The following is a 488,782-nucleotide window of genomic DNA, read 5'->3' as shown; positions in this document are numbered from 1 at the left end:
CAGTGGTCAGCAAACTCATTCATTAGTCAACAGAGCCAAATATCAACAGTACAATACAACGATTGAAATTTCTTTTGAGAGCCGAAAACCGACTTCTGCGCATGGGCCACGAAGTTTCAGTCGCACTGTACATGCGCGCCCGCACGTGGTATTTTGTGGAAGAGCCACACTCAAGGGGCCAAAGAGCCACATGTGGCTCGCGAGCCACAGTTTGCCAACCACTGTCCTACCCCATTCCCAACACTGCCTTTGAGCATTGTGGCCTATGGAAGCCCTTCTTCCTCTGAAATGAGAGCATGCAGTGTGTGGAGTTGCTCAGAGTTACTGAAATGAGACATGCCACGAGGCATGTCAGTGAGACAGGATGATTGTTTGAAGATCTGTCAACACCAATGAGAGCCCTTGACACGTAGATGGCTGCATCATCTGTTAAGAGACGGGAAAAGTGTGCAGAAAGCTCCTGATAGAGTTTCCTGCAAGTTGGATAATGATTGTTGGCCCAACTCTTCCCATCTCTTTCTTCATCTTCATTTCTACTGCTTGAACCCAAGGCACATCAGCTTTTTGTCTTTCTGCCCATATCTGACTGCTCTCCAATTTACCATGAAGCTGATATCCCCAACAAAATTTACTCACATTCATTCACTCCCTCACTCATTCATTCACTCAACAGCCATTTAATTTGTTTTGAGTGCTTAACACTTTCCAGGAGCTATGCTAGAATTCTGAGAATAAAATAGATTAAAGAAAAGATAAAACACACCTTGAGAAACTAACATACACCTTGAAATTAACATTAAACTGCGGTAAAACATGATTGGTATGAACCACACGCACTGGGAACACGCTGGGAGTGGGGGTGGGGTGGCCCCACCTACAAGAGCAGGGAAGGCTTCCCAGAGGGAGCTGATATTTTTTCGATTGGGCTTTTGAAGGACGAGGTGACATTTTACTTACGAAGGAGGAATAAAGGGCAATTCAGGTGAAGAGACGAATTCACAATAGCAGAGAGTCTGCTTAATGTACCTTAATGTAATGAAGTCTTCTAAAGATATAGCTTTTTATGATACAACTGTGTTTATTATAAAATTTAGAAAAACAGATAAGTAATCAGAAGAAAATAAAGAGCACTCACGCTCCCTTACCAGGGTGGGAGCCCTAGGGAGATTTATGCTGTGACGGAAGTGTGCGGGAACTCAGGCCACACGTGGGTGGGGCTTGGTTCAGTTGTCCTTGCTTCCAGAGGGAGAGAGGACAGCAGCCTGTGGTTGGTGGATTTCATTGTAAAGAGGACTCTTGGCCTGTCTCCCATCCGAGAGTGAGCCACCTTCGGTGGTCAGAGAGGGAGATAAAGGCCTTTTATTCTTTAATCAATGACCTGTTCTCTAGAGGGTAACAGTTTTCTACCAGAAAACTCTATCAAGGAGCTAGAGCCCTTGATTTATATCCAACTCTCAGATTTCTATCTTGGAGATTTATCCTACGCTTGCACTGGTTCTAGAATTGCCTCTGTACACAGAATACTTTGGTTTTGTTTTAGCCATGTGAAAAGTTAAGTAGACAGTCAAAGGAATCTATATTTTCTTGTGGAAATTTGTCCTCACCTTTTAACAACAAATTAATAATTTTTTAAATAGTAATCTTTATAAAAGGAGGTTCTCAAATTCCCCTATTTTTTTTTTTCTTCTCCCTTGGAGACTATACATAAATATAAATGGGACTGATTTTTTTCTTTTCTTGGGCAGAATCAGAGTATAAGCAATAGCTATCATAAGGCTATAGGTCAGGAATCCTATATAATAAAAGCCTAATATCCCAAGTGTCCGGTTGTCCCGCCCACTGTTCAACCAATCAAAGCATAATATGATAATAATATTATAAGGCTGCTCAACTGCTCACTATGATGTGCACTGACCACCAGGGGGTAGACAGTCGACTGGTTGACCAGTCGCTGTGACGTGCAACTGACCACCAGGGGGCAGACACTCCGACCAGTAGTTTAGCTTGCAGCTGGGGTCCAGCTGATAGGGACTGAGCAAGAAGGGCTGGACATGCCCTGGAGCCCTCCCACAGTTCCTCCCCAGCTGGCCAATATCTCGTGTCCCTTCCCAGTCCCAATCGTGCACCAGTGGGGTCCCTTGACCTGGTCTACGCCCTCTCGCAATTCGGGATCCCTCCAGGGATGTCAGAGAGCCTGTTCTGGCCCTATGGTGGAACGAGTGGTCGCTATGATGCGCACTGACCAGCAGGGGGCAGACACTCAATACAAGAGCTGCCCCCAGGTGGTCAGTGCGCTCCCACAGCAGGAGCAGCTCAGCCAGAAGCCAGGCTCAAGGCTGGTGAGTGCAGTTGTGCTACTGAGAAGTGGCAGTGGCAGGCACAGCAGGGCCAGGGTGAGCAGGAACGGTGCCCAGCTCCAGCCTGGCTCGGGCTCCTCCCCGGCTGCCTGCTGCTTAGCGCACTGCTACATCCCTCCTACCCCATAAACCTGCAGTTACAATCTCCTGAGAATGGTTGAAGCATGGACACTCAGAATAACCAGATGAGCCTGATATTGCTGCCAGGCTCCTGGAACTCTGTCTCGTGCATCATGATCAAATCTCATCCCTTACTGATTGCCTCAGAACTACAGAGGAAGGCAGCCATATAACAGTGGCCTCAAGGTGGCGACTCAAAATCGGTGTAAAAGTCAAAGAAAGATGGATCTGAAGGGTGGGGGCATGGGCAACAGAGCACCCCTGCCCCCCAAGATCCCCAACTTTGTATTGTTCACCTTGGAGGGTCTCTTATCTGGCTCCAAGCAGTGGAAAGCGTCCAGCACAGCCTAAGGCGTCCACTGGGGACCTCCCGGCCAGCAAGGCTTGATCCTGGCCACAGAAGGGACATTGGGAAATATTTTTTCAGGAAACTGTGGGGAGGAGGACAGACTCCCCACTCGATTTCATGGTGGCTCACGGGAACATGGAACCTCCCTGGGCTTCCGATTTCTTTTCAATGTGCAAGAATCCATGCACCGGGCCACTAGTTTTAAATAAGACAAATCTGTTTTTCCATCCCAGCACTATGAAACATAACCATTGACTACCTGAAACTGCCTTTTGGTTACATGTCCTGAGAAAAGGGAAGACAGACTCATTTCTTTTGCAATTTTGTGTTAGTGTCCCTCAGACTTAGTCCATTCTCTGAGCTTATTCATATCTAGTTACTGAAAATCACTTTATAGATAGAACTGTTTTAGCAACTTGGTCGTTGTCTGCTTAGAGAATCCAGAAGAAAAATTCCTCCTGTGTCCTGGAGGATGGGTCCTTTGGACATCTGTTATTAGTCACAAAAGAAATTCCCATGTCTTCCTCCCCTCCATCCCCCCCGCCCCCCAGGACATATCCCAGGACATTTTTTTCATTCTTTTTTTGTAAATTTTAATCTCCCCAAACCCCCTTAATGCTGTTTAAATATATGAGTTATTGTACTCTTTCTAGGCCCAAATTCTAAAATTTCATTTTGGGAGATTATTTCATTAAGAAGTTGACTGAAGTCAGTTTTTATAATGAGGATGAGATATCTCAGTTGAAAATAGTAGAACTTCAGGAGCAAACACTTACTGATTTATAGGAGGATAGAAGCTCTGCATTTTTACAAAAAACAGCTGGAATGTGTTTTCCACTTGAGCTCTCTGCAAACCAATAATAAGGTCTTTAGCTCTGTGATCTTAGCATAATTCATGGTTGTCAAGGGAAATATTTGCCGACCTAGAAGATATGTTGACTCCCATCAATGAAATGCAATGAAGCTGATGTTTGTACTCAGAAAATTTTTATTGGACCTGTTCCAATTACACAATAAGCTCTCTGATAAGCAGAATTGTACAAAGGTTTGGTAAAATATGTCTACTACATTTGGGAAGACTGCTAAACAAGGGAAAACAGGTGCTTTAGGGAAAAAAAGAAGAGGTGGTCCCTGTAGTTTGCTGAAAATGGGATATGTAGTGGCAAGTGTTGCCTTCTGCATGTGGCGAAAACTGTGGGAAAGAAAGCTTGTCTGGGTCAGGTGACCTTGTTTGTATTGACTAAGGGGACACAGGCAGTGAAGGAAGAGGGGTTTCAGAGAGCTGATTTCTCTGTGATTTGATCCCCGGCTCGGCTCTTCAGAAGCCATCAGGATGAGCCAGCCTGGCACATTCCTTCCCTTTCACTCCCATCTCTGAATTGCTAAGACCCAGGCTGTGCTCCAAGCTGGTTTTAATGGCTGTCCCCAAGCTTCAGCCAAACAAATATTTTACAGGCGCACATTGTTCGACAATTCACAGTTAACATGTAATTTAAAAGGTGTGTGTAAATCATTTAAAAATGTGTTTTAAATGCTTACTCATTAAAGAAACCCACCGCAAAAACATTTTGAAAGGGGAAGCATCTCTTTATTATGTCAGTAACTATCAGCACACCTAGGTTTGGCCTCGGATATTTTGAATAGATCTGAAGTGGGGTGGGGTAAGCTATATTTTCAGGCTGTTACCCTCTGCAGAGGCCATATTGAGTTTGACCAGTTCGCTTATCAATTGTGTTTCTGCCTGCCCCACAGGCGGGACACAGGACTTGACAGGAGGAGAAGGCAGATTGTTCTTAATGCTTTCTTTGCCTGCCATGCAGGGTCCTCGCAGGCTTCCCTGCAAACTCCCTAGTTGTGTGAATGAACATCAATAAAATTACTGTAGCTTTAAGAATGACAGATTTGGGACTTAATTCAGTTAAATTTCCAAACAGGAAATGCCTCCTAATTTGGAAAATTTTGGTGCATGTGTGTGCATTGAAGTTAAATAATGAGATCTACTAAAAAAAAACTTTCCTGCCTGAGAACTTACATGCCTGTGCAAACAGATTTTTTATTTTGTGCATCACAAGCTGTTAAATAAACTATGGGTTCCATCAGATCTCAGGTCAACACCCCTTTCTGCTTCATTGCATCATGGTGACATAGTTTTTGCTATTTTAATAAAATAAAATAAGAATTGACAAAATAACAGATACCAACTCAATTGCTGGTATTGTTCTTTTGATTTATTTCTTTTCTAGGTACTTCCGAATGGACTACTTTTTTAACCTGTCTTCTCTCCTCTTGTCTTTCTTCATACTCCCTTAATTTTATTTTTATTTTTTGGTATATATGCATCTTTCCTGATCTTAAACTTGTCTTACCTTCCAGCTTCTTCTTTTTTTTTTTTTTTCTTTTCTATACCAATGACATGCAATCACCCAACTGGAGTTATTAGGGTGGCTCTTCTGGCAAGTTCCAAATCTCTTTCATCATGCATTTTCAGATTTGTTTTCATCTTTCTTCATTTATTTTTGGCTTGGCAAACTAAATGGCATTTTGTATTTCCTTTTTGTTTTGATTTTCTGCTTTGGGATTTTTTTCTTCTGTACAGTGAGACACCTACCACATGTGCTGTCAATTGGAGAGTAAAACATAGTTTTCTACATGATATGACTTTTAAGTAAATTATAATCTTTTGATAGATTACCCTCAAATCTCATATTGAAGGTTTTAGTTGCAAAGTCTAAAGTCACAATGTTATGGAAATAAAAAATATATCCTTTCTGAACATGTTTGAATGCCTACCTTTCCAAACCAAATATTCTTCTGAACATGTGTACTTCTTGTAGATAACCTACCACATTTGAGATATGCAGATTTAAGACCATGACTTTGGGTAAAATAGAAAGTGATAAGGGGAAGCACAAAAAGGGCTTTGACACCTTCAGTTACTTTTGGGATTTGTCTTTTCATCTAGGACATCCTTGCTGCCATGTACATCAACTTCCCTTAGCCAAAGAGGGGCTAGAGGATGTTTAGACAGCAGGTTAGAAGGAGAAAATTCGTGTAAACCAAACAATTGTGGTAACAAGCTTGCACTGCAGTTACCTAAGCCACCTGGTATGCTTGGGGTGTTAGACAAATGATTTGCTCATGTCAGGGCCACGTTCTTCTTCAGCAAAAGGGAGTTGGTACCTTTTGCATGTGGTTGATAGGACTACGGTTGATCTTATAGTTTCTGGCCCAAAGTAAGTGCTCACAAGTGTGAGCTTTCCTATTATGATAATGATGTTAATCACCTTGATGGAAACAAAGATATACCTACACCTGGTCAGTAATGACCTGACAGTGCTTTGATCCCCTACTCAAATTCAGTTACAATTTTCTGATGTGTTTTGGTGGCAAAACAAGGATTATCATCACAATTTCTACTTAGCTGGTAAAAAAGAAAAATGCAGTGGACTAGTTTCAAAGTATTTTCTATCCCAAGCAGTGCATAACTAGTTCGGTTGTTACACTGTTTTTTAGGGGTTTCTACAATACTGTTAACCTTAAAGAAATGGACAGCCAGAGATTTCTCCTACAAAATGGGGTTATTTGGGGATCACATAGAATTACAATTTGAAACATGTGGTCTAATGGCATACCACTTGCAAGTCTAGGGAAACAAAGAAGAAAAAGACTATTTTATGAACTCTTAGAGGGGCTGTTGTAAAGGAAGAGTCCATTGGATGAAACAGTGACTTTTCATTGGCTGAGTTTTGGCAGTCTCCCACTGGCCGAACTGTGACTGGGCAAGGAGGCATCTGTTCTTCCTCCTGCTGACGTAGTCACATCTTATCACTTCCTGTCGGGAATACCAGGGATGTCTTTTCCTGTTGGGGTCAGTAGTGTGCATTGAGTAACACCTGTGTGGCTTCTTTCCTAGCCTCCTGACTCCATTTTAAATGAGGTTTCTGTTTATTAATTTTTATAAGAACCCCTTAACCACCTATCAGTTTGGAGTCTTCATCCACACCTAAAAGATTCTCTGCTCCTTTTGTGATTTACCTACTAACGTGAGGCAGGCTCTTTCAATGGCTTCTTTATTTACCCAAAGAAAATGTCTTCCCATGTATGTGGAGAGGTTTGTTGACTCAGAGCCAATAGTATTTCAGCACCAGTGCTGGCCTCACTCATGCCCTAGGGCTGTCCCTTTCCCAAAAAGCGGAAATGTATTTCCATTGAAGATTTAGTAGAAAAATAAAAAAGCCATGGCTATGTTCAACAAAGCATTGACTGTTTGAATGTGAGGACTTTTAGCCTCTTCTCATCTTTTACACACATTGTGTGGCCTGGGCCTGTTTTGATGTTGATGGCTGGGAGAAGTCGCCAGTGGGAAGCTAACGCCCTCTGACAAGATTGATGGCCTCCCCACATGCTTCATCAGCACCCAGTGCTCCTGCGTATTACCTTTAGGGCCCAGGCTGTCCAGCTTGCTGGAGCCAGAGGGTGTGCTGTCCTGACAGCTGACAGGTGGTGTGGGCCTGGAGCTAGAGGAATATCCTCTCCAATCTGGAAAATTGCCAGGCTGGGACCTGGCACGTGGAAGAGCCCAAGGCAGTAGGAGCTCCAGCTCCTCTTATTTCACTTTAGAAATGTAAATTCTGATGCGAGTTCATGGAAAGAGAGGCAAGTGTTTAGGCATCACATCGGGGAGCTCAGGTTTGGCAGTGGCTGCCTCCTCTTTGGCTCCAGTGCACACACACCTTGGCTGTTGCCAAGCATCTCTTTGTCTTAGCCCAGTCACCTCACAGAGTGTTGAAATTGATATGATTGACCCGTCTCCCCCGCCCCCATTTTTTTTTTTTTTTTGTACTGTATGTGAGCATCACAGCAGTGAAGAGTCACCGCCCCAAGGAAGTGCAGTGAGCTCATAAACAGCCTGATCGTAAGTGATATTCAAAGGAGCTAGTATTCTGAAAGCACATTTTAAAACAGTGGAGTTATAAGCATGGAAACTCTGCCAGGGTGGTAAAGTTGGGAAAAGACTAGTACAATCCATCAGTAGGAAAGTTTTGACAAGAATTGCAATCAATATACCAGACTTATTGGGAGGATGACTTTGTAATTTATATAAGCATCTAATCACTATACTGTACACTTAAGTGAATATAATATTGAACTTCAACTGTAACTGAAAAATTAAAAAAATTAAAAAATAATCACACTCAATAGATAGACCCTGTTACTGCTATTATTGAAGTATCAAATATGTCTTAGTTCGATTCTGATATAAACAAAGAAGAAGTTTATCATTGATGAACAGAATTTTTAAATTTGTTCTTAAAACATCTTAATTTTTTAAGCAAAGTTGTTATGTGTTGAAATATAATTTATATATATTTAAAAAACTGCACAAGTCCTAATTGTAAACATGACATATTTCCAATGGGTAATCAGCATCCTGTCGGGAATACCAGGGATGTCTTTTCCTGATAAAGAAACCATATTTCCAGTGCCCCAGAAGTCCCAGGTGCTCTTCTCTGGTCATTCTTCCCCAGCTCCCCTCTCTCCACTATCCTGACTTCTGATAGCAGAGATTGGTTTTGTCTATTTTACATTTTATATTGGGGTTGACACATTTTTTTTAAAGGCCAAATATTTCAGTATCAGTGCATATTTTTGTCTTTGTGGGTATTAGAATCTCTGTTGCAACTATTTAAGTCTGCTATTGCAAATCAGAAGTAACCACAGACAATGCATACGCATAGGGCATTGTTGTTTTTTAATGAAGCTTTATTTATGCAAACAGATGCTGGCTGGATTTGCCCCATGGCCACAGTTTGCTATGCTTAAAATAATGCTTGACAATATGTTTGTGAGATCCACTCAATCGTGCGTGGGGGCTGGTCACACTGGCTCCGAGGACTGATTGTTCATATCTCTTGCCCAGCTCTTTGTTTAATGACTTCTTGTTGGTAGCTTGAAGTTGTCCATGGTGGAGTATTTACATCATGGAAATTGGCAAATGCTACAAATCATGATTCCTTCTCCCCTATTTCCTTTTGAATGTGACTGAATTGGGTCTCAGTGGCAATTCAGTTGATGTATCCTTGCCTCTGTTTCTTCATTTGTAATGGGGACACGGGAACATCCAGAGATGACCTATGATCAACTTAGCAGGGTGGCTGCTACTGAAGTATTCCATTTTAACACCATGCTCATGTTCTAGAACATTCCACATATTAGCAGATATTGGGAGCTCATCTTAGCACTTTTTACCTTTTAATTTTGGATCTATGATGTTCTTAGTGACTTTTTCACAGTGTAACATTTATCTGCTTTTGAGTCAAGTTATGGTTCTCAATGCCTAGAAATTAAATATCCTTCCCTTTAGCAAGTCACATATGTTCCTGAAACAGAATTTTTGGACTCGAACCTGGATTCTTTGTCCACCAGAGTCGAAGAATGAATCCATGGACAGAAGGTGGTATAGCAAAGGTAGAGATTTATTGAAGAACAAGTACAGGCTCCCACGTGGGGAGGGGGAAAGAGTCCCCCTGAGTTCCTTTTCCCTATGGCTTATAAAGGCTGCAGATCCTGGTGCCCTGATATCCCTCTGATTGGTCACTATTCCCTTGGACTGGTTACTATAGTAACTCCTGGCCCTCTTTCCTTATTGTTTTCCTATTCCCTTTGGGCTTTCTTCTCTCCTTCTGGATGAAGGGCTTTCTTCCCTTTATTTTGTAAATATAGACCTTCTGCTATTCCCAGCTCCCTCATTCTATGGAAATGTACCTGTTGCAGCTTTTTAGCTCCCCTATTCTATGGAAATATATCTCCAGCTGCTCTGCAGCCCTGTGCTTCTTCCATGGTCCTCTTAATTTCTAAAATTCCCTAAACCTGTCTTTTTCACCCCTACAAATTCCTGTTTTAGTAGCTCTCAGGTGGCAAAACTTTGTTTGGTTCCCTACATATGTTTTCAGATAATTCAGGGCTTCTGCTCATTTTTCCCTTTGTAAACAGATATTGGTGGAGAATGGAACAAAAGCTGAGTATTACCTTCTCATGGAAGCTAGGGACCTGTGAGGTTCCCCGCCCCACCTCCTTCCTTATTGTTTTCCTATTCCCTTTGGGCTTTCTTCTTCTCCTTCTGGATGAGGGGCTTCCTTCTCCTTATCCTATCTAATAAAAGATTAATATGAAAATTGACTGTCACTCCAACACACAAGATGGCCACCCCCATGTGGTCAAAGATGGCCGCCCCCATGCAGACACAAGATGGCCATCACAAGATGGCCAGCAGGGGAGGGCAGTTGGGGGCAACCAAGATGGCAAGGGAGGAAGTTGGGGGTTATCAGGCCAGCAAGGGAGGGCAGTTAGGGGTGACCAGGCCAGCAAGGGAGGGCAGTTAGGGGCAATTGGGCCAGCAGGGGAGCAGTTAGGTATCAATCAGTTTGGCAGGGGAGTGGTTAAGGGGTGATCAGGCTGGCAGGCAGAAGTGGTTAGGGGCAATCAGGCAGGCAGGCAAGTGAGCAGTTGGGAGCCAGCAGTCCTGGATTGTGAGAGGGTGCAGGCTGGACTGAGGGACACCCCCACCCCATGTACGAATTTCGTGCACTGGGCCTCTAGTTTTGTAAATATAGATTTTTTGCTGTTCCCAGCTCCCTCATTCTATGGAAATGTACATTCTGTTGCTCTGCAGCCCTGTGTTTCCTCCATGATCCCCTTAATTTCCAAAATTTCCTAAATCCTGTCTTTTTCACCCCTAAAAATTCCTGTTTCAGTCCTAATCCCACATCTTCATTATCACCTCCAGAACTTCTGCCTGCTCTGCCCTGCCCTCAGAACATGCCAGGGCCCTTGGTCATGCTGATGCTTCTACACAGCACCTCCTCATGTCAGCTCTACCTAAGCTATAAAGTCAGTTTTATACGATAGCCCCTCATAGCTTCACCCACAGCAGAAGAAATTGTCCCCACACTTATTTAACATTTATTCTAAAACATATAGCATTGAAATCAGTTGTTTATATATCTGTCTCTCCTATTTATTAATAAGTCATGAGTCCCATGAGGACAGAGACTGTATTTTTCATCCTAATATCATGCTGCCATAACTCTACTTGAAATTTCAATAGATAGCTGGAATGCAAGTCAGAAAAACAGAGGGCCGAAAAGAAGTTAATAATGAGGGTTTATTGCCATCTCAGAACAAGCTCATCTTAATAGAGTTTCTGTTTGGATAAGGAAGGGCTCCTGTTCAAAACAGCATATCAGAGGCAATAACCAGTCCTTGGTAGCTGTTGCATCTCCAGAATACCTTTGGGAGAACTTTTAACCCACTTTTATGGTGTGATGTTGGCCTTGTGGGCTGCCACTTGTAATTGTGGCTTTTGGCACAGCATAACCAGTAGCTCAGACATTTTCCTTCAGTCTTGGATGCCTTATGCATTTGACTTCCCACTGGTTATAAAAACTCAAACATCCCTATATGCATGGTGCCTTTCTGATTTGGAAATTCCGTACCCATAACTATAACATCAAAATACCTGATATATAGCACATGTTGCTTATCTTATGTTGCCTTATGTGAGTAGCACAGTGGGGGAAGCTTGAGGCTCTACCTCAAGCAAAAGCATTAAATAGTTCCTAAGGTAGGAATTTGACCTCTCACAAGCAAGAGTTTCAGTTACCTGGTACTATAGGAAGATAAAGTTGGAAAGTGGTTGAGTCTAAGTTGTGGATGAGCTTGAAATGAATCTTCAGAGATGGGTTGCCACTGCTGGGTAGGCAATGAGAAGTAACTGAAAGTTGATTATCAAGGGAGTGTTGTAACAGAGTTGGCTCATGGGAAAATTAAACTGGCAATTGTATGTAGACTAAATTTGAGTAGGAAGATACAGAATCCAGACATCCTGGGAGAAACCTGTTGTAGTAATCCTGACAGGAAGTAAGATGTCCCTAACTATGGCAGTGGCAGCATGGCTAGTGTATTAGGGTTCTCTAGCGAAACAGAACCAATAAGAAATATCCTATATAATCCTATATAATAAAAGCCTAATATACAAACCATTCAACTGGGAGTTCGACTACTCGCTATGATGTGCACTGACCACCAGAGGGCAGCGCAGAACATGGCGGGCGTCGACGATGCGGCGCTGGCAGCAGGCAGCAGTTGGAGGTGCTACTGGCCCTGTTGGGCCCGAGGAGAGTGGGGCCACAACAGGATGGTGGAGAAAGTGACAGGCGGCGCCAGGCCAAGGTGGGTGCTAGTGGGGGCCCAATCACCTTGCTGATTGCCCCGCAGATGGCGACCAGGGGTGGCAGTTGGGGGCGGGGCCGCCACTTGGCTCCCAGGCACTGAGGGAGCCAGGCAGGGGGCCTGGCCCTGAATGATTGCCCCATACATAACGACCAGCAGCGGCGGCAGGGGGCCTGGCCCCAACTGATCACCCCGCAGGTGATGGTGGAGCAGGTGAGGGGGCTGCGCCAGGCCACGGTGGGGTGCCAGGTGGGGCTGTGGGGCTGCAAGCCTGGGGGTGCGAGCTGGGGCCTGATCCCTGCAGGCTACCCCAAGAGACCCCAACCATGCACGAATTTGTGCACTGGGCATCTAGTATGTGTATGTATATATACTAGAGGGCTCACCTGGTCGTGGAGGGCCAGAGGTCCCACAAACTGCCCTCTGTAAGCTGGAGAACCAGGAAAGCCAGTGATGTAATTCAGTCCAAGTCTGAAGGCTGGAGAACTAGGAGCTCTGATGTCCAAGGGCAGGAGGAGATAGACATCCAGCTCAGGAAGAGAGAGAGGGATTTCACCCTTCCTTTGCCTTTTTGTTATATTTGGACGCTCAGTGGACTGGATGATGTGCACCTACACTGAGGAGGGCAATCTTCTTTACTCAGTCCAGTGATTCAAATGCTAATCTCTCCCAGAAATACCTCACAGACAGACACATTAAGAAATATTGTTTTACCAGCTTTCTGGGCAACCTTTAGCCCAGTCAAATTGGTACATATAATTAACCATCACAAATGGAAAATGAGAGAATGGATATGAAATATGTAACGGAGATGGGTTTTCTGAACTTCACAGCTTGTAGCATGTAGGTGAAGGAAAAATACTCTCGGAATTAAAATGTGGAATCAGAAAAGATTTCAAAGTTTTATGCACTAGTGGCTGAGAAGGTTCAAATGAACTAAAGATAAATACATGATTACAAAGGTGCAAATTTGTTTAATAATACAAATGAACCAATTAGCACATTTGAGTGTCCCCTCTGGGATATCTGTGTTGGGAACTATAAATCAATGAGGTGAAACAGCCATTTCTCAGCTGAGAGGAAACAGGACTTAACAGTGTTAAGTGACATTGGCAATGACCTCGGTTGGGGAGAAAGATTACCTCCCTCCAGAAATGAAGAACCATCTAGAGAAAACGTTATCTTAAAATAAGAAATTCTAGAGAGTTATATGTGTCAATAAAAGGAAACCCTGGGTCAGAGTTTTCTCAATGATAGTTATTGAATTAGCATTTGGGGACATAGTTTTCCCAGGTTGAAAAATATATACTACATATAAACTAGCTCCAGGAATTATCTGTGGACACTTTAAAACTTCCACCTCCTTCTTAGCGTCAGATTTTATAACCATGAAAACTCATGAAAAGTTAGGTTTTAAAGGGCTAAAATTGTTCTCCTGTCCATTTTTTTTTCCCCTTTATAAAAATGTCACAAGATGATATGTGGGAAGGAAAGAGCAATACAGTAGCTGAAAAAAAACTAATATTTATAGGGTTCTACTAAAACATTCTGTTGGGCAAAATGTGACAAATGTGGCATAAATGGCAGAAAATGTGGATGTTTTGAGCTATGAGAAGGAAATTTTCTTTTTCCAAGTACTAAAATTAGAAAGACACTTATTTGGACTTGGGATGCCAAGGCTATGAGAATTACATTGGCACGGTTGACATTTTATATGATATGTATATTTATACATATGTAGTCAAGCTCGTTTCTTTAATAAATTAAAATTTTAAGAACTTTCAATAATTGAAAATAATTTATGTGCTTTAATACAGTCGTGTAAAGGAATCTCAGAGCAGAGGGTTTATCATTAAATTAATTAATAACCTGGAAACTGAAGGTTAAAAAATAACATGGCTTAATGTCATACCAATACTACATTCTGGGAGGTTTTACTTAAATTAAAATAAAGTGAGGAACTTTGAACATTATAAGATAAATTTGTACTAATATGCCCAGAATTTGGAAATATATACTTTGTAAAATTTTTAAAAATGCTAGGAGATCATGAATTTTAAATGCAAACTAATGTTTAAAATTATAGGATTAAAGAAATCATTTATATGACTTATCCCTTGAAAATAAATCTAAATTTTGGGCTTAATTAATTGTATAGAAATAGAATAAGGATTTTTTTTTTAATTTGAATGCTTTAAGACAAGTAATTCCCTCATTGTATACTTTACTTGAGTAGAGGCAAATACATTTCTTTGCTTATAAAAGCTTATTTAATTGTGAAAAAAGAACCCAATGTTTTTTTAAATTTTCAACTATTTCAAAAATAGCTGTCTGAAAATAATTGCATTTTCGTAAGTTTTAAATTGTCTCTAGAGTTGAACTTTCTTTTAGGTCTTCCAAGTATTTAAACATGGATAGAAGAAGGGAAGAGCATTTGTACTGGTTGGGCCTCCTCCATCCTGTTTCTCTTTTTAATAATTGCCCTCTTTATGTTGAGAAATTAAGTTGGTTCTCAAGGCTATTTGGCTTTTTTTTTAATGATTAACTTTATTGTGTTTCTCATCATCTGCAGAGACAGGATAATAATATCTATCACCAAGATTTATGAAGTACCTTGAGCCTTTTATTTGAAATATAGAAAAAAAATTGTTGCTGCCCCCTTGAATAATAAGAAATAAAGAAATACATGTCAACCACCTATTACTCTTAAAGCTCAATAAAATAAGTTAAGACATTTTGTTACTTGAGATTTAACAAGAATTTGTGACACAGAAAGACAAAATTAAGTATTTTATAGGAAAGAATTCTGTCAAAGTTGTTAACAATTTTTCAAATTCTCATACTTGTGAATGTTGAATGTTTCTAACCTGAGATATATCTGGGATGCAGGGTATGTTTAACACAAAAAATTATCCTGTCATGAATTCAGGAGCTGGTATCACACTACAAAATAGAGGGTGAATATCACTTACTTGTAGTCCTAAAGAATTACAGAGCAAGAAAAGGTCAATTCTCTAGTTTTATAGGCAAATAAATCAATAGAAGCAAAAATCAAACAGGATTTATTTGGTCAAATTTATAGAGCTATGCAATGGTAGGCTTACCCCTCTGCCCCTGCTTAATTTTATTTCAAGAATAAATTCTCCTGATTCCTAGATAAGTGGACTTCCAAAAACACCTCCCAGAGAATATAAGTTTCAAAGTAACCACTGAATAAAAAATAGATCCAGAGACATAGAAGTAAGGAACAGACTGTCAAACCTCAGAGGGAAGGCAGGAGAGGGTGGGTGGGTGGGAAGAGATCAACTAAAGCACCTGTTAGCATATATGCATAACCCATGGACACAGAGGATAGGGTGGTGAAGGCCTGGGTGAGGGGCAAGGGCAGGTTAGAAGAGGTCAGTGGGAGTAAAAGGGGGACATATGTAATACTTTCAACAATAAAGATTATTTTTTTAAAGTAACTGGATTTATAAAAGCAGCACTACATGTGCCTGGTCTGTATTTTCACTTTGAAGAGAAAATGTGTTCTTATCACAGTACTACCTCTGAGTCGCCCCGGAACCCGGCAGTGGGCACCTGTCAGACAGTTTTCCCAGGTTGGGCTGCCCTCACGACTGCACAGTACAAGAGTGTGCCCCCGGAGGGAAGTGGGCCAATCACAGCGACTCCCCTGGAACTGGGAATTCTAACAGAAAGTTAACTTCTTATTATGGCAGCGATTTTCAACCTTTTTCATCTCATGGCACACATAAGCTAATTACCAAAATTCTGCAGCACACCAAAAAAAAAAAAAAAAAAAAAAATATAAAAAAATATAATTTTTGCTGATCTGACAAAAAAGGGCACAATTTTTATTGATTTACATAATAATAATAATAATAGTAATTTCCTACCCTTTTTGCTCTAAAGTGACTTTTTAAAAAATCAGGTGCCTATACTTGCGTATAATGATTTCTGGTACCAAGAATTAATCGACCAAGAATTACAACCAACCTTATCATGTGACATGACCAATAAGATGCAACTCTATTATATGACCTATATATTTGTGGTTCAATACAGGGTATTGACACCTGATGGCTATTGTTGTGTTGGCTGTTGTCATTTTTTTAATTTAACAATCTAAGGGAAAAGAGGTCAGTATCTTGACTAAATAGTCAGGAATTGCATGTTTTAAAAACTTCTTGCAGAATACCAGTTGAAAATCATTGAATTATTGGCCTGTCCCAGTGAACGCAGATGCCATTGGTGGCAATGTGAGGCTCTTAGAGCTGAGGAATTACTCTGTACACAGCAAGTGAACAGTGGGCAGAGAATCCTGCTGGAGACATACTGGCTCCCAGTTCTGGGTTCTAGTAATTCCTGAGAACCAGCTCTATTGGGTTATATATAGCACATTGTTGAATCTTTATTAGAAATTCCTTTTTTAAAAATATATTTTCTTGTTGGGCCAGTTTGGCTTAGTTGGTTGAGGATCATCCCATGCACCAAAAGGCTGTTGGTTTGATCCCTGGTCAGGACAGATGCCCAGGTATTGGGTTTGGTCCCCTGTCAGAGTGCTGCATGAGGCAACCAATCAGTGTTTCTCTCTCTCCCTCTCTCCTCCTCTCTCTCTGAAATCAATAAAAACATATTTAAAAAAATGTTTTCTCAAGCCAGCTCAAATGGGAGTCTTACTTGAAACTAAATGTAACCTAACCCATGTTTATCCTTTTAAACATCTTTATTGTAGAAAGAATGCCTTTTATGACTATGAAAATTACAGAACTTTTTCTTTCATTCATGGAAATTCACAGGGCAACTTGGGGTTCATCGTCCTTAGATTCTCTTTTATCTTTCTTTTTTGTGTTGTTTTTTTTTCCCCTCCCTAACTGCATACCTTTAGATTCCACTAACATTTATAGAGTCCTCATTGTGTGCCATGTCTTATTTCACTTCAACCAAATACGTATTTGTTTTATCTTTTATAAGATGAGGTATGCCTGCTCTTTAATCAGGCCTCTTTTCTGTGTGTGTTTGTTTCCAGGCATTGAAATGTAGAAAAATAATAACTTTGCTTTTCGAGTAAAGTTTTCTAAGTGATTGAAGAGTTGAACACAAAAAGCAGAGGCCCTGGTGTTATTTATCTTGAACTAAGGGGAATCCTATATAATAAAAGGGTAATATGGAAATCAACTGAACAGCGGAATGACCAGTCCTAATGACACGCACTGACCACCAGGGGACAGATGCTTAACACAGAAGCTGACCCCTGGTGGTCAGTGTGCTCCCACAGAGAGAGTGCCGCTCAGCCAGAAGCCCAGAAACTGGGCTCACAGCTGGTGAGCGCAGCGGTGGTGGCAGGAGCCTCTCCTGCCTCAGTGGCAGCGCTAAGGATGTCTGACTGACATCAGTCGGACATCCCCCAAGGGCTCCCGGACTGCGAGAGGGCTCAGGCCAGGCTGAGGGATGCCCCCGCCCCCCCAGTGCAGGAATCTTGTGCACCGGGCCTCTAGTATTTAATAACTATCCCTAGTTGCTGTTCTGTAAAGGTGGTAGTAATTTTGCAACCGTCCCCTATCTTTTCCAAGGCCAGAGAAAGAATAAATAGACTTAAACTGAAACAGTAAAAATGCTATTGTGAAGAAATGCTGTTGAGAAGAAAAGATTGTCCAGATGGTAAAGGCTGTTGACTCTCCTGTTCTGTGCCGAGTAGCCTGGCACTGTGGCTTAAAAAGCAGGATGCTCCCCGGTCTGGCTGTGGTAGTTGTTTCCCCTGAGAGTTCTTTTTTTTTTTTTTTTTAATATATTTTATTGATTTTTTACAGAGAGGAAAGGAGAGGGACAGAGAGCTAGAAACATCGATGAGAGAGAAACATCGGCCAGCTGCCTCCTGCACACCCCCTACCAGGGATGTGCCCGCAACCAATGTACATGCCCTTGACCGGAATCAAACCCGGGACCTCTCGGTCCGCAGACCGACACTCTATCCACTGAGCCAAACCGGTTTTGGCGCCCCTGAGAGTTCTGAGTCCTCTCCTATGGAGGTTGCATTAAATGATTCTGTAAATTTCCCTATGATAACCAAATTTTTATGCACTGCTTTACATGACTCAAAATATTTCTCATTAAACCTAATTGGGTTCTCCAAAAATAGGAAGAAAGGTCTAATCCACTTGTTTTTCAGGTCCAGTTTAATGTACATACTTTCATCCTCAGTTGACTAAATACTAATTTAAGTATTTATTGGGGGAAAGTCAAGGCAACCAGTGCTTATTTGTAATAATAAGGAGATGCATATTTTGAATAACTACATCTCCAGTTAACTCAAGATCAGTATTTTAGCCATTAATCATAATCTCTCTACCTTTCAAAAGCCTCTTTTTCAGGCTATTACTTATAGAAGCAATAATGATTTTGACTTTGGCTTCCCAGTAGAGTTTCTAAAAATCAGAGTATAGCTCAAGAACTCTCAGAAAGAGGAGGCAGCTGCTGCCGAAGTATGCAGTCCCTCCACAATTATATATTTAGCCCCAGAATATTCCAGACTCAGCCCTGCTTTGCTGCTTGCTTAATTAATGGAGTATTTTTTCTTGCTGACAGGTGTTCTGGGCAATAGGATCTTGTTCAATATAGGTGTGTATATTTCACTAATGGCTTCTAAATTTAAGCATTTCTCTAATGTTCTGTACAATCTACTTTAGGTCTTAGATGAATATTCTAAGCTTCTGATGTTAATGAGTTATCTTCCTTTGCCATCTTTCTCTCATAAACACTTCTTCCCTCTGGCATGGTGAACAGTTTTTATTGGAGCATCTATTATACAAGCCCTATTCTATAGAGTGGTTGAATGAATAAGCATTGCCATATGCTATTGACATAGTTTTAGTTTATTGGTTAAGATCTATTAAAGCACAAAATTGCTTGGTAGAATACTAGACCAAGCAAAGCTCCCTGTGTCACTGGATTTCCTTACTGCTCTTTGCTGAATACTCCTCCGTCTTCCTGCTATAGTACCAGCCACTGAAGAAATGCTTAAAGTAGGAAACACAGCTTCTTGTCCTTTTAGAGCTATTAAATCCAAGTGGTCCATCCTGAGAATATGAGTTATTTCAGTGACTTGGAAAAACAGGTAGTAATAAAGGTGATTTGTGCTTCTTTCTGTCGGAGGTAGACTTTTGTCCTGTATTGTTCATTAGAATGATGATTTGCCACATTTAATAGAATTAAGCCTTTGTTCCATTAAAATGACTGGATATTAACTCTTACCACTTTTCTCTAAAAACTGTGAGCTCTATTTACCTTCCTGGTAGCTGTTTTGCAGAAGTAGGTATAAAGGAAATTTGATAGTAACTTGAAGGATTTTTGGTTATAATGATAAAAACAAATATATACAATGTTCTCATAAACCTGAAATCAGTTTGATATGCTTTCTAGTAGGAGTAGAATTTCTTTCTTTTTTTTTTTTCCAGTTAGAATTTCTTTAGAGGGACTTTCTTGTAGATTGCGGGTAATTAAATATTTTCTAGAGAAATAGAGGAATGATGCTATAATTCCACTGAGAAGTCACCACATCCAATTGGTTTATACATTTTGAGGAGATGGAATTAAAGTCCAGATTAAGAATCTGTTTTTTTCTCCAACTTTCTAACATGAAAACCTTCAGAATCTATATTAATTCACATGGTTATGCCAGTTACTATAAATTTGAAATATGTATTTCTTTACTTGTTATCTTCTGTGGTTGGTAACTCTTGATTTAAAAACACACACAAAAAAAAATCATCAACAACAACAAAAAACGCTACCCTGGCTGGTGTGGCTCAAATCGTTGGGTGTGCACCGAAAGGTTGCTGGTTCAGTTCCAGGTCAGGGTGCATGTCTGGGTTATGGGCTTGATCCCAAGGAGGGGGCATGCAGGGGGCAGCTGATCAATGTTTTGCTCTCACATGGATGTTTTTCTCTCTCCCTTGCTCTCTTTAATATCAATTGAAAAATATTTAAAATAAACAAATAAAAATACTTATATTCAGGTTGTTGGATGTTGCAGTAAACTTTGTATAAATATTGCTATTCAGACACATGAATAATTGTGATCTTGTTCATCCCTTTAAAGCTTTCTCTGCTGATTCACCAACTGTACTGTGAGCCTCACTATTGAGGAGCCTGCCATTCTGTCAGTGACCCATGTGGTTAACAAGAGAATCTGGTGAAACTGTGTGTAAAATCCCGCTGTGTTAGCAGCGGACTGAAGTTGTGCAGTGTTGCTGGTGATTAGGCATTTTCCCCATTCCATAAACCTCCAATTTGTTTGGAAGTGGATGCCATGTTGGCAATGCTCACCGACCATCAGCCTTTCCCAGGCCATGCTGGCCGGGATTCAGTTCTCTTGGCCGTGGTCTTTTATTCTTCCCTATGCAGTACTGACGGGACTGGAGAATGGTTTCAGCCTTGTGACACTAGTGACCTCTTGGCTACGAGCAGTTTGTTATGTGACCCGAGTTGTCTCAGGCTCCTCTGACCTGTAAAGGTCTCCAGTGTTTCCCTGTCATCTTGCCTGGGCTTCAGAAGTACACTCAGACGCTTAGAGTGAGTGCAGTTGGCTCTATTTGTAGAGGTGAAGTAACTGTCTGTGGAGTGAGAAAAGCCCGTATCTAACTCCAACAAACTACTTTCAGTCAATGTGACAAAGCTTCAAATCCATTCCAATCAGATATGAGAGATTTATATTACGTTGTACCCTGTTGAGTTGAAAAGGGTTTCCAGAGGACTGGAAATGTATTTTCACACCAGTTTCCAAATCCCTTGTTATAATTTTGGACAAGACCATGTAAGAGAACAATCATTCAAATTGGAACGAATAGTGTGTGCCCTCGAATTCACTCCACCCATCGATGAAGGATAAGAATGGCTCAGGCAGAATGCTTTCAGTTTTGAAGACTGTCGGCATCGTCATGAATTGGTTGTGGCACATTAGAGAATTTTCTCCAGGCAGCTCAGCTGAATCTGCTGATTCCTAACGGAATTCCCTGCCTCTAATCATCATGACCTTCAATTCTATACACCACTGCCTGAGGAGTTAACTTCTAAAATGTAGCTCTAATAACGCAAGGGAAGGGGAGAAGCTTGTTGCTTACATAAAAATCGAAATTCATTAGTCGTCAATGGCCTCCATAATCCTCCTTTCTAGATACAGCTTCCACTCTGTCCCTTTGCTCCAGCCAAATTTAATATCCTGTTTGCAGTAGACAGAATAATGCCCCTCCCAACATGTCTACATCCTATTCCTGAGAGCCTGTGACTCTCTCACATTGTTAAGGAGAAGTAAATTTGCAGAAGGAATTAAGTTTGCTAATCAGCAACCTTGAGATGGGAAGATTATCCTGGATTAATTGGCTGTGCTCACTGTAATCTCAAGGGCCTTTATAAGAGAGGGAGGCAGGAAAGTGAGAATAAAGGGAGATTTGGAAATGCTAGCTAGACTGCTGGCTTTGAAGATGAAGAAGGGGATCATGCACCAAGGAATGCAAGTGACCTCTAGAATCTGGAAAGGGCAAAGAAAGGAATTATCTCCTAGAGTCTCCAGAAGGAATGCAGCCCCAAGAAAACCTACAATTTAGCCCTTTTGAGACCCCCTTTGAACTTCTGACCTCCAAAATGTACGATAATAAATTTGTGTTGTTTTAACCACTAAATTCGTGGTAATTTGTTACAGTGGTAATAGGAAACTAGTTATGAAAACACTGAACTCAGGATACCAGGCATGACTCTTGACACTAGCTGTGTGTACCTGGGAAGTAGCTTGAAGTTATCTAAGGCCTGATTTTTTAATTTTTTTTCCCCCTGCTCACTAATGCTTCAGATAACTAGATATCTGCTTTCTCCAAAAACATCTTGGGCTTTACAGCTGCCGTGCTTTGCTAATGTTATACCCATATTTTTGGAAAAAATTTTACTTATACTATTGAACCCTGCCCTAATGTTTCCACTTCCTCAAAAATATCTCTGATCCCCTCAAGGTAATTTTCTCTCTCTCTCTCTTTTATATTTATTTTATTTTATTTATTTTGGAGGGATGCAACTCTAATGTTTTGCTCTTATCAAGTTATAACTTTTGCTGTGGTTAGTTGCATTTGATTTATGGTCACTATTAACATTAAAAACCCTTGAAAAAATGAGTACATTTTGTTTATATTTGCATTTCCCATCTCTTCATGCTCTAGAAAAGTAATTGTTTATTATAGATGTCCCTCACCTTTGTGGAATCATTGAATTTGACTGTTGCCATAAGTCTTGTGAAATTAAGGGTCCAATAAGATATTTTATGTCAGAGGTTATATTGCCTATTTTGATAATTATATGAGATCATGTCCTCACTAGGCACTTAAAAATGTTAAAGATGAAATGGTCAAACATGCTTATTTAAAGACTTCACAGCTGATATTTCTTCATAAAATCATTACCCAAAGTTGTCCTTCACTAAGTATTAGGTAGAGAAGGATTTAAATACTCAGTACATTATTATTGGGGCCTAGTGAGAGGGTAACATTAGCAGAGATATATTCTCTTTCTTATTGCCCCAGCCCTTTACTGATGCCATTTGTCAGATTCCAGTGAGGGGAAAATGGAAAAAATAAACAAAGGTCTTAAAAGCAAGCAAGTGGAGGACAACATTGCAGAATGATTGTCTCTGTCTCAGGGGTAATAGAATGCAATTCTCTCAATTACAAATAATATTGATATTCCATTCTACTTCAGACTCTGTGACCAACCATTGTGAGCTCCACTTCCCCTAAGTTATGTGTGATCGGTTCAATGTGTTAACGTAAAAAGAAAAGAAAACAAAACAAAATAAAAACACATTGAAATATGTAAAGAATATTTGTGAGTTTATTTGAGCCAAACTGTCGACATATGCCAGGAAGCAGAACCTCAAGGAACTGAGATAATGCTCCAGAGAATAGCAGGTTATATCTGTATTTATATATTGCAATCAAAGGAGGGGATGTAGGTGGGTTACATGAAATCCATTGGTGATAGATTAAGGAGGTGGGATAAAGCAAAACCTGGGGCGGGGGTTGGGGGGTGGGGGGGTAGAAACCCCTGGGATTGGATAAAAAGTAAAATGATGGACACATCAGGAACAATTACCATGATAATGAAGGAATTTGGGGTATCTGTCCTGGCACCCAGCACATTTGGTTGTGCCCCAGGGGCTCCAGAAAAAGGGAAAAAGGGAAGTTACAAGTTACCTAGACACTTCAAGGGTATGTTATCATAGATGCAAAAAGACAGATAGGCTCAGTTAAGGTAAAGGTTGACCTTGTCAGTGAAGATACCGGCCTAGGACTTAACTACCCACCATAACTGCTTTTAGTTAAAGTTTCATTTCAGACCATCCTTTGTGGTGACTTTAGGTCTCTGAGTTTGCAAGACTGCCATGCAGGCCTCCCCTGAGCTTGTCAGGTCAGCATGTGGCCCCTTTCATCCACAAATGGAAAACTCTGTTTGGGATCAGGAGAATTCTGTCAGGGTGTGGTAAACTAATGCTCTGAGCTCTAGAGAAAGACAGGTATGAATGTGGATTCCAGCTTCGTCACTTAGGACTTTTGTGGCTTTGAGCCATGCTTAACCTCACCAAGCTTCTGTTTTCACATATAATAATGTTAATAATAAAAATAATTTATCTTAAAAATATGGTTATTATTTCATAAATTCTGCTGCCTGTATCTTTTGTATTTTTTAAAAGAATAAAGCATTGCATTTTTATTAATAAGTTAGAATATACATACATTATACATTTATGTTATAAAGCTGTTTGTAATGTACACAGTATATGCTCTTATATTCATTGTTGAATAACCTGAATTTGTGCAGGAGCATTCTACATGTCAAAATACTAATTCTTTTAGTATTTGAAGGCTAGCTGAAATGTGACCATAAATAGTCAAGTGAGAAAAGATTCTGACATGCAGAAATAAAAAAAAAAATTAACAGCTCTTCTGACACCATGATTCCAGTGCTTGTCAGAGCAGAGGTATCTGAATATCTTCTGGGAGTGTATGAGGTTAGAAGCAGAGAAAAACTAAAACAATTAAGAGGAACAGTAGAGGGTAAGTCAAAGATGAACCTTTCACCTCAATTGAACTGTGGTAATGAGATTAATATTTCTGAGTACTATTAGGGGGATAAAATAATGGGAATGCTACTGATATTAGGATATATTTGGTTTCTTTTATGGCTTTAAGTAAAACCAGCCTCATAGTCATGTTTCTGCCAGGTATTACAGCTCAGTTTGTTTGATATTTTCTTTACTTAAAATTACAGATTTTAATTCAAACAGAAGAATTTTTGAGTCACGTATGTGCATATCTAAAATCCCGAGTGTCTAGATCTCTTGGCCTGTTTAGGTACTTAACAGCAGCTGTTGTTTGGACACATAAAGAGAATTATTTATTAAGTCAGCCTTTCCACCAGCTGAGTGGCTGCTAATTTTCCAGGAAATGACACTGATTTCTTATGACCATTATAAGTAATGATAATCAGCCACCTAAATTCATTCAACTTTAATTGAATAAATATAGCATGGATTCTCCCATAGGATCTCAAAACCAAACCAGAAGTTGTTCAGCTGAAATTGAATGATCTTTGGCTGTATAAAACTAATAGGAGTTGAAATTCAGGAAACTCCATTTATCAGTCAAAACCTCTAGACTCTAGAGTCTAGAGGATTCCAGACTTCATCAGAGAGTGCCTCCAAGTTTGGTTCAGAGACTGTAGAGGAAAATGTTGAATATATGACTTTCTGCTGTGATTGCTTGGGCTGTAAGGAACTTCTCTGGTGTGCACATATTAGAAAAGCTGCAATCTTAGAAATAGATTGAGCTGTAAGTAAATTCTGTAGAAGAATTGACTAGTTGTCACTTGCTTCAGATTTCCCAAGAGGGGAGTAAGAATGAGACATAAGGGCAAGTTGTAAACTGGTTAACTCATTCTTGTCTGGCCTGAGAGGAATGGGCCAAGGGAAATATATTTAAAAAACATTTTTTACATATTCATACTTGATTTTATGTATGTATCTCAGAATTCTGTAGATTTTGTACATTTCTTAGAATCAAGAATTCCAGATATTATAGCTGTCATTAGTTGACCTTATTTATACTACTAGTTAATTTTGCAGTGTTGATTTTATACAGTATTTGGGTAGAAGCAGGTTGTTTTAATAGGAATTATTCATAAGAAGGTGATGATAAATCAATTCAGCTCATATTTATTGAGCATCTACTGTATGTCAGGTACATACTACTAGACATTTGAGCCGAGGAAAAGACACACCAGAGCTTATTGAAGGAGGATGAGAGTAGGTGTTGTCAGAGAGTCAGTGATGCTGGAGGTCAATGAGAAGCCACTGAGAGATGTCCAGGGTGAGTGGAAATGAGATATTAAGTGTCAGATTTACTTTTTTAAACATTTAGACTGCTGTGTGGAAAACAAATATTAGGGAGATAGCCATGAAAACTGAGTAACCATTGAGATTGTGGTAAGCTTAGGTAAGGGGGGGGTAGTGATTTGGGCAAAGGCTGTGGGTTCGAGAGGGAGAGACGTAGAGCCATTTGAGATTATATTTTGGAGGTAGAACCGATAGAACTTGCTGAAACATTCAATGTATGTGCAGTGAGTGCATGAGTACATGCAACCTGGGTTGTTAAGAGTGAAGAATGTGTAGGGAAATAAAGGATGAGGCAGCAGAAAACATCAAGAATGACTTCTATTTTTTGGTTTGAAAAATAGAACAGGTCTATCAAAAATACCAGTCTTGTTTACAACTCAAACAAAGGTTCAAACTTATTGCAGGTCGAAAAATATTACCATTAAAGTGGAAAGATTGAAAGGGAAAAGATATTTCAAATTTCAGTTTCAGACCTGTCAATCTTGAATCTTTCTTGAACACTAAAATTATTTTTCTGAAAGGAGTTTTTAATTGTCACGCATTCAGTGCTCTCCAGGAATGATTTCAATTCTTTTATTATAAACATCTGTGATAGAGAAAGGACGGAAAGCAGCCTGGTTTTTTTCTTTTTCTTTTCTTTTAAATAAGCCAATGAATATACTGTCTTGTTGATGAAATAATGTTCTTCCAAGCCTTGGTGATTGCCTTTTAATTTCAGAGTCCAGAAAAGAAAATGATAGCTGATAACTTTGGGAAGCGGGGGGAGGGTGGTTTGGACAGAAACATGCATTTAAATCCTGTTAAAAGCTTGACTTGAGTCTTTAGACGCTTAATAACTTATAGCAAGTGATATAAATCAAGCTGCATCTGATGAAAAACAGACAGGATAGGTAGACATTGGATTAGGCAGAGATTATGTGAATAATAGTGAAAAAAAAAAGCACAATGGATTTAGTTAAGCAAAATATATCGGCTTATCTTTCAGAGCATTTTCTTTGAAGGTAGTTAATAAAAAGTATACCAAGCCTTGCATATGGACTGACTCTCTCTGTCAGCCTATTTAATGCTATTTCCTGAGGACAAAATTTGGTACATGTTTAGCCTTCGTTTTCCTTACTCACACTTTGAATGACAATTTCCTCTAAACCAATCTTTAGCACCAGGCAGCTCAAGTGGGTGCACGTGCTCTTCGAGGAGAACACCCAGGAAGGAGCATGCAGCACACCACATGGATTCAGGTGTTTCCTGTTGTTATCGATGGAAGTGGGGTGTCCACCGGTGGGAAGTGAGGGATCCCTTTCCCAACCGGGTGCTGAGGGTCAGCTTCTTCCATATCTTGAGAAATAAGAATTTTCTAAGACTTGCCCAGGAGGATGAGTAATTTTTATTTGGGTGGAATTGCATCCCTGCATTTCTAAAGTCCATTTCCCTTCAACCAGTCCCGGAAGAGGTGCAGCTGCCAGAGCAAAGCCAGCGTCTAGATCAGTGATGGGCAACCTTTTGAGCTTGGTGTGTCAAACTTCTCCAAAAAACTGAGCATAACTCGGGTAGTGTGTCACTTTGAGGAAAAAACTAACTCCAAAACTCTAGTCGCAATGTTTCATCCTCAGGAGCAGCAAATGTTTCATCCTCGGCATGCGGCCCCGTGTCATCAGAAATGGCTACGCGTGTCAGTGCTGACACGCGTGTCATAGGTTCGCCATCATTGGTCTAGAGGTTCTTTCCGAGGTTAAGTTGGGTCCGGCACAGCAGCAGGCTAGTGCCACTCCATCAGTCCATTGTCTGGGGTCAACGTGCTGGTGAGCCAGGTGGGCACATGCAGGGGAGCCACGGGAGCGTGCCCCCTGCAACGAGAGCGCCAGGAGCACAGAGTGCAGGAGAGAGAACCCAGAGGGGGAACGCCTTTGGTTAGGTAGGAGCTTAAGACTCTCAAATCTTCCCACCCTTGCAGTGGCCACGCCTACTCTGGCCAATGACCTATTCCCAGGAGTAACTGAGACAAATATCCTCCCTATTTCACCCCAACTTTACGGGGCATGCATCTAAATTGCAGCTTTCTGGCAAAGCCGTGCAAACGGCATGCCTATAAAAATTTGGCCTTCCCCTCTGCTCCTTTCCGGTTATTAATAACAGGGTTCATTACAATGGTATCGATATTTGTATCTTGCAGAATGGAATAATTTATTATTTGTACCTGACATCTGATTTTTGACAATTCATTTGTATTCTGTATTGTCTATACAGGGCCTTGTTAGAGAGAACAAAAGCATGGTATGAGCTCTAATTAAATTTTCACAATAGAACTTCATTTACATGGATTTATTTTTAAATTAATTTAAATGAATTAGTTAGAAATGACTAGAAAATTATTAACTGGGGATTCTGTTAGAATTTTTGATTTCTATAACTTAACATGATGCAGTATTGAATACAGATTGCTCTCAAAGAGAACAAATGGACATTATGAAGTTGTTTCAAACTATTTATGTTAAATAGGATATACGGACCTAGCTGGTTTGGCTCAGTGGATAGAGCGTTGACCTGTGGACTGTAGGGTCCCAGGTGCGATTCTGGTCAAGGGCACATGCTCAGGTTGAGGCTCGATCCCCAATAGAGGGCATGCAGGAGGCAGCCAAACAATGATTCTCATCATTTATGTTTTCTCTCTCTCTCTCTCCCTCTCCCTTCCTCTCTGAAATCAACAGAAATATGTTAAAAATAAATAATAATTTAAAAAATAAGTAGGATATACGTTTGAAATACATGTTTCTGTCACAAGTTAAGAGGTCAGACTATTCTCAGGATGCCCTTTGGTCTCCTTAAGGGATAGGTCACTTAAGGTCATCCTTAGAAGGCCCTCCTGCCCTTTCTGCCAACTCTGTCTCATATACTTCCTTCAGGACACTTTTTCTAAAGTGAATGCGTGATTATGTCATTATTTAAGAATGTAGAACTCTTTGTTGCCAACTAAGTCAGGCCCAGATGGGGCTACAGGTTGAGTTTCTCTGTGTTAATAATCTTTTATAATGCCTCTCATTCGCCCTTCCTGGATTTTGTATCAAACTGAACTACTCTTCTAAAAAATAAAACCTCCCACCTTATCCCAGGAAGTCAATAAATCCTACACATCCAGGTCCAGTTCACAACTTGCTCCCTTCCGTCACTGGTATCCAGGGTTATGGGGAGAGAAAAATGTGGGATTTCAAGTTTGTGGTCTAAGGGTTGCCTTTAGGTTGAGTGAAACATTAAATTTTTCAGTTTTAGGTTTTTCACCTGTAAAAGGTAATGAAGCACTACACTAATAATATATGATTATAATCTATAAACTACATAGACAACGCCTGGTTATACAGTGGGCTCTGCTTTATTAAGATCGGTTAGCTTATTCTTTTAAAAGAATTGTCCCATCTGTTTTCTCTTACCATGCTGGAAATAATCTCTCTTCTATTGAGCTGTCATAGCATCCATTTAAACTTTGTTTATATTCTTACATTTTTCAACTATTAGACTAAATATTGGGCATGTCATCTCTACTGCCAGTAAATTCCTTGAAACTATAACTGTCTTATTTGTGCCTGTAATCTTCACAGACCAAAAATAAATCATTTTTACATGAAAATGAATGTTTATTGACTGGAAGGGTAAGGGAATGCCAACTGCTGTCCTCAGGGCGGCTCTGAGTACTTAAAGAAATGTTTTTAAGAAGAATGCAAGTATCTCATTAATCATTTTTATATTGATTACATGTTAAAATGATAACATTTTGGATATATACTGGGTCTAATAAGGTATCTTATTAAAATTAATGTATCCCTTTTTTAATATTTAAATATATCTTTAAAAAATTTACAGTTGCATATATGGCCACATTTTATTTCTATTGTACCAACCTATTGACTTGAGAATTTACTAACTGCTGATTGATAACAGACATACCTAGTTTATTACTTAGATTAATAGGTAAATGGTTGGATGAACAAATGTACAGATAGAAAAAAGGAGAGTTGGTATAAAAGATCAATGAGGGCACTATTGTGTCATCTCATACACTTATGGATCCCCTGCATCTAGCACATTCTCTGCTACATACTAGAATTACCTAAAATTTTGTATCGGTTTAGTCCTAGTTATAAAACTATCGCAATTCTGTAGTGTCTGTAACTAAAGGCTACCTTACATTCTTACCCTGTTTTCATTTTTTTCCCCAATTTAAGGTATTAAGAAAAAAAACACACACAATAAAACAGTGACCATTAAGCAGGGGATTGAAGGATTTTGCTAATGGAACACTTATTTATATCTTAAGGTCTCATTTTAATGCCCTTACTCTGACAAATCTTTATTTTTCATTCTTTCAAAGGACATATTCATATGAGTTGGAGATATACTCTGGTGGCAAAGGCATAGAATAAATTCTTATTTTTATTTTAATGAATCAGTTTGGTGACTAGAGCAGCCCATTTAATAACCACATTACTGCTCACTCTGTCATGATCGTTTTTTTTTTTTTTTTTCTCTTTAATAGCTTACTATTTTACAGGCAGGCTAAATATTTGTCATTCAAATCTATGTAGAATTTCAGCATTTTATAGTCTTTTTTATTTTATTTAAAATATAATTTTATTGATTTCAGAGAGGAAGGAAGAGAGAGAGAGAGAGAGAGAGAGAGAGAGAGAGACATCAATGATGAAAATCATCAATTGACTCCCTCCTGCACACTTCCTACTTGAATCAAGACTGCAACCCATGCAGGTGACCTGATTGGGAATCAGACCGTGACCTCCTGGTTCATAGGCCAATACTCAGTCACTGAGCACACTGGCTGGGCTGATTATATTTAGAAGGCAGAAAAAAATTGCAATTATTTTCTAATTGGATATGTTTTTGTTTGTTTCTAATACTATTTCCATTCATATGTTTGAATAGCCCTAAATTATTAATTGAACTCTAGTAAGATCCATTTAACTGTTTTATAAAAATTACTAGAGACGGGGCACACGAAATTCATGCACTGGGGGCTGAGGGGGGGTGGAGTCCCTCAGCCTGGCCTGCACCCAATCACAGTCCAGAAGCCTTGGAGGGGGCAGGTGTCAGACATCCTTGGGAGAGGCTCCCGCCACCTTCGCTGCACTTGCCAGCCGTGATGGGCTTCTGGCTGAGCAGTGCTCCCCCTGTGGGAGTGCACTGACCACCAGGGGGCAGCTCCTGCATTGAGTGTCTGCCCCTGGTGGTCAGTGCATGTCATAGTGACCAGTTGTTTCACTGTTTGGTCGATTTACATATTACCCTTTTATTATATAGGATACCTGCAATTGGCAAGTTCTCAGATATGGCTCTTGAAATAAAAAGGCTTCCCTGGAGTAGAGTTATTTTATTCCCATTATGTTCCTTTTGTTTTAATTTGTTTCCTCCATTGTGGCTTCCTGAGACGGAAGTGCAGATCACTGATTTCCCACTCTACATTTTCCTAAAATAAGTATTTAAGGCTGTTAACTTCCTTCCAAAGACTGTGTTAACTGCATTTCATCCATGTTGGCATTTTGTTTTCAGTATCATACAATTTAAAGCATTTCAGATTTCCCTTGTAATTTCTTCTTAGACCTATAGTATACTTGATTTCTAAATTCATTCCACTGTGGTCAAACAATATATACTGTATGATTATTTTTTTCTGAAAATATTAAGACTGTTTTATAACTAGTATATAGTATATCTTGTTGAATAGCCCATGTGTCCCTGAGTAGGACATATATTCTGCAGTTGGTAATTGTAGGGATCTTTAAATGTCAATTAAATTAAATTTGTTATAAAGGTTATCACATCTTTAATAACATTGCTTGTGTCTACTTCTTCTAGAAAATACTAAAAGAAGAAAATTTAAATCCACCTTTAATTTTAGACTTTTTTTCTTTCTTTTAGTTCTGTCATATTTTACTTTATATATTTACTTTATATATTTTAAGGCTATATTTTAAAGTTTATTTATTTGGGGTATATACACATAGGATTATTTTGTCTTCTTGATGAATTGACCATATTATCATTAAGCAGAGACTATATTTATTTCAGATTATATCCCTCAAGTCCTGAAATCAATTTTGTCTGACAGTGAAATAGGTACACCAAATTAGTTTTTGTACAGTGTATCTTTATTCACCCTTTCACTTTTCAACCCTCTGTATCTTTATATACAAAGTGTGTCTCCTATGGACATCATATTATTTGACTCTTACTTACAAAAATCAATCTAACAGTGTGCTTTTTAATTTGAAATTGTTGGTCAGTGCACGTCATAACGACTGGTTGTTCCGCTGGTCGTTCCGCCGTTCGGTTGATTTGCATATTAGGCTTTTAGTATATAGGATATCCTTCTTATTCCTCTTTTCTTTCTATAGATTTGCGTTACTGTCTAGTGTTATTTTGTAGATCAACTTCAGTTTTTCTCAGCTTTAATTTACTTGAAAATATCTTTATTTGGCCTTCATTTTTTAAATACAAACTTTTATTAATATAAAGTGTTCTGATTGAGCATTTTTGTTGATATCCTCCCCCCCACCCCTTCATCAAAGATGTTGCTTCATTATTTTCCAATTTTCTTCATTTTTGATGGTGTCGGCCATCATTCTTATCACTTTTCCCATGTAAGTAAGGTGTCTGTTTTTCTCTGGTGGCTTTGAAGCTTTGATTTTAATATTTGGTATTCAACAACTTAACCATCATGTCTAGATGTGGTTTTCTTTGGATTTGGGGAAATACAGTGATACACTTTTCTCACCTTGCCTCCTTCCAAGCCTTAGAATGAGCAACTCCAGAAAAAGATTCAAGACAGAGAAAGAAACTCTTCCACCAACAACACGTTTTAGTTACACCTCCATTGACGAATAAGGCAATTATTTACTGAGCACCCACTGTCTGCCTGGCCCTGCTCTTGGTGTCTGGAACACAACAGTGAATCAGAGACAAAAATCCCTGCCTTCTTAGAGTGTACATCCTTAGTGCAGAAGCCACAAATAACAAACACAACACCTGAGTCTATCTATACATTGTAAATATAAAGGAAATATGGGCTTTGTAAAAACTGGTGAGGGATAGCAGGGCCTGGGGCCTGGGGAGGGCCAGAGTGGGGTGAGGCCAGTTTGCAGTATTATATACAAGGTCAGGCCTGACCTTATTGAAAGGTTGGCATTTAAGTTTAATCCTAAGGAATGTGCAGAAGCTTGACCTGTGGTTATTCAGAAAATGAGCATTCCAAGCCAAAGGAACATCATTGTTTTCCAAATCTATAACGCCCGCTATGTTTTTGCAATCTAGTTAACAATTCTTATTATTTCTTTATTCACAAAATGTATTAAAGTTTTGTTGTGAGTCAGTTACTATGCTGGGTGGTGAAAGTCAGTATGAGGAAGACAGAGTCTTGCTTTCAAGTTTATGGTTAATTCAAGACCCTTTAGGTTCCAAAGAGGTAGTGATGGTGTGTACTAGTTGTGTCCTAGAATAAGATGATGGGGAGTTAAAACAAGCCATGTGTACCCCACACAAAGGCATTGAAACTCATTTCATTCAGAATTATCACTGACAAACAAAATATATCTGTAATTCTAATGCTTTCAGCTGGCTGCCAGCTTATAACTTTTTCAAGAAATGGGCACATGAAAGTCTAGGTGCAGTAAAACACAAGTGTGTGATAGAGAGGTCTGCCGGCAATGGGGAAGGAGAGGATTCTGATGACGGGGAACTGGGACGGGCTTACTGGGGTGGGCTGCATTGCCCCAAATGCACAGAGATCACTTTCTGGCTATTCCTAACAGGGTTCACTACATTCGTTTGTGCTTAAAGTTGATGGATAGTTGGTTAAACTATTTTCCCATCGTTAGGTTAAGTTAGTGAATGACAGCTCTACATTTCTTCTCTCTAAAGGCGATATTCTTCATAAGTTTTCAAAAATGAAACAAATCAAAGAATTTAATTTGCATATTCCTTATTTCCACGCTATATGCCATGAAGCCTTTCTATACTTTACTTGAAGTATCCTTCAAACATTTGCCTTTTGACTTTTCTGTTTTCTCTCAACAGTAATGAACCCTTTTCTGCTGTGGAAATGCCCCCTCTCTAATGAAGCCAAGTCACATTGCTGGGAAAGAGTGAAAGAGAACATGCTCCCTTCTCTCCATTACACTTGTCCAGAAGATAAATGGACTATGTAGGTCTCTCTGGGTTGTCTTTCAAACTCAGAATTTACTCTGAACATATTTTAATAATATAACTCACAGTAGACACAAGGGGAACATGTACATTTAAAAAATGCTCCAAGTCCAGGGACTCTACAGTCATGAATATGGTGAAAGAATTATAATAGAATATATAATGACAGCAACTCTTAAATTGTGTGCATGCTACAAGTGGTGACACTTTATAGTAGTGGCACAATTCTGTCTCATGGAGCACATTAGGAGGCTATCTAGAGTGACATATTATTTTGTTAGTGTTCATACTTTTGTCATAAGTTTCCGTAATGACCCCTATGTTATACTGCAGGTAGTAAAACTTAAGAAATATTAGCAATTAAGATGTGCTACTGGGAATAATTCTTTTTAACTGAAGAACAATTTTAGATATCTACTCTATGGACACTTGCATAATTTGCTAAAATGTCAGCAAGAATGTCCCTTCTATTAGGCATACTTAGTTTATGAAATTCAACAGTTGGAAATTTCACTAATTATGTAAAAGATATACATGCTTTCTTTAAAAAATGGAGCTTGAGTTCAAAAGCAAACTAGCACCAATTTAGTTCTATCTCTAATCCTAGTCTTCCAACTAAGACCATGTGGAGATTAACTTTAGAGCCAATAGAATACACTACTGATGTGCATCACATTGTAAAAAGGATATTGATCTTCTTATAGATTTTGTTGACTGTAGAAATGGTAAATGCTTGTAGTAAGAACATGTGAAATACAGGTTTAATACATACAAATAAAGAGACTTTTTATATTCAGATGTAACCACTTTTAATATTTTCATACTCATATTTTCAGACAGCTTTTCATTCTTATGTATGTTTAGATTATATGTATATAGTTTCACAAAAATTGCATAAATTGTGTAAGTTTTTTTGACTCAATAATAAGTTGAAAATATCTTCTCTCCATGTCACAACATGGAATTATCACTTTTATAGAAGTGTAGAGTTGCTTGAACTTATTGTATCATAATATGTAACCAGGCCCCTAGTAGGGACATGCTTATGGTCTTGATGGATCAAGGGTATGTGAATATTAATACATGTTACCAAACTATCTTCAGAAAACTTGTACTAATTTATATTCTGTGTTCATGTTCCTTAGCAATACAATATGATTTCTGCAATGAAAGTTATTGGGACAGTAAGATTTATTTTTTAGAATTTGAGTTCTATGCAGTCTTGGTTCCTGTTCTGTATGTATTAGTTGATACTAGAAAGGCCAGCACATACATATATTCTTTTTTGATTTTCATCTCCTGGTGACTAAATACTTAGACTATTCCTTTGAGATTGGTTGATTTACATCAGCATATCCTTGTAAGCTCACTTCTTAACTAGAAGATTAACTTGTTTTTCATTAGACCTGATTTCTTCTTGGGGTAACATAATGAAATTGTTGTTTCTATGCGTATTTCTGATATTTCATAAAGAAGAGTTGATGGGGTTAATCATCTATTTCTTTGTTAGCTCAGGGTAAAATCAATTGTATAATGATGAGGCTCCTGTTAGACAATTACTACCTAAGACAGACACGCATAACTAATTTCATGGCTTTTTTCACACTTATCTCATGCTATTGTTGAGAGGTAATGTTTGACCTCCCTGAACCAAGATAAAGTTCTTCATCACTCACTATGTGCTTGATTTAAAAAGTAATAAAGGCTAAAGACCTAAAATAAATAATTATAACTTATTAACTATACTGTCCTTTGACACATAAATATTATGTAAATCAGAACTGGAAAACTGACATTTCTTCTTTGACTCTTCAGTAAGGTGTCTGATAAAACCAATTGTCTCTGTAACCAGATGCCCTCTCTTTCTAAATTTGATTGAAATTATATATGAAGTAGTAGTGGCCAGGGCATTTAGGATTTAGTACCTCGCCGAGGGGTGTCAGATTTCTTTAGAAAGTAGAACTATCAGTAAACCAAATAGAATCTTAGGGACCCAAATATCTTGAAGATTTAGGGTGAGTTTTTGTTCAACATCCAGTTCTATGACTGATAGAAATGCAGAGCTATTGCCAGGAATTTTGAAAATTTCTAGGATTTTTTTCTGTACCTCTAGCTTTTTTAGTTTTATTTCCTGCATGTTTTCTCTGTACTATGCTATGTGGCATAGATGTGAAAATCAGCACCATCCTTGAAACCCCATAAAGACCACTGACAAAAAACACAATGATTTTACTAATACTTATGGAGGGTGAATTTTGGAGAAGGGGTTTATAAAGCAGAAACCACAACTGGCAAAATGGAACAGAGATCATCTCTGTTGCAGTACCTTTTGGACTCTTCAACTCCATAGTATTTGTGAGGATGGAGCCTTATGATCTTGCTAGATTCTCTCTCCTTTTTCCACCATATTTTATCCTCTATTCTCTTATATTCATCTCTTCTCTGTGAAGGTAGAATGCTTCTCTTTTAATACTCTGAAGCAGCGTGGTATCCAACTCCTATTATCTTGCACTCATATTATCAAACATTTAAGATATTTTCCAAGCAAAGAGTGTCCCCTTCCACTCTGACTAAGGAATTGTGGTGACAGAGTACACATTTCACCGCCAACCACATTACAATAAAATTTTTATATTCAACTATGTCAGCCACACAAAGTCTATTTGCAGAGGCCTTGAACAACTTATTACTTCTCAAAGGCCATTTTGCATAATCATTTGGAATACAAATCATCAGGGTACATAGCTCACTGGCCCTTGAGACTAAAGAATGTAAAATTGATGAAGGCTTAAGTGTACTAGTTATTTTAGAGCTTTAGCAAACAGAGCATCAGTAAGTTACTTGTCTTGAGCTGCGATATCTCATCTTAAATTGTACATCTGTATTGCCAGGCAGTTCTGGAAGCTGCTGGTTATGACTCTACAGCATGGCACTTGTTTGAATTTACTTAGCTGTTGTTAGCAGGATGTTTCCAGTTTGGATTTACAACAAAATTCTGTAGTGTTTATGGATAGTACCTCTGAATTTTCTTGTGCACCAATGAGGAATCTCAAATTGAATGATTACGCAGATGTAACACAATAGCAGTAATGTATACTGTGCAAACTCATTATTTTCAAGATCTAACTACAAGCTATTGATTCACTGAATGTATCAACAAGGATCATAGCAATGCAAACAAATGGGGTAGTGGTGTATCAATGTTCAATGTTAGTGCACATTTGGATTGTTATGGAGCTTTAAGCACATTTGAATATGTCTAACTTAAAAACCTCTTGTTCTTAGCATTCTGTTAAGTTTCTGATGCATGTGCAATCTTAAAGAAACCTTGTGAGAAAATAACATTAGCAAAATCTCATACAAGTGACACACATTGCACTAAACACAAAAGAAGGTTCAGCAGGATCAGTTCTGGAATCCATGACATGAGCCAGGTTATGGAAGACCTCAAAGCCAGCTCTGTTAATGAAGGCATCATCCAAATGAGTCACATGGCACTGACGTACAGTTAACATGCAGAGATGTTTGGGTGGCACATTACACAGAGAGGTCTTGGAGGAATGTTTTCACTGGGAAGCACTTCAGTGACCTATGAACAGAGTCAATTTGATTGGCCTCATCAGGGTCTGTCTTGATTTCTGAATAAGAGCTAAATTGCTTTGCACTGGTGATGTCTTTGCCATGCCACAAAGCCCCCCAAAATGATATATCATGCATTTGCTGAGAAGCAGTTGCCTATAAAATTAAAGATTCCATTTTCTGGTGTGCCAATTGCTGTAACTTGAATAGAGAACTTGCTCTAATGATCATTTCTCCTAAACCCTTTTTCAAAACAATTGATACTGACCACATTTTCCTTTTCCCGTGAATATGAGGTGACTTTTTGTGATTAAACACCTATGTGTATGTTTAAATGTGGAAAGAAGTGAATCACGGTGTTTTTTCTACCATAAAGCTGAAGTTTAGTAAGCTTTTTTTTTTTGTATTGGAAATACTTGTTTCAAGAAATAAGGGGACAATGGGCAAAAACTAAAACCATTTCCCTTAAGAACAGGAACAAGACATGGATGCCCGCTTTCACCACTCCTGTTCAACAAAGTACTGAAAGTGCTAGCCACAGTGATCAGACAAGAAGAAATAAATGGCATACAAATTAAGAAAGAAGAGGTAAAATTGTCATTATTCGCAGATGACATGATACTATACATAGAAAACCCTAAAGACTCCATCAAAAAATTATTAGACTTAATAAATGAATTCAGCAATGTAGCAGGATACAAAATAAACACCAAGAAATCTAGGGCATTTTTATACACCAATAATGAACTTACAGAAAGAGAAGTTAAAAAAAAAACAATCCCATTTACCATTGCACACAAAAAATTAAGATACCTAGGAATAAACTTAACTAAGGAGGTAAAAGACCTCTACTCAGAAAACTACAGGACATTGAAAAAAGAGATAGAGGAAGACATAAACAGATGGAAGAACATGTCATGTTCATGGATTGGTAGAATCAACATCATTAAAATGTCCATACTACCCAAAGCAATCTATAGATTCAATGCACTCTCCATTAAAATACCAACAGCATATTTCACAGACCTAGAATGAACGCTCCAAAAATTCATCTGGAATAAAAAAGACCCCAAATAGCTTCAGCAATCTTAAGACAGAAGAACAAAATAGGAGGGATGTCAATACCAGATATCAAGCTATATTACAAAGCCACTGTTCTCAAAACTGCCTGGTACTGGCACAAGAACAGACATATAGACCAATGGAATAGAATAGAGAACCCAGAAATTGACCTAAACCACTATGCTCAATTAATATTTGACAAAGGAGGCAAGAATATACAATGGAGTCAAGACAGTCTCTTCAATAAATGGTGCTGGGAAATTTGGTGAGGTACATGCAAAAAAAATGAAACTAGACCACCAACTTACACCATACACAAAAATAAACTCAAAATGAATAAGGGACTTAAACGTAAGATGGGAAACCATAAAAATATTAGAGGAATCCACAGGCAGCAAAATCTCAGACATATGCCATAGCAATTTCTTCACTGATACTGCTCCTAGGTCAATGGAAACTAAAGAGAAAATAAACAAACAGGACTGCATCAAAATAAAAAGCTTTTGCACAGCAAAAGAAACCATCAACAAAACAGCAAGAAAGCCCACTGCATGAGAGAACATATTTGCCAATGTTATCTCCAATAAGGGTTTAATCTCCAACATTTACAGGGAACTCATACAACTTAACAAAAGGAAGATAAACAACCCAATCAAAAAATGGGAAATGGACCTAAAAAGATACTTTTCGAAAGAAGACATAAGGAAGGCCAAAAGACATGTGAAAACATGCTCAAAGTCACTAATCATCCGAGAGATGCAAATCAAAAAGACAATGAGGTACCATCTCACACCTGTCAGAATGGCTATCATCAACAAATCAACAAATGACAAGTGCTGCTGAGGATACAGAGAAAAAGGAACCCTTGTGCACTGCTGGTGGGAATGCAGACTGGTGCAGCCACTGTGGAGAACAGTATGGAGTTCCCTCAAAAAACTAAAAAATGGAACTTCCATTTGACCCAGTGATCCCACTTCTAGGAATATATTCCAAGAAACTAGAAACACCAATCAGAAAGGATATATGCACTCCTATGTTCCTAGCAGCACAATTTACAATAGCTAAGATTTGGAAACAGCCTAAGTGTCCATCAGCAGATGAGTGGATTAAAAAACTGTGGTACATCTACACAATGGAATACTATGTTGCAGTAAAAAGGAAGGGACTCCTACCATTTGCAACAGCATGGATGGAGCTGGAGAGCATTATGCTAAGCGAAATAAGTCAGTCAGAGAAAAATAAATATCACATGATCTCACTCATTTGTGGATTATAATGAACAACGTAAACTGATGAACAAAAACAGATTCAGAGACAGAGAAGAATCGATCAGATGCTCAAACCTCAGAGGGAAGGTAGGGGAGGGTGGGGGTACGGGGTAGAGATCAACCAAAGGACTTGTATGCATGCATATAAGCAAATCAATGGACGCAGACAACAGGGGGTGAGGGTGAGGGCATGATTGGGTGGGTGGGGGGCAATGGGGAGATAAGGACACATATGTAATACCTTAATCAATAAAGAAAAAAGGGGGGGGGGCATAAGCCTTGCAAGTGAAATCATGTTGAATTTAGCATATGTAGGTGTTTTCATGTCTGACTATTTTCCCCTGGAGAACTTACAGTGAAAAGAAATAGATTCTGGATCCCTTGATTGAAATAAGACTTCATCTACAATAGTAATAGGGTGAATAGTGATCAAATGGATTTTAAAGCTGGACCCCAAACTGAATTGCATTCAAGGCAATGAAGCCTGAGGATTTCTGATGTGCTCAGTTAGCACTGTTCCTTTAACTGATAAAGAGAGCAAATGGAGGCTGGTCATTCAGGAAATATTTACTGACCCTGACCATGGGCCAGGCACTGTGGAAGATACTAATGATACAGCCGTAACCAGGACAGATGTAATGTGTACCCTCACATGTGCCATGTATTACTCCATCTTTGCTTGAATTAGCATTTACCCCAATTCATCTTTTTCATCTTAAATCAGTGATTCTCAAACTTCATGGAGATCAGAGTCACTTGCAGAGCTTTTCAAACCACAGGTCACTGGACTCCACACCAGTTTTGTTTTTAAATTTTATTATTAATTATTTATCCAGTTTTATTGGGGACATAATCCTATATAATAAAAGCCTAATATGCTAAGTGTCCAGTCATCCATTCAGCCAATTAAAGCATAATATGTCAATGATATGCTAAGGCCACTCAACCGCTTGCTATGATGTGCACTGACTACCAGGGGGCAGACGCTCTGACCAGTAGGTTAGCTTGCTGCTGGGGTCCAGCCAATCAGAACTGAGCGAGATGGGCCGGACATAACCTAGAGCCCTCCTGAGGTCCCTCCCTGGCTGGCCAACCTCCTACATCCCTCCCCTGGCCCCGATCATGCAACTGATGGGATCCTTCGGCCTGGCCTGCACCCTCTCACAATCCGGGACCCCTTGGGGGATGTCGGAGAGCTGGTTTCAGCCCAATCCTGCAGGCCAGGCCAAGGGACCCCACTGATGCATGAATTCATGCACTGGGCCTCTAGTTGACAAATAAGATTGTAAGATATTGCACAATGAGATGAATTGGTATATGTATACATTAGAAAGGGAGTTAATTAACACATCCATCACCTTCACATTATCTTTTTACTTTTTTATTTTTTATTTTTTTGGTGAGAACATGTATGTTCTTCTCGCTTAGTAAATTTCAGTTATACAATACAGTGTTGTCAATGATAGTCTGATTCAGTAGTTCTAAGGTGAGTCCCAGGAATTTGCATTTCAACAGGTGTCTAGGTGATGCTGCTAGTTTGAAACCACACTTCCATAACTACAGGATTGGGCAAAAGTAGGTTTCCAGTTGTGATTTCCTGAAACACAAAGTTTATTTTTGTCTTATTATTTATTAATTGCTAGAGGCCCGATGCATGAAATTCATGCAAGGGGCTTGGCCCTCGCAGCTGTGGCATGTTGCCTCGGCCCCAGGGAAGCCACTGCAGCTTACCTCCGCCCTCACAGCCCTGGCTTCGTCTGCAAGGTTGTCCAGAAGGATGTCCGGTCTAATTAGCATATTATGCTTTTATTATTACAGATTTGTATTATCCTCCACATGAACAACTGTAAACCTACTTTTGCCCACCCTGCACTGCTCTAAATAAAAATCAGACATTGCTTTAATGTGAGTGATAATAGGTGTTAGTATTAAAGAACAGACCCATTAATTCACTGAGTAAATGCCTTAGCAATAGTCACTTTTCTATTAAACTTTAAAAAATGTGTAATATTTTTGTGTGCCCAAGTCACTGTGAAAGTAAAATAAGACACTTCTAAATTTTTAATTGTTTTATATTATATTTTTTAGTTTTATTTTTAAATAAAGGTGTACATTCAATATTATATCTAACTTTTAAAGAACTAACCAAATTGGGCAGTTTTTGATAGACATTAAAAATAGTTTTTGATAAATGAAAGCAGTACGAGCTATGGATTAAGAACTACAGGTTTAAATATTGAGAAGTGTAGCATTTACTCTATACTTGGTCCTGATCTACTGTTAATGTCATTTGATTATATGATTTATTCATACTTGAGGGAGCCTGTTTTGACTTTTTCTTGTCACTTTCACTGAAGTATTTGTGGCCATCTTTACCTATGAATTGTTTATAATTTTTTCTCTCCTGACTGCATGGATTGGGGCTCAGAGCTCTCCCCGCCCCTTTCTCTGGGAGACCCCTTTGTGCTCTGTACTCTCTGCGGGTAACTCACCTTACGTGGCAGGCTTACCGTGTTTCAGAAAGAAACTTTAGAGTATTCCACAGCACATTCTTTCCCCCTGAAATCAGAAATGACACACTCTGTTATATCCTACAAGGAAGGCTCGGACCACTTTTCATCACTGTTATTTGCTCCTGCCATTTGGAGTACTTGGGGACATGAAGGAAATGTCTGAGGAGCCCTTTTGATTATCACCGATTAGAGCCACACTTCTGTTTCTTTAGGTTTCAGGTAATTCCTGAAAGTCTGAAAACGAGTTTGTCCTCTGGTTCTTTGGGAAGGTGGCAGTAGTTTTTGTTTTTTTTTTTACCTTCTAGGTAATTGATTCTGAAAGTACACCTGTGGAAGTGCAAACATTGTTAATTCATTATTGAGCGATATGCAGAGAATGCAGCAAATAGGAAACATTTACTGCCAAAGTAATATCAGTTAAAAGCAATGTTGTGCCAGTAAATGTTTAGCTGCTGGCTCTCGAAGGAAAGGAAATAGTCTTGATTTGTGCTCCCAACATGACCCATTTCAAGTGGCCACGTAGGCATCACTGAGAAATGGAGGTGGTAGCGATGCACACAGTTGATTTCTGAGAGCTGGCTCTAGTGCACCAGAGAGGCGTAGAGTTTTATGTTTGTGTGCTTTAGGTGAATGAGTATAGCAAGAAGGAAGAGAATCCTTGGATGTTCTATCTGAGCAAAAAGAAGTGTCAGGGTTGGGCCTTTTCCAAACAACTTAGCTTCCCACTTCTATGCAATGTATTAAATCCTTCTCCATTTCCAATCCTATAGAAATAACTCAGAAGTTCAACTGAAGCGATATACCCAAAACAGTTAGAACTCATCGATCATCACTAAAGGAAACATAAACGCATAGCATCTTAGCAGTATCTTTGTAGGAATGCCTGTGAGCTGTGGGCTGTGTTCTTGGTGACTCCCCTAGCACAGGGTGACTCCCACGCCACTTGTCACCTGGCATTGTGTCATGATTGTTTGCATGTCTGTCTGCCCCACTAGACCGTGACCTCCTTGAGGGCAAGCACTTTTTGTTGTTGTTAATCCTCACCCTAGGATATTTTTCCATTGGTTTTTAGAGAGAGTAGATGGGAGGGGAGATACAGAGAGAGAGAAACATCAATGTGAGAGAGACACATTGATTGGCTGCTTCCAGCATACGCCCCAACCAGGGCCTCATGCAGGGGATTGAGCCTGCAACCCAGGTATGTGACCTTGACTGGAATCAAACCCTGGACCCTCCAGTCCTTAGGCTGATGCTCTACCCACTGAGCCAAAACGGCTAGGACTTTCTTCATTATCTTTAAAACTTAGCATAGTGTTTAGTTAACAATAGGAACTAGCATTTGTTTATGTGCCTCTACAGGGGTCAACTCTGAGGAGCCATCCCAGCTCCAGGCTCCAGCTGTCATCACCCAGGCCTCTGTTGGAACTGCATCACAGTTGAATTTGTCCCTCTGCTTGGTCTTCTTGCTTTCCTCACTCCTTAACAAGTCCTGTTCCCAAGAGAATGCCACAGCATACCTCCTAGGTGCAGATCTCCAGTTCAGAGACAATACTTAATATGTGAGATTTTGAATATTGCATAATGAAAAAATTTGGAAATTTGGCACTTTTCCACAATAGCGCATGCACTTTGAAACAACATTAAATAATTGGCATTTATTTTTTTTTAAAAAAAGAGCATCATTTTGCTTGAGGTCTCTATTAAACTAGATTCTTTAACTTTCTAAAAATTTCTCTACACTGTGCATTAAGATAACCTGACTGCCCTGGCTAGGTTGGTTTGAGCACCGTCCCATACACCAAAATGTTTTGGGTTCAATTCTGGGTCAAGCACATACCTAGGTTGCAGGTTCAATCCCTAGTCAGGGTGTATACTGGTAACCAATTGATGTTTCTCTGTCACATGGATGTTCCTCTCTCTCTCTCTCTCTCTCTCTCTCTCTCTCTCTCTCTCTCTCTCTCTTTCTTCCTCTCCCTCCCTCCCTCTAAAAAATATCCTCAAGTGAGGATTAAAAATAATAATAATTAAATAGCCTGACTTAGCTGTGATCAGAGCAGAGTTTCAAAAGTACAAGCCCCTTTAGGAAGGAGTTCTAGCACAGTCATAGAGTCTCCAGACAATTCTGTAAAGTCGGTATGGACTGTTGGCCAATTTCATTTTTGTACTTTCCCTGGAAATGTAGGTATGTGCCTTTTGTCTTATGTAATGAGGCATATTGAACTTACCTTTTTATCATATTGCTTTCTTAGTACAAAATCTGGGATTCCTCAGCACAAGCAATCCCCACAGGACCTGTGTTGGCTCATGGCCAAAATAACATGACATCTGTGTCATAAACAAGAAAGTCATGTGTATGGTGCCAGCAAACCCCCTGGCCTCGGTGAAGCAGAGACAACGAGGGAGCCTATCATTGCATGTGCTTAGACTCCCCAGATCCTCAAGAGCATAGAATTCTCTGCAAAGTAATTTTTTGTTACAGGATTAGATGAAAGCACCTATATGTATGGTTCTCAGGAATCAGGGTGATCACCTTCAGATTCTTCAGTGTGCCCCAGAACAGCTATTATTAAACACTGTGCTGCATGCCCTAGTTTTGGTATGAAGCTATTTCATTATCCCAGTAGTCCTCAAGTGGATTTACAATGCCGTTCTCACTAATAAGATTCCATTCTGAATTCTAGAAAGTGCTTCTCATAGATATCAGTTAAATGGGACAAGTAAACCTTGAATAACTTTTCTGAATTGGGGAAATCTAGTTTATGATCGCCATGATTACAGGTCAGAGAAACATGTAACTATAGAACTGCAGGAACTAAAACACGACACTAAACCCAAGCTAAATAATCTCTCACACTCTCTCTCTTTAAATAGATAAATCTTATAATTTGGGTTACATTTTTAAATGGCTCCACTGTAAATCAGGAAGTGAAATGTCAGTAATATTCAGCACTCTCATTTTTGCCTTTTGGTAAAGGAACAGAAGAAAACATAAGAGTTGTTCTGTTTTATGTTTATATATTACATCTGCACTTAAATGGGAGAAATATGAGCTTATTTTATCCCATTCTCTTGTCTCATGAGCTTAGCATATAGTTTTGCATGTTATTATCTTATTGCTAGTCACTCCCCACCTCCATCCCTTTGTCTTTTTTTTAAGGCTTCAGCACCCAAGTTCAGCCACACTGGGCCTGAGACTTTTTCAGTTGTGCTAAGGCCCATAATCAGAGAGCAGGCCTCTCAGAGAAGAGATCAATTGCATTAGCATTTTCCCTAGCACAGGCAGGTGGGGAATGCAGAGGTGAGGGTAACCACTGGGGGAAGGACTCTGAAGATGTAGCAGTGCAACTGTGGCAGCCGGTCTTGGGGTAGCTATATCCATGGCCACATTTTGGATCTCTGAATGGCCTGTCGTGACATAAATCCCAGACTGTCTTCATCAGTGCTGACAGATGGCAACCTTGGGCAAAACTTGTTTTATGGTGCATGTTTTATATGCCTTTGGGGCAGCTTACCTTGTGTAAAATGTGACCATAATGCAACCATCACATTCCTTACCTCTAAAAAGGAAAAACCCACTTCTTACATATGTGTTTTAGTACAGTGCACAGGATACTATCTTTTTATATTAGCTGTTTCATTCTAAATTGTGTTGCGGTAACAAAATCACAAATGGGTTTGTTGAGCAGAAAAGGTAGTCAGCAACTTTGGGAACCACTATTAGTTCATCTAGACTCCTATGTTGGGCCAGATTTTCAAAACACATGTCCAGAAGATGGAAAGATGGAAATATTATCAAACACAAGTGAAAAGAAATGATATTAGCTGAATTATGCCTGGATGCATTCAGAAAAGTATGGGCATTTGTAAAGAAAAATAAGTAACCAAATGAACAAAATGGGCTCAGACCACTATTATTTAATTACTTGAGCTCAGACCCAGGAATACCACTTAATTAATTTCCTGCTTCACTCCTTATTGTAGGAAGCACCACGTTCAGCCCACCAGGTGGCTCAGTTGGTTGGAGCGGAGTGTTGTCCTGTGCACCAAAAAGGTTGCAGGTTCAATCCCAGGTCAGGGCACTTCCTAGGGTGCAGGTTCAATCCCCAGTGGGGGGCAGGTATGGGAGGCAACAGGTTGATGTTTCTCTCTTTCTCTTTCACTTTCACTTTTTCTCTCTCTAAAATCAATAAAAACATATCCTTAGATCAGAATTTAAAAACATACCATGTTTGAACTAGAAAAGGTAGAATAAACTTGTTAAGAAAAAACAACTATCCTATATAGTGAAAGGCTAATATACAAATTGACTGAACGGTGGAATGACCGGTCACTATGATGCGCACTGGTCACCAGGGGGCAGATGCTCAATGCAGGGAGCTGCCCCCTGGTGGTTAGCCAGAAGCCAGGCTCACCGCTGGTGAGCGCAGCAGCAGGAGCCTCTCCCTCCTCCGAGTCAGTCAGACATCCCCCGAGGGCTCCCGGACTGGGAGAGGGCGCAGGCCTGGCTAAGGGACACCGCCCCCACCCCCCCCCGCCGCAGTGCACGAATTTCATGCACCAAGCCTCTAGTAATGATAATAATAAACATATTAAGAAAAAATAAAATATGTGAAAATAATGTTAAAAGCATACCTAACTGGTTAAAATTAGTTCAAGATTCCAGACATGCATGATTGACATTTCAGTGCACTGAAAATAACTGCAGATATCACCTCCCTCATGTGTGCCTAGAATCTTGAACTAATTTGAAGTTTGTTAGGTGGTACAACTCTGATAGTACATGTTAAAGAAAAGGAAGACCTTGCTTACTTGTTTTATAGGGGGAAAACAAAAACCGCAGAATCAACAAATGGAGCCTAATGCATTAAAAGTGAGTAGACTACGTATTAGGCTTTATTTACAGTTTAGTTTCCAGGAAAAATTAAAGAATGCATCCCAGTTAGGAGTGTTATTTAGTCTTGTGTTTATTTTCAGAGAAAGGTTTTACACTGGTGTTGATGGAACACATTTGAGTTACATCCATTAAAACGATGAAGAAAATGGAAGAAATATTATGTGAATTAGCCAAAACAACTGGGAATATTTAGCCCAGAAAAGAAGACTTGAGGAAAAAGGTGGCTATTTCAAATATATGAAAGGCTGTCATAGGTGTGATGATTTAGACTTTATTTATGTCGTCACTCCAATGGGCAGAAGAACAATCAGCAATTTGAAGCTACAAGTAGACAGGTCTCCAATCAATGTAAGGAAGGGTTCTAAGTAAGATTGCCAGTTACTTAAATTTAGAAATGGACTGCTCTGTAAGATTGTAAGCAGGTTCAAATGGAAGATGAAGTCAATCATTCAGGTTTATGGTGAAAGGAATTCCTGTATTACATGAGAGATTAAATATGATCTCATCTCCTTTGCTTCAAAAGTTCTACGTTTGGTTTAGAGGCGAGTGTCACTTCGACTTGGTCAACCACTATAGGATGTAGGGGTGTAACATTTGAAGAGTGCAGTTCATTGGGAGCATTTTTTTTCATATATTATAAATGGTGGCAGAATATAGGGGAAAGCCTGAAATAAAACGTCTTTGAGTAATGTAGATGGTAACCTATAAACACTATTGATTAAATATCTACATCATTGCAACAGATGGCACAGCCCACTGTTAGACCAGGAAGCTTTGGAGGGGCGAGGTTACCAATCCCAAAATTGAAAACAGGTGGCAAAAGTTCCCTGGGGCACTTGGCATCTGTAAATAATCAGTTACTGTAAAAGCCCTGGTCAGACACAAATTAGCTTCATTGTTGATGACATTTTTAATAGCTGAAGGACCTCACAGCTTTATTTAATTAGAATTGTAATACTCTACATGCATGTAAGCTGATCACCTATGACAAGTGTTTGGTTCGCTTCTACTTTGTTAGCCTAAGTTGCAATACACCAAACATTTTATTTCTTAATGCAGAGGGGTCGTAAACACAGGATGGAAGACAAGATGCACCAGTCTGCACTCTTCCCGTGTTTCTCCGACACATTTTCTCCGGTTGTTCCATTCATCCACAACCAGCCCTTAAGGAGAAATCAAATACATCTGTACTTGGTTTCTGTTCAGTGGAAATTAAATCCCACAAAAACCAAACCGTGGTTTGAACTGAAAATGCTCATTTTAAAAGTATGTTACTAGCCTTTCTGACATTATATTCCACTGCCGTCTTCCCCTCCCCAGTGGATATGGAAGGGAATTAAAGTTCATTCATAGGGAAATTGATAGATAAGAGATGGATAAAGACTTAAATTGCTAATATTGTCCAAAAACATTACTTTCCAAGTCTGGTTTTGTACTCAAAGCTTCTTTGGAAAATGTGGTGGGAAGTGAGAATTATTTTGTGTAAAGGCCAGACTACTCAGTTTGGAAAGAAATGAATAGCTTGGAGTCTCTAAACATGTGACGGGAACATTTCTGTAGATTTCTATATGCCATTGGCCAACATTTCAGTTAATACAGTAAGATAATTTTTCTTCTGGGTTATTTGTCATGAAAGCATTTGCTTTGTTGAAACAGTAGTTACTATACTTATACCAATTGAGACTGGTTATAAAATGGGATACATATAAATATAAGGAAAACAGCAGCATGATTTAAAATACCCTGTTTCGGCCCTCACTGGTGTGTCTCAGTTAGTTGAGTGTCATGCCATGCACCTAAAAAGTCACCGGTTTGATTCCCGGTCAGAGCACGTGCCCAGGTTGCAGACTTGGTCTCTGGTAAGGGGTGTGAGAAGGTAGCCAGTTGATATCTCTCTCTCATTGATATTCCTATCTCTTTCTCCCTTATTCTTTCTCTAAAATCAATAAAAGCATTTTGAAAAATGAAAAAAAATAAAATACCCAGTTGGGAAAAATAAATACTATGTGAAGTCAAAGGACAATATACTGTGTGTGATTCAGAGGTCTATTTCTCTGTTCTTTCTCTGTTTTCTCCACAGTGATATGGAGAACTAAAAGGCAGAAGTCTGCTGCATATAATGGCTAAATTTTTAATTATGAAAAGAAGTAGTAGCTGGAGTGGGTAGGATTCAAAGCTCATTCCCAGAGGTGTGCATCAGACTGCCTCTTGCCTTCCCTCCTCTACTCCTGGAGAAATTGTATCTTCACATATTGCATTTTTCTTACTAGGCATTTATCTATCATTTAAAATGAAGAAAGCATCTTGCATCATTGGCTTTGGTCAAGTGCTTGGCTTGTAATTTATTAACTTATTTAGTTAATGAATCGCTGATTTATTGTTAGGGACCAACTTTCTGCTCATGCCGGTCCTCATACCTTTTATGCATCAACTGTCTACCTAATCAGAAGCCTGGTCCTTGTTGAAATTTAGGAAACAGTAAGTCACTTCACAGATTACAGTGACATTTCCAAGAGTTCACATGAGGAAAACATAACCGAGGAATAGAAAAATAGACAGTGGATGCCTTTGTGTTATGCATAACTGTAATGTGAACTTAAGCCTCCTGTTTATAATAAAGGCTCTGTTGGATTACCTCACGTAATCCTTCAGATTTCATAGCAGTGGCTAATGTGAAGCACACGTGGTAACCTCCTCCACATCTAATGAAGATACCTCCGTGGCTTATTCTTCTTATTTAGAAGACAGCAATGGCATTTTCCCATTGGTTACATTGCACAGACATAAAGACATATTTTAGACCCTCTAGACTATAGGATTCTCAAATCCTGTTGTATGGCTCTGTAGCCCACAACACGGTTCAGGAAGGGATTTCTGGGGAAGAAGTTGCAAACTCCAAGTACCCCCAAGTGAAGAAGCCCGTAGTCCCCCTGGTGGCCCCTGAGTGGTGCTGAAGGAGCCCTGAGGGATCTAGACGAAACATGTTCTATCATGGCAGTCTCGCTGAGCTTCATTCCGACATCACAGAAGGATTTGTCAGAAGTTGGCTTTGACCTGAAAAGTATAAAATCCTTAGAATGTGTGTTGGGTTTAAACCATGCAGCTGTTCCCTGGTTCTTCAAGTTCTGCACTACTCCTTTCTTTCTGCCTTAGTAAGATTTTTGAGCTTCCATGAATAAAACAAAACAAAACAGGTTAATTTATAGTGTAGTTAATTTATAATTGTTTGTAGATTTTAATGTTGTTAAATTATGCAGATTAATTGTTCTTTTTTTGCATTCTGCTACTTGCCTTTTATTTCTGTCTTGCAAAGAGCTATTAGTTTGCTAATAATTACGTGATGGATGAGTTGTTTTAAGAAGTAAAATTCATTGGCTATAACCAAGTTATAACCTATATATTTGGGTCCATCATTCAAGCACAATTCTCTGTTATAAATAAGTGGAAAAGTTCTATAGACTAGCTAATGGTTCAACTTTGTTAATCAATGTTGCTATGCCCTAAATAAGAGATAAGGAATAAATAAAAGTGCTGAGATGAGGGATCTGTTTTCCCTGAGACTAGAGAGGCAAGTTGCATAGCCTAGTGAATCAGCAGCCTGCTTAAGGGGTTGAATGTGAAGGGAGATATTGATGCACTCAAAATTCTAGATTGAAGAAAAATAAACAGCCCCTGAGCTGAAGAAATACCTTTGGGCTATTCACCAGTTGATGAGGTAACTGTGTGTCATCCTAGACTTCTGTTGGCGTGTGTTTTTTTCATTCATCTCTCAGCAAACATTTATTATACTCCCTATAATGCAGCAGTGTTTGATGTGAGATCCTAGGGAGAAAAGAGGGGATTACCTGTGATGTAAATCAGCATATCTAATTGTCATGACAATGCAGACAAAGGTCTGGTGGATGTGAAATCAAGCAGAGGATCTTGATCTGGGGCTTAAAGAACAGGGCAGACATTCTAAGAATAGGGAGTGGCATAAGCCAGGCATAAAGGTAGGAAGGTCCAAGGATCACTTGGGGAGTTGGGAGAGTAGTTCATTTTAGCTATAAGGCTTGAAGGGTGGGTTGGGGCATCATTTGGACTGGTCTTGAGTATCAAGACTAATAGATCCAGTCTTTACCCTGTGGATAAATTAGAACCAGTGCAAGTTTTTTTTTTTTTTTTTTTTTTTTTTTTATCAGGTCCTCTGACTCTATCTCAAGATATATCTGGCAAAAGTGAGCAAGAGAGACTGGGATGAAAAGAGAATGGATACAGGGGAATGGTTAAGCTATTAGGATACAGAAAAGGTACAACACAAGCCTGAATCGTTGGTGTTAAAGTTGAAATAAAAAGGAAACAGCACACTTACTTGATCAGTTGGAGGAATTAATGTCCTGATTTAATTTTAATGATGAGCTAATTAATGTCCTTTAGTGCTTTCTTCTGCACTGGTGAAACAAATTCATCCCTACTCCCTATCAACATGGAATAGATAAAATTAATAAAAATATTGAAAATGGGTAGAGAAATTAGTTTTTTGATATAGGTAAAGCCTATAAGATTTTATTAACTTTTCTATGATCGGAGCAAAGCAAAAACTCTATCAATTCATAGGTAAAAATTGAGAACAAATTTAGAGTAATTAATTTTGAATTTTAACTATTATTTTCTTCTCAAGAAACGGTGCCTATGGTTAATCTCTACATTTTTGTTGCAAATGTGGATACACCACATTTGCTGCATCAGTTGCAAATTTTGTCACTTGCAATTGGTGCAGATATTTGCACTGTCCAACATCCTTCAGAATTTGAGAATACACATGATTCTTTCTCTCCACAGGGAACTCAGACCATTATTATTATATTGCCAATGCAATAATTACCTTAATATAAAGGAATTTAGTAGGCAAAGAAGAATATTGCTTAAGGATACTTGGACCTTTCAAGTTCTAATGAAAAATTTATAATTTTTCATTAGAACTTAAATTAGTAAGTAGAAATATATGACAAAATTACTTTGGTGGATCCTGTGGAGTCCAAGGACATAGGTTTCAAGTTTACCTTTAGAGGAGCACCCGTTTTGCTGGTATAGAATAGAGTTATAATAATGGAATTTTCCTTCTGATGATGAATTGCCAGTCTGTGAGGAAGTGGTTAGGGAATGGTAGCCCATCATCTAGAAAGCCCCAAGAACAACCATTAATAAGCACTCTTTGGTTGAATACCTATCATTATGGAGGCTGAGCTCCCCGGGAGAGCGCCATTCTGCTTCCATCAGACATGCAGAACAGTCAGTAAGAAAATGAATGAAAGAGTATAAAAAGAACTGTCAAAAACAGACTGAAGAAGTTTTCATTTGGAATAAACAAAAAATAACAAAAATGTGAACATTTTATTTTTAATGGAGTTTTATAGGCAAAAACTATAAAATAATTATTTGTAGTTACTTTCATTTACTTGCCTAAGATATGTGACTGGCTATGTATAAAGTTTAAATACTTAAATGTATAATATTTTACATGTTAAAATATGTACCCTTTTATAATACTTCATGTATAATACTTTTAAAGTATTTTAATGTTTGAAAATGTAAAAAGGAAGAAAGCAAGATTTATAGAGGGCACCAGTAGTTTGCCTTTTGAAATTATTTTTGAAAAGTTAGAGAATCATTCCCAATGTCATTCCCAATCATTCCCAATGTCCAGAAACTGTTCCTTTAAGTAGAATTTCTTCTGTCGCATCTCCATCAGGAAGTAGGTACGTAGCCAATTTCCCATGTAGTTCCACAATCCTCAACAAAATGAACTTATTGCTGGATCTTCATTACACCGCAAGATGTAAATTGTTAGTTACCCAACCAGCCAGTGGTTTCTGTGGCTCCTGGAGGGCTGTCAGCCAGTCTAAGGGCAGAAAAGTTGGCGGCAGAGCAACAGTAACATAGAAGCATGAAGTCACTTAAAGGCCATTGTTCACATGCTGATAGCGGTTGGACCCTTGGCACTGAAGAAGAAAGGAAAACATTTTTCTTGATGCTCACTGAGTCAGTAAATGAAGTCAAGAGTTAGAGTGCATGTGGGGAGAAAAACTTTCACAAGAAATGTAGGAAAGAAACCAATGAGTATGCACTTAGGGGACTTAATTTCCAAATATTATGGGCTTCTAGTTAGTTGTAAATGTCATATTAATGTCTCTTAGCAACTTGCAAACTCCATGGGGACAGACATCGGTCTGGTTTTGCTCATTATTACACCCTGGAGAACCTAATTGGTACTCAATAAATTTTTCTTAAATGAATGAGTGAGCGATTATCTAAACTTTTATAACTGTGATTATGTTTAATGACATAATTATGCTAGTTTAAATAATGAAACAGTGAAATGTTCTGGTCCTGATTCTTAAAGGCTACTTGTTGAGGGACCTGGACAAGGTTGTAATTCCGAGTCTCTGTTTCTTCATACTCAAAAGGATTAAGTAGACCAATTCATTGTTATTCTTTATACTAGTATTTTCATAAAAAGTAGTATAAATAAATTGTTAATGATTTGAAAAACCACCATCATCCCACATCCACAGTATTGTCATTTCTCTTTCCAGAGGCAGCTGTTTTCACTCTTTGTTTCTCTTGGTATTTATCTACTACACATATCTAAATAATACACTTATAGCACTAGCTCTGGTTTATCAATTTTAATAACTATTCCTTAAATACAACGGAAGATGAGATCTTAACCTTTTAAATTAACTTCAGCCCCCTATTATACACCATTTCTCCAACTTATTAATATTAGGACTATGAAAACACTTTTCAGAGCTATCCTGTCTAATAAAGATGGAATATGCAAATTGACCATAACTACACGACAAAGATGGCGGTGCCCACAGCCAATAAGGAGGGAATATGCAAATTGACATGACAAGGCGAGAGGCAGAAGGTGGCTCTGGCCAGAGCAAAGGCTGAAAGGCAGCTCTGGCCAGAGAGAAGGTGGAAAGGCGGCTCTGGGCCGGAGCGAAGGCGATGCTGGCAGCCAGGGGAAGGAAGGCCTATTCTTGCACGAATCTTCGTGCATCGGTCCTCTAGTGTCATATATTACTATTCCCTTATCTCTCTTTTAAGTTGGATGTCTTGTTTTATAAATTCTTCATCTTACTTTCCCTTAATTTACTATCTGATTTTGATACAGTATATCCTCCAGTAGTTTCCTGGAAAAAATGTTTGAGGTGGGTAGCTTTTTGAGATTCTGCATATCTTAAGTGTTGTACTCTCATGCAAAATTGGCTGCATATAGACTTTTGTTGGAATTCAGTTCCCTTACAATTTTGAAGGCATTGCTTTTTTTTTGCCTTCTAGTTTCCTGTGATCTTGTTGAGAAATCCTAACTTATTTTCACCTTTTGGTCTGTGATCTATTCTCTCTCTCAATCTCATCGTTTTTGGTTGTCATATCTACAGGTTCCAAAATTTCAAGGTGATGTGCCCTGATGTAGGTACATTCACTTCCATTGCAGGGCACCCAATAGGTTCTATCGATCTAGAAACTCCTCAGTTGTGGGAAATTTGCTTGGTTGATTTCTTTAATATTTTTCTCCTCTTCATTTTATCTTTTCTTTGTTCTAGAGTTCCTGATATGTAAACAGTAAAGTAATTGATTCTTTCAAATTAGTATGACATTGGTTTTTAGGACCCACTGCAGAAGGAGAGCAAAGTTGCTCTTCAGGTCTTTCTGGAGATGAAATCCTAGCCTTGAGTCACAATGTAGCCTTTCTATAATTACCCATTCATAAATTCCTGACTGTCCCTCTCTTTGAGCTGGATCATGTAGGTGAGATAGTGCATGTGAAAGCACCTTGTTCTTGATACAGAGCAAAACAGAAGTCTCCAATGCTGTTATCATTAATTTAAAATACATGGCATTCTCGATTCCTGCCTCTGCAAAGTGTGCCACAATTTGACTTTTTGATAAAAATGACAATGACTTTTCCCCCACACAGTAAATGGACTCATTTTTCTAAAACTGGGAATCATCTGAGGTAGTATTTCAGAATCTCTTTCTTTGAGGAAGAAATAACAATACTTCAGATGACTAATTTTAATACTGGAGTCTCCAAATGGCCATTTGTGGTTGATTTGTGATAAATTTAGAACCTTCACTCCATTATTTTAGCCATTTGAAGTCTAATATTGCAGGATTCTGGCTCAATCATCACTTTTACAATCATTTTCTTCTTGAATATGTTAGGCTCCTGTGCTTATTTTAGCTCTGAGACAGACAGCTCCTTCACAATACAGTAATACTAGCATAATGTGCACAGTACCTATCTGAGTTTATTTCTTCAATCCCCAGGTTAGGAGAGCAAACTTAATCTTTGCATTTTTATACAGGATTGACAATACACGACTTATATCATTTAAAAATAGAAATCATGGTCACTAGCTAAATTATTTTTATGGACAATAGCAAGACATTTTTAGTATACTTTAGTTTTGAAAGCATTTTTATAATCACAGCAAAATTGATCAGAAGACACAAAGATTTCCAATATGCCTTCCCCCACACATGCACAAGCTACTTCACCTTAATATCCCCCACCAGAGTGGTAGACTTGTTACAATCCATGAACCTACATTGATACATCATTATCATCCAAATTCCATAGTTTGTGTTAGAATTCACTCTTGCTGTTGTACATTCTATGGCCTTTGACAAATGACATGTATCCATCCTTACAGTATCAGAGAGAGTAGTTTCATTGCCCTAAAAACTCCCTGTGCTCCACCTGTGCATCCCTCCCCTATTAACCACTGCTCTTTTTATTGTCTTCATAGTTGTGCCTTTTCCAGAATGCCAAATAATTGGACTCCTATAGTATGTTGCCTTTTTCAGATTGCTTCTTTCACATAGTAAATGCACTTAAAGTTTTTCCATGTCTATTCAGGGCTTGATGGCTTATTTCTTTTAGCACTGGATAATATTCCATTGTCTGGACATACCACAATTTATGTATTCATTCACCTACTAAAGGACATCTTGGTTTTTGTTGTTGTTTGAGATGCCTATTCAGCATCTAGTAGGCGGATTTTTACATTTTAAAAAAACCCTGCAATAAAAATTAGCTTTTTTAAAATTAATTTTGGTGGATGCACAAGAGAGGATTCAAGAAAATAAACTGTGTAACCTCTTTCTACACTGATATCTTTAATATTGCTGGGGGGGTATTGAATCATTATCTATACTAATAAAAGCCTAGGTGGTGTGTTGCCCTCGCATCATCACAAGATGGCTGCCCCCATGTTGTCACAAGATGGCCACCATAAGATGGCAAGCAGTTGAGGGCAATTGTGGGCGATCAGGCTAGCAGGGGAGAGCAGTGGGGGGGACCAGGCCTGCAGGGGAGGGCAATTGGGGGCAACCAGGCCGTCAGGGGAGGGCAGTTAGGGGCAACCAGGCCAGCAGGGAAGGGCAGTTGGGAGTGATCGAACCAGCAGGGGAGAACAATTGGAGGCGATCGGGCCAGCAGGGGAGGGCAGTTGGGGGCGATTGGGCCAGCAGGGGAGGGCAGTTAGGGGTGATTGTGCCAGCAGGGGAGGGCAGTTGGGAGCAATCAGGCTGGCAGGGAAGCAGTTAGGCGTCAATCAGGCTGGCAAGGGAGTGGTTAGGGGGTGATCAGGCTGGTAGGCAGAAGTGGTTAGGGGCAATTAGGCAGGCAGGCAGGCAGGCAGGAGAGCGGTTAGGATCCAGCAGTCCCGGATTGTGAGAGGGATGTCTGACTGCCAGTTTAGGCCCGATCCCACAGCGATTGGGCCTAAACCGGCAGTTGGACATCCCTCTAGGGGTCCCAGATTTGAGAGGGTGCAGGTTAGGCTGAGGGACACCACCCCCCCCCCCCCCAGTGCAAGAATTTTATGCACTGGGCCTCTAGTATAATATAATTATCAGTAATAGCATTATCGATATTGTTGAACAAAGGACTGTAGATCTACAAAGTTGATTTATCTCTATGAACAGTGAGTCTGATAAAATTTAAATGTATTACCATCAAACTTTATATTAGCACATTCTTTTTTATTGCATTTATATGTGATGTAGTATTTTTTCCTGGAGATCACTTTGTAATGTATAGAAATATCAAATCACTAAGATGTGCACCTGAAACCAATAAGGTATTGTATGTCAATTACATCCCAATAAAATAATTTAAAGTAAAATTATTTATATCATATTTAGTTATATATTCCTTTTATAAGTAGCATATCTCTTCACTGAGAGAATCACTTGATACCCATACCAGTAGTAGATTTGATAGGAATCTGGCCTGCAGTTGGTAATTGCTGAATTCTATTCCTTTTTTCTAAATTAATCTACCACATTGGTAAAGAAGACATGCTATTTACCTTGTAGGGGGAAAAAAGAAGGGAAGAAGCGGTTTTCATCCATTCCCTGTGTGTACCTGCATTGTTATGTATGGCTTTCTAATGTTCTTTTATTGTTACTTGGTTTTTGAGAACAAATGGCCACTTGACTTTTTTGGAGGTCAAAGTTGAGTAGAGGAATTGGCCCCTGGACTTGAACAATATCCCGCAGAGGAGACAAAGGAATTAGGTGCTTCTGGTGTAATAGCTGCCCTTACTCAATCATTTTAGGCCATCCCAAGTAGTGTAGGATAATAAATCAGTACACATTTGTCATTGTGTTGGGGTCCAGCAATTTGCCATAGACTAGCTATTCCTATGGCTTTTCAAAGTGCCAGGCAGGAAAGAACAGATGGTAATACTTTGAGATGCATATATGCAGCTCCAAATGGTTAAGATTCAAGTTCCAAAAAGCATCTAGGTCCCCATTATCCCCAATTTCCGTTGTATAATACCCCTATCTCAGGGCTCCCCATTACTGGCTATTACATTTTTTTTCCTCCATTTTTTCCTTTGGCTGTTACATATATGGACACCACAGTAAAAGGTCTGGTTTTGCGATGGGGATACTAGTGAAAGGAATGAACATTGGCACAGCAATGGATAGGAGAATGACCCTGAACAGCCCAGTTAGCTTTAGTATGGGAGCATAACTAAATCTGATTTCTTAAGACCCAGGTTCAAATGTCAGCCAGCAATGGCTGGCAATGGAACTTCAGACAAGACACCATACCTTCTTGCAAATGAATTTCTTCACCTATAAAACTAGCGCAATGGTAGCACCTTACATAACTCACAGGTTATTGTGAAAAATAAAGTAATAGTTTAGAAAGCACTTTTCAACATGGTCTATGCAGATAAGGAGCAAAGATAAGGTTCTGAATATTTTTTAAAGCAGTTATTAATTAATTAATTTTTATTTTTTAATCCTCACCCGAGGATATTTTTCCATTGATTGTTTATTTTTTGTTTGTTTTTTTAGAGAGAGTAGAAGAGAGAGGGAAAGACAGAGAAATATCAATGTGAGAGAAGCACATCGATTAGTTGCCTCCTGCATGTGCCCCGGCCAGGGCCCGGGCCAGGGAGGAGCTTGCAACAGAGGTATGTGCCCTTGCCTGGAATCGAACCTGGGACTCTTCAGTCCACAGGCTGATGCTCTATCCACTGAGCCAAACTGGCTAGGACAGGTTCTGAATATTTGAACAAGTCTCTTCCATTTCAAAATAAAATCAGAACTCATATCCACAGTCTATTTTATGTTTTCTTTCATATCCCCCATATAACTTTAAAAGCTGCCCCCAAATACAAACATATGACCTGTAATTCCAGAGACCAGAAGAAATATATTTCTTAAGTGTTTACTGACAGCAGTGTTTTTCCAAGTACAGTTCTATGACTACCTGCTTCAGAATTCTCTAGTATCTTTGTGAAGGGAGTGGGTTTGAGGAATCTTCTTCGAGACCACTGTGTGACACGGATGCATTCTAAAGTTTGCGAAACTATCTGAGTTGATTTTTACTGTTAATTTTAGGAAAAAATGTAGAAATTTTATTGAAGTTCAACTTGGAGGTCTTTTGGTTTATAATTATAACAGCTTCTCTTCATTTATCTTTTTATATTTATTCTTGTAAAAGGAAATTGTATATCTGCCTTTTTTTCCCGAGATGCTGTTCACTCATTCATTCCACAAAAATTTATTGAGCACCTACTAAAACTGTGAAGGTGCATTTCCTGTCCAGGAAACCAACTCTATTGCTGTTTGCATTCCTATGTTAATTAGGTAATACGTACATTGAAAATGGTCTTTGGTTAGAGTCCTTGTCAAAATATGAATTTCTACACTTAAGGACAATAAGCCACCCTCAGTTTTGAAGTGTTTTCTCCCCTCCTCTTGTTTTTTGTTTTAATTTAAGCCAGAATTGTTTTGGTGTTTTGTTTTTGTAACTATTGGGACATTTAAAAAAATATTTTTTATTTATTTCAGAAAGGAAGGGAGAGGGAGAGAGAGATAGAAACATCAATGATAAGAGAGAATCATTGATCGGCTGCCTCCTGCATGCCCCACACTGGGTATGGAGCTCACAACCCGGGGCTTGTGCCCTAACCAAAGTGGAACTGTGACCTCCTGGTTCCTGGGTCTGTGCTCAACCACTGAGCCACGCCAGCTGAGCTGGAATTTTTTTTTAAATACATCTTCATTGATTTCAGCGAGGAAGGGAGAGGGAGAGAGAGATAAAACATCAGTGATGAGAGAGAATCGTTGATTGGCTGCCTCCTGCATGATCAGGGATTGAACCGGCAACCCAGGCACATACCCCCACTGGGAATCAAACTGTGACCTCCTGGTTCACAGGTTGATGCTCAACCACTGAGCCATTGCAGCTGGGCTAACTATTGGAATATTAAACGAGGAAAGATAAGGACAGAACAAATCAGTTTGTTTTGCTTCCCCTGGCCACATCTTGATGCATTGAATTTAAATGTATATGCTATTGTAGTGGAGATTATTGGAGTGGATTATAATGGATTTTTAAATTATTTTTCCCGATTTTCACTTAGAAAAGTTGCTAATGATGTTACATGTGTTAAATTCAGTCAAATATTTCATGTCTTATTAAACATATGACATGGAAAATTAACAACCCTAGACATTTAAATTGTTAATCATGTCAGCCTGATTGCTTATTTTTCTTCTCACAGTCCACTCTTTATGCGAACTAACAGTGCATGGTAATTGTTCAACCCCTTATTGAGTGACCATGTTAGTCTTTCTGTATGGTAATTCAATGTCTTCAGAAAAAAAGCGTTCATTTTTAAAAAAATTTTTTTTTTTACTTTATCAGTTAAGCCTAGGGTAATGCAGACATGTTACACTCTCACAAACCACTCTGCAGAGAACCGTGGAGGTGCTCTTTTGGTGTCAGATCATGCTCTTTCCAGCTTAAAACCTTCCAATAGCTTTTTTTTTTTCTTTATTGATTAAGGTATTACGTATGTGTCCTTATCCTCCCATTGTCCCCTCACCCCCCAACTCATGCCCTCACCCCCCTGGTGTCTGTGTCCATTGGTTAGGCTTATATGTATTCATACAAGTCTTTTCGTTGATCTCTCCCCCTTACCCCCACCCTCCCCTACCTTCCCTCTAAGGTTGACGGTCTGATTGATGCTTCTCTGTCTCTGGATCTGTTTTTGTTCATCAGTTTATGTTGTTCATTATATTCCACAAATTAGTGAGATCATGTGGTATTTATCTTTCTCTGACTAGCTTATCTCGCTTAGCATAATGCTGTCCAGTTCTATCCATGCTGTTGCAAATGGTAAGAACTCCTTCTTTTTTACCACAGTGTAGTGTTCCATTGTGTAGATGTACCACAGTTTTTTAATCCACTCATCTGCTAATGGGCACTTGGCTGTTTCCAAATCTTAGCTATGGTAAATTGTGCTGCTGTGAAGGTAGTGGTGCATATATCCTTTCTGATTGGTGTTTCTATAGCTTTTTAACTCTCAGAATAAAACCAACTTCCTTACACACTGCGAGGCCCTGTGTGATATGCTTACTGCTCAAACGCACCCTCCTCTCAGGCCACCTGCCCAGGCTTCCTTTGCTCCAGCAGCACTGGTTCTCCTTCCACTTCTCCAATGGAATGTTCTTCCTCGCCTGGGCCAGTGTTCTGGCTGCTTCTAAATACTCTTCTACATTCTGGGAGGTCTTTAGAAAGCCTGAAACTCTCAAGTAACATGATCTGATTTATGAATAAATGAATGAATGGATGGATTTACAATTTGTTGAGCAGAAAGCATTTTATTTCCTTAAACAAGAACCTGGATTGGCATTTTGCATACTCCTTTGAAATGTTTTATATGAGGAAATATATTTTGGGCTGGTACAGGGTCTTTCTAATTGTACCCACGATGAGTTTAAATACGGTAGAGTTAGATTAGCATTCTCAGAGCAGCTTAGAATCTAAGCTTAGAATTGGAAATTTACATATAAATAGAAAATTAAATCTGTTTTCTAAACAGGTATTTTTTGAAAATCCAATAACAGGTTAACAAACTTAAGGTTTATACAGAATTTTTTCACTTAATTTTAATTAAATTTCATGAATTATTTGATTAATAGGTGAGCATGGAGGAAAGCATTCTCTTGGCATTCTAAATAGCATTGAAGGATATTGATGGCTTTAAAGAAAATGATCCCAGACAGCCTGTCTGTAATCCAGCCAAGTGATTCATAACGAAAGGCAGGTTAAAACACTTCACTATAGCGCAGTGTGTTGTGAGATGTGAGACATTATGTAAAGTTAAAGGGAGGACAAGCTGATGTGTTTTCTTCTCTTTATGCACATGCCATTCTTTATTACAAGCAATATACTTGAAAGTTGGTCTCAGAGCATTTTGCTTTCCCTGTGGGGAAATGTGAAAGGAAATGATGCATGTAGAATAAAAACAGGTTAATGTGCATTAATTTACTCTGCAAGAGATGCAGGGGAGTTACCTTTGAGTGGGAATGGACTTCTAGTCCACTTACGTTTCTGTGAACGAACATCGGAACTCCTCCCGCCAGTTATCACCAGTTTTTGAAGTGGGAGATTATTAAGGGTGAAAAGATCTATATATATAAAAGTCTAAGCAACTGTCCTACGGTTCGACTGGTAGCTATGGCAAGCACTGACCACCAGGGGGCAGATGCTCAACGCAGGAGCTGCCGAGCTGCGGTGACTTGGCAGCTGTGGTTCTCAGGTGACGCACCTGGAACCAGAGAGGAGGAGCCTGATTCTGGGGTGTGTCACCCAAGAACGGCCCTCTCGCAATCCGGGATCCCTCGGGGGATGTCAGAGAGCCAGTTTCGGCCCGATCCCTGCAGACCAGGCTGAGAGATCCCACTGGTGCATGAATCCATGCAGCGGGCCATTAGTATATCAATTTCTCAGTTTTCTCTTTTCAAGTGCCATAGTTTTTAAGTCTATATTGGTGGAAGTATAGATGGAGTAAAACCATTACCCAGGTTTCAGTATGGAGTAAAAGGACAATTAAGATGAATACCATTTGATTTTAGAGTATAGAAAGATGTCCCCAGACCCAGACATGAGGCAAGTCAGAGCAGGTGACACCTTCATATAAAAACACATCTCAGATCAGCTGCTTATCTCCTAAAGGGATCTCTGGATTTTAACCAGCTTCCAAAATTATTTTTATGCAATTTGCTGTCATTCTTCTAGACACCTATACTTAAAATCTCTTAACTTTCCTCTTTCCTTTTCCTAGGTTGTCAAAAGGCTTGTCTGACTTTTCAATGGAATATGTATCCCACTACCAGTATCTTATTTTTACTCCAATTTAATGCCCTTAGTACCTTAGATGTCCAGGGTGTCATGACTACACATTTGGATTGAAATTGATTGAAATTAAACTATTGGAGTACATGTGCCATCTTTCTTTAGATTTCTTCTCTGAGTTTGGATGTTTTTGTTTTTATTTACTTTAGTTTTTTGTCAATAGAAATTAGGTAGAAGAGTTCAGAATTGAAACTTTCATTTTATATCCTACTCCTTTTATCCTACTCTATTTTGTTGAAAATGTTGACTCGTATCAACAAATAATTACACTTTTTTTTCCTTGTGGCCTTTATTAATGATGAATAAATTTAGTGCTTTTGTCCTTGGTTTGGAACCAGATTTACCATTTACATAACTGCTCTTGTTGGGGTTATCTGTCATATAAGCCCACCCTACTTGGTTGGAATTTTAAAGACTCAGTGTTTTTGAAAGCCTTTGAAAATCTAACCGATAAGTAGAGAAATTCAGAATTTGAATACATTTGACATGTAGCTTCCAGGAAAGTTAAGGCCTTTCCAATGATTTATAAGAATTTGAACCCTCGCCTTGATTAAACAACTTCCTGCTTTTGGTAATGAGTTCTGTTCATTCATTCATCAAATATTAAACACATGCTTACTGGAGCCTATTCTATGGAGTTAAAGTATAGAGTATAAAGATATATAAAATATAGCTTTTTGAGGTATAAATATAATTATATGAAAAATAGGAATATAGAAAAACAAGCAAGTGACCTATTTTGGGGGGAGGAGCTCAACTATTTATGTGATAAGTATATATTCAAATTTACCATTTAACCATACAATTCAGTGCAATTAAGTACATTCATAATGTTTTGCATCACCCTATCTATCAGCAGACATTTTCATCTCCCTAAATTGAGATTGTTCTCATTAAACAGTAATTCCTCAGTATCCTCTTCTCCCACTTTCTGGTAACCTCTACTCTGCTTTCTGTCTCTATGAATTTGACTACTCATTTAAGTGAAATCATACCATATGTATCCTTCTGTGTCTTTTTTTTCCACTTAACAGATTATCCATGTTGTAGTATGTATCAGACTTTTTTATGGATGAATAATATCCTAATATATATATCACATTTTGTTTATCCATCTGTTTATTTATTCAACAAATGTCCACTTGTGTATTCATCTGTTTATACACATTTGGATTATGTGAATAATACCTATATGAACATTGGTGTTAAAGTATCTGTTTGAGTGGGGAATTACTTTTTATTTTAAAATAAATTTGAATTTAAGAAAAGATGCAAGACTAATACAAATAACTCTTAACGTATCTTTTAACCAGACTCTAAATGTTAACATTTTGTCCAATATGTTTTATCATCTGTGCCATCATGCATACTTTTTTCTTGGCTATTTGTAAGTTATAGAAATCATATCTAATCTTTCCTCTCAAAATCAAATAATCCTCACATACTGTTACCTACAGTACTTGAGAATTAACTGAAGGTAATATTTAGAGTTATGTCTGAAGTATCAAAAGTGAATATTTACTTCATTGTGGATTTTTAGGACTAGCATAATTTAACTCATACCACGTAGCTATTAAAAAATAAATATTTACTATATGACATCATCTCCTAATTATATAATTCAGCAAGGATAAAATATGTTAATATTCTCACTGTTCACTCTACAGTTAAATGTTGAATTGCTTTCATTGTTGTTATTGTTTGAGTCAATATTTTTAACTCTTTTGATAAGGACTAACATGTTTATATTGGCAAATCTTCACATTAGTTTTAGTTTAATAATGCCACATTTAGATGTCTGCTAACATAAAATAATTTACTAAGCCTTACTTTGAGTAAGAATGACCAAACAAATAAACAAACAACTAAACCCTAGAAGGTGCCTAACAGAAGTACAATTTAAAAAAAATAAGCAAATGTTTATAGAGTATGTTTTGAAACTTAGCATACAAAAGGCGGTATGCTATCATTTTATCTCATCAGCTAATGTAGATGATAATATGCATCAAAGAAAATATTTGATTTATACTTTAATAAGACCTTGCTTGTTGAACAAAAATCTCTGAATTAGGGACATAGTAATGGGTATATTTCTTTCTGTAGGTAAGAAAATTTTTCCAGAAGATCCAATAAGCTACTCTGATATAACTGGCACATTCAGACAAAGGATGATTTTTTACCGCAGGATGAGAGACCATCAATAAAATGTTTTAGAAAGGATCCTCTGATGAGGCAGAAGCAATTCCCCCACTTTTATGGAGTATGTTTCCCAATGACATACGCTGAAAGTAAAGATGTGGACAAGCATGTTTGTTGAGTTTATATGCAAATGAAATCATTCCATCTTTCCTTAAAGCTCAGAACTGTGCAAAAGCAGCTGAATAACATAATACTCTCATGTGTTAGGAAAAATTGTGTCAATTTCAATTAAGTTGTTTCTGACAGATTATAAATGATTCTCTGAATATTGTTTATAAATGAGTTTTTACTAAACCAAACAATTCTTTAAATTAAGAAAAAATTGAGTACCTATCCCACAGAAAGGATTTGAATAATATAACCAAAATGGAAATTGTATCAAAATGTTGACTCATTAGCGATCAAAAATGTAAACTATAATAGTGAGATTTCACCTAAGAAATAGACAAAAATTTTTTTTAAAGACACCAGTTTAAGGGATTGATGAAAATATTGGATACCCATGTTCAATGTTCTACTGGTGAGCACATCTGATACAATGTGCAATCTACTACATATTACTTTTTTATTTTTTTAAATTTACCTTTATTGTTGAAAGTATTATACATGTCCCTTTTTTTTAACTTCATTGACTCCCTCCACCCCATACCCACCCCCATCCCAGGTCTTCACTACACTATTCTCTGTGTCCATGGATTATGCTATATACATATAAATTATTCAGTTAATCTTTCCCCACCCATCCATCCACCCACTCCTGCCTTCCCTCTGAGATTCCACAGTCTGTTCCATGATTCTATTTCTTTGGATCTATTTTGTTCATCAGTTTATTTTGTTTATTAGATTCTACATATGAGTGAGATCATGTGATACTTGTCTTTCTTTGGTTCTTTTACAATTTGTTTCTAAAAAAAAATGAGATGCACACAAAAATTTAGCTTCTAGGATCAACTGAGAAGTTCAACAATTGAGACTTAATTAGATGTGGTAAACACTACTTATTTGTAAATATAGTATATAGTCAATAACATTTCTATTATAGTGCTGAAATAGTTATATAGGTGCACATATGTACACATGCATACACATACATATACTTTTTGTACATAGACATCTACAGACATGCAGAGAACTATCCATGAAGGACATTCATTAAGGTGATACCTCTGACCCCTGCATCTGGGACAGAATAATAAGTATTTTAAATTTTCTCTTATTTAAAAAAAAATGGTTTAATTATTAAAGTTCTGATATTCACTCTACAATGTGAATAATGGTTTTTAAAAATGAAATGGGGAGATGCTTATTTACTTTAGGAAACTGTATAAAAGTCATCACGAACTAGAACAAGATTTGTTAAATCCATGTTCCTCAGATATTGCTTATTTGTTAAATAAAGGAAATAATTCCTGTCTTAATATTATCCTGAGCATTAGTAAATATACAAAATAAAAAGTTTTGGCAATACCCTGGCAAGCGGTTTATGACCAAAAATAAAATTCATAGGTTTTACATTATTTTATGAACTTCAGATATTTTTTTGGGTCATGTACTAAAGTAGGCACACCCGTAGAAGGGAAGTTTTTGATAAGTGCATACTGTAATAAGTAATTAAAGCAGAGGCTTTTCCAGTCTATCTGAAATTTGTTTGTATGAGTCAAAAACCATTCTACAAAAAAGTAATTTAAGAATAAAAGGAGAAGGAAGGAATTGGATTCTAAAAGTTCCAGAGTTCCACTAATCTGTAGGTGGATGGAATGTTACTTTGGATTTCCATCTCACTTTGGTGGCTTGATCCTTAACTTGTAGTTTGCATAGTTTAAGAATATAGCACGGAAATTGAAATCTAATTTTAGCACAGTTTTTCTCTGTCTTAATTTCTTTTTTTAATGTAATTTTGTTGATTGTGCTTTATTTACAATGTTAGTTAAATGTGTAATCAGTATAAATAAACGCAATCATGCAATTTAATTAGGAATGTTATTTAGGAAAGTAATGACAAAATTCAGACATTCATGACATTTTTAAATTTCTTTGGAACTTTATTTTAAAACTGTAATTTTAATGAAAGGTAGTTAATATTCAAATTTAAGTATTTCTCTTTTTTTAAAAAAGTGGAAAAAATCTTGTTAAATTCAGTGGGTTAAAATATATTAGTAAAAGTATGATACAGTTTGTAAAAAACAAAAACAAAAAATTGTAACTATACTTACATGATGTTTCACTTTCCATTTTTCATAATTTTCACAGTTTTTGGCTTGAAGTTTCTTATTCTTGAGAAAGAATCTATTTAGAATATGATTTGTGTTGTTGTTTTTTAACTCCAAATCATAGACTATGTCAAGAAATATGTTTTTTTCTGTGTCAGGATATTTCACCTCTAATAATTGCTTGAGTTATTCACCAGGTGAACTGGGTAAGTGGGTAAATTATGCAAGTAATCAGCTAGTAAATACGCAAAAATACTTAATAGAGCAAATACATCTTTTGTATAAATTATTCCACGTTGAAGTATAAATAACAGTGTCAGTGTGAGTTAAAGAATTACATGCTTTCTGTTGTGACTAACATTATTTATGAATCCTTGTTTCACAATGCCTTTGAAATTCAGAATCATAAATCTTTCCAGTAAATTTTTCCACATTATTTGCTGTAAAGTTTCTTGAAAATATTAAAACTAAGGCGTTTTGCCCATTGCTTTGTGGCCCTAAGGTTGTTTGAAGATATGTTTCATTAAATATTTCAATCAAATGTGAGAAATAGTAATGTGGGGAGAATTATTTTCTCTTGCTCTGGCAATCTATATTAATATTTTAAAAGTCTTTAACAGTGTTTTAACAGTGAACTTTTATTTTATGAAACTTATATATAGAAAAAGAGGTGAGAAAAGTATTGGACATTGCACAGAAATTGGCAGACCTGCTTCTAAATTTTCTGAAGAAGTAAGTATTCAAGTCTAAGAATGAAGAGCAGAGAAATAAAATTGTCTTAAGGAACAACTGCCTTTATGGGAAATGCCAGATCACTATCCCAGCTTTGTTATGACATATCCCAGGGAAACAGACAGACTGGACAGTCTGGGCAGTTTTAGTGAACTTTTATTAGAATAACAAATAAGAGCACAAAGATGAATAAATGACACCTCCCCTGGCTGAGGTCATGGTAGTTTGTAGAAGGATGGCATTTAATCAATAATTACAATATAATAAGAACACAGCAGTAGGTTTGAGTAAAGTTCTATGAGATCACACTAAAAACACTTTGCCTAGCCCTGGCTATTGTGGTTCAGTTGGTTGAATATCGTCCCATGCACCAAGAGGTTGCCAGTTGGATTCCCGGTTAGGGCACATGCCCAGGTTGCAGGCTCAGTCCTAGTAGAGAGGTGTGCAGTAGGCAGCTGATCAGTGTTTCTCTCTCTCATCTGTTTCTCTCTCTCTCTCTCTCTCTCTCTCTCTCTCTCTCTCTCTCTCTCTTCCTCTAAAAAAATCAATGAAAACATATTTAAAAAGAAAAATGAAAACTCTGCCTAGGAAGATGTATCTTGATGATCATGAAGGTTTCACCGAGTTTAAATATTAAACTTGACCATCAAAATATGGAGACTTAGGGCTATTTTTCTCTCACTATAGAAGCAGCACATTTAGAAAAGGTATAAAATAAAGATATGCCAAAAGAGTAAACCAAAAAATAGCTGCTGACATTTTGCATGATACAGAGAAAAATACTATTAATACTACAATGTATTTCTTCCTGTCTTTTTTTTCTTTTGTGCTATAGGTACAAAATATATATGCATATATATTGTTACCCAATTCAAAGACTACATACTGTTTTTTTTCTACTTTTACATAAGTCGTTTTGCACATCTAAGGATGTTTACACAGTATCAAATCCTAAAAAAACTTTATTACAGATTGAAAATTTTCCCATAGAAAACTTTGATTAAATTATGATCCCACTACCAATATTAGGTAACACAATACTTGCTTCAGAAAAAACTCCTATCAAATACTGAACAATACAATTTTCCTATAAATTTCTGTGAACGTAGTAGAAAAATAATTGTATTTTATTGCATTTCTCTGACTTCTTATAATGTTAAACATTTTACATATTTTTTAGTACTTATATTTTTTGAATTATCTATTTATGCCACTTGCTGTGAGTTATCTATTTATGGCACTTGCCCATTTTTAAAATTGAGGACTAATTAAATTGTTAGTATAGTTATTGTGTATATAGTTATATATATATATTAAGATACATCATATGTGATTGCCATTTTGTAGGTAAAAATTAAATAGATATACATAGTATTAATCATGATATGTGCTACTGATGTTTCCCCTGCTGGCCTTTTACATTTGTATGACACTGAATATAGGACCATTTTATTTTTTTGCTTAACATTCTTTAATGGTGTTACACTGTTCTTGTGTGTTTTATGTAATGACTGAATCTCCAATTAGAGCGTTTTAAGACAATATTTTGTTTTTCTGTGTTTTTAACACTAGCACACCGAAGGAAGCTCATAAATGTAGATATTGCAGTGGTATTTTTCACTTTTATCCAGCTGATATTTAATATTTAAGAACTAATAGTATATGGTCAGTCATAATACTCACACACCAGACCATAGAGCTGAGCCCAGGTCTAGAGGCCTTATCAAACCAAGTGTTTATTACTTAGTTGTTGGGTTATGTAGAGGGCATTGCTCATCTCTTTGCAGGGAAGTGGGAAGCTGGAGTGCAGTTAACCTGTTAATTTGTTCAGATTGAACTTTAGAATCACTTAGTTAAATTTCCAAAAAATATTGCTGGTTTTGAATCTAAGAATAGAATCAAATCTTCCACTTACTAAGGTTATCTTTTAACAAAGAAACATAGGCCCAGAAGGACTTGCCTTAGGTTACATAGTTATAACCGGAGGAACATAATTTAAAACAAAAAACAATAGAGATAATTTTGTGATGAGGAAATTGAAGTTGATTTTGGCCGCTGGTCCAAGTCCCCACAAAGTCTCTAGAGGGCATTTAACCTATAGAAATTTGGGCTATTTTGATGATGGTATGATTTACATGATTTAAATCAGGCGAAATTTATAAAACATAATCTGATAGAAACACATGGGTTGGTTGGCATCTGTGGCCATTGGCTAGTCATCCTATGCTTAGCATTGGCCATTATAGATTCTCATTCCACAGACTGAATATGGTCTGATGACAATATGCAATGAGATGGCGTCTGTCAGACATCTGGCAGCCATAATTAAATTGAGGCCCCTCAGTGATTTGGGCCCTAGGCATTTGGACTTCATCTTTGACATGGGGCACCATTATAACAATTGATTCCATCTGGTCTGTTCTGGCTCAGAGGACTCGGATTTTTCTTAGAGAGGCTATTGGCCATGGCTGGTCCTTGTTTATAGAATTTTCCATCCCCCCTGGTTGGGACTTAGCTTCTTGTGCAAAGCCCTTATTCTAAAATCAGCCATTCCCGATACATGAAAAAAGGGTAGTTTAGGATGGCTAATGATAAATAGAAGTGTTAAAGTGTTTTACCATATAAGTTTTTGTTTTTTATTGTGTTCTGGAGGCTCTAAACTCTCACAGTACATAAATTTTCACAAGTTAAATAGAAAACCTAAAAAAAGAGTAATATATATGATCCATAATAGCCCTAAATATGTGAAGATATTTAGCTAGCCAGTAGATGACAGAGAGGGATTGTAAAGGCTATAAAGCTGCCCCCTCTCATTTTATAGATAGTAGTCAGTCACATACCTAAAAATTCTATGTAGGTTCTAGGTTCATGATATAACATTTTCTACAGAAAAACCTCAAGTAGCTTATTAAAGATAGATTATCAGATTTAATTAAGTGCAATTTTCTCTGTTTATAAATTATTTGTAGATATGGCTCATGTGAAAATGAGTTTATTCTTCAAATCTGACAGCTTTATTTGAAAAATCAGTGGATGGTCTGAGTTATTTGACGATCATCCTTTTTATTATGAAACAGGAAGTTATATCACGGTAAAACAAGTGCTGAAATCTACTTGAAGTAATTTATTTATTTTTAAATTTCTACTTGGCAGTTAATAGAAAATTCTTAATTAACAAGATTATTAATTATTTATTTTAAAGTACTTAACAATCTTTCAAGACATAACAAAAATATAATCAATATTAATGTGCTATTACTGCTATGTTTTTACATTAACATTGTTCCATTTACTCTCATTGGTACAGTCAACTTGATGGATATTGTAATCCTTATTGCTTTCAAATACTAGATTGTTTATATAGTTTTGCTCTTTTAAATAATCCATTTTGTCTAATTTACTTTGTTTTTTCTTTTCTTTTTAATATTTTTTATTGTTTAAAGTATTACATGTAGTAGTAGTACATATATCTCCTCCCCCCCCCCATTGACCTTCCCCCAGCCTCCTCTACCCCCTGTTGTTTTTTCTTTTAGATTATTCTTTCTGTCATGTCATTAGGCTTTGTAACAGATTGCTAAATTGGCCCCTGAAACACTAATCAGAAGCAGATTAGATAATAGTTAAGACTAAGCCTCTGGATCAAGCTCTGGTTACTTTCCTAGTCTAGCACCTCTCATATGTATCAATGTCCTCATATGTAAAATGGGCTAATAATAATACATGCCAAATACACTAATGTATGCACATTTTTAGAACACTGCTTGGAATTTAACTAATCCTAATGAAGATTAGTTATTTTTATTAGTATTACTAACCCATATTAAAAGCAATATATAAAGCTCCCATTAACTTAATACAGTTTTATTCTTTCTTCTTATTTGTAATACTTTAGTAAATATATTGCAGTACTTTAAAATTGTCTTAAACTTTATTATAAGGCTGAGCATGTTTTCCATAGAATAATTTGTCATCCTTATGGGTAAAATTAAAATGTCTGCTTATTATCTTATTTAATAGTAAAATTAGAAAATTATTAAACTTTAGAATTATAAATTGATTCTATTTTGTAATGTTTGATTAGATTTTCCCATTCTGCTTAATTTTTTTGTATATTTTTTATACTGCCTAATATTCTTTTTTAAAAATGTTTGTTTATTACTGATTTCAGAGAGAGGGAGAGAGACATAGAAACATCAATGATGAAAGAGAATAATTGATCAATTGCCTGCTGCACACCTCCTATAGGGGATCGAACCAGCAACCTGGGCATGGGCCCTGACCAGGGATTGAACCACGATCTTCTGGTTCATAGGTCGATGCTCAACCACTTGGCTAAGCCACACTGGCTAGGCCTGCCTAATATTCTTTAGAAAAATACCCTACAGTAACCCAGAACCCTACAATGGCTCAGAAGTCAGAGAAGGAGACTCATGGAGAAGGGGGTGTGCAGGTTCTTACATGTTGGCCTAAGGCCTTTATGGTTCTACTGCTTTGCTGTCTCAGAAACTGAGCTCCTATGCTTCAAACTTCTTGAGTAATTCTCACTTATTTTCTACTTTTAATGTAAAATTGTTCTTGTTTCATCTACTCCAGAGCTTCTCAGTTTAGCTGGGCCATGTCCATTCTTCAAAGACATATGTTGCATTTCTTACTGAGTCCATTAACGGAAAAGGGCTGAGATGATGAACTATAGCCCTAAGTGTTGTGGAACATCACTCAACTGGCCAGCAGCTATTTTAGAATCAAAGTCATATAAGATAAATAGGAGCTATTATAGATTTGCTTTCCCACAGTTTTCTCCTTCTGCCACCCTGTTACCTGACTATTCAAAAACATGGTTAAAATCCTAAGAAGTTGGACAATAAATTGCATACATAACTTTTAAGACACTTCTCAAATAAGCAGCAAACTGACCAATCATTCATTTACTCATTCATTCTCTCATAATCAAAAAAACTTTAAGTAGTCATTACATTTCAGTGTCTATGCTTGTACTGATGGGACAAAAATATAATTAAGATAGAGTCCCTGTTCTAAAATATCTCTGCATCAGGTGTCTTTAAGGCAGGTTTGGGGATGTACTATGAGGACTCACATGACTCAGCATATAGCTGTGCCCATGGTTATGATTTATTACAGAAAAGAGATATATAGCAAAATGTTCAGAGGGAAAGCCACTTGTGGGGAACCAGAGCAAGTTTCCAGAAAGCCCTCTTCAGCAGGCGCACACAGGATGTTTAATTCCTCCACCAACAAACTGTGACAACACATGTGAATAGTATCGTCTACAGGGAAGGTCATTAGAAACTCACTGCCCAAGGTTTTTAACGGGAGCTGTTCACATAACTGCCTTCTGTCCAGCATTTCCCAAAATTCCAGACTCCCAGAGGGAAGGCAGGTGTTCAGCATAAACCTTATTGTTTACTCAAAAGGCTTAGCCACAGTGAGCCACTCTTATCTGTTAGGGAATGGGGGAAATCGCCCTAAGTCTAATTTCTTAACCACCAGCCAAGGGCCTTGCAAACACAATTTTCTGTGGATAGCAGTCTCAGACTGTGTTAACTCTTTTCTGCATAATCGCACATTCAAGTGACAGGCAGAAAAGTGTTTTAAAAGTCAGGTAAAAAGAGTTATTGCATTATAGAAGAAAACTCAATTAGCTCTGCCTGGGTGACTCAAGGGAAGCTTCATTTAACAAGACAATTATTGAGCTGAATCTTGAAGAAACTTGAAATTTTCTAAAATCAGAGGTGAGGAAAGGCTTATCTCCATGCAAAAGTAACTGTATTCATTGCAGTAAAGAGATTACTGAGAAATTCTGCATGGTGGGAGCACAGGGCCTGATGGGGAGTCAGAGACAAGGGAGTATTTGGAACAAGAGCATGAAGTGATTTATAGTTTTGTGAGTGGTAGGGAGCCATTGGAGGTTTTAATAGAAAAAAATAAGTGAATACATTTGCAAAGTATATCAGGTAACAGAAGGAAACAGGGTTGGACAAGGACGAGTTTGAAGACACTAAGACCAGTTTGGAGGCAAAAGGTGGTGATGACGTGACGTAAGACACCTATGGTGGGACCAGAATCTGGAGCAGTAGTCCTCACCCGTGAAGGTACAAAGAATACATCCGGAGCTTAAGAAGATTATGATGTCTCAGTCCCACTAAAGCCCTTTTATATCTCTCAACAAAACATTCTGTATGCTTTCACTTCTGTAGCTCTCTTACTCTATAATGCTATCAGCCAAAGCTTAAAGTCCACTGGGTAGTCAGTTCATTATAGGACACAACTAGGGATGTATCATTTGCATAAAATTCTCTCCTCACTTTGACAATAAATTGAGATGCAAAGCCATATGGCAGTCTACCTTAGCCAAATAATTTTATCTATTTTCAGATGAATCTAGCCAATAAATCTGTATGCAGTGAAGCATATTAATGTTTCTGCAGAGGACTCAAAGGGGTGATTTTGTTAACTTGTTAAGTGCAGAACAAAGTGCTTATCAAAAGGTGCAATCTTGATGGATCCTAATTACATAAGATTCATGTCACTATATGTAGTTACTTCTTGGTGGTTCCATGTGTACTGTGCATATGATGTGTATGCAAGCCTCAAGAAATGGGTTCCAAGATGTTTTCAACATATAACTATTATAATAATTAAATGTAAGGTATTTAAATAAAATCATTAGGGTAGCACAAAAATTTAAACATATTTAGCCCTGAACAGCTTTCTTCCCTATTGTTTTTATATTATTTTGCATTATTTCATTTTATAGTATATGATGGCACAAAAGAGACTTGCTAGGTTTGCAAATATTGATAGAAGGATATATGTAAGTTTCTTTCATTCTCATTAGCTAGACATTATTAGATTTCATAGCAATGTTCTATTTGAACTATAATGAAGTGAATTCTTCAGTAATAGCTTATCAGCTATTTTAATTAAGTAAAATATTTCAAGAATCTGTTAAGATCAACTTATATGTTATATACAAAAAATATGTCCTTAAGTTTTCTCTCTTTATATACCAATAGGAATCATTAGATATATTTAATGTTTTGTTGAGTTATATGATTCACAACTATAGCAAAATACGTTGGAGAAAATTATCTTTGAAGGGTTTTCATCGGTAGTTTAATTAACATACAGTGGACAGAAAGCATACAATCTGTTCAAACAGATGATTCAAAGATCCCTCCTGTTGTGTTCGTTTTCACTGCAGCTGGGAAGGGATAGATTATATTACATATATTGTTCATCTTCTGAATGATTTGTTTTGGTGGTGATTTAAAATATTTTCATGAGTTTGAAAACTCATGAAGTGTATAGGAATAATTCATAGTGTAGATAATTAGGATGTGGTTTTGCCAGTTTTTCTCTATCTTTATTTCTGTAAAACATCCATTTTTGACTTGTCTTATCTTCTTTAAAAATGATTCTGAAAAGGAACCAAAATCTAAGCCAATTTTATACTTCAGTCTTGATGAACCAAGTGCTACTGAATAATGAACATATAGGAATGCATCCTCTGTACATGATGGGGTAGTCTTGCTTATTCATAACATAACCAGAGAAAAAGAGTTATATCTAAAACTAGAGGTCCGGTGCACAAAATTCGTGCATGGGGGGGAGGTTGTGTGTCCCTCAGCCCAGCCTGAACCCTCTGGGACATCCCTCTCACAATCCAGGACTGCTGGCTCCCAACTGCTCGCCTGCTTGCCTGCCTGATTGCCCCTTAACTGCTCCCCTGCCAGCCTGATTGACGCCTAACTGCTCTCCTGCCAGCCCAATTGCCCCTAAGTGCCCTCCCCTGCAGGCCTGGTCACCCCTAACTGCCCTCCCCTGCCAGCCCGATTGTCCCTAACTGCCCTCCCCTTCAGGCCTGGTCCCCCACAACTGCCCTCCTCTGCAGGCCTGGTCACCCCCAACTGCCCTCCCTTGATGGCCTGATCGCCCCCAATTTCCCTCCCTTTCAGGCCTGGTCCCTCCCAACTGCCCTCCCCTGCTGGCCATCTTGTGGTGGCCATCTTGTGTCCACATGGGGTTGGCCATCTTTGACCACATGGGAGCGGCCATCTTGTGTGTTGGAGTGATGGTCAATTTGCATATTACCTCTTTATTATATAGGAGGATAGCAACCAAAGGAAAATTCATGGAATCCAGGCTCTAAAACTCAAAAATTTTCTCATTAGAAAACCCTCGGGTCCTTCTTTAGATTATGTTTAGTCTTTGTAAATACAATTGGAGGCAGCAAATGATCCATTTTATCAGTTTACACAGTTTAAGGTAGCAAATTTTAGAAGGAGCAAGCCCATCCATGATGGAGACAAACCAATCAATGATTGCATTAGCTGATGTAATGGTAAAGCAAGAGAGAAAAATTTTAAAACACAGCTGGAATTTAAAAACAACAACAACACCAAAACTGCACAGGTATCTGGAGACTTACCTTCGTAAGTGCTAGAGTAAACATTGATTCTTGCTTCATATGGGAGGCCTACCTGTTGGTTAATTTACCTTTCCCAGTAATCTTAAGAATAAAATTTGAATCGTCACTGCAGAAACAGGAGTTTGGCACATTAATGAAACATCCCAGACTTCAGTGTAAGCCGTGTTAAAAGATAATGTTTGACATATTAAAAAATTTAAGTTCACCTGAGCCAGAATCGATTCCAAGGGACAGCACCAAATCAGAAGGGGTTAGGAGCACTCCAAGGACAGGAGCTTGGGGAGGGACTTTTATGGAGAAAAGGGGGAAGCAAAGTAAGGAAACCATTTGATTGGCTACAGCTTAAGCGTTTGCTGGATTCAGAAAAGCAGAGTTGGCTGTTTGTGACTGATTGCCTTTAGGTTTGATTTCTTAACCCCGAGGCATTTACAGGCTTAGGTTGGGGTTTGCTTACTAAGTAGGCTGCTGAGGTATTAGTACCACCTCAGTCTAATGGCCTCCTTGTTCAATTAACTCCACAGTGGGGGATATGGACTTATTGTTCCTGCGATTTGACGCTCCCTTTTATTTCTCCTCTTGGGTCAGAAAGCAGGGAGAAAATGAGAAAGGGGGCGCAGGGAAGTGGGGAAATGGGATTTCTATGCACACAGCTCCTCCAGTGCTGCTTATTTCACCTTCTCCCTGCCCTGGGCCAGAACCACAGGAGCTGGTGGGACTAACTGGCCTGACAGGCATCATGGGAAAGGCTACATTTTGTCCTGTGCTATAAACATCTGAAAAGATAGTGGTAAAATCAATATCAGTTCATTAATATCCAACAATAGTACTAATTTAAAAGAAACCCAGAGTTGTTTTGAAATTCTGTTTTGAAGATTTTAATAAAATCTAAGTCTTTGAAATTTTTGGTATATTTTCCCTAATTTACATTATAGAAGGAAAAAAAAAAAAAAAAACCTCTGGACCGTGATTTTAAAAACTATTTCTTTGTATCTAGGACTGTTAAATCCATTAACTGCATTACATTTGTTACATTTCTTGTCTAGGTTGACAATCAAGCAAGGACCCTGTGTAGATTTTCAGTTGTCCCTCCATGACTATGTGTATTCAGATGTCCACCCCCCTAATGCAAGGCAAATGCACAGCCCTAAAGTTAATATAAGCCTTGTGCTAGGAAGTCCTGATTTGGTTGTTGCAAAACTTTTATTGCTTACTTTTGTTGTAAGCTGCCTCATATATTTTTAGTAATGAGGCAGGATATATAAATAAAGCAAATAAAACTGCTCTCTGTACCTTTGCCTAGAATCATAGGTCTTACACATCCTCAGGAAAAGCTGCCTACTTCTTCAGGTAAAATATTGTCATTCCCATTTAAAATATAGGGTAACTAAAGCACAGGGAGTTTTGTGAACTATTCTAAACCCCATATCCAGCAAACCTAACAATAAAAATTCCACTCAAAGTCTCCTGAATCCTTGTACAGTATTTCTTCTATGAAACAATTCTGCCTAGCCCTGTCATTCTTGCACCAAAGAGACTATCAGCAATTCATCGGCCTATGCACTCATTCATTCATTCAACAAAAACTTACTGAGCACTGTCCAATGGCTAGTGGGAACAACAGTGATAAAAAACAAACATTTCCTGCCTTGGTTAGGTGGCTCAGTTGGCTGGAGTGTTGTCCTATGTACCAAAGGGTTGAGGTTTCCATTCCTGATCAGAGTACATACCCAGGTTGCTGGAAATTCAATCCCGTAAGGGTGCATACTGGAGGTAACCAATGGATGTTTCTCTCACATCTATGTTTCTCTCTCTCTTCCCCACTTCCTTTCTCTCTAAAATCAATAAATATCCTCAAGTGAGTATTAAAAAAAAAAAAAAAAGAAACATTTCTTGTAGTGGAGGGTGGGAGGGGACCATAATCAACCCTTTTCGTACATGAGCTTTTGCAGCCTTACAACAGTTCTACGAATTGAACATAGTGCTACATTTTTGTGGCATTTCTGGAGTTCTTGGTCATTTTCATTCTCCATGGTTCTTTTAAATCCTATCATTCTATGAGCCCATAGAAAAGTCTACATTGCCCACCCGATGGTAGTGTTTCTCTCCAAGCTGTATCCACTAGAGCATCAGGCAGTAGGAGATCTTTTAAGTTCATGATGAATCCAAAGAATAGTCTCTCTGTCAAGAAGAATTATCACCTTTTGAGTTGAAAGGGAGATATTTTAGACTATTTTCCTATGATGAGTAGTGGTAGCCTTACCTTAGTTATTAGAGTTCTGAGTAACTGATTCAATGGTATTATAAGCCACATTAAACACATTTTGGTTTCTTGGAATGTTCTTGTATTGAGAGGAACATCACAGCCATGATTCAATCACTGCCCTCTTAAGCTCTTTTTGAAGCCATATCCTGCCAGTTATAAAGGCTGTCATTTCATATCTTTTGGTAATAGTGGTGTAGAAGAGGGCTGTTCTTCCTAGTCAGAAACTGAATTCCTCAGACTTGTGGTACACCTTCCCCTGCTGACCCACAGAAATGAAAGACTAGGACTAACGATTAAATCTAATTTTCCCTCCTGTAGTGGCAGGATGAGCTGGGTCAGCAAGGCCTGTCCCTGCAGATAGCTTTAAAATACCTTTGTGGTTTGATCCCCTTGCCTTCCATTTCATTTCTCTAAGTGCCTATCACTGCCATTCTTTACTACCCCGCAAGTTTCTAAGGTAAGAACAACACAAGTGAACAAAAGCATTTGTGATGCCTCCTGAGAGCGTTGCTTATTAAATGAGTTAGGCAGTGAGCCAAGTCTGACTTGTGAGCTACGAAGCAGGTTAGCACATTTACACAAAGATCATTCCGTGTGTTATTTAAACCGTTCAAACACATTGTTGTCTCTCTGCTGTTCAACATAACTGATGTGAAATGAATATTAGTTCACAGGTTAATAATGTCTGACTTTTATATTCAAATGGACTGAGAATCACTTGGTTTTCATTCCTTTGTCTGGATTGTAGCTTGTCTTCTCAGAACAACTGGGGAATGTTTATGAAGTGTGTTGTGGAAGGTGGGGAGGGAAGGGAATAAAAATGCATTGCTTTAGGGCTACACATCTGTTTTAGAGACTCTGCTGGGTCTTCACATTAACCACTGTCACGACTTACGATGTGTCCTAAAATTGCATTCTACTCAGAGACGTGCATACCAACTCAAAATAATACAATTAAACAGATTCACTGGTATGAGTTATTTCTCTATTTTCATGACTAGCAGATATTTTTCCTACTTAAGTTGATAACATGTGTATGATTCATAGCAAGTAAGTAATTCATTGTTTTATTTACTTTCAAACAGACTGGCAATATCAAGTTGTGCAGGCCTTCCCGCAAGCAGACGAGGAGATAGAAGTGGACACACACGCCTTCAGCCACAGGTGGAAAAGGAACACAGATCCGCTCAAGGCCGTGGACACCAACCGAGCGAGCGTGGGCCAAGACTCCCCAGAGCCCCGAGGCTTCACAGACCTGCTGCTGGATGATGGGCAGGACAACACCACCCAGATTGAGGTAAACAGCCTGAATAATTGAAATGGATTAATGAGTACATTTATGGTAAGGCACCTATATATACATACTGTCATTTCAAATCAACCTAGAACTTTTTTTTTTTGTAAAGATCAATTTAAGTCATTGATAGATAATTAATTTGTTAATATTCAGTAATCCAATAATAAACCATTGTATTAAATAAATAAATAGGTAAACCATTTCATCACCCACAAATTCATTTACTCATGAAACAGACAAGCGTGGACTTGGTGTGGTGAAGACAGTGAGGGGAAGACAGTACAGCACCTGCCTGCAGGGAAGGTACTGTGGAAGAGGGTCTACTCACCATTATCAAATCACTCCTATGCCATGCGATATGTACAGAAATATATACCGGCTGTAGCAGGGCAGGCATGGAGGAGGGAGTGATCATCTGCTTGGGGCTAGGAGGTGGGCTGTTGTCAAAGACGTTAACTCTAGAGGTGGGCATTTAGTCAGGGTCTTGGCAGGTTGAGGAGAGCCCACCAGGTTGACAACTTGGCAGTGGGGAGAGAGAAGAATCTGGCAGAGAGCTGAGGGGTCCAGGACTGGGGTCTTTCTGGCTTGTAGGATTTTCCATGCTAAAAATGGGACAGTTCTGGGCAAACTGGGATGGTTGGCCACTCTGCCTGTAAGCAATTCTTTGTTATGGGTGGAGCCATTGGGTGGAAGGGGAAGGAAAAGGGGAATGAGAAGGGGTTGGTGATGGGTTTGGTGAGTGTGGAAGTTTGCTGAGGGCATATTTTAGGGAGATTCTAGGGTTACCCAGAGGCCTCAGTCCTTAACATTGCAAATCATAAAATATGATCTTGTTAGTACACTAGATATAACAAAAACAACACTTATGGAAATAAGCAAAAACCACCCAAATGAGAACAGAAGCTGTTTTATTCAGTTTGCAATAGCAAGGGAGCCAACCTCCATCACTCGCCTTTGGTGGAGACTCATAAATAGTCAAGGCGTGGGAAAGGTTTTCCGTAAAAAAAAAGAGAAATCCTTAAGTACTAGTAAGCTCTGATTGGTGGTTGTTGGCCTGGAGACGCTAGAGGTGGGCTATTTAAAAACAGAACACTTCCTTTGATTGGTTGGGGGAGCTTATGTGGGTCTCTGTGGTTGGTCCTGAGTTGGATACAGGCACAAAAAAACAGAGAGGTATTCATCAAGTCCTGCCCATCCAGCATGGGCCAGTTGCTGCCAAGCTTCTGTTCTGGCTCCCTGGACTGGTTGCTCTAGAGCAGGCGTCCTCAAACTACGGCCCGCGGGCCACATGCGGGTGCTTTTGCCGTTTTGTTTTTTTACTTCAAAATAAGATATGTGCAGTGTGCATAGGAATTTGTTCATAGTTTTTTTTTTTAAACTATAGTCCGGCCCTCCAACGGTCTGAGGGACAGTGAACTGGGCCCCTGTTTAAAAAGTTTGAGGACCCCTGCTCTAGAGGATGGGGTCAGAGTTCTGTTGTCACCCATGGTCTGACCATTGTCTATGCGTATATTCTCTTTCAATCTGAAGTTTTAGTTTCTACTTTCTCCCAGGTGACACACTTAATACTCTTTAAGAACCAGGCACCATTCCTTTTTTCTGCTGTGAACTACTCATTAGTTAGGGGAAAAGCTCAAGTTCATGAAATAGATACAACATAGTCCAGCCAATTGTATGAAGGCATCACTTGCGGCCTCATTAGTGAGAGGACTTTGCAGAAGATCTGAGGCACAGGCCAGTGGCCTTCTATGTCTGTGGGAAGCCCAACAATTTTCAAAACCCCTCTCCCGCTCCTTAGCTAGTCTGTGACTCCGGCGGCCCCGGGCTGCCTCAGCCGGGACCTTTAAGAGGCCACAGAGGGTGTGCCAGGAGCAGAGGTCGCACAACATGTCTGAGAAGCTATTCGACTCCTGCGGTGTGCCTGCTATTTTGGCAACTATGTTGTTATAGCAACTCAGAGTAGGCAGCAGTATTCTTCCCTGAGAAGCTCTTCGGCTGGGGTGCAACTTAAAGAAAGGAGAGGGCAGAGGTGTTTACTCTCTGTGCACAGCCGCACCCACTGAGATGGCGAGAGGGGGCACAGGTTCCCAGAGCTCTGTGATCTCCGAGCAGGATGCCGGATTCCCCCTAATCTCTTGTAAAATTGAAAAGCCCTTTGCTCCAGGATGTATGAACACTCCTCAAAATACAGCCCCGGAGTTCTTATCGCTCTGATTTTGTAATTCAGCCAATTTTTCCTTTTTTTTTTTTTTTCTACTTTAACAGAGGGACACCTCATAATGTCAGTGACTTTGAATCGGTGAAAAGAAAAAGGAAGGATGGTGCAGGAAGCTGTTTGCTGGGTGCTCCAGCACGCTAAGACCTGCCAGGTGTTGCATGGGTATTGTTTTTCTTAGTCCTCATATCAGCCTGGGGCGATTGGCACCCCCAGGTTCTCTGAGCAATCTCAGTGACTTACCTGAGGGCAATTTCAGGTTTAGTGTTTTTAATAAGGACTCCCATTAATGAGTAAAGAAGCGGAAGCTGGCGTTCAAGCTCGGGTTTAGCCTTTCTACTTGACTTGGCTTCCTGTAATATATAAGGAACAATAAATGGCACTTTGATTATGGGAGGATTTTGGACAGTGGCCGCACCCAGATAGCAATATGAAAGCAGCGTTAGAGTTTCAGTCTGGCTGGAAGGGGACTTACCTAGAAATTAGATGTGCACAGGAATAGGACTCCCTCTATTTTGAGAGTTTATTTATTTTGATGGCATTCTGGGGACTGATGAAGGTTATTGGGGATCTAAAGTCCCATAAGTCATCTCTTGGCACCACCACTAACTCTGGAAACAATAGCCTGCATCTGAAACTTTTCTGCAAAGTTTATTTATCCTGGCCCTTGAAATAGTATTTTTGAACATTGTTGCCTCTCTTTTTGGGGAAAATACATTTCCTGGATTGAGGTAAATAGGAATAAAAAAAGAAATGAACCACATGTTTATAGAGTGACCGCTGTGTGCTGGGCATGGGGGCAAGATCTTCCTTGTTTTTTAGGAATAAGCATTTTGCTTTCTATAGCCGATTACAGGCAATAGCATGAAAGACTGTGTGCTTTTTCCTTTAGATGCTTCCACAATCGATGTCAGGAATCGGAATTACTTTGCCTGAGAGCCCTGGCTGTACTCGGAATTCTTAAAATAATTTGTATCCCATTGAGACTAAAACCACCCGTTAGGTATTCCTGTGCGTGTCCTCCCGTCTGCCATGTCTAGACTTTATATCCCACTTTCACTAAACAAAAACAAAAGACAATAGCATATTCACTATTTTGGCACAAATTCATTATGAAACAAAGACTGTTACTGTCTTAAATTGGTGACAGTATTTTCTCTGGCTCTGCACAAGAACAGATAATGGTGGGATTGTAGAACCCACTATCCCAGCTAAAGAATTCTTCCAATTGAAGTTTTTTGTTGTCGCCATTGTTTTTTGTTGTTTTTCTTTTTTTTAATATTCTTCTGGTGAAGATATAAAGAATGTCTTGAAATCATTTATACTTCCCGTTGAGCCAGCATGGACTCAACAGTGAGCAAATGCCAGTGTTGATCTGAATGTTGGATCATGTGAGACTTCCTTCGTGTAATTTATCTGGTCTTGTGGACGTGTAACCACATAGCCAAGTAGTAGAAGAACAGGGCTTTGTTCTGATTTGTCGGTACTGAGAGTGTGGTATCATAGGCAATCATTCCTGTGCTGCTTTTTGTGATTCCTTTGGGAATATGAAGGCTTCCAGGACTTTAAAGTAGAATTCCATCCACACTCATTCTTGCTTGAGCAGCCTTCAGTGAACCCCATGACCCCAGGGACACACGCATGCATGAGCAGTGCGGGTATCTTCACCTCGCTGCTGGCTGCCCAGAGAACTCATAGCATCAGAGGTGCCTTATAGAACCGAGAGGGCCTGAGCGGTCCGTGTTTGGTGAGAATTACCGAGTCTCATAAAGCTCACGTGTATTATCTTATTCCTGTGTGATGGGGTTGGTAACTTACTATTCTTCACTTGACATAAATCAACCCCGAATCTGTGACCATGGGTTATGCATATACGCATATAAGTTCTCTGGTTAATCTCGGAAAAGGATTATTAAATGTGATTTTTTTTCTTGATTAAAAAGCACCTGGATGACTTGAAGAAGGGGAGATTTAAAAGTAGGGCTTATGGATTGTACTAGTATAAGTGTAGCTTTATGATCCAAACTGACTCAGAAATTGTGAGCTTGACCAGTGCCTCTCAGGTGATGCAGATGTGTCTAGACCACAGGCCACACTCCGAGTTACAGGGAGTTAGAGTACCACGTAGATTTACCTAGTGGTTTTGAGGATAGAAAGGTTCCAAAAAACCTTAGATTAAATTGAGTTGCTTACCAACAACATGTCTCATGGATTCCTCATTCTGGTACCAAATTAGAAACTGCAGGTTATCTTTAGCAATTCTTGCATCATGCATGTTTCTCTTATTTGAGGAGGTGCTATGGAGAAGTGTCACCAAATATGTGTGATAAGTGTAGCTAAAAACTAGAGCTCAATCATTTTTCTCTTAACTGCATACGGGAAAACTATCTGATCTTCTCTTGTGGTCTTCATTTGTCCGTGTGTCTGCATCTTATTTTTACAACTTACACAATATGTTTCTTTAAAAAGTTAGCAATTTCTAATTGGTGCACACATGGTTATTGTGTGTGTTCTAATATTTTATTGCACTTTCTCACGAGGTAATGCATTTGAAAGGAAAGAAGTCACTGTCAAACGCTTAATCTAAAAAAAGAGTGTGGTTGCTTTGATGGTTATATTACAAAGAAAAAGGCAAATTCCATTATATGCCATCTGGGCAGAATGGCCGTGGTATATTTGCAGTATAGAGAATATATCAGAATATTCTCAGTAAATGAAAATCCTACTGCTTCTGTGTCTCAGAGATCTAATGGCAACAATAATGAATAAAAATATAAGGTAGTAATAAAACACATTATCCCATTTCAGAGAAAGAGAGTAATGGAAACTTGCAGAATACTGCTGCTCTGATTCTTTCTAGGCCACTATTCTGTTTAGTGATCTCATGAAAGAGAAGACTTTCATATGGGAAGAATGTGACCATGCACATTTGTGATGTTTTTTCAAAAGAAAAAAGTACCACTTGATACTGAACAGCTCTGTTACTATCCTATATAATAAAGAGGTAATATACAAATTGACCCTCACACTGTAACACCATCACAAGATGGCAGCGCGCATAGCGGGGGTGGGCAGAGGGGGTGGGGCTGGAGGCTGCTCCACGCTGCTTCCGCCGGGGTTCCTGCAGGCCCTGCTGGGGCACAGGGGTCCTGGCGTCTGCTTTGCACAGCTTCTGCAGGGGTTTCCGTGCCCCATGTGCATGCCACGGGGGTGGGGCCGGCAGCCACTGCGCTCAGCCCGGAGGTGTGCATCAGGGTGGCACTTCAGGACTCGGGGCCTTCCCGAGGAGCACGGCCAGGTGGGGTGGAACTCTGGGACTCAAGGTGGTCCCATGGCGTGGTGGGGTGTGGTGCTGGGTCTTGCGCAATTTTGTACGACGGGTCACTAGTATTTATTATGAATGTGAAAAGCTGGTGTAGGTTTTTCTTAATGAAACATTTCCATTTTAGGGGATGTCAGAGGCTTTAGTATGTGGTTGCAGAACCAGAAATCTGTGCAAAGGGAATTCTAAGATTAGTCCTGAAGGAGCACACTTATTTGACTCAAGAGTGAATTGAAATTTCCCAAATGCATGTTGGTGTCAGATTGGCTTCCACAAAAGATGAAAACGAAAGCATATGAGGGCATATGAACCAAGTCAGAAAGAAAGAGTGAGAAGGTAGCCACGTGTCAAATATTTCTAGACAGTGAGTTTCACACAGATTTGACTTAAACAACAAATACTTATTTCTCACACTTCTGCAGGCAGAGAAGTCCAAGATCAGGTGCTGGAAGATCTGGTGTCTGGTGAGAGCCTGCTTCCTGGTTGATAAATGGCCATTCTTCTACTGAGTCCTCACATGGCTGAAAGGGCTAGAAAGCTCTCTGGGGCCTCTTTTATATAAGGGCACTAATTCCATTTATGGGGGCTCCACCCTCATGACCTAATCAGCTCCCAAAGTCCCACTTTTTAATATGATCACATAGGGGGTTAGGATTTCAACATATGAATTTCCGGAATTTCCGGAGGGGAGGGGTAAGGTGGGGACAGGGACACAAAATTCAGTTCACAACACTGTGTTAAGGTGTTTTGGATTCATCAGGAAGGTACTTAGAAGCCATTAAAATATTTTAAATAGGATCAGGCAAAATTCCATTGATGCTCCTAAAATATTGCTATCGGGGTCTGAGTGGGGGTTGGAATAGGCAATTCACATCTAGGGATAGAAAGATGAATTAACTTTAGGTGAGAATTGTGGAGTGACATGAGAAAGTAGTCAGGGAAAAGGCTGTGGATAAGCATAGGAATTTGAGAAAGACTTAGACTTCTAATTATTAACTTACATTAACTGCCATGACCAAAGTTTTGCCCAACCTTCTGGTGCTTGCTTGACTCTGAGGGTTAATTGCAGATCCTTGTCATTGCCTCCCTGGCTGTGTGGTCAGCCACAAGTGTGACAGCAACCATGTCACGTGGGTTGGGAACTGGCCTTATGTCTTCACCTCTGCATTGCCAGAGATTGTATGTCAACGTACAACAAAATCTATTTCATTTTCTTCTGTTTTGGTAATTGGCAAAAACATGTAGCTTTTTTAAACTTCTTATTTAATCCCATTCATTTTCTTACAGAATATTGATAAGGACTTTTAGTTTTGAAAGAAGAAAACACACTGAAAGTAGCAGACAGAAGTGATCTGCAATTATTGCTCATCCTCTAAAAAGATAATGAGAATTAAAATAGGGTATCATATATCTTGCTCAGTTATATATTATTCTTAGCTTGACATGTCAAGTCTTTTTTTTTAAATATTTTATTGATTTTTTACAGAGAGGAAGGGAGAGGGATAGAGAGTTAGAAACATCGATGAGAGGTAAACATCAATCAGCTGCCTCCTGCACACCTCCTACTGGAGATGTGCCCACAACCAAGGTACATGCCCTTGACTGGATTCGAACCTGGGACCTTGAGTCTGCAGGCCGACGCTCTATCCACTGAGCCAAACTGGTTAGGGCGACATGTCAAGTCTTTATTGAAACAAAAATGGAACAAGATTCATAACTGTCCTTCAAAGAGTTACATAAAGAATAACTGCATTGTCTCTATGATGCTTACTCCTGAGCTAATTAAGTTAACTTATAGTTTTGGCAGGAAATAGTCTTCCAAATGATGTATACATGGTATAAAATTAGTAAGTGTGTTAGTCATATAAATTATTTGCAGAACCAGAATTATGTTTTAGAGTGAAAAATATATTTGAATTCTAATTCATGTACAAAGAGAAATATTATATTTAACCTCCCCCATCAAGACCCTGAGATTAATTATAAGAATATTTGCACCGAGTTTTTCCAGCCTCAGTTTCTTAGCCACTCAGGGGACCCTATTATCTGCCTCTCTTTGCATTAACTAGTGACAGTGATAGAAGACTTCAAATATAGGAAACACCAGATAACTATTAATCAGTTGAGTTTCTATTCTATCTTCTTGCAATCTCATTTTTCTCCTTTGCCCAAACTAACTTTCAACAGGACATTTAAAATACACTTTCATGAAAATTATTATTTTCAATTAAAATATTATAGCACAGACCAATGTCATAGGTCTAGATCTTTAATTGATTTTAAAAACTCATGCTGAAAAGCTCAGATTGATTGGTTTGATAATACAGTCTTTATATGCTGTGCCAGGGTTCAGGGTGAAGGAGCAAGTGGCCACCAAGTGTGGGCTGGAACTCAGGAGCAGAAAAGCCAGCAGATGCTCACGTCCCCTGTTCTGGCCACCAAGAGTGCTCCAGGGAGGGAGGTGTCCTCTTTGCTTTTCCTCTTTGTTGGACAAGCGTGTGAAAGGCATTGTGCCGGGGAAAGAAACATTCAAGGATCAAGCTCCATGCAGCCCAGGCTTACCTGCCAGAGGTTTCAGAAGTGCTAGAAAATGTCATCTCCAGGAGCTGGGTTGGGGTTATCAGGTCCCATGGAATGTTGAGTTCAAGATCAGCGCACAGAGCATAACCTGTTGTGGGGGCAGAAAAGTGATTGTCCTCCTGTGCTTAAAAGTTTTCCTGGCTGGACTAACAATCAATAATATGAAACAGATTAACAGAAAGAAACTGTCAAATGTGTTATTATATACAGGGGTTTCATAAGAATATGAAGCCCACGAACAGAGTGGGCAGTTAAGGGCTTATATGCCATCTTGAGCTAAGGAGGAGAGGAGATGGGTTGTGGTTGGGACCTCAAAGAGCAGGAAGGCAATTCCCATGAAGATGAAAAAGCAAATGTTTGCTGGGCCATCTTTAATAATAGGACGCAGATAAGACTTTGATCAAAGGGACCTTGCTAGGTCCCTCCCTATCACACTTAGCTTATATTAAACTATAGGTATCTGTGATTAAATCTCACTTTTTGGAGCAGGTCCTTTATCTAAATTCCTTTTAGGCATTAAAGAGGAAGGACAGAGGTATGTTTCCAAGTCTTTGATTTCTTAAAAATAACCAGTATCCCAAAAGGCATATTTTGGGGTGGCAAACTCTACTTCCCTTCAACTATGTCCTCAGCTGTCTGGTTTCTGCGCAGCAAAGAGAGAGCTTCTGGGGTCATTGCACTAGACAGTCCCATTCTATATTAATGCATCATGTTTTACCAACTAGTTTTTCTCTGTGACTTTTTTAAGAATCAGAAATCCTATCTAATAAAAGGGTAATATGCAAATTAATTGTCACTCTGTCACAAAGATGGCGGTGTCCATAGCCACAATATGGCAGCGCCCAGTCCTCTCAGCCCTGCCGGAGTCCCCCAGTCCCGAGGGAGTAGCCACTGAGAGTGGGCAGTGTGAGTGGCCTGGTGGAATGCTTGCTTCATCGCCATGGCGACGAGGCAAGCGTTCCACCCCTACTGTGACCGTGGAGGGCCTCTGGGCAGTGGGCACAGAACGGCCGGGGTGGGTGGGGAACACTTGTGTCATTGCCCTGGAGACAAGGCAAGTGTTTCGCTCCCAGCCATGGATGGGCCTCTGGGCCGCGGAGAGCCTCTGGGCAGCCTGGGCAGTGGGCGTGGAGTGGCCAGGCCCCGCAGAGAGCTACTGGCAAATGGATTCATGCACAGGGCTACTAGTAGAGTAATAAAAAGTGACTGTAGCTCAAAGACTAAAACAGATCTGAGTGGGTACAGGCATGCCAGCAGCATGATTTTATTACTACATCTGGGGGAATATTAGGGCTACTATTTACTCCCATGAACATTTGTAGTATCATGAATCTGCCAGCCCCTATGACATAAGCTTACTTAATTTTTAGAAATACTAATACCAATTTGTTACACTACATCACACAGTCTTTGTCTTATTTTATCTCACAAATTAATGAGCACTCTATAATTTAGCACCAATTCATTGAAAAAATAAGGAATATAGGCTTATGATAATCAATGATATTCTGTTATTTTATGTGATACACAGTAGCTTCTATGGACCTTTGTCCAAAGTGTCTCATGTGTTTTTTGTCAAGTGTTGTGACTTAGATGGAAAGACTATTAGGTCTACACCAAGCATGTCAAACTCAAAGGCCAACACGGGCCAAATAAACAAGGTTTAAGTTTATGTGGGCCGCAAAAAAACAAAACCAAAAGCTTCAATTTTCATAGAAATGTAGGTTGATTTGGAAAAGTATTGTATATAAAAAAAAAAGAACAAGAGCAATGATAAAATTAATGTTTTCTTCCTGACACTTGGCATCTCTTCCCTGATACTTGGGGGAAATCTTGTTCGCAGTGATTACTTTCAAAACTGACCCAAGGTGAATGCCAGTAATTCTGGATCTGACAGGAGACTTATTTCCTTTCATAATTGTAACTAACTGCTCACACCTTTATATTGGCTGGGCCACAAAAATATTCGTGGTGTGCTGCATGCGGCCCGTGGGCCGAGAGTTTGACATGCTTGGTCTACACAAAAGTGGGCCATTACAAATATAGAAGACGTTTTACATTTTCTGATTATTTAAACTTAAGGGATGAAAAATTATATTTCTGTTTTAAGCAATGATGAATAATATACTTTGCTGAGTGTGCACAGGATTTCTGCTACACCTTGTATTTCTGAAGCACTTTAAGGTAGATAAGGGTCTCTTTAAAACAAAGCATGCCCGTGTATATTCATAGTCATTGCTTTTGCATTTGTCATAAACGAATTTGTAATATGCCACTCTATTAAGAAAAGCATCAAATGTCCAAAGGTCTTTTTAAGAATGGGTGGCAACATTCAGAATGAAAAGAGACTGCCTTAGTTTTCTTTTTGTGTATCCCTAAAAGCAAACCATTTTGTTCATGACGCAGCAATGCATAGATGTCTGAATCTGTCTAGAGTCAAGAGAAGAATTGAACTTTGCAGCCCTTGGGAACACTTGTTTTGAGCTATTTTCTATATAATGTTTTAAGCCTGAGCTATTAAATTGAAATAATAGTTTGGAATCCATGGTACTGAATTGAGTGAATGAATTAAACACTGCTGATACTATTCCTCTTTTACAAATAATATCTAGCTTTTTTTTTGTAAGCTTCATATATTTACAGTATCTCTAGTTTAAAGAACAAAACTATAGAACACGTTATCATTCCTCTTTTAGACAATACCTATCAATCAATCATGTGTCTATACATATTGTTTTAGATTCACAATGCTGATCCCACTTGTGGCCAAAGGAATATGAAAGAAAAGCTTGCAGAGTGGATTTGTATCGGTTTAACTTAAAATTTTCATTTAGCCACAGCACCTGTTATTAAGAAAGTCATTTAGGTACTTCTAAAACTAAAATTATTTTAACTTATGATAGGCTTTCTAACCAAAAAAAAAAAATAATGCTGCCTAAACTGTTAGGTTTTCATGAATTCTAGTCTGGAAAATTTTATCATTTTCCAAGTTGAATTTAATGATTTGTAATTCTCAGACTTCTTTCTGTAAGAAAATTCTGATTATAATATTCTTCAATTTTGTTCGTTTATAATGCTTTGCAGTTTTCATATGTGTGTGTAATCTTTACTATTCTGTCATTTAAAACTAGTATTAAGTAAAAGATCATTTAAAATTTCATGTTTTGAAAATATTTACAAGAAACACTAACAAACCTTCAAAAGAAACTTAAAACAGTTAATTTGTCCATTGTAAATAGTATTATAGAAGGATCTGTTATCTTAACAACCTGGCATAAACAATCATTTTCTCTTGCTTGAATACCAATTGAACAACTAATTACTTTTTATCTTTCTCTATTCATTGAGTAATCAGATATTGCTTTATTATTTTTACAACTCAATGGGGTTAATTTTTACCAGAAAAGAAGAGTGTCATATTCAAATGGTAAAGATGTAATTCAAAGAGTAAGAAGATAGCTTTATGAATAAACTAGAGGCCCGGTGCACGAGATTTGTGCACTGGGGTTCGGGGGTCCCTCAGCCTGACCTGTGCCCTCTCACAGTCCAGGACCCCTCGTTCCTTACTGCCCGCCTGCAGCGGAGGTGGGAGAGGCTCCCGCGCTCGCTAGCCGTGAGCCAGCCTTCTGGCTGAGCGGCGCTCCCCCTGTGGGAGCACACTGACCACCAGGGGGCAACTCCTGCGTTGAGCGTCTGCCCCCTGGTGGTCAGTGCACCTCATAGCGACCAGTCGTTCCACATTTGGTTGATTTGCATATTAGGGTTTTATTATTATATAGGATAGAAAAATGTGCTAGACCAAAATAATAAGCATCCTTTAGAAATCTTTATCTTTTTACTAATTGGACCTTGTAATAGTAAAATTATCTTTTAAAGGTAAACAAACTTTTTAGACAACTCTTTATATATTTGCTGTCTCTCAAAAACTCTGTGCAAAGTAATATTTTTTCATCATAAACCTAAACAAAGGAAATAATCAGTACATTCAAAAGCCTCTCTTCCTCTCTCCTGCCAACATCCCTTCTCCAACATGAATCTGTTACAGCAGCAGACATGAACAAACAACTAAGGTTCAGTTACTTATTGGTCCACAAAGATCTTAAGTGTGAACCAAAATCACTTTTGTCATGTTGGTCAAAACGTTATTTTGCCTCATTGAATAGGTTTGCTATGGTCTGAGCAGATTTAGAATGTAGTTGACATGCTTTGTTTACGCATTGTGTTGTTTAACAATCATAACTGCCACGTCAAGGATTTTAAAAAAATTTGCTTTGTAAATGTGTATTTCTTGCCTTGTGTTAAAAAGGGAATGTAATATATTCTGCATACGAAGTTATTTGCATAAAAGGGCAAAAGAAAAAAACTGCATTTTTATCTACTTAAGAAAAATGTTTAAACATTTTCAAAGGAAACTATATATTTTTTAGTTGCTGATCACTTGTGAATGCAAATTTCAGTAAAGGGTAAATGACTGTGAGACTGTTCTTCCTGATTTTCTACTGACTTTTTAAATGTTAGTAACAAAGGAGCTGGGAAGAGGAAATGCGTTCCCACTTTGAAACAAAGCAAGGAGTGAGTCAGCCTGGAAGCAGAATCTGGGACCAGCAGTAATTTTCTACTTTGTTCCCTTCTCTTCTGGCACTAGCAGTGCTTTCCGCCCGTGATCCTCTGTCAGCTCAGGGGCCACCATACCAATGCATCACTGTCTTCCTTTGGGCTGCAGATGCAGAATTAAAATCGAAGAACTTGGCATTGTAGCTAGTGGTTTTAAAAATCCTTCTGTGGCCCTGACCGGTTTGGCTCAGTGGATAGAGCGTTGGCCTGCAGACTGAAGGGTCCCAGGTTCGATTCCGGTCTAGAGCATGTACCTTGGTTGCAGGCACATCCCCAGTAGGGGGTGTGCAGGAGACAGCTGATTAATGTTTCTCTCTCATCGATGTTCCTAACTCTCTATCCTTCTCCCTTCCTTTCTGTAAAAAATCCTTCTGTGTAGGCAGGGCTGCTATATACTAGAGGGTTGTTGTTGTTTTTTTGAGTCTGTAAATAGAAGTTTTAGTAATTTGTAAATGTATATTTGTGTGTGTATCTTTGTTTTGTGTGTATGTATGTGAGCGTGCGCACACACACACACACACACACACATACACACAAACACCTGTGTGCATCATTCCTAATCATGGTAAATAAGAATTGCCTCTGTGGAGAAAACAAATGGTGGCTGGACAACCCCTTCTACCAGACACCTAGTTTACACTTGAATTAGGGGTCTTCTTTCCCTCAGTAATACAACCAGCATGGTTTGTGTTTTTATTTCATGAGGACAACAATCCTATACAATGAAAGCCTAATATGCTAAGTGCCTGGTTGTCCGGTAGGCCGTTCATACAATCAAAGCGTAATATGCTAATGATATGCTGAGGCCCTTCAACTGCTTGCTATGACATACACTGATCACCAGGGGGCAGACGCTCGGACTGGTAGGTTAGCTTGCTGCTGGGGTCTAGCTGATCGGGACTGAGGGAGAAAGGATGGACACGCTCTGAAGCCCTCCTGTGGTCCATCCCTGGCTGGCCAACCTCCTGCATCCCTCCCTGGCCCCTGATCATGCACCGGTGGGGTCCCTCAGCCTGGCCTGTGCCCTCTTGCAATCCAGGACCCCTCGGGGGATGTTGGAGAGCCGGTTTCGGCCCAATCCCGAAGGCCAGGCCAAAGGACCCCACTGGTGCACTAATTCATGCACTGGGCCTCTAATAAAAGTTATAAAGCTACCTGGAGAACTAGCTAACACTCCCTTTTACTGCAGTGTGTGTTTTAAGCTTTGATTATACTCTTCAGATTATGGCTCTGGAAGATGAGGAGACACTGTAAAAGGAATCAAAGAACAATGGATTTTTTTAAAATAATGGGAATCAGAAATTATCAAAACTAGACAGGAGATATGATGATGGACTCATGACAATGGTGCAGATCCAATGAGGTCCTCTTATTCTCTCTTCCTTCATGTACCCTTTTCTGCACATGCACCCCCAGCATGAGGCTTGCTCCTTGTGTCTGTTCCAATCACTGTGGTCCCTCATTTTTCTTTATAGCAAATGAAGAAATACTTTCAACCAAGTATTTCTTTTAACTAGAAACTCATATCTTACTAACAGTGGGTGTACTCTGAAACCATCTGGCATGTTTTCATTACTGCCACCCTACGGGAGAAGTATAAAGTAGATTCTCTCCTAGAATAAGCAAGAGGGCCTCTCTATTTGAATCATGGTTTGGCAATAAAACTCTGTGGATATCACTCCAAACCACATAGCCATGATATGACCAGACTATTTAAAAAAAAAACGATTTAGGGAAATCTAACTCAGATTACAATGTCCTTGAAGGAGGAAACAAGGCCAGATATTTTATTGATGTTCATAAAATTTCCATCGATTGAAAGCAAAATTATTGGATGCAGGGAGGGTAGTATTTAACTGACAGTTTGACATAAAACCCAGAAAGAATAAGAAAGACTTTACTTCCTTTATGACCAAGAAAACCTGGACTCATGGATTGGGTTAAAAGTAAAATAGAATGTGACAAGAACTAGAAGTAGATCACCAACACAAGCCTGACATTTTTGTTGGCCATTTTCACATTAAAATGAGTAGTAAAGTGGGGGGTGTGATTATAGTGTGTCCCCTGGGATTCTCTTACAGCAGTGATTTTGTTTTCATCCTCAAATGATCTGAGTACCATTTTCTTCTGCAAAAGAAGAAATGAAGGATGAGAGAAAGTGAGGTGAGTACAGAGGTGCAGAGAGTGTTTCCACCGTGGCCACAGTGCAGAAGCCCTGTCCCTCGGGCACAGGAACCGTGGTCCAGCCTCAGTGCCTGTCTGGAAATGGTGCTCGTGTCCCCTGGAGCCCCCTCCCCCGCCCCCTCCAATCTACTGTGCTGATCAAAGCTCATGCTGCCTCACACATTTTCTCTTCCCACTGCCTCCCCCGCAAACTGTATTTTTGAAGAATTACACGTTCAAGTCTGTCCACATACAAAATAATAGTAGGAGATGGCAGCCGTATTAGCACCATCACTTCTTGTAGCATTTCTGGGGCAGGGCAAAGCTGAGCCCCAGCAGTTTGAAAGGCAAGGGTGCACTTGCAGGAAAGGTATCCTTTGGCTTAGCAAGCTGCTGCCGCTTCTGCTCTTCCTCCAGTCAGGTTGCTTCTACTGTGGCAGTTTTTATCCGCTTTGTTGCCTTTCTGTCTGCTTCCCCTTCCAGGCACCCCAAGTTGAAATGCTGCAAAAGCACATGTGCCTGGAGACAGAGAATAGAGATGCACCTTAATTATTTCTGTTCATGCCAGTGATGGTAGAAGGCCTGATGCCATGGCTGTGAATCTACCCACGCTGAGTGCTAACGGGGCTCTGTCAGTTGACAGCAGGCATCATAATACTTCTAGATGGGCAGGGCCATTGGGCATCTCGGTAGCAAACAAGGAATGAGGCTTAGGAAGATACTGGGACCTTCAGGGGTTTGCACCCACTTACTCCTTGGCGAATTATCTACGGCCCCAGGCTTCCTTTAACAGGAAGGCCCTAACCTCCCTTCGGGAACCAGCAGAGACCTGGTTCCCAGCTCCCCTGCATGTGATCAATCTGGAGTTTCTCTTTTCATTCTTTTGATGGATTATATATCTGTCTACTTCTAACATGAAGTAATTGAATTCCATTTTTTTAAAACTTCAGATTGATTACCCCCTTTCATTTCAGAGAATTCCACATAGAGAGATTAGGTTTCCACTTCCTAAATTACTAGCACATTCCAAATTTGTTTTCCTGGTATTTCACGAAAATTGCCTTGTTTGGGTTCTGGGTGTTCTGAAACTCGTCTGCAAGTCTCATATTAAAGACAATCACTGGATCGATACTCAGATTTTGTTTTGTTGAGTCTTTGGGGTCAAGCTGGTGTTAAAAAGAGACAGAAGCATGTGTGACATGATTTATTGCAAGGGAATTTCTTCCAGGTTATAAGAAAGTCATGGGCAGGGGACTGTGGCAGTCAGAGGAGAACGCCAAACCTGATGAGACCATGGGGGAATGTGAGCATAGGATACCAAACCTTTTAGTTTCTCAAGAGATATCCAAACACGTAAGTGTTGCCTCTTTATTCATTTGTTTTTCTTAAACACATGTGGACCAGCACAATGATGGCAAAATAAAATATGTCTACAGGCCCATCTATCCAATGGCTACCAGATGGTATTGCTGGAATGTACTAAACAGACGACTAATCACATTCTTAATTGATAGATACTTACTAAGCTATCCTCACTGGGAGGCACCTCACTGTTGCCTCCATGAATACCCCAGAGGCAGCATTCTATGTGTTATGTTGAATTCAATGTAATACAATATGATTCTTGGATATATATTTCAGACTTCTTCTGTCCTGCTTTTCTCCTATACTTACAGTGTAGGTGGACCACTTCCTAATGCTTCCCTTTGAAAACAAGTAATAGAAGATGGTATTAAAGGTCTCACCTTAACTGGTTATTTTAAAAGAAGCTTCCAGGATTATTTTCTTGTTCTTCTGATATAGTATAGTGCATGGAATTGCATTTAGGAGAAACCTACTGCTTGATTCTAATTGATTTAATATACCAAGTTTTCAAGAATATTTACACATAGAGACTAACTTTTGCATATTCTATTAATTACACATAAATATTATAATTTAAACAATAAAATGTATTCAATAAATCATCTAGACTTATTTAGACAAAATTTAAAAAGTCAAAGAGATTTGAAACATTGGCAAAAGGTTCAATCCTATATAATAAAAGGCTAATATGCAAATAGACTGGACAGCAGAAAGACTGGTTGCTATGATGCACACTGACCACCAGGGGGCAGATGCTCAATGCAGGGGGCAGATGCTCCCACAAGGGGCGCACCACTCAGCCAGAAGCTGGGCTCACAGGCTGGCGAGTGCAGTGGCGGTGGCCAGAGCCTCTCCTGTCTACACGGCAGCGCTAAGGATGTCTGACTGCCAGCTGAGCCGGCCTAAGCCATCAGTCGGACATTACCAGAGGGCTCCTAGACTGCAAGAGGGTGCAGGCCAGGCTAAGGCTCTCCCCTGCCCCCGCCCCGAGTGCACAAATTTCATGCACCAGGCCTCTAGTTTTTAATAAGACAGAGGTCTGTTCTATGCCTATAACCAGCTTACTAAAAATATAAATAACAAACAAATAAAACTGTGATTACATGATCACCATGTATTCAATAGTATGCAATATAAATACACTATCCATAAGCATTTCTAATTTGCACATCAACTTGGAGGAAAACAAGAATGAAACTGAATCAAATAACTCTTTTGGGGGGAAATGTTTAATCTGAGACTTTGCATTTCTTTCCAGTTTTATAGCAGTGTCTACAGATATAAGCCATACCTTACACAGAGCACTTTCTTTAGAGGTCTGATGAAGTAACCAGGCTCAGCTTAGATTGCTGGCAGAGCGAGGGTAAGGACACACATCCTGGTTTCTGGCTACTAAAGCCTGCCTGCCATTTTCCACGCACTGCAGTGCTGTAGCTCTTTCTCTTGACTCCTGGTAACTGACACCTGGTGCTATGAACTGAACGAACGGTGTCCTTTCCAAATTCATATGTTGAAGCCCTAACCCCTAATCTGATTGTATTTGAAGATAGGGCTTTTAGGAGTTAACTAAGGTTAAATGAGCTCATAAGGGTAAGGCCCTAATCTGATAGGATCGGTGGCCTTATAAGAAGAGGAAGAGAGAGACCTTTTTCTCCATGTGAGCGATATTGAAGAAAGGCCATGTGGGGACACAATGAGAAGGTTCCTGTTTGCAACCCAGGAAGAGGGTTCTCACCAGAACCTGATGGTTCTGGCACCCTACATTCATACTTCCAGTCTCCGGAACTGTGAGAAAATAAATTTCTATTTTTTTTAAGACACTCAGTCTGTGATATTTACGCCCAATTTGGGTAAGATACCTGCTATATGTAAAGAGAGTCCATGGTAGAGTAGATGCCATTTTCTGAAATGTGTCCTTACGAAGTTTCCAACACTTGAACCCCTAACCTTCCAGTCTGAATTTAGCCACTCTTTTGTAAATAATGGTCCTACCCCTATTCAATCCTGTGACTGGCTGCATGCATCGTCACAATCCAAGTCTCCTGTTGTGTCTTCTTTCTGCCCATTTCCTCATAGCACATTTTCCAGTGAACTCGTGGTAGCTTTTTTCTTGAAGAAAAGTAGCCACTTTAATTGACCAAACTGTACGTTTTCTCTTTCTTCATTCCTAGTTTGTGGCACTGGAGAGATTCCTTACCTCTTTTTTGTATGAATCTCTCTACTCATGGTTGATTATTTGTAAACAATATTTCCTTAACAGTCTGAAAAATTTGGCTATAAGTTTTTGGAATCGGAATTGATTAGCTAGATCCTTCACATCTACCACATGTTGTGTGTGTTGACAGAACCACTCACAGCTGCATGCAGCCTTCAATAGACATGAATGCCTGGTGAGAAAATAAACTTCAGTTAACCATCTTTTTCTTCTTGCACCCAGATAACTCTGTTTATCCTGACATATTGTTGCGTAAGGTAAAATAGTGTCCCTAAAGCTCTGACCCAAATAAATGAGTACAAACTAGAGATGGCATGTAGAAAGGAAAGATGGTGGAGGAGACAAAAATGTAATCTAGAGCTTTTTGGAAAATTCAGATAGATCTCGGGTTATTTCCTATCTGGATGGCAAATTGTTTAATTACCAATTACTTCAGGGAGTTATTTTTAAATATAGCTAAACTGAGCATAATTTAAAGATAGTTAAAGAATCTGATACATTATAAAGTGCTTTGAAAAAATTCAAATAAATTAATCTTATCTATAACATCCCCAACAGCCTTTGCTCAGAGTCTTCTATTGGGAATTTCAGCCAGTTCAAGAGAGAACATTTGAACATTTTTGTTTCTGACACCATCATTTTTTAAGTGTTTCTCATCCTTAGCCAAGTATTTTATCCCCAAAACATTCACCCAGGAACCCTCATTCTGACCTCTGCACCCAGTAAGGCAAGTTCCCTCTGTCATTCAGTGGACTCTTCCCCATTCACTTCTCACGTGATTTGAACAACAGACCTTAAGTCTTTCTCCTCTAGCTGAATTTTAATAATTCCACTTATTATTAAATGCTGAACTCACACTTGTACTCAGCAAAAAATTCATCATGGAACCATTGGATCTATAAGCCAAATGCAAGCAATTGTCCCTCGACTTACTATTGAGTAAATAGTATAAATTTATTTATAAACTGACATTTAGGAATTCAGAATACTTTTTTCTTCTTCTTCTTCTTCTTCTTCTTCTTCTTCTTCTTCTTCTTCTTCTTCTTCTTCTTCTTCTTCTTCTTCCTCTCCTTCTCCTTCTCCTTCTTCTTCTTCTTCTTCTTCTTCTTCTCTTTACAAAAATAAGATAATAAGGTCCCTCAGTTTCATTCATCCATTTATTTATTTATTCACTCAACAAATATTTAAACAGTGTCCATTGCTAGTATTTTTTAGTAAATAAAGCAGAAATGAAACATGCCTTCTTGGAGCTTACAGTCTAGCGGGGTGGATAGACATAAAGTAAATAAGTCAATCTAGAATCATAAATATGAAGGAAGAAAGTGGGCGCAGAGATAAGGGTTAGGAGCTGGGATGAGAAGGGTCTTCTATAATAAAGTGTTGGTGAAGATATCTCCAAAGAGGAGACATTTATGTTGAAACATTAATGGTGAAGTGAGGGGGATGTAGCATTCTGTGTAGGGAAACAGCATTTTGAGGAGGTGGTGAGCGGGGAGGAGGTAGATTTGTTCCAGGACCTGAAGGAAGGCCAAGGTGGTGTGAGAAAGGGGCACAGGAAGGCACTGGAGAGTGAGGTCTTGGAAGCCATGTGAGGGAGTTGGCATTTCTTTGGGGCCTGATGTACTCCAAGGGCTTTGTTGGTCCTGTGGACAGCCTGATCCCCAGAGGACCCTCGGAAGCTGTTCTCTGGATTAAGGAGTAAAAGATCAGAAACATGAACAAACACCACCGCTCCTCTGCTTTGAGGATTCACGGTGGCTCTCCATGCTGCACAATAGCCCATAAGCCACTCTTAGGCCCCGGAATGGCCTTAGGGATTCTTTAGAGCCCTATCCCATGAAGAAGAAATGTGAAGCACATTGAAATACTCATTTTCTGGATTCACTATTATCATTTTCAGAGGGAAGGAGAGTTTTTACTTTGACATGAAAACCTTGCAACTTTCCTAGAGTCCTTGTGAATAAAATATGCTTTGTCAGAGTATGAGAAATTCTCTAGGCTCTAACTCAGCAATTTTATGATCAATGCTTTTGATTCTTTAAAGGTGTTCTAAGCTACCTTAAAAGAAGGCAAAAAACACTATGGCAGTGACCTCTGCAGTTTGGGTATTATCATATAACCAAAATGGAAAAAGAAAGACAATGTTTTCATTCGAAAAGATATGTCATTTAAATCTATATTATCTATAATTGCTATTGTTTCAGAAAAAGAAAACAATAAAAGAAAATAGAATATGTATTAGAATAAATGTAGGTGAGTTACTAGATATATCTTACTTAAAAACTCACCAAGTTATCCTTTTTTTTTTTTTCTTCTTCACATTTTACTCTTTGGGAATCACTATACTATGAATTCTTTACCATGGATCTAAAATATTTTCCTATATGCTTGATAAGTATGCTAACAACAAGTTAGTTTTAGGTAGCCACTTTCCAGAACTCCTTCATTGAAAAGATTAACTTGAGAATGATTTCATTGCTTAATTAGCTATTCTGAGGGAAATGACCACTTTTAGTATTCAAGGCAATCTGTTTGTTTTGCTTCCTTGACTTTGAAAATTATGTCTGTTACTCCTCTACATGTATTGTGAACCACTCCTGGCATTATTTTTGCAATATAAACCTTTAGACCATGATAAGTTAGAGGGTTGGGCAAAAGTAGGTTTACAATGGTGAGTATGTGAAACACAGAGTTTTTCTTGTATTATTATTCATTAACTAGGGGCCCAGTGCACAAATTTGTGCACCTTGAAAGGAACTGTGGGCCACGAGGCTACAGTAGGTACAGGGGCGGGTCTTGGCCCATCCTCTGGGCCCCCCCGGCCCCTCCCACTGTGGCCCCTGGTCCCCTGTCTGCAGGCAGCCCTGCTCCCGCTGCCACTGCTCCCATGCACTGATGGCGCTCGCCCCACTCCACCCACTGATGGCACAGAGCTATTGAAGCTGGTGCTGTCAGCGGGTACGAGCAGCAGCTGCTGCCATGATTGCCCCTCAGGAGCAGGGGGAGGTGGAGAACCCATAAGGGGCAATCAGGGCCGGCTGATGATGCCAAGTGATCGGGACCGGCTCCCGGGACTGGCAGCGGGTGCGAGTGGGGCCATGTACACCGGCAACAGGTGTAAGTGCCAGGTGGGACTGTGGCGTGCGGGAGCAAAGAATTTTCAATAACCACCAGAGGCTCACCCCGATGACAGCGACCTGTGCCCTGCCTTGGTCTGGCGCCCCTGCTCACATGCTCTACCATCCCACTGCGGCCAGTGCCCACCATGTTCCTCACACGCCCCTTGGTGGTCAGCGCATGTCATAGCGACTGGTTGTTTGGTTGTTCAGTTGTTTCGGTTGTTCTGGTTGTTCCGGTTGTTCCACTGTTTAGTCTATTTGCATATTAGACTTTTATTATATAGGATGATTGTATTATTTTTCCATACAAACAACTGTAAACCTACTTTGCTCCACCTGTATATAAAAATCTCTGCTGCATCAGGGGACCAAATATGTGTCTGATTTTGTGAACTCTGTCCTACATATTAGACTGATTACTTATAAATTATCAAGTCAAAATCGAATAGTGCAAAGACCCAGATTGGACTTTGGCTTTTACACTGTTTACAACAGAATGTTGATGCATTGTACCTACATGCCTGTTTTCACTCATCTGATTCCAAGGAATATTTACTATACTCTGTTCTCTGAGGGAACGTTGGAATTTTATTCCTCATCATCCTCCCCACTGTCTCTACCTTTATTCCCTGGGGTAGTAATGTTCCTTCCAAAGCAAAACCCAAAGATAACTTTGACATAAGTTTTCTTCATTTCCGCCCCAGATTATTTTTAATGTTTCAACATTAAGTAATATTCTTAATTGTATCTATAACCAGCTGAATTCATTTTATTTACTAATGACTATTCTAAGCAACTTTTATTCACACTATAGATTAGTGAAGAGACCTACTTCGATATCAAAGCCAAGACAGAGGAAATCCATGAGCAAATGGAAATTCTCTAGAATTCTAATAGGAGAACAGTAAATGAAAAGTTTTGAACAGTAAATGAGAACTTTTCATTTGAAATATACATGTAAATCAAGTTAAATTTCCCAAAGCTAACTCTAACCTTCTTCAAAGTAGTGTTTATAATTACTATTGTGTTTGGTATAGTCACATACAACTTGCCACTGTTTTTAATTCTTTAAGCTTTATGTTTATGCAAAGCCTGATAACTATATATGTAGACTGACTAATGATCTTTAAAATTATGTTAGCATATCAAAATAATACAGGATATCCATTGCCTTTTAAAGTTGCTTTATCTTTAAACTTGTTTCAAAGCTAGTAAACCTGGGGAGAGGTAGGGTGGCACATAAATATTACGTCAAATTAATATAGCAAAAATCATGACATGAGGATTCCCAATTTATACTATTTGGGACATGTAAGTTGCAACCTATAAAACATTCAGAAAAATATCTCAGAAATTCTCTAGCTCTGATATCCATTAAGGAAAAAAAAATGTGGATTCAGCCTTCTTTATTGAGATCAATGTCAACAAGGCTACAACTTTAAGAGTCACCATTTTTTTAAAAAGGATTTTTTATTACTCCTACAGTTCTCTGTAATATAAATCTTGCTGTGTGTAGTTTGGAGAATAGCAAGCTCAACATTTAAAAACATGAAATTCTTAAAATTTTATTATCTCTCTAAGGATAAGTTGATTTTTTAAATTTCTAACATCTTGCTTTGGACATGATAATGTAGATATAGAACATGTTCAAGTTGCAAATTGGAAATTTCAGCTAATAGGTTATATATGCTCTTATTCAGTGTTTTCCAGACGTTTCTGCACAATTGGGATATCTCACTATACACCCCAAACCAGATTCTGATTTAATTGGCCTGCATGTTATCTGGGCTTTGACATTTTTAAAAGATCTCCAAGTAATTTTAATGTGCAGACAAGAATTGGAAGGTTGAAAGTTCTCCCTTAGCTCATGGAATTGTCCCACCTTGAGCAATGTTTCGAATTCAGTTGAGAGTAAGATAGAGAAATACATGTGTCATCTGAATATGGGAGGTCTTTCAATTATATCTGGTTATTCTTAAGTCCCTGTTTCTGTGACCCTTGGTATGCACTGTATTTGGAAACCAATGATATTATTTATTTATTATATGTGTTTTCTAGAATTTAAAGTGCCATAAAGGTATTGCAAGTTCTGCTTTAAAATGTTAACTGACACCAATTACTCTGAACTGTCAGATTGTCCAGTTGTCCTGACTAAATGCACTTCAGTCTTTCTCACAATAGCCTCTCTCCTTGCTGTTTTGCCTGTTAGTAAGCTATTTGGAGCTATTATGATTTTATTCTTGACTTTTGCAATAGCTTCCAAACCAATGTCTGATTCTAATCTTCCCCTTCTCTAGTCCATCCTATTGTCTAGATTGTTCCTTTTGATCCACACTTAATCCATTATTTCCAAGGCTCTCTCTTTACACAGAATCAAGTTCAGACAGCCAAGGGATTAGCAATCTAAATTCTGCACATCTAACTGTACTCACTTCACATGCCTGTTGTTCTAGTTATAGGCTGTGGACATGGGTTCCTGTGGTGTTTGGAGAAAAGCATTTTGGGACCCATGCATGGGAAGATGAGATGGAGTGCTAAGATTTACTGAAGCTGAAACAAACACCAAGAACTGTCCCCAGGTACCTGGAGTCTGTGTCTCATCTATGGCCATGGTTCAGCTCCGTCCCACTGCAGAAGTCCAGCCTTGTTTTCATCAAGGCAGAGGAGGGCCCAGGCCCAGGAATTCTGTGCCAGGGGCCCAGCATTGGCAGGCATAGTTCATTTCAGTCCACGCCAAAGCTTCGTCCAGCTCAGTCTCTGTCCTCATCCAGCTAACTTAGTCTCTGTTCCCAGCTGCGCTCAGGGGCTGTGCTGCTGTACCCAGGCTGGCCCTTGGAGCCACACTTGGACCTGCGCTTCCTACAGAAAGAGAGAACATGCTGGAGCTCGGGAACATGCCAACACATGTGTGCTATTGAGAGAGGCCTTTGTTAAGCTTTGACTATATTATCTCGGTCTTGGGAAGGAGCTGGCTGTCTTTCAAATTAGCCAATTTCCTTCCTGAACCTTAGTGGGCTTGTGCTGGGCCCTCCCCGTAACCAATCAGATCCGTTTCCCAAACTAGATAACTTCCCCTTTTGCTCACCATCTTGGCTCCTACTGCACATGCACCCAGCAAAGGAGTTTCCCCTTTTTCTCTTCCTTGATAATCCCAGCTCATGGCTGGTAACCAATCTTTCCTTCCCACTGTGGGGATTAAGTCCTAAGGGTGGAGGATGCAGCTGTTCCATAGAGTGTGTGAAGCTGTAGCTCCCAACCTAGTTAGCTTAACCAGTTTTGCTCCCTAGTTTATTAGGCTTAATGTCTGATTCCCTTGGTTTTCTTCCTTTATTAATATCTAGCTACCTATGCTAGCATAGTTTCCATAATCTTCCTAGCTTTTCCTGCTTGTTCCCCTATGCTCAGACAAGTCTTTCTCTGTAGTTTCAAATCATTTTCCAAAGTCCGCATTAATATCATGATTCTATGAAACCACACTCCCTAATTTAAATCACTAAGACTGAATGAAATATTTGCCTTCTTCGAAGTCTTATGGAACTGACTCTGCCATTAGGACTGTAGTTACCTCATACTGGTTTAGAATAGAAATATCTAAGTACCTGCATTAGCTCAATCTGTTGCAGGCTTCAGGAGAGCAAGGACTATATTTTTGGTCCTTCTCTACACTGAGCTCAAGGCCTTCCACATATATAATCAATGCATCATAAATACTTGTTAGCGTAAACGAGTGACACTTAAAAGAAATGATTGTAAATAAACAGACCATTTTATAGCATCTTACTACATTAGACTGTGATCTCTTGAAAATTTGACCTGCATGCATTTTTCTTGAGGTCTTTTGAGCTAGTTCTTAGGAAAGGGAGAAGCTAATAACACTGATTTCCCCCTGTGTGATTCTTGTAAGACAGTAGTCAAAAAGGAAAACATGTTTCTCAGTCTGCACTAAAATAAAATCTTTTCTAGCTATCTTGTTATTTTAAGGTATAAATACTGGTTTTATAGATGTAAAAGAGACTCATTCTACAAAGTCAGCAAAACTATATTATGAAAATATTTGTTTGAATCTAGCGTCAGTAATTGTGAAACAATACTACTCTACAGATTAAGCTTTTCTTTTTGCTTCTTTATTTTTAATGATTTATGAAACTATGGCATTCTCTCTCCCTTTGCCTTGCCCTTGTTTGACCTCTAAACAGCTACCAAAAGTTAAGGGAGTTGGCGACAAGATTTTCCTTTTTTTAAAGATGTGATCCCAGAATAATTTATCATCTGAAATGGGCATTTAATGTCTTATTTAGGAAGCAGCACAAAGATTTATGTTGTCAAAAGTAACTCTGTGCCAAATGAAAACACCTTTACAGATTTTTTTTTTTAAATTTAAGCTCCCCAGAGGGTATTATCAAAATGCTAGCTCTATGAAGTGGAAATGGGGGTGAGGGGAAGGGCAAAGTATCTCTATGTTTAAACTTAACAAAACAGCTCAACCACTCATGAACAGAAAATTTGGATGGCATGGTGAATTAAAAATGGCCAAAAATTCCTACAATTCCTCCCATAAAGAAGTAGAATCTACCTTCCCACCCTTCGAATTCAGGGCATGCCTTGTGACTTGTTCTGATCAAATGAATGGGACAGAAGTGAAGGTATGCAACTTATAAGCAATGCCTCCAGACGCTTTGAGGCTTCCACTCTTACTCTCTTGGATTCTATCATCTTTTGAATAAGCCCAATCTAGCCTCCTTGAGGAGGAGATGGCACATGGAGATAAAGATCCTGAACATGTGACCAACACCATGTGAAACTACCATCCCCTACTAACATGCGAACTGGCTGCAAACCAGCAGTGACCCAGCTTACACTATTGGACAGTAGCAACGCCCAGTTGAGCCCAGCCCACCTCAACAGAATCCTGAATGGTTCAAATGCAGAATAAATAACTATTTACTTGGTATAAAAGTAAAGCATTCAAAACAAAGACCAACCAACCAACAAAAATCCAATGGTAGATGGTAGGATAAAGCAAATTAATTTTATCTGGTGAGAATGTTGAACTTTCATTCTCTGATATTTGAGGATAATTCATAGATCAATAAACGTGAGTACCACAAAAATGTAAAATATCCAAAATTGTTTTTCTGTTATCTGCAATATTTATGTCAACAAAGCAAAAGTAGTTTCTAATAGCACTTCATAGTTTCCAACATATATTCACACTAGAGGCCTGGTGCACGAAATTCGTGCATGGGGGGGGGGAGGTCCCTCAGCCAGGCCTGCACCCTCTCGAAATCTGGGACCATTGGCTCCTAACCACTCGCCTGCCTGCCTGCCTGCCTACCTGATCACCCCTAACCACTCTGCCTGCCTGATCACCCCTAACTGCTCACCTGTCTGCCTGATCACCTCTAACAGCCTCTACCTCAACTTCCTTCTGCAGTGGCAGCTGCCTCTGCCTTGGCCCCCGCTACCACAGCTTCATCTGGAAGGTCGTCCGGAATGACATCTGGAAGGTCATTTGGCTATCTGGTCTAATTAGCATATTATGCTTTTATTATTATCGATGTTAATCTCAAGGACTTAACCCTAGTATTATAATGTGGCTATTTTTATTGTAACTTTCACTTTGTAGTCTTGAAAATAGATGTTTAAAAAGTTAACCTTATTTACAAAATGTTATCTAGAAATGTAAATTAGTATTGGATTTCGATTCTAAGTGAAAGTGATGTCAAACTTCCTTTGGCAAAATTTTATTCACAGCTTGTCTATTGCTTATTAATCATTGACTGACTCGGAGGCTAAAATTTTGAGGACATGAGAAGTTATAAGAAAAGAAAAAATGACAGGAGAAAAGTTTCATTCTTTGACATTAAAAGAGTGAAAACAATATGTTAAAAAATTGACTAATTAAAAGTATATTAGCCTGTCACTTGAAATACCAGACTGGATAATTCTGGGGTAGTAACAGTTACCTTAGAAATGAGAATGTTAGCCAAGCGGTTACCAGGTGCTAGGAGGAAACCATCCAACTTTTTCACAATGTTGGTTATGTGAAAATTCTCAACTTTCTAATTTTTAAAAGATGCTTCTGAATAAATATTTTCCATAATCTTTTGGAAATATAAATAGTAGTCATTTCTCATTTTTTTTCTAAGAAATAGGCCAAGACAGAGAACTGTGTAGATTTTCCAAAAGTCCTCCTATATTAGAATGCTTGAATGGCAGTTTTGATTAGTACTAGAAAATGTCATGGACTTTCAAAGCTAATAAATCTGGGACTTCTTTACAAATCCGAACTTAATAAAGAAACTGTCTGCAAGTGCTATGCACTGAATTGTGGTTCTCCCAAAATTCACACGATGAAACCCCATGTGACTATATTTAGAGATAGAGTCTTTAGGAAGTAATCAGGTTAATTGTGGTCATAAAGGGATTGGTGTCCTTATAAGAGGAGGGAGAGACACCAGAGAAATTTGTCTCCACCATCTGAAGACACAGCACGAAGGAGGCCAGCCAGCTACAAGCCAGGAAGAGAGCTCTCACCCAAAACCAAATCAGCCAGAACCTTAATCTTGACCTTCCTAGCTTCCAGAACTGTGAGAAATAAATTTTTGTTGTTTAAGACCTCCAGTCTATGTTATTTTGTTATGGCAGCCTGAGCCGACTAAGAGAGTATGTATATGGTACACAAACTTTAGCCCCATTATGGATGCTAAATCTAAATCAGAATATTTGAGGCCCTCGACACAATTGTTGTTGTGGTGGTGTTTGTTTTTTTTACAGTTGATTAGAAAAATACACCATAATAAGAATTATAGAGAAATCCAGTGATTCTGTAAAATTATCACACATTAATCCCATAACAATATGCATTTGAAAAACAGTGCACATGTCAATGTACAGTGTTCTCAGGGATTCTAGCACCCCCTGCAAAGAGTCTGTGAATTTTGCCTCCAATATTGAGGCCAATTTATAATTTGTCAATAAGGATGATTAATTACATATTGAAATGGTACTGTGGTATACAGGTACTATAACTAGCTACCTATATTGGCTCTTCAAACTGCACACTTTTATTTCTTTTGGTGAGTATCAAATAAAGCAAAGAGTCTTCTATCCCATGCTCAGCAATTGCTTTATCTTTGTTTTGTGGCTTTAGGATGTCAGAACCTTAGCTGAAAGGCAATTTAAGAGACAACCTAATTCAACCCCTTCCTATACAGAGTAAAGTTTAGAATTTACAATGAGGCAGAAACTGTATTTCAACCCCAAATCTCCTTTGAGCTACATTATTTTAATGCCAACTTTGTGTGTTTTAATAGAAATCTCATATATAGTTTAAAACTTTTTAGTTACACATTTTTGGCTAGATGTTTGGAGTCTTGGAAGATCCCTTGTGAGTTGGCAGTGAGTCTCTTTAGTGGCCACTGTTTGGGAATGCCTTGCTTGTATTTATAGAAGATAAACTGAGATGTTAATACTAGTAATTCACTCAGAACTGCTGCAGAATTTCTCCCTGGCCTCTTCTTTCTCACCCCTCTGAGCCTGGGAATAGTCTCCTAGGCTCATTTTTGCAAAGGTTAAAGGTTTCAACCAGGGGCCGATAAAAGCATACTCTATCCAGTTGGAAAATAGGTTTTGCTTCATTTAGTAAATGAATCAACATAAACACATACCAACACATCTCAAAATGCCTGGAGAGCTAGGCAATCATTTAACTGAATTATAGATCCTTGGTTTTGTTATTATTTGGAAGATCACAAATAAGTAGGTTGTGCCTCTTTGGCTACACAGTTACTTCTCTGCACAGCACGAGAGACCATTTCCTCTGTGAGAGAGATTATTACTGGAAAAAATGGAAACTGTTTTATAATGGAAATATTGCTGGAATCCCTAAATTTTTTGTGTTGCACAGTAATCTGACCTCACTATAAACTCTCTCTCTCTCTCTCTTTCTCACACACACACTCAAGTAATCTTACATTTTTGGAGGCCACTTAATTAAACTCTTGTGAATAATTAATAAAATAAATCATGCCAATTAATAGCCATAGTCAGCTATAGGGCATTAGATCAGTGTGCAAATAGATCAAGTAGGTAATTCTTAGAGAAATGGTGAAGGTGTGTGTAAAACATGAGCATAATGAGAACTGGTGCAATAATCTCATATAATCAACAAGACAGAGAGGTAGAGAGAGAGAGAGAAACCTCAATGATGAGAGAGAATCATTGATCAGCTGCCTCCTGTACACCCCACACTGGGGATCAAGCCTACAACCTGGGCATGTGCCCTGATGACGAATCGAACTGTGACTTCCAGGTTCATAGGTTGACGGTCAATCACTGAGTTAAGTCAGCTGGGCCTTCCTTCCCTCCCTGCCCTCCTCCTTCTCTATTCCTCCCTTCCTCCTTCCTTCCTTCCCTTCCTCTCTCCCTCCCTCCCTCCCTTCCTCCTTTCCTTCTTTCCTTCCTTCCTTCCTTCCTTCCTTCCTTCCTTCCTTCCTTCCTTCCTTCCTTCCTTCCTTCCTTCCTTCCTTCCTTCCTTCCTTCCTTATCTATCTATCTATCTATCTATCTATCTATCTATCTATCTATCTATCATTTATCTATCTATCATCTATCTATCTATCTATCTATCTATCTATCTATCTATCTATCTATCTATAAAATCAGAGAGATAGAGAAATAGATAAAAGACTAAAGGTATGTGTTTATATTTAGATGGATATAATTTTATAAATTGGGTTGCATTAAGAATACTATATTTGAGGAAAATAATGAATTTAACTGTACCTTCTGGCCTTTGGAGGCATGCATACCATCTGCTTTCAGAGTTTTTCCTTAAATGTTTCTCTTAATATTAAAAATTTGGATTTCTTACTTTTAAACACTAGATTTCTATAGTTCAGATTTCTACTGATTACTTTCTATGAAGCATAATAATGGACTTAGACTACTTTTATATATTTTTGCGGTTGATGTTTGCATTGTGATTTATAACCATAATAACGAAAATGTCCTGTTTCTCTGAACATAGTTGCTATGGAGTCAGTGCTCACCATCTAAAGCTTACCACAGCTCCTCCATTCCTGAGGCCATTGATTCACCTCCTGATTGCTTTGGTTGTATAATTATTACATTTTTAAGAAAGTCCCATTTATGGTATATTCCTTCTGCATTTGTATGATTAGAAATATATTTGTTGCCTTTATACTTAAATTACAACTTTGCAGGGTAAAACATTCTTGAGTCACAACTTCTTTCTCTCATATTGTGTGGACATTGTTTCCACTGGACATTACAAGGGAGTATTAGACTATTTCATTTTTTCCCTCCTTATAGATAACTTGATTTGTTTTACTAGATTTTTATAAGATTTTTTTAAAAATCCATGATTTTTTGAATAATAGCAAATTTCTTAGTTCTCAAAATCCTATTGTAAATTTTCTTGGAACATTATGTACAGGTTCAAATCTTTATCTTAGAAAAATTGTTCTAATGTTTTTAAAAACATTTTAAATATATATTTATGTTTAAGAAAAAATATATATTACTACTATACATATAAAATTTATATTATTGTCTATCTTAGAAACTTATTTCATTATCTTTTCCATTTCATCCTGTATACACTTATCAAGGCTGTTTTCTGTGTCCTAGCTAGTAATTTCATCATGTTTATTCTCCTCTTGTTACTATTGAGTTTATCTCTGTAATTTTTTTTCCTGAGTACTGCCAGTTCATTCTTTCTCTCTCTCTTTTTTTTTACTTTATCATGTCCTTTGGTTTCTTATATTAACATGCTTTTATATCAAAGAGGACTATATTAACTCTTTGGTTTTGAGGGGTTTAATATATACAGGTAATACTTTAAAATGGCTTTAAGTTTAAATTCACTATATAGTTATTGTGAAATGATTTATATATTTGATATATATTAATACCTGGCAGGAACAGTTGAAATTATAATCTTTTATTTATTATGGAACTATCTTTGTGAGGTAGCAAATTGATCTTAAGAACTTTGATTATGTTTTTTGTATCCATATATTTCAAATGACTAGCACAGTGAAATAAATTTGTAGTTCAAATGCTATTACTGCATAAGGCAATGTGAGGCATTCATAAAAATTACACATCATAGAATCAACTTAACCCCTACGATAGAAAAGAAGACAATGAGTAAGGAATTGTGTAAATTGTGGCAGAAGGTTTAGGCTACAATTACGATGACTTTTCTGTGTGTTTTTGCTGTATATCCTCGTTTCATTTACAGCTCTCATTTCCCGGCATGTGGAGAAGAATGGATTTATAGGGTTTATAGCTACCTACTGTGCCATCTACTTTCATTAATAGTTGGTTTCCTAAATGAATTGGCAACTAAGCATAACTTATTAGTGTTTTGTTTTATTTTCTATGATGTTAAAAATAGTTTGTGTTTGAGAAGAAAAGAAAAATCTTTGTGCCTGAAGGGGCTTTTGACAGCTCTTTAAGTGCCATTACTCCTGTACAGGACAAGATGTGGTCTGTATAATTTAATGGTGCTAAAATGTTACATTTTTAAGACAGCTATTTTATGGCTCCCCTGAATAACTGAGCCCAGTGCTTCACCCTGGAATTTAATAACTCATGTCTCTAAATTCCTGGGTAAAAAATAGTTTTCTTCTTTGAATAAAAGTTGCCATGGCAATTGACAAGCTTGTCAAACACCAAGGCCAATCTTTAGCTTTTCAATATTTTCAAAGATGTGAGTAAAAATAAAGGTGTATTATCACATATCCATATCAGCGATTGTAATTAGGCAACATGTATATTTTTGCAGATAATCATTATTTAAGTATAATGATATTTTTATTTTTTATGTTAACTTTAAGACTATATCTTGATTAATTACAGAGATATATGGGTTAAGGGAAATACCAGTCATTTTAAATGTGTTGGTTGCAATAATTATACTGAATTTTATAGTGAAAATCTGCAGTTTTAAAGAGGATAATATTTGGTATTTATGTGGAAATTTGCCAGGATCATAGAATCTGTTACATAATTCACCTAAAGATTACATCTCTGACTTTAGTGTTGCTGAACTATTTATAATAATTCTAGCAATCGGGAAAAATTAAAATTTTTATTTAAACTCATTGACAATTTTCTTCAAAATCACCTCTTTATATAATTCGTTGGGAATGAGTCATTATCACTTGTTATTCAGATCTGATGATTTCTGGCAAGTTAGATTTAAATTTTCAGTTCTGCTATGCAATTAGCTAGAATACCAGAATTGAATGGGAGATGTTTGTTATACAGATCTGTAAATCTCTAGATTAGTTTGCCTTATTCAGTGTGTTGCTTAAGTTGAGTCTCTTTTGGTTGCAAGTTAGGGAAACTTGTCAGTTAGGATTCTTTTAGTTGGCAATTACCCAACCAAAGGTGTTTTAACAATAAAAGAGGTTTCATGGTTAACACACCCAAGTGTAGGTCACACTTATACGTACCTGATCAGGGATCTGGCTTGTTCTTTGCATTGATTGTTGTTCTGTTCTCATCTATGTTTGCTGTGTCTTCAGGCCGGGTTTCCTCATGGCAGCAACAGGTGGGCAGTAGTTCAAGCCTCACGCCTACATTTCTCAGCAGTCAGAATAAGAGAAAGAATCTCCTTTAAGCTTCTAGATGCTCACTAGTTGGCCTTTCTTACCATGCTGTGTGCTCATGATCCCCACCAGCCCTGGTGGCCTTTGGAGTGACATGTGCAGAATGGCTTGTGCCCAATGGCAAGGAGGGGACCCACCTCAGAAGTTTCCAGTGGTAATGCGCCAGTCAACAGGGAAGACCCGCTGGCTACATAGTCGCAATGCTTGTTACCGCCTCCCCCCAGAACCCACATAATCAGTGTCGTAATCTTCTGGAAGGGAGTGCTGGAAACCCTAAGACGTAAAATCTCTCTTGGGCTGCAGGGAATCTTATTCCTTCTTTGTATCTCCTTTTCTCTCCTTTCTCTGCATAATTTTCTTATCGATATGTACACAATTCAATGTTAACCCCAGAGTTTAATTGGAGGTTGACTTAGGAACTTTTTAAAAAATCTTAATGTTAACATATAATCACTGTTCTCAATATTTACATTTAGGGTCAATATTTTTTCTTTTAGTCGTGCAGCAAAATCTACTAGTATTAGGAATATTCCCTTCCTTTATGTAGTCAGTTTTCTATATATATCTAGCCTGATGGCTTGTGAAAAGGTAGCTGGGATTCTTGTTTTGATAAGATTTCAAGAATAATTGTATTGTATTTAATTAGCACTACTAATAAATGCATTAGGCAATATTCACATCTCAAACATTATTGTGCAAATCACAGACCCTCTATTCAATAGCCATTATTCTTACATATACCTGAATGTTTTAAAATATATTCTATCTAGTGGACTCCACAAATTGATATGCACAATTACATTTGGTGGTTAAAAAAAAATTATTTGCAATTTGAATTAGTCAAGAATCATTTTATTTTCTGGGGGTTTCTCTTCAAAATTGCCTTTTAAAACATTTAAGTCTTTGCACTGAGTGAGAGACATGAAAAATAAAGGTTCTTTAGCAGGCACCATGGTGATACTCATAATAAGAATCACATAAAAGTAGAATTTAGTAACCCAAATTATAGAGAAAAAAATTATCCATTTCTAGGATCTTTACTTAAAGCAGGCCCTAATGTAACCCCAGCTTTAAAGAAGAGAAATTTGAATTTGTTGTCACTCAGTGGTAATTATAGTTCAAGTTTTTCATTAAATAGTTCCAAGGGTGGCATTTTCTTTGGTTAGCAATAAGAGAGATTCCTGTAATAGAAAGACTATTGTTTATTTATAAATTTCTTCTAAAGAAGCTTACTAATTTTATATATATTTTTATCTAATTCACATCCATTAGAGGTTAACTCCTTTAGTTGTTTTGAAGAATACTAACATTTTTAATTCATAATATCATTATTTGTTTGTATTTTAAGAATTTCGGGGACCATGTCTTGTTCATTTCTTTTGAGACTGATGTTTTTTTTATTTTTAATGAAACTCTGTCTATAACTCTGTAAATTACATAAATTTGGATTAAATGCTTCTTTTCTCTCCAGCTTGATTGAGATATAATTGACATGTAACATTGTGTAAGTTTATCTATAAAATATGTTGATTTGGTACATTAATATATTACAAAATAATTACCATGATAACATTAGCTAACACTGACATCATATCACATAATTACCAGTTCTTTGTTGTGGGAGAACATTTAAAATCTACACTCTTAGCAACTTTCAAGTACATAATCCTGTGCTTGTACTACAGTACTAACTACAGTCACCATGCTGTACAGGAGATCCCCAGAACTTATTCATTTTATAACTGGCAGTTTGTACTCTTTGACTAACATCTCCCCATTTCTCCAAAACCCCAGCCCCTGGTAACCACCATCTTACCCTGTTACTATGAGTTCAGCTTTTTTAGATTGCACATATAAGCACATACAGTACTTATCTGTCTCTGACTTATTTCACTTAGCATACTGCCCTCAAGGTCCATCCATGCTCTGTTCTTTATGTGCATTTTCTCTGTTATTACAGGAGGACACAGATCACAATTACTATATATCTCGGATATATGGTCCATCTGATTCGGCCAGCCGGGGTTTGTGGGTGAACATAGACCAAATGGAAAAGGACAAAGTGAAGATTCATGGAATACTTTCCAATACTCATCGACAAGCTGCAGTAAGTGCTTTGACATTTCAAATTTATTTTTTCCTGCTGCGAAAAAAATTTGTTTTAATTGACATATCAACATTTCTTGTTATGATCACTGTTCAAGTATATGTAGTTCTGCAAATGCAATTTAGATTAATAATTGCATATAAGATATTATAGAAAATGAAAATAATTATTTTGAGAAGCCACCTTTAATTAAGCTATTAATTAATTAAATAAATTAATAATTTTCCTAGTGAGAAGATGAGTTACATATTCAATGTTGAGATAGATATTGGATGATTTTCAGTTTTTGTGTGATCCATAAGTTTAGAGAATATATATTTTTAATTATATTAATTTAGTATCTTCCATTTTGCATGGGTTTCTTACTCTTGGTCTGAGAAAGATTTAACCAGAAATATTTATGATTCTGATACACATATAGACCAAGATAAGGATCTAAGAGAAGAAGTTTGATATAAAGGAAAAAATTAAACCTAGAAGTCTCCAATTATAAGTGTGAGTTCATTATTTACCAGCTGTGGTTTCTTAAACAAATAATGTAACTATTCTGAGGCACAGTTTACACATCTGTATGGTAGGGATGACAGGGGAAGTTATATAGGACTCACATTACATGGTCATTGTTATCCTTTTCTACCTTATAGACTGAATGCTTACACAGGTTAGCTCTTCAATGTGCACAACAATCCTATGATTTCAATATTATTACTGTCTAGATATTGCAGATGAGAGAATGAAGTCTTGGAAAAATAGGAGTCTACCTACAAGTCTCTAACTAGTAAGTGGTGAAATTAGGATGCTAATGGAAGCAGTTAAGCCCACACTCAAAATGTGTATATAACATTTATCACAGTTGGTTTTCAGCAGATTTTGAGAATTGCTTCCTGATAAGTGCCTGATTTAACATTTTAGAAGTTATTTAGTTGTGCTCTCATAGACAACAGTGGTGATCTTTCTGTTAATGAGGTGATGTCTTGTTCAGTTTAGTATGACTTAAAGTGAAATAACTTTAACTTTGAAGTATTCTGCCATTATTGATATAAAGACTCAATGGGTTAGGCCATGTGTCCCTGGATCCGGGTGAGGCCTCACGCACCTAGGTCCGGGTGAGGCCACGCGCCCCTTGGGTCTGGGTGAGGCCACGTGCCCCTTAGTCCGGGTGAAGTCATGCCCCTGGGTCCGGCCGAGACCAAACCAGAGGGAGTCGGACCTCCGTTACCACCATTTGTCCACCATCCAGAGCTGAGGGGTAGTGCTGACATGTACACATAAGGAACTGGGGGACATTGAAATTGGGTCTCAAAAGAACTGTTGGTCCAGAAAGAAACTCACTACAAACTGATTCATTTGCCTATCAGCATAACTATTATTGCTCGTCTCACATTCAGTTCTTATAACTATATCTCTAGGGACACATGATCTCGCTCATCTAGGGGAAATGATGAACAACATACTGATGAACAAGAACAGAACCAGAAACAAGGAGGGATCGATCGGACTAGCGGGCCTCAGAGGGAGGATAGGGGAGGTTGGGGGGAGGGGGGAGAGATGGGTTAAGTGACTGAAAGAGGCATGGATTTGGCAAATACAAAATATCAAAAATTTTGGCCACAGCCTTCATTGTATATAGATGCAGACTTTCCTATTTCAGGAGGTCAACTTCTAACAGTTAAAATGGAAATTAATTATAATCCACCATAATGATTTATTCAATGTTCAATGTAGAGCACATGTTTTCTGAGGCAGAGAAGCAAAGTAGCCAGCTTGCCTTGGCTGGGTGACTCTGTGGGTTAGAGTGTCCTCCCATACACTAAAAAGTTGTGGGTTGTATTCCTGTTCGTAGCATGTATGGGAGGCAACCTATGGATGTTTCTCTCTCCCTCTCTCTCTCTCTCTCTCTCTCTCTCTCTCTCTCTCCTTCTACCAAGCTTCCTCTCTCAAATCAATAAAAAAACATGTCCCAGGGTTAGGATTAAAAACCAAACAAAAACGCTACAAAGTAGCCACCTTCCTTTGCTGAATTTCATCATCTGGCTTTTCCATATTCAAGCAACCCAAGGCAAGATTCAGAAATGATTCACTGTTGGGTTTAGAATGGATCTTCATAAGAAGACAAAACGATTATAGTAGGACAATGTCTATTAGAAAGTTATTGCATCTTCAGTAAATCCCACTTTGCTTTACTAAAAAAAAAAAAAAAATGAGGCCCAGGACAAATCAGGCTTAAATGCCCTCTCAAGCTTAGGAGAAAGGGGGTTGGGAGTTATGGTTTGGGACTTTAAAGGGTGGGAAGGCAATTCACATGGAGATGAAAAAGCAAATGTTTGGTAAATAAATGCTTGCTGGGCCATACTTAAAGGGACACAGTGAGGACTTTGATCAAAAGGTTCTTGCTAGCTTCCTCCCTGTCAATCACACTTAATTCATATTATCTCAGATGATAGCTCTCTTCCTGGAGCAGGTTTTCTATCTAAATTTCTTTAGGTGGGTAAGGGGTCAAAGGTTTTTCCTGAGTCTTCTTTCTTGAAAATATTCAGCTTTAAAAATAATATTTAAAAAAACACATATTTTAGAAAGGAAAACTCTGCTTCCCTTCAATATTATTATTTAGTTTCCTTTTTTTTCTTTGTTTGCTTATTTTGTTTTCTAAATTCTACATAAATATAAAATCATAAGGAATCTGTTTTTCTCTATCTGACTTATTTCACTTAGCATAATACCCTCCAGGTTCATCCATGTTGTTGCAAATAGTAAGATTTCATTTTTTTTTTTTTTATGGCTGAGAAATATTCCATTGTACATACCTACCACATCTTTTTTATTCATTTGTCTATTAATGGACATTTAGGTTGCTTCCATATATTGGTTATTGTAAATAATGCTACAATGAATGTAGGGCTGCATATATCTTTTTGAATTAGTGTTATAGATTTCTTCAGATAAATACCCAAATGAAAATCGCTGGATCATATGGTAGTTCTACTTTTAATTTTTCAAAAATCCTCCATATTGTTTTCCATAGTGGCTGCACAAATTTACATTCCCAGCAATAGTACATAAGGGTTTTCTTTTCTTCAGTAGAAAAATGTGCCACTTGGACTCCATTTAATTAAATTTTATATCTGAAACTTATAAATTAATAGAACATTAAAAACTTTTTCTACATTCTTTCTTTGATTAAAATTAGTATGAGAGTTATAATTTGTAGAGTGATGCATGGTTTAACATGTCCTCAATTGGCCTCCCCACACTTCCAGTCCTTCCTGGATCTCTCTGCTCTATATCCATTATGCCTTCCTCTGAGTAGAATCAGGTTGTTAGAGATGAGGACAGATTTCTAATGTTAAGGTACCAGGGGGCTCAGTAATATCCACAGAACCCCTCCCTTCAACCTTCACAGAACACACACACCAAACCACAGCTGTTCTCCCTGTGATGTTACTGAGAGGTTTTAGCACAAGGGAAATGACCAATGGGAAACAAGACATCCACATTGACTTGGTTTACTGATGTCATAATTATCATAATTCTTGATGCAAAGCTCTCTGGTAATTTGGCTGCAAACATTTAAGGCTGAAGGGAAGAGGGAAATTTCTATAATCTCATCACCAAATGATATAATTTGCATGTCCAAGGTCAAAAAAAAAAAAAAAAGAAAGAGAAAAATTATATACCTAGGGGCAGACCCAGGGGCAGTTAGTTAAGTAATCCAGCTCTGAGTAAGCAGGAGGTAGAGTGGGAAAACTAGAAGACTGATTTTTCTGAAGACACAGCTACCTTCCTCTTTCCTGGCTTCCTCAGAATTAGTCAGAGGAAGACAAAGGAGTGTCTGACTTGGTAGCATAAATTTTTAAAAAATATTTTTCCCTCTTCCACCATCACTCATAAATGTGGTCCAAAGCCATTTTGGGATCATAAATTAATATTCTAGAAAGAGGGGAAGGGTGGAAACAGTAAAAGTTGTCCCTGTTCTCCATTAACAATAATCCTATATAATAGAAGGCTAATATGCAAATCGACTGAAAGGTGGAACGACCAGTTGCTATGATGCGCACTGACCACCAGGGGGCAGCCACACAATTCAGGAGCTGCTCCCTGGTGGTCAGTGCGCTCCCACAGGGGGAGTACTGCTCAGCCAGAAGCCGGGCTCACAGATGGCGAGTGCAGCAGCAGTGGGAGCCTCTCCTGCCTCCGAAGCAGCACTAAGGATGTCTGACTAACAGCTCAGGCCCGCTCCCTGCCTAAGCCATCAGTGGGACATCCCCCGAGGGCTCCCGGACTGCGAGAGGGTGCAGGCTGGGCTGAGGGCTCCCCCCCACCAAGTACACAAATTTCATGCACCAGGCCTCTAGTATCTTAAAATTTCACAGCTGAGTATTTGTTTCTAAATCATTTAATTCACGTTTCACATGACAGAACACACTAATTTCTCTTTCTTTTTATATGTAAGATATACTCATTAGTATTTACATTACATATGTATATTGCAATTTGATTACATGTTCTTTCAAACCTCCCCATTGTTCATTTTGTTTTAAATAACATTTCTTAAATCATTATTATAAAAAAAAAAAGGCAGATGTTAAAACCTACTTTTACCTTTGACAAATTAAAGGAAGGATCTTGTATTCCTAGATAAAGTTGAAAAAACTTGCAGTAAGTCCCTACCAGATGGCAAGCAATGAGCCAGAAACTTTATATTCAATTACTGGTACTTATTTGTTTTGGGGTGTTGTGTTTATTTGTTTTTCGTTATTGAAAGTCATACAGTTGTCAGGTTGTAGATCTGGAAGTTTCTAACTACAAACCTAGGAACCTGTTTGTACTTGTTTCTTTCCCTCTGTGTGGAACTTGAAATTTCATAATTTTGATATTTTTTTCTATATTTCTAAATCATATACTTTCATTCATTGCTGGGCATAAAGTCTGATTCAATAGCTAGTCAAATTAGAATTATTTTGCCTTCTGAAACTATGGTTTATGAAATTCTGCTTTACAACTTGATGCCACTCTCTGGTGGAAGGAGTTTGGGGTTATAGAAGTTATAAAACCTTGGCTCCAAAATTATTTTTCTCAGATTTTGGACTCTCTGCATTTTACTTTTATAACCTGCCCACCTTGACTACCCTTCAGTTCTAATTTGAGAATAAAAATGAAATAGCTACGAAAATATCAAATAAAAATGAGGTTGTAAATGCATTGTTATTTGAGAGCCCAAAAAACATGATAAACCCCAAAATAAGTTAATTTCTAAGTATTCTCTAAGAATATAGGTGGATAGATAATAATATCTATATTATATCTCCATATACTTTTTTTGCCAAGAAATTGTCAATGTGCTCTTTGCCAGATATAAGCCCACTCTTAGCTTATAAAATTGTATCTTTCTCTATGTTAGTAGAAAAGATTGATTCTTTATATAAGAAACCTCAGGAAAATGAAATGAAGTGCTACTCTGTACCTCTCTGTCATATTGCAGGCAAGGTTTTTGATGAAACTTGTAGTTTTTGATATGGTGATTGTTCTAAATTTTAATAGCACTGTTCTTGGCAGAGATCCTCAGACTACTTGATTTATAAGCAGAAAGCTTCATTTAAAAAATGAAGTTTTCTGCGTTTATTTTTTTCCCCACCCCAGGAAAATAGCATCATTTCGACTAGCATTTCTATCAGTCTTACATTTGCATAATGTTGATGTTGGGAGAGCTAAATTTGCATGCCAATTGTGATTATATCCATTGTTTGCTCATATTACACAATTTCATTTTTTTCTGTGCATTAGAAAAATCTACTGATAAGTGCTTATTTCTCTAAATGATTAACTTGAAAGGCAATTTAAATTACTGTCTCTATTAGGCTATTATCTAGACCACACATTTCTGCCTGTGTCCTGTTCACACTATCTAACAAGTTGCTTTTACTTATTTTCGTTTGGGTTGGGTGAACACACTTGCTGCTCTCTGTTTATTGAATTGTTTCATTTCAAGTCAGACATCCACAGTCCATCCACCTGGCCTTACTTGCTTTTGCGCATGGGATTTTCCTCTAGTTTAATAACAAACTGAGATGAGTTGTGTCTGCACATGTCTTTCCAGCTTGATTTTGGTTTCATTCGTTTTACTATTTCAATAGTCACCTACCAATTTTGAGAATAATTCTCTCTCTACCGAAGAAGTGTTATTTGAGGGCTTTTGATCCATTCAGCAGAATCACATGAGATTAGAGACACTGACTTCTGTTCCTCTGGGTGCCAGGGAAACAGGCTGGCCCACCTGCCTCAGAGCCAGGAATAATGGAGAGAGCTAGTCTTTAAGAACACATTAAACACTTCTTAGGCCCATTTAAGTTGCTGAGTTTAGAAAACTCCTTTTGCTGATCTAATGATATAAATAGATGTATATTAGTAATCATTTAAGACACCCTTGATACCCTTCCTGAATCTAAGAACCAGACTTTAGACAGTGCAGGTCCTTTGGTGATGCTTGAAGATAGCGGCAGCCTTATGAAGCCCCCAGGGGTCAATTCTTATGGATATACAAGCCTTAGGTTTCCAGAGCAAGACATTTTCTTTTTAAAAAAATCATACTTGAGTTCATCGTATTTCAGTTCAATGTCCTCTTAATACTCCATATTGTGTCTTTAGTGGGGTTGGGCACCACTCTTTATGTAAAATTAACATAAGAAAATTGGGAGGTAATTTTATACGTTCTCTGTTACCAGTAATGGCTATAAAATAATTCTAGATAGGTAAATATCTACTCAGCTTTTTAAAGTCACAAGTGAGGTGAATACTTGAGGTTTCTTTGAAACTCTCTTAGATTTCACATTAATCTGTCATAATCATAAAGCTGCTAAAATAGGACCCTCAGCCATGTCTCAGGTGGAATAAATAAGTCCATTTATTCCTGTCTTTCATCCTGGATTCTCTTCTCCAACCTATTTTTTATTATCTTTTCTGGGATCTCTCCAGGAACCCAGGAAGACGTACCAGTGGTTAATTTTAGATAACATGAGTACAAAACATTCTCATCCTGAAGCTACTCAGTGATTAAGCTTCCACATGACTATTTTATATGAGAAAAGTTGGCAAAATGTAAATGAAATATAATATTTCTTACAAGTGACTACACTAAAAGCAAGTAGATTTAATTCTTGTGAAATATCTTAAATTATAGAAGGTAAAAGACAAGACATTTTCAGATGAAGATTTCCTTGACAAGTTAGTATTTTTGTATCTTTAAAAAATATTTTATAGCTATTTTCAATATATTTTATTTTTGTCTGTTTCTACTTACCAATTATAACCTATCTCTTAAGTTGTAGATAATTATCCTGAGGCAGAGATTTCCAAAACCTTTTCATCTCCTGGCACACATAAACTAATTACTAAAATTCTTCGTCACACTGAAATAGATATAATTTTTGCTGATCTGACAAAAAATAGGCATAATTTTTATTCATTCACACCAAATGGCTATTGTTTTGTTGACTGTTGTCATTTTTTTAAATTTGACAATCTAAGGGAAAAGAGGTCAGTGCTCCTGACTAAAGAGTCAGGTACTGAATGTTTTAAAAATTCTTGCTGCACACCAGTGTGCCTCTTTGGGCACACCGGTTGGAAATCGCTGCCCTAGGGAATAATCAACATGTCACATGGTTTATTTATACATTGGCTTACCACCAGAACTTTGCTGTGCCTGAGTCTAGCCCCAGAAAATGGGTGTCTCTTTCTTCACTAAATTGCTCTGTTAAAATGCCAATGTGTCTGGAAGTGAACCTTCTGTAAGCTACTCTCATTCTGTCTAATAAAAGAGTAATATGCAAATCGACCATCACTCCAACACACAAGATGGCTGCCCCCCCATGTGGACACAAGATGGCTGGAAGGGGAGGGCAGTTGGGAGGGACCAGGCCTGCAAGGGAGGGCAGTTGGGGGTGATCAAGCCTGGAGGGGAGGGCAGTTAGGGGTGACCAGGCTGGCAGAGGAGGGAAGTTGGGGGCGACTGGGCCTGCAGGGAAGGGCAGTTGGGGGGGACCTAGGCCTGCAGAGGAGGGCAGTTAGGGATAACCAGGCCTGCAGGGGAGGGCAGTTAGGGGTGACCAGGCCTGCAGGGGAGGGCAGTTGTGGGGGACCAGGCCTACAGGGGAGCAGTTAGGCATCAATCAGGCTGGCAGCAGAGTGGTTAGGGAGTGATCAGGCTGGCAGGCAGAAGCAGTTAGGGGCAATCAGGAAGGTAGGCAGGCGAGCAGTTTGGAGCCAGCAGTCCTGGATTGTGAGAGGGATGTCCGTCTGCCCGTTTAGGCCCAATCCTATTGGGATCAGGCCTAAACAGGCAGTCGGACATCCCTCAAGGGGTCCCAGATTGGAGAGGGTGCAAGCTGGGCTGAGGGACACATCCCCCGTGCACGAATTTCGTGCACCGGGCCTCTATCCCTACGTAATAAAAGCGTAATATGCTAAGTGTCTGACCAGTTGACCAGTCACTATGACATGCACTGACCACCAGGGGGCAGATGCTCTGATGGGTAGGTTAGCTTGCTGCTGAGGTCTGGCCGATGGGGACTGGGCGAGAGGGCGGGACATGCCCTGGAGCCCTCCCACAGTCCCTTCCCAGCTGGCCAACCTCCCTCGGTCCCTCCCTGTCCAGCCGGCCCCCATCGGCTGATGGGGAATGGGCAAGACAGCCCCAATCAGCCTTTGATCACAGGCCAGACCGAGGGACCCCACCCATGCATGAATTTGTGCACTAGGCCCCTAGTTTAAGATGTAATGCCAGAAATTTCTTATCATGCAGCAGTTGAGAAAAAATGCCAAGTAAGATTCACTCTTGATAAAGAGGCCAAGTTTAGGCACCGGAGCCCTGCTCCCAGACAGGTTAACCTGTGGATATGCTAGAGTGTCAAAGGGAGCAGCTCTGAGGGACTGTGTTGAGAGTCCCTTTAACTTTTGAAAAATCCAGAAGTTGGCAAATGTGACTAAATGTTTATAAATACTGGTGATCTGCATAAAATATATAGGGGACTCTTTCTATTATTTTTGTAACTTTTTAAAATTTGAAAATATTTCCAAATACAAAATTAAGAAAAAGAGAAGTTAGCAAAAGAGGAGTTAACTTTGAAGAGTTAACATTGAACTTGGCCCAATTTCAACCTGTAATCAAGTTTTGAATTTTTTGTCACTCTTCTGATGTACTTTGCCTGCATTGAATTTCAAATCATAGCATTCTGTTGAGGGGCAGCTTGGTAATAGTGTTTGAGGAGATGGACTTAGGCTGCCTGGATTTTGAGTCTGCCTCCCCCTCCCCCAGCCCCTACTTTGCCAACTACTAGCTGGTTGATTTTGAGCATGTTATTTACTCTATTAATTCCTCATCTGTAAAATGGAATGATAACAGTATCAACCTTTTAAGGTTGGCATTAGAATTAAAAGATTTAACATTTGTACAGTGCTTAATTCAGTGGTTGGCACTGTGTTGTAGATGTCTGTTTCATTGATACTAATAATCATTGTGCAAATATTTAACTTTAAAGCAGTCACTTTCCACTGACAGGAAAGGGAGGACAGATTGTAATCAATGAAGGCAAGCGAGGGACTTTTCAAACTGCAAAGGATAAACTAATAGGAGTATTTTTCCTGCCTACCCTGTTTGAGGATCACTGGTCAAGGAAGTAACAAGAGTGTCATTGCCCTCAGGTGTACTAGGGCTGCAAAGAGCATTAGCAAATCATTGCTTTAAAGGTACTTGGCAAGCAGGTACTGCTATGCTTCAATTCCTCAAATGGAAAATTTCAGGACATGTAAGTGCTACCAGGCGAAGCAAGATGATGTTATCCAGAATCAAGTCTATTTATCCTTTTAATCCATTTCACGCTTGTCAAAGTTCTTACAGCAGTTGTTTTAGAGTTCCAAAGACCATTGATATAACATCAAGTCTTGCTATTCAAAGTGGGCTCCCTGAGGAGAACTTACTAGAAACACAGAATTTCAGCCCATTCACCCCCAGACCTACCAATTCGGAATCTGCATTTTAACTAGAACCTTAAGCATTTCCTATGCACGCTCTGGCTTGAGAAGCTTTTGGGGATCCACTGCCTTGCTTCTAGAGCAGGGTAAAAAATCCAGAATTGGCTTTTTCTGCTTCTTGCCCTCCCCCACCTACCCTTCAGGGGCTTCTTTATAAAATCCTGTTGTACTTTCTCTGAGCCCTTGAACCTGCTGCTTGTTGTTCTGCACCCTGCCTGAAGGATAGTTACCTAACTAATTTGAATAATTCTCAAAATGTCCAAGTATAGGCAAGCCCCTATAATTCAGGTGTTTGCTGGCAGTCATGCAATGTGAGAGGCCAGAGATATGGTGCTAGTTCACTTACTCTGTTTCACGTGAGCGAGCATCAGGTAACTGCAAAATGTTTACATGTTGTTTTCTAATTTATGAATAGTCCCATGCACAGTGTCATTCAGTATGCAGGGTTAATGAAGTTCTCAATTCTGTTATGAAAAAAAGCGCTGAAGCGGTTAGAATTCCTAACTCAGAAAATCAATTCAATTGATGGGCTTTTTTTCTAAAAGACTGAATAGCCAGTCTCTTGTCCTTACATTTGCATATTGATTAGCCAATTTCCCTGAACATTTTGATCTTTTAATTAGGTTTGCAGTGTTTTCAGTCACTGGATCAATGACCCATGTCCTGTTCTCTCCTCCCAGAGTGTGAGAGTTGGTTAAAATACCATTTTATAACAAATCCTTGATCGTAAAAGCATTATGAATTATTGTGCCCACTGCAGCTATATTTTTTTTCCCCTGGAATATACTCAGCTCATTTTTGGACTAGAAGCAGGATCTTACTTTAGGGCCTATCAAAAGAAGTTTGTATTGCTGTTCCACATGTATATGCCTCTCCACAGTCCATTTTCGCTCTTTAATAGTTGCTTGTTGTGGAAACGTGTCAATTAAAATGTTTCTATCTATAGCTATATCTACAAACATACATGTGTCTATGCCTACATTTATATCCCTCCGCTACCTTTCAGTTTATAGTACTGTTAGGAGTGAACTGATTTCAGTTACACAGGTGAATAAATCAGTGAAGGGCAATTACCATTAAGAATTGTAAAAAAGGAAAGAAATGTTCTGGGTGTTTAGAAAATAGGTCCCTGGATCTATCCTCGGAAGGTAAGAAATGGAAGCACCTGAACCCCAGTGTGAAAAAGAGAAGTGGTTTGTGCCCATCACCTGGTGAGAAGGGGCCTGCTGTGTTGCCATCAGGCCTCCGTGGGGTGTAGCACACTGTGGCTCCCCCCAGCATGGTGCTCTGTTAGTCTAGTCCCCATCATTCCATGCATTTCATCTGAGAAGACTGTTCTATACCTTTTTCAGATTTTGTCTTTTTTTTTTTTTACTGTGGCCTCATGCATTGTTATTACATGTTAAAGAAAATTGTTATATCTAGTAACAGCAAAAACATGTGACTGACAATATTAGAGGTTCCAGGTAGAAAACACAGTTATGGAAAGTCTGATGACATGTAGGAAAAGAATTACCTGGTATAAAAGAAGGGGGATAGAATGGTGTAGTGTTTAAGACAGTGTTTTGGAGTCAAACCTATGTGGATTGAAATCCTGGCTCCACTACTTGTCGTGTGAATTTACTACTTGACCTTATTTTTGTTAAGTTTTTAAAAAATAATTTCAGGCTTATAAAAAATCATGCAAGGATTATTGAAAGAGTTCCCTTGTATCTTTTACTACCCAGCTTTCCCAAATGTTACCACCTTACATACTCATGGTACAATTATCAATACCAAGAAATTAACATTGTTACTATACTCTTAACTAAGCTATAGGCCTTATTCACAATTTGTAAATTATCCTCTTTTTTCTTATCCAGAATCCAATCTAGGACGCACACTGCATTTATTTATCCAATCTCCTAGTCTCCTCCAACAGTTCCTCATTCTTTCTTTGTCTCTCATGAACTCTACACTTTCAAAGAGTATTGGCCAGTTACTGGTTTGGGGTTTGTCTTAAAACCTTTGTGTCTTCATGAGGAAACACAGGGCTCTGCTTTTGGCCGGAATACCACAGCAATAGTATTTTGTCCTCTGTTGTGTATCATATCAGGAGGTACATAATGTCGGTATGTCTTGTCACTGGTGATGATATCTTTGATCATCTGCATAATGTGATGTCTGCGAGGTTTTGTTTCTTTGCTGTAAAGTCACTGTTGTTTTTTTTTTCGTACTTATCAAGTATCTTTTTGCAAGATATTTCACAACTATACAAATATTCTGTTTTTCATCATATGTTCACCTTATTTTAGCATTCATACTTGCTAAAAACAGATAAAATACCTAGCATAATGTCTTATATATTAAATGTTAATTTCATTCTCCTAACATTAGTGAACACAGTAGTCATAATTATTTCAATATAACACAAATGAGGGCATCATAATATTGCTCAGGAACATAATATCTAATTGTGCTATGATTCTATTAGAGAAGCAATTTGCCTGCATTGTTATTAGAGACAACACATACTAAATCATTTCCAGCTATTTATTAGGAATCAAAAAGGAGAACATGTTTAGGAAACTTGTTTTAAGGAACTATGCTAGATACCTTCATGTACATGAGCTGATATTAGCCACCATCCAGTGAGTGCTTATGAAGGGTCAAGTGTCATTTGATCATTTGATCCTTATAATAATCTTTAAAGAAGTGTCTGGACTTTACAGTTGAGCAAACTGTGTAAAGGAGTTAAATGACTATGAAATCACACAGCTTCTAAGAATCAAATTGGGATGTAATTTAAAGTCTCTATGACTTCAAAACATGTTAGACCATTCAAAATTTAGGAAAGAACCATTTACAATTTAAAAATATTTCTCCATCTAGTTCCATTAAAAGAAGATTGTATAATGTGTGTCTTATGGTTAGCAAAAAAGCGAGACTGCAGTAATCTATCTTAAGCACTAATAGGTGAATGTGTTTTATTTGGGCCTTATTCATTTTCAAGAAAGACAGTCAATTGTTACTTGCATTCTGGAAGAATATATTACATCCCAGTTAAGAAATTTAATTTATTCAGAGTTATCTATTAAAAAGTTATCTAGTAAGTAATGATTATTTAATCAATTTTAGCTATTAGAGATATAAATCTTACTAGAAATAAGGTCATTTATTCAGTTAGTTCAGATAAAAGCCAATATCATTATAAAGAGCTATTTAGGTAAAACAAAATGTAATTTTTCTTAAGTTTTGCAACTCTTCTCAAAGTTAATACCTGGCATAAATAAATATACTGAAAACGGTTTGACTCAAGATTTATTTGACCTACTTTTTTAAAACAATAGCACAAATCTCACTTTACTACTTATTACTACTTAAAATAATATCTCAGCTATTAGAAAGCTTCAAAATAAATAACAACTTATTTGAATTATTAAAAATGAAATGTTAAGATATATGTATAGAAATTAATGATTAATCCATGAATTTATTTTTCAAAAAATAAATACTCCTATATTTTTAAGACCCCTTGCTATCATGGACTCAGGACACCATCAATTAAAAGTTTAGTTACCACCAATTTTCATTCCACAAGCTGCTCTCAGCAGGATTATGCCTTATAAAGATGGCATAGAGACTTGGGAGAACCAGAAAATGTAGCTTTATTACTGTAAAGAAGAACCTGTCTTAAAACAAAGAGCAGTTTTTATTAATGACATTAAAAGTGGTTTTGAGAATTATAAAAAGTTTCTTTTCCTGATACTTAATTCTTCTTAAGCAGTTTCTGTCTTCAAGCTTTTACTGGCCCTAATTAATTTACCTTTGCAATACAACTGAGAAATAGGCAAACAGGGGAAACTGGAATAGTGTATATGTAGGATTAAAATTATTGTGTTATTAAAAAGAATTTAAAAAGATAATAATTAGTGAGAAGACAAATAGCAATAGACATAAGAAAATTATGTTAAAGAGGCAATAAAAGGTGTGGATACACTTAGAAATCTAGGAGTATGACCCTGATTAAGTCTAATAGTCAGTCCCCAACAGTACTTTCCCTTGTCTGATATTTGGTCCTGTCCAAAATGTCCCCAAAACATTCATTGAAATATTTGGTCCATGACAAAAGGTCCTTGATATTTGGTCTAAAACATCCATTAACACATTTGGTCCACACCAACCCATTTACCTAACCTCTTGTGCCATTACAGCTAGACTACTGAGGCAAGAAGGGCTATTATGGCCAATGCAGCCACAATGCAATTATTGGACCAATAAAACATGATAGTATATTTTATGAATTAATCCTATAAACCAAAGATATAAATACATATTATGGACTATTTGAACCCAGGGGTGTATTCTTGGACATTTTAGACAGGACAAAATATCAAGGACTTCTTGGCATGGACCAAATACCTTCATGGACGTTTTGGACAGGACCAAATGTCTGCTAATTATAATGTCATGGACCATGTTGTGGAGAGAGGATGATGTGTTTTTTAAGGTCACAGTCATTTATTGGCTATACCTGCCATACATTTACACCAAACCATCTGGAATCTATGAATCTATTTCATCAAACTCTTCAAAGGAAATTTCATAGATTTATCCTTCCCCACATGAAGAAGGATGCTTTATTTGCTTGTCTAAAAAGTATCATACCTCATCTTCCAAATAGTAACTTCTTTCCAGAGTGTAAGGAAGCAGTAAATTCAGTTGATCACATGTATGTCACTCACTCTCTTGAAAGTTTCACTTCTGAATTTTTATTTGGTATTTTGTCCAGATTATTAATTAATTGACTGTGTCTTTACATGACAATTTTCCTGAATCCTTTTCCCTTTTACATTAGGTATTTCTTAAGGGATGATATCCAAGATAGGATAATGTTCAAGGTATAGTAATGATACCATAATCTCAATGTTATGTTTCTTTTTGTTGATAATGGCTTTTTTGTGACAGTGTCCAGGATTCTAGTAGTCTTTCTGGTTACAGTTAATGGAACCCTCACTAATTAATGGCACAGCAGGCCTTCTCACATCAACCAGAATAACTCTTTTTCCTGTATTCACCATCTCAATTGGTGTCACTGTGATCCACTGGTCACTCAGCTAGAAACCTGTCCTTTAATCTAGACTGTCTTCTCTATTTCCCAACTGTTATATCTAATTAACCATGGCATCTTTCCAATTTTATTTTCTATATAGGTAGGGTGTCCCAAAATATGTATACACATACTTTGGATAATTATAAAGGCAGTGTTTATTAAAATGCATTTCATTTTCAAAATTGAGCTATCAGCTATTAAAGTGTGTATACATGTTTTTGGGACACCCTGTAGTTTGATTCAGACCTTTGGGTCTCATCTAGCTGTAGTTCCTTTTAAAGAGTCAGTCTCGGTACCATCTCCTCTGGGTTAGGTGTCTCTCCTGGTCCTTACTCTGCCTGGTCCTATCCTTTATCCTTCTGTGATCCCCCTTATCACTTGGTGAACTCCTTGAAGGAAGGAACTGGGTGGGACTTATTTACTGTTTTTTCTTTAGTCCCTGACTTAGTGTCTGGTATATATAAGGTGCTGAATAATTGATTGTTGACTGCATGATTGAATGAATAAAACTTTCTTCAGCTCTCTCAATGCCTGTTTTATATACCATACAGAGACAGAATAATTATCCAAAGGTAATTATGTTAAATATGTCATCATTTTGCTTCAAAGTATTTCATGGAATTCTAGTGTTTGTTTTTGTTTATGTTTTAGTGTTATTTTTTTGTGTGTGTGTGTATATATGGGTGTATATGTGTGTCTTAAAGAGGGATAATAATTTTCAAAAATTTGTCTTTAAGTGTGACTTTTCTTATCACTTTGTTTTAAATACCTAAGTAATTAAGCGCATTTCCTTCATTGTCAATCAAACCTGGATTTAGATTCTAGTTTCCTACTTGGGCCATGCTTAACTACTCCTTGCTGAGTTAGTTTTACTTCAAAGCAGTTATAATAGGAACCTTATGCAGTTGCTTTATGTATGCATGTACATGTAGAAAATGCTAGATGAGATATAGTAGAAAGACATAACGTGAGCCAAGAAATGAAGGTATTACTCTGAGGATGTGACACTTAGCTGTCCCCTTTGTTGCTTTGCCCATATCCCTCTGCCTGCTGAGTTCACCTAAAACTGTGGGTGCAGTTTCTAACCTACCAGTAACTTTCCAGCCCAAGTGCTATATCTCTTCTTCTGGCTGAGAGTACAAATAAGTGTAGGCTGGGAAAGATGGGGAGTTAACCACCCCCAGCAGCAACCTTCAATCAATAGGGAATGGGAGATGATGGACAGTGTCCCAATCCTAACCGCCAATGAAATGATCCTACGGCATGTTTTCCCTACTGTTTCTCAGAGTCTCCAAGGGGAGACCTGGCTATAGTGGCAGCACAGCCAATAATGTACCTACGGCTGGTTTCTCTCATCTCATGTTTCCCACTTTCTTTAGAAAATGCTTCCAAGGAATGATCTGCCCCTAAGTCCTTCTGTCAGGGTTGGTATTTGGGGTAACCGAAGCTTAAAGAATATGGAAGCCACGATTGACTGAGAGATCATAACAGTCAGAAGAGACATCATGTAAAAGTACTAGAGCCAAGAGCTAAGGGTGGAAGTTTCAAGGGACTAAAAGATGTTCTGGATGCCTGGCTGGAGCAATGAAGGGAAAATTGTGAGGTAGCAGGGCCCAGTTAGTGCTGGGCTTTAGAACCGTTTTCACTACTTTGGCATTATTGCGGGGACAGTGGGGTTCTAGACTGAAAGAGACATATGAAAGATATGAAGTAGGGGAGTGATATACTAGATATTATGGAGAATGAATTGTAGGAGAATTAAAGTCAAGACACCTGTGATGAAGTTACTACAATAATAGTCACCAGCACTTGGGGAAGGAGTCAGTAGTATCTGGAGAGAAATGGGCAGATTTCACAACTATTGAGAGGCTAGCATCTTTCTAAATTGTCATTGCTATTTCTTATCAGTGTGAAGCAGTCATGGTGATAACTAAGGTGAACTGACCATTAAACAGGGGAGCATTTCAGTCATTGATGTTGCTCTTCAAATTTTCTTTGAGGACTTATTTGCTTTTTAAAAAAAGTCTTTACCTTATGGATTTGTATATCTCAACCTTGTTCTAAAAGAATTGAAATATTTGTGGTGGTAAAGAAACTCTGGTTCATCCTTGGTGGTAATTGATAGAGATTATTACTGATTATATATTTAAACCAAACTCTTGTTGTGGAAGTGAGAAGGACAAAGGGCTGCAATTTTACTAATTTGCTCGTGATCATTGAAATAAATTAGAATGATGGAAAACAAGATAGTGTAGCAAGTGCCTTTATGAAATTATTGCTGACATATTCTTTGAGATATATGATTTTGCTATTGAAGCTTTTATTTTAGAGTTATTAGTAACCACTCATTTCAGTTACTGCAGTGAAAATGAATTTTCTTGTTACGTTAGTCAGCAAAAAATAAAAATGATGATAAACCCGTTCTGAAGATGCAGCTTTCATTAAAAAGGAAAGAAAACCTAATTGAAAGTCACTGTAAATTTTGAATGATTAATTTCATGCCAAATAAGTTATTAAAAATCTCTGATGGATATAAAAAAGCAATCATTTGCAAAATTGGAAGGAGCTAAATTAAATCTAGATATACTTCTCTATTTTTTTTAATTTGTGCATTGGGAGAGATAATATAGAAACTGTTGAATTTTAACACAATAGCCTTTTGCTATAGATAGTTTGTAAATGCTATTAGGCTCTAAACCAACTAATTAATTTTCCTCTGGATGTTTTTATAACAGTGGATAATTTTTGTTATAATTTACTATTTTTCTTTTGTGTTTTTTTCTAATAATACATCTAGTTCAGATTATTTCAAGCATTCAAATAATATAAGGTTTTTTTTGTTTCTTTGTTTTGCTGTGTTGTCTTATATTTTGTTTTTGTTATTATATATGATATATTATATGTATTTATTATATATGAAGTATGTAATATATAAATAAAATATATAATATTAAAATATATATATATATATGTATGTTTGTATGTATATATAACTCAAGCTTCAGTCCCCTTATTAGAAAACAGAGAGACAAAATTTATAAACTTTCTTCCTAAGTCTCCCCAAATTTTCTCTATACAAAGGAAAAGTATAACCAGCATTTTTTATTCTTCATCTGTTTTCAAAAATAGACATAATATGCTGAACCTGGAGAGTTCATTATATCTAAAAAATAAAAAAGTCTGCAGGTCTCAGTCTATAGGTGCAGATATCTTGTTCCATGAGACTGCCTTGCATTATGAGATGAACAGAAAACAAATTGAATGCATAATTATGTAAAGGAAAATCTTTCTATTTTTTTTCAATATAACTTGATAGATAATGAAGACTCTTTTGGAGATGACTAATGTAACCAAAAAGGACCCCAGAATAAATTGTTCATCATGATGCGTGAACTGATTTGCAATGGACATGTAAAAGGCACTGGGGATGTTAGAGAGAATAGCTTGATTTAGAGTTGGAACTTTGAGATTCCCTTTGTAAGCAAAGAACAGACCAACAGACTATAACAGCCCAACTTTATTCTTTTCACACATTTCAAACATGTAATTACCAGGGGAAAAAGTCCTTTTTTATCATCTGGGATTCTGGTTTTAAAAGTCAACTACAATAATAGCGGTGTAAAGTAGAAACATCAATTTTTTAAGTGGAAGGCTTTTCATATTGCATTTACTATTATGTGCATTATTGATTTTCTTTTCTGGTGTTGTTCCTTGCAGAGAGTGAATTTGTCTTTCGATTTTCCATTTTATGGCCATTTTCTACGTGAAATCACTGTGGCAACGGGGGGTAAGTGGTTTTCTACCCATTCACCCTAAATAATCTACAGTTTTACTATAGTTATTATTTTTAATTCACTCCATATTTCAAGAGGGACATTTATTGGGAAAACCATTGTCTTCTATCACAAAGTCATGGGTATAAATAAAACCTAAGAAAGACTAGTATAGTTATTGGAAAAACTTTTCAGAAAAAAAAAATCGTTATAATAACTTTCAACTTAGATTCATCACCTTTGCTTTCCACTTGAGCTTTAATTTGTTTTTGATAGTATGGTAAGACTGCACTAATGGGACTAAAGTAGAAAGAAAAGGTGCTTAAAGAAACTGTTGAGGCATTTTCTTTTCATGTATACAGCTGACATGTATATTAGCTTTAATTATTTGTTTCTTTCCTTTAATGTCACCTGTATTGAAAAGTGTATGGTGTGTGTGTGTGTGTGTGTGTGTGTGTGTGTGTGTGTGTGTGTGTGTGTTTAATCCTAGCTGGATATTTTTATTGATTTTAGAGAGAGAGGATGGGGGAGAGAGAAAGAGAGAGAAACATTGATGTGAGGGAGAAACATAGATCGGTTGCCTCCCTGACCAGGGATCAAATGCACAACCTAGGTATGTGCCCTGACAGGGAATTGAAAAGCCCAACCAATTGAGCACCCAGCCAGGGTGACTGACAACTAATTTGAGAGCTTTAAAAATAAACACCGACATTCAGTTTGAATCCTTTTAGTTTTATTTTTTTCCACAAACTTTGGAGATTAGTTTAAAGATTAGCAATGCCCTAGAAAGGCAATTATCATTCTTTATAGTATAACACAGAAGTCAGAAATATTTTAATCTTTGAATATTACTGGCAGAGATAAGCAAAAATGCCAAAGAATATCCCTGCAGACCTAACACGGAGTCGTAGAGAAAGCAGAATGAGAGAAAAACATAAAAATGGAAGAGTAAGCAAAGAAGCAATGAAATCAGTAGATGTGATGATAAGACTGTAGAGCATCCGTGCCTAAAGCACCATAGGACAGAGTCCTTCTCTGTCACAGCGTTTCATTATTGCTCTTTTGGATGTGAACCATGTTGATTACTCTTCCCATATTTTAATATAACACTTAGGAGATCTATAGGGTTATGAAAAAGATAGATAATCAGAAATCTTGATGATTAAATAAAAGTTTTTGAGCATCTACTCTGAGCAATGGTAAATATAGCTACTCTGCCTTAGGAATGTACAGCCCAGTGGACTATGAGACAAGTGGAAGCTGACTATGGGGAGTTCCTTAGAAAATACACATGATGAAATAAAGGTTTTCAGGAATGATAAAGCTCAAACATCTGTGAGAATTCTTTAAGACTTTATAGAAAAAATATTGTTTAAGGTATTTCTTGAAGGGTATCACAGTTGTTATGGTTGTGCAGGGAAATAATGGATTCCCAGGAAGATTATCTCGAGTAAATATTCAGAAGAGGAAATGGATACGGTATATTTTTTTATTGTAAATAATTGAGTGTGAGTGAAACTGGGGGTATGTTTACAAAAAGTGTGGTCTATTAAGATGAAAAAAAGTGTGGTCTATTAAGATGTTGGGACAGTTTTACATAATGTCTCAAGGGTCAATTTGAGTCATTAGTCTTTAATTAGGTAAGCAATCAACTTTAGATAAACCTAGACATTTGTGTAATGCCTTAAAGCAGTGATTTTCAACATTTTTCATCTTATGGCCCACATAAACTAATTACTAAAATGCTGCAGCATACCGAAAAATATATTAGATATTTTGCCAAGCTGATAAAAAAAAAAGTATAATTTAATTCATTCACACCAGACGGCTATTGTTGTGTTGACTATTATCTTTTTTTATTTTTATTTGACAATTTAAGGGAAAAGAGATCAGTGCCCCTGACTAAATAGACAGGTATTGCATGTTTTAAAAATTCTGGAGGCATATCAGTTGAAAATCGCTGCCTTAAAGTATAAAATAATACCAGAATTAGTACATATAGCAAAGTTATCATTCAGAATGGAAGGTCAGATAAAGAGCTTCACAGATAAGAAAAAGCTAAAGGAGTTCATCACCATCAAACCAGTATTATATGAAATGCTGAAAGGTATTCTTTAAGAAGAGGAAGAAGAAAAAAAGTAAAGATAAAAATTATGAACAACAAATACATATCTATCAACAAGTGAACCTAAAAATCAAGTGAATTAAAAATCTGAGGAACAGAATAAACTGGTGAATATAGTAGAATCAGGGGCATAGAAAGGGAGTGGACTGATAATTCTCAGGGGGAAAGGGGTATGGGGGTTGCAGGGAAGAGACTGGACAAAAGTCATACACCTAGGGATGAGGACAGTGTGGGGGAGGTAAGGGCAGAGGGTGGAGTGGGAACTGGGTGGAGGGGAGCTATGGGGGGGAAAAGGAGAAACAATTGTAATAATCTGAACAATAAAGATTTATTAAATTAAAAAAATAAATAAATAAGCAAAAAAAATAAATAAACTTATCTAGCAAAGAACCAGCCTCCAAGAAAAAAAGAAAAAAAGGAAAAAAAAAAGAAAGAAAAAGGAAAAAAACATTGCAGTGATTGTGTAACAAATATCGAGAGTTTTGGTGATTCTGGGGCTTCAAACCAAGGGAGAGAAATGATGCTATGAACAAAAAATTACAAACTCAAGCAGAAGAGCTAGTTTTAGGAGAAAAGTAAGGGCTTCACTTTTAAAACTATTAAATTTTGTGGAAAAAGACTATGTATAAGTAAAATTTACACAAAGACTGCCTTTTTTAGCTCAATTTCAATTTCTCAAATTGTTTTATTTTCAAAACTCATGAAGGTGTTTCAGCCAATATAAAGTAAGACTTTCCTTAACTGTTGGTAGGAAAAACAACAACAAATAGATGGCTGTATTATTCTTATTGCTCTAAGTCTCATTTTCCTTTGAAAAGATTCTCAAAATAAGTAAAAAATATGGTGTCTTGAATAATCTCTCACTTCATTGAGGAAAATACTAATGTAAAGAAACTCTTCTTTCTCTATATAAAATGTGGTAGCATGGAAGTTGCCTGTATAAATCCATACCCTTTTTGTAGAGGCAGAGGCAAGATACTTAAGACATTGAGCTGGGTTTCTTCAGAATGAAACCAGAATCTCTTGCACTTCTCATTGATTATTCATTCAATCAATATTGATTGAGCCCCTATTATGTGAAAGGGCACAGTATATGATACATCAATGTATGCAGAGAAGAATAAATTATGGTTTCTGTTCAGGAGCTTAGAATCTAAGGAGAAAAGGAGCACATGACTAATTGATAAGAGAAGGCTGACTTTCAGTGCTGAAGGAGCAGGAGGTTACTTATTCTTTTATTTTTATTTTTTATTAGATTTCAGAGAGAGGAAGTGAGAGGGAGAATTCGAAACATCAATGAGAGAGAAACATTGATCAGCTGCCTCCTGCATGCCCTCTACTGGGGATTAAGCCCCAACCCAGGCATTGCCCTGACCAGGAATTGCATTATGACCTCCTGGTGCATGGGCCGATGCTCAACCAACTGAGCCACATGAGCTGGGCTCATCCTTTGGACCAATCAAGTACAGTTTGATGAAAAGGCTAACATTAAATATTGGCCTCATTGGCATTTTAGTAGGCAAAGAGGCAGGTAGAAAAGAGGTGGATAGAGAAGGGACATTTCAGACAAGGGGATGCTGAGCTATGTGACAGCACTGAGATCATAGTGAGCAGATTGGAAGTTCCATCAAGTAAATCTGCATGTTTTGAATGGAGAATTGGAGTAAGAGACTACTGAAGGGAAGAGGGGTGTGAAGAACTTGAACGTTAGAAATTTGGGTAATATCCAGCAAGCATTGGATTTCTTTGAGAAAAGAACAGATCCAGCCTGCTCTGGCAGTGGAGAGCAGGGTAATGTGTGGGGTGAAGACAAAGAGAACACTAGCACCAGGTTTTTCAGTACTTCTGTATATAGAGTGCCTGAACTGGGATGTGTGCAATGAAGAAGGGAAAGGAACCATTGCAAGACACATCATTTGAGTTTAATCACTGTAGTCGCAATGATTTCTAGCCAAAAAGATCCAGTGACTAAAAGCTTAGAATACTTAAAAGAGGACTTGTGAACCACAGACTTTTGATGGATCTCTTCTGTGACTGACTAGGTACTATCAGCAGATAGACCTGCCCAATAAAGGCTTATCACCTTACAAATCTTAAAAATGTTAACTGCGAAAGGCTTGGCAGAAATATAGAAACCACAGTCAGGTTAATATAAAGTTTACTGCAGGCCATTCCAAATAGATTGTAGACTTAGATTTTTAAGTAGGAACACATAGGTTTCTATGAAACTAAAATGAATAGACATATTCTCCACTTTGTCTACAAATTCTTCTTGAACTTGTTTTAACATTGGATTTGGGGGAAAGAAAGTAAAACTGGATATTTTAAACTACAATTTTCTTCATTCCTACCTTGCTGTTTTCCCTTTTCCCATGCCTCCCTTAAAATATTTCCTCCCGCCCTCATCTCTCTTTCTCTCCTTCTCTTACTCTCCCCTCCTTCATAGACACAAATTTATTTAAAACGGAAATGAACTTGAAGATAATGTCTTGTGTTATTGCTAGGATCAGTAACATTTCAAAACAGAAAATAGTTTAAAAATACAGATATATACATAATTCACTATGACCCATCTTTTTATTATGAATGAACAAATTTTCACTTAAAATGTAAATAAAAAATAAGTATCTGGTCATTTATCTATAAACCACAAAAATGAACCTTTGCTTATTAAGCACTTTAATTTTGTTTCAAAAGATTTAATCATCCACACAATAATGCACAAAATGAATTGGAAGTACCATCCTATTTTCTGGTTCACTGGTAGCACAATCTGAATGCATTGATTTATCTCTCTATTTAAAAAATACTTTAGAATATAAATATTCCAAGTATTAAAAAAGCTAGTCTTCTATGCATTGTATAAAAGTATTTTCATTAATGGCATCAATAGTTAGTATTATTTGCATATCACACAGCTTTTTGTTTTCTTCCTATACCAATACTTTTATTGGTTCTATTTTATTATTAGGCTGCTAAGGTTATCTTTCAAATGCTTCAAAAAGTAGATTTAAGTTTGAAGATTTGATTTTTAATTCCTGCAACCATCACTAGTAATGATATTTTTCATGAGTCCATCATGGGTACACACAACTATGGTGAGAAAAAAGGGTGGGGTGCAGTGGGTAAATGCTGCTTTAGATAACGGGAAGAGAAGAGGTGAAGTCATCCAGATAATTCTGGCACCAAGATTTAAGTATGTAGATGGATGCTGATTCTTCATTAAAATAGTGTGTGGAATTGCAGGCAGTTGTACAGGAAATTAGGAATAAAAAATTATATGAATTAAAAAGATAATGATGAACATGTATTGCTTACATTGATTGTATAAAGGATTTTCCCTCCCTTTCTTCCTACACAAATTCCTAGTTGGAGATTTAATAAGAAAAGCATTTAGAATTAGATCTATTTTATTTTGCTACATGGTAATTAATAAAATATAGGATATTCATTAAGTAATCAGTTTTTAATATCTGAAAAGTTAATACATGAAATTAAAAAACAATAAACAGGCAAAAATAAAATATAAATCTCCCTTTCTCCCCTGTCTACTAGTTCTCTAGCCCCCTCCCAAGAAAAACAACTATTACTCTTTGAGCTATGTTTTGTTTTGTTTGTTTTTTAATTCAAATTTGGACTAATTTTCTATAACTGGTCAAAATAATTATTTTTTCCCCTTTAAATTCCCAATAAGAGAGGTTAAAAAGTAGAACATATTATCTTGATTGTTTTTTTAAGGAAGTATATTATCAAATATTTCAGTTCTTTTTTGTTTAAACTATCAAATAGTAATATTTTACTTTTAGTTCCAAATAATATTCCAGAATTATAGAGGAACTTGATTATAAATAGTTATAAAGGCTTTTAAGAGCAGTAGAGAGCTATTACTCATATGATCAATTTATAAATATCAACCTCCATTGTCTTTCAAGTATGTAATCTTTATAACAAAACTTGATGTATGCATTAACTTTCTGAATGTAGTGAAAAAGTGAATGGAGTAATTTTGTCTTTTTTATTATATCAACACAGAGAAGAGATTATGGTTATCTGGTTATTTGATGCATGAAGGGAAGGTACTGAAGGAATACATGCTGGACAAAAATCAATCCATTCCAATTTGGTTCACTAATTTCAAGTAACAAACTCAGGTCTCAAGGACTCCTGGGCAGAGAGATAAATTGTGTGATGTCTGCTATGTGATATCTAAATGATTCTCTGTGATTTACCTCTGAAAACCAGATAGTTCTTCTGAGCTTTCTCCTTGATAATTTACTCTAGTGTCTAGTATCCTGCAATATATTCAGCAGACTCAACAACATTACTACATTTCTTTTTCTGGTGGCTTTATGAATTGCACATTTACAAGCCCTTTTGTTTCTACTATGTATCAACAAGGCGTTTTTCATTAGGACTGGCTTTTGTGGATGGGGGTGAACTGTCTGTCATTCAAGATTAGAACAGCAGGAGACTCAGAGAGGGGCCACCCAGGAGCTAGACTTGAGTCAGTAGGCATAAACAAGAAAAATACCAGAGGTAGAAATATGGGTAGAACGAAGGAGGACACTTAACAGAAAAACAAACAACAGGACTTTTGGTATGCGGTGCATACTTCTTGATTAGGGACAGGAGTCTGGGAAGGCTAATCAGCGGAGATGTGGGTCTGGGTAAAAAGTAAATTTTCCCCTGAGGCTCATCCTATTCCATTGTCATAGCAGCTACAGAGGAATCTACTTGTCAGTAGTGTTTGGACATTCACTTAGGAAAATTTGCTTCAGGAAAGCACCATTTATACTCTTGTGGATCCAGGCGTTATTTGAAACATTGGGAACAAGTATTTTTGCTTGCATTCTTCCTTAGTGACTGCATTAATAGTTCAGATAAATAACAATATTGCACAGATGCTCAAGTACATCACCCAAATGAATATGAAGGGAGCCTCGGTTACCATTTAATTAATAAAGTAACAACATACAGCAGATGCTCTAACACCTCCAATCCTGGAAAAATACAAAAAAACAAAACACTAAACAATGCAGGTCTGACTCTATATCCTGCCATTTCAGGAATGAGTTCAAAAGAGCTCCCTCAATCCTTGCTGAGGCCAGCAACTGAAATTCATTTTCTTGGAGAAGCACTCTGGCGTCTAGGTTAAGATAACACAATTTTGATTCAGAATGTGTGGGTCCATAAGTCAAGCCAGTCATAACTGTGTGATTGTTAGAATATTACTTAAACTCTCTTGTCTCAGTTTCCCAATCTGTAATATAGCATAATAAAAGTACCTTGATAATTAGATTTTTGTCAAATAATACATGTTGTAAACTATTTAATAGAAAATGCTACAGAAATAGCATATATTATTATTACTATACTAGAGGCCCGGTGCATGGATTCGTGTACTGGTGGGGGGCATGGCCTGCGGGGATCATTTCACTGTGGGAGCGCCATTCATCCCAGTCAGCTGAGCAGTGCTCCCACTGTGGGAGTGCACTCACCATCAGGGGGCAGCTCCTGCATTGAGTGTCTGCCCCCTGGTGGTCAGTGCGCATCATAGTGACTGGTTAACCAGTCGTTCTGGTTGTTCCGCCATTCAGTCACTGGGCTTTTATATATATAGATTTTTTTGTATGTTGGTGTTCTCCTTTATTCCTTTTCAAAATACTTTCTCTGTAAAGGTGGGCTTGCTTGTTAGTTTGTATATTATTTTCTTTGATGGCGTTATGCACAGCACAGAAGGTGTTTAGGACTTAACTCACCATAATTTCTAACCGCTTCTGTTAAAGGCTCATCCATTCATGACTGGTAGACATAGTAAGTAGTCCATAGAGGATCTCAGATGTCCTCTTGATCAGCATGGGATATGTCTGTCATCTCTAAGTGTGGTGCAGAATCTCCACTAAAGACCACACAATGTGACATTCTGTGAATCTATGTCCAAAAGTCTTAGAAAAGTCAGCAATTTTGTAACACATGGTAGAATAATTTTGTAGTTTCTCTAATTGTGATATCTTTGGTCATAACTGGGTAACAGGCATTAGTATAATCAACAGGCCACATATATCACTTGCTTCTTATCCTATCATTTGTATAACAAGGACATTAAGAACAAGTCATCCAAAGCATAAAGTTAGTTATGAGTAAAATGATAAGGATAGAAGATGCACATTCTCTCAGTAGCATCAGGCTGCCCTTCATAAAATTGAGATTCACTTAACTGCTAATAATCCAGTTTGGGAATATGTTAAAGACCCACTCTGAATGTAAATTAAATATTTGCCCAGTTATATTTATGTGTGATGTTTTGCCTTTGAATTAGGAGGCAGGTATCCTTATGTGTACATATTATTTCAATTCTACCTTTATTTTCAGGATTTTTCCCCATTTAAAAAACTATGTCACAGAAAACCAGTAGGTACAATGTCAAAATAGCTCAAAATTATGTTCTCAGTTCAGCTGATAAGCTCTGGAGCTGAGACACAATATAAAAAAAAAAAAAAAAAACAACCCAAAACATTTTGTTGACTATTTCTAATGGGGTTATGACAGGTTTAGATGACCTTGTTGATCTGACTAGCCTGAAGACCACAGAGAGACTTTCATTTAATTTGCTTGAATTATTGTTCAAATGAGGATTTTTTCTGCTAAAGGCAAAAAAGAAGGGGAAAGTGCCTTTAGTTGTTTTATTATCAATTTTCACAGCTTTAAAAACAAAGCACCCTTTCTGTTAATAGCTTGCAGAGAAAATTCACAGCATTTACAGACTAATCCAGAAAAAAAAGAAATTAAGAGAATATAGAACAATTAAATTTTGCAAAACAAATGTGTGATAGTGAAAACTTTTATTTTTTAATTGCAGTAAAATATGCATAGCATAAAATGTATGACGTACAGATTTACTGTTTATGAAGTTTTAGTCATTGAGCTCAGCTCGGAATAAAATTTTCCCTTGAGAAGTGGCAATCTCGTTAGGTAACCTATAAATCAATCCGAGTGACTGAGACACCCTGCAGAAGCTGGGCACATGGCTCTTCTCAGTGAAGGCACAGAGTCGGGGACTGAGCGGGCCAGATGCCGTGAAGTCCAGACCGCAGGATTCCTCAAAATGGACAGCTACTAGTGTACAGGACAGCAGACAGCTGTTGGCCACCTTCAGTAAATACACTATTGGACAGATGGAAAAACTGGTCTAATGGGATAGTCCACAAATACTCCAATCTAGCATTTGGTCAAGACTATGGAGAATGAAGAACTTCAGGACCCGCTACTGAAGTTGCTCTGTAGGCAATGGTAGAGATAAGGAACTACATTAGCTCTGGGTCTGTAAAACTATCTCTTTTGAGAAATCTGTGACTTTTTAATATTGCCCAAGTGAATTCCTAATTTCAGAGTATTCCTTGTCCACTAAATAACTGTGTTCTATATACATACAGAAAATACACGTTTCTTGCTTTTTCTATACACGTAGAGATGACACACCTCCCTGGTCAAGGACAGAAGCATGCATTTATTTCTCCTCTGGAGGCACTGCTTGTTCACACAAGGGTCCTACAGCATTTCTCCTGTAGCTTGGCACCATTAGTGCCAGGTTCCCACCTATGGGGGGATAGGAGGAAGCTGCTATTCCATTCAGTTTTGAAAATCTTATTTTATAGACTGAACTGTAACTGTATTTAACATTCCATGCTTAGCAGGTGGCTGCCACTGAACTGATAAAAGGTTAGAATGAATAACAGGATCTACCTCAGAATTACCTGGAGCGTTTTCTTTAAACGTGAAGATCTGGGCCCTGCACCAGACCTCCTTACACTGGCTGGTCTAGAATTTCTATTGGGGAGGGAGGCAAGGACTCAGTGATCTGGTTAAAAGATGAAGGGAAGGGAAGGATGAACCCACTTAAGGGTCCTTGCAGTGAGTTTGCATTAACATGCACACTGTTTTTGCCTAGGGTCTCCTTTATTTCAATAAAAATGACAACATTTTCTAATGGTTCATCTTTCTGAAGGCATGTAAGAGTTGTGATTTTACTTCTTATTATCTTATTTAGGGAGACATGAGAAAAGTGATGTGGATAGTGGAGACTAAAAGCCCCAGCCACCTCTAGGCACCACCATCCCTCTTCAATTAGAAATATTCTGGCAACAAGATTCGAGAATCTGATTTTCAAAAATTCCCCAGGCTATGCTTGGTAAAGGGACAAAACACATTCTAAGAAAAAGAGTGCCTTTATATAACATCTGGTCAGTGGAGGCTCTGTAGTAAAAATGAACTTATAAAAATCTTTCTACTTACACATGTTACACATGGAGAAAGCAATTAGAGGTTTTAGGCAGAAATTCAACTACAGCTGCCTATAAACCATAAAAGGAAAAAAAAAAAAGTCACTGCTCATCCCTAGACAGCTGACCTAATTACTTTCTTGTATTAGTCTGCTTGACAGGTCAAGATTTAGACTACGTGCACCGGGTTGTTCTTACAAGGCTCAATGTCACCTCTGTTTTGTGTCTGTCTCCCAGAGTTTTTCACTGGGGACATGTATTTGTTTTCATTTTGTTGTAGTTTGGCAGTATTTAAAGATAGCTTGTGCCTGATGTCTTTCATTAACTTTTCCTCAAATCTATGCTCTATACTATAATATAGCTTATCCCCCCATACCCTGTTCCTTTTTATGTTTCCTTTAAAGATTACTCTTTTTTTAAAATTTTATTAAATATATTGGAATGACATTGGTTAATAAAATTATATAGACTTTGAGTGTACAGTTCTGTGATACATCATCTGTATAGTGCATTGTGTGTTTACCACCCAAAGTCAAATCTCCTTTCATCATCATATATATGCCCCTCTTTGCCCTTTAGTACCTCTCCCCCAAACCCTCCCTTTCCTTCTGGTAATCACCTTACAGTTATCTGTGTCCATGAGATTTTGTTTGTTTGCTAGTCTTGTTTCATTTGTAGCTTTCAGTCTTATATCCCACATATGAGTGAATCATATGGTTCTTGACTTTTTCCATCTGACTTATTTCATTTAGTATCATTTCTCGAGATTCATCCATTTTGTCGCAAATGGCATTATTTCATCTTTTCTTATGGCTGAGTAGTATTCCATTATTTACTCATAAAGGTTTATATATATACACACACTGAGTGGCCAGATTATTATGATCTCTGAACGCATAATAATCTGGCCACTCAGTGTATATGCTATATAATAAAAGGCTAATATGCAAATTGTCCCCTCGACCAGGACTTCGACCAGAAGACAGGCCGGCCAACCACCCATGTCCCCTCCCTCTGGCCAGGCTGACCAGACTGCACCCATGCACGAATTCATGCACCGGGCCTCTAATATATATACACTGAGTGGCCAGATTATTATGACCACCCCATCAGTACTTCGTTGGGCCACCTTTTGCCTTCAGTACTGTGGCGATTCTTCTTGGCATTGACTCCATGAGATGTTGAAAGGTGATGCGAGGAATCTGACACCATGCCTGATGAATAGCACTGTCCAGTTCTGTGAAATTTGATGGTTGTGGAACCAGTTGCCTGATGGCTCTTTTAACTTTGTCCCACAAATGCTCAATTGGATTGAGATCTGGTGACTGTGGGGGCCACCTAAGCAAGGTAAAGTCTCCCTCATGTTCTTGAAACCACTGCTGCACAATACGAGCACCGTGGCATGGTGCATTGTCTTGTTGGAAGAAGCCATCTCCATTGGGATACTCCATCAACATGATAGGATGAACTTGATCAGCAATGATGCTTAGGTATGTTGTGCTATTCAGACATTGTTCCACATGAATTAAAGGGCCCAAATCATGCCAGGAGAACATGCCCCAAAACATATCACTGCCCCCATCAGTTTGAAGGGTTGTACTTATGCATGTGGGGTGCATGCTTTCATGTTGTTTCCGTGAAATTCTCACTCTGCCATCTGCATGATGCAACTGGAAACGTGATTCATCAGACCACATGACTTTTTTCCAATGTTCGACTGTCCAATCCTTGTGTTCCTGTGCGAAATGGAGACGTTTTATCTTGGTAACTGCAGACAGCAAAGGTGTTCGAACAGGCCTTCGGCTTCCATATCCCATATGATGCAGTGTATGGCTAATTTGCCTACAAACGTCAGGTGGTCATAATGATCTGGCCACTCAGTGTATACTCTTATGTCCATTGCAGCATTATTCACCATAGCCAAGACATGAAAACAATCAAATTGTGTTTTTTTAAGTGAGTCTGAATATACTTTCTAGTATTTCCCCAATGCTCACCATAGATTGACAGTGTCCTCTCAGCTTGTTTGAAATGTAAATTTTGGGGTAGCCTTTTCAAATTAACATTATAGGCATATGCTATGTGAATGAGATCTCAAAGGGGGCATAAATTTTTTTTTTTAATTTTCCCCTTCATGAGTAGGATTTAAGCCCTAGCTGGTTTGGCTCAGTAGATAGAGCATCGGCCTGCGAACTGAAGGGTCCTGGGTTCGATTCCGGTCAAAGGCATATGCCCAGGTTTCGGGCTCGATCCGCAGTGGAGGACGTGCAAAAGGCAGCCAATCAATGATTCCCTGTCATCATTGATGTTTCTATCTCTCTCTCTCTCTCTCTCCCTTCCTCTCTGAAATCAATAACAATATTTTTTTAAAAAAAGAGTAGGATTCAATAAGACAGTATCTGTCACAACCATCTCATTCAAATGATCCATTCTTAGAATGAATAACATTTGTGGTAGCTCCTTCAAAAATCAAGCCTGCATCATACCACAACAGTTAACTTCAGAGAAGTGGCATAAATGGCAGCCTGAGTAACTGCTATAACTTACACTCGGCTTATATTAAAATAAATGTCTTTTCTAAAATTAAAGTCTTCTGTGTGAGACTCTTTTGTATCTTAAATGTAAGACAAAGGATGTATAAAAAATGATTTTTTTCAAATTTTAAAGAATAAATAATAAATAAGAAGGAGCTTTCACAGTGCATTGTGTGTTTAACCCAGTTTGGAAAGGCAGAATTAAGAATAAAAATGTCAAAAATACCATTATGGAGGCCTTGATTTTATGATATCAATGCAGTTTAGGTTGTTAGTTAAAGCGCACGTGGCCCATTATTTCCTGTAGGAGTAAAGTTTGCTTCCTCTAGACCTATAAGGGCCTGCACAGACCCAGAATTTTAAATGGGAACCACATTTAGGTTTGTAGACTCCACCCAAATGCCCATGTTTTGGCTTGAAGAGGTCTTCATATGTGCTGTTCAGCTTGAAGATATTGAGTATCTATCTGCAACTCAGAGAATATTGAAGATAATTCACTAACACTGGACACTTTGGATGGAAATGTGTAGCTTATTGAACAACTTAAGGTTTTGAAGTTGTGCTGGTCATTTTCATATAGCAAAGTACAATTCATTATGCTCATTCCATTTGCCTTGCACTGCAAGTATCTTCAAGCCAATAAATACCAATGATGCTCAGTGAGGTATTTGTTTGTTGAACTACATACGCAAAATACGGAGTGATCTTACAGCCCCTGGGAACTTCTAACCTTAAGTGATTTTTCTTCCACCAGTAGATGAAGTTTAAGCATTTTGACCTTGACATTTGGCAGTTGGACACACTATTCTGATGAAGAGACACTTGGTAGTAATGAAAAAATAATTTCTTAATCTAATGAAGGAGATCATTTAAAACCAGGGGCAATATATTTACAGTTTTGTTTAAAAAGAAAAACAAGCCCTAACCAGTTTGGCTCAATGGATAGAGCGTTGGCCTGCGGACTCGAGGGTCCCAGGTTCGATTCCAGTCAAGGGCATGTACCTTGGTTGCGGGCACATCCCCAGTAGGGGGTGTGCAGGAGGCAGCTGACTGATGTTTCTTTCTCATCAATGTTTCTAACTCTCTATCCCTCTCCTTTCCTCTCTGTAAAAAATTAATAAAATATATATTTACAAAAAAAAAAAAAGAAAAACAAATAGGCTGCATTTAGGAGTCATGGTTCTGTTAGTGGACTATGGCATTTATTTCATTAAAATCTTTTTATTAATGATTTCCCTGCTTCTTCTGACATCCTAGAAATGTTCCCGTGTTTTAATCAAGCATATGCTGGTTGTGGTATTTGGTCACACCACCTTCCTGTGCCTTAACTTGAATACTAATGAAATACATTTTAGCTTGTATAGAATACAATAAATAAATATATAAATTCTCATAATATCAGCTTTAAGAATAACTGTACCCTTTTTCCCATAAAATCAAAATTATCTAAACAGCAATGGGTCAAAAAGTGAAAATTTAAATACTTTATGGTACTAGGGACTGAGGTGGCCTGGAGGTATTTCAAATACACTTTAACTCTGTTTCTCACAAGTGGTTCTAAGTGTAGATTAAGGATTTTCCCTAATGCTGCATTTTCTGTGCCAATGCTTACTTTACATAGCTGAAGGAGCAAAATGATTCCAATATGTATTAAATTAATTTTTAGGGGGAACTCCAAAGGCAAATTAGGATTTATAGCCATGCATTTAAGAAGAAAGCAGAATTATGAGTGAATGAGATATTTTTCTGGGTTGAAGAGAAGCATTGAGGTTTAACACTGTAGTGAACATATTGTTAGTACTAGAGTACATTATTTCCGAGGAACAATGCTGGGCACTATTGATGAGACAAAAGGCATGGTCTCTGTTTCCAAGACAGGTAGAGATATATAATATACCTGCACAGGTGTTCTGTGGTATACCTACAGTAGACCATTCATATCTGCCAGCAGACAGACAGCAGAGTGTATTGGTTAAAGGTGTAAACTGTAGAGTAATATGGCCTTGGTTCAAATCCTGCCTCTGCAATTAATAGTTTTGTGTCTTCTTTTTCCTAGTTTTCTTATATATAAATTGGGTATTTCAGTAGCAACTAACATACAAATTGTGTGAGAATTAAATGCTACAATACATATTATGTGCATAGAATATTCCTCAGCAAATGCTAAACTCTCAATAAAGGTTAAATAACTTTTATATTTGCTAAAGAATATATCTTTTCCACAATTTAAGGATATTACTACAGCATATAATTTCTCCCCAAAATTATATTTGATCTTGTCTAAAGAACATAGCTGCTGGATTTTGGGACACAAATGAAGTCACAACTAGTCCAGCATGTCCTCCCACAGTGGGCAATTCAGTACTTAGGCAAAACCATAAATAATACATGTCACGGACCTTCAGAATTACAAATAGGCAAAAGAGGAAACGTTACATTAGTTAGGTTCAAAGGTCTGCTGCTAAATTCACACACACACACACACACACACACACACACACACACACACACCACATTATAAAGACATTATCAAAAGCTTTGGGAGCCCAGATTTTAAGAAACAAAACAATTAATTTCTACTACATGCACTGTGAATGGGGTTATGGAATAAGCAGCATCTGATCTGAAGCCAGAATAGGGTTTGGGTCGGCTGAGAATCTGGGAAAGGGCCTTTCAGGCAGAGGAAGTAGAAGCACAGGTAAACTGTTTACAGCCATGTGGAGAGTGGTGAGTGGCCAGTGACTTGTGCATGAGGCAAATGGAGATATTTGCTAAGAGATTAGGTCAAGTAGATAGCTTAGAGGCATTGTAAGTAAGTCCTTGAAGGAGAAGGTTGAACTTAATTTAGTAACCAGTAAGGTGGCGTCATTGAAGGTTGTATGGATAGAAAGGAGGGTCCGGGCTTAAAAGCTGAGCTGCTGGAAAGCAACACTATTGTTTGGTTCCAAAACAATGGGACCAAAATTGGGCCAAGACAGAAGACTAGAAAGGAGGGGATTGAGAGAGGTGACAGTTAATTGACAGATCTCTTACACACTGAGAATAATTGTTAATTGATATAAGAACCACAGGATAAACAGCACTCTGATGCATTTGGTTAGAGTCTCACCTTTATTTTCACATGGGCTCCATCTTGACTTGGTAAAGATAAAATTCAGCAATGGCTTCTATATCCACTGTGTGTGTTTTTTCAAGACCTTTTAGCAGTTGGGTAAAGAAGAGAGAAAAGCCCAAGTTCCCTTGACTTGCACACCCTGGTAAACCATGGGGCTTGGGTAGTAGCATCGCCTTTGGCACAGTTGAATGTCAGGGAGGTTGGCTCACCACAAATGAAGCTGAGTCTTCACCACTGGGTAAGCCAGGCGACCTAAGTGCTGGGTGCCCGGTGCCCACAGATGGAAATGGTATACCAATCCTATACCACATTTTTGGAAGAGAAGAGTAGAATCAAAGAGTAAACAGAAAAAGAAAAAAAAAAGTCCAAGTGTTTTCTAGGGGAGTACCAGGTTATTTTTTAAAGATCAAGCATGATTGCCACCAAAATCAAGAAACAAGAACTATCTTCCATAGAAATAAAGGAAAAGGCAAAACTGACATCATTCTTAGATTTACTAACAAAATCTGAAATGACAACAGAGGCTTAGGATGCCATAAAATCTAAGCAAGAAGAAGCCCTGGTAATGAGCAGAATTAATGAATCAAATGAAGGAAAACTATGGCGGGAGATGGGTTGTGTAGTTCTACTTCCATGCCCTGGAGACATGCAATTTATATATTTAACCTTGCTTTGCCACCTACGTATGTTCTTGCTGGTTCACCCTTCCTTATTTTGTGTTATGTGAATGTAATGTCTAAGCTACAATTAATGCCTTAAACTGAGTTATTCATTGGCAAGTAAAACCAAAGTTAGAGAAAATTCTGAAATTTTGAAATAGTAGAGTTTTCCTCTGTATAATATATGAGAATATTCCATAAACATTGCATATATGTTGCACATTGAAGACAAAATGGCTTTGGTATAAACTATCTTTACTTAGCTATTTTATTGAAATCCCCAGAAAATAATTACCCACATATCCTAAAAGGTAATGCTTTGCCACATGTTAATGTTAGTTAAAAAACAACAACATTATTTTAAACCATATTAAGAGTAGCATGAGTATGTTGTCCCATTTGTAAAATTTCTAATATTAAGGATGTTTTTCTAGAATATCCAATCAAATGTTGAATGAATAAAAGTTCAGGCATGGTATCCTGAAATAATAGTTAATAAATCATTGTACTACCTGGGTTGCACACAGGATGAATATAGCTTTGTGAACTTGATCGTTGCCAGCTACCCCATGATTTAAGAAATCGATATGCAGATATATTTAGTCTAAAACTCTGGGGATTCAGATGTGAACCTCAACAGCAATGCTGAATTCAACACCCCATTCCTCTCATCATGGTGTACTCCTCCCACTGTGTTCCTAGCCCCATGAACTAAACCCCACCCACTACTTTATTCAGACCTGAAATATTGCTGTCATTCTTGATTTATCTCTTTTCACCAATTCTTGTCACATCTAATAATTACCAAGTCTTGAACAATTGCACTTTTGACTCTTTTCCACATACTGTCTTTGTGTCTTCACCTCCCTTCTGGATAACTCTTGTAGTCTCCTAAGGTATTGTGATTCTTCTAATCTTAGCCCTCCAAACTTTTCTCCATATGACAAAATAAAATTTTAAGGTGAGGCATGTTTTTCTCCTTCAGCATTCATTCCATGAAATGACAGCTATTCATTTCTCCAACTTTATCTCTTGTTGAATATCCCTCCTGTACCGAGTTTAAGCAATTTAAAAACCTCTGGGTTCCAATAACCCAAACCCCTTGTCTCAGGCCTTTCTAACTGCTCCTCCTCAGATTCCTTACCTCCAGTATCCCTGCAGGTCCTTCAGGCCTTAGCTTGTTGCATTTCTTCATAAAAAACATCCATAAGCCCACGACTACCAGGTGTTGTTCCATTGTACTCTCCAGCACCTGTCCTTGCTTCCTGCTGTGGAGTATCTTTTCCTCTGTACTGCAGCCCCTGCCTTCTGTGTCCTCCGCTTCCCTCTAAGCCTCTGAGAGTATGGATGTCAGCCCAGCACCTGGGCCAGTACCTGTCATAGTAAAGGCAGTTAATAAATATTTGTTGGCTAAATACATAAATGAATTTCATAGCTTCAACCACAGCCTTAGACAAATATTTTACTAATACAATGTCCATGTCATAATTTCTTCTATTCTCATAATGTATAAACCTGAAATTACAACTGCATTACTGAAACAAATAAATCTAGGGATAACATGGTTGTTTATTGCTTTCAGCTGCCCTTGATAGAACAACTTCATGAATAAAAGGAAATTGCCATAATGTTTATTTTGATTTTCTTCTTCCTTCCTATTTTTATATTACAATATAATTTAGGGGGATGTATGAAAATATCAATACATCAATAAGTATAGATGTGAGTCTATACTGATTGAGTATATGTCTCTTTTCTAACAATTTGTGTAGGCAAATTTGATTTTCATTGAGGATCCATCACCCTCGCTAAGCTCTTATGAGCTTTGTTCCCCTCACCACTGGTGCGCACCATCATGAAGGGGCCAGTCTTTGGCTGTCCACATGTGACCCCCCCCCCGCCCCCAAGTGCAGGAGTGTTTATTCCTCAGTTCGGGAAATAAACCAGTATTAATTAAAAAACATTTATCTCATAAATGGGTTATTGCAAAACAAAATCTTTAAGACATATATGGGGAAATGGCTAAAAACAAACAAACAACTTTGCTTTTAAATTCAGGTGAGCCCGGCTAGTGTGGCTCCATGGTTGAGTGTCAACCCAGAAACCAATAGGTCACCAGTTTGATTCCGGTCAGGGCACATGCCTGGGTTGAGGACTCAATCCCCAGTAGGGGCCATGCAGGAGGTAGTTGATGGATGAAGTTTCTTTCTCATCAATATTTCTCTATATATAAACCTCTCCCATCCTTTCTCTCTAAAAATCAATAGAAACATTTTAAATTCAGGTGAAACCATTTTGTAAGTAGTGGCTCATTCTGTTCGTTTTTCACATTATCTGGAAACAGTATAAATGGCTAAAACATAAATTTATATTCTGTTCTATAGGGAGAAAATGTGGCTATACATAGAGAATACATGGAGAAAACCCAGGAACAGAGCAAATAATTACAGAATATTTTTCCAGCTATTAAATCTGTAAATGGAGTCTACATCTGTTAATGAAATAATTATTGGATTTTTAGCTGAAGAAAAGGAACATAATATGTGCCTTGATGAAAACAATTTTGATATAGATTAAAATATTGGAGATAATCATTCTTAGCATTAGGTTGTCCCAATTACAATACACAGACATTTTCAGAATTATTTCTTTAATTCTGCCATATCCTAAGACACAGAGAGTATGCAGTTCTCTCAAGGTTACACAGAGAAGTTCAGCTAAGATAAAAAATCGCGTGGGTTTGATTTTCTATCCAGTCTTAGACCAGAGTCTTTACTTCATTTCTGTCAAGGATTGTGCCCTCAAAATGATTCCTGGAAGAAATTCTCTGACTGAAAGTGATAGAGGGCTTGAGCAGCCTTACAACTGAGATTTCTTATCTGCCCCCATCAAAGTACAGTAGCATGGATTCCATAGGAAGTTGTGGAGGCTGTGATGTTATTTATAGGGATCATTATGATCTCTAACTTTTCATTCCCTTCCTCTCGCTTCTCTTTTCTTTCCATCTGAGAAAGGTATATTTTTGTTACTATGATGCCAGGGTAACAATAGGATGTCTGAAGTTTTATTCATCAGACATTTGATTGGATATTCTAGGGGGAAAATACCTTAATATTAAAAATCTGTAAAAATGTGATACAATACTCATGATGGTGTGTTTTTTTAGGTATGCTTTTTCAACTAATATTAACATGTGGTGAACCTTTATCTTTTAAGTTATATTGTGTGGGGAAATTATTTTCTGGGATCTTCAATGAAATAGCAAAATAACGATACTTTAATATCAATGTGCAGCATGTATACAATATTATGGAATAGTCACATATAATTATGCACATAGAAAATCTACAACTTCAGAATTTCGGGAACTTTCTCTAACTTTGTTTTTACTTTGCTCATAAATGACATTTATTCAAGAAGCGTATGCTGAGTACCAACTACAAGTAACAGCTAGGTACTGTGATGATAAGAGAGGGTGCCATCCCTCTAGAGCAGTGCTGTGCAATATACAGCAAAGTAGTCCATGAATGCAAGCATGTCTGTAATTCAAACTTTTCTAGTAATATCAAAAGTGAAAAAAAAGCAAAATTAATTTAATAATATATTTATTTAATCAAATATAGCCAATATATTAGCATTTCAACATATAAAGTTCAATTATTTAATATATTCATATATTTACTTCCGTCTTCAGTATTCCATGTGTATTTTATGTGTAAAGTGTATCTCAGTTCAGACTGTCCACATTTCATGTGCTCAAAAGTCACATTGTGGCTCATCCTATCATATTATTCAGTGCAGTTATACAGGCTCAAAATTTACCAGATGCAATAAGCTCAGTGGGATTAATATGTTCCTACAGGTATTTACAAAGTGTATGGAAACACAAAGGGACAATTAACTTACTTGAATAAAGGGGAAAATGGTAAATAAAACCTGTTCTAAAGGAGCAGATCCGTGAACTATCCAGAAATATGAGAAAGCATACCAGGAATAGGGAGGGGAACAATCAGGCCTAAGTGGATTTCTTCCAGATTTCAAGCAATTTGGTGATTATTAGTTGTTAAATAAAGAGACATAATGACAAAAGATGTGAGCAGAAAGCAGGTTGAATATAGAATTACTAAAAATCCTTCTGTGTTCTACTGAGAGTATGGACATTATCTGGCACACAATCTAATGTCACTGGATTGTTTTAAGCAGAGGAGTTTTGAGATGTGCTTTAAGCTTTGAATGGAAAATCCTGGTGTAAGTGTAGAGTGGATTGAAGCTGGGTGATGCTTAAAGGAGAGGATAGTTAAGAGGCCCTGCTTTGGCCAAAGAGATGTTCATGAAGATTAGTTGACTTATAAAAAAAATGTTGTATGGTCAAATAAGTTTGTATAATACTGGATTAAATACAAATACATTTATCTCTAATATTTTTCAATATCTATGATGTTAATGTTTGTTGAAATTCATTAGGGGCATGTGGTATATAGTTTTTTCCAATTAACTTGCCAATTGGATTCTTTTCCAGGACTACCTTGCAGAACAAGTATTTTCTGGAGTACTTGGCAAATACTGATTTAGAAAAAGTCTTAGCTGGAATAAAAGGAGGACACTGTGTGAAATTTCAAAGAACTTTCCACTCTGTTTCTTGTCCTAATTAGGATCTTAATTGTAGGCAAAATAAATAAATAAATAAATAAATAAATAAATAAATCCTTCATGTACATTTCAATTTGAATAAATGACTTTTGCATATGTCTCTTCTTCTTCTTTTTCTTTCTTTTTTGACCAGGACTAGAAAAATAAATTTGGAGAGTTGTAGATAACAATCTCTCCATGGAAGGAAATAAAATTATAGGGAAATATTTGGGGTAAAAAGGAAGTCAAAAAAGAAAAGAAATGAGAAGAAAGGAGAGGGAAGGGGAAGGGATTCAAAAGAGCAAAGAGAGGGGAGAGAATGTGGTGGGACAGTTTGGGGAAGGGGCAAGAAAGGAGCGGAATAAATATATATATTGTTAAAGGAAAAGGTAGAGAGTCACTTCAATTTAAGTGAATGGCAGAAGAAAAGAGCAAATGGAGAAACTTGAGTGAGGAGACAGGGGAGGAGAAGAGGGAGGACAGTGTCCAGGCTTAAGGGAGCTGGCTGGTTTCATGACAAAGGGAGTGGCCAACAGTGCCAGATGCAAAAGGGGATCAAGTAGGAGAAATCTTCATGCCTTGAGGACTCCAGTTTACATCCTATAAGAATTATTTAACTAAAGGCTAAGTACTTATTTTATATGTTTGATAATTGGGATTTTTGTGTAACCTTGAAACTTAAAAGTTCATGAGTATTTATAAATATACTAGAAGCCTGGTGCATGAAATTCGTGCACTTGATGGGGGGTCCCTCAGCCTGGCCTGTACCCTCTCACAGTCCGGGAACCTTCGGGGGATGTCCAACTGCCTCAGAGGTGGGAGGGGCTCTTGCCACCACTGCTGCGCTCGCCAGCCATGAGCCCGGCTTCTGGCTGAGCTGCGCTCCTCCTGTGGGAGCACACGATCATCAGAGGGCAGCTCCTGTGTTGCACGTCTCCCCCCTGGTGGTCAGTGTGCATTATAGCAACCGGTCATTCCGCTGTTAGGTCAATTTGCATATTAGCCTTTTATGCCTGCGGGATCGGGTCTAAACTGGCTCTCTGGCATTCCCCTGAGGGGTCTTGGATTGTGAGAGGGTGCAAGCCAGGCCAAGGGACCCAATTGGTGCACAATTGGGGCCGGGGAGGGACGCAGGAAGTTGGCCAGCCGGGGAGGGATTGTGGGAGGGGTCCAGGGCATGTCTAGCCCATCTCGGTCAGTCCTGATTGGCTGGACCCCAGCAGCAAGCTAACCTACAGGTCAGAGCATCTGTCCCCTGATGGTAAATATATGTATTAGAGAAGAGAATTAAGAAAAAGTATTAATTGATGAATATAAAGTCATTACAGGTATTTGACAAACAATGTGCTCATCTAATGGTAGAATCTGAATATTTGTTTTATACCTGAAATAAAGCAAAATGAATTCCCTTTTTAGGTTTATCTGAATGAGATTTTCAGAACACTTCTTCAGGTTTTCCATTTGTCTGGTTTTTGGACCTATCTCTAGTCATTTCATTTCTATCTGTTAATCTGCAGATTGCTCTCTTGTTGAGCTTTAGGAATAGAATTCTGATGGGCCCATTGAGAGAGATCAGAGCTTCAGATTGATCCAGGAGCATTTGTTTCCCATGAATCAGTAATTTAGAGTTGAGAGCATATTTCACAGCCAAAGTTAAGTGACATCTTATTTCACCAAGAAATAGGTCATTTGAATCAGGAGACACTGAGAGTGTGCTTAAGGTAATGGCATGGAGCAGGTGGTCTGCACTTTAGTGCTGACTTGGATGAAAGAGATAATAGTCTGAAAACAGCCCATCATGTTGAGTTCTGGTGGGAAAAAGGAAAAAATTGAATAATTGGTTTTGAAGTGAATACCAATATTCTGTCTCCCCTCAGTTATTTTCCATGGCAGATTAAAGATATAATTACTGCTTTACCCTCATTTCTGTAGGAAAATTGAGAGCAGTGCCCTTTTCTCATTTATTTAATTTACTAGAGGCTCTGTGCATTAATGCACCGGTGGGGTCCCTCAGCCTGGCCTGTGCCCTCTTGCAATCCAGGACCCCTCGGGGGGTGTCAGAGAGCAGGTTTTGGCCTGATCCCCGCAGGCCAGGCCGAGGGACCCCACCTGTGCACCAGGCCTCTAGTATGCATATAAGATCTTGTTTAATCTCTTCCCACTCTCCCTGCTCCCCGATTCCCAATGAGATTCATCAGTCTGTTCCATGTTTCCATGCCTGTAATTTCCACTCCTGCATTGAGCATCTGCCCCCTGGTGGTCAGTGTGCATCATAGCTACCGGCCGATCTTCGGTCACTTAGGCTTTTATTTATATAAATTCTTTAAAAACTTGTCCCAATTATATCTTTTGGATTTAGCATGATTCTATCTGTTTTTACTTAAGAAATTATATTTTTGAACTTAAGTTCATGACTGAATAGAAAACAAAATGCTGACGCTAAAGCCAGCACCCAGAAATTATCACTGTTAATATTTTGTAGGATATTCTTCCAGCCACAGGAAAGGGATCTTGAAATACATTCTGTTTTAGAAATTGTTGTTTTTGGTCTAATTATATTATGACCATTTTCTCATGTCATTAATATTAATTTGTAAAACTAATAGCATGGTGGTCCATCATTTTGATGAACCATAATTAAATATTCTTTACTGAAATTTTATTTAAAATTAAGACTTGGAAATTTAAGTACTTTTATTTCCAATCTATTTCCTACAGACCATCAAAAGAATGTTTCAAGTTTTGTTTTTCATTATTGTTTTTATTTAGTGTTTCTTTGTTTAGCAATAAGATGTAAAATGATAGTCTATGAATAGCAAAACAAAGGGGAAAAGTGGTGAGTTGTTTGAGAGAGGGCCTCTGAACTATAAAAATAAAAAAGCTTTTTTCACAGTCTTGCCTCTCAAAGAGATCTGATGGGAACGTTCTAGAAGGATAAAATCTAGTTACAGTTGATTGAGGGAGTGATTATTTTGCTAAGGTGATTTTCTTAATTATGTTTGATAGGAATTATATGATTTGTCTTAATGTTTTGTTTTACCTAACCTTTTCAATTATAATATTTTTAAATTATAATATTTTTAAATTCTGTATAATAGGTAACACAGCATAACTGTTATAATAAGTCTTAAAATATAAAATCAACATGTAATGTTTATGCAAAAGAAAAAACAAAGATTTCTCATATCACCTGTTCAGAAAATTACTTAATTGAAAACATGAGTCTACTGGTTACAGGTTATTCTCTCCTTTCTTGTCACTGGAAATAAATATATAATACGGGCACAATGAGTCAGAGAACCTCATGCTAGCAAATGCTGACTATCCATGGAAACATTCCCAATTGTGGAAAACCATAAGTTGCAGGGGAGGAAAGTGTTGAAGGGTTTCTGGTTAAACCAGTGATTCACACAGAGAAAATATGATACTTTTGTTTCTCACTGAGACCAAGATACCGAATGCTTAGTCTGCATGTAGGAGTATGTAATAACGTCTTTCTGAATTGGAACGTCCACGTGTGTTTACATTTGTAATTCCATATGCACATGGGGGCAGGTGTGTTAGTAAAAAGAATAGTAGGTTTCCATAGCAACATTAACAGAAAATCCGTAACATGGAGGTGATATGATATGAACAATTTCTTCCTCCAAGGTAAAGTGTGGCAGTACAATAAATATTTTGTAGTTGTCAGCCAATGCAGACATGTCGTGTAATTCAGAAGACACTTAATTCAGAGTTGACTGTAACTCAGTTGTGCAGGATGTGTTATTCCTATTCTTCTTCTGCCCTCCCTCTACTATGTAATTTAAGGTGAAATTTCCTTGGCCTGCAGAGTAATTCATAACCGCTTAGCCATACAGGTGACAGAAAAGGCGAGGGGAGTTTTTTTAGTTAAGTAACTTTGCCAATAATTTGACACATTTTATATTTTGATTTGTGGTTTAATCTGTTGATTTCAAAAATATTCATCACCATGTAAAGTCCATCATAGGGAATACAGTCAACAATACTGTGATAACTCTTTACAGTGTTACATGGCTACTAGACTTATTGGGGGACCACTTCATATAGTACATAAATGTCTAACCCCTATGCTGTACACCTGAAACCAATATAATATTGAATGTCAACTGTAATTTAAAAAATAAAAATTAAAAAATATATATTCATCATCAGAACACAGTTTTGCTGGGCAGTTTTCTAAATAGATAAAAATTGCATGTTAAGTATCAGCAGCCCAAATTACATCCACAAGAGCTAAAAGGAAAAGTACCTAAAGCAAGTTATTTGTGTTGGCAATTACATGATGATCACCGTATTAACTTGTATGTTGCCCTCACATGCTAGCTTAGTGATTTAGTTTGAACTTCAAGGCATTCATATACCAGAAACTGCAAATTATTTATGTTTTTTAGAAAAATTTTCTGCAGAGTGAAGAAAATAAGTCACAAGGAAAAACATTTGAGATAACATAGTAATGGCATATAGTTTAGTGACATAGGGACTTCTAAAAATGGTGTGTGGGGATAACATAACATGTTAAAGATTTGAAAGGATGGAGTAGCGTTTGTCTACTCATCCACACTCTTCCAAAGCGTGTGGGTGGCTCTCAGTTTAGTGAAGACAGGTCAGAAACTTAGTGTTCATTTGGAGTCAAAAAGGGAAAATGGAATTATAAGCCTAATTAAAACAAACCCCTGTCAACCTTTGCCAGTTGTTTTATTCCTTAGATTAAACTCCTGGGGAATCAACTGCCAGGATTCATCCTTTCCTTCCCAGCCTCTTGAGTTTCCCCACTTTCTTCTCTTCAGCTTTCATGCATTTCTTATCTCTCAAATCGTGAAAATGTTTGTTTCACTCAATTTCCTTCTTTAGTTACTGTGCTATTTCTCTTTAATGTTCTCACTCTGCTTTGTAGGCTTGTCATTACTAAAACGGAAATGCTGAAGTGGTACCCAACACCTCCACAAATCTAAGGGCCAACCTTCATTCTCCTTGACCTTTGTATAGCATTACTCTCTGCTGATTATCTCCTCCTCATGAAACATTTACTTCTACTGAATTCTATTAAATATATTTGTTTGTTTGTTTTACCAGCCTTCCTAAGAGAGCCTTCTCTGTCTCACTGTAGTAACTGCTCATCTGTCACGCTGTGTATATAAAATGCCCCAAGATGTGACCCTGAGCTTCTCATCTTTCATTTGTGTAATTCAGAAGTTTTTGGTCCCTCCATACCCAAATCCACCTTCTACATTCCATATTGTTATTTCACCTAAATATCCTCCCAGATATAGTTATTATGGATAATAATCCTCTCTGAGAATGATTGAACTCTCTTTTCCAACTTTCCTACTTCTCTTGGTAGCACAGCCCTTATCCCAAGATATGGTCATTATTCCTACTATTCTTTAACCCATGAATCTAGTCATGCTTTTTTATGTTAAGTGAGATACACATCTATGTTATTCCATTGCCATCAAGGAATGATTTCTGGATATATTTTGAAGATAATTTTTGCTGATGAATTAGTAAGGGGTCTGAGGAAAGCAGAAAAGTCAAGGGTGATTTTAAGGATTTTGCCTTGTGCAATTGAGTGATTTAGGACACTGGGCAAGAACAGGAATGGGGTTAGATTCCATTTTAAGTGTGTTCAGTTTGAGATTCCTGTAAAGCATTCAAATGGAGATATTAAATAAGCATTTAAGTTTTTTGAGTTCAGAGTTCAGAGAAGTGGGTGTTGGAGATAAAAATTTAAGAGTGAATAGTTTTTAAAGGCACAGGAGAGGTTGAGAGAGCCTAGGGACTGAGTGTAGGTAGCCAGAAAAGTGGGCTTAGACTCAGACTGGATCACACCAACATGCAAGGCACGATGGAAGGAGTATGCTTCGAAAGAGACTGAGAAACAGCAATTAACAAGGTGGGAAGAAAACTGAGAGGGTATTTTCACCAAAGATATTCAAGAAGAGGATAATCAACTATGTGGAATGCTTCTGAGGGTCTGAGTATCAGGGCCAGCTTATCCCTTACCTACAGGTGACACAGTGCCTAGGACCCAGGAGACTAGTAGGGCCCCACAGTATGTTTTAATTTTCATTTATTTTAAAATCTGAAGAAAAAATAATATAAGAACAATGACTATATAATAATGAACCCAGCCTGGAATATATTTACCTTTGTAACAATGCAATCATAAATGATAATTTTTAATATTTTTTTATGAAAGAAAGGGCTGTGGGAGGTCTTAGCTGAGCATTAGATAGGCCATGTGGGTGTCACTGCTCATCTTGATAAGAACAGCTTTGGAGGAGACCTGGGAACAGACACCTGATAGGTGTGGATTCAGGAAAGAATGGGAGAGGAAATCGAATGTGGACACCAGAGACCGAAAGCATTTTAAATAAACCTTTAAATGAATTTTGTTTATGGGTGCAGGGAAATAGGATCATAGTGGGAAGAGATGTGCAGCCAAAGAAAGTTTTTGTTTTATATTATATGATCTGAAGCCAAAGTGAGAGAGAGAGAGAGAGGGCGAGCGCCTGGGAAAACTAGGAACACATATGTTTTGGGAGATATAATTGAAGGAGCAGAGCCCTTCAGGGTAGAAGGGCATGGGATCGTCCCTGTGGGAGGAGTTGGCCTTTGATGGGAGGCATTTCTTCCTGATGCTTCTGCTTCCACAGTGAAGAAAAAGGTCAGGTCATCGGCTGAGAGTGAGGAGGTCTGAGAGTGTGTGGGAAATGTTAGGAGAGGACAAAATATGCAGTAGTCACTTTTATATGGAGAGACTGGATTATCTAGGGAAATGTAATAAGATTACTGAAGTAGAGAGAAAGTAAGAAAATTAAAAATGTTGACAGCAGTGGTTAATCTCTGGATAGTAGAATCAATTTTTTTTTTAAATTTTTGTTTTCAGAGTTTTACATTGAAGTACTTTTGCTGTTTTAAAAAGCTATTAAAAATAATTATAGAAGAAAACCAACAGCCTTCCTACCCCTTATTTCTTGGCGTTGTTCCTGTTTTCTATAGGACTTTTTTCCTGGACCAACTCCAGCTCCTTGTTACAATTTTCCTAAAACTTAATCTCCAGGGTGTGATGATATCTTGTCATATATATATTGTTATGTCATTTAAACTGCTTTCCGTATGAATATATTGTTTTCCTAATGAATTTACCAACTCTTTATTGCCAAAAACTAAGTTCCATGTAGGATTTCTGCATCATTGTTCACAAATATATCATAGATGTCCATCTTCTTTGCTGATGCGTGGGTTTTCTCTCACCTCTCTTTTACTTTGGCAGAGCCTGTTCTGTCCTTGCAGGCCATGAAATCCTCAAGCTGTTCTTAATCAGAAACTTCTTCATCCCCCTTCTTCCAAATGCATCTCAGTTTTGATGAAGCCATACGGTCTAAGGATGAACAAGGAGGAGGGGAGATAGAACTCTGCTACTCTCATGTTCTCACTCTCCTTCCGCACCGTCTTTCCCACAGTACTCCTCAGTGGGTCCTGGTGATACATGGGTAATAGGAAAGATACGGGACTTAATCTTTTGTGTCAAAAATCAATTCTCAGTTCTGAACACAGTGAGGGATAAGTTGCTTGAGAGTTCAGATAGAGAACCCAGACACACCTTCAGGGGAAACCGAACTATGGAAGAGGTTGTATAGGAAAGATGATAATTCATTAGAGAGAAAGGTCTAGTGGGAATTGATGAAAGTAAAAGCCATGTGATGTTTTTCCTCCCTCCCTAGGGAAGGCTGTAAAGTAGCCTGCAACCAAGGACAAAGGGCAGAAGTGATAGGTGGCAACAATGTGCATTGTTCCCATTGTTCAGTAAATGCCAGGAAAGCCCAGCTTGAGTTATCTCCTCAACGTCCTCTCCTGCTGGGACAAGGTGAATCCAGCAGAAAATGTCTGTGTGCTCACCACTGAGGGTCATGTGTGGGGAGATGGGAAAGTGGCAGGGGGCGTCACCCTGAGCGTGCCTCACTGGGGTCTGAAGGGCAGTGTTAGAGAGCCACAGGGAAGGAGGTGGCAGTGTCTGAAGAATCCGTAAATTCACCTCACGTATCTTGGTATCTGCCATGCCATCATGCTTGTCCAACACTTAAGAGAGAGAGAGAACTGGCTAATTTTTAAAAGGCCTCCCCTTTCATCTTGTTTCCTTCTGCTGACCATAAAGGAGTCAAAGAGCCGGAAAGAAGGTGGAGTAAAAGGACAGACCACTCTGCTCCAGGTTCTTGAGCCCTAGATTCAGTCTAGGCCCATAGCATGGGGATTACCTTTAAACCAGGAGAAGCAGAAATCTTCATTTCTTAATTCTTCACTCTAATACCTAAACATAATACTACTCCTTAACACCTGAGATGAAATGGCATGCTCCTGAGATGTCATCAAGGGTAAGGGAAGAGATCCAATAGATTCTTTGAAGACTGTGGTGGGGTCAGCCTGTCTATTCAGCTGGTGAGTAGTGAAAACAATAGTGATGGTGAGAGTAACAGTGATCATCATAGTAACGGTAGTCACAGTGGTGATAGACACCATTCACAGAATGCTGACTGGGTGTTAGTTATTACATCCGGGACTTCAGGTGTATTATCTCTAATCGTGACTGCAAACCAGCAATATGGTTGTCCTATCTCCAATATGCATAGAAGGAAACTGAGGATCATGGAGGTAAATAAATAGGGTCACCACAGTCAGGCAATTAGAAAAACTAGAGGAAGGACATCTAACGAAACTGGAAGAAGGAAATGCATTTTCGGAAGTCTCCTCCCATCCATTTTGCAATCTTGCCAACCTTCTCACTGTTTAAGAGCTTCCACAGTTCCTAAAGATTCCTGGCTCAGGTGGCGCTCCAACCGCCTGGCCTTTGGGAATAAGGTAATCCTTCTGTTCCCTTCGGCCTCTGGCCAGCTTTTATAGGTATATGGCAAGACAGTATTTGTTTCCATATTGTTGCTACTTCATCCTGTTCCAGAAATGTTACACATGCAATAAATATTTATGTCACATAAGTCAACATCCTGTTTTGGACTAGCCTGCAGACATAACAGGGTGGGGCAAATGTAGGTTTACAGTCCTTATGGAAAATAATAATACAGGAATAAATTCTGTGTTTCACGTACTCACAATTTTAGACCTGCTTTTGCTCAACCCTGTATAATGCAATTGCCATAGGGAAGTCTATTCTGCATCTCAGGTAACATGATTCACAAGTAGGTCTCAACACTGTCAACCTCCAATGAATATTGGGATTACCTACACGCATGCTAGGAAGCAATGACATGTTGAAAATCAAATATTTGTGCTTCTTTAGCTTCAGGATACATTGTGAAATTTAGTTCATATTTCTTCAACCAACAGGCAGGGAAGGGTGAGGGGAGCTAGAATGGTGCGAAGTGGCAGAGAAAAACCAGTCTGTGATAATCCATAGATTATTATGAACAAAGTCTTGACTGCCATCTTCTTCCCCGCTTTCTCTATATGGCTTCCTGAGAAGGTCAGGAAATAAGGAACATGAGTGTGCACAGTCGCTTGTAAAGTCGAACAACCATATCCCCCAATGGCCCGTGCTTCATCTGCCCAGTTGGCCTGCTGTCGCATGGCTGGGCTCTCACCCGTCCTGGTTAAGAATCTTCTGAGGAAGAGCACTGTGCCCTGTGAGATCCTGGCACTGAGGCATCCCCGACCTGCTCTTTGGTGATATGACCAGGAGCATCACATACTGAATCTCCACAAATTGACTTGCTCATTGAAAAATGAAGAGATTAAACTATACAATCTATAAATTAAACCCTGGAAATCATGATTATTTAAAATGTAGTGTTGGTCTTGAGTAGTTTAAAATACTCCTTAATTCCACAAACATTTACTGAATGCTCATTTTATATTAGACATTGTACTCAACAGCAGGGGCCCAGAATAATTAAAGCATAATCCCTGCCTTTAAAGAGTCAGAAAGTCAATGTTCAGAAATTGAGTGATTCACTTCCATGGTAGCAGGAACTTCCTTCAATTTTATCTTTCGAAAATTCATCTGTCAGTTGGAGACTCCAATTACATACAAGCGTGACCTCTGGCCAGGGAAGATAGAAGGTCTCAGAGTGGACAGGGTAATTGCTATCATGAAACTTGTTCATTTTCTTCCAATGTGAGGCAGAAGTCAGAGTGAGACCTTATTAGATGACCGTGTGAATGACCCATGTCAGGGGCCAGACCACACAGGTTGGTCCAGGCCATGATTCTGGACTCCATTCTAATAGTCATGGGAGGCCCTGGAGAGGGCCAAGCATTGCAGTGAAAGGATGTTTGGGAGGTAAGTGGCTGACACAGTGGTATCAAGAGGGCCTCCCTACCCATGGCCACAGTGCTAGAATTTCCACTATAATGCTCTTCAAAATGCTCCTTAGGAACTAACTTCCTCTCTGCCCCTCTTTACCCAGCCACTGGTACCACACAGATGGAGAGAAAACTTGTAATCTTCACCTTGGCTATGCCTTGCTCTCTACCATCTTGAAGAACCATGCTCTTTACCATCTTGGTGTCATTCATAACCTGTTTCCTCTCTCTGGAACTCTCCCCCATCAATCCATCCTTAATTCCTAAGCATCCTTCAACTCTTGGCCTTTCAGGGCACTCACCTGGCCACCCTATGGTAAATACTATTTACTTTAGGCTGTTTGCTGTATGCCATTTAGTATATTCTACATATGTGTAGTATATGCTATATAGTATATTAGAGGCCCGGTGCATGAAAATTCATGCACTGGAAGGGGGTCCCTCAGCCCGGCCTGCCCCCTCTCACAGTCTGGGAGCCCTCAGGGGTGGAAGACGACCTGGCGATCAGGAGAAGGTGACGCCCCATCACACCTCTGCTGCTTCCACTGCCAGCAGCGCAAGCCTTGGCCAGCCCTGGTTACCTGAGCCTCAGGCGCCCCTGGGCAGCTAGGCAGCTGCCATCTGAGGCTTGCCTGCACCTCGGGCTGGCCCTGGGCAGTTGGGGGACTGAGGGGACTGGGGGACTCTGGAGGCAGGTGCACAGAGTGGTCGGGCCCACCTGGGAGCGGGTCTAGCTTTGTCGCACACCTGCTGCCCCGGCAGGGCTGAGGGGACTTGGTGCCGCCATCTTGTGGCTGTGGGCGCTGCCATCTTTGAGGGTGTGGCAGTCAATTAGCATATTCCCTCCTTATTGGCTGTGGGCGCAGCCATCTTTGCGACACATGAGGGTCAATTAGCGTATTCCCTCTTTATTAGATAGGATACTGTGTATTTTATTTATAGCATAGCATTTATCACTATTCTTTAGTATATATTAATGTTTTTGGTTATTTGTTTAAATATCTTTTTCCCTAATAAAAAGATTTACCAGGTTAGAAAGTATGGCTATGTTGTTTCCCATTATATAACTAGTGCATCTATAAATATTTCTCAAAGTTTGAATAATGAATGATGACCTTCTGGAAGAAATTAATTTTGAGATTTCTGAAGGTGTATAATTTGACGGAAAATTGGGGAAGGGAATAGCTTGGGCAAAACCATAAAGGGAGAAGTAAGCATCTAACAAGTGACATCTAAATCCCTATTTTGCTTTCTATTTTAATCAACTATAAGATTAAATCAACCTTTATGAAACACTGTATTGAGGATAATGATTTTCAGTGGCCTTCCTTCACTGTCACAGGCAAGGTTCTTAACAGGCTCCTGGAGAGTTATTATGCAAAGGTGACTTTCAAAATCTTGATAAGCAGATGACAATTAAGGGTTATTATGAACAGAAAAGGGTTACTCTGTTTATGGCATTTTGAATAGAGTGTATTAAGTTTAAAGTATTTTGGCTTTGGCTATTTGAATTCATAACCTCAAAATAAAAATTACTTCAAGGTATTTACCTCCTAGAAGTAGGAATGTATATATTGATCTAAAAGACAATAATTTCACAAATGAATATGAACAAAAGAAGGAAAATTATTTTAGATGAATCTTTGTTCTATACTTTATAAGTGGTTCTAGATACAAGTGAAATACTGTGCAGTTCTCTCTATCAGATTTCTTGGATTCCTACTCTCTGCTGACATATCTTTCTCAGACTTTGAAATATTTGAAAGAAATCTTCAACATATCCTTAGAAATTCACTAAAGAAAAACTTCACCTTCTGTTTGCTTCATCTATGTGCTTGAAGAAGTTAATTCAGAATCTTGTATCATAATTAAGGGGAGGGCATAATTCAGGGAATAGACAAATCTTAGGACAAAAGCTGACTATTACACAAGATGCTTTGGTCCATCTCTCTAAAATGGACAGATAATATTTTGTTACCAATAAACACTGGAAATGGAAAATGGGAAATCAGTCAGTCTAGCAGGTCATCCTGGATCCTTCTGCCCTGCTCCAGTCACTCTACTGTGGTGTTTCTCACATTGTGTCTGCAGGATTTAGAAATAGTAAGCAATTTTAAAAATATTGGGTACCTGCTCAAATAAGTTTAGGGATTGCCACATACCAAATTTCCCTCTTGGAAAGGAACATTAGATAAAAATCCCTAAGGCACCTAAAATGCTTAGGAAATGTTATTGTAAACTGCACTAGTAAAGCTTTAGGGGGAATAAAATCAAGGCATGGAGAACAAATACAATAGTTGCTCTATGTTTCTACCATCCTCTCTCCAAAGCTCTGTGCACGGCAGATATTGAATAAATACTATGTGAGGGAGAGGAGAAAGATGTTAATAGCAATTAAGAAGAAAATCTGTTCATAGTAAGTCAGGTAAAATCATGTGATGGTATAAAAGGACTTATACCAGTTAATCAGTATTTGAAGAGGATGGGTATAGGCTATTTTCAATATTAATATTGGAGAAAAAAGTCTCATTATTACCTTTTTATAATAGAGGTTATATCATGTGGTATCTTTTGAAATTATCATTTTTCCCTCATCTACTAATCTTTTTACTTTTTTAGAACCTTTCAAGTATGTGACTAATTCTATTTTTTTTAGTTCTTATTTTATTGTATTACTTTTAAATCACCTTGTTGATTTAAAAATGAAAAATTCTGTAGATATTTAATGTATACAAATTAATGAGTTTGGAGATGAATATCCCTGGAACCATCACCATAATCAAGGATATAAATAAATTCATCACCACCCAAAGTTTTATGTCTCCTTATTGATTAGTTTATTGCTTTTTCTTTTGTGGTAAAACTACTTAACCCTCCTAACAAAAATTTAACTGTACAATATGGTATTTTAAATATAAGGCCCTCTGTTGTGCAATAAATGTCCAGAACCCTTGTTGTTGTTTTTGTCATTGTTGTTTTTGAGCTGTTTAAAGGATATTAAGTTTGTGATAGATGCCAAGTTCAAATCACAGGTGGAATTTTTTTTAATTTTAAAAATATTTTGTAATACAATCAAGAGAAAGTAACATAGATTGAGTGTTTCTTATTTTTGTTTTTATATGTTTTTGTTTATTTTAGACAGAGAGGAAGGGAAAGGGAGAGAGAGAGAGAAACATAGATATAAGAGAAAGACAGTGATCAGATGCCTCGTGCACTCCCACTACTGGGGATAGACCTCAAAACCCAGGCATGTGCCCTGAAATCAAACAGGGGACCTTTTGATGCACAGGATGATACCCAGTCAGTGGAAACCACACTGGCCAGGACAAGGATTTCTTGTGTTTGTTTATATATAAAATAAGGGGTGAAAAAATTGATCAGAAATTAGATCAACAAATGTCTTGATCGTTTTCTGAAGGAGAAAAAGAAAAAGTTGAACCTTTCCTAATCCTGGGCAATAAATTGCCTAGTTTTAAAAAATGAGAAGGAATACAATCCATTATGATTGACAATGCTAACCCATACCTTAGGGAGGTTACAATATTTATATTTCTTTGTGAAATAGAATATCACATTTTCCAAAATTTCTGCTTATACCAGTTAATATTGGGATGGTTTTTATCCTTTTGTTTCCAGGAAGTATTTAGCAATAGTATTGAGTTTTGGGCAGTGTCACAACAAAATATGTCATCATTTTTTATAATGCATTAGTTTTATAAAGTACCACGTTGCTGCCACCACTGGGAATTGCTGTCATGAAGTGGTTTTAAATGTTTCCACACAAATTGGCAACTTGAGCATATTAGATGTTGTTATCCCTTGAGTAAAATAGCAGCTTCTTTCTGAGGCTGATAAATTATATTTCCAGTGATTCACTGAAAGCATTAAAAACTCATTATACAAGAGTCTTTCTTCTAGGATATTCTGCCCGGTGTTTGTAAGCTTAGCTCAAAAGAATTAGATTAGTAAGATTATTTTGTCTGAGAACATATTTTTTTTTTGTCTACAGGTTTCTCTTCTTAGTGATTGCAATCAGTAATTTTCTATTTGAAAATAGCCTTTCTGATATCTTCTTTCAGATGGGAAATAATTACAAAATCATTTAAGTAGAAAATATTTCAATGTATTTTAAAAATGCTACATAATTATGAAACGATCAATAGAGTAATAACATTTAGAATTAGAGAACCTTAACTAGTCAATGTAATTCTAAAACATGGAAAGTGACCTCCAGGAAGGCAGGATGCTCTCCATCTTTTCAGTGCTGTATCCAGCCTCCAAAACAACATTTGATCTGAATCTGCTTTTTGTTTAATAAATGGAGGAATAATTGAAATATGAAAAGCACAGTTTTATTTTCTAAGCATTTAGAGGAATACACGAATCTGATCCTTTCTCTCATTGAAGGAAGATTAATGTGTCTAACAAAAGAAACACGATATGCCAATAACTATTGTCTATGCCACCATGGTAAAGTTGAGAAATGACATGAAAGTTCAAGTGAATGCAACCTCTGCCTGGTAGGATGGAGACTGCTCAGGAAGAAGTGTTGAAGATAAAGCTGGAGAAAAAGGATTTTGACAGGTATAGTATATGCAGAAGAAGGGCTCTCCAGAAAGGGGAAATAGAAAGGAGAGCATACAGCAAAGAATTGAAAAACATGGAAGAGTAGCAGACCTGACCTTGCCTACCCTGGGGAGAAAACTGGATAGATAAATTCGTGCTGCGTCACCAAGGCAGTAAATGACAGGCCATGCCACTTAGAACTCTTTTCTTATCACCTTTCATCAAAAATGTGTTCTTTCTCTTATGGTCTTTGTCATAAGCAGTAACAGGGAACGGCCTGATCAGAAATGTTCTGTTCACTTGCCTCAGTGGTAGCATTGGTAGCGTAGACCCCACCTGTTGAGACTTCTGTGGCACCATCGTTCCTGGCTCATCGCCTCCCCTCCCAAACCGTGGTCCTTATTTCATCAGTCTTTTCAGTTTTGCAGGATCTCCATGTTAAGGTTGTCTTTGTCTTGCTTTTCCTTTTTGATTATCTGGGTTCCTTTCCCCCACAGACTCCATTTGACCCATCCCTTTCTTTCCTTACTCACTGCCAACAGTTAGGCTTCATGTCACCTCACACCTGGATTATTCCAGTCGCTTCTGGCTCCTTGCTAGGCTCCTTGTCTACACTCACTCCCTCACCGGGGCGTATAATTGTACCGAATTAAACTCAAATGTGGTTTTATTACTCTTCTGCTTAGTTACACAATCGAACATTATAGAGAACCTGTTATGTACTTCACAGAGCAATAGGCAGAGGGGGTTACAATGACCATGCATTCCCTACTCTGCGGGAATGTCCCGTTTAGTGCGGGTGGCAGACTTGTAAACCTAAGTTATACACAATGGAAAAGGTAATAAAATGTCTTCTATTATTTCTAATACTTTCACATATGCTTATTTATTTTAACCTTGATGGTAAATTCCTCGTGCCATTTAAAAACAAATGTATTATTCTACTTACTTAAAACTAAATTATTTATTTTTACCTATACTAGCAACTAATGTTATGATGTTTTATAATTTGAAAGATAAGTACATTTTTTATTCAATTTAGATTTTTGAAGACAATTGTGTTGGGAATCAGAGAAATGTTTCACTTGAACCATAGATATTCTCCAAGTAAAATATACATATTTATTAACTAACATTTGGTTTAGTTTAGTTCAAAGTCTAAACCAAAACTGTCAATGTGAAATGCTTGTTTTATCAATAAATATTATAAAAAATCACTCTGTAATCATTGCAGGAAAGACATATTCATTTTAAAACCAATTAAGAATGACCAAACATGGGTGTTATCAGCTAAAATAGACTGTTAAAAGTATGATATGTTTATATAAGCCCATGGTAACCACAAATAAAATACCTATAGAAAATACATAAAAGAAAAAGAGGAATTAAAGCATATCATTATAAAAAAATCAATGAAATACAAAGGGAAGTAATAGGAGAAGAAAATAGGAATAAAGGATCTATAAGATAGACAGAAAACAACCAACAAAATCTGGGGCAGAGATACATATCAACCAAAATCACAGTAGTAAGTCCTTCCTTCTCAATAATTACTTTAAATGAAAATGGATTATCCTTCCTAATCAGAAGAATTACTACTGAATGGATTAAAAAACAAAAACAAAATCAAGATTCAACTATATGCTGTCACGAGAAACTCACTTTGGAATTAAGGACACACATGGGCTCAAAAAGAAGGGATGGAAAAGGTATTTCATACAAATGGAAACCAAAAGAGAAAAGGGATAGCTATACTTATATCACACAAAGCAAACTTCTAATGTAAGTGTAGCCTATCACAAGAGACGAAGAATTTTACATAGTGATAAAAGAATCAATGCATCAGGAAGACATAACAATTAAATATATGTGCACCCAACATTAAAGCTCATAAATATGTAAATCAAGCAAAGACAAACTGAAGGGAGAAATAGACAGGAAGAAATCATAACAGGGAACTTCAATATCCCCCCCTTCAATAATGGATACGACTTCCAGACAGAAAATCAATAAGGAAACAGTGGACTTGAATAACAATACAGATCAAAGGAACCTAACAGACATATGCAGAATATTCCATCCAACAGCCCAGAATAAACATTCTCCTCAAGTCCATATGGAACATTCTTCAGGATAGGTTATATGTTAGGCCACAAAACAAGTCTTAACAAATTTTAGAAGACTGAAATCGTATCAAGCACCTTTTCTGGCCACAAACTAGAAAATTAATAGCTAAAGGAAAACTGGAAAAGTAACAGTATATGGAGATTAAAGAACACACCCCTGCTCAGGCAGTGGGTCAAAGAAGTGTTCTTACCACAATTCAAACAAACACACACACAAACACACAAAAAGGATGAATGACCACATTTGGGGCAAAATCTGCATGAGAACCAGAGAACCAATCTATGGTTATCCTTTCTTATAACAAAATTAATTTTCCAGGAGCACAATTATTTTGAGAAGCATTTCATATCCAGGAAGTTCACAGATCCTAATGCACCTCTTCAAATATTTTCTAATACTTCTCCACAACATTTTGATGATCATTTGGATTTTATTTCACAGTCCCTCACTGAGTTACTAAACAGAATGGAGATTAACCTTAATTGTTCTCTTATGAAAATAAAAAGGTTCCAATTCCCTTTCAGGATTCACTCTGTGCCGACCCTCGCTGGTCTCCTCATTGTATTGTCTTTTTTCTTTTCCTGAAAAAGGCATCCTCCTCTGCATTTCCACCCCATGTTTTTCTCCCCATTACCCTCTGCTTCATCTGCATTAGGTTGGGAGCCTCAGAAAAAGTCTTCTGTCAGAGCATATTTATAATATTTCTACAGTTGTGTTTTATAGATTTTTAAGTATAATATACTTGTTTTGCTTTTTATTTATGTAATGTTATATCAATACTTATTCTCCCTTAGCTTATTCCAAAGAGAGGACCGTATCAAAGTTGGAAAGAAAATCTTTATCATGAAACAAATTTGCTATATCCCCTTATAGTGTTTATGAGCTACTAATATTGCAAGTACATTGTCAGCAGGGAAATAAATGAATTTGTCATTTAAATGCTCTACTTAAATTAAGATTTATACCACAGAAAATGACATCAAAATGGAATGCTACTCTTGAAGTGATTTTTTTTTTTTTTATTTTTTTAGTTATTTCAAGATAGTTTATCTATGTGTGTCTTGCATCCTCATGTTATCTGTAGCAGAGATACACGTCCAGTTTTATGGTGAAATTAGCAGGCGATCCCTCTCTTTTGTAAGTCTTGAAATGGATAGAATATGATTATTGCCAGGTCCCCACGGTTCCCAAGGGCTTAATGCAAAGGCAACTAACTCAACAGGGAACTTTCCGCGATGGAAAAGTCACGATGTGACCCCTTTTATTGTGATGCCTAAGCTTGCATAGAAGTGACAGGAGTTGGATTCTATTTTTTGCATTCTTTGATTCTGAAACTAGTCTCGAAGCCTAGATTTAGCTTTTTCTCCATGAGTTTCCTCATTTTAGTAAATGGCACCATCATCTTCCATTTAACTCCTTTCTCAGCACCCCACCCTTTATCTAATGAACCATCTGAGTATTGATTCTACTTTTGAAAAACTCGTTGATGTGTCTTCTTCTGTCTACCTCACTCCTAGTTTTAAGCCCATTCCATCTTTCCATGGATTGTTGAAATAGTGAACTGTTCACCCTGTTTCAAGATTCCTCCTTACTCATTGTGTATACTCTGCCTGAATATAAACCTTAAATACTTTTAAATATATCAGCTGTATTAAAAAATCCATAATATGTAAACCACCTGTGTATCCAATACCCAGACTCAGGGGGTGGGGCAGAAATAGACCCAGTTTGCCGGGGCTGACCAGCAGCCCCTGAACGATGGAGCCCCTGATCGATGGGTGAACAGATTACTCAGACACAGTTCCACTGTGAAACAGAGGGCTAAGGGGCTCCTGGCTCTAGTGGCCAAGAACAGCCTCCATTGCCTGCCTTCTTAGGCTTTTATTGCAGTTTTTATCTTTAGACACAATCAGTAGGTGAGTAATCTTGGGAGGACACATGTGTTTACATTGTCCTCTAGGCAAGGGCATCTAGGGATTAAGCATGAGGATTAACACCTGTGGGTCTGCACTTGGGCAGACTTATTTGGAAAGGTCAAGGAATAATTAGGGGCGCCGCCTTCGACACTCCCCTAAATCTCCCCTAAGTCAGAATTCCCATAAACAGGGCAGGTGGCCTTCCACACACTTCCCTTTTCTCAGAATGTCCTCCTCACAACTTTCCAACCAAGACTCTTGTGCTCCCCAACACCAGTTGAATTTTGCTTTGTACTCATTCTCCATTCGTCTGCTCTAGAAATAAACACTCCCCTGAAGGTGGTGTTTATCAGAATGCGCTTCCAGTAAAGCAGATCTGGTCATATCAAGTCTCTGCTTCATCGCTTCAGTGTGTCCCCCTCGTCTTTGAAAAAAGTTCCCAGACCTTTGCTGTGGCTGCCATGGCCTCCCACAGGCTGACCCCTGACGCTTGCTCTCCAGCCTCATCACATGCCATTCTCTGTGAAGCCCAGAGAATGGCCTTCTCCCTCCTCTAACCTCCAGGCCTAGTGCAATCCCTCAAACATGCTAAGCACTCCATAATTGCTTGCAAATTGGATGAGTACACGACTAATGGTCAGACACTATGTTGAGACACAAACATTAAAAAGTTACAATCACTGTCCTCTATAGTCAGTAACTGGTGCTAAGAGGTAAACATGGGCCAACTAAACCACTGTAACTCAGTGTGATAAAGCTGGTAATAGAAGTCTGGGTGAGCGTAGGGATGGAACACTGACGGGGGAAATCAGATCTTGGGAGTTGGAGTGGATAAAAGAAGGCTTCACTGAAGGGATATTTCAGTTGAAGCTTGAAAGACGAATAGGATTTTCCAGGCACAGAAGGAGGACAGTGTGTTTCAGGCAGAAAAAGCAGCATGTGCGAAGTCACAAAGCCCCTGGGCCCGGGGAGAGCAGAGAGGAGCTGAAATGCAGGGTGCGTGTGCAGGGGTAGGAGGCAGCTGTGAAGAGCCAGGCAGTGACCAGGCCAGGGGGGCTTTCTATCTCTGCGGCAGCATTTGGAAATTCAGCATTCTCATTCTTGAAACCCGATTTATTCCTTATATGCCAGACACCGTGCCAAGCCCAGTAGCATAGAGTACAAAGATAAGTAAATTGACCTACTCTTAAAAGCTTATCTGATAAGGAGATAAAAGAAATCCACAATGCAATTTTGTTGTTGTTAATCCTCACATGAGGAGATTCTTTCCATTGCTTTCCAGAGAGAATGGAAGGGAGGGGGAGAACAACAGAGAGAGAGAGAAACATCAAGGTAAGAGAGACACCTCCACTGGTTGCCTTCCTCATGCGCCCTGACTGGGAGAGGGTAGCAAACCTGCAACCCAGCTATGTGCCCTTGACCTGCGACCCTTCAGGTGGGCGGGCCCATGCTTTAATCACTGAGCCACACATGCCAGGGCTGCAATTTTTATTTATTTTTTTTAGCACTTTCTCCTCAATGATTGTTGTTCCTGGAATGGCTAGATTGTAATGAAATCTTGGTTTTGTATAGTGTTTGGTACATTATAAATTCATTGGTCAGCAAGCAGCCATAAACCAGAGGGACTCCCATGTCACTCCCACACCCTTAACCCGCACCATTAGCGCCCAGTCTTCAGAAACCTCCCGCGTTGCAGAGCCAGCAGAGGGTGGTTACAGCCCCCTGAGGGGTTGCAGTGAGCCACACACACAATATGTCAGCCTCCACTCTTTGCAGGATGGTAGGGCTTAGTGGGGGATCTGCGCTGACCCTCTATTCAAGGTCAGCTGTGAGTAGAGGCTCACCTGGGTGATTTCAGTCCCTTGTTTGAAATGACTGGGGAGAACCATTCCTTTAGTGTAAGGAGGATTAGGAGGGTCATCTTCCTCAGCAACACGTAAATACTCCTGAGAGGGGATAGCATGGTGAACACTATATACCATTCACACCATAGTACATAATATCCTTTTTTCCCCCCGAGAGATGTTTTAAACAGGAAGGAGAGGGCTAGGGGTCATTAACTACCTGAGTAGGGTTTCCTTTTTAAAAAAATATAGTTTATGGATTTCAGAGAGGAATGGAGAAGGAGAGATAGAAACATCAATGATGAGAGGAAATCACTGATTGGCTCCCTCCTGCACTCCCCCCACTGGGGATTGGGCCCACAACCTGGCCATGTGCCTGACTTGGAATAGAACCATGTCGTCTTGGTTCATAGGTCTACTTCCCACTGAGCCACACGGCAGGGCTGAGTAGGATTTCTCATAATAGCAATGTCTGAGAAAGAAAATGTTGAAGTCTGAACAATGAACTATTAATTTCATCTCTCCCATGCCTCCTATATCTCCAATTTTTGGAAAGGTTAAAACAGTATTAAATTTTATTTAAAGGGGTGTTACTGTAGCAGTGGTGTCTGATTCAGTACAGGCTTGCCCCAGTTTTATTGAGCTTTGGGAACATATACCAGGTGCACTGCTAAGGCCGGGTCATTCACTGAGGCCGAACTACCTGCAGTCACCTGGACTGCCCCACTCAGGCATTGAGCAGGAGCTGCAGGGGACTGTCCGGGGCAAGCATTCCTCCCAGCATGGTGAACCTTTTCGTGCTCTACCTTAGCAGACATAAAGTGAAATAAAATTTAACAATGTGTGCCCCGGTTCTGATTAGTCTGAACCAGTCCCACAGAAGTGCATGTGAGCCACGGGCTCCTGCTGCTCTTCCACAAAAGCTAACCCATTAGAAAAGCAGGTTATTAATTGCAGTACAGCTTCCAGGCCTTTTCCCATCCCCTTGGATGAGGGCCTCATTTCAACCTAAGAAGGTGATAGCTTTGCCCTCGGAGACTTTTGACATATATAAAGGTAAAGGCGTTGAAAAAATAAATGTAAGAATTTCTTATTTTCCCTGGGAGGCATCTAAAAAAGTTCAGATGCACTTGGAAGGTCTTTTTCTACTGATTGTAGCAGTTAACCTAAGAGGAGTGGAGAATTCTTCTGTTGTCTCAGAGTGGTGGTTCTGTTGCTTGCCTTTAAAATAGCCTATCTAATAAAAGAGTAATATGCAAATTGACCGTACCTCCGCTACACCCACAAGCCACGCCCAACAGCTAATCAGGAGTGAGTATGCAAATTAATCCAACCAAGATGGCTGTGGCTTCAGAGAGAGCAGGAGGCTTGAGTTGCCCCCCGGCAATGGAGGAAGCCAAGCTTCCGCAGCCTTGGCCTGCCTTGGCCTCCACTTAAGGCTACAAAGTTTCAATTATAGAAGATAAATAAATCCCAGATACCAAGGCCTCCGCTTGGGTTGTTGGGGGGCGTGGCCAGCCTGCAAACCACCATAGGCCCCTCGCCCAGGCTGCCCCATGTCCCAAGGGAATCCCCACCCTGATCTGGGACATCCTTCAGGGCAAACCAGCCGACCCCCACCCGTGCACCAGGCCTCTATCCTATCTAATACTATTTAATAAAAGAATAATATGCAAATTGAACATCACTCCAACACACAAGATGGCTGCCCCCATGTGGTCAAAGATGGCCACCACAAGATGGCCAGCAGGGGAGGGCAGTTGGGGGCGATCAAGCCTGCAGGGGAGGGGAGTTAGGGGTGACCAGGCCTGCAGGGGAGGGCAGTTGGGGGCAAACACACTGGTAGCGAAGCAGTTAGGCATCAATCAGGCTGGCAGGTGATCAGGCTGGCAGGAAGAAGCGGTTAGGGACAATCAGGAAGGCAGGCAGGCAGTTGGGAGCCAGCAGATTGTGAGAGGGATGTCTGACTGCCCATTTAGGCCCGATCCCAGTATCAGGCCTAAATGGGCAGTCGGACATCCCTCGGGGGGTACCAGATTGGAGAGGGTGCAGGCTGGACTGAGGGACACAACCCCCGTGCACGATTTCGTGCACTGGGCCTCTAGTATATATGTGTATATATATTTCAGAGAGGGAAGGAGAGAGAGAGATGGACACGTCAATGATGGGAGAGAATCACTGATTGGATGCCTCCTGCACGTCCTCTTCTGGGGATTGAGCCCTCAACCCAGGCATGTGCCCTGACCTGGAATCAAACCTCCTGGTTCATAGGTCGACGTGCAACCACTGAGCCAAGCTGGCTGAGCTGTTGCTTGCCTTTTGTTTGCTATATCCCCCTTTGTCCTATTCTCAAAGGCACAATAAATTGAGAAGTAAGTGAGTCACTTTTGCAAATAACATTTTCTACTGCTTTATGTTGATTTGATAATGAGATGTTGCAATGTTTATGGAAAAATGACATCTCTAATGAAATAGCAAGAGAAATAAAGTGCTCAGATATCTATGGTTTGATGCCTTGAAAGAAATTTACCTATTTCTATCTAAGGTGTGAATGAATTTCTTAGAAGAAGAAATGGAAAGGAGAAATAATCAAAATTGTTATTCTTCAGCAGTGACATTCTATCTAAATATTTTGCAAATTTATCCAGTCAAATAAAATATCTTTGTGGTAATTATTTTGATTAGATTATGAATTGTTCTGAAATGTTCTACAGATTTTAATTTATCAGTTAGATATATATTTTAAAAAGAGTTTATTATTTCTGCATTAAAACAATACACAATATATAATTCGTGAGAAGGAAATAAAAGGCATAATGGTTGGAAAGGAAAAATATATTCTCATTATTTTCAAATGTTATTGTCAAAATACAAAAGCTCCCCCCCCAAAAAAAAAAAATTGTACAGATACATTTTTAGAATTCATTTGGGAGTTGAGCGAAATTGCTGAATATAAAATCAATGTACAAAGTCAATTGCATTTCTGAATGCCACTGCAAACTGTAGGAAAATATAATTGAAAATAAAGTCAAAAAAGACTACCTAAATTGGAGTTAACCTAAAAATTATATAAAATACATTTTTTAGAAAATTACTTTTAAAATTGTGAAAGATACCTGAGAATACCTAAATAAATAAAATTATATACCATCTTCATGGATGGGAGACCCAAAATCAAAAGGAATTTCATCCCAGACTGACATAATGTCAGTGAAATGCCAGTCAAGTTTTAACATGGTTATTTTATTTTTGTGTACATGCACATATGTGTATCTTGACAAATTAATCTAAAATATATGTAGAAGAACATAGGACTAGGGGTAGTCTCTGATTCTTAAAGAAAAACACTGATAGTTGATGATCTTTTCATTCACCAGATAATAAACACGTAGAAATAAAGCACTGTGGTGTCCACATAGGAATAAACAAACTGACCAGTGCATCAAAACAGAGACTATAATATAAGTCACATAGATTTAGGAAATTAGACTTAAGATTAAGTTGATATTGCAAAACAGAGACTATAATATAAGTCACATAGATTTATGAAAATTAGACTTAAGATTAAGTTGATATTGCAGGTTAGTGAGGATAGGATGACATTTTCAAAAAGTTATATTGTGTTATTTCTCTAGAAAAAAGCACCAGTTGACCCATATTTTATACCTTCAAAAATAATATTAGGTGGAAGAAAAAATGTATAAGGTAAATTTATAAAATATTTAGAGGACAGCTCTATAATTTTGGAGTAAGGAACACTTTAAGAATGCACAAAAAGAACAAAACATAGATAGTATCCAGAATTTCTTTTTTTTTAAAGCTAGGAAATGAGTCCTAGAAATCAATAAGAAAAAGGCAAGAAATGTTCAGGCACTTTAAGGAAACTTTAATGGCAAATGACCTTCTGAGAAAAACATTGAATTTCATTGTTACTCAACCTTACAATTGGGTAGTGTAAATTAATCAATGTAATTGAGTAATTTCAATTGAGTAATGTAAATTAGTGCCACAATGCCATATAATTTTACAACAACTAGATTAGGAAAAGTTAAAAGTGAGATGATATCAAATTTTGATAGGGTTCTGAAGCAATGCAAATATGTATATAGTAGCAGTAGATGTGTCGTTTGGTGTAACTGCTTAGAAAAACAATTCCCCATTATGTGGTGAGGTTTCACATGTGCATGCCATATGAGCTACTCATACAGCTTCTGGGTTTATACATTAGAAAATCTTGTACATGAGCCAGGTCATATGTGGAACTTTTAAATGATAGCAAAAAATTGAAACAATGTGAATGTCCTCAAGAGTCTAATGGATAAATTAATTGTGGCTTAGTCATATAGTGGAATATGATACAGCAGTGAAAATGAGTGAGACACAGCTACTTGTACAATGATCTCTTAGGAACTTAGATTTACACAAAAATAAAGACTTTCGGAGAATACTTACAATACAAGTCAATTATTTTGAAGTCTAAATATATGGAAAGCTAATTATTTAGGGATGTAAATATATTGTGTAAAAACTATGAAGGAAAGGAAGGAAATGTTAAACAAAAATTTATAACAATATTAGCTCTCAGGAGGGAAATTGTATTTTAAAGGTCAAATTTGTGTTTTATTAGATAGGATTTTTAGTCTGGTTGGTAGATAAACTGAAATGTGTGTGCTCACTGTTTTTTTATTCCTTTTGCATAAGCACATATTCTATGCCTATAATATGAATTTTATCTTTTTAAGATTATAAATGATTAAAATACACATTCACATATAAACAAATAAAAACTGGTTGAACATCACAAAATGTCCACATTTGAGTGTGTGTGAATGTTTGAATATGTATTTAAGAATTTTAGAATCTAAATATTACTTGCTAAAACTTCCAAGGTCAAAGAAAAATGTTTTGTCAGTATTTTTATCAAAATAAACATATTCAGTCAAAATATTCCACAGTAGAATTATAGGAAGTAAAATCTTTGACATTTGAATTAGGATCTAATTTGTGAAATAAATGATAATGCTATCCAAATGCTACTCTTTTTGGTTCTCAATGACCATATTCCAAATAAATACAAAGAATTCTATATACTAACTGTTCTGGAAGAATATCCTATATAATAAAAGGCTAATATGCAAATAGACCGAATGGCGGAACAACTAAACAACCAGTCACTATGATGTGTGCTGACCACCAGGGGGTGCGTGTGGAACATGGCAGGTGTTGGCCATGGCAGAATCCTGAAGCAAATGAACAGAGGCGCCAGACCAAGGTGGGGCGTCGGTCACTGTCATCGGGGCGAGCCTGAGAATTCTTTGCTCCCGCGCACAACAGTTCCACCTGGTGTTTTCACCTGCTGCTGGCACCAGCTCCGCTCACACCCACTGCTGGTGCTGGAGCCACCGCTTGCACCCATTGCCAGTGCCCGGTGCCGGTCCCAATGGCTCAGCGCCATCAGTGGGTGTGAGCGGCGGCTGCTGGCCCCTATTGCCCCTGAGGGCTTCTCCACCTCCCTCTGCTCCTGAGGGGCGATCGGGGCAGCAGCTGCTGCTCACACCCACTGCTGGTGCTGGTCCCACTCACACCTGCTGCTGGTGCCAGCCCTAATTGCTCTGCGCTGTCAGTGGGTACAAGCAGGGCTGGCGCCGTGGCAGGAGCGGGGCTGCTGGCAGACAGGGGACCTGGGGCCACAGTGGGAGGGGCTGGGCAGGGGCATGGAGGATGGGCTGAGACCCTCCCTGTGCCCACCACAGCCTCGCAGCCCACAGATCCTTTCAAGGTGCACAAATTCGTGCACTGGGCCCCTAGTCTATAATAATAAAAGCGTAATATGCTAATTAGACTGGATGTCCTTCTGGACAACCTTCCGGACGAAGCTGGGGCTGCAAGGGAAGCCAGGGTCCCAGGTGCCTGCTGGCGGCTGGAGGGAAGTCTGGGTCCTGGGTGCCAGAGGGAAGCAAGTGCCGGCAGCCAGGGGAAGGAAGGCCTATTCTTGCACGAATTTTGTGCATCGGGTCTATAGTGTATTCTAATAAACCCTCCCCTGAGTCAACTCTAGGAAGAGTTGACCCTGCATAAACTTGACTTTATTTTTGTTTCTTCTTTCCTTTTATTTCTTCCTTTTCTTTGGTTCTCTCTTCCTTCCTTCCTTTCTTCCTTCCTCCCTACCTTTCTTTTCTTTTCTTTTCTTTTCTTTTCTTTTCTTTTCTTTTCTTTTCTTTTCTTTTCTTTTCTTTTCTTTTCTTTTCTTTTAGTGTGAGGAAGAATTGGGAGAGAAATATAAGGCATGGATGAGGAAAGAAAGTCTTAGGGCTTCTCGCAATCTCTCACTGCTCTCAGTAATTACACTGTTCTAAAATAGAGTGGATAAATGTTATGTATGAAAACATATCTGTGAAAATAAATGCCTTTTTGAAAAGTTCAGTGTAGGTGGTATTAACCAAAATATTGATGGTTCTGTGCATCTGGGTCAGAAGAATGGTAAACCATGCCTAAAATGCTTTCAGAGGAAGTAGGATGGGCTTTATTTTGCTTCAGATTCTGAGATGTTCAATATGTGTTGTGTATTGATTTATACAATCTATAGAATCTAATATATACACACACACTGTATATATACATTTATATATATATTTATATGTATATATAAACATATATGTTTCTACATTTGTGTATATACATAGTACATACACATATATGTATATCAAGCAAATTTTTCTTTCAGCATCTGATGTTTTGAGTGTTCAAATTTTAGGACATATTGAAAGCACAAATTACAAAGTGGAATATGAATATACAATTGGGTTAATTCCTTTTTGTTATTATGGTTATTTTATCCCTCTCACTGACCACTTATTACCCTAAGGGTCCAGACTGCTAAAACGTCTGAGAAATTATAATAAGATCACAACCCTGAGATTATAAAAAGGCACACATCTTAGGGGATGTGGAAGTGTCAGAGGAATGTGAGCCTGATCATAGGATGGCAAAGATCAAGAGCAGACGGGAGAGGAAGCAGGGCAGCTGCAGCGGGAGCCTCTACAGAGGCTCTGATAGGATGTCACAGCCGTGAAGACGCTCCACACATATGGTCCGAATGTGGCATCTCAGCTATGTTTGTAGAGTCCCTTTTCACTGATTTTTGTACACAAAATGTTGTTTAATATTATCAATATCTAAACAGTATATATATATATATATATATAGATATGATAGATAGATAGATAGATAGATAGATAGATAGATAGATAGATAGATGACATTAGACAAATCTATAAGTTGAATGCTCATGCATTGAAATCCAAATTATCTGAGGCAACAGTTGGTTATTTTAGTTATGCTGAAGAAAAGAGCAGGTCCTTGACTGGGGCGTGATGGTGCAATGCTGAGGGCTGTCTTTGAGAAAGCAAAGCTCTTCTACTCCCTTTGGCTTCTCTCCTGTCTAGATTAATGAGTTCTCTCGCACTGATAAGGGAGGGACAATGAAGAGATTGTCAGTGCATTCAGGACTTTTCATGACCCTGATTGGATGGATTCTGTTAAAACTTAGGGATGGGACTTTTATCTTTCCTAGAAATGTCTAATTGGTGATGGAAAACAAAAACATTCCTGGAAGAATGGAGGTGAGAAAGTGTATTTATAGTTTCAAAACTATAGAATAAAATTTGTTTTGTAAACTGAATAAACTACATTTCTGGACAGAAATCTGAATGAGCGATTCTCCTGCTAGATAATATTTTTACTTTAAATGTACCAGATTTTTAAAGTAAGACATACAGTCCTACAGATTATTCCATAAATACAGCGAGGTCTGATAACGTAGAGGCTACCTGAAGGTGGTCTCTCTTTACATTTGGCCATCCTCCTTCCAGGGCTGTTTCTAGACATTTGAAAAATGGATTTCCATGATAGTTTTTAACTCCTTAGAAAAGGAAGGGACAGTTTTTATATTTCTCCCTGGTACACCTAGGCCAGGGCAGAGGAACCGGGGAGGAAAGGGGGGTTTGGACGAGGCAGACAGGCATGGAGCAAGGAATGAGCTCCCCTCTCTAGAGGACAGAACTCAGATGGGAGCCCAGCTGGTAATTTTGCACTGTCCTATAGGGAGCTCCCAAAGAGATTATTTGGGTCCTGGTAAATGGAGGCATTCCACAGGAGCGGATATTCATAAGTCGGGAAGCCACGTAGTTGCCTTCTAGAAAGTCTGCTCACAGGAATCAGGGTCCAAAATGGAATTCAAAATAGAGGCTATGCACATGTGGGACAGCATACCTGAAAATCAAGACCTCAGTACTGGGGCTGCCCATGTGAGTCTAAAATTTGACAGCAGAATCCCTGAATCCTCAGTCTAGGAGCATAAATAATTTAAAACAACACTTCCCGTCTCTCCCATGTAGGAGTAAAGTTTTTGAAAAATTAGTGGGATCTGCCTGAATAGAGGGGATGAACTTGATTTTCAAGTAAAAAGGAGCAGGCCAATGCCTCCTTGTAAAGCAACACTAAATGAAAATGAAAGAAGTTACGGATTTTTGTCTCTCTTGCCTCATGTACACAATTCTGGCTCCTGCTCTTTCTCTCTAGGGTTGGAGAGAGGCACTTTATATAGCCAATATAAAATTCTACATTGGTAATTTCATGGATATAATTTGCAACCAATAACCAAGTGTAATTTGTTGTTTTTTGTCCCCAGAGGATGATTTTGTTGTAATTTGTAATCCCCAATGATGCCAATTAAGGCAATAGAATAAAGGAGTATTAATGTATATATTTATAATGTTTCATTATATAAAATAGATTTGGTATATTTTATCTTGACAGCTGGTTGCAATTGTGAAGGGGAAATCTTGGGTGATTGACAATGTTATAGTTTGTTTCCAAGGAGCCAGTGGTTAGTGAGCTCACATGAACTTCTGAAACTCTTCTGTTTCTTCTCTAACCATCTACAAATCCGTGTCCTCACCGTGAACTGTGCGGTCTACTAGCAACAGTTGTACCCACAGGAAGGGGGTTAGGTGAACCCCGTCATTGTACAGTTGCTGCTGGCAGACAGTTACATTACCAGATAACTAACCACAACTTTTAATTTTCAAGTTAGCAATTGCTGCCACATATGGCTTTGTTTAAAGGGCTGACTGAGTTACAAACAAGTATTTGTCTGGGAGGGAGTAGTCTATAGCATGTGAGAATATATTGTGATTCATAAAAGGGCATTTCTGTAAAATGCAAGTTGAATAACTCAATTCTTTATGAATAGAAGTGAAATAGATCATATATAAGGTTAATTAGGGATCAGTATGAAAACTCCATTTTCTAAGTCCTTATGGATCAACGACCATAAATTTCAGATCTATTTGATTAATATGTAAGGATCATAGTACACGTGTCCTGAAGGTGGCAATGGGGGCATACACCACTGTCATTTGCACCCTAAAAATAGCACTTAACTATAAATGCTCAGTGCCCTACAGGCACACGCATCAGCTCCAACCTTTCCTCTGGGATCAAAAATATCAACCGAACCATGATGAAGTAGAATATTTTATGTAGCTCTTTATACGTTAAACTTTCACAGGCAGTTATAGCCGCTCATGCTTGCTTTATTATTATGACACTTCCAAGTAAATGAAACAACCATTTACAACTAATAGGAGGTTAATATTTTTACAAGGTGCTTATTCCATCGGAATGTAAGGAAAGACATATCAAACTAAGAACGTGGGCATTAAGGCGTTCTATTACCTGTTGGCTTGCAGTTAGGTCAGTGGTGTGCCTTAACCCAAACTGCAATAATGCAAAGAAACATGTATCATACCATTTGGGTCTGAAACATGACTTTGAAGCCATATGGCCATCTTAGTGCAAGCCACTCAACGAGTATACATTAGACAGAGAAGACTTCCGGGTAAAAATTAGAGATGATTTAATGGATTGGTTATTTTCAGCAAATTTTATTTTAAGCCCTGTTTGAAGGTGCTTTTGATATATCAACTCGTTCAACTATTACAACTCAATGATATTCATGCCATTACTACTCTATTTTAACAGATTAGGGAACAGGCACAGAGAAGTCAAGAACTTAGTCACATGGCTAAGAAATGATTTGCTTGTACTATTACATAAAGTCTATAATTATATGTCATTCCTAACAGTTTGAGTCATTTGGTAGATTGCAAAAAGAACCTAATTTTAACCTATTTATACAATTTTCCAATTGAAAGAACAGAGGATGAAGTAATATAATAGAAGTAGCAGGATTTGAGGTGACTACAACTTTGCTCTGCAGTGTAGGTGCTGAAATTTTAACAGAGAAAACTGGTCTTTTCCTACTCCTTGTTTAAGTATGAAATCCAGTGAGGAGAGCAGATAGTTCTGGAAACATAATGAATTCTAAAATATATTGTAAAGAGGTCATAAAATTTGGAGTTAGAAACCAATTCTAGCCATTTGGCTTTGAGCAAATTACCCAACTTTATTATATGCCTCATTTAATGAAGGGAAATAATAATAATAATATTGTTTCCAAAGTTATTATAAGGATACAGTGAAGAGAAGACATGAAACAAGGTAATTGGTAAAGGCCAGCATAGAGAAGATAATTGTTAATTTCACTCTTATCACAATAGTACTTGTGGTTAATAAATAAATAATTGCAGTTGATAAATACATAATTACTGAGGAGGGTTTATTCATGTCAGAACTTACAACTAGATTATTCAAGTGACTGAAGAGCTTCTACAGAAAGCAGCCCATGAGAAGCCTTCCGGGTACAAGAGCAAAACTATGATTACAGCTGAAATTAATATTGGACCCTAGGTTTACTAGTAAAGGCAAATGGAAATTCAGTGTGTTAGCTATCATTTGAAATTCAAAAACGCAAAACAAATTTGCTTCTCTTATTTGGATCTTTCAAATGGAGGTATCTTCTGGGTACCATGTTTTCTGGATAATAACAATTTTTCTGCAAAACTTATGACTGGATAAATGACTACTATTTAAACTAGAAGCATATAGTGAGCAAAGAAGATGTGTGATTAGCCCTTCAAATGACTACAACCAAGTCTGAAAAAAACACACACACACAATACAAATAGTTTGCCTAAATTACCTCAAATGTGAAAGACCAAAATGAATGAAATATTTTTTTCTGTACTAAGCGGTACATGCCCAGGATAGCTAAAAAATAAAAAAAAGAAAGAAAGAAAGAAAAAAAAAAAGGTAAGTGTAAATAATATTGCAATGAGCATAGGGGTGAATATATTCTTTCAAATTAGTTTTGGGTTTCTTCAACTATATACCCAGAAGTGGACTCACAGGGTCATAGGAAGTTCCATTTTTAATTTTTTTGAGGAAACTCTCAGCTATTTATGGTGCCAGGTGGGTACCTGAAATTCCATGGTGGGGGGAAGACATTTTGTAAAGTAGATGATTATCTAACCACTATATACAGCTGAAGCTAATATAAGATAATATGTGTATATAAACTGTAATTGAAAAATAAAATTCGGAAGAAAAGAGGTAAATGTCTAAATGGGTGCTGTGGGGCTTTGAAGCTTGAGGACAGATTTATTGCATTCAAGGGCTCCTTCATTCGCACAGCTGGGTCCTATTCAACCCCTAGTTACATTTCCCTGCTCTCCTTGCCTGTGAGGTCTCTGTCCACTCAGTTATAACCAGGGCTGAAGTGACATTTTAAAACCTTGGGATGTAAGGACTACAGAGCCCATCAGTGCAGTCAAGCATTTCACGTCTTGGTCACTAAGGAGTAACCTAACATATTAAAGGAAGTAGATTTCAATATGGCTGAGGAACATGAATTAGCAAAATTAAATTCATTTTGTGGAATGGTAGGATACTTGCCTCCTTGGATTGTCTCTCACATTCCTCTTGATGGTGGTAGCATTATTGGTGGTAGCAAATTAATAGTGGTGGCAGATGTGCTAGTCGTTATAGCAGTTGTTTCTTGTTAATAGTAGATGCACCACCTATAACAGTGACTGTTATTTATTTTAATTTTACATAATAGAAGAATCAAGGATTGCAATTATTGCTTTTACATACTAACAAAATCTTTTATATTTTTACTTTGTTCTTTGGGGACAATTTAAGACTTCATCTTTGAAATTTAGGAAATTTTCATTCTGGAAAACTTTTTTCCTGATGAAGAAAGCAACAGTTAATGATTCCCATGATCTGAAACTGGGTGTATAGAAGGTGGAGAATAACTTTTTGCCAAATCTGTGTAGGAACATTCAGTGACATATATATATATATGATTTTAGAAACTAACAGTAAGAATTGAGCATCTGAAATCATCGATGGTAGTACATTTTGCAACCCTTTTTTTAGGAATTGCCGATGCTTTTCTTAGAGTTGTTTTGGAGAATGAATTTTGTATTGATTTAAAATCACCTTACTCCTTGAGTTAGTGCATTCTCTACTCTTCAAATCAAGCAGTTTCTTCTATTAGTACCTGGAGAATATAGAGAAATAACTATCCAGAGCTACTGTCCCTGAAAGAACATTTGCAGAGTATAATTTAATTTTTTCCTTAAACTATCAGACTTTTAGAATTTTTCTATCCATTTTAATGGTGAAATTACAAAGGCATGTTGGTGAGGATCAGAGAAAAAATAAATCATAGACCTTGAAAAAATAGTTACTCTTCATCTTTATAATTTTAAGAATGTGAAATTGGGCTTTGAACTTCAAGAGTGTCTCTGAATATCTACAGGGAAATAAAATAAAAGTAATGGCTGCATAACTTTATGTAACATCTTTAGTACATTTGAGCTGTGTAAAATTGCAAATGGACAAAATTCTCTTCAAGGCATAGGAAATTTATTTTGAGAGCTATTACTTATCAACTAAGAAACAAGATGTAATCATTAAAATACATGTTAAGACTTTCTTAATTAAAATACATGTTTAAGGTAAATAGTTAGAATTAAAAATGTGCCTTTGATAAAAATTTAAAAAGAAGTAAAGGAGACACTGCTAGAAAGACAAATGAATTTCAAAGTCAGTAACTACAGATTTAATTCTCCAATAATTCCAGTTTATAATTTGAAACAATAAAATCACAATATACAATGAAAGCTTTATTTGGATCATGAAGTGAGATGACAAAAGTTTGAACACTTCTAGAAGTTTCAATCCTACCCAATTTTGTGTTTTTTAAATCTTGCTTGTTTTATCAATTATTGTGAAAATTAAAAAATGATTTACAATAGCCCCAGATATCTAGTTACCTTATGATTGCCTAAACATTACAACTGCATTTTCACAAATAACTTGCTCTGAATTTTATTTTGTAATAGTCTGTGTGTGTGTGTGTGTGTGTGTGTGTTTGCACATGTGAGTGCCCACTTACATATATGTTCTTAATTGTGCATTCCTTAGATTAATATCAAAATGAGTTATCATTCCCTGAGCTGACTCTCCTTTTAGACCTAAGACTTGGAGGCAAGAAACTAGTATAGGATTAACAATTTGTCATGGATAATCCACAAAGTAAATAAACCAAGTGTGAATAATTGAAAGTGGGTAAGGTTGTAACATCAGAGCTATTGAAATTTAATTCAAGAGGAAGTACTCCATAGTAAATTTCCTCTCATTATCCAACTGCTAGCATAGGCCGCCACTGATAAGCAAAGAGGCCTTGTGCAATATCAGTGTTTTTACCATCTTATCTGCAAACATATAATCTTTATCTTTTTGATGAGGTGCTAGTATTATAAAGAATTGAGTAACCTGAGAAATGTGCAAGTTTTTTCTTGGGTCTTTGGCTTCCCTTCAACTTTGAAAAAAAGTCTGACACATTTTCTCCATTTTAGTAATGGAGAAAGATAAGAAAATATATATGAAGATATGTATGTGTAGCTTCTGAAATGGCCTAAGCTGAAATTGCAGTTTAAAAAAATAAAATTAAACATCATGAAAGTACATTCACTTGTAAAAAATATTCACATGGATTGCCAAAATAACAAGGGATTAATAATGGCAGATTGAATGCTGGAATTACTGATAGTACTATACTAATCTTTTCAGCCTAATAATCTCTTCCAGATAATAGTCACTTTGTCCACAATTACCGTTGTTCAATATAGGTTTTTGATTTGATGGTCTGCAGGGTGCTACCAAATCCTACGCAAATGTGTTACTTAATCCAGACCCAACTATTGTTGAGTAGACATTAAGACATTAATTTGATTCCTTTTTTGTTTTGTTTTTAGCTGCTATGATATTTTCAAAATAAGACTGCAACTGAGTTGGAGCTATTTTAATTAAAATTGTATCTGGGCTGTTTCTTAACATGTTTCCTACTTTTCTAATTATAGGTTTCATATACACTGGAGAAGTTGTACATCGAATGCTGACAGCCACACAGTACATAGCACCTTTAATGGCAAATTTTGATCCCAGTGTCTCCAGAAATTCAACAGTCAGATATTTTGATAATGGTATGTATTGATTAGCCTATTTTTTACTGAATGCATACTTTTGTTTATTTATTTTTGGGGTCTTCTTTTTTAAATGAAATCTTTATTGTTGAAAGTATTACATATGTCCCTTCCCCCCCGCAATTGGTCCCTCCTAGCCTGCCCCCATTCCCCACCCCAAGCCTTCACCATGAATGCATACTTTTAAATGGTGATCATCAAATTTATATTAATGTTGATGTAACCTGGAGTATTTTGTTTAGTTTTTGGTAGATTGATTTATAAACTGCTCAGTGCAAATACCCTAAGATGACAAAGTTATACCGTAACAGTTAATATGCAGAGTAAATATATAGTCAAATGCCACTCATTTTATTCATTCATTTGATTGTTCAACAAATGTTTAGTAAGACATATTAGACACTATAATAAATGAGTTGCTAAACAGCTCCTCAAACCAAGCAAGTACATTTGATGCTATTTTCAGTAAGCCCCTGCTATTAGAATACTAAATAAGGATAATTTGTTCTGCTCCTCAAGTAGAGGCAAGGGTCATAATACATTGATATTAAATTTTCAAAACTTATGAACTTTATATACCACAAGATGAACACGCCTTTAAAAAAATATAGGGTAGTGAATACTTAAAATACATGTAAGAAAATCTAGTTTTCCTGACCAGGCCAATGTGGCTCCATTGGTTGAGCATGTCCCATGCACCAAAAGGTTGCCAGTTCAATTCCCAGGCAGGGCACATGCCCAGATAGCAGGAGGCATGTAAGAGGCAGCAGATTAATGTTTCTCTCTCACATTGATATTTCTCTCTCTCTTCCTCTCCCTTCCTCTCTCTCTCTTTAAAATCAATAAAAAAAAAACATTAAAAGAAAAAGAAAGAAAATCTACTTTTCCTAACTTTAAAATATGAAATAGAGCCTTTTAAGGTTTATAATGTATATTAACAACAATTTATCCCTAATATTTCTCTTGGGAACATATATATACATGTGTGTGTGTGTGTGTGTGTGTGTGTGTGTGTGTATAAAAGTCTAATATGCATATTGTCCCCACGGGAGTTCGACCAGGACCACCAGGGGCAGCGTAGAATGCAGGAAGGCCCTGGATGGCAAACAGAAGGCCCTGATCTGCCCTGATCGCCAGTCGGGCCTAGGGACCTTACCCTTGCACAAATTTTGTGCACTGGGTCTCTAGTATAAAATAGTCAAAGAAAATCTATACTATGTCACAAAATGCTATTCAAATCTAAGTAAAAATTTAAGGTCCTGAAGACAGAAATGAATTTTCATGTCTACATCTTATTGAAGGCTTTAACTTTAGTAGAGAAAATAGGAAAACAAGAGTTTGCTTGGAAAGTTAATAAATAATGGAAGTACAAACTTCCAGTTTTATTTTGTCATCGGCATGTAAATTATAGCATAGGGTATAGAGTCAGTAATATTGTACGACGAGGGATAATTATTGGACTTATTGTGGTAATCACTTTGTAAGGTATATAAATGTTGAATCACTTTGTTGTATACCTGAAACTAATGTAATATAGTATGTTAACTATAAAAATAAATTCAAATTAATTAATTGTGTAAAAGATATACATGTCCATACATTCTATAATATAAAGATAGTATTTATTTGTTCAAATAAAAATAATATCTTTTAAAATAATGGAAATATTTGGTGTGAACAAAGCTAGTTTTACACTTGTCTTTATGATCAAGGAAGAAATTCAAAGGGCCAACCAAGAACTACTAGTGGGTAGTACAGACAAAACGGTGCAGTTGTTTGGGGGAAATGTGATCATTGTGCTAAAACATAAATGATGATGAAGCCTTTTATAGGTCAAAATATCAAAGGAAGAAGGAAACTAAACATAGTTAGAAATATATTTTGAGAACTGCGTTTCAAACTATTTGAATAACAACAGGTGTGTTCTAATATTAATAACTCTGAATGTTAACCATAATAATAACTTCCACTAATTATTTTAATAATTGTTATATACTTTATTTTTCCCCTTTGAAAAATTTTATGAGGTGTTCTTGGTTGGCCCTTTGAATATCTCACCCCACTCCCTCTAGCCTGCAAGGTTTATACTGATAAATCCCATGATAGTCTTATGCAGATTCCCTTGTAAGAAACAGATTGCTTTTCTTTGCTGCTTTTAAGTTTCTTTCTTTGTCTTTAAACTCTATAATTTAATTATAATGTTTCCATGTGAGTCTCTTTGATTCATCTTGTTTGGTATTTGGGGGCTCCCTGGATCCAGATATCTGTTTTTGTCCCCAGGTAGAGAAATTTTTCTTTGAATAAGATTTCTGTCTCTTTCTCTCTCCTTTATCTTTCTGAGATCCCTCAAATGTAAATATTGGTCCACTTGATAATGTCCTATATGTCTCTTAACCTATCATCACTCCTTTCATTCCTTTTCCTTTCTGCTCCTCTGATTGGATGAATTCCACTGCCCTGTCTTCAAGAGCATTGGTCCTATCTTCTACTTAATGCAGCCTACTGCTGAACCCCTCTATTAAAATGTTCAGATCAGTTACTATATACTTCAGATATATGATTTCTCTTTAGTAGTTTTCAATACTTTTTCTGTCTTTGGCTGAAATTCTCACTTTGCTCATGCATTGCTCTTCTGACCTCAGTGATCATCCTTATGACTTATTTTGAACTCATTTGGGAAAATCATTTACCTCCATTTCATTAACATCTGTCCCTGGAGATCTTGTTCTTTTATTTGAAACCTATTTCCTTGTTTACTCATATTTCTTGGCTCTGTGTTGGTTTCTGCACATTAGATAAAATGCCACCTCTTCCATTCTTGTCAGAGGGGTCCTGTGCAGGGGATGGCCCCTTCAATCAGGCAGGCTGAAGCTCCTGGTTGCCTCTCAAATGGTTGTGGTTGTCTAAGACATTATCTTTGTTCTCAGTAGCTGAGAGTGTTCTAAGACCCCCCCAGGGTCCTAAAGGGGAGATCACAGTCATCACCTAGGTGCAAGCTGATTTGTTGCTGCTCTCGGGCAGCAGCTGGGGAAGTCTGCAGTCAAACCCCTCCCAGGGAGAAATTGGGGGACAGGCATTTTTGCCTGCTGTCTCTGCACTGTGTCTGGAAATTTAATCCTGGGAGTGCTTCTGCCCCCATTTCCAAACTTCTTTGTTTGCTCTAATCTCTGACTTGTAAATGCAAGCCCTGCTGGCTATCCGAGCAAGGCGGTTTGTTTTAGGTGCCCAAACCTCGATGGCAGCCATACAATTTGGGGCACTCCACATATACAGCGCTCCTTTGAGATAAGTACCGGCAACTTGGTTTTACTGTTGGAGTGAATGCAGGGAGAAGGTGGAGCAGTAGATGAGTGCTACGTGGCTGCTGGGTCCTCATGCAGCAGCTTATAACATATGTTGTCACATCCCTTAAATGAAAAGACTGGGGGATGGGCATTTTTGCCAGCTCTCTCTCTGCGGAGTCCTCGGGATGGAGGGGGATAGCCATGGCTAGTGCACAGAGACAGGCCTGTCTGCTACAAGCCTGTGGAACTCAGCAATGCAAACCCTATTGTCTATCCAGCTAGCAATCTGGGGGCCTGTCCCGCGGTGACTCCACAAAACTGGGTGCCAGACTCCTGTGTACGCTCCTTCCGGGGAGGTGCTGGTGGCCTTGTTCTATGGTTGTCGTGAGCCAAAGGGGGAAGGCAGGGGAACTGCCTCCTGGTTCTTTCGGGCTTTAGAGAGGATCATAGTCAACACCTACATCTGTGCAGTTTCTTTTTTTAAAAATTATTTTTAGAATTTTTTTCTTTATTGATTAAGGTATTACATATGTGTCCTTATCCCCCTTCCTCCCCCCGCCCATTATTGCCCTCACCCCCCTGGGTGTCTGTGTCCATTGGTTAGGCTTATATGCATGCATACAAGTCCTTTGGTTGATCTCTCCCCTTTACCCCTATCCTCCCCTCCCTTCCCTCTGAGGTTTGACGGTCTGGTTGATGTGCAGTTTCAATGTAGATATTTTTTCAGTCACCTGATGCATAGCAGTCACTCAGCTAGTTTCTGGATTTCTCTCAGAGGAAATTGCTTTGTGTGTAGCTTTGTAATGTCAACATAAGAAACATTCAAACCTGTGAAGAATTTGTTTTTTAGTTTATTTCCGCCAAATTGTCGGCAAATGCCCGGAAGCAGAATCTCAACGGTTGAGATAATGCTCTGGAGAATGGCAGTTTTCACCTTGTTTTATACATTACAATCAAAAGAAGTGACATAACCTGGGTGATGTGGCTCAGTTGTTGAGCGTCGGCCCATGAACCAGGAGGTCACAGTTTGATTCCCGGTCAGGGTACATGCCCATTTTGGGCTCAATCCCCAGTGGTGGGTGTGCAGGAGGCAGACAAATGATGTTTCTCTCTCATCGATATTTCTATCTTTCAATCCCTCTCCCTTCCTCTCTCTAAAATCAATGAAATATATATATATATATATATATATATATATATATATATATATATATTTAAGAGGAGATGTAAATGGATTACATGAAATCCATTGGTGATAGATGAGGGAGTTAGGAGAAAGCAAAGTGGGGAAACTCTGGGATTGATCAAAAGTAAAATGATGGACACATATTTCTTTTACTTAGGTGGGTGCAGGACAGTTAACAGTCAACAATTAACTCAATAATAATGAGGGGATTTGTGCTTTCTGCTCAGTGGGGCCTGTGCTTTGAGGGGTCCGGAAAAAGGAAAATTACTTTGACATTCCAACAATATATGTTATCCTAGATGCAAAAAGACAATGGACCGGCTCAGTTAAGGTAAAGATTGACCTTTGTCAGGGAAGATACTAGCCTAGGACATGACTACCCACCATAAACTACTTTTAGTTTAAACATTTTTCATTTCAGACCGTCCTTTGTGGTTACTTTAGGTCTCTGAGTTTGCCAGGCTGCCACACAGACCGTGAGCTGGTCAGGTCAGCATGTGGCCCCTTTCATCCACAGCAGTTAGTGTGTCCATTGGAGGAAGGAAATTCAGGAGCCTCCTATGTTGCCATCTTGGTCAAAAGCTCTCAGGTTAAGTTAGACTCAAAAGCACAGTAAAGGCAGTATTCTGTTCTGCATGGATCATCCGATACAGCAGTTAGCTAGGGAAGAGTCAGAGGGAAGAAATGCAGAGGGTAAGGTATGTGGGAAGGGGTGTGGAGCGTCCATGCCCGCTCTGGGCATGACTCTCCCAGCACCTCCACATCCTCACCAACCCAGAAGCTCTCTGTCATACAATCTTAATTTTTTTCTTTTCTAATCAGATATTTACAGACCTGGAAGACTGGTTTTGCTCTTTTAGTTCTGTGAGTTTCATTTTCTGTGTAACATTTTTTGACAAAATGATTTTTTAACCAAACAGAAAATCCAATACTTAGAGCTAAGGAAAAATATTAGCTGCTCATTTGTTTTCTTTTTTAAAAAAATACGAAAAAAACAATGTCAGTTAAAACAAAGATATGAATTCTCATTGGTGCCTATTAAACTGTGTTTCAATTTATATTTCATGTTAATAGTTTTATCGTAAACACTGGTAGATTGACTCATTAGAACATGATATATAGCACTACAGATTTTTCCCCAGTGTACTTCATGGAGGCTTCAGAAATCTTAGCCTGGGGACCTTTAAGCTACCTTGCAACCTTCTCAAAGCAATACAACAAAGACAGAACTGCAGGCATTATGAATCAAAGAAGAATATTTCCATTCATGTTAAAGGAATTTCTTCAGCATGGAAGAGTATAATTCTAAGTCTGGACAAGCCATTTTCAGGTCTTTTATAAGCAATTCTAGCTTTCCCGAATGTGTTCCTTTCTCTCTCAGCATTTGTCAATTTATTCGAAATTCATTCAAATCACTTGGGCTGCATTTTGAAAGTGGCTCATGAAAATTTAAGCAGGAAATACCCATTAACATTAATGAACTTCCTAAGGCAAAATCCCCTCATACTGGGCTCAATATTAACCTCAGTATGAGGTTAGATTTTACCAAATATTTAGAGAATACCCAATTCTTTAACAATATCCCAAATGCTATTTTTTAAACTGGAAAACATTTCTTTTATCCATTCTCTCATTGTTTTAACAGCAGATATTGTGGTCTTTAACCCTTAAGTTCCATTATAGCAAAATAATGAAGTGTTAACATTTTACTTAAAGAGATATAATGAATGAATACTTTTAAATAATGAAAATACTTAACATTTTACTTAAAGAGATATAATGAATGAATACTTTTAAATAATGAAAATACATCAGTATGCCTTAGCAAATTGCATTCATGCTGAAGTTTTAGTCTTCTTAACAGGCGATGGCCAAAATCCAAACTGTAGAATAATACTCAGAATTTGAATTTGATTTAGATATCATCAGTATCTTCATCGTCATCTCTAATATCATCAAACTGGATTTAATCATCATCTCCAGGACCAAATGTATCTATGTCATTGATTTTAGCATGTTCTGAAAGCTCACCATAGGCCAAATGCTATTTCAATTACAGAATTCCATTAACCATATAAAATTTAAGTAGCACAACTACTAGATTTGAAGGCTAGATCCATGTTTTTTGTGAAGGCTCCACCCAAAATTGATTGATACGTTTTTCTCATTGTGTTTCTTCTCTTCTGATGGGGTTTTCAGGCACAGCACTTGTTGTCCAGTGGGACCATGTACATCTCCAGGATAATTACAATCTGGGAAGCTTCACATTCCAGGCAACCCTACTCATAGATGGACGCATCATCTTTGGATACAAAGAAGTAAGTGATGTATTGAAAATTTATTTCACCCTTGACTTTGACCACTATCTATTCTTTCCTTCAAATGTCAAGAAAGAGACACTTTATAGTAATGAAACTCAAATAATTTTCTCATCTCTTGGTTTCTTTACCTTGATAAAAAAAAGTTTTTAATCTACTGTATAGTACTGATGGTTAATTCTTTGTGTGTTTTTTTAATATTCTTAAATCATTGGCATTATAATCCATGAATTTTATAAAATTATTGAATAATTATATTCTAGTAATATTATAATAAAATAACTCTAAGAACAAATATTTTCCATTTAGAATGCAATTGTTTATATATATGTGTGTTGATTTTTGCCTTGTCAGTTTCTGTGACATTGTTTGATTCTACCTCCAAAAGTAATAGTAAACGTGAAAACTTGTATGACTCAATGACCCAATACTGAAAGCGTCCCAGGACGTCGTTTCGCCAATGGTTATTGCAAGCAGATAGGAAAGATTAATTAGAGGTCTAAGTGACAGGAAGAACAGGGAATTTAAACGTAAGACTTGTTTCATTTTACCAAATTGACAAAGTAAACAATGGAAACTTACTAAATTGTAGCTTAAATTTAAGGAATTTCTAAGTTAGAATAATAGTATGCTTGATTTAAAACTCTATTGACAATGTGATTAAGGTCTATTAGACAACCTAAAATTTGGGGAAAGAAGACAGTCTATAAGAACAACGTTCCAGGAACAACAGATGTGGTGTTGTAGGCAGTCATTAGGCAGGAGAGACTTTCTGACAATGTGGATTGACAATGGGCACTATCAACACGTGGACTGATGGGTATGTATAATGTACAGGCTCAATATCTTATTTCAGTTGAACAGTTACTTTCCCTTAGGAAAGGAATCCCTGGCTATTAAGAGGAATTTGACAATTTAAAAAGGATTCTGAAATTGATCAGTCTTCTGAAATTTATCTTTTCCATAAAGTGAAGGGTAGTTATATTTCAATTAAATAAGCCAACTTTTGGAAATTTCATAGCCAGGCTAGATGTTTCTACCCCTTTGAAGAATTCTTGCATGTGGAATTAATCATTTGCTTGGGGCAATAATATCAATAGATTATAGTATAGGATCTGTTCTGTTCAGTGCTTCTTTATCCAGAGCTATGTTTTGATATCGTAGCCCACCATATTCTTATACCACTCCCTGGAAGCTGAGAAAATATAACTCAAAGGGACTTATTCAAGTTTTTGTTACAATCTAGAATACTGCTGGGACTGCAGAGAGATGTTATGGAATGTGAGTTTTCAACAGTTTTAGCCAAGAGTGGTAAAGTTTCTGGAAAGATGCAGGGTCAGTAAGTCTAGAATCTTAAACCTCAATAACTGTAGCCTTTGGCAAAACAGAGGTCTGTGTTCCTATTGTGGTCTCTCTCTCTAGTCTTTATATCAAAACTGCCATCTCCATTTACACTGTTCTCAATGGGTGTCTTGCATTGAAGAATAATGGTTTATTTTTCCTTTTCTCTCTTTACAGCAGGTTTAGTATTTTAAAATGTTTTTTTTTCTTTATTTTAATCAAAGAAAAAATTATTATGGTTTTTCTGTTTGGAATGGGGAATATTAGACTGGTAGGCAATTATAACACTGTCTTGTTGAACGTCAGTCCCTCTGAACTCAGAGTTCTAAAGGAGTCATTACATTTAATTTGTCTTGCTCTCCTTTCTCTCCTGGTTAGAAAGCAGTTTCTTACTTCTTATTCTACCTTTTATTTCCTGATAATTGTCATGAATTTTATTTTGTAGAGGCAATTTCTCTTTGTAAAATGTGCCACAATGAATGTACCTGTGCATTTGGGATGAGATCCAGGTGTTCCTGCCACTTCTAGAAAACAATATTTATAATCATGATAGCATAAACTAGTTGCTTATAGGATGTACTGTCCTTGACAGAATGCTTTCACATACATTATCGTTTCCAATTCTTCAACAATATCTTATATTCCTAATATTCTTAGTCCTCACAAAGGTGCTGGCACATAAGAGGTGTTTAATAAATGTGCCTGACTTAATTATGGAATTAGATCATGCACAATTAACTATATTTTATAGCTAAATAGACTGAGTCAGAAAGGTTGAATGACATACTTGAAGTTGCAGAGTTAATTGAGAGCAAATCCAAGGCTAAAAACCTTAATTTCAGTGACTCCAAGTGACCTCAACATTTCCCCCCAAGGTGATTATGTGTAATAATCCACAAATGTATCTCTCATTTTTTAAATAAATATTTGTTACTACTTAGTGTTTAATAATTCTTTTATGATTCCAATATATTATGCAATTTTAATTCCACAAAATCAGGAGAAGTATTTCTATTTAAGTTACAGAGCTAACAAAATCATGAGAATATATAAATATAAGGAGTATAATTTTGTGTTCCTATCCAAGTTAAAGTTACAGAACCAAAATTATAGATAGAAAGTAAGTACAATTTTTTCTTCAATAAGTTGCTTCTAGCTGGTAATGCCAGCTTTGTTTTATTTTATTATATTTTATGTAAGAATAAAATAATTTGACTTATGTAGAAACTACCAATATTAAGAACTTGGTTAAACTGTAGAGTAAAATTATTATGTATTAAAAATTTATTAATTAATGATGCATTAAATAAATTTATCGAAACAAATTTTATTTTATTACCTTCAAGTGATTTATTCCAGTAGCTAATTATGTTTCTCTTAATAACTCTGGATGTACTCATAGTAACCACTCTAATGACCTCCAATTCTGTCATGTCTTATATAGTGTCATTTCTCTAACAAGTAAGTTTTAGAGTGCAAAGTAGATAATGATCAATAAATTAGAAAATGCATTTGCAAGATTCTCATAACTATCTTGCTTGTAATGGGACTGAGATAGGAAAGTCCTACTGCTATCTAAAATGAGTGATTGCAGATTTGCTTATAGCACTCAGTGTTCCTTCACCAAATTAGCAGTGTTCTAACCACACTGGTGAGAGAAACAGTGGAGGCACCGGTTCCTTTACATAATTCTCTCCGGAGGTTATAGCTCTGTACTATTCAACCAAAGATTTGAAATTCTCTTTTAAGTTATAGACCTTTGTTGTTACACAGCTGTTAATTTTCGTTAACTTCAAAAACATAGTTTACTTAGGATGAACCCAAAGCCAAAAAAATGCGTCCTCATTTTAAAAATGTCCTCTCAAATTATCAGTTCTTCACTTTAATGCACTTTTCAATTTAAGGATACCCATATGTTTCTTTTGCATAAATTTAATTATCTCATGAAATTAACCATTTTATCTATTTTATTAGCTCTATTAATAACAGTTCTTTTAAAGTTTGTTGCAGGTAACTCTAATATCTAGATTTCTTATGGGTCTGTTTCCAGTCATCTGCTTTTTTCCCCTCTGTAGCCTTTTATTCATGGCTCATGGCTCCCTAGGTAATTTTTTATCAAATGCATTGCTTACAAAATACTAAAGGGATACTGTGAGGTTGTAGATGCTGTTTTCTTCTCCCAGAGAGGGTCTACTATTTTTTGTTTGGATGGAAAGAGTAATGCTGTGCAGTGCTGAGCTCATTCTAAATCGAACACCAGTGCTTGTAAAGGCTGTATAGTTCTGATTAGCCTTTACCCTTCGAGTCTAGTCCTGCAGGAATTTTCACGTAAGGCCTGGGTGCTTACTATGGACTTCTGGCCTCCGTGGCCCTGAACGCATGTATTTTCTTCAACTCCATGAGACTGCCTGCAGTTCCGTCAGCTTCTCAGTCTTTGGACCTGGCTTGTGCATTGCCAGATGTCTCGTTGGGAAGGTGGTGTTGGGTTTACTTTGTGATTTTCTTTCTCTGGAACTATGGCTTTTCAAGTCCTAGCTCTCCGAAAGCCACCTGATACCTTCCACAGATGTTTTCCACGTCTTACTCATCTTTCCTGCTGGGTCTCAATAATAGAAAGCATCTTATACAAGTTTGTCTGCCATAACCAGAAGTCCTGTTCACTCTTAATAACAACCTCCAAATTTGATAAGTCTAGCACTTATTGAGCTCTTCAAAGATACCAGGCAGTTATTTAGTGCTTAAAATTTCTCTCATATAATTCTCACAGAAACCAAGGGTAGTTACATTTATAATTTACAGAACAGGAACCTGAAATACCCAGAGAGGTTAAGTAACTTTCCCAAAATTACGAAACAAAGATTCATTTGAGGGAATATGACTCCAGAGCTTCTAGGCCTAACCAGTGTATCGTACACACTGCCTCTCTGCAAACTTCCTTGTACAGAAATGACTGGACTCCTTCATTGATGTCATTGACAGTCTTTCCTGGTTAGTGATTAATATACTGTAACTCAGCCACAGAGAGCTCGGGGTGAGAATGGTTTGCCTTCAACAGCATTTATCTTATTTTATTAAATTTATAAAGGAAAAGAAGTTGTACATAGATTAAAAAAATAAAAACATGCATTCTTTCTTAAATAAATGGAATTTGGAAAACTGAATTCCCATGTCCTATTTTGTTAATAACTATGTATGTCTCTGGGACCCAGATTCTTTATGTTACTTTAAATTGTTATTGAATGGTGATGATTGTTTGATTACAATAAATGTAGACTTGAAAATTTTCTTCCATTCATAATTTAATAAGGACACTGCATATTCATAAATTGTTTACAAAAACATTACAGATTTGAAGTCAGACTTTATTACAGTCCTTGATGCTATCTATCCTATTATATTTTTTAATTCATTGTTATTTTAGATACAAACCAGGGAAGGATGTGATTCTTTTTGTGTCTTTTGCAAATTTGGTAGTTTTTTTTACCACCTCATAGTGGTCATCAGTTTTGGACAATTCAATTTAAAAAAAAGTGTTATGTAATCTTTCTACCTGGTGAAGTGGGAAATCAGATAATACAGTCCCCACTGAGGGCCTAATTTTATGTGTTTTCTTGGTTGAATAGCTTATTGTCTCCTTCAGCAACAAATTTTAGAGGTTGGTTTAGTGGAACTTTATTGTTTACTAGAGGCCCGGTGCACAAAATTCGTGCACTGGGGGTGGGGGTGGGGGGGTGTGCCCCTCAGCCCAATCTGCACCCTCTTCAATCTGGGACCCCTCAGGGGATGTCCAACTTCCAGCAGTCGGACATCCCTCTCACAATCCGGAACCGCTGGCTCCTAACCACTCACCTGCCTGCCTGCGTGATTGTCCCTAACCCCACTGCCTGCCTGCCTGCTCGCCCCTACCTTGATCTCCTGCCAGCCTGATTGCCCCTACCTTGTCCTCCCCTATCAGCCTGATCACCCCAAACTGCCTGTGCCTTGGCCCCCAGTCTGGCCTCCCTCTGGAGGCACCACCCCCATAACCCCAATGCTGCTGCCACTGCAGCTGGTTATGGCTGCCTGAGCCTTGGCCTTTGTAGCCACTTCGGCTTTGTCTGGAAAGATGTCCGGAAGACAACCACTCTAATTAGCATATTATCCTTTTATTAGTATAGATTTGGGGACCATTAAAACCACGCAGAACTTGAAGAAAACACATGGCCCTGGTCAGTTTGGCTTAATGGAGAGAGCATCGGCCTGTGGACTGAAGAGTCCAGGTTTGATTCTGATCAGGGGCACACATGCCTGGGTTTTGGGCTCAATCCCCAGTAGGGGGCCTGTGGGCGGCAGCTGATCAGTGATTCTTTTTTTTTTTTTTTTTAATATATTTTATTGATTTTTCACAGAGAGGAAGGGAGAGGGATAGAGAGCTAGAAACATCGATGAGAGAGAAACATCGACCAGCTGCTTCCTGCACACCCCCCACCAGGATATGTGCCAGCAACCAATGTACATGCCCTTAACCGGAATCGAACCTGGGACCTTCCAGTCCGCAGACCGACGCTCTATCCACTGAGCCAAACCGGTTTCGGCTGATCAGTGATTCTTATCATTGATGTTTCTATCTCTCTCTCCCTCTCCCTTTCTGACATTTTAAAAATATATATTTTTTAAAGAAAACACATGAGCTTCACTTTGGGCTTTGTCATCTTACAATATCCTTTGTGCAGTGTTTTAACTTCCCTCAACTTTCCTTTACCCACCTTTAAAGTGCAATCTATTTTGGGGAAGATGATCAGGAAAGTGATTCCAATGGGTAGAAGTTTTTTTTGGAGGGGATGGGTCATGAAGATATTTAAAAATTGAGCATGGTGATGGTTGTACCACTCTGAATTTACTTTAAAAAACCAGTTCATTGTACACTTTAGGTGACATGTACAGTATATGGATATTTCTCAACAAAGCTGTTCTTTTATTTCTTTTTAAATAAAGACCAGTCTTATAATCAATTGCAGATGTTTACAGAGGCCCCTCAAGATTTGCTCACCATGTCCCAAATCACGGCTGTGATTCCCAGTTGCCTCCAGTCCTGGTGGATCTGGATGGTGTGGTTTGCAAAGGAGAAGGTGGCAAGAGGCTTATGGAATTTCGGCAACCCCATTCCCCCGGTCTCCTCATAGGGCACCAGGGCCATTCCCACTGTGCCAGCTCTGCTCCCTTTAACCTGTTGGGCAAAAGAATCCTGCGTGCTCTGGCCAGAAAGTGCATTCTTTCTTAGGTGGCCCGGATGCTTTTTTTAAGGTCGTTTTATGGATTCAAAAGAATAAACAGAGATGTGGAAAGCTTTTGTCAAAATCCTTTTACATGGTTCTTCCAGTGTCATGGGAAATGAGATGTGGCTCTGAATTCATCCCAAAGTGTGTCTTTGGGCAAAAGCACCCAGAACGGCACAACTCCTGCAGAATGCCCCACACACTTTGCTGTCAGGACTCAGGGGGGCTTGAGGGTGAGCGAGGCGGCGGTGCCAGCACAGGACCTGGGAGAAGGTAGCGCTTTCTACACTGCCCAGGCCACGTGGACTACAGCAGTACCCGCCCAGGTGGGCAGGGTGTTTCTGCTGTTTTGTTTTGGTCTGGCCTCCACCCCGTCAGCCACAGACCTGTGCCTGCACTGAGACTGAATGCTTTGATGGCCCTACTTTTTGGTGGACAGTGGATGCACTCCCAGAGACTGGCAGTTAGACTCTGGTGGCTTCTGAGTCCCTTGTGGGGAGAGTCCGGCCCTAGGTCAAGAACAGACTCAGGCGTCCTCGGCCAGGAGGCCTCCTTGGGCTAGGGGCCGCCACAGTTTGAAGGCTGGCCATGACCCCAATCCTGGCAGGGGTCTCCTCTGGGGTGCTGGCAGGCCTGGGCTAGGGCTGCGGGAGGTTTAGAGGCTGGTCACGCCCCCGATCCTGGTGGGGATCTCCTCTGGGGGGCTGGCAGGCCTGGGTTAGGGTCACTGGCGGTTTGGAGGCCGGTCACGCCCCCGATCCTGGTGGGGGTCTTCTCTGGGGTGCTGGCAGGCCTAGGCTAATGGCCACCCTGGTTTAGAGACGGGTCACGCCCCCGATCCTGGTGGGGGTCTCCTCTGGGGTGCTGGCAGGCCTGGGCTCTGGCGCCGCAAAGGGAGAGGTTCCTGAATCTGCTTCCCACACACCTAGGCTAGGATACATCTTGTAGGAGGCGGCTTTAATGCCCGGGGTCGGTGACCAGGTCCTCCGGAGCCTCGCTTTCTGGGCTGCAGTCCCACGTCTCCCAGTGCCCCAGCCTCGGATGCGCCCATGCAGTTGCCCCCACCACCAGCCACCTCAGCGCAGGCCACAGCAGCTGAAGCCAGCCTCTTGGAAGCCAGGCCACCACACCCACCACCTCTAGTAGCTCTCTGCTGCTTGCTCTGTGCCCTGTCCACTGGGGTGGGGGAGTGCTCCCAGCCCAGAGGCCCTCCCTCCCTCCCTCCGCAGCCTGGCTTGGGAAGCTGGCCTCATGCTGGGGCTACTATGCCAGCATGCCCACTCGGCTACTATGGGTGCGACTCGGGCCCCCACGGAGGCCAACCTGGAGAACGTGGACCCCAGCTCTGCATCCGGCTGCTGCAGATGGCCTCGGTGGTCAACTACCACCTGCTCCTTCCACTGGCCCCATTGATCCCTCTCAGCACCAGCCATTTAGGCGAGGGTGGCGATTACCCAGGGACATCACCCCTGGAGCGGCTGGCTGTGCCCGGCCACGCCCCCCGGGTCGCGATGGGTCCCGGTACCCCCGGGAGGCTGCTGGCCGTGCCCGGCCACGCCCACCCGGGTCGCCATGGGTCCCGGGACCCCCGGGAGGCTGCTGGCCGTGCCCGGCCACGCCCCCCCGGGTCGCCATGGGTCCCGGGACCCCGCGGAGGCTGCTGGCCGTGCCCGGCCACGCCCCCCCGGGTCGCCATGGGTCCCGGGACCCCGCGGAGGCTGCTGGCCGTGCCCGGCCACGCCCCCCCGGGTCGCCATGGGTCCCGGGACCCCCGGGAGGCCGCTGGCCGTGCCCGGCCACGCCCACCCGGTCGCGGTGGGTCCCGGGACCCCCGGGAGGCTGCTGGCCGTGCCAGGCCACGCCCCCTCGGGTCGCGATGGGTCCCGGGACACCGTGGAGGCTGCTGGCCGTGCCCGGCCACGCCCCCCCGGGTCCCGATGGGTCCCGGGACCCCCGGGAGGCTGCTGGCTGTGCATACCACGCCCCTCTAGGGTTGCCATCACTCACCAGGACCCCCGGAACTAAGCGGATTTGGCGCCGCCATCTTGGTTTTCTCAATGGCCAGTTAGGCCACCCGGAGTCCCGCCCCCAGCCTCTGGCAGGCCCAATCATGGGCATAGCGGAGGTGCGGTCAATTTGCATGTTTCTCTATTATAATGTAGGATAATGTAGGATTAGGTAAAATCACTTTTTAATATATTATACCACTTAAGTATTTAAACCTAATGTTCCTTAGTGTAACATTTACTATTTCTATGGAAGACTGCATAGTTAATAAATGAACAGTGCCAAAGGTTGTAGGTTTAAATGGCATCCTTAATGCTTTTTTAAGACTATTTCTCTTTTTTAAACTGTAATAACCTTTCACTCATGGTAAACATCCTGAAAGTGTTAAAAGATGAACACTTGCTAGCTTGTAGAATTTATGGGGAAATGTAATTCAAGAGAGTAAGAGAAAGCCAAAAAGATCTGAACAGTGAAACAATCGCCATTAGTAAGTAATTTAACTTTTATATTTATTACTACACGTCTGAGAATGTTTGCATGTGGTAATATAATAGATATGCATCCAAGAAACTTTATAGTTATGTGAGTAGAAATATTTATATTTACATGTATATTTTATTTAAATAACATTTATTTTAAAATTTATTTAATGAATGTACGATACCAGATTGAAAAAAAAACACAGATGGCATAAAATGCTGATTATTAACTCTCAAGAAGGAATTTTAAGGAAAATGTAGACACAGATGATTTTATAATATAGCACTTCCCTGTATTTTAAATATAAAGTATAAAATTTTATCTACATGGCTTTATATAGCATCTAATTCATTCAGATATATTTTTATTTTAGTTATTTCATACATACTAATAAAGTTCCAGATGTTTTCATTTCTTTTTACTTTCCATCTTGTAAGAAAATGACAAATTTAGCCTTTTTATCTTTATAATATTTCAATGACAAATCCTGTGGGTAAAAATAAATTACTAGATAGAGTAATTAGGTAGAAGAATCAATAACCTAGAAAAAAATAATTCTAGAAATAGAATATTTGTTATAAGGCTGGCCCTGCCACTAGCAGTTATATTGTCCTTGAGCAATGCATTGGGTCTTTCTGGGTGCAATTTCTCCTCCCAGCCTCACTGTTTTACCCTGAGGTGTAACTGAGAGGTCTGCCTTAGGGGTGCTCTCACTCAGATCAGGCCATGTGCTTCCTGCTAGGATGTTTCATAACCAAAGAGCTGCTTCATTCCTGAGGTAGAGACCTCAACATTCCTATCTCCCCAAACCCAGGGTGCAGAGATTCCTAATCCCCTTCGTGTTTTATTCCCAAGCCATGTTTAGACAAGCTCCCTTTTCTAGCGATCATTCCAGATAAAGTTCCCACCATAGTTCTGACTCTTTTGAGCCAAGTTGCACAGGCTTCCTAAGGCGCGGGCACCTGCCTCATTGTCATCTGTATATGAAGCTCCAACTCAAGTTTGCCACTTCCATGGTAGGCAACCTTTAAGTCAGAGGTCACACTGGTGAGTGTGTGTGTGTGTGTGTGTGTGTGTGTGTGTGTGTGCAATGGATATGTTGCCAACATTTAAATATTTGAAGGTTTCAAATAAAAATATAGATTTGCATTTTCTCCTGAGAAATCAGAAGCCTTGATCACTTGTTACTCCCAATTTTTCCCTCACCAACTTCTTTCTTACCCTAGACTAACACTAGTTTCTGTAGAGATTAAGTTTGAAACTCCTCTCTTAATATAGAGAGTGTCCTTACTTATCAGCTTTATGCTGTTATTTCTCTACTTCCAGATTTTCTGCAGGGCATGGTTGTGGAGATGGGGCAGGAGGGATGCTAAGAATGTATCTTCAGCATAGGGCTCCCTTTTGCTTTCATGCCATCAAGTGCATTCCTCGATACCTGGCCAATGAGAGGTAACTGTAAACTAAAGGGGAATTAAAACAATTGTGTGAAATGTTGGCGACGTACAGTAAAGCAAATAGATTTGCATATTGTCAAATTTAACTGAAAGCCTTTCTAGTCAAATGCAGTTTTTAGACAAATAAGAACGAACAATCTGCACCTTATGTGTTGTTTTTGATAATAATAAAACAGAATGTGGCTCTGTAAAATTGGATACCCTACTTAGTAACGGTGAAACCAGAGCAGATATTTAAGGAAGATGAGGTAGAAAGTTAAGGGTTGGATGCAGGTGAGAATGGGTAAAATAGTAAGCTTTGGTTTAAAACACGTATATATAGAGAGTGAGACACCATATTGCTGATTAGTGAGTGAAGAAAAAGAGTGAACAAAAATGAGCTTAGAGTAATTCTTTTCTGGTTACGTTCCAATAGGCACATGATTCATACTTTGGCACACATGCTATACAATCAAGCCCTTGCTGAGATGCTGTGCCGCTGACCAGATAGCTAGCTGGGTCCATAATGGGAACAAATGAATGTTTTGGCGAGGTTTGCAGGACAGAACAGACAGGAAAATAAAATCCCATTACCTCTAATCCAAGCAGCATGCTGTTGCCTCCCTGTTTAGAGACTTTTAGATGTAAAAGTTCACATTTTAGGTATTGTGTTGGGCCCTTGTGTCCCGGTGAGTGATGCCACAGTGCAGAAAAGGGAGCAGCTCCTGACTTTGAACTTCCCTCCCAAGGCCAGTGTGCCCTGCCCCGCCACGGCTCACTCCTAATAGCCTCCCTGCCTTAATGCTGTCTAGCGACTGCAACTCTTTCCTGCATGTGTCTTAATGTGCTTCCCTATGCCACTTATGGGAAAACTTATGCTTATTTAAATAATAAACATAGCTATCTCTTATTAAATGGGATAAAAATTAAAATACTTAAAAAGAATTTATAAATGGTAGTATAAGCCAAAATGCAGCCATATTTTAACTGGCACTAAGGGTTCTTTTCTATCTCAATCTTGTGGAGGAATGTAACTGTAAAACATCCTCCGAAATTTACGATTCAGTACAAATCATACAGAGGCCAAGGAAAAATTTAGTTTTGCTTTAGTCATAAAAGGCAACTATTACAGGTACATGAAAATAATGAAGCTATATTTATTTTTTTTAAAAAGCTGACATAGTTAAGAGTGTATAATTTCATATGTTTCCTAACATCCCTAGGAACTAACTTAAGAGACATTTTCCAGATAAATATGAATTTGCAGAAAGGATAACAAATAGCTTCTCAGAAACAAAGTTTTTAGAATTTTTGAACTTGGACATCATCCTTGGCCATGGCTTCTCTGGCTGTGGATTTTAAATCCTTGTAAATGCAGAGTTCTCCAAAGAATAGGTGATTGTGACAATAGGACAAACATGTTCTAGTGCTAATTTTGTTCAATATCTGATCATTTATTTACTCATATACCTGTAGTTGCTTTGCTGATATTAATAAAAAAAAGCAACACATTTTAAATGCAGTTTCACATTTAAACTGGTTCATCTTAACGGTCTCTAATCATTGACGTGGAAACCTGCGAATGGTCTGCCCGGCTCCAAGCGCTGACACAGTTCCGCTCCTCGGCTGCAGTGAGTGAGTGAGTGACCCTTTCTCAGAACAACCCCACGCCTTTGATATTTGGCAGTAAAAAGAATACAGTCCAAGAAGGCAGAGTGGAAACAATAATGCCAATATCAGGTGGAGACAGGCAGACATGTTTCTGAAAGAAATCTATGAGAAAGCCTGGAGTTGTTTATCTCTTACTCATTAATCTTTTACAACATTAGTCATTTAGTTAAATTGACAAAAGTGTTTTTTACAAAACCTGATATGTAATTATTTTGTAAAAGATCTAGGTAGCTTCTAGGAAGATGTGGGGAATCAGAAGCTTCTTATTCATTTTAATATTTAATCAGGATAAAATACCGCCGTTTTAGAAAGCCTAGGCTCTTACTCATGAGCTCTATAAAATCTTAAAGAGAAGCATTTGAAGCCACTGATGTTGCCATGAAGCTATCATTGTTTTCCAACCTTCTTCTGCTTTTCCAACCTTTCATCCCAGAACATGGCAGTGCTCCTCAGAGCTGCCCAGGTCCTCCTCTGCACACCAGAGCGCGCCGCTCATGGCCTGCAGCGGGAATAGACCAAGTGCACACGTGGCAGCCCTGGTGAAAAGCATGACTTCATTTTTCCTGCTAGTCAGACACAAAGTCTTGGTGGCGTGGTTGACCTGACTCTTTGTCTCACTCTCCTTACTAAATGTGCGGCATGTCTTGATAGCAATTCCTTCATAGTTCATCCAGAATTCATCTTCCTGTTCTATTTTCACCTCCTACACTTGCCACTCTAGTGTAGTCCCAGCAACCCATCTCTAACCTGGACACACGAGATGCCGTCTTAACTCCTTTCTCTCTTACCCCTTGGCCCTGTAGTCTTGATCACACAACAGCCTGTAGGATCTTTTTCACATGTAAGGCTCATCTTTCCTCTGTTCAAAACCCTCTAAAATCTTCCCCACATGACTTGGAATAAAATGTGAAGTCATCGCCATAGCTTTCAGGGAATACATGCTCCCTGTGACCTGCCACCACCAAGTCCCATCTCCTTTGACACCTTTGTTTACTCCTGCTCCAGTGATAGCCTTTTAATTCCTAAAAACACCAAAAGGCAATTCAGTCAAGGCTGCATAACAAATCACCCCAAAATGTAGTGGTTTAAAACAACTACATTTCTTATTTCTCACAAGATGCCCATGGATCAACTCAGTGGTTCCACTCATCTGGGTGGTACTCTTCTGATCTCAGTGGGGCTCACGCATGAGCCAGGTGGAGTGGGTAAGGGCTAGCGGGTCCAGGATGATCTCTGTTGGGAGGAGAGTAACTCTCCACATCTCTCTCATATCTGCAGCAGACCAGCAGGGTGCATTCTCATGGCAGTGGCAGGGCACCCTGAAAGGAGGTGGAAATGTGCTAGCACTTTTTGAGGCTCCTTTTTCCTTCATGTTTGTTGTTATCTTCTTTTGCTATATTACTGAGCCACGAGTTAAAGTGGAAGAGGATGGCCAAGTGAAAAAGTAAAAAGTGTGGATACAGGAGGACATTGCTTGGAGGCCATGACTGCAGTTGATCCACCACAGATAAAAAGTACCAGAGGATCCCTAACTGGTTTGGCTCAGTAGGTAGAGCGTCGGCCTGCGGACTGAAGGGTCCCAAGTTTGATTCCGGTCAAGGGCATGTACCTTGGTTGCGGGCACATCCCCAGTGGGGAGGTGTGCAGGAAGCAGCTGATCGATGTTTCTATCTCATTGATGTTTCTAACTCTCTATCCCTCTCTCTTCCTCTCTGTAAAAAATCAATAATTTTTTTTTTAAAAAAAGCACCAGAGGAGAGTGTTTGACTTCAAGACTAAGTATAAAGGAAGGCAGTGCAAGGCAGGAAATTGGTGAAGAAAACAAATGACATGAAGGATGGTAGGAAAGATAAGAAAAAGTGATAGAAAAGGTGGAATAGAAAATCTGAACAGAAGGGAAAGAGATACTATACTAGGAGGTGTGCAGCAACCAAGCCATGCAAGCTGGAAAACAGACTCTGGTGAAAAATATAAAATTCATAATAACAGTAAGACTTGTCAGTTGCTAGCAATAAAAACTCAAGGTCTGCTTTGGGTTTGGAGGGGAAAAAGACTTGACTTGGGGTGATGAACACATAATACAATATACAGATGATGTATTATAGAATTTTATACCTGAAGCTATATAATTTTATTAACCAATGTCATCCCAATGAATTCAATAAAAATAAATAATAAAAAGAAAATGATTTGCAATAAAAAAGAAGGAGAGAAATACACTAATTCTCACAGAATTATCTGGGAAAATTCTTCACACCTAGCAGAGGAACACTGCACTCCTAGATGCTGTGGGATGAAGGCAAGTGGCAAATGCCAGTAGCAAAGCTTTAATACTTATTCTAGTCAGGCATCTGTTAATAATGCTGCTTAAAAATTATGACTTTGTCCTATTAGGATATACAAAGTATAACCTGAATTTGGATTTTTTTCTGTGCTTTATCCATCCTTTTGTCTTTTCGTCTTTAACTGTAATCTGTCCTAAATGTAAATTACATTTATAGTAGTACTCCTCCACATGGAGTATAAAACTGAGTCAACTAAGTATAATGCCCATTAAGAAAAGGGATTCATATATTGATACTGAATATAGCTTGGTAAGTAACTAAGTAAGTGTATCAGAGTTTAATTTAGTAAATGCACTCTTAGAAACAGAAATTGTGTTTTGCTTTGTTTTTGTTGTCCAAATATCAGAATAATTTTTAACGCTGACATACTGATATAAAATTGGTACATAACGTTGTCTGAGAACGGTCTGATTTAGTACATAAAGGGAAAATGTCATCTTCCATTTACGTGTTTCAAAATAATTTCAGAAACATTAAAATTTTCTCTTAATTGGTCAATTTCAACAAAATGTCCCTTTTAAATATTATGATGCCATGGGCAAAAATGAGCAGAACAGCTCTTATTATCTCTTCTCTCTAGTTTATTTTTCCCTTCTTATTGCTGTACCATTTGTTAAGGTTTATATAACAACGTCTGATCTAATATTCTCTTTAAGGAATTACTCACAGATTGCCCACAACCTATTTATTCTTCTTAAAGATTTTTTGGGAGCATTTATTTTTCTCTTTTTGTTTCTAGTCCTTTTATTCATTGAATATGGTTTCATTCCTATTTTTATTTCTATAAAAATGATAATAAAGTTAGTAATCATTGTTATCTAGACTCTTCTAAGTCTAGAAAAAAATAGACTTCAATAGTCTGTCTCATGTATAATGCTGTATTTTGTTTGGTATATTCTCAGTGTGTCCTTATTTTTTAAACTGTAAATATTAAGAATGTTTGTCTTATTCAGACTTGGGTTCCAGTTGTTCTCTCTTTAGTTCTTCATCTCCATCACCTGATTTTATCCATTAAGCAAGGTGAAATTAAATTCTAACACATAGCCATCTGCTTCTGCTTTTTCAGATTCCTGTTTTGGTCACGCAGATAAGTTCGACCAATCACCCAGTGAAAGTGGGGCTGTCTGATGCATTTGTCGTTGTCCACAGGATCCAACAAATTCCCAGTATGTAGAAGAAGGGTAATTGCAAAGTCTGAACCTGCAGTGGGGGTAAATGTAAAGGAAATTGATTTGGGCAAATGTTAACTCTTTGAACAATAGAATCACTTAGATAAGTGCTACTTGTTAATTATATTGTTTGGTTTATAACTTTTATTGAGGTTCTCTCTCTATACATATAATTTAGGTAAAGTAAAATTAAATAGCCAAGGCAAGCATGTGTATTTTGAATTCTTTGGTATGGTTAGCTTGGTTGTGCAGATATATTTCTTTTATTAATAATCAGAAAAACATTAAAGAAAGACATTATTTGACTAAAAGGTGTATGATAGGTGTACATTTACCAGCAAAAGAGGAGAGCTCTGTGTCATTTTATGTTTACTATGTTTATATAAAAATGCTTGAGAGTGTAAAGGAAGGTGAAAGAAAAATATAAATTTAGGTAAATAAAAATTTTGGTGGAATTATATCTATTAGAGGAGATACATATTTTCTCTTCTAAATTAGTTTTGCCTATCTAGTCAGCTTTGCATTTTGTAGAATAAAAATGTATGTGCTATTTTGGGCAGCTGTTCATAATATTAGAAGTTCAAAATGTAAGTGCTATTTGTAGTAGTCTGATCCTGTAACTAGCCATCATCTGAAAGCTTCTGTTTTTTAAACCTCCTCTATTTCAAGAACAGTCCTCAGGGATGCTTGGGTATGTTCATACTGAAAGTGTCTGCTTGTACGTGTGTGTCCTAGATGTGATTATATAAAGCAAGAGATGATAATAAAATACATCTCAAGATTAGGTCATTTCTTTTCCTTTTATTTAAAGTTCTTTATTTTATGACTAGAGGCCTGGCACACAAATTCGTGCACAGGTACGGTCCCTAGGACTGGCCTGCGATCAGGGCCATCTTCCCTGGCTGCCTGCAGCCAGCCCTGCCCCCTGCCACCACCCACCCCTGGTTCCCCAGTAGCCATTGGGCGATCAGAGCCTGCCGGCTGGGGGGGTGGGGTGCAGACTGAGAGGTTGGTCATTCCTGCCTGCTCGCCGGCCCCACCCCCACTGCGGGTCACCCTCTGTGTGTGGGGCGACCGGCAGGGCAGGGGCCTTGGCCTTGTGGCAACTGCATCCCCCACCACCCACCCGTGGTTCCCTGTTCACCATCAGGTGATGGGAGCCTGCCGGCCAGGGAAAGAGACCAAGAGGTGGTCAGTGTGCCTCATAGTGACTGGTCGAGCAGTCATTCTGGTCATTCTGCCATTAGAGTCAATTTGCATATTACCCTTTTATTATATAGGACTAGAGGCCTGTTGCATGAAATTAGTGCATGGGGCGGGGGTTGTCCCTCAGCCCAGCCTGCACCGTCTACAATATGGGACCCCTTGAGGGATGCCTGACTGCCTGTTTAGGCCTGATCCTGTGGGATCGGGCCTAAACGGTCAGTCGGACATCCCTCTCACAACCCAGGACTGCTGGCTCCCAACCACTCGCCTGCCTGCCTGATTGCCCCTAACAGCTTCTGCCTGCCAGGCTGATCACCCCCTAACCACTCCCCTGTTGGCCTGGTCGCCCCCAACTGCCCTCTCCTGCAGGTCTGGTCTCTCCCAACTGTCCTCCCCTGCAGGCCTGGTCCCCCCCAACTGCCCTCCCCTGCTGGCCATCTTATGGTGGCCATCTTGTATCCACATGGGGGTGGCCATCTCTGACCACATGGGGGCAGCCATCTTGTGTGTTGGAGTGATGTTCAATTTGCATATTACCCTTTTGTTAGATAGGATTAGAGGCCCAATGCACGAAATGCATGCAAGAGTAGGCCTTCCTTCCCCTGGCTGCCTGCATCTGCTTCCCTCTGGCATCTGGGACCCAGGCTTCCCTCCAGCCGCCAGGAAGCAACCATGACCTGAGTTTCCCTCGCAGCCTCGGCTTCATCCAGAAGGTCGTCCAGAAGGTTGTCCAGAAGGACGTCTGGCCTAATTAGCATATTATGCTTTTATTATTATAGACTACAGGCCTGGTGCATGAAATTTGTGCATGGGAAGGGGGTCCCCTCAGCTCAGCCTGCACTCTCTCCAATCTGGGAACCCTCAGGACCTCTGGCTCCTAACCACTCACCTGCCTGCCAGCCTGATCCCCCTAACTGCTCTCTCCTGACAGCCTGTTCACCCTAACTGCTCTCCCCTCCTGGCCTGGTCCCCCTAATTGCTCTCCCCTGCCTGCCTGATTGCCTCTAACCTCCTCTGCCTTGGCCCCGCCAACATGGCTTTGTCAGGAAGGATCTCCAGAAGGACATCGGAAGGTTGTCCAGAACATGTTCAGTCTAATTAGCATATTACCCTTTTATTAGTATAGATGCCACCTTGTCCTAAAAATGCAGGTTGTTCCCAGGTTTTCCTATCATGGAAGGGGAGCCCGCAGTAGCATCCTGGGTTCTGACCAGGGCTTATGCGCTTGTGCTTTATCTCAGCAGATGTGATTCCTAGTAGAAGACTCTTGGATGTACCTTGAACATTTCTATCGAATTTGCCAAATCATCCTCCAAAAATGTTGAATCACTTTAAACTCCCACCAGCAACCATGTGTGTGCCCTCCATCCCACTTTGATGCCAATATCATTGATTTCTCCCTAGAAGCTTCCCTCCCATCAGCCAAGACTGCTTGATACTTGAGCCAACCTCATTGTTCAGCTGCGGACTTGATTTCCTGAGATAGAATTATGGAGGAGGAAAAATAGTTTTCCTCTACCTTTGTGAGTTCTTAGTGGAGGCCCTTGTAATGAAAGACAGATCACCAAGAGAAAACAAAAGTTCATTAACATGTGTACCTCGTGTATATGTGGGAGATCCCAGGGAAAAATGAGTAACTCCTCAAGGTGGCTTAGAATGCAGATTGAAATACCTTCGTCCTAGGGAAAGGGGATGGGAGATGTAGGCCTCTTAGAGGAGAGTAAATGATTTTTAGGAAAGATGAATGGGGATGGGAGAAATAGTTTGTAACAAAGTTTGGGTGTGATGTCAACTTCTACTCTCCTGTCCTGTGACAGGAGTCAGTCTTCTCTGCCTGATGACACTTAAGCTCCTTTTGGGGGGTCCAATTTTAGGCAGATCAGGAGACTTCAGTGTAAGCCTCTGCATGCATTTGCTGTTTTTCAAGCATCTGCAGCTCAAGGTCATCAATATAACAACACAGCATATGTTGGGGTGGCATGTTCTCTGACCTTCAGAATAAACCCAACAAAAGCTTGTTTCCTCTCTTAGATGATTTGCCACAGTAGCATTATTCCCTGGAGACAGTATTCTGACCAGACCTTCCTGGGAGTGGTCATAATATACCCTGTGCTTGTAGAAAGGTGTGGGCCACATCACTAAATAAACCAGGGTCAGTTTTCTCATCTTGTGGAAAGGGAGATAAAGTTATGATAATTTATCTCCCTTTCCACAGGTTTCTTGCGGGTTTGTGTCTCCGCTGCTCCCCCCAGTCCCCCAGCAGCCCCAGCGCCTTGGCTGCGGGCCTTGGGGCTGCTGGGTGCTGGCCTCCCTGTGGGTTTGTGTCCCAATTCTGCCCCCCAGCAGCCCCAGCACCTCCGCCTTGGGCCTTGGGGCTGCTGGGTGCCAGGCCCGCGGGTTTGTGTCTCCAATCCAGCCCCCTGCAGCCCCAGCGCAGCCATGGTGGGGCTTGGGGCTGCTGGGTACAGGCCTCCCTGCAGGTTTGTGTCTCCGATCTGCCCAAGCAGCCCCAGCACCACCTGGCCACTATGGGCCTCGCCATCTTGGTTGGATTAATTTGCATACTCACTCCTATTGGCTTGTAGTGTAGCGGAGGTATGGTCAATTTGCATGTTTCTCTTTTATTAGATAAGATCGTGGTAGACTTAAATTATCACATGCATCTATGCTGTTTGGTCTTAACGTGAGCTGATTGTCTTTAATTATGCTATCTCTCACTAATATAAAGTAAATGGAGTGGAAATTAGATTTTTCAGAGCTGTGGGTTAGTTGGAAACATCATAGGGTTTATTTAACAATTAGAGTTTAGAATGACATTCATATATGGCAGTTCTGCGTGGGAAAGAGCATGAATTGTGGCAGTTTCTCCATGTTAGCTCAGAACTTGTGGGAGGTGGTATTCAAGGGAACTGTCAAATCAAGGCAGATTTTCCAGAAACAAAACTGTACTGCGAACAAAGCAAGGATGTATTAGCACATGTAGGCAACAGAGAGACATTCTGACCGAACTCTTAAGTCAGAAGCTGAGTCCGGGAAAGCCAACCTTGACTCCTGTTGGTGGAGGACTGTTCTCACATCCTTTCTTTCAGAGGGGTTAAATCAAGCATGACTTGAGTCAATTATTGTGCAAGTAAAAGGAAACACTAGTTTTAGTTTATTTGTGGTTTCTTTTCACCCCAGGAAGAATTTTATTTGAAGCTTCTTCAGAAGCCATCTGAGGTCACCCTGTTCTGATATATTATAGTTTAGAGAAAAAGACCCTCCAAAGTGCAAAAGAAATATTTTACAATTTTAATATTTTAGTACTCAAGTTTGTGTGAGAACCTAGACATAATAAAATTGTACTTAAATAAATTATTAATTTGTCCCCAAATCCAATTTTGCATTCCTTGTTATAATATAATAAGTTAACCATTATGTTTTTTGGGAAAAAAATATCCTTCCCAAATATAAGTGTTATTGAACAAATTGGCAACACTCATGAATTTTGAGAACATATTATGTCTCAAGTTTGGGACTCGGCATTCATCTAAAAAAATTACTCAAGCTTTGCGTTCAGAGAAAAGCTTCTCTCAGGCAAGCTGATGCTGGAGCAACATTCACATTTTTGTTGACTTCACTGAGAAATTAGCCAAAAAGGGATGAAAGTTCTGAGTTTCTAATCCACTTATACCTGCCGTTAGATGGGACCATATTTCAGCAAAAATACTGGAATAGATGTGTCCTACTTTAAAATCTTTTGGGGAATATAAAACTGTTAAATCTCCTCTGAAATCTGTTCCCACGTTGATAAAGTATAACAGTGTCTGTTACATGAACTTCTGTATAAGGAGAGAGATATGGTTGCATTGTAGTCTCAGTTTAAAAAAACACAAAAACATAATGTACTTATTTGCAGCAGAGATTAGGCTATTCCACGATTAGCGTAATACAAGTTATGCAGGTATTATTTTTCCTGAGAAAATAAGATGATTCCTAAAGATCTGTTTGTTACTTATTTGTGCAATCAGAATTTACATAAGTATTTTAAGTCCTTTTCAAAATTCTGCTTCCTTATTTAACAGCCATATTATTAGTAGTCTTCCTCATAGGGAATTTAAATTGTTCATCTCTGTTACCTCTTTTTCTTCTTCTGAGTAAATTTAGGGAAAAACTGATCATTATCCTAGGTAATAGGCAGTTTCATTTCTTCTGCATTTCATGGTGCATTACATAGGACCTGGTTCTCATAAGATCAATTTTCTGTTCTTTTACTCATTTTGGTTACATAGGATATAGAACCTAGATCCTTGGCTTAATCTAGCCATGGCAACATGGAAATACGAGTTACAATCTTGAGAACAATTTTTCCCAGTGGAACCACAGTTGCTATATCATTTTAATCAGATTTGGTGAAGGTTTGGTAAGGCATTCAAAAATCTATAAGGCAAGCTTAATTTATTTATATATGAAGATCCCCCCTACCCCTTCCTCATAACATCATCAACAACAAAAAAGGTGTTTTTCCATTTTTAAAAGCTTCCAAATGGTAAATGATTTCAATGTAACTTCCAAGTATAATTAATTAAGGTAGCCTTTATCTTTCCAAAAAGGTCAGGTGATCTGATAGTTTAAAATATCAAAGGGATTCAGGCATTGTTAGTAAATGAGTAAGGAGTTCTGAGGTTACAAGGGAAATTCCTTGGTTCCTTCAAACAAATGAAAAAAGTCTATGGTGAAATTAAACCTTATATTTAAAAAAAATAAATTTAATTAAAAATCCAGAAAGCATAAGGAACATTGTAAGTGTGATTACTGGTCATGAGACCTTAGGCATTGTACTTAATTTCTATCATTTCTTTTAATACAAAATGAAATGTGTCTATAGCATGCAGTACCTGGCACAATGTGAACAGTACACATATTGGTACTAATACCTAGTCATCATCACCTACATTATTAAGTTAAAAAGGCAGTGATGCTAGGATGACCACACCTAGGCCAAGGGCTCCTTGAGTGTGTCCACAGGGGATTTCCACTAAAAAACACCTTGACTTCCTCTTAATGAAACTCATTCTTTCTGACTATGACATATTTTATTTACTTGTCTTCTTGTTGTCTGTGTGTACCCATCTCTGCATTACCTTTTGTTTTACATAAACTGTTTTATAGAAATTTAGAGACAGAAAGAACCGCAGAGATCAGTGGATTCATTCTCCACAGGTACAGGGATGAAAAACAGGTCTGCATGCAATGGCTTTCGCTACTTATTACAAAAATACAAGTATAAAAACACTTATGATTTTAAGCATAGTGCATATTAATTCAGAGGAATTTGTAAAGTAACACAAAACACAAAGAAGAAAATTTAAATTGCTTATAAATCTATTACTGCTAAAGGATAGCAATCAATGTTTCAATGTATCTGCTTCTAATATTTTGTTTACAGTATACACACACACACACACACACACACACACTAATAAAAGTGGCATTATGCTATAAATACCTGTGTTTCCCATAATTTATACAACACATTTTTTGTTTCTACATTGCTAACTTCCTGTCTAAAATGTGGTCATTAATAGCTGCAAAAAATTTCTTTGTTTCATAATTTATGTGACCTGTCTCAATACTGGCTTGCCTTGTAGGTTGATTTTTGTGTTAATTATTAATAAAACAGTGCTAGACATCCATGTTTTTTTAATTTTTACACATATGTGATTCTTAAAAAATGAATATGTAACTCCACCAATAAACTATTAGAAACAATAAACAAGTACAGTAAAGTTGCAGGATACAAAATGAAACTTCAGAAAAGAAATGAAAAACACAATTCCTTTTGCAATTGCAACAAAAAGAATAAATAAAATACCTAGGAATAAACTTAACAAAGGATATAAAAGACCTGACAACTACAAAGCATTATGAAGAGATTGAAAATAAACAGCAAAGTATATTTCTTTATGGATTGGAAGAATCAACATGGTTAAAATGGCCATATTACCCAAAGAAATATATAGATTTAATTCAATGCTATCAAAATCCAAATGTAATTTTTTAGAGAAATAGAGAAAATAATTAGATTGTGCAAAACCACAAAACCACAAATAGTCTAAGCAATCCTGAGAAAAAAGAATGAAGCCAGAGGTATCATACTACTTGACTTCAAATTATACTACAGAGCTACAATGATCAGAACAGCATGGCATTGGCCCCGCCGGCATGGCTCAGTGGTTGAACATTGACCTATGAACCAGGAGGTCATGCTTCGATTCCCCAACAAGGCACATGACCTGGTTGCAGGCGCAGTCCCCAGTGTGGGGCATGCTGGAGGTATCAGATCAATGATTCTCTCTCATCATTGATGTTTCTAGCTCTCTCTCTCCCTTCCTCTGAAATCAATAAAAATATATATTAAAAAAAAAACCACAGAAAAATAGCATGGCTTTGGCAGAAAAACAGACACACAGATCAATGGAAAATAATTGAGAGCTCAAAAATAAAACCACATGTATATGGGCAAATTATTTTCAACAAAGGAGTCAAAAACACACAATGGAGAAAAGAAAGCCTTTTCAATAAATGGTACTGAGATAATTGGAAAGCCACATGCAAGAGAATGAAACTAGATTACATTTTATCCTTATGTATAAAAATTAATTCAAAAATGTATCAAAAACCTAAATATAAGATCTGAAACAATAAATTGGTAGGAATGTAGACTGGTACAGCCACTATTGCAGTATGGTGGTTCCTCAAAAAATTAAAATTAGAGTTACCATATGACCTAGCAATCTCTCCTATGGGTATCTACTCAAAATACTAAAAAATATATACTCACAAAGATATATGCACCCCTATGTTCAATGCAGCATTATTCACAGTGGCCAAGATATGGAAACAACAAAAGTGTCCTGTGATAGAGGACTGGATAAAGAAGTTGTGGTACATATATACAGTGGAATACTACTCAGCCATGAGAAAATACTAAATGCTGCCATTTGTGAAAACATGGATGGACCTTGAGAATATTATGCTAAGTGAAATAAGCCAGTCAGAAAAAGCTGAGAACCATATGATTTCACTCATATGTAGGATATAAAACTGAAACTCATGGACACGGACAACAGTGTGGTGGTTATCAGAAGGAAGGGGGTGGGGGATTGATAGGGGGTTGAGAGGGCCTAATATATGGTGACAATAGATGATTTGACTTTGGGTAGTGGGCATGCAGTGCAATCAATATACAGATTTTGTATCATAGAAGCTTATATGATCTTATTGAAGCTTATATGATCTTATTAACCAATGTCACTACAACAAATTTAACTTAAAGAAGAGTATAAAGCCATTAAATGCCAATGGCTTTTTATGTACTTTGACACATTGCTTTCTATAAAGGTTGTATTAATTTACTCCCTGACCAGCATTATATTATAGCCCATTTCCTCAAATGCTATCAGATGGTATTATAAATTTTAAACTTTTCAAATTTGCTAAGCAGAACATGATACCTCATTGTTTCTCTAACATTCTTTTGATTACCAGAAAGTTTTGACATTGGCATATATTCATAGGCCATGTGTAGTTTCCATCATTTTTGTTAAACAGCTCCATTAAGTAATTCTTTCTCAGCCTTGGCTTATGTCCCTTCAGATTCTTTTACACAGTGTGCAGAGGTCTTCTTGGATAAATACACAATTCTCGCTAGTATTATTCATACTTGTTTGTTTCTCTCTCCTCTGATGTAATGTTTTGAATTTTGATCGTAATCTCTCAGGAACTGACCTTCCCCATCAGGCCTCACCTTTTCTCCACCCTCTGAGCTAAACGAGCCTAACATTTTCAGCAAGAAACCGAGAAAATCCACTTGTGCCTTTGCAGTTGTTTTATTTGGAAACCTAAGGCTATATCATTTATTTATTTATTTATTTATTTATTTATTTATTTATTATTTTAAATTTTATTGGGGTGACATTAGTCTACATGAACATACAGGTTACCTGTGTGGATTACTAATTTACAAAATCTGTACATAGGACCATGTGCCCACCACCCAAAGTCAAATCTTCTCCTGTCACCTCACATTAGGACCCCTTTCTTCCCCCACCCCCTTCCCTCTGGCAGCCACCACACTGCTGTTTGTGTACATAAGTTTCAGTTTTACATTCCACATATGAGTTAAATCACATAGTTCTTAGCTTTCTCTGTTTGACTTACTGTATTTCACTTCACATAATGTTCTCAAGGTCCATCCATGTTGTTGTAAATGATGCTATTTAATCATTTCTTATGGCCATGTAGTACTCCATGGTGGCCAAGAGTTGGAAACAGCCAAAGTGCCCTACGATAGAGGACTGGTTAAAGAAGATGTGGTATACAGTAATGTGAAAGTTACTTTAGCACATGCCCAATTCTTATACTAGAAACCAACCTGGAAAGCAACTGACCTAACTTGAAATGGTTCTACTACAAGTTATACCATTTCTGAAAACCTTATACTACTCCACTTTATTCTTCTCACCAGCAGTATATTATCTGGATCTTTCTTAAACATCAATTCCTTTCTCATCAGCATCAGATATTTTTAAATGTTTGACTTTGTTCATACTACAATGTGCCTTTGCTTTGTTGGTTATTATTATTCACAGTTCAGTAAGAAACATTGGCATTTTTAAAAATGAAACTGACAACTAATTTGGAAAGCAAACATATATTTTTAAACATTTAGAGGTTCAGTGAACTCTTTGAATAATAATATATATAGTTCCCCATATATGGACACTATATAAGATTACAAACCAGGCAGCAGTTTTCCAAAGAACTTGACCAAAATTATATTTACAGACTGGAAAAAAAAGTCAACAAACAAAAACATAGATTTGCTTTTTACCATGCAAAATGTCTTTAGCTTTAATTATAAAAAATTAAGATTAAAATAATAACAGTAATAATAATAATAGCACAGACTAGTACTTTGTTCAATAGAAATGATGAAATCATCTAAATCTGAACTGTCCAGTGTGGTCTCACTATGTAGCTACTGTGTTCTTGAAATGTGGCTAGTGAGACAGGGGAATTAACTATTTAATTGGATTTAATAAATTTAAAGAGATACATGAAACTAGTAGTTTTTTTGGACAGGGTATCAATAAACCATAGACACATATTTAAATTAAATATTCAATTTCAAGTATATTTACATAAACATCTTTTAACATCTTTGCCTTTTAAAAGGCCTTTGAATTTTAAATATGATTAAATAATACTACTTTCAATACTAGTATAAGCATTCTATTATAACAGATTTTCTCCATAGAAAATCATTTGTAGTTTGATTTGGTGGTAGGACACATGCATTGTAATTACTTAGCAATTAATAAAATTTTTAAAAAGTTGACAAACTATGGAAGAAATAAATAATCTTGAAAAAAACTGAAAAAAAATTTCTTTCATAGTATTTTATATAGCCCAATAAAAATCCTTTCAGAAGAATTGAGCTCAACTTTGCAAAACTACACTCGGTGGTAGCCTATGGAAGGCATAGGAAAGTTGCCAAGACAATTCTCAAAAATAATTTAAACTGAACTTTTCTCTCAAGTTGTTATTTGCCATTTTTGTTTTAAATTATGACCTTAGAGATTTCCACTTTTCCCTTTTTATATGCCTTCAAATTTACTACTTACTTTTCCCCTATTAAATGATTATTTCTATTTTAACTTACACTTCCCTACAACACAGAATATTTCTATTTTTAACTAATAGGTTGCCTACATTTATAAACATGTCCACATGCTAATTTTTCCAATTGCATTTTGCTATAGGAAATTTAGTTTCTTAAAAATATAGGGTCATTTTCTTATCTAAGTGCCAAGCTTCTGAGTGATTTAACACTAAAAGGTTTTCAAAACCTTGATTTTAAAATAAAGAAATTGTACTTCGTTTCACCCAACTTTATTTAATAAAGTCTCAATTTTTGCTTCTCTGAGAAAAAAAAAAAAAGAGTTAATGACATTGCAAATGTGCATTACACAATCTCCCCTGTCTCAGCGGAGGGATGTGTCCCCCTGGTGGAAGCTCCATGTTCAGAGCGAGAGTCCCTGAGGCAATGGGAGCCATGACTTCAGGCAGGCCTGCAGTCCACAGTCCACCGGCCCACTGCGACAATACATTGACCGCTTCCTTTCCTGATACTTGGGCAAAGTGATTTCTGAAGGAGTTCAAGAAATGCATCTTGTTTAAGCCATTAGTAAATATATGTGGAAGGAGAACAAAAGCGAGGATTGTTTTTAAAGTTTCTGATTTTTTGTACGCATGCTCAAGTAACTTATAAAATCTGGCCATTGGGTTTTAGCAGTGCCTTGAAACTCTGCAAGCAGTGAGGAAATGATGAGAGGAACATCTAAGAGGCTGAGATGAGCACTTCATAGTCACCTACATTTTATGTTGCCTTATCCGATGCTGAATTATATTGCTACCTAATAGAATTAGAACTATAGAGGAAATATTTTTTTAAAAGTTTGGGGCAAAAGCATCTTCTATTTGTAGGTGCTTTAACACCCACAACTAGCTAATTTTGTTAATGCACTGCATTTTTGTGTGGAAAGCTTGTAATTGCTGTAACAGTGTACTTCTTTTCTCAAGAGTCTGTGTTGGGTTTTTTTCCCCCCTGAGTCTTTATGCTGGGGATAAAATTGTAATTGTGGGATATATGCTATTTACATTGAAGTGTTCAGTAATTATATTGTGTGGAAGACTCAATTGGAACTAGAATGGAAAATAAGAAATAATCATTTGGGCCAGTCATTAAGCATTGGCAACACGTAAACAAGGAAATGTTAGCAAATAATTTACATGATAATACAAAGTACTATAATATTTATATAAATATAAGAATCAGCCAGTTTAGGAAATTACTCATACATTTTCCATGTGAATGTTAGCTTTCAAGGCAGGTTAGTAAACTGATCATAGCTAACCATGCCACAGTGTACTCATTAAATGTGTGTATTTTGGCTAGAGTGACTATTGATTGGAAAGGATTCCTGGTGTTTCCATATGATCACTCTGTTTCTCCTGCAGATATTGCTCAGAATTTCTAAAAATGTCATTCAACAGTTACACTCCGAATCATATTCCCTGAAGATTTTTATTGCTGAACTTGAACTTTATTCTCTGTTAGTCTGCTCAGAAATCTATTTTTCTTTTTTTCAATTTTAAAAGCTCTTAATGCGCATTGCAGTGAATCTTGATTTTGTAAAGTTGTACGGAAGAGTAGAAGCTGTGCCTGAATGTTTGGTACAACATTATTTTGTCTGACTTTCTAAACAAGACACATGGGCTGAATACATTCATTCCTGGAATCAAATGAAAGCTCCTAGCATTGGCAGGAGCTACGAGTAAATAGATTCCTAATTACTTGTCATTGACAGTGGTATCTCTGAAATGCAACACAAATGACCATTTGGAAGCTATCATTAACTGGCAGGTCATCAAATAAAAGTTATTCTCATTGATTTTGGTTTTGGTAAGTTAATCACCTCCCCATAGTTGGAGGTGTCTGAGCAGGCGATAGAACTCTTTCCCTTTACCCATATGCATGATCAATAATTAACTCTCTAAGGCTTCCCAGTCATTATGTGAGTAGTTTGAGCTCTTCAAAGTATAATATGAAATGAAAAGACAACTAGTATTTTAAGCATCTACTAATATGACAGATACTGCGCAAACTTTAGTGTGAAGACTCAAAACCTCCATCCCAGTGGCAAAGCCATGTCATTTATTTATTTCTGAGGAGTAAATTGTTTAGCACCATGCAAGGCAAAGCAGTATATAGGAGCACATCCTATTTATGTTTAATATATTTTATTGATTTTTTTACAGAGAGGAAGGGAGAGGGATAGAGAGTTAGAAACATCGATGAGAGAGAAACATTGATCAGCTGCCTCCTGCACACCCCCCACTGGGGATGTGCCCGCAACCAAAATACATGCCCTTGACCGGAATCGAACCTGGGACCCTTGAGTCCACAGGCCGACGCTTTATCCACTGAGCCAAACCGGTTTTGGCAGAGCACATCCTATTTAGACAAAGGCAGAAGCTGAGTAATGTTTTATATGTATTAAAAGTAAAAAAAAAAAAAAAAAAAAAGAGCCCTAGCTGGTTAGGCTCAGTGGGTAGAGTGTCGGCCTGTGGACCGAAGGGTCCCCGGTTGGATTCCCATCAAGGGCACATATCTCAGTTTCAGGCTTCTCCCTGGCTCTGGTCCTGGTTAGGACACATGCAGGAGGCACCAATCGATGTGTTTCTCTCACATCGATATTTCTCTCTCCCTCTCTCTTCCACTCTCTCTAAAAATCAATGGAAAAATATCCTTGGGTTAGGATTTAAAAAAAAAAAAAAAAAGAAAAGAAAAAGGACATGACTCATGTGCCTTGTGAAACCTTACTAAATACCATGAAGTTAGCATTTTCTCTAATGTTCGATATATTTTATACTTTGAAAAGTATAAATATGCATCTTATACTTACACCAAAAAGAAATTAATTGGATTAGGGTTCTACATGGTGTTTTCTAATCTGATAAACCTGAAGATTTATTCAGTGAGTAGCTCTAGAATCACTCCTAGCCCCAAAAGAGTTCATTTGGGGGCCACACCCTCCCCCTTCCTCTTCTGGAGCAGAATTTCATGGTGAACAATCAGAAATGGGTGGAAGGATATGAGTGGAGAGAAGTAGAGATGCATGTAGGGTGTAAGCAGATGTTTGACTTCCTTCCTGGATGTGTATGTATCCACATTTCCTAAACACTTTTACTAAAAGCCAGCTGGCTCTCTTGAGTCACCACACTATTTCTGCTTTATGTCCTAAAGGAGATCATTGTTGGGTTTGTTGACTTTAATCAAAATTGAACTCTCTCTAAGGTAAGATGGCAGACAATTCTTAGAAGCCCGATTTCAGGGCCTTAGTGTGGTTTCAGTGAGGTTAGAGCTACAGAATTTAGACCATTCTATGCAACATGTAACCAGTACAGGTTGCCATACTGAAGACAGACAAAGATTATACCTGACACTGTTGGGCACTTGCAATGTAAAAGGGATTGTTTTGTTAGTTTATTTGTTTGTTTGTTAATCCTCATCCAAGGATATTTTTCCATTGATTTTTAGAGAGAGTGGAAGAGAGTGGGAGAGAGAGAGTAACATCAATATGAGAGAGACATACCAATTAGTTGCTTCCCACACCCACTTGGGGATCTAGCCTGCAACCAAGGTACATGCCCTTGATGGGAACTGAACCTGGGACCCTTCAGTCCACAGGCTAACACTCTATCCACTGAGCCAAACTGGCTAGGGCATGAAAGGGATTGTTTTAAGTTTTTTCATTTATTATCTCACTAGAGGCCTGGTGCATGAAAATTCATGCACTGGAGGGGGGATTCCCTCAGCCCGGCCTGCCCCCTATCACAGTCTGGGAGCCCTCAGGGGCGGGAGGCGACACAGCGATCAGGGGAAGGCAACGCCCACATCACATCTCTGCTACTACCACTGCCGGCAGCACAAGCCTCGGCCGGCCCTGGTTACCTGAGCCTCGGGTGGCCCTGGGTAGCTGGGCAGCCGCCATCCGAGGCTTGCCTGCACCTCAGGCTGGCCCTGGGCAGCTGTGGGGGCTGAGGGGACTGGGCGCCACCATTTTGTGCCTGTGGGCACCACCATCTTAGAGGGCATGGAAGTCAATTAGCATAGTCCCTTCTTATTGGCTGTGGATGCCGCCATCTTTGAGGTTGTGGCAATCAATTAGCATATTCCCTCTTTATTAGATAGGATTTTAATTCTCAAAGCAACTCGATAATGTAGGTACTATTATTGCTATTTTATAGATGGAGAAACTGAGGCACAAAGAGGCTCACAAAGGAGCCCAACATCACACAGATACCAAGTAGAAACACAGAGATTTGAATGAACACACTGTTTAACAGTCTCATGTACTATTAACCACTGTGACATATTACTTCCCCAAGCTTGGATATTGTGATACTTGAAAAATAACTTAAATCATCCCAAGTAATCCCTTACAGATCTGACAGTATTCAGGAAATGCATTTCAGTCATTACAAGTATTCCAAAAGCTAAATAAAATGCTGATGACATTGCTTTTCTGTTGAAATTTACCTGACTCAGGCAGACTTACCAGTGGAAGGCTCAGATCTTTTATTAAAAATGTATTTTAAATATATTTTATAAACAGTCTTATTACTTTATAAAATATGTTTGTTTATATTTATCTGACTTTTAATTATTAAAGTTCTTGCCAAATCTCCTCAGGGACACTTCTGGATATGCTGATCAATTATAAATTCCTGCATGCAATATAAGTATTATTAACCTTCCTTAGATGTGATACTGTATATTTAATGAAGAGCAATACTGATGTCATAATGGTTTCAGTTCTATTTTTCCTTTAATTAAAGGACTTTATTCTAAATCTTTAAAGCACTAAGATTCTTATTTTGGCAAAAAACAATTTCATTTAGACTGTAAAAAAAAATTTAAGTTCTATCTATTCCTAAAGGACTTACTTTACCATTAGTTTCAGTCAAATGGTGTCTGTTTTCTTACCTCCTTGACTTCATATGTTAAAATATTTAAAAATAAATGAATCTATCAAGAAATTGTCTTAGGTGAGCTATGGGTGACAATGAGTTGGAACCCAGCTATCAATGTGAGATATCTGAGACCCTAATCATCATTTTTAACTTTACTAATAAAAACACTCCTGGGTACATGGGGACATGATTTTTAGGTTTTTGTTGTTTTTTTAATAACCAATTTCTTCAGAAGGATTACTATTTTAAATCTTTATTTTTAAAACTGCACCAAGTAAAAGTGTATAATTCTACATTCATTATTAAAACACTTGTTTTATAGGTAAAGAAATGTGGAAAGTTGATTTCCCCCCCATTTTTGTTTTTATAGATGTTCGAAGAAGAACAATTTATGAATACCACCGAGTAGAGTTACAAATGTCAAAAATTACCAACATTTCAGCTGTGGAGATGACCCCACTACCTAGTAAGTTAACATCTGAACATAACTAGGTGGGAAAATGATTTGCAAGTTTGATGATCTGGTCTATTCACCAATAATAATAACATGGTGCTTGACATGGACAAGCATCTTGCATGAATGCAGGGATGGGTGGCTCGTTTTTATTTTGACTGAGCAATCATTATTGTTGATTTCTCCATCCTCCCAATTAGTCTGGATGACTGCATTCTCTCCTGTTTCCTAGCGTGCCTCCAGTTCAATGGCTGTGGCCCCTGTGTATCCTCTCAGATTGGCTTCAACTGCAGCTGGTGTAGTAAACTTCAAAGGTAAACAAAAATAATACAAAAAATTTTTGAATTTTAAAAAAACTTGCTGCTTCTGCTCTTCCATTAAATTTTAAATGTGCCAGGTATGTTGATTATCAAGTGTATGTCTATTTTAAAAAATGCCATGAACACAAAGCATTACAAAAATGCTTACACATGGAAATTTTTGGTTTTTCCTTTACCTGCTTGCTCAAAATTATCAAGAATCATCGTGTCAATAAGGTCTGACATACATTTGTAATCTCTGTGGGGCTTAAGATAGATGATGATTGCAATTGAAAAGTCTTTAAATTGATGCTTTTGGTCCATATTCTACAGAGAGCATGGTATTAGATATCTTTACTATGACAAGGAGAATTTATTCTCAAGCACATGAATATTTTTAGAAAATACTGTAAATATCTCAAAGGTTACTAGCCAAGATGAAACACGTAGTCTGAGGGTGAGGAAGAGAGTGACATCAACTGGCCTTTACAATAGAATGGGTGGCTTTGGTCGGTGCTGTAACTAACTGACTTTGAAACGTAAGCTGCCTCACTTGTCAAAGATGATTATGATTGTCATGTATGGTAAAGAGGATTTTTCAGTCCTTAGAGCTTAGGAGATTCTGAATGATCATTTGTCAGGAATACAGAGTGAAAACCTTTACGTATATTTTGGTATTTACTCAACCATTTGAGCATGAATTTTGTCCCAAGCACTGGGAAAGCATTAGTGAATAGCATAGATGTGGTCCCTGCCTCCCAGGGAGCGTAAGGTCTAGTCTGTCTGAGAGTAAGTCCCCCTCTCACCTTCAGAGTCTGTGATAAATCTGCTTCTCCCTCCAGGTGGAGAACCGAATCTTCAAGCTGTTAGTCAGTGCCTGTGGCCTCAGAGTTTTCTGCTGTAAGCTGTCTCTGTCTTATCATCCTGCTGCAGCATTTGCTGTAATGATAGAGGCATGTTCAGGAATATTTTAAAAGTTATCAGAGTATAAAGAATAGAATGCCAGTTTCTTGATAACAAGCTTCAGGAAACATGTTTAACTTGCTAACTTTGGGCAACCACTACATTATTCTGGATAGAACCGTATTATTTATTATAATTTATGTTTTGTTTTCAATTAAACATGTTCCAATAATTTCCTTTGGGCAATGATTTTCAAATAATGAAAAAGCAAGCAGGCAATTAGCATTCTTAAGAGTAGATTTTAACTAGCTGAATCTCCAGAGTGGGAAGAACTGCTATAAAATCAAGGGTGTGTGGTTATTTATATTCATACTAGAGGCCTAGTGCATGACATTTGTGCACTGGTGTGGGGGGGGCGGGCTCGGCCTGGCCTGCGCCCTCTCCCAGACCAGGATCCCTCGGGGGGATGTCTGCCTGCTGGCTTAGGCCTGCTCCCGCAGTCCTTAGCCCTGCCACGGAGGCAGAAGTGGCTCCCGCCACCGCCGCTGCGCTGGCCAGCTAGAGCCCAGCTTCCGGCTGAGTGGTGTTCCCCCTGTGGGAGCACACTGACCACCAGGGGCAGCTCCTGCATTGAGCATCTGCCCCTGGGTGGTCAGTGCGCATCATAGCGACAGGTCGTTCCACTGTTCGGTCGATTTGCATATTAGCTTTTATTATATAGGATTTTGATGACATTTCACAAAAATTATATGCATGTTAGAAATTATGCAAAATCTGTTTAGATAATGACCAAAGTGAATCTAAAGTGATGGTATTTTAATATGCATATTTAAGTAATGCTGAGCTCAGACATGAAAAACGCCCAAAAGAATGAAGTAGAAATCTCTGGTTTGGGTTGTATCTAATTCAAATTCCAGTTTAGTGATCAGCTCGTCTGAGAGGTCTCCCTAGGCCACAGGTTTGTGTGAAATGGCCAGCCCCTGTGTCTCCCTGGCATCCTGGACACACGTTCACCATTAGCATTTAGCTGTTCATTCGTCAGTCTCCTTCATGGCTCTGGGTTTATGAAGCATATTTGGCCCTTTTACCTACAGCACCTAAGAATGTACCTGGTGCTGCAGAAAAATAGATGAATGGGTCAATGAGTGAATGAATGAATGAATGAATGAATGAATGAATGGTGATTCTGTCCCAAGTGAAGAAATCCTGATTAGATTTGTCTGAGATCAAAGGGCTTCCCGGGATGAGGGGTTTGCGACGCGGAAACCAGGAAAGTCAAGGGAAAACCATGTCAAGGTTGCCGCCCGGCCAGAGCACTATTAGGATAATTCTGGACTGAAGTAATGTTTTGGTAATTGAAGGTTTGGGACATTAGTCTATAAACCTACATTCTACTAACCATTTCATTATGGTTTTGAAACATCTTATTGGTGGAAATATATGTTCAAAGTCCCAAACAAGCCATTTTGGCAATAAGATGGCATCCACAAATTGGAAACTGCTCTGTGCGATTAGTATTTTCATTGAATTGAGAGATTTCTCTGCCAGTCATTGTGCCCAGGAATGTTCAAGTATATTTTAACTTGTACAACATTTTTACAGTGGAGGAAACCGAAGCTACGTTATTTGTGCAGGATCTCATTGCTCTTAAGTGTTAAGTTCAGAACTGAAGCTTAATCGGTGTGACTCCCCTGTCTGGGGTTTTGACATCTGACCTGTTCTTCCTCACACCTGCCAGGCGTCAGGTACAAGTTAATCTTCATCACGGCCTGAGAAATGGTAGACATACTGCTGAAAATTTAATATTTTTATAGTTGATATTGCAAGAAAGTGATAAAGTTTTTACAGGCATAAAAGAATCAAGCCAAACATAAGACTATCGTATGTTATTGAAAACATAGTGGGTTTTTTTTTTCACAAATAATAGAAAAAAGAAAGGTCCCTGGAGAAGCATATGGATGAGGAAGGAACTCATCAAATAACACTACTAAAAAAAAGGCATGAGTTTTCTGCATGTTACCACTTAATGTTTTGTTGAATACCAAACTCTGGTTTAAAATCTAGGATTTATTTTTAGTTCTTCAGCAACCCGGTTGTTTACAAAATAAAACGTGCCTAATTAATTGGTTTAACTATGGCTCATTGCACCTTTGTTTAACTTAATTTCCCCACTGCATTTTATTAATTTCTCCTTTGACCTGTGAGCTTCAAAATTTGGCTTTTGCTGCCTGGAAGCATTTCCCCAGACTTCAGAGCTTTTATTAACAAATTCATAAAAACAAGAGAAGTCTTATCCTTAGCAGCACAAAAGATGCCTCACAGATTTTTCTTTCATCCTTCCTACATTCTCCTTTGTTCTCATTTATCCCTGAATAATAATCAGTTGGTAGTGCTTATTGAAACTCTCAAGGTGGGCTTGCTTTAAGAAGATAAGTTTAATTGGTTTGTTTATTTCCTTTAATTCTTATTCTTCAGGGAGCAATAAACTAAGGTAGAATGTTTGTAGTGGCTTACCCAAAGTACAAAGGAAACTGGGTCAGAGGGATATATACAGAACACAATCGAATGCTTACCTTGAATAGATGACCCACTACTTCTAGCTAAGGATGCTTTTATTTATTCACTGCAAATTGAGAGGACATGAATCAACCACTTTCAATTGTACCTTATATCTTCACTCATTTAACAAAACAATTTTAGTGTCTCTATGTTGAAGTTACAATCCTAGATTGTAGATTCAGTGATGAGCAAACAAGAAAAAAATCACTTCCCTCAAAGCTTACATTTGTGGTATTGGGAGATAGATTTTAAGCAAATAGATATGCAGAAAATATACTTAGTAAGGATGAGTGCTGTGGCAAAAAAGTAAGCAGGGAAATGTAATGGACAATATAGCAAAATTGATAAGAATAACAGTTTATTTGTTGGTATCATGCTAAGCAACCTTGATTTTTTAAGAGACCTTGGTTTCATCAGCCATTATCCTCCAAAAGGTTTTTTTTTAAAAATGAAAATGTATTTTGGTTCTTAAAATAGTCATTCATTCATTTACTTACTTAAACAGTTACTCAATGCTTTCCACACTAGTCTAAACATTGAGGTAGTTATAACAATAACCAGGTATTAATCAGAGCCAAAGCTCTCAAAAAGCCTGAGATTTTAGCTTATTAAGCTGGAAAAGAAATGAATTAATAATTAAACAAAAATGTCAGTCGATGATGAGTGATCTATTGAATGTAAAAGAGCCAGTAGTTCCTTTTAACTGAGTGGTCAGGAAAGGCTTGTTGGAGGAAATGAAAATTAAACTTAGATCTGAATGGTAGGGAACCAGCTACACTGAGGTGAAGAGAAAGTGAGTCTCAAAGGGACTGCCAAGAGCAATGGTCCTGAAGTGGGTTCAGGCTTGATCTGGGGAGGAAAGAAAAAGGTGCATTGAGTTAGGAGCATTGAGGGTTGAGCATGATTGGTATTGAATGGTAGCAGATGACATCAGAAAGTAGCAAAGTATCCTATATAATAAAAGCCTATGCTAAGTGTCCATTCATCCAGTCCGCCATTCTACCAATCAAAGTGTAATATGCTCACGATATGCTAAGGCTGCTCAACCAATTGCTATGATGTGCACTGACCACCAGGGGGCAGCTTGCTGCTGGGGTCCGGCCAATCGGGACTGAGCAAGATGGGCCAGACACGCCCTGGAGCCCTCTCATGGTTTCTCCCCAGCTGGCCTCCTTCCGTGGCCCCAATCATGCACCAGTGGGGTCCCTTGGACTGGCCTGTGCCCTCTCACAATCCAGGCTGAGAAACCCCCGCTCCCGAGTGCACGATTTTCGTGCACAGGACCTCTAGTCAGATAGTCAGATAGTCAGATATAAACAGCTTTGTAAGTCAGCAAAGGTTTTATTATCAGGGTGATAGGAAGACTTTAGATTGTAGAATAACTTAAGCAGAGGCATGATGTGATTTCATTATACAATAGGTCCTTGGGTTATGTCAGAGATCCATTCCTATGGCGTGATGTAACGCAATTTTCGCCTAAGTCGGAACCCACCTATGTAAGCACCTATGTTACTCACGTGGAGCACATACACAGCAGTAATGAAGTGAAACAGTAAAAAAAAAAAAAAAAATTAAAAGAAAGATAACAATTCCTGACCTTCACTGTGGTAAATAAATAATAAAAAAAAACACACATATGTACATATGTTGAAATTATGGAATTTTTTATATATACATAAATGGGAGATGGCGACGTAACCACAAAACGACGTATGTGGAGTTGGACATAACCCGAGGACTGCCTGTATTTTTAAAATGAAACTCTGGCTGTTCCAAGGAAAATTGTGTGTGTGTTTTTGTTGTTTGCTTGGTTGTGTGTGTGTGTGTGTGTGTGTGTGTGTGTGCGCGCGTGTGCTCATGCATGCACTCGGGGTTTGTTTGTTTGTTTCTTTGTTTTGTTAATCCTCACCCAAAGATATTTTTTCCATTGACTTTTTATTTTGAGAGAGAGTGGAAGGGAGGGGGAGAGACAAGAAAGAAACATCGTTGTAAGAGAGATTACATCAATTGGATGCCTCCAGTACACACCCCAACTGGGGCCAGGGATCAAATAGAGCCTGCAACGGAAGTATGTGCTCTTGACTAGAATCAAACCTGGGACCCTTCAGTCCTCAGGTCTACTCTGTCCACTGAGCCAAACCGGCCAGGCTCTTCAATTTTTTTATGGGTTTGGGGTTTTGTTTTGTTTTTTGGATTCTGTGGGGTTTTTTAGGGGGTTAAGAATTAAAAGGAAAAGAAGAATAAAAAGTGTGTGCAATAGTCTATAGGAGGTATGATAGCAACCTAAACAAGGATGATTCTTAAGAGGAATCAGGGGAGATGAATTAATATAAGGTGTCTTTTGGAAGGAGAGAAATTACTTACTAATGGATTAGAAATGAATGGAGAGGAAAAGTAAGAATCAAGGATACTTCCTAGATTTTGGTTTGAGCAATTTGGTAGATGCTGGCACTTGTTTTTTGAGCCTAGGTAAAGATGACACAAGAAATAGAGACTAGGGCAGGGAGAAAGAAAGAGTTTGGCTAGGGACAGGTTCAGTTTGAGATACCTAGCAGGCTTCAAGTGGAAATGTTGAGTAGATGGGGATAGATAAGCTGAAAATTCCAGGAACAGTTTATGTCTAGAGGTTCAGACATATCAACTGTATTGTTGATAGTATTTAAATTCATGGGACAAAATGAGATCAGCCATGAAAGAAGTGTAAATTGAAAATAAGAGAGAATCCAGGAACTAGCTCATGGCATGGCATAATGTGGATGGTGCTGATTTTCCATTACATACATGATGTTGCTATCAACAGAGAAAAGATACATATGAGAATAATGACATTGTTTGTCTGTGTGGAAACTACAGTGAGTTGGAACAGGCATGAGAATGAGTATTACTTTTCAGTAAGTACTCGTTCGTATGACTTGAATTTTTGCCACATGGATTTGAAGACAGAAGGAGGCATCAGCAAGGAGAAATAAGAGAACAAATTCTTCAAAGGGTAGAAATGCAGTCATACTTATTTTAGTGTCCTCCACAGCTCCCAACACAGTGTCTGGGCTAATATAGGAATTCAGCATATACCACTTGGACTGAATTATGCAGATAATTGAGGCCAGAAGTTTCTATTTTCCTGAGAATTGTAATTACTGACATTGGCTTTGTCAATGTCAACCAATTGATTATAGAAAGAACCAAGCTGATGCCTGGCATAAAAGGTCAACATTTATAATTAGGCATGTTGAACACTGGGGAGTTAGACTCTTGATGCCTTTTCCACCTTATATTTACCTAGATCCAATCAAAGTAATAAGGCTGGTATGGGTAAAAATTTGGGAATAAATACATCCTATTTTTCTTCCCATTAAAAGAATAAATATAATTGCAAACCCCTACTGGTGGTAAATACCTCTATTTATAGAATAGTACTACAACATATTTACTTTAGAAGGAATATGGGAAGAGGGAAAGTTGTTTCTGAACAACTGCTATACATTTTTTCAACCTATTATTTCAATTGCATTTTGCTGAGCCACCATGGCACTGACTGTTATTTTCCAGTGAATGAATTGGATTTCTTTGCTGCAACAAGAGAAATAGTATCATATGTGTGACATATTTTTAAAATTTTGAAAATGTATAAGTCAAATACTGACTTGTATCATAAACCTAAATTAATTAACATAGACATCCTTCTTATATAATCACAGCTAGTTTTTAAAATTAGAATGTATGCATATCATTGTACTAGAGGCCTGGTGCACAAAATTCATGCACGGGGTGGGGGGTGTCCCTCAGCCCAACCTGTACCCTCTCCAATCTGAGAGCCCTCGGGGGATGTCCTGTGGAATTGGACCTAAACTGGCAGTTGGACATCCCTCTTGCAATCCGGGACCTCTGGCTCCTAACCATTCACTTGCCTGCCTACCCTAACCACTCTGCCTGCCGGCCTGATCTCCCTAACTGCCCTCCCCTGCTGTCCTGGTCCCCCTAACTGTCCTCCCTTGCTGGCCTGATTCCCCTAACTGTCCTCCTTTGCTGGCCTGATTCCCCTAACTGCCCTCCCCTGCCAGCCTGGTCACCCCTATTAACTTTCCTTTTTAATCTTATCCCTTCACACACAATTGTATTTGACTTCCTTACTGGCTTCTCCGACTCATACAATTTTTCTTTCTCCTTTATGTAACACTTTTTCCTACTGACTCATCATTTATAAACTTTTCTTTCCTCCTTACTTCCTACTTCTGTTCCATCATCCTTCTTCCCATCTTTCTTCTACCCTTCCTCCCTGCCCACATTCCTTCTTTCCTTAATCTTTACCTCTGTCCTCCCTCCCCCTTTCCTTCCTTCCCACCTTAATTTTTTTCTTCACTTCCTCCCTCGGACCTGCTTTGCTCCCTCCCCCATTTCTTCCTTCTTCCCATTCTCCTTTTAAGCTCTACCAGCTCCCCTTTAAAACTTTTCTTTTCTCCCTCTTTCTCTCTCACCTACCTTTCCCATACATTCTTCTCTACTTACTTCCACTGTTTTATTTTTTAAAAATATATTTTAATTGATTTTTTACAGAGAGGAAGAGAGAGGGATAGAGAGTTAGAAACATCGATGAGAGAGAAACATTGATCAGCTGCCTCTTGCACACTCCCCACTGGGGATGTGCCCGCAACCAAGGTACATGCCCTTGACCGGAATCAAACCTGGGACCCTTGAGTCTGCAGGCCAATGCTCTATCCACTGAGCCAAACCGGTTTCGGCTACTTCCACTGTTTTAATATCTATTTACCTGCCTGATTATTCACTATCATTTATCTTTTTTCTTTTCAAATCTGTCCCCAGTACACAACTATACTTGATTTTCATTATAGCTCCTACAGTTCACTCATACATCCTCTCTCCTTCTTTAACTCTGCTCTCTGCTGACTCCTTTATAAAGTTCTTCCCTCCTTCCTTCCCTTCTTCCTCATCTCACCCCGCTCCTCCCTCACTCTTTCACTCTTTTTACAGGCTAATTAAAAATTCTGTGCTTTTCGTCCTGTCTTAGTACTGACTGGATCCCTCTCTGGGACCTGTAGCCACCTCTGTTTGGGCACTCGGGCCCCTCTCACACCTGTTTTGAGGGGCTGAGCAACAAAGCAGCTGTGTCTTCCCTACCATGGCCTGCGCCTTCCCCCTCCGAGTTGGGGGAGGATCCAGCCGCCCAGCCCGAATGCATCGCAGGGACCGCTGTGTTATGTGCGCATGCGAGGCTTTTCTCCTGCTGAGTGCCGAAAGGGGGACAGATGTGGAGGCCTTTGCCGCTCCCCTTTCCCCCGCATGTGTGCTCTCACGCCTCCAGCGGCTCTCCGTCCGCTCCCCTTTGGAATTCGCATGCTTGTGCAGGCACAGTCGAGGCCCGGCTTGTCCTCGAGGGCATTCCGCCCAGGATGCGAGCCCCCATCTGGGTGGGACTGGGCAGATGAATGGATGGGCAGCTGGAGAAAGCCGGGGCCGGGTCCATGCTGCCGGAGGAGGCTTCAAGGTTGTGTACTTGGGCCCAAACCGGTTTGGCTCAGTGGATAGAGCCGTCGGCCTGCGGACTGAAAGGTCCCAGGTTCGATTCCGGTCAAGGGCATGTACCTTGGTTGCGGGCACATCCCCAGTAGGGAGTGTGCAGGAGGCAGCTGGTCGATGTTTCTCTCTCATCAATGTTTCTAGCTCTCTATCCCTCTCCCTTCCTCTCTGTAAAAAATCAATAAAATATATTTAAAAAAAAAAAAAAAAAAAGGTTGTGCGCTTGGGAGGATCTACCTGCGTCCGGGTGTCGCGGGGCCACCCTGTGTGTCTGTGGCGGTGGGATCCCTGCGTTGTTTGCCCGGTGGCCCGTCCAGGTCCCGTGCCTTACCTCAACATCCACTCTCTGTGGTCGTGCCCCGACCCTTGCTTTGTGTTGGGTCCACACCCTCTGAATTTGCATGTGCGACCCCTGGGGGGGGGTCACAGCCAATGCACGCACCCCCTGGTTGGCGTCTGCCCACCGCGCCCGAGAACCGGCCTTCTGCCACGCCTGTGCTGCCCCCCAGCCCTCCCAACCTCAGGGGTGGGGTTGGTGGCATCCCCAGGCAGAGTGCTCTCGGGAAAGGGGTGTTTGTCAGGCGTGTGCACCAGGGAGAAAAAGAGGATTCCAGCGCCGGGGGCAGAGAAGCGAGCCTCACACAAGTCCCCCTGCTGCACACGCAGCCTCCTGCTGGTCTGTCAATATGCAAATTGGTCGTTACTGTGACACCATTAGGACCTATTTGCATATTACCTCTTTATTATATAGATGTTTATTTAGCTTACAGAAATTAAGCTATGTAAGTTTGGGAGGAGAGAGAAATGGAGAGAAAAAATTTAAATAGTGCAGCTGATCCCCAATCAGTAATCTTTTGCTCCTGAAAAACAACAATGAGACTTAAATATACTTTCCTCATTTGGTCTTGTTCATGTGTACTCTTTAACTGTGGCACATTTTGCAGCGTTCATTTTTGACTCTAGTGTTTAAAGACACATTGGGTATTTTTCATACCAACAACTTCATGGAGGGTCAACCCCAAACCCCACAGTGCATTCTGACATTGCAGAAAGAACTAGTTTTGTCAAAAGACAGGGTGTCAAGTTCCTGAGAGGGCTGTACTAAGGGAATTTCAAGCATATTTTGACACAGTATGATTTTCACCTACTTACCTCAGGATCTAGCCCTCAACTAAGGTGCACCTCCACTGTAATCCTTAAAGGGCCATGGAAAGCATTCTGTTGGTCTAATTTAGGTGTAAGTCTTAGTTTAGTCTCAAGATTCTGAGATTGAAAAACAATGATCAGAAACCCACAACTATTGAATGACAAATCATATATTCTTGGAATATATGCCCAAGGCTATAATTTTTTTTAGTTAAGGTAAGTCAATAGTTAGAGTCAGTATAATTGAAATTGCTTAAATGTACCTTTTATATCCCAGACAAAGCCATAGCCTATAACCCTTTTGACATCATATTTGAAGCTACTTGTACTTAATTAACATGATCTTTTCATTTAAGGAAATCTATTGGCTTTGGCAATAAGATCTGAAGTCCAGGCCTAATAATCAAATAGAAGCCATTTAGGAAATCTAGGAGCCCTGATCCAGAACTAATTATAACCTTAGGCTTATTTCAATGGTTTGAGCTAACATAAAGTTCTGCTTGGAAATGCATCTACTTTCAGATGGACACTGAGAACTCATCACACTTTAAAAATGTTAAATTAACTTTTATTGATCGATGTTCCAATATGCTGACCTTTTATCAAGTTGAAATTACTTCCATATACTTATTAGAATTACTGATTATTAATATTTTAATAGGAAAAAATTTTAATACATTAACTGAATGCCAGGTTTAAGTGCAAAATATGAAGTTACTTATAACTCTAACAAAAATCTATTTTTGTGTCTTTGATAGAAAGTATATCCTTGATAAAATATTAGATCCAACAAAAGTATTTATTTATTTATTTATTTATTTATTTATTTATTTATTTTTGTTATTCCTCATCTGAGGATATTTTTTCCATTGGTTTTTAGAGTGGAAAGAAAGAAGGGAGGGGGGAGAGAGAGAGAAACATTGATGTGATTGGTAGCCTCCCACATGTGCCCCAGTCTGGGCCAGGGATCAAGACTGCAACCGGAATCGAATCCACTATCCTTCAGCCTGCGGGCCGATGCTCTACTGTCTGAGCCAAACCATTTAGGGCTGAACAACGTTATTTAATTGAAGAAATGATCATTGGAATGCCTTATTATCGAGCTGCCTAGTCATGACAGACAGGAAGAAGAGGATTGCTGGCATTTCTGATTGATGGCAGCAGAGAAACATTAAGTTTTAATTATATACACTCAGCAACAATGGAAAAATTGCCCATAGGTTTAAATCTGGTGGATACACTAGCCCAAGTCTAAACAAAAGAGATTCTTTCTTTTTAGTGTATTTTTATTAAGTGTATTGGGCATTCTGCATCAAGGAGTACTAGCCATCCAAGGTTAAGGAGGAGCCCAGAATTGAGGAAGCATTTTTGCATTATTCAAAAGAAGTCAGCCCTGGCCAGGTGGCTCAGTTGGTTGAAGAATCATCCTATACACCAAAAGGTTCCTGTTTTGAATCATGTCAAGGGCACATACCCCGGTTGCTGGTTTGAGCCCAAGTGGGGTGCATACAGGACACAACTGATCAATGTTTCTCTTTCATCGCTGTTTCTCTCTCTCTCTCTCTCTCTCTCTCTCTCTCTCTCTCTCTCCCTTCCTCTCTCTCTAGAATCAATAAAAACATATCCTCAGGTGAGGATTAAATATGTTTTTTTTTTTTAATTTTAAGTCAAAGTTTCCGAAGTTGATACTAGAGAGGAGGTCATGTTTTGTTGTCTGAGGTGGAATAGACTGGATGTCTAAAGACTAGTGGCACAGCCAACAATAATTTACTGACTAATTTTGAACAAACAAATTAAAGCTCTTTGACTCTATATTCTGAAATGTGAAATACATGTCTCTAAATATATTTGATTTTTATTTTCTTGAAATCTGAGTGGCCCCAACTTTTGGAGTCCTCAAATATTTTAGTACAGTTAAGAATTGCCACAGGAGCTTCTTAAAATGTAGATTTCTCTGCAGCTCACCAAGAGAGTCAGATTCAGGAGGGCCAGAGTGGAGCCCAGGAATTTAACTTTTTAATAAACCTCTTCAGGAGATCCTGTGTCCTGAGAGCACAATGGAAATAAATGCTAAGCTTGCACATATGGGCCAAGCGTCCTATCAGCTTGCAATAATTATGCCAAAGTTAGTGGAAACACTTATTTGTACTTTGGAATAGAGAAATACTATAGAAAAAAAACATCTAAAGAAAAAAAATAGTTATTAAAAATCTATTTGACATTAATGAAATAGGACTTAATAAAAGAAAGCAAGAAGTCTTTGTATATATAATAAATAAACCAGAAGATCTTAGAACATTGTTTGGTAATTAAAAGTTTTGGAATATCTTTGATTTATGATTTTTTATTAAATGACTGCTACCAAAGTGGAAATTCATTGTTCTAAAGGGACCAAGTTATTTCTAGAAATACCATACAGCATTGTTTTTGACATGCTATGCTTATGAGGTGAATTGAAGTTGAAATTTTTTAGTGCAAGACCCTTTATAATCCTTTCAAATTTAAATAATCTTATTTTTAGCTTGTCCTGAAATATAGCATAAGCAAATGGTCTTTTAAGAATAAAAAATTAAAGGATTTTTTTTCTTCCTTTTGAGTATTCCAAGCCTAGATTTAACAAAAATATAATGATTTTGTGTGTGTGAATAAATTATAACAGTACAATGAAGTATGATATTGTTTTATCCATTACATGGGAGCATTTTGAAGTATATTTCAATGTTGAGAATACTTTTGAAAAGACACATAGTTACTAGTAACAAGGGCTCACCTTTGGGGAATTGTGGGGAATTAGAAATTGGCTTAGAGAGGTAATATTATCATTTCTTTATATTCCCTTTTGTAGAGTTTGAATTGTTACCACATGGCCACAGAACCTACACTTAATCAATCAATAAACCAACAGATGTTTTTAAGAGAAAGAAATAACTATATATGTTAATGTATATTAGGAAAATATGAGTAACTCTTTTAGAAAATTCTACTGTGAAAGAACGTTAGAAAATGACCAATGCTGAAAGTATAGGCGACATCTCTTTCCTCTGGAAAGTTGGCATTTGATTTACTCGCCTTTTGAATATAAAATACATGTAATTCTTTTCTTTTTAAAAAATGATATCGAGCCCTGGCCAGTGTGGCTCAGTTGGTTGAGCGTCATCCCATGCATCTAAAGGGCCATTTCTATTCCCAGTCAGGGCACAAGCCCAGGTTTCAGGTTAGGTCCTCAGTTGGGTGGGTGCAGGAGACAGCTGATTAATGTTTCTCTCCCTCCTTCTCCCTTTTTCTCTCTCTCAAATCACTAAAAACGTATTTTTAAAAATAAATTAATTATAAATGGTATTGAACTGTGTGTTTTAATTGTCTATCTGCCTGTCAGTCTTTCTATCTATCTGTCTATCTACTTTACATTTTTTATCTATGTTTCCTTATGGCCACTGGCCATCAGTAAAGACAGCTGTGAATTCAGAATAGGAACCAGCTTTCTTTTTTCCAAACCCTACAGCACAGATGCTTGGGCCAAGTGTCCTGATAACAAAGTACCACCTGAAACACCAAGGCATTATTTTAATTAGTCTGATGTTCCCAGTCACGGAATGCTGTGTTTGCTTTCCTTTGAGCACCACTTGGCAAAGTAAAGATAAAATCTGTGGAATTATTTAGCATCACCACTTTTTATAGCTGCTATTTCAAGATTATCCAAATGATTGTAAAATTTTGCTTAAGTGTTAAACAGCTGTGGTAGCCACATTTAATACAGTTATAATTTACAAAACCAGAATTTTCAATGAATGCAATCCAACAAACATATATAAGTACCTAAAAATATAGCACAAACATTTTAGTGCTATATTACATATTCCATTCCCTTAGCTTGCTTATACTGATAGTAGATTCCCTTGGAAATAATTAAAAGTTAATTGTCCAAGAATGAAATTGAATTTGTTCAATTTAAAAACAGTAGGTGCTAAATTATTATGAAAAAATGTGATACTTAAAGGACAAGGAAATAAAAATTTAGTTGGATTCTATAAAAAAAAATATGAGTAGTAAGTATTGGAAGAATCTCATGTTAACTGTCTTATTTTGAAAAAGACTGACATTGTAATAAATAAAAGAAGATTTAATAAAAGTAGTTTATGGTTTAATTATTTGGTTTGCTGGGATTCTAATGTCAAAAATATAGAAAGACATTCAAAATACAATATGTTCATACTCAAGCAATCTTGATTAATACTTACGTAAGAAAATAAAAATGTCATTGGGATAGCTTCTGATTCTTTTTGCTTTCTGCTGAAATCTATCTCTAAGAAAAGTTGAAATATGACTATTGCATATTTATTTAATAAAATATATTTTTATATATTTCAGAGAGGGAGAGAGAGATAGAAACATCAATGATGAGAGAGAATCTTTGATTGGCTGCCTCCTGCATGCCCCCCTACTGGGGATTGATCCCACAACCCTGGCATGTACCCTTGACCAGAATCGTACCCGGGACCCTTCAGTCTGCAGGCTGACGCTCTATCCACTGAGCCAAACCAGCTAGGGCAACTATTGCATATTTCTTAATACGAACATACTACTTAAAATTTTTATGAAATTTGTAAATGCTAAAGAATGTATTTTCTGACAAGTCCTAAGTCAGAGTTACAGCTACTAAAAAGGCCTACCCAGAGTTTTAAAGAAACCTTATGATAGGAATTGTCATTCATGAAAAAGTCCAAGAAATCCAGTAACTTAGCAATGCATCAAATAATCCTGTTACTTCTTTAGTTCTAAGAACACCTAGCTGTCTTTTTATATAACTTAAGGGCCATCTAACCAAGCTGGTATATGTTACTAGGGGAAACAAAGAAGGTATTCCAGGATAAAAATAAAGATTTTCTGTTTGAACGAAGATTAGCATCCAATTTTTCCTTTTCTGGGATGTAAAAGGGATTGGCAGAATTGAAATCAGTGAAACATTTATTTCTCCTTCCTAGAGAGACACTGTTTCTTTCACCTCAGCTCTTGAATTTGCCCTTCAATGATAATTCATAGTCAAGGGGGAGCTGTTCTCTCCAAGAACATGACCTTGGCTCCAGCTGTTTGTAATGATAGGCTCTCCTAATAATACACAGATTGTATATCCTAAAATATAGACCACCAGAAAAGACCTCTGCATTGATCTGTGTCCTGATGAGAACTAATCTCTCTCTCCTCTGCACTCCGCTGGCACACAGGTATATTTTTGCTTGTCCAAATTTCCTGTTGCGGCTGCTAAATGGCATGAGCTTTGGAAGTTGTTTTAAGGGAAGGATGGCTTGCATATGGAGATATTGAAATAATTATAATAGCCACCTTTTATGCGCCAGGCATTGCGCAAAATACTTTACTCCCACTGAAGTCTTCTAATTCTATTATTTCATTCAGTCCTTGCAATTACATTAAGAGGCAAGTATTAGGATCCTGTTTTATAGATTAAGTAAATGAGAATTAGGAAGGCTGAGAAGCTTAACCAAGGTCATGAAACTAGTAACTGGTGGAGCCAGAATTTAAAATAAAAAGGTTTTGAACTATGGATGATTGGAGTGATGAAAAACAAAATAAATGCTAGGGTTAAAAATTCTCCATTAGTCTTCTGTGCCTAGTCTTATAGCACTTACAGCTTAACAAGTGTGCGCATATATGCTGGTCAGCAATCCATCAGGAAAGGAAAGAGGCCACTCCCTTGCCTACAAAAAGGGTTTTATTGGCTTATTTACATTAACATCCATTCAAAACTTATTTGAATTGTTGGTTATAATTAAGGTTATATTCATGCAAAGTGCATGGCTGGCAAGATAGAACCTTCTTGAAAAAAGAAAAACCATGAATTGGAGAAAGTAATAAAAGTAGCACATAAATAGGATTCTCATGGGGGTGATTAAATGACATGCAGCAAAAATGGTGTACAAAGAAAATTTTACTTTGTATAGGTGCTGTATCAATCACTCACCTCTGTGTTGTTTTCTGCTCATATGTCAAAAGATGGATCATAAACAGACATCTGAGAGAATGCCCCTCAGACCATGCACTCAGATTATGAGAAAAGAGAACAATTCTTGAGGACTGGGCATAAGATACTTCAGAATACACTGAAATTTTAGTGTGCAAACTTAAACCTAGATTGTCTAAAAGAACAAAGTGAACAAGAATACATAGGTGGTAGGTGATAAATACACAGGAAAACTTGACTAGAAAAGCTTACTGATGTTGAGCACAGAATCTGTGAATAGAAATGTCTGCGTAGAGTGAGAATTAGATTCATCCCCTCAAGGCCATGCTTAGTTTTCTCAGGATAGACCAGTATCCCTTTTTTTTTCTCTCTCTCAAAGGTGTAGTGATCTCCCTCCCTAACAGCATTCTGGGAAACCCAACTATTGTCTAAGTTTTAACCGCTTTTGTGGTTAAAACTTAAGGCAGTGCTAGAATTTCTAGATTAGTTCAATTATCCTATATAATAAAGATGTAATATGCAAATGGTCTTTACAGAGTAACTACCAACGGAGTAACAACCGGATCACAGATCAGCAGGAGGGTGGGGCAGTGAGCTACAAGCAGGTGGCAGAGAGCTACAGGAGGAGGCAGGGCAGCAAGCTATGTGGGGGAGGGCATGGAGGGAGCTACAGGAGGGCAGCAGCGAGCTACTGGCAAGCTATTTGCGCACTGATTCATACGCAGGGCTACTAGTTCTCTATAATGGAATTCCTGCAACAGACACCGTATGACCCACAACCTGACATATTTACTATCTGGTCTTTTACGGGAAATGTTTTCCAGATAAATGCAAACATATAATAAATATGTTGAGTAGTGGAAAAAATATGTTTTCATGATAAATGCTTTTGGCAGAAAATATTGACTATTTTTTAAAGGTTTCATGAAGTAAACAGCGACATTGGAATAAATGAGACAATTTTAATGTACATCACCTAAGGAAACATTAGACAACAAATGAAGGATCAAGTCATACTGATATAATAGTGTTTGTAAAAAAAATAGTAAAAATAAAATTTGAGGGTATTGAATTGGGTCTTGTGAGCTGAAAGAAAGAATAACATGAAAATTCAGGTCTACATATCCATTCTACATATGCTTATATTGCTTTTGCTATAAATATTTTTCTATCTGGGTTAAAGGGATATGCTCTGAAATACTGTCAGTTTCATTAAAAGCAAATCTGAAGAAAAATACTACATAAGCAAGAATGTTTCTGTTAACATAAGGGGACACTAACTGTATTTTATGAAGCAGAAAATTGCTTCATACCCAAATTCTTAAAATCCTTCTTTTAGGCTGCCTTTAATAAGACATAGAACATTTGTACACATGAGCTGCATAAAACTCTAATAGAATTAGCATTTAGTAATTTGATATTTTATATGCCTGACAAATCTGATATAGAATAAAGCAAGGAAATAAGGAAGCAGAGCTGTTTTACGTCTAGAATCATTCCTTAAGTGGAATGAATGTACTAAAACATTGTTAGTAATCTCCGTCAGGACCTGAGTCCATGCAGTTAGAAACAGACCCTCCAGGTGAGCTCACAGATTTGTAATGTAGAAAGAATAACAAAAATTTTAAAAGAAAACAAAGCTTTACATATATTAAACTTATACATATTATTTTTTAAGCATGGATATTACAGCTTAGAATTTAAGAGGCTAATTTAACTATATGTTTATTTCAAAATTCTCATAATGCACTTTTTAAATAATAAGAAAATCATTTCGCATGACATTGTGACAAACTCTGTAAGTCTTGGAAGTGCTTCTACCAAAATCAATTTGCTTATCCTTAGACATCAAAAGATAAAGCTGAACTTATCCTGAGCTGATGCTATTAATGCAGAAACATCAGTTCTTTGATCAAAATAAATTGATAAGATAGGATGATGGTTTTCAAGTATGAATGATTAAGTTAAGCAAATACAGACCACCACATCTGCATAGAAAGATATTCTAATTTAACCTGAATCTTAGAGAAGCTATCTCACAAACGTAATATCTCTGAAAAATATAGAAGTGCATTCTCAAAAAATCATTAAGCAAATACCTTTTAAGAGATAGTGTTCTGCCCTAGCTGATTTGGCTCAGTGAATAGAGCGTCAGCCTGCAGACTGAAAGGTCCCGGGTTTGATTCCAATCAAGGGCACATGCCTGGGTTGCGGGCTTGATCCCCAATAGGGGGTGTGCAGGAGGCATCCAATCAATGATTCTCTCTCATTATTGATGTTTCTATCTCTCTCTCCTTGTCCCTTCCTCTCTAAAATCAATAAAATATATTTAAAAGAAAAAAGAGAGAGAGAGACAGTGTTCTGCTGGTCATTTAGGTACTATTATCTGGCATTATGATGCCTTAAATTGCTTCTTCTAGGCACAAGCAGAGGAAGAAGTTGTTTGTCTTCTTAGAGAGCCATGCCAATGCTATCACATTTCAAGTGAGCTCATACGACTTGTCGGAAGGATGTAATCACATTGTAAAATATAATAATAACAAGCCTAGATGAATTAATCAGATAAGTTGTAAAAATGATTTAATAAAATGGTTTACAGATTTTTTTCTTCCTAAACTGGAGAGACATTTTTGCTACATGAAACTGCAAATATAAAGCAGATAGAACTAGATCTCCTTGGGTTCAGTTTGGGGGGGGGGGGCGGGCAGGGAGATCCACAGCCAAATTCTCACTCCCACTCCCTCTTCACCCACTACAGCAGTCACTGAGGCCTCTGCAAAACTAAACCCTGAGCTCTGGATTGAGCTTTAAAATCTGGGATTAATGCAGGTTTTCCCAGTTAAAAAATGCTAAGCTTCTTAATCCACCCATTCTTTCTGCAGATTGTTTGCAAGGACCCAAATGCACTGTGGTTGGAAGCACTTTGTCGCTTAAGCAATGAGAGACAGACTTTTATTTGTCTGGAACATTCTACCAGTTACTCCTCCCGAAGAGATGGGGTCAAAATGTAATGGTGTTTTGTATTTCCTCATAGTCCTTTCCTAAATGTTCCTGAGTCAAAATAAGAATAAGAAAATTTCATGATAGGGGTTCTCTGAGATACTAGAGATTAGAATTTATTTATTTCTCTGTAAATCTCAATATTCCAAGTAAAATTCTGAAACTTTTTCTAGTAAATAAATTAGAATAAAGAACTCTTTTTTTTGAAGAGACAATCCTCCATCAAAGGGATTTCTTGTTCCTCGCCAGAGCCCAGCTTTACTATCTTGGCAGAACAGAGGTGAGTTGACTCATGCATTGTTGATCCTGTGGAAGACGGACAACTCTGAAAGTCCAGGCACCATGAATCTGAGCACCATGGAATAAAAATTTATTCGTAAAAGGGTAGCATTTTACAGAGGCACGGCACACCTCAATCCCTAAGACTTCATGTTCTATTTTCTGAGCCAACAACAAAGTAAGAGTCACTGCTCTTTCTGTCCACTTTTAAGCATTTAAAGGTGCCATTTAAGCATTATATTTAGTATGAAGTGAAGAAATTTAAGAGAGGGTGTCAAAATACGGAATTTTGAAATTTCCAGTAGTTTTATCTGTGACTATTTCAATGGCTCACAATCATAAGGAAAAATCTTTTCCTTTTTTTTTTTTTTTTTCTTTTCCCAGAAGACTCAACTCTCACTTCTGTTCTACCAAGAAAGTAAAGTTAAATGCTTGGCAAGGAATTTTCAGATTCTGAAATAATTCATTTATCAGAAAGAGAAAATTCCTCCACTTCATTTTATAATCCTAACTTTTGTGGTTGAAGAAGCTTGGTCAGGACTTGGAGGATATTATACAGATTTCCAGTTATATATCAGGTCACAATGTCTTGTTTTCAATAAGCACTTTTCAACCTGTGATAGACATTATGGATGGTAAAATATATAACATAGCTTACATTTATTGAGCACTTAGTATGTCACTCACATATATTATCTCATTTAATATCATTAAAGCTCAGCAAAGATAGATTTTACAATTCCATTGTACTGAATCCGAATCTACAATATAACTTGCCTTAGATCCCACCCACTAATCTCCAATAAAAACTTGCCATGGATCACAATTGATAGCAGAATCAAGAATTGAACCCAATTTTACATGTGCAATTCTAAAGCCCATGCTCTTTCCACTGAATAATATGGCCTTAAGTTTTTGCAGCAGTGCCAAATGAGAATAATTGGGAGGAATATTGCCTGGTTATGGTGAGAATTATATAATTGATGGTTATTGAACACATGTCAATTATTACAATTGAACACTATTAATAATATCCACTTCCTTCTCTTTTTTTTTTCCATTATACCAGTATTCAATGAGGCAAATTTTGGGGTGGTGGGGCAGTGTCCCAGTAACATGTTGAAAATTATTAATCAAGTTATTAATTTATAAGTCAAGGCTAGAGACTCCATTGCTCTCAATGCTTAAATTCAAAGAGTGAATCAAGTGTGGCAAAGTGGAGTTCTCTCTCCTAAGATACTACAGTGTACTGTGTTCCCAAAGTCTTAAGAGTGTGCTACTCAGAGACAGGACTCCAAAAGTTGCATGCATAATTAGGTAGAAACTGGCATTGTTTTTAAATGGAATACTCATTTTATAAATATACTAGAGGCCCAGTGCATGAAATTTGTGCACGGTGGGGGTGTTCCCTCAGCCCGGCCTGCACCCTCTCACAATCCAGGACCCTTCGGGGGATGTCCGACTACAAGTTTAGGCCCGATCCCTGGGGGTTAGCAGTGCACCAAGTGGCAGGTGGCCAGGGAGGAGCCCAAACTGGGACCAGGTGCCGCACAGCTCATGCTTATCCCAGCCACTGCGCCTACTGCCACCGCTTGGTAGTGCTGCTGCAGAGTTGGGAGAGGCTCCCGCTGCTGCAGCTGCGCTCTCCAGCCATGAGCCCACTTCTGGCTGAGTGGCGCTCCCCCTGTGGGAGTGCACTGACCACCAGGGAGCAGCTCCTGCATTGAGCGTCTGCCCTCTGGTGGTCAGTGCACATCATAGCAACTGGTCAACCAGTCGTTCTGGTCGTTCTGCTGTTATGATTGCTGGGCTTTTACATATATAGATATCCTAAAAGCTACAAAAATGATTAATTTGCCTCTTAGAAATAATTAGCAATAAATATAATCTTCCTTTCCTAAGATAAAAAATATGCAACTTCTTATTCTTGTATATATAATTTGAAGAAACAAAAGAAAACTATTTAATTGTAATCAAAATCTTTCTCAGTTACCATTACTCAGCCTCGGGTTATCATTTATCATCTTTGAAGAGTTATGTTATTTCTAAAGGAGTTGAAAATCTTCCATAAATAAGGAGCCAAGAGTTAATGTGGTCTCGGCAATTAAAGTGTGGTCTCATCAAAATATGTTTTCAGCCAGATTCTGGGTAGTTGACAAAGCCAAGTTTAAGATCAATCAGTGAAGAAATATTTTCTTCATAATGTAAAGATAGCAGTTTTATTTTAAATGTTAATAGCCCTTGGTAAACTGAAGATTTATTATTTTTTTACCATATAACTTTTATTAGGTATTAAATATTCTGTTCTCAAATTGGATACATTAACATTCACTGAAGCTTTCACTTGGAGAAAGGTTGGGTTAAGTCTCATTGAAGATGTGAATGGGATGGAATGGTTGGTAATAGGAACTTCAAAATAAATGGAAGGCATGCAAATTAAGTATATTATAAACTAGAGGGAAAGGATTTGAAAAGGAGTTCATAGAAAGCAAAGGGAAGGTGTTAATGAAATGTTAAGTCTTTGGCTACCTTCTTCAGGAAATGCTAGAGCTGATCATTCCTTAAGCTGACTATATTAACTAATTGCTCTGTGACCACAGATGTCTGGTTTCTTTAGGTAATATATACTAATCCCAGTGTTTTAGCAAGAGGAATACCTGCAACTTTATCTTTTCAGTAACTTACAATTTCTACCCTATTCACGGAGTTTATCTATTTGCTCTGAACATTTAACTCTAAGGTATCCTTTGGGTTATAGCTAACTTTGTTATTGTAGTAATGAGATTATTAGCTTTTCAACTTCTCAAAATCATAACCAGCATTACTATATATCTCTAATGATGGTTGTTCTGAGTCTCAGCTGTTCAATAATTCTATAATCTGATATGGCTGCCTTGTTTTTGCTGCTTAATTGAGCTATGAGTTGACTTCCCATTTTACTCCGATATAAGACACAGGCAGGAAACAGAATGATTTTACTACTCTCCCAAGGCTTCACTTTCTTGGGCTTTAATTTCTCTCTGCCTCTACAGACAGAATAATAAAATGTTGATTAGAAATAGTGAGAGTAGCTGTTTTGTCTTCTTTCTGATCTTGGAGGTGTTAGGTCTGATCAAAGAATTGAATTGACACCCCCTCCCCGGGAACTGACCTTTAGGCCACTTCACAATAGACATTCCACTTGCTTAGGCCACATTCCACTTGCTAAGCCCATTATCTCTCCCCTCCGAACTTTCCCAGAATCCGGACCCACACAGAGAATTCTCCACCCAGAAAAAGCCCGCCGAGAGTCCTTTAAAAACCTCTGACTCCCCGTCTTTGGGTGCTGGTGCTATTTTGGGGCTCAGCCCATCTGGTATCCAGATGACCTAATAAGTTCATAATTCTTACCCCTTTTGGCCTTGTGCGTTCTTCCTTTGGCAACCCTAACATTTGGTGCCGAAACCCAGGACCCCCACCTGGGCCCTGCCCAAGGTGCAGAAGGGAAGGCCACTGGAAATCAGACGGTAGTCTGGCCCCTCCAAATGTTAGGTCGCTGAAGGAGGAACGCAGGAGGCCAGAGTGGTGAGGGATTAGGAATTTATTCGATCATCCGCACACCAGGTGGCAGAGCCTGGATGGCTCCAACACCCCAGTGACAGGAGTGGCGGTTTTTAAAGGACTCTAGGCGGGCTTTTTCCTGGCCCAGAATTCTCTGTGCAGGTCTGGCTGGGAGAGATAATGAAATGTGGTCTCGGCAAGTAAAGTGTGGTCTCAGTGAAAGGGAATGCCCATAGTGAAATGGCCTGAAAAGTCAGTTCCCGGGGGGAGGGGTATCGATTCAATTGTTCCATCAAACCTAACAGGAGGAAGGCAGTCCTCCATAATTATATATGAAGTTAGCTGTAGATTATTTGTAGATATCCTATATTATTTATTAGTATAGAATTTTAAAACCCCCCTGATTTAAGAATAAAATCCAACAAAGTTAAAATAATTTAAAATGGCCAAATAATAAATTAATTCCATGAATGCAAACATGGCTTAGTTTAAAGAACTCTACTAATATTGAAGGTTATTTAGTCATCTTGATAGGTGAAAAAAAATATTTGATAAAACCCAACATTTTTTTCTAAGTAAAAATGTTAGCAGACCAAGGTAGAAGGACAATAATAAATATTAGTTCATAACAATGGAGGAAATTACTAAACATTAAAGTCCAGAGATATTCCCAGTAATATAAGGAAGAAGGCAAGGATGTGATTACCACTGTTATGTAATACTATAATACTAGTTAATGCAAAGAGAAAAAATAAATAAGAAACATTACTATTGGAAGGAGAAGCAACATTATTATGTGTAAATAAAGGGACCAGTTACAAAATAACTGCACAGAAATCAATAGCTTTCCAATGGTCAGAAATAACTATTTGGAAAATGAAATTTTTAAAACTCCTTAACAATTGCAAAAATAGACAAAATTGTTACTAACAAACAATAATGCATATGCCCTAGTATAAGGAAAACATTGAAATTTTGATGAGAAAATTAAAAGAACACCTGAAAAAATCTTTTTAATGGATAGAAAGCTACCATGTATCAAATATCAATTATTTCTACATCAATTCTGTCAAATTCATAATATATGGGTATGATTATAAAAAATCACAGAAAAAAAATAAATGAGACTACTCAAGAAATATTTAAAAATAGGTTCAATAATGGAAGACAAACTACTTGGTGTTAAATCCCATCCAATAAAAGAGTAATATGCAAATTAACCGTCACTCCGCAACAAAATGGCAGTGCCCATAGCCACAAGATGGCGGCACCCAGTCCTCTCAGCCCTGCCAGAGTCCCCCAGTCCCAGGGAGGGCTGCCGCTGAGAGCCGGCAGCATAAGTGGCCTGGCGGAATGCTGCCCAGAGGCCCTCCTGACCCTTTATAAAAACAAAAACAAATTCCCTCCCCATGGAGTGATCCCACACACACACACCTGCAGCCTCGGGTCTTAGCCTTGGAAGCGCCTGTACCCCCACGGAGTGATCCCCTCCCAGCAGCAGCCTGGGGTCTCAGCCTGGGGGGCGCCCACACCCCCACAGAGTGATCCCTTCCCAGTGGCAACCTAGGGTATCAGCCTGGGAGGTGCCTGCACCCCCACGGAGCAATCCCCTCCCAGCGGCAGCCTGGGGTCTCAGCCTCGAAAGCGCCTATGCCCCCATGGAGTGATCCCCCCCACACACACCTATAGCCTCAGGGTCTCAGTCTCAGAAGCGCCTGTGACCCGGCAAGTGATCCTGCCCCACTGGCAGCCGAGGGGAGTCTGCCTTGGAACTTCCCTTGCCCCCAGCCGAGTGATTGGAGATGGGGGGGTGGTAATCTGGGCCATGCTGCCCAGCAAACCTCTCCCATTAGGTAGAAACTTCTGACCAGGTTAAGGAGGTAAATGGGTTTTGTTTAAAATCTTTACAAACCGCAAAGGAAATATCTGAGGCAGGGTTTCACATCGGAAGTAACTTACAACTAATTTCTGATGGCAAACTGCGACATTGCAGTTACAGTACTGTAGAGTACCCCATGGTTCAGAGGTTGGCTCTGCAGTGGTGGTGGCGGGTGCTCCCCACCCTGGTTCCTCAGCACCTTGGGCAGGGCTTAAGCCCACCCAGGAAGGCCTTTTCCCCTACAGTTTTCACCAAGGCAGGGAGGTTTTGTAGACATGAATAAGAAGTGCCCACACACAAGTCCTGAAGATGCCGGGGCCGGCAGAAATGACAATCAAACCGGGAAAAGAGCAAAACCAGAAACACCACCGATCCCATCATAGATCATCTTTTTCTTCAGATGACTGTGTGTTTCCCTCTTCTTTGTCTTCTGGAAGCAAGACAGATTCAAGTACTGACAATTCTACCAACGGAAAAGTTAAGAGAAAGAGAGGACAGAAAAGGAATAAAAGGAGAAAAGAAAGGACAAAAGATGAAACATCAAGAAAAAGAAAGAGAAGGAAAAAAGGAAGAAACAACCACATGATATCACCTTTCCAAGGTCTCATGAAATTCCTGTTTAAGGAGTTTATTTTATGACACTTTTAGTTTGGGTTTACATTTTTACTGGTTTGTCAAGACCATGGCAGGTACACTGTCCAATATGTTTTTTAAAAAATACATTTTATTGATTTTTTACAGAGAGGAAGGGAAAGGGATAGAGAGCTAGAAACATCTATGAGAGAGAAACATCTATCAGCTGCCTCCTGCACACTCCCCACTGGGTATGTGCCCCCAACCAAGGTACATGCCCTTGACCGGAATCGAACCTGGGACCCTTGAATCTGCAGGCCGACGCTCCATCCACTGAGCCAAACCAGTTAGGGCTGTCCAATATGTTAAAGAAAAAGCCCTATCTAATAAAGAGGGAATATGCAGGGGAGGGCATTTGGGGGTGACCGGACTGTCAGGGGAGGGCAGTTGGGGACAATCGGGCCAGCAGGGGAGCAGTTAGGCGTCGATCAGGCTGGCAGGGGAGTGGTTAAGGGGTGATCAGGCTGGCAGGCAGAAGCGGTTAGGGGCAATCAGGCAGGCAGGTGAGCAGTTGGGAGCCAGCAGTCCTGGATTGCAGTCGGACACCCCTGAGGGGTCCCAGATTGGAGAGGGTGCAGGTTGGGCTGAGGGACACCCACCCCCAGTGCACGAATTTCATGCACCGGGCCTCTAGTTATGATATAAAGCTATAATAATGAAATCATTATTAGAATTGTACAAGAAGGAACAAAGCAATCACTAGGAGAGTATACAATTTCAGAAATAGATCTTAGCATATGAGTTTATTATGTGATAAAACATGCAGTTCTCCCAAAAATGGGTAAAAATCTATTACTTGATACATGATTCTGGGAATCTTAGCCATTTATCTTAATACAAATTTTTATTTAGAGTTGGTTCTTACTTTACAACATATACCAAAATAAGTTTAGAATAGATTAGAGAATGAAAAGTAAAAAATGAAATAATGAGCTAACTAGGGAAGACTATGGCAAATATTTACTTAACAACAAACTAGTAGAGACCTTTTTGAGCAAAAAAGCAAAGAAAGACATATTGAAAGAAAAGGTTGAAAAACTTCACAATGCAAAAATACAAACAGCTATATGGGCAAAAAAATATTCCTGTTTAGAATTGAATGGCAACTGACAGACAAATGATCTATTCAGTAGAGATTTAGTGCCTTTAAATAGTTCATAGAAAACCTAATTTATAAAAGGGTAGGTCAGTGAAATAAACTGGAGACAATAAATGAGTATGCAATTTAAAAATGTAGAAATATAAATAGTCAAAAGCATGTCTTAAAATTTTAACTTCACATGTAATAGAAGAAATGCTCATTAAAACATGGCACATCATTTTATTCCATTAAATTGCAAAAGTGATGATGGAGTGTATTTTATAAGTGTTAAAATGACATGTATATGTTCATATATAGGTTAAATAAATCTTTTTTAAAGCTACATAATGAAAAATATGTTGGCATTAAAATAAACTCTCAAGAGATATTTATGGACATGGAAAAATATAACCTAGAACTTAATATTAACTGTGAAAAAAACAAGTTATCCTATGTTATGATTTCAATTCAATTACTACATATGTATAAGTCAATATGCATTAAACAAAGACTGGATGGGAAATAAACCTAATAATATTTTAGCATTGGGATAATACCTTAATTTCTGTTTCTATACTTTTCTATAATTTTCTTTTTTTTAATGTATTTTTATTGATTTCACAGAGGAAGGGAGAGGGAGAGGGAGAGAGAGATAGAAACATCAGTGATGAGGGAGAATCATTGATTGGCTGCCTCTTGTGTGCCCCACACTGGGGATCAAGCCCAAAACCAGGGCATGTGCCCTGACCAGGTTCATAAGTTGATGCTCAACCACTGAGCCACAGTGGCTGGGCAACTTTTCTATAATTTTCTATTAAAATGAGTATTTGAAAACACAGACCATGCTATCTAAAGCATAATTGTAATTAAAATTGTAAACTATTTACTGGGATAGCATTATACAATCAGGGTTACAATTCAGAAGAGTTAGGCTATCAATTGCACAGTGGGTTGAAACCAGCATTGTTTTAATGAAACAAAATATATCTGTGCTTTATGTGGATCTTTATAAAAAAGAAAAAGGAATGAAGGAAGAAAGAAAAGAAGAAAGAAGCATCACAACAATTATTTACTTTCAGTACACAAACACACACCCCTCATATATCCAGATATTTATATGTCTAAATACTTGATGTTATCTATATTTCTTACTATAGTTTATTCCAAAAAGTTCGAAAGACTCTACATTGGAGTAATTTTTTTTATATAGAATTTAAGCTTTCTGAAAGGGCATACTTTACATTGCTAACACATTCACATTCATTTCATTCTATTCATGAAATAGCACAAAGGTGGAAATCATTGAGGAACCCAGATTTAACTATTTCAGCTACTGCTGGTTGAAAAAAAATTAACAAATACAATGCCTAAATTTTTGAAAATATAGAACAGTATGATGGTCTGTAATGAAGGATTATTTAAGTCAATACACAGCCAAACTTGCATCATTTAAAATCCCCGTAGTCAGCATATTTCCATGTGCACTAATAGCACTTAAAAGTTAGATGGGGAGCAAAGATAAAAATTGAATTTTACTATGAGATTCGTTTTGCCAGCTAATCAGTCCAAGTCTTTTGAGTCAAATAGTTTTATTATTTCCATGTGGGTGAATATTTCATTCTCTTGCCCCTTCTAAGTAGTATTTTGTGAAAGGTTTTTAATGTAGGTGTAAAATAAGTACTTGGGTATCTAATAATCTTGGTAGACTTGACATCAGGAGGTGACACTCTTAGGAAGAAAGAACTCCAGCATAAAAAGCCAATTACAAAAATCATTTTCCTTATTGAAAATATTTTTAGTGAAATATAAAATCTAAAAGTAACAAAAATGGCCTTTTTGGGGGAGGAAAGAGGAACAAGATGTGAATTTTTTAAATTAGACAAACAAACTGGTATTGTTATGCTTCTAGATTCTAGAAAACTAGAGGGAAGATTAAGCTTTTACTTTATAAAACTTGCCACTCTGCAAGATACCACATGTGGAAATGACAAGTTTCTGGATATCAGGTATCAGATGATTTGACCCCAGTTTTCCATCTGATACTCATCTCCAAAGCAGACTTTCCCCATTCTCCAGATAACCATTCTTTTGGCACTGGATTATGATTCTGAGCTACAAGTAACAGCTTGTAGTAAGAGCTTTCCTGAAAATAAAACATGTTTTGCAAGCATACTGTGCATATATTTGCATATTATAACGATGTAAAATGTCATAATTTATTCTACATTATTGTGTCTGTAATAGGTTGTATAGTTAGATTTACCTAATAATCCCAGAGTGGTTTTAGGCATAAAGATTCTGAAAAACTTTAAGATCAATTTTCTTCTTTTTAGAAATGAAATCACTTACCTCATTCCTAAGGCTAATTAGAAATAATAAGTAAGTTCCATATAGGAAATGAGATAGGACTTTTTACTAACTTTTATTGAGATTAATGATTATAATCAAAAATTTTAATTTCATGACTTACCTTTCCTATTAAAAATGTTTAGTATTTCAAAACAAAATAAAATCCCCATATCTTACAGCTTCATATTATTGGTTTTACCTTATAATAAAATGTTACTAGTTAGTAGTGCCCCATGCATGGATTTGTGTACATTGAAAGGAAATTAATTAGAAGGTGGCTGGCCGGGCAGGACTGAGCAAGATGGTCAGACACGCCTTGAGCCAACCTTCTGGGGTCCCTCCCAGGCTGGCTGCACCTGGGGTGGCATCGCAGTTGAAGGGTGTCTGCGGAGTGAGCGGGGTCCCCCCGAAAGGTTGGGTCTCTCAGCGTGGCCTGCCAGGATTGGGCCGAGAGCAGTTCTCAGGTGACGCACCCCGGAATCAGGCTCCTTCCTCTCTAATTCTGGGGTGCATCACCCGAGAACCACCGCTGCCAAGTCACCACAGCTCAGAAGCTCCTGCGTTGAGCATCTGTCCCCTGGTGGTCATTGCATGTCATAGCTACTGGTCAGATGGTCGCTTAGCCTTTTGTATCTATACTAGAGTCCTGGTGCATGGATTCGTGCACCAATGGGGTCCCTCCGCCTGGCCTGTGCCCTCTCAGTCTGACATCCCCCGAAGGATGTAGTAGTGTGCAAAGCAGCAGGTGGCTGGGGAGGAGCCTGAGCCTGGACTGGCCATACCACTCCCGCTCATCCCGACCCTGCTGCACCTGCCAACGCTGCCCAGTAGCCACCACTTGATAGTGCTGCCACAGAGGTGGGAGAAGCTCACAACACCGCAGCTGCACTTGCCAGCCGTGAGCCCGGTGTCTGGCACCCGTAGGTGGGCTGAGTGGCGCTCCCACTGTGGGAGTGCACTGACCACCAGGGGGCAGCTCTTGTGTTGAGCATCTGCCCCCTGGTGGTCAGTACAAGTCATAGCCACAGGTCGTCTGGTCATTTAGGCTTTTATTATATATCATCCTAATATATAAAAATCCTGGGTCCGTCACATCCACAACAACCGAGAGGCTCAACCAACCAGAAGTCAGTCCTGCAGTTAATGCTGGGTTGCTGTGGCACAGTGACCCAGCACTGACTGCTGAGGGGGCTGCGAATCAGGCCCAGAGAGAGGCCTACAGAGAGAAGCAGGGTCTGATCCATAGCCTCTTTGGCAGCTGTTGATCAGCACTTGCCTCTCTCTTTCCGGGCCTGGTCAGCAGCCATGCCTCCATTTCTCTCCAGGCCTCCACCAGGGCTGCTGATCAGCCCTGCCTTTCTGATCAGGCCCCATTGATAGGTCCAGAGATGCTGACTGGCATAGAAACCTACCAATCAGAACCAAATCTGGGTCAACTTGAGGAGCCAATGGCTGCCTAGGAGGTGGAGCTTTTGACGCTGACTGGCATAGAAACCAACCAATCAGAACCAAATTTGCTGGCCGGGGAGGGCAGTTGGGGGCAACCAGGCTGGCAGGGGAGGGAAGTTGGGGGGACCAGGCCGGCAGGGGAGGGCAGTTGGGGGCCAGCAGGGGAGGGCAGTTGGGGGCCATCAGGCCAGCAGGAGAGGGCAGTTGGGGGCGAGATCAGGCCAGTAGGGGAGGGCAGTTGGGGGCGAGATCAGGCTGGCAGGGGAGGGCAGCTGGGGGCGAGATCAGGCCAGCAGGGTTGGCAGTTGGGGGAGATTGGGGCAGCAGGGGAGGGCAGTTAGGGGTGATTGGGCTGGCAGAGGAGGGCAGTTGGGGGCAATCAGGCCAGCAGGGGAGCAGTTAGGCATCGATAAGGCTGGTAGGGGTGTGGGTAGGGGGTGATCAGGCTGACAGGCAGAAGCGGTTAGGGGAAATCAGGCATAGGAGCAGTTGGGAGTCAGCAGTCCTGGATTGTGAGAAGGATGTCCAACTGCCGGTTTAGGCCTGATCCAGATTGGGCCTAAACCAGCAGTCAGACATCCTCTAAGAGTCCCAGTTTGGAGAGAGTGCAGGCTGGGCTGAGGGACACCCCCTCCCCCCCCCCCCCCCCCCGTGCATGAATTTTGTGCACAGTGCCTCTAGTCCTATATAATAATAGAGGAATATGCAAATTTTCTGGGATGCCGTAACGTCACAACCGCTCAGCAGGTGGCATGCAGAGCAGGCGCGGGTGGGCGAAGACTTGAAACATCAGAGATGAGGGTGGGGCTGCGCCAAGAATTAGGCAGGTGTGCACAGAGGGAGGCCTCCATCTCCATGCACCTGCTCCAGGGGTTAGGCAGGCGCACACAGAGGGAGGCCTCCACCGCAGGCCCGGCCCGGGTGCGGGGCAGTGGCGGAGGCTTCCATCTTCGTGCACCTGTGCCAGGGCTTAGGCAGGCACATGCAGAGGGAGGGCTCTGCTGTGGGCCTGCCCCCAGGGTCCGCAGGACTCCATTACAGCCCGATCCATGTCTGCAGGTCTCCCCCAGCTCCGGCCTACCTCTTTGGGGCAATCCATCGAGGAGCCCCAGATGGGTGGGCGGGGCCTGCCTCTTTGGGGTGATGGATAGCAGGGCTCCTGCACTGTGACAGGGCACAGACCAGGCTGAGGGATCCCCCCCGAGTGCACAAATTTAGTGAACCGGACCACTAGTAGATAATAAAAGCCTAAGTAATTGTTACAGTGGAATGACCAAAATGACCAGTCACTATGATGTGCACTGACCACCAGGGGCAGATGCTCAATGCAGGAGCTGCCCCCTGGTGGTCAGTGCGCTCCCATAGAGGGAGCACCGCTCAGCCAGAAGCCAGGCTCACGGCTGGTGAGTGCAGTGGCAGTAGCAGGAGCCTCTCCCGCCTCCACGGCAGCGCTAAGGAGCAGCAAGCAGGTGGGTGGTAAGGAGCGAGGGGTCCCGGACTGCGAGAGGGCACAGGCTGGGCTGAGGGACACCCCAGTGCATAAATTTCAAACACCAGGCCTCTAGTATCTAGATAATCACAGCTGTTTTTCATTATACTTACTTCTCATCTAAAATACTTTTGCTTTTTTAAAAGCCTCTTTCCATTTTTTGTTTGATGCCTGAGGATCATTTCTCACACTTTTGCAGACTGTGGCAAAAATGTACAATAGATTTTTCCATTAAGTTGCACACTATGATAAATACACCAAAGGCTGCAAGGACCATTTAAATCAACAGAGGACTCGATGAGGTATTTGTCCTAAAGTTTTCAGAATTTTACAGATCTTTATTTTTAGATAACAGTCAGCAAACCATAGCAATTGGGGCAAATCTGACCTACTTCCTGGTTTTTCTAAATACAATTTTATTGGAACATAGCCTCACCCATTTCTTTCTGCCTCTGTCTATGGCTGGTTTTGAGCTACAATGGCTGAAGTGCCTATTAAGATAGAAACTATGCAGCCTGCAAAGCCTAAATTACTTAATCTGGTCCTTTGCAAAAAAACATTTTCTGACTGCTGATCTAGAAACTAACTGCTCTTTGGGACTTCACATTTTTGAATTTTCTTTACTAACTTCTCTTTTGTAGGTGCTTCTTCTCACTGGTGAAATGATACATGCTTAACTGTGCAGTCAGACACACTTCATTTTTAATCCTTATGTATTGCATATATATATATACATATATATATATACATACACACACACACACACATATATATACGTGTGTGTGTGTGTGTGTGTGTGTGTGTGTGTGTGTGTGTGTATCACCTTCAGGATGAAGCTGGGGCTGCCAGGGCCAAGGCAAGCTCCCACGAGGCCTGAGGCAAGCCACCATGGCTATAAGGACTGATCGCAGAGCCCCGGCAGCGTGGGCAGGGCCTCCCTGTGGGCAGGGATCAATGGTGGAGGCCAGGCCAGGTGGGCAGGGCCTCCTTGTGCACTGATTGCCTCGAAGAAGGAGCCCCAGGCTACCTGACCTGTGGTGCTGTGGTGGGGGCAGGGCCTCCCTCTGTGGGGCATCAATCTGGGGGCCCGCAATCCATCGCCCCACAGAGGGAGGCCCAGGCCACTGGACAGCAACACTGTGGCGGGTGGGCAGGGCTGGCCAGCCATCATCCCACAGAGGGAGGCCCAGGCCAGCCAAGCAATGGCAGCCCACGCCTTTTTCCTGCAGAGGGAGGTGACCGGTGGCAGAGTAGGGGTGGCACCACACAGATGGCAAGCAGTGACAGCCTTGGGGGCAGGGCCAGCTGCCAGCAGCCAAGGGAAGGAAAGCCTGGATAGGCCCCTTCCCCTGCCATCCCCACCTCCAATCGGCCACCCCCACTTCTGACCCTGACAGGAGGGAGGAGGGAGCCTGATACTGCCCATCCCTCCCCCAGCTGGCATCGACAACAGAATGTCTGAAGACCAACTCTTGTCACAATGTACCTCTGAAGCCGAAAGAAGCTGGCGGTGTCAACACAATGTATCTGTGTCGACCAGCTATTGGCACATCGTACCTTTGCAGTTAAAAGAAAGCAGCGTTGTCAACAGAAAATGTCTGCAGACCAACTATTGGCACAATGTACCTCTGAAGCCGAAAGAAGCCAGTGGCATCGACACAATGTATCTGAAGACCAGCTATTGGCACAATTACCACCGCTGCCAGAACAAAGTGGCGCTGTTGACAAAAAATGTCTGAAGACCAACTGTTGGCACAACGTATCTCCGAAGCTGAAAGAAGCTGGTGTCGTCGACAGAAGATGCCTGAAGAACAGCCATCGACAAGTACTGCCAATACTGGTAGGAACTGCCTTCACAGCAAAAATGAAGTAAATGAGGATGCAATTCTCGAACATAGTTGTGGTGGAATGACTGTTATATATCAATTTTGCCTATCACTAAAATTCTCCGATGAAAAACCATCTGATGGAAAATTTACTCGATGTTGTAACAAAGGTAAAGTTTGTCCAAATGATATACATTTCCCAGAATACCCGGCATGTTTCATAAAAATTAATGATAAATAAAGATTCTGACAGTAAACATTTTATGGAAAATATACGTTTGATAAATAGTTCTTTTGCTTCGATGAGTGCAAACATTGCATCACCATCAGGATATGGGCCATACTGTTTTAGAATACACGGACAAGTTTATCACCATACTGGAACTTTACATCCTTCGGATGGTGTTTCTCGGAAGTTTGCTTATCTCTATATTTTAGATACGGCTGAAGCGACGAGTAAAAGATTAGCAATGCCAGAAAATCAAGGTTGCTCAGAAAGACTCATGATCAACATCAATAACCTCATGAATAAAATAAATGAATTAACAAATCATACAAGATGCTACATGAGGTAGAAAAGGAAGCCCAATCTGAAGCAGCAGCAAAAGGTATTGCTCCCACGGAAGTAACAATGGCGATTAAATATGATCATAATAGTGACCCAGGTAGATATAATTCTCCCTGTGTAACTGAGGTTGCCGTCATATTCAGAAACGAAGATGGAGAACCTCCTTTTGAAAGGGACTTGCTCATTCATTGTAAACCAGATCCCAATAATCTGAATGCCACTAAAATGAAACAAATCAGTATCCTGTTTTCTATATTAGATGCAGTGATATATCCTATTCTTTTTCCACATGGTGAAAAAGGCTGGGGAACAGATATTGCATTAAGACTCAGAGACGACAGTGTAATTGACAATAATACTAGACGAAATGTAAGGACACAGTCACACAAATGCAATGTTATGGATTTCATCTATCCGTCCAGGACACATTCAATCCTATTTTAAATGCAGGAAAATTAACTCAACAGTATACTGTTGATTCATATTAAAAAATGGAAGCCAATTGGATAAATTTCATTAAAGCAAACCAATCTAAATTAAGAGTTGAAAAATATAGTGGTTTGATGGATTATCTCACATCTGAATCTGAAAATGACAATGTGCCCATTGGTAAAATGATAATACTTCCATCATCTTTTGAGGGTAGTCCCAGAAATATGCAGCAGCGATATCAGGATGCTATGGCAATTGTAATGAAGTGTGGCAAGCCTGATTCACTCATATTACAAACAATTTACAATGCTGGCAAAAAGTTGAAAACAGACCTGACTTGGTAGCCAGAGTTTTTAATATTAAGCTGAATGCTCTTTTAAATGATATATGTAAATTCCATATATTTGGCAAAGTAATAGCTAAAATTCATGTCATTGAATTTCAGAAATGTGGACTACCTCATGCTCACATATTATTGATATTATATAGTGAATCCAAATTATGAACAGAAGATGACATTGACCTTATAGTTAAGGCAGAAATTCTGGATGAAGACCAGTGTCCTCAACTTTTTCGAATTGTAAAATCAAATATGGTACATGGACCAGGTGGAATACAAAATCCAAATAGTCCATGTGGAAAATAAAAAAATGTTCAAAGGAATATCCGAAAGAATTTCAAAATGCGACTATTGGAAATATTGATGGATATCCCAAATACAAAAGAAGATCTGGTAGCACCATGTCTATTGGAAATAAAGTTGTCGATAACACTTGAATTGTCCATTATAACCCATATTTGTGCCTTAAGTATAACGGTCATATAAACATTGAAGTCTGTGCATCAATTAAAAGTGTCAAATATTTATTTAAATACATCTATAAAGTGCACAACTGTGCAAATATTCAAATTTCTGAAAAAAAATATTATCAATCATGATAATGATTGTACAGGACTTCATTGACTCCAGGTATGTGAGCGCTCCTGAGGCTGTTTGGAGATTTTTTGCAATGCAAATGCATGACCAATCTCATGCAATCACAAGATTAGCTATTTATTTGCCAAATGAACAGAATTTGTATTTTCATACTGGTGATTTGGCTGAAGTTATAGATAGGGCTAAAAGGCATAACTCGACTTTGATGGCTTGGTTCTTATTGACTAGAGAAGATTCTGATGCGCGTAATTATTATTCTTGGGAGATTCCACAGCATTATGTGTTTAATAATTCTTTGTAGACAAAAATGCTAAAAGAGTGAGAATAAAGTATTAGGTAGACTGTTCACTGTGAGCTTTAGAGAACCAGAATGATATTACCTTAGACTTTTGCTTCTGCATGTAAAAGGTGCAATAAGTTTTGATGATCTGCGAACTGTAGGAGATGTAATTTATGATACATTTCCTGAAGCTGCTAAACATCTAGGATTATTAATCGATACTATCTGGAAAGATACGATTGATGATGCGATCATCCTTAAAATGCCCAAACAAATATGGCAACTTTTTGCATATATATGTGTGTTTGGATGTCCTTCTGATGCAGACAAAGTATGGAATGTGAATAAATCTCATTTTATTGAAGATTTTTGTTGGAAATTACACCGAAGAGAAGGTGCCTGTGTGAACTGTGAAATGCATGCCCTTAAAGAAATTCAAGAGGTATTCACATTGCATGGAATGAATGTTCACATTTCAAACTTCCGGACTATCCTTTATTAACAGATGCAAATACATGTGATGAATCATATGAGCGACAACAGGCAGAGGTTTTGATAAATTCTCTTAATGAACACTTGGCAGCCTTTCAGACTATAACTTCAGCCATCGAAAATCAAACTGTACACCCCAAATGCTTTTTCTTGGTCGGTCCAGGTGGTCGTGGAAAAACATATCTGTATAAAGTTTTAATACATTATATTAGAGCTCGTGCTGGTACTGTTTTAGCCACAGCATCTACAGGAATTGCTACAAATTTACTTCTTGGTGGAAGAAACTTTCTTTCCCAATATAAATTACCAATTCCATTAAATGAAACTTCAATTTCCAGACTCGATATAAAGAGTGAAGGGAAGCTATGGGGGGAAAAAAGAGGAACATCTGTAATAACCTGAACAATAAAGATATATTTTTTTTAAAAAAGGCCAAACTTCTCATTATTGATGAATGCACTATGGCATCCAGTCATGCTATAAACACCATAGACAGATTACCAAGAGAAATTATGAATTTGAATGTTGCAATTGGTGGGAAAGTTCTCCTTCTTGGAGGGGATTTTCGACAATGTCTGTGTTGTGCCGCATGCTATGCGATCAGCCATAGTACAAACGAGTTTAAAGTACTGTACTGTTTGGGGATGTTTCAGAAAGTTGTCTCTTAAAACAAATATGAGATCAGAGGATTCTGCTTATAGCGAATGGTTAGTAAAACTTGGAGATGGCAAACTTGATAGCAGTTTTAATTTAGAAATGGATATTATTGAAATCCTCTGTGAAATGGTTTGTGATGGATCTATTATTGAAGCTACCTTTGGAAATACTATATCTATAGATAATATTAAAAATATATCTAAACGTGCGATTCTTTGTCCAAAAAATGAGCATGTTCAAAAATTAAATGAAGAAATTTTGGATATACTCAATGGAGATTTTCACACATGTTTGAGTGATGATCCCATTGATTCAACAGATGATGCTGAAAAGGAAAATTTTCCCAAGGAATTTTCTAATAGTATTATTCCTTCAGGAATGCTGTGACATAAATTAAAATTGAAAGTGGATGCATTCATCATGCTACTGAGAAATCTTAATAGTAAATGGGGTCTTTGTAATGGTACTAGTTTTATTATCAAAAGATTGTGACCTAACATTATCGAAGCTGAAGTATTAACAGGATCTTCAGAAGGAGAGGTTCTGATTCCAAGAATTGATTTGTCCCCATCTAACACTGGCCTCCCATTTAAATTAATTTGAAGACAGTTTCCTGTGATGCCAGCATTTGCGATAACTATTAATAAATCACAAGGACAAACTCTAGACAGAGTAGGAATATTCCTACCTGAACCCGTTTTCAGACATGGTCAGTTATATGTTGCTTTCTCTCGAGTTCGAAGAGTGTGTGACGTTAAAGTTAAAGTTGTAAATACTTCATCACAAGGGAAATTAGTCAAGCACTCTGAAAATGTTTTCACTCTTAATGTGGTATACAGGGAGATATCAGAATAACTTTAATCAATTTATCAGTCATTGTATCAATGTTGTTTTTATATCATGTTTTTGCTGTTTTCATATCATGTTTTTGTTGTTTTTATATCATGTATTTGTTGTTGTTATATTATGTTGTTATTGTTTATTTATTAATAAATTTACATATTATTTTCATATACATTTTACTAATTTTCTTTCATCTCTGACACTTCTATTAAAGAGAAAGGGCAAATAACAATATTAAAATATTTCCTCTAATTAATTACATTTCAATGTGCACGAATTCATGCACTGGGCCACTATATATACAGTAGGTCCTCGGGTTACATCGGAGATCCATTCCTACAGCGCGACGTAATGTGATTTTCACCGTAAGTCAGAACCCACCTACATAAGCACCTACGTCCCTCACAAGGAGCACATACTGTACACACAGGAATAAAGTGAAATAGTAAAAAAAAAATTAAAAGAAAGATAACAATTCCTGACCTTTACTTGTGGTAAATAAATAATAAAAAACATAAAGCACACATGTACATACATTGAAATGATTGAACTTTTTTTTTAATAAATAAATGGAAGATGGTGATGTAACCATGAAATGATGTACATTGAGTCTGATGTAACCCAAGAACTGTCTGTATATATATCCTATCTAATAAAGAGGGAATATGCAAATTGACCATCACATAATCACAAAGATGGCAGCACCCACAGCAGAGGCGGGGTTTCTGTAACACAAGATGGCTGCACCCACAGCGGAGACCGAGTTCCCATAACAAGCCTTAACGAGCAATCAGCAGGGATCTGAGGCTGCATGGCACTGGACTGGGGCAGGGGACCTGAGACTGCACCCCCCGCCTGGTGGGGCTTGACAGGGAACCTCAGGCCACACCCCTGCCTGGCAGGGCTTAACGGGGGACCTCAGGCCGCACTGGGCCTGGGGACCTGAGGCTGTGTCCCCCCACCCCAGGCCGGGGGAACTCAGGCCGCATCCCCCACCCCAGCGCAGAGGGACCTGATGCTGAGCTGAGGGACCTGAGGATGTGTCCCCCCACCCCAGGCCGGGGGAACTCAGGCCGCACCCCCCACCCCAGTGCCGGGCTGAGGGACCTGAGGATGTGTCCCCTGCCCAGCAGGGCTTGACAGGGGACCTGAGGCTGTGCCCCCCCCCCCCCAGGCAGGGCTTGACGGGGGATCTCAGACTGCGCCCCCTGCCTGGCGGGGCTTGATAGGGGATCTCAGGCTGTGTCCCGCACCCGGTGGGGCTTGATGGGGGACCTCAAGGCATGCCCCTCCCGGCCCAGGCCAGGGGACCTTAGGCGCTGGGCTAGGGGACCTAAGGCCATGCCCGCCACCCACGGGGCTTGACAGGGGAACTCAGGCCATGTCCCCTGACCCAGTGCAGGGCTGGGGGACCTCAGGCTGCGCTGCCCGCCCCCGTGCCATCCTGGGGGACCTGAGTCTGCGCCCCCCACCCACAGGGCTTGATGGGGGACCTCAGGCCGTGCACCCCGCCCCAGCGCTGGGCCAGGACACCTGAGGCTGCGCCCCTCACCTGGCGGGGCTTGACGGGGGACCTCAGACCGCACGCCCTGGCCAGGCCAGGGGACCTCAAGGCACACCCCCCAGCCTGGGCCAGGGGATCTCAGGCCATGCCCCTGCCCCAGCGCTGGGCCAGGAGACCTGAGGCTGCAACTCCACCCGGAGAGGCTTGATGGGGTTGGGGCTGGCTGGGTCTGCATCTAGTCCAATGGGGGTGGGGTCAGACAGGTCTGGTTCTCGCTCGATTTCAGGGCGCACGTGGGTGGACGGGGACTTGACTTTGTTTCTTGTGGTGTGCCCCAGACTCTGATAGGAGGAAGATTTTCATATATATTTTACTAATTTTCTTTCATCTCTGACACTTTTATTATAGAGAAAGGGCAATATTAATATATTTCCTCTAATTAATTCTCTTTTAATGTGCACGAATTTTGTGCACCGGGTCACTAGTATATATATATATATATATATATATATATATATATATATATATATACACACATATTTATACTGAGTGGCCAGATTATTATGATCTCTGAATGCATAACAATCTGGCCACTCAGTGTGTGTATATATATATATATTAGAGGCTCAGTGCATGAATTCGTGCATGGGTGGAGTCTGGCCATGGAGAGAGGACATGGGCAGTTGGCTGGCCTGCCTGCTGGTTGAACTCCTGGTCGAGGGGACAATTTGCATATTAGCCTTTTATTATATAGGGTATACACTGAGTGGCCAGATTATTATGCGTTCAGAGATCATAATAATCTGACCACTCTTTGTGTGTAAATATATATATATATGAACATTCACTCTGTTTCCTTCACCTGAATATATTACCCTTATAAAATAAGTCATTTCTGAAATCTTTCTACAAAACTGAGATATGTTAAAGATTTGAAGAGATTTACACTTTAGTCTCTTCACTGGATAGATACTTCAAACTATCGTTTGTTTTCTAGGCTGCCTAATTTAATGGGGTTTGCTTAACATGGTCCCTGGGAGCTTTGAAATCAACATCTGATTGAAAGTGAGAGGAGAATAGTACAATTAATTTGAAGTATATCTCTCTATCCATTTGTTTTCGAATTAGGTAAGATTGAGAAGAATAACTTTATCCAAAAAACATTAGAAACATTGAAGTTAGGATACATATTAAATAGATGTGTAATGTTAAATATGTATTAAATAAACATATTTAAGTCAGTTTTTGTGTAATATTTACAAAACCATGTAATCTCTACCTTATTTATAAATATCGAATAAAGAGTTTCCCATATTTTAGAGCAACTTTGGATATTTTCTCATAAGATTTTGTCATACTAACTAGAGGCACGATGCATGAAATTTGTGCAAAAGTAGGCCTTCCTTCTCCCAGCTGCCGGCACTGGCTTCCCTCTGGCACCCGGGACCCGGGCTTCCCTCTGGCCCCAGCTTCATCTGGAATGACGTCCGGAATGACATCTGGTCTAATTAGCATATTACCCTTTTATTATTATAGATTCCCAGATATGATGATAAAGTATATTTCACATTAATATGGTACAAAATTAATTCCTAAACATTTTCCAAAATACTGTTGATATCATGAAAATCTCACTGATTCATTTTCAACAATTGTTGACCTTACCATATGTATACTACAATGTCATGACTAGGTATGAAAAACAGCTGCTATTTACTAAATGTTTACTATGTAGCAAGCTCTAACTTTAATCTTTACATAACCTCTCCTACCTCATTTTGCATATGAGGAAACAAGATTAGGTAGGAAAAATAACTTCTTAAGATTACATACTTGTTTTGTGCCCAAGCCAAAATTCTAGCTCAAGCAGTTGAACTCCAAATCCTCCCTTTGAACCATGTTCTCCTCAAGGTCTTGTTAAGATAAGCTCAAACACAACCAATTGTAGTGCAATAGATACTAGCACTTGACATTGGGTTGATATTGGGGGGCACTGAGAAAGGGTTGCTAACCCTTCTGGGTGGGAAGAAAGTAGATGCTTCTTGGAATAGATAAGCTTCAGTTCAATTGGGTTTACTGATTAGAAACAGGGGAGGTATTCTAGACACAAGTAACAGCAGGTTCAAAGTCAGAGACCTCAAAGAGCACAGCACATCCAGGGAGGGGCACTAAGGGGCATAAGAACAGGTTGTAGTGATGGGTGGGAGGCGTGGGAAGGGGCCTGCCATGGGGACATATACAGGATGTCAGTGGTTTTCAGATTTCAGTGTGGTAAGAATCACATTGGATAACTATTTACAATGAAAATTCCTGAACCCAAATTATCAGAGAAACTTTCTTATACAGATATACCCAGGAATTTAGTTTAACAGGAATACTAGATGATTACAATGTAGAAGAGTCTGTTTGCTAACAGTGTTAAAAATGTCTGGAAATTGCTTGGCTGGTGTCGCTCAGTGGTCAAGTATCAACCTATGAAACAGGAGGTCACGGTTCGATTCCTGGTCAGGACACATACTCTGGTTGTGAGCTCAATCCACAGTTGGGGGCATGTGGGAGGCAGCTGATCAGTGATTCTCTTTCATCATTGATGTTTCTACCTCTCTCTCCTTTGCTTTTCCTCTCTGAAATAAATAAAAATATATTTTTAAAATGTATGGAAATCAATATGCCGGAGTATGGCATTGTTAATGTCTCTGTATTTTAGAAAAAAACAACACAGCAGCTCAGTGGAGAGAGGAAGTTGATCTCAAAAGTGATTTTTGGTTTATTTTAAATTCAGAAATAACATAAAGGTGGTTTTTCTTAATTTATAGCATACACACACTCTTGTTTATAATTGCTTTTGGGTGCTATTTAGATTATATTAGGTTATAAAAATGCTAAAAAAGCAGCATTCAGTTGTGTTAATTTTTGTTATTATTGTTGTTAATCTTTACCCAAGGAAGATTTTTATAGAGTGTGGAAGAAAGGGGGAGCGACAGAGAGAGAGAGAGAGAGAGAGAGAGAGAGAGAGACCTTGACCGAATCGAACCCGAGACCTTTTAGTCCACGGGCCAAAGCTCTATCCAAGAAGCCAAATAGGCTGGGGCAGTGTGTTAATTTTTAAAGCACTGTAAGCTACAGAATGCATGAGCTTTTCAAACCAAATCTTATTGGTGTTTGCCATTGTCAATCCTTCCTACCCTAGCAATTAGTAAACTGCAGATCAATTAATATAGGACCAATTGTGAATAAATGAATAAATTGCTTAATTGAATCACATATTTTCAGTAGAACCTTATTTCACACATATAACTGGGGAACCATCTAATAAGTCAAGCAAAATGCAGTGCTTCTGTACTTTTCCCTGCGATTGATTTAACCATTTAAAGAACTAATTACTTAAGATAAAATTTCAGTTGACTTATAAATTTAAGATTTACTACAATCTTGTTATGAAATAAGGTAAAAGTTGTTATTTGCCACTGTCTTTGAATACATTTGCCATACTGTATGTAAAAACAAACTTCATTTTAAAATGATCTATTCCATTTAATTATTTGTAGTCAGGTGGCTCCCCAAAATATTATTTTAGAAAATCGATATATCCCTATCTTGCAAAAGACAATGTTAGTATGTATATTTTTCAGTACTTAAACAAACTTGCAAGGCAAAAAGAACAGGTGGGAACAACCATCTAACTCAAGTGGAATTAAATAGACTCTAAATGTTAGATTTTCTTTGCATAACCAGAGATAGCCTTGACCAACTGGGGATTCTCAAAGTTAGCGTGCCAGGTCACACACTGATATTTATTCCGCACTTATGCTCATTCAACACAGATGGTAGACATAAAATAGCTGAGCTCCAATGAATCATGTCTGGGCAGAATGATAGATATGGTGTTTTTTTATGTTGACAGTAAAGTTGTTTTCACATTCCACTTGAATTAAATTATGCTCATTCATGCCATAGTACATAATCTCTGGCAAAGATTCTTAGAAAAAGTCATCATGTGGACCCACTGCAAAATAAGTGGGAAAGAATGGTAGCACTATAAGCCCTATAAGGAAATTTAAGACAAAAGTTGAACAGTCTTCATTTATTTTTTAAAAATATTTAAATATCTTTAGGTTAACATTTATTAATATGGATTCATATATATTGTATGTAAATGACTATAAAGATATTAAATTCAGGAGCAATTTAAATCTTTAATTTAATAAACTGACAGAAGTACTTTGAATTTCTAATAAGAAAATGAAATCATGTGTCAGACATACTAGGAATGATCATTTATGACACTGGCCATAATTTTAAAATGTTAACAATCAAGTTTGGTAAATAAGCACATGACATTTTATATAAAGAAGAAAAGTTACATAGTAAAGTAAGATGTGACCTAATCAGTGTTGTTAGGGATTCCCAGTAACACACTCAGATTGAATGACTCTGTAGAAGGACTCACAGAACTCAGAAGAGCTGTTATACCCAAGGCTGCCATTTTCTATAGCAAAAGGATAGAGATTAAAATCAGCAAAGGCGAAAGGCACTTAGGGCAGAGTCCAGAAGAGAAGCTTTCCATTGTCCTCTTCCAATGGAGTCATACAGACAGCACTTCTTCCCCCAGCAACAATTTGTGAACACACAGCATGTACTGCCAACTGAGGAAACTCATCCAAGTCTTGGCGTCCAGGGTTTTTATGGAGGGTCAGTCACATAGGTATGAAATTCTCCATGACTACCCTTATCTCTAGTCTCCAGTCCTCCCTGCACCTCCCGCCCCAGGGCTCCAGGTGAATAAAACAGATATTCACCATAAATCATATTGTTAGCATAAACTATCTTGCATTTATCCAACAGGATATTCCACAGGCTGTATCTCCCAAGGGCTGGTTATTTCTTTGGAATGTGTGGGTTGAACACCCTGGACCTGCTGAGTTAACCCTCTACAATACAGTAGAGTTTGTATGACTATGAGTCTTAAATTTTAAAACTTAAGAAAAACAAATAAAAAGATCTGATATCCTGAAAAATAACACCTGCAAAATATTTTTCTATATCCACTTGTTTGGACGATGAGAACAGAAATGAGGAAAACCAACTACTTAGAAGAGCAATTGGTCTTATCTTTGGGTTGGGAGCCCAGTGACCTGCACAGTGGAGTGGGCCTCAGTGGAGTCATTTGTAGCCATGTTTGACCTAATCAGATGACCACCTGGGAGTGAGCTGTTACACAGAACACTGTCAATGCTTTATGGCTGCTCCAATCACCAGGTCTGCAGAAGAAAGTTTGTTGTGCTAAACTGAAAATTTGAGAATTACCTACTTACCAATCTTTTTCTTTTCATTTTTGCTCCTCACTCTTCACGCGTACTTCTTTTTCTGAACTGCAATGTGGTCTTCTCTGAAGATGTTCCAGTGGCTTTGATCGTCATCGCCAGGACTGGGTGGACAGTGGATGCCCTGAAGAGGTACACATGTTCTTTATTATGACAAGATTCGGGGAAACAAGCTGTCATATACAGTATAGATGCTATAACTTAATGAAAATGGTATCTCATTTGGTAAAAGTAGACAGAAGTTATCGAGTCCCTTGGGGTTTTAAATCTTTGCATGTATTTTCTCAATTTATTCTCATACCCATTCTATGAGGTAGGGGCTGTTATTGCCCCCATATTACCAGGAGGAGAAGAGGGAGGGGTGAGAGGAGATGGTGGGGAGGGATGTAGTGAGGGTATCCAGAGTCGGGTATGTGGATGGGGAATAATAGAACCAGGATTTGAATTTCTATGAGCAAAGGATAGTTCTCTTAAACACTTGCTTGCTGCTTTTCTAAGATCTAGGAAGTCATTTTGCATATTTTTCTACTCAAATTATAAAGCCAGTGGTATGAAGGAAAAGATTGATTACAGCAAATTGGACTGATATAAGTTAGAAATGATATAACTTAGAAACAGTAACTCCCAGGCGAACGTGATGGAGACAATGATGCAATGAAGCAATTCATATAAACGTGTACAGTTGCAGAGGCAATTTGAACCTGTTCAATAGTTTTCTAGTGAATTGCATCTACATGGTCATTTCAGGGTCACATAAAGATATTCTGCAAAGTTCACAAAGAAAAGTATGTTTCTTCACCCTTTAAATTTTAGGGTATGAATTTTGAATAAAAACAATGAACAGTTATACAATTTTTCTCATCAGTTAAGCAAATCATGTCAAAGAGCTATTTCAAAAACTAGTGAACAATAGTTACTAGATTCTTTATCAAGTTAAGTTTTTATGGTGTCTCATAAATATCTTGATAAATACCTCTTTGAGAATATCTTGAACTTTAATCAACTTTTGACATACATGTAAGTCATTACCATGATATATACTAATCCATCTATTTCACTTTGCTTACTTAACATCATAGTTCAAAAAGAAAATATATTGGTAGAGTCATAGTAATGTTGTGAGGTAGATTTATTATATTTTTTAAATGTAATCACAGTTACCTCGATTATTTATATTTGCATAATATCAAGTGTGTAATTCAGACATCTTAATTTTCTTGCTTCACTGTGGACCCACTACGATCCATAGGAGACAGAAAAATCCATCCTAACTATATTTGTGGGGAATTTACCATGTTCTGTGGCTTGTGCTAAGCACTAAAATTACAAAGATTTTAAAAAAATTACTCTCTACTCTCAGTGAGCTCAGAATCTACTACATACTGTAGTTTTTAGTGTTCCCATTTTATTCTGAAATTAAATTATCAGCATTACTAATTTTGTGGTGAGCAATGACCTACCCTTATTTTATAAGTAAGTAAACAAGGTCACCAACTCCAATCCATTTTCCATGCCTAAAACCAGGTTTACATTTTACTTCTCATCTTGTGAGATGAGTTTATTCAATAAGTGCACATCTAATGTGAGCACTTACTATGTACTGTTCTAAGCACCAATAATGTGAAAGTGTAAGAAGTGTGTGCATTGGAGTAGATAGACCATTGAACAAAGGACTGCTCTTAGAGAGTCTGAGCAAAGATACAGTATCTCAAGTATGGTCTTGCTAAGTAGGGTAAGATAAGGTTTGTTTGAGGTGATTTTTAAGATGATGCCTGAAGGGTAACTGAAGTTCTAAGAAGAGGAATAACATGAGATGACATTGGTGATGTAAGCAGGGACCAAAATGTGACAATTTAAAGGAGTTTTGACTTTACCCAGGGAAGAAAAAACTACCTGAAGGGTTTTAATTAAGTGGATTATTTGATCCAAATGTTTCTTTTTAAAGAATCACTACCCCCCCCCCACCCTGCCTAACTGGTTTGGCTCAGTGGATAGAGCCTCCGCCTGGGGCCTAAAGGATCCCAGGTTCGATTCTGGTCAAGGGCATGTACCTTGGTTGTGGGCACATCCCCAGTAGGGGGTGTGCAGGAGGCAGCTGATCGATGTTTCTCTCTCATCGATGTTTCTAACTCTCTATCCCTCTCCCTTCCTCTCTGTAAAAAATCAATAAAATATATTTTTAAAAAAAAAGAAGAAGAATCACCCAGCCTGTGGGTAAATAATGGATTATAGTGGAAGAAGCCAGTAAGCTATCTTTAGCTATATGTAACCTAGGCCAGAGATGCTAAGGATCTGGAGTAAACCATGGGGAAGGTGACACGGGGGGTGTGATAAGAGGATTCTTAGGGATCTAGATGAGTGGAAATGAGAACTATGAAAGTGTTTTCCTTTTCTTCCTTTCTTTAAAACATTTTAAAAACATTTTTATAATTTAACTATAGTTCTGAAACAATAAAAACATGAATATCCACGATTGAACTAGAATTACTAATGATTAGGAAACTGGCTCTTTGCTCCTGTTCCATTGCACCCTAGCCCCTCCCTCTTAAAAATAAATAAAACTAGTCTGAATTTTGAGTTTACAACTCAGAATTTGATCTTAACACTAATTCATGCTGGTGCCTGTGGTGGTGGTTTATTCATTTTCATAGCCTTATATTCCATGATATGAATATCCTATTCATTTACTCATCAAATATTTATTGTGTGCCACTGGCATTTTTAGGTACTGGTATGCATTAGCAACATAATTGGACAACAAAACAAAACCATCAAACCCTGCCATCCTAGATTCATATTCCATGTGTGTGTAAAATTATATATATATATATATATATATATACATGTATATATATATATAATTTTTTTTTTAGAATCTCAACATTTTATTTTGTTTTTATTATTTTTGTTGTTGACACTATTACAGATGTCCCCATTCCTTCCCCACTTTTGCCCACCTCCACCCAAACCCTGCTCTTCCCTCTCTCTGGCCCTCACCACACTGTTGTCTGTGTCCATGGGCTATGCATATATATTCTTTAGCTATATACATAGTCTTACAGTCATATTTTTTTCACTCAGTATTTTGTTTATGGACATTATTTCCAGATTTTTTTTCTATTACAAAAAGATTGTATGATTGCCTGATTGCCTCCAGAATCAAATGCACAAAAGTTTCCCTAACATTCTTTAAAGTGGAATTAATGCTTGTCAGTTAGGTATATGTTCAACTTTGAAAGTTAATGTCAAATTGCTTCCAATCTGTAAACTTACACTATCAGCACAGTACTGGTATTCCTTCAGGTTCTCATTATTTTATGATCCTGAAAACCCTGGTTTTGGTCATATTTCTTCATTTCTGAAAACTGAATGGGTGTAAAATGGTATCTTATTGGGAACTTATTTTACATTTCACCAATCATTAATGAAATTGATTGAACTTCCTTATGCTTTTGTTTTCTGTGTTTCTCCTGTCTTTCCTTTCTGTGAGATGCCTGTTCATATCTTTTTCTCATTATTTTACTTGCATAGTTATATTTCCTTTTTTAGTCATAGCACTTTTATTTTTTTTAATTTAATAAATCTTTATTGTTCAGATTATTACAATTGTTTCTCCTTTTTCCCCCCATAGCTCCCCTCCACCCGGTTCCCACTCCACCCTCTGCCCTTACCTCCCCACCGCCACTGTCCTCATCCATAGGTGTACAATTTTTGTCCAGTCTCTTCCTGTACCCCCCCACACCCCTTTCTCCCTGAGAATTATCAATCCCCTCCCAATCTATGTGCCTGGTTCTATTATATTCACCAGTTTATTCTGTTCCTCAGATTTTTTATTCACTTGATTTTTAGATTCACTTATTGATAGATATGTATTTGTTGCTCATAATTTTTATCTTTACTTTTTTCTTCTTCTTCCTCTTCTTAAAGAATACCTTTCAGCATTTCATATAATACTGGTTTGGTGGTGATGAACTCCTTTAGCTTTTTCTTATCTGTGAAGCTCTTTATCTGACCTTCAATTCTGAATGATAGCTTTGCTGGGTAGAGTAATCTTGGTTGTAGGTTCTTGCTATTCATCACTTTGAATATTTCTTGCCACTCCCATCTGGCCTGCATAGTTTCTGTTGAGAAATCAGCTGACAATCGTATGGGTGCTCCCTTGTAGGTAATTAACTATTTTTCTCTTGCTGCTTTTAATATTCTCTCTTTGTCTTTTGCTCTTGGCATTTTAATTATGATGTGTCTTGGTGTGGTCCTCCTTGGATTCCTTTTGTTTGGGGTTCTGTGTGCTTCCTGGACTTGTAAGTCTATTTCTTTCACCAGGTGGGGGAAGTTTTCTGTCATTATTTCTTCAAATAGGTTTTCAGTATCTTGATCTCTCTCTTCTTCTGGCACCCCCATAATTCTGATGTTGGTATGCTTGAAGTTGTCCCAGAGGCTTCTTACACTATCTTCAACTTTTTGGATTCTTTTTTTCTTTTTGCTTTTCCGGTTGAGTATTTTTTGCTTCTTTGTATTTCAAATCTTTGACTTGATTCTTGCATTCCTCTGGTCTGCTGTTGGGTCTCTGTATAATATTTTTTATTTCAGTAAGTGTATGTTTAATTTCTAGTTGGTCCTTTTTCATATCCTCGAGGATCTTGTTAAATTTATTGGCGTTTTCTAGGAAATTCTTTAAAAACCTTATAACCATTGTTTTGAACTCTATATCAAGTCATTTGTTTTCCTCCATTTCTTTCATTTGTGATCTGTTTCCTTGTCTCCTCATTTTTGCTGCTTCCCTGAGTTGGTAGGGTGGCTTTGTGTGCTAGGTGTCCTATATGGTCCAATGGGCTGGCCTCCCAGTTACCTGAGGTGGGCATTCTTGGTGCACCCCTTTGTGGACTGTATGTACAGCCTCGGTGTAGTTAAGTCTTGATTGTTGTTGGTGTCACTGGGAGGAATTGACCTCCAGGCCAATTGGTTGTGAGGACCCACTGTGTCTATAATGGAAGAATTGCTGTGCTGGAGACACGCTTATGGGACAGGACTTGTTTCAGTGGGGCTTTGGTCCTCACTGAGTCTGCCTCTTGAATGTGTCCCTTATGAGAGTAGTTGAAATCTCATGTTGTCTCACACAGACCACTAGATACACTAGCTTCTGGATCTCTAATGGGGTACAGGTCAGCTACTGTCTGAGGCCACCCAGCAGGAGCTACAGTGAGAACTACAGTTTTCTCCTCTTTGCTTGGGGTTTAGAGGTTTTGGAGCTTTCTGACCAGAGCTGCAGTTTGCTAGGTTAAGCTGCAATAGGGCAGGCCATTTATATGCAAAAGCTGCTGCATGGAGCTTGGGTGGGTTTGTAGATTGTGCGGGGCAGAGTCTCAGGGTGTCACTAGGCTAGGGCGTGGCAAAAAGAGATGGCTGCCAGTCTGCATCTCCGCGTGTCCAAGTCCCCGCGTCCCACGCCCCAGCACAGTAAACAATGATTGCTGGGCGCACCTCTGCAAGAAAGTCACCATCACTTTCCGACCCGATGGCCGACAGTCCAGCTTCTCCCCGTAGGAGTTTGGGTCCCCAGCGTCTCCTCAGAAACTGGATTTCAGAGTAATCAGGAGCTTGTCTCCCTTCGGGTTGCAAAAAAGCAGCACATCTAATCACGGGCCACCAGCCCGATTCGCATGCCTCTGTACCTCAGCTTTTCAGCGCTTGTGCACGTCTCAATGTTCTTTTCTCTTTCCTTCTAGTTGTAGAACTTCCACTCAGACAGCTTTCCTGTGGTTCTGGATGATAGACGTTTTGTCTTTTAGTTGTAGTTTTGAAATTGTTGTGCGAGGCAGCAGTTTAGGTGTTTACCTATGCCACCATCTTGATTTCTCTCTCCAGTGATATATTTTAGTCATAGCACTTTTCATTGATTATAAATAACAGATATAATAAATCTGATAGATAGCCACTTTATAAAACTCTCTAGCTAATTTAAAAAATAGATCTCAATATACTTAGTGGTTCTTTACTTAAACAAGCATATCACCTATAAGTGATGACAGCTTTTCTATTACTTTCTATTCTTTATATCATTTCATTTATTTTTGTTGTATTATTGCTCTAGCTAGTATCTTCACTTGTATATATTTTCTTCTAGATTTGCGGTTATCTTTTTAATTTCTCTAAGATTGTATTTAGTTATCATTTATTCACAATTTAATGTGTTGAATTAATAAATCTTTTATGTTATGGTTAGTTTTGTGTGCATGTGTATCTTGTTTAAAAAGACGTTTTCTGCCAAACTTCATAAGGTTATTTTCATATATTTTCTCCTAAATGTTTTAAAACTTTGACATTAAAATATTTATTCCATTTGGGATTGCTTATATAAATTTAGTTTTGCAGGGATTTTCTCCTTTGTGGATAATTTCAAGCAGCACTTATTAAATAGTTTTTCTTTAATCAGTTTCTTTCAAAGCCACTTCTTTCTTATATAGTTTCCACACAGACAGGGAGTTGCTTTCTGGGATTTCCTCTTATAATGCTCAACTTGTCAATACCCTAACCAGGGTCACACTGTCTTCATTACTGTAGTTTTAGAAGAAATTTTGCTATCCATAGGACAAGTCTCCTTTTTCTTCAGAAGTGGTTTGACTATTTGGGGGTTTTTGTTATTTATATAAATTTTAGACTCAACTTTTCAAGATCTGTAATCCATCAGTTACATTATTATATTTGTTATAATTACATTGAATGGTGAATTATAATGCATTTCAAAATTATGGACATTTAAAAATGTTATATTCTTATTATTGACTCTTAATCTAATTAAATTGTTGTTCAGAAGCATATTCCATATAATACTCATTCTTTAAAATTGGTTGGAACTTTTTTTAATAGAACATGGGCAATTAGAACGAATGATCTACATGTGCTCAGAACTGTGTTCTAATCAATTGAGTGTCAAGCTTGGTAAATGTACCATTCACTCCAACCATTTCCATTGTCTTTCTCACCTTCTGAGCTCTTTGGAGTTAGGCTTGCCCTTTTCATCACTTCCTTGTATCTTTTGTGTCTCTTGTGTATCATCTATCTTATTCGTCTGTGCTGCATCCTGGGAATTTCTTCCAATCTATCTGCCAGATTATGAATACTCCCTTCATCTTGTTTAATCTACTAATTGAAATAGTAATTTAAAAAAATATGTCTTTATTTATAAAATTTAAATTAGACACTTTATTAAGCCTGCCAAGTCATTTTTATAGTCTATGTTATTTGTTCATTTTTAAATGTTACCTTTCATTTATTTAAATATTTCATATATAATTTTTCAATATTTCATATTGGATGATCCCAGGATGTAAAGTTTTTGGTAGTCTAAATAAGTCATTCATTGTTTTTACTCTTTGTCAAAGTACTCTTTTTCTTTCATATTTCTCTTTGTGTCCTTTAATTAGAAATGCATATCTGTTTGCTCTTATTCCATGGAAATGCCTATTACCTAGATAGGTGATGCTTTGCACCAAAGAGGGTTTGCCGATGGGAACCTGGGGGTTTTAGAATAAACTGTATGTCCCTGCCTTAATATGAGAAAGAGCAGTTTAGGTTTACCTCCCCTCCTCCCCCTCCCCCCCATCTAGTGCTGGCACAAGGCTTGAACTCCTCAGGGCAATATTGACTTCTGATATTTTTGCCCTCAAAGCAAGCCCTAATTTTTACTTAATGTATACTGCTCCTACTGTTTATATGGTACACTGCTTTTGCTTTATTCTGTTTTGTGTGGGAGACAATAGAAAGGCACCCTTGGATGTTTTTCTTTACTCCCTGCAAATCCTAGTAATGCTTACAAATTCATGTTTTAGACAGAAGCTATTTGTACTGCAGTCTACTGCATTTGCAGTCTGTAGTCTATCTTTATTGCCATAGACAAACCAAGTCCAAAATTTTACCTTAAACTTCAGGGTTTTTGACAATACTGGTTTTTGTTTTTGTTTTGAAATAAAAACACAGGAGGAGACTAATATGTGGCAAGTCCCATTTTAGACTTACTGAGTTTGAAATATTATGATATCCACATGCATATGTTAAATCAATAGATGAATATTTGGGTCTAAAATCCAAGAGAGAAATATGGACTAGAGATACAGATTTATGAATAAGGAACATAAAGATATTAATTGAAATCAAGGGTGTGGAGGAGATTTCTCTGAGAATGCATACAGTGAAAAGATAGGTCAGGAAAGATCTATTAAACCCACCAACACTTCGAGGACAGACAGAATTAAAAGAAAATGAGAAGGAGTTGTGAGAGAGGTATCAGAAAAGTGATGAGCACGTGTGTCACAGAACCCAAGATTAGAAAGTAGACAGCTATGCCAAATGCTAATGAGATATCAACAGTATACCAGGGAAGGTTCAGTGAATAACTAAGTATTGGTATGAGAAATTTCAGTTAAAGTGGACTGGGTAAAAACAAGATTTTCATAAGTGGGTAAGTGGAAGTCTGAGAAATGCCTGAGAAGATGGGCTGAGTTGGGTCAATGTGGAGATTGAGAGAACAGCTATAAATAATGGGCCTCTTCTATTACAACAGAAGAAAAGAAGGATAGGTTAGTACAGATTCAAGGAAGAATGCTGATTTGTAAAGAGAAAGAATTCTTGCTGATGGCTCTTTTATTTAAGAAATAAAAGATGAGCCCATGAGATAAAAATGGGAGAGGCATTATGGGACTGAATTTTTTAAGTAGATTGAAGAGGGTTTGAAATTTATACTTAGGGTAATGGGAGAAGAGGTTAGCAAAGCAGGCCATTGTTGCCTAGCAGCCTAAAAGGCCCTGTTGAGGATACAGGAGGTAAGTTTTCAGACCTCCCTGTGTGGGGGCTGTGTGGTTTTTCTCCAGCTGTGTCAGAGCAGTCAAGGAAAAGGTAGATTTCTTAAAAAAAACAACCCACTATATTCAATATTGGTGATTTTCTTTAAAGGTGATGTGGAAAGAAGAGTAAGGTAAAGATTCATGATATTGAAAAGAGAAAATGATGTGATAGAAAAAAGAATACATAAAGGAAGACAATTAATTCTATGTAATCACAGGATAAGAAGAATTTGAGTGAACAGATACATAGATTAGCTGAAAATAGAGTAACTGGAGTTATTATTTCAGAAGTAAAGTATTTTCAACTGCAGATAAGGTCCAGAATATTGAGATGATAACTAAAGTAGAATCAAGAAGTGATCATGAGACCTTTGGGGTTGAGAAGATATAGGAACTAAAATTAGGGGAATTGAATGGGTCCCAGGGATGACAAAGTGTAGAAAAAACCTGTGTCATATCCAATTAGTGAAAAAGAAGCCATTTCAGGAACTCATTGTAAGCAGTAGTAAAGTGTGTTTTACTTCACTAATGACTAGAGAAGTTAAGAGAAGTATTTATTTAATAATAAATTCACATGTGGGAGGAGTACCTTCCATGTCAGAATAGTTATTGTCTGTTTCCTCAAGGCCCATGTGAGGGATGGAGTTCTTTGAAGCACGAAGAGGTGGGGAGAAATACCAACTTCCAAATCATAAAAGTTTGAATGTTGAGTATTGCTACTGGTGAAGGGTGTAGGATTTATTTTCATAGACTACAGGTGAAAAGTACAACATGTACCTTTCCCTGCTGTCCTCAGTAGAGCTCTGCTAGGGAAAAGATAGGTTAAGTGATTACATGAGGGTTGCTCAATCCTTCACTTGAGTAGTTTCAATATTTCACAAAGGGAAACAAATTTTAAATACCCATTCAATCTGTGGGGGATTATTGTTATAATAGTAGAAGTAGTAGGGAGCAGTCACCAAATTTTTAGAATTTGTCATTATCAGTTTGATATGGAGAGAATGCATTTTTTTCTTCACATACCTAAATATGTTTTAAACCTTATCTTCATGCACATGTTTTTCTTCTTGTATAACCTTTCCTTTTTGACATCATGTCTTTTACACATACACTGATATCAAACTTAGAGCAAGATTAACAGCAGTATTATGTAAACAGAAAAGTTATCAGCAGAAAATAATGAAATTCAAATATCCAAAGATGGAAATGCTTTTTTACATCCAATTTATTCTCTCATCTATTTTACATACTTTGTAAATGAACAAATCCTTAAAATATAATCCTGTACAAAAAAATATATCCCTCATGTTGATTCCAGAGTCTTTTGTGATTTACAGACCAACTTCTTTGATGTAATTTTAAATAAGACATGATCACTCATAAATTGTTTTCCCATTTATTTCTCTTATTAGTCAAAGGAGAAGATGTGTGAGACTACCGAGCCAGTGGAAAGTTCTTCTCAGACCAGCACAACCATGCAAGCAACAACTGTGCTATTTAGGTTCTTAACAACCACCAGAAGAGCAGCGACCTCCCAGCTGCCCACCAGCCTGCCCACAGAAGGTGCAAACTCATGGTGTTGACACGGACTGGAGTTGTTCTCTAGAGGGAATTTTTATTTTATTTTTTTTAGCAAACTAGATTTCTAAAGGGGAAAAGACAAAATTACTATGGAACAAAAATATGTGCTGGGATTCTTTTAATGTACTTTGCCTTTCAATAGTGGCTTACCTGTCCTCCCTAGAAAAGAAATATAGACTTCCTTTCATATTGCTAAACTTTGAAGTAACTGAATTCCACATTTTAGACACAGGATATGAGGACAAATTTATATAAAATATTCATTGATTTTGGATTCTGAACAATACATAATTCTGCTCATCTGCAATTCTAATATTTGCCTGAATACAATCAATAAAATATGTTGGTCCGTTGCCTGTAGAAGGCACTATAAGTGTCACAGAAATTATCCTTGGGAGCCTTTCCTCTGCCAAGGGAGAGAAACATACCAGAGTCCATTAGTGCACGGGTACAATTCACTGGGGGAAGAGGAATATGAGCCAAGTTTGTCAGTATTCTGAATGGTATCACTAAAGAGAAATGTGAGACTAGTTCGCCAAAAGTAAGCTTTGAGAGGAGAAAAATGGCCTCACTTCTCTACTGTACTAAACCTTGCTTTCATTTGAATAAGGGATTAAATGTGAAGCCTTTGCTTTTCATTGAAATTTACTTGGATATCAAAAATTAACTGGAATAAAGTGATAGTGAGGAAGAGGACAACTATTAAATACATTTATTTAGATATTTAACACCAATGTTATATTTTAATCCAATTTATTTAGGTTGTTATATAGCCTGTGGAAATATTTTTGCAATTTGAATCCTACCCTGTGAAATATTCCTACAGTTTGAATCCTACCCTATAAAATAAAATATAGCCACTGAAATAATAAAGTCTGACCTAAATTTTGTCCATTAAAGTCAAGATAGTTTTTATGTGATGTTGGATATATTTATTAACAATGAATAAGCATTTAACTTTTGAAGTTAAATTTGTAAATATTGGCAAATCATTACTACTCCAATTAATTTGAAATTTTCTTGATCTTAATATTTTAATGATAAACAGGTCATACCAATTTTTTAATGATAAACAGGTCATAATTTTTTAATGATAAACAGGTCATACCATGTGTAATTACAATTACTCATTTTTAAAAATTAATTGATCTTAATTTTTTAATGATAAACAGGTCATACCAATTTTTTAATGATAAACAGGCCATAATTTTTAAATGATAAACAGGTCATACCGTGAGTAATTACAATTACTCATTTTTGAAAATTAAAAATAAATGTATTTTAAGTTACAATTATAACAATGTACTTTTCTCACAGATCTTAAGAATCATATAATACTTGAGTAAGTCTTGATCTCATGAAGAAATTTTAGTACTACCTTGTATAAGCTAGGACTTGCTCTCATTGAACAAGAAATTAACTCACTGGAGTGTTAAAATCTATTCACGTTATCATCAAAACATCAGTGGACAATTATTGCTCCTGAGATTTATGTACTTTTAAATTTTTTCTGTTGTAATAACTTTGAGTTTCTCTTTCAGATGATACCAAGATAGCATTGCATCTAAAAGATAATGGAGGTAGGAATTAACACTTTTTCTTTTATAAATATTTTTGGATACTAATCCATTTCATTCATTTTAATATGAGAAAGGACTTTGGGGCTTCTAAATAAAGAGTGAGGTTACATTTCACTTTCTTTTGGTATTTTACAAGAGAAGAATTCAGTGTGTTGGCTTGAAAAGTAAAATGGTTTCAAGAGTAGAAAGAAATTCCAGTCCTTCTACTATAAAAACTACAAGGCACAAATGACCAATGAAAATTGTGTATGCTGTGCTTCAATGTTTTGGTGTATGTAGTATTGGGATAATAGCAAGGATTAAGATTGAGAGGATTAGGGCTAATATACCCTGCACATCTCATATTCTTTGTTGCTCAGTTCAGGGATGGGGAGCCTTTTTTTCTGCCAAGGGCCATTTGGATATTTATAACATTATTCTCGGGCCATTCCAAATTATCAACTTAAAAATTAGCCTGCTATATTTGGTCAAATATTTAATTAACTCACCCCTAATGCCATGGCAGGGCCAGACCAGATGCTTTCGAGGGCCTTATAAAGTGTGCGGACTGGCCGTTCTCCTCCCCTGCTCTGATTCTTGGTTTAATTGTGTATGTGATTTTCTACCCAGAGCAGGTATTAAGTTCAATTGTGTGTGCTTTTCTTTCACTAAATTGAATATTCAATATCCTTTATAAATAAAATTAAGAAATAGAACAATGTGGAGCTATATTATGCTTGGCCTTTTTATCTTTTATCTGAAGCAAGACACAAAAATTAAATATGCAAAAGAACATTTAGCTAGAGCATACTTGAAGTGTGTCTAAGTCAATTCAGAAATATCTATAATGGTACTTGAAATTTTGAGGAAGAAAGGTTTTACCAAAACAAGGCTATAAAATATATTGACTAAAATTTTAAAAATAGTTTTTTTCCTTATTAAACTTTGTTGGTTCATTGTGTTTCTCTATTATAGTATGCTGGATCATAAAAGAGATTCTTTATTAGTAACTTTATTCAGCTCAGGAAAAGGGTCTCTTCTTAGCAGCATCCTTTATGTAAATGTGGGCCTGCTGTGACATTGATCTAGACACAGTTTTACTTTTGCAGCCGCAGGTGATTTTGTGAGTATGTCAAAATTGTTAGGATATTTTTCTCTATATCTGTAGATGGCTCCTAGATTACTTAGTCTAGGTTAAGTAGCAAATCTCTCTACGTTTTCTTAAGTATGCGTACAGTGACCTAAGATATATATATATATATTTACTAGAAGCCTGGTGCACGACATTCGTGCACTGGGAGGGATCTCTCAGCCTGGCTTTCACCCTCTTGCAGTCTGGGAACCCTCAGGGGATGTCTGACTGACAGCTTAGCACTGTCCCAGAGGCAGGAGAGGCTCCTGCCACAGCTGCCACGCTGAGCCCGGCTCCTGGCTGAGTGGCACTTCCCCCGTGGGAGCGCACTGACCACCAAGGGGGCAGCTCCTGTGTTGAGCATCTGCCCCCTGGTGGTCAGTGTGCATCATAGCAAGTAGTCGTTCCACCATTCGGTTGATTTGCATATTAGCCTTTTATTATGTAGGATATTTCATATCAGTTTATTTGCAAAATAAGCTACTTATCCTACCTAATAATGGACAAATATGCAAATTGACTGCACCTTTGATATGCCCAAGCCACGCCCACCAGCCAAGCCACGCCCACCAACCAATCAGGATGTGTATGCAAATCACCCCAACCAAGATGGTGGTTAATTTGCATATCAAGACAGCGTGGAAAGAAGCGAAGAGCTGCAGAAGGGAGCAAAGCTGTGGAGAAGCAAGCAAGACGGGGGGGAGGAGAAGGGAGGAGCGGAGGCGGAATCTGGGGAGAAGGAAGGAGAGTGGGCGGGGCCAGGGGAGAAGAGAGAAAAGCAGGGGGGCTGGCGGAGAAGTCAGGGCCGGGGAGAAGGGAGGAGAGCAGGCGGGGTGGGGTAGAGTGCAGCAGGAAACCCTATTGCAGGATTCTTCCTGCAATGGGAACGCTAGTCCTCTTTATATTTATCATTATTACATCAGTTGTCCATTATCTTGCTTCTATATCAGTGTTATTTCATTTATTTTTTACTCATTGTTGTATTAATGGAGTAAATGGATAGCTTTACAGCTGACCATTTGCAAACTATATACTACCAAGAAATAAATTTAAATCTTAGTGCTTAAAGCGACTCTAGCATTCCCTCAGTTCAAGATTTTTCAAAGTCGGATGTTAGTAAATCCCATGTGAGTATAAATCCTAATGTTGGGAGTACCTCATTTGAGGAAGAGGTGTAGCATGAGATGGCTGATATGGAGGAGGGCTCCCAAGGGGCTTTTGTTATATTTATAACATTTAATTCTTCATGGGGTAATGGTGACATGTTTGTGTATTATAATACTCTCTATGCTCTCTTTTCTCTTCTTTTTTTAATAAAATAGTCTATAGTGCTATCAGAATAAACAAAAGACTCCTATAATTAAATAGGTGTGAGGTACTCTGGGTGAGAGAAAAATGAAAGTGGTTTGGCTGGAGAATCGATCAGAGCTTTTAATGTTCATTTGCTCATTCATTTTCATGTATTCGTGCTGAGCACTGCTAACGGGGATGCATTGTTGCAGGCTTGGGGCTATGGCAGAGACCAAAACTTAGACACGTTCCTTGCTTGCAGAGAGCGTGTATTCTAAGGAAACTGTGAGATGGTAATAAAGATGGAGCAGCTAGCATTTCTCATTTGGTCATAAAATACTTGTATAAGTAGCATCTCATAGACTTAAAGTTTTGTCGAGCAACACATTGGGAACTAGGTTCCTAGAATATTGCCAATTATTTCAAGGACATTCCTTAGTGTTGTTTAAAGCAGCAAGGAATCATAAAACTGGAGATGTTTTTAATTCAGGACATTAGAACTACCTTATGACGCTGAGAGTAAATTTGAATATTTATAATGGATGCCTTTTTCATTTTTTGTTCTACTAGAATAGTTTACTTGAATTTCCAGGTGATACTTAGATCATTGATATGCAGCAGGTGTCCATCAGAATTTTAAAATATCACAATGAGAGTTCAAATATGTCTATATACTGGAACTCTCTTCATCTCTAGGGTTGTTTATAAAATAGTTTTTCTAAAAATACAGTTAGAGCAGACTAGCCTGATCAGTATTAAGGTAAATTTTCTTTCAAAACAGTATTTAATAAAAATCACACATTATATTTTATAGCACCTTCATCAGGATAGCAGGCTAACATTGCTTTTTATTTAATGGAATATGGAGATGCAGGAAGAGTTGCCAATTTAAATCTAACTTCATTATTTAATTAAATGTGTTGAAAAAAAAGAGTTCAGAATTGTTTTCTCCGTCGCCCTGCAGCTTAACAATTTGCAAAACTGAGCTAATAATAAAAAGGAAGCCTGATTTAAATGTTTTCTCACATTTATTGAAAAAATTTTAATGCAAGCTAATAAATTTTGGTAAAGTGCTATATATTGTTGTAAAGACATTTAGCACCTTTTATTTCTTGATTGAAATTTCTAGTTTAGCCAAAGAACATATATAGCCATAACCCATAGACACAGACAACAGTGTGGTGATGGCCAGAGGGAAGGGAGAGTGAGGGCTGGATGGAGAAGAATAAGGGATGGGGGGGGGGGAGGAGGGGAAAGGGATGGGGACATCTGTAATAATGTCAACAATTAAAATAAAGAAAAATAGTCTTTTATTGATTTCAGAGAGTAAGGGAGAGGGAGAGAGAGAAAAAAACATCAATGATGAGAGAGAATTATTGGTCAGCTGCCTCCTGCATGCCCCACACTAGGGACCGATCCCGCAACTCTGGCATGTGCCCCTGACTGGAATCGAACCTGGGACCCTTCAGTCCGCAGGCTGATGCTCTATCCACTGAGCCAAACCAGCTAGGGTGAAAAAAAGTCTTTTAATTTAGAGGTGTGTACTTCTCTGGAAAAGGGGACATATTCTAAGTAGTGAATATGTAGCTAGAAACCAATGACTGTCTTTACATATTTCATCCTTTAGGTATGAGATTACCTTGGCTCTGAGTCTTTCTAGGACATGTCTATGGGTTAAAGTAGTTTATTTTCTTAGTGGAATCCACAGCTGACATGATTATACATTCACTTTCCAGGAGTTTTCTTTCATCTTTGATATCAAAGCATAAAATACCTCTGAGCAGCTAGACACCGAAAGCACACAACAGAGTTTCTCATTGACAGGGCCCACACTGAGTTACAGGCGGCTAAATCGCTCCGGGTGAATCTTCAATTGTGCATTGAGTTTCCTGCAACCTTTAGAATAGGTCTAGGTAGAGCCTCTGGAAGTTTCAGACTAGTGGTTTGATTGAACAGTTTTTTATCATCCTTCAGAGTTGAGTGGGCATTCTAAGCTCTGTAGGTAACTTGGAGAAAAGAACATGAAAAAAAAAAAATGTGAACAAAAAGAATGATATCTAGTGAGTACAGAACCCTTAATAAGATATAGTATTAATTGACTCTTGTAAGTGGCTGAATACAAAAACTCAGAAGAACCATTCTAAATATTACATATCTCCAACTGAAATATTACTGGTTGCATATTTATAGTATTAACTTTAGATTAATACGTAAGTCAAGTCAGTTAGTATACCTGTCCCAGAAGAGGAAGAGAAAGAAGAAAAAGTAGAGAAGGGGAGGAGGAGGGGTAGGAGGAGAAAAAGAAAAGAAAAAAATAAATATGTACTGAGTGTTTACTATGTTCAGGCACCATTCTAAATGCTGTACATATATACCTCACTTAATTTATCTAATACCCCTGTGGGTTGGTCCTATTTTTTTATTTCCATTTTATAAGTGAGGAAATGAAGATACAGAAAGGGTGGGTTACCTGGCTGGGATGTAACGCAGAGCTGGGATGTGAATCTATTTAACCTTGGTGCACATTTCAAGTCCTTAACTACCTCACAGTATTGCTGGTCCCTTATAATTCAGGGCTCTTACAATAAATTTCACATGGGAAATGTCAGTATAAGGTGTTTTATGAGCACCTATTATATTCTTTTTCCTTTATGGTAACAACTGATTATACTTATAAGTGCTTGAAAATGAAATTTCCCTTTCACATGTAAGTATGCATTAGTTTCCACTTTATCCTTTCTGTGAAAATCACAATGGGTTGATTCTCCTGTGTAATTGAATAGTGGTTGTATCACTGGCATGTGGCCTCCAAACTACAGGGCTGCTCTGTAGTTTATGCTGAAAACTTTATTTAAAGTTCTTTCAGCCTACTTGGTTCCTCTAGAAATTCAAGCTTAATTCACCATTAAGAGGTACCTATAATGTATTATTTGAATATATATAAGCATTGAAAATCACATCTTCTTGTTATATAAATGTACATAATAGTTATAAGCATTTAAAACCACATCTTGAGCCCTAGCCAGTTTGGCTCAGTGGATAGAGTGTCAGAAGGGTCCCAGGTTCGATTCCAGCCAAGGGCACATGCCCAGGTTGCAGGGCTCGATCCCCAGTGAGGAGCGTACCGGAGGCAGCTAATCGATGATTCTCTCTTATCATTGATGTTTCTATCTCTCCCTCTCCCTTCCTTTCTTTCTGAGATCAATAAAAAATATATATATTTAAAAATAATAAATAAATAAATAAATAAATACATAAATAAATAAAACTACATCTTGGTATTGTCTAACCACTAAGCTGTGCACCTGAAACTAACACCATATTGAAGGTCAACTGTAATTGGGGGGAGGGGGGGTTTAAAAAAAAACACATCTTTGTATTTTTAGTTCTGAGCAAAACCTTATTAGAAGAGTTCCATTTGAAAGAAATGACCTAGCTATCAAATGCATTTTCTTGGCATTTGATCAGGTTGTTTCCAAATGGCACTCATCCCCTAAATTGAAATGTAGATGCCTTCAAGGTGCAAAGTGCACAAAATGATATCCAGGACTAAAGATTTTTGAAAACTAAATCAATGGCAAGTTCTTTTAATTGAAAAGTAAAATCTTCAACCGATTTCAATTCAATTTAGCAAATTGAATTGTACCATTCCTCTGTACTACAGATGTTAAAATGATTTCAAGCTCTAAAATCCGGTGATTTGATTTTATTACTTAAAATTCATTGGTTGATATTTTTCCAAGTACCGAAAGCTGCATTCTCTCTTGGTTCTTCTAATGGTTCTTCTCTTTGATAAAGTTAAGTTAAAAATAAGTTTTGACTCTAAGTTTTTCATTGCAGCTAATATTTAAATAATATCAGCACCCCCGGAAGCTGTATTATGCAGGTGGTGCTGCATTTGTCATCTCTTTTTTATTTCTAGGAATTTTACTAAACCTGGATTCTAAAAGGCTGCATTCTTCAGTCAGAATGTGGTATCTCTATCAAAGCGATGCTGAAATAGCTACATTGAGACAGTTTGCAGAACACAATTAAGTTAATTTTAGGTTGAAGCCTGCAAAGTGATTTCAAAGAGCTAATACAGATACTGTATACTTTGATGAGCTACTGTGGAATGGCTGGTCTAATTTTTGTTACTGTTGTTTAGTTTCTCATTTCTGAATACATCATAAGACTTTTTATTCAAAGAGGAAATGTTAGAACATTATTCTGACTTTTTCACTGGAACATTTCTAAGCATATTTTTATGACCTCGTCTGTAGTGACAGATCAAGTGTCTAGTGTTTCATTTATCATTCAGTCGAATTATTTTTTTATTTTAATACATAAATAATAAAAGCAACCTATCTTTCATGTCTTCTACCTGTCTTTCCTTGTTGTTGGTGGGTTTTTTTTTTTTTTTTTCATCTACTTCTTCTGCACAGGTCACAGTCTTGTAAGCAAAGGGAAACTGTTCTTTCCTTTTGACAGGCTATTGAATATCTATTGCTTGCCATTTCTAAAAAACGTAACTATCTTGTCATTTGGTTTTATCTTTTGCTTTGTTTGACTACTTTTCATGATAGAACTGACTCTAATCTAAATATATATATGCCATGCTTCAGAATGTTATTTTTAATACCCCCAAGGATTAAAGATTTCTCTCAAAAAATGTTATCCAGAGTAGTGGTTCTCAAGTTTTTCTGTACATTGAAATCACCTGGTTGTTCTCATCTAATTCTATTATTCCAGCTTATAAAGCCCCAGCCCTCAGATCGCCCTCTAGTCCAGTTAAACTGGACTCCTGGCGCTGGGATCCAGACGGCAATATTTTAAGCCCCCCGGGGGACTCCCATGGAAAGTCGAATTGTGAGCGAGTGGAGTGATGCGATGCCTCAGAAACATTATGAGCATCGGAATCACTGGGGGCAGAGGGGGTCCTGTTGAAATGCAGTGTCTGCTGTAGGAGTTCTGGGGTGGAGACCAAGCTTTGCCCTGCATCTCTAACACGCTCTCAGGCAATGCAGGCACCACCAGTTCACAGACCAGACTTAGAGTATCAAGAATTGAATGAACTCTCGATTTCTTTCTGCCAGAGTCCCATAAGAATGACATATCTTACTCTGAGTGCATCCATTGGTCCTTACCTATACCTCATGACTCCCCTAAAACAAAATTTGAATTAGTGGCGACAAGAAATTACCTCTGTCTACATGTAAAGAATGCAGCTTACTCAGCAGAGGCAGGGGCCCCAAAAGCATTATGTCTGTTATATCTTGCGAATCATTTTAATATGTGTGAAAATTTGTATAGTTTCACTGTTGCAATTATTTATTTTGATAAAGATAGTTGCATTTTCTGTATTTTGTTGAACCATATGGAATTGCTAATTCCCTTTTTATCATTTTTGACCTGCAATAATTGCAGTTTCATTGTCCGATGTAAAGTTTAAAAAAATTGTTATCCGACATAGGAAAAGATAAAGAAAAATCACATTGGAATACACTGTTTCCCTTCATGTTGATTTATAGAGTTTAAGTTGCTGATAGAACATAGAACAAAATTACGTAGCAGAAGCTCTCAAGAAATACACATATGGTTCCAAGAAGTAGCTCTCAATACAATTTCCATTTGTCATCAGCTAAATCATTTACTATATCCTTCTCTCATCAATACCTTCTTTCCTTTCTGTGCTCATCCCCTATATAATTTTAACATATGTTAACATCATGCTCAGCAGCCATTAAAGAATAAATACAAAAATGCAGAGCTAAGTGTAAATGGAATTCTAAGAAATATTTGTTTAACCTAAAGAAGGCAAGAGTGGAGTAAAAACAGGCCACATATTGGATGGACACAAAGAAAACAAATAGCAAATGGTAGATCCAAATCCAGTTATATCAATAATTATATTAACTGTAAAAATAATCACTCCAGTTAAAAACATAGATTATCAGACTGACTTTTTCAAAAGCAAGATCCAGTTATCTACTGTATAAGAGATGAATATGAAACATAAAGACATAAAATGCTTTAAGGTAAAATGATGAAAAAATATATGAAAACCTAACAATAGAATGGCTATATAAATACAGATTTCATAGACGTAAGGTCTAAGAGTATCAACGGAAGAAAAGAGAAGAAAGTATTAAAATGATAGCAAGGTCAGTTCATCAGGAAGACATTACAACATTAAAAATTGGGCCAACAAATATTAAAATTAGAAAATATATAGATTTAAACAACACTATCAACCACCTTGTTCTGGTTGATATTTCAGAACTCTGTTCCTAACAACTACAGAATATTTTTCAAGTATACATTGCATGGTCACCAAAATAGACCACATATTGAACCATAAAGATACCTTAAATTTCAAAATATTGGTTTTATAGACTATATTCTCTATAAAAGAATCAAACAAGTATCAGTAATGATATGATATCTGGAAAAATCTTAGATTTGTGACAGGTAAAACCACTTCTAAATAATATAGGGTTATTTCAAAGAAGAAATCATAAGGAAAATTAGCAAACATTGCAGCTGAATAATAATGGCTACAACAAACCAATATTTGTGGGATGCTGCTAGAAAGTACTAAGAAAGAAATATATAGTTCTAAACACTTATATGAGAAAAAAGAAGATTTAAAATAATGACCCAAGCCTGCATTTAAGAAGTCTAAGAAAGTGAGCATTAAGCCCAAAATAAGTACAAGGAAGGAAACAAGATGAGTAGGAAAAAAAAAAAAAAAAGAAATGCAAAATAAGCAAATGATAGAGAATATTAACACAGTCAAAAGTTGGTTCTTTGAAAGTTTTAATAAATTTAATAGCCCCTAAAAGACTGTTTTAAAAATTGATAAATTCATTAAAATTGAAAACTTTTGTTCATCAAACTTTTAATACTTACAATATTCATATTGCAAATACAAAAGACTTCTAGCCAAAAAATATCAGAACTCTTGCAAAGCCTATATAATAAAACCCTAATATGCAAATCAACTGAACATGGAACGAGACCGGTCGCTATGATGCGCAAAGCAGGAGCTGCCCCCTGGTGGTCAGTGTGCTCCCATAAGGGCAGCGCTGCTCAGCCAGAAGCTGAGCTCACAGCTGGCAAGTGCAGTGGTGGTGGCGGGAGTCTCTCCCGCCTCCACTGCAGGCGAGCAGTAAGGAGTGAGGGGTCCTGGACTGCGAGAGCCCGGACTTAGGAGATCGGGCCTAAGCCGGCAGGCAGACATCCCCCAAGGGGTCCCAGACTCTGAGAGGGTGCAGGCCAGGCTGAGGGACCCCCTCCAGTGCATGAATTTTGTGCACTGGGCCTCTAGTTAATAATAAAAAGGCACCCAACCAAAACCTCAGTGAAATACAAATTCATGTGACTACAACTAAAAAGACATGACACTAATATTGAAGATACAGTATACTGGAAAAGTGGCAGTTTCTTACAAATTAAAAATGTCTTCCTTTTCAGCCATAAATTCTACCTCTAAAAATTCATCCAAGAGAAACACACCCACAAAAATATTGTACAAGAATATTCATAGCAACAATATTCATAATTACAATACCAGAAAAGAATCGAAATGTTCAGTGATAAAACAATAAACAAACTGCGTATATGCACACAATGGACACTATTCATCAGAAAGAAAATAAAACTAGTGATTCATGCAGTGACATAGATACATTTTTTAAAATACGCATAACAGAGTATATAGAGTATTTAATTTATATGAAATTCCATGTAGGTGAAATTAATCTACAATAGTAGAAATCAGCACAGTGGTTGCCCACTGTGGGGTGTGGTAGGGAATGGTAAACATTGACTGGAAATGGGAAAATGGAACTTTCTGAGGCCATGGAAGTGTTCTATATCTTGATTTGGCTAATGGTTACTTTGGTATTTACTGTTATAAAAATATGTTGAATTATTCACTTAAGATCTGTGTATTTCAAGGATGCAAAATTTACCTCAGGAAAAGAGAGAGAGAGAGAGAGAAAGTGACAGAGTTTGATGTGCCTCTCATAAACTAGATACAGGTTTTTAAAACCTATATCTTATATGTAAATTTTTTCAAGCATCTTGAAATTCTCAACCTAAGAAAGGAAAAAGGCATGTCCTTTGCAAAGCACCTTCTCTACTTAGTATGCACAAAATTTAACATTTCTGATTATTTGATTCACGTTTTAACTACGCCCTGCGTAGTTACTAATAACGATAATATTATTTAGCAATTATAGGGCTGTTACTATATACCACCAGGCACTTTCCTAAGGGCTTTGCCTACTTACTAGTATATAACGTAATCCTTAAAGCACCCTATAACGAAAGAACGATTATAATCCCATTTACACATGAAGTATTAGAAGCACAGATTTAACTCATTTGTCTGGGGTCACATAGTTCATACAGGACATACAGGGCTACACCACCAAATGCTCTGGTGTCAGAGCAGGGGCTGTGCTCCCCTTGCCATCCTGGCCTGCAGGGAACATCGCTTCACAGGTTGCTCAGTCAACGATGCAGCCATTTGTCTGCCCCCCCCCCCCCCCCCCACACACACACATTAAAGCCAGGCAGGATCTCAGCAAACACAGCAGCACCAATTGCCAAACCAAGGAGTCCAATGAGCCTATGGCTCCTCCTAGCCCATCCCCCAAGACTTTGAGAGCAAAGCCCTTCCAAATGTAAAGCTCCTGGGAGCCCTGCGTAGCTGTGAGCGGGGCCCTTTTACACATCTGACTTGATGGGAAGGGTGAGGCTGAGACCAGTGCTCACCTCCTAATCATAGTCTATCCCACGTTCAACGTGTGGAACTTCATGTTTCAGGAAACTGGATATTTCAGGACCCGAGAGGCAGGCAATTGTGTCAAATAGAATGTTATAGCATCTTTCTTCCCAGGCAGGCTAGTGTATTCTGTCCCTGTTAGGGTCATTATCTGAGCCATGCTTTGCCAGTATTGATGCTAAGCTGTGAAATATAAATAGCCTGCAAAACTGGTTCTCAGCGGTTTCAGTATTTTCTTTCTGCCCTTGATATATTTTATTAGTTCTGGTAACACAAACTAAAATGAAATTCCAGGCTCTGCTCATTTTTTTTTTTCTTTTCAGTTTGATTGTCTCCTTGAGATACAGAGCACATGCATGTGGTCCTGCCCATTTACCCTCCTGGGGATTGTATACATCAAACCACAGCAAATAGCAAAAGCATTTTATGGTGGTTAAGAACATCAGGAACTAAAGTCTCAACCCTGAGGCACACACTGGCCAGATTGGTATCTCGAGCAACTGAAGTAGCCCATGCTTTCTTAGGAAGCCCAGAGGTTTTCACTAATTTCTAACATAAACTCAGGTACCAGAGAAATTGGTTTAATATTCAGCAGTTTTCAAAAGAAGCTGCTTATGGATAATCGCCATAAGGTCAATTTTATTTACATAGCCTACTGACACTTTGAGCCCTGGCAGCTGAGCTTTTGTTTTTCAAATTTTGGCTGCAGGTTCATACCCAACTTCCCAGTTACTACTGGATTCTGGGGATAGTTGACCCCATAAGGACCTTGGTGGCCTGTTTTCCTAGGGGTGGGTATTCGGAGCAGGTGCAAGTGAGATAGATCTCGATCTTTCCAATAGAAAAGCTATTCATTGAGAAGTCCTTGCTTGCAACCAACATGCACTTTAACTTTAGCAGGAGAATGAATCCCATTTCCATGGATAATTTCAAGAAAGCCTCATATTGACCTAGGAGGTACAAAGGTTCCAAATTAGCTGAGCAGATTGGACACGCATCTATCTTTCCATTGATAGGAGGAGGGTAAAGAGAATTTTTCCGCCCTGTTCAGAAAACCTGGTGGATTTGATAAGAAAGTAAGCATTCATTGTTATAATCAAAAGTTTGTCTGTAAAATGGACTCTTAACATAAGTGACTTGGTGGCTTAGAATCCCTCTGTTCTGTACCCTTGCATCTTGAAATTATTTTTCCAATCGTATTTCTGGTATTCCAAAAGCACTGTGAATATGCTCATTAGGAAACTCTCTAAAATTTTTCTGTAATTTAAAACCCTAATTTCTTAACCACTGCAAGGGTTTGGCATAAAATTAAAAGAGAAACTATTTCCACAAAATTCTTTAGTTTAATTTTTTGCTGGAGAATTAGGTACTAGGATTTCTTTTCTGTGGGTTATTATATGTAAAGATTTATTTTTTCAAAAATAATTTTTGAATGTATTCTTAAATATAGAAACAAGACAACTTTGTACAGAATGCTGATGTTAGGAAAACTTTAAAAGTTAGGTCTTATAAAGAGCTTGGTTGCAGAAAATATTGGAGGCATAGGTACATTGTGTTTTAAAAGCAGTACATACACATAAGAAATGAAAAATGATACTGGGTTACTCCAGAGGCTTATTTTTGGTCTTGTGTGGCCGTGAATCTGTGAACGCTTTGCTCTTAGGTGCTCAGATACACGCCTGCATGAGGGCTCTGATCGCATAACGAGGCCAGAGGCACGCTGGGCTGTGGCTGCTCTCCAAAATCCCTCGTTTTGATGGAATCAAGCATTTCTTTTAATATGATTTCATGGTAATTTTATTTAGCGTCATTTTTCTAAGATAAAAAGCAATGGATTATTGTTTCAAAAGATTGTCATACCCTAAGCTCCTTTAGCCCAGAATGCTTTCTATGTTTCCCTGAATGAAATTTCACAGTCGCCATGTAGTAGCACAGGCCGCAAAAGAGAATCTGGGCCAGCTGCTCCTGCCAGCTATTGTTCTCGCCATACATAATGCACTTAGCTGTGTCTTTTGCACTCATTTTAACATCTTTTCACAGTACTTACCCAAATCCCTCCTGTGGAGATGTCATAATGTGGTTTGTGAATGTGTTGTCACAGTGAAACATATTGTGGATTAGGTATAGTTTGTATAATATTTCAAGGTACCCTACTGCCTACATAATTTTGACAGATTGGTAAGCACCCAAAAAAGTAGTGAGACCATGATTAAGAAACTGGAAGAACTAAAAGAATTAGGAAAAATAAGAGAATAGCCCTGTCCAGTGGCTCAGTTGATTAGAGTGTCATCCTGTGCACCAAAGGGTTCTGGGTTTGACTCCCAGTCGGCATGTACAAGAGGCAACTGATTGTTTTTGTTTCTCTTTCGCATTGATGTCTCTCTCCTCTCTCTCTCTCTCTCTCTCTCTCTCTCTCTCTCTCTCTCTCTCTCTCTCTCTCTCTCTCTCTCTCTCTCATCAATAAAAAACATATCCTGGGGTGAGGATTTTAAAAAATAAGAGAATGCATAAAACATCAGGAGAAACACTAAATTATCATGGCTGTAGAAAAGCTGAAAGAGCTAAATAAGAGAATGCATAAAACATCAGGAGAAACACTAAATTATCATGGCTGTAGAAAAGCTGAAAGAGCTAAGAGGAAAAATGTATGAGCTACAAAATGAGATCAGTTACAAGGGAAACTTTAAAAGGAAAGTTAATTTATTGAAAAATTGTATCACTTGATTTTCTTCCATTACATGCTTTAGCTTATAAATGGGTTAGGTAATATTCCACAGGGAATGTCCTGTGTCTGTGTGTGTGTGTGTTTAAGCCAAAAATGGAACACTGACATATTGAGCATTTATAGTTTAACTTTACTTATCTTTTTAAAAGAACATTTTGACATTATCTGCATAAGATTTATGAATTTTGAACAAGTTTGTGCAAGATTTTGTCCAAAGCCTCTTGGTCCCCCAAAGGACATTAATACAAAGCAGAATTTATGGGCTGTGGTGTTTCTTTTTAAAGCCAAGGGGAGAGTTAGTTCTAAAGTGGATAAAATTTCAGACAAGGAGCATTTGTATTTTAGTTTTACTTTATTTCTGGACTTAAATTATTGGCAAGATTTAATAGTGGGCACAGATCATTTTAGCAATGTATAAAAATCTTTTTATCATACTGAAGAATTGTACTTTTAACAGACTATCAATGCTATGTGCTGTAAACCTTGAAAAATGTCAGCCACAGAAAAATAAAGAAGACATGGAGGTTTAAAATTAAATGTTACACTTTGAAGAAACATATCAAACTTTCTTCTCTTTCCTCCTATCTTCTTTCTTCTTTTTATTTTTTATTTTTATCTTTCCTCTTATCAACAAGTCATAAACTTTTCTTGGAATGAAGCAAATTAAACACATTTACGTAAGGTCTTAAATATTATCTAATCTGTACTTAATGCCTTTTAAAACTGTTGTTTTTGCTATCATCATAACTAAAACTACCCCCACATCGCAAATTGCTTTGATACATTTGACTATTCTCACAGTCCTCTTTGTGTGTCTAAATATTGATCTGCATCTTATAAAGTACTAAAAACTAGAAATTCGAACGTCTCATCAGATGAGAGCATATTACATTTGATACTATTGCATTTCTGTACATGATGTATGTTTTAAAATGTCTTCAACGTAGTACAAAGAAGGCCTTGATTTGATAGACTTTTCAAATATATGTATATACGTATTTTTGTGGCTTTGAGGCTCTACTTTATGGTGTCTTGTCCTTTATCATTAATTCCTCTTATTTGAATACACAATATAAAGCTAAAAAGGCTAAATATTTTAATTGTCCTGTGTGTAGGGGAGGATGTTGTTTGGCGTTTGGATATAAGTGAAAGAGCATTAAGATAATCCTCAGGGTGGAATAAAAGTTTGGGTCCCTCCTGACCTTTCTGAATATTCTCCCAGATTCTAATAGACTATTTTAGGGACCGTTTCTATTGATTGTTTTCCCTTTGAATGAGCTACACCTTTCTGTGAATTTTTGTTCAAAACCAGACATTTGAACCTAATAATGTGGTAACTCTGGGAATCAAATTATTTTCCTACCCCAGGATTTGCTAGGTTTGGTTATTGTTGTTTGTTTGTTTGTTTGTTTTTATTGTTGCAGGCTGTCTCTGTATTGAGGTTCAGCGTGAAGTGTAAACTTAAGGTCTTCTCAAGTCTATTCTGAGCCTTCCTCTGGGTGTGCACTGTCACTTTTAAGTTTTCCCCTTATGCATAGTTGTTTTTGAGTGTTCTACTTGTTCATGTGTGGCTTCTAAAAGGGGAAAATGAGAAAAGTAAAGAGGGAAGCAATAAGAAGGGTGATGCCTCTTTTTATCTTTTTTAATGGGTTTTTATTGACTTTAGAAAGAGAGGAAAAATAGAGAGAGAGAAACTTCAATTGGCTGCCTCCTGCACACCCCCTTCTGGAGATCAAGCCTGCAACCTGGGCATGTGACCTGACCTGCAATGGAACCAGCAACCTTTCAGTGCACAGTATGATGCCCAGCCAACTCAGCCACACTTGCCAGGGCCGAAGAATGCTGGCTCTTTAAATCCCTTGGAATTCAGTCAACCAGAGGGGGAGAGGTTTGCAATCATGGGGGAGGTGCAACAAAAAAACTGCCTGTCTTTCTGTGTGCACCTCTGTGATCAGAAGCACCAATCAGTGATCAGTACACATGCACAGCTGCCTGTCACATGGTGCAGGGGTGAAGGTTCGGTAGCTACTACTGTGCTAAGAGCTGAAATTGACTGAAATTAATCACAATTTACGGTCTAAGCCTTCCCTGGGAAGTTGAAAGCCTTCCATATAGTCCAGAGTTCCAAAATAGCAATCTTAGACCAGCGATTTCCAACCTTCTTCATCGCATGGCACACATAAAGTAATTGTTAAAATTCTGTGGCACACCAAGAAATATATTTTTGCCACTCTGAAAAAGTATATATATAGTTTTGATTCATTCACACCAGATGACTGTTGTTGTATTGACTGTTGTCATTATTTTTAATTGAACAATCTAAGGGAAAAGAAGTCAAGTGTCCCTGACTAAATAGTCAGGTATTGAATGTTTTAAAAATCCTTGTGGCACATCAGTGTGCCTGCCTTGGCACACTGTTTGAGAATCACTGTCTTGGACAGATTCTGTCAGTGCAGTTGTTATCTAGGTGGGGAGACAGATTCCTGATACTTTACTGCCGTCTTCCCAGAATTCTCTCAGTAAATGATTTTTTTATATAATGAATTACTCTTTACATTTTACATTCTTTCACTAATGAATTTCTGCTAGGTAAGGGAAAGCTTTAGGGTTTTGATCTTTATTTGATTTGGAGAAAGATTACTGAAGAACAATAAGGACCTCAAGCAGAGAAAACAAACAATAGCAACTTCAAAGGAAGGGTGGGAAAATTGGGGAGGTCAAGTTTCTTTGATTTATCTAGAATTCTGTTATTTAGCATTCACCACACATTCTGATAGGCAGTCATATTTTTTGTATTAAAATTTTTAAAAAATAAATAAATTGGTGCTTATTAAATGAGATTTAATAGACCAAAATACATTAAAATCAAGGCAAATGGTGAAAATAACAAAGACATAAATTGGTAACGAAATTATTAGGAATCACTGTTCTAAAACTTCTATGACTCTTAATGAATTTTCTCAGTCAAAAATACCAATTTTATTTTGCACTAAGATACAGTTACCTGCTGCTCATAATTTAAGAAGATCTCCTCTAGATGCCTGGGTAGTCATCAAAGATTATAGAATTTTAGAACAAGATAATATTTTATAGATTACTTTTGTTTGGTTGATTGACTTTAAGTTGGAAAGTTATTACTTTAGAAACTCAGAAATACCTCTCTGAAAATGAGTATTATGGTGGAAAGCATCTCAGTAAAAGTTGGAGAAAATTGTATTGGTCTGTGGCATAGTGGGATATTTTTATATGTTGTGTGTTCCCTTTAGATAGTGATAAAACTATTTGAGGGTCATTTAGCTTCCATCTGTTATACTTTTAAAGAGCATTGCAGTTTAAAACAGATTTTGAAAATTATCCTTTGAACTCATGCAGACTTTCTTAAAATGCCTGTCTAGCCCACAAAAAAAGATGTCTAACACTCTTCAATTTAAAATTTCCAAAAGAAAATGAGAGAGGAGTTTTTGAAAAGTAATCAATTTTCCCATAGGTAAAAGTGCCAGTGGTTTAATGAGAAAAATCAAAGTTAAGGTTATTACATAGAGTTTTAGATTTTCTGCCGTACTTTTAGAACAAAGGCTATTGATCTTGCTTATTGAACTATAAATTATAACATAATTATAAATATACCTTTAATCACTAATAGTATGAATATTTTTATTGCCCAAATAAAGAGCATCTACCTTCTAAAATGGGTGTTATGGAAAAGAAAAGTTGCACAGGAAGTAAAAAAATATCCAACAGTACTTTACTTAAAATATAAATATTCCTTCTAATGAAAATTCAAACTTAAGAGTGCACACATGGACGTCCTGACAGCTGTGTTGTTCTCTTAGCTTCCACAGATGACAGTGCAGCCGAGAAGAAAGGGGGGACCCTGCATGCTGGCCTCATTGTTGGAATCCTCATCCTGGTCCTCATTATAGCAGCAGCCATTCTTGTGACCGTCTATATGTATCATCATCCAACATCAACAGCCAGCATCTTCTTTATTGAGGTAAGTTGCAAGTATTACATATACAACCATACTAATTCACAAACTCTCTCCATTTGCTAACATCACCTGTACTTAATATTTTGCACATTATTTCTTCACTTTGCAGTTGGAAGCTGGCCGATTTCACACACACACACACACACACACACACACACACACACACACACACACACACATATTGATAGATAGCTTTCATGTGATGAGTTCAGTTACTTCATCTCAGGAGCTTTTAAAGAAATAACCTATCTTGCTTTTCATAGATTTAAAGGAAAATGGAAACCATACTTTTTTGTCCTTTTATACCTAGTATGTTAACCAGCTATTCTCCTGATTCTAGAATGAAATGCAGCATATGCTGGAGGCTAAAGAGCTTTTCTAAAATCAGTTAATCAATAAATGCTAATTAAGTTCTGGCTGCATGCAAGTTACTATATGTTGGGCCTGCTCTCAAAATGCTCAGAAACTATTCAGGAAAAATAATAGCTTTCTATTATAACAGTAAAACAATATGATAATGGTATGGGCCATCACAACTTTGTGTAATGATGTATGTTTTTATATTTATACTAGTGGCCCAGTGCATGAATTTGTGTACATTGAAAGAAAATTAATTAGAAGAAACATTTTAATATTGCTATTTGCCCTTTCTCTATAATAGAAGTGTCAACCAAATTCACAATCAACAATGACAGATCGAAACACAAGCATGCGATTGGCGACAGTGAAAACTTTATATGTATCGCACATGCACGAGTCAACTTAGCCTTTTATAGATACAGAATAAACTTGCTTAATTAGACCTGTTTTCTGATTTAGCTAAACTTTTTCCAGCCCAGTGAAGCACCCCAACTTCTCTTTCAGGTAATTGTCAGCAACACAGCAGTAAATATCAACACGAAGCAGATTATTATTGTAGATCACACAGGGAGAATAGAGGGTAAAATATTTAACTGCAGCAGTGTTTTACTATATTCTGCTCAATGAGAAAACCTGAGTTATTTTCAAGGTCCACCATTTATTACTTCTTTTCAGTCGGGTCAAATTTCTAAACTTTTTAAATCTCCGATTTCCGGCTAATGAAAAGAAAATAGGATTCTACCGAGTCTCCTATCTACCTACTCCAGAACTTCTGTGAGGATCAAATGAGATGAGGCACAGGAAAACGCTTCACAGACATCTGGTTAAAGCATGAAATATTTCCACCTGGCTATAAAGCAAGTCGTGTTCCTGGGCTGAAGAAACTGCAAGGAGGCTAGTCGCTAGGGAGAGGAAGCTGGGCATTGCTACATGATGTCATTACCCAGACAGACACTTAGTTGCTACGTGATGTCATTACCCAGACAGACACTTAGCATATTAGCCTTTTATGTACATAGACTAGAGGCCTGGTGCACGAAATTCATGCCTGGGTGCGGTCCCTAGGCCTGACTGCCGATTGAAGCGCAAGCATCTGGCATGGAAGGGCAGGTCCCAGCTGACTTCTGGGTCCTGGGCAGTACCTGGGCTCCTAGGCCCCTGCATGCCCCCTCCACCTGAGTCACTGCACCCAAGTCCCCACATGGAGATGGGCCTCTGGGCTGCCCACCAGTGCCGCACAGAAGCCGGGTGGGCAGCACACTCTCTCCCGGCCAACCTCGCAGACCTGTTCCTGCACGAACCCACGGGGAGCCTGACCAGCCCCTGTAGTCCCTGCGGCTGCGGCCCGGGTCACCTGAAAGAGGCCACGCAGGTACGGGGCGGGCTCCTCGTGGGGCCTGGCACCTGAGCACAGGAGGTTCCCCGGCATGTGAACCTTGGGCATCCCGGGGGAGGGTAGCAGGGTGAGTGAGAGCGAGCTCGGCAGACTCCCCACATTCTCACCACACCTCTGTCCCCATCACCCCCACCCCTAGGTAGCCACTGAGAGGTCGCAGTGCATCGCCAATGCCTGCCATGTTCTGCACCGCCCCCTGGTGGTCAGTGCACATCATAGCGAGCAGTGGAACTCCTGGTCAAGGGGATAATTTGCATATTAGGCCTTTATTATATAGCATATAGATGTATGGCACCTGCACACGCGCGCACACACACACACACAGACTCATACAAACACACACCAAAAGAGCACCATGGTGAATCAGTGTTGTGTTCCTATGCATAGAATATAGATTTGGAGCCAGTGCCCTGGATCAATCAGGTGAAGGAACATGGTCTGAGTATAAAGGGCCACAACCAAACCCTGATGACCAGAGGCCTGAACGGGGAAGCCTGGAGGCCACAGGATAAAGTAGGGGTGACCAAGTCACCTTCTATTCCCCCGATGAGTGGGCTTCCTGTGTACCCTCTATGTGCAGCTTTCATTCCAACATCTTAATGAGCTCACTGCGCTTCCAACACCAAATAAAGACTAGAGCAATAAAGGAAATCTTTCCCTTCGGAGTTTCAAACATGTAAAGTTTAAATATTTTCTAATTCATGGGCTGATAATCAGAAAGGTTGCTTAGAATTTTTGTTCACTTGTTGAATAAGAAATTATAATTCCTTTTGAAGTACAAAGTCAAAATTACTTTTGTCTCCTTTATAAAAGAGAGGTGAATGAAAGACAATTGCATAATTGCTCAGAAGCCCTATATGGCTCTCTACTGTCAGTAGAATCAAGTGCAGCTTCTTTAGGTCGGCATTCAAGGCTTTGGAAAACTGGATCTTGCCCATCTTTTCAGTCTGTAACCCATGGCTCCCCAATTTAAAGTTGGGAGAGCCATCAGATTTCACTCTTTGCTCTTCTCCATGCACACCCCAAATTTTCCTTGCCACTGAGGCATTGCTTATTCTGTTTCCTCTACCAAGAAAACCCCCCACTTCCACCTCAGTTCTTGAATTTAAGATCCAAACAGCCTCCAATGCCATGTACCCTGTATGCTTCCTGGACCATTTCTCTTTCTGGACAGCTGGACATAATCTATTTATCCTCTGAGATTCTGTCCATTGTAATATAATTGTATCTTTCTCCTGCGTTTTCTTTTCTGTTCTGTATTAAAGTTAAGTATGCACATGATTTATTGCACCCTACAGACTTCTAAGTTCTGTAGGATTTGGAGTAAATCACTTAAGTTTCTTTCAAATAAGGGGTAACCCATTAATATTCCTGGGGGGAAATATACTAGGGCATTTCAAGATTCCACTAAAAATTTACATATGACATATTCTAGAAATGGCATCTTATTTAAAATCATGAGAATGGAGAAATTATCAGGCACTGCACTTAGTTGGAGAGCTGTTAAGTGTTGTTAATGCTCTGGATTTTCACAGAAGGAAGTAGAAAGCTTCCCGGAGGTCATGAATGCATGCCTCAGAGAGCTGACAAGTGACAAGCTGTAAAGCTTCAGCAACTAACCAGACAACAGGCTGCTGCTGCATCCCCTCAGATGTTAGAGCCTTTTAATACACTGTGCAGGGGATTTTCTGACATCGTAAAAAGGAAGATACTGTGAAATATCTGATGGTGATGGTATGAGTGGAAAATTGCACAGTGCAAAAGACCTACTTTACACAGCAGCCCTGTATGAATAAAAAATGAGACCACAGAATAGTAAAAGTATTTTTCTGGTATTTGCCTTTTTAATCAGTCTTATTGTTTTATAATCAGAGCCTATATGTCCATGTGTAGGTGTGAATACTTACACATGCATGTATTTATAGAATGTTTAGAGCTAGAAGGACAAATAGAGATAATTTGATCCTCTTCCCTCATAACCCAGAAGGAGAGACCAAGGCTCTGAGTGGTGGGAGACTTCCCCAAGGTCAATGAGCCATCGCTCTGGGGAGAACTGTCTTCTCTTTCCTCACTCAAGTGAAGCTGAGTCATTCTGCAGGCTCCCAGCTTTCCCCCTCTTGGCCTTTTTTCCTTCCAACTGAGTCAACTATCAGTGTCTACGTAAATCATTACCTCTCTGACACCCTGCTGTCCTCATGCAGCTCACAGTGGCTGCTCAGTGGATGATTTTTGAAGGTGATAATTATAACTTTACTAATATTCAAGCTGACCCATGTTTGCAAAACAAAATACAGATTCATGGTGACTGCATAGTTATTGAAATAACAGATCTATGAATTTGAAGGCTTTGAATAACCAATTATTTTTAATATATTTTTATTGATTGCAGAGAAGAAGGGAGAGGGAGAGAGAGATAGAAACATCAATGATGAGAGAGAATAATTGATCAGATGCCTCCTGCATGCCCTACACTGGGGCTCGAGCCCACAACCCATTACCTCCTGGTTCATGGCTCAATGCTCAACCACTGAGCCACACTGGTCGGGCTAAAGTACCAATTAAATTAGAGTTATCTGTGCATAAAGAGATGGAATGCACCAATATTGTGTAAATTGATTTTTATCCCATATTACACATCTAAATTTTAAATAAAATTGATGTACTTTTTTGCATTATGAAAGCAATACCTGTTCATTATAGAAAATTTGCAGAAATGTAAAAAGAAGAAAAAAAGAGTCATTTACACTTCCAACATGCAAGAACAATCACTCTTACTATTTTAATTTGTTTTCTTTTGGAGTTCTTATATGCATAATTTGATATTTGCCCACTTAATAAAACTGTGATTTCACTGAAATGCAAATTGACATTCTTTTCTTATCAAATAACGTTTTCCTGTTTTACTCTTTGTAAACATCTTTATAATGGCTGTATACTATTTCATTCAGCATTTGTTCAGTAGCTCTGCATTGATTGCCTTTTATGCTAAGTGGCAATTCAGAAAGCACCGAGGGCTTAACATTGCCTATTAGGTAAAAAAGAGGCTTATTGCAGCCAGTTTAAGACTGGGTATCAGTTTCCTGCTGCTGCTAGTAGCTTAAAGCAGCACACAATTATTATCTTACAGCTCTGGAAGTCAGAAGTCTCAAACCAGTCTCACTGAGTCAAAGGCAGAGGGGTCCGCAGGGCTGGTTCCTTCCAGAGGCTTCAGGCTTCAGCTGCTAGAGGCTGCACGCATCTCTTGGCTCCTGGCCCCTTTGCATCATTCCAACTTCTGCTCGGTCATCACATTTCTTACTGCTAACTCTGGACCCCTGCCTTCTTCTTATAAAGCCCCTGTGATTACCTTGGGCCCACATGGTAATCTCCCTATCCCAAGGTCCTTAATCTAAACACAGCTACAAAGTCTTCTTTTTGCCCTATGAGGTACCACTGACAGATTTGGGCAATTACAACATGTACATTCTTTGGGAAGCCATTATTTTGCCTACCACAGACTACATCAAATGCAATATGCATCACACAGTACCCATTAAGCTATGACACGCCCTTGACCATAAGAGACACCCCAACTTCAGTGATATTAAACGTGACCCAATGTGTATCTTGTGTACTTCACAATGAAATATAAACTACACTGAACTCTTGCAGGAATTAATTCTTGTGCTAAACACTGTGCATACTGTGATAAAATTTAATGACTTTATCTTCCAGTGCATGTAGCAGAGTTCATGCAACCAATGTAGTACTGTGGAGCACTCCTCACATTTTGCTATCATAAGCCCCATTATGAACATAATAATGGTAACAGTGTAGTTTTATTAAATGCACTAATGGAAGTGATTTATGTCTATTACCTCAGTTAATCATCACAAAGACTTTGAGGCACTAAGATTATGTCCCTGTCGTACATGAGGAAACTGAGGCACAGAGTTTAAGTAACTTGCTCAACATCATGCAGTTAGTCAGTGGTGGAGTCAGAATTTGAGGCAAGTCTTTCAGGAGACCATATCCTTAACCACTCGGCCATGTTGCCTCACTGTATGTAGAAATACAGGAAGATGTATACCTAGGGGCATACATTGTGTACTTAAAATAGATTCCCAAAAATAGAATGAATGGAAATAAATAAAGAGTTTAAAGGTACTTAATTAATGTTGCCAACATGTGTATACCAATTTACATAGCTATTGTTGTCATTGTTTATTTATAGTGATGCTAAAGACAGTGGCCATTATTTATGTTTTGTTCTTGCAGAAAATTTGCACTAATTATTGCATATATCTGTGGATACAACAGTCTTCCTCAGGTGAAGTGTTTACATGGCCTTTAGCTTTTAAACTTCTTGTTTGTAGGAAGACAATGGAATAAAGTGAGAATTAAAAATCTAATCTAGAAATACATTCTTATATTGAGTTCTGAGTAAACATGACTAAATGCAATGAAGTAAATAAAACCAAGAGAAAAGTAGATGAGGATGAGGAAGCCTTGATAATAAAGCAAATCATCATCCTATATATTGTATAATTAAATAATAACTGAATTAACTATTTATATTCCATGTATATGATAAGGTACAAGAATTCCATTTTCCTAAGACATTCAGTCTTTACCTGGCATAATAGTCTATTTTCATGAACTTATCTTCTGTATTCCTCCATCATCCTCTTCAGATCTTACACTGAGCATTTTTTTTTTTTTTTTACTTTTTACTAAATGCCTTTCATTTTATGTTTATTCGTCTGGCTTTTCTCAGTAATTTTTTAAAAAGACATTTGATTTTGACCCAAATTCATTATATTATGCAAGAACAACCAACATGCTTTAAAATCTTAAGTTTATTATCTTGAAACAAAATAGAAAGCATTCAAATAAGCATGTGTCCCTTAATTTTTAACAGATTTTGATGGCACTCTGTCTGTAATTTTTTAGAAGAATTAAATATGCCTTAGATTCTACATTATGTTTAATGAACATTCTATGATTTATAATAAATGTTAGTGTTGCATAACACTAAGATTTTTAAATAATATACATAAAATGTAATCTAAATGAAGGTAAAGAAAATAATATTAAGAAGTGGTAATCATATAAAAAAATCCCATGGAAGTATTCTATGTGAACTATAAACAAAATAATTTAGACTAGCAAAATTAGTAAAATAATTTATTTTCAACACTACCCTTGACTTTTCTTAGTATTTTAAATAATAGCTGGTCTTTAAGTATTTATGTACAGATTTGATTATTCTATCCTATATAATAAAAGGCTAATATGCAAATTGTCCCCTCGGGAGTTAGACCAACCGGGAGTTTGACCGCTGGTTATGATGTGTGCTGACCACCAGGGAATGGCACGGAATGAAGGAAGGCCCTGGCCAGCAGCTGGCAGCTGCGGGGAGAAAGGCCCTGGTTGGCAGCCGGGGGAAGAAAGGCCCCAATCAGCCCTGATCACAGGCCAGGCCTACCTGTACATAAATTTCGTGCATCAGAATTTCATGCACCAGGCTCTAGTCTTACCTAATAATAGACAAACATGTAAATTGACCGTACCTCCACTACGCCCACAGCCAATCAGAGTGAGTATGCAAATTAACCCAACAAAGATGGCAGGTTAATTTACATATGCAAGCGTGAAGCGACCGGGAGGGGTGGGACGCCTGCTATGAGGGGGAATGGGGGTGGCAGAGGGAGCTACAGGAGTGGTGCTCTGGACAGAAGCGAGGACTTGCCGGCTCCCAGGTGGGCCGGGAGTGAAGCCAGGGGAAGGAAGACCTATTTTTTCACGAATATTGTGCAACAGGCCTCTAGTATTAATATAAAAGAAAACAAATGTCTATGACCCTAATGATCAAGATGATCAATACCTTAAAAAAATAGATGTGATGAGTAAAATATTGGAGGGTTTTGTTGTTGTTGTTTTGAATAATATAAAAGTAAAAGTTAAGAATTTTCACCTTGCTGCAGCTGCTGCAAAATAGTACTGGAAACACCCTCAGTGAGAAAGAAATCAGTTCTAAGAACTCGTTTAAAGATAGTAGAGAAGAAAGCAAACATGATAGGAACAGTGCCCTCATGTCTGAGGAAGGCACTAAGATTTCAATGGCAATGGAACTTGCCTTCACATAGATTATAATTCTTACCCTAAGGATTGGAGAAAATACAGACTATAGAGCTCTGCTGTCAATGTGGTAGCCACTACCCCTATGTAGCTATTTAGCACTTGAAATGTACTATTCGGAAAGAAAATTCTTATCTCTTCTGTAACTTTAGTGCACTCCAAGCACCCCACTTGTTGTATAGTTCTAGATGCTATAAAATCCAGATAAATTCAATCCAGCAGAGCCCTCCATTCCTGGAACCTAAGTGGGAAGTGTCCTTTCTACACCTTTGTTGGAATCGATTCCAATAAAGAATTAGAAACCCAGGAAGGCTAAATAATCTGCTTGGGTCATGGGACACCCAGTTTCAGAGATGAGTCTTGAACTCAGAGTTGTTTATTCTGGGCCTGTAAGCTATGTTGCTACAGCAACAGCATAACAACAGTATTTTGAGCAGTTCACCACACAATCGATTCCCCATCCCAATAAATATTTGTGGAGAACAAGAACCCACGGAGAATATGATTAAAGAAAGACAGATAGCTGTGGCCTCTACTTTTCCTGGCAATCAGTTGTTCTGCCAGGAGAGAAGCCAGAAAGGCTGCTGATGGGAGGGGAAAAAGTGTTTACTGAAAGTCTGGCATTTTGGTTTGCAGCTGCTACATGAATAGCACTTGGGAGTCAAGAAGATCTGTTGCCTAATCTATAGTAAATACAGAAGTCGTTTCCTAGATCTATGAATCTTTATTTTTTCTTGAAGTCACATTTTTTTAATAAGAGTTTTTCCCTTAGGGTATTCCTCAGTCTTATTTCATTCTTAAAGAAAACTGAAGGAAAAACTTATTGGTTGAAGCATAATATTTTTATTTCTTAAAGGAGGCAAAAGATGGCATTCACTTTTGATGACCTGCTACAAGGAAGGAAAGATTAGGCTAAGCCTTACTCTGAAATAGTTTGACACTCTCCTTAAAGAAGCTGTTTAATTAGATGGCATTTTTCCAGAAACATAGTAAAATATAAGAGAAAATAGGGGAAACTGGTTTGCTTTTCTTTTTTTTAAGACACTGGATTTCTGTGGTTTTCTTTTCGCTGATGTTCTAAGATGTCTCATCTTTCTGTTGTAAGATGCTGAATTTAATTAATGTACATCCCTGAATGTTTTTGAGACATCAGTTCAAGTTCATGGTGATTCATATATATATATATATATATATATATATATATATATATATATATATATAGAGAGAGAGAGAGAGAGAGAGAGAGAGAGAGAGAGAGTATATGTGTATATATATATATATATATATATATATATATATGTATATATATATATTTATTTTATGAATGTCATCTTGTAGGTAATATATTTTAATTTAAATTCCTAAAACTAAAATATTGTTTTTAATTTAATGAAATGTTTTCTTCCCTTCATTGGGAACAACTATTAAAACTACTAAATAAAATATTTAATATTTCACTGAGTTCTCTGCTCTGATTCCTCCTTAATTACTATTCCCTAACTTATCATTTTTAATAGTGAATAAAGCCATGAAATAAATTATATATATATATATGTATATGTATACATTTTACATATATATGAAATATCTGCAGGGAAGTTAAAAGATGAAAGAACCAAATGAATAAATACATAAAAACTTGCAGAGCTATAATTCACTTGAGCATCTGTAAGTACATGTTATATGTTTTAGGTGTTCAGATCCTTTCCTCTGTTAACTCTTTAAAAGGAGATTATTCCACTTACAGTATCAACTGTTGAGTAATTTCTTCCTTGCTACTTTGGTAACTGTTCTTTGTTAAAATAAATACTTAAGTCTTCTTATTTGTGGAAGACAGGAATAGAACTCTAATTTTAGCAGTAATTATTGCTTCACAATAATAATGAATTTATTCAGTTATAAGATTATTTATCCCACTAATTCCACATACAATATTTTTTTTCTGGCAGAAATATAAAACAACTAAAGTAAGTTGATTATTATGACATGCTTCATTTTATAAATAATACTAAAGTGATTTGTGATTGGTAGAGGATTAAAATTTTGGACTTTAGTTCAGGATGTTAAAAAATTCAGAATCTAGGGAATACAAATATAAGGAAATGTATTTTAAATGAGAGAAATAATCATGCTATTGTAATTCTATTAGAAGAGATTAGCCAAAGGTACTTTTAATTTGCAAATGGAGTAAGATTAGTTTGCTCTATTTTCTTGAAGTGATGACTCTATAAAACCTTTCTTAATATAAACAAAATAATTTTGATTCAAAATTAAAACACCTTTTTATATTAGTCAGAATTATTAGTTATATTACTACCTTCTACTTTCAGCTAATTATAGCATTTATATTTTAATGCAAAAACTATTCATCTGTTCAAAAAAATTTTTTATGAACACTGACTCTGTGCCAAGTGTTGTCTTTGCCAAAGACTTTGAAGGAGAAATGATACTTGTTTTGTTAAAAGAAGAAAACTTTTTCTTTTATAAAAAGAAAAATTTATGATAGTGTTTCAAAATCTTAGTACAATGTAAAGTTCTATGGTTCTAATAAGGAGTGATCCTCTCTTAATTTTATATATTTTTGTTTTACATCTCAATTTATGTCACACGTATTTTCCTTAGTTTTTCTAATTTCCCTTGATGCTGACTTTGAAATATATGTGATTCAGTAGCTTATAATTGTACTTGAATCTTGAATATATACAAATTTGGTATGGAGGAAATTTGATATAGAGTGAGGATAAGTAAAGAATATTGAATTTTAGGGAGAAAAGTAATACCAAAATGTATAATTTAGTATGTGACTATCAAGTTAAAAAGGTAACATGTTTCCTGAAGGGCAGGAAGGCATCTCACCAAAGTGGTAGGATGCATTCTGCACCCCATGCTTACAGGGGAACGTGGGCAACCTAAAATGTGTTCAAAGGAGAGAGACTAAGGATATTAAAGACCTCTGATCCATGCAGGAAATGGATGGAGGAAAAGGAAATTTCTAGCACAGATAAGTGTAAAAGGAGAGTAAAATAGTTCCTCACCAGTTGTTAATTGGCTGCCATATGACTGAGTATCTGACCTGTTCTGGATGGATCTGAGGGATTGACACGAGGCTCTCTGGGGAGAAGCTATGAAGTTATGAATATGGGCTCAATAAAAGAACTTTCTAATAATCAGAGGCACTCAGAGGTGGCACTCAGGCCAGTACACAGAGCATATTTATATATCATATAGCAGGTTGAGCTATAATTAATGAATTTAAGGTTCATTCTGTCCCTGTAAGTGTAGGATATTCTTGTGTCTTCTCCCAAAGTTGAAAGATACAAAAATAACAAAGTAAAATAGAAGTCATGATTGTACATGCTTGCAGTTTTTGAAGACATCTCATTTTTGAGTAACACAAAGTGAAAAAGTAAACGCATACCCACACAGCAAGGAAGACTGTAATTCTCCTATCCAGAGAGTATAAGTATTTATGCAGCAATAACCTGAGATTGGGAAGGAGCACCAACTTGGCAACTTTTAAGGAAACTCATATTATTGGCTAATGCCTTAGATTTCATGTTCATGTCTCCGAATGGCAAGCAAGACTCCAGTTTGTCTTTAGTAAAAAGCCTGCATAAAAACAAAGGCATTTATCAGGAAAGGAACTAATTGAAAAATGCCTTAAACAAACCTGTCCCAATGACGGGATACATGACACAGAAGAAAGTAACATAGAACCAGGATGCCAAGTGCTGTTTTTTCCTTTCTTCCACAGTCCTCTCCACAAATGAACTTCTTAAATTTCACTAAGAAGAGAAGTGGACAGTTAAATATATATGCGTTCTTTGAATAGGTGGGAGAAGCAAAGCATCCTTGGCATTTCCCCCTTAGAAATAAAGTCCTCTGTGTTTTGCTTTCCAACTTCATGCTTTTTCTTTCTTTCTCCTAAGATTTAAACTCTTTTGATCACTCAAAATCACTTCTGTTACTCTGTTTCCTTCTTTCACACTCTGCCAAGGAGCCTTAGGGAATTTTTATTAAGTAACGTGTATTCAAAAATATTTTCTGAAATTTAAGTTGGCATTTTCCACATTCCTATGTTATTTAACTCTGCGGCCCTTAGTGTCTTTATATTATAATCACTACTGATGGACAAAGTGCTTTTTTCTTCTCATTTGAAACTCTCTTGTGCTAATAAATTATGCAGTTGAGTCATATTCCAAAGAGGTGCTAATTTGTTTTCCAGACAGAACAGTGTGTAGATCCCCAATCTTTATCAGGAGGAGCTAAGAGGAGAGATTCAACCAGTTAGCTTTCCTCTATGAATCTCCTCTTAAAGGAATAAATTATTATCTCTGACTGACCTCCAAATTATAAAGAGACAAATAAATATGCCTTGCCTTGCTGCCTTTATAAGCCTACGATAAATACTCATTCATTCATCTCAGCAGATAGGACAACAATTGCCTATAATTTTTTTCAGTGAAAAGTGGGTATAATAATAAAGTATTCTAAGTAATATTTTCATTCAAACCAATTTGGTAAAATATTTTATAGTTAATAAATGATATAGTGTCCAATGATATAGTCTTCAAATGATTAGTGTCCACTCTTGAATTTGATGATGTAAATCATTTTATTGGGTTGTGTTATAATGTGGTTAAATATGGATTAAAGCATACAACATTTTAGGACAGAAAACAGTTGACTATCATTGTTAAGTGGTGGGTAAATAAAGCTTAATTTGCCAGCTTTTGTTTGACCTCACAAGGTGAGAAACACATCGATGCTCAGATACAAGTAACTTTATGAGAACAACCTCTTAAGGAACACAGCCAGTCATTATGCCGAGTCGCACTAACTCACATTAGACTTTTATTAGAACATTTATGGCCACAGCAGCATTATCTTGTCTTTTAACCAAGCCACTGTGCAACAACAAACTGGCCTGTATTCACATTCATTGCAAATTACTTTTCCTCAGATTAAATTGCCTATCTAATAGCAAATTATTATTCTAGTTTAGTAGAAAACAACCACTGTGGCAATGTGATTCAAAAAAAACAAGAGGTACTGCCAAATGCAGTATCAACCTAATATTATGAGCTAAAGCTAACGCTAAAGAAGACTGGACATTTCTCAGCTTGTATCACGGGAAATCAATCACAACCAAAGCTCCTATTTATGCAGGCAATTTGGTAGATGTGATTCATATCACAGCGGTGTAACTAGAGTAAATCTAATCCCAGTTTGCCTAGACTCTCCCAGTTTATATTCGCTGTCTAATATAATTGTTAATAGTTCTCCTACTCTAAAACAATGTCATATGGTCACCCCATGTGTAATCGTATATCCCAGTTTATTATCTACTAGAGGCCCGGTGCACGAAATTCGTGCACGGAGGGGGGTTTTCCCTCAGCCCAGCCTGTACCCTCTCCAATCTGGGACCCCTCGAGGGATGTCCGACTGCCCGTTTAGGCCCGATCCCAGGATCGGGCCTAAACAGGCAGTCAGACATCCCTCTCACAATCCAGGACTGCTGGCTCCCAACTGCTTGCCTGCCTGCCTTCCTGATTGCCCCTAACCGCTTCTGCCTGCCAGCCTGATCACCCCCTAACCACTCCGCTGCCAGCCTGTTTGCCCCCAACTTCCCTCCTCTGCCGGCCTGGTCACTCCTAACTGCCCTCTCCTGCAGGGTTGATCACCTCCAACTGCCCTCCCTTGCAGGCCTGGTCCTTCTCAACTGCCCTCCCTTGCAGGCCGGGTGCCTCCCAACTGCCCTCTCCTGCTGGCCATCTGTGGTGGCCATCTTGTGTCCACATGGGGGCAGGATCTTTGACCACATGGGGGCAACTATATTGTGTGTTGCAGTGATGATCAATCTGCGTATTACTCTTTTATTAGATAGGATAGAGGCCTGGTACAAGGGTGGGGGCCAGCTGGTTTGCCCTGAAGGGTGTCCCGGATCAGGTGGGGGTTCCCTTGGGGTGTGGGGCGGCCTGAGCGAGGGGACCTGTGGTGATTTGCAGGCCGGCCACGCCCCCTGGCAACCCAAGCAGAGGCCCTGGTATCTGGAATTTATTTTCCTTCTACAATTGAAACTTTGTAGCCTGGAGCAGAGCCAAGCCTGGGGCTCCATCCGAGGCCGGCAGCCATTTGTATTGGTTGAAACTTTGTTGCCTTAAGCGGGTGAGCCCGGCCAGGGTGTGCAGAAAGCTTTGCTTCCCCTGTTGCCAGCGGCAACCCTGGCTTGCTCTCTCAAGCTCCATTCTGCCGCCATTTGTTTGAATTTGTTTACCTTCTCTAATTGAAACTTTGTAGCTTGAGTGGAGGCTTAGGCCTGCAACGGCTATGGAAAGCTTGGCTTCCTCTGTTACCTAGGAAACCTTGCTCTCTGTGGCTGTAGTCATCTTGGTTTGGGTTAATTTGCATACTCGCTCTGATTGGATGGTGGGTGTGGCTGTGGGCGTGGCTTGTGGGTGTGTCGGAGGTATGGTCAATTTGCATATTTGTCTATTATTAAATAGGATGGGGACATATAGAACATGCAAACTTTAATGCCAAATAGCCACATATGAATTCAATAATAATAAAACAAACATCAAAAGTATAATCAATACTGAATAAAGAGGGCAGTTAAATACCATACAATTCTTAAGAAAGACAGAGAGATTAATCAGGGGGGATTTCATTTAAGAGGTAGTATTTGAACAGTCTTGAAAAGTGTTATGCTCTGCCTAAGCAAATAAGAGGAGATGACCTTTTATGTGGAAGAGAGGTACATGATTTCAGAAAAGCATTAAGTCAAGAAAGGACAAGATGAATTGACTTATGCAGCTATATATTAATATCTATTGACGGTATAATTTGAAAATAAAAAGTGGGTGGAGAAAGCTAGAAGAGTAAAAGAATACTTGAGCAGAGTTAGAGGGCTGTATCAGTAATCCATGTATGAGGTGATAGTTGAGAGCTGAATTAGGGTATCCATAAAATGGGGCTAATTCAAGAGCCACATGAATGGAAAAGATAGAACTTAGCAATTTTCACTTGCATAAAGTTTGTGTCTGAAAGTGCTTACAATCAACCATCTTTTATTCTCGCCTACTTCCCAATGAAGTTTGTAAATGTGGACATTATTATATCTCTGTTCTACAGATCAGTAATTGAAATTCCAAGAAATTAAACAGTTTCCAAAAATTCTGTAGATAATTGGTGGTCAAGGTGGGGAGGGTGTCCTGATTCTCTGCATTGAATGCGTGAGGTGAAGAAGAAAGAGGAAAGAAAAACTCAAAATCTGAGCAACTGGGAAATTAGTTTCCAGCAACAAAATTAGAAATGTCAGATGACAGAGTTAGTTTAAGAATGAACATGAGGGGTGGATTTTAAGCAGATTTGGTTTGAGCTGATGGTCAAATCACATTTGGGCCTAAAAAAAAAAAAAAAAAAAAAGCATGGAGGAAAAGGAATGGATTAAGGTGAGAAAATAATGCTAGGGACAAGAGAGAGATTAGTGTTTGTAGCTAAACCTTAGCACATGTTAATATTTAGTGTTTATAAACCAGGAAAGGAGGCAAATTGAAGAGGGAAAAAGAAATAGGAAGGATGCAAGAGAATAGAAAGCCAGCAAAAAGGGATTGAGTCAATAATGAAGGGTAAGCAGCATAGTGGAGTGCTCTAAAGAAGTCACAGAATAAGAGGGAAAAGGTACCATGAAATGTTGCTGAGACAATGCAGGAGAGTGAAAGGTGACTTCTAATCTATGTGTGAAGATCCGGGAAGCTTTCTTGGAAATGATGTGAAATGGATAGTGCTTGGGTAGGCAAACATGATGAAGTAAATAGTAGTCCAGGTGAGTGGGAATATCACAGGCAAAAGTTCAGAGTGGGGCACTCTGGGATGTGGACATGGGACCAAGAGAAATACGGTTTGACAGTGGTTCTGAACCCTCACTGTGCATCTGACCGACCTGAAGAATTTTTTTAAAAAATACACCTGCATAGTCCACGGCCAGAGATCCTGAATCCATTAGCTGAGATGGGCCTCAACATAAATACTTTTATTTTAATTTTTAAACCTCCCGGTGTTATTTGTAGTGAGGCCTATGAACCACTCTGAAAGAACAGCTCTGAAAGAAACTAATGGACACTAAATGTTTGAAATGTATGATTAAAAGATGTTTCTTTCAATATGAAAGAATTTGTACTTAATTTAACAGCTAATGGAGAAGCACTTAATTTTTGTTTTAAGAATATTTTAGCTTTTAGAAAAATCACATAAATAATACGATGGCTTTGTTATCCCAGTGTATAGCTGTTCTCTACATGCTTTGGGACAATTCTCATCTCAGACATGTGCCAACTCTGTCTTACGTTAAGTAATTCTTCAGGATCATACACAGGGCAGTTCTAGAATGAAGGCAACATACCAATGGCAAGTAATTGTAAGCTGAAGAGGAGGACCACAAAACAACTTCCACTGAAGAAGCGCAACCAGCCGAGGCCGGTTTGGCTCAGTGGATAGAGCGTCGGCCTGGGGACTGGAGGGTCCCAGGTTCGATTCCGGTCAAGGGCATGTACATTGGTTGCGGGCACATCCCCAGTGGGGGATGTGCAGGAGGCAGCTGATCGATGTTTCTCTTTCATCGATGTTTCTAACTCTCTGTCCCTCTCTCTTCCTCTCTGTAAAAAATCAATAAAATATATATTTAAAAAAAAAAAAAGAAGCGCAACCAACTTCAGATGAGCAGAAAATGTGCGAAAGAACACTAAGGCTCTCTCCACACATTAGTGACTTTTTGAATTCTTGGCCACACCAGAAGACAGACAAGTCCATTTGGGTATTCTTTTTAAGGGAAAAAGTGACCTACGATCCATGAAGCAAAGAGGCACAACCACAAACAGGAGTAGTTTATTTTAATTATGTTGCACGTTTGCTTGGCCAGCGCCCAAAAACATTGTGTTTCCATATTGATAGGGTTGTCAAACAAAATAGAGGAACCTAGATAAATTTGAATTTCAAATTTAAAAATGAGTAATTTTTTTTAGTGTAAGTGTGTCCTATGAACTATAGTTGTTAAAAATTACTCATGGTTTACCTGAAATTCAAATTCTATGGTGCTCTCTATTTTGCCAAATCTGGCAACCCAGACATATAACTTGTTAAAACTGAAATAATAGTCAACACAAAATAAGGAGAATAGAGAATAATTAGTCGTTAGAGCTATATAAAAGAAAAAAAATCCCTTTTCATGAACAAACTTTATCAAAGCTAAACACAGAAAGGTTAATCCAGCTGTACAAGGCGTGTTCAGTTCCCAGGAAGGCCCATGGGAGACACAAGTAAGGTCAGAGTTCAATACCATTTCTTCCACTCACTTTTAAAGGCGTTCCTCTTTGACGAGACCTTAGACTATCACCACCCTTGCTATTCAAAGTGTGTGTGTAGTGTGGATCAGCAGCAGCAGCATCGGGGTCCTGTTTGAAATGCAGAGTTCCATCCTCCCCCCCAGACCTAATGAATCAGCACGTGCGTTTTAACAAGATCCCTTGTGACGTGTATGCACAATCAAGCCTGAGAAATGCAGATTTAGTTCTGCAGTTTCCAAAAACACGCTCTGAGAAGGTGTAGGGTCCACAGGCTCCCTCGTGGCTCAGGAAGAGCATGTCAGCAGGGCTTCCTCCCTCCCAATGACGGAGACCTACTCTGCACAATCTGGTTTGGCCACAAGGTCAGATTTCAGTGGAACAAAGGGTCTGTGACCAACACTTTTTCAATTTAAAAAGAAAAGAAGTTGAAAATAATCTAGTTTATTTCATTTTCCAAATGGGGAAACTGAGTAACAAAGGCATCATGTGACAGCCTAAGTCCTATGATGGGAACTAACAGATGCTCTTTAAGTCTGATCCCAGCTTCTTTCTACGACCCCCCTGTTCATTGAAGAGGGCAGCACAAAACACCAGAAATTCCCAACCAGCCGCTTGTCAAGTGTCTTCCAACTGAGCCTTGAATTTTAAATCTGGTCCATTTTCTTTTACACTCATGCCTAGTAACTTCCTTTCAAAGCTCATCTAACCCAGCTCAAAGGACTATTTGCTTTGCCGACTGAGCTTGAAGAGAAGTCTCCAGCTGCAGTTAGTTGTGTGTACACTGCTAACTGAGGGTACCCTGCAGGTTTGTTTATGCATATTTCAGCTAAGTGTCTTGCCACAGACCATTGAGACAGATCTGGATGACTGTTCAATTAATAGTGCTGAAGGAGTAATTAGGGAGAATACCTGATTGCACAGCCCACCCAAGCCGGCATATCAATGTGAACATTGACTTCTGAATGTAATTAATCACATAAATAATTCTCCGGCATGAAATTAGCCATCACCCACGCATTATGCCTGCTAATGTTTTAAGGCATTACTTCCTGAATTTCTGTAATGAATTCCACTACATTCTGATTTGAATTTTTCAATTTCAGCATACATCCTGCCCTGTTAGCAAGTGATCCTGTCTCCCCTATCAGTTTCTGCAGTAATGTGAATTCGCTATTCTAAAAAAGAAGTCAGATTTGGACATGTCTAAGCCTGGAGAAAGACATATAAATGCAGACTTGTGACCACAACACTTTGTGGCAGTGCTAGACATCAGGTGTCTAGGCCCCCTTGTCCACTGGATAGATGCCACATGTTATAGCATCAACATTAAAGATTTTTCTATAAGAACCAGCTATTCAGACATCCCCTCACAGTCAGAGAACTGCCCCCATTATTTTCTTTTATAAGGAAACCTTTGAAGGACTGAAGATCGACATAGAAAAGCATTTCAGTTAGGACTAATTTATATAGATTTCCCTTAAATTTAGAAATCCTAAAAGTTCGTGGAGAAAGGCAGGAGGGACAATGATCAGAAGAACCACCATACAGAGGAATTTTTAAAATCACTTCCCCCCCCCCACAACATTAAAGGCAATTATCTCAGGCAAGCCGATATAAGGATCCTAAGAGTTTAGAGGACAAACCCTTAGATAATATTTTACAAGTGAGGGAACAAAGGCCCAGAGAAACCAGGTGATTTAAGATCATATAATTAATTTGTGTTATATGTGAAAGTATTCTAGAAAAAAAGCAGAATTTTGGTAAAGTTATTACTCTTTGGTATCTTTAGGGCTAAGCTGGAGATATCAAGAACATGTAAAAGAATGTAAAATCAGACCAAATTTTTAAAACCCCAGTTATATGATATTTGTTAGAGTTCAATTATGAATTTTAAGAGATCATTATCAACCAAAGGACTTGTATGCATGCATATGAGCATAACCAATGGACACAGACAGTAGGGAGGTGAGGACATGTGCTGGGGGGTGAGGGAGAGGTCAATGGGGGAAAAAGGAGACTCATGTAATACTTTAAACAATAAAGAATTTTTTTAAAAAAATTATTTAACATAAGGAAAAAAAAGAGCTATATTAAGATACCATTATCAAAAAAGTTATTTTATTTTAATCTAGGCAAAAATAGCAGGAGTACGTGTACATACTCCCGAAGGGACCAGAAACTATGTTCCAAACCTTTCTTTGGTCATATGTCTTTCTACACAGCATCTAGCACCATACTAGACATTTCCAGTTTTGTAAATATTTTGTGCATTCGCTTTGACCCAATAACTCCACTTCTGAGAGTTTATAAAAGGAACTAGTAGGAGATATATTCATCAGATGAGCAACAAAGATAGTCAGTGTAATGTTATTTATATTGTAAAAAAATTTGGAAAACTACCTCAAATATCAAGTTGATTATATAAAACATGATTTAGTTATAAATAATATACTCTACAGATATTTAAAATAATTTTGTAACAGATCCAGAGACAGGGAAGCATCGATCAGACTGTCAAACCTCAGAGGGAAGGTAGGGGAGGGTGGGGGTAAGGAGGAGAGATCAACCAAAGGACTTATATGCATGCATATAAGCCTACCCAGTGGACACAGACAACAGAGGGGTGAGGGCATGAGTGGGGGGGGCAGTTCGGGAAGCTAATGGGGGGATGAGGACAAATATGTAATACCTTAATCAATAAAGAAATTAAAATGCAAAAAATAAAAAAGAGGATAAAAAATAAATAAAATAATTTTGTAGAGGCATAGTTCATGAATTTTTTTCAGTGTTTACTTGTGGGGGGGGGGAGGAGCTCTTAAAACAGTATGTGCAATGATTCATTGTTCCTAGAAATGCATATAAGTGGTGGACACTGAAAGTTGAAACAAATTATGCGTGAGTGGCGGGATCTCTAGTGATTTTAAATGTTGATGGGGCAAGTCTGTGTGTGTTTTTTGTAACAAATAGTAGAAAAAAATCAAGAGAAATTTTTAAGGTAATTAATTCAGAAAATAAGTTAGGATTATGTTAACAGAGGAAGCTTCACTGTCCAAAATTTTTGTACTTTATTTTGAGGACTTGTGTGATGAGTTCACAAAGTACACAGTGAGCATTATTAATCCTGCATTCTTTTCAGCTAATACAAAGAATAATTAACTTAGTGTTTCTGACTTATTAACAGAATACTGAAGTTGCTGATAAGGCTATATTTTTAAGACTGAAACAAAAATAGAACCATGTTCACAAATTTCAGATAAGCTATACACAAGCCACTGAATTTTAAGAATTAAGTTCTACAGTGGGGAGAATTAAATTTGGAAGTAGATAGATCTCATTTTAAATCTTGGGCTCTGCCAGTTACTAACTTTACAAGTGTGAACAAAATGTAAATATTTTGAGCTCTGCATATCAAATGAGATCATATATATAAGTCACCTAGTACAAAGCGTGAACTACTGTCGGGAGCTTAACAAAATATAACTTTCACAGGTATCATTACCAACATTCTCATTATCTGGGTTGTACATTAGCGCTAGTTCACAGGGCCATACTTGCCAGCTGGACCCATAGGCCAGGTAGTCCTGGAAACGTGGGGATTCAGAACCAAGACTTAGTTGTGCTGCTTGACTCAAAGAAGGACTAGGACAGTTGTGGCTTCAGGAGTCCATTGTAAAGTTACTGAAACCAGGGTCGGGGTTATAAATAGTGAGTACAATGGCATATTGGCATTTTCCCACAGACAGGAGTAACCATGAGTTATAGGTCCATCTGCCTAGAGATGCTTTGTGTATTTCTAACGATGATGATTTTTAGTTCCAACAGAGACACACTATTTTTTTAACCTACCTCTCTTGGTTTTAACTTGTTCTTTTGAAAAATATGAATAATTCAGTTCCACTTACATCATGGACTTAATCAGCTAACACATATAAAGCATTCTGACCACATAATGTTACATAGACAGTACATAATACTATTAGAAGGCAAAATGTAATTACCTTGATTGGTATTTTTTCAGAAAGTAGAACTAATACTCATTCATACCTTCTACAGCCATTAATCATTGACATTGGAATATAATTGGCAAATCTAGAAAGCTGCCAAATGCCAGGATATCTACACTAATATTTAACATTTTTTCACATTAAAATTCTTCAGGTAGAAATAAACTTCCTTCAATATTTATCATCTTATTTACTCTAAAATTGCAGACATAATAAAAAGACTAATAGTTTCTAGTGTTATTGTGACCATAAAATGTATTTTAGTGTTTGTTTGATGGATGGAGTACTGGGGAGACATGCAGTCCTTTGACAATAGAAATAGCCTGTGTTTTAGGACTAGTGACCATATGGGCAGTTATTTAGCTCGTAGGCTCACGATGGTTCATGCCCTTCAATGCTGGATTCAGTTTTCAGGGCATGACATCTGTTAATCTTCAAGTACAAAAAGGAATGTATGTGAATTCTCAGCTTAATAAATAATTTCTTAAGATACTAAGTGGTTTTCCTTTTAGTTTACTTGCCAGAAAATCTAGCACCTAATTTGAAGTACACTTCTAAGTACCCTGCAGAATTTTATGGCCTTAAGTTTTGAGTAAGTTCATTAATGAAATGAAGTGATGTCATTATTGACTTCTAGAGAATAGAAAATGTCAGTGGCTACATATTAAGAAGACTTTTTTTCTACTACAGTTCATTTTTGCCTAGTTATAATTGGGCATTTGTAGGATCTTTTAGACACAAATGCTCATAAGACATAAAGCTTACCTTTGAGAAGCTCTAAATCTGATGGGGGTAGTATGGCAAATGCCCGTCACCTAAGAGGGGTTGATGGTACCATAATGGAAATTCAGTCATGGGGCTTTGTGGGTATATAATTCCAGCTGTGGTGGTAATAAGAGATAATTTCACATATTGCTAAATTTAATTCAGAAGTTAATCTAAGCTATTTGGCAAATGTGTTTTCCTTCTGATGTTATCATCACCCTGGTGTTCATTGTTTTCTCATGTTCTCTTTTAGAGACGCCCAAGCAGATGGCCTGCGATGAAGTTTCGAAGGGGTTCTGGCCACCCTGCCTATGCTGAAGTTGAACCAGTGGGAGAGAAGGAAGGTTTTATTGTATCAGAGCAGTGCTAAGATTCCCAGGACAGAACAGCACCAGTGCTGGCTTACAGGTGTTAAGACTAAAACTTTTCCTATACCGTTAAGACAAAAAAAAACAAACAAACAAACACACATACACACACACACACACACACACACACACACACACACACAAGGAGCCCTAAGCTGCTGTAGCCTGAAGGAAACAAGATTTTTGGACCAGCCCAGCCCAGGAAGGGTAAAAGAAAAACTAAAACGTATACAAGGCACCATTGACCACTGAACATAGAATTCCTTTGAGGATGGCATCTCTAGTTCACCCAGAACATCTCGTGTGGACTTCCCAGAATTATGACAATATTACAGTGCCATCGGCTTAGGTGCAGGGTTGCAAAGGGATCGAGAACAAAAAGACTAACAGCAAAGCTTTAGTTCACAAAGGATCTACACCTTTGGTTCATATATTCTTCTCTGATGTCTCAAAGATAACTGTGCTCCAAAGCCTGAACCCTTCCATCCAAAAGAGCAATGATGAATGTCACGGTTGCTGAGAAAAATAGCTCACGCAGGAACAAAAACAAACACAAAATAAGAGATTTTCTATCTTTTCATCAGACGTGTGGCCAAAGGATTGTGTCTTTCTGGTCTACATCCACCTGTTCCAACAGGTTCATTACTTTATAGGATGAACCTTTTATCTGTGCAGGAGGTTTAAGCTATGCTTCCCCTTCCTTGTTAATGAATGCCCTTTTATGAGCTGTGACAGAATTTCCAACCTGTTAGCTCAGGATTAGGAAAGAGGGAGTAGCAAATGAGGCTTTCTATTCTCGCTCCTCAGAATAAAACTTCTGATTTGCTTTACGAAGCATTGCCTCCATTTCCCAACTGTGAAGTCCTATGAAGCCGCAGTTGCTCTTGGCTGAAGGAAACAAAAGGATGAGTAGTTCCTTAATCATTTTTTAAACAAAAGTGTTAAGGGATTCTAAGTATATGGGTATTTTTTACTTTTTGCCGTTTCAGTACTAAAGGCCCATTTCATTGTCGATTCCCTTCTAAGAAGCCATTCAAGTCAGCATATCCCTGGTGATAAAAGAATGAAAGAACCCTGCTGAATCATACAGTAATTTTCTTTAAAGCACATAGTAGTTACATAAATATATATAAATATATTTTTGTTTATAACTAACACAAGGCAGGCTCTTGTGACTCTAAGAGTGCATTTTTGTCATCAAGACAAAACAAATGCAAGATGCAGTACTGCATACTTCCATAGAGTTGTAAAATAATCCTTAATATTAGAATATTTTTATGTCACTTAGCAAAAGTGGTTCAATTGGTTGCAATGCCAATCATTGTCCTGCCTATTTGAGCCACCCTTTCATTCATATCGACCCCTTCCCTCCCTGGCTAAATAAACCAGATGCCCAACACTCCTTAAATGGAGCTGTCATTTGCCCTGTAATAAAAATCCAGATCTTGAAATTTCCCCCTGAATGAAAATAGGAGGAGGAACGTGGCTAATATCTATATACTGAGCTCCTAAAGTTTAAAATTAAGGTACTGTGTATACAACTTCATCACATCTTGACCCATGAAACTTACATCCTGTGCCAAGAAGCTGTTGGTTTTAATAGGGTACAATGTCTACCATTTGCAGATTCTGGTATCAAGAAGCAGAGATCTCTTAAATAGCACTTTACTAACAACTTAACGTCTTGTACAGTATCTACATTGAATGACAGCAGCTCACTAACGATATCATATTTATCTACACAACTGTCTGATGTAAACTAGTGCCATTTTCCATCACATGCATTTTGTTTTACATTTTTAAGTACCTGTTGAGGGTGGTAATTTTTTCCTAAGTACTTAGTTAATAATTGCAAAAAAGTTTGACAGACAAGGTGATTGAAGGATGTGATGACAATCTCTCTGCCGTAGCTTCGCTCAGCTTATATGAACTATCCCAACTTGTTTTTTTGTGGAGTAGGTTTGATCAGATAGCGACAACCAAATGACTTGCCAATGTAACTGGTGCAACTGGTATTCTACAAAGACATAAGGGACACTTAGACGATTCCTCTTAGGATAAGATGATGCTTCTTTCACTAGCTTTTGTGGTAGGCGTGGCTTCTCACAGCAGTTGATTGACAGTTATAGAAATACTGCCTATATATCCAACTTCTTACACAACTCTTTGAAATAGTAATGTTATCTTTATACTCTCCCATCTTCCATTTTTTTATTCAAGAGAATCAGCAATTCTGTAGAAAAACAGAAAAATTGTTCAGTGAACTAAAGCACCAAGTGATAGATACAACTTTTTGGAAGGAAAAAGGCTGCTGAAGTGTGGGAAAGCTTCCTAACAGAACTAAGAGTTAAAGGTGGTGAGATGTTTCTGTTGCATATGAATCCTTTAGTGGTAAGGGGAAAGGCTGGCTGAATCCCTTTTTTCATGGAACTTTCTATCTATTTTATATGTCTCTGTTTCCTTCTTGGTGACCATTTATTGAAACAAAAGAGCAAACATACACGAAGTTTCGGGAAATTCAGAATAGATGCTGATACTTTGAACTGTACATATATAATATATTAGAAAGGACACATCTGTACACTGCTTAATAAACTATGAACATAGAGAGAGAATAACAATCTTAAAAATTAAAAGTAGCAAAGGAATACGTGCAAACTTCTGCAGAAATCAAGTGAATGGTACTATACAGGGAGTTAGTTATTTCATCTTCATTATTTGTAAAAATAATATTCAATGATCAGATAAAAATATTAAAAGTCAAGAAAAATACTTTACCTCAACCAGATAGCCATGACCACAATGTTGCTTTGTTTATAAAGGGTTTGGACTTCCAGATATATTAACAAATAGAAAACTAATGATACATGATAACCTACAATTTGCCCCAGTTATTATTTTAGTTCAAGATACCTAGGGCATTTGCTAATCTGTCACATGTAGCTTCTAGAGCTGGCTGTCCAATCTTATATTCCCTAGACCCGTGGTCAGCAAACTGCGGCTCGCAAGCCACATGCGGCTCTTTGGCCCCTTGAGTGTGGCTCTTCCACAAAATACCATGGCCTGGGCGAGTCTATTTTGAAGAAGTGACATTAGAAGAAGTTTAAGTTTAAAAATTTGGCTCTCAAAAGAAATTTCAATCATGGTACTGTTGATATTTGGCTCCATTGACTAATGAGTTTGCCGACCAATGCCCTAGACAAATGTGGTTATTTGAATGTAAATTAATTAACATTAAATAAAAATTCAGTTCTTCAGTCACACTAGTCACATTCAAGTGCTCAATAGCCACATGTGGCTTGTGGCTACCATATTGGACAATACAGAACATCCCCATCATCACAGAAATTCTATTATATGATGCTATAGAGATCTTTCCTTCCAGTCCCCCCCCCCTCCTTGAGGAAAAAGGAGGAGGATAGAAAAGATTTAGTAGTTCTTAGCTAAACTAAGCATTTTTATTTCAGAGAGGCATGATGGAATAAAAAAAAAAAAATACCAGCTGACACAGCTTTGAGTGTCCACTATGTTATTTTGGCAAAATCACTTTAACCTCCATGAGTCACAGTTTGCAATTTGGGAAAATAAAAATATTTGCATCCTATCTTTCCTGTAAGATGATTATTATGCAGATTGACTAAATGTACAGATGTACAGACTTTTAAAACCATATGTCAATGCAACCCAAATAAAGCACAGCTCTTGGTTCAGTACCAGCATACATTTGCATGCAGAGGAAGAAAAGTTCATCAATCCACAAAGCATTCAAAGACAATCAGATCAATACATTTCTTGAAAAACTGCCAAAGGAGAATACATTCAACCCAGACACAAATTACTTAAGTTTCTTTTTTCCCATCTTAATATTTTCTCTTACTAATTCCTCTACATGACTTCTCTCTTAACCATCTGTCCTCTCCCACACCAAAGGCCTCTATGTTCATACTTCAACCGGCTCACTTCCTTATTAGAGTTATTAGCATCTCTAGTTTCTTCTAATTTCCCAGTTTATTCTTCACAGCAAAGGGAGGCCTAGGAGCTGACCAGCAGGCTTCTCTTTAGAAGGAAATACCTCAAATGCAAATAACTTTAAATATTTTTTTTTATCCCTGAAACACAAATGTAAGGGGCTGTCACATTAAAATATAAATATGTGGAACTTAATTTTAATTGTAAAAATTTGCAAATGAAGACTATATATTGCATAAAAGGAATAAAATTAATTTAAATTATGCTAATATGCAGATAATACATTTTCTCAGATTAGTATAATTTATTAAGTTGTTGGCAAAAAAAAAATATTTGTTATTTCCTCATTCTGAAGAAGTATAAATTTGGTGATGCTCCTAGGACCTATTGTATATTTGAGAAAAAGTTTTGCTATAAGCCATGTTATGGTTTAAGACACATCCATTCCATGATAAGAAATGAATATTTAAATAAGATTAACTGAAAAATATATCCTGTGGTTATGGTTTCTCCCTCCTGTAAAATGTTATTTTGTTCTGTATTTCTTCAGACATTTTTCAGATATTTTATTACTTTATGTGCTTTACTAATTTCAAAAGATTGCTCTTGCTTTTTCTTTCTCATCCCTGCCCCACTCTTGGCATGAGCATCTGATGCCAGAATCATGGGAGGTCATCTAATTCAACTTTTTCATTTCACAGATAAGAAAATTGAGTCCAAGAGAGAAAGTAATTTTCACATTGTCATAACTAGGTCTGGAACTTGAAACTCCTGTCAGGTTATTTTTGTTTCAGTTCTCCTTGACTATACTCCTTTGTCAGCATGTAAGGTCAACCAAGCAGCTCAGAAGGCACAGTCCTTCTAAAAGCTAGCTTTTTGTATGACTGTCTGCTCTGTCCTGTAGAACAGTGGACCAGTCTTCCTCTTTCATGCTGCTGTTTTAAGAATGGCGCCATTTTAATAACAACCTGTGGTTCCAAGTTCTAGCTATTACAGGGTCTTTGTTTGGATTTTCCGGTTCTTCCCCCCTGCACACTCCTACCTGTTACTATCTAAGTTAACAGTGCTATTTCTCTTTTGCCATTTAAAGTTTTTCTGCTTTTGTTTGATTTCTTCCCCAGTGTACCTGAAAATGAATGATATTCATAGTATCATTTATATAATTACAATTTTTATTTGTTTTCTAAACTGAATTTTTTTTGTCCTAAGAAGTTTTTTGGTTATTTTTTAGCAAATATTATGAGGTCTGCAGCATTACCTATTACATTTACACTCATATTACATTGTGTTTGTAAAGCACTTTACATTTTAAACAGCACTTTCATTCATTCCTTTATTTGTTTATTCATTTAACCACTCCATCAACTTAAATATTTATTGAAGATCTTGTGGCATATAGTAATAAATACAAATAGTGATAATCGTTTGTAGTATGGTAAAATCCTCAAACACAATTTGGCAAGAAGTACAACCAATATTATTTCTCTATCCAATTCCAATTTCCTATTCTACTTAGATAAGGAACTATCAAATATTTGCCTGAAGAATGTTTATGAAAAATGGGACATCATTGCACTCACATCTGTGCTGTTTGCTTTATTTTAAATAATCTGTTAATTTCATTAATGAAAAGAAAATTATATATTCAAAGTTGTCCTGGACACAGGAGAACTTTCCAGGACATTTGAATTCTTTCTGACTAAGCATAGTAGTTCACCTTCTTGCACCATTAACTGTGGCATTGTTTTAAATTATCAACAGCATATTTCTTAAGATATTCCAGAAGCACCAGTGTAGCAAAGAAGCATTTGCACTTCAGGTGTGTGTGGCTCTTTGTCATTTCTTAGACCATCTCAAGTGTTCTCAACTTCAGCACTGTTGACACTTTGGGACTCATTATTCTTTGTTGGGGAGTGGGGGTGGAAGTCCTCCCAAGCATTGTAGATTGTTTGTCAGTTTCCAGAGCTTCTATGCTTCTATTGACTACTGGTATATGCCAGGAGTCTTTCTCTTTCCTCTCCTCTCCTCTCCTCTCCTCTCCTCTCCTCTCCTCTCCTCTCCTCTCCTCTCCTCTCCTCTCCTCTCCTCTCCTCTCCTCTCCTCTCCTCTCTCTCTCTCCTCTCCTCTCCTCTCCTCTCCTCTCTCTCTCTCTCTCTCTCTCTCTCTCTCTCTCTCTCTCTCTCTCTCTCTCACACACACACACACACACACACACACACACACACACAACAATGCAGTTGTGACAACTAATGTCCCTTGGAGGGATTGGGAAATCTACTGAATTAGCTAGTGAGCAAAATATATCAGGATAAAAAAAAAGAAATTTTCTGTTTCCCTTATCACTTAATGTTTATCATAGATAGGTTTTTATTTACAAAAAGACTTGGAATCTTAAACTCTTTGCATTAGACGGGACTGCAAAAAGTCACTAATTCAGCCACAACTCAACATCATACCCTTATCTATTTCTCCATCTCTTGACTTTACAAATGTTTTAGGAGAAGATTAGTTATCTCTGAAACTTGGTAGCTAGAGATAAGGCTGTTTGACAGTTATGTTTACTGCTATAACAGCTACTGTGGTGCTATTTGCTTCGGTTTGTGGACTTACTGTAGTATCTCAGAAACTAGTATCTCAGAGACTTTGCTTTGAGGCGTTTTCCTTTGGTCACTTCACACATCTACAAATCTTGTTCCTTCATCTTTGCCTTCAAAACATGCAGAGAAGTTGAAGTTTGGTTTCTAATTTTAAGTATATCTGGATGAGCTTTCTATTTCTGATACTGATTTTTATTTTTTATTTTTTGGTCCCTCTGTGGGGACAAAAAAGAAAACAAAACAAAAACAAAACATTTGACTGTCCCAAGTAACTGAAAATTGGGAGTTTCAGGTCAGGCCAAAGTTTTTACTAATTTGATGTGCCTTATGTCAGTTTTCCTGTAAGGTCATTAATTTCCTATGTATAAATCTGAATCCCATCCATTTGTACTTGTGTCTCTTCTGCACCAATTAAAATACCTGGAAAAGTTATACAAAGTCAGCCTCCTGGTATTCCCACAAATAACAACAAACCCCCAACTGGAATATCATGTTTCCCTTTATTTCTTTGCTAAAAGACTAACCCAGACTTTGAAAGCATTCATAATTATTGACTACAAGTTGCTAGTATGGACACACAATTGAAAGCCTTCATTGCAAAGTCTAAGGGTATAGAATATTGACAAGTGAACTCTCATAAGACAATCATGGAAATCAGAAAACCGTAACCGAGGAGAGCCTCAAGTGTATATATAATTTTTTACTCTACTACTGTTATATCAGGCAATATGGAGTTACTTAACATTTTGATTAAGTGGATATTCAATTTCAAATTAAATTGTAATACAATTGCCTAGTTATTGCCTCACATAACTTTTAAACTATTTAGTGCCCACTGTTCTCACAATGATTATTGCAAAGAAGTAAGGTTGTAATTATGAGAGTCAAGTTACCTACTTTTTTGAATCAATTCTCCATAGAAGTTTATGAATTACATCATCATTGGCTTCTCAATGTTAATTCTTGTTAATTTCCAGATCACTGTCTACACTGAAAGATTTATGTTCCTTTAAATCCAGAACAAAAGGCTGGAAAAAATAATGCAGACCATATGCTAGTATGCATCTTTTTTTAATTTCTAAGATTTATTAGCGTTTAAGAATTACTAAAAGAAATTATCTCCTAAGGAATTACAGTAAAAATTTTTGACGTGCCATGTTGATTTTTAAACATAGTCTCTCAGTCCCCAAGCATTATAATACTATGTATTTATAGCTCTTATTCATCACCCAGCTAAAAACCTGTTGTGCCTATGGAATAGACACATAGCATGAAACTAATTTTAGAAGTTTGCTATGTGGGGAGAGATATAAACATAGGAGTGGGTAGATGGGGGTCATTCAGAAAATAAATAAATATCAAAATATGCCACCCAAGCAGAGTTTTCAACTTCTTCAGAGCAAGGTGCAAATAAATATTCAATTAGGAACAGCTCAAATTTAGGTCATTCAGATACTGGAGCACAGATCCTGCAAATTATGCTAGAAACACATGGCATACAGAAAGCAAAGGATGCCCCTAGCTCATCTAAAACTCAGCCATCATGTGCCTGTACTTCTATGGCACCAATTATAAATTGCTGAGGCCTTTGCTGTAGGGAATTGGGTTACTTATGGTCAGGGAATAACCAAAAAGAGACTTGTATTTATCTTCCTGTGACTTACAAGGAATGTTCTTTGGCTCCCTTATCCCAGGGACCACTAGGGAGCCAACCATACACAGGGAATAAGATACAATGAAAACAGAAGTAACTTTTCGGAGGAAAAGTAAGAAAGGGCACTTTCAACTATGACCCCTAGCTGCATCTCTATGAAGTTTGACCATCGCAGGACCCAGACTCAAGGAATATTGTCTAGACATTGTAGTCGAGTCTAAGTCATCATTTTAAAGGTGTTTGAACAAAAATACACTCATTTTGTCATATTAGTAGCAGGGCAATAAATTCTCAAATTAAGTGTCCTCCACCAGGCAACTCTGAAAATACCATTATGTGAAATCAGAGCTTCTCTTGCTAAGAAATGTTAAAATCATTTTAGGGAAATGAATTAAGTTTCTTTAGACACAGACATTTTGTATATATTATAACTAAATCCTGGGATGCCTGTCTGACAGGGGACAGTTTTTTTCAGAGGTTGTTCAAAACAAACCTTTCATTTGCCTCATTTGAGGTATTTGGACAGTCCCTAGGAAGTACATTATTTTCAGGAGGAAAAAAGACAGCCTTTTTTGCATGCCAGCTGGGATCATGGGAACTCCCAATGCCAGGAATTTACTACTGTTTCTGGTAATTCTGCTTGTAGTAATTTGAAATGTTGAAGTGTGAAAGGAAAAGTTGGACACCCAGGGGGCTGTCTGTGTTTTATGCCAGTTGCACCAGCACACAGAATATTTGTAAATGCCTTTCCAAGTGGGGATAATTGTCCCCTTTGTCAGGATCACAAAGCCCACTGTGGTGCTGCTGAGAGAGAACACTGCGGGGCAAATCTGACCTTCTAAACTCAGTCAGCATCAAACAAGAGGAAAGACTGTGTGGGTGAGCACAGCACATTGCAAGCTAGGTTCTCACTGTTTTCCATCAAATCAAGGACATGTTTTTCAGGTGAAGGTTAATTTTGCAGAGGTTTTCCAAAACTTAATTTAATATGGTGGTTGGAAAACTGTGCATTTTGAAGTTACTCCAGTCCTCTGGGCATCATTTTTGTTTCCTTTTCTATGTTAATAAGACATTCCAAGGCTGAATTCTTCATGAAAAAAGAACGTACGCATATGCCACGATGACCTCATGCTTGATGTACCTGAACCTGCAAATGTAAAAATGATTGTATCTAAATTTGCACTAATGGTGTCTGATAGCAGAAGAGGTGTGATCTCTATTGAAATCCACTGTTTAAATTCCGTAATTCAGATGCTACATACTTCTGCAAGCTTCTTGATTATTTTCACTGTAAGAAAAATTATCTAAGTTTGAATGTATTTCCTTGTAGTTCATTAATTTGCTATCTAAAGATCCCTATGATTGCAATAATTCATTAAGTATTCTTCACACGGCTTCTTAAGTCAAGTTTTTCTATAGTTCTTCTGGTTCTACTTACACTGCATGGGAAATCATTTTTTCCCCCTAGTAATAATTTTGTAAGAAAGCCAGTGTATCTATCGACCACTATTGTGACAGAATTCATCTTTAAAGGTCTGGAAGCAGGTGGTGACCAACTGTTACCTGTGTTCTCTCTGTTGAATGCTATCTTCAGAATTAAAATCATGTTTTGTTTTGTTTTGTTTTCAGTTGAAGTCAACAAATTTGGGATTTTAGAAAGGGGAGAAGGGAACAATTTGTGTAATACTGCTGTCATATTTAACTACATATTAAAAACAATAAATGATCATTTTGTTTTAATTTCTTAAATATGTTTACCCTTGTCTTTCAACACTTTTTTGTTTCATTTCCACCTTTAGTTTTAGAAACATTTTACGTATTGCAGAAGACAATCAGTGAAGTGTCCAGAGCTACAGGATAATAACACAACAGGAAATCCTTTTTCTTCTAAGCCTGTCCAAGTGAGGGTACTGATAGCAACTAGAATGAACTGTAGAAAAGGAAGCATCTAGAATGGCATAGATGCAAATGTGTGGAGACTTGATCCCTGTCCACAACCCACAGAGCTCAAATGCTGAGTTCTTCTGGATCAGAGAAGTGAGATTTTAGCTGCCAGTTTAAATCCTAATACTGGAATAAGTCAGGGTGTTTCAGTTCAGCTTTTGCCTCTGTCACTCATCTGGGTTTAGGAGCTCCAATGAGTTTTCAAATGAATTATTGAAGTTGCTCAACTATTCCATCCCCTTTCCAAACTGGAAATGATTGTATGTATTTCTCAGGGGCTTTTGGATGTGTGCCTCAGCTAATTTACGTAGAATGTCTGAAGTGAGATGTTATGAATTCAAAATATTGTTTTTCTGTTTACTTATCCATTACTATTGAACTATCTTTTTAACAACACCAAGTACATATAGTCCTGAACCCAGGGCCAGGAAGTAGGTGCCAAAAGCTGGGGAGAATTCCAGTCAAAGATTGAGCAATTGCTCTGTGCAACTCAGTTCTGATTTTTTAAATCTTATGCCTGTGTGGATCTTTTGGACTGTATTCATTTTTCTTTGATATCATGGAGTAAATTCAGAACTGCAATTTTAAATGGTGTGAATTGTCTTTATGATGCCAAAAGTGAAAAATTACCGATGTAAGTCATGCAACTTTCCCTAATAGAAAAAGAGTAATGCCATTGCTTTTAAAAGCCATTAATGTGTACCATTTCATTGAATAATGCAGGACAAATAAAGAAAAGTGCTAATGGCAATCATACAACTTTTAAATTAGTTGTAGGTGTATCTCCAAGAATCTGGAGACCACATCTTCTCCACACTTGTCCTTTATTTCAGAATCAGAACTCTCTGAAAGGTACTTGGGAGTGTTTTCCCCTTGTTTTAGCAAACATTTATTACATGTCTAGCCTGTGCTATGCAATCTGCTTGACTACAAAGCTAGAAAAAAAAAAAAGGTCCCTGCTTTCAGTTAGCCTACAGTGTAGAGGGAGAGACAAACATTTGAACCAATATGCTAAATAATGTAGTATAGGTCCCAGAATAGAAATATTTACACAGTACAATCAATCACAGAGAAGGGAAGAGTTTATTCAGTATGGAATGGGTCAGGAGAGTTCCCACACAACAACTGATATTTGAACTTGGTCTTGACAGGTGAGAACAATTTTACCAGAGACAGCACAGACATATTAGGATAGGGTGGTAGTGAGCAAATAGACTGGCTGTGAAAGGAGAGGGAGCAAGGAGCAGATAGCTGAAGAGTAAGCTGAAACACTGGTGACATGCATAGGACTTCAGAGTCTCTCCTCAAAGCAGTAGATGCAATTGAAAGTTTCTAAGCAGAGGGGCCATATAATCCAAACTACTTAAGAAGGATCATCCAGGTGATGTTACAGGAATGGTGATGCAAGAGATCCCCTTATCTCTCCCCTTAAAGTGTCAACAATTTGAACAGCAATAACTCAGGATTCCTTGCCCAATGCATGAGCAAGGCTTAGAGATCTGCTCATTGAAATACCTAAAGGTGGGTAAATGGGAGCAAAATGGGGAGGTTGGAAGGGAGAAGGACTCAGATGAGCCATAGACACAGCCTTGCAGCCAGGAACACATACTGAGGCTCAGCCCGGACAGGGGAGGGAGCCAGTTGTGGCTGGTGCTCCCTTCAGTTGGAAGGAGCAAAGAGACTCAATGGGCATCCCTGCAGGAGTGAGTAGTATGAACTGCAGCTGAGCCCAGAGACCTGGGAAGGACACAGCATGGGTGTGTGGCTATGGTTGTCAGGTGGTTGTCATTCCAGGCAGAGAAACAAAGCCAAAAAGCCCTGCCATCCTGTAGCCTCCCAGAGCTCACTGTCCTTCACTCTCTGCGTGAGGTTGTGGAGCACATTATCTGCAACCCCCAGAACTGGTACTGCAGAATCTCTTGCTTTCCCGAGCAAAGAGTGCACTCTGTGAGCAGTCCCAGGTCAGGGCACGGGGGAGACACTGCAGCGAGGTCACCATTACAGGGAAAGAAAAACAACAAAGAATCAAGTTGGTTCCTCCAGCCTATTCCTCCCCCATGCATTGCAGCTGCACTGGCAGTGTCTGGCTACAAGGGCAGCACTGGGATTTCACAAAGCTAAACAAAAATGTGATTCAGTGCCACCTACTGGAAAATAAGAGACCTCTTTGTATTAGTCTGCTAGAGAAATGCAACTCATACATAGATGCCTAGACAGAGAAGGAATGCATTGAATACCATGAATAACTAACATAATGAGACAGCTCAGACAGAAAATGAAAAATCTCCAGAAAATAAACTCAAGGACATGGGAATATGTGATGTAAATGATAGAGAATTCAAGATTACAGTTCTACAAAATAGTCGACAAGATGTGAGAAAATACAAACGGGCAATTTAATGCATGCAGAAAACAAATTAATTAACAAAATGAGTACTTTACCAAAGAGATTGAAACTTTAGAAAAGAACCAAACAGAAATTCTGGGGATGAAGAACTCAATAAAAGAAATCAAGAATGAACTAGCAGCATAAAAAAATAGAGTGGACCAGGTGGAGAAAATGAGATAGAAATCTAAAACTTATACAGAGGGAATAAAAAAGAGACTTGAGCATAAAAAAAAAAAATTAAAGAACTCTACAAGAACTACCTGACTCTATCAGAAAGAGCAATATAAGAATAATAGGCACACCAGAAGAAGAGAAGCAGAAGGAAATGGAGAGTCCATTTAAACAAATAGTGGCTGAGAACTTCCAAAACCTGTGGAAAGAAGTAGACACTCAAATCCAAGAAGCAAACAGAACATCTAGTTTCCTCAATCCAAAGAATCCTTCTCCAAGGCACATTGTATTGAAACTGTCAAAAATTAATGACAAAGAATGAATTTTCAAGGTAGCCAGGGAAAAGAAGAAAAAAACCTATCAAGGAAAGCCAGTTTGTTTATCATGGGACTTCTCAGCAGAAATTCTACAAGCCATAAAAGAGTAGAACCAAATATTTAAACTACTAAACAAGAGACATTGCCAGGAAAGAATACTATATCCAACAAAATTATCCTTTAAATATGAAGGAGAAATAAAGACTTTTCCAGTCATATAGAAGCTGAGGGAATTTATCATCAGAAACCTCCACTGCAGGAAATACTCAAGGGGTTGTTCTTCCTGAAACAAAGAACAAAGGTCACAAAACTATGCTTAAGATCACCAGCAAATTTATAGCATAAACAGAGATAATTTGAGACAACAAAACCATAAAAGTGGAGAAGGTGAAAGTCTGAATTTGCAAAGGAAGATGGAGATCCGATGCATTCAAAAGAAAGAGGACTACTGTATATATAAATCTTTTTCATAAACCTAATGGTAACCACACACATAAAACTCAAAACTGAGACATGTAGCTTAAGAAAAGAGGAAACAGAGGAAAGAAATATGGAATACTGCCAAGAAAAACAATAGACAGAAACACAAAGAGAAATAACAAATGGAGGGACAGAGATACCAGAAAACAAAAGATGAAAATGACCATAGAAAATCCTCGTACATCAATAATTAACTTAAATGTAAATGGACAGAATTTACCAATAAAGAGGCACAGAGTAGCAGGTTGGATTAAAAAAAAAAACCAACAACCATATACTGCCTTCAGAATACATAGCTAAGCTGCAAAGACAAAGTTAGACTCAAAGTAAAAGGATGGAATGATTATTCAAGCAAATAACATCCACAGAAGTGCAGGTGTAGCCATACTTATATCTGACAAAATAGATTTCAAAATAACAAAGGTAACAAGAGACAAAGAGGAACATTTTATATGATAAAGGGACACTACATCAACAAGACATAACACTTCTTACACTTCTTAATATATATGCACCCAATCAGGGAGCACTGAAATATATAAAGTAACTACTAATAGAACTAAAGGGAGGAACAGACAAAAACAATCTTAGTTGGAGATATTAAAACTCCATTTATAGCACTAGATAGATGATCCAAACAGAAAATCAATAAAGAAATATTGGCATGGAGGGGTGATAGGTGCAGGGTGGAGGGGGGTCAATAGGGGAAAAAAAGGGAACATCTGTAATACTTTCAACAACAAAAAAATAAATTTTTTTTAAAAAAGGAATTTTAGTCTTAAATGACACATTAAACCAAATGGACATAATTGGCATTTACAGAGCCTTTCATCCCACAACATCAGATTATACATTCTTTTCCAGTGCACATGGAACATTCTCAAAGATATGGTGGGTCACAAAACTATCTTCAACAAAGTCAAGAAGATTGAAATAATACCAAACATATTCTCTGACCACAATCCTTTATAATTAGAAATCAATAGCAAAAAAAGGAAGTAAAGAAACCCACAAATATGTTGAGATTAAACAGCATACTACTAAAAATGACTGGGTCAAAGAAGAAATAAAAAGTGCGATCAAAAGATATAGAGAGACAAACAAGAATGACAAATTGCCATATCAAAATTTCTGGGATGCAGCAAAAGCAGTAATAAGAGGGATGTTTTTATCATTACAAACTAATCTCAACAAACAAGATAAAACCCAAGTAAACAACCTAATATTACATCTTAAAGAATGAGAAAAAGAAGAATAAAAGCAACCCAAAATAAGCAGAAGAAAGGAAATGATAAAAATTAGAGCACAATTTAATGAATTAGAGAACAAAAATTCTATACAAAAAAAAAATAATAATAAAACAAAGAGCTGATTCTTTAAAAAGATTAATAAAATTGATAAACCCCTGTCTAGACTCACTAAGGAAAAAGAGAAAAGACCCATATAAACAAAATCATAAATGAGAGAGGAGAAATCATCCCAGGACATACAAAGGACTACACTATAATACTATGAAAGACAGTATGTGACCAAATTTAATAGCCTCGAGGAAATGGATAAATTCCTAGAAATATATAACCTTCCTAGACTGAATCATGATGAATTGGAAAATTTAAACAAAACCAATTAACATTGATGAAATTGAAACAACCATAAAAATCTCCAAAAAAATAGAAGTCCAGGACCAGATGTCTTCACTAGTGAATTCTACCAAGCACTCAAAGATGATTTGCTGCCTATTTTTCTCAAACTCTCCAAAACATTGAAGAAGAGGCAATACTTCCTAACACATTTTATGAGGCCAACATAGTCCTGATTCCAAAATTGGCAAAGATAACACTAAAAAAGAAAACTACAGACTGATATCTCTAGTGAATACAGATGCAAAAATCCCAAACAAAATACCAACAAATCAAATGCAATACATTAATAATAATAAATGATTGCCCAGGTGGCATGGCTAGATTGTTAAGCATCAACCTATGAACCAGGAGGTCACAGTTTAATTCCCAATCAGGGCACATGCCCGGGTTGTAGGCTCAATCTGCATTGGGGGTGTGCAGGAAGCAACTAATCAATGATTCTCTCTCATCATTAATGTTTCTATCTCTCTCCCCCCCTCCCTTCTTCTCTAAAATCAATAAAAATATATTTTAAAAAACAACATGATTAAGAAGTGGTTCATTCCAGGGCACAAGTATGGTACAACATATCCAAATCAACCAATGTAATCTATACTAATAAAAGGGTAATATGCTAATTAGACCAGGAGACCTTCTGGACATCCTTCCAGACAAAGCCATGGTGGCAGGGCAGAGGCAGAGATGGTTAGAGGAGAGCAGGCTGGCAGGTGGACAGTTGGGGGTGAGCAGGCCAGCAGGGGGGGCAGTTGGGGGCAAGAAGGCTGGCAGGGGGGCATTTGGGGGCAATCAGGCAGGCAGGCAGAGTTGTTAGAGGTGATCAGGCAGGTAGGCAGGTGAGCAGTTAGGAGTCAGCAGTCCTGGATTGTGACTACCAGTTTAGGGATTGGGCCTAAACCGACTGCCGGTTTAGGCCCAATCCCTAAACTGGTAGTCAGACATCCCCCGAGGGGTCCCAGATTGGAGAGGGTGCAGGCTGGGCTAAGGGATACTCCCCCCCTCATGCATGAATTTCATGCACCAGGCCACTAGTATACCATATTAACAAACAAAAAATAAAAGTCGATATGATCTTATCAACAGATAAAGAAAGAGCATTTTAAGATATAACATATATTCAGAAATAAAATACTCAATGAAATACATATAGAAGGGAAGTACATCAACATAATAAAAGTCATAAGACAGACCTCAGCCAATATCATACACCATGGTAAAACACTGAAAGCTTTTCCTCTAAAATCCAGAGCAAGATCAGATGCCCACTCCCATCAACATAGATCTGGAAATCCTGACCAGAGCAATCAGGCAAGAGAAAGAAATAAAAGGCATCCAAATCGTGAAGAAAGAGGAAAAGTGTTGTATTTTGCAGATGACATGAATTTGTATATAGAAACCCTAAAGACTCCATCAAAAAACTATTAGAAACAAGAAACAAATACAGTAAAGTTGCAGATACAAAAATCAATGTGCAAAAATCCACTGCTTTTCTATATACTAGTACTAACAATTAAATCAGAAATAGAAAGAAAAAAAATCCTTTTGCAATTGTAACCAAAAGAATAAAATACTAAATAATAAACTTAACAAAGGATATATTATAAACTACAAAACATTATTAAAAGAGATTGAAAAAGAACAATGAAGTGAAAAGATATTATGTGTTCATGGTTTGGAAGAATCATAGTTAAAATATTCATATTACCCAAAGCAATATACAATTTAATACAACCCCCATCAGATTCTAAATGTCATTATTTTAAGAAATAGAACAGACCCAGGGACCAGTTGCGAACCCAGGAACACCTGATCTCAAGCAGTGCGAATATGCAGATTCAGACAAGCTTTGCACCTTCTCACGGAAAAAAAAAGGTCAGATTTCACCTAGGGCAGTGGTCGGCAAACTCATTAGTCATCAGAGCCAAATATCAACAGTACAACGATTGAAATTTCTTTTGAGAGCCAAATTTTTTAAACTTGAACTTCTTCTAACACCACTTCTTCAAAATAGACTTGCCCAGGCCGTAGTATTTTGTGGAAGAGCCACACTCAAGGGACCAAAGAGCCGCATGTGGCTCGTGAGCCACATTTTGCCAACCACAGGGCTAAGGAAAGGTGAGGTCTGCAATCCAGGCTGCAGAGAGAAACACGTGCAGCAGGTTCTAGAGGTTCGGGGGAAGATTGAGCCCCACAAAATCCATGGTCGTTGGGGCCAGCATGATCCGCGAATGTGGAAGGAGAACCACAGGGCTGCTGGCAGAAGGGAACTCTAAAAATCAATCCATAGCTGGACTGGGCACAAAAAGGCAGCTTGAAGTTTTACCAGTGTGCCAGCTGTTTAGTGCCAGGGGGAAAAAGACCTGCACAGAGACGTGCACAGAGTTGCACACAGTGCCGGAGGGTAAAAGGCGTGAGTTCGCACACTTATTCTGGCTCTTTTTCCCTTTAAATCCTTGCTTTTGATTACTAAGCACAGTACATAGGATCACCCAAGTGGGGACACTCTCAGAGACAGCAGGGGAAAGGTGTATTTGTGGAACCTGGGATCAGAGCAGGGAGTAATGATCAGAGAACCAGCTCTGGGGCAGTCCATTCTCCCAAACCAGTATTAAGTGCAACAGGGAAAACAAAATCAAAATACTGGCTAGAGAGGACTTACAGTCCCAGAGGTCAATCCAGAAACACTGCCACCCGGGGGTTGAATCACAAATTGACTCTTGTGTAAACACAAATAATGGCAGTCTAAAGAAACAAAGAAATACTGCCTGCTTGAAAATCAGGACTGTGGCTTACAACACAGAGGAGCAGTGGAAAGCAAGAAACTTCATTACTGTCCTGACTACCTGACAGGAAAAAGGCGTGCCAAACAGAACAGTAGAGGAAGTTAATGACCTTCACGACTGCACATTTTTATTTTTTCATCTTTTACTTAAGAAACTAAATTTTTTGCCTCACTTGATTTTCCCTTTTAATTATTATATTTTTATTTTTAATCAGTATTACTACTACTACTATTTTACCTTTTTAAAAAAGTGTCATTTTATTTTCTCTTTATTTTATTTTATTTTGGGATTGGTGTTCTAAATTCTATTTTCATTTTTCCTTTAGCATCATTTTACTCTATCTCAAATTTACCTTTATGCCAACACCCTCTTCCTCACTTTTCCCCTTTTGTTGTCCTGTTTCTCTTACACTATTCCTGCTTTAGATTTTCCCTATTCCTTCATTTACCCCCGTTAAAAAATCCTTCTACTTATATATCTAATTTCCTATCCCCTGCTCCAAGTCCATACACACCTCTCTCTTCTCTTTCTTCACTATCCAAATTTTTTTCTCTCTTCCATTTTTTTTGTTTTTTGTTTGTTTTTTGTTGTTGTTATTGTTTCTTTGTTTTGTTTTATTTTCTGTTCTATGTTTTTTTGTTTTATTTTGTTTTGTTTTGCCTTGCTTTCTCTCTGTCCTATTGTTGTTTGCTTGATTGTTGATTAAGTTCAGGTTGTTTGTGTTTGTTTTTTTTTTGCTTGTTTGTTTCTCTTTTTTTTTTCCTGTATTTGTTTTTGTTTTTATTTCTTTTTTTTTTCTTCTGTTTTCCTCTCCTAACTTGTTATTAGTTGTTGTTTATAGTTTTCATTCATCTCTGGGTGTTTGTTGTTTGCATTTTTTGGGATTAGTTGTTGTTCTATTGGAATTTTCTCCCCATATAAATAGTATTTTCCCCTTCTTTTTTATTCTCTTTCTTTTCTCTCTTACTTTTTTTCCTTTCCTCAATATCATTTTTGCACTCTTTTTTTTTTCTTTTTTCTTTTTTTCTTATCCCCTAATTCTCTTTTCTCTGGTGGTCACCTTTATTTGGGGTTATTAGTATTATGAATACATTTGTGTTCAGTGCCTTGTGCATTGTGTCTTGTTGTGTTGTATTTTATGCCTTTAAATCAATGCAGGAGAGAAAAAGCTAAATAACCAGACCCCTGGAGAAGAGAGATCATGGGGAGACAAAGAAACAGCCCACATATGAAAGAAAAGGAGGCATCACCAGAAAAGGAACTAAACAAAATGGAGGCAAGCAATATGTCAGAGAAAGAATTCAGATAAAAGGTCATAAGGTCGCTGAAAATAATGGAAGACAAATTCAACTATATGTGTAAGAACCAAGAGGAAATGAAGAAGAACCCAGAAGAAATGAAAAATGACATCGCTGCTATAAAGAACTCAATAGAAAGTATCAACAGTAGACTATAAGAAGCAGAGGACCGCATCACTGAGCTAGAAGACAAGGTAGGAAAAAATATCCAAGCAGAGCAGCATCTAGGAAAAAAAAAAAAAAAAAAACTTAAAAAACAGAGGAGAACCTAAGGGAATTTTGGGACAACACAAAACGAAACAACATTCACATAGCAGGGGTGCCAGAAGGAGAGGAAACTGAGCAAGGAATAAAAAACCTGTTTGAAGAAAGAATGACTGAAAACTTCCCTGATATAGGGAAGAAAAAACTCACACAAATCCAAGAAGCTCACAGAGTCCCAAACAAAATGAACCCCAAAAGACCGATGCCAAGGCACATTACAATTAAATTGGCAAACACCAACAACAAAGTAAGAATCTTAAAAGCGGCCAGAGAGTGACAGAAAGTTACCTACAAAGGATCCCCCATCAGACTAGCGACTGATTTCTCAACAGAAACACATCAGGCCAGAAGGGAATGGAATGAAATATACAAAGTCATGCAAAGGAAGGGTCTGAATCCAAGAATACTGTACCCAGCAAGGCTATCAATCAAAATTGAGGGTGAAATCAGGAGCTTCACAGACAAAAAAGGACTAAGGGAGTTTATTACCACCAAACCAGCAATGAACTCACAGAAAGAGAAATGAAAAAAAAAAAATCCCATTTACTATTGCACCAAAAAAAATAAGATACCTAGGAATAAACTTAACTAAGGATGTAAAAGACCTGTACTTGGAAAACTACAGGACATTGAAAAAAGAGATAGAGGAACACATAAACAAATGAAAGAACATACCATGTTCATGGATTGGTCGAATCAACATCATTAAAATGTCCATACTACCCAAAGCAATCTATAGATTCAATGCAATACCTTTTAAAATAGCAATGGCATATTTCAAAGATCTAGAACAAACTCTCCAAAAATTCATGTGGAATAAAAAAAGAACCCAAATAGCCACAGCTATCCTGAGAAAGAAGAACAAAGTTGGAGGGATCACAATACCAGACATCAAACTATATTACCAAGCCACGGTTCTCAAAACTGCCTGGTACTGGCCTAAGAACAGACATATAGACCAATGAAACAGAATAGAGGACCCAGAAATTGACCCAAGCCATTATACTCAATTAATATTTGACAAAGGAGGCAAGAGCATAAAATGGAGCCAAAACAGCCTCTTTAATAAATTGTGCCTGGAAATTTGGTCAGATACATGCAAAAAAATGAAACTAGATCACCAACTTACACCATACACAAAAACAAACTCAAAATGACTAAAGGACTTGAATGTAAGATGGGAAACCATAAAAAATACTAGAGGAATCCACAGGAAGTAAAATCTCAGACATATGCCGAAGCAATTTCTTCACTGATACTGCTCCTAGGGCAATGGAAACTAAAGAGAAAATAAACAAATGGGACTACATCAAAATAAAAAGCTTTTTCACAGCAAAAGAAACCATCAACAAAACAACAAGAAAGCCCACTGCATGGGAGAACATATTTGCCAATGTTATCACCAATAAGGGTTTAATCTCCAACATTTACAGGGAACTCATACAACTTAACAAAAGGAAGATAAACAATCCAATCAAAAAATGGGCAAAGGAACTAAATAGACACTTTTCGAAAGAGGACATTCAGAAAGCCAAGAGACACATGAAAACATGCTCAAAGTCACTAATCATCAGAGAGATGCAAATCAAAACAACACGCCGAAACTGGTTTGGCTCAGTGGATAGAGCGTCGGCCTGCGGACTGAAGGGTCCTGGGTTCGATTCCGGTCAAGGGCATGTACCTCGGTTGCGGGCACATCCCCGGTGGGGGGTGTGCAGGAGGCAGCTGGTCGATGTTTCTCTCTCATTGATGTTTCTAGCTCTCTATCCCTCTCCCTTCCTCCCTGTAAAAATCAATAAGATATATTTAAAAAAAAAAAAAAACAACAATGAGTTACCACCTCACACCTGTCAGAATGGCTATCATCAACAAATCAACAAATGACAAGTGCTGGAGAGGATGCAGAGAAAAAGGAACCCTCCTTCACTGCCAGTGGGAATGCCGACTGGTGCCGCCATTGTGGAAAACAGTATGGCATTTCCTCAAAAATTTAAAAATGGAACTGCCATTTGAGCCAGTAATACCACTTCTAGGAATATATCCCAAGAAAACAGAAACACCAATCAGAAATTATATATACACCCCCATGTTCATAGCAGCACAATTTACAATAGCTAAGATTTGGAAACAACCTAAATACCCATTAGCAGATTAGTGGATTAGAAAACTATGGTACATCTACACAGTGGAATACTACACTGCTATAAAAAAGAAGGAATTCTTACCATTTGCAGCAGCATGGATGGAACTGGAAAGCATTATGCTAAGTGAAATAAGCCAAGCAGTGAAAGAAAAATACCACATGATCTCACTAATTTATGGATAATAAAGAACATTATAACCTGATGAATAAAAAGATAGATACAGAGGTAGAGAAGCATCGAACAGATTGTCAAATTACAGCAGGAAGACTGGGGAGTGCTGGCAAGGGGGGGGGGAGATAAGAGATCAACCGAAGGACTTGTATGCATCATATAAGCATAACCAATGGACAGAAGACACTGGGGGGGGGGGTTGAGGGCATGTACTAGGGGGTAGAGGAATGTCAATGGGGGAAAAAAAGGAGACATATGTACTACTATTTGTAATACTTTAAACAATAAAATTAAATTTTAAAAAATAATCGTCAAGCCACAGTCCTAAAATGGGGAATGGAAAGAGAAAGTGGGGTCCAAAAGTTGAATAATAAAAAAGGTGGAAAGAAAAAAAAAAGAAATAGAACAAAAAATATCAGATTTGTATGGAACCAGAGAAGACCCTGAATGGCCAAAGCAATCCTGAGAAAAAAGAATGAAGCCAGAGTCATCATACTACCTAACTCCAAATTAAACTCCAGTGCTATGATAATCAAAACAGCATGGTATTGGCAGAAAAACAGATACACAGACTAATGAAACAGAATTGAGAGGTCAGAAATAAAACCACATGTATTTGGGTAAATAATTTTTGACAAAGGAGCCAAAAAAACACACAATGGAGAAAAGAAAGACTCTTCAATAAATGGTGCTGATAAAATTGGAAAGCCACGTACTAAAGAATGAAACTGGATTACAGTTTATCCTCATGTACAAAAATTAATTCAAAATGGATCAAAGACTTAAATATAAGATCTGACACAATGAATTACATAGGAGAAAACATAGGTACTAAACTTATGAGCCTTGGTTGTAGAGAACATTTTATTAATTTGACGCCAAAGGCAAGGGAAGTAATGGCAGAAATAAATAAATGGGACTATAACAAACTAATAAGCTTCTGCATAGAAAAAACACAAAAACAAACAAACAAACAAACAAAAAACTAACTGACAAAAGGGCAACTAACTGAATAGGAGATGATATTTGCAAACAACAGCTCCAATAAGACAGGTGTTGGAGAGGCTGTGGAGAAAAAGCATTCCTCCTTCACTGCTGATAGGAATGTAAGTTGGTACAGCCACCATAGAAAACAGTATAATAGTTCTTCAAAAAATTAGTAATAGAGTTACCATATGGACCAGCAATCCTTCTTCTGGGTATCTACCAAAAAACTTGAAAGCATTTATTTGCAAAGTTATATGCACCACTATGTTCATTGCAGCCTTATTCACGGTGGCCAAGACATGGAGACAACCAAAGGGTCCTTAGATAGGATTGGATAAAGATGATTCCATATATATTATGGAATATACTCAGCCATAAGAATAAATGAAATACTGCCATTTGCAACATGAATGGACATCGAGACTATTGTGCTAAGCATGATAAGTCATTAAAAGCCAAGTACCATATGATTTCACTCATATTAAACTGAAACTTAAGGACACAAACAGTATGGTCATCATTAGAGGAAAGGGGGTGGGAGTTGTAAATGGTAAAGGGGACCAAATATATGTAGATGGTAGATGATTTAACTTAAGAACCATATGATTTCACTCATATTAAAACTGAAACTCAAGGACACAAACAATATGGTCATCATTAGAGGGAAGGGGGATGGAGGATGTAAGTGGTAAAGGGGGCCAAATATAGGTAGACTAGAGGCCCGGTGCACGAAATTCATGCACAGGGGGTGTGTCTCTCAGCCCAGCCTGCACCCTCTCCAATCTGAGACCCCTCAAGGGATGTCCAACTGCCCATTTAGGCCCGATCCCAGTAGGATTGGGCCTAAACTGGCAGTCAGACATCCCTCTCACAATCCAGGACTGCTGGCTCCCAACTGCTCACCTGCCTGCCTTCCTGATTGCCCCTAACTGCTTCTGCCTGCCAGCCTGATCACCCCCTAACCACTCCCCTGCCAGCCTGTTTGCCCCTAACTGCCCTCTCCTGCAGGCCTGGTCACCCCTAACTGCCCTCCCCTGCAGGCTTGATCATCCCCAACTGCCCTCCCTTGCAGACCTGGTCCCTCTTAACTGCCCTCCCCTACTGGCCATCTTGTGGCAGCCATCTTGTGTCCATATGGGGGCAATCATCTTTGACCACATGAGGGCAGCCATCGTGTGTTGGAGTGATGGTCAATTTGCATATTATCCTTTTATTAGATAGGATAGAGGCTTGGTGCACGGGTGGGGGCTGGCTGGTTTGCCCTGAAGGGTTCCCTTGGGGCATGGGGCGGCCTGGGCTAGGGGCCTGTGGTGGTTTGCAGACCAGCCACGCCCCCTGGCAACCCAAGTGGAGGCCCTGGTATCTGGGATTTATTTATCTTCTATAATTGAAACTTTGTAGCCTTGAGCAGAGCCAAGCCTCCTGCTCGCTCTGTGGCTGCAGCCATTTTTGTTGGGATTTATTTATCTTCTATAATTGAAACTTTGTAGCCTTGAGCGGAGGCCTCCTCCATTCCGGGGGCAACTCAAGCCTCCTGCTCTCTCCAGCTCCGTGGCTGCCACCATTTTTGTTGGGATTTATTTATTGTCTATAATTGAGACTTTATAGACTTGAGTGGAGGGCTGGGCCAACCAGGGTGTGCAGAAAGCTTTGCTTCCTCCATTGCCGGGGGCAACCCAAGCCTCCTGCTCTCTCTGTGGCCACAACCATGTTGGTTGTGTTAATTTGCATACTCACTCCTGATTGGCTGGTGGGCGTGGCTTGTGGGTGTAGCGGAGGTATGGTCGATTTGCATATTACTCTTATATTAGATAGGATGGTAGATGATTTAACTTTGGGTGGTGGGCACACAATGTAGTATACAGATCATAGAAATGTACAATTGAAACCTACATAATCCTGTTAACCAATATCATCCAATAAATTTAATTTTTTTAAAAAGCAAGATCAAGCCTGGCAACTGCTCCATAACTATTTTTCTTAGTCCTCAGATCCACATCTTCAGAACTCAGGCCTCTACTAATAAAACAAATGTAAGAACATACCATGTTCATGGAAGAAAACTCAAGCCCATCAGCATGTGCATAATGCCCATTCCCTTTCAGCAAATTATACATTTATTTTCCCCCAAAGTAACAGCACAGCACAATTTGAAAAATTTCCATGTGAAATCAGATAGACCTGTCAAGGTGTACCCATCTATACAAGAACTCTCTTGTGCACTGTCTAAAAATCCCAGGGCAACCCAGCTAATCAAGACTGCCTGACGAAGAGGTTAACTTTCCTCCTCAACGAGAACTTAATAGGATAATGACACATATCAATTCTCTCCTAGTCAATATAAACTTATTAATTTATTTTAGGTTTGAATTTAAGTGCTGTCCCCAAAGTAACGGAATCAAATTTATTTATTTATTTATTATTTATTTATTTATTATATTATTTATTCATTTATTTTAGCATCTAGGCCCTTGTGAGCATCTCTTTTTATTTTATTTTTTTTAGCTTTTATTTATCTTTATTGTTTAAAGTATTACAGATGTTCCCCTTCTTTTCCCCATTGACCCCCTTCACTTTGACACCCCCCCAGGCCTTCACCACACTATTGTGTCCATGGGTTATGCATATATGCATATAAGTTCATTTGTGTTCTTTGTTGGTTTGAATATGGTTAATACTTTCCCTGATGAGTTTTCCTCAGAATTAATGGTTAGTAAGAGTTTTGTGGTTATCACAGAGCTCAGGAAATCTGAGTTAAAGAAAGGAATTTGAAAATCAAGTGGTTTCACTTCCAGAGACAGATGAAGCCTGCATCAAGCTTATAGTCAAGTGTTATTAAAGAGCAGATCCAGATTTCAGATCCAGTGCGGTGACAAAGACTGTAAAAAATTCGAGACAAAGCCTCAGAGATGTGAGCAGTCCACAGTGAGATTTCAATGCAAACTGCCTTTAGATAACTTGAGAATAGACTGAAATTTTCCAGAGCTCTCCAAGGAAGAAGTTAAACATGATTTAGTCAACCGGGAAGCTATTAATATGTCAGTCATGAAGCCAGGTGGTTCCCATAAGCCTGACTCTGCTTTTAAATATCATGACCATGAGTTCAAGCGCATTCTCATTATGAGGGCGTGCTCTGGAGATGTAAGGAGCCTATAGGAACAGAACCAAACATTTGCCTCCTGCATGCCTCCCATTTACAGGCAGCCAGATTGCATACCTGTACCCCACTACCATGAGCTATAGCATGAACACAGGCAGGATAGACAAGAGTGCAAACGTAGAGAAAAGATAGGATGCCAACAGGAAACTACTTCCTTAGCTGATGCTGATTGCCCTGATGCAGCCAGTGGCCACTTTAAGAAACATCTCCTACACATGTGCTTCTTCAATGCTAAATGTAGTTCATTTATAGTTTTTGAATATTTCAAAGTGTGTCCAAAAGAGAAAACCAATGGAAGTCCCTTAGCGTCTGCAATTCTAGGCCATGTAGGAGCCCCAACCTCCACCTAGTGATTGACTTATTATTTTCTGATTCCCATCACTTTGAAGACACACAGAATGTACTTGGCTGCCCAGAGTAAACACACTTCATTTGCGACAGCATCTCATGATAAATGTTAATTGAGCCTTTTTTTAATGTGCATTCCTCTTACCAACTGCAACAAACTTTACTTGGAATGTTTTAATCTCTATCAGATATTCTCCTGACAATTCGTTTTTTTCAGTGAACTTTACAAACATTTGGGGGGTGCAGAATAACACCGGGCTATTTTTCTCCACAGATTTCTCTGTACAATTGCAATTTAGATTTCATTCCGAAAGAATTTATTGTGGCATGAGCCTTAATAGAATGTGAAGGAAATTTCTCCAACTACACTTTGGCTGTTAGCCTATAGGATGAGATGCATAAATTATTCTAAATGCCATAGGACCTTGCATTTTATTTCCTTCTAGAATGTTTTAAATCTGTGTCAGAATGCCTTGAAGTGAGAGACTGAACAAGCAAGAGCACATCAGAAGGAACAGAATTAGTGACTTGCAAAAAAAAATGAAACATCCTTTTTGCAAAATGCTGTCATTTGGAATTTAATTAGATGTCATTCTTTTGGGGAAATGTATGTTATTTGAATAAGACCAGAGATCTCAGCGGGGTAAGCAGTAGTGCAGCAAATAAGAAAGGTGTGCTGTTGTTAAGAGAGAAAAGTGAGGAGGGCTTCAATATCACAGGAGACTCCCCAGTCGCACAGAACACAATAAAGTGGCAGCTGGGGTGTCCATGGAGGGATGGCAATCATGTGGCTTTTCTATTGTTCTACGCTGTGCCCTGATAAGATTGATTGAGGCTCTGGGGTGGGAGTCCCTTTCCTTCACACAGATTGCTGCAGTCAGTTTGATTTCCTTGACATAAAATCAAAACCAAGAGCTAACCCGGCTGGCAGTCAGGGGTCAGAGAGAGGCAGGGGAACATTCCGTCTATTCTGTCCGTCTAAACAGGACAGAAGGTCCAATGGTGATTGCTTTTGCCCTTCTGATAAATGTTCGACCAGGATCCCCTTATCATCAAGAGCTCCCTCAGGGGCATCTGTTCTCAAGTTTACACATGTCAGTTCCTGAGATAAGTTTTCTCTCTCTGCCAAAAACACGAAATATTAGGCCATCTGACAACTACCCATGTAGCAAGGAGATGAACTCAGTGACATGTTGCAACTGACCCCTCAAAGCCTGGGATTTTTATTGATAAAATGAGGATTGAAATACTAGACTTCTTAGGGTTATTGTGGCATATAAATGGACTGAAATATGTGTTGCGTTATGCCATAACACTCAATAAAAGTTAGTTATGCCATCATTATTGTTCATGAGAGATGCATTGATTTCGGTAGCAAAAAATTCTGTCTTGGTTTTTAAGATAAATGTAAAGCAAAAAAGCAGAGGGGAGCAATGAAATGAAAGAGCAGATTGAGAAATAAGTAGTTCAAACTAGAATTTCACAGGGGGAAAGCTACTTTCCTTAGCATCATCTGTCTTACTCATTCTCCCTGCAAGTCCATTTCCCCCCACTCTCTTGGTAAGTCCATTCTTTATCCATTCTGAGAGATTTACCAGAATGAAAAGGAAGTTTAAACCTTAGTAATAAATAATAAAAAATTAGCTCTGGCTGAGTGGCTCAGTTGGTTGGAGTGTTGTCCTGTATACCAAAAGGTTGTATACAGCTGGGGTCTTATATCTGGGTTTCGGGTTTGATCCCTGGTCGGTGTGTTATGGAAGACAGCCTATTGAAGTTTCTCTCTCACATCATTGTTTTTCTCTTTCCCTTCCTCTCTCTTTATAAAATCAATAAAAACATATCCTAAGGTGAAGATTAAATAATAAATAAATACCAAAACACAACAAGAAATCTGTATTAAGGACATTTGGTTATAAAATTTAAAGAGGTGCCTACAGACACACACACACACACACACACACATACACACACACACACACACTTGACCCTGAACAGTGCAGTGTCAGTCAAAAATTCACATATAACTTTGACTCCCCGAAAACGAAACTGCTAATAGTCTACTGTGGACCAGAAGCCTTATCAATAACATAAACAGTTGATTAACACATATTTTGTATATTAAATGTATTATATAGTGTATACTTTCAATAAAGTAAGCTAGAAAAAGATATTATTAAGAAAAACATAGGGAAGAAAAATACATTTTACTACTGGCTTTATTTATTGGAAAAAAAAAGTTTGTGTATAAGTGGACCCATGCCATTCAAACTCATTTTGTTCAAGGGTTTACATTACTTTATTCATTTATTTCTGGTTTTACAGAAAAATCAAGTAAGCCTCTGAGTTTTATTTAAAAATTATTTTTTAACCTGTTTGTATTTCATTTCTTTGTTTGAGGGTGGGGTTGGCTAGGTTTCCATGAGGGCCCCTGTGGACTGGCTAACTTAAATAATTTTGCAGACTCCAGAGCATTGAAGCGGTTGCTACTTGTCTGGTACCTGGCTGAGGGATGATTCGGGTGGGCGTCTAGTGATCGTGGTTGTGAGAGGCCAAAAAGGGAAGTGGTTGAAGTGTGGACTTAACCCTTAATTGGCTGCTTCAGAAGGGAAACAGACTAGCCGTGAGCTAGTCTGTGTCTCAAAACTGGGTCAAGATGGCATTAGAAAGAAAGCCACATTACACTGAAACAGTGAAGATATTGAGAATCGGTCAGATTATAGCTATAGTTGAAGGAGGAGCCAATAGGGCTTGCTAATGGGTTAGATATGGGATGTGACAGAAAGAGGGCTGAAGTCCAGGGTTTGGGGCCAAAAGTCTGGAAGAATGGAGTTGCCATTAACAAAGATTAGCGAAACTGAAAAAGAACAGGTTTGTAAGGAAACATTAGAAGCTCAGTATAGAATAGCTTGTGTTTGAAATGTCATTTTACTTCTTTTTATAAGACATCTAACTTAAGATGTTTAACAGAAAATGGATTTATGGGTCTGAAGTTCAAGAGAGATGTCTGGATTAGAGATATAAATGTTGGAGTGTCTGACGTAAATGTGTTATTTAAGGCCATGAGACCAATGAGATCATCCAAGAAGTGAATGTAGAAAAAAAAAAAAATGTAGCCCAATGACTGACAGGAAGAAGTTGGGTTACTGAGGAGCAAACAGCAGAGGAGACTGAGAAGTCCCCAGTCAAAGGGAAGGAAAAGCAGTAAAGTGGAGTCTAAGGGGCCAGTGAACCAAGTGTTTTGAGGACATAGAAATGTTCAAAATCGCTGGCAATCAAAGTCACATATTAAAATGACAATAAGATACCATTTTGACTATTAGATTAAGAAGTAAAATAAACACTTGATGTTGTCAAGAATACAGTGAAGTGGTTTACCAATTTATACCATAATTGGGAAAATAACTGGGTTGAACTTTCTGGAAAGCTATTTAACATTATATAAAAGAGATTCCTATACAAAGTCTATATACTGAAAACCAGCCTTCTTCTTCTATGAATCCACCCTAAAGAAATGAGCAGAAATTGTATACACACAGATGTTCATTACAGGGTTCTTTATACTAGTGAACAACTGAAGAAAAGTTCATTTTGAAGAAGGAAAATTATTCAAAATATTAAGAGTCTAATAAAAAGTGGATATTTTAGCCCAGGAAAATAATGATGCCAAAGTATATTTAATGACACATGAAAGTCCTCATAATACTGCATTAATTGAGGAAAACAAGAAAAAGTTCTTTATCATAACAATAAAATTAATAATTACCATTTGTTGGGTACCAACTGCACAAGGCACTGTGCTAATAATTTATATACATTGTCTCTAATTCTATAAAGTAGGCATCAGGAGAAAGCAAAGGTTCAAAAAGTTAATAGACTGGGCCATATTTTATTTGATTATATTACTACATTTTAGAACTGATTACAGCATATGGGTAAAATGATAACCAAGAAAGGACCAGCCCCTGCTCTGGTGCAATATATAGTCTAAAAGCAGGGGCAGCTATTAAACAAATTATTATTTTTTTTAAAAAACCATCATATGCATAAATATATGAACAAAACTGTGATAAGAGCTATGAAGTAAAAGTAAGAGGTTCTAAACCAGCATTTAATGGGATTACACCCAAATCTAGAAGTTAGAAAGGAATTGAACCCCTAACTATCTGAGAATTTATCAACTCGTTTCAAACATTAGGTATGCGCACACTGATACCACATTTTCTCTGTCAAAAATTAACCAATGCTAGCCCTCGTCAATTTGGCTCAGATAGAGAATCAGCCCACAGATTGAAGGGTCCTGGGTTCTATTCCGGTTAAGGGCATGTACTTGGGTTGCAGGTTGGATTGTTAGGAGGCAACCAATTGATGTGTCTCTCTCACATGGATTTTTTTTTTTTCTCTTTCTGTCCCACCCGCTCCTTTCCACTCTCTCTAAAAACCAATGGAAAAATACCCTCAGGTGAGAATTAAAAAAAAAAAAAAAAAAGGAAAGAAAAAAAAATGAAATTAACCAATGTTAAATGACCTTGAAAAAGATTGACATTATTGATTATACTAGTGTCCCAGTGCATGGATTTGTGCACATTGAAAGGAAATTAATTAGAAGAAATATTTTAATATCACTATTCTCATCCTGCTAATGAAAAGAAAGTAGGATTCTACCAAGTCTCCTATCTACCTACCCCAGGACTTCTATGAGGATCAAATGAGATGAGTCATGGAAAAATGCTTCACAAACATTTGGTTAAACTGTAAAATGTTTGCACCTGGCTATAAAGCAAGTCAGGTTCCTGGGCTGAAGAAACTCCAAGGATGCTAGTCACTAGGGAGAGGAAGCCGGGCACTGCTACGTGATGTCATTACCTGGTGCCCACAGCCACCATTTCCAGGCTGGGCTGGGCTGTGGGCCGCATTTTGTGCCATGGGATCTTGGCAGCGTTGGCTGGGGTGTCGCTCCAGGGTGGTGGCAGGGCTTGTGTCCCACTTGGGGGAAGCTGAGTGTTGGTTTGTGGGTGCCAGGTCTATGGTGCCATTTATTTTTAAATGGCCAGTGTGTGTCATGGCAGCTCCTGCATTAAGCATCTGCCCCCTGGTGGTCAGTGTGCATCACAGCTACCAATTGGATGGAAGGACACTTAGCCTTTTATATATATTGATTATGTGATTCAAGCAACAGCTGAAGGGAATTAAAAAAGGAGTATCTATGATGCTCAACTTCTCCAAAGGCCTTGAAGATTTATCTAGGTGAAAAATCAGGCTGGAACTCCTTTCTTCCAAAATTTTGGGTTTCCCAATTTAGTAACTTTAAAAAATATCAGTAGTGGAATTTTGTTTACACTTTACCACATAGCCTTCCCAATAATTTGTACCATATAGTTGAGCATTAAAATATCTCACTGAAATATTACTTGGCCATAAAAAAGAAAGAAATCTCACCATTCATGACAGCATGGATGGACCTGAACAGTATACTGCTAAGTGAAATAAGTCAGACAAAGACAAATACCATATAATTAAACTTATATGTGGAATCTAAAGGACAAAATAAATGAATAAACAAACATGAAACAAACTCAAAGATACAGAGAGAGAAATGATGCTTGCCAGAGGGGAGAGGGGTTGGGACACTGGGTGAAAGAGGTAAAGGGTCTAAGAAACACAATTTGATTTTTACAAAATAGTCACGGAGGAATAAGTAAGTGTATGAAGTATTAACAATAATATGGTGATAACTATTTGTGGTGCCCAATGGGGTGCTGGGAATATCGAAAGGAACACTATGTAAAGTAAATGTTTGTCTAATCACTAAGTTGAACACCCAAAACCAACACATAAAAAAATAATTCTGACAGTATTTTAAATTCTTGTTAAAATGATAATAAATAATATTAACTTTGCTTGCATTCTGAAATTATATAAAATGGTCTTCATTTGTGAAATGTGTATTTATAGACACTTGTAGTTTTATTAATCGATTATGTACACTTTGTTAATGTATGATATTAACATATTTATAATACTATACTATAAAATTCTGGATTAATTACACCAGCTAATGTCTAGGTATCATATGTGCTTTTTTATTTTTATTTATTTATTTATAATATATTTTTATTGATTTCAGAGAGGAAGGGAGAGGGAGAGAAAGATAGAAACATTAATGATGAGAGAAAATCACTGATTGGCTGCCTCCTGCATGCCCCACACTGGGGATGGAGCCCACAACTCAGCCATGTGCCCTGACAGGGAATCGAACCGTGACTTCCTGGTTCATAGGTAGATGCTCAACCACTGAGCCAAGCTGGCCGGGTCAAATGTGCTTTTTGAGTGATCTTACATCTAGTATCTTTTTAATTTTCCATGTTACATCTTGTTACTAAAATAAAGCGCATTCTAAAACACACATACACAAACCTCACTTTGAGACTCCCGGGCAGGAGTTTACACTAAGTGCCCTCAAGCAGCAAGCCCAACTCAGCATGCCTCAACCTGAGCTCAGTAGGACTCAAGAGCTACTTTGTGCTTCTTACCTGGTCACTTAAGTGTACTGTAAACATTGCCTGTGACATTCTTGTCCTGGAGATTCACAGTCCAAAGTGGCCTATAAATGTCAGCTCTGTGTTCTCCACCCTCCAATGAGCTCTCTTCACAATCTAGCCGCTGCCTAACCCTCCTTCCCCAGCACACTGGCCTCCTCACTGTCCCTCCCACAGGCCTGCCATGCTCCGGCTCAGTCTTTACACAGCACTTACTGTCCCATCTGCCCTGACCACTCTTTCTCCTCCTCCAAACTCTCCTCCTCTCTCTGCCCCTCCCTGCAATCAGGACTCTGCTCAGATGTCATTTCCTCACAGCCACCTTCCCTGACTAGGCCATGTTTACAATCTTCTCCCTTCTCGCTCTAATCCCCAACACCTGTTATTCTTCATAGACACACTTATGGCTACCTGACATGCTTTATATTATTTGTTTATTGTTGGTCTCCCAGGAGAATGGAAAAGCCATGAGGGGAGGCACTCATTTTTATCTCTGCTCAGTGCCTACAAGAATGCCCAGCAATAGGAGGTGTTCAATATATATCTGTTGATTTGATTAAAATGGATGAATGAATGAATGAATGAATGAATGTGCTGTTTGGCTTTCCCTGGGCAAGCTGCTGTCTGCTGTTGGTTCTGACAGGAAGGGCATTTGGCATGCCCCTGGGCAGAGCCATAGGTAGGGTTGCTCAAGGTAAGGGTGAGATCAGCGGACAGGGCAGTTCTGTGGACCAAGATCTCATAACCTGGGCACTACCCAGTGTCTCTCATGATGGTCTTTTCTCTCATACATAGTCTAGGCCCTAGACTCTAGGGTCTTTAGATTTTTCCCGGCTGCTAATGGCTCCCAGACTGGTGTGCCTGGGGGATGGTTGGCTTTTTCTTGGCTGCAGCATGCAGTCATTTACCCTGGTCTCCTGACTCTTGACAAGCTCTGAATCACCACTCTCTTATCCACTACCCAGCCAAGGGAAATCTCTTTCTAGATTGGTGAAGTTTCCTAGTGTTTCTGGCCAAATTCAGTGGCTATCTGCTATCAGGGATTCTGTCTTTTTTATCTCACTGTGAAAATCATCTAAATGACCCTAGTTCTCAGGCTCTGGAGGACAAAATTGGAAAAGGAAGTGTTTTAGTTCTTAACTTTATTTTTCTGCTCTGCCACACCTGTGACGTAAAGCAATGAGCATAGAGCAGAACGTAAAGCAATGAGTGTAGAGCAGAACAGTTGTTGAACAGGGGGCAGGCAAAGAGGCAGGACAGCGAGATGAAAAAAAGAAAAATTAAAAAAAAACATGCATACATTTATTACTAGCTTGGTAATAAGATATAGCCAGAAAAAAATTACTCGGCCCATGGCCTTGAGTTTCCAAAGAAAGGGAGGAATGAGTTTCTTTTAACTAAATAAGTGTGTGAACACCAAGTTTGGTATCAAATATCAAAGCCTTTTGGTTCTGTACAACCAATGTTTTTCTTATAAAAACATTTTCCTTGAGTTATACAGCTTTATGGAAAGTTTGCCTCTATTAATTCCTGACATATTAGCATTGGAAAGTATTTCTCAAAGACAAAAATTTTCCAAAAAATTGAACATTCTGTTTTTTTTGTTTTGTTTTGTTTTGTTTTTTACTATTCTCTTACGAATGCCTTAAAAGCTGTGATGGTAGCTTCAGCTGTAGTTGGATAAAAACTGCAATTCAATCCAATCACATTTAGAGAACATCCTACTTCATTTTATGTAAAAAAGAACAAAAGAAACTCTGAATTATTTTTAGTTTTAAAGAGATATATAAATGATGCATAGTGAAACATATATTTAGCTTATGTGTCTCAGAATATTTGAAGATTTATTTGCTCAATCGTCACTAGCAACCATATTTTAAAAAAGTAGAAGACACAAAACACAAATTAGTTATAAAAATAATTTATTTGCTTAGAGATGAATGATGGCTTTGTCTGAAGGATTAACAACGATGAGAGTCCTGATGATTTTTCCATTTTCCCACCTCTATGTTCCGCCTAGGTTATCTTAAATCAATCAAACGCTGTGGTTCAGAGATGCCTTCATATTTTACAGCTGTCCAGGTGGCTGTAAAAGAACACAGTTCTGTAAATTTAATTGTAAGTGCATTTTATTTAACTTTCTGATTTTGACTTTATTCTGTCCTATGCTTCGGTTTAAAATTCCCAGCTCCAGATAGAAAGGTCTCTTTACAAAGACCGGCAGCTTCTAGAACAATCAGCCTTGCTTTGTCAGGTGGTGGGAGGGTTTTGGAGGAGAAACAGCTGATGTGATTGAGTAGGGCCTGAGCAGGCAGATGAATAATCTCTGGAGAAGGTCGGAACACTGGGCTCTATATTAATGCAAACACCTCAGTTCAATGGCGGGCTCTGCTCTTTTAGAAATGATCTGTGATCTAATTTGAAATTGTTGTTTATGATCCTAACACCTAGTTTACTTCATTCTGGCTGATAGCATAAATAGCTGTGTCTGATGGATGGGAAAATTCAGCAGCTAGGATGAGCTACCTAGCTAGTTCATATCATACAGACGTTATTAATCAAATACAAAGACAGTCCATCTTTTTCAGGTCAAAGCTTTGCTCGTGTCCTGATGACCTGTCACTGTTGGGAGCAAAGCTCCAGCACTAATACTTGGCATAGAGCAACTGTCCAAAAAAATATCAATTTCTTCCCTCCATTGAGATCCATAAATTGGTGAATTAAGGAGAAAATTAGACCCATAGATGTTCTGCTAAAATGTGGGTTCTACGGCCAAATAAGTGTAGGAAATTACAGAACCAGAGAAAGTACACAGATGAGTCAGCCTCCCATTTGGAGCTTCAAACTTCCTGTTATTATGTGCAAGGGGTTCAAAGCAGAGTCTGGGAACCAGAGTATCAGCTCTCCCTTTCTTAGCTGTGCGACCTTAGGCTATGTACTTAACCTCTCTGTTTTGTTACTACTAAAATGAGGATATCTTCTACCTCATAGGATTAGTTATGTTAGTATTTATAAAGCACTTACAACAGTGCCTGACCCAGAATAAACACTAAATAGGTATTTTTAATACCTATTAACTAATAATTTGCCATCATTAATTAATTAAAAAGTAATAAATCAATAAGATTTTTTGAAAGTCTTCAAACATAATTTAATCTAGAGTTTCCCAAGCTTTCTTTGACTATTGAAACCCCTGCCCCCACCTAACTCCATGCCACTCCTTTTCTTTTTTTTTCCCCCCACAACAGTTTTCTCTGGGAAAACTATGCTTCAAAATATTCTTTAGAAAATCTGCTGGAGAGAGAAGTTAATTGAATCCACTCTCTTAACAAAGGATTAAAAAGAAAAGGCTTAAAAGGGGTCACCCGTGGGCATTTTGATCATAATTATAAAAGCCTCAGAAATCAAAAGAGAAAATTTCAGAGTACGTTCCTTGAAAAGAGTTCTTAGTTAATGAAGTGCACGCACTGCTGTAGATTGTCATCTTGTGTTCTGCCTGCAGAATTACTTTAACAACATTCAGCAGGTGCTGAGTGCTGCCAACACCAGGCACTTGTCTCACCTGTTTAGGTGCTACTTCTTAATCCTAAAAACACTGTTGAGAAGTAAATATTTTGGCTCAACCGTTTAGAAAATCAAAGAGTCTTCGAGTTTCTTGCCTAAGGTCACCCAGCTAGAATGAGTGGGGCCAGGAATACAGGTCCAAGATTTCAGACCCCAAGACCTGGACTCAGGAGATTGTTCAACACCTTCCACATGTCGATTGCTGCTCCCTCAGCTCTCCTTCCTTCCCCTTGGGGCAGTGGTCGGCAAACTCATTAGTCAAAAGAGTCAAATATCAACAGTACAACGATTGAAATTTCTTTTGAGAGCCAAATTTTTTAAACTTAAACTTCTTCTAACGCCACTTTTTCAAAATAGACTCGCCCAGGCCGTGGTATTTTGTGGAAGAGCCACACTCAAGGGGCCAAAGAACTGCATGTGGCTCTCGAGCCCCTGTTTGCTGCAGACCACTGCCTTGGGGGAATCGGGAATTCCAACTCCAAAGTTTTGTGCTAGAATCTGCTGCTTTTATAAGTAGTCCCCCATGCGATTGAGGTTGTTCCTCTGGGACCACAATATAGGGGAACTCACATTAGAAAGAGGCTCCAGCCGAAAATGGTTTGGCTCAGTGGATAGAGCGTCGGCCTGCGGACTCAAGGGTCCCAGGTTCGATTCCGGTCAAGGGCATGTACCTTGGTTGCCGGCACATTCCCAGTAGGGGGTGTGCAAGAGGCAGCTGATGGATGTTTCTAACTCTCTATCCCTCTCTCTTCCTCTCTGTAAAAAATCAATAAAATATATTTTTAAAAAAGAAAAAAAGAAAGAGGCTCCAGCAGCAAAGGCGTCTGGGAAATGGTGGACTCTGTTTAATTCTCTGTGACTGTTTAACTCTCTGTAGCCTCAGGCTTGGCTGACTACCCAGGAAGCAGAATGCTGCCCAGAGATAAATGTCATGCCCCCAGGAAGGAGGCTAATGAATGCATAGAGTGTGATAACTGCCTGATGTTACCTGTTAATTGAGGAATGCCTTGTTCTTTCTGGTGGTCCGCATGACTAGCCACCACATGGTTTTACTATTAACCTATAGTAAAACCTGTAGAAGGGATCCTGTCCTGGGAGGAGTGCAGATTCCTCCCAGCCAGCCCCCACTGGCAGCAGCTGCTTTGCCTGTGCATGTAAGTTTCTCCTATTAAAGCTCTTGTGAATTTGAATAAGGCTACGAGTGTCAGTTCTTCGGAATCAATCCTGAATTTAGACTTTTGGGACTTTCCTCCAACAACCATATATAGCTATCATCATCCCCAATCACGGACAAAACTCTGAAACATTACACAATTAAGCACAAAACTTAACTTTACTCATCTCTCCTCCTCCAAGATGTGATGTTTTCACACACCCAGTAAATGGAGGAGAGAGGACCCCCCTCAGTGTTCTCCTTTCTGCAGTGTCTCACTGCTCCTTCCAGAACTTTCTAAATTTCACTTAAATCTGCTTTTGTTGTTCTTTTCAGATGCTGACATTTAACAAATATCACTGGTCAGGTTAGCTTTCTTTTTCTACTCACGTAGAAATACTCTGCAGGCACATGGGGACACTGAGTGACACCCAACTCCCGGGGCAGCATCTTGATTCATTTTTGCACCATCCGGGCACTCAACAGTCAAGGAATATTCTAAACGGGCCTTTTGGAAAAAGAAAAATATATTCCTGTAGCTGTTATGGTTGAAAAATATTTAGCACAATGTCTTTAAACTAATGAAAATCAACCCAACTAGGAATATTTTCTCTTGGGCATGGCAAATATAACAGATAGTTTGATTTTTTTGGTTCGTTTTTTAAACAAACAAACAAAAAAAAAAACAGGATGTTCTCAGATCTCAGAGAAATATGTCCCTTCTAAATCAAAATCTATAATGTGTATTTATGTAAATTTACAATCAGGTTTTTAATTTCCAATCTGTTGACATTAAATGAAAATTTATAATAGCCACTTATGTATTTAAATACACAATGAAGTTTTATATTTCCAACCTGTGGAGATTAAATAAATATTTAAATATTGCCCATATTATCTCCATGTAAATAACAGAATTATCAAAAACAAACAAACAAAAAAAAAAACAACTAGACCTGGGAAAAGGTTAAAGCAGCGAAAGCAGATTTTATTCAGGACTATTGCAATAGGGGAGGAGATCCTCAGTACAGAACCAGGCGCAATTCTGAATATCACAGAAGTGAGGGAGGATTTATAGCCAAGGAGCAGGGTGGGGGTTCAGGGCGTAGAGAAGTAAGAGAAACATCAAGAGTAGGACTATTCTGGCTAAACTGAGGTAAGAGAATCTTCAGATAAGACAATCAGGGGTATGGTGGAGGATGAGGAACTGGATTAGATATTGAAGGCAGTAAGAAATGCAGAAGGGCCTGGCCTGCATGGCTCAGTGGTTGAGCATCAACCTATGAACCAGGAAGTCACTGTTTGATTCCTGGTCAGAGCACATGCCTGGCTTGTGGGCTTGATCCCCACTGTGGGGCCTGCAGGAAGCAGCACATAAATGATTCTCTCTCACCACTGATGTTTCTCTCCCTCTCTCTGTCTGTCTGTCTGTCTCTCTTTCCTTTCCCCTCTGAAATCTATAAAAATATATTTAAAAAAGAAAGAAAGAAATGCAGATGAATGACTCTTACTAAACTGACTTAGCAGGGTTCTTGAGAAAACTGGAATTTACAAGGAAGTGGACAGATCTGGGGTTTAAGAAAGGTATGGAGCCTAACTAAAGTTTAGTCCAGCAAAGAATCTTTTTCAGTATCATTCCTGGATTTTTTGGAAATATACTCTTCAACTGCCATCGCATATGTATGTGCTGTTATATAGATGCCACACACAAACATCATACCTACACAACACACTTCTACAATTAAATGATATTTAGTTTAGCAGCTTTAGAGAGACCCACAATGGCTTGAAGAAAGTGCCACTGTCCATCTACAGTCAGGGACAGAAGTATAACAGACTAGATCTCAGGTCCTCAAATCATCCTGACCTGAACTTCAGGGAGAAATGCCACCCAATTTGTTTGCTATTGGGCGTGTAGTTGAAATTTAGAGACACTTGGTAATAAGTAAGGTAACATGTATGCCACACATCAGATCAATGGTATCTTTCCTATTCAGAGGCCTTGCAAACCCAAGGCAGGGATTACCAGGAGTTTGAGCAGCTGGTTCTGGCTCCATCCTTTTTAGGTTTCCATTTTTCCTCTTCCTCGCATACTTGACCCGCGCTCAGGTCCAGGATTCTTGCTGCTGCTACACCCACCCTGTGGGAACGCACTGCCCCTCTGTGGCAAGCCATGCTCTCCTCCAAGGGTGTTCTGTAAAACTCTCGTGTCAGAATCCTGGAATAAACATGTTGAAATGCAGATTCCTGGATCCAACCTCAGACCTATTGAATCTCAATATCTACAGCTAGTGCTGGGATCTAGGTGTTCAACAGAACATTTATAAACAATTACAGAACCACAAGTACTTACCAAAAATACAATGAGAAAATGAAATTAAAAATAGAAAAGAATGAAGTTTCTGGATAAGGTATCCATGTAATTTATACTTTAAGAATGAAAGGAGGTACTAATGCACACCCACCCCCCTAACCTTTCATTTTCTCTTATCCTCCAATTCCCCAATTGCAGCTGCAACTTGGTACATGTGGAAGCAAATGGCAGGGTCTGTGGCACGTTTGGCTGGCACACCAAGTATGGTCATTGTGGGTGGCAGCACCAAGAGCTTCTCCCACGACCCCCTGAGACTATGCCATCTCTGAGCACAGTTGGTGTTATCAGGAAGCCCTGGGCATGCTATCTGTTAGGTCTGATCAAATAATTGCATCAATGCCCCCTCCCCTGGGAACTGACCTTTAGACCACTTCACAACTGACATTCCCTTTCACTTAGACCACATGCCACTTGGTAAGACTATTATCATTCCCCTCTGGACCTTCCTAGGATCAGGATCTGCCCAGGAATGCTCCGCCTAGAGTCCTTTAAAAATCTGACTCCCTGTCCCTGGGTGCTGGCGTCATTTTGGGGCTCAGCCCCTTTGGTAGCCAGATGACCTAATAAATGTATAATCCTTTACCACTTTGGCCTCATGTGTTCCTCCTTTGGCAACCCTAACACTGTCCTTGAAAGTGACCTTATGTCTGGAAGGAGTCAGAGAAATGGGAGACAAGTCATCAATGATTGTCTTTTAGATTATATCACACTAGAGGCCTGGCACACGAAATTTATGAATGGGTACAGTCTCTAGGCCTGGCCTGCAATCAGGGTCATCTTCACTGGCTGCCGGCAGCTGCCCCCTGCTGCTGCCCCCACCCACCCCTAGTTTCCCATTCGCCATCAGGAGATTGGAGCCTGCTGGCCAGGGGGAATGACTGAAAGGTTGGCCGTTCCCACCCACTTGCCAGCCCATTCCTCTGTGTGTGGGGTGACCAGCGGGGTGGGGGCTTTGGCCTGGCACTGCCTTCGTCCACCGCCACCCACCTACAGTTCCCTGCTCCCTATAGGCGATTGGAGCCTGCTGGCTGGGGAAAGGGACCAAGAGGTTGGCCATCAGGCCCGATCAGGCGATCAGGGCCTAGAGGCTTGGGGCAGCTCTTGCATTGAGCGTCTGTCCCCTGGTGGTCAGTGCACATCATAGTGACTGATCGTTCTGCCTTTGGGTCGATTTGCATATTACCCTTCTAAAATAATCATACCTAATAATAGACAAACATGTAAATTGACAGTACCTCTGCTACACCCACAGCCAATCAGAGTGAGTATACAAATTAACCCAACAAAGATGGAGGTTAATTTGCATATGTAGGCACCCAGCAGCCTGGGTCCCGGGAACTTTCTCAGCACCCAGGTCACTCCAAGGTAGGTCCTGAGCAACCTGGGAAGGGCCTGAGCCAGGGGGCTCCTGGGGAGGGGCGGAGCTGGGTGATCGGGTGATCGGAGGGAGCTGGGGGTCCCTGCTCAGGCCCCAAGCTCCAGCCAGAGGCTTGGGACCTGGGGAGGGGCAGAGGCAGGTGATTGGAGGGAGCTGGGGATCCCCTGCCCAGGCCCCAAGCCCCGACTAGAGGCTTGGGACCTGGGCAGGGGCAGAGCCAGGCAATCGGATGGAGCTAAGGTGCCCCTGCCTAGGCCTTGAGGCTATAGGCCTGGCAGGGGTATAGCTGGCGATAGGAGGGAGCTGGGGGTCCCCTGTCCAGGCCCCAAGCCCCAGCCAGAGGCTTGGGGCCTGAGTAGGGGCAGAGCCTGGCAATCAGAGGGAGCTGGGGGTCCCCTGTCCAGGCCCCAAGCCTGGGCCAGAGGCTCTGGACCTGGGCAGGGGGGTAGCCAGGCAATCGGGCAATTGGAGGGAGCTGTGGGGCCCCTGCCCAGGCCCCGAGACTTTAGGCCTTGGCAGGGGTGGAGTCAGTGATCATAGGGAGCTGGGGGGCCCCTGCCCAGTCCCTGAGACTTTAGACCTTGACAGGAGTGGAGCTGGAGATGGGAGGGAGCTGGGGGGTCCCTGCTCAGGCCAGAGGCTTTAGGCCTTGGCAGGGGCAGAGCCAGAGATCAGAGGCGATTGGTGTGAACTACAGAGGAAATATCTTTTCTGACCGCTCATTGGCTAAGTTCCCTGTTTGCCACTGGTAATATTCTTAGTAACTTGGGTATAAGAATCCAAAAAGGTGATTTAGGGTTTTTCCACCACACTCCTGGAGAAAAAAAGGAAGGTCTGCTGCTGGAGGGCTAAGAAATGTCATATCCTGTCCTAGCCAGTTTGGCTCAGTGGATAATGCCTAGGCTTGCCGGTTCGATTCTGATCAAGGGCAGGCTCCTCCCTGGCTGGGGCCCAGGTCAGGGCTCATGTAGGAGGCAACCAATCAAAGTGTTCCTCTCACTTTGATGTTTCTCTCTGTCTTTCCCTTTCTCTTCCACATTCTCTAAAATTCAATGGAAACATATCCTCAGGTGAGGATAAGAAAAAAAAAGAAAGAAATGTCATATCCTATGAAAGACACATCTTGAAAATGCCTAAAGAAAGTTTTCATTTTTTCATGGTGAAGGGACTGGAGTCTGTATTGATGAAAACACCTTGGTGGCTGCGGTGATTGGCAGTGGCTGCAGCAGTGGGGTGATGAGGCTGGTGCCTTCCCCTGATCAGCCCAGTTGCCTCAGTAGGACTTCCCCTGAGGGCTCCCAGTATGTGAGAGGGGGCAGGCTTGGCTGAGGGACCCACCCCCCAGTGCACAAATTTCATGCATTGGGCCCCTAGTCAAAGCATAATATGCTAATTAGACTGGACTTCTGAACAACCTTCCAGACAACCTTCCAGATGAAGCCAGGGCTGCGAGGGCTAAGGCAAGCCGCTGAGGCTCTGAGGGCCAAGCCCCTTGCATGAATTTTATGCATCGGGCCTCTAGTTTTATTATATAGGACTAGAGGCCCGGTGCACAAAATTCGTGCATGGGAGGGGGGATGTCCCTCAGCCCAGCCTGCACACTCTCCAATCTGGGACCCCTCAAGGGATGTCCAACTGCCCCACCAGGATCGGGCCTAAACGGGCAGTCTGACATCCCTCTCACAATCCAGGACTGCTGGCTCCCAACTGCTCACCTGCCTGCATTCCTGATAGCCCCTAACCGCTTCTGCCTGCCAGCCTGATCACCCCTTAACCACTCCCATGCCAGCCTGATTGATGTCTAACTGCTCACCTGCCAGCCTGTTTGCCCCCAACTCCCCTCCTCTGCCACCCTGGCCACCCCTAACTGCCCTCCCCTGCAGGGTTGATTGCCCCCAACTGCCCTCCCTTGCAGGCCTGGTCCCTCTCAACTGTCCTCCCTTGCAGGCCTGGTGCCTCCCAACTGCCCTCCCCTGCTTGCCTGATCGCCCACAACTGCCCTCCCTTGCAGGCCTGGTCTCTCCCAACTGCCCTCCCCTGCTGGCCATCTTGTGCTGGCCATCTTGTGTCCACATGGGGGCAGGATCTTTGACCACATGGGGGCAGCCATCTTGTGTGTTGGAGTGATGGCCAATCTGCATATTACTCTTTTATTAGATAGGATAGAGGCCTGGTGCATGGGTGGGGGGTGGCTGGTTTGCCCTGAAGGGTGTCCTGGATCAGGGTGGGGGTTCCCTTGGGGCATGGGGTGGCTTGGGTGAGGGGCCTGTGGTGGTTTGCAGGCCAGCCATGCCCCCATGGCGACCCAGCGGAGGCCCTGGTATCTGGGGTTTATTTATCTTCTACAATTGAAACTTTGTAGCCTGGAGTGGAGCCACGCCTCCTGCTTGCTCCGTGGCGGCAGTCATTTCTGTTGGAATTTATGTATCTTCTATAATTGAAACTTTGTAGCCTGGAGTGAAGGCCTGAGCCGGCCAGGGCTACAGAAGCTTGGCTTCCTCCATCACCCAGGGCAACCCTAGCCTCCTGCTCTTCCAGCTCCGTGGCTGCCGCCATTTCTGTTGGAATTTATTTACCTACCATCATTGAAACTTTGTAGCCTTGAGTGGAAACCTAGGCCGGCAAGGGCAGGCAGAAAGCTTGTCTTCCTCCATTGCCAGGGAAACCCAAGCCTCCCTCCTGCTCTCTGTGGCTGCAGCCATCTTGGTTGGGGTTAATTTGCATACTCGCTCTGATTTGCTTGTGGGCGTGGCTGGTGGGCATGGCTTGTGGGTATAGTGAAGTGATGGTTAATTTGCATATTACTCTTTTATTAGATAGGATTATCCCAGACAAATGCTAAACTAGACAGATTGCCAGGTCCACAGGGGCAAATGAGGACTGTCCCAAACAAACTGTTACTTATGGTCACTTTATCTATAGAACATTTATTTTAGGCAATACAGTAGTCCCCCCTTGTCTGTGATTTCACTTCTTGTGGTTTCAGTTACCCACATAACCTGTGATCCAAAAATATTACATGGAAAATTCCAGAAATAAACAATTCATAAGTTTTAAATTGCATACTGTTCTGAGTATCATCATGAAATCTCAGGCTGTCCTGCTGATCCCTCCCAAGATATGAATCATTCCTTTGTCCCTGTCAGCTGCCTGGTTTTACAAGATTGACTGTTGCAGGATTGCAGTACTTATTCTACTTCATAATGACCCAACACACAAAAGTAGTGATGCTGGGAATTTGAATACATTCCAGAGGAGCTATAACATGCTTCCTTTATGTGTAAAGGTATGTATGTATAGGGTACATCTAGGGATTGTTACTATCTGCCATTTCAGGCATCCACTGCATAGATAAGGTGACAACTATATTAATGGAAGATAATATTCGAATTGATTTGGTTGCCATAGCTTATGTAGCACTCTAAATGGTCATTTTCTTTGTCTTCATAAATCACTCATTTTGGTTCCTGAGCATTTCCCCTTTCACCTCTATTTCAGACTTTCTCTAAAGGAGAAATTCAGCTAAGGGAATTATTCATTCATTTCTTTTTGTGAAAAATAGTTATAAATGGCCTACCACAGCCAGAACCTGCTGATGATCCAGATTATACTTCCTGACCTATGGGGACAGAGGAGATAAACATTAGCGAGTTAAACACACGGGTGTCTTTGTTTAAGTAAGCACTGTGCTGTGAAGAAAGCATTGTGCTATGAGAGGTGCTATGAAGAAAGTACATCTGATAAAAATGGAAAGAGGCATCTGAATGGGCTGGCTGCAGTGGGGAAGGGAAAGGGAAATGGAAGCAACCAGCAGTATGCCCCACTCCAGCATAAGCAGTTAATTGTTTCACCAAGCATCCCTGTTGAAGGAGGAAATAATTACTTGAAGTTATATATCTTTCTCCTGAATGCTGGGAAGAGCCCCAAGAGGACAGAAATCCTTTCCTGCCTATTGGCCACCATGCCACCCTGGGCAGAGGCGAGCTGCCTAGAGATTGGCCCTGACACAAAGGAAGACTTGTCTCTAGACTGGGCATGAAGGGAGCCAACAGCCTGTGGCATGAGTGGCTGAGTAACCCAGGACCATTAGAGAGGAAAGGTTAATAGTATGCACAGTCTAGAACAGTGGTTCTCAACCTTTCTAATGCCGCGACCCTTTAATACAGTTCCTCATGTTGTGGTAACCCCCAACCATAAAATTATTTTCATTGCTACTTCCTAACTGTAATTTTGCTACTGTTAATGAATCGTAATGTAAATATTTGTGGTTTTTGATGGTCTTAGGCTCTATAGCAGCGGTTCTCAACCTGTGGGTCGTGACTCTTCCCCTGCCACTACTGCCAGGGGCGCCCACAACAATAGCACGCCAGCAACCACCCGTTAGCATCCCCGAGGCACCCGGGGCCTGCGGCCCATTGCTGCCAGGCCCCCTCCGCTGGGGCTGAGCACGCCTCTCTTTCCTATAACTCCAGACCTGGGTGGAGGCAGCAGGTCTGAGCAGCCCCCCAGGGTCAAACCCTCCCCCCCCCCCCACCCCCAACAGCAGCAGTACCATCTCCACAGCAGAAGCATGCTGAACCTCGCTGGAGGCGTGGCTAAACCCACCCTCCTAGCCACCTGGCTCTGCCCTTGCCCAGCCCCCACCCCACTCCAGGAGACTGGAGCCCCAACCTGAGCAGGTACAGCTGCGAAACAGCCACATATAATTTAAAGAATGGCGCAAAGCGGGAAGGTTTGACAGTTACTCTCCCTTAGGCCTCGCCGCCCCCCTAATGCCTTGCCCCCCACCAATGGCTCCAGGGACGACCACCGAGACAGGGCTGCTGGCCAGAGCCTGCCCCTCAGAGGCCTGCAGAACCCTCTGCAAAGCTTCCATAGCTACATCCCAGGAAACAATCATGCCCTCCTCCCCTAATCAGCACCTGCTACCTGTGAGGGTACCCGTGGACTTAAAAATAACAATCCCTTCCCATTTAGACATCATTTACTTAATGAAACATTTCTAGGTTTATTAGCTCAGAACTTCCTCATGACAACCTAGTGAGGTAGGCAGAGAAGAGATTACAATTCCCATGGTATATGCGTATGTATTCAGAAATGAAGCTCAGAGAGGAAAAGAGTCAAGCCCAGTGATTCTCAAGATGCAGCACACGCCCCACAGGGGGGCAATTTGATTTTAAGTGGGGGCAATTCGAGAATGAGTTAACAGTGAATTTTTTACATTTCTTATGGTTCTAGGGGCCTCATCTACAGTGTATCCTACATAATAAAAGGCTAATATGCAAATGACTGTAGGGTGGAATGACTGGTCACTATGATGCACGCTGACTACCAGGGGGCAGACACTCAACACAAGAGCTGCCCCCTGGTGGTGAATGTGCTCCCACAGGGGGAGCGCCGCTCAGCCAGAAGCAGGGCTCACAGCTGGCGAGCACAGCAGCAGTGGTGGGAGCCTCTCCTGCCTCCATGACAATGCTAAGGATGTCTGACTGACAGCTTAGACCCACTAAGCCGTCAGTCGGACATCCTCCCAGGGCTCTCAGACTGCAAAAGGGTGCAGGCTAGGCTGAGGGACCCACCCAAGTGCACGAATTTTGTGCACCGGACCTCTAGTGTGTATATATATATATATATATATATATATATATATATATATGTATAAATATATATATATATAAAAGGCTAATATGTAAAGTGTCCCCTCTGGAGTTCAACCAGGAGACCGGGAGTTTGATCACTCGCTATGATGTGTGCTGACCACCAGGGGCTGGCACAGAACAAAGGAAGGCCCCAGCCAGCAGCCAGAAGGAAGGCCTCGATCAGCCCTGATCGCTGGCCAGGCCTAGGGACCCTACCCATGCATGAATTTCATGCACTGGAACTGTAGTATACTATAAAGAAAGTATTGAAGGGGTTCAGAACATGCTCCTCCAAAGCAGTGCCACTTCAGCATATTGCTTATTTTGACTGGAAGGTACCTGAGAAACTCCAGAGGCAGGAAGGGTTCTCTGACCTCCTTTCTGTCTAAAATACAGCTCAGAAGATTTCCCCTGAGATATGTGCTCTCCCTGTACTCAGAGTAGAAAACCATTCTTATCCTGCAGACTGTGAGTCAACACTTAAATGTACCTGTAGGAACAAATTTATGAAAATAACTCTTACCTTCCATTAGTTTCCCCATATATTTCCTAGTCACTGTCTCACAATTTACTGCCCCAAGCCCAAGCCCCTCGTCACATTCTCACAATTTATCATTCCTCATTTAATAAGATATGGGGCCTAAAAGACTTCTTTGGATCTTCTTTTTCCTTATAGATATTCCTGTGTGAACATGAAAATATTAAATAGAACATATGCTTTTCTCCTATTAATTTGTCTTATGTTAGCTTAATTCTCAGGCCCTGCCACTGAACCTCAGAGGGTATAAGTTTTTCTTCCCCTATAGCATCTATATAAAAGCCTAAGAGACCATCACAACTGAAACAACCGAATGGTCAACCAAACAGGCTGCGTGGGGTGACCAGGCCGGCAGGGAGGTAAGTGAGGAATGACCAAATGACTGAACAGAGGGCCACATGGGGCAACTAGCCTGGCAGGGGGGAAGTTAGGGGTGATCAGGCAGACAGGCAGGTGAGCAGTTAGGAGCCAGTGGTCCCAGATTGTGAGAGGGATGTCTGACTGCCGGTTTAGGCCCAATCCCAAGGATCAAGCCTAAACCTGCAGTCGGACATCCCCCGAGGGGTCCCAGATTGGAGAGAGTACAAGATGGGCTGAGGGGACTGCCCCCGCCCTTGTGCACAAATTCCATGCACCGGGCCTCTAGTGTGTGTGTGGGAATTGACCGTATCTCCGCCACACCAACCAGCCAATCAGGAGTGAGTATGCAAATTAACCAGACAAAGATGGCAGGTTAATTTGAATACACAGGCACCTAGCAGCCTGGGTCCCGGGAACATCCTTGTGATCCAGGCCACTCAGAGCCTGTAGGCCCACTCGTAGGCCCTGAGCAGCCAGGGTCCCAGAATGCCCCTGGCCACTCTTGGCCTATGGGCCTTGGCACTGAGCGGCCGTGGGTTGGGTGGCAGAAGCTTGAGCAGGACCATAGCAGAGCCGGGGGGCCATGCCCAAACCAAGGCACAGGCTTGATCATAGCCAGGGGGTCCTGCCCAAGCCATGGCAGAGGCTTGAGCAGTGCCTGAGCGGACCAAACCATGGCAGAGGCTTGAGCAGGGCCTGAGCAGAGCCAGGGGTACCTGCCCAAGCCACGGCAGAGGCTTGATCAGAGCTGGGGTGCCCTGCCCAAGCCATGGCAGAGGCTTGATCAGAGCTGGGGTGCCCTGCCCAAGCCATGGCAGAGGCTTGAGCAGAGCTGTGGGGGGGGGGGGCTCTGCCCAAGCCACAGCGGAGGCTTGAGCAGGCCCGGAGACAGGGGGTGTGCCAGCTTCGGCTTGCCAGCAGTCCTGCCTCTGTGAGCTGCAGAGGAAACACCTTTTCTGACCACTCATTGGCTAAGCTCCCTGTATGCCACTGGTAATGTTCTTGGTAACTTGGGTAATAAGAATCCAAGAAGGTGATCTAGGGTTTTTCCACCACACTCCTGGAGGAAAAAACGAAGGTCCACTGCTGGAGGGCTAAGAAATATCATATCCTGCCCTAGCCAGTTTGGCTCAGTGGATAATGCCTTGGCCTGCTGACCACAGGATCTGGGTTCGATTCTGATCGAAGGCATGTACCTAGGTTTCAGGCTCCTCCCTGGCCGGAGCCCAGGTCAGGACTCATGCAGAAGGCAACCAATCAAAGTGTCCCTCTCACACTGATGTTTCTCTCTGTCTTTCCCTCTCTCTTCCACACTCTCTAAAAATCAATGGAAACATATCCTCAGGTGAGGATAAAAAAAAGAAAAGAAAGGTCATATCCTATGAAAGACACATCTTGAAAATGCCTAAAGAAAGCTGTCATTTTTTCATGGTGAAGGGACTGGAGTCTGTGTTGTTGAAAACACCTTGGCAGCTGCGGTGGCTGGCAGTGGCTGCAGCAGCGGGGTGATGGGGCTGGCGCCTTCCCCTGATCAGCCCGGTGGCCTCCCGAAGAGGAAGGCCCGCTCCCCATGCTACAGAAGCTAACAGAGAGAGAGAGAGAGAGAGAGAGAGAGAGAGAGAGAGAGAGAGAGAGAGAGAACAGTAATTAAGAACCATGAGTAAGCAGAAGCAATAGGCGTGGAAGAGGTTGATACAATATAAACCTAGGAACCAGATTAGTAGATCTGTGGTAGCATACTAATGCTACTGCTTTATTCTGTAAAGTGTTTCAGTTTTTCATGAGAACTTATATAACTGGATTCCCATGTGCTGACAACATGCTCAGTCACCCCTCATGATGACAAAGTGGCTCTTAACAGCTCTAGGCTTGCATTGCACACCTTCCAGGAAATAGAAAAAAGGTATGTGGCTCTAAAAGGGACCTGTGACCTTCCCTGAACTAATACTTGCGCTGGGAGAATGGAGTATTCTGATGAGCCAGGCATGAGTCACATGCACATCTCTGCAGCTAAGGCTGATAGCAAGAATTCTTTAACCACCTGGACTGAGATTGATGGTAGAATGTTTCACAAAGGAAAACAGGGTAACTGTACACTAGCAACAAAAACAATAATCTCTACCACAGTTGGTAGGTGTCAAGAATACCTGACCAGCGTTGCTTTTCTGGAAATAAATGGTGAGGCACATGGAATAGCCGAGCTCCTTCTGCATAGCCTCTCCGAGATGTGTAATTCAGGGGAGAAGCTGGGCCATTGATGCGGCAGATCCCCTCCCCTCACTCCTATCACTGATACAAACCCACTCTTTATCTAGAATGCTGCTGGCCTTCATTGTAAAGGTTTACTTTGAAGGCTTCTGTCAAAGTTCTTTGGTAAAGTACTATGTAGCAATAACGTGGCATTATACATTTATATGTATATTTCATGGTGAACAAACCTGGCCCACTGTTAATTTCCATCATTTCTGAAAGTCCTGGTGAAGTTATTTAATCAGGGAACTTACATCGTCATTTCAAAAATCCTTCTCCAAGTTAGACAGCTTTAACCTTTCTGGCATCAAGGAGCATGACTTTTACTTTATGGCTCAAGGCTCTGAGTAGAAACACAGTATAAGGTCCCTCGGAAAAATCTTTCCTGTTTTATGAGTCGTCTCTTTACTGTTTAGGGGTGGATGCAGGCAGAATTCAAATATTCAGAATCAGAAAATTAGAGTACAGAATACCCAGTAGAAATGCTTTTAAAGAAATAAATTAAATAAAGATATGTTGTAAAATACTTTTACACAATACTTCTGTGTGCTTTCTCATTCTCCATTAGCTTCAGCATTATGAGGAAGTAAAAATCCATATTATCTTGATTTCAGAGTCAATGGAGGATCCATCACTTCCAGCTTTTCCACCCATTCTAAGTTTTGGAAGGTCAGGAAGTAGCCATATTCATTTATATACCTACATCCAAATACCCAAACATTGTACTTTAGAACTTGCATCTCTTGTTTTAAAACATAATAAGATGTCTACCAAGATTTAGGAATCAACTCACTCAATTAACAATGCAAGTTGGGCTCTTCATTTCATTAGTATCAGTAACTCAGGGACCATGATAGTAGACTTTCTGTGTTTTGCATCCTTTAGATAGCACAGGCTGAGATGCCGTATAGATTATTATCTCCGCAGCAAGAATCATTCTGTGCTCCCAACTAAGAATGGATCTTTAAACACTAAGAGGAAAAAGAAAAATTCCACACACCCACCTCCAGGACTTTTCTTCTACTCCACTGCTGGCTCTATTCTTTCTACACACTTTTTGCAAGATACCAAATTCTGCAATTTTAGCATTTACTATTATCTACCAGTTTCTTCTTAATATCTATTAATTTTAGAATCCCATTTTCTTTTCCTTTCTCTAACTGAAACACCACTTGCAGTGCAAATACCACCTTTAGGCTGCATCTGTCACATGTGTCTAGTCACAGGGTTTATTGGATCCCGTGTCTCATCACCTTGCTCTTCACTTTCTGTTTTCTGAGGAAGCAGCACATCAGTCCTGGTGTCTGCCCGTTCAGTTTTGCTTGCAGTCCCAGAAAGTAGTCTTGGGAGCACATGACTACTGTAATGAAAATCTTGGTGCTGTTATGTTGGCACAAAGCTTTCTTAGGAAGAAATAAACATTTTTCTTTTTCTAATTTCAAAACTTAAAATTTACAAGGCCTACATATCCTAAGAAACATGAAACACCAACCAGAAAGAAAATATGCACCCCTATGTTCATAGCAGTGTTATTTACAATAGCTAAGATCTGGAAAAAACCCAAGTGCCCATCAGTAGATGAGTGGATAAAAAGTTGTGGTACATATTCACAGTGGAATACTATGCAGCTGTAATAAAGAGGGATCTTTTATCCTTTGAGACAACATGGAGGGACCTGGAGAGTATTATGCTTGGCTAAATAAACCAGTCAGAGAAAGACAAATATCACATAATCTCAATTATATGTGGAATCTGATGAACAAAAGATATTAATGAACAAAATAGATCCAGAGACATGGAAGCATGCAACAGACTGATGATTCTCAGAGGGAAGGGGGCAGGGGGAGAATGGAAAGAGATTAACCAAAGAAATTACAAGTATATGCATAACCCATGGACACAGACAACAGTGTGGTAAAGGCCTGGGGAGGGGGCAGGCATGGGGAAAAGGGGGGTCCATGGGGGGAAAAAGTGGATATCTGTAATACTTTCAACAATAAAGATAACTTTTTTTTTTTAAGAAAAGGACTATTAAATGCTAAGACTTGCCTTAAGAGGTTTTGCTAAAAATTCCTTCCCTAAAAAGGTAACCACAACTGCATAGTGCATGGAGTAGACAGGTTTCCCCACTAAAGAGATCAAACAATGGACACACTGAAGCCTTAAGAGTGGCATATGCAGAATGGCGAAGACAACGTGATAAAGCAACGTTTAAGTTTGCTGGAGTTAATTATGAAAATAATAACATCTTACACAAATATGTGCTGCCATTGATCACCTCCGTCTGTTAACCAAGGTCAGTGGGACAAATACTGTAAGACAAATTGCAAATTTAAAAGTGTAAAAAAGAAGGATCTCTTACCCTTTGAGACAACATGTATGAACCTGGAGAGGATTATGCTGAGTGAAATAAGTCAGTCAGAGAAAGACCAGTACCATAGATCTCACTCATATTTGGAATCTAATGAACAAACTTTGCTAACAAACAAAATACAAAAAGACTCAGCTAGAGAACAGATTGACAGCTGTCAGAGGGGAGGTGGATTGCAAGCTGTGTGAAAAAAGTGAAAGGATCAAGCAACAAAAATAAAAAAATAAAAACACCTATAGACACAGATAATAATATGGTGATTAGCAGAGGGACAACGGGGTGAGGAAAGATGGAAGAGGGTAAACAGGGGGATAAATGGTGATGGGAGACTCGCTTGGGGTGGTGAACACACCATACAGATGACGTGTTATAGAATTGTACACCTGAAACCTACATAATTTTACTAACCAATGTCACCCCAATAAATTCAAAAAGACATGGACACTAGAGTTAATCATGCCCACTTAAATCTACCCATGACCACTTAGTCTTAATTAGAGTCAATGAAAGTTAGCTAGTTGTACACTCTTCCAGGTATTCTAAGCGTATACAGCAGGTATGAATGAAAAGCCTCTCTCCTTCATTTCCACAAATGTTAGCATAATCTACAAAAAAGTCATGAATACATAAAAAAATAAAATAAAATAAAAGTGTAAAGGTTGCAAATGGCATATCCTGTATGCTTTGGGAAATAATTTCAAAGAAATCTAAGTAACCTTTCCTCATCTTTGCTATATATTCAAAAGTTCACTTCCTCTTCACTTCACAGTACTGCCCCCTCAGGGGTTTTCAGTGTGTCCTTCTGCATTTCCTCCCCCATTCCTTCCTCAAAGCCCTTGGTCTGACATCTGCCTCGAAGATACTCAGTGGGTTCCCAGCCCCAATCCTGCTACCCTTACCCTTTCTCACCGGATCCTCTTGTCTGGACATCCTCTTCCTGGAGGCGCCTCCCGCCACTTCCCCGGCGCACTGAGAGAGGGCGCTCTCCCCGCCCCTCTCCTTCCTTCACTGATTCTGCTTCCTTGGCTCCTTTCCCACATCCCAGGTCTCACACAACTCGCACCAGATTCTTTTCCTCTGAAATCTCAGCCAATCTATGAGCTTCAGTAGAAAAAGAAAGAGACACCCCCATTTCTTTCCATGCGTATTCTCTCTCTCAGGGTCCAGTGCGCCCCTCCATCCGCATCCCTGGAAGATGTCTTTATTGTCCTCCCCTCCTAAGCCATTTTCCTCTGTGCACATCTTCTCTTCCGGCAGGGGCACCCAAATCCACAATTCACACTAACCTCTCATGATTCTTGCCTTCTACCTTGTCTTGATTTGTTTTCACCAACATCTTTTTTTACTTTTTTCTCTATGTTCAACCTACCGCAATAATCTCTGATTGGCTCTGGTGCTTACAAGCTCTCTGAATTGATCTGAGCCAACCGTCTTATTCTAGGAGATGGAGACTCAAAGAAGACTGAGGCATGACATCTGTCCGGAGGAAGCTTTCGGAAGCAGGTAGCGGGGTCGGGGTAGGGGGATAAGTAACCTTAAAATGTTCTAAACAATTTTAAAACGTAACAACAGGGTGAAAAAATGCATAGAGTCTAGAAATCTAAGTCACATTCAGGCTCAAGCAGGGTCTCCAGGGAAGGTGAACTTGGAAGGGAGTTTTAAATGACAAACATAAGGTGAATATAAAGAGAAATGAGAAGAAGTGGGATAGGTAAAGCTTAGAGCTGTGAGCATCGTTAGGTGGTCCATATGGCTAGAACATGAGGGGAGAGGAGGCTAGAGAGCGGGCTGTACCAGTGAGAGTTTCAGGGGGAAGAGTTGCATATTCAAAAGGGTTAAGTGTGCAGAGTTTCACAAGGGGACTAACCAAGTGTAAAAGTGATGATGCTGCGAATTAGAGTTGGGCTTCTTTGGACATTGTGATTTGTAATGATCTCGACTTAAAAATATTTATAGAACCCTTTTTATGTTTTGACATCTTTATCTTATTTAGGATTAATTGCTAAACCAAATCATGTACACGATCATGAATTTCACTTTAAGAACATGTTTGAATTTATGAGACAACTCAAAACTAATATATCTATTTCTTTAGGATTATATGAATTTTTCCAGCAATACTTTCTAATTTTTCATTACATTACCAGGCTTAAACAAATTTTATATTTTGGTGTATTACAACAGAAATCCGCACTAAACACTTCCATTTTTTGGCGTCCACCCCAAGCCATCTACTTTCCTCTATGGCATGAAGTAAATGCAAGTGGGGAGCAAAATCACATCTAAGTGGGAAGAGTAGTCTCATTTGACAAATGGAGTCAATGTGAACAGAATTCAATCTATTTGACAAATGGGCCTAATTTAACCAGTGTCCTGTGTCTGGTGGCTTTCGCCACTTAGTAAGAACATTAGTGTTGCAGGGATTTTTGCCTCAGTATGTAGAAAAGAATCCAGAAAGTGACTCCTGGACTTCTAGTTGAAATTTCCCCAAGATTTCAATGAATAATGAAATACCACATTTTGTCCAACAAATAGATATATTAAATATATTCATTGTGACATTTCAGGGATTTGTAGGAATAAGGAGAGGGAAGAGAGGATCGTGGGATGGATTATATACTGAAGGGATCAGAATGGCGTCAAGTTCCTCAACAACTACCCTGGAGGATAGAAGACAATGGAAAATTAGCTTAAAATGAATAAATGATTTACAATCTAGAATTCTATTTCTAGTCAAATAATAAATCAAGCATAAGTGTAGACTAGAATTTTTTAGACATGTCAGTTCTCGAAACAATGTATTCCTATGGACCTGTTTTCCCAGGTTTTTGGGGGGTTCCACAAAAATGAGGAAGTGAAAAAGGGAGGGAGGGAGAGAGAGGGAAAGAGAAAGAGAGAGAGACAGAGAGAGAGAGAGAGAGAGAGAGAGAGAGAGAGAGAGAGAGAAGAGGAAAAGAATTCCCCTGGGAATGTTGAAGAAAAACTATGCAGAGGCTAAGGGCACACTCCATGAAGATTGGAAAAAGAGGAACATTATGTATTGATATATTTGTATTTCTTTGATATACTGGGCACAAACAGTTTTCTTAGGCATGTTCATTCATATCTATGACATTTCATCTGTTTCCAGTACAACATACGGGTAAGTAAGATGTAATAGTTGTCGAAACCCGTCGGTTTATTTTGTGCTAAAATGCATAATTTAATAAGTTTCCTTGTTAAGGGTGACTTATAAAGCAGACATTTATTCAGGGACTTACAGTTTCTGTGTTTGCTTCACCATTTAAAGTCATTGGATGTGCTACGCTTGTACTTTGTAGAGAAGCTTAAAAGTTTGTCAGAAATTAGAGATGAAGGGAAGTTGAGGTTTTATGAACACCCTGGCAGGCTGGACACAGGCTGAAATACACAAGGCAACGGGGTCTGTGTGAACTGAGAATTGACTGCAAAATCAGCCAAAGAAACCTTCTGCCTGTGTGACTTGGGCAGCCTGGTGCACAAGTGCAGACTGGTGCAGCCTCTGTGGAAACAGTATGGAAAACGGTCTTTGAATCTCGGTGTGCTATCCTGTGAAACTGGATCCCCTCGGTAGGTTGATTTTAGTCTCGAATAAAAAAATGAAAATGAAAGACTTTTTTTTTGTAAATAGTGCTGTGCTACGGAAAGGTGAGGTCATGCCGCGGTGGGACTCAGTACTACACTTCAGTTCTATTACCTATGAATACACAGGTAGGCAAGGATCTCTGGGTCCCTGGTTGATAACAATGCCAAAAAGGCATGTCATGATATACTGTAGAGCTTCGACTGTTTTGCAATCATCCTTGGAATTAAAAAGAAATAGCACTGGGTGTGCGAGGTGCCACCCAGATCTTGCCTTGGGACCCAGGCACTCACTCCCCCAGCTGCGGCACATGTCGGCTGCCCTGCCGGTAGCTCACAGCTGAGCTCCTCTCTGGGAATTGCCCCATCAGCAGGAGACGGCCTTCCCTGGAGCAGCCTGCTTGCAAAGATCAACCGAATAAGAGTACAACCAACTTACACCATGCACAAGAATAAACTCAAAATGGATGAAAGACTCAAATGTAAGTCGTGAAACCATAAAAACCCTAGAAGAAAACATAGGCACTAACACAGTTGCAGATCTCAGACATCTCATGGAGCAGTCTTTTCTTCAATATATCTCGTAGGGCAAGAGAAACAAAGGAAAAAAATAAACAAATGGGACTGCATCAAACTAAAAAGCTTCTGCACAGCAAAAGAAACCATCACCAAAATGAAAAGGGTGCCCACTGTATGGGAGAACATATTTGCCAATGACACACCTGATAAGGGGTTAATTTCCAAAATATATAAAGAACTCATACAACTCAACAAAAGGAAGGCAACCAAATTTAAAAATGGCCACAGGACGTGCGTGGGCTCTTCTCAAGAGGACACACAGATGGCCAAGAGACATCAAAAACTGCTCAAGCTCACTAACATCAGAGAGATGGAAGTTAAAAGGACAATGAGATATCCCTCAGACCTGCCAGAATGGCTACCATCAATAAGTCAACAAACAACAAATGCTGGCGAGGATGTGGAGAAAAGGGAACCCTCCTGCACTGCTGGTGGGAATGCAGACTGGTGCAGCCTCTGTGGAAAGCAGTACGGAATTTACTCAAAAAATAAAAAATGGAACTACTGTTTGACCCAGTGATCCTACTTCTAAGAACACAGCCTAAGAAGTCTGAAACACCCATCAGAAAGAATACATGCACCCCTATGCTCATAGCAGCATTATTTATAATAGCTAAGATCTGGAAGCAGCCCAAGTGCCCATCAGTAGATGAGAGAATAAAAAAGCTGTAAAAAAGGATTTCTTACCCTTTGTGATAGCATAGATGGACCTGGAGAGTATTATGCTGAGTGAAATAAGCCAGTCAGAGGAAGATAAATAACACATGATCTCACTTATAAGTGGAATCTAATGAACATAATAAACTGACAAACAAGAGGCCCAGAGGCATGGAGGCATGGAAAAGACTGACATATCTCAGAGGGGAGGAGCAGGGAAGACCAGAAGAGATGAACCAAAGAACTTATATCACATATACATAAGCAATGGACACAGACAGTAGTGTGGTGTAGGCTTGGGGCAGGGCAGGCACTGGTAGGAAGGGGGCAAAGAGGGGGGATTAGGGGACATATATAATATTGTCAACAATGAAATAAAATAAAAATTATAAAAAATAAAAGCTACAGTAGCCATTTATTTATAGGTCATAACAACTCACAGTTGCAGATTGAACCTTACTTAATAAAGTATCTGTTCATTTCTTAAAAAAATAAATAAAACAAAGGTAGATATGAACAAAATGATGGATTTTCCTTGTGTGCCAAAAACAACAAATGCTTACTTCTGCTTAACAAAAAAAACAAAAAACAAAAAAAAGAACGGTACAATGGCCTGCCCTACCCCTCCACTGGCTATAACTTTGAAGAGTATTCCAAGTTGAACAATCTGTGGAATTGTGTAATGGCATCACAGCTCTCCCCTTGCCCCACCCTGCTTCCCCCAGCTCCTTCCGGCTTGTTACCAGGTGCATGGCCTAAAGAGTTCTCCTGCTTGCAAATCTCCATTTTAGGAATTGATGTGCTTTAAAAGCTCTCCTAGTAATTCAGATATCGATTAGTACTGCAAATCGAGGTTAAGCCTCTCCAGGCATAAGTTTGTTCATCTGGCAAATTGGAATAATAACTCCCTTAGAGAGTTTTTGTTATAAGATATATGATAATACAATGTCTGCAACATTGTACATACTCAATAAGTTGGTTGTAAAAATTCAGTGTGATTGGGCCTTGGTAGATGTACTCTAATTAGATCTTCAGGGAAATGCAATTATAAAAGTAATAACAACATTTAATTCTAGGAAGATGTAAGAGTAATTTGTTTGGGTATCTTAGATAGCAAACCAGAGATCTTGGGAAGGCTATTATAAAAACTGAAGGATTTATATGATATTTACTGTGGATATATTTTTCTAGGAAAAGAATACAAACACCCACCAAATTTATTGTTGAATGTTGTTGGAAAAATGCTGGCTGAAGTCTAACTAATGCTAGCTAATATGATAGCAAAATCTATTTGTTGTCCATTGGTTCAAATCATAATTAAGAGATCAAAATTAATAACTAGGGTAAAGTGGAGCCTTTGCAGAGGATTGGCATTTATTATTTATGTAGGATTTCTTAAATTGCTATTATTTTATAGGGAATGGAGACCAACTTTCTCACCTCAAGGAGGAAAAAACTTGGATTTTAATTGGGAAATGGGAGTTGGGTGAGGAGGCACACAACTATTATAATTTTTCATTTTCCTGTTCATGCATTTAAAAAAATGGATTATGGTAATCTTGCCTTTTATATATAAAAAATTAATCAAAGGAAACTGTTTATTTACACACACACACACACACACACACACACACACACACACACACAAACCCACCCTGCATCTTAAGTAGGATCACATGGGGCAGGATACTGTCAGGATTAATAGAATCCTCTTATCCACCTTGTCACCCAGTAATCTAGATTAGTTTAAGAGCTTTAAATTGCTTAATTCAGATGTTTTTCCCTAGGGCTTTTATAAATGATCACCTGACGTGGAAGAGAGAAGAGCTCAGGAATCAGAGCTAGAATGTTTGCACTAAGGTTTGTCACAAATTTACACAGAAAATCAGATAAACTAGCTAATTGTTCTATTACTTCCAAATTGTATTTACTAAATTGTATTTAGTTGCAAATCAGCACCCCAGATCTTTACAATTCATAGCTGCAAAATAAGATCACAGCTATTTTATTCATAACTAAAAATGTAAACTATTTCAGGCATTTAGGCAAATAATATAGAGGCTAAATAAAGGCTCTTGCACATCACACTTTATTTTATAAATTCTTTTTATTTTATCACATCTATCTCAGATTATTTTAAGCAATGAAGCATTATGAGGTATTTTAAAGCCCTCTCTCTATCCCACTATAATTCCATTCTCCATCTTCCCCATCTGGAGAAAACTGCTATCCTGGATTCATATTTGTCATTATAGTAAGTATTTTTTACAATTGTAAGATATGTAGGTAACCACTGAAAATGTATAGTATTCTTTTTCATATAAATGATATAGTATTTCAACTTGTTTTGTTCTGGCTAAATGTAAAGTTTTTAAGATTTATCTAACTTTATATGTAAACTTCATTCATTCATTCACCTGCTAAACAGTGTTCCATGATATGATAGACAACAATATAAAAGGTGTGCCAATGCCCTAGCCAGTTTGGCTCAGTGGATAGAGCATCGGCCTGTGGGTCCCAGGTTTGATTCTGGTCAAGGGCACATGCCTGGGTTGCAGGCTCGATCCCCAGCAGGGGGCATGCAGGTGGCAGCTGATCAATGATTCTCATCATTGATGTTTCTATCTCTCTCTCTCCCTCTCCCTTCCTCTCTGAAAAATAATAATAATAAAAATTTAAAAAAAATAAAGGGTGGGCCAAAAAAAGATACACACTTTGTTTATAAAGTCAGTGTTTATTAACATACAGTTCAGTTTTAAAATTTAAAAGAATCTACAGAAGTGAATAATTTTTTTGTCAATGCCGGTTTTCAAACTGATGACCGTTCTGGTCCAGGCACTGCTGATAACTCGAAGCAATGGAATTGCAAACATCAATAATAATTTCATTCAGTATTTGTGTGCCCTCAATTCATCCACTATTGCCAGTTTTGTACCATATATTTTATTTTTGATGTATTCCCATTAAAAAGTCTGGTGAATAAATTTTCTTTGTTCAGAGCTTAGTCTGGCTTCACCTATTATTTCAAATCAGTTAAACTTGAAAAGGAGTGAAAATTGTGAGTTTTATCAGGTGCTAAACTTGTATAACTTTAACAGCTGATAAACTCTGTGTCTCAAAAATAACATATGCACACTGAATAGTTATAAAGGCAGTGTTTGTTCTTCAACTGTGTTTTCAAACTTCCAGTAGCATAGGATGAATTTCCTTTGTTCAAAGCTTAGTCTGGCTGAAAAGAAAGAAACATCACTTGAGCTATCAGCTGTTAAATGAATAGCTATCAGCTATTCATGTTTTTGGGATATCATGTATTTATCTATAATCCTGCCTTTGATCATCTAGCCTATTTCTAATTTTTCAATTAAAAATATCCACTATGCCATGCATGAGGGTTTCTTGTTTATAATACAGATGGAATGGCTGGGTTTCAGGGCCTAAGCACCTTCAAATTTACTTTCTTTCTAACTTGCTCTTAACAGTGGTTTAACAATGTTGACATTTTCTAGCACTGTGTAAGAATTTCTAATCCCCCATAATGTAATTCTCATTTGGTTCTGATTTTTAAAATTGGCCAATCTGATAATTATAAAATTCTCCTTCCTTCCCTTCTGAGAATCAGTGCTAAAGGTCCTTATTTTGTGCATGCTTTGTAGGATTTTGAACATTTCACATTTCTGGTGTATGTCATATAAACTGAAGTAAAACTCATGTTCGCTTTCTTTTCAATTTCATCATGAACTCCATAACATTTTTTTTCTTTTTTTCTATTTATTTGTTTATTTGGCCAACTCTAGCTTAATTTCTAACTAGTATCAGATTTACCATGTACAAGGAGTTCAAATCTTGGTTCCATCAATTATTAGCTGTGTTGCCTTGGGCAAGTCACTCAATTTCTCTTTTCCACATTTTCTTTGATTATAAAATGTGACTTTTATAATCTTTGGGGTCCCTCCTCTATAGCATTCTGCCTGTCATGCTTTTCCACAGTGGGTCTATATGTGATGATATTCTCTTAGACTTTTTGTTTCAAGTTTTATTGGCAGTGTAATTGACATATAACATTATATTTGTTTAACATGTACAACATGATGATTTATGCCTATATTGCAAAATGACCTCCAAGCTAAGTTAGTTAACATCATCACCTCACAGTTACATATTTTTCTTGTGATGAGAACTTTCACGATCTCTACCCTTAGCAACTTCGTAATTAATGAAAATGGACCAGTGGCTTGAATTACAGGTTTACAAAAGTAGATGCTCAAGTCCCAGTGCCTCAGCCTGAAAGGTTTTCTCTCATCAGAGATGCAGGGGCTCCCAGAAAAGAAACAGGGGGCTGGGCCATCTGAGCTAAGTAATATCTGGGAAATGCTCAGAATTCCAAAATAAAAGACAAAACCAGCCCTAACTGGTTTCGCTCAGTGGATAGAGCGTCGGCCTGCGGACTGAAAGGTCCCAGGTTCAATTCCAGTCAAGGGCATGCACCTTGGTTGCGGGCACATCCCCAGTAGGGGGTGTGCAGGAGGCAGCTGATCAATGTTTCTCTCTCATCGATGTTTCTAACTCTCTATCCCTCTCCCTTCCTCTCTGTAAAAAATCAATAAAATATATTTTTTTTAAAAAAGAGGAGCACTTTATGAGTCAGAAGCTGGGAAGCATTGGTGTTCTAGCGACCTACTTGATCATTCCAGTGACTTAGGCTCACAATCTAGTTTTGCCATGTACTGGTTTTTACTGAAACCTTTTGAGATTTAGTTTCCTTGTCTGGACAGTAACATATTTACTATGAAAATGTTTTATTTCAGTCTGATAATAAGATATACTTGATAGGCTTATTGAAAAGTTTAAATAAAATAATGTGCTTAAGTCCTTTGGTATAGATCCAAAAATTTCATGGTACCTATAATTGCCTCTGTTGATAGTATATTTTTTGTAATTATTGTTGGCGCATTTCTCTTATCCAGAATGTTTGTTTTGCTCTTATTGTATCTTCAGTGTCAAGTTTAAGGACCTAAACAGGCACTCAGAAATTTTGATATTTTGATAAAATTTAGATATATTAACCTAGTGGATTAATGAGGAATCAGACAAAGAAGGATGAGGCACAGAGATCAGCTAAGAATCATTGCAATAGGAGGAAATTTGATGGAAACGTGTGACTAGAAACGCCGGTAAAGGACAGGCGGACGCTGAGCATCAACCTATGAACCAGGAGGTTATGGCTCGATGGTCAGGACACATGCCTGGGTTTGGGGCTCGATCCCCAGTAGGGGGCATGTAGAAGGCAGCTGATCAATGATTCTCTCTCATTGATGTTTCTATCTCTCTCTCTCTCCCTTCCTCTCTGAACTCAATAAAAAAATATTTTTAAAAAGGATAAATAGAGATCAAAGACTTTTAACCTTGATCTCGGAGGAGTCTTTATAGAATGGAATCTTAAGTTTAATGAAGTTTAATTTTTGATATTTTGTCCCCTTTATAGTCTTTGTGAAATTGTCATCATTTGAGGTCACCTGACATGTGTCTGACCTTTGAAGCCCAAGGACCCTAAGTAATGCAGGTGCTTTGGAGTGTGTGTGTGTGTGTGTGTGTGTGTGTGTGTGTGTGTGTACCTGAGGCCAAGTCATTAACTTGCAGATGACTTGGATGGACAGAAACAACTCAGACCCAGTTGCTTTTTCTGAAGATAACTAGTAATGGTTTTAAATCTTTTTCTTTGGGTATATTTACTTCAAGGATATTTTAAATTACTCATTAAGAACTTACTCTGCTCTTGCCAACAGAGCAGTGTGGGGCAACACATCACGTAAGTCAGCAACTAAATGGCACTGTCTCTCTTTCTTTGTTTTGCTGGTTGTATTTCATTCCCTTACACACCCATTTGAAAAGCTGCTAATGAAATTGGTGTCATTCTGGAGTATTTTGTTTTTCAGGGTTGTCTCTTCTAAATTTTTTTTTCAATCACTTGAGTCTGAGATAAAACCTTAACCATCCCATAAAGTCACAGAGATTGTGGTACTGCAGTGTGACCGCCATCCTAGACAAGCACCTGGGAGCACAGGCTTCCAAGGACATGTGGGGAAATGGGACTTCGTGCATGAACATCTAATGGTTGTCACTTATGTTGCCTTTGCATTTTGCTCCCAACTCTCCTCAGAGATGACAGACTTGTGCAGTTGGTGGCCAGGAGATAAACAAACCCAAAGCCCAATGAAGCTGGGAAGCCTTTAATGCAGCCTGAGCTGTGTGCTCCTGAGTGCTACTCTGGGCCCCAGGAGAAGAAAGGCTGGGTTAGCTTTGCCTTGAAGTGCAGTAATTACTGCCCAGACTCTGCCTCACATCTATTACTACTGTTAATCCCACGCTTTATTCTTGAAAATAGTTTCTATTCATACTACCTACTATTCACAGTTAAGCACAAATTCTATTTTCCACTCATACTCACTACTGATATTCAAGTCCTAAAATAGGATCACTACGATTTAAAAGAACCCTCGTTCCCAATGTATTCCTCGGTGCTACCAGGTGAAGGTTTGTATAGTGTGTCACTCAATGTCAGTCATATTTTATTAAACAAAGTTATACAGCACTATTCTCTTCAGTGTACTCAACCCTGTAGGTCACAAAAAGATGCATAAGATTTAGCGCCACCCTTAAGGACCTTGCAAAACGTAGCTTCCATGAAATAGAGGATGATTAATAATCTGCGTGCAGTAACTGTAAGCTCAAAATGTGCTTTGAGAAAGAAAACTCTATGTTGGTGTTAAAGAGTCCCAGAGGCTTCATCAATAAGAAGCAGCTTAATATCTCTCTGTAGTACCCAAAAATAAAATTATTTTAAAGCAAAATGAAACAAACAAACAACAAACAAAAAAAAGAAACTGCTTATGGATGGGTCATCATTGAATAGCGCTTGAAAGAAAAAAGGAAGGACAAATGGATAGAAATGAAAATAAGAATTTATTCTAAAGAATAGTCAAAAAGGGTAATCTGGCTGGCATGTAGGTTGCATATTAGACCAATGAGGAAGCAGGGAAGCCTTCTACCTACTACTGAACCAGGAATATAATTATAAAACTCTTAATGCAATAATGACACTGTTAATCCAACTATGAAGTTAGTAACCACCAGTGGTAAAGCCACCAAAAATAAAGGTGGGGCTCAAAACAAAGCTCATTAAATTATAAAGCCATCAAAATAAGCTAACTGCTATCAGAGAAATTCACAGAGGGCACTGAGTGCTATCACAGAGTTTCTTTTGCGTTGCCCAAGGTACCAAACCAAGAAAAGAAAAAGTGATTAAGTTATGTTTCTAAAACATGGTTATCATCAAACCATGTTTCTCTCATTAGATTAGGAGTTTCTTAAGGTCAGAGACCATCTATATATATAAAAGGCTAAGTGACCATTTGACCATTCGACCATTCAACTGTTCGACCGTTCGACTGGTAGGTATGACACACACTGACCACCAGGGACAGATGCTCAATGCACAGGCATGAAAACATGGAACAGACTAATGAATCTCAGAGGGAAGGGGGAGGAGGAGAGGGTGGGAAGAGATTAACCAAATATATTATATGCATACTAGAGGCCCGGTGCACGAATTTGTGCACTGGTGGAGTCCCTTGGCCTGGCCTGCAGGGATCAGGCCGAAACCAGCAGTCCGACATCCCCCAAGGGGTCCCAGCTTGTGAGAGGGTACAGGCCAGGCCGAGGGACCCCACTGGTACATGAAACCATGCACCGGGCCTCTAATATCTTATAAATTTTCCACTTTCTGGTCAGACACAAAAGGTGGCAAGAGGCAATTTGTTGATGATGGTGACGGAAGATGATAAATGGCCAAGACTGCTGACTCTGCTGTCTCCTCCCTTGCTGCCAGCTGTCATTTCTCAGCACATGAATAGTTAGCAGCCTCCTCCCCACCTTCCTTTTCATAGTGAAATCAAGAAGAGAAAAATAGGTGGATATTACTCTTTTGTTTTTTTTGTTTCAGGTATGACTTCTTATTACCTGTTACAGTTTCTGTTTAACCTTGTAGGATGCTCTCTGACAGCAGGAAAACACCCTCTCCTTTTCTGACATCAACTTTCTTAGAATGGCTCCTGACAACACTTGACCAAATGAATCTCCCCAAATGGTTCCTGAATCTATCTTCCTTCATTCATTCCTTCATTAGTGTTATCTATTGAACATCTACCCTAAGACAGATACTGTTCTTAAAACTGGGGTACAACATGGAATAAAGCCCAACTCCTTATTATCATGGAGTTTCCACTGCAGACAATAAATAGATAAACAATAAATATGTATTATGGCAGGTAATAGTGTTACTGAGTAAAATAAAACAGGGGAAAAGAGTTTGTGAGCTCAGAATGAGCGTGAGGTATTTTATTGTGCATGGTGAGCAAAGGTCTTATTGCTATGGTGATATTTAAGCAGACACTTAAATAAACTGAGGGAGGGGCCATGTTAACAACCTGGAAAAATGACATTCCAGGAAGATAGGAAAGAACGTGCAAAGGCCCTGAGGAAGAAGTATGCTTGGCTTGTTTGAAGAACAGCAAAGTGGCCAGTGTGCCCAGATGGTAAAAGTGAATGAGAGTAGACGCAAATGAAACCAAGGGAGGACATTCGAGTCTAATGATTAGATTATGATAAGAAGGGCAAAAATAGACAGACCAGTTGTCAAGCTATTGCATTAAGTTAGGCAAAAGATGTTGATGGCTCATTCCAGTGCTAGTGCTGGAGTTGAGAACTGGTCATATTCCACATTTATTGTAAAGACAGGTCCAATACAATCAGCTGGTAGTTTGGCGATGGGATGAAGGAGGGGAAATAAGCCGTCAGAGATTCCTCCAAGATCATTGACTTGAGCAGCTGGAATAATGAAGCTGCTCTTTGCAGAGATGGGAAAGATGAAGAAAACCAGGTTTAAAAGGTGAAGTAGGACAAGTTCAGAAGTTTGATTTTGTGCTTGTAAAGTGTTTAGATGTCTATTAGCTATCCAGCAGAGTCATCAAGTCAGCAATAGGTTAACTCAGTCAGCAGTTCAGGAAAGAGTTTTGGCCTGGAGATAAAAATGTGGAGATTATCAGCACGTGGATGTCATTTAAAGACATTTTGTGGGACAAGATTCCTCAGAGAGAGATTACAAATAGAGAAAGAAGAAGGGCAGACAGAGCTTGGGAAAGTGATGTTTAAAGATTGTGGAGAGGAGAAGAAACAAGGAAAAGAGAGCAACAGTCTCATCCAAAAGCAGCAGAACACAGTCGCATAGCCGGCACTGATCCTTTGCAAGTTTGCAAATTGCACCAGCACACACTGCCAGTTTCTTGATCAGGGTAATTCCTGCTAGCTGAGAATGATCTTGCAGAGCTCTTGGCTCTGCTCTCTAAGCAATTAGTTCTACCCTCTGCGTCCTGCTCCATCTTTTATTAGAAATAACCCATAGTGCAGCTGAGTATTTTTCTAAATCTGCTTTCTTCTATGGAAGGTTGGGGGTCCAGACACCTCTTTTTATTTTTGGTACTATTTGTCTCTTTCCTTTTTAGCTGACACAATTTCTTCTTTAAAACTATAGGTTTCACCTGGTCATGGTGGTTCAGTGGTTGAGTATCAAACTATGAACCAGGAGGTCACAGTTCAATTCCCTGTCAGGACACATGCCTGGGTTGCAGGCTCCATCCCCGACCTTGCAGGATACAGCCGATCAATGATTTTCTCTCATCATTGGTGTTTCTATCTCTCTCTCCCTCTCCCTTCCTCTCTGAAGTCAATAAAAATATATTTAAAATTGTAGGTTTCTGATTTATCAATTTATATTCAATCCCATTATATGATTCTTTCCAGGGTAGACCCTTCAGCGCCATGGGTAATTGGTGGGGTTGTTGTGGAACATTACCCCAAAACCTAAAAGCTCTGTTATTTAACCTACAGTATCTATGCTTCTTAAGAACAGGCCTTTGATTCTCAGAAATGCTACTAGACACACCCTTCAAGCTTTCTGTGGTCTTAACAAAGGGTATTAAAGCCACACTCTTGAGACCTTTGCCCTGAGACCATGTTTTCCTGGTGGAGCTCTGGATTTGGCTTAAAGCCATTTCTTACTTTGAGAATTTTTTTCCTGGATAAAAATGGGAATGAGAGATGGTTTATTTTTTAAGCCAGAAAGTCCTGGCTCCTTTATGTTCTTCTAAACTCAGGTTGAAATTTAACAAGATATTTTAAAAGCTCATGTCTTTCTTCTTATGTTTTATCATATGTGGATTAAAACAAAAGTAGTTGGCCCTTCTGACATTCTATTTGAAAATCTCCTTATCCAGGTCCCAAAGTTTATAATATACCTGCTCTGCTTTCCACATTCTGCAGGTGAGAGTTTTGCTATACTTCCCACCGCTACATAAGACAGGTCATCTTTTCTCCAGCAGTTTCCTCACTGTCCTACAAGTCTTCACCAATTGCCTCCTTAAGGCACTCTGAGCTCCCGCATGCTACCTGGTCCCAAAGCTTATGCTACATGTTTTGGTATTTGGTTATGGCAGCATCCTACATCCAGATAACAAATTCTGTTCCAGATACATTGCAAGAGTACAGGAAAGAGAATGTGGGAACTGCCAGAAACTTCACAACATCATTCTGATCAAGCTGGCCCAGATTCAAGGGTAGAGCACATAGACCTGCCCCTCGATGGAAGTAGCCGTTGCATTTAAAATTGTCAAGAAAAGTAAGCAATTGTGCCATGGGGTAAACAGATTTGCAAAATTAAACTGTGATACATGGAAGGAAAATCATCCTGTCTCTTCTTAGAAGCTGTCCATCTTTGACTGTTAGAGTTATGAAAAGATAAAGCAATATCAAGTGATCTGGAGGCATCTTGAATCTATTACAGATGGGGAAGCACAAAGGGGTAGCAGGTTTGAAGATGACAATTTAATTCTGCACATTGAATTGGAGACAGACAAGTTAATATTTCAAACAGGCATGTGGATAGGATTCTGGACCCCCGAAGAGAAATCTAAGCTCAGGGGATAAATCTGGGAGCTAGGAAAATGAATACCATTACCCCCAAAGAGTGTGGAGCAAGAAGAGAAGAAGCTTGAAACTAATGCTTAAGAAATCCCTATTCAAGTAATAGAGCAGCTAGCAGTGTAGACAGAAGAAGTGTGTTCAGAAAGGCAGGAAGAAGACCAGGCCAGTGCAGTGCTAGGGAAGTCAAAGATGAGAACCAGATAAGAAGGAAGAGTGGGCAGATGACAGGCATGCGCTTCCCATCGGGCTTTCTGCCAGCTCGCCTGGATGGAGCACACTCAGAACAAATAAAAACAACAGACTTTTCTACCAGGTTAAAATTACCAGCAGGGTTTTGGCCAGGCTGTAAAATTTGTTTTTGTAAAAGTAAAGAAATACTTAAATAATGTGATGTTTTAGGGGGAAAAAATTATAGGTTGAGCAGAATATATTCCTAATAGGAACAATATGCAGGAATGAGGAACAGGAGAATAAAACCAATACATGCCTGCAAACTGCCCTTGTACACAAGCATCTGACATTTTGACTTTTTATCTGTTTGTTTTTAAAGATAAGGACAGTCTCCTGGGAAAATTAATAACCAAGATATGATATATCTTGACACTACATATAAATCAAATAAGAATGCTGTTAACAAGTAGAAATTTCCATTTCAAACTCTATTCATGAAACTGAGTGTTGTGAGGGATGCCCTCCTGGGTGGTATTCCCGGACAAGTACAAGCTGGCTTGCATTGATTGGAAGTGAACACTGCAATTTGCTTAAATTATTTTTCCATCCAAGCATGCCACATTCCCCGTCAGGCCAGCTCCTGCCCACTACGATGTCAGGAGTTCAGTTCACCTCCTTCCTGGCCTTCTGTCTCCTTCAATGGACAACACACATGGGACCTAAAATAAGAACACCTAGCGTCTTTATTCTTTGAGAGGCCCCGGATTCCTCTCTATAGATGATTGCCCAGCTGTGGAAACAAATTATAACGCATGGCATGCGCGGCTGCATCAGCATCGTCGAGGTGGTAGGTTTCATCTCTTGTCGGGGGATTACTATCAAAGCACTTTTGCATACATGTTTCCAAATTTCTGAAGCTCTAGAGGAAATGCCACCCAAGTCCTCCATGTTTAATCAGAAAAGCCACTTCAGTGCTTTGCTGGCATATCTTTCAGGGCAGGTTTCACCGCCTCCAGGTTGGTCCTCTCTGAAATATCCCAAGGAGAATCATAAAGTCCTGCCAGCGATTAAGTATAAAAATGCAGAGAAGTAGGCTGAAAGGAAAAATATTCAGAAAGAGGTAAAATGTAAAAGATGTCAGGAAGGCACTGGGAAATAGTACAAGTTTTTCCAGAAGATTGATTTGCGTTTTGGAAAAGTCTTCTAACTGCCCAGAGTTCGTGCAGATCCAAGTTCTGAATGTTTTTGAGGTCTGCCCTATCAATCGTAATATGTAATAGAAAGAACTAATTATCTTAGAACTGTGCAGCTGCATGCAAACTTCAGATTAATATCAGAGTTCAAAGACAGAAGCAGATGTGTAAAGCAGAAACAATGCCAGATACATACTTTGGAGCATTAAGAAATATTTGGTTTGATGAAAGGGTCTTGTTCAATAATAATTTTCCATCTCTCAACCATGGCGATGGAATTAATATACATGAGTCTGTCAACTAGGTTGCTGTTTTTCATTGTATTTGTTATTTTCCATTTGGGACTTAATAGACAGGAAATTGACTTTTTTTTTCAGAGCCTGTGTAGAATTTGGAAATTTCAAGTGGAAGACATTCAGAAAAACAAATCCAAAAAAAAAAAAGGTGGTTCTGCTATTGTCAATTGCAATTTGTTATTTTCCTTTAAGCAGAACTAAGAATAATACCACACAATTCAATTTACTGAAATTTGTCCCTTAATTTTTTAGCTAAATGATTGAGGTTTGGACATAAACTTTTAAGACAGCAAGTGTTTGACGACATGATGATTTAAACACTCTTTCTGGATGGCCAGCCCAGATACTGGGGACTTGGAAAAGCCCAAAGACAAAGATGCCAGATACCCAGTGTGGGCCTGGAAGAGACCTAGCTTTGTGACATCAGCATGTCTTTAGTGACACCCAGCCTTTTAACAGAAGAGTGTCAAAAGTTTTCACTTGGAAATGGTCTAGTAAAAACTGTCCACAGCAAAAATGACTGAGAGAAAATACATCAAAATGTAAACAGTCATCACTGGTAGGTGGGAGGGCTATGTGTGACTTTTGACCCTTCTCCAAATTCTCTTTCTTTTTCTAAATTTTCTACAATGGGGATGGAATGGTGATGAACTGAGATGAAACTAAATATTGTTAGACGTTCTAATTAGATGTTACTGGCTCAGAGGTAGCTACAGGTAATTCATATCAGGGAAAACAAGTCACTGACCCTGGACCCTGTTTTCAATTTATAAGATAAAGAAAAAAATTCTATTGTTGATTGGTACATGAAAATAAAGAAACCTCAGACCCCACAAATGTTGGAGATCAGGGAACCTTAGGTTTCCCTAATATGAATTACCTATAGCTTCCTCCTGGCACGTTCTAGCTGCCACATGGAGACATACCAAATTGTACGGGAATAAATGCTGCAGGTGTACATCCAGGACAGTCATCAGGGTGAGGCAAGGCTGATCCTCCTGGACTCAGCCTCATTCAGATGTTATCCTGTAGAGTGAGCACTGGAGAGTCAAACTAGTCAAGGGAATATGGTGAAGAAGAGAAACTGGTAAAGACTCTAGTGTGGAAAATAGCATTCATCATGAATAGCAAAAGTGAGGGAAGAGGGCATGTCTTCAGCAACTCTGCAACCAAAGGCCAGAAAGATTGGCAAATTTTTAGACCATCTTCCCAGTGAAAGAGATGGTGTGACAACAGAGGTTCAATGCCTGTGTGCACTGCCACTGCATGAACTAGGCTGAGAAAACAAGGCATGGCATCAAGCCATCTGCCATCCTTTGAGCCCTTGCTCTATGCCAGGTGTTGTCCTAAAAGCTTCACATTCTTTATCTCATTTAGTACCCACACTCTACAGAGGGTGCTATTACCAATTTATTCAGGGGAACCTGAGGCTCAGGGTGGTAAGGTAACTTGCTCAAGATCACATGTGTAGTAAAGGACAGAGTTGGAATTCCAACCCAGGTCTGTATGACTTCAAAGCCATTAGTCTTCAGTGTGATGATACGTTGCCTCTTAACAGAGTAACATGCATCTAGCTCTGCAGTTTCGCGGCATCCTCAGTGGATCCTCACACCAGCACTTTGATGTAGACATCACTTCTATGTATGAGCACAAAGAGCAGAGAGATCCAGTGCCTCCCCTAAGGTCACACACCTAGGAAACTGGAGATGGGAACCTAGGATTCCTGCCTTTCCTTTTTTTCCTTTTAATCCATAGCACATTACCTGCAATTTCTCATTTCATCAGCAAAACGTCTTTGTGTGACAGTGAAAGCTATATACTTTCTACCAGCTGAACAAAAGAATAATGGCCCATGCACAACACACTCAGCATGTTAATAATCCTGTCAGGACATGGGATTAACCTCTCCCTCCAAAGGGACAAAATATGCAAACTCTGAGCCCCTTTAGGAGTTAGAGTTGCACCATATCCTATGTGTACATTTCATTAGTTACTTCATCTATGGATTATCTGTGAAAATCCTGAACCAATATTTTATGCAACAAAGGCCCATTAGATGCCTCTGATGAATTCCTTTTCAGCTTTAAGTACAACCATCAAGATGACAGAAGCACTCTTCAATGATGTCACTGCAACTTTTTCTACATATTCGAACAACGTACTTTTTGATTGAATGTTCTCTCCTTCAGACCTGCTTGGAGGGAAGAAATGGAGTAGGATGGGTTAAAGTGCTATGTTGATAAGTTATTGCCACAATAATTCTGGAAACCAACCTCTCCAAAACCAAGTGGCTTAGAGCAACACACTTTTATTTCCATGCTTATACATCTGCAAGTTGGCTATGCTTCTGATGATTCAGACTGGGCTCAGCTGGCAGCTCTGGTTCAGGGGATAAGGTATTATATACATGGTTACTCAGAGCTGAACCTGGACCTATAAGAAATACCATAACAGTGAGCTGTGTATAGCAGGTAGAAAAAAAAATGAATAAAATATTGTCAACTTGGAATCCTATTTATTTCCAAACTGATTAGAATGACGGAGACAAAAATGAATGTTAGTGATTTTTTTCCACATTGAAGCACTGTGCTATGCGGATATTTTGTTTTGCATAATGAAAGGATAGTGACTACTCTAATGGTCTAAGTGTACACTTGCATGTTTCAAATATCAGCATTCATAATTTATGATCAACTGATTTACAGTACCAGTACTTGATTTAAGTAGACCGAAAATGCTCTTCATTAAAAATAAATTCCTAACACATGAAAGTTTTATCTCCTCTATGTCCATATTCAGTGCTTAATAGTCATTGGCTAAGTACTGGTATTGCTGCAATGTCAATTTTGAATCCTGAGACATTTTTATGTCTTTTTACTAAATTCTGAACACATATCCTATATCTGGGAATATTATGAAATGAATAAAACACTGAAATACAAATGAAACTACTTCAGATGTCTAATAAGAAGATATGAAAATCCAAACACCCTGGAATATCTCAATAACTTATAATTCACATTTGCTCTGAGTTCAAAACTTTGCTTGCTGGCTTGAGCTGAAGTTACACCCAGCCCCACCTTGGACCATCTACCACCTACGTACCAGTTCTGCTGAGTGTCTATTTTGATCTCTTTGGATCCAGAGTTGTGGTTGAAGCACTATTCCTATTTTACCCCTCTGAGACAATGTTTCCTTCTGTACTTGCTTATTTTATCCATCACAGACCATGGGCATACAACTCCAGGCCTTGCCATGTAGCCTGGCTTAAGGAAGACATTGGCTGACCTGGGTTTAGCCATCCCGGGAAGGTCTGTGTTTGCTGGGAGGGGGCCTCTAGGAGCAGTGACATCATCACAGAGACTGGCCAAGAAGGGAGTCCATTATTGGCTTTAATCACCAACTTCATTCAGAGAATCTTTATTTTTTATCAGTGTGTGTATGAAAGTTACATATACTATCTTATTTGAAAATGGAGTTCTTGCATTCTTGAAATCCTTTTGAAAAGTACTGCTTTATATCCAGCACAGAAAATAAGAGGCAATGACAATATTCCCTGACGGGCTTTTATTGAGTCCTAGGAAAGCTCACTTTCCAGGTCTATATGTGTATCCACCCACAGTCTCCCATTGTTAACGCTGGCTGCACGTATCAAAGGAGAGTGCTCGGTGGTGCATCTGCAGTCACTAAATTTATGTCTCCCACGAGTCAAACTAATTAATTGCAGAAATTTTGTATGAGGCAAACTGGTTATTGGGGAAATCTCAGCATTTCATCTTGTATCTGATCTGCCCATAGGCTCTCCCCTCATTCCTCTGTGCACTTTTCTTAAGCATCAAGGGACCAGCCTGGCCTCCAGGGGTCACAGGTGTCTCACATAGCTATAGGAAAAGATCCTACAGATGTATTTTCTTCCTATTATTTACACCATTAGGAGTCTCCATATAATTCTGGTACAGTAGTGGCCCCCTTATCTACAGTTTTGCAATCCATTGTTTGAGTTACCCACAGTGAATTGTGATCCAAAAAACTAAATGGAAAATCCAGAAAAAAAATAATTACTATGTTTTAAATGCTGAGCTGTTTTGAGTAGAGTGATTAAATCTCTTGCTGTCCCATGCCGTCCCGCCCCACCCAGTGTACCTTTGTCCAGTATACTCACATACATTGCCCACCTGTTAGATTCTCAGTAGCCGACTTTGTTATCAGATTGACTACCACTATATCACAGTGCTTATATTTAGTCACCCTTATTTTACTTAAAAATGGCCCCAAAACACAAGAGTAGTAATGCTGACAATTTGGATATGCCAAATAGAAGCCATAAAATGCTTCCATTAAGTGAAAATGTGAAAGTTCTTGATTAAATAAGCAAATTTAAAGAATTATATGCCAAGATTATTAAGATCTATCATAACAACTAATCTTCTATCCATGAAATTGCCTAATTTATAAATTCAAGTTTATATAGGTATGTGTGTATAGGAAAAGCATAATATATATAGAATTCAGGGTTTGGTACTACCCCTAGTTTCAGGGATCCATTGGGGGTCTTGGATAAGGAGGGGCTGTTATATTATTTATTTGTACACATTTATGTTATTTGAGAACATGCTTAATCATTGCTTTTTAGTATACTCTATAAAGAAAAAACAAAACACACCTCTATTGTAGCACACAAAGGAAGGTGATAAGTAAAAGTACTGGAGACCTGGCCAATTTTGCTCAGTAGTTAGAGCATCGGCTCAAGGATTGAAGGATCTCAGATTCAAATTCCAGTCAAAGGCACCTACCTTAATTGCAGTTTCAATCCCCACCCTCCGCCGGGGCTTGAGCAGGAGGCAACCAATCGATGTATCTCTCCAACATCAATGTTTCTCTCTCTCTTCCTCCTCCCTCTCTCCTTTCCACTCTGTCTAAAAATCAATGGAAAAAATATCCTTGGATGAGGATTTAAAAAAAAAAAAAGGGCTGGAGACCTTCAACTCTCAAGGAGCTTTTATGTTGATTAATTCATGTAATATTCACAAACACTTAGGTATGAAAGTAAATGCTATTAAAGCAACTGAAATGATTAAATTGTTTTTAACACAGATGACTCTAAGAACCATGCAACCTGCATTTTAACCATCAATTGGTTAGTTATCTGCATCACGGGCCAGCCTGGATCCAGCTGCCCCGACTGTTAGCTTAGCCATGGAATTCTCCTACTTTTGTCTGTTGACTCTGATTTCTCTTTCCTTGGTCTTATTTTGGCCTTCTGCTTTAGCCTCCTCAACCAGTTACTTCAATACTTGTTTCTTTGTCTACTTTACTCAGGAAAGTCTTTGTCCACTAAACTGAATTAAAACTGTTCATCTCAGTGTAGAGAAGAATTTATTTTTTAAAAGCTAAACTTGATCAACAACATACAATTTTTCTTCTTGAGGAAGATTTTAGAGAAATTGGAAATGAAATAAAATGCCATTTTCTTTTACAAACTATCCTTCACCTATATTTAAGTTACCACAATAACCTTTGTCTACTCTTCAAAATTGGTTCTATTAGAGAATTATTAATAGTTATTAAGCTCTGACTGCTCACTCTTTAGGTCTCAACTCAAATATCACTTTCCCTTAAGATTTCTCTGGACTCACCTAGTAATGTACACATGCATAGCAATGTAAGCATCCCTTAATCCCTATACTGCAGCTTTAATGACCTATTTCTTTCTTCCTTAATAAACTAACTTTGAGGAGGGTAGACAGCTTGAAAGGCACCAGAGACATACAGGGAGAAACTAAATAGTCCATCATCAGGCAAGAGCTGGGAGGTAGGTTTTTCTCAGACAGAAATGCTGGCAGAAGCCATTGTTCCTTTGATGAACTCTCCTCTGACAGAGCTGGCAGGTGGGTGCCATATCTGAGACTCAACCTGGCTCACACTGGTTGCCCTATCGTGGTGATTCCCTGAGGCCCTACCCCACCCAACATTTGGACCCACCCAAACAGTTTTCAGTGTTTTTTCCACAAAAATGGTCTATCTTGGCTCAAGCTTCAGATTTTCCTAAAATCTCTCAAACAAGCAGCATCTTATTTCAGTGAGTCCTGTACCTTTTGTTAAGTGGCCCCAGGTCCAGCACTGGCAGCAGCCAGCTGTGGTTTACAGCTTAGCCTGGCCTGGGCACCTTGAAGCCTAGCACAAATAACAGCCATATGCAGAGTGCTTTGTAGCCCATGCTGAGTGGCTCTGGACAGAACACAAGTGGTGGCTGACCTTGACCTGCACCTCACAGGAGACCCCAGAGCCAGTGCACCAAGTGGATAGCTTCAGAGCATGTTGGAGCACTACCACCCAACCACCTCCACAAATTTCACACTCTAGTATGGGATGAGTGGGAAGTCCTGCTCTATGGGGTGGGCTCCTGCACAGCTAATCCTCCATGGTGGTTAGAGGTTGGTGGTCAGTGGTTGCAACTAGTTCTTACAGCTGATCAGCCTGGAGTAAATCCCTCCCATTGACATCCAGCAGCAATCAAGGCTTAACTATAAGAGTAGGATGTACACAGCTCACATGTGGATCACACCTTGAATTCACAGCTTGGGTGATCTGGGAGTTTGTGCCACTGGACCTACAGGACACCTATTACATTAGGCCACTCTTCCAAGTGTGGGAGATATAGCAGCTCTACCTAATATACAGAAACAAACACAGGGAGGCTGCCAAAAGGAGGAGTCAAAGAAGCATGTCCCAAATGAAAGAACAGAACAAGACTTCAGAAAAAGAATTAAACAAAATGGAGACAAGCAATTTATTAGATGCAGAGTTCAAAACACTGGTTATAAGGATGCTCAATGAACTTAGAACTTCATTAGCATAAAAAAGGACATGAAACCATGAAAAAGAAATGAAGGATACACTAACTGAAAGTAAGAATAATTTACAGGGAATTAACAGTAAGTAGATGAAGCCAAGAATCAATCATTGACTTGGAATATAAGCAAGCAAAAATACACACAACCAGAACAGGAAAATAAAAAAAAAAAAAGAATCCAAAAAAATTAAGACAGTGTAAGAAGCCTTTGGGACAACTTCAAACATACCAACATTCACATCATAGGGATGCAGGAAAGAGAAGAGAGAGAGAAAGAAATTGAAAACCAATTTGAAAAAATAATGACAGCCGGAACTGGTTTGGCTCAGTGGATAGAGCCTCGGCCTGCGGACTGAAAGGTCCCAAGTTCGATTCCGGTCAAGGGCATGTACCTTGGTTGTGGGCACATCCCCAGTGGGGGGTGTGCAGGAGGCAGCTGATCGATGTTTCTCTTTCATCGATGTTTCTAACTCTCTATCCCTCTCCCTTCCTCTCTGTAAAAAAAAAAAAAATCAATAAAATATATTTAAAAAAAAATGACAGAAAACTTTCCTAACTTGGTGAAGGAAACATACATGCAAATGCAGAAAGCTCCCGTAAGACTGTCAGCTTATTTCTCAACAGGAACTTTGCAGGTCAGAAGGGATTGGCAAGAAATACTCAAAGTGAGGAAAAGTAAAAACCTATAATCAAGATTACTCTACCAAGCAAAGCTATCATTTAGAATCAAAGGACAGATAAAGAGCTTCCCAGACAAGAAAAAGCTAAAGGAGTTCATCAACACCAAAACATTATGAAATGTTAAAGGTTCTTCTTTAAGAAGAAGGAAAAAGCCCTGACTGGTTTGGCTCAGTGGATGGAGGGTTGGCCTGTGGACTCAAGGGTCCTGGATTTGATTCTGGTCAAGAGCATGTACCTTGGTTGTGGGCACATACCCAGTGGGGAGTGTGCAGGAGGCAGCTGATCAATGTTTCTCTCTCATCGATGTTTCTGACTCTCTGTCCCTCTCCCTTCCTCTCTGTAAAAAATCAATAAAATATATTTTAAAAAATAAAAATAAAAATGTAACAGTATTTTAAAAAAAGAAGGGAAAAAAATAAAAATTATGAACAATAACATGGCAATAAATGCATACTTACCAAAAATTGAATCTAAAAGACAAAATAAATGAACAAGCAGAACAGAAACAAACTCATAGATGCAGAGGATGTTTTGACAGTTGCCAGATAGGAGAGGGGCTGTGGGGAGCACAAATTGGTTGTTACAGAATAGTCATGGGATGTAAAGTACAGCATAAGGAATACAGTCAATAATATTCTAATAACTATGTATGGTGTCAAATAGGTGTGAGATTTGTCAAGATAATCACTTACTAAGTTATGTAATTAATGTCTAATCATTGGGTTGTACACCTGAAACTAATATAATAATATATTCCAACTGTAATTGAAAATGTAAAAAATATATATAATGAACTCATTTGCCATATTAAATGATGTCATATTCTTATAAGAAAATAATTATATTCTTCCTGCTGGCAGGTGACAATTAAGTATTTGTGTGTGTTTTTTTTAAATTATAGTTTATATTCAATATTATTTTGTATTAGTTTCAAGTGTGCAGCACTGTGGTTAGATAATCATATACTTTACAAAGTGTTCCCCCTGATATTTCCAGTACTCACTTGGTACCATATGTAGTTATTATAATATTATTGACTATATTCCCTATGGTGTACTTTACACTCCATGATTATTTTGTGACTGCCATTTTGTACTTCTTAATCCCTTGACCTTTTTCACCTCTCATGGGAAAGTTTATGATCTGCTTTTAGGTAGAAAAGAACCTTTCCTGCATCTGCAGTTTCTCAAGTGCCTTCCATTCGAAATATTCTATGCCAAAGCGGCATGTTGTGGGTGGCATGTTCTGCATTCCTTCAGGGGAAAGGAAGGGACAGGGGCATGACCAATAGGACCTGATGCCTGACTAGATAGACATGAAGGAGAGTTGAATCCCTTAGAGCAGTGGTCGGCAAACTGCGGCTCTTTGGGCCCTTGAGTTTTTAGCAAAGGCCAGCTTAGAAGTACCCTAATTAAGTTAATAACAATGTACCTACCTATATAGTTTAAGTTTAAAAAATTTGGCTCTCAAAAGAAATTTCAATTGTTGTGTTGTTGATATTTGGCTCTGTTGACTAATGAGTTTGCCGACCACTGCCTTAGGGGGTTCCCAGTTTGAAGGATTGTGAAGAACAGTCAGAATATGTGTATGAGTGTGTGTGTGTGTGTGTGTGTGTGTGTGAGAGAGAGAGAGAGAGAGAGAGAGAGAGAGAGAGAGAATGGAGAGAGTGCATGCCTGAGGAAAGCTGGATACATTGAGTTGAAATGACAACAGCACAACACAGCTAGGAGAAACAAACTTGCCTATGATGTGATCTTGAGGCTCAGTTTGTGCTGATGAGTTTGGTTCAGAGGACAACTGCATATAGATGTTTCACTAGACTGGAGAATTTATAGAAGAGATTTTTCAGTTAGAGAAGAAAAATATTAATGTACAACCTTTACTAATAAATTAAAAATAAAATAATAAAAATAATTCTCTCACAGTCTCAAATTGTTACCGATCTTTCTGATTCAAAATTTGCACACCCACCAATGACTTCTAATCTTACTAAAAATCTGAAATATGAATATACAGATCAATATGTTGACCTTATCATTTATTACCATCTTCAGATATTAAAGGCAAAGTTTCAATGAATAAACATGATTAATGTTTAAGCCAGGCAGATCACCAAGGTCAGTGTAGCTACATAATAAGTGCACAGGTTTCATACTATCATCTACTGTAAAAGAAGGGTTCTTATAAGATGTGAACTTTCATAGCAAAAGAAACATTGGTTTTGGCTTTTAGGACTGAATATCAAAGTGTGCAGAAATTGGGCCAGATAGCTGCAAAGTGTCAGCACCATGAAAACAGTTCTGCAGCTTTTTTCCAACAGTGTTGCCTTTGAGTCATCTGGGATGCACAGTGTTACAGCAGTTGGGTAAGTTTTTACTTGGATTTGTTGTGGATTCTTCAAAAAATTAACAGATAGTCAGCAACTACAGAGCCAGCTATTAAATTGCTCCAATTTTTATTGCTGAAATGTTGACCCTTCTGTGAATGTGCCAGAAGCAATGATGAGACTGCAGGTTGAAATCAATCTGCCAAGTCCCACCTCATTAGGCTCCCATCTGATTTTAGCATATTGGCCCTGCACTCTGCAGCCCGCCTCCATCCAACACAGGAAGCCCTCCTGACACTTGGCGATAGGTGGTGGGAGCCATATTGAGAAAGCCAGGAGTCTGACCAGATGGTAGCTCTCTCTTGGACTTCTTCAGAGATTTATTTTCTCTATGAAGCAGACAAAATTGGGCAAGTCCTCTAAGCACATGGCCTTTTTTTGTACTTTAATTATACGAGGAAGCCTGGGCTAGTCTTTTGGCAGCTGATATTTGGCAGGCTGGCAATCTTGGCAAAGCCAGGCAGCTCACAGACTCAGGAGCCCTTCAGACTACAAAGTAATTCTCTTCAGTTTGCAAAGTTCCTAGATGGAGGGGGGATTATGGGGGAGAGCAGAGAGTGGGGGAACAAAATGATCCATCCCAGGCACCTAAAGACATTCTGGAAATATGACCAGCTCTGCCAAGAGAGAGTGAGACAGAAGGTATTTAATAAGACTTTCCAATAGAAACCTTATTTTGAAACTTTTAAAGTACATTAATGATGATTGCACATTATAGAATACCATTCGTGTATTGATTTCCACACATTTCCCAGAATCAGCCTAGACTCCTGGGTTTCTTTCATAGTGAGAGTAGAAACTTTTCTTGTCACTTTAGAGTTACTATTATGTCTACTAGAGGCCCAGTGCATGAAAATTTGTGCACTCGGGGTGGGGGGGTTCCCTCAGCCCGGTCTGCACCCTCTCACAATCCGGGACCCTCCCCTGCCACCAGTGGCCTCTCTCTGCAGGCAACAGGCGTGGGGTGCAATGGCTTGGCTGGCTGGGTCTCCCTCTGCTGGGTGATTGCTGGCTGGCCGCACACCTGCCACAGAGTCGCCGCTGGTGGCCTGGGCCTCCCTCTTTCTTTGCTGGGGGGCAGGGCCAGCCCTGCAAGGGCTATCTGCCTACCTGATAGCCCCTAACCAATTGCCTGCCTACCTGATCACCCCTAACCACTGGTCTGCCTCCCTGATCACCCCTAACCACTCTGCCTGCCTGCTTGGTCACCCCTAACCACTCTGCCTGCCTGCTTGATCACCCCTAACCACTCTGCCTGCCTGCTTGATCACCCCTAACCACTCTGTCTGCCTGCTGGATCACCCCTAACCACTCTTCCTGCCTACCTGATCACCCCTAACCACTCTGCATGCCTGCCTGATCGCCCTTAACCGCTTGCTTGGGGGCAGGGCCAGCCCAGCGAGGGGCTGTGGTGGTTCTGGTCTCTGGTCATTCCGGTTGTTATGTTTATGGTGGCTGGCCTTTTATTATATAGGATATTTTCTTCCAAGGAAAGGATACCAAGGGCACTAAAGGGGTATATGCTTCAACTCTCCATTCATTAATTGACTTTTTAAAGCAGCTTTATGAGACATTACTCATATACCATACAATTTTCCCAGTTAAAGTGTACAATAATTGGTTTTATTATATTAAAGTATTAATTGCTTTAAAGTATGGTAAGATATATAAAACATAATTTGCAATTTTGACTATTTTAAAATTTACAGTCCAGTGGCATTAATTACATTCACGATGTTGTGCAACCATCACCACTATTTTAAAATCATTTCATCACCCTTAACAGAAACTCTATAACCACTAAGCACCAACTCCCCATTCCCTCTTCTTATAAGCCCCTGATAGCTTCTAATCTATTTTCTATCTCTATGAATTCACCTAGTCTATATATTCCATATAAGTGGAAGCATGCAATATTTTCCTTTTTGTGTGTGGCATATTTCACTTAGCGTAATGTTTTCCAGTTCCATCCATTTTGTAGGATATGCTAAGATTTCACTTCTTTTTCATGGATGAAATATATATATATATATATGCCACATTTGTTTTTTCATTCATATGGTGATGGACACCTGGGTTTTTCCTACCTTTTGACTATTGTGTTCAGTTTACTTTTGTCAATAGAATGACAATTCAAAGGGGAGAATGTGTGCCCAGGCGCACGTTGAATTCAGCAGCACATACATTATGAATACATTACATTTGTAAATGCTCTATGGAAAGGCATCCCAAGATAGGCCTCCCAGTTCTGGTTAGAATGAATTGCATATATATAAAATAAAGAGCAGGACCATGGAACACTTTCTCAAACATAATCTATTTGGGAAAAGTAATGTAGTTTTTGTAAGCATAAATCATGCCTGACTAATCTAATAGACTTCTGTGAGGTGATAAATATTAACGTAGAAAAACAGACACTAAGTATATGGCTTGTTTAAGCTTTCAAAATGTCTTGGAGAAAGTTTTACACCAAGGCTATATGTTTTAATTAAATCACCATGGAACTGGAAATAAGAGCAAACTGTTTCACCATTATAAAAAAAACTAGACCCGGTGCACAAAATTCATGCATGGGTGGGGTCCCTAGGTCTGGCCAGCGATCAGGGCCAATCAGGGCCAGTCCGATTGGGGCCAGGCTGATCAGGCCCAAAGGCCCCGGCAGGATCGTGAGAGAAGGCAACGGTCTCTGGGCCAGGCGCAAAGGAACGGATGCCAGACGCTGACTCCATCATCATCAGCACCCCACCACCACACAGTTCCCTACCTCCCCGCCTCCTCCTTTACTCGCTGCAGCGCCACCACCAGGGCAGGTGGATGGCGGGCTGATCGGGGCCTGCTGGCAGGGGGGAGGGATGGGGCATGGGAGGTTGGCCACTGGCCCCAAGGAGGGAGCCGGCCCTCTGCCCCCCGCCCCCGGGAAAGGGGTGCGTCCACCACCACCATTCTCGGTTCCCTGTCCCAGCCTTGGGCCCAGCCCCAATTGGGCAATCGGGGCCTGCTGGCGGGGGGTTGGGACCGGGAGAGGTTGGCCGGCTGGGGGAGGTTGGTTGTGGGAGTGCACTGACCACCAGGGGGCAGCTCACTCCTGCATTGAGTGTCTGCCCCCTGGTGGTCAGTGCTCATCATAAAGACCAGTTGTTCTGGTTGTTCCAGTCGTTTGGTCGTAAAGGTTGCTTAGGCTTTTACATATGTAGATGATATTGAATTCAATGAATATTTGTGCTTAGTTAAGAACTATGTGAAATACAAAGTAAGGCATACTCCCCCAAATTCTCAACCCAATGAAAAAAGAAGCACAAAAAGTAATATAAAATTTGTAGGGCATAAAGGGTCACATTTTTGCAAGAAAAAAACATAAACAATGGAATTATTTAGAGAATTAGATCTAAAATCAGTCTTACTTTAATATATATTTTAAGTGTTGGAGAATGTATAAGAGGAAATCATCAAGTTTACATTCACCAATAAATTTTTCCAGAAAGAAAAACCGCAGATGAGTTCATACTTTATTATTAAACAATTCCAAAAATGACTAATACATTTTAAGAGAGCATTTAAAAAGCTAATGAAATAATAATTTAATGCAAATACATCCATAAGAATAGATTTTAATTTATCAATTATACTCCATTACATATACCTATGATAAGTGACTAAGTATGTTTTTTCCACACCAAAATTATTATATTAGACACACATGATTAAGGAAAAAAAGACAATGGTGTAAGAGAATAATAGAATGACTATTTGGGAATAAGCCAGAAAATATCTCCTAACTTAGTCATTTTAATCTTGGAATAATCATAATTATTCCTGGAATTAGGTGTTTAAAATTATGAAATCAGAGGATTTATAGAATACTACAGTTTCACAAGGACCATTTTATTGAAAACATCAACTTTATAAGATAATAAATATCTCACTACTAAAAGCACCAGAAAAAAAAACAACTCTCTAGATTCACTTTTTATGAAAGATATGAAGAATTCTTTGGTATGACTGTTAAAACACTTTTATTAAATATGCTTTAAAACTCTCATGTGAAAAATCAGAAAGCCACATTAACGAATGATCAGAAATAATTGTTTAGCTTTTAGCAAATGTTATCTTCAGTGTCAACAATTTATCTGAGTAAACTCTGAGATACCAAATCATAGAAATAATAGTATAAAATAACGTGAAAACATCACTAAACTAAAAGAGAATTTAACATGTGTCAGAATACTAAAAAACAAGTCAAATGTTTAAAGGTACTACACATACCAAAACATTGATCTAAATTTACCATGGAGCTTATTACACACTATGCTCTCCCTCTTTTTCCTGCTCGCTAATGAAAATTTAACAGATCTATTTGTGATGAATAAAATATCATTGACCTGGAAAGGTCTAGAGAAGACAAGTAAAATGATGAGAGTTGTGGAGGGCATGTAGATGAAGACACTTGAAAAAATTTAGAACCATAGTTGGAAAGGTAAAGACTGAGTGAGGCTACTTTTTTTTGTTAAAAATTGTAAAAGGTAAAGACAAAGGAGAGAAACAGTTCATCAAATCCTGGGATACTAGAGCAAGGAGAAAAATTTTCAATTTTTACTTAGGACAGTTGAAGATTAATATTAGGGATATAACTTTTTATAGGGCAATGTGAACTAGTGTTCTAGTCTAAACTTGAAGAGGAAAATAGCAATCTAAAAAAACTAAAAAATTAGCTAGTTCATAATATAAGAGGACAATTAGTAGATGGTGAGATTTTTCCTTACTTTTAGTGGATGCCCATGTAGTCAAACAGGTATCTTCCAGAAACGCATTTCCTGGCACCCATATTTTAAAGTGTCAAGCTGAATATGGACAACAAGCCAGATTTCCTCCTCTGATTCTATGCTCTTACCTTTAAGGCAAACTCCAGAGGTGACTTCAGTGCAGTCTAATGAGAAATTAGGCAGAATGTATAGTCTTAAAGGTCAAGGACTGCTTTCTCCCTGAGAGATCCTAGCACCATGACAGAAATCTATTAAACTATTTTCTCCTTAATCATGAACTCTAAGAGAAGAAATAAAGAAACCTAGGCATTTTAGAGAAACAATGAGGAGAAACTGATACCATTGTAATTAACCTAGTTATCAATAACAGGAAAGGAACAAAGGAAAGATAGACACATGCCCAATAAACTTGGAGTGATGTCGAGAGGGTTCTTGCCTGTCAGTCACACCTGGGATCAGATTATTGGACAGAATGGGTGTGGACACTGCAAGTGCACTGAGATTTGAAATATTTAATCCCCTAAACAAAGAAATTTGCTCTTGAATGAGTCCTAGCTTATGGGGCCCTCACACACACAATGGACTAATGGACTCTAAGTAGCGTGATGCTGAACTGGACCCAGCTGCAACATGGAATAGAAACTCTGGATACTGGTTTTGATTTTAGTGCCACTGAATCCCTAGTTACACTTCTTCCAGAACTGGATTAAAGGAAATAGGACTTTAGATATACAGAGATGTAATTCCATGCAAATAGATATACAGAGATGTAATTCCATGCAAATCACTTATCCTCCTTCGTGAGTCTCAGAAAGTTCTTTTTCTTGAGCTATTGTAAGGACTCCAGCCCTACCACTCGGTGAGGAAAGGGAAACCTCAAATTCCCCAGTAACAAAACCATCCAGATTCTGAAGATGTCCTATCTAATAAAAGAGTAATATGCAAATTGACCATACCTATGCTACACCCACAAGCCACGCCCACCAGCCAATCAGGAGAGAGTATTCAAATTAACCCAACCAAGATGGCTACAGCCACCGAGAGAGCAGGAAGCTTGGCTTTCCCTGGCAATGGAGGAAGCCAAGCTTTCCGCCTGCCCTGGCCTGCCTTGGCCTCCACTTAAGGCTACAAAGTTTCAATTATAGAAGATAAATAAATTCCAGATACCAGGGCCTCCGCTTGGGTCGCTGGGGGGCGTGGCCAGCCTGCAAACCACCACAGGTCCATCACCCAGGCCACCCCACGTCCCAAGGGAACCCCCACCCTGATCTGGGATACCCTTCAGGGCAAACCAGCTGACCCACACCCGTGCACCAGGCCTTTATCCTATCTAATAAAAGAATAATATGCAAATTGACCATCACTCCAACACACAAGATGGCTGCCCCCATGTTGACACAAGATGGCCACCACAAGATGGCCAGCAGGGAAGGGCAGTTGGAAGAGAACAGGTCTGAAAGGGAGGGCAGTGTGGGTGATCAGGCCAGCAGGGGAAGGCAGTTGGGAGGGGCCAGGTCTGCAAGGGAGGGCAGTTAAGGGTGACCAGGCCAGCAGAGGAGGGAAGTTGGGGGCGACCAGGCCTGCAGAGAAGGGCAGTTGGGGAGGACCCAGGCCTGTAGGGGAAAGCAGTTGGGGGGGACCAGGCCTGCAGGGGAGGGCAGTTAAAGGTGACCAGGCCTGCAGGGGAGGGCAGTTAGGGGTGACCAGGCCTGCAGGGGAGGGCAGTTAGGAGCAAACAGGCTGGCAGGGGAGCACTTAGGCATCAATCAGGCTGGCAGGGGAGTAGTTAGGGGGTGATCAGGCTGGCAGGCAGAAGCGGTTAGGGGCAATCAGGAAGGCAGACAGGCGAGCAGTTGGGAGCCTGCAGTCTTGGATTGTGAGAGGGATGTCCCCTCGAGGGGTCCCAGATTGAAGAGGGTGCAGACTGGGCTGAGGGACACACCCTCCCATGCACGAATTTCATGCACCGGCCCTCTAGAGTATGTATAATGATCACACTCTTAAAGTTGCTAGACAAGGAAGTCAATTTTTCAAGAGTTTCTTTTTGTTTGGAAAATACATTAAATAAATCTTATAATTTATATGCATTATTAAAGTATCATTATCATGGTAATTATATAATTCTTTTATAATTTTATTTGCATGTGAAATGAATCAGATGGTAGATCTCACTATTTCTAAGTCTCTTTTTTCAAAATTTTCAACTGGATCCAAGTTGAAGAAATGTGGTCTCAGTAAAAATAAGCTAATTTGTAGTGATTGTTGTCTTTGGCAAAAACATATCAGTTCATACGTAGTTTGGATCAGAAGTTGCCTGATTTCATGAAATTTCCAATAACTGCATCTAAAACAGGAAAAACAAGCCAGGTTTTTATCAGGACAATAAACAAATTAGATCAGTAAAATGAAGATAATTCCTTACTTTATTAGGAAGTCACCTTTAATCCTAAAATGTTCTGGCTGGAGTTACAAGAATAAATAGCCGACTCCAGTAATTTAGTGATAAAATAATGGCTGACTCAATTCAGAAACTACTGCCCTTTATCTGCCCAGGAACAGATGCACTAGGCCCTGCCAATTATGTAACTAGGATCAGGACTCATTCTTTCCTCCGGTGAAAACAAAAATTTTAAAGTAAAATAAAATGTCTCTCTTCTCTAGGTGCCACTTTCAACTTCTTCTGGAAATAATGCCTAGCGAAAAATGCTACACAGGCTTTAGTTGAAATGCTTTATCAGAAAGCACCACCATAGCTTAACACCTGGATCACACAACAGCACTGTCTGCTCACAGGCCAAATGCCCAAAGGTGAGGAGACCTGTGACACAGGAAAACAACCCCATTTCCCTCATACCTGCCACATACAGTAACTGACATGCAAACGCCATGCCCTCTGGAGAGTTCTGTAAGGAAGCTATGGACCTAGTTTAGGCTGCATCAGTAGCTGAACAAAATCTTGATGAGATGCACTACTTTAAAATCACCCCCCCCCCCGCCCCAGATGTTTTTAAGTGGACAGATGTCTGGTATTGAGCACCTCTGCCTGACATCAGAAAATTGGGCAGACCAACATATGTCTTAAATTGCACTAACTTCTGAGAATGCTTCTTACATAAATCAAACCTTCCTATTTTCTTCTACAAATGGGTTCAGATAAACCAGTTTGACTTCATAAAAAAATTGTGACTTTCATTATTTTTAAACTGCCTATTTTTAATGCTAAACAAAACAAAACCCACGAATTGATTTGCCTACATTTTCATTGTTTATTTTTTTTGTTGTTAATCCTCACCCGAGGATATTTTTTCCATTGATTTTTAGAGAGAGTGTAAGGAAGGAGAGAAGGAGAGAGAGAGAGAGAGAGAGAGAGAGAGAAGAGAGAGAGAGAGAGAGAGAGAGATGTGAAGAGGGACACATCAATTGGTTGCCTCCCAAATGTGCCCTGACTGGGACTGGGGATCTAAAACTGCAATCCAGGTACATGCCCTTGACTAGGAATCAAAGCCAAGACCCTTCAATGCATGGGCCAATGCTCTAATAACTTAGCAACACTGCCCAGGGCCTGAATTTTTATCATTTGAGTCAGGAAGTTGATTAAGCCAGTGCTTCTGAAAATGTATGTGCATGCAAACAACCTGAAGATGGTGGGGAAAAGTCAATTATCATTCAGTAGCTCTGGTGTGGGCTTCAAGATTCTATATTTCTGACAAACTCCCAGGATAGCTGATGCTGGTGTAATGAGGACCACACTTTGCATAGCAGTTAAGCAACTATTATTTAACCCATCAATCATAAGGCTTGGGTCTGCTCTAAGATATTAAGAGAGAGCCATTGAAATTCTACATTTTTATGCTCTGAAAATTTCTATATTTTTACTATGAAACTGCTTCTAGCACTGTCTAGATCATTCAGCGTGCTGTCCCCATCTTGAACTCAGAAAATCAGACCACACTTTTTTAGGACCACAAATAAACCAAATAAGATCAACCAAATATAGAGAAATATCTTTGAGTAAACAAAAATCTTTTTTTTTTCCAATAAGCTTTATATAGAGAGAGTAAAAGTTGTTTTCTGCTTTCTAGAACTTCTTATCAAAAGGAAGGACAGTGATTGCATTTTTAAAAGGTCAAGAGATTTGCCTTGGGTTGCTATAGCTGAAGCGTTTCATCACTGGTTTCTGTGGTGTGTTGAGCTGCTTGGACTTTGAAATGAAATATTCACTGTTGCAAAGGTTTACCTCAAGCATTGCAGTTTTCCGCAGGTAAGTTTCTAGCTAGAAAAGGCTGTGAAATGCTGGCTGGCTAGTTAGGGACATTGCCCGTCTACAGAGGGTTCAGACAAACCTGCAAGAAAAATAATGATACATAATACATAAGAGAAGATATTAACAGAGGAAATTGAAAATATAAATAATTTAATGAATTAAGATGCTATGCTAAAGTTAATTATACATTTCTCAAAAGTTACATATTAATTTAAATGATAATCAAATAACAGATTTTAAGTAGAAAACATACTGGAAATAGGGGTTGGTAAGAAAGGATTGAAGAAGTAAAAGTGAGCATCCCCAGGCATAAGATGTGAAGATTCAGGCGGAGTAAATATGGAAATCTCATCTCTGTTCTCATAGTCAAATCACAAAATTCCATGGATATGATTTCTATTATATTAAAATTCCAAAGTTTATACTGAGTGAATACACTGTAGAAAGATAGAAATTAATACGTAAGTAAAGCTAAAGTAGTTGAAACAATTAAATACATATTATACTGACTTCAAAGAATCTATTCAAAATTGGAAACATGTATTATTTACAGATATTAAACTAGCTGATTTTATTTAGGATAAATTTTTTTCTATAGGTAAAAAAGCATTAATTTGTACATTAATTTATAATTTTATTTTACAGTATAGTCATTTTTATTTTGTTGAATTGGTTTAATAATTTGGAAGGCAAATAACAAATTGTTTTGAACAATTTCAATAAATAGATTCCATGAGGGATAATTATAGAAATTTTAAAATAGTGGAAAAAATAGACTGACATTCTCTACAATACTTAAGAACTACATTTTAAAGTTAAAATAAACAATCTCTGTGGCCAGAGAAATTGCTATCTGAACATAATGATACTATTAATAGTAAAATAGGTAGAAGAATGAAAAGATAAAAATTATTATTTGGACAATAGAAAGAAAGAATTAAAGATGGTAATAGACACAACAGAAATAATTCCAAAGAAAGTACTAACTGGTTACAACTCTCACACAATGTCTTATGGCTCACATCCATGGGAAATTCTTATTTCTAATTAGATTGGGCAATAAGTATACAAAGAAAATATCCTTACCACAATGAATCTTTAAAAGGGTCTCATCCATTGTAAAAATCGAAATGACAATGATCCTATATAATAAAAGCCTAACATTCAAATTGTCCCCTGGGGCGGTTGTTCACCAGGAATTTGACTGGGAGACCAGGAGTTTGACCACTTGCTAGGATGTGCGCTGACCACCAGGGGGCAGCATGGACCATGGCAGGTGTTGGCAATGCGGTTCTGGCAGTGGGCAGCAGTGGAGGTGCTGCCAGCCCCAATAGGCCGCGGTGGAATGGTGGAGCAGGTGAGCGGGTGGCACCAGGCCAAGGCGGGTGCGAGTGGGGGCCTGATCACCCCACCAATTGCCCCACAGAAGGTGACCAGTGGTGGCGGCCCCCCTACTGCCCGGCTCCCAGGCTCTGAGGGAGCCAGGTGGGGGGCCCAGCCCTGACTGATCACCCCACAGGTGGGATGGTGGAGCAGGTGAGGGGCAGCACCAGGCCAAGGTGGGGTGCCAGGTAGGGCTGTGGGGCTGCGAGGCTGGGGGTGCAAGCTGGGGCCCAATCTCCGCAGGCCACCCTGAGGGACTCCACCCATGCATGATTTCATGCACCAGGCCTCTATTCTTCTATATCATAAAAGGCTGTGGTTGTGATGCCGTAACCATGTCACAACCAAAAAACCGGTCACCAGGAGGTGCATGGAGCACCTCTCACGGGATGGGACTCGTGGCTCACACGGGCCTGGTGGGGAGGCCGTGTGGCGAAGAGGATGCAGCAAGGCAGGCAGTGGGCGGTTGGGGACGCGTGGCAAAGAGGGCGCAGGGGATGGGCGCCAGGCGGGTCGGGGCGGGAGCATGGCACGGGTCCCCAGGTGGTGAGCAGAGGTGTTTCCGCCATGGGGGGTGGGGTGGGGGCGCACGTGGCCAGTGGCAGAGGGAGGTGGTGCGCAGGGGAAGGGTGCGAGCTGGGAGTGTTGCAGGGCGCCGTCAGCATCCCCAGAGCGTGCGAGGTGTCGCGGGGCGGCAGACATGGCCCTGATGGCAGGCTAGGCCTAGGGGACCCTACACACACACAATTTAATTGTGCGCTGTGCCTCTAGCATTAGATAACAGGATACTGACATATTGTGCTTTAGTCTTTAAGATATATTTTCCCAAGTGTTCACAGAACTTATTTTTGGTTGTTTTGTCCTTGGCCTACGGTTTAACTCAGCAGAGTATTGCCTTTGTTGTGCCAAGATTCCATTTAGTGTAAATTTAGAATTATTCTTATTGCTATGGCTCTGGGGAGGAAGCAGGTTTGATTAGCTAATAATGATGTTACCAAAGTTAAAAAGAGTTTTCAAAGCTCTACTATGAAATTCAGTGGAATACTGGAAATACTAGTATATGCAGAGGTCTCTGGTTTAATTAATCACATTAGAAGAAGTTTTAAATCATTTCAACCAGTTGGTATTAACAGTTATTGCTGCTCTCTTCTTCACGGCCACTGACCTTGGTAGGCATGTAACCTGACCCTACTTGCGCACGATTTTGTGCGCTGGGCCTCTAGTAAAATATAAAATATAAAACCAATTAGGTTGGTTTGGGTTAACTGGGTAATGACTGCTGACTCTTCTGTGGCCCCTTTTCCAGACTCACAGCTCTCTCTCTCTCTCTTTTTTTTTTTTGTTTCATATTTTCTGTGTATTTCTCTTCAATAATTGCGTGACCCAACACCTTTCTGTCTGCTCTATACAATGAAAATACAAACTAAAGGAGAATAGAAAAAAAATAATTAAAGCATTAAATTGTACAAATTACAAATCTTCCAAAATATACTTACATTAAGTAAAATATGCAAATAAAAGGTTTGCAGTGGGCTTGGGACCTCCCACCTGACAGTTCCTGGCAGGTCATTGGCATTGCTGTGCAGGGAAGTGGTTTGGGGGAAGTTAGGAAGCAAGCTGTGATTCTGAGTTCATTACAACTTCTCAAGCATTTCCCCAGCCCACACAGTACAGGTTCACAAAGTAAACATGGTAAGGTAAGCAGACAATGCATTTTCTTGCTGTATTTATGTGGAACTCTGTCTACAATGGGCAGTCGTGAAGAGGTTCCTCCGCCGGACAGGACAGTCACAGAACTCAGCAGAGCCAGTGGGTCTGCAGGACATGAAGACTGGGCTGGAGGCCCCCTCGAGAGCTAGGGAGGACCCTCTAGCAGAGTCCGCGCTGCAGGCGCCGCTCCCATCATCTGGCGTACCCTTAATGTAGTCTTCCACTTTGTTCCGGAAGTCCTCCTTGTCCCTCGGGTGATGCTCTGCAGCCTTGATATTCAGTGGGTCATCGAAGTTCAGAAGATCAGTAAACAAAGAGTTTAATCCCCAAACAACACCCTTTAATGTCCTCCTGGGAGCCCAGCCAGTGCCACGGATGGAATGCTCTCTCAGTAAACTCAGACATATCCCCCCGTCTCTGTGATGTTGGGGTGCCAGATCCTGGTCAAGCATCTCACTTTGGGCGGCACCATGTTGTATGCATCAGGAACTTCTGTTTCAAACTGAAATTTTCCACCCTGGTAGTAACCCTCATCTGGGGTTATAGTTAGCTGAAAGCAATGAAGCTTGTTTGGATCAGGAAAATGCACTTTACATGTACAAGGTACGTTAGCTTCAAGTTCTGCAACCTCTTTAACAAGCAGTCTGTCTCTCACAGACACCCTCCGAGTGGAGTCAGAGGCTGTGGCTGACATCCGGGACCTTTTGAGACCATTATCCCACTTCAGTGTGCTCGCCAGAGTCAGCATTAATGCTACCTTTTCCCTGGGCACCTTGAGACAGGCGAGGCGGGCCGGTGCCCAACACCATGCCCGGCTGGTGGCAGCAAGACGTGGGCCCTCACAGCCGCACCCACTCCTGGCAGCAGGACTGGAAGTGGCAGGTCCCTCACATCTCTTTTAAATAAAACATGGCTTTACTGTGGCACAATTTCAATATTCATATCTTCATTTAGTAAAGGCACCTTCTTGTTCATTCCATTCTCTTTTCTATCTTACATCCTTTACTTTATTCCTCCACTGGGCTCTTCTGTACCCCAAATATCTTTCTGTCTTTGCTTCTCTTACTTCAGTACCATCTATATAATAAAAACCCAGTGGTCGTAACGCCATAATGACCAAACAACCAGTCACCAGGAGGTGCATGGAGCACCTCTCAGTCCCTCCCCCCCTCCCCCCGCCCAGGTCCCTGAGCCACTCGCCATGAGGGGGGTTGTGGTGGGGAGGGACTGGGGACTGTTGAGCGGTGGCAGCCAGGGGGAGTTTCATAGAGCAGTTGCAGGGTGGGGAGAGTTTTGCAGAGCAGTCCAGGGGCAGGGGGAGCCTTTCGGAGCAGTGGCAGGGTGGGGGGAGCCTCACAGAGCAGTGGCAGGGTGGGGGGAGCCTCACAGAGCAGTGGCAGGGTGGGGGGAATTTCGTGCAGCAGCGGCAGGGCGAGGGCGGGAGCCTCTCGGAGCAGTCGAGGGGCAGTGGCCACAAGCATTGGGGAGCATCCCGGAGCGGGGAGCTTCACGAAGTGTTGCAGGGCGGCAGAGGCCATGCGACAGAGGCCAGGCTAGGCCTAGGGACCCTACTTGCGCACGATTTTGTGCGCTGGGCCTCTAGTAAAATACAAAATTTAACAGAAAGCATTTCCCAAATTTCATCCACGTTGAGAATAGGTGAAGCAAGACAGGCACATACACAGAGGGACATGCATGTGACTCTCTAGGACATGTCTCTGTTCCTGTTCTCCTTTAGGCTTTTAATTTTTAGCTGCTAATTAGTTTTAAGTAGTTAGAGACAAATAAAATTTCCTTTGAAGTCACCCTCCAGTTTATTAAATTTAAAAAAGAATTTATTGAGTGCTAAGTTCCAGGCACTGTGCTAGGAATTGGAAGTATAGAGATTGGACTAGCACAATTCCTCACCCTCAGAGACCCACAGGATAAAAGATAAAACCAAAATTTTACCAAGCACCTGACTTATTTAAAATAGAAAATTGTATAGAACTCTTCATTTATGCAATTGTTCATTCATATATAAGCTGTTCATTCATTCACTCATTCATTCATCTACATGCAGTGTACAGGGAAAATAAAGTCTCTGCCTTCAGGAGTTGGGAGCTGAGCAAAGACTGCCCGCCTAAGACCACATCACTGAGTGTGCACGCACATGCATAGAGGTTGTACAGCAAGCATGTCAAACTCGCAGCCCATGGGTCGCATGCAGCCCACAGCGAATATTTTTGCGGCCCAGCCAATATAACGGTATGTAAAAAACATTTTAATAAAAATTTTGTAACTTAATTTTTACAATATCCTGTTATACATAATCATTAATAACGCTAACAACTGATTACTGTAATCGTGTTGCATTCATTTCCCTTACGCACCTTACGCGCAGGCGCACCATTTCTCTCCACTAATACTAGCAGCGAATATTTTAGCAGCGGATTGCCAAGTCATTAGTCTTGGACTGACTTGTTTGGTGTGCGCAACAGGAAATATTTCACTTTCAGAGAACAAGAAAAATAGGTTTATTTGCATTATGCTTATTAATTTGTGCAGTTATTCAGTGTTTGGTAAGTTAATGTTCAAGAAAAAATATTAATTTTTATTAAAATGTTCTATTATTTGATGTTAATGATTACTCATTTATTTCAGCCCTTTGTATTCAGCATGTCTCTATTGAAATAAACCTACGTTTCTATGAAAATTGAAGCTTTTGGTTTTTTTTGCAGCCCACATAAACTTAAACCTTGTTTATTTAGCCTGTGTTAGCCTCTGAGTTTGACATGTTTGTTGTACAAGTACTGACTCAACAAGAGTTTTATTTTTAAAAAAAACACCTTGGATTTTGCCATCACACACACCTGTGACAAGATTTGTGACTGCTGCCTCATGCTTTGTTGTGAATATGGCCCTGACATCAGGCTCAACATAAGCCCTGTATTTTCGATTTAAAATACTTTCCTGGTGAATATTTTACTGACTACCACTTTGCCTGCATCTGCTTATTCAAGCAAGCAGGAAACTCTCTGAAGAAAAGGTGTCCTGTGGTGCCTGGGAGTCCCCCACACCCCACACTTAGCTCTGCTTAAAGTGCCTGTTATCAAGTTCAATAGAGCAACACAGACACAATACAGGCAAAGAGAAAGCTCTGTGTGTGAGGGTTTGCAACAAAAATGGCTTGATGAGATAACATTGTAAAGGAAAGTTGTCAATATTTTCTCACATTGATAAGCAGCTACTTTTGACTCCTGTCAAGTAGACAGATTCCTTAGCTGTTTGGATAAATATATAATTGATAAAGAATGAAGAGTGAGCCTGAAAGAGTTCATGGTCTGATTGAACAAGGTAAAAAGAATTTCACAAAACGCATTTGTAGAACTATGAAAAGCTCAAGTCTCTTCCAAATAGTTGTAAATTTCTCAGAAAAAAAAAAAAAGAGCATGTGCTAATTTCCTGTTTCAATGCAGGAACAAAAGTTAGAGAAAAAAGTTGGGAACTTATGACTATAGGAATGAAAGGAAGAAATTTGAATAACAAGGACTAGAAAATAAAAAGTACCCAGTCAAAATTCTGGCAAGTTATTTTTTGAACAGCAATAAACAAATTCTACAGTTTATATGGAAACCAAAAGAGAGAATAGTCAACACAATACTTATGAAAAAGAACAAAATCAGAGGACAGCCACTACCCAATCTCAAGATTTACTTTAGAAGCTAGAGTAATCAAGGCAGTGTGGTATTGACAAAAGAATAGACAAATAGATCAATGAAACAGATAGAGAGGCCAGAAATTGACTCACACAAACAGTCAAGTGAGCTTTGACAAAAGAGCAAAGATAATTCAATGGAGAAAGGATAGTCTTTTCAACAGATGGGCTGGCTGGAACAACTGTATATCCAGACATTATGGCCTCATAAAAATTAACTCACAACGGTTCAGACACATAAATATTTATGCAAAACTATAAAACTCCTGGAAGAAGGCAAATGAGAAAATCTAGGTAACTTAGGGTTTAGTGATAACTTTTTAGATAAAACACCAAAAGTAAGATCTGTGAAAGAAAAACTGGTAAGTAGGGTTTTATTAGCATTAAACACTTCTGTTCTGTGAAAGACACTGCTCAGAAAATGAGAAGACAGGTTACAGAGTTGGAGAAAATATTTGCAAAACACATCTGATAAAACTCTTTTATCCAACCAAAATATACTAAGAACTCTCAAAAGTCAACAATAACAAAACAAATAACTCAATTTAAAATGGACTAAAAATCTGAAGAGACACCTAACCACAGAAAGCAACTATGCATATGAAAAGATGCTCAACATCATATTTCTTTAGGGAATTGTGAATTAAAACAACATTGAGAGACCAACACACACCTATTAAAATGGTCATAAATTCAAAGCACTGACAACACCAAGTACTGCGAGAACAGTGAGCAACAGGAACTCTCATTCATTGATGACAGGAGTGCAAAATAGTACAGCTATCTTGGAAGACAATTTGGCAAGAGGGAGAAGGTATATTGGGAACACTCTGTAATTTCTACTCAATTTTTCTGTAAATCTAACACTGCTCTAAAAAAATAAAGTGTATTAATTTTTTTAAAAAGAGCAAAATTTTTCCTGAAACAAAAAAATCACATAAAAGTACAAAAAAGTGAAAAGCAAAATAGAAGCTTAAGTCTGCTCTTGAGAAGAAATCATAGGACAAGAAACTAAAAGTGCCATGAAATTGTCAATAGAATTTAAATGTTTTTCAATAGAACTATGATTCTTAAATGGAGAAGCAGAAACAGCAAACCCAAGATTAAAAGTTCAGGGGGATTCAATCCCATATTACTTTCATAGCCAAGCACTAAAGGGACCTAAAAAAAATGGTTATGCTCTATATTATAAAAATTGGTTTGTCTATTTTGGCATGTGCAGTATTTGTATTCAATGCTGGTTGATAGTATAATAACTAATAGTCCACGGCCTGGGCCAATCTATTTTAATTAAAATTTCTCAGGGAATCATCATTATGAATTAATATTTAATGTTACATGCTACAAAAGTAAAAAATAAAAATCATAGTTCCATGATGAAATGATTCCCAATATTCATAAAATTTGACAAAATGTTATTTTCCTGCTACATGGCATATTGGGAAATGAAAAGGGAAATGATGTAGGATTGCATTTGACGAGCTGAAGATTCAATAATAAACAGCTATTTGTAGATATTGGCAAATGGCACAGCATGTAAGCAGCCATTTGAATGGTACACCTCTTATAAATGAGTATAACATCACAGAGAAAAATTGGGTTGACCCTGAATTCCCAGAAATATTATAGTTCCTGTTTTGTTTTTGTTGCTATGATTTACAGTGGTATTAGTTATTGGCAGTTAAAAACTCTCTTTTTAAAGTCCTAATTGTTACTTGATTATTATTTATTATGAGATCTTTTCTGTCTGTTAAGATAGATGTCTTTTCTAAGTTAAACTGTGGCTGGTGCAAATTGACTCTCAAGTAAAATGGTGGTATTAAATTTATACCCCAGTCTTTGGAACCAAGAATACTCTGTGCTGCAAAAGATAGCAGTGGCAGCAAACAAGTATGTGGTGTCAAGCTCTTTTTCCTTCCTAGGTTTCACATACCTCCCTGAGAAGCTTTCTCTCTATCATGATGGAGACAAAAATAAAATGTCACTATGTTTCTGAGTCCATAGGACACAGGCATGCTGTCATAGCTTCACTGAGTAATCAAGGTCATTTGGTGTGGCCCTCATCTGCTTATCACATGGCAGAAAGACAGCTAGCTCTCTGGCCTCTTTTAAAAGGGCACTAATCCCACTCATGAGTGCTCCACCCTCAAGACCTAATTACTGCCCGCCCCCGCCCCCCCCCCCCCAACAAAGCCCCATTTCCTAGTACAATCACTTGGAGATTAGATTTTAACATATGAACTCAGACATTAAGCTCTTCCCATTATTTTTACCTGTTCTCTTTCTCTTTCAGTTTTTAAGGGGGGCGGGGTAAGGTCCTCCTCAACTCAGTAAAAATCAGTAAAATACAAAAGAAAACACCAATGAGATGCTATACTTTACCTATAGGATTGGCAAAAAATTATATTCTGCCAGTATGTTGATGAGGATATTGATGGGATTAAAGTTCATATGAAACTCTGTAGATAGAGCTAGCTGTTGATCAAACTCCTTCGCTCCTTAACACAGGTTTTAGCTGGGAAGTGGTTGTCAAACTATTTCCAGCCTTTCTGGTAGCTGGGTGTGGCCTTGAAAGTAGTTCTCACCAGTTTAATCAGAATACAGAACCAACCGCTGAGACAAAGGCTTGAAGAAGCGGGTGTGCCTCCTGCACACTCAGGTCCTCCTTCCATTAGTTGGATACAGTGAGTAGCAGAACCACAAGAATCTAAGATTTCTCATTTACTACGTGGAGGAGAGTGGATCACAGGCCAGGAATAATTGTAATGGACTGTAGTCTTTGGGGCTAATCATTTTAGCTTACCAAACTAACATATACTTCAGAGAATAATTTGACCAGATCTAGAAAAACTGAATGTAGACATACTGTACCATCTAGCAATTTCACTACTTGATATGTTTCCTTGAGAAACATTTGTACCATGTCAAGAGGTTACCCATTGCAGTGTTGTTGATAGCAGCAAAATAATAGAACCACCTAAGTGTTAACCAACACTGGGATGAATAAAGAAAAACACAATATTTTCATATGATGGGAGAGCAGACAACAGTTGAAAGAAGTGAACTGTACATGTTGCACTTTAAGAGAATTATGTGCTATCATGACTAAAGCTCCAAAACTTAAGCTTTTGTGGGGAAAATAGCAACTTACAAAAAAGAATACTGCCCAGCTGCATGGTTTAGTGGTTGAGCACAGACCTATTAACCAGGAGGTCACGGTTTGATTCCCTGTCAGGGCACGTGTCCAGGTTGCGGGCTCCATCCCCAGCAGGAGGCAGCTGATCAATGATTCTCTCACATCATTGATGTTTCTATCTCTCTCTCCTCTCTCCCTTCCTCTCTAAAATCAGTAAAATATATATATATTTTAAAAAGAATACATAATCATGATTCCATTTATTAAAAACACAAACACACAGAGGAAAATGTTTAGAGCACACTAACTGTGAATGTAAAATTATAAAAGATACTATTATAAAAGATATATTAAAAGTATAACACTAGACTCATTATCTCAACAAAGGAAAGGAATAAAATGGGACCAGGTTTGTGGTCAAGATTGATTTTATTTGGCTATAATACGTTGTATCTAAAGAAAAATAATGTTAGTATATATTATTTGTATAATGATTTTGAGAAATGGGGAACAAAGATAGAAAGCAAATGTGACCAAATACTGACAGGATTAAATAATGTGTGATGGAAATAATGGTCTAGTATATGAAAACAAATACTACTGGTTCTCATGAAGTGAGATACCGTGTGTGCACAATAAACTCTCCTAAGACTCAGCTAAATATCTGTCTTGTTTTATATTATCCCAGGACCTAGGACCCCTGACTTTGAAAGAGAATAGGTACAGGTGTTGTAGCTCACGGCCCCCTTTCAGTTTATTTTAACAGCATTATAAGTTACAAGTCATAACATTTGCCCATTGCAAATATACAGTTCAGTGAGTTTTAGTAATTTATAAGAGCTGTGTAGCGATCCATGCCATCCAATATTACAACACTTCCATCACCCCCAAAACTACTTTTGTGCTATTTTGCAGTCAATCTCTACTTTCACCACTAGCTCCAAGAAAACCATCAATATGTTTCTGTCTCCATAGTTTTGGCTTTTGCAGAGATTTCCTGTAAATGGAATCACATAATATGCATATCTTTTTCTGTCATTTAACATAATGTGCTGAGATTCACCCATGGCTTTGTGTATATCAATAGTTTATTTCTTCTTAATGTGGGTATATTATATGGATGTGCCACCTTTTGTTTATCTATTCACCTGTAAATGGATATATGGGTTGTTTCCATTTGGAGATATTACGATTAATGCAGCAGACGAGTCTTTGTGGAGAAATATGTTTTCATTTCTGTTGGCTAGTGTAGTGTGTTGGAAGCCGCCCATTGCCTTCACTAGCAGAGAGGTGTGGACAAGGAACCCGGAAGGCTGGTCAACCTTGAAGCTCTGAAAGGTCAGAGCCAACCACCCACTGTTTAGTTGAGACAATGGTAGCTAAAGCAACTTCCACCTTTTAGTCTTATGTAAATCCTTGCTGATTGGCTATTACTGGCTATGGGTGGATCCCAAACCTTAATAAAAGGGATCACAAGGCCAGAGCAAAGCAGAGTCCTTCCCCTTGAGTTGGGCTCCTGCCTGGACCCCAATATTTCCAAATTAATATTTTCTAGTCTCTTTCATTTGCACGCGGCCTCCTCCAGAGCCCGAACTCTGAACCTGAACCCTGAACCACGCGGGACGTGGAAAGGGGTACACTACAGTAGTGTGTTGAATGGTGGCCCCAAAAAAGATATAACCACTTAGAACTTTGTGAGTGTGACCTTGTTGGGGAAAAGGCTACTTGAAGATGTGATTAAATTAAAGATCTTAATATGAAAACATCTTGTATTAGCAGGGGACCCAAAATCTGATGGTCATGTCCTTATAAGGGACAGAAGATAAGACATAGGCAAAAATAGGAAGGCCATGTGAAGATAGGAGAAATTGGCGTTATACCAAGGAACATTTGAAGACACCAGAAGCTGGAAGAGGCAAGGAAGGATTATCTTCTAGACCATTCACTGCTGACATCTTGATTTTGGACTTCTGAATTCCAGAATTGTAAAAGAATAAATTTCTGTTGTTTAAGCTACCACGTTTATGGTAATTTGTTATGGCAGCCCTAAAAAAGGAATTTAAGTAGATCTCTAAGAATATTACTGGGCCATATGATAAGTGATTATTTAACTTAAAAAACCAACAACAACAAAACACAGACAGTACAAGAGGCTGGTGGCTCAGTCTGGGCTTTTTCTTGAAGGCTGCGTGCTTACGTGAGAGGCCTCTGTCAGCAATGGCTGCTAGCCTCTGGTTATGGATTTGGGCCCAGTTAACCACAAGGAGCCCTTTGTGGCAGACTGGGCACTCTTCGAAGTTAAGGCCACAGTCTGACTAAGTGCTGTGTACCTGGCACACGGTATCTTTTGCAACATAACAAACCTGAAATCCCTCCTTAGTGGCTTAAAACAACAATTATTATTAACAAGAGGCCTGGTGCACAAAATTCATGCATGGGGGGGGGGGAGAGGGGATGTCCCTCAGCCCAGCTTGCACCCTCTCCAATCTGGGACCCCTCAAGGGATGTCCGACTGCCCATTTAGGCCCAATCCCATGGATCGGGCCTAAAATGGGCAGTTGAACATCCCTCTCACAATCCAGGACTGCTAGCTCCCAACTGCTCACCTGACTGCCTGCCTGATTGCTCCTAACCGCTTCTGCCTGCCAGCCTGATCATCCCCTAAGCACTCCCCTGCCAGTGTGATCAATGAATAACTGCTCCCCTGCTGGCCCGGTTGCCCTTAACTGCCCTCCCCTGACAGCCTGGTCACCCCTAACTGCCCTTCCCTGCCAGCCTGGTTGCCCCTAACTGTCCTCCCCTGTTGGCCTGGTCCCCCCAACTGCCCTCCTCTGCAGGCCTGGGTTCCCCCCAACTGCCCTCCCATGTAGGCCTGGTCCCCTGCAACTTCCCTCCCCTGCAGACCTGGTTCCCCCCAACTGCCCTCCCCTGCAAGGCCTGGGTCCCTCCCAACTGCCCTCCCCTGCTAGACTGATCACCTACAACTGCCCTCCCCTGCTGGCCATCTTGTGGTGGCCATCTGGTGTCCACATGGGGCAGCCATCTTTGACTACATGGGGGCAGCCATCTTGTGTGTTGGAGCGATGGTCAATTTGCATATTACTCTTTTATTAGATAGGATTCTTCTGCTTATGAGACAGCTAAAGGGTTTTAAAAAGCCTCACTAATATGATTGGCAATTTGTGCTGGCCCCTAGCTGGGAGCTTAGGGCTGTTGGTTGGGGGACTTGTTTCTTCTACTGAGCCTTTCCACATTGCTGCTTGAACTTCCTCACAGCATGGCAGCTGGATTTCAAGAAGGAATGTTCTAATTGCTGTAGATATATCTTAAGCCCCACCCTTGAAAGTTACACAGCTTCACTTCTGCATTCTTTTGGACAAAACAGATCATCAGACCAGACCAGATTCAAAGGATGGAAAAACAGACTCCATCAAATAATGAGAGGAATGATCAAGAATTTGTGGCCATCTTTAATTTTTAATCAGCTTAAACTTTATTTTGTTACCAATGTCCCAGTGCTTGAGGATAGAACTGGTAGACTAGAAACCATCAATACCAGAGACATGATACTGAGGGGGCCAGAGCCCTTTCCCTCTGCTTCTTTGCATTACGGGGAACAAGGCCACAGTCTGTCCCCCTGCCCCCCAGCCAAGAAGAAGAATATAAACTTGTTATTTTAGAGGCTACACTTGAATTTCAGACTTGTTTAACTTTATAGATTTTTAACAAAGTCTACAGTCAATTAAAAATTATCTCAGAATGCATTGCTTTTCTTCTGAACTTCCTTGTCCCAACTCCTTTATTATTTAGTATTTTAGTTCCATCTTACTTATAAAACTTGTGCCCAGCCAGTGTGGCTCACTTATTGAGCATTGACCCATGATCCAAGAGGTCACTGGTTCAATTCCCAGTAAGAACACATGCCTGAGTTGTGAGCTCAATCCCTAGTACAAGAGGCAGCTGATCAATGATGTTTCTCTCTCATCGAAGTTTCTCTCTCCCTCTCTCTCAAAAAATCAATAAAAACATATTTTTAAAAAACAAAAGCAAGCAAACAAACAAACAAAAAAACCACAAGCCAAAAAAACAAAAACTTTCCAAACTGTTTTCCAAAATGACTCTACCATTTTACATTTTCAAACAGCAATGTATAAGAACTGCAATTTCTCCACATCATTGCCAACACTTAGTATTGCTAATCTTTTTTATTTTAAGACATTCTAATGGGAGTGTAATAGTGTCTAATTCCTCTTAGGACTAATGATGTTGAGTATTTTTTCATATGTTTATTTCATATCTTTTCTCATTTTCTTATTGAAAAGTGGGTCTTCTTATTGAGTGTGAGTCTTTTCACATTTTAAATACAAGTCTTTTATCAGAAATATTTACAAATATTTTATTCCAGCCAATGGGTGTCTATTAAAAGGGAGATTTAAAAAAATATATAAAGTCCAATTTACCACTTTTTTCTTTGATGTATTATACTTTTGAAGTCATACTATGGAATTTCTGCCTAATTCAAAGTCACAAATATCTTCTTTTATGTTTCCTTTAGATATGTTATACATTAACATTTAGATTTATAATCCATTTTGAGTTGTTTTGTTTCTGCTATAACATAAGGGAAAATGTTCATCTTTTTACATAAGGGTAATAAATTGTCCCAGCACAATTTTTTGCAAACAATATTTCCCCATTGAATTACTTCAGTGCCTTCATAAAAAATCAATTCACTATACATGTATGGGTTTATTTCTGCATTTTCTAGTTGATGCCATTGATCTGTATTTCTTTTTTTATACTAATATTATACTGTCTTGATTCATTAGCTTTATGGTAAGTTTTGAAATCAGGTTGTGTAAGTCCTACACTTTGTTTTTGGTTTTACAAAGTAATTTTGACTGTTCCTTTTTATGTCACTCCAATCTGGCTGTGTCCCACAGCTTGTGAGATCCTTAATATGTTGATGCAAATCAGTTCATATGTACCAACTTGATATTCAATGAAATGAAGTGAAAATTTTGAGAAAAGAAGAAACCATCTTGAAAGAAATGTGTTCTTCACAATCCAAGTACTGAAGTCCAGGAATGGCCACAGTTGTCCATCTTTTAACATCTTACTTATTTTATTTTATTTTAAAAATATGTTTTTATTGATTTTTTAGAGAGAGAGAGGAAGAGAGAAAAACATCGATGAGAGAGAAACATAGATCAGCTGCCTCCCACATGCCCCCTCTACTGGGGATGAACTCCAAAACCTGGGCGTGTGTCCTGGCAGAGAATCTATACAGGCAGATGAACAAAATGAAAGTAAAATAATAGATTATTGTAGGCAGTGTTAATTGTTATGAAGCAAATCAAACAGGATATGGAGGACACTGCCATAAAAAGTGATAAGGACTGTGAAGAAAGTCCTCTTTGTGGAGGTGACAATTGAGCTGAGACCATCAGTGGGAAAATCATTTTAAGCAGAATAAATTGAAAACTCACAGATGGATTAACGAACTTATTAAACACAAGTTCTAGGAGTAGAAGGAACACTGAAGAGGCTGGAGGTTAAGATAAATTATTGTAAACACAGAGGTGGGGGAGGAGAGATCAAAGCCATTAAAGAAATAAAGCATGAGTTATCTATTACTGCTTTAAACCAATCGCTCACAGTTTACTGCCTTAAAACAACCACAATTCTTTGTGAGTGAGTGTGTGAGTGTGTGAGTGTGTGTGTGTGTGTGTGTGTGTGTGTGTGTGTGTGTGTGTGTGATTCTGTGGGTTGATTGGGTGGATTTCCTGCTAGTCTTGTCTGAGCTTATGTGGCTGCATTGAACTGGCAGGTTGACCAGGACAATTCTCAACTGGGATGGCTGGGATAATGGACCCTATCTCTACTCTGCCTTTCATCCTAGGATCCTTAATGGCATGGCACCATCAGGACAGTATTCCAGCTGCATTAAGGCCATGTAAGGTCTAGGGTCCAGAACTCACACAATATTTCTTTTATGACCTAGGGAAAACATCTCCTCTTGATAGAAGGAGCTACAAGATATTGCTGCTATGTTTTTCAGCCATTACTCTTTGTCCTCTGGTTATAATTACTTACATTTTCCCAACATGCAAAATATGCTCACTGTCTCCCTCAAAAATGTCATCCCATTATAGTATCAGACCCAGCATCAGAGTCCAGAATCTCATTACTTAATAAATCAGATCCAGAAGTGAATAAGGTCCCTCAGGTACAGATTGGTCAACAAAACTTAGTTTTCTCATATCACTCCTCTCCTTCAAATCCTTCAATGTTTTCCATTGCCTTGAAAATGAAATCCAAACTTCCTACAATGTCCTATGTGACGCCCAACTCTCATCTTATCTCTCTGCCCTACACTCATGCTGCAGACGTACTGCCAGAGTCTCCTCACACAGGGCCTTTGCCACACCCTGCTCTCTGTCTGGGCGCTGTGCCCCAGTTCTTTCTGTGACTTCTCAGCATCCCTGTCTCAGCTCAAATGTCAGAGAGGCCAACCCCGGTCCTCCTTTCTCCACTCCCAGTCTTACTGTATTCAATTTCCTTTTCTTTATATTATGACTACCTGAAATTAGTATTTCTGAGTTTTTTATTGTCTGTTTTTCCTCCTGCTACCACAAGAATACAAATTTGAGAAACACATATGCCTTATCTCCTTTATTAAGCACTGTCTACCCCACACTAAAAGCACATCTGGATCAAGGATAAGTATTCCACAATGCACTATGGAAGCAACATTGCTATGTTATTAATGGAATTAAATTTGAGATTACCCTGACCTTTTCCATAATAATTACCTGAAAAGGTCTTCTCAACACAACCCTGCATGCATATACACTTTGTTTCTCAACTTTCTTGAGATGCAATTCACATATTATACAATTGACATATTTAAACTGTACAATTCAGTGTTTTTCAGTCTATTTACAGAATTAGGCAACCATCACCACATTTTCATCACACACACACAAATACCCTAAACCCATTAACAGTCACTAGTTATTCTTCCCCCTCTTTCCCTATACAACTACTAATCAACTGTCTGTTTCTATAGATTTGCCTTTTCTGGGCATTTCATACAAATGGGTTTATACATAAGTTTTTTGTGACTGGCTTCTTTCACATAGCATGATGTCTTCAAGTTCATCCATGCCATGGCTTGTATCAGTACTTTATTTATTTTAATTGCTACATAATATTCCATTGTGTGCTTATACCATATTTTGGTAATCCAATAATCAGTTGATGAACATTTGGGTTGTTTCCAATGTTGGTTATTATGAATAGTACTACTATATGTATTTATAAGTTTCATGTGGATATGTTTTCATTTCCCTTGGGTATATACCTAAGAGCGGAATTATTAGTAACTCTATGTCTAACATTTTGAAGATATGCCATTCAGATTTTCTAAAGTTCCTGACCATTTTACATACCCACAGCAATGTATGAGAGTTTCAATTTCTCCACATTCTCTCTCTGTGTGTGTTTTTAATAGAGCCATACAAGTACATGTGAAGTGGTAGTTTATTGTGTCTTTGATTTGCATTTTCTTAATGACTAATGGTGTTGAATATCTTTCCATGATTTTATTAGCTATTTCTATATCTTCTCAGAGCAATTTCTATTCAGATTTTCTGCTCATTTTAATTGGGTTATTTGTCTTTTTAAGTATTGTAATGCATAACTCCCTATATATTAAAAATATAAGTTCCATATCAGATATATAATTTGCAAATACTTTCTCCCATTCTGTTGGTTGTCTTTTTTTTTTAATTGATTTCAGAGAGATGAAGGGAGAGGGAGAGAGATAGAAACATTACTGATCAGAGAGAATCATTGATCAGCTGCCACCTGCACTCCCCCTACTGAGGATCGAGTCCACAACCAGGGCATGTACCATCGCTAGGAATCAAACCTGCAACCTTGTGGCGGACACTTGATGCCCAACTAACTGAGCCACACTGGCCAGGGCCTTTTATATTCTTGCTGGTATAATTTGAAGCTCAAAATTCTTTAATTTTAATGAAGTTCATGTATATTTTTATTTTGAGATTTTATATTTATCACTAAAGATACACAAATAGCATTTGAATGGTCATTAAGTTTGTATCATATAATCAGCAATAAATAGTTGAGTTTACTTAGAATGAAAATTTTTATTAACAGTAAAAAATGTTTCAGGATAAATTTACTATCGAAAAAATACTTTTGAAACAGGTCCTATGTAACTATCTGGTATAGTCATTTTTCAGTTACCCTTCTGAGAATTCACTGAAGCAATTAAATTTCTCAGGTACATTATAGCTACTGAAGCACTACTGAATTTTTCTATACAGAATTAACTTCACCTTTGGTTTTACATTTATTCCTCAATTGAATTTATTGGGGTCACATTGGTTAACAAAATCATATAGGTTACAGGTGCACAATTCTATAATACATCATCTGTATATTGTATTGTGTGTTTACCACCCCAAATCAAATCTCCTTCCACCACCATTTATTCCCCCTGTACCCTCTTCCACCTCCCCTCACCCCTTTCCTTCGACAATCACCGTATTGTTGTCTCTGTCCATGAGTCTTCACAAAAGGGAACTTTCAGGTTGATTAAAATTTTCTCTTCATTAAAGAGGTTATAGGATTGTGATGTCCAATGGTGCAGCTGCTCCTGTCATGTATTCTGTTCCTTCTAAAAATCTGCAGATAGAAAAGAAAGAAAGCTTAGATTTACTCAGCTCATAATATGTGTCAGGTACTTTATAAGGCATTTTCCTATATGGTAAAATCATTCATAATACAGTCATTCAAGAGAAGATTGGCAGCCACAAAATATGGCCTCCTTTATTCTCTAATTCCTATAACATAAAATTGAATAATTCATTCACTTTGTTAAAGAAAATTGTACTAAACATTTCCTATGTGCCCAGTATTATACTAGATTTTACAATTGCAAATCTGATCGCTTTATCCTCTAGGGGGGTCATAGTTTGGGAGGAACAAAGAGCAAGATGTAAACAAATAGATATAATGAAGTGTTACTGGGAAACAGTATTTACAGAACACAGAGAGGGGAACAAAAGGCAATATCAGCAAATATTTAATTTCACTTCAATACAACAGCCTTGTAAATCATATATTTCCTCTCTCCTTTACAAATGAGAAATATAGGGCTCAAGAAAGTTAAGGAACTTTTATAATTTCTGTAATACAATAGAAATGCAAAAGAAAGTCCTCCTGATAATAAAACTGTGTTTCTTCTAGTCTGTCTGGTAGATTCCCACAGACTCCTTCTGCTTGCCCCGTCAATCAGGCTGATTACACAGTGGTAAGCAAAGGACAGACCTAGAAGCACGTTATTCTGTTAGCACATTAGCACATGGCCCTACATATATTTGATATATGGTCAATATTATTCTTTGGCTTCTTCACATCTAGTTTTACCCTAATATAATGCCAGACTACAATAGGTGTTAGGAAGATTTACTACCTCTAGAGAATCTTTTTTAAACAAAGCATTTTAGAGCCCTTATTTTTATTTTACAATGATAAGCCTTGTGGTAAATAGAATCATTGTCTACAAATCTTTATTTACTTCTCCTTGATGCCTTATGCATCTACAACCTTTGCCATTTATCTCTTCAATGCCAATTACTAAAGTGGGCAGGGCTCAATGCCCGATCCCACTGGCCATGAGCTTGCTTTGAATGATGGAATATGGGCAAAAGCAGCTATGTGCCCATTCAAAATGAGGCTGATGAGGCCATGCATGTTTTGGCATGAGTGTGGTGTTATTTTATGAGCATTTATGACTACTGTATGCAGAGGTTCCTCTGTAGCTGCTGCACTTGCAGCCTGAAGCCTGCAATAAGCACACCAAGAACAGACTAGAGCCCAACCTGCACTGAGAAGCCAAACCCAGCCCGGTCCAGCTGCACCGCACACATTCCACATATGCATGAGAAATAAAGACTTATGGTTAATGCCATGGAGGCTTGTCTGGTTGTTACTTACACCTCAATAGCCAAAGGAGGCAAGCTTCATTCTCTTGTTCATGGGGAATTTACAATATGACACTCCAGATTTATTTAACCAATTTGTAAGTCCACTGTGATGCATCAAACTTAACAGGTCAAAAATCAAACACTTTGTTTTCCCCTCTAAACCTATTTTGCCCTCAGTCTCCCCATCACAGTAAATGGCACCATGACCCAGCTAGAAATCCAGGAAGTCATCCTGGACAATTCCATGCCATTGCTCACCACATCCTATCCATCAGATTTTTTCCAAAGATTTTATGGGACTCATTTACTGCTCTCCTTGGTCCCCTACAGTCTGTACTCTGCAACCAGAACCATGTCTTTTCCTCATCAGAACAGAGTGAAAGGCAAACTACACACACACACACACACACACACACACACACACACACACACAGATTTGCTACCAATCAAAGACCAGTACAAGGCTAGAATAGTGATTTCAAAGAGAAATATAATTCAAACCACATATGTAATTTTAAATTTTCTAATAGTCACATTTAAAAAGATAAAAAGAAATAGATAAAATAATTTAATAATATATTTTATTTACCACAACATATCAAAAATATTATCATTTAAACAGGTAATAGGAGAAACCAAGATGGCGGCATAGGTAAACACCTGAAATTGCTACCTCACACAACCACTTCAAAACTACAACTAAAATACAAAATGGACATCATCCAGAACCACAGGCTGGCTGAGTGGAAATTCTACAACAGAAGGAAAGAGAAAAGCACACTGAGACTCAAAGGAGGTGCAGAAGTAAAGTGCAGAGGAACGGAAGCACATGCTTGTAAAGGGCTGGCAACTGAGTACGTGGCTGTCTTTTTCAATCGGGAGGGAGACACAAGCTCCCAACTGCTCTGAACTCCAGTTCTGGGTGAGACTCTGGGAACCCACACTCATACGGGGAGAAACTGGACTGTCTGGCTTCGGGTGGAACTTGAGGGCAGATTTCTCTGAGAGGTGCTTGCAGCGATTATTGAGGGACACTAAGAACCAAGGGCCTCTTAGGGCAGGGCTGAGGATCAGCCATAGCTGTTTGCTCCGCCCTGTTGATTCCCTGAGACCCCGCCCCACCAAAGCTGTGCGCAGAGGCTTTTGCATATGAATAGCCAGCCCTTTGCAATCTAAAATTACCTAACAAACTGCAACTGGGTCAGAGAGCACCAGAACTTCCAAAAGAAGGCCCAAGGCCCCACAGCAGCTTGCATTGCTTCACAGCTGGGCCTCATCTGGGCACCTCAAACTCCAAACAAAGAAGAGGAATCTGCAGATCTCTCCATAGCTCCTGCTGGGTAGCCTCAGGCAGAGGCTAAATTTGCACCTCTTTGGAGATCCAAGAGCCAGTGTACCCAGTGGTCAGAGTGGGACCATCCAGATTACAACTCCTCAGATCCATAGGGACACACTCAGGGGGCAGACTCAGTGAGCACCAAAGCCCCACTGAAGCAAGTCTTGCCCCATAATGGTGTCTCCAGCACAGAAGTTCTCCCATTGTAGACACAACTGATCTTCACAGCCAATTGGCCTGGAGGTCAATTCCTCCCAGTGATACCAACAACAATCAAGGCTTAAATACGACAAGACTATGCACACAGCCCACAAAGGGGTGCACCAATAGTGTCCACCTCAGGTAATTGGGCCCTATAGGATACCTAGGCCCTATAGGACACCTAGCACACTGGGCCCTATAGGACACCTAGCACACAAAACCACTCTATCAACTCAGGGAAGCAGCCAAATGCGGACACAAAGAAACAGGTCACAAATGACAGAAATGGAGGAAAGCAAACTACTGGATATAGAGTTCAAAACCAACAGTTATAAGGTTACTCAAGAATCTTCTAGAAACTGCCAAAAAATTTAGTAAGACCCTCGAGGATATGACAAAGGACCAACTAGAAATTAAGCATACACTGACTGAAATAAAGAATAATATACAGAGATCCAACAGCAGACTAGAGGATAGCAAGAATCAAGTCAAAGATTTGAAATACGAAGAAGCAAAAAACACCCAACCAGAAAAGCAAAAAGAAAAAAGAATCCAAAAATATGAAGATAGTGTAAGGAGCCTCTGGGACAACTTCAAGAGTACCAACATCAGAATTATGGGAGTGCCAGAAGAAGAGAGAGATCAAGATATTGAAAACCTATTTGAAGAAATAATGACAGAAAACTTCCCCCACCTGGTGAAAGAAATAGACTTACAAGTCCAGGAAGCGCAGAGAACCCCAAACAAGAGGAATCCAAAGAGGACCACACCAAGACACATCATAATTAAAATACCAAGAGCAAAAGACAAAGAGAGAATATTAAAAGCAGCAAGAGAAAAACAGTTACCTACAAGGGAGTACCCATATGATTGTCAGCTGATTTCTCAACAGAAACTATGCAGGTCAGACAGGAGTGGCAAGAAATATACAAAGTGATGAATAGCAAGAACCTACAACCAAGATTACTCTACCCAGCAAAGCTATCATTCAGAATTGAAGATCAGATAAAGAGCTTCACAGATAAGAAAAAGCTAAAGGAGTTCATCACCGCCAAACCAGTATTATATGAAATGCTGAAGGTATTCTTTAAGAAGAGGAAGAAGAATAAAAAGGTAAAGATAAAAACTATGAACAACAAATACATATCTATCAACAAGTGAATCTAAAAATCAAGTGAGTAAAAAATCTGGTGAATATAATAGAATCAGGTGAATATAATAGAATCAGGGGCATAGAAAGGGAGTGGACTGACAATTCTCAGGGGAAAGGGGTGCGGGGGTTGCGGGAAGAGACTGGGCAAAAATCATACATCTATGGATGAGGACAGTGGGAGGGGGTAAGGGCAGAGGGTGGGGTGGGAACTGGGTGGAGGGGAGCTATGGGGGGAAAAAAGAGGGACAACTGTAATAATCTGAACAATGAAGATTTATTTTTTAAAAATAAACAGGTAATAAGTATAAAAATTAGTAATGGGATAGTATACATTTTTTCATACTATCTTCAAAACTCAGTTTTTCTGTCACACAAAACATATCAGTTCAGACAAGCTACACTTCAAATGCTCAAAAGTCACATTACTAAAGTGGGATAACACAGATCTAGAATATATGAACACTTATAAAGCAATAAGAAAAAGACAAACATATCAAAGGAAAAATGAGAAAAAGACATGAACATAAAAGTGAATCCATTCAGCTCTGACTGGTGTGGCTCAGTTAGTTGGAGCATCATCCCGTACACTGAAAGGTGTTGGGTTTGATTCCAGGGTAGGGCACATACCCAGGTTTTGGGCTCAATCCCCAGTTGGGGCACATTGGGGTGCATACAAGAAGCACTAATCAATGTTTCTTTCCCCCAACCATTCCTCCCTCAAAAAAAAAAAAAAAGTGAATGCATTCAGCCTTCTTTTTTTGTTCAGTGTTCATGAGCATAGTACATTTAAATTATTTGTTTTGAGACCAGACTGAGACACTGTGTGGGGGCAGTTGTCCTCTAAAAATGTTTTTAAATGGCTGCAAATCTTAATTATCCATAGTAATGATTTTATTTGTTATTTAGAGATTAAATAGGCTGACCCCATTAGTATTAAAGCTCTATTTTTATTTCTATCATATTTTAATGGTTTGTAATGTTCTTAAAATTCTTATTATTCAAGGTAATTTTTATTCTGATATCCAATTTATTCCTCGTCTAATAACAGAATATTCACTATCAACATGATACTTACCCAACTATTGATGGGTGAAAGGCAAGAAAACTCATGGAGATACACAAATTTACATATTTTCCTGAAGTCACAAAAAAAAAAACTAAACAACCAAGTTTAACTTTTAGTTCATTACAGACAGTATCTCTAACAAAAGAAATTTTCTTATCTCTTAAAAACATTCACCTTAAGTTCATTATGATTATACATACCTGAAAGTTCTGTCCTTTCAAAAGAACAATTAATGAAGCAATTCTACTAGACTGCCCATGAGAGTTCTAAAAAAGTTATCTGCTTTATAAATGCAACTATTAGACTGAGTTCTTTGGTCAGAGAATTTCTAACAAATCTCTTTAGAGAAATAAGAGAACAGGGAAATATTATTGAGCCCCACGAGTAAAAGTTTTAAAAGTCTGGAGTAAGAAAGTTACTCATTCTGAGGAAAGAGTAAGTTAAACATATGAGCCGTCCTAGGCTGCAGGTTCATTATTGCCAACAGAGAGGAAGTTCTTTGAGAGATCATGCTGAGCCCTGCCTCTCAAGTGTCCTATAACCCTGACTGTAAGATCTGGCATGGGTTTTATCAAGACATGGAGTAAAATAAATAAAAGTCATACCTGAGGATGTGGTAAAACAATAAAAACTATAGCAATATATTTAAAAACTAGCAGAGTAGGCCACCACGTTGGGAAATTCAATAAACGATTTATAGCACTAGGGGTGGAGGCCCAAATTCAACAACATAAACAGCCAAGGAAAGAGAAATGATACCAGAGACGAATAACGATGACCACACAACAAGCCTGTGAGTGATGGTAAAAGAGAGTAAACCACTGGGTCCAAGGCACCCACAAGTCCCCAGTAGGAGCATCGGAATGGATGCTGCAATGAAAACCGAGAGGGGGCTCCATCAGCCACTCCAAGGGTATAATGAAGTGTGACACCAGAAACAGGAGAGCTTGGGTGAACCACTCAGATTTTCTTGCCAAGGTAAGGGAAGTGGTGTGATTTGGAAGATCAGAGCATGCGCTATGCGGGAAGACAGGGAGACAAAGTTTGTTTTCCTTTTCTGGAGTCCCCATCTCATCTTGTAGTAGCCTATAAGGCTACTATTTACTCTGCACTTACTTCTTCTGAGTGTGGCAAAAGTTTTCAAAGTTTCAAAAGGTTACTTTTCCATCAGCATGTTTTAAAACCTACTGACCAATTTTATGGACTACTTATTTCAAGTGGTATGTGATTTATAATGTAAAAAATCCCAACCAGTCTAGTTTATGACCAGGAAGATGGTCCTACTGAGCTTTGGAATTGCCGTGTGTATTCTTTGAGCTATGGGCTATGATATATAGCTTAGGTGGTTCTAAGATATTGTATCAGAATTCAAAATTTGAACTGAAAGAAAAAAACAAGCATATTACTTTTAATGGGGTCTTTTAAAACAATATATCATCATTTTCATTTTTTATTTTTTAATCTTCCTCTAGGCAGTTAAAAAGTAAAATACTATTTCGGAAGATATACATTTAAACTACACTGTAGGGGCATGTAATTGGAATATAAAGCACCCTAAATTACCTGTCCATTAGCGAAAATCTGATCTTTCACTCTCAAACCTATTTTGTTTAATTGAAAAATACTCAAAGAGCAATTCTTCATTAATATTCAAATTCAGTGACTTGAACTAATATAGCTTTATTTGACTCTTCTATCCTGGGATGAAATTGAAAGTAATAGAGCTAATAAGTAAAGATAATGAACTACCTCTCTTAGAGTAAGCAGTTAGACAGACATGAGCAGGGTAGGGAAGCTAGGCCAGGTATGGAAGGTCACCAGGGCAGAAAGCCCTGGGTGCCTGGAAATGGGAAAAAAGGTATTGTAGGTGGGACCTCACCCCCAGGATGACTTTTCCTCCCCTAGCGTATCACTGGTCATGTGGTTCAGACCCTCCCTTGACCTTTTCTCCCCTGGCATGTTGCAAGTCATGTGGTATACCTGCTTAGAGGAGGAACAAGGGGCCAGAGAATAGCCTCATATGATGCCCATATAAGCCTTCACACGCACAACCACTCCCTTAAGCATTAAGCCCTCAGGACAACAAAGTTCTGATCCACATCAAATAATCTTAGGAAAGTTGACCAAAAAGACAGAGTTTTGGTCAAACTAGAGATAACATTTAGACCTCAGTTGTGTTTCAGCTCCAGGCCCAGAAAAGCAACAAACCCAAACAAAGCAATGCCATGGCTGACATCCCCTGATGCCGTGTCTGCTGCAATGACTAAAGAACCCCTGCCCTAGGTCCATGAGCCTAAATGATCACACAAGGGAAGCTGATGAATACTCTACTGAGATCCTCCACTGAGACCTCCCCTAAAATCCTGCCTTTGGAGCTGAAACACAATTTAGGTCTAGATGTTGTCTCTAGGGAAGAGAGGTCATGGGATTGGGATCTAAACCAGCAATATGCTAGGGGAGGAAAGGTCACCCTGGGAACCAGATCCCACCCTACAATTGTCCTTTGCTAGACACCTGGGGCTTTCCACCCTGGTGACTTCTGTACCTGGCCCATTGTCCTTGCTTTGCTCATGTCTGTCTAACTGCCTACCACACATCTATAAATATAAAAGGCTAATATGCAAAGTGTCCCCTTGGGAGTTCGACTGGGAGACCGGGAGTTCGATCACTGGCTATGATGTGCACTGACCACCAAGGGGCGGTGCGGAACATGGCAGGCAACCGGTGGCGGTGGGGTGCTGAGGGAGCGAGGGAAGGAGGAGGCAGGGAGGTGGGGAATCTGATCAGCCCTGGTCGCTGGCCAGGCCTAGGGACCCTACCCGTGCAGGAATTTCATGCACTGGGCCTCTAGTTTACATATCAGAAGCCTGAACTCCGTACTTTGTTAAGATGGATTTGAGAACTAGGGCTCCCCTCTTCTCCATTGGTGCCTTCTCTGTCGATAAGTGTTTCCTTATTTCAAATGCTAGTGTTTTGAGTTTCAACCTTTAGAGGCATCAGGCATGTGAACTTTGGACTGGAAACAATTTTCACATCATTATATGGGAGGAATATCATAATTGAGAAATGTAAGCAATATCATTTATCTTCCACTTAACAGTACCTCTAAAGCCAGAATAACACCAACCCAAACACAGCTAGAGCAATGACATCAAAAGTTAAGGTTGACAGCCACAGAAACCAAAGCCAAAGATCTGCTGGATGCCAAAGCGCTATGTAGAATTGTGGCAGCAAACTGATACAGGAAATCTTTACATTGCATTATTCCTTAGAGTTCCAAGGCAATTTGTAACCAATAAAATTGCAGCTTCAGCCAGGCTAATCTGAATTCCAGAATTTTCTACTGTGACATCTAATTGAAAAACTTGAAATGGATGAGAGAGCATAGGATGGGTTGAGAGTAGAATTCTCTTTATTGCATTATTGCTGATTACCCCAAGGCCTCTTTAAGAACTGCCTGGAGGGCATCACCAAGGTAAAAGTCTAGTTTTTAAATGAATTTGAGGACAACAAAGGGCATCAAAAATGACAAACTTTGAGTTGACGTAGTTTTGTAACGAATTCAAAGCCTTCGGCATTTCACTAGGTCCCCCTCCCCCTTATCATGAATGTGCTTTACATTTCCTAAAGGGACAGTGTCCTTAGAACCATTCAGAGCACATTTCAAAGAAAATGGGGATAAAATGCATATTGGCCTGAAGAGGCACTGCAGAGACTGAGAGACTGGTGGTACCACCTGATTAAATAAAGCACCTAAGGGTTTCTGAGGTGTGTGTGGGTGCATGTACTTGTGTGTTTGTGTATTTGTTTCGGCCAAAATTCTATGGGAAGTCAGACACAGACAACTGAGATTAGAATACTGCTTCAAGCATATACATTTATTACCAACTTGTAATAGTTGTATACATGGTTGATGAAAGTATGACACCTTAAATGGCTGAACTTTTCTGTAAGCAAAGAGCAAGCTAAAAAAAAAAAAATGTGAGAGTCCTTATGATCTCTTAAAAACCATGAAGACATAAATGTAAAATGAATGCAATGTGTTAACTTAGAGCAGCGATTTTCCACTGGTGCCAGAAGAATTTTTAAAACATGCAGTACCTGATTATTTAGTCAGGGGCACTCACCTTTTTTGCCTTAGATTGTCAAATGAAAAATCACAACAGCCAACAGAACAATAGCTGTCTGGTGTGAATGAATCAAAATTATACCTTTTTTTTTTTATCAGATCAGCAAAGAATATCCTTTCTTGAGATCCTCCACTGAGGATCCTGCCTTTGGAGCTGAAACACAATTTAGGTCTAGATGTTGTCTCTAGGGAAGAGAGGTCATGGGATCGGGGTCTAAACCAGCAATATGCTAGGGGAGGAAAGGTCACCCTAGGAACCAGATCCCACCCTACAATTGTCCTTTGCTAGATCAGCCCTGGTCGCTTGCAGAATTGTAGTAATTGCTTTATGTGCCATGAGATGAAAAAGGTTGAAATCGCTGACTTAGAGTCATCATTCCAAACTGCGTTGATGAAACTGCGTTGTATTTTGAAATTTTCTAGAATAATTTTAAATTCCACGACTACTTAAAGAAATGAATCATCATCTTATGCCTATAGAATAGAAAGGATTAAAATGATAAATTTAAATACTAGTAAGAGCTATTTGGTTTTTGGAAAAGTTGTGTTTCTCTTTGTAGATATTACAGCTCAAAGCAAAATTTATGCTTTTATGATACCATTAAAGGTTATTAAAAGTCTTTATTTTTTTCTTCATGTTTTATTTTTTAAAGTAAGTAGCCATTTATTAATATTAACAAGTTTATATAGTTCTAATAGCCCATATGAAAATTAGATACCATGCATTTCATATTGTTCTACTCAGAAAAATCCATTTGTAGCATAATAGTTTAATTATATAATTTTAAATGTAAATGTAGCTATTATTTGTTATTATAAGCTAGCATAAAAGCCAGAGAACATTTCAGGAAGTAAAATAACTTTATTTTATTTTTTAAATATATGTTTATTGATATCAGAGAGGAAGGGAGAGGGAGAGAGAGAGATAGAAACATCAATGATGAGAATCATTGATTGGGTGCCTCCTGCATGCCCCCTACTGGGGATCAAGCCTGCAACCTGGGCATGTGCCCTGACTGGGAATTGAATTGTGACCTCCTGGTTCATAGATTGACACTCGACACTGAGACACATTGGCCGGGCTGTAAAGTAACTTTAAAACTCTAAGACCATAAAAATCTTCCATATGAAGATAATAAAATCAGAAATTAAATTTTTATAAAGATAAGTTATCTGTGTGTGTGTGTGTGTATATGTATATGTATGTGTATATGTATATATGTATATGTACATGTATATGTATATGTATGTGTATATGTAGTATATATATACTATATATATATATATAAACATATGAAGTGCAAATTCTGTCTTATCTGATTGTCAACTTGTCAATGTCAGGAAACAATAAAGTAAGAAATAAATTCTCAATATGAATCATTATCTCAACCTACATGAGTGTGTGCTTGTACATATGCACACACATACACTGCTACTAGGAAACTACCAATCAGCTGTGTGAGTAAAGATAGAACATGAGTGCCTGTGTACCTTTCTAAGGCTATTTTTAAATTACTTCCAATAAAACAATAAAATGTTCACAGAGAGATGATCATTCTCTCTGCTGTGTGATGACACAGAGAGAAGTTTGTTATCTACAAACCAGGAAGAGGGTTCTCACCAGGAACCTGACCCTGTTGGCATTCTAATCTCAGACTTCCAGCCCAGAGGGGAAAAATAAATGTGACAGATAAACGTGTGTTTCAGCCACCAAGTCTATGCTATCTTTTTAATAAGCCCAAACTGCCTCAATTCTCAAATCTTATTATTTTGATGATAAATTTGATTCTTAAGTGTGGCAAATGGTCTATTTGTATGCGCTTGCTTCTATTTTCCTTCACTTTTAACACTTTTCCTCCCTTCCTGCCTTACTCCCTACCCTACTTGATTCTTAATTCTCTATATACCCACACCCTCAAAAAGTATTGCAGGTCCTTTGGTAAATGCTTGGCTTGTTTCAGGAAAGCCCAACCTAAGACCCCACATTCTAATACTGGTTGGAAATTTTGAAAACTTGTGTTTTAACTTTTCCCCCCTTCATTACTGGTGTGGATGAAAAGGGGCCACATGCTGACCTGACAAGCTCAAGGGAGGCCTGCATGGTGGCCTTGCAAGCTCAGAGACCTAAAGTAACCACATAGGATGGTCTGAAATTAAAACTTTAACTAAAAGCTGTTTGTGGTGAGTAGTTATGTCCTAGGCCAGTATCTTCCCTGACAAAGGTCAATCTTTACCTTAACTGACCATGTCTATTGTCTTTTTGCATCTATGATAACATATCATTGGAATGTCAAAATACTTCTTGTTTTTGTGGCCCCTTAAAAGCACAGGCATCACTCTGTGGAGACCACAAATCTCCTTACTGTTATTGAGTTATTATTGACTGCTAACTATCCTGCACCCACCTAAGTAAAAGAAGTATGTGTCCTTTATTTTACTTTGTACCCAATACCACAGGCTTCCCTGCTTTGCTTTCTTCTACCACCTCCCTAACCTATCAGCAATAGATTTCATGTAACCCACTCATGTCTCCTCTTTTGATTGTCATGTATAAAACAAGGTGAAAACTGCCATTCTTCAGAGCATTATCTCGTTCCGTTCAGATTCTGCTTCCCGGCATTTGTGAACAGTTTGGCTCAAACAAACTCACAAAAAATTCTTCACAGGTTTGAATGCTTCTTATGTTGACACTGGGATTCAGCTCTCATTTTTTCTCATTTCATCTTTACCAGCATGTTGAAAACAAACACTTCTCCTCAGTGAGCATTCTGCACCATCAGCATTAATTCTTTCAGACACGAGGAACTTTTCCTTCTGGCTTTAACTTCTTTTTGGGCAACCAACATGCTTGATACTCAGAAGGGAGAATTATATACTTGTATGAAGAATTCATATTCCCTTCAAAGAGTTCCTTAAGAGGTCTGACCAAATCTTTATTTCATTATTCAGGCTTACTGAAAACTGGAGCCTGCTGTGAAAATTTTAGATATCCTATATAATAAAAGGGTAATATGCAAATCGACCGAACAGTGGAACAACTGGTGGCTATGACTTATACTGACCACCAGAGGGCAGATGCTCAATGCAGGAGCAGCGTGCTCCCACAGGAGTGGCGGTGGCGGGGAGCGTGCCTAAGCTGTCAGTTGGACATCCCCAGAGGGCTCCCAGACTGTGAAAAAAGGCGCAGGCCAGACTGAGGGACCCCCGCCAAGTGCACAAATGTCGTGCATCGGGCCTCTAGTAATTGAATAATTTCCCTTCTTTTAATAAGAACTAACTCAGTTACTCATTTTGCAGTGGAATTCCAAATGAATTCAACCAGAATCCATAAATTAATTGAGATTTTCCTTCTCCTACAGTGGGGAAAACAAATCTGAGGGGGGAAAATATATAATTCAGCCTCAAGTATTTCCCACCCCTCACCCCACAAGAATACTGTAAGTATTCCCTTACATAAAGGAACATTACAAGTGGCCTATAATAATGCCACTGTTTCAACTGGTATTTACATGCTGGTTGGTTGACTTGTTCTTTTGCTAAGCAAACATATTTTGATCATAGATGCCAGGCACTATGCTAATCACTTTCATATACATTATCTTTTTTAATATTTGCAATGATTTGTTGTGGCAAACATTATTCCTTCCATTTTTATAGGTGCAGCCTACTGAGAGTAAAATCATTACAGAAAGTTCCAAAACTATTACATTGCATAACTAATCTTGAGCCCAGGTTATCTGACTTCTGAGTCTGTCAACATTCTGTCATCATCTCCACACCCTATCCCTTCATTTCTTCAAATACCACTGTTTGTATAGTGACTCCCTCATATCTCAGCCATTCATCTCTGTTTTTTGCCTGGACCACCAGAAGGGGCTGAGAGTGACTGCAGATGATGGGAGGGAGAAAGAAGTTTGGCAGATTTGGGTGGGGAAGGACGTGGTATGAAAGGTGAAAATTTTGGATTTTACTCTGAGTGAGGATAAGAAGCCATTGGAGGGTGTGACATAATCTCACTTCCAAAGGATCCCTCTGGTTGCCATGGAGAACTGTGAAGAGCAGGAGTGATGGCAGTTTGGATTGAAGCAGGGAACTTTGGGAAGTGTCCAAAGGGGTAGCAGCTTTGACAATGAGTAAGATCTGGTGGTGGAGGTGGCAAGAAGAGTTCTGGTGTTTGGACCTGGGGACTATTTCTATTTGAGCCAGGAAAGGGATTGAATAAGTCATTTTGGCTACTTATTAGTTCAGAAAGCAGAAATTGTTCTTTAGGGGATAAAGAAAGGCTTGTTCTTCTTGGGGGTGGTCTATGGACACAATAGGTCAAAAGAAGGAATTTCCTGGTACCTATAGCATTAGTACAGCCTAGGTCAGTGATGGGCAACCTTTTGAGCTTGGTGTGTCAAACTTCACCAAAAAACTGAGCATAACTCGAGTAGTGTGTCACTTTGAGGAAAAAAACATTATTTCGCAAATGTTTCATCCTCAGGAGCAGCAGATGTTTCATCCTCGGCATGCGGCTGCCTCAGCAGCTGCGTGTCATCAGAAATGGCTACGCGTGTCAGTGCTGACACGCGTGTCATAGGTTCGCCATCACTGGCCTAGGTAGAGCTCTGTGTCAAATAGATATAAGATTGGGCTTAAGAGGGTGGGTGAGCCAAACTTAATGAAAACCTACTTGATCTATGGTAGAATTTAATTAAGAATTGGACTCCTACTTAAAAGTTGGTGGCTTTTCCACAATATCATCTTGGTGGGGGGAGTGTGAAGGGTTCACCAAATCCTTCGACTTTAAAATGCCCTAGACAAAAAAAAAAAAAAAAAATGGAGAAGCTCCATCACTGTGAGACTGCCAACCAGCACAAATAACTTTATCTTTAATGCAGAGCATTGCTGCCTCCCTTCCGAGCAATTATCTATGTAGATATAAATGTGCTTTAAATTGTCTCATTTTCCAGGCACCATTACTGTGAGTTTGCTTCTGCCATCCTGAAGACCAGAGGGCAATCATTTTTGATAGTGGGAACAGATTTTTAGGTAGATTTCCTTTGAAAAAGACAAGGAGTTTCCCCTACATTTCCATTTCAAGAAAATTAAATTGAATTGGATTTTCAGGTACCATTAGTTGATGTAACAGAGAGGACACAAACCTGCTGATTTGGCTCAGGGCCCTTTATTAAAAAAGAGAAAGACGTCCATGTGTAAAGCCTCCAAGTCTAAAAATGTCAGACTTCTTGCAGCTCCCATAGCAATACCTGCAGTAAAAGCAGAAGCAATGTGGCTCATCATTTCCCTGGAGACACCAGGAGCTGCAGGCACATTTTTAGCTGTCATTTCTACAGTTCATCTTTCAGAAGTTCCAGAGATAGTTTATTCATAGCAAAAGTGATCTTAAGAGACAGAAACACTGAACAATCTAGAACCGTGGTCGGCAAACTGCAGCTCACGAGCTACATGCAGCTCTTTGGCCCCTTGAGTGTGGCTCTTCCACAAAATACCACGGCCTGGGTGAGTCAATTTTGAAGAAGTGGTGTTAGAAGAAGTTTAAATTTAAAAAATTTGGCTCTCAAAAGAAATTTCAATCGTTGTACTGTTGATATTTGGCTCTGTTGACTAATGAGTTTGCCGACCACTGATCTAGAAAAACCTTTTCAGTATAATTTCTTCCCACTCTAAATTTTGGTTTCTAGTATTTCTAATGAGGACTTAGAAAAATCTTTATTTGACACTATTATGTGCCTCTTAAGCTAAGTGGTTAAATAAAAAACTCGTAATATGGATAATGATGGGTTAGGTAAATGGCAAGTTTTTCTATATTAAAAAAATAAATGATTGCTGGGGCTGACCGGCAGACCCTGAGCGACAGATGAATGATTACTCTGACACATGTTTCTGTGAAAGAGGGGGCTAAGGGACTGCTTGGCTATAGGAACCAAACAGCCCTGTTCACCTGCCTCCGTAGGTTTTTATTGTAACAACAGCTTGAACTAAAATTAACTACAGGCAGTCCTCGGGTTACGTCGGACTAGACATATGTCTTTTCATGGTTACGTCACCATCTCCCATTTATTTATTAAAAAAAAAGAGTTTCATCATTTTGACATATGTACATATGTGCTTTATGTGTTTTATTATTTATTTACCACAAGTGAAGGTCAGGAATTTTTATCTTTCTTTTAATTTTTTTTTTACTGTTTCACTTCATTACTTCTGTGTATGTGCTCCATGTGAGTGACATAGGTGCTTATGTAGGTGGGTTCCGACTTATGGTGAAAATCGCGTTACATCGTGCCATAGGAACGGATCTCCAATATAACCTGAGGACCCACTGTATTAGACACTATCAGCAGAATAAGCATCCTTGAGAAGACACATGCATCTCTAGTGTCCTTTAAGCAAGGACATTTTGAAGTCTAAACAAAAAGATTCCAGTAAAACACCTGGGGGCTCAAACTTGTTTGGAAAAGTCAAGGCAGGGTCTGCCACCTTTGGCAAGATCCCTCTAGAAGCCCCCAATCTTTCAGAGATTCCTCCTTACAGACTTTCCAACCAAGTCCCATGCTTCCCCACAAATTTTAAATTTTATTTTTAAAAATGTTTGTGCATTAAGATGCATATGTGTATCTAGAAAAGTGTTTATAATCTACAAAGACTTTCTTATCTGGAGGTTTATTGACCACTGGCCAAAAGCCCAAAGATGAAGAGAAACGTGGTAAGGGAAGCACTGATGTCCTAGAATTTGTGCTCAATGGGTAGATTACTGCCCCAAGGGGTGAAAATTGGTCTTTAGGGGCAAGACATTCTTAGATGTTACAGTTTTTTTGTGACCTTCTCTGGTAGGTACCCCCAGCCCTGCCCATTAAAGAAGTCCATTTCCTAATCCCCAGAACCTGTAAACACAGTATGTTACGTGGCAAAACCAAATTAAAGTTGTAGATGGTATTAAGGTTGCTGATTAGTGACCTCAAAATGGAGAGGTTGTCCTGGATTATCTAAGGGGGCCCAATGCAGTCACAAGGGTCTTTAAAAGCAGGAGAGAGAAGATTAAAAATGGCAGCAGAGTAAGTGGATGCTGCACTGACATGCTCCCAGAACCAAATTAGAATTACAACTAAAATACAGAAAAACTTCCTAAATAATCAATAGAAGACATGCCGGAGAGAACCCTGATACCTGAGGACCAAAAGTGGAGACCACATAGAGACTGGTAGGAGGGGTGGAGGCATGAAAGGGCTGGCCAGGCTGACACAAACATCTGAAGTTCTGGAGAGATAGCTCAGCTGTGGGGGGTTGCCACTAAGAACTCTGGTATCTAATCCCAAAGCTGGGCCCCCCAGCAGAGAGCACCAAAACTGAGGAGGGTAACCCCATAACATCTGGCTGTGAAAAGCAGAGGGGTTGCTGCCTGCCAGGGAGAGAGGGCTGAAAATTCAGGCACCCTCTGAAAGGGCCAATGCACAAAATTCTCTGTGGAGCCACCCACCTTGTGCTCTGGCAGAGGGAGGGCAGAGTGGACTGGAGCTGTGTAAGCAGAAGCCACGATCAGGGCTCAGGAGTTAGAACTAAGAAGGCAGACACCCCAGGTTCCTGTGCTGTGCCAGTCCCTCACGCTGCAGAGGACTTCTTTCTCACATAGGCATTAGCTATACAAGCAGCCCTGCCTGGGGGTGTGTGTGTGAGAGGGAGACAGCTGATCCATTCTATTGGAAAACACCAGGCCCCATGAGAGACTGAGAATAACAATTAGCATCCAGGCATAAGCAACAGCCCACCCTATTGAAAAAAAAACTCTTGCCACACCTGAGGTCAATAGCCTGAGGGCAATTTAAGACAGAATCTTATCCGTCTGTAAGCAGAGGCAGTCTATGGAGGCTTTGAGTCTTTGCCTGATCTAATTAGTCAAAAACAGCATTTGATACTGTCCTAATCAGCATTTGATACTGATTGAGAGGCACACCAAATCTACCTAATACATCATCACAAACCCAAACAGGCAACCAAAATGAGGAGACAAAGAAACAACTCCCAAATGAAAGAACAAGAGAATTCTCCAGAAGGAGAGAGAAAGAAAATAGAGATAAGAAATTTATCTGATAAAGAGTTCAGAGCAATGCTGATAAAGATACTCAACAGCATGAGGAAAGATATAGTAACTATGAAAACATAAATAAACAATGGCATAGCACAGATAAAGAACACATTGGAAGGAATACTCAGCAGATTAGGGGAAGCTGAGGATAGAATCAATGAATTAGAAGATAGGGTTGAAAAAATCACTCAATCAGAAAACCAAAAAGAAAAACAATTAAAAAACATGAGGACAGCTTAAGGGAGTTGTGAGACAACATAAACAATATGTAAATAGCAGGTGTGCCAGAAAGGTAGAAAGGGAGAAAGGGGTAGAGAACGTGTTTGAAGAAACTTCCCTAACCTAGTAAAGGAAAAAGTCACACAAGTTCAGGAGGCACAGAGAACCCAAGCAAGAAGAACCCAACAGGCCCATGCCCAGACACATCATAATTAAAATGCCAAAAATTAAAGACAAAGAGAGAATCTTAAAGGCAGCAAGAGAAAAGCAAACTGTTACCTACAAAGGAGCTCCCATAAGGCTGACACCTGATTTCTCTCAGAAACTCTATAGGCCAGAAGGGAATGGCATGAAGTATTCAAGGTAATGGAAAGGAAGGATCTGAAACCAAGATAATACAGCAAGGCTATCATTCAAAATAGATAGTCAAATAAAGAGCTTCCCAGACAAAAAAAAAAAAAAAAAATGGGGGGAGGGGCCTAAAGTAATACATCACTACCAGCCAGCATTACAAGAAATGCTAAAGGGACTGCTGTAATGAGAAGAAACAGAGAAAGAAAACTAGGCATACAGAATTAAAATGGCAATAAATAAGTATCTATCACTAATAACCTTAAATGTAAATGGATTAAATGCTCTAATCAAAAGGCAAAGGGTAGCTGACCCAACTATATACTGTCTATAAGAGACCCACCTCAGACCAAAAGACACACACAGGATGAGAGTGAAAGGATGGGAAAAAAAATTTTCCATGCAAATGGAAAAGAAAAAAAATTGAAGTAGCAATACACATATCCAACAAAATAGCCTTCAAAATGAAGGCCATCGCAAGAGACAACAAAGGTCAATACATAATACTAAAGGGATCGATCCAACAAGAGAACATAACCCTAGTAAACATATATGCACCCACTATAGGAGCACCTAAATATATTTTTAAAATCTTCTAGAGGACTTTAAGGGAGAGATTGAAAAAAATATAGTCATAGGAGAGGATTTTAATACCCTGCTGACTTCACTAAATAGATCTTCCAGACAAAAACTTAACAAGGAAAGAGTGACTCTAAATAACACACTGGCTCAGATGGATTTAATTGACATTTATAGAACATTTCACCCCAAAGCTGCAGAATATACAGTCGTCTCAAGTGCACATGGATCACTCACAAATATAAACAACATGTTAGGATACAAAACAAGTCTCTATAAGTACAAGAAGGTTGACATCATATCAAGCATCTCTCCAGATTACAATGGCATGAAATTAGAAATCAACTACAGTAAAAACACCACAAAACACTCAAACACATGGAGGCTAAATAGCATGTTATTAAACAATGAATGGGTTACCAACAAGATCAAGAAAAAAAAAAAAAACTTCATGAAAATGTACATATAGCAACCCAAAATCTCTGGGACACAGGAAAAGCAGTCCTGAGAGAGGAGTTCATAGCACTCAGGCCTACCTCAAAAAATAAGAAAAATCAACAATAAACTATTTAACCCTACAACTGAAAGAACTAGAAGAGAACAACAAGAGAAGCCCATAGTAAGTAGAAGGAAAGAAATAATAAAGATTAGAGCAGAAATAAATGACATAGAGACTAAAAAATAATAATAATAAAAAATACAAAAAAATACAAAAAAAAATCAATGAAACCAAGAGCTGATTTTTTGAAAGGATAAACAAAATTAATGAACCGTTAGCCAGACTCATCAAGAAACAAAGAGAGAGGACCTAAATAAATGAAATCAGAAAAGAAAGCAGAGAAGTAACCAGGGACACCATAGAAATATAAAGGATTGTTAGAAAATACTATGAAGAGCTATTAGCTAATAAGCTGGACAATGTGGATGAAATGGACAAATTCCTAGAAAAATACAATCTCCCAAAACTGAATCAGGACGAATCAGAAAACCTGAATAGGCTAATAACAACTCATGAAATAGAAGCAATAATTTAAAAAAACTCCCAGCAAACAAAAGCCCAGGTCTGGATGGCTTCACAGGGGAGTTTTACCAAACATTCAAAAAAGAACTAAAATCTATCCTGCTTAGACTATTCTAAAATTCAAGAGGAAGGAATACTTCCAAACTCTTTTTATGAGGCCAGCATTTTCCTAATTCCAAAACCAGATAAAGACACTACAAAGAAAGAGAATTACAGGCCAACATCCCTGACGAACATAGATGTAGAGAGCACCTGATAAGGCACATGGGCATTTCTTTAATTATTGTCAGCTGAATCCAGTGGTGTTGGCAAAGCCACATCCTGGAAACACGCTTTGCCAGAGTCAGGAGTATTGTCAGCTTGACCTTCAGCCCAGGTGCCAGGGGTGGGTTTTGTTATTTAAATCCAGCCAAGCGCCAGGAATGAATACGACCAGCCCAAGAATGTGCATAATCTCCTTTGTCTTGACTTGTAGTAAAACTTCCTGGTTTTTGTTGTATAAAATAAACAGGCTGTATTGGCTCTGGGTCCCTGTCTCTCCATCAGAGGACAGTGGTCCCACCCAGCCCCAGCTTTTTCCTTCCATCTCTGTGTCTGTCTCTTTCTTTCATTTTCTCAATCCCTAGCAGCCCCTACTCAGGAACCGGACCACTCTCTAACCACACTGGACATGGAAAAGAGAGAAATATTTATCGCATCCAGCAATACATTAAAAAGATCATACACCAGGACCAAGTAAGATTTATTCTAGTGATGCAAGGCTAGATATTTTCAAATCAATAAATGTGACACATCACATAAACAAATGAAAGATAAAAATCACATGATCATATCAGTAGACGCAGAAAAAGCATTTGACAAAATCCAGCACCCAATTTTGATAAAAACTTTCAGCTAAGCGAAAATAGAGAGAGCATATCTCAACATGTTAAAGGCCACATATGACAAATCTACAGTGAACATCATACTCAATGGGCAAAAACTAAAACCATTTTTCCTAAGAACAGGAACAAGACAGAGATGTCCACTTTTACCACTCTTATTAAACATAGTACTGCAAGTCCTAGCCATAGTAATCAAGCAAGAAGAATAAATAAAAGGCATCTAAATTGGAAAGGAGGAAGTAAAACTCTCATTATTCGCAGATGACATGATATTTTACATAGAAAACCCTAAAGACTCCACTAAAAAGCTATTAGATTTAATAAATAAATTTGGCAATGTAGCAAGATACAAAATCAATACCCAAAATTGAATGGCTTTTTTTATACACCAAGAATGATTTCTCAGACAGAGAAACTAAACAACAATCCCCTTTATCATTGCAACAAAAAAAATTAAGATACTTAGGAATAAACTTAACCAAGGAGGCAAAAGACCTGTATTCAGAAAACTACAGGACATTGAAAAAAAGAGATGAAAGAAGATATAAACAAGTGGAAGAATATACCGTGTTCATGGATTGATAGAATCAACATCATTAAAATGTCCATACTACCAAAGGCAACCTACAGATTCAATGCAATCCCTATTAAAATACCAACAGCATATTTCACAGACCTAAAATAAATACTCCAAAAATTTATATGGAATCAAAAAAGACTCTGAATAACTGTAGCAATCTCGAGAAATAAAAACAAAGTTGGAGGAATCACAATACCAGATTTTAAGTTATACTATAAGGACACCGTAATCAAAATAGAACAGGCATATAGATCAATGGAACAGAACAGACTCCAGAAATTGACGCAAGCCACTACACTCAATTAATATTTGACAAAGGAGGCAAGAGCATACAATGGAGTCAAGATAGTCTCTTCAATAGATGATGTTGGGAAAATTAGACAGATACATGCAAAAAAAAATGAAACTAGACTACCAACTTACACCATACACAATAATAAACTCAAAATGGATAAAAGACTTAAATGTAAATCGTGAAACCATAAAAATCCTAGAAGAATCCATAGGCAGCCAAATCTCAGACATCTCTTGTAGCAATATGTTTATGGATACATCTACTAGGGAAAAGAAAACTCAGGAGAAAATAAGCAAATGGGACTATGTCAAAATAAAAAGCTTCTGCACAGCAAAAGAAACCATCAACAAAATGAAAAGGGAGCCCACTGTATGGGAGAACATACTTGGCAATGATACATCTGATAAGGGTTAATATCCAAAATATATAAAGAGCTCATAAAACTTAACAAAAGGAAGACAAACAATCCAACTAAAAAATGGGCAAAGGACCTAAATAGACATTTCTAGAAAGTGGACATACAGATGGCCTAGAGGCATATGAAAAAATGCTCAAAGTCACTGATCATCAGAGAGATGCAAATTAAAATGACAATGAGGTGTCACCTCACATCTGTCAGAATGGCTATCATCAACAAATCAACAAATGACAAGTGCTGGCGAGGATGTGGAGAAAAAGGAACCCTAGTGCACTGCTGGTGGGAATGCAGACTGGTGCAACCAGTATGGAATATCACATGATCTCACTCATTTATGGAATACAATGAACAACATAAACTTATGAACAAAAACAGATCCAGAGACAGAGAAGCATCGATCAGACTGTCAAACCTCAGAGGGAAGGTAGGGGAGGGTGGGAGTAAGGGGGAGAGATCAACCAAAGGACTTGTATGCATGCATATAAGCCTAATCAATGGACACAGACACCAGGGGATGAGGGCATGAGTGGGGAGGTGTGGGGGGGGGACAATGGGGGGATAAAGACACATATGTAATACCTTAATCAATAAAGAAAAAAATAAGAATAAAAATGTATTTTCACCCTGGCAAAAATAAAATAAAATAGCTCCTCATAGGGGCATATATATAAAAAAGAAGTTTCCTCAAAAAATTAAATATGGGACTGCCATTTGAAGCAGTAATCCCATTTCTGGAAATATATCCTAAGAAAACTGAAACACCAATCAGAAAGAATATATGCACCCCCAGGTTCATAGCAGCACAATTTATAATAGCCAAGATCTGGAAACAGCCCACGTGTCCATCAGTAGATGAGTGGATAAAAAAGTGGTGGTACATTTACACCATGGAATACTATGTAGCAGTAAAAAAGAAGAATCTCTTACCCTTTGAGACAGCATGGAGGGACCTGGAGAGTATCATGCTATGTGAAATAAGTCAGTCGGTGGAAGACAAGGATCACAGGATCTCACTCATATGTGGAATCTAAGTAACAAAATAAACTGATGAATGGAGTGGATCCAGAGTCATGAAAGCATGGAACAGAGTGAGGAATCTCGGAGCAAAGACAGGGAAGGGTGGGTGGGTGAGAAGTAATCAATCAAGGACCTTGTATGCATATATGCATGGCTCATGGCCACAGACAATGGGGTGGTGAGGGCCTGAGGTGGGGAGTAGGGGAAGGCTGGAAGGGATCAATGGGGGAAAAAGGGTACATATGTAATACTTCCAACAATAAAGAATTATTAAAAAATAAAAATTAACAATAAAATACTAGGAGAGGAAGCCCTAATTGGTATGGCTCGGTTGGTTGAGCAGAGTCCCACGCACCCAGAGATCACGGGTTCAATTTCAGGTCAGGGCACATGCCTGGTTACAGCTAGATCCCTAGTAGGGGGCGTGCAGGAGGAAGTCTATAAATGTTTCTCTCATCAATTATTTCTCACTCCCTCTCTCTAAAATCAATAAAAATATTATTAAAAATCCTATATAATAAAAGCATAGTATGCAAATTGTCCCCTCGACTGGGAGGTCATCCAGGAGTTCGACCAGGGGGCAGGGCCAACTGGGGAAAGGGAGGGAGTACCTGGTGGCAGCCAGTAGCAGCTAGGGACCCTACCAATGCATGAATTTTGTGCGCTGGGCCTCTAGTAAATAAATAAAAGCAGGAGAGAAAGATGTGACTGTGGAAGACAGGCACAGAGAGATGCAATGTTTGCTTTGAAAGTGGAGAGAGGGGACCAGGAGAAAAGGAATGTGAGTGGCCTCTAAAATCTGGAACAGATCCTCCCCTAGATTTCCTTCGAAGAATGTAGCCCCACCAATCCTGTCATTTGAACACTGAGGCATACATCAGACTTTTTTAAAATTTTATTTTCAATTACAGTTTACATTCAACATCATTTTGTATTTGTTTCAGGTGTACACCATAGTGGTTAGACAATCAGATACTTACGAAGTGATTCCCTGATATTTCAAGTATCCACCTGGCACCATACATAGTTATTACCATGCTATTGACTATATTCCTTCTGCTGTACTTTACATCCTCCTGACTATTTTGTAACATCAGACTTCTATTTCTACAGAATTGTATAATAACAAATCTGTGTTTAAACTGCTAAGTTTGTGGTAGTTTGTTACAGCAGCAATGGAAAAGAAATACACCCTCCCAAGGACTATAGTATGCAAACAGACATATAGTGTATCTATAGAATTAAAAGTTATTGGTGGACAATTAGAAAAAAAAGTATCTAAAAAGGATCCTGAGGTGGGGGTGGGGGGTGGTAATAATGAAAATTTAAGGAACATTGCCCTGGAAGGAAGCAAACAGACTTCTCTGCTCACATTTCATAAAGGGGGTGTGTATGCAGAATGAATGTTAGAAAAGTAAACATTATAGCACCAAGATCTGTTGCTTTCTCTGGAAACAAGCAGAAAAATAGCACAAATAGAGTTTATTCCTAAATATGAAAAACTAAGAAAAGATTCCACAAGAAAAAGTCCATGTCCTAATGGACTTTTAGGGAAACAAAATAGCTTATACCAGTATGAACTATAAATATTAAAAGCACTGATATGGAAGGATGTCTGTATAATTACATGTACATAGCTGCATGGAATAATTTGAGTTTATAAACCAAAATGTTAGTGGAGTCTCTGAATGGCTATGCTCTTCTAGTTTGTTGTTGTTTGTTATAATTTTTCTACAAGAATGATATGTCATAGGAGCTTCTTACTGTATAACAATAGGTGGTAGCTGAATGGGGACCAAAATTTCCTAGTAAATAGTTGTTGTTTTATAAAAACCCACCAGTTGGGTTGAGTCTTTGTGAAAAGCCACGGCCAGCATGGCTTTCGGGTTCAAAGGCTTGGAGAAAGAGCTGACGCGCAAATTAAAAACACAAGACGAGAAATAATAATTTTGAAATTAGGGGGGAAGCAAGGGAAACTTAACTGTAGTAGTCAAGTTCCACTGAGTCTCCATTCCCAGCTGCTTTTATTTACTAGAATACACAATTTCCTTTTAGGAATGCAAACAGACATATCAATGGTAATGTTTAGTAAACAATAAGATTATCAGGTTGTGGGGAGTTTGCTTTAGGCCACTGAGTCATCAGTAGGTAATGAAATGCAAATATTCACCCTGTGAATATCAAAGGAGCCCAAGTCAGCCTTCTGACAGACTTCTCGAATTTATATTAATTACTGTTGATCTTGGTTTCCACCAAGTCTTTATCTTAAAAGTAGGACATGAATTATGCATTCGTTTTATCTTGTATATTGTTTTTACTAAATTTCTGTTACAGATGTCAACTATGTTCCTAGAGAGCATAGATTCTAGAAAATAAAAGTAGTGGTTATTTAGCCCACGGTCATCTTTGTGCATTTTATTTCTCTCCCTAGTGAAATTGCTGAATTGTCCCAGAGTCTCATTTGTCAATGATATGGCATGTAGTTGAAACCAATTTTGCTTTGCTTTGCATCAAATTCATTTTTTGAGCAAGATTTTCAACTTTATTTTGTAATCTGTGTGCATTGAATAATTAGATGTTTAAGAGTTAAGCATGGGGGCGGGGGGGGGGAGGGTTTAGCCTGGAGGAAAATTTGAGTGGGTGCTAATTTTATAATTGTTTAGTTCAGTAACCAATAATATTCTGATGACTTTGATTTCTCTACATCACTTCAAGTTGGCAGGAACTTAGATAATGGACACTTAATGAGACCAATTTGTATGTGAAGATTTTATAATGTTTTATCATACACATACAACACTCTCACCTATATTCTATCTTTTTTATTTTCAAATATATAGGCTTGGGATTCTGGGGAAATTTGCCACCATACTTTTAAGAAAGAACTCAGTGCAGTTTTGCCAGCACAAAACTCATAGCAAACAGGTTTTAATGAGGATGCTTCTATTTAGGTATATTATGCTAATTGATTAACAGTAAAAAAAGAAAAAAGGTACAAATGTATGATGGTTTCAGCATAGTGTACATATATGCACCCAGGGATAAGTAACTAAATGTACATTGACAGCACCAATAAACAGTGCATTTACCCAACCAGCGAGACTCTTGGCCTGGGTTCTGGGGACACATCGGACTTCCAGCACAGTGAGTTAGTAAAGTAGTCCATCTCGATTACTAAAGGTTTCTCAAAATTCTTGTTAGTTGCATCTCTTTTTAACAATCTCAGAAAATGAGTGTATTCTCTAAATTAAGCATGTCAAACTTGCGACCCACGGGCCGCATGCAACCCACAATGCATAGTTTTGCGGCCCAGCCAATATAAAGGTGTGAGCAGTTAGTTACAATTATGAAAGGAAATAAGTCTACTGTCAGATCCAGAATTATTGACATTCACCTTGGGTCTGTTTTGAAAGTAATCACTGCGAACAAGATTTCCCCCGAAGTAGGAGAGATAGTAGCAGAGAAGAGATGCCAAGTGTCAGGAAGAAAACATTAATTTTATCAGTGCTCTTATTCTTTCTTTTTTATACCATACTTTTCCAAATAAACCTACATTTCTATGAAAATTGAAGCTTTTGTTTTTTGTGGCCCACATAAACTTAAACCTTGTTTATTTGGCCCTTTGAGTTTGACATGCTTGGTCTAAAAAACGGAGGGCTTTTAAAGCAATGCAGCCCTCCTTCCCAATGTATTTCCTCCCTCCCATTGAACAAGTGCCCCGGCCATTGACAAGCATCCTGCTATGGAGGCGTCATTCCTTTCTGCAGCAGCGAGAGCTCACTGAAATTTGACATTTCCAAGAACTGCTTTTCAGCTTCTGCATGAACTGTCTCAACGCAAAGAAATGTTAGAATTGAAAGTCACCTGTTCGTCATCATTTTATGGCTAAAATCCCTGCACATTTCAGAGCTGCAGCCTTTGGCTGCACTGGTGGCACCACTGATAACAGAGCTCGTCACACATAAATATCTCCACAGAAAACTTCCCAGAGGAAGGAAACGTGCTCTCTCTGAACAACATTTAACCCATACATGGCAGATCCCCAGCAGCCAGGGCGATTATGCCAGCCCTACAAAGGGGCAGAGTCCTGGAGCATGCATTGAGAGAGAAAAGGTTCTGGGGTTTCAGAGGAATCTACATCCACCTAGCCACACAAGCAGGCCCTCCAAGATGGCCTGGAGTAAGTGCCCAGACAAACAAAATGTTGCTGGAAGGTTGAACATCATGGACTTGAGCTAGCAGGGATGACTCCCCGGGGCTAAGCTCCTCCAGAGAGAAGATTAGAGTGGACCAAACTGTGGTCAGAACCACAGTCCATTGAAATACGTGCTGCATTAGGCACCTACCTCTCTCATTGGACATTTGCCAATAGGCCAGGCCTCCCTGTCCGTGGGATCCATCCTGATTAAACCTGCACTTCCACACACATCATAACACTTGTTCCCACAACACCTCTCATTCCCTCTTGCTCCAAGTGGCTGTGGCTTATCCCCTCCCCCCAAGTCCTTTTCTATGCTTCCCTCTCCCATTTACTTTCACATTCACTACTTCCCTTAACTCACACATTTCAAGAGTCTAATCCTTCCAGGAACTTCTCTGACTTATTCCATGATGTTTTTCATTGCCACTATTCCCTCAGCTTTTGGGGAAAGATGTTTAAATAGCTGGATGGAGATGATAGATAGAGATAGATAGATGATAGATAGATAGATAGATAGATAGATAGATGATAGATAGAACAATATAAATCTCGTCTCCTCACCAGATTCTAATCTTCTAAAACTCAAATAGCACATTTTCTTATTTATTTTATACTAGAGACCCGGTGCACAAAATTCGTGTACGGGGACGGGGGGTTGTCCCTCAGCCCAGCCTGCACCCTCTCCAATCTGAGACATCCCTCTCACAATCCAGGACTGCTGGCTCCCAACTGCTCGCCTGCCTGCCTTCCTGATTGCCCCTAACCACTTCTGCCTACCAGCCTGATCACCCCCTAACCACTCCCATGCCAGCCTGATTGATGTCTAACTGTTTCCCTGCCAGCCTGTTTGCCCCCAACTTCCCTCCTCTGCCGACCTAGTCACCCCTAACTGCCCTCCCCTGCAGGGTTGATCACCTCCAACTGCCCTCCCTTGCAGGCCTGGTGCCTCCCAACTGCCCTCCCCTGTTGGCCATCTTGTGGTGGCCATCTTGTGTCCACATGAGGGCAGGATCTTTGACCACATGGGTGCAGCCATATTATGTGTTGGAGTGATGGTCAATCTGCATATTACTCTTTTATTAGATAGGATAGAGGCCTGGTGCATGGGTGGGGGGCAGCTGGTTTGCCCTGAAGGGTGTCCCTGATCAGGGTGGGGGTTCCCTTGGGGTGTGGGTGGCCTGAGTGAGGGGCTTGTGGTGGTTTGCAGGCCAGCCACACCCCCTGGTGACCCAAGCGGAGGCCCTGGTATCTGAAATTTATTTACCTTCTATAATTGAAACTTTATAGCCTGGAGTGGAGGCCTGGGCCGGCCAGGGTGTGCGGAAAGCTTTGATTCCTCCATTGCCAGGGGCAACCCTAGCCTCCCACTCTTTCCAGCTCCGTGGCTGCTGCCATTTCTGTTTGGATTTGTTTACCTTCTATAATTGAAACTTTGTAGCCTTGAGTGGAGGCTTAGGCTGGCAAGGGCAGGCGGAAAGCTTGGCTTCCTCCATTGCCTGGGAAACCCAAGCCTCCCTCCTGTTCTCTATGGCTGTAGCCATCTTGGTTGGTTTTATTTGCATACTTGCTCTGATTGGCTGGTGGGCGTGGCTGGTGGGTGTAGCAGAGTGATGTTAATTTGCATATTACTCTTTTATTAGGTAGGATACTCCTTCCTCAGTTTTTACACTATGTTTTACCCCTTCCCTCATCTCTCTACCACCACCACCCACACATACTGTTCAAACCATTGTGACCAGCTCTGGCCCTATATAAGTCCCTAGGGTTGAGTTTGGTGTGTCAAACTTGGCCAAAAAACGGAGCATAACTCGGGTAGTGTGTCACTTTGAGGAAAAAACATTATTTCGCAAATGTTTCATCCTCAGGAGCAGCAAATGTTTCATCCTCGGCATGCAGCCGCCTCAGCAGCCGCGTGTCATCAGAAATGGCTACGCATGTCAGTGCTGACACGCATGTCATAGGTTTGCCATCACTGCCCTAGGGTGTCATCAAACCCCATTCTTGCTGACAGTACACTGGCCCTATTACTTAAAGCCTATGCCTCTTATAATTCAAAGTCACTGCTTAGTTTCAGGTACCCTTGCTCCTTGTTCTTGCATTTCCTGACATCCTGGTGTTTCTTGGCTGTACCTCTGATGGCTGAGCCCATCCTTTTAGCTCCCTGGTCCACATGGTGTGGTCCTGGGAGGCCCTGGCCTACTAACACCTGGCCTTGGGTGGGTGACACACTGGAGCCTGATTTGTGGGTCTGAGCCCCAGTCCAACCTGATGCATCGGGATGACATTTCAGAATGACAGCTGGGGTGGAACAGAGGAGCTTCTCTCACGGTAGCCCCCTTGCTGGTATCCCTCACCTGGCCTGAATTGAAGGCCATGCTCTAACTCCAGAGACTGGTAATCTTGTTTCTTTATCATCTTTAAGACCATGGGTGTCTGCTACACTTTTTCTCACAAGGGATCAATTTGGGGTTTATGTTTTTTGGAACCTGAAAGCCTCTATTCCCCAAAGTAAACTAAAAACATGGACACTTTCTCTGTCTTTTCTCATAGATCCTTTTATAACCTATCTTCTATTTTCTCTCCCTCTCTCTCTCACACACACACAAACACACACTTCACTTTCACTTTCAACAACTAAACCACCATTACTGCCAAACAGTTCCTAAAACCAGGGTCTAGAAATCTCTGCCAGTCCCTTTGAGTAGCTTCATCTTCTTCCCCTGAATCTGGGCTTCTTTTAACATGGCAGGAGGAGAAGAGAGCAGAGCATTTTGAAGTTTCTATGGTGTGCTTCATATTGTCTGGGCCAAGTGTATGCACACTTTATCTCAGTTAGCATGCACAGCACTCTGAGAAGGAGGCTCTGTCATGTCCATTTGATACAGTAGAATTCTGAGGCCCAGAGAGCTGAAGTGACTTGCCCAAGGTCTCATAGCCAATGAGCCACACATCTAGGATTCAGGTGTGTCTGAACCTATGGAGCTGAGCTCAGGGGTGATCCCCAAAGGAACAGAATCCATTCACTGTGTGAGCTCACCTTTCCTCAGAAAATGGCACAAGGAGGAAAGCCCTATATTCAAGATGAGGCCACCTTGGACAAAAAATAAAAATAAAAAATTGGAGAGTAACTGATTAAAATACTCTCCAATGTGAGCACAGGTCTGGCTCTCACTGGGCGGGGTATTCTTAGACAAAAGGATGACATCATGTTCTTCTCCTCTCTGTGGTACTTTAAAGAAGCTTGTATCTTCCTCTGCTCGTGTTTAATCTCAGCTAGTCACTCCCTTAGGGGAACTTAAGCTGATGGTAGGAAAGCTGAGCAAACCACCAAATTTCCAGTCCTAATACCGATGAAAAGACAGTCTGACTTGCCAAGATGATGAGAACAAATGCCATGTCTGCCTCCGTCCAATGGCAAGGCTGGTGTAGAGAAGCTTTACCTATGAGCAAGACTGAAACTGGCCCACGTGGTGACCATCCCCTGCCCTGCAGACTGGCATGAAGAAAAGAAGTAGCACTTGTCCCTATTGAAGAGATTGCTAATCAAGGCCAAGTCAACCTTCCCTCTTGACCAACTCTTTTATTCTTTTGTTAATCCACACCTGAGGATATTTTTTTCATTGATTTTTAGAGAGAGTAGAAGGGAGGGGGAGAGACAGAGAGAAAGACATGTGAGAGAGGCACATCAATTGGTTGCCTCCCACACTCACCCCGACCAGTGCTAGGGATCGAGCCACCCAGGTACATGCCCTTGACCAGAACTGAACCCGCAACCCTTCAATAGGCGAGCCGATGTTCTAACCACTGAACCCAAACAGCTAGGGACCCCTTGACCAACTTTTCAGAGCTCTGGGGCTTGGGGCAAGGTCTGACTCTTTCTGGGTCTGGTAGATTGGCAAAATGTGTCTTATTACATGCGAATATACAGAATGCCACCAAATCAACACAGAATGAGTTTGACAAAGTTCACATTAATGAGATTATGAAAAAACACATGCTCTTATACAGAGAAAGTGGAAATATTTCTTTTGGGGAGGGTGATTTGGCATTATGCATTAAAATAAAAAAATTTGCTTACCTTTTGACTCTGCTATAATTTTATCTTATAGTGTGACATGTTGTGAAATGGGGTGTTTGTGCACGTGTGTATGTGTGTGTGTGTTCTAAATGTCCAACACTAGGGAACTAATTTAAAAAATGTACAACATTCAAATTATGGATATTATACAATTATGTTCTGCAAAAGAATGTATTGATATGAAATAGATTTAAATGACAAAAAATAGTTGTTCAGTGTAACATATAATATAAACCCATTAATTAAATGAATATACAGACTCACATTTATATGCATTTTATACACACAAAAATATATATTTATTTATGTGCAAAAGGTCTGAAGGGATACTCAATAGACATACACACTGCCCTGACCTGCTGCCTCCGAGCCCCTTATTTCAAATGGACTAGAAATAATAATTAACTTCAAGTTTGGCACAAGCTGACAATAGTCAAAAAATGTAGGAAATACATGGACATTCACATATTTAGAGATTATGTAATAACTATATTAAGAAAGTCATACTCATAATACCCAATTCTTATAGTTTCCCGGAGTCCTTGATCCCTGGGTCAGCTGACTACATACCAAACATTCCTAGCTGTAGCCTTCCTTTGCCTGAATGAAAAAGCAATGCACTTAGGAAGAAGCCTCAGGGAAATAAATGAATAGCAGAAACGTGGGGTCAGTGAGGTCACAGCACAGTTGCGTCTCTCTTTCATTAATCTGTTAGGGCTAAGCTTTGCCTATAGAAAGTAGGGGCAAAGTTTATTAATATTTTTTCACTTTTTATTTGATTTCACAGTGGAAAAGAAGAAATATTGTACCTAAATCCTGGAGTTTATTATCCTGCAATAGTTTATGGCTTTTGCTACAACAAATTTCAGCAGTTGAACTGTGTCCCAATATATTTTAAAGATTGCTTAGGTGACAGCTTATATACATTTTACTCCTGAATTGGCCTACTTGATAGTAAAAAAATACCATTATTTAAATAGATGTTCTTATTTTGGTTACAGTTTTGATGGACTGACGGTACTGTAGGAGAGGAGACTGGACTAAGTTAGTCATGAAGGGCTATGTGGTATACACCTCACTCTTCTCTTGATTTTAAAAGTGGTTTTGGATTATTTTAGAGGCATCATACATGTATGATATCACTTCACATCTACTAGAATGGATATAATTCAAAAGACTGACAATTGGCAAGGATGTGGAGAGCTGGAACCTTCATACATTGCAGGTGGGCCTCTGAATGATGCAGTCATTTTTGGAAAACATTTGGCAGTTTCTTAAAATGCTAAATATAGGTTTCCCATTGGAGCCAGCAATTCCACTCCTGGCTGTACACCCAAGAGAAATGAAAATATATGTTCACACAAAAAACTTCTATCTGAATGTTCATAGCAGCATTATTCTAATAGCCTAAAGAGGGAAACAACCTAAATTTCCATCAACTGGTAAATAGATAAATATAACATTGTAGAATGTTATATTCACAATGGAATACTATGCATTACTATTCATCAATAACTAGGAATGAAGTACTGACCTATGCAACAACGGAGCTGATCCTTGAAACATTACACTAAATGAAAGAAACCAGTCATGAGAGAGCACATATGGTATGAACCTATTTATAAAAAATGTCCAGATTAGGTGAATGTATAGAAATAGAAAACAGATTAGTGGTTTCCTGAGGAGTGAGGCTGGAGGAAGAGGAGCAAATGGGTAGAGACTGCTAATTGGTATATGGTTTCATTTAGGGGTGATGAAAATGTTCTTACTTAGATTTTGGTGATGGTTGCATAAGTCTATAAATTTGCTAAAAATTATTTACCTATACAGGTAAAATAAATGAATTTTATGATAACTAAATAACACTTCAATAAAGTTGCTTTAAAAATATGATAAGGTTACCAATGTGCAAAGGACACTAGCAAGATGTCAAGACCATGATCATTAGGGAGCTCTAGGCTAAATATGTAATCAAAGAGCCTCGTGTATAAAAGTTTGCTTACAAAGTCTTCATTTTAACAGGACATGAGCATACAGGAACATGTAATCTTTAGCTGGAAAACATTTCTCCACTGTGTTTTCTTTGAAATAATTTATTGAGGTGAGAGTGATGTTGGAATGTTCACCTTGAAAGGTTGCCCTCCAGACTTATTTTTCCTTCATGACAAGTCAAGTTGTTTTCTTCTTTTTTAAAACAACCATAAATAAATGGAAATCTTTGACATACTATACAACATAGTTTATTTTAGACACTGCAGGAAATATTTTAGATTTTATTCCTTGTGGAATTCACAAACAAACACAAAACATAATAAGAAAAACCTGCTTGGTCCTGCCCCGTCTTTTTACTTTCCCTGAAATCCTGCTAAGATACACTAAATCTAACCTTGTTTTTATCTACCCAAGGCAATGGTCCTCATTAGCAAGGAGAAAGCTTTTACAAAGTCAGGAGGACTAAGTGAAGAAGTTCAAGGTCATCTCGTTGGGGCACATAATGCTCACAACTGCCCAATTGACAGTATTAAGAAGCCAGATGTTAATGTAGTGGAACAGAATGCATCACAGAGCTCAACTTTCACCAGCATTGACCCCAGTTCTATTAATAAGTGATTATAGAACACCAGAATGTGTATGAAGAAGGGAGGTAAAGTTGAACCTTTGTTTTAATCACTGTAATGGCAGAATTAATGTTTTAGAAGCCTTCACATCAAACTAATCATTTTAAATCCAAAATAGCATTCATTATCAATTTAATTATTAATCCCAGTGTACTAAGAACATCAGCATACAAAGAACACTTGGACACTAGTAGTAGTAACTTTTAATAAGCTTTCTTGAGGTGCAATCTATATATCATAAAATTCATTTTAAGTATACAATTCAAAGATTTATAGTAAACTTATAAAGTTGTGCAACCATTGTCACAAACCAACTTTCTCTGCAGAGATGTTTAGACTCTTAAAAGCTAGAAGAAATTGAAAAAGGATTTATAGAAGGTACAATAATCTGTTAATAGTAAGAATATACTGTGCTCAAAACTTCTTTAAAATTATTAAAAAATTATCTAAGTTAAAAATTATCTACCTTTTAGTATAGGTTCCATACTTCTTATTTTAAAATTGAGAAATGCTGTTATTGCTATTTCATGATATCCCTAGAAATAATGGTAAGCTATTTTGGTGCTATGTTTGCTTCTGAAAATAAAATCTTTGATGCATAACTTCTTAAAGCACTTAAAAAATTGAGGTGTTTGGATTCTGCCTTAAAAAATAATTGACATAAGAATAACCTCTTGAGGACTATTGAGGGATCTGGCTGCTTCAAATAATGTTGTCCTTTAAGGAAAATGAAAATAGATTCATGGAACTAATTAAGCAAAGTTGTTGGTCAGAATGGTAATTATCCCCATCCTATATAATAAAAGGGTAATATGCAAATTGACCGAACAGCAGAAGGACCCCACTATGATGCACACTGACCACCAGCGGGCAGATGCTCAATGCAGGAGCTTCCCCCTGGGGTCAGTGCACTCCTACAGGGGGAGTGCCTCTCAGCCAAAAGCCCTGGGCTCATGGCAGGTGAGTGCAGCAGTAGTGGCAGGAGCCTCTTCCGCCTCCACGGCAGCGCTAAGGATGTCCGACTGATGGCTTAGGCCTACTGGCCTAAGCCATCAGTTGGACAGAAGGACCCCCCTCCCCCGACCGAGTGCATGAATTTTCATGCACTGAGCCTCTAGTAAAATGATAATAATGGAAACTATGATAAAGAAGAAATAAATAGGTTCTGTTTTTCTTGATCTCTATTGACTGAGTGTGGAATGGAATGTGTGTTTCTCCCAAATTCTCTGGTTAGCTGATTCATTAAAAAACAAACAAACAAACAAAAAACACAGCCTGTTTGGTGTGGTTCAGTGGTTGAGCATCGACCTATGAACCAGGAGGTCATGGTTCAACTCGCAGTCAGGGCATATGCTCTGGTTGCAGGCTGGATCCCCAGCAGAGGGTATGCAGGAGGCACCTTATCAATGATTCCCTCTCATCATTGATGTTTCTCTCTCTCTCTCTCTCTCTCTCTCTCTCTCTCTCTCTCTCTCTCTCTCTCCCTTCCTCTCTGAAATCAATAAAAATATATTTAAAATATATATTTTTAAACAATAAAATATAAAAATAAAACAACAAAAACAAATGATTTTTCCACTCTCACTCTCAGCTATCTCACAAAGCAAAAATGTATTCAATCTAAATACAATAACACTAGGTCTAGACAATAAAGGTTGAAGCTGGCTGTAAATATAGTACCTAGGACCACCAACCATGTGTCACTAACAATGATGCTAGATGGCAAAGACTATGGGCCACCAAGACAACTGTCAAAATCATTTCATTTCAAGGTTGTCTATGGTGGCCAAGAGAATTACAAAGTCGTGGTAATCTTTCAGAGAATTCCAGGTAATTATTAAAGTAAGGAAAAGCAGATTAGCCCTACATTATTCTGTACAGCATCCAACACTGACCAAATTACCTAGATAACAGCACATTGTTAATCTGCATATGGTTTGAGCAGATACAGATACAGTTTTACTCATTCATTGATTTACTTGGTCAATCAGACAGCTGATATTTACTAAGCTTTTATATGGGCCAGGAGCTTTGCCTCATAGAGCTCACATAGAGTGAAGCTTTTTATTTTATCCAACATGTGAACACCTCAGAGAGAATTTCTCTGCACAAGTATTTCTGTAATAGTAAACACTTAATAATTGTAAATGTATGATTACCTTCGATAAAGAAATTTTGCTGAGGTTATGCTGCAATATAGTAGATACAATTAATAGCCAAATAAGTCTATTGATTAGATTTAGTTAAAATCTGACACCTTTTTGCCCATTATCATTTTCCCCAAAAGACAAAATTCTTTCAGTCAATTTCAAGCAGCCCTAACTTCTAGAATAGTCACACGTTGTTCTTTTCCAGATGCTCATGGACAGGAGATTTATTGCAGAAGCTTGGGAAGAAAAACCCGGTGGTTCCCTCTGAACTTTTCTGGACTTGATAAGAGTAATGAGAAGAGCAATGTCCACTTCAAGGATCATAAGAAGAAGTAACTGTAATGAGCTGATAAAATGTGCCCAGCACTGTCTCTTGCTCAATACGTGTATCCTTATAACAGAACTGCTCTTCCCTGGCTTACAAGGCACTTGGCCAATTCAGCCATAGGCACAGCTATCGCTACAGGACAAGGCATACAATGCGTATGACACAAGAATAGGAGACATATGCCTCTGGTTGACTGATAGGAACAGAGCCCGTATCTCTCACATAAGCCTCAGGGAAACAGGAGCAAAGGCAGTTCATATTGGAATTTACTGGCAGCCAGGAAAATGAAACCAAGTGTATGTAAATGTACAACCCAAGGTCATAGCGCAAGCCAGTGTGTAGGCCAAGTTCATCAGTGCTCAACTCACTATTTAAACTACTGAATGCCACCATCTGTGTGGAAAGACTCAGACTGAGTTTCTGGGGAAACATTTTCTTTTCCAGATGGTCCTCTTTGTAGTTTTATAGATTCTTTAAATCCTGCTACAGTATCTTTTATCGGGTTTTATGATATTTTTGTAACATATTTATAGGCCTATATTTGAAAACATGTTGTGGATTTGGATGTCATTGATGAAAACGTTTATATTTTTAATAATAAGCACAACAACAGGCACGTTTTATGATACCACCGTTCTTAGGTTTTACTATATTACTTACATGTTGACAAAAGATAATACAGGTACTAAATTTTTTAGAAATCCATTGTTTTTCGGTTCAAAGGTGTTTGAAAATATAAACAAAAATACAATTCCCGATTAAACATGCTTCATTAATTATTGCAAGGTGTTAGCATTAAAGTCCAATCTTGGCTATTCAAGACCCGTCAAACTGCTAAAATTGATGCAAAATCGGAACAGCTGGTAAAAAAAATAAATAAGCTCCTGCTTTGATTCCTAGCAGCCCGCATTCCTTCCTAAGGCCACACGCTCCACATGGAAAGCATCAGCCTCTCATGGCATCTGGGCATTGTCTTGTGAGATGTGTTCCAGCTGTATGTCCCTTCCAGACTGGAAGCATTTTTCCTGTTTTCTATCCACCCTCCTATTTTCTTCACATCCCTATCCCAGTGCCCACTCATCCCTGGGGAAAAGAAAACACACAAAAAAACTCTCAAAGCAAATGCACATGTCTGGAGGCCGCTCTAATTAGCAACAATTCTGGACCAAAAATGTTCACATACCCACTTTCTGCTCCCACCCCTACCCCTTCCATTTCTGTGCTACCAAATGCCTGCTGTGAAATCCTCAAAACCAAACATTAGAGGTCAATCAGCTTCATTTGTAACCCACCAATGAGAAGCAAGTCTCCATGTTTCTCTCTGCATTCCTGTGATTTCACTAAATAATAGAAAAAGAAACCCAGCACACAAAAGGATGAAAATGCCTATGGAAGCTCATTGTCAAGCTACTGTTAGGAGCATTCCAGTTGCCTGTTGCTAAGGTCACAGTAGTGAGACTAAGACTGGCAGGGAAAAGAATTTTGAAAAGAGAATATCAGGGATATTTTGCTTAAAATGTACTGGCCTCACACAGACAGCCTTTCTTTTCTCTTTTTTCTTTTTTGTTGCAAAGATGTAGCTGCATCTGTTGAGTACAACAATTTTTCTAAAAGCCTCTTGAATTAAAGTACAATAATAGAATGCACCAAATAAACTTCTCTGGCAGTGGACTAGGGTGGTTGCTCAAAATAACTCTAATTTAAACAGGGGCGAGCGGGACTTAGAATGAAACTCCTCCGCCATTCAGAACTCAGAAGCCAAGGCAGAAGCTACTCATTCCTTTAGTAGCAGACACTGTTAATTATAACTAAGAATGAGAAATTTAAAAACCATGGACACTTATACAACATTGATATGCTTGTGATCCTGGTTTACACATACTTGCATCTTCATTATGTGACTAGCAGCCTATAAAACTTACTCCCTTTTCCCTGAAGAGGAAAATAGAGTTGTTTGGCAAAGTCAAAGATATCCTATCTAATAATAGAGTAACATGTAAATTACCATCACTCCGCTATGCCCACGATTGGGCGGTGGGAGGCTGGGGGGCGGGACTTGGGGTGGCCTATCCGGCCATTGAGAGGCACGGATCCGCTGCCACTGAGGGGGGCTACCCTGCTGTTGAGAGGCGCAGGGGGCGGGACTCCTGCCCCCTGTGCCACTCAACGGCCAGATCTGCGGCCGCTGAGGGGGCCTGCCGTGGACACCCAGCTGCGCCTCTCAACAGCAGGGTAGCCAGGTGTCCGCGGCAGCCCCCCTCAGCGGCCATTGAGAGGCGCAGGGGGCGGGACTCCCGCCCCCTGCACCTCTCAACAGCAGGGTAGCCTCCCTCAGCAGCCGCGGACCATCGAAAGCAGGGGAGCTGGGTGCCTGTCTGCTCCGGCACCAGGCCTTTCAGAAGCCTCCGCCGAGCCGGTCCACCAGCGGACAGGCACCCAGCTCCACTGCAAAAAGCGAAAGCGTGTAGGGGACCCTACACATGCATGATTCAATCATGCACTGGGCCTCTAGTGTGATGATATAATGCTAAGACATTTTATATCCTTATTCAATCCCCTCCACTTGAATGAGATGCAGTGTCATCCCAGTAGATATAAAGTCATTATGTAAAACCAAGAAGAAACTAAACAACTAGGAATTTCAAAACAGAATGCAGACCAGTAAAAGAATGGTCCATAAATTGTAATCGATGTCAAGACACACTTGCTCATGGTCAATGGCCAAAAAGTAGATATGAATAATTCATAAATTTTGGTGACAAGATCCAATAAAGGGTAATTACTGTCATTTCACTGATATTTTCCATGTGACAGTTTAGTTCAATACTCTGTAGTATAGAATTACTACGAGAGTAATGTAAAGATGAGAGATGGAAGATGAAAAGAAATACTTTGGAATTCATGGAGGTCACCACAGCTGTGGAAGCCTACTAAAATGTGTTTTATTAATATTCTTCATATGCCAACACCAAATGAGAGATGCGCAAAGTGGTACCATTTTAAAAAACCCCAGATGGCAGTGGGACAAATGAGCATTGTAACATACTGTGGCACTACACTATAAGATAATATAATATTAAGGACTATTTGACTTTTTTTTTTTTTTAGAAAATCTTATGTCTAATATCTAATGTAAGTCTGTTTTCCACTTAATTCCTTCTTATTATTTGTATTTTGTAATCTACATCTCAATAATTATAATCTCACTGCCTTTATAGCCTCACACTTTTTGTGCCACTAACATAGCACTTAGAATTTAGGTCATAACTGTGCAAACGGCAGACTGTCCAGGTTTCTGGGTGGAATACTGTACCTTTAAAAGGAGTAACTAGGAAATTCACAGAAAAAATAGTAACTTGCAGGAAAGGACAGAATAATTGTTATTTTAGCAAATTGTCTTATATAGTTTCTATCCTTTATCTTGGAAAAGAATGGTTCCATAGTTTACAGGAAATCTTAAAGAAGCACACAGTTTATTTCCAGCTTAATGGAAGGGGTGAAATTTATAGGATATGATAATAAACTGACGCAAAACAAACATCCTTAAGGCAGCTAATTTATTAATACTCCAAAAATATGCAAAACTGAAAGAGTAAGAATAAGTCTCTATGTTATTGTTTTTTAAAGGGCTACAGTGCCATAGCCAGCGGGGCCCAGTTGATTGAGCATTGTCCCAGGCACCAGAAAGTCACTGGTTTGATTCCCAGTCAGGGCACAGGCCCAGGGTTGTGGACTTGATTTCCATGTGGGTGTGCAGGAGGCAGCCAACCAACATAGATGTTTCTCTCTTTCTCTGTCTCTCTCTCTCTCTCTCTCTCTCTCTCTCTCTCTCTCTCTCTCTCTCTCTCCTTTCTTCTCTCTCTAAAAAATCAATGAAAACATATTTCTTTAAAATAGGGATACAGTGATACAATTTTGAAGGTTTTTTTTTCCTAAAAATATGACTTCAGCAATAATCTTACAAATATTAGATGATTAACTACATCTTTGTACAACATTGTCATTTAATCTCACCTGAGTTTATCACACTGGAAAATAAAAATATATTAAAAGTGAAACTACTATATAAATATGAACTTTATTCTTCACTAAACAAGGTCATAGAAATATTAGACAAGAGGGAAAAATGATTATTAAGTGTGATCATTCTCCCATGACTAGTCATCTGAAAGTTCATAATTTTCTATAATCTTTTCTTATGCCAACAAATATAGCCTTGAAATGTCCTCTAGATCATGAATGTTGAAGGTTTATTGTTTGTTTGTTTTTGTTTTGTTTTTTCATTCTAGGGCACTAGGTCCTTACTGATGTTTTACTGTGACTCCATGACTTCTTGAAATTCTTCCTCCTGTTGAGCTGTGTGGTGTAGCATCAAAGCAGAGGCCCATCCATCACTGCGATCCCAGGAAGGCCAGCAGGAAAACAGCCCCAGACCAGGCTGGGGACTGACGTGAGAGATGAGATTTTGTAAATGACATAGCACCAGGAGCATTCCACTGGACTGTCTGAAACAGGAAATGCATGCTGTGGAATATAACAGTCAGAGTATGAACAAGATGTCTCAAGAAAATCATTTTATTCATATTAGGAAAGAAATAATTCTCTTTGCTTGATTCCATGTATGGGATATATTTTTCAGAGAGTAACCTAGTTCTAATAGTGATACTCAACTCAAAATATGTGACTCAAAATACTCAAATCTACATGACAGATAGAAATACATTGCTTTAGAAATGGAGAAAGATTTCAAAAGACACCCATGACTTCCTATCTGTTACTTTCTTCTTCTTTTTTTTTAAAATATATTTTATTGATTTTTTACAGAAAGGAAGGGAGAAGGATAGAGAGTTAGAAACATCGATCAACTGCCTCCTGCACACTCCCCACTGTGGATGTGCTTGCAACCAAGGTACATGCCCTTGACCGGAATCGAACCTGGGACCCTTCAGTCCACAGGCCGACGCTCTACCCACTGAGCCAAACCGGTTTCGGCCCTGTTATTTTCTTTTAACCCCTGTTTGTTGCTGTTGTGTTTGTTTGCTTGTTTTATCTTCTGGTATCATGCATTTTAAAACATATTTATAAACTTCCTTTCTAAGCAACTTCTTCAGAGTTTTAATCTAAACAGTTCCCACCGTTTGACCATCTCAGCACAACTGAGTGGTTTTATTATTAGGCAACATGTAGCCATCACTTCACTGGATAACAAATATGAATGTCTGCATAGTAACAGCAAGGTTCAGTGAACTGAGCTTTTAAGCATGTGTTAATGACATGTGGGCATAGAAACTTCAGAGACACATGCACCCTGCTCTCTTGGGTTCTCCACATGGCTTAAAAATACATTGTATACCTAAGCTCCTGCTGCCTGAGATACACGTCTGATTTCTAAATGAAATGTTTTCTGACACTGCAGTGCCATTCAAAGCCTTGGACGTTTTGACCTGAAGAATTTTATGTTGGATAAATGGTCAGTGGGACAGTGATAAAGCATGCAAAAGTGCCTTCATGGAAATGTGTTTTCTTCTGAGATATTCCAGAGGCACATCAAGGAAAGGCCAGGCACCTGTCATGGACATAGTCAACTTTGAACCATTATTCTTTTGGGGTGCCTGATACCAGATATTTACTATTAGAAATACAAAGTTTCTATTATTCCATTAGAATTTTACATGGTCACAAATAAAAGTAGCCACTGAGAAACATTTTCCTTCACTTTTCTTGAATGAAAATCATCTCTGATACTTTTTTGAAAATAGAATAAAAAAATAATTACCCATAATTTTATTTTTCAAAGAAAATCACTGAAGACATTTAAGTATATTTTTTCTAGGCTTCTTCCTATAATTTTTAAAAGGTTATGAGCACACAGGATATATAATTTTGTATCATACTTTCTTACACTTAACATTATATCATGTGTTTTTCCATATCATTAAAGAATCCTTCAAAATGACTACATGCATCATGGATTCATTAATCATATTCCTGTTGTTGAACATTTATATTATTTATAATTTTCTCAATTATTAATAGCCTCTAGTAAATATCTTTACATATAAATCTGTTACATATTCTCAAGTTATTTCTTTATGATATACTAGCGTTCCCGTTGCATGAAGAATCCTGCAATAGGGTTTCCTGCTGCACTCTACCCCGCCCCGCCTGCACTCCTTCCTTCTCCCCTGCCCTGCCTTCTCCCCCGACCCCGCTTGCTCTCCTTCCTTCTCCCCCAGCCCCGCCTCCACTCCTCCCTTCTCCTCCCCCTGGCTTGCTTGCTTCTCTGGAGCTTTGTTCCCTTCTGCAGCTCTTGGCTTCTTTCTACGCTGTCTTGATATGCAAATTAACTGCCATCTTGGTTGGGGTAATTTGCATACTCATCCTGATTGGTTGGTGGGCGTGGCTTGGCTGGTGGGCTTGGCTTGGGTGTAGCGAAGGTGCAGTCAATTTGCATATTTGTCTATTATTAAGGAGGATATTATTAGGTAGAATAGATTTGCAAAATTATGATTATTGGATTAAAGTTATGATCTTTAAAGCTCTTCAAACATTTTGTCAAATCTCCTTTAGACAAATTATACTTACAATTTAATTTCTCTCAAGCTGAGTAGAAGAATAAACATTTCACTTTGTGTCATCTAGATTGAGTCATCTCATTTTTAAAAACATATATTTGCTAATCTAGTGAGTGAAAAGAATATTGAAAAGACATTTGTTCTCTAAAAATTGCTCTATAGATTCAAAGTGGTTCAATAAAAATTCTGATAGAGTTTTTCATGGCACTCGAGGAATCTGAGGAACTTCATTATTAAGTATATTAAGGAGTGTAGAGCAAAGAAGAGCCCAAATATTTTAGAAGAAGCAAGATAACCAAGGGAATTCCTCTTTATTTAATATCAGCACTTGTTTTGCAGCTCAGGTAGTTAAAAAAATGTGGAAATGATATAGAGTTAGCAATATATCTAGATGACCTAGAAATAGATCTATAAATATATGGAAATTTAATTCATGATAGAGATGCAAGTCAGGTCAGTAGGAAAAGGAAAATTTTTTTTAAATAAGTGGAGCTAGATATATAATTATACATATTTTAAAAATAAAAGAGGGTCCTATGTCTTCTCAAACACAAAAATCACTTCCAAATGGATTTAGACTTAAGTTATAAATATAAATTTTGAAACTTTTAGACTTATTGGCAAATATCTTATTGATTTTGGGGAGTGTAAAGATTTTTCAAATAAGACTCAAAAAGGATTAGCTAGACATAAAACAACCATGATTTAAAAAAATGATGCTAAGGAACCAATCTGGTGGATGGCAAGACCAGAGTGAGGATGAGGGTATGAGCAGTTGAGTTTGTGTGAGGGAGAGTGTGTATGAGAGGGTGAGTTTGTGTGAGGGAGAGTGTGTGTAAGTGGGTGAGTCTGTGTGAGGGAGAGTGTGTGTGAGAGGGTGAGTCTATGTGAGGGAGAGTGTAAGCAGGTGAGTTTGTGTGAGGGAGAGTGTAAGCAGGTGAGTTTGTGTGAGGGAGAGTGAGTGTGAGTGGGTGAGTTTGTGTGAGGGAGAGTGTGTGTGAGCAGGTGAGTTTGTGTGAGGGAGAGTGTGTGATGAGTGTAGGGGGCATCTGTCTGTTGGTGAGAGCACTCTGGGTGGGCAGTTCATGCCCTCCTGGCTGAAGAGCTGCCGACTGCCCTGCGTGCTGCTCTTTGCTGGAGATTGGAGAGCATGCTGTTTCAGAGGGTCTTCCGGGTGCCACCATAACCCAGCATGCCTTGGCCACAGAAGGGTGTTCAGGGCTCCACAACTGGGACCCAACTTCTTGGACACATGGGCCTGATGTAGTGACCTGGCACACCTGAACCATGGCCCCCGACTAGCTCCATTACCTTGATGAGTAGCGTGCTTGGCCTGCCCCATAGTCTCCACGTGGAGTGCCTGCCCCTGCCACCATGCCCTCTGGTGCAGTTACCTGTCATTGTGACCCATTGTGATTGACCCCAGGCCCCTGACACATGGACCTAACTCTGCGGCCAGGCACACCTAACCTGGAAGACCAAAGACTCACACAGCATGAAGGTTCAAGGATGGAACAAATTTTTCATGCAAATGGAAGTGAAAAAAATAGGTAGGGTAGCAATACTTATATCTGACTAAGTAGACTTCAAAATGAAGACCATAACAAGTGATAATAAAGGCCACTTCGTAATACTAAAGGGATCAATCCAACAAGAGGATATAACCATAGTAAACATATATGCACCCAATATAGGACCAACTAAATATATAAAAAACCTTCTAGATGACTTTAAGGAGAGATGGCCAACAATACAATCATAGTAGGGGACTTTAACGTCCACTGACCTCATTGGATAGATCAGTGGTCCTCAAACTTTTTAAACAGGGGGCCAGTTCACTGTCCCTCAGACCGTTGGAGGGCCGGACTATAGATTAAAAAAAACTATGAACAAATTCCTATGCACACTGCACATATCTTATTTTGAAGTTTAAAAAAAACAAAACAAAACAAAAAAACGGCAAAAACACCCACATGTGGCCCACGGGCCGTAGTTTGAGAACGCCTGGGATAGATCTTCTAGACAAGAAATCAACAAGGAAAGAGCAACACTAAATGACACACTAGATCAGCTGAATTTAATGGACATTTATAGAACTTTTCACCCCAAAGCTGCAGAATATACATTCTTCTCAAGTGCACATGGGACAGTCTCAAAGAAAGGCTACATGTTAGGACACAAACTAAGTCTCTACAAATGCAAGAAGATTGAAATCATATCAAGTATCTTCTCAGATCACAAAGGCATGAAACTAGAAATCAACTACAATAAATAACATCCCAAAACATTCAAATACATGGAGGCTAAATAGCATGTTATTACACAATGAATGAGTTACCAATAAGATCAATGAAAAAATTAAAAATTTCTTGGAAACAGCCCTAGATGGTTTGGCTCAGTGGATGGAGAATTGGACTGTGGACTTGAAGGTCCTGGGTTCAATTCTGGTCAAGGGCACATGCTCGGGTTGTGAACTCAATCCCCAGTACAGGGTGTGCTGGAGGCAGCTGATCAATGATACTCTCTCATCATTGATGTGTCTATCTCTCCCTCTCCCTTTCTCTCTGAAGTCAATAAAATTTTATTTAAAAATAAACAAAAAATTTCCTGAGACAAATAAAAAAATGAACACACAAAACTCAAAATATATGGGACACAGTGAAAGCAGTAGTGAGAGGGAAGTTCATAGCACTACAGGCCTACCTCAAAAAACAAGAAAAATTTGTAATAAAGTATCCAACCCTACAACTTAAAGAATTAGAAGAGAACAATAAGAAAAGCCCAGAGTAAGTAGAAGGAAGGAAGTAGTAAAGATCAGAGCAGAAATAAATGACATAGAGACTAAAAAGAGCAATAAAAAGATCAATAAAACCAAGAGCTGATTCTTTGAAAAGATAAACAAGATTGATGAACCATTAGCCAGACTCATCAAGAAAGAGAGAGAGGACCCAAATAAACAAAGTCAGAAACAAACGTGATGAAGTAACAACTGACACCACAGAAATACAAAGAATTGGAAGAAAATACAATTGACAACTATATGCCAACAAGCTGGGCAATATGAATGAAATGGACAAATTCCTTAAAAAATATAATCTTCTGAAACTGAATGAGGAAGAATCAGAAAACTTGAATAGTCTAATAACAACAGATGAAATTGAAGCAGTAATAAAAAAATCTCCCAGCAAACAAAAGCCCTGGCCCAGACAGCATCACAAGGGAGTATAACCAAATACTCAAAGAAGAATTAACACCTATCCTCCTCAAACTATTCCAAAAAGTCCAAGATGAAAGAAGACTTCCAAGCTCTTTTTATGAAGCCAGCATTATCCTAATTGCAAAATCGGATGAAGACATTACAAAGACCTGTACTTGAAACACTACAAAATGTTGTAAAATATATAGGAGAAGATATAATCAGTGGGAGAATATACCGTGTTCATGGATTGGTTTAATTAACATCATTAAAATGTCCATACCACCCAAAGCAATCTATACGTTGGATGAAATACCTATTAAAATACCAATGGCATATTTCACAGATCTAGAACAAATACTCCAAAAATTTATATAGAACCAAAAAGACCTAAATTGCCACAAAAATCTTGGGAAAGAACAAAGATGGAGGGATCACAATACCAGAAATCAAGCTATACTAAAAGGCCATTGTAACCAAAACAGCCTGGTACTGGCACAAGAACAGGCATATAGATCAATGGAACAGAACAGAGAACCCAGAAATCCACCTAAGGCATTACACTCAATTAATATTTGACAAAGGAGGCAAGAGCATATGATGAAGTAAAGACAGCTCTTCAATAAATGGTGTTGGAAAATCTGGATAAGTACATGCAAAAAAAATGAAACTAGACCACCAACTTATACCATACACAAGAATAAACTCAGAAATGGATAAAAGATTTAAATGTAAGTCATGAAACCACAAATATCCTAGAAGAAAACGCAGGCAGTAAAATATCAGACATCTCACACAGCAAAATTTTCACTTATACATCACTTAGGGCAAGAAAAAGAAAGGAAGATATAAACAAATGGGACTACATCAAAATAAAAAGCTTCTGCACAGAAAAAGAAACCATCATCAAAATGAAAAGAGAACCCACTGTATGGGAGAACATATTTGTTAATGATATACCTGATAAGGGGTTAATTTCCAAACTATATAAAGGACCCATACAATTCAACAAAAGGAAATAAAACAATCCAATTAAAAAACGTGCAGAGGACCTGAATAGACATGTCATAAAAGAGGGTATCCAGATGGCAAAAAGACATATGAAAAAATGCTCAACGCCTCTAATCATCAGAGAAATGCAAATTAAAATGACAATAAGGTACCACCTTACACCTGCCAAAATGGCTACCATCGATCTATACTAATAAAAAGGTAATATGCTAATTAGACTGAACGTCTTCTGGACATCCTTCCGGACATCCTTCCAGACAAAGCAATGGTGTCGGGGGCTGAGGCAGAGGTGGTTAAGGGCAATCAGGCCAGCAGGGGAGGGCAATTAGGGGCGATCAGGTTGGCAGGGGAGAGCAGTTAGGAATTATCAGGCAGGCAGGCAGGTGAGCAGTTAGGAGCCAGTGGTCCCGGATTGTGAGAGGGATGTCTGACTGCCGAGGGGTCCCAGATTGGAGAGGCTGCAGGCTAGGCTGAGGGACCCCCCTCCCTGTACAAGAATTTTGTGCACTGGGCCTCTAGTAATTCAATAAATAACAAATGCTAGTGATAATGTGGAGAAAAAGGAACCCTAATTCACTGCTGGTGGGAATGTAGACTGTTACAATCACTATGAAAAACAGTGTAGAGTATCCTCAATAAATAAAAAATGAAACTTCCTTTTGACCCAGTGATCCCACTTCTAAAAATATATCCTAAGAAGCCTAAAATACCAATTCAGAAAGAATATATGTACCCCTATGTTCATAGCAGCATTATTTACAATAGCTAAAATCTGGAAACAGACCAAGTGTCCATCAGTAGATGAGTGGATAAAAAAGCAGTGGCACATTTATACAATGGGATACTATACAGCAGTAAAAAAGAAGGATCTCTTACCCTTTCTGACAGCATGGAGGGACTCAGAGAGTATTATGTTCAGTGAAATAAGCCAGTCAGAGAAAAACAAATATCACATAATCTCACTTATGTGTGTAATCTAATGAACAAAATAAACTGACAAACAAAATAGATCCAGAGACATGGAAGCATGCAAAAGACTGATGATTCTCAGAGGGAAGGTAGTGGGGAGGAGAGGGAGTTTAACCAAAGAATTTATATGCATACTAGGGTCCCAGTGCATGAATTCATGCACCTTGAAAGGAACTGTGGGCCATGAGGCTGCGGTGGGCACAGGAGCGGGTCTCAGCCCATCCTCTGTGCCCCCACCTGATCCCTCCTGCCACAGCCCATGGTCCCCTGTCTGCCCCGCTCCCCGCCACCGTCACTCTGATGCATTAACAGTGCCAGCCCCACTCACACCCGCTGCTGGTGCTGGCCCCAATTGCTCCATGCCATCAGCGGGTACAAGCAGTGGCTGCTTCCCCGATCATGCCTCAGGAGCAGGGGGCGGTGGAGAAGCCCTGAGGGGTGATCAGGGCCAGTAGTCGCCATTCGCACCCATTGACAGTGCCGAGCGATCTGGACTGGCGCCAGGCACCAGCAGCGGGTGCGAGCACCGAGCGGGACCATGGCACACAAGAGCAAAGAATTTTTAGTAGCCACCAGAGGCTTGCCCCGATGACAGTGACTGGCGCCCCACCTTGGTCTGGTGCCCCCGCTCACCTGCTCCACCATTCCACCGTGGCCAATGCCTGCCATGTTCCGAGCTCTGCCTCCTGTTGCCAATGCCCACCATGTTCTGCACGTGTGCCCCCTGGTGGTCAGCGCACGTCATAGCGACCAGTTGTTCTGCAGTTTGGTCTATTTGCATATTAGGGTTTTATATATATAGACTAGAGGCCCGGTGCATGAAATTCATGCACGGGGGCGGGGGTTGTCCCTCAGCCCAGCCTGCACCGTCTCCAATCTGGGACCCCTTGAGGAATGCCCGAATGCCCATTTAGGCCTGTTCCTACCTAAATGGGCAGTTGGACATCCCTCTCACAATCCAGGACTGCTGGCTTCCAACCGCTCACCTGCCTGCCTGCCTGATCACCCCCTAACCACTCCCCTGCCAGCCTGATCGATGACTAACTGCTCCCCTGCCAGCCCAATTACCCTTAACTGCCCTCCTCTGCCAGCCTGGTCACTCACAACTGCCCTCCCCTGCTGGCCCAGTCACCCCTAATTGCCCTCCCTTGCCAGCCTGGTCCCCCACAACTGCCTTCCTCTGTCGGCCTGGTCACCCCTAACTGCCCTCCCCTGCAGGCCTGATTGCCCCTAACTGCCCTCCCCTGATGGCCTGGCCACCCCCAACTGCCCTCCCCTGCAGGCCTGGTCCCCCCAAACTGCCCTCCTCGGCTGGCCCGGTCACCCCTAACTTCCCTCCCCTGCAGGCCTGATTGCCCCTAACTGATTTCCCCTGCAGGCCTGGTCCCCCCCAACTGCCCTCCCCTGCAGGCCTGGTCACCCCTAACTGCCCTCCCCTGCTGGCCTGATTGCCCACAACTGCTCTCCCTTGCAGGCTTGGTCCTTCCCAACTGCCCTCCCCTGCTGGCCTGATTGCCCACAACTGCTCTCCCTTGCAGGCTTGGTCCTTCCCAACTGCCCTCCCCTGCTGGCCTGATTGCCCACAACTGCTCTCCCCTGCTGGCCATCTTGTGGTGTCCATCTGTGTCCACATGGGGGCAGCCATCTTTGACCACATGGGGGCGGCCATTTTGTGTGTTGGAGTGATGGTCAATTTACATATTACCTTTTTATTAGATAGGATATGCATAACCCATGGACACAAACAATTAGTCCGGTGGAAGGGGTGGGGAGTCAATAGGGAAAAAAGGAGACATTTCTGCAAGAAAGATAAATTAAAAATAAAATGAAATAATATATCCCCTAAGTCTTTTTCTTAAATTATTTTCTATAGATTTTTCTATTAATATATAATTTACATAAATAATTGCATAGATCTAAAGCACACAAATAATTGTGTCATAAATATATGTTTATTCCATAAAACATATAAATGTTATATAATATAAAGGAATATATAAATGTGAAAATATTTGGATTCATTCAGAAATACTGTTATACAATGTAATTTTTTCACTTAAAGCTGATAAACTTCTTTTCAAATAAATAAATATGCATATTTTAAAATGTAATTAATACATTAAGATTAAGATATTCTGTTCAACGAGATCTAATTCTGTTACTTTGAGCTAGTGTGTTTTAACTTTTCTGTTTCTCAGTTTACTGATCTGCAAAATGGGATAGTGCAGTATCTATTTCCTTGGGTGTCTGAGAATTAAAAGAGTTAATTCATGTAATACATTTAGAATAATTACCTGACATTTACTCTCTTACTGATTTTTCATGTCTGCATTATAGAATATTCAATTTTGTCTCTTGTTTTAGTATCAGTACCCCATTAATTTCCTCTTTTTAACTCTCTATTAACTTGTTGAAGGTAATTTATTTTTCCTTTTAATCCTCACCTGAGGATATGTTTTTATTGATTTTTAGAGAGAGAGGAAGGGAAAGAGAGAGAGAGAGAAACATCCATGTGAGAGAGAAACACCGGTTGGTTGCAACCTGGGTATATGCCCTGATCAGAAATCAAACCGGAAACCTTTTGGTATACAGGGTGACACTCTAAGCAACTTAGCCACCTGGCCACAGCTGGAGGTGAGTTATTTTTACAAAATTATCACAACTTCTAATATCTCTTACATCATTTGCATATTTTTAGATCATAATTTTAATTTTTGAGACTACCTCAATTTTTCAAGTATTGTTTCTAAACCTTACCAAATAAAAGCTTCCAAAGTCATCCAATCATGCAATTATAAAACCAAGTTCAATCCACATTAGTCTTTCAGTTATAAGCAAATGAGTCAGGCACCTTTACTATGAAAGTCAATTGTAAAATATATATTTGGCCAAGTACAGTCTAGTAATTTCTGCAAAATAATCATCTTATTTTTTTATATATATGTTTTATTGATTTTTTTATAAAGAGGAAGGGAGAGGGATAGAGAGTTAGAAACATCGATGAGAGAGAAACATTGATTAGCTGCCTCCTGCACACCCCCTACTGGGGATATGCCTGCAACCAAGGTACATACCCTTGACCAGAATCGAACCTGGGACCCTTCAGTCTGCAGGCCAACGCTCTATCCACTGAGCCAAACTGGTTAGGGCTCATCTTATTATTTTTTATAAAAATGAAAAGTTTACAATTGCTAAACATAGGTTTGTGAGATTTAAAATTATGACATAAGCACCAAATCATGAATATATGAAACATTTAACACATGGTGTTCTCTTGGAGCTATGCTTGCTACTAGAAGCAGCCTGTTACTTCCCTCTCAGCAGTACATCATGCAGAGCGAGCGTGTACCTAAAATAAATATGCTTGGATGTGCCACTTCCTCAGACACTTATTACAAGGTACAGTTTATAGTCTGAAGAGTTTCAATAAGTTTTTTGAGATAAATGAGAACAGACATAAAAGTTGGTATGTTGCAAAAATCCACATAACTGAGATCTTTTTTTTTTTAAAGGCAATATTCAGTCAAAATCTTCGGTGGTCTGCTTAGCAAGCCAACATGCTTTGGAAATAAGAAGTTGCCTTAGACTGACTTAGCTGAAGAAGGTGCATAGGATAGTAGAGGAAACTCTCAAAAGCATTAACCCAAAGTTGTCAACCTGCGTTCTTTTTGTCCCCTCTTTTTATTAGGCTTAGGTACATCTTGCCTCTGGGAAATGTCATAATCCATTTTAAGCACCTAAATAAAATAAGGACCTAAAAATGCCGTTTAGCTTGGACTTCCTACAAAATGTCTCCCTGTGACAGGACTGACATGCGATCATTGTGCAGTGTAGTGAAAAGCACTGGACTAAAGCTTGGGAAAGCTGGTGTACAGTTCAGCCTCTGCCCCTAAGTCCCCGAGTGACATTAGCCAAGTTGTATAACTTCTCCGACTTCACTATCCTCGGGATTGAAATTAAGGGTCTGAAGTAGCTGCTAGCAATTTTACAGGGTTGTTAAACATGCAAGATGTTCAGAACTTCCAGTCCTTAAGGAAAACACTAGGTGTTGTTACTTCCCTCACTGAAATGTCTGATTCTACTGTTCAGAGCACTCTCAGCATCGCTAGCACCCTAGGAATTCAGTTAATTCTAATAGACTATTTATTTTTTACTTTATTTAAAAAATATTTTTATTAATTTTAAAGAGAGAGGAAGGGAGAGGGAGAGAGAGAGAGAAACATCGATGTGATAATGAAACATCCATTGGCTGCCTCCTACAAGCCCCTCCATCAAGGATCCATCAGGGATCCATCCCCAGCCAGGGCATGTGTCCTGACTGGAATTGAACCGGCAACCTTTTGGTGCACAGAATGATACCCAACCAACTGAGCCACACCAGCGAGGGCCTATCTATTATTTTTTGTCATGATCCTTGTCAACCCCTTGAAAACAGAGTGGCTTTGGGACTCCTCAACATGGGACTCCTCAACAATAAATCTCTCCTGCCCACACCATACCATGACACACATTCTAAGGCAAGGTGAGGAAAACTGAGTGTCTTCTCAGGGGGACCCCAACATCTCTGGGCCAGTTAATACGTTCAGTAGTTTTCTAGGAAAATCCTACCCGTAATACCTCATTGTACCACCCATTTGTTTATCCCCAATTCTGGGGTTAAAACCAAGCAATTCAAAATCTTAAAAATCCCTTCTTTCTGTGAATCTATTGTTTTAAAACTATGCATTAAATGATTTCACAGCAGATCTTTTATTTGTAAGAACATGCTGATTGTTAGAGAAGATAGAAGTTAGCATGAGCTGAAAAGAAAGTCAGTCAGTAAGACTTCCTCCTAATGATTCTCAAATTTTGGCCTTTTCTATATAGCCTATCTAATAAAAGAGTAATATGCAAATTAATCGCCACTCCATGACAAAATGGCGGCGCCCATAGCAGACGCTGGTGGCGTCTCCCAGGCAACGCAAGCCCAGCATCTGCTCCTTGGCCATGGAGGGAGGGAAGGAGCCCCTGGCCAGAGGATTGGGTGCAGGATGCTGAGCTGCTTTACTTAGTTTTTCTGAACTTCAGTTGTCATTACAATAGAAAATGAGGGAACAGTGAGGGCAGAGTACATTTCCTGGGGCAATTAGAAACAGAAGTGGAACTCCAGACTTTAATAATCCTAATGAAGGCATTTTAGACTAGAGGTGTAAACAGATTCATTCTCTGCTGAATTTACCATTGTTTCAACTGCTAATTAAGATATTCTATTAGCTAATCTCAGGACTGTGAAGCAAAGAGGGGGAAAAAGCAGAAAGCAAGCTGTGGAAATGAATGCCTTCTCAAGAAATGGGACTTTATAAATGCTGAAAAAGCACTTAAAACTCCAGTCTGGAAGCAATTGTCCAAGGTTTGCCTGGGGTACTTTTTTCTAAGCAAGAAAAGGTTTCCTTGCCAGTGATCAAGTGGGAGACCTTGGCTGACTCCTCAGCCTGCTAACCTCTCTTTAGCACTGGGCAATATGACCCACTCAATTAGAAGCACTCAAAAATTTCATGAGTAAACCAAATGTTATGCAAGGGATTAATGATCTATTTTTTCCTGACTTGGAGCAGCAAAGCAGTCCAATTCTATTATAAATAAAAGTGATATTAGTGTAGTTTGAACTCAATGAGGCTGGCCTGTTTTGTTTTGTTTTGTTTTGTTTTGTTGTCTTTTGTTAAAAATTCTCAGTGTATTTTACTGAACAATATCTTTAAAATAATAATAACAAGAAAAAACAGCACCCCACCATTATTTTAGTTCTAGACTAAAAATTTAACAGCTTTAATCATATTTCTGCCATAATCAGGCATATGTGACCTTGGAAAACGTCACATAGCTATTTGTGAAGCCATTGTTTTCTTTCTTTTTTCAATTAAATTTTATTTTATTTTTTCCATCACCATTTAGCCCTTCTACGCCCTCTTCCACCTCCAACCCACCACCCTCCAGCAATCACCACTCTGTTCTCCATGCACATGTCTGTGAGTTCTCTCTCTCTTATTTTTTTGTCTTTTTTGATCAATCCCTCCACACCCCCAACTGCCCAACCCTCCATCAGAGCTGTCTGCCTGCTCTCTATCTATGAGTTTGTCTCTATTTTGCTTGGTAATTCAGTGTGTTCACCAGGTTTCAAAGCATATGAAATATTGTAAATACACATCCTCTTTTACTTAATAACATTTAATTTTGCTGTGTGTTGTTGTTGTTTTTTAATCTTTACCTGAGGATATTTTTTTCCATTGATTTTTTTTTTTTTTGAGAGAGTGGAGGGGAGGGAGAGGGAGAGAGAGAGAGAAAGAGAGAAAGAGAAAAGCATAGGTGTGAGAGAGATACATTTGTTGGCTGCCTCCCACATATGCCCTGATTGGTGCCAGAGGACAAACCTGAGACCATTTTGTGAGCAGGGGCTGGGACTCTAATCACTGAGCAAACACCAGTAAGGACTAACATTTAATTTCTTACTCATGTGAAACATTTGGAAAATATAACTGAAAGGATTTTAGACAGGAGAGGCAGTTTTAAGGAAGGGTCCATGGGAGAGGAATGCATATGTGAACACAGTGACGGCCCAAAGCCACCAGATTGTTTACAAGAATGTTACAAGGTAAGTGGAAGAAGAAGAGGGGGGCATCCGGTGAGCTTGGAAACTTTGAAACTGATATCATGCAGGAATAAGAGGGTGGGGAGGGAAAGTGGACAATTAGGAAAGCACGGGGGACATAAA

The 488,782-nt window shown here is 39.0% G+C and overlaps 1 protein-coding gene and 2 pseudogenes across 1 annotated transcript; 1 reads left to right on the top strand and 2 right to left on the bottom strand.

Annotated features, from left to right (window-relative positions):
• The first annotated feature begins 79,360 nt into the window (after positions 1 to 79,360).
• Positions 79,361 to 326,712, top strand: PLXDC2 (plexin domain containing 2). Its single transcript, XM_054724795.1, has 14 exons — positions 79,361 to 79,385; positions 79,673 to 79,884; positions 115,083 to 115,229; positions 134,062 to 134,131; positions 190,589 to 190,711; positions 197,381 to 197,499; positions 213,098 to 213,197; positions 229,360 to 229,455; positions 229,676 to 229,757; positions 274,496 to 274,556; positions 284,677 to 284,827; positions 286,387 to 286,425; positions 304,158 to 304,318; positions 326,558 to 326,712. The coding sequence occupies exons 1-14, from the start codon at positions 79,361 to 79,363 to the stop codon at positions 326,672 to 326,674; spliced, it is 1,503 nt and encodes a 500-aa protein (XP_054580770.1). The 3' UTR covers positions 326,675 to 326,712.
• A 92,023-nt stretch (positions 326,713 to 418,735) lies between these two features.
• LOC103292634 (NEDD8-conjugating enzyme UBE2F-like) lies at positions 418,736 to 419,466 on the bottom strand (annotated as a pseudogene).
• A 9,590-nt stretch (positions 419,467 to 429,056) lies between these two features.
• On the bottom strand, positions 429,057 to 429,213 carry LOC114234227 (small nucleolar RNA SNORA57; annotated as a pseudogene).
• Between the last annotated feature and the right edge of the window lie 59,569 nt (positions 429,214 to 488,782).

This window comes from Eptesicus fuscus, chromosome 2 (assembly GCF_027574615.1).
Source record: "Eptesicus fuscus isolate TK198812 chromosome 2, DD_ASM_mEF_20220401, whole genome shotgun sequence".
Lineage (NCBI taxonomy): Eukaryota > Metazoa > Chordata > Mammalia > Chiroptera > Vespertilionidae > Eptesicus > Eptesicus fuscus.
The sequence above is the reverse complement of the archived record's forward strand: the minus strand, read 5'-3'. Positions and strand labels throughout refer to the sequence as shown.

Coding starts and splice junctions, on each gene's coding strand:
- PLXDC2 (XM_054724795.1), top strand. CDS start 79,361: ATGTTTATGAAGTGTGTTGTGGAAG. Junction 115,230..134,061: donor ATACTCATCGACAAGCTGCA/GTAAGTGCTTTG, acceptor TGTTCCTTGCAG/AGAGTGAATTTGTCTTTCGA. Junction 286,426..304,157: donor GCATCTAAAAGATAATGGAG/GTAGGAATTAAC, acceptor TTGTTCTCTTAG/CTTCCACAGATGACAGTGCA.